The 576,716-nt window shown below is 44.1% G+C and overlaps 5 protein-coding genes and 3 long non-coding RNA genes across 19 annotated transcripts; 5 read left to right on the top strand and 3 right to left on the bottom strand.

Annotated features, from left to right (window-relative positions):
- Nucleotides 1-87,150: 87,150 nt before the first annotated feature.
- On the top strand, nucleotides 87,151-203,768 carry FAM110B (family with sequence similarity 110 member B). Of its 4 annotated transcripts, XM_072951936.1 has the most exons (5): nucleotides 87,151-87,353; nucleotides 103,682-103,797; nucleotides 114,777-114,866; nucleotides 155,451-155,539; nucleotides 200,881-203,768. In XM_072951936.1, exon 5 carries the CDS (start codon nucleotides 201,213-201,215, stop codon nucleotides 202,332-202,334), a length of 1,122 nt encoding a protein of 373 aa, XP_072808037.1. In that variant the 5' UTR covers nucleotides 87,151-87,353; nucleotides 103,682-103,797; nucleotides 114,777-114,866; nucleotides 155,451-155,539; nucleotides 200,881-201,212; the 3' UTR covers nucleotides 202,335-203,768. The 4 variants fall into 4 exon arrangements, with proteins under 4 accessions (XP_072808037.1, XP_072808036.1, XP_072808038.1 ...); XM_072951935.1 differs by lacking the exon at nucleotides 103,682-103,797; XM_072951937.1 differs by lacking the exons at nucleotides 103,682-103,797; nucleotides 114,777-114,866.
- A 10,376-nt stretch (nucleotides 203,769-214,144) lies between these two features.
- Nucleotides 214,145-345,042, bottom strand: LOC140690209 (uncharacterized). The gene is made up of 4 exons (XR_012065389.1): nucleotides 344,726-345,042; nucleotides 336,801-336,961; nucleotides 221,717-221,876; nucleotides 214,145-214,445 (listed from the first exon to the last, which is right to left on the bottom strand). It is a non-coding gene; the product is annotated as an uncharacterized lncRNA (long non-coding RNA).
- Nucleotides 345,043-345,151: 109 nt separating this feature from the next.
- UBXN2B (UBX domain protein 2B) lies at nucleotides 345,152-390,233 on the top strand. 3 transcript variants are annotated; one of them, XR_012065493.1, is made up of 17 exons: nucleotides 345,152-345,276; nucleotides 349,395-349,498; nucleotides 352,814-352,964; nucleotides 355,621-355,704; nucleotides 356,501-356,610; nucleotides 359,184-359,321; nucleotides 361,472-361,633; nucleotides 362,608-363,740; nucleotides 367,336-367,537; nucleotides 367,747-367,864; nucleotides 369,788-373,073; nucleotides 374,309-374,442; nucleotides 374,866-375,170; nucleotides 378,452-378,649; nucleotides 381,147-381,265; nucleotides 385,207-385,387; nucleotides 388,479-390,233. XR_012065493.1 is itself a non-coding variant. In XM_072951934.1 (8 exons), exons 1-8 carry the CDS (start codon nucleotides 345,181-345,183, stop codon nucleotides 362,768-362,770), a joined length of 1,008 nt encoding a protein of 335 aa, XP_072808035.1. In that variant the 5' UTR covers nucleotides 345,152-345,180; the 3' UTR covers nucleotides 362,771-366,698. The 3 variants fall into 3 exon arrangements, 1 of the variants encoding a protein (XP_072808035.1); XR_012065494.1 differs by lacking the exon at nucleotides 385,207-385,387 and having other exon boundaries at nucleotides 381,132-381,265; XM_072951934.1 differs by lacking the exons at nucleotides 367,336-367,537; nucleotides 367,747-367,864; nucleotides 369,788-373,073; ... (4 more) ...; nucleotides 385,207-385,387; nucleotides 388,479-390,233 and having other exon boundaries at nucleotides 362,608-366,698.
- Nucleotides 390,234-391,004: 771 nt separating this feature from the next.
- Nucleotides 391,005-427,335, bottom strand: CYP7A1 (cytochrome P450 family 7 subfamily A member 1). Its single transcript, XM_072951662.1, has 9 exons — nucleotides 427,200-427,335; nucleotides 425,133-425,175; nucleotides 424,516-424,903; nucleotides 424,276-424,424; nucleotides 397,214-397,454; nucleotides 395,843-396,420; nucleotides 394,255-394,385; nucleotides 392,721-392,896; nucleotides 391,005-392,131 (listed from the first exon to the last, which is right to left on the bottom strand). Exons 1-9 carry the CDS (start codon nucleotides 427,333-427,335, stop codon nucleotides 391,832-391,834), a joined length of 2,142 nt encoding a protein of 713 aa, XP_072807763.1. The 3' UTR covers nucleotides 391,005-391,831.
- On the top strand, nucleotides 424,283-445,517 carry SDCBP (syndecan binding protein). Of its 2 annotated transcripts, none has more exons than XM_072951932.1 (9): nucleotides 424,283-424,428; nucleotides 432,111-432,176; nucleotides 436,443-436,521; nucleotides 437,692-437,801; nucleotides 439,814-439,972; nucleotides 441,796-441,971; nucleotides 443,333-443,504; nucleotides 444,167-444,258; nucleotides 445,196-445,517. In XM_072951932.1, the coding sequence occupies exons 2-9, from the start codon at nucleotides 432,126-432,128 to the stop codon at nucleotides 445,248-445,250; spliced, it is 894 nt and encodes a 297-aa protein (XP_072808033.1). In that variant the 5' UTR covers nucleotides 424,283-424,428; nucleotides 432,111-432,125; the 3' UTR covers nucleotides 445,251-445,517. The 2 variants fall into 2 exon arrangements, with proteins under 2 accessions (XP_072808033.1, XP_072808032.1); XM_072951931.1 differs by having other exon boundaries at nucleotides 439,811-439,972; nucleotides 445,196-445,496.
- A 1,733-nt stretch (nucleotides 445,518-447,250) lies between these two features.
- On the bottom strand, nucleotides 447,251-491,646 carry NSMAF (neutral sphingomyelinase activation associated factor). 6 transcript variants are annotated; one of them, XM_072951926.1, is made up of 32 exons: nucleotides 491,264-491,646; nucleotides 482,151-482,240; nucleotides 479,769-479,847; nucleotides 479,611-479,678; nucleotides 479,495-479,531; nucleotides 472,624-472,674; nucleotides 470,484-470,555; nucleotides 470,137-470,184; nucleotides 469,991-470,043; nucleotides 467,788-467,917; nucleotides 466,022-466,093; nucleotides 464,427-464,535; nucleotides 462,345-462,521; nucleotides 461,165-461,244; nucleotides 460,536-460,626; nucleotides 460,373-460,436; nucleotides 459,381-459,432; nucleotides 459,166-459,286; nucleotides 458,638-458,769; nucleotides 458,116-458,223; nucleotides 457,851-457,893; nucleotides 457,378-457,541; nucleotides 455,876-455,984; nucleotides 454,657-454,715; nucleotides 452,520-452,587; nucleotides 451,654-451,721; nucleotides 451,146-451,269; nucleotides 450,160-450,243; nucleotides 449,115-449,265; nucleotides 448,596-448,698; nucleotides 448,360-448,469; nucleotides 447,251-447,454 (listed from the first exon to the last, which is right to left on the bottom strand). In XM_072951926.1, the coding sequence occupies exons 1-32, from the start codon at nucleotides 491,320-491,322 to the stop codon at nucleotides 447,360-447,362; spliced, it is 2,871 nt and encodes a 956-aa protein (XP_072808027.1). In that variant the 5' UTR covers nucleotides 491,323-491,646; the 3' UTR covers nucleotides 447,251-447,359. The 6 variants fall into 6 exon arrangements, with proteins under 6 accessions (XP_072808027.1, XP_072808030.1, XP_072808026.1 ...); XM_072951929.1 differs by lacking the exon at nucleotides 491,264-491,646 and adding an exon at nucleotides 491,052-491,209; XM_072951925.1 differs by lacking the exon at nucleotides 491,264-491,646 and adding an exon at nucleotides 485,964-486,107.
- Nucleotides 491,647-497,996: 6,350 nt separating this feature from the next.
- On the top strand, nucleotides 497,997-498,357 carry LOC140690207 (uncharacterized). The gene is made up of 2 exons (XR_012065387.1): nucleotides 497,997-498,072; nucleotides 498,206-498,357. It is a non-coding gene; the product is annotated as an uncharacterized lncRNA (long non-coding RNA).
- A 169-nt stretch (nucleotides 498,358-498,526) lies between these two features.
- LOC140690206 (uncharacterized) lies at nucleotides 498,527-501,247 on the top strand. The gene is made up of 3 exons (XR_012065386.1): nucleotides 498,527-498,621; nucleotides 500,195-500,460; nucleotides 500,904-501,247. It is a non-coding gene; the product is annotated as an uncharacterized lncRNA (long non-coding RNA).
- Nucleotides 501,248-576,716: the final 75,469 nt, after the last annotated feature.

The following is a 576,716-nucleotide window of genomic DNA, read 5'->3' as shown; positions in this document are numbered from 1 at the left end:
CAATCGTTTTGCCTTCATTTTGCCCAACTTGAGCCCTTATCTCGTAGTCACAGTCTTGTGTGAGGAAGACTTCTGAATGCCAGGGTGGGACCCTATGCTCTCTGCTGTGCTTATCTGGTGAGAACCTTGTCTAGTCTCTATCCATGTCCTTCACTTTACTTGGACTTCCAGACACTTATCCTAGACTGTCCCTTCCTCTCCTGCATCATGTTGAACCTGGCTCTAAGCTTGGCTTCTCCTGGGGTCCTACTTGGCTCCCACTGATACCCTCACCCTGTGACAGCCATACCTGATGCTCATTACCTGGGTACTTGTTCAAAAGCCTTCCTGGGGCTGTAAGATGACATCAATCCTTCTGCCTTTTGTCTGGTTTGGTTTTGTTACTTACAAAAGATCCGTTGATAAGAGAACCACAGACGTGGGCATGTTCTTTCCTAAAATTATAGTTCAAAATCTTGCCCATCTATTCTCATCAAGAACTCTCACCTGAACACTCCTACCAGGGTCATCCTGAGAGAGAGCTGACGGTGTGGAAGCATCTGGGCTGCAGGAAGGCAGGGAAGAGGGCAGAGAGTGGCTCTCCCCTCTCTATTCCCCTGGACTCCTGTCACCCACCGCAGGGATGGGGCCAGGACAGCACGTGGTGAGGTGGACCCTCTATGGAAACAAACTCAAGTTATGATTTTCCAAAGTCTTAAGAAACTGCTATATCATTGTATCAGTTCATACACATAAGTTTTGGAACTGAACTTAAGATATTTCTTATATTAGAAGTGATGAAATACTGTGGATCCCTATCTTCTGTAGGTTTGCTCCTCCAAGTGTGGACTTGAGCCCAGTTTCACAAGCAACACCAGGGAGCCTGTGGGGAAAGCAGGTCTCAGGCTCCTTGCCTGAGCTGAGGAATTGACGTCTGTATTTTTTCAACAAGATCCCCAGGGCACCAGTGTGTATATGAGACTTGGAGTAGTGCTGTTCTAATCCTTTATTCTTTCTCAAAAGAGGTTTCAAGCAGGAATCTGGAATACGTTTACACGATAACAGAAAGGATTTCGTATTCATGAATGACACGGTGTGTTGGAGACAAAATGCGTCTGAGTGAGTCCGCTCCACCTCACCGGCCATCCACACCGCCTTACCCTCAGGCTCAGTTTGCCTCGTCCCTCACCTTCCAAGGGAACTGCTAGTCTGGTTCGTTGACTTTGAAAAGTAGACTTGGAAGAATCCACCTTGGCAGAGAGAAATAAAGACCAGGAAAGAAAGGAAAAGAGCAGAACGGCCTCCCCTGGGTGGGGGGCTTGGGCACAGCTGGAGGGAGAGAGCAGAGCGATGAGACATCCAGCCTGGCCACATCTGGACCAGACGAGAGCTAGAGGTCATCGCACTAGAGGTCATCGCATGGGAGCACATGGCAGGTCCTGGGAGCAGGTGCGGGGCCAGAGAGGGGGCGACTTTCAGGGAGCGAGGCAACCACCACGGCAAAGCCAGGTGGGCTTAACAGCTTTTGTTTTAAATGTTTACAGGATTGTCTTAAATTGAAATTCTTCTGTCTGATCCTTCCCTCAGCACCGTGTTCCCGTTTTCATCTTAAACTTCAAGAGGATTAATTTCCAGGTGATGAGGAAATTGATCCATCGCTTCTCAGAGCTGTATCTCCCACGCTCTCACAGGCTCGGGCACTGAGCGTGCACACCCGCAGTTGTCATTCTGCTGTTACTCTGTAGAACTGTTATTTGGCTCCCACGTTTAGTGGCTTTTTATAACTGCAGTGGGTTACGTAATGTACAGAAAGTTATTACTGCCCCCAGGGAGACAAAATGGACAGTTGTGTCTTTTCCTCACCACCTGTGAGCCTGACCTACAGGCTCAGGATGTTCCTCTTGCGGTTTTCTGTGAAGCATTAAAGCATTTTTAAAGAACATTCTACACAATTCCATATCCCTAAAATGCCAGAACAGGAAAATTTACTCGACGGTAAAAAGAAAATCAAATCAATGACAGCTCCAGGGGAACCAGAGGGGGTGATCTACTGAGAAAGGGCTTGAAGAAACTTCCTGGAGTGATGACAACGCCCTGTATCTTGGTAAAAGTTTGGTTTGCAAAGTCAAATCTATCCAGATGGTACCCTTAATATGTGTGTAATTTAATGCAAGTGTTACCTCAGAAGGAAGTAAAAAAAAAAAAATTTGAGCCCAGATGAATAACCTGCATTCTGAAGTAGGTGGCAGGAATTGTAAGGACGCTTGCACCTTTGAATTTCATCTAAAGATAAATTGAAGCACGGAAAACAAGTAGGTGAATAAGTAAATGTGTGGATAACGCACAGATAAGGATAGATAAAGACTGACTACACGTTGTAAAATCTAGGTGGTATATATAGGGATGTTCACTACACAGTCCTCTCATTGCTTTTCATAGTCTTTTTCATTAAGGTCACTACAAGATATTGAATACAGTTCCCTGTGCTGTACAGTAGAAACTTGTTTATCTATTTTACGTATAGTAGTTAATGTCTGAAAATCCCAAACTCCCAAGAATATGAATAGGAATATATGTATGTATATGTATGAACACCAGAAATTGGCATAACATTATAAACTGACTATACTTCAATAAAAACGTGAAAAAAAACCATTGGAAATAACTCAAATGTCCTTTCATAGGTACATGATTAAATACGTGACAGTGCAGGCAGAAGATACAATACTGTACAAATTAAAAAAAAAAAGAACATGAGAATCCATTACATACCCGTAGGGAAGGATCCTCAGGGCAATAGTGCTATTGTTAAGTTAAAAAAAAACAACTGCACAATAAAATATACAGTGTGCAGTCATTTGTGTCAAAATTGAGGAGGGAAAAGGAATACTGGTGCTGACTCTTGCGTTAAATATCTCAGTAGCGATGAAGAAAACATCAATAAAATGAAGGGAAAAAGCAGGATGGAAGGATGAGAAGCAGCGGTGGGAAGGAGTCATTCACTATGTTCCTTTATATCCTTTTTCCTATTTGAACTCTGACCTCTTTATCTGTGTGTCTACAGAAAAAGCAAATCATTCTAAAAGGCATGAGATGGAAGATGATGGATAGGTTTGTATTCAGAAAATAAAAGCCTCTCTGGGTACCAGGATCCACTCTCCTGATAGGACTGCCTGGAAATGATAAATGATTATTTTTATCTCATTAGCATATTCGATGTCTGCGCATCTAGCACAGGAGACAAGCAACCTGCACAGAGAGCATAAAGCACAAGTTAACTATTGTCATCTGGGAAATGCTGGGAGTTGGCCGAAGCAAAGGCGCAGGAACGTGGAACAAAGGAACACTGAATATCTGGGTGTTTCTAGGACACGTTAAAAGTCCCTATAGTGGCCTGACGGGGTGGATGAGGCCGGGTCACGGAGGACTTTCAATGCAAAACTTGGCATGAGCTGCCTGGTTTTCCATGGAGCAGTGAACACGTGGGAGCACACGATTTCAGGACAACCTCAACCTTGGCCCCCTTATTCTGTCATCATTTTACATAAATGCAATGTTTCCATCCTTTTGATAGAAACACCTTAGGATATCATAAAACAGCTGCTTAGGTAACAGAGTACTTTGCATAAACTCCCTATGTTTTCTTAAGAGTGCTGCTAAACAGCAAAACCCCCAGGAAGCGGCGTTGTCTAAGTATTTTGAAGCTATACTGGGGCAAAGTTCAGGACAAAAACCGAGTTTGAGGAATTGCAATAAGCAAGCATCGTGATCCTCCCTAGACACTGTATTTCCTGGTGCTGAACACAGTTGGATAAACACATAAGCATTTTAATAGGTAGAAGGTCAACCTAGAGTGTTTGCATTTTCTTTGCGTTTCTGTAGAGAACAGCTTTGAAATGCCTTCTTTTGCAGATGAAGTGAAGATGTCAGGGACTCAAGCAACATCACCTCAGACCTGCTTACACACTCCTGGAGTGTCTAGCTGTTCGTGTCATTTTGATAGATACAGCCAACCACGACAACCAGCAGAATCATAGCAAAAGACTGTGAGAAGTGCCATCGGGAAGGACTTTGTGGAGGAAAGAAGAGCAGAGAGAGGGACCATCAGGAAGGGGATGGTCATGTTCACTGGCACCCAGGTCAGCCAGGTCCACTGTCCAAGGGCCAGTGTGGTCGGGGTGCTCATCCACTCCAGCCCTGGCCTCTGTACCCTAGAGGGAGGCAGGCAAGAATACGTCAACCAGTACTATTTCAAGAAGCTAAGTCCCAGGGAAAATTCACATGCTGACTTAGTTTTGCATATACATGTGAGTTTCCTTAAGAAAGTGAGGCCCATCAGGCAATATCTGGCAGACAGCTCGGGCTTTCTGTGTGCCTAGCATCGTGCTAGGTTATACCTGGAGGCATCCTGAGGACTGAGATCACATTTCTAAAAGTCACACGCTCGCTCACCACGCCGTACCTCCTAGAAACACACACACGCATGCGCTCACAGGCTGGGCTGGCAGCCAAGTGTCCAACTCTCTCTCTCACTATAGTGTCTGCTCTTCAGTCATCAGACTGACCTGCTGTGCTTAAGAATATGCGTAAACAGAACAAAAATATTCGTGGAAAGTTCTCTTGATTAGAGAACATATTTAGAGTTATACAACTTAACAAAAAATTCTTTCCTATCTCTAGATTCTGTAATGAAGATAAGAACCACACGATGGATAAACTGCAAAGCTCCGTGTTGTCCTCAGATCCGCTGAGTCACTGTGTCACACGCTGAGCAATTCCCCGCGGGGGCTCAAGGGCCACGGCTCTGCCGGTGGAGGAGTTCATGTGCGTAATTCAGGTTCTCGAGAAGCAACGACGTGGTGGTGTCTCCTGCAGCCCCTGCCCCTCAGATAAGCCCCCCTCGTCCCACATAGATTCCAGCCAAGATCTCCCCTCTTGGGGACAACGCAGGGAGTTAGAAGTCGTGTCCTTCAGAGGGAAGATGACTTAGCAGCTCTAGTAATTCGGTGGGTGAGCAGGAAGGGCTGTGTGCTCTAGACGGCGGCCAATGCACACTCATCCTTGGAAAAGATGCAAAGCTTCAGTGTGCTGGGGTATTCCTGGTCTCACTGCTCACGCTGTGTGGTGGCGAGACCTGACTGAGACCACAGTTCTATTAGATTGTTTTACTAGATATTGATTTTTCTATCTGATTATCATTCTCTCTCTTATCAGTTCGACTCTTCATTAATAACCGGACGTGATGCCACATGCTTTACATACGCTATTTCATTTACTCTTCTGTCCGCCCTGTGAGTTAGCTACCACCATTATCCTCACTTCTTAGAGAGGAAAAGTGAAGTATCTTGCCAAGTGTCACATACCAAGTGAGTGGGACCATGGGACTCAAAGGTGGGCAGCTGGGCCACCGCAGACACACACAGGCTGCCCCCGAACATCCTGGGGTCGGTGAGTTCCTCATGCTTGGGCAGCAGCCTCACAGATCCGGGAAGATGCATCACACAGTAGGCAAACTCGAGGTCACGGTCTTCCAGATCTCAGAGAGGAAAGGCAGGCAGCAGTGTTGGAGTCAGTTTTCTTCCCAAGAAGTGCAGGCTGGGTAAGAACACAGGGAGGAAAATTACAAGTCCACCAGAACGCCTGGTGCGAGAAGCACGTCAAAGACTCTGGTGGGCAGCCAGGCGCCATCAAGCTCTAGAGATGGAACTGACCATCAGACAGATTCCCGGGAGACTTTTGTCACCAACTCCTAGGACTCCCAGCCTGGTACATGGGTTCTTGTCATGGTGCCATCAGGCACTGAAAGACTGCCGCCGCCAGTCCTTGGGCTGGGACGCAGCAGGCGCCTCCTGGCACAGCAGTGCTGGGACCAGCCTTCATGCATAGAAATGGTCAGACGTTTGTCCACCTATAATAGTGGTCTGAGGCGTTAATCCTTCCACAAATAGGTCAGCATTTTTTCTCCTTATCTTGGGATTAACTCCACAGCAACTCAGCTGGGAAAAGCCAAAGAACATTATAGAACCAAATGCATAATTTCTGTCCCACAGTCTTCTTCGTTAATGGGAACACTGGCCCGAGAATGTGTTTGGAGGGAAATTTTTTCCTTCCTTTTTGGTTTATTCTTTACAGTAGAAGAACTGTTTCCATGGCCTTCGTCTTAAGTCTTCACCGCTCAATTCGGGTATTTAGTGGGGAAAACAAGCAGGGTGACAGGCCAGGCAGCCGGGGACGCTTGCGGCCTCTCGGAGCCCGCTGAGCGGACCGCGGAGCTGTCCCCACCCTCCACCTGCGCGGCGAGCCGCGCCGCCGCCTCCCGCGGAAAAGCCCCCAGCTCAGCCCCTCTTCCGCTCGGAGGCTCCCGGGCGCGCATCCTTCCGGCCCTCCCGCAGCACGTTCAGCGGTTTCCTCAGGAGGCTTTACTTTTACTTCTCTAAACCCTTTGCGTTGTAGACTTATTTCTTCTTAGTAGTTCTCTCTCCTCCCTGACCTCCCTCTGCACCAAAAAAAAAAAAAAAAAAAAAGGTCATCAGCCTGGGGGGACAGTCCTCCCTTTGCTGGAAGCATGGGCAGAGAAGTGGCGGAGGGGTCACCAGGCGAAGGGAAGCAGCGAGCAGAAGCGGGAAGCACGTCCCGCCCGCGGGCGCAGCCGGCAGATGCGCGGCGCGGGTTCTCCACGTGCGGGGAACCTGTCGGCCGTGCGCCAACGTAAGCGCGGGTCAAAGGAAGAATTTAGAGACGCGTTAAGTGGGGAGAGAGAGAGAGCTCAGCGGTAGAGCGTATGCCTAGCATGCACGAGGTCCTGGGTTCCCTCCCCAGTACCACCATTAAAATAATAAATAAACCTAATTACCCCCCAAAAAAATATTAAATAGTGTAAAAAAAGAATGGAAAAACTCTCTGAGAAGTATTTAACTTTCTTTGAAAAATGGAAATTAACTACAATTACTTTTTGAATAAAAACAATTTTGAAATCTAGAACTTGTCCTAAATTGATACTCTTCCTCTTTTAAAATACTAAAATACTAAAATGTTAAATATAGTTTTATTCTTTGAATCCATAATCTATACATAATATTTTTTCAGTAACATATATAATGACAGAATATTTAATGATAGGAATAAAAATCAGATGAGCTATTATAAAATGGATTAACAAGGACCTACTGTATAGCACAGGGAACTCTTCAACTTTTTGTAATAACATATAATAGAAAAGAATCTGAGAAAAGAAAAACATATATATATATATGTATAGCTGAATCACTTTGCTGTAAACCTGAAACTAACACTGTAAATCAACTACACTCCAATAATCAAAAAAAAAAAAAAATCAGATTGTCTATTAGTGAGAGCTGTTTAGTGTATCATCCTGCGTAATAATAATTGGAAACACCTCCCTATCTAAATGATAACATTAAGAGAACAAATATGGGAAGACTGAGGATGAGTTAAACGTAAAGAGTTTCTGAAATTCCAATTTTGTAGAATATTCTCAAGGGAAAGTAAAATTGCTCTTTAGCTGAACCAGAGATGAAAGCTGAGCCTCCGTCGAGGGTGGTTTAGCTCTGCCCAGTGAATGGGATGTACAGTCCCTGAGGCAACAGAATTCAGTCTGCTCTCTCTTCAGTGTAAACACGAGTTAGCCAGACCCTGAGGCACAGTTAAGAACCCTGCAGCGCACATCCTCATTTATAAAGTGACTCATCAAGCGCTTCTCCAAATGTGAGCTGCCTGGAAAGCAGTCTAACTGAATCACGCTGCTGTCCACCAGAAGTTAACGCAACACTGTAAACCGACTGCACCTCGGTAAAAACAGCAACAGCAACAAAGTTTTGCTGCTTCATTAGGATTATTCAGCCAAAAATGTCTCATAAAAAATTGTAAAGCATTTGTCTCACCACTTCATGTCAGGAACACTGTTTAAAATCATTTATTTGCAAGTATATCTAAGTTTCACTTCTTTCAAAATGATAGGATATCCTGTATTTTCCCTGTAAAACTTTGTGAGAAAGAAGGATGCTAAACTGAGACGAACTACATCAGAATAAATATAAATATTAGGTGTTTCCAAAGCCACACCCTTTGGCATCCTTGCTGGGATGTTTCTCGGAAATGATGTGACTTCCGTGATCTCTCGATTCTTTTGAAACTCACTTGTCCCCCTTCCGTGTGTCCGAGTGTTTTCTTTAGTGATTTATATTGGAAATAACAGTACCAAGTGCGTATCTTAAAAATGCACATTCTGTGCCTAAACTGCTGATGTTTAGACTCATACGTTTTCCTTTTGCCCTTTTTTTTTCCCTTCTCCTTCACCTGATACCCGCACCTGGGTGTCTAATTCACACTGATGTTAATGTGACCCCAAGCTGCACACACTCAAGATGAAAATGAGGCGGCACCCGTAGTGCTTTCAGTGAGGCATCAGGCCTTTGGTCATTGTGATCCGGTCACTAAAGGAAAGTTCCTTTGTCATGCCAGCCCATTATCTTTATTAGGAAGTTCTGGGCACCATTACCTTCAAACAAGTTCTCAGAAACAGACTGTGACTTCTAATGCCAGTAAATGGCAAACTCTTCCCTTTCTCCTACCTTACCTGCATGGGGACAATTTCATCATGAAACACACCTTGAGCTTTTCAGTCCATATTTTTGTATTTTTATTTTCCATGGATAACAGTGGTTCCTTCTGATACCACAAAAATAGAGAGAAGAGATAAAATATATACGGGGAGGAAAACCATTTAAAAATCTCTATTAGCCCACAAACCAGTATAAAAAATCATCTCAATTCAAATTCTGTTTTGATCTTCTAATGTGTTGAAAGAAGGAAGGAAAAAAAGAAAGACGGCAGGGAGGGAGGGAGGAAAGGACAACCAGGAAGGAATGACAAAGGGAAAAAGGTGATTTGCTCAGAAAAACATGTCTTCTGTTGTACTCATTATTTAGCAAGCACAAAGAGACTTACTCTGTGTACTTTTAAAATACTAACCCATAGACTCCCCCAAAGAACTCCAACAGGTGGAGACTGTTATGTTCATTTTACAGATGAGTAAACTGAGGCACACAGAGCAAGAGTTTGAGGACCTTGTCCAAGGTCATACAGCCAGCCAACGCCAGAATCTGTCCTTAAACGCAGGCAGTTCATTGGAAATAAATCACCTTCTTTATAATACCAACAAAAATACTAAATGAATGCATTTTTGAAGCTTATAGCCTAGAGCAAACACTAGAGTCAACAAAGACAGTATCCTTCTAATAAAAAGAAATTCTGTAAATTTAAGCAAATATGTTTGTCATGATCTGACATGAGGGAAAACGTCTATATAGTTTACCACTTTTCCAGCTACTTTAATGCCTAATCAGCGCGGTGTTACCACTGTTAAACCTTATCTGCAGTAATCCTTCAATGCTTTAAATTACACCTTAACTCAGAAGAGTAGCATTCTGCTATAGATAAAGAAATGGAAATTATAAAAAATAAAATAAAAAATACTTCCAGAAAAAAACTTTATGCCTTTATGCTATAGCATATAACAACTATTTTAGAAAGTTTTCATTTTTTAATTTTTATCTTTTGATAATCTTAAGCAAAGCAATCATGTCATTGCCACTTTATTTTGTAGCTCCTATGTATTTATTTTAAGGTATTTTCACCCAGGACTTCCACTACCACAATTACATGATTAAAAATGATAAACTGGAAAGAATTCCACTTCAAACTGCCAAAGATCAGAGAACTCTCCAATTGGCTCTAAGTATATTGACAAGCTGCAGTAAATGAAGCAAAAACACTCCTAAAGGTTGCTAGATCCCACAGAAATGTTGGCCAAGATGGTTTGTTGATGAAACAGACATGATTTGAAAATGAACTGGGGTGCACCATATATTAATAAGTGACTCTAATAAAGAGTTCCTCCGACATTTCAATGAGAAAGTAGCCCCATATCAAAGATCTATCAACTGTTGTAAGTTGACAAGAAGCTTCTGAAAAAATCCTTTTGCTAAAAAGCTGGTAGAGACCGTAGGAAGTCCCAGCAAAGTAACAAATCAGTCACAGAGCCCTTTGTGTACTAAAATAATCACATGTCCTCCAGTCTACTTCAGTGTGGCCACTGACAATAGATGTGTGAAAAGTGTCACTTGAAACTGATAGTCGAATTTGCACAGAGTGGATTTTCTAAGCGTAGTGATCTTACCACATTTCTCTTGTAAGAGTTTTAGTTAAATCCACCTTGGTCTTGGATCTGCCTGGCCAAGAAGGGGTAAGACAGGAAGGGCATCTGTGTTCTAAGACAAAGTAATTTTCTCCGTAGAAATATGTTCAAGTATTTAAGAAATGTCACGTATCATTGCCCTGCATGTTCAGTGTCAATTTATAGTCAAAATTGAATTTTACCCAAAAGCAGTCTTTTTCACTTACTAATGATGCCAGCCAGTCTTTAAATGTGCCTGGCTAGTCAACGGTCCTGAGCAATGCCTCTGACCACTAATTCACAGGGACCCCTGGAAAAAACGAGCCTTGCTACAAAGAGGCCGCGGACGGAGCTTCTGCCTGCCTCCCCCCATGGCTTCGTTAAGCTGACCCGTTTATGTTTAAAGTTGCTGCTTCTCCCTGGGCACAAGATGCAAAGCAGAACTGGCTACTCTTTGCTGCTCTGTGCTCTGCAATCCTGCTAGAAGGCTGTCCCTGAGACGAGTATGGCTTTCTGCAGCTTTCTCACAATAATCAAAGGAACATGCAGGCTGCATTTACCAAACACTGGAGCAGTGCTGTCAGTAACCTTTGCCAGGATCATACCTTCCAGAAGGGGAAGGGAGTCGGGAGCCTAACCATAGTCACACAAGAAAGGCAAGAATCTGCCTCTCATCACAAGAAGAAAACTGAGTTCTTTACATTCCCTCCCATAAAACATGCAGGGCATGATGTCAACAGATCCAGAGACACAAAGAGGAGTCTACACTACAGATCTGTCTCCTGTAGGCTGAACATTTGTTGGTTGAAATAGAGATTACTTGTCAAGTTATTGTTATGTTTCCTATAGCCATGATTTGCTCTCGTACGATTATATGGTAGCAATGAAATCACTTGCTGAGAGAGAAAAAAAATCAGTATCTTCCCATCTCAAGAGTTACTTCTCTCAAAAGTTTTCTTGGAAGAATATTTGCCATAAATTAGCATATTCCTAAAACACAGCCCTCTCGTTACCAAGACATGGAACCTCTTCTCTGCAAATACGATCTCACAGATGTCTTGGTGATAGCAAACCACAGCCACTAGTCAAAGTCCAGCCCCAAATGTGAAGCATTCACGCTGCCAGAGAGAATATATTTGGCAGAATTTTATAACAAAGCACAGAGACTGAATAAGTATGATGTATTTTCTAGCAAAGATGCATCTTTGTCATTTGCATATTGTTTGGTGTGTTTGGAGCTAACTTTGCCTGAATATACGTTAGGGTTTGTAAACAGCGAAGTTTGGGGCTATGTAACAGATTTATTCCCTTCTTGTGCTTTTTATCCTTTAAAAAACCTGAACAAATTGTTTACATATTTTGAAATCAGAACTAAATTTTCAATAGAGCTATTTAATTCTTTTTTTTAAGAGGAGGACTCAGGACCCCGTGTGTACTAAGCACGTGCTCTACCACCTGAGCTACATACCCTCCCCTCAGTAGAGCTATTTCACACTCAATAAATCTCTTGCCAAAAACCAAAATTCCATCAACTGTTAAATAATTAAATAAACAAAAGCAAAGGGCATGCTATAATTTTTATTGTTATCATAATAACACAAAGGAAACCAGATGTTATTCTATAGCATCACTTCCTAGCCAAAACATTTGAGAATTACGTGAAATTTCTTGAGATAAAATGATACTGAGAAATAGCCTCTTGTATCTGTCTCTATGTCCGTCTACAGGCACTGGAAAATTGACAGGATTTCTCAGCACCTTTTCAAATATTTTCATCCTTCTAACCTAAAAACAGAAGTCCTATAGATCAAAAAATAATAACAAATATAGAGATAAACAGAGGTTTCCGAAAAAGGGATTGAAAAAAAAAGAGTGTTCTGGGTTAACATCAACCAGATTTATTTAGTTAGTTTTTGGCTTTGCTCCTGTCTTCTTAGCGCCAGCTTGCTCTGAGCGTGGAATTCTTTTAGGGAATAAAAAGCCCAGGAATAGGCAGAGACCCCCTGACTTGAAGGAGACCCCTGTGGTCTGAGCAACAGTGAGCGGGAAAGAGGGGATGAGAACTCAGCCACAAATCAGATCAGAAGAGTTTAGCCAAAGATGTCTGCAAAGAAATCTGATTCCAGAGTTGGTGACTCTCTCCCGAGAATGCCAGAGCCCATGCCGTTCTGTCCAAGGGGGCGTCTGGCTTCTTTCAAATGACAAAATCAAAGGAGTTAACTTTGTTTACATTTTAGAAGGAACTAGCACTCACACTGACAACAGGGACAATGTTTGGGTCCAAGGTTCATTTTAAATAAATGTCTATGGTCCAACAAAATGACCTGACTTAGATGACATACGGCACTGGAGATGGGACAGAATACAGGAGGTGGGACAGCCCAGCAGCTCGCTGGCACACGAGGGACACCTGCAAATGCAAAGCCGGGATGGTTCATTCAGCCCTGTTCAGAACACAGCCAGCACAGCAAAAAAAAAAAAAAAAAACAAAGGCTGGTAATAAATAATGGCTTAGTAGTTCTGCAGTTAACAGAAGGGAGCATTTAATTAAGTTGCAAATACTGCAGAATACAGATCTGGCTTAACATTAAACTGGATTGGGTGATAACTACTTGGGAACAAATGTGGGGGATTTTATATATTTGGTTCTTTAAAGCTTCCTTTTTGCCTTATAAATATTTTCCTCACTTGATATAAAAGATATTAAAAGAAATCTGGAAATTGGAACAATCTTGCTTTACCATTCAGCTGTGAGCCCAGAAGCGTCCAGAAAACGGTTCACCTGTTCCACAAATGTCCCTCCATTCCCAAGCTCCTGAGTCCTCAAATGCCAGCACCTCATGATCAGGAGGAAACGGTCACACTGCAGACGCTATGAAACTCTAGCATCCTCGTTAACTAGCGCAAGTTTTGGAAGATGAGACCTTTCCTTCCAAATCAGCTCCAATTCATTTTCTGTCTTTTGTGGGATACTGCGACCCATTCAGCAAATAAGTTTTGTTACTAGACGGATACATTCATGCCTTTTATTCGCATCAGAGACTGCCCCAGAGTAGCTCCAAGTAATTTCAGGGGCCACACTGAGAAATTTGCTCTGTGGTGTGTTGTCCAACAGAAAAAGAAACCAGGTAAGTTCTATTGCTTTTTAGTTTTATTTTTGGTTCTGATTGTCTGTGTTGACTAGAAGTCATACGCTGAGCACGTATTACTTTGGAAATGAGAGGAAGTGCCGTAATAGATCTATTTGTCATCATGAATCGGCATCTACATGGACATAACCTCTCCCATCTCCATTCTTACATGCAGTGTCTCTTCCAGAATTTCTTTCAAAGATTAACAGAGGTGCATGTTCTGTATATGTTAGCTGAGAATTCAGAATTGTGGAGCCTAGATTTGTTTCCATCCAGTCCGAGCCTTTCAGCGGTGGTGTGCGCTGCTAGCCTTTGAAAAAGGGCATTTTACTCATCGCAACGCAGTCCCAACTGGTTAAATGAAACAGGGCACGTTTTCTGGACAATTCTCTTTTCTCTTAGTCACATTCCCCAATGCACATGTTGATCATCTGATACGGAGAGAAATCTTAAAGAAATGTTCATCAGTTTTTTGTGTGCAGTAGATAAATGGTCCAATTTGAAGATACATATGCTTATATGTCATGTATATTATGGTAACATTTTAGGTGAGTTCTTACATTTAACTAATAATTTCCCCACAAATAAATGTAATTGCGTCCTACTCCAGGAATTTGAGCAATATAGGACCATATCTCTAAACTTGAAATAAGGAGAAATCTGGCACCTATTGAAAATAAAAAGTACCCAGGATGCACAGAGGATTTAGCTTTACAATTTGTTTCCTGGGTAAATGCAAAACTCCGCTTCATTTTTGGTTGTTTAAAGTGTATCCCAAACTTCAAATTTCTTGTCTGAGTATTTCATAAAATGAGAGGACAGAATAGTTAATAGGATTTTTAGAACTCAGAGTCATGAAACCAATTTCCGGGCTTCAAATCCAGTTTTGGGTTTTTTTTGAGTGTTTTTATTATTCTGTACTTCATTATTTAAAAATCTAGCAGCAATCTATAGCTGACTAATGTCACTACTTTCATTTAGATCAGGGCACTGTCTTAGAGGGAATTCCTGTAGGACTGCCAATTCCAGCTCTCTGATGTGGGCTGTAAATAGAGTTCTTCAGCTGTAAACATGCCCTGCCACTTTCTTTTTTAAGGAAAAGTACTCAGCAAATTACATTTCAAGTGGTGGCAGGGATAATTAAAAGAAATAATAAGGCAAGTTTGGCTGATTATATGGAAATCATAACACAGTTTAATTAGCAGTGGATAGTTACATAAGCCAGCGCATCAGAGGGGATAAGAAACAGCTTGCTAGAGAAGCCACAATGAACCAGCAGAAAACAATCCGGGAGTCAAAAGTGACCACTAGCTTCCATAGAACAACAGAACTACATATTTTATTAAAATGTGGCATGAAAAATAATATTAACAAAGCTGAACTCTGGAGATTAATAATCAATGAAAGAAATCAAAACCTGTCAAAGAACTATCTAAAACAGTCTCCATGTACAGATGGGAAGTTCTATCAAACCTCCAGGAACAGATAATTCTGATTTTAGTTAACATGTTCCAGAGGATAGGAAGTGATTTAAAGCTTCCAAACATATGTAGGACGTTGGTATTCAAATATGACAAAGACAGACCAAGAAAAAATTATGGCCAACTTTTGCTTATGAATACGGACGCAAAAATTCTAAATAAACTATTGGTGGGTTAAGATATAAACATTTAGACTGATGAAAGATGGAAGCATAACATAGCTAGCTTTTCATTTTCACCCTTTCTTTGCCCTTCTAAAATGATGGATTATAAACATATTTCAGCACTGATTGGAGGGAACTGAAGCAAAGCTCTTGCTGCTTTACGGAAAGGGGAAGTCATAGCCAAGTTGCTCACAACTCAGGCAGCAGGACTAATGGGTCATAAATTCCTCCTGCCTAGCAATGCCCCAGAGAGGAGTAAATTCAAGGTGTGTCTACAGAGACAGGACCATTGGCCCGGTGTTCTCAGCTTGCAAATGTTCTGAAGTCCCAAGGGAGACATGGAAGAAGCAGAGAGTCATTGGGTAGAAAAGATCGGGGGTTGGTGGGTGCCTGACTGTAGCCTGTGTGGGCAATCTATGACTGTGGTGTTTCCTTGGACAGCAGAACCTTGACACACACACCTGGAGGAGGGACAGTGTGACACACACACCTGGAGGAGGGACAGGGAGCCCTCAAACGGTCACAAGGCTCGCAGGGTGAGGGCTCAGAGTCAGAATTAAACCCGATTTGTAGAAAATGACATTTGAGCTATGGACTCAAATTATACCCAGATTAGTAAAATAAGTCTATATTAGAAGTGTAATGTACCATGCTGGTCTAATTTTTATTATAAGACCAGCATTTAGAAATCAACCAATATTACTCTTCATATTAGTATTTTAAGGAGGATAACATTACAATTGTCAAAAAAATGCCAAAGAAATCATTGCTAAAAGTCACCTTTAATTTGTTGCTAAAAATAAAATCTTTAATTTTTTCCAGGGATGGCAGGATATTCTTATATCATGATCAAAAACCATCAGCTACAACCACATTTAATAGCATGACACTAGGGCCATACTCAATATAAGAATAAAACATCATTGACTTTTTCCTGCAAATTTTAGCCAGTGAACAGCAACAAGTAGAATAAAGAAAAGCTATAAATATTGAAAAGGAAGAACCAAAATTATTATTATTTGCAGGTGGTATACACTATTAAGAAAATTTAAGACAGATTAAGTTTCAAAACCTAAAAATTAAAGAGAGTTGGGAAAGTAGCCAAAGAGAGTTAAATAATTTTAAAAATATATTCTATCTTTAATAATTATAGTTAACATTCATATCAACACTTAAGCATTTGTAAGTCCTGTTCTAACATATACTACCTTTAACATCACCATATTAAAGATAAGAACATGGAGATACAATGAAATTAAGTGATTTTTTCCTACACAGCTAGTAAGTGGAGGAGTCAGGAATTGAACCCAGGTGGACTAGCTCTACAGGTCATGCTTTTAACCACCACCTCACGGTGATATGTTTGAAAATAATACTAATATTATTATCCAAAAGCTTAACATAGAAAAATAATTTATATGAAACAGGCAGCTCCCACAAGAAGAATAAAACCTTATAAAACTGTTCTTAAACGTATAAGACAGTTTTTAATGGATGGATTTTTTTTAATGGATGGACTTTCAAAAATGTATTTTCCAGAAATATTATGCAAAATATTATGTTTGTGCATACGCAATTTTTTTCTGAGAAGTGAGGGTTTTATGCTTCAAAAACATTGTCAGGAAGGTTTATAGCTCCCATAGCTTAACTTTGGTTAGAAAAATAAAACATTTGAGTAATTTAAGAAACTTACATCTTTCCAGATGGGAAGACAATATGGTAAAGATGGCAGCACCCTACATCCCCAAAGAAATATAAATGTAATGTCTTTACAATAAAAACACAGATCCCACTTTTAGGAGGGAGGAAGGCAGCTGCCAGAAGACAAAATTTTATGTGGAGAAATAAATGGGCAGTAGAAGGCTAGACAGTCTTGAAAATAAGACTGGAGGTTGCCATTTCAGTTATTCAAATGGATCATAAAGCTACTGTAATGGGAAATCTATGACTCTTTTATAGTAAAATAAAGATTCTAGAAATGAAATCAAATACAAACATGCACTCACAGTATACACACAAATGCACGTGAACACATATGTATACATGTTTTATAATCTAATAATCGTGTCCTTCACATAAATGGAGAAAATGTAAGTTATTCAATAAAAAGCAATTGGTAAATTAACAACTCACTTTTAAATGAGAAGTTAAACCACTACTTAATACCTATACTAAAATTTAATTCCAGATGAATTATTTAAATGTTTTAATGAATTAAATTTTAAAGCACTGTAAACACTTTAGAAGAAAATGGAATTTTTCCAACAATGATGAAGGTGGAGGAAGTTCACAAGACAGCAAAGTCAACAATTAAAAGAAAACTACTCAATTTCTTAATATAAAACTTAAAAGTTTCTTATGACAGAAAGAACCTTGGTTGAAGTTAAAACAGACGTAAAAATAAGAAAAATATTTCAATACTTAATAACATGTGAAAATTAAAAAGGTCCCATAAACTTAGGGGGAAAACCTGGTCGTTCTTTCACCACAGCAGCCAGTAGCCAGAAGAACCTGTTTTGTGTCTGTTCAGAGCCTCAAAGGCAGGTGACCTCAGCCAATAGGCTTTTCAAACCAACCAATCAGGGAGCCGCAGCGCTCGCGCTGGTCCGCCAGTCAGGGGTCCAGCCCACTACGCTGGGTGGCCCAGCCAAGCCAGAATGTGGGGGTCTTTTCTCCAATGCTGTTAGAGCTTTCTAGGGAAGAATTCCTCTCAATTCCTGCCAGAGGTTGGGAGGTGAACCCTCCTGTTAGAGGAAACTGGGGTGGTAGGTCTAGTGTCCAAATGTAGAATCCAGTTAATCCTGGTTTTTTTTTTCCCGAAGAAACTACTCTTCCATACTCTCATCATCCTAGTTTTGTTTTTATTCTTTTCTTGTAGCTTTAATGGCATCTCCGGGAGAAAGAAAATAATTACATGTGGTTAGTTCACCTTGCTGAACCAGAAGTGTGTCACAGACTGACTTCTGAAAAGATAGTAATCTCACGCCTTTCCACATGGAAGATGAGGATTTGCTCTGCTTTACAGTTTTCTTCTTAAGAATGTTTGATAATGATACGGTGTTTGGTTATATTATTTGTTACTTTTCTAAATTTAAACAGTAGCTGTATCTTCCTTTTTCAGTTATCATTTGATGGTCACTATGGAACGCACATTGATTCCACGTACCTTTCCTGTGATGTCCTTATACAGGTTTTTGTTTCTCATTAATTTATTTTCCTTAGGAACAAAAGACTCATGTCCAATATCACGCCCCCAAGATCTCCTATCGTATCCGTTATCCTAACTGTCGCTTGGCACCTTTTTTTCCGTGGATGCTTGTCTTGCAGAGCCCGACATCTTCCAAATCCAATGCCTAGCAGCTGCTTTCTCAGCATTGGGCTTTTGTAAAATTTTTGTTCCTTTGACTCTGAAAATCATTGTCCTTTTTAAGTTCTAGGGAATTGTTTTCCAGTATTTTCTCAATCACTGCCTCTCCTCATTTTCTATGTTCTCTTTTTCTAAAACTGTCAACTGTCAGATATTACACTTCCTGGTTTGATCTGGTAGATCTTTTTCCTCCCCTCTAATTCTCTGCCTTGTCTTCTTAAACTTTTTTCTCTACATCCTGAAAATGTTTGCCACTTTGTTGTTCATGCCTTCTATTTAAATATTTTTTCTTTTGACAATAATATTTTTAATCTAGAAAAGATCTTTCAAATTATTTAATATCTCTTCATCCTATCCTCATTTTATGAGAAATCACATCTTTTAAAGTTTTTCTTAGTATTCTAATTAGAGATTTTTCAAAGTTCTCTCCATTTTTCAAAACATGGTTCCTCTACTATTAGCTTTCTTTAAATTGAGACATAAGTGACATATAACACTGCATAAATTTAAGGTGTAGGACATGTTGGTTTGATATATTTATATTTTCAGATATGATTACCACTACAGCGTTAGCCATCACTTCTATCATGTTACATAATTATGGTGTCTTTTTTGTGGTGAGACAGTTAAGACCTAGTCTCTTAGCAACCTCGAAGTGTATAATGCAGTATTACTGTCTGTAATTACTATGTTGTGCGTTAATCTCCAGAACTTATTTATCTACTAATTGCAAGCTTTTACTGATAAACAACATCCTCCCAATTAGCTCTTTTATTTTATTATTTTTTTACAGCGTTCCAGAATCATCATCCATGATTCTCTATTTCCTCATGATGTGGTGAGCCTTAAGAATAAAATACATTAAGACTAAAATACAGGCTGGCTGGTGTCGGTTTCCTTTGCTATGTTCTAGGAAGTTCTGCGTCCTCATTGGAGCCACCTCTTTAATGTGAAGCATTTCTGAAGTCCTGGGTCTCACCTGGGATCTTGTCCTGGGCGTATGTGTCGGGGTGGGAGTGACCTAGTGATGAAGCCTCTAGTCCCTCAAGTGTCAGAACAAAAAGTTTTAGTCTGGAAATAACAAGCTTGTAATTTATTTCCTGACTTACCAGCTTTGGGTAATAGTTCTTCACTGTCCCAGAAAGAAAGGTGAGAACCTGGCTGTCTTTCACTCTTTATCTTTCTTTGCACAGTTACTAAGAGACAATTCTCTCTATAAACCAAGTTTCCGAGCCAGCTTCCCTGTTTTTCTTTCCCATGTCTCTGTAAGCCTCCTGCTGCTCAGTCACCACTCCGAACCCCTGACGGCGCTCAAATTTCCTTACTGTTCACTATCCCTCCCTCTGCGTAAAATCTTCCCTCTCCTGGATAGAATTGTCTTCAGGAACCAGTTTGTATTTAAGCTAATGTGACAACCACTGGATGCTAAAAAGATGCCTGAGTCAGCTTCCCTAGGAAATCTTTGTATTTTAACTAACTCAGATTAATGGTTCAATCCAAGCTGCACTTATATGGGCGAAGATGGATTTGATGACTTCAGATTCCAAGCAAGGTTTCTAAGAGGGATACTCTGAACAAGTGGGGGCTAAAAATAAAAAGAGTATATTTAGGATGTCGAATGTAAAAAGAAATTAATTAATTCAGTGGCATGAACAATAAGGAAATTCTCGTTCCTTGAAGAAAAATCCCAGCGCTGGCCTCCTTCAAAGTTAGTTAATTCAGCATCTCAGTGATGTCATCAAGGAGCAAGCTCTTTACGGCTCTCTTCTCCGCCAGACTTCGGCCAGCACTGTCATGGTCACAAGCTGGCTCCCCCAATCCCAGTGACAGGGGCATCACGCTGTTTCTTTCTCCATCTTTCTTCTTGATTAGAAACCCTCTGAAGCCTCCCAGCTTTCCCCCTCTTTTCTCTTTAACCAGCATTGAGTCACAAATCCTCTTCTAAGCCAATCACTGCTGAAGGGAATAAAATCACTCTGATTGGCTCAAATTGGTGAGGGTTTATCCATAAGCCGTGGATGTATTGGGTCGGGGGCTGAAAACTGCTCACAAATATGGACTTCTGCATCAGGGGAGAGGAGAGAAACGGTTTAGGGATGGCCAACAATATGTCCTTTAGTCCTCCACACTGATCTATCCAAGAACCTAAGGAAAGCAGCTTCCCTTTTTCTTACAATGTCTGGACATGGTGCGCTGTAGGCTGAGATGTGAATCTGGAGACGACAAAAAGTATATTAACATACTATTGATCGGAGTCAGAGACAGGCATTTTTCATAAAGTTATTCATCAGTTTAAAAAGGAGATCAAAGGTAAATTTTTCCTGCACCTGTGCAGTGAATTTTCTCTCTCCCTTCCACCTTTTTATGAATCCCAATACATCTCAGCCAGCGAAGATGGTAGAGGGCCTAAGACACAGTTCTTCTCCTGATATTTTAAAAGAATTCATTATACCAGATGGTAATAGTTTGAAGCGCGTTGCTCAATGCAGGGTTGAAGGTACTTGCTAACAGCCCAAGCAGCCTGGTACAGCTTGATAAGAGTTGCCAAGGAGACAGGTGGCCGGTTTAATGATAGCTGATCTGATAACAGCCCTTTCAAAGGCTTCACACAGTCAAGGAGGGGAGGGAAAGTGAGGTAGAAACAAAAGAGGCTGAGATGAGTAGGTGTATTGAGAAGGTGTCCCTGCTCCCTCGCGTTTCCCCTTCCCGTCTCAGCACCAAATGACAGGATAGCGACATAGCTTGCATACGGCTGAATCGCTTATCGACAGGTGCACAGTGCCCCCTCACCAAGCTAATTTGTGTTCTGCTGGTGCGGGCCAGGGCACAACGAACAGAATTACATGGGGTATGAAAGAGTGAAGCGACCTCGGGAGGTCTCATTCAATTAGCTTTGCCACAGAACACCTTTCCGTGTAAATTGACATCACTAGTGAAATGTACCCTCCCAAACCCAACCAGGAGCAAAGCCTGAGGTGAGCCCAGGCTCAGATTCTCCCTGAATTTGTGCTTTGTGCCGTGAGAAATTTATTTTTCATATTCTCAAGTCTCTCCGTGGCCTGCTATTGGAAGTTTCTGGGCACAGCAAAAGCTATTTAATTACCTAATTTTTAATGTGGGCTGCGAAGAAAGAACCTCTGAGCTAATCTGTCTATTAACACTAAAGTAAGATAAAGTTAAGACTCTTTGCATAGTCGTTTGGGGATTTTTTTTTCCTTTAAGTCAGGAAAAGAACTATTTACATAACAAGAAGTTTAACATTTAAGTACATTTTTATAATTGACTGTATTATTCTTTGATCTTAAGGAGATGAAATGGACAAGCTGAAGTTCTCTTCCATTTTCTTAATGGATAACACATTTTATATTTCATATACTAGGAGTCCTGGGTCTGGGACCATGTAACGCTTTTGGCTTTCCCATAGCCACCCCAACACCCCCCAGAATTTGGATAACTTGACATTCTTGATGTCCTCATGGAGCAAATACATCTTCTAAATCCTCTTCAAGAGTCGGAACTAATTTCTCCAGAATGTTTGTTGACACATGCTGTTAATCTTGAACAACTTTCTGCTGGTAACTAACTGGTGGATTTAGTGGTTAGCAGGAGAGAGCCTTTGAGTAAGTCTGCAGTCCATCCACAGTTTAAAATAGAAAGTTGTAATCCACTAATTGTGCAGGATTTTAGTTCATTTTGTTTTGGAAAAACAACAAAGAATATAAATTTGTTACGATTCGGTAACCAAGTTTCTGAAGGACAAAATCAAGTTTCTTAAAAATAAGCCATCACATTGAAATGGGTATGAAAGTCTAAAAGAAGAATTGCATTTTACTTACAAGGTATACATGGCGAAAGGGAAAATTATGCAGTTTCCGCAGTGGCATCATGAAGCTGCAGCACCGGGAGGGCGCTCGGGAGAAAGGAGAGCTGCAGGGCTCGCTCTTCTGTTTCCAGGAGGACGGTCCCATCATCTTTATTCTTTAAAACTGAAAAGAAGAAAAACATGTCACTTCATAACAAATCACACCACAGTCCATTTTGAATCTCAAATATTTATTTAAATATTCTGTATTTTCTTAATCCTACCTAATTCATTGATGTTTTGTCATTGAAGGCATCTGGTCCTAGACCTCTCTTTGTTAGGAAGATTTTGATGCTGGTTCAAATCAGCTCCAGGATTTCTGTTTGGTTCCTTTTTTATAGTTTCTGTCTCTGTATTGATATTCTCATTTTGTTCATCCGTTGTTACCCTAACTTCCTTTAGTTCTTTGTCCATGTTTTTCTTTAGCTCTTTGAGCATAATTAAGACATGTTTTAAAGTCTTTGTCTAGGAAGTTTGATATCTGAACTTCCTTAGGGATGGTTTCATTGCATTTTTTTAGGTGGACCATACAGTCCTGTTTCTTTCTATACCTTGTGATTTTTTTTGGTTGTTGTTGAATATTGGATATTTGAATGTCAGATTATCTCCCTGCCTGAGTTTTCTGGGATTTTTTGGTTGTTAAAGACTGTAACTGTCCATTTATTTAATGGCTTTCCCAAATTATAGTTGCAAAGACACTATTACCTATTGTGTATGGTCACTGAGGTCTCTGTTCTTTAATTTGTGTTCAGCCAGTGTTTTGACAGAGATTTCTCTGAACTCCAGAAGCTAAAGCCAACAACAAGAAGAAACTCTCTCAGTTAGCGATTGTCTCTGTGCCAAGGGATTCCTTCAACATTGAGCCAGGATTTCGTTGAGCCTAAGGTGAAAGCTTAGGCTCCTCTCAGGTCTTTTTAAGCCTGTGTCATGCCCTGAGTGTACATGCACACAGCCTTCTAAATTCCCCCGTACATGTGGGTGCTTTTGTATGTCCCAATTTTCCAAAGAAACTCTCCCATCAAGGGGGCTCCGTCTGCATGACCTCATGCAGACCCAGTCCCCTCCCCAAGGCCTCGCTCCAAATGCCACCACACTGAGGATTAAGGAAATCTGTGGATTCTAAGGGGCAAGTAATTTTGTTTTATTTAATATATGTGGGTAAATATCAAATCTTCTTACCCAGTCATATTTGTCCTTTCCAGACATAAATAATAATTGAGCTGATTGTTACATTTCTGGGCCACAACATTGCTCCTTCAAAATTCTGGAGCTAATAAAGATTCCATTATTTGATAGAAATTAGTAACTAGGCCAGAATTAATTTTATTTCTCTGCCTATAGTCTATTTTCTTTTACCAAATAATTTAAAATTTTTCTTTATGCTATTAATTGACAATTTTAGCTGGATAATATGTAAGTATAGGTCATTTTTCATTAATAGTTCCTGGACCAAAAAAGTACTTTGACATAAATACATATTTTTACTTTAACATCTAGGAGGTCTTTTTCAATTATGTACAATTGTAGCTTCTATTCTCATTGTTCTGAATTCTTCTTCAGGAATATTTATAATTTTTTAAGGCTTTATTTTTTAAAAAGTTTTAGGTTCACAGCAAAACTGAGGGAAAGATACAGAGATTTCTCATTTATTTTCTGCCCTCATACATGCATAACCTCCCCCATTATCAAAATCTCCCACCAGAGTGACACATTTGTTACAATTGATGAACCTACATTAACATAATCCATAGCCCACAGCTTGGCTTAGGGTTCACTCTTGGTGTTGCACGTTCTATGGGTTTAGACACATGGATAATAATGTGTATCAATCATTATAGTGTCACATAGAGTATTTTCACTGCCCTAAAATGCCTGTTCATCCATGCCCCCAACTACACGGCCTGAAATCACCCATCATTTTACTGTCTCCATAATGTTGCCTTTTCCAAAATGTCATATAACTGGAATTACACAGCACGCAGCCTTTTCAGATGGGCTTCTTTCACTTAATAACATGCATTTTAGTTTCCTCTATGTTCTTGTCATAGTTTGACAGCTCATTTCTTTTTAAGACTTAATAATATTCCATTGTCTGGATGTATCATGGTGTATTTACCCATTCACCTGTTGAAAAACATCTTGGTTGCTTCTGCGTTTTGGCAGTTATGAACAAAGCTGCCATAAACATCCATGTGCAGGGTTTTTTGTGGACATAATTTTCAACTCCTTGGGTAATCATCCAGGAACACAATTGCTAGATCATGTGATTTGAGTATGATTAGTTTTGTAGGGAACTGCCAGACTCTCCCAAAGTGTTTGCACGAATTTGGATTCTCATCAGCAATAAATGAGCCCTTTCTCTCCACATCTTCACGAGCATTTGCTGTTATCTGTGTTCTAGATTTTGGCCACTCTAATAGCTCTGTTGTACTCTCGTTGTTTTAATTTATATTTCCCTGATGACATATGATGTGGGGGCATTTTTCAAATGCTTATTTCTCATCTGTATATCTTTTTTGGTGAGGTGTCTGTCAGGGTCTTCGGTCTATATCTTAGTTGAGTTGTCTGTTTTCTTATTGTTGAGTTCTAAGAGTTCTCTGTATATTTTGGATAACAGCCCTTTATCAGATATTTTATTTGCAAATATTTTCTCCCAGTCTAAGGGTCATCTTCTCATTCTCTTGACATTATCTTTCACCAAGCAAACATTTTTAATTTTAATAAAGTGCAGCTCATTAATTATTTCTTCCATGGATCATTCCTTTGGTGTTGTGTCTAATAAGTCATCGCCACGACCAAGGTCATCTACATTTCCCCCTATGTCACTATCTAGGAGTTTTATAGTTTTGTGCTTTTAGATTTATGATTCATTTCAAGATAATTTTTGTGACAAATGTAAGGACTGCTTAGATTCATGATTTTGCACGTGACTCTTCAGTTGTTTAACCATTTGTTGAAAGACTATCTTTATTTCATTGTATTTCCTTGGCTCCTTTGTCAAAGATCGGTTGGCTGTATTCACATGGGTCTATTTAGGGGCGCTCTATTCTACAATGTAATTTTTAGGTGGAATTTCTTTTCTGTGCCTTTTATGACTTTTAGTTTCCTCTTTTCTTTTCCCACTGATCCCTGGAAGATTTTCTTAATTTTTCCTTCATGTCCATAATTTAATGTTTGTACCATGTCATTTCTTTTTCTCAAACTAGTCCCAATGCAAATTTTGATTCTGTCATTCTATTAATTTTTTGTAGTCCTTGTGTATTTCACTCAAGTCTGTTTTAATTTTAATTTTACTATGAATCTTCTCATGCTCTGCTTTGTTTTACTCTTACTCTAAGTAGTGGGTCTTTGCTGTTTGCTTCTCCGGTTTTCATTTCCTCTATTCCGAGCCAAGGCTTCTGGTTTACGTTGGAGAGTCACTGTAGTCTTGGTGACCTGACAGGTCTCAGAGAAAGGCAGGGGTCTTGGGCTGAAGCCACTCAATAAAATCATCTTCAGCCCCAGCAACTGATTCCACGAAGAGCATCTGACCTGACCAGCCAATGAAACTACAAGAACATGTGCTGGGTGAAAGGCGCTGCTCTGTTTCCATGGATACAGAACCCAAAAGGTGTGACTGGAGCTCTTGCAGCCATCCTTCTGCCAAAAAGAAAGATTTTCCGAGGCTAGAACCCACAGAGAGGACGATGGTCCTCCTCTTAAAGATATGGACAGTGAGAGATCATTCTGCAAGGGCAGCATTTGGGCCTCTCCATGCAGCAGGGTGGAAAGCCAGCATTACTCCTGCACATTTCACACAAGGGGGTCCATTAAGTCCCTTTCTGCTAATGCCAGTTTGTACTGGGCTTTCTGTCTACTGCAACAGAGTCATAATTAGTGGAACCCATTCTCTTACTGCTTTGTGGACCTGTTCCACAGAGATCATTTTTTCTTTTATCCTATTGATGGATATTCCTTTAGGAGATATTCTAAATATTCTGATGGTTCCCACAATAAGGCATTTGAAGGCCGTTTCACTGAGCCTTTAGGATAACATTTCCTGTTCTCAGGTGCCAGAAAAGGGGAAGAATTTTTTTTTCTTTCCGGAGAGCTTTGGCCAGGGCATGTGTTTCCCTTGGCCCCCCTGCAGAGGCTAATTAGTCTAATTTTCAGCTGAATTCCCAGTGCCCAGCGGCCGTCACCCGATGCTACTCTGGAAAAGGACCTCCACTCTTTCCACTTGGACCATTTGCACTGCAAATTCTTAGAGTAGCTGCCGCTTTCTAGCTGGAAATTCGATAAAACTTTGTGCCTTCTGATTGGAACAGTGTTGCTGTAGAGGAGTCAAGAGTGACCCTTGACCCAGCACATCGGTGTGAATTGGCAGGGCAGTAGGAGAGGTGGTTTCCTGTGATTTAGCTGTTAAGCCCCAGAGCATGAAGCACATGTGATGTTTTCAAGGTCTTATATTTTGTTGTATATGGAGAGGCAGTTGGCTTTATTGGCATACAATTGACAAAATTTTATATATTTAAGGTGTGCAATATGATGGTTTGATATGTGTATACATGAGAAATGTGGTGCAACGATTACCAAAATCAAGCTAATTAGCATCCATTACCTCACATAGTTACCTTTTTTCCTGTGATGAGAACACTTAAAATCAACTCTCTTCACAAATCTGAAGTACACAGTACAGTGCTATCAGCTGTAACCACCATGCTGTCCATTAGCTGCCCCAGAACCTACTCATCTTATGGGTGAAAGTTTGGACCCAAGGACCAGCTTCTCCCCATTTCACACGGCCCCCAGCTCCTGGAAACTTCCATTCTCCTCTCAGATTTCTGAGCTCTAATTGTTAAGATTCCGCATGTGAATGAGCTCATGTGCTATTTGTCTTTCTACACCTGGCTTACTTCACTTAAGCACGGCGTCCTCCAGGTCCATTCGTGTTGTCGAATGGCAGGATTTCCTTCCTTTTCTAGCTGAATAGGATTCCATCATAGACAATATAGAGAGATAGAAGATGGAGGTAGAGAGGGAGAGAGAGAGGGAGAGAGACAGAGACATAGAGAGATAGAGAGAGAGCTAGATAGATAATAAAGTCATGTTTTCCTTATCCATTCATCCGCTGAGAGATGTGCAGGTCACCACCTACTGGTAACTGTGCATAACGCTGCCATGAAGATGGGACGCCAGTTATCTCCTTGATACTGACTTTATTTCCCTTTGATATGTACACAAAAGTAGGATTGCAGGTGCATAGGGTAGATCTATCTTAACTTTTAGGGGACCCTCCCTACTGTCAAGACACTTAAGTTTTAGCGCCTCCTGCCCTCTGAGGGCTGGGTTACTCATGTCACGAATGCCTCACTTAGTTCCCAGCCACTTGCAGTTGAACTGAAGAGAAGTCTGCAGCTAGACGTGTCGAGTTCTTTCATTCCAGTGAGACCGAAGTACATTCGAGAAGTTTCACGGCTCACCCAACGAGACCTACGTTCTCAACATGTCCCACCTCCAAGCTCCACAGCCACTTATATGGGAAGGTTGAAAAGATTTTGGGGGGAAAAGGATGTCAGAAGTCTTCAGAACATAATAGCAGGTTTAAAGCCATTTGTAGGATCACATAGTATCAACAGACGCGCTCTGACATCATAACACTAGTAAGAAATAAAACTATTTACAGAAATGCCCTAAATCATGTGATAAGATTTTCCTAATAAATGAAGCTACACGAGCAGACAGGATAGACTCCCACTAGCCCTAGAGAGCTGAAGGGCTCTCAAAATAAATAGTTTTAGAGCCTCGTATTTCTGCCTGGCATTTTATTACATTTAGAAACTTCAACTGCTCTTGCTTTAGCTTTTGGCATTTAAAAATAAAGACTAGTTTTATGGACACTGCTCAAGTTTTAATGGTGATTATGAGTAATGAAAGGCATTAATGTTTAAAATTTAGAAGTTATGCCAGAATCAGCATTAGGGGCTGCTATTAGCACAATTGAGGTAGATTTCATGTTCCTAATTTAATTGAAAGTCATTGCTCTAATTTCCTTTCCTATAAAGCCATGGAAATCCAATGCTGTCTGATATAATAAGCAAGCCCACGTTACAGTGCCTTTCTGTTCAGTAACTTCCGTGCTGTTTCCGTGTTTACTGAGGTTACATGAGGCTTTCCTGCCCTAGGACTGTTTGTTTTTTTTTTTTGTATTCCATAAAGTTTGCCTCTGGGAGACCCTGTTAGGCCTCTGGGAAGGGTTAAAGAAATGCAAAGACTTCTCTGAGGCTGGTTATTGAAAACAATTTCTTCCATTGATGGTGATGTCTATATACAAAAACCCCTAATAGCACTGACAGAAGAACTTGATGGAAATTTAAATTAATATAAAAATTTAGATGGCGGTGGAGCAAAAGAAAGAGGCTGAAACAAGGCACTCAGAGCATCAGATTTTGTCTCAAGACTTTTTGTCAACTGTGCCCAGAAGCTGAATTAGTGGAGGGGGCAGAGTGATAAAAGACACGTTAACCTGAATAAGAAAATGAAAGGTTGCAAATGGAAAAAGCCTGGGGATTTTGCATTTTTCAGAATCTATGAGGCGAGACTAAAGTCCAGACCTGCATACGCCTCCAGCCGAGAGCATCTTCCCAGCGCCCTTTTCCCCAGCTGGCACATGCAGCATCTGTGTCTCTCAATCTGAAGGTAAGTATTTTCACCAAGAATTGTATATGTTCTAAATTTATTTGCACTGGAGATAGGAATTCTTTACATTTAATAAGGTCTCAAATGCAATTGATACAGAGTGCTTATAGCAGCAATTTTTAAATATTCATGAAAATATTATTATTCAATTTGCTACTTTTTTCAGCTGAAAGTAGACCATTAATAATCCATTTCCATCTTCTGAGAGTACATCAGACAGGAATCTGCAAGGTCAGAATGTGTACGTTTGCGAGCTCAAGAAAACCACTGTGACAGTGACTGTCCAGCAGCCGAAAAGGGACAGATCCAACTGTACTAAAATTATGGTGGTGTCAGAAGTTAAAATCTGTGTAAATAAAACTGAAAAAAAATCGAGTGTATGGGGCAGAGGGCATGTAAGGAAGCGCGAGAGGGAAATGGCATCTTTCTGTTGGTAGACAGATAAGTGAGGGCACCGGGCAGGCAGGTGGAGGGCGGGGAGGAGGGTCTGGAAGGTGGCATCATGCCCACCTCCAGCATGAAGGGGCTTTGCTTCCTCTAAACGAGTGCCAGCAGGAAGCTGGTTAGAACTCAACAGCTGCAAGTGTGCGGTAGCAGCAGGGACCTAACCGGACATGACCCAGTGCTCACTGTAATATAATTAGCATTGCAGTTCAGGCCCCTCCATGGATTTTTCTGGGTGCATCATGGCTAAGGACATGCAATTTCCCACTTGATGTAACTCCGCAGGCCTATCCTCCAGGTCTTCCAGCTAATCTTACAATAACAGTTCATGTTAATCTCCAACCTTCAGATGGAAATAACAAAGGGAGAGAAGTTCAGTGCTTGGTCCAAGGTTCTCCATCCTGCACATTTTACCAGCTCTCATCACCCACTCATGACATAGAAATATGCAATTCTTTTGGTCACATTGCTTATACTCTGTCCTTTACTAATACAGGAAATGGCTTTAAAACTTTCCACATGGACAGTCACCTGATTGGTGATTATTACTATCACTTGGGAATAAGGGAGCTATTGAAAATCAGGAGGGAGGGTAGAGCTCAAGTGGTAGAGCACATGCTTAGCATGCATGAGGTCCTGGGTTCAATCCCCAGTTCCTCCTGTATGAGTAAATAAGTAAACCTAATTATGTCTCCCCACCAAAAAAAAAAAAAAGAAGAAGAAGAAGAAAGAAAATCTACTCCAGGTCAGCCTACCAGAGTCCCCCATCTTTACTGCACCCCGTGGCTGTGTCTGAAGCTTTCATTCAAGAAAGTCCCTGCACTGTAGCCTTGCCGGCGGAGGTGAAGCTGGCGTGGGCTACGGACGCATTAGCGCTCTCTCCCCATGTAGGCGGTGTCCAACTTGGGAAGTTATACAGTTGACAAGCTCATGTGTTACAGCAGTAATTTAGGTCTGGAACATATTGTGTCACAAATGGTAGTTAGGTTTTAAGGCAAGACCACAAATGCTGTCTCATGCGTAAGGAACCAAAATTAACACACTAATGCACAATTTCAATCATGCTGAAGCCCATTGTGAACTTTGTATCTTTAGAAAAATGCAGCCTGAAACCCAAATGGGACCCTCAGGAATATGTGTTTTCTGGAGCGGCGGCACCAGGGAACAGGAACGCCATATGGGATACAGGACAAATATTTCAGGCAAAAGTGACTTGCAGATCTCTCTACCACTTTGTAAGAAAGGCAGCTAAGCCAAGCAGGTTCCAGATCCAAGTGGTTTAATGAAGGAACTAGCGGCGACGGTGACTATTCCTGACAGGTGGACAGATCCGCGCTGGGGCTCACCTGCCTTCTTTGCAGGTCCCGTGGTTGTGGATCGCATACCGGTTTAGATCTGTTCTCACTGAGACAGACCCTGCCCGTAGGCTCTGCGGGTGGTTGTTGGGGGCCAAAAGGGGGAGCCTTGGGGGCCCCTGAATAAGCCAGCTGCCCGAAAGTAATTTGTTTAATATTTGCTAATCTTGATTCTTTTTTTAAATTTAAATTGAAGTATAGTTGATTTACAATGTATTGTTAGTTCCTAGTGTACAGCATAGTGATTCATTTATACATATTTTTACATTCTTTTTCATATTCTTTTTCATTATAGGTTATTATAGGTGGTTATTACAGGGTATTGAATATAGTTCCCGGTGCTGTACAGTAGGACCTTGTTGTTTATCTGTCTTATATATAGTAGTGTGTATCTGCTAATCCCTAACTCCCAATTTGTCCCTCCTGCCCCCTTCCCCACTGGGGACCTAAGTTTGTTTTCTATTCTGTGAGTCTGTTTTTGCATCAGCGTGCTTCCTTCTCTGGCATAATACTCCCACTTTACAGTAAGGTGGAGTTGCCAACCTACACATCACAGGTATGCAGCGGCAATTTCCACATTGAAATTAAAAGGTAAGACTTTTTTGCCCTCTTTGGACTCTTTTTTAAATTATTTTATTTTTTATCGAAGTGTAGTAGATTTACAATGTTAGTTTCAGGTGTACAGCAAAGTGATTCAGTTATACACATACATATATTATATATTTTTTCTTTTCAGATTGCTTCCCATTGTAGGTTATTACACAAAATTGAACAGAGCTCCCTGTGCTGTACAGCAGGTCCTTGTTGTTTATCTCTTTTACTGCCTTCTTCCCTCTTAAAACACCAGTAGGCAACAAGGAGGAAGAGAAACAAAATAATAAACATCACCATTGAGGAAATAAGTGAACCGAGGTAGAAATCCCTCTCAGCCTCATGTGACGCTCTGGCACAGCAAGGGAGGCAGGGCTGGGGGTCGGGGGGTGCCAGCACTGCTCCTGGTCACACGGGCAGAAGGGAACACTGAAGCCTCTGGAACATGAGACCCTGCATCCTGCTGGGCTTCACCAGAGCCAAGAATGTTTCCTGCTGGCCAGTCTGGGAACAATGCAGCTCTTCAGAAATAATGATGAACTAGCAAGCTGGTCTCAGACTTCTCCACGGAAGCCAGAAGTGCTGGAGGACAGGGGCATGCAGCTTCCATCGGGGAGAGAAGGCAGGACCCAGAAAACGCAGATTTAGTCAAAGAAAGCATCAGACAATCCCAACGTGAAAAAAGTCTACAGAATAATTGATCACCGTTCTTCAAAAGTGTCAAAATTACGAGAAAGGTCACAGATGGGAGGAGACAGTGGAGAAACAAGAGTAAACGCGAAGGGAGATCCCGGGTGGGACCTTTCCTTTTCAGTTGAAGTAGAGTTTCTGTACAATATTCTGTAAGTTAGCAGGTGTACAATATAGGGATTCACAATTTTCACAGGTTATACTCCATCTATGCTTGTTACAGAATATTGGCTGTGTTCCCCGTGTTGTACAGTATATCCTTGTGGTTTATTTTATACCTAATAGTTTGTACCTCTTAATCCCCAGCCCCCATCTTGCCCCTCCCTGCTTCCCTCTCCCTGCTGTAACCACTAGGTTATCCTCTACATCTGTGAGTCTTCTTTTTTATTACGTCTACTAGTTTGTTGTATATTTCTCGATAGGATCTTGGAATGGAAAGAAAAAAAAGGATATTAGTTTAAAAATTGGTGAAATTCAAATAAGGTCTACAGTTAACAGCATTGTACCAAAGCTAACTCTCCGGTTTTGATAGTTGTGCTGTAATTATGCAGAATGTTTAAATTAGAAAAATCTAATGCAACTTCTGCAACTCTTCTGTAAATCTAAGATGAGTCCAAAATAAAAAGTTTAAAAAGCAAGGCAGCAAATAATTATGTTGAAACATGCAAGACCTTGAAGAATACAGTTCTCATGAGCTCATCTTGGACAAAAGAGAGAAGCTGAATTTGAACCACTGAGTCGATGAGGGGAAATCACAACAAAAGGACAGTTGGCACGTGAGCACTGGATCCCTCAAGTGCAAGAGTGAGGTTGGCCAGCCCACGGCCAGGGAGCCAAGTGCAAATATTTTTTCACATTATAAACTGCAATGATGTATAAATATGAAAATAACAACCCAAATGTGAACGTGGTGGTCAGGGAGGAAAAGTAATGGAAACACAATGACATACGTGTGTATTAAGGTAGGTTTCAAAGATATTTAACAGGTCAATCAGTTAGTAGAGGTATGAGTATTTTAGAAATACAAAAGTGAACACTTGAAAAACTGATGATAAAAAACAAACAACCCAATCCAAAAATGGGCAGAAGACCTAAACAAGCAATTCTCCAATGAAGACATACAAATGGCTAATAGGCACATGAAAAAATGCTCAACATTGCTAATTATCAGAGAAATGCTAATCAAAACTGCAATGAGGTATATATCACTTCACACCAATCGGAATGGCCATCATTAAAAGTTTATGAACGATAAACGCTGGAGAAGGTGTGGAGAAAAGGGAGCCCTCCCCTCCACTGTTGGTGGGAATGCAGTGTGGTGTAGCCATTATGGAAAACAGTACGGAGATCCCTCAAAAAACTAAAAACAGACTTACCATATGACCCAGCAATCCCAGTCCTGGGCGTGTGTCCAGAGGGAACTCTAATTCAGAAAGATACATGCACCCCAGTGTTCACAGCAACTTTATTTACAATAGTCAAATATGGAAACAACCTGAATGTCCACTGACAAGATGACTGGATACAGAAGAGATTTCATGACCAAGAATGAGCATAAGGAGTTAGAAGGAATCAGAGACACCATGCAGGATTCTGGCTTAGGAAAGAAGGTTGAAAATGGCTCCCTTCCGAAAATACGGGACAGAGAGGGGTGGTTTTTCTGGTGCTGGAGGTGGGGGGTGGGAGAGGGGCTGTTATTTCTCTCTGCAGGAGGTTAGGTGGAAGCGGCTGTTGCAGTAGGTCGGGTCTGGAGCCCTGTTATCAAAAGTTAGACGCTCATTAACCCACTGGACTTAACAGCTTGTATCTCAGATGTGAGATCTATCCAGGAGATGCAGTGTCAACATCGGTGCACAGCTTTAATTTCATCCTTGAGAAAGGATAAAATTGACAGCAAGCTATGCAGAATGAGAGGCAAGAGGCAGATGAAAGTGGAAAAAGAAATCAAAAGAAACCCCAAATGTAAAGGTGGACGGAGGAGGAAGGGCTTTGGAGGAAACTAAGGAGAAAGCAGAGAGCTCAGATTTCACAGCATCCAGGGAAAAAAGAACATTTCAGTTCTTTCAAGAAGGTTAGCTGTGCCCAGGAGAGATGCAGGGCATTAGCTGGGGGAGGAAGCAGAGTCCAAACAGGGCTTTAAAAAAAAAATAGAAGAGACAATACATTAAGATGCTTGTGGGAGGATCCAGTGGAGAGGAAGTTGAGGATGCAGGAAAGTGAGACGATGAGTGATGCTTCCAGTGTGGGGGAGAGGCTGTGTGCTGAGCCTGGGAGGAGGGTTAAGCCTTGGGCAGGATGAGGACCACCTCTTTTGCTGTGACCAAGGGGAAGAAGGAAAGGAGAGCTGTAGGTGCAAACAAGCTTGTCCATGGGCAACGAGGGGATGGGAATGTAGACTCTGAAACACTTGAGGGGTCTCTGGCAAGGGGCAAATTAGGTCCAGGAGTCCGATTAGCATGGTACAAAGAGAGCCACAGGTGTCAACTATCAGAAGCAAAAGCACACAGACGCTCGGGGATGGGCGCAAGACACGGCCAAAGGGACTCCAAGGGATTTGGGATTAATGCTGATGGTATCTGCTACAAAAAGTCTAAGTGATTTTCCCAGGCAAATCTGAAATTAAATACAAGTCTTCAAATTTAAAATATCACCATTGCATTGAGTCTTCCATTGTCTAGAAACCACACTTTTTCAGAACATCCCTGATACTCCTATCATGGGCATATACCCAAGACTTAATTGCCACTCGTTCTGTGCAGACTCTCTTACAAAGCTACCAAAAGATAAAATAACATATCCCGTTAACTTGACTGCTAAAAAAATAAGTAACGTATTTTGTCAGGTCCCCGGGTGATTGTGAGTGACTTCCCTCAGCAAAACACAGGCTGGAAGGGGGGCAGAAAGGGCCGTAACTGCTGGAAGGATGGCTTGAATAGAATATCCAAGGTACGACGAATTCACAGGAAATGAACCTTCATTAGCTCAGATGCCTCCATATGGAACTACTTGTTGGGTCAAGAGCTTTCCAGAAAACCATATGAAACCCTGGGAAATGTCTGTTTTGGATGCAAAGAAATCTCAAGGGAATTTATGGATTCAGATCTTTGTTATGGAAAAAGGAACTTTGAGTTTAGCCTGGGAAGTTTGCTTTCTGGGAGGCATGCCAAACTCCAAGCTGACGTGATTTGCAATAACCTAGTTAATCAACCCTAAAAATCAAGGCTGTATCGTCTTCTTAGAGATAATCACACATGGTAATTTAGAACAGTAAGACTTAGAACAGTGAGGAAACCGTGTGCTTTAGCCACGGTATGTAAACATCTCGGCACCAGCTTGCTTTGTACATAAATATCCAATAGACATGTTTTCAGATACCATTTGCTCATATTTTTAAAAGATAAAGTGACTTCGTAGACCTTTCATGACTTAAACTTGGCTTTAGGAATTACAGAATTATTTTCTAACAAAAGAAAAATTGACTTCTACTGACAAAAGTCAGAAATTCATCCATCCCTTATGTGTAGTACAAAGCTGAATTTTTATGTAAACAAATCAGCATTTTGAAACTAGAACACAGACAGTCTCATTCTTACCAGCATGACTCTGTCTGAAACTGTTACTTCTCTTCAAAAACCAGAATTTTTACCTGCTTTTTTTTTTTTTTTTTTTTTTTTTTTTTTTTTTTTTGCTTTTAATACAGACTACCTGGGATCCTGAGCTGAAATTTTATGAAGGGTCTAGCGGAGCAGTGTTTAGAGTCTGGCAGGGAAAGAAGGTGACATTGCAGAGAGCAGCAGCTCAGCAATGCCAGCCCGGTCTGTCTCCCACTTCGGGGCTCTCTGCTTTAGACACCTGATGCTTTGACTCTGCTTCGGATTCCACTGCAGGTCTCAGCCAGAGAGGCCCAGCAGGATAGCCACAGAGCTTAAAAACCAAATGTTACGTTCCTGAAGCTTCAGGTTCCCGAAGTGTGTTCTAGGCACTCCTGGGGACCCCTGAGACACGACTAAGGCCCTACCAGGTCAAAACCACTTTTATCGCAGTACTGTGATGCTATGTGCTTTTTCACTCTTACTTTCCCTTAAGTGTGCAGTAGAGTTAGTCAGAGGCTACCTAAGTGTGATGTCATAACACGTTGAATGCATGTCAAAAGTAGCTAGAATAACAACTAAATAGACATAAAGCATATAATTTCTCAACAGGTGTTGATTTTTTTAAAGGTTGAAAAAAATGTCAAACCAAAAGAAACAGACATAAGGGGATGGGGTGGGGGTGGGGGAGGCAAGGGGAAGAGAAGAGAAGAACAGAAACAAAAATATGGAATAATGGGAAATAAATGTAAATGTATGCAAAATCACAATTCACAAAGGTAAATGGATTAAAACATTGAGTTAAAGGACAAAAATTAATCTAAAAAACACTTTTAAAATAATAACATGTTGTTTCTAAATGGGGCTAAAACAAGAGTTTGCAAACTACATCCCACAGATAGTGCCCCATCCTAGCCCCCAGGTACATATAAATATGGTGTTGGGCTAAGAGTGGTTTTTACAGTTTTAAATGACTGAAAAAAGAAGATGAATATGTGACAGACACCACATGTGGCTAAGATACTTAGTATCTGGCTTTTTATAGAAAAGTTTGCTAACCCCTGCTCTACAATCTAAAATCAGGGTTGGGGAGGGTATAGCTTGGTGGCAGAGTGCAAGCTTAGCATGCACAAGGTCCTGGGTTCAATCCCCAGCAACTCCATTAAAATAAATAAGTAAATAAAAACCTAGTTACCCTCCCCTTTCCAAAGAAATTTTTTTTAATAAAAGTAAATTTTAAGAAATCTAAAATCCTAACACCCAAAGTGGAGACAGGATTGGAGACAAATCCAGTGGAAACAAGTTTCAAACAGAGTTGGGTTTTCCCCCACTATCCAGAGGTTAGCTGGATATGCACATGTCTTGGCACAATTATTAGCTCCCCTTGTAGGTAGGTGTGGCCAAGAAGAAGTGAACTGCAGTGATACAACTTCCAGGGCAAGCCTTCATAAAGGACACATCTGCCTCCCACTCCCCTTTCCCTTCTTCCTGCAGAGGAGGGAAAAGGGCAGCAGGGATGACATGACCATCCTTGACTAGGCTGAGGTTCCCGCTCAGGGCTAGCCAAGCAATGAGACGGGAGCCTGAGTCCCTGGACATCTATGGAAACATTTATTAGGAAAATTCTAATCAAAACAAAAATAGGAACCATCATATTCTTAAATATCTATTTTTTTAAATGGAAATACCAAATGTGTACATGTGTGAGTTAGGATATATGCATGTATGTCCCAGCTGTATCCACACAGAGGGGACTAGAAGCAAGAAAACCCCAGTAGCAGTGAGCACACTTGCTCAGATTTTGGCTTCTAATACCATTCTCCAATGAAAGAAACCAGGGATTCTTGGAGAAATGGTTGATTCCAGGGATGAGGCTAGAAAAATGCAAGATAAGCCTGTAGCATTTTGTAGTTACAGAAAGTAAGACAGAACTGAACAAAGTAAGAAAGAGAAAATGTCAGGAAGAAAGAAGAAAGGAAGGAAGGAATGAAGGGAAGGAGGGAAGGAGGGAGGGAGGGAAGGAATGAAGGAAAGGAGGGAAGGAAGGAATGAAGGGAAGGAGGGAAGGAGGGAGGGAGGGAAGGAATGAAGGGAAGGAGGGAAGGAAGAAAGAAGGAAGGAATGAAGGGAAGGAGGGAGGGAGGGAAGGAATGAAGGGAAGGAGGGAAGGAAGAAAGAAGGAAGGAATGAAGGGAAGGAGGGAAGGAGGGAAGGAATGAAGGGAAGGAGGAAAAAAAGAAACAAAAGAAAGCATGAATGGGGACATAGCAGAAGTTGTAGGAGCCAACCTGAAAGAGTTCCTGATGGCAAACATTAGAATGATCTGAGCAACAAATAAATAATAATACTTTCATATCATGGAACAAAGAACAAAGTAAGTATCCATGAGTTCATACTGATATAAGTAAATACTTCGGGTCTATAATCCAAAAGTATTTTTATTTTCTCTCTTACTCAAGTTGTTCTATTTCTGCAACTCTTTTATAAGCCTAAATTTATTTCAAAATGTAAAGAAAAGCAAAGCACCATTTAAAGAATCAACAAAGCTAGAATTAATCATTGGGAAAGAGTGGTGAAACAAACATACTTCCCATAAGGCAAATACAGAGAAGACACTAAAAAAAAAAATTCCAAAATTTTCATTCCAATTCAGTAGGTTTGAGGTATTCTCCTGATCCAGGCACCAGCAGATGTTCAAAAATGCACAAGTGTTCCCGGGAGCCACCAAGACAGTCTTAGTTTGAGCCCCAACTCTGCACTTCATCTCAGTAACCCCATCTCCTGTCTAATGACTTCTCTTTGGTTCCTCCCCGCAAAGTCCCATTGGATGCACAGCCAAGTTGAACCCAGGCTATCTATGACTTCTAGACTCTTCTCTTCCAAACAACATCCTTAGCCACAGGAGGTAATGTGAGAAGAAAAATGATCAAAGCCTTTGGGGAACCCAAAAAAGTCTGACTAATCTCTGAGTCCATGAGTTCGGCACAGAGGTCCGCAGTGGCCGCATCCTGTTTTGAAACTAGGAAGATGTATGCAATCAGAAAGGAATAAGCAGCTGAATCATGGACTTTAGATCCTGGGGTGAAATGGGCCTGACATGGTCCAGATGCTCCACTAAACTTGTTTCATGTTCTCACAATAATCCTCCCAAGTGGGTTTATCCCCTCCTATGAAGAGGATGCTTTCATTAGCGAGCTCAGGTAAACTGTGCGTGGTCACACAGCTACTGAGTGGCAAACACAGGGTTAAAGCCAGATGTTTCTAACACCCAAGCCCGTGGTAATTCTACTGTCACCACACATCAGCTAATACGATTCCCCACTGTACAGTTTACAGTCAGCTGGGTAAAGAGATTTTTATTTGTTTTACTAGCTCCCAAGCTGGCTCCACGTCCTTTATTTCTCCATGATGAGTCTTTACCTTTAAAACTGAAAGATGAGCCCCATCCTCCCATAAAACTCTCCTCCCATAAGGAATTTTCATAAATCTTATCCTGATGGACTCATTCTAAGGGTGTGAGTAAGACCAGAGGCTTCGTACATCTGTGTGAAACCGGCCCTGCTTAGCGTGACCCTGCAGGAGACCTTGGCAGCAATTCCGTCCTTTCCAAGTGGCAGTGTACCTTGAATTCATTCGAGTCTGAGCCTCAGTGATGAATTATGTCCCCACTGGGTTTTGTTTTTTTTTTTTTCTGAATAATGTTGGATGAGATCTAGTCTGAGCACCTCTCCAGTCGGCTTGTTTTCTTCTGGCGAGCACTGTGCTGGGTCTCGCCTCTGACCCTTGGGGCTTTTCAGGCGAGAATAGCTCATCTCATCAGGTTTGCATCATTCGTGGATTTGAATAAAAGCTTCAAAGCCTGTGTGACTTAGCATAGTCATAAATGCCTCAAATGTAGGTAAAAAGAGCCGAGGTCGAAAGAGCCAGAGAAGGAGTGGGACGTAGTCTTCGTGGTTAATTGCAAATTAAGTCTGTTTGACAAGAAAAGAAGACCCTTCCTGCTACATATTTTCCCCCCAGGATCTTAACTCGAGGTCGTGCAACATCCTTTGATGGTAACTCCAACGAATATTACCATTGTCTTGAATATTATTTGAAAACTGGTGTATGGAAGTCATATTCCAGAGTAACGTTGTATTTGGACGTTTCCTCACCAACCCCAAACCCACTGTGCTCTGAATTAACTTTGCCGGCTCCCTTCCTCCCGTTTTGCCTCCAGCCCTTCCTCTTTCTGGGCTTACCTCTCCCCAGCGACCGCCTCCCCGTTCCCGTGCTGAACTTGGAGTCACCTCTGCTTCTGCGTCTTCTTTAAGCGGAAGTGCAGGCCTGAGGGGCTGGGCTTTGGAGGCTGATAAACCAGGGTTCATGCCCTGACTCCACTTCTTACTGGTGACGAGCCACTGACCAAGTTACTGTAACCAGTTTCAGCCTCAGTTTACTCGTCTGTACTGTCGGAATCTTAAAAGTCAGGCTTGCAGAATTACTGTGAGGATTAAGTAAGATGAAGGACACAGAACACCAAGCACAGGGCCTGACGCATGTTGAGCGTCCCAAGTCTTTAGGTTCTGATTGTTAAAAATAAAAAAAAAAGAGCAGCTCTTGAAAGTGTTGCCTGCTTCTTTACCCAAGCCACGGAGTTGGGAGGCCAATCTGAAACCGCGCCGGTCAGCTGCCGCGAAACGATGCAACCTGTGTCGGGGAAAGGACTCAACAGAAACACTCAGCGAGAAGAAAACGGCTTGGTTTGCAGCCGCTACTCGCGGTCAGCCAGGCCGAGAGGAGACGCGATAGCATGGCCGAGTCCTCAGGGCAGGATGTGTGGGGGCAACCGGCCGGCTGCGAAGGGGCGACCGGCGGGCAGTGCAAGGCTGTCAGGCGGCAACGTCCACTCCCACGGCGTTGTTAGTTTCCGCTTTCACTGAAGGCTGCGCGTTAGTAACCTACAGTGTGAGTTATTAAAGGTTAGTATTATCCATTACCATATTCACAAAGAAAATGAGCACATCTATTTGCTTCATAATGACTCTAACTCAGTATTCTACCAAAAAGTACCACCCAAACTGAGCAAATTGTAAACTTCATGCCGTGCATATTCATGGACTTAAGATGCCCACAATTCTGAAGAAAGGTACCTTGAATTGGGATCAGACACTTAGGTAAAGGATATCCGGTTTACAGAATACCTCCCACGTAGCAAGTGGTAATAAATAATAATTACTACTGTTACTTGATTTCCCATCACCATTCACTTGCCGAGTCCTAGACGATCTTCCTCCAAAAAGCTTCTCTCTCCGCTTCTGTCACAACCACCCTCACCCAGGCTGGCATCATCTCAGAACTTGATACTTTCCCACTGACTTCAGTCTCCCTGACCTTTCTGCTAAACCACCCTACAGCTAAGTCAGACTTCCTTAAATACCACTTTATACTAGCAACCATTGCCTCCCACTTTCTTAAGACACCTAACTCTAAGGTCTTTGATTCTCAAGACCACCCTCCACAATCTCCCTCTCCAGCCACCCTTAACTCCCACAGTTTGCCAATAAAAATTCTCTGTTCCCAGCAAGCCAGCTGTTCACAGAATCATGAGGTCTGTCAGGAAGCCAGCAGTGGGGACCAGGTGGAGTTCTTTCCTCCACCTACCCCTATCTTGCCAGTCATCGCATCCATGCTAACTGCCTCCTCTTCCAAAGATTGTTTCCAAACCGCTCTAGCCTGCCTTAATTTCCCCTCAGCCAAACCTCAGAGCACTTCAGTCCCTCACCACCCAGTTCAACGTCATATATAAACAATAGATTAATTACGCGTTGTCTCACAAAGTGCTTTAACCACTCCATGCATACCTCCTGTAAATCATCCTTTCTTTTCCAACAGATAATCTCCCCGAGGATAGAAAGTATGTTTTATTCATCTCCTGCATTTTAAAAGGGCAGGCATGTAATATAATGAGTTCTCACATAGTGCACTGTTATTACCGTTAGTAAAATACAGGCGTTTTAGCTGAATTGTTTAATTTAATACAACAGCAGTCCCGTGGTAGATATTTATTATCCTCTATTATAAAGTTAAGTATTTTCAGATTTGAAAACAGTTATGTGCCACGGGCGCAGAGCTACTGCACAGGACAGCCGTGAGTTGATTTCAGGCATGTCTGATCCCTGAGGCTTGATGGCGGCAGGTGTTCCACGCAAAGTGGACTGCTGAGAGGTGTTTGACACACACGTGCTCCAGTACAGCCTCAATAGCTTCCCCATCACTGAACACGGAACAGAGTCTCAAGTCTCCGAAAATACCTGTTGGTTGATTGACTATGGACAAATGTCACATAATTAGCCTAAAAAGCTTTTCAGATTTCAGTGGGTAGTGGAGCACATGACCACATTTTCCAAGAACACTGAGAATTTTTTTTAGCTTATTTCCAACATAAAAATTTTCCTGATGGCAACTCTATAACTAACTCATTTGAATTTTTGCCAGCTAGTTTTGTCAAATCCAGGGGTTTGGGGTCTTTATTCTCTGAAATACTTAAATTTTTTGATGTTCATTTTACTGAATCACCAAGACAATTTCTCCTTCTTACCACAAATTAAATGTACTACAATTCTCTTTATGCTGCTCACATTGGGCTGGAAATTACAGTTGGTTTTATTCAAAGCTTTAGTCCCAGATACAAGAGAGTATAAAACTTCATTATTTAGAACAGTGCTGTGATCTGATACCTGGAAATAAGGGGAAAGTCAGCTTATGCTCATTGAAAAATTAAAAAAAAGTTTTCTCAGGAAAAAGGTAAAACAAGAATCTTTAAAAAAAATTGGACTCTTAAAAATGAGACTTGGGTGCACCCAGCACTTTGTAGTACTGAGTAAACCAAGGGAAATGGAAGCTGACCAGGTTTCAAGTTTGACGACTGTTTCATTTGCTTCACTTTCGGAACCAACCAAATAGCTCAAACTCTTTCCGCTTGTGCGTGGCTGTGTTGTTACTGAAGACCAGGCAGTCAGTGTGTGATCTTCAGATTTCACCCAGTCTGACAGCTCCAGGGCACCAGCATCTGGGGAGTAAGCGCCCTTGACAGCTCTGCTGGGGTTTTGATGGTGAACTAGACCAGAATGGGTCTGCCTCTGGGGTAGGACGTGTGGTCCCATCTGTTTCAGGCTGATGGTAACGAGTGAAGTCCTGCCTGGATAACAAGTCCGTTTGGAGCAGCAAACATCACCTAAAAAATATTAGAGATAAATGATACCTTCTTGAATGCCTGGTCTAGTACTTAGGGGCCAGTTTACATTTTTCCAATTAAAGTGTTTCATTCTTGGTTGCATTTGTGGTGAGGAAAAAAAGGGACACTTTAGAAAGGAGACCAAATCATTGGAGTAACGATATTTTAAGTATAAACAATGATTTCAGGGACAATGATAAATATTTAATCACTTTCTCTTTAATATCAATATCAAAATACTAATAATGATGAAATACAGTTAAAAAGTGGAGAAAAAGGAAGGTTGGAAGGAAGGAAAAAAGGAAAAAGATTTGTAATTTTTCAGGTTTACTGGCCAGTGCTTTTTTTCTCAACACCACAGCTATGTTATTAAAAGTATAGAATGAAAATCCGTATGTATTAGGATGTGTTCATTATGCCCACAGCAACCCAGATTTGGAGTGAAAAATTAAGAAAAACTAATCATGACACAGAAATAGAATGAGAATTAGAAATCTGATTTCTTTTGGCAGTATATAATATTTTTATCAGCCTTAGAAACTCAAAGGGAAAAATTCAAAATCAACCAAACCATTAGTAGATGGAAATGTCTTTTAAAGATGCAGCCATGAATTTAAACTTCCTGCGTACAATTTTAACAGTAGTGCTGTTTTTTCCCCAACATTTCCAGCATCTGTGGCTTTCAGCCCAGCCCCAAGCTGTCAGTCTAGGTGAGCACGTTTTAATGAAGGGAAGATTGGAAACACTGCTCTCTGAGCTGCATCATAGCATTTTCTAACGCAGTGCTTATTAGCATCTTGGTGTTAACACTTGATTTAAAAACCACTTTGAAACTTTGAATAAGGGTCATCAATATAATAATTTGACAACATTCATTCCACTTGGTAATAAAAAATAATTCTTTTTTGGATGCTCTTAGCATTATAGGAAAACAAGGGTATTCAAACGTCTCCAACACAAGTGCCAGCCCAAGGACACTTGTGTTCTAGTATACATTCCTGACCCACATTTGTGTTTAAAAAATACTAATTCCATTAGTCTCATAAATTTCACCCTTATAATTCCATTTATCTTTGTCATTAATCTCATATGAGTACTGAGGATTAAAGAATTGAAGTATGATTCACTTAGAGGCAGTCTGTATAAACAGACTCTCAGCTAAAGCCAGTTAAATGTGATTTTAGGTTTCTAAAGAGGGCATGGATTATGAAAAATAAATTAGTCATTAAGACATCCAAGATGAGGGAATTACTCCAATCAAAAACACTCTGATGACTCACAGACATAGAAAACAAATTTACAGTTACCAAAGGGGAAAGCAGAGGGGGCGGATAAATTAGGAGTTTGGGATTAACAGACACACACTATTGCATATAAAATAGATCTACAATAAGGACCTACTGCAGAGCACAGGGAACTATGTTCAATATCTTGTCATAACCTATAATGGAAAAGAATCTGAAAAACTGTGTATACACATGTATAACTGAATCACTTTGCTGTACACCTGAAACTAACACAGCATTGTAAATTAACTATACTTCAATTTAAAAAACACTCTGATAAGTTAGGAATTAAATAATGACACAGTGTGGAGAAGAACAGAAGGTTTACAACCGTGACCTGCCCCCAGATCCATTACACTGGGCTGGAAGAGGTGGGAGAGGAAACGACACATTTAGAGCATTAATGACAACATCCTACACACGTTCCCGCGACAGACCCTACAGTGCAGAAGATGCACACCCCTGTTTTCCGTTCGCTTTTTAAAATATATGCATTGTTTAAATTTGACTCAGAATTGAGTTAATTTAGCAAAGCAAAAAGTAAATTTGACTGTTGACCAGGTGCCGGCAATTCCCAAGCCTAATCAAACTGGTCAGCTGGCAAAACTACTGGAAGTGTCTTAAAGTGCTAACATTGTCACCGAATAGTAAAAATTCCGTAACGAGTCAAAACTAGGACAGGTACCCTGATGTGGGTGAGTGAGAAATTGCACACTTTGTTGTTAATCGCTTGCTCAAAGTTGAGGGAAATCAGAATTTGTAGGATCTCTGCCGGACTCTAGGAAGCCGGGAGGTCCGTGCATCCCACTGGCTGGCCGCTCTCCTCACCCAGCCTTCCATTTCTTTGAGAACCAACCCTGTGAATGTCTAGCGAAATGTCACTTCCTCCAGGAAAGCGTCCCTGAATTTTCGCAACTCTGAAAGCGCACAGTTCTCTCTTTTTCCTGTGCTTGATGGCACACATCCCAGCAGCCTTGTGCACACAGAACAAAGACGGACTCTTCACCTTGGAATTCCCAATGTTTCAGAAATGAGCAGTAACAATAACTAACTAGTGCCCAGCACTCACCACGTGCCAGGCGCTGGTCTAGGCTCTGTGTGTGTGTTAACTCACATCCCTCTCATGACATCCCTCGGGCAGGTGATACTTTGATCTCCACTTTTCAAGGGAGGAAACTGAAGCACAGAATCCACAGGGAGGTCGCCCGGCAGGTACTGAACCGCCTCACCTGTGGCACGCTAGGCACTCACGGTCCGTGACCGTGCCTAGACGTCCTATTTGACCAACCACCCGAAACCAGCCACAGAGAGTTTCCTGAAGTCTCTGCACCCTTAACGCCTCATTCTTGTAAGGGGTGTGTGTGTGTGTGGGTGTGTGTGTGTGTGTAAAATCTAAATCTATTTAGCCTCATAAAATGCAAATTTCTGGGAGGGAGGGTATAGCTCAGAGGTAGAGTGTGTGCCTAGCATGCATGAGGTCCTGGGTTCAATCTCTAGTACCTCTGTTAAAAAAAATACATACATAACCCTAGTTATCTGACCCTCCCCCCTCCCCCCAAAAATCCCCAAAACAAAAAATGCAAATTTATTTCCAGAGTGTTAAGACTTAGTACCAAACCAACACCGTCCTGGCAGACTCCCGCGGCCTGGCCTAGCAGCTTGAGGCGACCTGCCTGTAACGCAGCAGTGTGGTGCCGGGACCCACCCAGGGCCCTGGGTCACTGCCGTCCTGGCGGAGAAGGTGCCGCTCCAGGTGGCTACGCATGTGTGCTCTCAGAAGAAAAAAAGTAACTTCCTTAGTCCATTTTCTTTCTCCTCGTTTTTATTTTCTTTTAAGTATATTGGTTCTTTTTGTTTACACGGTAGCCAAATCATTCTGGTTTTGTGCATTTTGTGTTACTTTTCTATTGCTGTCGGAACAAGCACACACGCAAACAACACAACTGTGTGGCCTCCAGTTTGCGGGTTAGAAGTCCTGGTGGGCTCGGCAGGTTTCTCCGCCCCATGCTTCACAGAGCAGGAATCAAGGTGGCAGAGGGGTTCAGTCTGCTTGGAGGCTAACTCGGGTACTGGCTGGATGCAGCTCCTTGCAGCGCCGAGGTCCGCCGGCTTCTCGGGGGTGCTCCACGTGCCTTAGCCGCACTCACCCCCCTCCTTCCGAAAGCCAGCCACAGGTCCCTCTCCCAGTGGGAAGCTCTCTGACCCCACCCTGTGCCTCCGAACTCTGACCCTCTCCCTTCGTTTCTGTGGTTTAAGGCCTCTGGGATTACCCTGGGCCCAAACCAATAATCCAGGATAATCTGCCTATTTTAAGGTTAGCTGATAAGTAACCTTAACGCCATCTGAAGAGCCCCTTCACCGCAGTATCTAAATGCGCGTTGGCTTGAATAACCAGAGGACAGGAATTCTGGGGGCACCTTCAGAATTCTGCCAACCACACCTTGTGGCCCCTCCAAGTGTAAAGGTGCAAATGTTTCCTCAGCAGATGTTAAGAATTCTTGTGTTTTTTAGTTTTTTCACTCCACATTCTGTGTTTTTCACCTTAATAGTTATGTTACCTATTCACAACGAATACATTAACACCAGAAACTTAGATAATTATAATTCTGATAAAAAGGTGTTTTTAACCAATGAGTGTATTACTTTATACAACACCCCTTTATGATTTATAAATATACTAATTGGATGATATGAAACATATGAATATGTATATTAATTTCTGGAGCTTTTTTAAACTAGCAATAAAACCATCTTTAAGAATAATTTCAACATCATGATTAAATTTTGCTTCAGATCTTACATGCAGCACCATGATTCTTACGGGAAAAGACCTCAGCGAGTCGATGGGCCACAGCCTCTGTGTGCTGAATGGCATCGTGCACTTGGGGCATTAGAGGAAGACAGTGTTGGTCTTTCTCAAAAGTCTCCCCCAGTTGCTCTCCTGCGTCAGACTCTCAGTATTTCCTCTCCTCTGACATTCCCACTGCTGCAACCAAAGGCCACTTCCTCTTGGTCTGTCAACAGTGGAAATTGAAAACAGCTGCTCACCAACCTCTGGCTCATAGGTTCTCTGCGTGCCTTGGTTATCAGGGCTTGAAGGACACCTCGGATACCTGAAGAGGTCATGGAGGAGAAGAATGTTGAAGCTGAAAGGGGCCTCAGGAATCATCTAGTCCAATTTCCATCCAAGGCAGGAGTCCCGTCTGTAACTCCCATTCTCCGGTTACCCTGTGGCCTCTGCCCAGACACTTCCAGGACAGGGAATTCATGGTCCCGACAGCAGCCTATTTCTCATTTAGATTACCTGAATTGTTAGAAATGTTATTCTTATATTTAACTGGAATCTGTCTTTTCTACACGGCCTTATTCTGTTATCTACCATCAGAGAGACTGCATTCATGCACTTCCTTCTGTTCAGCAGTTCACCTATATGAAGAGAGCTCTCCTGTTCCCCTAAACGGTTTACTCCAGCTTAAACTTTACCATTTGTTCATGTAAAGTGATTTACATTCATCTTACTACCCATTTTATTAATATCTGCATGCTCTTTATGAATGCCTCTCTTTAAAAGAAAATATGCAAATAACAAAATACTGTACAGTTCAGTAAAAATAAATGACCTACAGTTACAAGCAAAAATATGGCTGGAACTTACAAACAGAATACTCAGTAAAAGAGGCAGGACTCAAAAGAACACAAGATATTTCCATTCTTATAAATTCAAAATCTAACCTGTTTAAGATTGCATATACAGATGATATGTTTATAAAGAAATGCCAGTTAACAATTATAAAAGCATGGAAGTGCTTCCTTCTTGAGAAAGAACGAAGGTGTAGCCAGGCCAGGCCATGCGGCAGCTTTGGGGGGTGTTTTGGAGCATTAGCCGTGTTCTATTTCTTGACCCTAGTGGGGATTTCATGGTATTCACCTTTCAGTTTCATTAATTGTACATACACTTTGGAGCCACTTTTTTGAATGTACGTTATATTTTGAATTTGTGCCCAGCTGTTAGCATTTCACTCTAAAAATGTGGATACATACGTTGTGACTGAACAGTTCGTTTTCCAGGACATTGTCCCAAGCAAACAATTAAGAATATATACAAAATTTGGCTCAATGTGTGTTTAACACAATTATGATTATAATAGGCAAAAATGCCCAGAGTAAATTAAATACTCAAAGTTAGTTTGAGTTATTTATGACATATGTATACATTGATAGAAAAATATTCACTTTTTTTTGCTGAATATAAAAAAATAAGATGCAAATCTGTATGATGACATTTTTTAGAAAATCTGAAAAGATTTCAGTTAAATATTGAGAGCATTTCTTGGAGGCTTAATATGGTTTTATTTTCTTCCTCTTTGTCATCTCTGCTTTTGGATTATTCTCTAATGATATGTGCATTATACTATTTTGTAATGCACATGTTATTAAAAATAAAAATAAAATGTAATGGACCTCATGTACATAATACTCTGAATGCTGTGGATCCTGGCCGCTTGCATCCAACACGGAGTCCACCCCTCAGTGCAGCCAGTTTTGCACAGACTTGTTAGGAACAACTGGAGGACACTGTGTGACAAAAGAAATGGGAAGGTCAAGTTAAACACAAGACCAGCTGAATTCAATCCACATCTTTTTTAATTTAGCTTTTTAAACCGTAGTTACTCAAAAGCATTAAGAGTTAAGCAGTCTTGTCAAAACAAAGCCTTGTTAGAAGAAGAACAAGTACCAGGCTCCCCCCTTTCCCTCTTTCCCACCTCCCAGATGTAACAATCTCAGCTCTTTCTGCTGATTCTCCTAGGACGTGCCTCCCTCCTCTAAAGGACATGTCTCTGTGGCTTCATTTCGTGGCTTTGGGCATCATCCACGGGCTTCCCACTACAGAAGGTGAAGACGTACCCCTTTTCACTGCTGCGCATTCCTGTCCTCACAACCTCGCAGTGTCACAATTTTGGTTATAGCTATGTAGTGTTGACGTCATCATGACAAGAATGCAATACGGCTGAGTCACGTTGTGTTCATCACCGAAACCCTTTGTGTTTTCCTTGGAGTTAATCATTGTTTTGTTGGTTCATTTGCTTGGTTTTCAAGGTTCTTATCTTCCCCAGTTGTATAAACCCCAAACGCATCCCCAGTTGTATAAACCTCCTCTCAATTCATTCAATACATTCTCTATTTATCAAGTTAAAAAAAATTTTTTTTTTTTTTAAGAAATCATTCCCAGAGCTTCTGACTGTCTCTCATCAGACCTGGCTGCTCACTCCGACCTCTGTTATCACCCTGGGTATTCCTCTCACTCCTCTCCCGTGTCCACCTGTATCTCAGATCCCATGACTTTCTCCTTCTTGACACGTTTATGCCCACATTTTGGCAGAACACTCTCCTTTGTAGCTTCCTAAAAGTGGGTGCATGGAAGGTCATTCCTTTTGAGATTTTGAATGTCCCAAACGCCTTTATTCTACCTTCTCACTTAATTGGTGGTTATTGTAAGCAGAGAAGTCTAAGCTGGAAGCATTTTCCCTCAGAATTGGGAAAGCATTTCTCCACTGTCTCCCAGTTTCCAATGTTGCAAGTAGTAAGTCTGATACCACTTAGGTGGCCTTGAGTCCTTCAGTTCTGGAATAGCCTTGAGTTCCTCCTTTAATAATTTCTCCACCTCTGTTTCCGTGTGTCTTTCTTCCTGAGTCCTCTCTTATTCCGATGTTGAAACTTCTGGAATAGTCTTTCAGTCTTTTTATCTTTTCTAACTATTGTCCATGCTTTGCCTTTCGCTTGACTTTCTGAGAGCTTTATTCAGCTTCATCTCCCAATCATTCCATTGAGGTTTCCATCTGCCAGTATATTTTTAATTTCAAAGAGCACTTATTTTGATCTGTGAGTGTTCTTTTCTTGGTAGCACCCTATCCTTATCTCATCAATGAAATAGCTTCCCTTATCTCTCTGATAATAGTTTCATCTGATTTTTTTTACATTGTCTTCCTTTTGTATTGTCTCTGTTTCTTCTAAATTGCTTTTCTTTTTCTCCCTCTTGTTTTGATCTCTTTTTATCCTGTGATTCTTGGTTAGGCACCAAAAAGCTGATTGGAAGCTCTACAAAAGAGAATAAGGCTTTTCAATGACGGGTGTCACTGTAGGGCCGTCTGGCTGAGCGCATTAGTTGGAGAACCTCCAATGTTCATACCTTTGGATCTTTTTTCCTGAGGTCATTTTCTTCGGCAAAGAAGAGTTTTCTAATCTCTGCCTGGAGTCAGGAGGCCAGCAAACCAGGTCTAGCAGGGGGAAGAAGCCTGGAAGTGGTGGCAAGGGGGTCTCAGTAGTCCACACGTGCACACTGTTCCGTAACTGCCCCATTATCACTGGAGAACATTGGCTTTCAGCCCCACCGTGCATCCTCCAGTCCAGCCAGAGGCACCAGCTCAGCTGCTCAGGAGACTGACATCCAGTCTTCCACCAGGACTCTGGGAGCTACCAGTTTCTTAAAAACACTCTTAAGAAGCCGTTCAGATTCTAGCTTCTCTTTTCAGTCGTCTTCCAGGGGTACTTGGTGCTGCCAATTCTTAGCTTTGATGATCTTCACCAGCGTAAATCCATGCTTCTCAGCTTTTCTACAGCCAACTGAGATTCAGCTTTCTTAAGTCTGCCAGGTCAGTAACCATTTGCCCATCTGCTTTCTAGCTTTCCAGTTATCCTCTTCTCTCCCATTTTCTTTGCCCTTGTCAGTGTGTGTATATATATATATACACTTTATATATATATATATATAAAATACTCCAATTTATTAGGGATTTGACAAGGTGCGCAGATAAATAAACCTGTCTACTTTGCTGTCTTAATTGGAAACTACCTATGTTTTGTCATATGAACTTCTCTCATGACAGATTTTTCCATATTTTATGTGTTCCAATCTATCCTTTTTTTCAGCAAAGTGATTCAGTTATACATATCCATATACATATTATTTTCCAGATTCTTTTTCATTATAGGTTATTAAAAGATATTCAGTATAGTTCCCCATGCTATCCAGTAGGTCTTTGTTGTTTATTCATTTTATATATAGTAGTATGTGTATGTTAATCCCAAACTGCTCATTTATCCTTTCCCACAACCCTTTTCCCCTTTGGTAACCATAGTGTGTTTTCTCTGTCTGTGAGTCTATTTCTGGTTTGTAAATAAGTTCATTTGTATCTTTTTTTTTTTAGATTCCACATATAAGTGGTGTCATATGATATTTGTAGATATCTATGGAGAAAGACAAATATACATTCCAATCTATTTCTTGGAAAAAAAAACAGTAAGCATGTCTACTTTTAAATTTTAGTCTTGTGCTTTTTGCCCATTTTTCATTCTTTTAAGGTAATTTGGAAACTCAGTCATGCAGTAGGAATGACAATAAAAATGAAGAGAGCTATTATTTTCTATGTATCCGGCACTACATCAGATCAAATTAGTATGTATCCCTCATAGTTGTGTGTTACCTGCACATCTGATTACCATGTTCTTTGTCTTCATTTAAGTCATGGGTTGGGGGACTACAGCCCGTGACCCAAACCTGGCCTGCTTCCCCTTCTGTAAGTAGTTTTATGGGGGCTCAGCCATGCTCATCTGTCTACATACTGTCTGTCGCTCCTCTTGTGCTGCATGACAGAGCAGAGTGGTTGCAGGAAAGACCACATGATCTGAAAAGCCAAGATTACTTACTCTCTGGCCCTTTGCAGAAAAAGTTTGCCAACCTCCGCTTTAAGTTATTGATAAAAGGTATTAAATATGACAAGGCTAGGTCTAATCCCATTGGTGAGGCTCCAGCCTCCCTGTTGGCTGACAGTGATTCATCAACCAGGACATTTAGACAACTAACAATAGATCTTATGTAAACGTTACCCACAGGAAATTATCTCTTCCAAATTTGAGACTCTTTAGCTGAGGACATATGGGGTCCCTTGTGGCTGCTGGGAGCACCTGAACGCTCTGCACCCAGCAGGTTTATGGTGGAGCGTGTCTGTGTGACCATAGACAGTGTTGACCACTGCTTCTACACTCTAGTGGGTATACGTCTCTTGAGGGCCACTGATGAATGATGGTTCTGCCATCTCTCTCCCACGAAATCCTCTCTATCATGTAGCATTTTGATCACCCTTTTCCTTACCTGTCAGAAGTGATTCTAGTCATTAATAAGAATAATTTATTTGCATATTTTCTTAGACCTCAGCTTATATACTAAGGATAAAATAGTGTAAGCCCAATGCTTCTGCTTGCCCCACACAAGGTACACACTCAGTAAGAGCCATACTTACAAATTATTTCTTTTCACACAAACCATAAGGTGGAGAGGGCCCCAGTGAATGAGGATTTTCTCCACTTTCAGGAACTTATAATGATTTACTGCCTGATATATAGCTCCTTCAAGAATCAAGCTGTATTCTCATTCCCATTTTGTAGATGAATAAACAAAGTTCAGAATGATTAAATATCCTGCCAAAGGTCTCAGAACAGAGCCAGGATTCAAACTTAGATCTTCTGCCTAAGAATTCCATGTGCTTTCTAACAAGCCATGCTGCCTGTCCAAAAACTCTTTGTTTTGTTCTTTTTTGTTTTCATTCTCTAATGCTATCAATCTAGTATTCTATTAAAAAACAAAACCAGAAAACTACAACTAAAATCTTATGTGGTTCATATTATACTTCTATTGCACAACACTGATTTACAGATTCAATGTAGTCCTAATCAAAATTCTAGCAGGCTTTATTGCAGAAATTGGCAAGCTAATTCTAAAATGCTTATGGCAGTGCAAAGGTCCAGGAAAAGGCAAAACAAATTTGACAAAGGACAGTTATGGGACACACAGTCTCTAATTTCAAGACTTACTATTCAGCTGTAGTAAGACAATGTGAGATTAGCATAAGGATAGACCAAGTGGAAAAAAATAGAGAACAGAAGTGGATCTTCACTTCCATAGGCAATAGATTTTTAACACATACCAAGATAACTCAAGGAAAGGACAGTATTTATAATAAATGATGGCGGGAGGATATAGCTCAGTGGTAGAGTGCATACTTAGCATGCACAAGGTCCTGGGTTCAATCCCCAGTACCTTCTCTAAAAATAAATAAATAAGTGAACTTAATCATCTCCTTCCAAAAAAATAAAAAATAAAAGAAATATAATAAATGATGGAACATTTGTATATCTGTATGCAAAAATAAAAATAGAATAGAAATGAAGCTTGACCCTTACCTAACATCAAATTTAAACATTAATTTGAAATAAATAATAGACTAAACTTAATGATAATCGAATAGAAAATCATTATAAGATATATTCATGAAGTTGGGATAAGAAAAGATTCCTTGATAGAACACAAAAAGTCTAAATTATAAAATAAAAGTTGATAAATTGAACTTTATCAAAATAAAAACATTTGATTTTTGAAAGATACTGCTAAAAAAAGGAAAAGGCAGGCCACAAACTGGAAAGACAGAGCCTCAATATATAAATCTCATCAAAAATCTGTATCTAGAATTTATAAGGAAATTTTATAGTTCAGTAATAAGAAAACAAAAAAAAACATAATAAACAATGAGCAAAGATTTGAATTGTTCCATCCCAAAAACACACACACACACACACACACACACATATATAATGGTGTGCCAATAGTCTCGTGAAAAAAATACTCATATAATCATTTGTCATCAGGATAATCCCAATTAAAGTCACAAAGAGTTACCACTATACACCCACTAAAATGATTAAAATTAAAAAGATTGACACTGTCAAGTGTTGACAAAGTTGTGGGGCCATTAGGACAGCTGCACATTTCTGTTAAGACTACAAAATGGTGTAAACACTTTGGAAACCAGTTTGGCAGTTCCTTATAAAGTGTGACATATACTTACCATGACTCAGCAATTCAATTCCTAGGTATTTGCCCAAAGAAATGAAAATGTATGTTCCCACAGAGATCTGTACTTGAACGTTCAACAGCTGAGTCATAATAGCCAGAACTGTTTGATAATAGCTGAATGGGTAAACAAATTACGGTGTGCTTAGGTCACAGAATGCTGTTTGGTAATGAAAACAGAAGAGCAAGGATACACCCAACAGCAAGGACGGAGCTGCAGGAACTGTGCTGAGCGAGGGTCGTCAGACACGGAAGGGTGGGCGCTGCCGAGTCTCACCTTATGAAAGTGCAGAGAGGCAAAAACAACATATGGTAACAGAAAGCAAATCAGCGCATTCCTAAGGTTTGCAGGTCAGGTGGGGACTGACTTTATTTGGGCAAGAGGGAGCTTTCGGTGGGTGACAGAAAGGGTAGTAAGGGTAGAAATCACATGCTTGAATATACTTGTCAAAAATGTGCTCTTAAGATGGATGTATTTTGTTGTATGTAAGTTAGATCTCAGTAAAGCTGATTTCTTAGAAGTGTATGTACAAGGCGGGAGGGCATAGCTCAGTGGTAGAGTGTGTGCTTAGCAAGCACGAGGTCCTGGTTTGAATCCCCAGTCCCTCCACTAAAAATAAACAAACAAACAAACAAACCCTCCCCAGCCCCCAAACAAAGTGTATGAACAGAAAGAGAAAAAAAAAATCCAGAAGTATGTACATCAGCATTGTGTTGCCTAGATGGACACGGGTGAATTTTACTCTCTTCTGTGTAATCCAGTATTCCCATTATTCTATATAATGTTAATGATAAAAAAGGATGAAAATAAAAATGAAATTCATTTATTTAAAAAAAAATAGAAGCCACGTGTGTGCTCTTCTCATCCCCATAGTAATTTTCTTACCTTTTCGTGAGAGCAAGGACAGGTTTTTTCACCTCCTACTCCCCTTAATTGGGCTGTAGACACTCTAGTCCAGGAGCGGCGCCTGAGCCCAGCAACCCGAGTCACGGCTGGTGGACTGAACGGAAGTGTCAGATTCACGTTGGTCACCAGCCATGCTTACTGCCTAGCCTGCTGTGTCTTGAGCACCATTTAGAACTTTCTCCATCAATGCCCTTTTTCTGGCCCTTCACTTTTGCCCTCTGCCTGGTTTTATAGCTCTGTAGCATGTGTCAATGAAAAACCAAGCTGGGCAGGAATTAAAGTGGTTAAAAAAAAAAGAAAGAAAAAGGTCTTACTTGGAAACTATTGCAATAGGGGAAAAGAAGTCTCAGGAGAGAACTAGGCTCAACTCCAAACACAATGAGGAAAAGTGGGGATTTGTAGCCAAGAAGCAGGGTGAGAATTACTAAGGCATCAAGGGTGAGGGGGATTCTGGCGACACCGACCTGACAGTATTCCTGCAGAAGGCAGGCCAGGGAGATCACGGATCACCTGGGGCCAGTGGCCACGAGGAATTGGCTCAGATGCTGGCAGCAAGGCATTCCCACTAAACCGACTTGGCAGGATTCTTGCTCTTGAGATCTGGCCCAAGGATGGCCTAGGGAAAGAAGGGCTCAGAGGAGCCCGACTCAGGCGTGGTGTTTGCCAGTGTCTTTTCTGTTTCGGGATGTGCCCCACATTGGCAGACTCTCCTTCCCTGTGAGACGCAGGCAGGTAACCGCCCCTGGAGGGACACCCCGGCTGCCATGACAACCTCCTCCCAGGGCCAGGCTGTTGTCCTTCCTGGAGCCCTGAGCATGGCGCCCCCTGCTGCTGAGAGAGCGCCCCATCTCCACAGGTCCTGACACAGGCTTCCAGGAAAGAACCTCCAACCCGGGGAACACCACCTGCGCAGTGCCCTCCTCCCAGTCCTTTCACTCCTTGAGATTTCTTTTTCACTCCTTGGCTTGCTTCTGCCATTGTTGTTTGATTTTAGGAGACATTCCTTCCCCTACCTAGAAAGTCTGATGATAGATATTCAGTCCTTTCATGTCCCCATTCCTCTAGCAGGCAGAGCAGCCTACATTTGCATCACAAGCTCGTGGTGTGTGTCTCCTTCAGTAGAAGATAAAGGAAGTATCTAGTCCATCCTGTCCGGCACAGGAGGCTCGCCCGGGCCAGCGCGACAGGGATGACACGTTGAATCGGGGACAATGGGTGGATTCCCAGGCAGAGGAAGCCAGCCAGACGTGAGGCAGTGAGCTGGCAAAGGTCCCTGTGTGTCTCACCATCTCACTTCCCAGGGCTTCTGCCAATGTTATTATTATCATTATTATTTTTCAGTCATAGCCTTTTTACCATCACATCAACAAATTATCTCAAAGAATTGATGAAAAGGTGCAACTTTCAGAGAATGTAGTCAGGGGACTTGCACCCCTGCTCAGCTGTGCATCTGCTCCCAGGATGGTGTTGGGGAGCAGCAGAGAGGGGACAAAATCCTGGTGGCCCTGAGCCCCTGGTGTAGACAGCACTGATGGCTGTGATGAGCTCTGGACTACAGAAACTCCAGTCCAGGTGCCTGCGAAGTACTCCAGACATGTGCTTAACTGGAGGGGCGTAGTGACACTGACTCTGCATCTCCTCCACTAGAATGAACTTTCTTGGCTGTAAATATTTGCTTTGCTGTAGAAGGAAGACAAGGAAATGAAGTAATCTCTGTTGGACTCACATAGTTGCCTATGGACCAGCTGCTAAATAATCTTCAATTACTTTAGTTCCAACAGAAAAGGATGAAACTGGTTCAATTCCAGTGGGGAAATCAGTGGTGTCTGACATGCTGCCAATCTAGCAGGGTGACTGTCATATTCAATATCTGAGAAGAGCATTTGTAAAGGATGCTGCGGGTCCTTGAACAGCGGGAAGATAAACCCTCGAGTCCTGCAGTGGGTCGTCTCCGGGACTGAGTGCTCTGGGCTGAGCAGGGGTTCATGGGAGAGAGGCGCGGCTGAAGAGAGGTCTGAAGATCACAAGGCTCCCCTCTTTCCCTTTGTATTTCCCATTTCACTGCAAGGGAAGGCTTTCCCACATACCCTGTCTGTGCTCATGCCCCATCTATTACAACTAGAGCAGGAGCCGTTAACAGCTGCTAATCAGAGCTCTTGGGGACTCGGTGTGAGTGCTTCCCCCTCCTCAGCTCTTTTCTCTGAATCAGAGGGACATGTGGCACCATCATTAAGTTGATCAATGAGATTACCCTCTGTAAGTTCTTAACTAGGTATAAGTTAGAAATTCTATTCATTCATATGAAAACTGCCATTTTGCCTACAGTCTATGGCTTTAGTAATTAAATTAAATATTTTCAAGTCATGATCTTCATTTACATGAGGCCAGGAAATTCATTTATTCTGAAAAGGAGAGAAATACTGAACAATATAAATTTAAAATGTAATGCATTTTGGCTGACCAAAAAGTTTTCTGAGTATTTCCAGGAAGCAGGCTCATGACAAGGTTAGTTCTCAAGATAGATTAGAATGTCATGACATGGAAGTAAAATCAGAATCAAAATCCATGTTTTATTTACCAACTTTTCTATTTTGGTCTGACCCTATTTATTTGTGAGGGAGGGTAAAATCCGGGAAGGTCTTCTTCAGCAATCCTCCCTGAGAAACAAAACTAAAATTGTGTTTTTGAAACAATAATTCACAGATTTCTGAAAATGCTGAAGAATATTCAAATTTGTTCATTAAACTAATGAGACAAATAGGCTTGCTATGTTGACAACTTAAATGCGTCATTTTCATTTTCATGAAATTTGTGTCTTCATCCTGAGTGTGTAATAAGTAGCTATTTTAGGATTGATTGGCCCTCATTATTGGGAAGGGCAAGGTGGGATATGGCTTTAGGACTGTGGTGACAATCTCTTACCTACGCCCCCAAAAAGGACGTCATCATTGGTCTAAGTCTTAAATACTGGTACTCTGAGCAGATGTTACTTGGAACGTTCTGTCCACGTCTAGGATTCTGCTGTTTCACAAATCAATGAAATAAGACCTATTGTTGGAACAGTGTTCAGTGAGTCTGAATGCTCTGTGTTACTCACTGCTGCTCATTCTCTTCTGCCTGTTCAGATTTCTAAGATGATGCAATAATCAGAACCACTCTGATCTCCACAATAATTCTAAATAATTGAGAAATAAGATAATGGAATAAGGCACATGAAGAATAAGGTGTAATTAGAGAATGTGGCTCGTATCCTCAGACAAATGGATACGAAACCTAAGGATTCATCCCAGGCAGAGAGGAATGAGAACCACTTGAGGCTAAGACAGGCTTTCCCTTCACCAGCCCCTACATACTTCTCCCCCACAGAGCCTTCCCCTAGAGGGGTGGTCGTGAAGAATGCTTATTCCTTCTCAGTAGCAAGTCACAAATGAAGGTAGCTAGGCTCCATGCTCCTATTTTCCTTCCCAAATCACCCAATGGCCCACTCCACTTCTCTGGGAATGATTAAGAGACACAGAAGTAGATTGATGTTTTCCATCGGGAAGGGCACGTCGAGATGGATTCATCTTCCAATGCTGTCCTTGGGACGACTGCAGGCAGGTTTGCCCTATGTCAAGGGTTGGGGGTGTATGTGTCATTTTCATTGCTTAATCCAAGGAAAGCAAGTAGGCTTCATCGTGCATGGTAAATCTAGATTCTGGAACAGTCTTCCTGGAGCACTAGCTGTTCAGGATGGTGAAGATGTGTGTGCGCCCTGTGGTAAAGAGTATCTCGATGAAGGATTAGTGATGTCTGCCAGAGAGAGGCATGGGACGGTGAGTGACTATGTCTCCAGTTTCCCATCTTAACCCCTGGGGCTATGAATGAGGCTCTGTGAAATCAGGAACCATCCCAGGAAATGTGGAGAAGTTGCACAACCTGGATTCCAAATCCTACTCTTGTAATTGTTCTCCCCAAAATGTTTTTATGATGTTGTTCTGCAATTCAGAAACACTCAGAGGCATCCCGCTGTCTGGGCTACAGGTCACATACCTGCTTCTACATCAGCCTTCTCCCCCCAGGACCTTCTCAGGACTCTTCTGTGCCAGTCAACACAGGCTGCTTTCTCTCCCATAAAAATGCAGTGATCAGCCTCTGCAGAACCTTCCAGCTCTTACCCGTGGAGCGTGGTTACAAATCAAATAACTTATGTGCTATGATCTGAATGTTTACATGTCCCCCTCAAATTCCTATGTTGAAATCTTCATTCTAAGTGAAATAAGCCAGAAAGAGAAAGAAAAAATTGCCATATGAAATCACTTATAAGTGGAGTCTTAAAAAAAAAAGACACAAATGAACTTATTTACAAAACAGAAACAGACTCACAGTTACCAGAGGGTAAAGGGGGTGGGAAGAGATAAGCTGGGAATTCGGAAATTTGCACTCTTAGGGAGAGATGGAAATATTAGCTTTCATCTTGATTGTGGCGGTGGTTTCATAGATGTGTACATCTATCAAAATTCATCAAATTGTACATCTGAAATATGAGTCGTTTAAAGAAATTATACCACAATAAAGTTGTTTAAAAAAAAAGAAATCTTAGCCCCCAGTGTGATGATATCAGGAGGCGGGGCCTTTGATGGGTGATGAGGTCCTAAGAGTGGTGCCCTCATGAACGAGATTAGTGTTTTTATGAAAGAAACCCCACAGAGACCCTTTGCCCTCCACCAGGTTAGGGCCCAGCAAGAGGTTGTAAGCTGTGAACCAGGAAGAGCGCTCTCACCAGAAGGCAGCCATGCTCGGTGCATTGATCTTGGGCTTCCAGCCTCCAGAATTGTGAGAAGCAAGTTTCTGTTACTTATAAGCCACCCAATCTATGGTATTTTTGTTACAACAGCCCAGATAAAGACACCATGAATCCTTCGAGGCTGGTTGAATACATGTACACTTTTCCTGGGGGATGGTTCATGGCTTTCATTAGACTTTTCAAAAGATCTGGATCCAAAAGACAAACAGTCCACGCGTCACAGTTCCCGGCACAGATACTGGGCGTATCTCAGTCCCAGCACGGCAGGCTTTCCCAAAACATCCTCTTTGTCACGAATACTTCCACCTGGACTACTTTCCCCCATGGAAGCCTGTCGAAGGTATTGTGTCACAGGAGGAGCAGGGAGATACTGTGTGTGTCCTGAGAGATGGAGGTGGCCCCTTACCCCGCTGGCTACGATCCTAGCTTCACCTATCAACCGCTATAGCGATGGCCCTGACTCTGCTCGGATTCCTGCCAACACCACTGGTCCCAGGACCTGGCTTTTGGAAACATCCAGTGCCCCTGCTCACTGAGAATTCCTCAGTTCTGCTTTGCTACCAGTCAGCCCGATTGAGCCATTCCCAGTAGGCGCCTGGGTGGATTCTGGTGGTGCTGAGTTTCCCCCAGAACTGTCAGTACACGGGGTAGACACAGAAGGGAGTTCTGGCTGAAGTGGGTCTCCCTCGAGTTCACGAAACCTTCCAGTAGGTCAGCAATGCCTGCTCTCAAGTGTCTGCTACTGTTCATGGCTGCAATTTTTAACACAGGGAAGAAAGCAAACCCCTGTTTACCCAGGTTCTCCACCCTTTTGGAGCTCCAAAAAGTCCCCAGGCTGGCCTTTAACTGGGCTGCTTTCTCCAGGCATCTTCTCAAAGTGTGGGCTGTAAAAGCGGTAACTAAGCTATGGGAGGGAGCCAAAATCTGCCCTTTTCCCCTCCTGACTTTCTAAGATTTCCTATTTTTCCACCCAGATAGAAGAATTACTGGAAAAACTCTTACTGTAATGTTTTCCATTTCTTTGTATGTCATCCAAACTCAGAAATAGAAGATGGTTGTTTGTGGAAACTTAAAAACAAAGGAAAACAAAACAAAAACCCACTTTCTGCGATCGCCAGTTGATGACTCCCAGACCTTTGCCAATCTTTTTAAGCCACCATTTTTTAAAGTACTTCATTCTGGAAAAAGAATCAAAGAAATGTTTCATGCCATTTGAATTTCAGAGACAGGCTAGAGGAAAAAGGGGAAGGCATATGCATCTGAAAATTGATTCAAATTGTTCTCCAGATTCTCTGATTCTCTCCTTCCTTCTGTACCTTACTTGAAGTGAAATTTTCATTGACAGTCAAATTTTGGTTCATAACGGGCATAGGCTGAAACAGCCATGGTTTTGGGTTTTTTTTTCTGTCTCTGTTTTTCCCTTTTTCTTGTCCTTTGGCTCCTCCTCTGACCAACTCCACCCCAAGTCTAAATTATTTAGTTCTCAAATTATTTAGTCACTATAATGTTCCCTCCATGCCTACAGGTTTCTTTTTTCTAAGCCCCTTATAGGAGCTGACCAAGCTTCCTCCAGATTCAGCGAGGAGAGAAGGACATTGCAGTCCTGTCGTGTCCACCTCGTGAGCAGGGAGGTAATTGCTCCCATCCACTCTCCAGAAAACAAGGTTAATTCTTAAGTTCATTTTGGTGCAAGGAATTTAACTCTCAGTGAAAGATGGGAGAAGCCAAATCGGCAGAACTAGTGGATTCTGTGGAAGTTTATCTGCAAGCAGAATCGTCCCCCCTGCACTCACATACCCCTGGCCAAGTCCCTGCTCCCACTTGAGTTCTTAATTCAGGACTTGGAAAGTTCTGAGGGAGTATCTTCTACCCTACATCCTCAGGAATGCGTCTAGTAATAACTTCCTCACCCCAAGGAAGCAAGTCAGGCACAGCTGAACTTGGAAATTTTTCAAATCAGAACTCTCTTACTTGAAACTGAAGCTTCCAAAAATCTCATCGAATCAAATTCATGAATTTTCACTTACAGAAGTGGCAGATTCTTTTGTCTCAAATCATGCCATTTGAAAATGTAATTTGGACTTCTTAGTTAGAGAGAATGAGTAATAAGTTAATTTGCTTGCTTACAAAGTTTATGTCATGTTTCTTAATGATACTAACAAGTGTTCTGCGCTAGAAACATTAGTAAGTTAAACGTATGGTCCTCTTCTGTTTTCATTTCAGTCATTTAGTAGAAAAGAAAAGTAAGTTGAGAGATCTTAAGTTACACTCAAATAACAGAAAAAAATATTTTCAAGGGATCTCTTAGGTAGAAATGTTGATGTACTGGTTCTTAGCTAAGTAGAATCCACTTATGGAAATATTTTTAATGGTTTGTGAAACATCATTAAATTTAGGAGAACACTCTTGGGTAAAATCAAAGTATCAGATGGCAATACCTACCTTCACTTATATGATTATTATTGTACTGACCTTTAAATCAATATTTCTACATAAAGAAGAAAGAAGTTTCCCTGAGTAATAATACATTCTCAAGACTTACTCTTAATTTTTTTATATCTGAATGTCATTTTCCAGACCTAATTAAGGCAGATAATGACAGAGTTAGTCGTGAGAATTGCTATTACAAATTGAGCATGTTGTGGTTGAGTCTGAAGTTTTAAAATTCCTCTCCAGAGTCACGTTTCACAAATCTGGAATTTGATGCACTTAAAGACGATGCAATTTTTAAAGTGGATGCCAACAGCACAGTCTGATTAATATTTACCAAATATTTTTCAAACTAAAGAGTCATTTATATAGTGTGGTGAAAATTTGCAATTCAAATATAAGGATACGTCCTAACTCTGACCATATACAAGGATTTCGTAAACAGACTCTGCAGAGGTCAGCTTGCATTTACAAACCTTTCCCAGGAAACTTCGCGTAGCCCTGTGCAGTTTTGGAACTTCTGTGGTTCCCTGATCTACAGCTGAAGTTCAGCAGGGGAAGGGTCCTTACAAATTTCTCCATTTCAGAACTGTCTCTGGGAAATGGGGAAATGATAAATAACCTCCAAATGAGCTGATTGACCTCTAGGTCGGGCATCACCGTATTCAGAATTCAGACGCAGTTGTGAAGAGTTTTCTAAATAGCTTATAATAATTCCACCACCGTGCAGACCCAATCGTGTTAGGAAGTCAAAGAAGAGTAGTAGGAACAAACATGCATTTGTGAATATCTAACCTCGTTTCCAACCTGAGAAGCAAAAAGTAACTTGCTTATGTGGGTCATTTTTGTTTGATATCTATTCTTTAACAGCATATTCAGAGAGTCCTTAGTATTTCGAGAAAGTCACTGCACTTAGTGGCCAGATAGTGTAGGCACGTGTGTGCTGTGTAAATTTGTAGGAACTTCTGGCTGATGAGTTGTAAGCGAGCGCACTAAGAAACCCTGCTCTGTTGCGTCACATCAGCATCAAGGACATGTATTGAAAAGCCTTATTCTTTAATGATAAAGAGCTTGAGACTTTGTGTTTAAAAACCATGTCAAGGACCTAGAAAAACAAAATAAAGAAGCTGTACTCTGGGGCAGACCAGAATGGTGAGCCTCACTTCAGTCTGGGAACAAGGAATTCTTGTCCTTCTCTGACAGAATCTGCCATAATCTTCCCACTTTTATTAGAACTAGACAAAACCCTGTTCATTCACCCAACAGGGTGTATTGTATGTAAGATCTGCTCCTACACTGGTGGCTATGTTTCCAAATGCAGGTCTTTCTTGCCCAGCAGGTGTAATAAATTCAGTTCTCTTTTAGTTGTCTTGTATTCTTATTTTTTGTTTGTTTGTTTTGTTTTGTTGAGGATTTGTATTCTTTTTAACACTTGTTCTATGAAATGTATTTGGCCAGACTTTTATGTGCTTGTATAATCGTGATGGAGACAGAAAACTTGGAGCACAAAGACACCTTAATGATACCTGCTTGCTATTAAGCCAATCTCTTAAACCTCTGAACTATTGCTCAGATCCAAACAGAGGTAAATATTCACAGGATTGTCATTATGCCTGAATGGATTAAAAATGCAGAAATATTTTGTAAATTAAAAAAGGATTTTACAATTATTATTATTGTATCAAATGCATTTACTATATTTTTTCTTAGACTATATCACGAAGAGAAAGAAAAGTTAATACTACGGTAGTAGACTTTATGAAAACACCTATGGATTTAAAATACTTACTTCTCACTTTTGAAGTAGCTGCTATGTTTCAAGACCCTGAAATTCATTAACTTGGAAAAAGGATGCACAGAAATTTGTAACATTTGAAAACTGTCAGTTTAAAAGCATTAATTGCCTTCCCACATCATCCTAGATATTAGAGTGGAGGTAGAGCTGTGCACACAAGATGGCTCCTAATCTCAAATAATGCACAGTCTATTTAAGCAGATAAAACCAATGCATACAGAATAGAGAATAATGCAGTACTAAATGCCATGATCCAGACTAAAGTTAATGTGAATTCAAATAAACCAGGATAAATGAAAAATTAGCATTCTTTGGCACTATTTAAAAAAGGAGAATCTCAGTAAGAAGAGAAAGAAATCCATCAAACTACGAGAAATACCGCCTGAATCAGACTGAAGGTATTATGAGAAAGAGTCATTCTGAACCTCAGTCACACGCCATAGAAAATTAGACTTTCATGATGCACTGTATAATTATTTTTGTCTTTAAAAAATCCTTGAAATAGTTAATAAAATACTCTTAGAGGAAGAAAGTCTTACTATTTTGGTGAATAAAGAAGCTGATTAAGCAAGGAGAAAGTATTAGGGGTTGACAGTGTTACACAGTCATCTTCCAGTGGACTAGTCTCTGTAACCTTGATTCTCAAACCTTAAAAATCATATTAAAATGCAGGCGCCCAGTCCTCAAATCCTAGACCTACCGAATCAGAATGTCTGGGAGGTGGTTGCCATCCTGAATATTTAGTAAACACCCTGCAGAGTCCTGTACAGTTAGTCTAGGGAAAATTCAGGGAGAAACACAGCTCTAAGAAGTGAAAAGAATTCATCAGAACACAGGCTCTTACCACTTAAAGGAGTAAAGTTTACTTTACAAGTTCGAAAAAATATTTTATTTAATGGACAGGATTAGAAATATTTACCCAGCTTTTAGAGAAAATGTGCATATCTTCACACAGGGCATTTGTAAATGCTCACCACATTCACGTCATATGGGTTACAAGGTAGGTTTATTTAAAAAAAGTAAAAAAAAATTTAGAGTTATGTTTGGAAATTTTTAATTATACTTTTAAATAATTTTAATTTTTATTTTAAATTGATATTTAAATAAATAATGTAAATATTAAAAAGGGGACATTAGAAAATACCTAGAACTGAATAAAAATACTATATGTTGAAACTTGTAGGATATAGCTTCCACAGCAGTTAAGGAGAAATTTATAGCCGTACATTCTTCAATTAGAAAAGGAGAAAAGTTAAAATTTAATGAGCTAATTGTCAAAGGTAAGACAGAGAAAAACAAAAAGAATTGATCCAAAGAAAATGAAATGAATGAGATGATAAAAATAAAAGTAGAAATTAAAGAAGACAGCAACTGTATCATAATGAAGATCAACATGGCCAAAAATTTAGTCTTTTTTTGAAAAGACTGTAATAAAAGAGGCAAAAATCTCTGCTGAAAGCGATCAAGAGAAAGAGAGATGATACACACACACAAGTATTTTAACAATGAAAACAGGGGCTACAGCCCGGATACATCAAAGATTAAAAGGATAATAAGACACTAATATGGATGACTTTATACCTATTAAATTTAAAACTTGGGTAAAATATATTGTGGAGAAGATCACTAAAAAAATTGGTTAGTATTTTATTGATCTATTAAATGTTTGTTTAAATTAATAATAGAAACAATTTATTGGGTGATTGTGGCATACAAATAAATTAAATGAATGACAGCAATGTTATAAGGGATGAATGGGACTCTCAGTTACAAGTGAAAAAGTTCTAAGTAGGAATAGCCAATTATACCTGCACTACAAATAAAGCAGAACACTGTTATTAGAAAACGGACTTAGATTATAAGCCAGAAAGTGAAAGAAAAGCCCATATGGTATCACTCACATGTGGAATCCAAAAAAAGAAAAAAGAAGACACCAATGACCTCACCTACAAAACAGAGACAGACTCACAGACACAGTAAACAATCGTAGGGTTACTGGTGGGAAAGTTGATGGGAAGGGGTAAGGTGGCAGATTGACATTTGCAAACATTAACAGTATATATATAATAGATAAACAACAGGTTTCTTCTGTAAATCACAGGGAATTACATTCAGCATCTTGTAGTAACCTATAATGAAAAAGAATATGAAGACAAATATATGTATGTATGTGCATGACTGAAATATTATGTTGTAACCAGAAATTGACACATTGGAAACTGACTATAGCTTCAATAATAAATAAATAAATAAATAAATACCAAAAAAAATTGGTTAAAGGTGAAATACACAATCTAAACCGCCCTGTAATATTTAAATAAATTGATTCAGTATTTAACAATCCTCCTGCAGAGAATATGGTTGTTCAAACTTGGTTGTTTTGTGAACTATTTCAGTTTTATAACAAATCATCTAAACAAGAGAAAAAAAGAGAAGCTCTCTGAAGCACATTTGCTAAGACTGAAATTATCTTGACACTAAAATAATATAAGAAGAGTAAATAAAAGTTAAATTATAAGCCAATTCACTCATGTACATAGACACAGAAATATCCATTGGCCAAAGGAATCCAAGCAATATACATTAGAGTCTAATAGATTGTATCAAAATGCTGTATTTCAGAAATTGAAGGGTGGTTTACTATTAGAAAACCTATTCAAATATTTCAGCATATTAGTAGATTAAGAGAGTAAGAACAGATGGTATTTTCAATAGATTCAGAAAAAAAGTCATTTGTTAAAACTCAAAACCTATGATAAAAATTTCAAACTTTTAAATTAGGAATAGAAGAGAATATATACTAAAGGATAACAACAAATATTATATGTAATGATCAAACACTGTCAATCAGGAAAAAGACGATGATGTCTTACACCATCATTTCCAATAAACATCATTCTGGAGACACTAAAAATTAGGTCTGCACACCTTGTGCAAGAGACTCAGAATGTCACTGCTCCAATCTTTAACTATATTTTTACGTTTTTTTCCCGTGTGTTGTACTCCTTGTATTGCTCTGTTGTTAACTGAGTTCAGAAAATGTTGATCTTCTTTTTTTGCATCATTTTCCCAAGTTTTCCCTAATAAATTAAAGTGAGCCCATAATAGACGTTACTGAATATTTGCAAGTACCTAAAGACAAGACTGAGGAAGCACCTTACATCCACACCATTGACACTGTCCCCACATAAGAGTTTGATTTTTCTCATAGTTATTTTGTCCAGGTCTAACCCTTCCTAGACCTTTGCTCAGATTAAAGAAACAATTAAATAAATCATTGAAGATCTTTGGCGTTTACACTGTTGGAAAAAATAAATCTCTCCAGAGATAGCAGAAAATACACACACAAGCACACGCATTTTAATGAGAGCTTCTACTTCAGAGTCTAAAGATTATCTGGTTCATTTGGAGACATAGATCATAGTCTTGAACGTGGAGCAGCTAAAAGTCCAAGAAAATAAACCGCAGTGGCAAGTATAGTCAGCATTATTGGAAATGCATTTTATTGCAAAACGGTAAAGATTTATGCCGGAGGCATGAAGATTAGCAGTACAGTTTTCTCACTTTCTCTAATAAGTAAATCATATTAATAATAGCTTTATAAAACATCAGCAAGGTACAGTATAATTTTTAAGTTACATAATAAAGAGTGACTGGAAACATTACTAAACCAATTAAAATTTATATTAAAACCCCCCTAGTAAATTTACCTATAATTACTTTAGAGATCTGTGGAGGTTTCCATCTTGCTGACCTGAATTTAATGACTGCTTAATGTGTTTTATGCACATATGTTCAAAATTTTATGAAGTTTTACATAGATTATTAATCAACATGTTGTACTCTCCCCGTCTCACTGAAAGGCATATGGAAACAAGAACTAACAAAGAGTAAAAGTTTGCTATGCGTTCTTCCACCTCCTGAATGCAACAGAGTGTAAATAGTGTTCATTTAGAATTGCACTCTTCAGGGATAATCTCTCTGAGCGTAAATAAAAAGAGTTTCGCAATGTTACAAAGCCAAAGCCAGCCGGCCAGCAGCAGGGCAATTAACTAAGTTTCCATTAGGAAAAGCAGGGTTTCTGACACAATATAGTGGAAGACATATTTCAGGACTTATCACAACTCTTCTGACTTCAAATTTTATGATCTTATTTTTTAATTTATGAACTTTAACAGCATGGGTGGAATTCTAGCATCGTTCTGTTCCACTGATCTGTATGTTAATCTTTTCACTAGTATCAAAATGTTTCAATTACTGTAGGGGAAGACTTAAAATCAAATAGAGGAAGCTCTACTTGTGAGTGATTGATTGCTTCTTTCAAAATTGTTTCATCTATCGTAAGTCCACTGCATCTTACTATATATTTTTAAATCAGTTCTTAAAATGTATACAATAAAAAACTGGAATATAGATTGGGATTGCATCAAACCTATAGACTAATTTAGGGAAACTTTCATTTTCACAATATCGGGTCTTCCAATCCATGAATGTATAAATCACCCCATTTATTTATTTAGGTCATCTTTAATTCCTCTATGCAGCATTTTCTAGCTTATAGTGTAAGGGGCTTAAACCCCTTTTGTTAGATTTAGTGCTATGTATCTGTGTCAGTTAGGGTTCAGTCAGAGAAGCAGAGCCATCACACACATAGAAGTATTTGTAACAGGAATTTGGTCTAATGCAATTGTGGGAATCGCTAAGGCTGTTGTCTTTGTGTTTAATGCTGAGCCCTGAAGACACAGAGCAGGCAATCCTGCAAGGAAAATAGATGTAAAGTGAGGAACAGCAAAGGCAAGCTGGAACCTCTGTGCGCACACTGGAGCTTCGGAGTATGCGTTGTTTAGAACTCACGAGGATGTACTGGGTCCTTCACTTTGATAAAGTGCATGTCCTGCAGGAGACATGGCACTCTCAGTCCTGGAGATAAGCACACAGCTGGCCCAGCAGTAGAAGTGGAAGGAGGATTCCAGGGAAAGGGGAGCTGTCGCAGGCCCAGGTGTTGCCCCAGACCAACCAGCTGAGCCAGCAGATCAACACCAGCCTGAGGGAGCTACACGAGGTGTCTGCCCCAACTTCTCACAAAATGCAAAATGACTGCCTCTTTACTTCTGCGTTCCAAATCTTGCATGCAGATATCTCTTGTGGCTCCCCTGGACTGGAGATACTCAGGGAAGGGAATTCTGGGAAACAATTTATCCTAGATGAGCTGACACATTACAAAACCACACCAGTCCACATATTGTCAACCTGCCACTCACACATGTGCTTTTAAGCCACACTTAATTTCCAAACAGGATTGATAGCAAGTTACATTTCTACCAAACATGAGGAATACAACAAAAACAGGGCAACACTTTGCCCCAAAGTGAATGCTTTTAAAAACCATTCTTTGTCTTAGGTTAATGGTTATTCTTCCAAATGATTTACACTCCTCATTTGCTATCTTGTAACTTAAATAGTTATATACTGAGCTATAAATTACACAACTATTAACCTACCTTATGTTAGATGGAAGATTGGGAAAGAGGAAGAAAAAAATTGGGATTAATAGAAATATTCATTTAAAAAAAAGGAAAAAATACTCAACCATTACAATATTCAGTTCTCTAAATGGTAGGTACATGGTCACAGCTGGTAATTACAAGTAAGTTCTCCTGCCTGTTCAAAATTCCCTTTTTCTCCAGGAAGCACATTAGCTGGTGGTGGTTGGGCACTCTTGAGTGACCCAAACCTTCATTCCTGAATAGTCTGGTAGTCAGCAGTCTTGCCCGAATTGGCTTTTTGTAGTTTCCATTGACTTTACTCTCAGGACATTAAGTGCTAAGACGTGCCCCAGGGGACTGTCTGAGTTCCAGGCACACTGCTCCATACCCCACTGTGGGGTAGCAACCCAATTGTTTCTTCTGGTCACGATCAATCATCCCAGCCTACATAGTAACTCCCTTCTGTTCCTGTTGGCTCACTGGCTAGAGCACCCCAAAGTGGCCAGGTGACAATCTCAACTTCCAGTTGAGTGGAATTATTCTTGTCTCCCAGATGGAAGCATTCCTCCTTTTGCAATTAAGATCTCCCGATAAACAGAGTCTAAATTTAAAGAAACAGGAAGCACATATTTTTTTCATGGATCACCAAGACGAGACATTATCAGTCTCTGATTCCTGGATGCCTGAAAACTAGGTATGGGAGAAACAGTTGATTTAGTGTACACAGTGCATCCTGGAAGAAATTTCCTAGCTCCCCAAAATGCTGCTATGTAACTGATGCTGTAAGTAGGTCTTCAAAGGCTAATTTACCAGTTGCTTCAGGATAGAAGGGAACATGGTAAAACCAGTGAATTCCATGAGCCTGGGCCTAGAGGCACACTGCGCTTGCTGTGATGTGAGTTCCTTATCAGAAGTAATAATATATGAGACACTACGATGATGGAAAAAGCATTCTGTTAAGTCCACGGCTGGCGGTTTTGACAGGAGCATTGTGAGCAGGGAGGGCAAATCCACATCCAGAGTAATCACCCTTTGAAGCGAGACAAAGCACTGCCCCTTCCGTGATGGAAATAGTCCAAGTAATCAGCCTGCCGCCTGGTAACTGGCTGACCACTCTGGGGAATGTGCCATGGCTGGTGCTCAGTGATGGTCTCTGCTGAGGCTGGGCACTCATAGTGGTAGCAGTCATGCCAGTCTTGGTGAGTAGAAGTCCATGGGGCTGAGCCCAGGCATAACTTCCATCTCTGCCACCATGGCTATTTTGTTCATGAGCCCGCTGGGTGATGACAGGAGGGGCTGGGGAATGAGGCTGACTTGTATCTACAGAATGAGTCATCCTCTCCACTTGATTATTAAAATCCCCCTTTAGTAATCATTCACTTGGAGCACAAAGAGATTCACATTGATTTGCCCATTCTCAGTCTTCTTCCTTTGATGGTGGGCATTTGCACCATTGTGAGAGCAATTTTATGCACTTGGTACCTCACTCATCCTGGCCCACGCTTGTAACTCCAATTCAAGTTACTGAAGAGCCAAACAAATTCTACTTTAGAACTTCTAGTATCTTTTTTTTTTTTTTAGAAATTGAGGAAAATGGGAAAGATGCCTGAAGTCTGAAAAGAAGTAGCTATTGACCAACCCTGCCCCAAACTCCAGAAGCTATTGACTCAAGCATCTCTTTACGTAAAATAACCAGCCAGCCTGGGCAGTTTGGACTCTCTGCTGAAGATAATTGGGAGTCACTGAAGAGATGAGCACTTATGGAAAAATTCTGATGCTGTTAGAGTTATTGTGTTCATAGAAGTATCTCAGGGTGGACCACAGAACAGCTGGAGAAGGGACTGGAAACAGGCAGGACACGTGCGCTTCCTGAGAAAGCTTACAAGAAGTGGTGGTCCTTGGACCTCAATAACGCTTACAAGAAAAGAAGTTGTGGTCAGTTCTCAGGCTGGCCTAGACTAGGGTGGGGAAGGGATGTAACTGGAGTAGGAGAAAATGAAAAGTTGCAAAGATGAGATAATACTGACAGAGCTTAGAACATGTAGGTAACTAAGAGAGGAGAAAAGGGGGAAGGCAAATTCTAAGTGAAGAGTGAGCTGATGATCGAGATCCAGTTTGAGAAAGTCTAGATAAGAATAGCTACCAGAATAAGTACAGCATTGTTAATACGGCCGGGACAAGATAACCCTGGGGAGGGTCAGCCCCTAGGGAAGAAGGAACTTTTTTCACCAAGCCCTGGGCGAGTCTAGTGCATGTAAAGGCACTCACTTATCTATCTTAGTGCTAACTGTCCTGTTTCCTGTTGTGGTCCTCAGGCAGCTCATTCCTTTAACCTCTCTCAGGCCCAGGCTTCTCGTATGCCCTGTTTGCACAGTACTTTGAAGGTTGTTAGGAGTGGTGTGTAGAATCTAACTCCATACCCTTGCGTATCAGTTGCTCACAAATGGTAGTTGTTATTATTACAATTATTAATAAAGGCAACCTGAAGAAATGTGCAGTTATGTAAATTTGTGAATCCTTCCCCCAAACTGATAATTAATGGATGTTACTCTGTAACAGGATTTTGAATGGATTCTGTCTTTGGGTTTTTCTTGACTTGGTCCTATTCAAATTATTAGCAATAGCTGTGATGAAAATAGAATACAGGTTTATTAATTTTACAGATGACATCAAGCTGGGAGAAAAAGTATGTTTGATAGCAAAATAGAATCCAAGAAGGAAGCAAAAATGGTGGCAAGGTAGGCCATCAGACACAATCAGCAGAGTTTAAGAAAAAAGCAAAAACCTACATCAATTTTCTCCTTGTTCTTCATACATGCAAACATGCTGAGTTAATACTTGCATAGCAGCCTTTGCACTAGTTTGTCCCTTGCTAGAAATGTTCCACTCACTTGGCCGGCTCCTTTGTGTGATTCAGATCCCAACGCAAAGATCACCTTTGTGGAATGGCCTCTTTGAGCACCCTGTCTTAAACAGCACTTTCCTCTTCCTAGTGGCAAGGTATCTTATTTTATATCAGTGATTTCACGGCATTTATCCAAGTCTAACAGGGTTTCACTTCATGAAGCTCAGCTGGAATATGGCAGGTGTTCCCCTTTGCCTGATGCCTATTTCTCTGACAAGATGCTTCTTCAAGACATTTACAAATCCAAGGCCCAGCATATTCTGGACTCTTCCACCTAGGGTCTGCCTAGACTCAGTGCCGGTCCCATAATCAACTGCCTTCCATCTTTTCTTCAAGGAGTTGCAGTCTCCAAGCTTGAGGGAAGAATTGCTTAATTCTAACCTTTATTCCTGCTAGCAGCTGCGCTCCATTTTATCTGACCAAATAGCTTCAGGCTAGCTATTGCAATTCTTAATTGCAACTCCATTGCATTTTTAAAAATATCGTATAGAGAACTGTCTCAGAAAATTGTCTGATTTTTGCAATAGGTTAACCACACTTTGGTCTTTTGTTTTTTGTTTTTACTATTTTTATTTATTTATTTTGGGTGGGGGACATAAGCAGGTTTATTTGTTTATTTATTTTAATGGAGGTATTGGGGATTGAACCCAGGACCTCCTGTATGCTAAGTGGGCACTGAGTTATACCCTCCCCCGCCTAATTCTACCCATTCTGTTAGTTGTGTAGTGGTAATTTATTGTGGTTTTAATTTGCATTCCCCTGACTATTAATGAGGCTGAATTTTTTTTTAATATGCTTACTGGCCATTTGGACATCCTTGTTTATGAATCTTTTTCAAGTCTTTTGCCCATTTTTCTTTGTTGTCTGTGAGTTCGTATTTTGCATATGAGCCTTTCGCCAATCATATGTATTACATCCCCTAAGATCTAAGGCTAAGATAGTTTGACCCCTGGAACTTTTTCCTATTAGTACTTCCTTAGCCTGCATTATACTGTATTTTCTATTGTCAGTATTTATCACTAGGGATTGTCATTTTAAAAATTCCATATCACCCCACCTCTAATATACAATCTGTCTTCAAATTCAATTAGCTCTGTTCCAGAAATACACCTCCAGGTCATCACATGTTCCTCCATCTTCATTATCACTGCCATGGTGCAAGCTACCTGCGTCTGCTTCCCTAGAACCCTGAGAAGTTTCCAAACTAGTCTCTCAGCTTCCGTTCTTAACACCATTCACACACATCATCCCCATCCCTCACAACGTGACATTCCCTAACCCCACAACGTGTGACACCTCAGCTAGATGAGTCTTGCAGGAACACAAGCCAACTTCCAGGGTTTCTCACTGCCTGCAGAATAAAATGTAAAAGCCTTACCATGACCTTGCCCCTTCTCCAGCCTCACCTCCAACCCGTCCTTGTTCAAAAAAATCCGGCTGTACTCTGCTTTCTCTTTCCCAAACATATCTAGCTCATTCCAGCCTCAGGGCATTTGCAATAGCTATTCCTTATGCCTGGAATACACTGTCCCCTTATCTTGCATGGCTGGTTCCTTCTCTTTCCTTTGGTCTCAGCTCAAATGCCAGCTCCCCAGTGAGACCTTCCTGACAACCTGCTCTAACTCCACACCTCCACTGTCACTTGCTTTTCATATCATCATTCTATTTAAAACAAACACACTCATCATCTGAAATTATCTTATACATTTTTTATTATTTGATGATTTCTGCTCTGTCACCATGAGAATACAGTACAAGAACCTTGTCTGCTTGTTTTCTGTTGTATCATCATAGACAAAAACTTTGCAACATACATTGGCTGAACAAACAAGTGAATAAATGAATAAATGAATGAGAGAACGAACTCTTTATAGCCATTCTTTCTGCATTTTCATGTAATATCGTCCTCCTAATTCTGACTAGCTATTGCAAAGACAACATTACAAGCAATTTTATGCTTATAGTTTGCCCACCAAATCACTGCTAAGGTCTCATCTTGCTTTGTGCATTTTATTTATATAGAATCAGACAGTCATTATCTTCAGCATATAGATTCTTTGATTGGTCACATTGTAAATCAGAAAGCTTTGACTATCATTTGGTGAAGCATCAAAGATACTTCACACTATTGCTGCCATCCAAGCAAACGGACAAATAACTGGAATTTCTCTTATGTAAATTATTATTCTTAGACTTTCTTTTAAGAGTTTTGAATCTTTTCTTATCACTGCAGAGAAAGAAATCCAAGTAAATTAGAAGGAACAGAAGCTGGAAACATGCAGGCATATTTGTGGCTGGAGTTATTCCACTAGTTGGACATTATGTGGTTTACCTCAATGTGTGGAAAAATACAGTAAGTGCTTCACTGTATCTGTAGTTACAGGATCATGTAACTTGGATGGTTTATTCTTTCTTGCAAACATTTTACGATAAACACATTATATGCTGAAATCTTTTCTGAATAATTAATGTCTACTTGCTTAAGAAAACATATTCTTATCTAAAAAGGCTCTTTTTAAAAAGTGTGTTTCTGCCTGCTCTACCTTTACATTGATTAAAAACTAACCAGAAAATGGAAATATTCTAACCCCACAAATATGGGAAAAAATGCTTTAGGTTAATTGAAGTCATTTATGCATGAGAATATATGGAATAAGTAAGACTTGTCCATCGAAAAACACAAAAAGGAAGAATTCAGAATTATTGCTATAATATCAGATTTGCTTATAACAGGAATTAAGCAACTTTTCTATTCCAGATAACATAATTTCTATGCTATTATTTTTGTTTTTGGCAGGGGTGCTATATTAATGTGCACAGTGTATCCAGAGTTTACGTTCTATGTATTGCATTCTTCCATATAAAGTACTTAAAAATTATATCATCAAAATCATCAATATATTTGATTTAGTTTTTGACACTTTCAATTGTGTCATCAATTTCACTAATAAGGGAGGGAAACACTTCTTTTTGCATTTAGTCCTGAGAATTAAGAGGGCCTTAAAGATCTATTGCTTTACTTTCCTTTGGAATCTCGAGAATTCATAGGGACTTAACTTATTTTGTTATATCTGTAATGTTCTGATTTAGACATTCTAATCTTAATATAAAATTAAGATGATTTCAAAAGCATAAACTGAAACTTTTTATCTTTCCAAACTCCCACAGTTGTTTTTAATATACAATCTCAAAACATCTGTTTTATATAAAATTTTATAGAATATTAAATCATATAATTATGATTCATATTACTGTGTACACCAGCTAATCCTGTCTTCATTCGTACATTAGAGAGTCTTATTTTACCATTTAGTGATGCCCATCAATAGAGGTCAAAAATACTCAATAATATTCTGTATTAAAGTTAGAGATAAAGGACCAGTGACTGTTTTATGACCATTTAGAATCATTTGAAACACTGTTTAGAAGCCATGAACAGCAGGAGTGCTATCGGTCATCCACTGATAATTCTTACTCCATTTCCAGGTTTATCTTTGCCTACCATAGACTCTTCAGAGCAGTTTATCATTTTTTCCTACTTTATGCCTTCTTTAATTTATAATTGTAATTTTTCTATCAGAAAAACCTTACCCTCCTCTCTTTCACCCTCCCATTATATAAAATCCTATTAAAACTTTTCTTTCTTAAAGAAATGTTTATAATCTTCCTCCATCTGACTTCCCTCTACAGCATCTGTTTGCAATCATTCAAAATTGATCTTGCATTATATTTATCTGACCTGTTCATCTGCTCAGTTTTTTTTTTAATGAGTGTATTATGTTACTTAAAGAAATTGAAATTACTCATGGATAGAAATCACATCTTATAATTTGCTCTGCCTCCTCGGAGCCTTTCTGCATTATATGCAAAAGGGACACTCTACAATTTAATGAGTGGATGGTTGTAAAACCTCTTGTTACAACAGAACACAATTATCGATGGAGTGCATCTCCATAAATTATATAATCACTTTATTCTGGTGGGACAGGGCAGAAGATTGCAGCCTGTATATACCAATCTATTCCTCAAGCAATGGTTCATTAAAATGCCCTTTAAAATATAATAAGCTTCTGCGTTTCAATAGATGTGTTCCTCTTTAGAAGATTTCTCTCACTAAGAACGGCAAAGTGAAATTACTAATACTCATGCACATATAGAGATAGGCAGGTAGATAGATGCTGACATACACAAAGAAGCTTAGGAACAACACAGTTATTGACTAATGTCACTGTAAGTCACAAAACATTTTGCAGAATGATGTATAGAACATTTACAGTTACAGCATGGAGTCTGCTGTACCCGAGAGGAAATCAGAGTCTATGAGGGGGAAAGACAGAAAACTTCACAAAAATAACATTTTCTAGTACCGGGCTTGGTGTGTGCACTTCCTCAGAGGGTACCACCTGCAGCGTGACCTGAGCGGTTGGGCATTGGAGGCTGTGTGGTTTTGTGTGGCAGCCCAGCAGAAACCAGGGGGGAGAGAGAAGGATTCGGTAAAAATTTAAACTTCAGTGCCACTATTTAGTTAAGTGGCCTTGAAACTAGTATGAATGTATAGTCAGTCTGTTATGACCCTTGATGCTAAAATGTACAATGTACTTAACTGGCTTATTTAGAGAAGAAAAACTAAGCTATAAATCAAAAGTCAATTATCTATTTAAGATACACGAGAATAAAATAGAATTAAGGGATAAAGGACAAAATGTGATATGACAAGCATCTAAAATTAAGTACTTTTCATCATTTAAACTGTTTACAAATACACCCTAAGTATTAAAAATGTGTATTGCTTACACGAGTCTTACGTCGCTAAATAGGAAAAGATTCTGCAGTGACATTTCAGTCTCCAAAATAACTATCATTAAAGAAGGTTAAAATTAATTAGTTTATGCTAAAGTAATAGCCGATTATGAGCTTCTATATTAATTATCCATTCTGCCATATGTCTCAGTCATATAACAGTATCTTTTAGATGTGAAACATTGAAATGAGGAATTTGCTACTTGACATATCAGGGAAAAACCTTTTTCAGAAGTTGAGACACAGGAAAACAAACAAGCATGATACCTATTTCATCAACATTTTACTCAGTTAAATGTTAGCAAAAGAGCACATTGTATGTATTTATATAAGATAATGTTCTGTATTTATAAACCTACATGGCAAATGCAACATATCAGGTGGGCTCTAGACTGATGGGGAAAGAGTATGTGTATGAGGGTACACCAACTTTATAAAATTAGCATAATTTAATGAACAAAAGATATAAAATGTATGTCACCACCTAGATGAAGCTACAGATAACCCAGGCTACATAGGAAAGCATCCTTTAGGGTTTCACAAGCTCAATAGAGCTTCTGCCTATGCTCTGCTGCACTTGGGACTCACACCTCCATTCTGGAAGAACTAAAATTATGACTTAAGGAAATATTATTGAAAATATTATTGGCTTTTCATCAGTGAGTATTAGTAGCTCCTTTGTATTTGACCATGTATGCTTGGGATTATTTTGGAGCTTTTATTCTTTCCATTGATCTTTGTCTGGTTTTATGCCAGCACCACACTGTTTTGATTACCATAGCATTGTAATATAGTTTGAAATCAGGAAATGTGAGGTCTCCAGCTTTGTTCTTCTTTCTCAGAATTGCTTTGGCTATTTAGGGTCTTCTGTGTTTCCAAATGAATTTTATGATACTCACTGGAGAAAATAAAGTATGTTCAATAAATGGTGCTGGGAAAACTGGATATTCACATGGGGGAAAAAAAGAAAAAGAAACTAGACCTTATCTTAAACCACTCACAAAAATAACTCAAAATGGATTAAAGACTTCAGTGTAAGACCTGAAGCCATAAAAGTCCTAGAAGAAAACAGGGAAAAGCTTCTTGACAGTGGACTTGGTAGTGGGTTTTTTTGGATATGACACCTAAAGCACAAACAACAAAATGAAAATGAAAAAGTGAGGCTATATCAAACTGGAAAACTTGCAACAACAACAAAAAATTATCAACACAATGAAAGGGCACCCCATGGAAATGGGGGAAAATATCTGCAAACCATATATCTAATAAGGGCTTAAAACCCAAAATCTATAAGGAATTTATAAACTCAGTAACAACAACAAACAATAGTGCAATTAGAAAATCAGCAAAAGATCTGAATAAACATGTTTCCAAAGAAGATATTCAAATGGTCAACAGGTACATGAAAAGATGCTCAACATCATTCATCATGCTCAAGCATCAGGGAAATGCAAACCAAAACCACAGTGAGACACCATCTCACACCTGTTAGAATGACTATTATCGAAAAGACAAGGAGTAAGTGTTGGCGAAGCAATGGAAAAAAGGAAACACTTGTGCACTGTTTTTGGGAATGTAAATTGGTGAGGCCGCTATGGAAGACAGTATGCAGGTTCTTCAAGAAATTAAAACTGGAACTACCACATGATCCAGCAATCCCACTTCTGGGTATATATCGGAAGGAAATGAAAACACTAATTTGAAAAAAATATCTGTACCCCAAGTTCATCACAGCATTATCCATAACAGCCAGGACTTGGAAACAGCCTAAGTGTCCATCAGTGGGTGAATGGACAAAGAAAATACGGAATATATCCACAATGGAATATTTTTCAGCCATAAAAAGAAGGCAATGCTGCCATTTGTGACAACACAGATGAACCTTGAGAACATTATACTGAGTGAAAGAAGTCAGACAGAGAAGGACAAGTTGCTGTATGATTTCACTTATATGTGGAATCTAAAAACAAAACAAAACAAAAAAATCCTCATGGCAACAGAGAGCAGATTGGTGGTTGCCAGGAGGTGGGGGTGTTGGGGAGAAGTGGGGAAAGGGAAGGTGGTCAAAGATACAAACTTCTAGTTATAAGATAAATACGTTCTGGGAGGCTTTGTACATTGTGGTGACCACGGTGAACAATACTGTATTGGATATTTGAAAGTTGCTAAGAGAGGATCTTAAAAGTTCTCATCACAAGAAAAAGTTTGTAACTATAAGAAGTGATGGATGGATGTTAACTAAACCCAGTGTGGTGATCACTTCACAGTATATACAGGTATCATGTCATTATGTTGTACTCACATTTATACAACATTATATGTCAATTGTATCTCAATAAAAGTAAGGGGAGGAAATGTTAGCACAGCCACATGCTGCTGGAGGCAGAATGCAGTCAGCTGGCAGGCAGGCAGGCCCAAAGGCCACCTCTGCCTCCAGATTCCCAGGGTTCCAAAATGCCTGTTCTCTCGAAGACGCCCCACCACACGCCCCCATAGCCCTACCCGCGTGACTGACATCTTGTTTGATACGATAACTGTCGTCACAACTCTGTTTTCTCAAATCTAATATATGCATTTAGGAAAAAACCACCTGATTCATAGGAGATTAACAGGAATATTTTGCTCTTCAGATTTTTAAATGTGTGGCTTTGTGGATCGTTTTGAATCCAAGGAAGAGTTAGATCTCCCTGGAGTGCCCCGTTCGCATTCTCGCCTGGATTCCGTTGGGTGTTGCCAGATGGGGCGGGTGCCCTGCTGGCTCTGGGTAGCTGCCCTCAGAGCTGGGACTCCTCCAGGATGACAGCGCTCACTGTGCTCAGGGACGTGCAGGATCTGCCGCAGTGTCCCGGCCTTGTACCAGTTCCTAGGGATGCCAAGCTGATGAATATAAAGTGACGCCGTAATTACGCCATTATCAGAGCGTGTATTTACCACAGTATCTGATGAAATTTCATCAGCTGCTCTGATGTTGCTAAATAGCGAGAGAAATATCACAAGAGGGGTGAGCTTCATCCCCTGCCCTCACATAGCTTACGGTCTAGTGAGGTTAATGAGGAGCACCCGAATGCCGTTAACTGAACTGGACAGCACATGGGTGCGTAGTGAGGTTTGACTTCTGAGAGTACACACCATCTAATCAAACGTAACTTAGGAAGACCTTCTAAGAACAGCATGATTCAGATGTTTACTGAGAGTCTGGGAACCCAGCCAATCCAAAATCCATCAGGAATTATTATGCTTTACAATTAGGAGAAAATTGTGCTAGTATTTAAAATTTCTACCTGCTACTTCGTATAAAACTCTCAGCTAACAACGAAATAGAAAGCGGAGGCTGTCAGAGGAAGACAGGTGCAAACTGAGAAAACGCCGTAATCACGTATCGACATTTTTGTAGTCTGTGTTGATTGTGTGTGTACCCGTATTTCGATTCTGTCAGAAATACCAAAATGGCGACATATGCTGATATTTTTTTTTCCTCAAAAGATTTCAACATGCTATGGTTTAGCCTTCCTATATATTCTCCAGCTGAGTTTGGACAGAGCTTTTTGGATGGGGTGGAGTGGTGGGCTGGGGAGTAGAGACACTCTCTCCCTCACCTTGTTTTGTCTTTTCCTAACCACCCTGCTTCCATGCCTCTACCTCCTCCTCTCCTGTGATGAACTGGCTGGCAATCTGCAAATGCTGATGTTCCAAAAAGATACCTACTTAGAAGGAGTGGCTGTTGGTGGTGAAACTCGCAGAAAATGAAGGATACGTGTAATGCATGAGGAAATAAAGCAAGTTGGAATCACTGAACTACCACTCAAAAGGTTGATTTTTACCAATTTGGGGGAAGGAAGAATAATCATAGAAGAGGTAACAAAGAATGCATTTGACTGGTTGTGTGTTTACACAGGAAACAGGGAAAGCTATTGTACCAAGAGCAGGTAGGATGTGAATGCCTGCACGCCTCAGTGAAAACATGGGCATCGAGAGACCCGGCGACAGATGAGCGAGGGAGGCACGCGTGGGGGGGTGGTGGTGAGCTAAATTCACATCCATCCCCAAAGCATTCTGACATTTTGTTAAAACTTCCTGATAATTTGCAGGCGATTTCCACAAATGTCAGAAATAGCATTGCTCATCTTTTAGATTAATACCAGGTGACTGAAAAATAGAATGCCTACACGAAAATCTGAATGTATCCTCCCCAAACATTGAGAAACCATAATAGACGCTTTAAAAAGGATTCGGGAAAAAAATACGCATTGAACCCTAAGACTCAGAAGTCTGTGTACCTGCTCACACGAGTTGTAAAGAGAGGAAGCTGGTTATTACGTATCAGAACCGTCTGTGGCTCAGACACCTCATACTCCCTCACATGCCCGTGTCTCCTTGTTCTTTCCTGCTCATTATCTATTTTGCTCATTAACAGCTCTACTATGAAATGGTAGGAAGGCGGAGAAAAGTCCAAATTAGTTCATCTTCCTGGCTACGAATGAACTTGTTTAATATTTGATGAGGAAGAGATTTGAATGAAATTAGAGTTTCTAGTTATCTGTGTCACCTCTGATTTTTGATTCCAGGGAAAATGAGAATTAGAGAGCTCTGCACAAAACAAATGGATTATATTTCTATTAAGTAAGTAGCTTAATGTTCTAGGTTCACCTTGCCACAAATAGTTTAAAATCACTCCACATCCTTGGTACATTATTTCTCCCTGTCTATGAGAATAACAGAGGACATATATATATAACCTAATATTCCATGTACTATGCAATCAAATTCTGACAACTTAATCCTTTTGAAATAGTTGAAAATCTGAAAGTAAGGGAAGGTTTTGAGCCAAATAAAAATAGGAGCTCATATGTTTATTTCATAGAAGACGAGACAGCATCTCAGTTCTGATGCCTAGATCAGTTTCATAGCTGGAAAGGACCTGAACAGTTTCTACCCCTCCACATCATTAACTTGTTATAGGCAATATTTGGCAATCTAGAATTCCTCAGGAAATCGTGGTATGTGTTCAGTGTCAATAACAGAATAGGAAAATCAATTCAGTTCAGTTCAGTTAAGCAGACAGCATCCATGAGCTCTCCACGGGCTCTGCTCCTGGGGACTTCCTTGTTATTCCTCATAACTGACCAGTTCCCTTCACCCACTCCAAATCCCAGGGGCCAATGGCACCGCCTTCTCCTTTATCGGCACACTTCATGTAGATCTTCCTGCTCCTGCTGAAATCTAGGTTGACTCATCTTCCCTTGTTTGTCCTTTCAGCTTCCCCAGCATTTTGGTAAGTGGTTCCCTATATTCACGTCCCTGTTTCCTGCCTGGATCCTGACTGATGCTCAGGGGATAATAGTAACCTCAGTATTAACAGGTGCAGGTAATGAGCATTAGGGGCCCAAGAGACAGCCTCGCAGAGTCAGGTACAGTGTTTGTTTGTTGTAAATTCCAATCCACTGGAGTCTGTTATTTACTTACATACCGTAGACCACGACATCATGTCCCAGCAGTGTCAAATTGCTAGAAAAGCTTCTAAACACGGGCTTCCACTATCTAAACTCATTGCACCCTAGAGCAGTAACAACAGCTCCCAGAGCACTGTCAGTCCACAGACAGAGCCCACGTAGCACGAGTCCAGTCCAGGGTAGGAAAAGAAATTGCTCTGAAGATCAGAAAGTGGGGTGGGAGTCAGAGATCTGCAGTCACTGGCAAATCTGTGGTAGCTGGAGACATGGAAAAACGTGGCCAGAATGGGGCCAAAAGCAAGTGGAGAGTCTGAGAGAAAGAAGGAGTGAGGGTGGACAACAGGGGGGCAAATGGAGAGAGACGCATCAGCTCTGGGCAGACCACGTGGGTACACTGAGGTGGGCGCTTTGCCCTGAATGCCTCAAACAGGGCACCGTGTTCAGTGAGCCCCGCTGATCAAGGCAGGCTGCCGTGTTTGTGTACCCCCAAATTCAGACATCGAAACCCTGAGCCCCAAAGGGATGATACTAGCACAGGAGGCCTTTGGAGGTGATTCGGTCATGAGGAATTAGTGCCCTCATCAAAGGGACCCGAGGGAGTTCCCTGCTGCCTTCACCTTCTGCCATGTGAGTTCACAAGGAGCATCTGGGCTCTCACCAGACACCAAATCCGCTGGTGCCTTGATCTTGGACTTCCTGGCCTCCAGAAGTGTGAAAAAATAAATTTCTGTTGTTTATAAGCCACCCAGTTCATAGTACTTTTGTGATAGCAGCCCAAACGGATGAAGACACAGGCCCATAAAGGCAGTACATATTTTGGGAACAATTCCATCCAAACAGTTAACATAAAGTTGGAGTAATTTACATGAAAATCCAATGACAGAGAACAGCGTCTTCATTGATGAAACAGACAAACATGTGAAGATCAGTGCTACCTAATAGGACTTTCTGTGATGATGACGGAATATTTTTTTTTAATCTGTGGCTAATGGCACTTGAAAAGTGGCTAGTGTGACTGAGAAACTGAAGTCTTCACCCAACCTAATTCTAAGTCATTTAAATTTAAAGAGCTCATGTGGCTAGGGACTGCCTTGTTGGACAGATGATTCGTGTGACTCATAGAGAGGTTTGCTTTAGGGGAAAAGATACACAGGCTTTGGCATCATGTGGACCAATCTTTAAATCTCCTAATTACTCACTCTGTGACCTTGGATGTGTCCGTCACTCACTGTCCCTGGACCTCAGTTTCTTTATGATACGGGGGTCATAATAACATTTATGTTTAGGGCCATGGTGATGGCTGAAAATGAGGCATGTACACTGCCTAGCAAAGACCAAATATCCAATAAATGACAGCTATTACCAGTTTTAGATGATGTGAGTCAGGATTCATGAACATAACTTGATTGTTTTGATTGCTCTGATCATTAGCATGAATATGTAATAAACTGTGAAATATGCAATGAGATAACCCCATTGAGATGCCTCTGGTGGAGTCACTCCTTCCTTAAGCAACTAGCAATGCTTTTCCAGTTAAAGATTCTCTTATCTCTGCCTTGCTGTGAGCTGTCCTTTCTCAGTGTGATTGCTTCTAGCAAATCCTCCTCCTCCTAAGGAGAATTCCTGACTGCTTTTTCTATAACCTCAGAAGAGCTAAATGATGTTTAGGGGGAAAGACAGATCTAGCTTGTTCAGTCAACAGCTTGAATCTTACATACAAGTCTAAGTCAGTGGAATCTGATCAGAGGGGTCTCAAGCCTTCTCCTGTGGAATTAAGAGCACATATTCACAGGCCTTATTTACCTTCACCCATCACAATCTCTCGGGGAAATTAAAAAAATAATAATACACAAGTCTATCCCTCCTCCCTCTCAAATTGGAGACCTGGCGTCCTCAGAAGCTCTCAGAGTTCTGTTTCAGGGTTGGAAAACCAGTATATGCCATGCTTCCAGGGTGGGCTCTGGACAGATGGGGTGGTCGGAGCCCAGGCTAACTGAGAAATTGCTGTATCTCACTTGAGTAAGGAAATGGCACAGACATCACAGGGATTTGGCACATGGATGTGGGCAAACTCTGCATATTTGGCTGACATTTTTGCTGGGGAATCACAGCCGGTCATTTGAATAAGTGTCGCTCAGAGCTGGGCTAGGAATCCAGAACTAATTTTTCTTTCCTTTTCCTCCTAAGCCACTCTGCTATGTTTCTGGAGATGGTCCACCTCTTTCACCTGTTCTTTTCTGGGGCTCAGATCTGTTTATGATACATTATTATTCTGCTGATGGGTTTTTGCACATGAAATTTCACTAGTTGTCAACACGACTGGGTACATACCCATGTGAAAAAAGACTGGGGATAACTGAACCGGGATCAGAGTTTCGCTAAGAAAACACTCTTGGAATCAGAGTGTTAAAACAATGCCTTCAGGCCCATTCAGCCCCCACCCCGGCCACCAACGCTCTGACTGTTCACAGTGAGCTGTGAGTAATGGTTAAGCAACCCACTGCTTAGTGAATGGATGCCCGTTAGGGTACTAGTCAAATAAGCTTTCATACTTTTAGAGGCAAAAATCTCTTATGAAACAAAAGGATTCCAAGCAAAGGCCAATAGCCCACTTCTTCTGAACAACATGCAACACAGTAAAATTCCAGCACAACAAGCCAAATTCAGCAGTCCCTGAAAGCCTGTAGCAGACTCTACAGTGAGGAACTGTCCTCTATCAGCAAATACTGGGGATGAGGAAGGCACCTTTTACTGGAATAACTGATACAACAAAAACATTTAATGGCATGTTCTAGTTTAGACGTGTAGTTTAGATGTGGTTTTCTAACTACATCTTGTATTAATTTTTAATTTGGGGAAGGACAATGTGAAAATCTTAAGTCTACGCCAGGCAATGGTTATGCCCTAAATGAGAACCTTAGTCCTCTCCAAAGGTAGGCCTGCCTGGTAAGCCGCCTCGTGACATAAACTTTACTATGAAGAAGCAATTTAGGTGGCAGAGAAGCCATCGCTCATTGGTTACATCCCTGACTTTCAGAGCATGGGTCATATGAGAAACTTCTGTGGCTTTCTAAGTGGGTATTTTAGAAAGCAACCTAGATCAAAATTAAACAAGTTAAGAAGGTATTTTATTGGTGCATTTCCTCAGAAGTCCGGGGATTATGACTGGTTTCAGAGATGGCTGCCTGGAGGTGCTCGTTCATGACATCAGGACTCTGTTTCCCTTGCTCAGTTGGCCTTCCTCTGGCTTGACTTTCTTCTCTAACAGGCTGTTCCATGGCATGGTCTCAGAAGCTGCCATATCAGTTCAGAAAAAGGACCCCCTTTTCTCTGATTAGAAGGTGTGCCAACCCCCTACCCCTTTGTGCCCAGGGGATGAGCTGCACTCTGATTGGCAGGCCTGGGTCACATGTCCCCTACAGTGGCAGGGGGAGCAATTCCCAAAAGGAAGAGGCTGGAGCAAAGACGGTAAATTTTTCTTCCTTTTAATGGACTACTTTGGAGTGAGATATGTTGGTTGGCTCCATTTGCTATGGGAATGGCGAAAAAATAACTTCATTCTACTGTTACACGACTTTTGGAGTTAATGGAGACCACAGTATAATCTGTGATCACATGGAATGCATGAGTATGCCAAAGGAAAGTTCCATCGAAAACCCAGTATCATGTCACTTTCTTAAAATGGTTCTCTTGTAAATAGACAAAAATTTTACAAAAATTTACAGTGAAGTTTTATTTAGTTGATAATTTCTGAACTAGAATGAAAACAAGTCACACAATTCAAATTTAGATGATCTTTCTGCGATGGGATGAATGCAAATGTATTTCAAATGTATGAAAGATATAAAATCAATTTTTGCTGCATACTTTAGAGAAGTAATTATGTTGTGAGATGGAATTTTATTCAAATTCAACCATTTTGATAAATATAGGGTTTTATCTTTTAGAATTCCCAGTAGCAAAAAACTAAACGAGAATGGGTTTAATCTTCCCGAAACAATTAAAAACCTTCAAAACCCCAAGTTATTAAGCAAATCAAAAAAAAAAAAGCATCACCAAACCCCACATTATGAGATGAATAAGGCCGCATCCCAAAATGGTTTACTTAATTTTGAAACATCAGCTGGCGCATACTCTAAGGGCAGTATCTTGTGCTGGAGATTTTTTTTCTATATTCTCTACTGTCTTCTTCAAACCTTTTTCGGGAGCCTTAAAAATGCCTTCAGAAATTTACTCTACAAATACTAAGATTGTCCATCTGAGTGTAGGAAAGTTAGTCCGCAGAGAATGTTGTCAGGCACCAAGAGCTCCCGGATGGGTTGACTGGTGGGGTTATCACGTTCACAGGGCAGGCTCCAGGCCTGGGGGTTCCCGGCGGTGGAGATGCGCGATTCTTCACCGGGGTGGGAGTGGGGGTGGGGCGCCGGAGGGCTTTGGAGGTGGGGCGGGCGGGGAGCGGGGGCTGGGGCTTGGGGGTGGGAGTGAGGGGAGGGGTTTGGGTGAGAGGGAAGGGAGGCGTCGGAGATGGGGGAGGGGGCTGCGAGTGGGGGTGCGGGCGGGGGTGGGGCCGGGGGCGGGGCGCCCTGGGGGCGTGCCCACCCCGCGGGACACGCGCTCTGGGCCGCCGCAACTCGCTCCAAGTTCCCTCCCTCGCTGTCGGGCGAAGCCGGCCTGAGCCCTCCCACTCGGCGCAGACCGAGCCGCCGCGGCTGCCGCCAGCCGGGCGCTCCACGGCCTCGCGTCCGGGGCCCCGTCGGCCCGCCTCGTCCGCGCCCCGCCCTCGGTCGGCACCGGCCGCCCGGACCCCGTCCCTCGCGCGCCCCGACTCTCCCTCCCCGGCGTCCCCGGGAGCGCGGCTGAGGTAAGGCGGGGCCGGGGGCCGGGGGCCGGGGACCGGGTCGGGTGGCCGCGCCGCGCCCCGATGGCGGACAAAGCCGAATTCGCGCGCGGCGGGAGAGTAGCCGGGTCCGCCCCTGCCGCTCCCCGGCCGGCCTGGGTCTCCGTCCAGCCCCGCCCGGGGGCCGCCTGGCCCGCGCGGACCCCGGCCGGCGTTCCGGGCCGCGAGCCGAGGCGCGGCGCCGCGGCCTCCCTGCGCCCCCCGCGCGCTCGCTGCGCGCCCCGAGGCGGCGGAGGGCCGGGCGGAGGCCGGGGCGGGGGCCGGGCGCGCTGGCAGCGCGGCGGCGCGGGGGTGGGCGTGCGGGGCGCGGGCGATGGGCTCCGGAGGAGGAGGAAGGGATGGGCGAGGGACGGGGGCTCCCCTCGGCCAGGTGTCCTCGCACGGCTTCCGATCTCGGGTGCTAAGTACTTTGGGCGTATCAGTATCCCCTAATCGCTGGCTGGGAATTCCGGCCAGAAATGCAGATTCAGAGGCTCAGAAAGTTTGTTTTTGGTTACCCACCTCCAGCTCCATCCGTGGTCTCAACTGTCTCGACTTTCTTTGAAAGCATAGAGATTTGACACAGAATTAAACTGTCCTTGGCTCGCTCGTGCCCCCGTCACCCCGCGGACGGGCTCGGAATTTGGCAACCAAGCGCGTGCAGGTTGTGGGAAGCCGCCGAAGCCTGCTGCCCGGCCGGGTGCCCTGCGATGCTGGTTAGAACCGGAGCTGCGGCGTGTGAAGGGGCAGTGACAGCTCGCCCTCCGTGCAGGCTGGGGGTGGGGGGTGGCGGGAAGCGGAGAGAACTTTCCTGTATGCCTCAGTCACTTTGTAGAGTGGAAAGAAAACCCCCGGTGCCCGGCTTTTTAACCCTTTCAAGCTGTTACTCAGATTTATTGAGCCACAGAAAGAAGCCAGCTTGCTCTCGTACCCGAGGTCCAAGCCAGCCTTGCGTTTTTCCTCACGGTCATGCCCTGTGCAAAATCTGGCACACATCTGTGACAACACTCCATGGCTGGCGTGGTAAGGACTACAAACTGGTCTGCTTTTGAGAAAGGGAATATGATAGAATAAGCATTTTTGGCCATATAAATAGTATGACTTCCATTTTCTTCATTTCCCCTGTTGGTAGTGAAGATATTTATTTACCCCCTTCCTCCAAGACCAGTTTATATTGAGAGTCATTCCATGGAAGAAAATACCTGCCTTAACTTGTACTTATTTTGTGAATCACTACCTCCGGTCATTCAAGTGAGCTATTTATTAAGCAGAGTTATTTTAATGTAAGGGCGAGTTAATGGTAAGCCAGAGTTCTTCCGAGAGGGGAACGTCTCATTGATTACCCTATAGTTTTTAATCTGTGGTATTACTGTAAATGGTATTTTGTCAACCTGATAATCTGCAAAGAGCTTAGGATAGTGTCTGGAACATGGTGCTAGGTAAGTGTCAGCTGGCTTTATTTTTAATTTTTATTATCAGTCTATGTGGTTTTTTTTTTTTTCTGTTTGGAAAAGGTTGTTTGGGGGTTTTTACATCCCAAATCTTTTAAATCGTGGTCTGTTTTAAATCTGTGGCTTAATTTTAGACCGGAATTGAGGCTGGGTTATTGTTTTGCTTATGACCGACGAACTTCTGTGTGGTGCTGTGTGCTGTATGTGGTGGATCCGTCAGGACGAGGACACAGCCCTTTACCCGGTGGTATCCAGGTTCATTTCATAGTGAGACTTCATTATCCTTATTGGCCTAATTGACTAAGGAGAAGCCTAGGCATTAGGAGAAACCTGGGCTCTGAACCCCCTCGCGAACCCCCTTGTTCTATAGGTTTCGAATAATACTTTCAATTTCTAGTTGCAGCTAGCACAGCAATTGGGAAACTCCCAGTGTCAAAAGGTACTGAAAGGTAAATATCTGTACTGTATACACGTCACCCAGCACCTAGAATTCTTACCCATGCTTTAAAATCTTCAGAGCAGGGTTTATAGTGTAACTAGCTAAGAAAAATAAAAACTGCTTGTTATGGGTGAGTAACCGAAAGATGATGTTTGTGCTACTTGGATTTTAAAAGATTGCCAGGAGTTTACTTTCATTTTGAGGCCCCCCGCTGCCTCCCCGATTTTAACTTTGAAGTGACATCTTTTTCATTCCTAAACAGTTTACTTAGCTAAGCAAATGCCTGGGGTTAACTCTTGGGGCCCTGCAGAGCCAAGGCTGCTGGAGGCACAGTGGGGCGGTAGGTGGCGCTGTGAGCAGTGCTGGTGGACGGGGCGCATGTGCGGTCAAGCAGAACCCGAGGGACCGACATCTAGCCTGCCATAGCTTGCCCTCTCCCCAGTACATACTCTCTCTGCACTGACACCGTCTAACAATCTTCTTAGGAATAAAATATTTTAAAGGTTTATCCTTTGTATTTTAAACTTTTTAAGACTCTTTACTTCTGGATTTTTCTCTCTGAAAATCATGGTATTCCAAGTGTTAAGAAAAACATTGTTTTTATATTATTTAATCAACTGTACCGTTTCCTCTTATTTTCCCATAACAGAGTAAGGTTGATTGGTCTAGGCCTAGGGGATCTCCAGCTAACCTGGATTTTTTCCCCCCAATACTTAACGTCTAGGAGAGAGGAACACATGCTAAGAAACCTACTTGCTTCTTGACTTTATTTACAAGAACAGCTTCCTCGGGTGAATTCTCATTTATTCTGGTTTTTGCCATTATGCTGACTCCCGGTGTGATGCAGTGAGAATTGAGATTCAGGATGAAGGCTCTGAAGCTCTGCAGGGCCATGACTCATCTACAAAAAAATATATTCATCCTATAGTGTCGCACCAAGGATAGGAAGGGGGAGGTGCGCTCGGAGTGAGGGCTTTCTGGATTGTGCTCTGAGGTGTCTCTGCAGGCCGGGTCTGGAACTGGCCCAGTCCCAGGGCGGTGCCGGTCCCAGTCTCCTAGCTCCCCCAGCACAGGGTTCGGGCTGTTATCTCCGTGCTGCAGTGAGGCAGGGTGACTCAGCCAAGTCACAGATCTCTTCAGTAGCAAAGCTGCGATCTTCACCCAGGTATGTGGGTGCCCTGGAGCACCTGGGTCTTCCTGCCCCATCAGCGTGGCATGAGAACCCCTGTTTTGTGCACTCGCAAAGCCTTCACGACATTCTTTTTGGGTCCGATCCCCACAAATCTCTTCTTCGGAAATCAGTGACATGTTTTGAATGGCCTGAGTAGCATTTGGGCATTAAAGGGCCCCAAATGGGAGAAATTAAACTGCTTTTAATTTTCAGAGGAGACCCCCTAAGATTTCACAGCACCTTGTTATAAGTTGCTTATTTTCAGAGGGTTGAGGAGAAGGATGACAGGACTAAGTCAAGGTCAATGCAAATGGCTTAGATTATGAAGTCGTCACGTCTGGTCTGTTTTTGGCTTTGTGGCCCAGGCGATCTGGCGAAAGTCCCAGCTCCCCTGTCCCCTCAGTGATTTTCTTTCCTTTGGGTGGAGGGAGGTTTATTCATTTTAATCACTAAAATGCAGCAGAGGGGACATTGATGGTTAATGGAACATTGGATCAAATCCCTGTTCCATGTATTCATTATTCTGTTTTGTTTTTTAATTTTTGAACTTTAACAGTTTAGCCAGAGCCTAATTTAATTTTTTAATGGTGGTCTTCTTTGGTATTGAAAACATTATAGAAATACACAAAAGCAATACTTGAGAATGGCTCAGAAGAGAACACAGACTACACCCAAAGTGTTTATCAAAGAAGCTAAACATAGCATTGATTGTGAATTTTGACCGGATAAGTTATGGGAAGATTTGCATGGAAGATTTTGGAGAATAGTAGTTAGCAATTTAGTTTTTCATTGTTCATGGATGTCATGATTTAAACAATTGATTACAAGCAATTAGATATGGGCAAGGAAATGTGTTGCAGAATACATTTCATCCTGTTTTTAAACTTGGTTTTGTTCCTGCGTGATCTTTTGTGACACAAAATTAATAAACTTAAATCATGCATATTCATTCCTCTCCTGACATGTTAGGTTCCCTCCTACTTGTGAGAAGGGCCTGCATGTGATTTTTACATTTTTAATTTTTCGCAGTTTGAGTCGCATAAAGAGAATCACATAATAGCACAGGAGTTAAAGGCATGAGTCTTGTTTTACTATTTTTTTTTTAAGGAAATGTTAGTCGGTGAAACAAATTACTTCCTTTTCCCAGTATAATTAAACAACTCTAAACTGAAACTGGCGCTAAAGATGAGTTTTTAAAATTGTAAACACTTTAGAGAGAAGTTCAAAGGTGAATACTCAGCCAAAGGAAACAATATGTCATTTGGCAGACAGGTTCCTAGAAGAATTATAAGAATTCTGTGCTGTTTTATACATCAGAGCAAGATCAGTGGGTTTTGAAATTGTCCAGCTCCAGATAGAGCTTTTAAAAATACAATTCAGAAGCATATGGGAAATTTTGGACTAGTTCTGTTGTGATGCAAAGAATTTTTTTCCTCAGAGCCACACTAGAAGTTTGTTTCATCTTTTTGTCTTTTTCAGGAAGCATCACTGCTATCCTTCAAAATGGTCATTCTTGGCAGCAATTTTTTTTTGTCTTGTTGACTGGAATGTCATGAAAAGAAAATGATTTTGTGAAATAATGCAGTTTTGTAATTTCTTCAATTATGATTGTTATATTAAACAGATATTTACAGAGGATCCACTGCATGCCAGGTGCTGGGACCAGGTAGTGCCTTCCCTGCCGTCCCTGGGCACTGCCTAGTCCCAGCACCTGGCATGCAGTGGCTCTTTAAGTGCCTCTTTAAGGCTTTCCAGTGTGAAGTGGGGCAAAATAAACAAAAGTGGAAAGCTACTTTGAAGCAGTAATAATTGCAGTCAGGAATGCGAGTGGTCTGGGAGGGCCTCACAGATTATGCTTCAGCTGAGACAAGTGAAAAAGAAAGTCAACCTATGGAAGGTCTCCCAGCAGAGAGGATGGATGGCCTGTGCAAAGGCCCTGTGGCCTTTGCAGGAAATAGGAGACAGCAGCAGAGGAACCAGCTCAGCAGGGCCTTCCCTGTAGGCCCTGGAGGGTGTGTCTGTTTATTCTAAATGTAGTGGGAGCTGCCGGAGGGTGTGACACAGGCGGGTCAGGCCCTCCTTTGCAGATTTGGCTGCTCACTCTGCCTGCCTTGAGGAGAATGATTCAGGAGGAGTGGAGCGGGGAGCTGGTTAGAAAGCTGTTGTGGTGACCAGTGCCAGTTGTTGGTGGGAAATCCATGTTTGCAGGATGCCGAATTTCTGCTAACCTGACACACCAGTGATCTGAAGATGCATCATTATCGCCTGTGCCACTAAGAATGAAAGCAAACTGCCAGCTCAGCTAGGACACACCACCCTTGGTGACAAGGATCCTGATTTCAGGTATTAACACAGGAAAATAGATGTGCCTTAGAGTTGGTGAAATACGATATTTTCTGGAGCTCAAGCTGAGCGGGCTTGCGAATTTGTATTTCATTTCTGTTTGTTTCTGAACAATACAAGTTGAATTCTGTGACTTGGAAGGACCTGGGGCCTTGTGTAGGGGAATCGCCTGCCCCTGGATTGAAAGCTGGTATAGAAGATTGGTCCTGTGTAAGTAGTCTTTCTGAGGCTTAAAAATCCACAAGAGAAGGCATCTGCAGAGGCTCTTGCTCCAGGTGCATCACAAACTGTTGGTGCCATAGATCAAGGAAACTGGGACAGCCCAGGTTTGTCAGGTTCCAGGGGAGTCACAAACACCATCTGCTGGATCAGAATGTGTGTCAGTCCCTCGGGAGTTCCAAGCTTTGTTTCTCTGTGTGTCACCACTGGGAGCAGGACAGGATGAGGCCTTGGGCAGAGCCATGGGGATTCCAAGCCAAATACTTAGTTAGAGGCCAGCAAATAGGTAAGCTGGTTACCGAGGGACAGGGAGAGTACAGGTTTTCTAGTTGAGCCTGTCTAGGTGCAAAGATCAGCTCTGCAGGAGCTGAGCAAGTTACCCAGGCTTCTGGAACCTCAGTTTCCAGGTCTGTAAAGTGGGGATAATTGCAGTACCTATTTCATAGGATGATTGTGAGGTTTTAGGAGGATGGTGCTTGCAGAATGCCAGGCCCTCTGGAGGCTGGTTGCTGTTAGGTGGTCTTGTCCTGTGGATTTTATTCGGCCTTTCGTGCGTTCTGTATATTCTCATCACATGGGTCACATGCAGAAACTCACTTTTTCAGAGACTCACTCTGACCTCTGAAGCTAAGGTCGCCCACCTTCAGCCACAGTCTGTCCTGAAGTCCTATTTTATTTTACTCACAGCCCTCATTCCTAAGGGAAATTGTATCCTTTGTTTGCGTGTTGTTATAAGTCACTGTCGTGTGGGCTGCTGTATCCGCAGGGCCCAGAAGGGTGCCAGGCCACACGGCAGGGCTTACCTCGTATATACTGAACGTACTGTGTGCACGACACTGCTGACTACGAGGTCCCCCAGGGGACCCTGAAGGCACAGCACAAAGGCCTATCCTCAGGCAGGGTTCTCTCCACTGTGTTTTTTGTGCTCCAATATAATGGGCTTTTAGTCAAGGAGTATGAACCCGCAGTCCAGCAACCATGCCCGCAGTTGGCCTTGAGAGAACCCAGGCAGAGAGATGTGTCTTAGAGTCAGGGGTCAGGGTTTGGCAGAGAGGGAGCATTTCTACCTGGAAACATGGGTTTCCTGGGGTAGTGGGACATGCTTGTCGTTTTGCCTGGCCTTTCAGAGAGGGTCACCTGCTTTGTCTTCCAGTGAATGTCCCCAGAAGCTTACCTATTGCCTGAGATGCCAGCTTACAGGCGCCACCTCCTGTAAACCACAAAGGCGAGTGTGGTGGGGAAGTGCACCGGCTGTTAAAGGGGCCGGTGCTTGACACGGTGCTCTGGCCACCCGGGAAGCCAGCACAGAAGTTGCGGAGGGAGCCGGCATCCCAGGGACCTGCCCAGCCAGCAGTCTGGACTGTGGGTTATTCGCCCGATTTCTAAGTCATATTTTGTTACTGATGATAACCGCATCCCATGATGACGACTTTTGTTGGTGCGCTGATTTGGATGCTATTTGTGTTTTTCAAAAGGAAATCGTGCCCATTTTAGGAATAAGAACATTTACATGTTCTTCTCCAGGCTTTTAATCTTTTCCAGTGCTTGCTTGTTGACTAGAATCTTTGGGTAAAGTTTAGTGAACAGACTATAAAGGTGGATTTTCAAATCCTTGCGCAGACGCTCCACAATCCTGGATGTGTGTGTGTATTTATTCACACACGTGCAGGCTGTTCACCGTCTTCCCTTCCCTGGCTATCAGGGGACCACTGTGCTCAGTGGTGGTCAGAAATGGACACTTGGAAACTGGGAACTCACTGGGAAATACTGGTGAACCTGGACAGCACTTCTGTGTTTTGACTGCATGATTAGAACAGGGTGAATTAAGAGGTTCCTTGTACACTTGACTGTGAGTTGGGGATTTTTGAATCCTTTTAATCCATCCTTGCCCTGTGCTCATTCAAATGATCACTGATTGGAATGTTGTGATTTTTAAGAATCAGATGTTTTTCTTCCCAATAAATTTTGTTCTTGTTTAGTGACCATGAAGGAAGGAGAGAAATCATTGTGTGGGTTTGGAACATGACGAGTCCCTGCTTCTGTAGGCTTTGTGTTAACCTGCAGCAAGACTCGGGTGTGTAGCCATAAGCCTTCTTACAGTGTTTTAGTCAAAGTGGCCACCATCTTTCAGGGGACAGACTGTCCAGTAACTTAGTTCTTTAATTTAATGGAGTTTTTTTTCTGATTCTTGTTAGTGAATTTATATTTACAGCTCTTAGAGGGGGAGAGTGTTAGAGTCATATACATGTGTATTTTGTGGGAAGTCGAAATATTCTGTTAGGTCGTGCTAGAGGGGACTTGTGGTCTACCTGTGTTGTTTGGAAGTTGGTTGGAAGTGACTTTTCTGTACAAGTGATGGGAGCCTCACACATGTCATGTAGCTGGTGGGGGGTGTATGTGGCTGTGTGTATGAGAACTCCACTTGGCCAGCTGTAACCCCGGTGTTCAGTGCGAGCTTCGCAGGGGCTGCGTTTTCCCCGTGAGAAGCAGCCCTGCCCTCACCCTGTGGTGACCTGCTCCAGCTCGTGTGTCCTGTGCTTCTCGGATTTCCCCTGCAGATATTTTTCCTTTCAGAATTCGCTAGCACAGGACCGAACCTCTTTGGTTGTTAATCCCCAATTGTTCTTTCCACGTGCCTTTTCCAAAGTCATTTCAGTGTGAAGCCATCAGCTGTTGAAAAGCTATTTCCTTTCTTTGGGTCTTTCCCAAAAGGTGTTCAGGTGGGGCTGAGTTAATGGTAGAGAGGCCCCGTTGCAAGGCCTTTTAATTCAGCATCCCGAGGTGTTCTCAAATTCTTCATACGTTTCGTGTCTGAAATGCTTAAGGGTCCTCATTTTAACTTGGATTTTCCATTTACCAGATAGTGTTTATTTTTCACTACACCTCGTGGTAGGGTTCTCCAGAGAAACAGAACCAATGGAACCTCTGTCTCCATCTCCATCTCGAGGAAAGTTATTTTAAGAATTTGGCTCATGCTGTTAAGGAGGCTGGGGGGCCCCATGACCTGTCGTCTGCACACTGGAGGCCCAGGAGGGACGATGTGGCGGGTCAGCCCCAGTGTGGGGCAGGAGGGAACCCACGTCTCAGCTCACCCATCTGACAGAGGTCCGACTCTCCCTCTCGCACTTTTTTTGCTGTGTTCAGGCCCCTCACAGACTGGACGAGGCTGCCCACACTGCGGAGGGCCACCCGCTTTCCTCTGTCCACTAATTCAGATGTTCATCTCACCCAGAAACTTCCTGCAGACACCCCCAGATCCACGTTTAACCCACTATCTGGGCACCTCCAGTCCTGGTCAAGTTGACACAGAAAATCGACCGCACACCCATGTAGTAGAATCAAAGCATTTCAGGAACTGAGTAAGCTGTTCTGAAAACGTGTTGTCAAAGTACCCTTTCCCAAGCCTTTGTGAGTGAGCCGAGCCCCGCAGTGTTAAGACAGGGTACCCGCCTCTTCCCGCTCCTCCAGGAAGGCGCTGCCCTGCCGGACGGGCTGGCACGGTGCACCTGGGCCTTCCGGAGCAGCGCCTCCCCACTGAGCCGGCTGACCTGTGGTTTACGGTGCGCTCTTGGTTTGTGCCTGCTCCTGCACCTGCTGTTCCCTCTGCTCTGCTTCCTGGGATCCTGGTCACCCTGAAAGGCTTCCGCCATCCCTCCTTCCTATTTCCTTGACTGTGTGTGGTCTAAGTTAAAAGAGCAGAAGAAACAATCACCTCTTTTGTGATGCTCAAGTAACTTGAATGCAAAGGCATAAAAGTTTGTCTCTGCCTTATCACTACTGCAAGCCCTGATAGAGCGCCATGAATTGTATTCAAGCCAGCAGCTTCATGTGAATATCTGCTTCAGTCTTGACCCATGCTGCTACTCAGAGAGCAGCCTGCATCTCAGGATTGAGGCGAGTGGCCTCTCAGGTGCTGAAGGAGTTTGTAGATGAGATCAAGGTATCACTACTGATAATATCCTGAGAGATCGTAGGGAAGACAAGAGGTGCCAAGTATCAAAAAAAAAAAATATATATATATATCTCTCCATGTAACTGAATCACTTTGCTGCACACCTGAAACTAACACAACATTGTAAATTATACTTCAATAAAAATAAATTTAAAAATTAAAACAACAGCAAAATAAAAAAATAAAAGGAAAAAACAAGTGCTCTGATTTTTTTCAGAAAATACCAAGAGATCCTGGACCTTCGCTGTCCAGTATGCTGGCCACTGGTCACATCTGGCCACTGGCCACTGAGCACTGGATATGTGGCTGCCCTGAACTGTGATATCCTGTGAGTGTAAAATACCAGATTTTGAAGATTTTCTTGAAAAAAGAGTATAAATAGCTCACTAATAATTTTTTATATTACATGTTGAGATGATAGTATCTTGGACTGGGTTAAGTAAAATATATTACCAAAGTTGATTTCACCTGCTTCTTCTGGTTTTTAATATAGCTGCAGGAACATTTAAAATAGCACGTGTAGTTTGCATTTGTGGCTTGCATTCGGTTTCCCTGGGAGGACGCTGTTTTAGATTCTACAATTCATTGCTGTTACTTCATATCCTTGGCAGGATTTTAAAACATAGTGTTAAGCAGATGGCTGTGCACTTGTAGAAAAGGAAGTAGTAATAACTAAAAGCAAGAATAGTTTCACTAAGAACAAAGCATGCCAAGCTAACTGCATTTTTTTTTTGGTTAGATGATCAGAACAGTTCTGTAGATTCATACTGGAAACGTCTCCCCTGATGAGCTTGAGGACAGCTTAGGGCATGCAGAGTTGTGGTTGATGGCGTAGTCGTGTCTGTGGTGTGTCTATGTCTGTAGCTCGTTGAACTCAGTTCCCAGAATATCTTATATTGATTTCTGTGTCAGGAACAGGCTGGGGGATGCTCTCAGGCTTCCCATAGAGCTTGTTTCATTTTAGTGATGTGAGGGAACATAAACTAAGGTTATCTGTGAAGAGGTCAAGTCTGATCAGGTCCTGGTGGTCTGAGGAAGGTCGTCCACACCAGCTGTGGTCCGGAGCACATCCACTGAGTGCGTGCATGGAGGGCGTGTGTGCTCAGGCTCTGTGCTGGGTGCTGGGAGTAAGGACTAATGATATATTGTCTCTAACCTCTAGAGTGGCCTTCAGACTGTTGTTTTCTAAGAACATTCTGGCTAGGTACCACTGGGTACCTCGTGGCTGCCTCCATAGACAAGTGGAGGATTCTGCATAATGGTCAGGGCTTTTGAACTGCAGTTGAAAGTTAGGAACTGTCTGAGCTCTTAACAATCTAAGAGGCATGTTGTGGAAAATTCTTTCTAGAGCTGATTTATGTAACCCATCCACTGCTTTGGGTCCCTCAACTTTGATCTGCCAAGTGTCTGGTAAATGGCTGTTGGCAACATTTCGGGGGCAAGGAGTGATCTTAGACCCTCCTGGAATCACCTCCCTGACCAAGCAGCTCTCTCGACCGCCCTCCTCTCCACGGTGGGGGAAGGACGTTCCAGAAGTGGCCGCACCACACCTCCCGCTGTGTTTTGGTGGAGACGTCAGTACGTGCGTTGTCATCGCCCAGTGTGCTCGACATTTTACACGCTTAAAACCTTGTCAGAAACATGCGAGGCAAATAATTTGAGTATAAACAATACATTTTAAGCAAATTGAAGCTCAACTGCAGCAACTTAGAAGGAAATCGTGGCCAGTTTTTCTCTATCTTGACCTGTTTCTAGGCTTTAGTTTTCTCCAAGTCTTGAAATTTTAATTTTCTGTTTTTCTCTGGTTTTATTTTATTTTTTCTGGAAGGTATCTCACATCTTTTTGTGAAAGAAAGCAAGGTTTAAAGTAAAACTAGAGGCCTTCTTAATGTAACTTTTGGCCTGTAAGTTGCTTGTTTAAACTCTTTGCATTAGGAAGGTAGGCGTTGTATGTTTGACCTTGTTGAAGTTTTCATATTAAATATTTAGCTTAGCGGTGGGCACCTTTTTCAGTTTTTTATGTATTTTTTGTAGATGAGAAACAATACTTAAAGGTTACTTTTTTCTATTCAAAATTAGAAATTGTCTTCATTCTGTTTATCTAAATGTAATCAATGTAATAGTATTTATATTAATTTTTATTGAAATAAGAAAAAGCATTCCAAGAATGTAAATTTCATATACTCTAAAACAAACAAACAAAAAGAGCTAAGCTTTCTGAAAATAAGGAAGAGCATTAACTCAGCAAAAAAATAATTAAAATTCCCAAGAAAATATTATTTCATAACAAAAAAAGGGCAAGTCTTATTAAGTCCTGTGTGGAGGGGGGAAGGTTTCTTAGAACTTAATCATCTCTTGAGTAGAATATCTCAAAGAGGAGCTGGTTATGTCTCTGGGCCATGAACAGGGTGCTCTCTGGGTATGTTTGGGTGGTCGCAGTACCTGGCTGGCAGAGCTCTGGGCTCCTGTGCTGGCGAGGGAGCTGGAAGTCACCTGGGTGATCCTCTGTCTTTCTCAGAGCAACCTGCAGGGTTGGTGTTATTACAGTTCCACCTAACGTGGTGCAGAGAGCTGAGATGTGGCGAGTGGAAGAGCTGGTCTAGCGTCTGTGCACAGTGAACCAGAGCCCTGACCTTGGCAGTGGGCAGAAAGAGAGGCTCCCACTCTGCTCCCCCGCGCCAGCCTGACCCTCCCTTTCCTGGCGTCAGCGTCTCACCACGCCCACCCGAGCTGGCAGGATGGAGTTAGCATTCCCACGTTGTCTTGCCTGGCTGGTGCCTCCCTGCCTGGGGCTGCTCCAGAGGCCTTGGGGTTCACGCTACCCTCAGATGTCCCTTCTGCCAACCCCACCTTCCCCAGGCCTAGAGGGGTTGTTGGCAGGATGGGAAGGAGGGGTCCAGAGGGGCTGGACTGTGGGCTCTGTCCCCACTGAGGCCAAGATCGTTTCCGTCCAGACACACATCAGCTTCACCTATAACCTAGTGTGGCTGTTGTCATTTCTAGCACCATCTTTTTTCCTCCTCATTTTGGGTTTATTCCATTGTGCTCACTCTGAGTCTGCTCCACGGTAGATTTAACAGAGTCTATTCAGGGCACTCTCTCAGGGGCACAGTGCTGGAAACCAAGGTCACGTCTCTCTTTAACACCAAAATAAACTGATAAATGCTTGTAAGTAGAGTGGGAGGGGAGCCAGGGAGCCGGCCTCCAGTTCCGGAGCGTTGGTTCCCGTGCTGGACCGCGTGTCTCCCGGGAACAGGGATTTTCTGTGCATTTTTCTCCCAGCCCTACCGTGCTCAGGCTTTTGCCTTCTGCTCTCTCTGCCTTGGCAGAGGGCCAAGCAGAATAGGGCCTCACAGGGTGAACTTGGCATAACAGGTGTCAGTTCTTCCTCGAAAGGCCCTTCAAGAAGACAGATGCCAGCAGTCCCCACTGTCGGCCGGTCAGAGCGCCTGGGGTTGTGCCGTGTCCGAGTGGTAACTGGGGCTTCTGTAGAGGTCACCCCTGGGGTGACGGTGCTGCACAGGTGGCTCCTGGGGACCTTGTTCTGGGCCAGTGACTCACAGACTCTAGCAACTAGACTCACCTGGAGGGTTAAACACAAACTGCGGGGCTGTTCCCAGAGTTTCTGATTCAGTGAGTCCTGGAGGGCCTGAGAATTTGCATGTTTAAGGCATTCCCTGGTGATGCTGAAGCGCTGATCAGAGTGAAGTCCTAAACGTTTGCTTCTAGAAGTGCATGGTGCTTGATTAGAGAGTCCCCAGGCGCCAGAGAACTTTGCAGGATCCTGAGCAGGAGGAAGGGTGACTGAAGGTGGATGTCTTGTAGGGAAGATGCTGGGAAGACAGAGGGGTTAGCACGCTCTCCCGGAGGAGACCACCTGTGGTGTCACAGGCTTTGACTTTCTCTCCAAGAACCTGGAACCAAGTGGATAATTTTTAATATAGCACTTCTGCTGAACGAGCTGCAGGCTCGTATGGTTTTCTCTGCCCATTTTCTATTTGTACTTTAGTCCCTGTGCATTTTCGTATTTAGAATATCAGTTCAGTTATGACTTGCTTTCTGGGGCACCATTTAATCAAACATTTTAAGACATTTAGAAGTAAAACTGTCACCTTCAGATTTTATTTTAAAATTAAAAAATTAATGGACATCTGTTCTTGGAGCATACTCAGTTTTTATAAAATATTTTGAAATGCAGTGAGTATGAGAAATCTTTGTTTATTTTGGGGGGTAATTAAGTTTATTTATTTTTTTAAATGGAGGTTCTGGGGATTGATCCCAGGACGTCGTGCTTGCTAGGCAGGCACTCTACCACTGAGCTATACCCTCCCCCCCCCGCCGAGATATCTTTGTTTATTGACTTGAAGACTTTGGGCCAAGAGAACATACTTACTTCCTTAGATTTAAAAATGTTTACGAAATAATATCCTTTTCTTGGGAATTTTAATTTTTTTCAGCTGAGGTAATGACCTTCCTTATATCCAGATAGCTTGTCTCTTTTTTGTTGTAGAGTACATACAGTTTATGTTCTTGGAACTCTTTTTCTTATTTCAATAAAAATTACTATAGATACTATTAAATTGATTACATTTAAATGAAATGAGTGAAGAGAACTTCTAAATTTAGTCTCCGGTCCTTAAGTTAGATTGCCCCCACCGGTGAGCAGAAACATACATTTTTTTAAATTATGAGGATTTAAAGTGACATCTAGTGAAATGCGTATTCTACAATTAAAATAAGTGCTGTTTGGAAACAAATTTAACTCACAGAAAATGGAACTGTTTCTTGTATCATTCAGCTCATTCTGTTTTTATGGTTTAATTATATAGTTGACCCACTTCATCTGAATAGAAACTAGGCTACCTTTTAAACCGTTTTAGAATCCGAGAGGGCTGGTGTCTCTTTGGTGAGTGTGGCCGCAGGGAATTAGAACATGCATCCTTTATGCCCCTTTGATGATGGTTTTATCTGTGAAACAGACACTGAGATGAATGGCTACACTGGACAAAAAGAAAGCCAAGGGTTGAAGTAAAATCTGTATTATCCATTGTTATATAACATGTGAGCCCAAAACTTAGTGTCCCCCAAATGATAAAGGCCTCTCATCCTCACATTTCTGAGCGGCGGGGTTCAGGTGTCTCAGGAGGCTGTGGTCCAGGGGTTGCTGGAGGCGGGGTGGGGCCTGGAGGAGCTGCATCCGGAGGTCCCAGCTCCAGGGCAGAGGGGTGGGTGCAGCTGTCAGTGGGTGGGAGGGAGGGGCTCGGTCCCTCCTCACCTGGGGCCTTTCCTGGCGCTCTTTGAACTGTTTGGGTTAGAGGTCAACTTCTTGGCTAGGGAAGCACCAGAAGGGTGACCTTTCATGGTGTCCCCGGCTGGGTCGCTCCCCAGCTCCGCATACTCAGCAAGTTTGTCCTGAGGTGCTTCCTTGCACCAGAAAATGCCAGGTTCATGTCCTGTGCCCCCCAGAAGCTGATGCTGTGGGCAGAGTGAGCTTGGCCTGAAAGGTGCAGAGGGTGCACACCCAGGGAGGCTTTCCGATCTGAGCCCAGTCAGATCTACCTCGCTCTAAAGGAAGGGTGGGTGCTAGGCAGTGATGTGATGGGCTGGTGGTGGGGAGTCAGGGGTGAAACTCAGAGGGAGATTCTAGCCAGATGGGTAGCACCCGGTCAAGGGACTGAGGCAGGAAACTGCAGGGCAGGTCTGGGGCACCTCTGGCAGGTTAGATTTGCTTTCTGAAGTGAAATGCTCGAGCGGGGAAAGAGTCGGGGGATGGAGAGACCTGGCATGGCAGATCCAGAGTTTGGACTTCATGCTGTGAGTATGTGGTGCATGAGTCTCTTCTCATCCATTCCTTCAGTGGAGCCCAGAGCAGGTACCAGGTTCAAGGCGTTATTCTGCTCCCCTTACGCCTGCGAGGTGGGGATGTCTCCACCTTACAGAGGAGAGGCAGTGAGGGAGACACTGACTGCACGAGGTCACGCGGCTGGTGAAGGCAGGGCTGAGCATCCATGTGAAAACTTAACCGGAAGAGTTACATGCAGACTGTTTTCTTTTTGTTAATTTTTTTGGAATTGTTAGCAATTTATTGTTTGTTTGTTTTCATTGAAATGAAGAGTCAGTTACAGTGTGTCGATTTCTAGCGTACAGCATAATGTCCCAGAAGACTGGTTTTTCATGACTCACCTGAAATACATATTGAGTCATAGTCTGAGTTATACTTTTAACTAGTTTGAGTTCACCTAATCTGCCCTTTTTTTTTTTTTAATTTAATCTTTGCCAGTGCTTGAGCTCAGAGAGGGTTGGACAACAGCTTTAGATACTACTGACTTGCCAGTGAGCTCAGAGATGGAAACATCACGGAAATGTTTGAACTGTGTGATTTCTCTCAGTTTTCAAAACTTCCTACTGTCACTTGCTCAGGTAGTTCTGGGGGCTGAGGTAGGTCTGAAGGCTTACTCGGAAAGGTAATTTGCTTTTGCATGTGTTGTTCTTCCGGATTCCCATCTGTTCTGCCAGCTGGCACTGTCAGGCTGGTCGGGGCCTCCTGTCCCCGCCGACTCTCTCTGTGGCTCCTCCTCCCCTGAGCCGGGCTGGCAGGGCACGGGTATGGAACCTCCGTGGGCTTTCAGCCCGCCTGCGAAGCGCTTTTTTTCTTGTTCAGATTAGGGTCATCAAGCCTTCTCTGTGTTTGTTACTCTTCCCTAGATGCACAGGAAATCACGTTTTTCTTTTGTCCAGGTGAAGTTTCTTGTTATCATGAGATCCAAGGCCTTCCGTATGCTCTGTATCCCAGTTGGAAACAGAAGTCTCACCTGCATCTTTGTAATAAGTGCCTAGAAGTAGGAAGTCCATCGGTGAGTTGCCACGCCCTGTGGATTCTGAATGGGTTCTACCAATGGGAAACACTGACAGATGATCAGCGTCCAGTTGACTGTACCGAGTGGCATTCTTCTAATTATTCCTTTTCCCAAGACTAAAAATCCATGATATCTGTGCTGTTCTAATGCGCCACCACTAGTTACTGCTTCCTGGTAACAGAACAGGATATCTGAAAGGGAATAAAACATAAAACCAAGCATTGTTCTCTAGGACTTACCCTGAGACAAACTCCTTTTCAGTTATGAAATTGCAGTTCAGAAAACAGGAAGAGGTAAAGATACAGGTGTAAAGTGTATCACGGCTGCCATGGTTTGTCTGGGTGGCTCCCCTGACTGGGTGGTTTGCACGGCAGACATGTATTTCTCACTGTCCTGGAGACCAGGAAGTCCAAGGTCGAGGTGCAGGCGGAGTATATCGTGAGGGCCGGCGTCCTGGTTTGTAGACAACAATCTTGTCTCTGTGTCCTTAGTTGGCAGAAGGGGTGGGGAAGCTCTCTGGGGTCTCTTTTGTAAGAACACTAATCCCATTCATAAGGGCTGCATCCTCATGACCTAATCACATCCCAGTACCATCACAGTGGGGTGTCAGGTTTCAACATATTAATTCTGGGGGACCACAAACATTCAGTCCATTGCAATAACACCACTGCTGCTAATGGTGGAAAGGTAATTGATGATTTACTATATTTTTATATTTCAGATTCAAGCTGATAATGTTAAATGTATTGTCATTTAATTCAGAACAACCCTGAGTAGAACTGAGACTCAAATTTGGGATCGTTTGACTGTAGAACGTACACATTTTACCACCAAGCTATAAATACTACCTGTGTAACACTTTTTTGGGATGATTAATCAATTAATTTTTTTATGTTTTAGATGGTCCTATCAATCAGCTTTTGATCAACCAGTAGTATTTTATTCAACATCTACTTTATTAAGGACAGTGATTTAAGCACGGGACATGATGGACATGAAATAATTCAAAGACTGTGTTTGTGAAACATACAGTTTAGTTGGGAAAATAAGGCTTACATAAAACAGCCAAACAGCCGCAAAATGCTACCAAAGATCGTATAATAAATGCTCTATTTTATGGAGCAAGCCGTCTTTCTTATCATGCAGTTTAGTGTTACCGCTCAGATCGCAGAACTGCCTGAAATGTAATGGAGCCATTAATTTGATGTTTCCTCGAAGTGTCCATCTTTCCCCGCCAGTCATTTATGTTGACATTCATTTCCCCGAAGCCCTAAAGACAGCACCTGGCAGACATCAAATACAGAAGTTCAGTCCTCGGTGGAACCTTACCCTGACTTACTTTACAGACGTGCCAGTAGCCTGGCTCACACCTCCTCTTGCTCTCGGGCCGGACCAGGGGGCAGCGTCGGAGGCTTCGGGGGTGCCCGGGGAGGAGGGGGCTGAGAGCAGCCTCCTGTGGTGCTGTTGACCCCGGACCTTCTGGATGAGGCTGCGCGTGCAGCCAGACCCCTGCTGTCACAAACAGGGTGATTTATGGTTTCCCCTCCATGCACAAGGCTTCACTGGTGAGAAGCACCTGGCTCTGCATCTGTAGGTGTGACATGGGGAGTGAGACGTGCCCAGAAGACACGTGTTCCCCGTGAATGAGCCTGGAGGACATGGTGCCAAGGGGAGTAAGCCTGTCACAAAAGGACAGCTACCGAACCCCCCCAGTTACGGGAGGGACTGCGAGCAGTCAGAGGAACAGAGACCTGGAGTGGAGTGGTGCGTGCGGGGATTGGGGGGAAGGGGAAGAGGAAGGGAATGCTTAATGGGTGCAGAATTTCAGTTCTGTGAGATGAGGAGTTCTGGAGATGGCTGGTGGTGATGGCGGCACAGCAGTGTCGGTGCACTTAATGCCACTGAACTGGGCACTTGCAAATGGTTATGATGGTAAATTTTGTATGTATTTTACCATGATTAAAAAAGTGAAATAATATAAAATATGATGCCTCCAGAAAGCCTGGGTTTAAGTGTTAACAAAAAACTGCCCAATAGATTGTATTACATTTGATTAACATTGCGCTTAGTTTCTGTGGGTCAGCAGAAGATTCCAGTGTTGACGTCGGCGCTGTTCTCCACTTGCTTATTAATAAGATGAATAGCTTTTTTTTTTTTTTAGTGAAAGCTAAAAGTAGAGGTTCTTTGGCCTGAAATCATTGCCACCTGCTCGGGAAAGCACTTGAAGGGAACTCCAGTTACACTTCTTGCCTCGACAGGAGAGCCCCAAACCTCAGGGCTTTGAGACAGAAATCCAATCTCCTGAGGACCAGAAAACTAACGTGGGAAAGCCGGGCCCACGTGCTTGATGAGCACAAGGCGTGGGTGTCTTTCAAACAGCTTGAGGGAGACGGAGAGCGCCTGTAGTCCAACACTGACTCTTATTGTGAAGACCAGTTTTTTAAGGGGGGGAAAGAAAAAAAGAGGAGACTTGAATCTCATCTACACTCTCTCCTATTTGGCATTTAGAGATGACTGGGAGGCTGGAAAGTTGTCAGTTTGTAATCATAGCAGAAAACAGAGATTTGTTGACATAATTTCTTGGCATGATGTTTAGAGTTATTTCAGTACTATTACATAATTTCTATTTTTATTTTTCAAGGGCCATGGTGACTTATTTAATAGATAGTCATTTAAAAATTATAATTTATAGAAGTAGAGTTATCCTGTGACCCAGCAGTCCCACTGCTGGGTCCGCCCAGAAGAACTGAAAGCAGGATCTTGAAGAGAGATTTGTACCCCTACGTTCATAGCAGCATTATTCACAATTGCAAACATGTGGAGGCAACTTAAGTGTACATCAGAGTACGAATGACTAACCAAAACATGGTCGATACACACAATGCAATAATATTTAGCCTTAAAAAGGAAAGAAGTTCTGACACATGCTGCAACATGGATGAACCTTGAGGGCATCATGCTAAGTGAAGTAAGCCACTCACAAAAAGACATACTGTATGATTCCACTAATATGAGCTACTTAGACTCATGGAGGCAGGAAGAATGGTGGTTACCAGGGGCTGGCAGAGGAGGAGTGGGAGTTCATATTTAATGGGTCTAGAGTTTCAGTTGTACAAGATAAACAGTGTTCTGGAAATGACGGTGGACATGATTGTCCAGCCTTCTGGTGTGTGTAATACCACTGACCTGTACACTTCAAAACAGTTAAGATGGTAAATTTTATGTTAAGTGTATTTTACCACAGTAGAAAAATTGAAAACTTCCTATGTTTTTTTTCTTGGAAGAAATATTTTTCACAATATAGGTTAGTAAGGAATTTTGCACATAAAAATTTGAATAACTACAAAATACATGTTTTCTACAGCGGTTTCCGCTGGATAAAGAAATACAGTGATCTTGTTTTGCTAGTCTTTTTGAGGAACCTTCTTGTTGTTTTCCGTAGTGGCTGAACCAATTTACATTCCCGCCAGCAGTGCACAGGGTTCCCGTTTCTCCACAGCCTCTCCAGCATTTGTTGTTAGTGGCCTTTTGACGCTAGCCATTCTGGCAGGTGTGAGGTGATACCTCATTGTGGTTTTGATTTGCATTTCCGTCATGTAATCATGAGTGATGCTGAGTGCGTTTTCATGGACCTGTTGGCCATCTGTGTGACTTCTTTGGAAAAATGTCTATTCAGATCCTCTGCCTATTTTTTAATTGGGTTGTTTGTTGTTTTGATATTGACTTGTATGAGATGCTTATGTGTTTTGGATATTAACCCCGATCAGACACAGCGTTTGCAAATATTATCTCCCATTCAGTAAGTTGTCTTTTTGTTTTGTCAGTTGTTTCCTTTGCTGTGCAAAAGCTTTTAAATTTAATTAGGTCCCATTTGTTTACTTTTGCTTTTTGTTTTCCTTGCCCGAGGAGATAGAGCCAAAAAATATTGCTACAATTTATGGCGAAGAGTTTTCTTCCTGTGTTTTCTTCTAGGAGTTTTATGGTTTCCGGTCTTACATTTAGGTCTTTAATCCAATTTGAGTTTATTTTTGTAAATGATGTGAGAAGTACAATGACTTTGGAAGAACCGTGCTGACCAAAAAGAAAACACCTCTTAATATATTTTGGATTTAGGAAATCTCTAGTGCTGCACAAGTCTGAAACATTTTTAAGGAAGGAGGCTTCTTTATTCTTTTTCCCCAGAGAAGCACGTTAGTCCCACAGAATATGTCAAAACCGCCTTATTTATATTCATGTTCCTGCATCCAAGTAACAGTGCCACCCCCCCTGCGGCTGGGAATTAGCCTGGGAACCACCATACACTCTGTTTGCTTTGTTATTTTATTAATCTATCTCAATGAGATATTATTTCCAGCTACTGCCTCATGATCATTAAAACCCTGGAAAATGACAACGTTCGTCACTGGATCAGTTAATAATGTGCTAGGTGTAAAAACGTGTATTTGTAGAATAAGCTGTGTGTCAGTGCCATTTTGAAGTGTTAAAAATGAACATTTGAGATGTGCAACACTCTTTTTTAAAATGTATTATTTGGAACCAGGTGTCTTTATCCCTAAAAAAAAAAAATGCAACACTGACATTGTAGTCAGCATCTTACAGGTTTTTCCGTTATGACATTTTGAGAAATTTCTATCTTGGATCTACGTGGGTTTGCTAAGTGTTATTATGTCTAGAGAATCAATGAGCAAAAGTGATGGGTTACATCTGAGTGAACTTAGTGAGACTTTCCAGTGTGCTTTTCTTTTTTTGTGAAGCCTAGAGAAATAGTGGGATCTGTTTCAACTCAGTCCAAATAAGTTAATTCTTGGAGCACATAAACGGCCTCTTTTAAGATGAATCCACAGCATGCGAGGGGCATGTCAGCGAGGTCTTTTTAGTTTGAACCTCAAGGAGATGTCCAGTTGTATAAATCTGCCTTTTTGGAAATAAAAGATAATTTCCTAGAATGTGTAGATATCAGTGACTCATAATCAGGTGACTCCCCTGTGCCTGTCATTTTGACACATTTTCACCGAAACACCCAGGTACATATTATTTGCTGGTGAAGATCTGGTGGAAAGAGATGGCTGAGCGACCAGCCCCCATTTAGTGAGTAAGCGCTGTGTCCTGAATCCTTTGTCACCTCCTTTGTGAGATGTTGGCAGTTAATCTTCACAGTGACCTTTGAGGTAAGGGCTACAGTTCTCTCCATTCTCAGACCAGAAAATCTGGGCTTTGAGAGGTTTGCTTACTCGAGATCACATAGTTCGTGAAGGCAGGATTGAACCCAGCTGATAGACAAACGCCCAAGAGTGTCCAGTAGGTAATCATTTTGGTTCCAGTGCTGTGTCCCGACATAAGGCTGCCTGGAATCCTTGGAGAGCTGTCAACTCTGTCTTCTGCAGCCTCAGGAAGATGGCATGTGCCCTGAGCTTACTCTCTACGTAACCCACTGTGATGCATGCTGCTGGGTCTAAGATCCGACAGGACGCACAGACCTGGGCCCTCTTGGAATCTCTGACTTGTTTAAAAATATCTACGGAGCGTCACATCCTGACATCCTAGGGTTTAAGTCTTGGGATTAAGATAACCAAGTGGAGGGCGTGGTTTATTGGGGAGGTACAGCTGTAACTAACCTTCCTTACTGGGCTGAATGTGTTCCTGGAGACCGGTGAGGCGCCAGGGCATGAGGAGGAGGGAGTGGTAAAAGCTTGGGGAGGTCAAGGGATCGAGTCTCAAAGGAGGGATTGTCCGAGCTGTGCTAACACCCAGTGGGCTGAAGCCCGCAGACACACATCAGGACACGTGGGGTCCCTCAGGCCGTGAGTGGCACCTGCAGTGTGAGGCCAGGAGGAAGGGTGGCCCCCAAGAGCATCATGCAGGGGTTCAGAATCGCTGGGGACCGTGCAGAAGGAGGTGGGGGCAGGAGATGCCCCTCCTTGAATTGATAGGATACCCGGGCTGCCAGCCTGAGTCAGGTCTGGCTTTGACCCTAAAGGGGATGGAGAGCCACTGACAGTAGGTATAGGAGTGGGGGAATAGGAGGGCATGGTCATAATCTGATATAAAAATATAGATTTTGCTGCCACGCGGAAGACTGGCAGTCTGGGCATCGGGAGACAGGTTGCAAGGTGATGGTTCTGGTCCAGGTGGTGTGTTAGGATGAAACATTGGGAAGGGAGTGTGGCTGCATTTTCAGCTCAGTAAACTCGCTGCTGCCAGGTCTCCCTACCTCAGGAGGCCATCTGTTCAGATCTGAGGTTGTTCGTTGCTGGCATGCTTTCATCACGAGCCGTATTTGCCCCTGTAACGGTCACCAGTCAGAGTGATGTCTCTTCCCCATAAGACGGTCAGCCCTCCACGCCCACTCCCAGGCACTTCCTCAGTTGATTTTAAATCTTTCTAGGTCCTCTTCCTAACTGTCTGTGCCTCAGTTTGTCAAGATCCGATGGTACTCAACGCTCTTAGCGGCCTGGATTGCCTTGCAGGTACCGGGTAATTCCAGGCTCATGCGTCTTCTGAGAGACGTAGCAGTGGGGAGGGGGAGAGAGGCTGGGGACTCCAGGGAGGATTCAGGCGCTAAGCTGGGCTTTAGAAGGAGGACTGTGATGAGTCCGTCCAGAGCAGAATAGAACATCACCCAGTGCCCCGCACCCGTGGACCGATTTGGAGCAGCGTAGTGCTTGCGTGCATTTGTACTGAGTTCAATGCTTCTGTTAGTTCAGCCTGTAATTTCTCTAGTATTTTTGTGATAGTTGAGAGTCGAGTGAGAAACTCAAGCTCCTAGGTCTCTTCCTCATTAATTAGTTGATAACTTCCGCGGTGGATGCATTTCTCCCACGTTGGGGGATGATGAACTTTGTAAGGTCAAAGGCTCTTTCTTACTTAGTCCTTGTCCCTTTTTCCGTCTAGTGTTGTGACCAACAAGCACATGGTGGCACTTTAGGATATAGTTATGGAATGAACGCTATTCATTTATTTCCCTATATTTGATTTTAGAACTGGGAAATTATTCCATCTTCACACATTTGGAATCATGATTCTATTATGTAAAATTTTAGCCATTTTTAACCTCGAATTAGTGATAACTTTGGTAAGCCTGTCTTGTGTCTCTGTTTACATCATAGTTAATATTAAGCACGTGCAGTGGACTAGGAGAGAGCCTTGTGCGTGTTTAAGAAGTATTTCCCAGTTAATGTGTCAAAGGGTTTTAAAGGATGGCTTTAGAGTTGATTTGTAGCCTGGCCCACGTTTAAGTTCCCATACTTGTTAGTTTTTTTCCTGCATATTTCTTGGTAATTCTTTTCCCTTTTATGTGTTACTCTCTGTGGGTCCTCAGTCGTGTTAGGAAGGCTACCCGTTTACGCTGAGGTTTATCTTAGACTAAACGTTGTTGGACCACTGTCTGAAGACCTGTTAAAAGACCACAACCAGCAGGCTGTAGGAAGCTGTAGGACAGTGGAATAATTTAGTTTCCCTATAAGCAGTATGATTGACGGCAGGTTTTGTTTTTTCTTTTTTTGATGGTGTCCAGGTACTTAGCCGTCAGGTTGCTATCATCCTGCTTAAGTACTGGAAGATGTTGACACCATCTGCTGAAGGAGTTTCAGATCTTATTGCCGAGGTTCATGATTTTCAGGTTAAATAATGGTGGCACGGAATTTTGTTTTGTTCGTTTTTAATCAGTTTTGTTGAGACAGATACTGTATATACAATTAAATTAGCTGATTTCAGTGTATAATTAAGTGCGTTTTCACAGATACACACGGTCATGTCCCCACCACTACAGTCATGACACTGGACCTTTCCATCCCCCAACGTGGTCTGTCCTGCCTCTCCGCAGTCAGCCTCTACCCCCACCACTGACCCCTGGTAACACTTAATCTGCTTTCTATTGCTGTAGTTTGTTTTCTCTATAATCTCTTACATATTTAGCCATTTGTGTTTGACTTCCATCCCATGGTGTAATACTTTCGAGATTCATCTATGTTGTTGTGTCATCAGTGATTAAGTAGTATTTTTACTACCAAGTAGCAGTCCCTTGTGTGAGACACCACAATTTTTTCATCCATTGACCAGTTGATGGACATTTGAGTTCTTTCTAGTTTGGGGCCGTTATAAATAAGACTATCGTGACCATTCTTGTACAAGTCTTTGTGTGGAATTTGTGTCTTTAAACCTACCTAGGGGTGGAATTACTGAGCGTGTGTAGAGGGGATCTTCTGTCATCTGTTGGCCTGTTTTGATTTATCTTGCCCTGCTTCCCCACGTGGACTCTTTACTGAATCTGTCAACTCAGGAAACCATATGTGGAGGTACGAACTAAGGCTCTAAGCACACACGCTCACACATCTACATCCATCATGTGCAAACCTTGACTCGTGTGCCACCGTGAAGGTCCCTTCGTGGTCCCAGCCTGCAGTAGGTGAGGGCATCCTCTCATGCTTTCTGGTTCTCTGGCAGCTGCGGCCGTGCAATGTCAATAACTGGGAAGTCAACCCATGACTGTGGATGGTAAGTCTCTGATCTGGGTAGGTTCGGTGCTCCTGAATGACTCCAGACTTGTAGAGAATAAGAGTCCTGTCTGAACTCATGGCTCTAGGAATAATTTACCTTGAAATCCTTACTTTAAAAACTGCTTATGTAAGCTGTCGAATCCCTATGTCTTGCTGGATAGCTTTCTATCAAATCGACTTGAAGAGGTAGCAAAGCTATGATTATGATTTGACTACAAACAAGAAAGGGAAATTCTATTTTTAGAGTAGGTTTATGTAGGTTAGACAGCCTCAGAGCATCCCAAGTTTCATTTCCCATTTCTCAAGGGCCTTAAAAAGGTTGAATCTAGCTGGCTCAGTGGAGCAAAAGGCAGAGATGTTCTTGATGGCTTTTTTGAGCAGTGTTTCCTATTAATACACAGTTGAGTTGACTCACCAAGTGGTGTTCATTCCGTGTAGAATAATGGATGTGTAGAAAGATGGATGAAATTATGAGCGCTGAAGGGTTATTCATGAAAATTAAAGATCAGTTATGACATAAGAGAGCACTGGGTTGGCACCTACTAGCAGAATTGAGGTCTAGGACCAGCTGAGCTGTGTGACTTTGAAGAGGTCACTTGGCCACACTAGGCTTTCATTTCCTCAGCTATGAAGTGAGTCAATTGAAAGAATATGTGCTGTGAATGATTTTTATTGGGATGGCCTTGAGTCTACATGGCAACTTTGAAAATACATCCAGTCCTGAAGTTCCTTGTATATGTGTGACTTTTCTACCTCTGAATCATTAGAGTTGAAATTCAGCTCTTTCTTACTTTCTCTCTTCCAAAGTATGAGAAGGAAAAGGCAGAAATAGTGTTAAAGATGAAAAGGAATTTTTGATACAACTTGAGGACAAAACAAAACATACTGTTTTCAAAATAGTAAAATATAAAACTTTTATTTTGTTATTATGGGTCACAATCAATTTATGTTGGACCAGAGGTATTTTGGATGAAAATTTCTCTAATGTCCTGTTCAAAGTCTATGATTGTATTCATTTGCATTCCTGGAATCCCATATATTTCAGCAGGCAAATAAAATAAAGTCTTAAATTGCTGGCAGTAAGCAATCAAAAAGAGCCATGGAAATTGAAGTTTCCATCTCCATTTTAATTTAGTACTAGTTTTTATTTTATGTTCTTGTTGAACATTGTTGGGTAATGAGTCAAGGGAGGGTAGATTATTTTGAAAGCTTTAAATGCGAGAGTTGGAATTATCAGTCTTAGCTGTTATTTAAATAGACATTTTCAGGCTTTCTTTTTCTTTTTCTTTTTTTTTTTTTTTTGAAGCTATTCAAAATCTAGGTCAAGATTTGCACCCTAGCTCATAAAATTCTGGCATGTTGTTCATTACCAGTCACTCCAGAAAGGAGATAATGGTGGTGGGGGAGCTGGAAATCAGCCTTAATGAAGTAGTTCTTGGCCATCCTCTGTTGAAGTCCCAAGTGCCTCCTTGAAAATTTTACTATTGCTGACTCCTATTGCCATGCAAAACATAGAGTGAATCTCAATCAGAAAGGTACCTGTTATGGTCAGAGCATCTTCCCTCCCTTTTTGCTCACTCCCCTTTCAAGTAAACGAAGATGTGGTTATCTGGACTGACCACACAGGTCGAAAGCAGACCCTAAGGGAGGAGATGGTGACGTTTTCCACCATGGTATTTTTCTTGTGAGCTGCCAGATGTCCAGATAATGATCACTTGCATGAGTCATCTGAGTCTCTCCTAGAAGAGTAAGAACATTTATGTGACACCCAGACTTGGGGACACAACTTTCCTCCAAAAGCCCCAGTTTCTTTCCTTCTGTCACATTGTTTCTGGCCATAAGAACATGCCTGGTCCATGTTAATTATTTCCTTCCTAAAAATGAAATATTGTAGACCCCAAAATTGGGGTAATGTCGCCTCCAAGGGCTGTCCTTGCTCCAGGAGAAAGGAGGCTCGTGTTTGTGAGCTTGTGTGGGAGCTTTGTGTGGAGGATGAGGAAGAGAAAATGCTGACTTGCAATGTTTTAGTCCGTTGCAAACATTAACAAAGTTTCTGAAATATAAACACTATATCCGTTTGCCTCCCATGAGATAGGGTTTCTTGTGAAAAGGCTACATTAGTTTCTGCCAGGTTTTTGTGGATTAGAAAGACTGTGGGTCGTGCTAGGGGTGTGGAGCCTGGACAAAGCCATGCTGGGGTCTCCAAGAGAATGGCAACCCACAGGCTCGTTTGGGTATCTTCCATTAAACGCACAAACAAAGCCAACACTATAGTTGATTTTTATCTTCTTCTAGAATTAATTTAAAGTTTTACTATCGCAACTGTATTAGGAAGAAGCTTCGGACCCAGTTTTTTCCCAGGTATATTAGGAAATCCACTGTCTCTGGAACACAGTGATAATTGGTTTCTTTTAAATGATACTTTAAACATTATTCACTTTTATTCTCCAGGATAATGTTTAATCTGTACTTTTATTTTAGAAATCTCCAACTGGACATCCCAGTTCCTGTCCTGTTAAGTCTAGAATTGGAAGTCAGCAAGGCTCTCCACGGCCTGAGAGGGAAGTAAAGGTAATTACACGTTAGAAAGTGAATTATTAAATTCATGTGTTCATCTGTGATCATAAAGTAATGACAACCCCTCATTTGTTGAGCAGAATGTGGGTGTCCCCCTGCCTCCTTTTCCACCATCTCCCTCCTGTTCACCCTCCCTCCTTGTCCCTCCTCTCCTGCACCCCCCAGTCCCTCCTTCTCTCTCTGCCTTCTCCTCCCCTCTTCCCTCCTCTCCCTCTTTCCACGTATCCACCCAGCAAAGGTGTGTGGAGTCCGTCCTTTGGGGTCTGGCGGAAATAGCCTCTGAAACGGGCGGCCCACCCAGCTCTGCCGGCTCCTGCCTGTCCCATCGCTGCCCCCAGGCCTTCCCCCTCGGCCCTGAAATGCCCGCGCTTCCCCGGCTCTCTGTGAAGTTGCCTGGCGTTTGCTTGCGGTGGCTTTTTCTGCAGGTTCGGTGGCTGTCCAGCCTCCTCGGTTAGATGCGCAGTCACGCGTGGGGATGACGGAGCAGGCGTGTACTGTCTCCTAACGGGTGAATTTGTAAATGTGCTCGCTTGGTGTGAGACCTGGTTTATTTTTCCCAGCCACCAACATAATACATACCTTGCAAAAAAAAGTTAAATGATCCTGATCCAAAACATAGAATGTGACCATCTACACCAAAGCCACTCCCCAGAAATAATGCCAGTGAAATCTGGGTGCACACACCTTAATTCTTTTCCTCTCTCTGCATATACTAATGTTGTTAATGAAGGTGTTTTATGAAATTTTTAAAATTTACTTAAGAATAGATCTTGAGTAGCTTTAGAATCCATTAGCGTGGACCAGGCTTTGATCGTGATCCAAACATTGGGTTATTTTGGTTTCTCTCATTGGATAGTGTCGTTTTTCCATCATTCTTTTTTTTTTAAAGTATTTCATTTACTTATTATTGTATTATTTAATTATTTTATTTTGCTGTGGGAGGGTAATTAGATCTATTTAATTTTTTAGAGACGACACTGGGGATTGAACCCAGGACCTCAGGCAAGCTAAGCATGTGCTCTACCACTGAGCTCTCCCCTCCCCCATCTTCCATCGTTCTTAAATGTGAAATATATATGAACACATTATCACCCATGCTCTATGGTTGCTCTAAAACTATAAAAAGGGAAGCAAACGGGAATCTGACAATGCTTGATTCTACCATATCTAAATTAAAGGAGGCTTGTAGGAGGAATGTTGACATTCTTGTCCCTGTACTTCGAATCTAAAATGCATTCGAGCCATTGGTGTATTAGAGAATTTCTTTCCCTTTGACACATCTGCTTTCCTTACACTTGAAACAAATGGCATTACTTGAAAAGAGGAGAGGACATAATTCAGGTGACGGTGAGTCACCCCTGGAAGTGAACGTTTTTGAGCCCTGCCTGGTTATCTTCGCTCCGTGCTTGGCATCTTGCTGCTCAGTGAAGCTGGCAGCTGAACGGAAAATGCAGCTTGGGAATCGGAGCACTGAGAGCCCCTTTGTTAGGACGCTGAGAATATGATGACTTTTCAAACTTGCCCTTAGTGTTACTGTAATACAGTAAATAAAGACGTTTCCGTGGGGGAGATATTTTGTGTGGTTTTGAATGCGGTGAAACTCGGTCTTGTTCTGTCCTGCGTTTAGGATGCTGCTGGGCTGGAGCCTGTCTCTGCTTTCTTTCTGCCCTCCCTCCTCATTCTCCCCCTTCTCTATCTAACCCTCTTCCTTCTTCAACCCACCTGCTTACAAGATGGATCTTACTTGTGGCCCTGTCTGTCCTGGCTCTCTTAGCGGCCCTGTGCTATGTATGACCTGGACTTCCTCCAAGGTCCTGATGAGAATTCCCACTACCAGCAGTAATGAGGCTTGAGCCGTGACGCCACCCCTCCCTTCCTGCTGCAGACTTGTGCTCCCACAGACCCCTCCCTACGTCACCGGCCCCAGGAGGCAGCAGTCAGCCCCTCTGCTGGATCCACGGTGCTGCCTCTCCGCTGTTGACTCAGATCCACCTCCCAGATGGTTTTGCCAGTGTTCTTTGCTGTATCTTTTCTCAGCTGATTTGGGAAGAAAACATTCTGCTCTATTAGCATCCCAACTTTGTAGCAGAGAACAGAATAATGGTTGTGTTCAGCGGGAGACACTGAGGCTCAGCCAGAAGTTTTATGTTCTCTTTGAAATCAAGACTTACTCTCTTATCTGCAGCGCTCATTTCTCACAGTGGAACTCGAGCAGTGTGTCTCCTGATCTTGCCGCGTGTTCTTCCCGACCCGACACGTTAGCCTCTTTCATTAGGTGTTTTGTTTGTCTGTTTGTTCGTTTGTTTTTGGAAATTTGCACGACTTTAAAAATTTGACTTTGTTACACGGTTGCACATAGGTTATGGTTTGTCCTGAGATTAAACAAGTAAACAGATACTTCTCAAATCTGTTGCAGTGCCAAGTGAAAGTTTCTAAAACCCACAGAGTAGTTGAGTTGCTGCTCAGAATGGGATAAATGAGTGGGTTCCCCCCTGCCCCACCCCCCACAGATGCACACCCAGAGGTGACCTTTGATTTAAACTTCACTGAGTTTGCCTCCTTATTTGCTTTTGGTATTGATCTGACCTGAGCACCATCAAAGAGCAAACCATGTAAGCAGGAGTATTTCAATATGTAGTGATATATGCAGTTCTTTAAACCCTTCAAAGCCTGAGAATTTGAATTTTTCTTCTCTAAGTCCTGTCTTTTTGAATCTCTGTAGTATAAACTTAGATTTTTTTTCCTTAGACTGAATTTCCCTGATTAATATCCAGTCATACTTTTATGTATGTATTTTTACTCCGTTTTATCGTTTAGTTAAAGGAGAAAAACATCTAGGGGAAGGTTTTGGCTTTTGAGGGTTTTTTGAGACCATTAAGTTATTGATAGACTTTTCATGTATTCATGGCATTTAAGTACAAGTTTGTTAATTTTTTTTTCCAACTTAGTCTCTAATCCTGGCCTCTGATTAGTCTTCTACAAAACCTGTTATCAACAGTAAATGATTCTAATTGTTACATGTGATGATTTAAAAAAAACAACACAATACTTAGCACTTTTTCAGGTTTTTGTACACAAGTGTGCGATTTGGCTTTTCTTCCTCTAAGGGGAAGTTTGATTATTTCATTGATTTAAAATGTTTCCAATTTATGCTGCACACTCTGGTCATAAAGATGAAGTTCTGTTTTAAGGAGGAGCGCTACCTTTCACATTTTTTAGTAGCATCTCTTTTCCAAGAGTACCGTTCCTGGCTGCGTCTTCTGCCTTGTTTCCGACGTTAGTTAGAATTGGGAAGCAGACGCTTTTTTTCTGTCTTCCTTGCTGCGGCTTGGGGCCACCAGGCCTCGTCATCTTGCTCCTCCTTTTCTCTGTCCAGCTGCCGTTTGCATGTCGTCTCAGAGGATGCTCTGCTGTCTTTGGTCTCTGTTACCTGAGCAGGTAGGCGTCACCAAAACCTGACACATGCAGGGACTGTCTGGGCTTGAGATGCAGGCTGTAGGGGACTCAGTGAATTCCAGATTGTTCTGGCCTAGTAAACCCCCCAATATTTGTTTCTTAATCTTCAAAAGGTACTTTTAGGAGGTTGATTGTACCTACTGAAAAAGCAGGTCATTCTCACCGTGAGTGACAGCTGATGACATAAAAATGTGTTGTAGACTTTTTCCACTTACATTTTAAAGCTCAGGCATTGCTCACTCTGGATCCGGTGGCCAGGCCGCTGTCACTCCTCACATCAGCCCTAGGACATTATCAGTGTCTGTTCTGTTTACTCAGAACTGGGTCGTATTTTCTGTATGAAATCAAGGAGTGTTTGAGATGGAGATGTTGCAGGTTTCACTTTAACTCCTTATTGTACAGAGGAGAAAACTGAGACCACTTTACAGTTGCCTTCATTTAATATAAATGCAGCAAAGATATCTTTTTCTATTGTTGTTAATGTAGGTATTCTTCATGTAACCAAAATATTTATAAAAAATAACTAGTGCATTAAGTCATATTAAAGGTGATCAGCCTTCAGTATGCACCCCAGGAAGGGACAGCTTTGTTTAAACTGGGGCCTCTGGGAGCAGAGCTGGCTTCCATGAGTGTCCTCAGTGGCCATGTGGTTGCACTTGCTCCTTTAATAGTTCACCTAACACACGGGCATCCACAGTACCATGTGAGAAGGCAGGGCTGGTACTCTTGAGAAGCTCAGAGATAATCTGCCAGAGTTGTTACCTGACCCCCTGTTTCTGTAAATTTAGCATCTGGTGGGGCCACCAGAAATCCCCGAGGAAGCTGAGCAAAGTATAGCAGCCCTGCATTAGGGTTTATGAACTGGCATGTCCCCGTGTCCTTCTGGGGTAGCCCTGCAGGGTGTTGCCCGAGGTGCCTGGGATTAGGTTCCAGGTGAAACCGAGAAGGATCCTGGGGGGCCTTCCTGGGGATAGGCCTCCCTGCCCCTGTCCCCCTTGTCCCTTGACTCTAGTTTGTGAAAAAGCTTTAACCTCCTAGGCCTTCCCCCAGTTCCAGAGAACAAGTTTTGTCAGAAAAGTTTTTTAAAAAATGCAGAAACAAAGGAAAGCAGCCAAGCAAGACAAAATAATAACAATTTAGTTGTAAAACAAAGTCAAGGACCTTTAGTTCCTCTTCAGGGTGTATAGATAATACCCTGAGCCAGAGCCTTGAGTTATTTTGCAGATACTGAAACCTCCAACAGATGGACAAAGTTAACTGCATGCTGACCACCAACAGGCAGACCCCAGACTGATTGGAACCAAAAGGTTGATGATTGAGATTCCTCAAACATCACCCTGTTACCTCACCACCAGCCAATCTGAAAATTGTGCATGAGCTGATCACACACCCTGCAACCCTCTCCTTCGCTCTGTCTTTAAAACCCTTCCCAAAAGCCATCGGGAAGTTCGGGTCTTTTAAGCATGAACTGCCCATTCTCCTTGCTTGGCGCCCTGCCATAAATGCTGTGCTTTCCTTCGCCACAACCTGGTGTCAGCAGATTAGCCTTGCTGCTCATCGGGCAAATGGACCCACATTCACTTTGTTGACAGGGTGAAGCTGGCCGTGTTAACAGCCAAGGATCTCAGGCCCCCTCCTCGCTGGCCACTCTTTAGGGAGGAGAGATGAGCCCTGGGAAAGTTGGGAGGGCAGGTCCCCATGAGAGACTCCCATGTGTGGGACGTGTTAAAAATGCAGAGGCTTTGGTCAGTCTGCACTTGACTCAGAGTGAACCCACCTCCCCTGGAGTGAATGCGATGTCTTCAACACCTGCTTGATTCTTTGCTGGTTGGCAGGGAACTGAGGGTGCCCTGAGGAACCCTGGGCAGTGTCCCCATGAGCACAAAAGCCCTCGTCACCAGCTCCTTGTTCCCTTTAGAACGTCTTGCCATCCCTGGGGAAGGTCTTATCAGTGTGGGGTCTCACTGAGTTCACATGGTTTTGCATTTTACTTCCTGGAACTTTTGTTTGCACAATTTTTAAAAGAGTAATTAAGTTATTTCTGTTTAGAGGACTGTGAGGAGCAGTGGGAGGTGCACTGGGAATGTCCTGCTCTGCCTCTAACCTTGGTCTGAGTGGCTCCAAGAGAGGTCAGTCTCCTCTGAAGGTGCCTCTTCTTTGACCTGCTGCTCCTTGGGTCATTCCCTTATTTTTTTTTTTTCCTGCAAAACATTTACATTTGTTTACTTTTGATTGGGACATAGATTATTGTCCCCAAAACTAATTCATCTGTGTCCTGTGACAATTTATTGACTGTCTAGCCATCAAAAGCAGTTTGCTTTTCTCTGACATTTCATTTTCCCAATATCCCAAAGACTGCTCACAAAGAGAAATTGCTGTGCCCACACTTACAGGACCAGGAGCGGATGCTCTAGGGCTCCCCCTAGACTAGGACCAGCATTTTTTAAGCTCAATTTTAATGAGGCTTTAAGTGTCCCTTTATGATTTTTCCTTTCTCTACCATCCTTATTTCAGCAACCTTGTTAGCATACAGTTTATTGGTAAAATAAATTTTAGGGACAAATGTACACACTGCTTTTTTTTTTAAAAAGGGGTTTAGAATTGGGAAAATCTTAATTAGTAGGGCACAGCACAGTAACTTAACCACATGAATAAACATTAAGTGGAAATGTTCATTTTAGCACCAGATAGGACCACCCTTTTCATCTAAAACATGGTGGTGTTTCCAACTCTTCTCTTGGTCTGCTCTTGTACCAAAACTTAAAACATCCTATCATGATGATGTGTTTTGGTGTTCCTCATCACTTAATTGGTGGTGATATTTCAACCAACATGTTAGCAATTGTTCTTCTGTGATATGGTGTCTCCCCGCCACATACTGACTCGTCAGTATTCTGTAGCTCCTGCCTGTTTGGGAGATGCCGCCATCAGAGGAAGTCACTGCAGGTGTGCCGTGAGCTGGGGAGACTTGTGGCCGGTAGGGAAGGCAAGGGCCTCACCCTGATGGTGAAATTCACTCACCAACGTGGTCACCAGCTGTCACAAACGTGCGGCATCTAGGTTTTGTGCTGCACGGATTGGCGGCGGAAGAACTCCAGGGCTTCAGCGCTTCCTGGTGTGGACATCTGGTAAGCGAGGATGTCCCCTGAGCTGCTGCCTACATCACCACCCCCAGTTTCAGCTCTGAGACTCGGCAGTCCTATAGTCACCTGCCCACCACGTGGTTGATGGACAGCCAGCCTCGGCTGTGAGTCAGGACGCGGCGCTAGGAGCTGAAGATCCTTCCTGGTTCCTGGGTCTTTCCTGTATGAAAGAAGCCAGGGTCGAGCTTCAGACCTTGGTAGGACTTGGGCTCAGATATGCCATGTACACTCTCCGACCCTTACTTTCCTCATGTTTACCATGAGGAGAGATGGATTCCGATTCCTCTGCTTCTGTAAGACATGATTTTTGATTGACTCTTCCAATCAGGCAGGAAGTTAGAACAAGCAATGCCGTTGGACTGAAAATAGTGTTATTCCTTCTTTTCATAGAACCACACTCTGTGCTTGATCCAGGATATTCCACTAGTTACGTTTGTGATGGAGACGTTTTCAAATCACAGATGTCAGTTGATTTAAAAATAGAACCTGTGCGTTTTGATTAAGCTGTTGGGAAACAGGGTTTGGCTGCTTTTTCCTGATCTTCTAACTAAATGCAATGGGAATGAGAATTGTGGGCGAAGTGATGATGTCACTCAGAGGTGACACTGTGTGACCCACTTGGTTTGGGGCTGCCTCTTACACAGACTGTTTTATACAACATACTTGTTCCCAGCTTATTCAGATTTCTGGTTTACCTGGGTTTTTTGCTATGCAAGTTTAAATTTTGCCCAGTGGGATCTCCCCATCACATTTCTTAAGAGAGGGGAGCTAGTTGAGTGACGTCAGCACAGCTCCTGGAGAACAGTCTAGGGGGGTAGGTGCTCTGGACGACCGTGGCACAGCTGGATGCGTGTGAGCTGTCTGCGTGCAGAGTTCCGTGGGCAGGACTGCACTTTTCTCGTGCCCTCAATGGAGGGGCCAAGGAGGAACTTCTTTCCTGTGTATGTTATTTTCCATGATCTGAAAGCCATAATCTGCATCAAAACTGGTTACCAAATCTCCCTGGATTCTTGTGTAAGGATTGACATAGATACAAAGCATCCGCCGTTAACATGCTGGGACCTTCTCTGATTCTGGATGTCCCACTTCACATTGTGGAAGTAGACCTGGCTCCCTCAGGGAACCAGGAAGGGACACTGTTTGCACTGAAGTGAATGAGATGATTTTCCAAGGTGCGAGCATAACACAGTGGGGATTGGCTGCTATTTAAAGAACGGGAATGAAAGCAGCAGGCACCTCACCCAGGGAAGGCGCGAGCGCTTTCTGACAATTACTGTCTTCTAGGATTTGAAGTCTCATCGACGGCTGATTATGCGCGCTGGACTTGTTAGTCCACTGGGCGTGCCCCTCCCCACGAGGGCAGGCAGCAGGTCAACGCCAGCCCAGGTGGCCTGTGATGGACACCCCATGTCATAATCAAGCCCCAAGGTGCATGGGAGCTTGCCTTTCAGACCTAAGCTGCAATGTGAAACATGTGGTCTCAGGAAAACTTTCTTATAAATCAAGTGCTTTCATTTTCCTTCTGCAGTAAATCACCGACTAGTTCTTACATCCATGGCAAGTTATTTAATCTCTTTCTGCTTTCATAGTCTCACCCCATAATGCTAACGGCCAACCTGAGTACTTACATAGTGGTTACTATTGCCAAGCCCTGTTCTGGCTGCTTTACAGGCGTCACCTCGTTTAATCCTGACAACAGCTCTGGTTGGGTTCGGCTCTTGTCCCATTTTATAGATGAAGAAACCGAGGCACAGGGAGGTGAAATAGCTTGTCTAGGGTTACGCCACTAAGAAGCAGTGAGTTAGGATTTGAGCCCAGGCAGATTGGCTTTGGGTTTCCACTCTCTTACATGATAACTGTGTGCTTTCTGTCTGAAAAATTAACGTACCACTCCCTGATTCCTTTTGTTGGTTTGATTGTATGAATATACGTTTACCCTTTCGTGGGAGGTATTTGAACCACTGAATGCGATGACTTCTCACCTGATACTGACATATGTTTAGGGGGATTCGAGCTCCTTGGGAATTACTCTCTGCAGCCACTGGGGCACATGCTGAGACATCCGGGCGCTCAGGGCACCACGTGCACTTGTCCAAGCAAACCGTGTGCGCTCCTAGGGCGCCACCCACGTCAGCCATCATGGTTGTGATGTCTCCCAGGATGTGTAGTACGCAGCCTGGACCACTGTATGCACAGCCCTTTGTGAACTGATCGATAGCTTTGTTTACCAAACTTTCAGGAACATAGAGAAAAAGAATGCACTGTACCTGTGATAGCAGTTCATGCTATATAGCTCAGCTTAGCGCATCAGAGCTCCCTTTCAGTTAAAACTGTATGAATGAAAAAAATACATATTTTATATGGCAAACTTCTATATGCTAAAGCGCCTGCATGAAAGCAACAGCTACCAGGTCCGTAAGGATGCTGGAACCACAGCAGAAGAATCAGAGTAAGTCCCCGGGCTGATTTCTTATGGAGGTGAAATTGGCCGGGCTGTGGATATTACACTCATGAAATAATCGGCTTGGGAATTTTGCAAACTGTAGACCTCGTGCAGTAGAATCACAAAACAAAAGCCAGTCTGAAGTATCTTGGCCCGCGTTTAGCTTCAGGCCAACAAAACTCACTCCTGCGCTGGAATCTGGGGATTCACGGATGCCCTTTAGCAGAGTGCCAGCTGTGCTTAAGATCTGGCGGCTCTTGGAATGTCACATAAAACAAGGGCAAAATAACTGCGTGGATGAATAGAAGCAAAGCCCGCAAACTGCTTTGTCCGTTAAATACGTTCAGTATCGAATAGATTGTATGACATTTATACTATTTAGTTTTGGGAAATAATGAGTTAACTGGCTAAAATAAAAGACAGCTTTAATTTGTTAAAAGTCGAAGCTTAATAGCCTGTTAAAGAGTTATTTTAAAAATTAGAAAAGTGTAGGACCTACTGTAGAGCACAGGGCACTGTATTCAGTATCTTGTAACAACCTATTATGGAAAAGAACCTGAAAAACTATATGTAGTTGAAATAAATATATATATTTGAAAAAGTATATATACGTCCTTTTTAAAAGTACATGTGTGTGCTTTTTGAGAAAGTAGATGTGAAAAAGTACATATATATACATACTTTTCCATATGTGTAACTGAATCACATTACTGTATACCTGGAACTAACACAGCATTGTAAATCAACTATTCTTCAATAAAATTTTTTAAAAAATTAATAAAGCGAAATGAATCTGACAGTGAGTCGGTGAGGGTAGGGCTGCGCAGTGGGGCTGGCTGTTGCCACGTTTATCGCGGGCAGAGACCTCACACTGGGCCCAGCACGTGTGTGGTTCAGGGCCACCGGAACGGCGTCCTCTAACCGCTCAGAGCAGCACCGGGTGTGTGACGGCAGTCGCGGCTGCACCGTGTCCCGTCTCTGATGGCGTGATCGCACTGTCCCTCTCTGCTGTGTCCCTCTTCAGTTAGAAAGCCGACAAGAAGAGCTACGAGGCGATGAGCTCCGTGAGGACAGGAAGTGTGTTTGTTGACTGACTGGCCTGTCCCCAGGCTCCGGAGCCGTGCCTGACCCCCGGGGGTGCTCCCGGGAGAGTCGCTGCATGAATGAAGCGACCTGTTTATGGCTCTGCCCGGGCGGAATGCGCTCTACCCGAGCTTGTCGTTAACTGCTCCTCTTCCCCTCTCTCTCTCTCTCCTTACCCAGCGCACATTCATCAGGTAATGACGCTTCGTGAGTATGTGAAGAGGTCACTTCCTCTCCAGCAGTCACAGGGGGGTTCTGCCTGCGTGCAGTTGATACTTGTTTTGGTACATGACGGCTCTCTTGTTAAACCTGAGAGGTCGTTTCATGTGCATGATGAACACTGAGATTTTCATGTTTTTAAAAATAGATTCTTCCTGTAGGAGGTCAGCGTGCTTGGCGACCAATTTGAGAATTTTGAAAAAAAAACATTTTTTTTAATGTCAAAGTGAGACTTAATTTAAACTTTATCTTCTTTCACCTCTCTTTCAACAAACAGTTATTAGCATGAAAGCGTAATGGGTGACGTCCGCCTGCTGAAGTGCAGCGTTGATTCTGAATACCCGCCTGCCAGTCCTGAAACCCAGCCTGGAGCCCTGCAGCTTAAGCGCAGCTCATCACCCAGCGTCAGTCGGCGGCAGACTGTTTACCAGACAGTATTTTGCAGTGGCTTTTCTCTAACTTAGTCCCTTTCAGAAGCACCTGCGAGTTCTTTTCAGGAAAAAAATGATCTGTTCATAGTTTGAGGATAAAAGCAGAAGCACTGGCTGTTCCTTTGGTGCAGGCTTGGCGGGGACTATATGGTGGTGTTGAGTATTTTTCCTTTTCAAGGGGATGTTAACGCTGACTGACTGACGTGAGAGTCAGTGTTAATTTTGCTCTTCTCGCCCTGCGAGGCCTGATGCCCGCACCCCCAGCACCTTCCCTCCACGCCCTCCCTGCCTCACCATCTCACAGCACGTCTGGATGCGCCCTCTGCCTGTGGCCATCCTTCTCCTTACTGTCCTCTCCTCCCGCCCTTGGCTCTGCCTCTGTTATGTGCTCTCTGTGGGCTCTCGATCCTGATCTATGAACCAGAGACACGTTCCATTCATTCCTTTTGCCCTGACCTCAGGACCTTGTGACTTGCTGCTCGGTCTTCTGCTGCCCTCCCGTGTCAGAGTCTCCTCCCAGCCCTCTCTGTCCATCCACTTCCTTTGACCTACATGTGCACATCCACCAGGGCTCAGGCTCGGCCGCTGGGTCAGCCCACGCCCCGGAGCATCACAGCCATGCCTGGTTCCAGCTGTGTTTCCCCATCGACTATCCCAACCTCTGTGCCTCTTGCTAGACCCTCATAATCAATGTCCCACTCCTGACTCCAATCCACTGTGTCAGGAATGGCTCCCCGATCTCCCTCCTAAGGCAGCATCCCCTCCTAGTGCCACTGAGCTTCCCAAGGAGCCATCTTTGGGAAACCTAGGGGAATCACCTGAGTCCTGGGCATCCACTCATTAAACATTTTTGGTCTTTGACGCTTTCATGTTTGCCCTTTTCTTTCTGTCTTTCCAGTTCCAAGCTAACCCCCATCTTCTCTTATTACATAGAGTTGTTGAAACTGCCTCCGATTGCTCACTCTGTCCCACAGGTGTTCCATTTTCCATCTTCCCTGCGTGTTGCCTGTAGGAGATCTCGATGAAGTAGTATCTCCTCATCACCTTCATTGGTGCTAACCCCCGTAGACTGGGGGCAACAGGTATGGGTGCGGTAGGCTGGGCGCCCACCTGCAGCCGCAGTCAAGGTCAGAGTTACCTCCCCAGCCTCTCCTGCTCTCCTCCTTGGAACCCTTCTCAGCTGTACTGATCCACTTGAGATCTTGAAGGCTTTTTGCAAACCCTGTTCTTTTCCTCAAAATCCCTGCTGCTTTTCTTCACTTAGCCAAGTAATAGTGATGTGTGCCAGTTATTAAGCACATACCGTGTGCCAAACAAAATGCTCCTGATCACGGTATATTGTTGTCACTTCATCCTTACAACGACTCTGTGATGCTGGCGTCAGTCTGTTACTATTTCTGTGTTGTCCTCCCGTTTCCTGCTTGGAAAGGTTCTAGTGAGAATTACATGAGACACTCCTTTCAAGTGTTTGGTGCAGCGCTGGCCCGTGGCCCCCTTTACACATACTGTCACCTCCCCTTTCCTCATCCCCCTTGGGCAGACAGGACAGGGAGATGCGGTGTGCGAGGCGGGGCTGGGGGCACCGGCGTGTGTGACCGTGGCTCCAGGCTTCTCCGTGCTCTGCCGCGACCTCCGCAGCCTGGCTCTGGGCGCCTCCTTTGAAACTCACCCGCCTAGGCTGCTCGTCTTTAGACTTTTGTTTTTACTTAGGAATAAATGGCTACTCATTAGTAACTGCGTTGAAGTGACTAAAATGTGGTATTCACAGACTGGAAAGGCCCCGTTGCACCCCCGTGTGATGTCACGCAGCGGAAACAGCGGGGGGACCACGTGACCTCTTGGGACAGAGCCCGTCACCAGGGGTGCCACGTTCCAGGTTACCTGTTCTTGCTCCTCTTGTTGCTTCATGCATTACTGCTTTTTAACGTCTCACGTATTTAGTAGCCACATCTCTGCCGCTGTTGTATGAGGTCCGTAACGCCTGGGGTCACATGCTGTCCATTGCACTGCATTCCGTCCGTTTGTTCTCTGCCTTTTATTTCCGGGCACTGTGTTTTGCCTCCCTGACTCTGTCTGGCGCACAGCAGATGTTAAACAGCTGACGACTGAGCTTAAGAAAGTTCTTTTAGGAATAATTTTTAGCGGTGGAATTTGAAAACAGCTTGTGTGAAAAGTCACAGCTCATCCCTTTAAAAATAAATGCCGAACAAGACAAGCATTATCACAGGGAAATTTCTCACTTAAGAAGAACCGTGGTAGAGTGATGGGGTTTAAGATTCTCATTTCTTCCCAGCAGGACTGGTGTAACAGGTACCGTGTGTGTGTGTGAGCGTGTGTATATGTGAGTGTGTTTGTGTGTGTTCTTAGACTGTAACATTGAGTGTTTTCTCCTTTCATCGCTCTATCCCCCCAAGAATACAGTTATTAGCATTTTACGTTGCAGGGTCGGGAATGAAATGTTTAGTTTGATTCCGGTCCCAAACGCTCACGCGCTCTGTTCTTGGAGAGTCAGTGTGGCTTTACTATGACTTTCTCTTTGGGGCATTTTAGAGGTTAGTGAACAAAATGGTACTCCCTTTCCACGGATGGGTAAAACTTGATTGTACTCAAACTGTTGTACTAGAGATGTACAAAACTCGACCGTGGCAGGTTGAGAGCTGACGAGACTGCCTTCCATATTTAAACAGACTGCATCGGATAGGTGTATTTCATGAAAAGCTGGTTTTCTTCATTTAAAAAAAAGGTAGTTGGTCACAGTCCTTAGGCACACAGCAAATGTCAGGGTGGCTCTTTCTGAGGTCAGATGTTTCTATTTTGCTCATAATAGTCGTGGATGGATGGATGGATGGGTGGAGAGACATAGGTTCTTAATTGGTTGCCCACCACCATCATACCAAACGCGGCATAATTCCCGGACGACACTGCATCATATGCAGCCTCCATACCACTGATGTTGCACTGATTGAAACTGCTTGTTTCAGTTCTTAATAGATTCGTTTCTCTCTCTGAATAGACTGTGGGCAACTGGAAATTAGGAGCTGAATTACCGTCTATGCTGTTTTAGTGCCTGGCGGAGAGCCTGGCGTGGAGTAGAAGTGACGCACATGTCTGTAAATTAAAAGATTGCTTCTAAAGGCAAAATGAGATACAGGGTGTTTTCTCTTTTAGTGACTGGTGTTTACTCGTAAGGAAAGCAGTGGGCAAACATCCTCTAGTGTTTACTTTTTCTTTCGCTGATGCGTAGATGGCACGTCTTCCCGAGCCCTCCCTGGGGTTAGTCGGCAAGCACTTGCAGAGGATACGGGAGACGGTAGTTCTGTTACTACTTTGATGAATGAAAGAGGAACCCGTTTCCTCATCTGTGTCCTAAAAGCTTGAGTAAACGCTAGCGTTCACGTTGCTGTTGGACTGATGTTCGCATTAGTAAAGTGTTGTGGGAGGGCTGATTCCCATTTTAACATTTCTGAGAAGTCTTGCTTCTACACGATGATCTTCGGAATAGCTGCTGGCGGTACAGATTTGTATGTTCTGCTCGCTCCCAGATTTGGTGGCTTCGTAGGGAGGGCGGAGGTGCCCTTGGAGGGCTCTTAGACTTTCTTTCTCTCTCCCTTGTTGGCGGTACATTCATGCCCACGGGGACAGTTGACAGTGCTTTTAAGATGTTATTTTCACATAAACAGGCAGAGACTAGGCTTAGAGGAAAGCGTATGGGTTTTCTTTTGCTGCCTAACATTTCCACGAGTGACAGCGCGGTGTTCTGTGGTCACAAGTCCGTCATCCCACGGGCTGGGATCTGCTCAGGGACTCACACTCAGCTTGTTGTCCGGGCTGTGTTCTCCATGAAGACTCTGGGGAGTAATCAGCTCCTAAGCTCATTCAGGTGGTAGGTGGGGTGGAGGCTGAGGGCTGCTGTCAGTTCCTAGGAATTTCTAGAAATCACTCGCATTTCCTTGCCCTGGGTCCTCTCGTAGCATCCCGGTAGAATTCCTTGTCAGACCACCCCCCCCGCCCCAGCTTTTCTGTCTCTTCTGGGACCAGCCAGAGAACACCGTCTACTTTTAAAGGGTCCACGAGATGGGGCCGGGCCCATCCGGGTCGTCCTGGTAACCAAGGTTAACGTGCTGCATCACGTCGTCGTCGCAGGAGAGGCATCCTTTGTGGTCCTGGGCGTGCGCAGTCGTGTGCACCAGGGGGTGCGAATTCCTGGGCCCTGCGTACGTCTGCCTCCGCACAGTCAGTTAAGATGCTCGGGAGATGCCACGTTTACCTCCATGGTACTTCTCGTCTACCTTCACCATGCTTTCACTTTGAGATGTGGAGGACCGGGTTTCAGGGACCTTCTTCTTTCTTAGCCTGTCTGTATTTCTAACAGAAGGAGAAGCAATCTGTCCTCCACGAAAAGAAATGTGTCTACAGTCCATCGGGGTGAGGGCTTGAGGTTTGTGATTTGCATTCACTGATCTGCATTCTCTTAGCCAATCAGCCCGAGGCCAATCAGCCCAAGGCCAGCGGTGGCCAGACAAGGATGGAGTCAAGTGGTCAGAGTCTTGTGGTTAACACAGAAACCAGACCGACCCAAGCTAAGGGCCCGACCCAGGTGAGGAACTTGACAAGTGAGGCCACAATAGGGGCTGTGAACTTGAGGAGCGAGGCCACCGGGAGCTGCCCGGAGTTCAAGGCCAGAGGAATGACTTGCCAGAATCACTGTTTTTGGCAGATGAACCTGGAAACTGGATATATGGTCAGAGAGGAGAAGCCAGAAGCAAAAACCAGCCAGGAATGCAGAAGTGAATGCTCATTTATCATTGGCAAGGGAGAGCCAGGAATTAATGTGTTCCCTGAATTGCGTGAATAGTAACAGTGCTGGTAAAATAGACAAGAGCAGGGAAGGTTAACCAACATGAAAGAGACAGTCAGCCTTTTACGAGCTGTGGTCACCTGAGTAGCGTTCAGTGAATTTTAGTGGGGACCATGCGTGAGTGGGTTTTAGGCTGGACTTCAGGTAAATCATCAGTTTATTACAGAACTTGCAGTTGCAGTTGGATTTATGAGCATAGTTTTAAGTGCACATGCATTTTTTTTATTGCCTAAAAAGAACCGTTGCTAACCAGAGGCATGTGGGGTGAAACAGATACCCCGTGTGTACTTTGCAGGCAGTTGTCTTTTACAGTTATGTTCATTGCTTCCAAACACCACACTTCGCTCTCTTGTTAGATCACCCACCTGGTCACACGCTCGTGCTTTCCTTGGAGTCAGTGTTCAAAAGGGAGCTTGATTTTCACTTCCTGTTTTCTCCACTGTTTGGCTGAAGATTATTTTTAAGATTAAAAAAAAAAACCAAACAAACAAAAGTCATCTCTGAGCCTGGGAACCAGGCATTAAACGTATCTGTCTTCCCATAGGCTTAAAAATGCTGGTTTTGCAAATATTCAGTGTGGAGTTCTGACCACATACTTGGCTGGTCAAACTATAAATAAACTAAAACTGTATAGCTTTGTTAACATGGGAAGGATCGCGTTTAGCTTGCTCTTTTGTGACTAAGCCGAGTTCGGATGTAAGGCAGCTGCCTACAGTGGAAAGAGGTCGCAGAAATCTGTGCTTCGCAGTGGCATCAGAGTCGTTGAGATGCTGACGCTTTTCAGGCAAACCTGTGTAGTAAATCATTTGTTCAGTCAGTAAGCGTTTGTTGATAAGCTGCTCTAAGCCAGGCAGTGTTTTTCTCCAGGCTCGGGATATAGCAGTGAACAAAAACAGACAGAACGTTCTGCCCTGGTGAGGCTTTTACTTCAGTGAGATGAAGCAGAAATAGAAGATAAATGTATAAAATATTTGGTATTTCAAATGGCGAAAAGCACTGTAGAGGAGAATTAAGCGGGGAGGGGGTAGTGTGTGTGTTGTGGGGGTGGGGCGGCAGCATTTCAGAGAGCGGGGTTGGCCGGGCCCTAAGAGGACCCTGTGCTGGGCGGGTGGGGCCGGCAGCATCTGGTGAGGGTGAGGCATGGCACTGCAGTGGTTCCTGGGTTACCTGGTATGAGGCCCCGTCTCAGCAGGCTGCGGTGGAGAGAGACTCTCCTGCAGGCCCTGGGGTGGGGAGCTAGCGGTGAGCTGCCTCTAGGGCGGGGGAGCGGCCCCCACTCGCAGCCCGCAGGGGAGCTGGGCCTCAGTGCTCCAGCCTCCAGGGGCTGGTTCTGCCAGCAACCGTGGGAACTTGAGGGAAGTCCCTGAGCTGCTTTTATTTTTTTTCAGTTATGCACACACACTTATATGTGTGTGTGTGTGTGTGCGCGCGTGCACACGTGTATATTCTTGTCCATATTCTTTTTCATTCTCGGTTATTGCAGGGAATTGACTATAGTTCCCTGTGCTGTGCTGTGGGACCTAGTTGTTTATCTGTCTTGTATACAGTCGTGTGTATCTGCTAATCCCAGAGGCTGCCCAGACCACGCTGTGATCGCAGCCTCATGAGCCCTGAGCCTAGGTTGGCCCCAGCTAAGCCACGCCTGGGCCTTGGCAGAAACTGTGCAATAGTAAGTGGGTGGGGTGGTTGTTACACAGCAACAGAAAGTGATGCAGACGGGAGGCCTCCTCTCACGGGGAGGGGAGACACAAACGGAGGCCTTGAGGTGCCCTTGGACATACCAGCCTGGAGGTCAGGGGAGAAGATGAACTGGAGATACACGTGTGGGAGTCATGAGCACGTGTGTGGGGTCTAGAGCCACGGGATCCCTAATCCAATGACTGCAGAGATGCAAGGAAAGGGTTTCCGGCCCCAGCCTTGGTGCTCCTGTAAAATATTTTCAGTCATTTTCTCTCAGTGACTTTTATGTTTTATTATAAGCGTCTGCTCAGTATTCCCCTGACTGACAGGGTTTTTTTCTCCCTCTCTAGAACCTCAGCTCACTTTTAAAGTTTTCCTGTTTGGCTTCCAGGTACAGTGTTAGACACTGGACCCTGTTGGATGGGGGAGTAAAGCTGGGTATGAAAAGCCTCGTGCCACTTCTGATAAGAAGGTTCCAGCACCAGCGGGGAGCGGTCTACCCCCAGGGGACCAGACCCCTCCTTCCTGGGGGCAAACAGACTTGTATGTCTCAGGTCTCCTTCCAAGCCCGGCTGGCAGGAGGGGGCAGAGCACTTCTGCATTTCTGCAGCTCGCCCTGGTCCTCAGCTTCGTGCCTGAGGGTCAGGTAGCCGGCCCTGTGGTTCCCCGCAGAGGGCTTTCCAGAAGACCCGTAGCTGGCTGGATAGGGTTGCTGTGTTTTGTTAGACACAACTGAGAAAATGAGTAAGAACAGGAGGGGACACTCTGGGGACTTAGGAGACAGGGAAGGATGGAGACTGCCGAGTGCAGAACAGCTGAGAGGAGGTGAGAGGAGTCTCTGGAACATTGTGTAATTTCCCAAGGGATCTGTAGCTAGAAGCTGGTCAGCGCTGACGGCTGGAGTGGGGGTCACCATGTCTCTCAAAAGCAAAAGAGCTCTTTCTCTTCCAAAAAAAAAAAAAAAAGGACACAAATGAACTTATCTACACAACAGAAACAGACTCACAGACAGACTCAGTGGTTACCGGAGGGAAAAGGGGTGGGAAGGGATAAATTGGGAATTCGAGATCTGCCCCCTCTTGGGGAGAGATGGAAGTGCTAGCTGTCTTGATTGTGGGGGTGGCTTCATGGGTGTGCACATCTGTCAGAATTCACCAAACTGTACATCTGAAATGTGTTTAGTTTATAGGAATCGTATCACAATAAAGGTATTAAAAAATAAATTAAAAAGCAAAAGATCTCTCTACCTGTGGCCACGTCTGCTTTTATATAAGGAATGGCTTACTTTGTAAAATTGTTTTTCAGACTAGTTACAGACTTACTCATCTATCTTAAAAACTAACCATTATTTCGTAGCCTTCTCTCAGTCTTTGTTTTTTTCCCCCTCCATTTCTGCACCATGTTATCAGATGGGCTCTTTTATCGAGGACTGAGTTGCTACCTTTGCAAAGTGGTACCTTTTTAAAAAAAGACTCCCACAGGTGGGGATATAAAATCTTTGGGACCTGAGATTGTTATTCATACCCTGTCTTGTTCCAGAAAGGACTCCAGTGGCTAACTTTGAGAACTGGGTTTTGAGTGGTTTGCCTTCTGCAGTGAGGGTGGCAGTCCAGGGCAGCCTTGTCACCTGGACAGTCAGCATTTCAGCATGGGCACATGATTCACGGTGCTGGACATCCCCAGGGCTGGACTTGGTCAGACCTGACGGCAGGCACTCCCAGCTCTCTGCTGCAGCTTTTTTTGTCTTTTTTCCCCCCACTGGGGGTTGTATTCCTTTTTGGCATTTAAGTAGTCCCCGTTCCTGATCTCAGGATTACCTTTGCGTCCGTTTTCTTTGGACCTGCGGACCCAAGTTCTCATGTGTTGGCTCAGGACATGTCACGCTCTCCTCGGCCCCTTCGTGTTCTGTGCGTCCTTCCACACACGGCATTTCCAACGGAGTCGAGGGATTCAGCTGTGCTCTTCAGTGACAGAAGTAACTTTCGTTTTAAGGTGACTTGGGCCTGCTGAGATCCAGCCCCAGCCAGAGGCAGCCTTCCCTTGTGAGTTGGGCACCATCCCAAGTCACACTCAGGACACGCTGTCTCCAGCTGCAATCAGCATTGTCCCATTAATGTGCTCTGTGCCCCTTCAAGTCTTAACATTTCACGATAAAAATTAGCAACGTCCAGAAACTCAAGAAACAGTTGCCACATCTAACATCAAACATCTGGATACAAGAGGCTCCTTTTTATATTTTTTTTCCTCTGAAGTATCAGTTTCTAATATACATAAGAGACCAGATTCCACACTGTGTTAGTCTAGCCTCGATCAAAGTTTGGCAGACGATGGCCCATGGGCCAAATCCGGCCCACTGTCGGTGTTTGTAAATAAAGTTTTATTGGGACACAGCCATGCCCACCATTGACATGTTTACTGAGGGCGAGGTGAGAGGTCAGGACCGTGCGGCCTGCAGGGCCTCAAACAGTCACTGTCTGCTTAAAAAAAAAACTGGCCAAGCTCTGGTCTAAAATACACAACTTGTAAGAAAAAAAGAAAATTTTCGGTCATGAAATAATTTTGGAATAATGAGCATCTTCAGCATTTTAAAGTTGTCAGGACACGGCTGCCTAAAAAAATAGCCAGTGGTTTAAAAGCAATAACATGTAAGTGTTGTCACGCGTTTTAGTACCATTTCAATTTGTGCAGGTTACAAAACTTATCTAACTTAAGAAGCGTAATGGGAGGAAATGTAAAATAAAAACAGCGGGGCTCCCTGAAAGGTTGCACTGGCGCTTCTTTGTAAACCTGGCTGTCGGACTGCGTCTCAGTAGGGCTGGCTAGCCTTTACAACCGGCATCTTCACGAGGCGTAACGCGCACGTCTCCCGAGGTCTCCCTCGTGAATCACCCGGGGCGACGTGTTTATCGCTCGCCGAAGGCTGAGGTCGCTTTGGCTGCAATCAGGCGAGAGCTTGGTTGCGCAGCTCCCGCGCCCGCGCCTGTCCGCGGAGGTGCCCGCGCCCCTCTGGGAGGGCTGCTCCGTTTTCAGACTGACGGTTGTTTATTTGAGCTGCTGTTGTGTTTTCCAGCTCTGAGTGTTGATGTGGGTTCCAGGGTGATGAGGACAGATCGCCCCCCCTCAGCGCTCCTTCCATCCCATCCCTGGTGTATTTGCAGGGGACTGTCCCAGAACCTGGGCCCTAAGAGAATGTTCTTTTTTTTTTTTAACATTTTTTTATTGATTTATAATCATTTTACAATGTTGTGTCAAATTCCAGTGTTCAGCACAATTTTTCAGTCTTTTTTTTTTTTAACATTTTTTATTGATTTATAATCATTTTACAATGTTGGAGAGAATGTTCTTTCCAGGGCTGTCTGGTGCTTGGGGGGCGAAGGCAGAACCAGGCTTGGAGTGAAGGGGCCTGCGTTTCCAGTGGGAACAGTGGGAGCGCTCAGCCTTTCCTGCCACCAGAGCTGCCGGGCAAAGGAGGGCAGCAGAGAGGGGGTGTTAAATAAATGCTGTAGAATCTGCTTACCGCTCGGTTTATAGCCACGTGCACACCATGGCCAAGGGCCCAGTTCTCCACCTTGAAGTCACCTTCCACTGGCCCTGGGCCACCTGGAGGGCTGTGCTCTGGTCAGTGAGAGCCCCAGGCGGCTCACAGGTCCCCTGCCTCCAGACGGCCAGCCGAGGGCCAGGAACCTGGGCCTGTTGTACAGTACCTGGGGGTGGGGGTGGGTGCAGACACACACACACACACACACACACACATACACACACACACACACACGTAACACACACAATAAACATACATACATACACACACAAACATAATGCATACATGCATATTTACACGCATGTCCACATAAACACATATACACACATGCTCACTTACATAAACACATATACACACAGCATACATAAACATGTATACATTTATACACACATGCACAATACACATACATAAGCACACACGTACATGCACACGTATACACATATACACATACAGATTACACGTGCATGCATATACATATATACACACATACACATGCATCCACATCCACATATACATACACACGAGCACAAATACACATGCGTATTCACACATACATATACACATTACATATACACATGTACACACATACACAAATACATACATATACACACATATACAGATACACCCATAACACACACACACACAAGGCACATTTTGGTAGCTAAGCACGCTGTTTTGGGCAGGGCTGCTCCTCTCTGTCTCCTGGGCTTTGGGAGATAGGACTGCAGTTCATCTTCCTCGGGGATGTAACTGGAGGCTCTGCCCTTTATATTATTCTTACTTCTTGCGCTGCTGTGAATCAAGCTTGAGGGTCCAAGTTCTTTAAAACTGCTTTAATGGAGAGCCCCGCTCCCCCCACCCCAGTCCCTGTGAAGCTCCCTGGAAGGCTGGGGAGCCCAGAGATGAGTGCAGCCTCAGGGCTCAAAGCCAGTCTGCCCCCTGGCCCCACCACTGACCGACGAGTGGCCTCCAGAAGTTCTCAGTCGGTTCCCTCCACCGCAGAGTGGTGACAGTAGTATCTGCTCTGCGGAACTGCTGCAGGGATTAAATGAGGGACCGCTTGAGTCGGGGCCAGGCACATGGAAGGGCCCCAGAAAGGCCAGCCGTTCTGGACCATGACTGCATCATTCACCGTGGTCTCCTGCCACTTCCCCTCCCCTCGCCCCCCGCCCCGGCACTGTGTGGCTCTAGGAATGGCTTGCGCCATGGGGACATGCATTTTATCCCTGATGCGTTTTAGAACTGTCTGCGTGTGGCTTTGTTTCTGTCTTTCATCTTCTCTACGTACACTGCACCCCCTTGTTTGCTGCAGGGCCAACTCCCGCCTCTCCTCTTTTTCTGAAGCCGTGAGATAGCTACTGATGCCACCATTTTTATTTAAGAAGAAACTGAGTCTAAAGGAAATTAAATAATTTAACCTAAGTTCATGTAACTCAAAAAACAGAACAATTATTCAAACCCAAGACTTTTATTACAGCCTCCTTTGACCTTAGTTGTGAGCTGCTTTTATGAGTGATGTATAATCAGTTCAGAAAAGAATTCAATTGTATAATTATATTCATATATAATATATAGTAATATCTTTTAGAAAACTTCTTTATGACAAACATGAGACAAAAAAAAAAGAAAAAATGGTCGAAGCTGACCTCCTTTACCAAAAATTGGTCAAAGCTGAAGAGTTAAACATAACTTAAAAGAGAGGTGTCTGAAATGGGATTAACAGTGGTTAACTGTTTAAAATGAGCTGAATAAATAGAAAAAAGTATTCTGAGGTTCTGATAAAGTCATCTCAATATAAGGGCACAATATGACGTTCAGATGAGTAAACTATAACTTTCGCTTAAATTCGCATGGAATGGAGTCATCCTTTTTTCTCTGTGTGTACATGGCTTTTTCTCTATGTATACATTGCAATTTATTTCTCTATGTATACATTGCAATTTATTTCGATAAGAGATCGAAAGATTCGGAAGAATTTTAGATTAAAATAATTTTATTAGGATGTGAAATCAGTAATAAGACCTTTTTCAAAACTTCATGGTAAGACTATATTGGTAATGTTGCCTTTTTATAGAATATAGGGAATCTTTCAAGGTCAAATTTATACCTCTTAGGTGTGCAGTGTGGTAAGTTCTAACAATATGTGCACTTCTGTAACCACCCTAATAAAGTTACAGAACATTTCCATCACCCCAGCAAATTGTCTTTGGCCGATTTCTAGTCAGATCTCCCTTTTCACTCCCAGAAAAGAAAAAGTCGTCGTTCTGATTTCTGTCCCGTAAATTAGCCTTGTGTGTTTTTAAGTGTATGTGGATGGAATCACGGGGTGAATACCGTCGGTGCTGGTTCCTTTCACCCAGTATCATGTCTTCAAGGTTCATGGTGTTTTGAGATTCGTCTTTGTCGTGTCAGTGGCTGAGCAGTATTTATTCCGTTGTGTGCATATACTGCAATTTGTTTATCTGTTCTATTAGCGGGCATGTGGATTGTTTCCAGTTGGGCATCTTGAATAAAGTTGCTGTGAACACTGTTGAGTAAGTCTTCCTGTGGGTACACGTTTTCCTCTGTCTTGGATGGAACCCTGAGTGGAGTTGCTGGATAACGGGGTCGGGGTCTGATTGATTCAGGCTTTCCTGCTGGCGGCGTGTGAGCCTTCCGTTGGTTCCACATCCTTGCTAACACTTGCGACTGTCTTTTCATTTTCGGTGACTTGAGTGGCTATGAAGTAGTGTCTCATTGCGGATTTGATTTATATTTTCCTCATGACTAACGACATTGACTGTCTTTCCGTGTACTGACAGGTCCCTTGTGGGTCTTCTTTTGCAAAACGTCTGTTCAGGTTTTTGTCCTTTGTTTAAGTTGGACTGTATGTCCTTTTGCTATTGGTTAGCAGTTCTTTATTTTTTCTGGCTAAGAGTCTTTCTTGAGATATCTGTGTGAGATACATTTTTCCCATTTAGTGTTTGGCCGTTTCATTTTCTTCACAGTGTCTTCCATTGAGTAGAAGTTTTTAATGTTTTTAAAGACGATTTTGTCATTTTTTTTCTTTCACGGTTAAGTGTTTTTTGTGACTCTAGGAAATTTTTACCTACTCCAAGCTTGCAAAAATATCCTCCTCTGTTTTCCTTTAGAAGCATTATAGTTTTAGTTTTTAACTTTTAGGTCTATGATCTATCTCAGGTTGATATTTTTGGTGGGAGGTAGAGGTCAAGGTTTACTGATATCCAGTTGTTCTATTGTCATTGTTGAAAGGGCTCTTCATTCTCCACAGCATTGTCTGGGCTCCTTTGTTAACACCAGGTGTACATTTGTGGATCTATTTCTGAGCTCTCCCGTCTGCTTCACTGATCTGCCTTGTTTATTATTAACACCACAGTGATGGAATTTCAGTGTCTTCATGGAACAGTTTCCCATCCTCTTCTGGGAGGAGGATACTTTCTTATCAGTGGGAACACAGGTCAGCCACCGTCTGGGTTCCTCACTGTGGTACATGTTATCCCCGAAATGCGAAACGTCACCAATACGTGACTCTGATGGGGATTTTGCTGGTGGAATGTGTTTTGCAGTCGGATGACCTCAGTTTGTTCAGATATGAACAATTTGGTGTAATACATTCCATTTCATTGCAATTTAGGTCAGAGAGTAATGGCTGGGGGGGGGGGGTATGAAGGCATGAAGCACAGACTGCAGAGCAGCCCCAAAACTAGGAAATCCGAAAGGACGCTAGGTTAACCGCAATTCCAATTAATGTCACACGACTGAGACTCACCAGTGTTGAAAACGAGTGCTTTAGTATTGCTGTCTCTTGCTTGCCGACAGAAGTTTTTTGTTTTGGGGGGTTTTTTGGTTTGTTTTCATCCTACCAAAAAGTACACTGCATCAGTATCTTTTGGAAGGACAGAAATGAAGTTATTTTTCAAAAAGAAAAAATAATAGAAAAAAAATTCTGTGTAAGTTCCATTGCTGAAAATGAGGACGTTTGAAGAAAAGTGGTAGTTACAAATCAGAGAAGACCTTCCCTCCCTCTCCTTCGTCCCTTGGCCTGTCCCAGGCTGGGCTTTGGGGCAGGAGGCCCCTGGCCATCTCTGTGGGACCCTGGCTTTCATCCAGAGCATCGCAAGGGCTTGGAGTACTGGTTCTCATCAGTTGGACCACCCGGCACTACCGATGGAGGAGCAAGGCCTGTAAGATTTTCTGTTTCCTACACCCAGAGAAGTCAGGATCCGCTCTTTCACGTGGACAAGCTGCACCCATTGTAGTCAAAATGAAATTAACCAAGAACCACCCACTTCTCCCCCAGCCCCAATGCTCAGGATAATGGAACGCCAGGTACCATCTTTTTTAGAGACTGGTACTGACTTGCATCACATGTTCAAGTTATTTTCGTTCTTAAACAGCACTAAAAACAGATGCGAAGATTACGCTTACCCTTTGGGGGAAGATGACTAAAATTTCAAAAGCTTCTCTAGTCTCTGAAAGGTGCCAGATACCATCAAGATATCAGGTGGGCAGTTCCTGTCACTTTACACTCACCTGTCAGGCGCTTTGCGCCATTTATTCCTATTGCAGAACGTTTCTGTGCTATTAATTTAAAAGCCTTCTATGTAATTTAGTACAAAAAGCCTGCTTATGTAGGCTTGACTTGGACTTTGTCATAAAAAAAATTCATCCTGGGCTCTTCCACATAAGAGGAATTTAGACTCCCCTCTCCGGTGGACGACCTGCCCTGCCATGGAATTAAAATAGCTTTGCCCTGAATGGGAGCATTGACTTGGCAAAGATCAGGAGCAGTCGTTCAAGAGGCATGTAATCAAATACTTGAAATTTAAATTGGCTTACAACCTGACTTTGAAAATAAAGTAAAAGAGAAGCCCAAGAAAGTTTCCTTAAGGTGAATTAATGGCCTTCAGATCACTTCCAGTTTGAAAGCTAATAACACACACGATAAAAGTCACATGCAGTGGAGCTTATCTTCCCCATGTGCTGCTCTGCCTGATACACTGATACTGGGCTTAGAAAAGGTGCCCTGCATAGACGGAGCCCACATCTGCCGGAATGACTTTCAAACATCACGAGATTTACAGACTGTTTCAGTGCCGCTTGGAAGAACAACGTCTTTCTCATTGGGTCCATAAAACGTATATTGTTAACCCAAGCAAGAACCTGAAATACGTGACACAGATATTCTTCTTTATTTAGAAACTATTCTGATGTTCATATTTTCAAAGGAATCTTTCTCTTTGAATAACATCTTCCTTGTTCTTGAAGGACGTGGTGTTTTTGTTCAGCTCAGATCACTGAGTGGTAAACTCTTGAGGAGAATAACACTTGTTAGATGAAAAGGGTTTCCTAATTATTGTTGCTGCCTCTAACAGGGTCGCATAATGAAAAATCGTTTGTTTGCTGTAAAAGAGAACGGAGAAAAGGATGTCTGCAGATGAAAAAAGAAACAGGAGAGATATGGGGAATCCAGATTCAGAAAACTACTTACCATTTATGAAAAACTTAACATTCACAAAAGAAACTGGAGGGTGATTATTTTCAGTAGGAAAAGCTTTCCAGGTAATTACACACTTAACAGTATCGATGGAACAGAGCTCTGTTTGCTTCAAGGCAAATTTCTTGTGAAACAAACCCCATTTGCACATTAATTTCTATTGTAGAACTTAAAAAAATTGGTCCCTCGATATAATAAAATTACCTTTAAAATATACACATATGAATGGAAATACCTTTCTAACAAAACCTTGGAATCGTTTTCTGTTAATGATGCTGCACTGTGGTTCACAAGGCTTTTTAAAGTGTGGAAGTGAAAAGAGCATGAGGCAGACACCGTGAAAGGTGATCACGTTGCTTCCCCTGATCTTAAACTCTGTTCCCACTCAGAGGTGACAATCCATGAGCTTCAGAAACTTGCCAAGGTTCCAGTCACCCTTCACTCATGCTAATGTTTCTGACTTGCTGTCCTAAGAAATGATTTTCCTTTTCCTCCATCGCTTAAATGTCCTGGCTTCTTTCCAGGCATTTGAACCTGGACGTATCTTTTAAGTGCATAGGAGGGCCTTTGGATGAAAGTAGAGAATTACCCAAGTAACCAAGGATGGGGCTGTCTAAGCTGTGCTTGGCGGTGCCGACAGAGGCCCTAGTGCTTGAGAAGAATCAGCAGACTGACTGACAGTCCAGGCTGAACTTTTGGTTCCCACTCCTAATGGTCTGACTTATGGCTGGGAATGATTAGAACGTTAAAATCAGCTTTGCTGAGGCTGCCGCTTACTAGCTGGGTCACAAAGCAGGGCCATGTCGTGTAGACCGCCTGGGGCCAGAGCCCAGGTCCTAGCTGGGCAGCAGGAATCTCCAAGCCTCAGGTTTTAGTGGGGCCACTCGATAAAAACTTGTTACCCATAGTGTTTGTCTTTTCCCTGGGTGGGACTGGGGGAAAGTGCAAAGGTTTAATTAAAAATGTATGTTCAGCGTTAGGAATAGCACAGTAGAAAAATTCAACAATTCAGATCAGTTGACCACGCAGAGATAAAAACTATTCACATTGTGGCATCTGCCCCTGGACTTTTTCTCTGTAGATACTCCCAGAGATATGTGTGTATGTCCCCAGAGAGAGAATTCTAACAAAAATGGAATTATAATATACATTGACTTGTGACTCTTACTTAATATTCAGCTCTACTTCCATTTAATATTCTTCTGTCATATCACTTCTAACGGTGACATACTGTTCCATTAATTTTATTTGCACACCATCATTTATGGAATGGCTCTTGTTGAATAAGATTTTGTTTTCTTTCTTTCTGTTTTTGCTTTGTAAAGGATTTTGTGATAAATACTTTAGTTGTATATGTATATGTGTGTGTATATATATATATATATATATATATATATATATATATATATATATATTTTGCATGTATCCTCAATCATTTCTACTTTAGCACATGATTCCAACTCTTTCCTTAGGGTGATTTTCCCAAAGTAAATGGCCAGGGATAAAGGTATAGACATTTGCAAAATTTTCAAGGAGTTTTTCTAAATTGCCCCAGGAAAAAAAAAAAAAGGTCATGCTTCTATAAGTTTCAGAATGTCTAGATGTTATTAACAAACTTCACAGTGTAGTGTTTTTCTCTCTGGATTGTACTCAGGGCATGATTTTATATTTTTATTACATAGTTGTTTTTCTGGAGAGAGTCGTTTTTCTAATTACTTTAATTTCATTTGGCCTGGAGGTTTTAATTTTGCCATCAGTCAAGTGGGGAGAACTTAGATAATGTTGACAAAATGCTGGGCATTCCCTGAATGCTTTCTGGGTGTATAAACTCATTTAATTACACAACATCCTCATACTCATGTTACAGATGAGAAAATTCAAGCATAAGGAAGTTAAGTTACTTGCCCAAGTCACCAGCTGGAAGGTGGCTAGACTGGGATGAGATAGAAAGGAGTAGAAGGTGAGAAGTATATAATAATACAGTCTAGCAACGTAATTTCTCCCAAGGAGTATCTTCAGGGTATAACCTCCCAAGGTTTGATGAGACCCTTTTCATGACAGCTATTCTTTGGCCTCTACTGACTCTAAAAGTTTCGGAAACACCTCTGGTGAATATAACACCAAATTATGTTCTGTAGTTACATCTTTGTTTGGATAAAAGTCTAATCTTTCAAAGTTAGTAATGCTAAAACATAATTATGATCCTTCATGCCATGCATACTTGAAGTTCTTCCATGAAGCTTTTGCTTAAAATAGCAGCGTGAGTTACTCATGCAAGATTATGTGCCTTGGTTTTGGACACTACGTATAGGGTTGCCTTCAGGAACTGGTACTGGTGCTTTACAGAACTATTCACAACTACAGGGAACTTCATTTAACTGAAATGCGTAGGCATTTCAGGAGACAGAGCTGAAATTTAGGACATTAATCCGCTTACTGTAATTTAAGCTTTTGTGGGACTTATCCCATGGTCCACGGAGAGAGTCCAGTCCTGGGTCCCTTTGGTAGCACAGAGATTGTTGATGAGGTAAACACTTCTGCATCCTGGAACATGCCTGGCAGTGTTCAGAAAACGTGGTATGATTTGAGGACAGACAGGAAGCTAATAAGTTCAGGACGACTTCTGCCTAATTTATAGCTCTTTGTCAATAATAATAGCTAAGCATTATGATGAAGATATCTAATTATTAGATTATAGTACTTAATTGTCTATCAAATTATTTAATAATATTTAATAGTATCTGATTTTATACCCCTAGATTATAACAACTCATTATTTTATGTGTAGAAATCAACATGGTGTTAGTGAGGAGCAAAATTGGAACCAGTTGAGTCCAGAGTTTTGCAAATGCAACCACCTCGGACCAACTTCTTTCTCTCTAAAATGAGAATAATAGTAACGTCGCCCTGTTGGCCTCTGGGCGGGGGAGAGGGATGCGTGGTCCTAAAGCAGAACGTGACTGTGAAATTTCCTTGTCAATGTGAAAACCAGTTCAGGTGTAATCACTAGCATTCTTTTATCTACTTCTTTCCCTGGCTTGGTGGGTCCATGTCCTCACCCCAGCACAGCGCTTGACAAATGCCAGGAGATAATAAATACCTGTTAAACGTCCTTATGAGGAGATGGCAGAAGAGCCTGGCTAACAAGGAGCCCGTTTGAGAACCGAGTGCGTTGCAGGCACCAGCGTAAGCGTAATTGGAACTGCTCACCGTCAGGTGTTGTCATGTGACTGGCAGCCTCCTCAGCGCTTTCCACGCCAGTGCATGTTTGGTCATCACAGAACCTCAGGAAGAAAGTTCTGCCGGTCAGTTTTCTTGCCAGGTGAGGACAGTTGAGACCCACATGAGGGTCAGTGACTTGGCCGCGTTGACAGTGCCCTTGGGTGTTGGAGCCACATGCCACAGTCTGATTCCGGACGTGCCCGACTGCAGAGCCGTCCACCTCCAGACCCTCCTCCTTAGCACACTGGGGGCTGCATTTATGAACGAGAACCCCGAGATGCAGGGTTTCTTCATCTGATGGTTCATGAGGCAGAGAAGTGTGCTTTTTGCATTTAGATTTCAGAGCTTTTTTATGTTAGCCGAGTCATTTCGTTTCGTAGCTGTTTGGAGATGAGTCCTTTCCGCGCTGCCACGTGCCTTCTTCCCCGTCAGCCTGTGCAGAAGCACGTCTGCGGGTTCGTCTTCATTTGGACCACGTTAGGCTTGACACTGCAGGTTCAGGAGTCCTCCTCCAGGGCAGGAATCATATGTGCTGCTTTAAACAGTTAGCACGGTATAAGGAGGGGGTGACGACTTGGGGTAGGAGGGCGGGGTCTGGCCGGGTGGGTTTAGGGGTGAGGTGTGGGCTGGGCAGACCCCAGGCAGGCCTCCCTGGCCGGCTAGTGTTGTGGGCACTTGGCCTTCCGCAGCCTGGGGCCAGCGTGCTAGAGGTTAGGAGGAGGGTAAGGGGACAGTGAAGTTGTCTGTGTGACTCTTTTTGAGGGTCAGTCCCACACCTAAGAAATTCTTTTTTTCCTCTTCTTCCACCACGTGAATTTTGGCTTCAAGGCCTGAGAAGCCAGTCAGTTCTCACCTAAACAGGCATTCCCGGCTAATCCCAGTGCAATATTGACCTATGATAAAGCCGTTTCAAAGTCTAAAGTCCTGCCCGCAGTGGTCCATTGGGCGGGCTGGGATGACAAATGGCCTGAGAGCTGGGGTCACATAGGGCCTCTTATATCTGTTATAGAGGCATATGGCAGGAAGGAGGTCCAAGGAAATGGGGTGAAGGGGAGCCGGGAGACAGTCCATCCAGACACTGTCGTGGGGTGCTGCTGACTTGCGCAGTGCAGCCGTGCCAGGTGCTTGGGTCCCAAAAGGCCCCTCCACAAGGATGTGTGAGCTGGCCTGGATTCGCAGCTTAGAGGTAAACACAGTGTATTTCAGGCCACTGGACAGATAGCCAGTGCTTCACAACTCAGCGTGGTAGCAGCTGCTAGCCAGTCGAAGCAAGCCTTGTGACAGAGTGTCTTCCAAGCCGGCCTCCCCCAGACTCATCAGTCCTTGGTCTCATTGTCCCCTAGCCTTCCAGCTCGCTTCATCACTACTAGAAAATGTGAATCACTAGGAGAAAAAAGTGGTAACAAAAAAGATGATGGTGTGGGCCAGGCTTTGAGAAGACGCTACCAGATGCTCACCTGGATTGTACACTGAGCCCCTAAACTGGCAAGATGGTCGTCCAGGCGGAACCCCGTCCTGCCCTGGAACAGACTCACGTGGTGGTGCCCCGAGTGAGGCCCTGCTCGGGCAGTGGAGTCACATCCTGGTAACCAGGGCGGGACACTGAGCATCTGAAAGGAGATGGGGATGAGGGCTACGCCTGCCTGGGGAGCAGCAGGACTCATGCCCAGAAGCCCGATTCAGCCTCTCCCAGCCCAGCCGTGCACAGTGCAACTGCTCTGAGCTCCACATATGCCACATTCTTTAAAAAAAAAAAAAAGTGGATGGATGTGTGGGTGTTATGAACAGAGAAACAAGGGACACCGAATGCCCAGATGGGTTCTCATCAGTTGTCCTGTCCCAGTGGCCAGAGGCGACTGTCACAGCCTGAGTGTTCTCTTCTCATCCAAACTGGAGCGGGGTTGGTGGAGGGGCTAGAGCCCCTCGCTTGGGCTGAGGGAGCTGATTGTCAGCATCTCTGCCCAGTTCTATGCCAAGTGACTTCCCGTTGGTGGCCTGAAATATCAGTGGAAATGCCACAAGCTGTTTGTACCGACACTCGCCAGCCCACCCCTCTTCACGTGGGCTGGGGTCTGTGGACCATCCTGGACTGCTGGTCCCTCCTCCCGCCTCCGCAGGGCTGGGGGTGGACAGTGCGCTTGTTCACAGCCAGCAGGAGGGACATCAGACCTGGTGGCCCAGCCTCCGACCAGGTCTCCTCAGAGCAGAAACAGGTCCCCTGGGCCCCTTTCAGCAAGGTCGAGTTTGACACACAACCCAAACAGAGCCAGTTCTGATTGAAATATTCTGACCAGGCTAAAGTTATCTTGGAGCCATGGGCTTAAACAGAACTGCTTTTAGTACGTGAACCCTGATTTCTTTTCCAAGGGAAGAAAGCTGTACAGCACTCCCTGTGGGCGTTCTTGAGCCCCAGGCTCTCCTCTCCGGGTCCTCCACGGTGAGAGGGTCAAAACACAGCTCAAGCCCATTTGGCGAGAGAAGCGCTTCTGTGATGACCGTGAGCTCCTCCTTGCCCTGTGCCGCCAGTGGGAAGCAAGCACGCTTTCATTCCATGAGCAGAGAAGGGTGAGCGAGGGTCCGACTCGGAGGATAACGCTAAAGGAGAGACGGAAGGAGCGTCTCACGTCTGACTTCCACCTCCTCCTCCTGCATGTGTGCCACTTGCAGCTGTGCCTCCACCTCCCTCCTGCGTCCGCTGGCCCCGCCCACCCCTCCAGGACTTCACAGCCCTCTCCATCCCCAGCCACCCTCGTGCCAAAAGCCTCCTTCAGCCACAGACCAGGCTCCCTGCCCCGACTTGGGTGCTTTCACAGCACTCTGACCCCTATCATAATCACCCCTTTGTTGATGCATCACTTATGTATCTCCTTCATTAGGATAGAAGCTCCTTTGAGAACAGGGGACCCAGCCCCTCCCCGCAGCATCTCCAGTGTCCAGCATGGTCCTTCCATGGAGTTGGTGCCCAAACGATTCATTGAGTGAATGAATGAGTTTTCAGAATCAAGACTGAGTTGACTGAAGTTCAAAGAAGTGCTCATTCCGGCGGTTAAAAAATATCTAAGCTCCCCTAGCAGGGTACCAATGGCAAGGGTTAGCAATGAACTGTTACTCAGTTTCAAAGTAATATATGGGCTCTCAACATGTCGAAAGGTAAGACCCAAGAAAGGACAGTTGCTTTTCCCTTACAAAGTGTCTGATACAAAACAGGCATGAGACAAATTAATCAAACAGCTTTTTTAAAGTGTTTTTTTTTTTTTTTTTTTGAGCCGCAGCCTGTTAAATGAAGAGGGAGAAAGAGCTGCCGGCATTTCCTAGATGAATGCCTGCAAGTCCTCCCGGTCTGTACCCTGGCAGCCTCCAGGGAGCTAGGTGTGCCTTAGGTCAAATCACTGAAGCCAATTTCTCCTGGAGTTTTTGTTCCTGATCATGGCGATTGCGCTTTGATAACCCACATGGACGCTGCTGCAAGGTAGCAGATGTGCCCGGCATGTTAGGAGATCTGTCTCCAGCATCTTTTCTCCCAGTTTGTGTCTGGGTCTCCACTTCTACGAAATTTTGCACTCTTGGATGGATAGACCGTATGTTTCTGTGCTTTCCCCTGTTTGGGGGCCACACTGTTCCTTCCCTGAGTTTCTTTCCCCCACAGTTTGTGGTACACAAAGATTGAAGGATGGAGAATGCCTCTTCCTCAGTGTTTCTTGTCCATGGATATGTATTAATCCCTGGGAACATTTGGATCCTCAGAGCAAATCATAACACCTTTTGAGCATGCCAGCTTTTTGCAGATTTTTCAAAGCAAAACCAAAGCAAAGCAAAACTACAGAAATGAGAAGTTTGCGTGTTATCCTTGGATTGGAACCTGACTGGTAGAACATACCAGTTTGGAGGAATTACAGAAGAGAAGTTGAACAGGTTAAAAGATTTGATTAATATTACGGAAGGACTATTAATTTTGTAGAACATATTGAGAGGAAGGAAATGACTTCAAGGGAAAAATATATAAGCTGGCCACAGAGACAAAAGTCGCATTTGACCAGCAGACCTCTCCCATTCCCCTTTTCACATAAATTTGTCATCAAAGTTTAATCAAACTCCTCAGTACAGATGTTCCTCAATTTATATTCCATAGAAGACACGTTTTCAAATGTATATCATTTAATTGCTACTGCAAATCATGAATGGAAGGTAATTATATCAACCCAATTTCCTGAAAATTCCCATTAAGTTTGGTCCATGTGGAATCCACTGAAATTGGTGACTAATACACATCCAGAATGAAGCAGGTGAAATAGTCTTTTGTTACCACAGTGAGCACCAGTAACCGTTCTGTACGTTTCATCCAGTCTGCCACTGACTTGTCACCATTCATTACTTCTAACTGGCGTTCCTGACCAAGCTGTGGACGGGAGAAGTTTAGACACTTCTTTTCTGAGTAGTCTAAGACCAGAGAAGAAGGGAGACACTATGCATGGTGTTGTGGAAAGATCGCTGCTGTTAGTAATTGTTTGATTTAGAGCTCACTCCGTGCCAGGCCCACACTGAGTGCTACACGCCTGCACCTCACTGGCAGTGATTAAGCAAAGTGCAGTGTGGCCTCTGAGACGCAGAGAAACCCAGTCACTTGCCCCAAGTCACACGGGCGGGAGTAGCTGGTACAGAACTTAAGCCCAGGCCTCCTGGCTGTGGGAATGCATGTTTCCTCCTGCACCTCTCACAGGATTTGGCTTCTAGAACTATGTTTACCATTAAATGGCGCAGGGAGCAGATTTCCTTAATTTGTCCTTTTATAACGACTTCTGATGCTCCTTTTCCAGCTCTTGTACGTCTGAATCACTGCTGATCACTGTGGTCAAGATTACAATTTTTGACACCTCGATTGGTCCGTTTCCACGATGGATGGAAATGTGCATGGCCTTTCAAACTGTGCTGAGAGACTAATTAGCACTTTCAGACAATATGTGGCGAAATGCTAATCAGAGGCAATAAAGCACAACTCAGATTTTATCGCTCTCCCACTGATGTCTTCCTGCCATCGACTTCATTATTTATTCCTTGGTGCTGGAATCTGCTAAGTTTAAGGAAGCTGGTCTTACCGTACATTGATTTAACCACTCTTTGTTTCATTAGATTGGAAGGAAAGCAAGAATGCACTTTAAAAATCACTTACAGTTTATAAGGTGACACATTAATCCTCAAAATGACAGGAAATCAAGATGATTTTGTCTGCGGGGTTTAATTTATTAAAATTTAATTTGCTTGTGTGCTTTGCTCCAATCGCTCTGTGCTAGCAAACTGGCTATAATTAGATTAGCAGCCTGCTCGATGCTGGTGACAGCCTGCGCCTCAGAGAGCATGTGCCGGGTCCTGCCTGGACCGCTGCTCATTGGTTGCCAGCCTCGCTGCTCGCCAGTTTGATAGGTTTCCACAGGACTCTTTATGCTGCATCGGAGACACAGATACAGAGATTCTCCGCTGTGCTCTTGCAAGGGTGGAGGTGCTTCGCTGGTAGGAGGAATAAGGAGGAATAAGGCCCCGAGGAGAAGGCGTTCGTCTTTGTTGTGAGAGCAGGGCAGTTGCCAGAGGTCGGGGAAGAAGTTTCAGTTCACGGTAATTACTCTGAGCCTTTCTCTCACAGAGAAAACACCGCTGTGCATGAAATGAAGCGTGCTCGTCCTGTCATCTGTTTAATTTGATCTTGCTTTTGTTAATATTGTGTGTATTCCAGCGCTCCATCTAAGATATGTTCTCCCAGAGAAGGGCTTGGCTCATAAACAGGCACCCTCTTCATGCAGGAATAGTGTTTTTACCTGGATTCCAGAGGGCATGTGCTGGGGAGCGATTCTTATTGGCTCGCTGCTGTTTTGGAAAGCCCGAGGCTGCATCGATGTAGGTGTCTTTGGAGGTGCATTTCAGTACCGGGTCGACTTTGTTTGCCTGGGGTCCGGACCCTTCTGAATAATGAGCAATGGGGGAAGAGTTCAGAGAAACACACTTTAATGCGGGCAGAGCAGTGGCTCTCCCGGTGTCAGGGCAGGGCCTCGGCAGAAGTAATGTCTATTGTTTCTTCAAAGATGTGTGCAGCCTTCATTTTGGATGGTTCTCTTTGTTTCACTGTCTCTAGTTTTCATTAAGCCCTTTCCACATAGAGGATGTTAGCACATCCTGTTCTGCCAGAAACACTCCTAGGTGTGTGTGCGGCCTGTGCCGGGGAGGATTTTTGACCTGGGCTTTCTTTAACAGGAATATTGCTTTGGGAGTTGGAATCACAAGAAGGTGGGGTTCTTACCACTTTGACTGATGTCTGGACAACATTTTAAAATTTCTGTTAATGGTTGCCTGGATTATTTTCCGAATCAAACAATAAATAATCTTAAATTCTGTAATCAAGATGATATACATTCCGAAGGAAAAAATACTTACACAATCAAGGCTGAGCTTAAAGAAATGCAGACAAATGCAGTGTGAGTTTCGCTTCTCGGCGTCCCTTCTCCAGGGAGTTCTGTTTTATTCTGCCGGAGCCCCCGGCCGCCATCTAGTCCTCAAACTTAAAAATTGATACCCTTACTGTATCAGATGGTGGAGACCACAGAAACCTGTGTATTGAGTCACCAGTCACACGGCTGGCTGGCTGCCACCATGCGTCTGGGATCGGTGGAGAGCCCTGCTGATCTCCGAAAGCCATCAGGAATTATTCCCTGCTCCTGAAAAGCCAGACGTTGCCATTTCAGAATTTGGTTAAAATAACTGCTTTGCTTTAAAACTCTAATCCGATTAAAGGGGTTCCGTGTGTTCTTTGGTAGAGGAAAAAATGTGTTCTTTGGTAGAGGAAAACTTCACAATACGCACTGTGGTTCCCTCCCTATCTCTATCCCCACCCCCTGCAAATTCCCTCCCTACTCCATTCTCGGGGTGTAATATTACTCCCGAATAACAGTTTGAAGAGAAAAAAAAAAGGACTGTTGTGAAAGTTTGTCATTTACTATGATAGGGTATCGTCTGTAATAAGAAAGTTGGGTTGTGGTCCAGTGGAATCCAGCATCTCGGTTTTACCATACCTACCGTGTCCGGTGAGGCGGCACCGGAGGGGTGGCTCTGCTGGGAGCCCTTCCTCCTTGGACGCCCCGATGCGATGGGAACCCCGCCCCGGGCAGATTGCACAAGGTTGCAGAGCAGCGGCTTGGTGCTCTGCACCTGTCCGGACCCCTCTGCCCTCTTCATTCTTTGCCTGAAGTGCTCCCTGTGTGGACGTGGAAAATAACCTCCGTGTCTGCAGTTGGGCTTGGAGGCTCAGTTGGGGAAGAATCAGTTGCTGCAATCCCATAATTGTCTCTCCCTCTTCCTTCTCTTAATCTCATGAAATGCTCCGTAAATTATCTTGGTCTTAGAGCATCCTAAGCAGTTGGCAGCCTTGGAAGTAAATTATTGTTGTGGGACACAAGCAGGGCAGACCTCCCTTTGTGAGCATCCTGCCATGAGGCTGTGCGTCGTGGGAAGCCGGGAGAACTAGTTCTGACTGCTGTCGATTCTCAAGGTTGGCTCTTAAAAGACCTTCTGGGTCTAGAAGGAACTTCTTGAAAATGTAAATGTAAATTTAAACATAACAGTGTATGAATACTGAGTAGTAATTTACTATGAGGTCCCGAAGGGCCTTTTAACATTTACTAAAGGGACATTTTTCTTATCACACTAATAAAATGTTATTTATGTTTTTGCAAAGTAACAAAATCTGCACTTTTATCTTCAGATGAAACACATCTCAATTTTTTTTCAACTCCATTAAGGGAAATCTTTATATATTTCTGAGATTTTAAAAAGTAAAAATAAATTTCTTGGACACTTTACGATTGTCTTCTCTCTTGTTCTTATAAATTCCATAGCTCTTTACTGATGAATAATGACATTTTCGATGAATCAAAAATAGGTCTATTAGCATGAACTAGAGGGTAAAATATATAATTTTTTTAAATTAAAACGTTATCTGCTGTAAGTGGTATTTTCTAACTTTTTTTCCCCCTAGGGGCTTAGAGTCACAGCAGGAGAAAATGATAATCAGTTTTAAAACGAAAAGTCATTCCATGTAGACTATGATTTGCCACAAAGCAAGCGGGCTGAAAAGGGCCTGAATGTTACTACTTTCAGGGAATAAGACAAAAGGGGAGGTTCAGTGGGCCGCCCGGGCTGCTGGCTGGAGAGGGGCCGAGTGGTACCTGTGGGTGGCATTCTGGCTGCTCATCTGGGTGTCTCTGATATTGGAAGAACTGAGGGTGGTCTGTGATTGGCAACTGGTAAGTGTTTCGAGGTTGACCCTCCCAGACCTGCCTGGGTTGGAAAAATGAAGAGACATGAGGCCTCGTCTAAGTGTGTTTAGTTTTTCCTTCATTATTTGATTCTATAATTATGGGCATCGCCCTTGTGCTAGGTTCTGTGCTAAGAAAGAAAGAAGGCATGGCCCTCCCTGCAGGAAGCAGTCATCACAGCGGTGCGGGGGGCAGAAGGGAGGCACCTAAACTGGGCTACTGAGGAGGGCTGCCCAGTTCTTTGGAGGGGCGATGGGAAGGCTTCAGGAGGAAGGCAGTACTGCTCGATCCACAGCTTTCTGATCCCCACCCACCTTGCACCACATGCACCACTCTTTCTTTTTCATTGAAGTGCAGTTGATTTACAATGTTGTGTCAGTCTCAGGTGTATAGCAAAGTGATTCAGTTATACATATGTGTTCTTTTTCAGAGTCTTTTCCATTATAGGTTATTACAAGATATTGAATATATTCCTTGTGCTCTACAGTAGGCCCTTGTTGTTTATCTGTCTGATGTATATAGTAGTGTGCATCTGTTAATCCCAAGCTCCTAATTTATCCCCCTGTCTTTCCTTTTAGGGAACTGTTAAGTTTGTTATCTATGTCTGTGAGTCTGTTTCTGTTTTGTTTGGGGTTTTTTGTTTGTTTCTGTTTTGTAAATAAGTTCATTTGTATCTTTTTTTTTTAGATGCCATGTATAAGTGATATCATATGATATTTTCCTTTCTCTGTCTGACTTACTTCACTTAGTGTGATGATCTCCAGGTCCATCCATGTTGCTGCAGTGGCATTATTTCATTCTTTTTTATGGCTGAGTAGTATTCCATTGTGTATACACAGCACAGCTTTATCTAGTCATCCCACATGCATTACTCTTAATGTCAAGTAGGAGTCAGTGTGGACCACAGACCTGGTCCTTATGTTATATTGACTTTCAGTTGCCCTTGCCGTCTTATTTGTGATCTGTAATAAGTGTCAAAAGTATAAACTGTCATATCTTTTCTTCCTGCTACTAACCCTTTCAGAATACGCAGTAGATTGTTGCATAGAAGTATTTTTATTTTAATAGATTTATATGACATGGAATTTAGAAAAAAATTTTAATGTATCTGCTAATTTAAAAATGAATCTTGAAGGAATCACAAAATACCTTCATTACCGTTGTGCTCTTGAGTAATTTAGGGTTGGCTTTTGGAACTGCTTCACTGCCAGGAATTATCATTTGTTGCTGATGCCTGTTGACTCCTTTATTTATTTAATAGGCTCTTTTATTTATTTAAGTCGTTTATTTTGTACACGCTCATTAAAGACAAGCTTGTAAAACCTGGGCTTGGAATGTAGCACTTGGATGTCACCTTGCTGTGATTAAGGCCTTCTGCCCCCCTCATATATTTGATTGACTCTAGACATGTTAAATCTTGCTGGATTTGGAGGGGGAGTCCGCGTTAAGGGTCTTACACTTGCGTGAGATCTTGCCACCAGTGAAGTGTCTACTTGGAAGCAGAGCCAGCCCCACAGCTCTGATACTTTGGGACCTGCAGTCAGAGCGCTTCCTGATTCTCATGTGTTCTGCCCTCTCAGGCTTGCAGACGTACTTTTGCACAGCCGGTCAGAAGGGCAGCCTTTGCGTTTCTCCCCTCTGTCCTCACCCCGCCCCGCCCCGCTGGGTCGGAAGCGTTCTGCTCAGAGCTGACTGCGGATCCTGCAGTCCCGACCCTGCCGGCCCCCCGCCTCTGACTGTCTCCTCCTGCCTCCTTTTCTACCCACTTCTGAGTCGTGATTCTCCAAGGCTCTGCCCTTCCTCAGCCTCCCGTCTTCTGCTTTCTATTGGCGGGTTCATCTGTGGCCACAGACTCAGCCGCCCTCCTGCATCCCCCCGCACCCCCTGCTCCGGCCGCACCGGCCTCCTGTGCCCTTCTGCTCCGGCCCCGGCTGCCCCCAGTGAGGCCCGGGGCTTGTTCCCTCACTGCCTTCAGGGGGTTGCTCAGATATCCCCAGCTGCCATTTGAGTGGGACAGTCTGAGACAGCATTGCTGGCATTTAGTGCCCCCTCTCTGGAATGTGAACTCCGAGCTCGGAGATTAGGTCTTACCCACAGAGCCCAGAACAGAACTTGTCCACGGGAAGTACTCAGTCGGCCCTAGACAATGAATGAATGAGCCAGAGAGTGATGGAAGGACCACAGGCGTGGCAGTGGGGCAGTGCCCCGGGGCAGTCAGGAGCTCTGGCCCAGCCAGCTGGGTGGTCTGAGCCGAGCCCGTGCCCTGAGGGGCCCTCTTCTGGATGGGCCCTAAGGCCCTGTGAGACGCTCACCCCCCCACCCCCGTCACACCCCCATTGTCACACACCCCCATCACACCCCTACCCCGGAGGCTCCGACTCCGGAAATGCAATGACATGCTGTCAGCTCAGATTTGTGTGACTTCCCACAACTTGGTGTTTATATATTTCTGTCGACATAATTCCTATCTCTGGTTAAATGTCTCCTTAAGAAAAGAGTCGTGGTGAGCAAAACACTTCGCATCTAAATGAAATACGTATGCGAAAACTAACACATGTTGGTTTACTTACATGTTTGTGATCTGTTTTTCTAATTTATTGGCCAATTTTTTAAAGAGTTACCATTTTCCGTTGCTGTATATGTTGAATGGCCTGCCTGTGTTTGTCAAATAAAAGCTCTATTACAATCTTTTTTTTTCCTTCTATTTTTAGGCATTGCCTGCAACAGAGGGTACTTTAAGAGAGGACAGATTCCCTGTGACTTCTGCCTGCAGTCCCTAAACCACTCGTCCCTCTTTCAAGTGAGTGTTTTGCTTTGCTTTGATCCATTCTGAGCAAGAGGTACTGATTCGCTCCGAAAGCCTGTGTCATTACTGCATTAAGAACAGGGGCGGAGGCTTCAGATAGTTTGCTATCCGGCCAAAAAAAAAAAGGAGAGCCCTCCCTTCCTACTGTTGAAGTCCCGCAGGACCAGAGTAGCAGTAATGATGGTTCCTCCGCCAGGGGCTTCTGTGGACTGTCACTACATGTTTACTAGTAGTTACGGTTTTTAAGGGCTGTGTAGTATTTACTAGTAATCTCCCTGGTGTTTAGAAGGACATGGATTTGAAGCCAATGTTTTTTAAAAAATGAATATCTCTACACTCCAGCTCAGAGTACACTGTCTGGTTGGGGAGCGAGATGGTGGTTTCTGGCAGGCCTAGTGGTGTGTGGCCAGCAGCAAGTGCGCTGCGAATTTGGGGCACAGAGATCTTTGCAGGATGGCCTCCCAAGAGAGGCTGCGTCAAGGGGACAGAACCGAAATGCCAGCCAGGGAACAGCCCGAGGGGGAGGGGCAGGTGTCGGAGGGCAGCCTGCAGACGTGGGAACGTGCGTGTCCACGGAGGACACTGCAGGGGATTTTTGTCCCTGGCCGCGCCACTCCCGGATTCCTTCCTGGTGCCGAGCCGGGACACATCCCACAGCCAGGCCCGTCTTCCCACGAAGAAGCTGAGGAAGTGGTCAAGGTCCAGATGGTTCCTCCCCTTTGTCAGAGGGGCTGAGAGCTCCGTGTCCCCAAATAAGGAGGTTGGGGATGTCTAGGAAACTGAGAGACAGCCCCCCAGTAAACTCACGTCTGCGAGGCCCCGAGTGGTGAAGAGCAGCCCCCGGGAGGTCACTGAGACTTACCCTCCGCACCCATATTCCCGAGTGACCACGTGCTTTGATTTGATTGACGGTCTTCCTCGAGCCCCCTTTCTGGCGCCCATATGTAATGCACCATCACCTGTAGAGCATGCCACACCCTTGGTGGTTGTCCACCTTTGCACGAGGCAGGACTTTGTTAGGTAGATGACACTGCTCTCCAGGGACCTCAGCATCTAATGTAAGCTGACAAGTAAGAATCAGCCTGTGCCAGGTGAAATTCTGCAATCTGTGCAGAGGGAGAGATTAAAGAAAAAGCCAGCAACATGTGTCAGTGATACGGCCTGAAACCCACCAACCTCATCATCACGTTAGCTTATCCCCCATGTAAGAGGTTCTGATGGGAAAGCCTTGGGCTCCTACTGGCTGGCAGGAACTCAGCATCTCCCGTCCCCAGTCGCGAGTTTGTAGAATCGCACCTGTGCACAGGTGGATTTCATGGGGAGTGCTCCCGTCAGGGCGTGCCCCCCCCCACGCTGCTCGTTCTGGGCGGCCACTCATCCCAGTTTGCTCACGGGGGGGGGTGGTTTCTGGAACACGAGATGCAAGTGGTAAAAGCAGGGTAAGCCCCCAGGGGCCCCCGGGTCTCGCTCTGGATCCCCAGCACCTGTCCTGTCTCCCCCAGCCATGCCCACCCCGCTGGCTCCTCCCGGCAGGTGAGTTGGCAGCCCTAGTGGCCAGAGAGAACGGGGGCTTTGAGTAGACGTGGGTGTAGCCTCAGCTCCACTGCTCACCAACGCTGAATGGACCTTACCTGTCTCAGCCTCACTTCCCAGTGGCCAGATAAGAGTAAGAACAAGCTAGGAAGGATTGGGGGACGGTCACCTGACACAGCGACAGGACGTGCTGCTGCTCCAGGGTCCCATGGAGAAGTGGGGCCCCTCCCTTCCCCTCCCAGACCGCCTCTCTGGAGAGGAGAGTGAGTCCCCTTCCCAGGCAGTGTTGACTTGAGCTTTGTTGTATTGTTACTTAGCCAGGTCCTGCATCAGGAAGATCAGACTGACTCAGGATGACACTCACGACCACAGTGTCATCTGCGTGTGGACTCTGAGTCTCGGCCCCTGTATTCTGAGTCTCAGGCAACACCAGGTCATTGTGTGCGAGTCGTGTTACATTGTTTTTATATCAGCTTTCCCGCAAATAAGGTAGAAACTAAAAGAGTGCTCTAAAGATTGTGGTGAAAGGCATAGTTTTTGTCTTATTATCCAAATGTTTGCAATTGTTTTAAGCTATTTTCACATTTCACGTTCATTAAAACTTTGTTCTCTTCTGAGTTTATAAATTACAGGTAAGTCACCTTATGAAGAATATTTATTATTGTTATTAATTTTTTTCTTAACTCTTGAATACATGCATTTAAGATTATTATGATTTTAGAGTACAAGGTAGATCTTTTTTAAAAGTGCTACCTTCTTGGGGTGGTGGATATAGCCCAGTGGTAGAGCGTGTTGTTTGCATGCAGGAGGTCCCAGGTTCAATCCCCAGTTCCTTCATTAAACAAATAAATAAATAAGTAGTTAAAAAAAAACATACATAACCAAATATACATATATGTACATGTGGTTATATATGTTTATATATATGGTTTTAAAAAAATAAGAAAGTAAAGTGGTCCTTTCTTTAAGGAAAATAAAATAGAAAATGAAGGCATAAAATGACCTTGTAAATGTTATTTTAGTCAAACTTTTGAGGCTTTTCAACCCAGAACCTGAATCCTCCTGTGTAACGTTTATGGAAGTCGCCTTTCAAGGAACACAGCACACAACCACGAGTCTCTGTTATTCACATGATGGTGATTTCAGGAAGAAAGTTACAATGTTCCCCTTGTTTGTAGTTGCTTGTTATCTTAATCAAACCTACGTAATTGATAAAGTCAGCTTCTCTCGGGAGGCTGCCTTTTTCGGAACGTCTCTGGGAGGGAGTTCTGTTCTTTTCAAGTGTGAGCTGGGGACCTGAGGTTGCCCGGAGCACGAGCAGCCTCTGCAGGTGTGTGTGTGTCACGTGGTCACGAACAAACATACGTGCGAGTTTTCCCCAGACACCCTTCCTCCCATCTCGGTGTCTCCCTAAAGCTGGGCTTGCTCAGCGAGCGATCCACTCTCTGTCCGTGGCTCTCTGCCGTCCACGCCAGCATCTCAGACTCCTGCCTTTTCCCAGGTCAGCTCTTTGCCAAGCGAGTGACTCAGAGCTCAGGTAACATCAGTCCCTTCAGCGGTGGCTCCTCGAAGCCGGCTCGGCTGACCTTGAGCAGGTCTCCCGGGGCCGGGCCGAGCCAGCTGCCGCCGAGACCCACCGCGCGGCCTGCCCGGCCCCAGGCTCCTGACCTCGCTCAGCGCCTTTTACAAAAGAAGAGGGAGAGGAGGGAGCACTCTCTGGGAGAGGATTTCAGTTGTTTTGTTCTCCTTGTTCACAAAAATCGCATTGGCTTCTAAAAGGTTGGATTTAGGGAGGGTCCCCTCGAAAACCAATACCCCGATGCACAAGTTGTATTTGTGAGAATGTAACACATGCTTAGTATGATTCAAAAGACCACTCTTGATTACAATTTAAATGCTTAAATTACCAATTAAGTTATGGTGGACTTAAAGGCTGTTTCTAAAAAATCAAATGAAAGATAAATTCTGTCGGTTCTGTGCTGGCCGAGTTTGCTGTGGATAATTATTAGTGTCTGTGACAATGTAAGTCGGGTTGTTGTCAGCGTTGTCATTGCTTTTCTACAAAGACCAGCAGAAACCTTAAGGCCATCATCTGTGGAAGGCCTGCCCTGTGCTGGAGGCACCACGTTTAGAATCTTCGGGGTGTAGATGAGGGTACAAGAATCAAAGAGGGAACCGCACACAGAGGGCAACCGCATGGCAAGGCACATGCTGGGTGTAAAACCCAGGTCCAGACCCCGGCCCCTTCACACCTGTTGGTTTCTCTACAACGATGGAGTCACACATGGAACGGGAAACTGGCTGAGGGAGACTGGGCCGTGAGGAAGGGGCACTGGGAAAGTTACAGGACAACGCAGATGTCTCGGGGATATTGGAATGATCCCCTAGAAAACAGGGAAAGTCTTCAATGAATAACAGAAGGGAAGAGACGGAAAAGTCAAGTAATGGAGTAAGTACCCGTCAGGGCACCCACGTTTGAGGCAGAGGAGGACACGTGCAGAGTGGCTGCAGGTGCACTGGGCTAGCCAGGCCTCCTCATCGGTCCTCCACCCTGCTGAGCGTCTGCTCCGTCACCGCGCGGACTGCGAAAGCTCCCATGCGTTCTGAACACTCCGCCAAGTTCAGAAGCATGCGATGCCCCTTACGACCACGTGATTCATAAGTCTTGGCGTAGCTCTCCATGCCGGCCTCCTTTCCATAGCCCAGTGCTATGGTCCCAGTGTGTGCGCCGCCCCCTCCCCCCAAAAAATTCATACTTGAACTCCTGGTGCCCAATGTGATGCTATAGGAAGCTGGGGCCTCTGGGATGTGCTTAAGGCCCGGGGGCGGCACCCTCATGAGGGGGACCAGCCCTTCCCCATCCCGCCGTGCGAGGACGTGTGCAGAGTCTGCAACCCAGAAGAGACCCCTCCCCAGAACACGGCCGTGCTGGCACCGTGATCCTGGACTTCCAGCCTCCAGAACTGTGGGAAGGAAATACCTGTTATTCGTAAGCCACCCAGCCCATGCTGTTTTATTACAGCAGCCTGAACATTCTAAAATACCTAGGATAAAAGTATGTTAAATATTCAGGTCTGTTATTTTGTTACGTTCATAGGTACAACAGAAAGCCTGAAAACCCTTCTAATCTGCATCTCTTCTTTGGGAAATCCCTCCTGTTTAGCAGAGGAGAGGCCCTTTCTCTGCACCTGGTCTTTGGGTGGTGGTGGGACACACTTACTCTCGGTGCCCACTCACGGAGCACTGGTCCATCCTGGTCCTGAAATACGCATCTTCTGCCTTTCTTCAAGTCTCGTGACTCTAATTCTCTGTGGGACACACTTAAAGCCGAGCTCAACATCATCTTCAGTCCAAGAGAGGCAGCTGTGACCAGGACAGTCAGTGGAAGGACCTCCCTCTGGAAGGATGCCTCCTTGCATGGCTCCTGCTTCTTTACCCCACGTGCCCGCATGAAGCATCACTGACCCTCCCTACCTGCGTGCATTGAAACTGCGGTCTCTCTGTCACCAAACAGCTCCATTGCTGACTTCACCATCTGCTCCTCAGCCGGCCTCTCGTCTTTGCTCTCAGACCGGTCCATTTAGTAAGCAGGAAGTTCTCTGGCAAGCACTGTTTTCATCATGTTACCTCCCTGCTCCAAAGCCCTGTTCCCTCCCAGTTACCTACAGATCAAATTTAAATTCCAGAGCTTGGCACTTAAAGCACTGCCAGCTGCGCCCCCCACACTCACCCAGAATCAGCATCCATTTCTCTCCTCCTTTTCTTCACTCTCCTGGTTCATCAGAGGTGGTGAGCGTTTTCTTGCCTGAAATTGCTTGTCCGTTCCTGTCTCCCCAAGTCTGGGAGTTCTTTCAGGCCCATTTCAAAAGTTACTTTTTCCTTATTTAAAAAAAAAAAAAAAGCCTTTCTGAGCAAAATCCAAGAATTTTTACCGTTCATTCATTCAACACATTCACACAACAAATGTCTGCACAATTCAGTATATACCAAGTACATTTATAAGTAGCCTTGAAATTATTCTTTGCTTTAAGCATTTATATGATTCTCAAGTTACAGGGTAAGTTGATTTAAAAGTTTTCCCTTAATGCGAAGGATGCTCAAGCTCTCAGTTGTGTGAGAGGATGAATAAACACAGAGTGTCATACCAGGCCACCCGGCGCATCCACGCCGTGCGTGTGAGACAGTGAGCTGGGGCTGAAATCCTAGAGGTGGTTTGGCAGCATTAACAGAGTTCTGTGGGCTGATTGACTTCCCGGAGAGGGACGAAGCTGTTTACCAACTCTGGAAGCCCTTCACGAAAATAACAGTTTCATTCAACAACGCAGAGTGGAAAGCTACTGTCAGTTCTTAAGTGTCCATGATAGAGTGACATCTAAAGAGACACGTAGAAACACAGTCCAGGGGGAAGGTAACAGCACCTCCTCCAGAGGGGAAACAGACCCACTGACAGCAAGAGACACACGTGGAAACTCACCCCAAATCCCGCTCACCCGTGAGGCTCGGTTCAGATTTCCTCTCCTGGGTAGACGTTCCTTCTCCTTCTCCCTGCATCTGCCTTCATTCTTGCATTCTGTGTACTCATGGTCCCTTTTGGTGCCGCGAGAAGTCAGGCACGTTTTTTTCATTCTCTGAGGACATAGACGGCGCTTAGCGTAATCTGGCTTGTGTTACGGGAAGTTTCTTTCGCCTCTTTCTAGTGGATTAGAAGCAACGTGAGGGTAGGAATTACGGGATTTTTTTTTAATTCTTATTTTTTACTGGAGTGTAGTCAATTTACAGTATTAGTTTCAGGTGTACAGCAAAGTGATTCAGTTACACACAGACATACATAGGTATATTTTTTTTTCAGTTTCTTTTCCATTACGGCTCATTGCAAGAAGCTGAATATAGTTCCCTGTGCTCTACAGGAGGTCCTTGTTGTTTATCTGTTTACTCTGTCTTTAGAATCCAGCACAGAATCGAACAAATGGCAGAGCACTGACAGCAGCGGGTGGGCTCTCCCCAGGCTGGAGGACGTTCTCTGCTCGTGAAGGACAGTCGTAGGTTTCTCACCTGCTGTGTTGCAAGTGTGATGAGCAGCACCTGCAGACACAGGATGTGGCAGCTTGGCGGTTAACAGGGCCAGCATCCCCGGACTGGTCCCCGTTACGTAACGTGCTGCATTCTGCTTTTGTGGAGCTGTTTATTCCTCGCAGCGTTCCTTGGGCACCGCCGGTGGTGCGCCCGCGCAGCACTGGCGGCATCGCCCGCCGCACTGGTGTTCATATCCGCTGTGCCCGGGGCTCGCTTTCACGGCCGATCCTTCATCCTGTCCCAGACTCCAGGAGTGCGAGGCGGAGTCAGTTGCCTCATTCACAGCCTTCCCACGAGTGCTTCTCTCTTACTCTTAACATCCTTTGGTCACTAAGCATTTGAATAAGAGATGCTAAGTGTGATTAAGAAAGACTCCATAAACATCCCCTTAAGGAGCAGGAAATTAAGGGATGTTTTATGCCAGATCTGCAGCATTTTAGGGTTTCTCATGGTACCTTACTAAGGATACTTGACACTATACATGCTTGCAGTGCATCTCATTAGTCCTAAATACAGCAACTATGGTTCAAAGCACTTTTTGATGATGAGACGTTTGCATCCAATCGATCTCTAATTTTTAAGACTATTGAAACCCGGTTTTGAAGTGTTGTGTGAAGTGTTCTCAGATTTTTAACTGATAAGTAGCCACTTTGTTGGCACTCAGCCTCTTATGTAAGCAGGGCTGCGTGCGCTTCCGAGGATGTTTCGTAGGGAGCGCTGCTTCTGTTTTCAACTTGTGCGTTATTGCTGTGATGTGTAGAGTACTTTATAAATGCTCTCCTTCATTTGATTTTATTAAAAAAAATTTTTTTGTACTGAAGTATAGTTGATGTGCTGTGTTGCTGTGTTAGTTTCAAGTGTACAGCAATGTGATTGTTATACATATATGTGTGTATATATATTCTTCTTCAGGTTTTTTTTTCCACTGTAGGCTATTGTAAGACATTAAATATAGTTCCCTGTGCTCTACAGTAGGTCCTTGTGGTTCATCTGTTTTATACATAGTAGTCTGTGTCTGGTAATCCCAAACTCCTCATTGAGCCCTCTGCTTTCATCGCTTCCCCCTTTGGTAACCATAGTTTGTTTTCTGTCTGTGGGTCTGTTTCCAGACAAGCACCCCTCCCTTAGTTTCCAGTCTTCCCTCTGGTCAGGAACGTGGGTGATGCTCTCAGAGTGCGTCTCGGTGCTGGTGTGTTTCCCAGGGAAGACAGTGGCACATCAGTGGAAAACAGCTCCAAAGCGTAAGGACGTATGTGATGTGGTGCAGGTAGGAGACTGGATCTGGGGCTTCGCTTAGCATTTACTGGGCGTTTTCCAGGGGCCAGGCGTGGTGTCAAGTCCTGTCCTTAACACCTCCTGTAGTTCTCACAATTGCAGGGTAGCTGTTGGAACAAAGTAGGTGATCACGGGCTGAGATTCGAGCCCACATATGTCTGGCTGCAGGTCCAGCCTCACCCACCTTCCCAAGGTGTGTCAGATATGATAGTTTGATGTGCCCAGGGTTTCTCAAACCTTGGAGGCAAATGTCTTTTCCTATTTAGAAACCATATTCTTTCGGCAGAGTAGATTTGCTGACGCTTTCTTGGAAGCACAAGACTTGCTGCAGGTGCCGACCAAGGGTCCCTTTCAGCTGTGCTTATCACTTGGTGTGGCCCAGAGGAGACCAGTGCTGTTCGTCACCCCCGTCCTCATTTGGGGGCCTTTGACAGGTCTCCTCGCCACCTGGGACTCAGGTCACCGGCTTTGCTCCCAGCCCTCTGATCTGGGGCTACTGATCAGCAGTGGCAATTTGCATTTTTTTTAATACAGACTGGCACATTTTACACTTTAGCTGCTTTGAAGGGTGGGGGAACTGTTATCTCAGCTTTACAGACGCGGCAGCAGACGCACAGGAGACAGTGACTTTGCAGAGTTGCGTGGCGCACACTGGAAAACCAGGATACGAGCCCTCCCACCTCCCACCACATCCCGGGTCCCAAGTGAGACCTCTCCTGGAACAAGCGCTTCATTGGCCCTCCAGTAAAATGAATAACTTCACCTCCATTAGTGATTTTCAACCTCTGTCCCTCAAGTACTAGGGGATTCAAGGCTGAGGGGCATTGAGACGGAGGCTTTGCTGCAGCCCCGACCTCCCCGCGTCTGCCTGTTTCATACATCCACATTCCGCGTGATCTTTACCCGAGGAAAAGCTTCTGCGGCTGAAACGTGCTTCAAAGACCACCGAACCCCAAGGTTCTTACTACATCCTAAGCTCTGGCTTCTAGGGGCCAGAAGCAATGTTTTAAAAATCAATGAAATAAGTATAAACATGAGTGAATTGTCAGTAGGAAAATATTATTGGGCTTACAAAATTACTTTGCAACTTTTCAAAAAATGTATCTGTTGGAGGCGGCCAGGAAGCTTCCCTCGAAGCAAAATTCCCTCCTCCCGGGCTCAGTGCCAGACACCTCGCTGGAAACCTCGTCCCTCCGTCCCTGGAGTCCGGCTGCCCCCTCGCCCACTCGGATCCACTCTGCCCACTTCCAAGAGCACCAGCCAGGTTTGAAGCATCAGGTAGTGGCTCCCCGCTCACCATTCCCTGGCTCCCATCACGTTCAAGGTCAAGTTCAGGCCCCTTCCCTTGGATAAAAGATTCCGCGAGCTGGGCTGTCTTCACCTCTGCTCTCTCTTCCCACCCCATGACGTTTCCCCAAGGCTGGTAAACGGACTCACGGCCACGGTGAACGCCAGGCTCTCTCCGCCCTTGGACTTGAGCTGGGACTGTGCCTGCACCTGGCACTCAGCCTCGGGGTCTGCTCAGCTGTGCTTTCTTCTGGGATGGCTTCATTTCCTCTTGGGGCCTGTGACTTAACCCCGCCCGCCCCTCTCCAGTGGTTGCGTAGCCCCTCACGGGCCGTCCTCTCTGCACTGAGACAGACCCTTTCTGTTCAAGTGGCATCTCTTCTGTCTAGCCTGTGATCTCAGTGCCAGCACAGATTTCAGTCTTTTGTATCCCTCATGGTCAGAACGGCAGCTGGCTCCCAGGAGCGGCCCTAGTAACTGCTGGCTAAAATGAAACTAAATGAAAAAGGAAATAGTGTTATGGTATCTATTTTCAGCAATGCACAGAGTATAAACTATGTACTTGCTTGACACCTGTTACAGTGTGCTAGGATTGCAGATAATTTCATAATTAATTTTAGAGGGTAATCAGACCTTTCGGTTTTGCCATGAAGTCTCATTTGACCACATGCTTACGTAGATTTGTCAGTCTCTGGAAAACACCGAGTTTCCTCACCTCCCGGTCACTCCACAGCTGTCTTCCTTATTTACTGACTTGCTGAATCCCCAGTTCCGTCAGAGCCCAAATGATGTTTTCAGGTCATATCTCTAGTTTAGACCTCCTATGATAAAATGACACTTCCTGACAGAATTCTCCATCCTTTGCAGTTAAATTTCAAATTCAGTGAAGAATTCCTCTTTCTTCCCATCATGCGTTGTGTTATCTTCATTCCTGGAAGAGACTTAAGTACAGGGATTGTATACAGTTCTTTTTATGGGAAATTATCACCGTGAACCCTTGGTTTAATAAACCAGTTTCCAGTTCTCCCATTGCCCCGACTTCAGAAAGCTCTGTGATTCTCCGTGAGTGGTGTGCCCTTGAATGTGCGTGGCAGTTCCGAGAACACTGGACACCAGCTCAAGAGTTAACGTCCTCGCCCTTGGTGTAGCCCCGTCTGGAGTCGGGGACGGGGGCGCTGAGGGGTTGTGACCGCCTTCTGAGTGGAAGTGCTGTTTTGCCCAGAAACCATCCAGGGCAGCTTTTGCGGCCTCCTCACTAACTTTTCGATCAGGGGGCCCACAAGGTGAAGCCCAGGCACATGAGCGCGCTGCCATGTAAATTTGACCCCTTGTAAATCTGCGGCATTTTCCCTTGTTACAATGGTTTTATCTTCTCGTGGACATAAATACGCCTCTGACAGGGGCAGAGCCTCGCGCCATGAATATTCCTTTCGCAGTGGTGGAAACTCTGCAACAAGGCTTTGAAGTTTTAGGATGGCAGTCAAATGGGCCAACAAAGGGCAGGGACAAGCTAAAATAAAACCTTCACAGACGGATGGTTTTATTTCACATCAGCTCTGTGGTCTTCATACTGCCTGTCACCTGCTGCCTCTGCGCCTCGGCCCTGGGAAGCCGTGGACCAGGACCATAAAGCGCTCTGTCACTTGAAGGTCGTGGACGCATGGGCTGTAATTTCTGCAGTTCCGAGAAAATCAGAGATCACTTCCAACCTCATCTTTTGCATTGGAATCCGTTTAGAGGTTTAACGTTTACATTTGACGGCTGCCTCCTTCAGCGGTTGTGTTTAAAACACGGCACTTCAGACTCACAGCAATTTCATTTCACAACTTGATTTATTGGGGGGGGCTTGGTTTAATGATTTTGCTTTACATACACACACACACAAAGCATAAGAGAATCTGAACTCAAAGTCCTTACCTTCTACTACCCAAAGTACATTTCTTTCCCTGCTCTTTTTTTTTTTCATCAACACCTGTGGTTTTACTTTGTGGTTATTTTATTCCATGTGATAAACGGATAACAACCAAAATAAGGACCAAAATAATTATGATAGTCTGAAAAGCAACACTGTAAACATCCTAACATTGTGACGATTCGACAGAGAATTTGGGAAACAGATATAATATGGAGGTGTTGATTAAATTTTCCTTCTAAGTTAAAGGTATTCATTTTAAAAGTTCACATAACCCTTATTTATTTTTACATCAGGAGATCATCTTTTTGAAGAAAGCATTTCATACAAGTCAAAAAACGTTGAAATGAATTTTTTTAAACATACATTTTTAAAATTTTTATTGAAGTAGACTCAGTTACAATGTGTCAGTTTCTGGGGTACAGCATAATGTTCCTGTCATACATATGCGTACGTAAAACATTCATTCATTACATTCATAAAAACATATTTTTTGTCACTATGGCATCTTTTGGAAAATTTTGCTCTGTTATTACAGCTAAAGTATGATTCTGTCCTTCTCCCCAGCTGGGTAGCCCAGTAGCAAGATTCAGCCGCAGACCTCTGATTAACTAGCTTTATTCAGAATGAAGACTAAGTCATGTGTATGCTCTCCAAGAATTCCTTTGAGAATATCAGTGTTTTCCTCTCACCTTTTATAAAGATGAACTTGAGTTTTTCCCCACACGGCCTAGCAGAGACACCGCCTGATTTTTAATATTAACGATATTAATAACAATTAACAGTAACGGTTACAGCAGTTGATGCTCAACTGGGTGCCTGCTGTGCACTCTGCCCCCTTTTAAGCGTTTCCCTGGATTTTCTCCTCAAGCCTCACAACCTGGTGTGGATCCTTGCACCGTGGGGAGACAGATGTGCAAATCCTGTCCCCATGGGACTGCTTTTTGCTTGGGTCTGTGACCGCAGGTCTGGCCGGGACTTGGTCCTCCTAGTAAATGTGCCCTTCGGTGAACCCCGGGGTCCCTGCGTTGGGCCAGAGCAGTGCCCCTCTAGCAGTGAATTCTGCAAGAACAAAGAGAAAGGCATCTTCACACTCACCTCTCCCGCCAGAATTGCCTGTGAAGCAAAGCAGAATGGAGACATTACTTCCAGCAGCATCCCCAGCAAAGATGCCCTTGTTCTGGGATTTGTAATGGTCAATGTCAGGTCACAGAGCATCCGCTACACCTGTTTCCGGTTGGGGTGTAAGTGTACCCCCTCATCCTTGCTTTCTGCTCGCTCCTTCTCGTGCCCCCTGGTCGCTTGTCAAGACTCAGTTGTCCAGCTGGTGTCGTGGAGCCCCTGTTGGGCAGTGTCCGCCCCTGTACACCTCGTCTACTTGAAGGCTGTGGCAAACATCCAGCATCCCTCGGGACCCAGCGTCAGGACCGGATAAGCAGGTGTGCTGGAACTCCTCTGTGGGTGACTTTACCACCACCGGTCCCTGTGCCCCGTGTTGTCCACGCACTGGAGAAGAGGACAAATGGAAGGTCAGGTGGCTTCCCAGCACCAGCGCCGTCTTCTCCTCCCTGGTCGCTGGGTTTTAGAGAACGTGTGGAATGATCGCTCCCTGGGAAGCATCTGTTTCCATGGAAACACACTTACTAGTCTGTAAACCCTTCCGGCTAGTTCCAGGAACATTAACTCTCTACTAGTATTTAAAAAAAAAAGTGTCTAAGGTTAGCATCTGGCGTTTGAATAGTTACGAGGGTTGAAAGAAAATTACAAATAGGCTCCTCTCATCTGAAAAGTAATTCATTTGATGTTAGTAGTCATGATCCTTCATATAAGCAGAATGACCCCCCCCAGGAGGCAGGTTCTCCTGCTGCCCACCCAGCCTTCCTTTTCTGTGTCTCCGCTTTGGGCTTGGCTTTAGATGCATCTGGGAGGCCCTAATTTTACTGAATCATTCTTTGCTATGTATGTGCTATTTGTGGTTTTTAAATCTCAGCTTTCTTATAGAGCCACACCCACTGTCCCTACCCATTGCATTATTTAATATCCACTGAAAGTTTTGGACTTACTGTTGCCATTTTATGAGTTGTTTTCTGGCTGTTTCGTAATTCCTTTGTTCCTCGCTCGTCTCCTCCTTTGTGATTTGATGATTTCCTTTTATTTTTTTTAAATGGAGGTACTGGGGAGGTACAGGACCTCGTGCATGCTGAGCATGTGCTCTACCACTGAGCTATACCCTGCCACACGAGTTACAGTTTTGACAAAAAATTTTAAAGGGTACAGAACCATAATTTTTGCTATTGACTATTAAGTACATATGGCCCAGTTTCAGCATATTTGGGTCTTTGGTCCCTTGCAAAGCGAGGGACCATCTGTATAGAAGAGAGTCTAACAGATCCTGTTGCCATTTGGATTTTCTGTTACTGAAAAATGTGTTCACACATCCGTTTAAATATTGCCAGTATTTTCAAGTATTTTTCTCGACTTTGAAAGGAAATTCATATAGTAATAAATGCCTTATTGATCATAGAACTTCACCGACTTTCTAGTATTTGTTACTTTTCAGAGAGTCCAGAAGTTAATATTCAAAGACTTGGGTTTTTGTGGTGCTTTTGGTGAAATATTTTTATACAGTAAAAGTTTTTGTTTGTTTGTTTTCATTGTAAATGAAGGCCCCTCTGGTATGCTACGTAGGCAGACAGCCGAGTCGCTGGATTACACACGGCAGGTTTTACTGACAGTTTCCGAGTGATCACCAGATTTACCATCCGTGTCTGCTGTCCCTTGGGGGTGAGACACACACTCATGTTTGCTCATTTAAATCAGCAGGCTGTGAGGCTTCACTGTGAATTCTGTGGTGTGCAGGCAGAATGGTTTGATTATTAAACATCTAAAATGATTAAAACTGCCTGGCACCATCCAAGCTTATAAAAAATACCTGTAATTTAAAGCCTCCAGTGGTTTGGTTCTGAAAGATGCTAGAATGATGAGTAATCATGAGAGCCTCTGGGTTGTTTTAATGCCTCCAAGCCTGTGCCACGGTCTGTGTAAGAGAAGGGACCTTGGTGACAGTTTGGGAGGAGGTCCCCAGCGCCGCCACCAGCGAGCCCGCATCCGTGTGCCTCTCCCTGGGGGGCCTTGCGCGGACAACACGCTGCGTCACGCAGGGCGATGAAGGGCCTGGGGTGGGCAGGGTCTGTGCTTTAAAAGAGTGGTTTCATCACGTTCAGGGAGCCGAGCCGACTTAAACACAGCTCAGGGGAAACCCAAGAGCAGCAAGACTGACTTTCTTCTCTGCCTTTTCTTTTCCAACTTTTTGCTAAAGTAACCTCCTTCGTGGTCACGTAGCACGGAAACTAGCTGATTTTGTTCTTTTGCGGATATGCCCTCTTTATACACGGATCTTTATATAGGTTTCCACGTGGTTTCTTTAATCATGTTCATCAACTTTATAAAGAAAAAATAAAAATGTTTACCCCAAAATATTTTTGCCTGAACCCGAGGCAAAGATTATCATGAGGAGGAGCTGTAAGAGGCTAGTGACGGGAAAGAAATGGGTCAGAAATGGTGGTTTTGAAGCTCCTTCGCTAATTCTCAGATTCTGGCTGTTTACTTGGTGTCTTGGAACTGGCTGCTGTTTCTCGTCGGTCTCCTGGCCAGCAGTGTCCCCTGCTTGGGGACGGGGGACCCCCAAGCCCGGCCACCAGGAGGCCTCCATCTCCAGCTCCGGCCATCCTCACCCGCCCCCATCGGCAGGGATTCCCACCCTCCCTGGGCTGGCTTTCGGTGGGGTGTGACTTGACTCAGACGCTTCCAGAATTCTGCCCAGGATGCCTGCCCCTCCTCCCACTTTGTCGCGCTGTGAACCGCAGTGAAAATCCTGAGGACTGCGTCCCCGCCCTCCCCAGGAACTTGGTTAGTCTTCACCTGGTTCCGGAAGCAGCTTGTTTCTCCCACCTCCCACTCACTGGTGCCTGTTACTGCCGAGGCTCTAGACCTGCGGGGTCTCCGCCACCAGGGGCTCTGCTTAACCCTCCTGCAGGCGCTGCTGGAGGCGCCGGCGACCGCCTTGCCCGGGAGGGCGCCAGTGAAGGGAGGCGCTGGATTGCAGCCTGCGCTCTTTCACAGCACGTCACACCTCTCAGGATCACTGTCTGGCTGCTTCGTTCTTATCTTCCCCACGAGGCTGTGAAGCCCTCCTGTCCTACCTGTTTATCATCACTTCTGCCTCCGCCCTGAACATCCAGCGCCCAGTTGGACCAGAGCCCTTGTTCTGTAAATAACAGTGTATCCGAGGACCGGATGAGGGATTGAATGGAAGTTTGAATCAGTTCCCAAGGGGCTACACAGTAAGACCTGAATCAGCAAGAGAGTCTGAACTCCAGTTTTACAAAATTAACATAATATGTGCAGGGATAATTTTCTGCTCTTCAAACTCTGGCCGTGGTGAGAGTTTTTGTAAACAGAACTCTTAAGACCCCAGGACTAAATCCACTCGCTGGTCTCAGACAAAGGCGCAGTAGCTGTTTCTGTTAAGGGCGCTGAGAAATGACGGTTTTGTCTTCTGCGGTACTGAGCCTGGGGGGCACCCCTGCCGGTTCCTGGGCTGGAGGTACCTGAGGGCAGCGTGGGGAGCGGGGCTGGTCCGGGTCTGGAGAGGCTGTCACTCCTGCCCAGCTGTGTGCCCCACCGCCGTGGCCGGAGGGCAGGCGGGAGAACGAGGTCGGAGATCCCGGGCAGCGGCCGGTGCTCGGACCCTGGCAGGGAGGCCAGGCATTCCCACTGGCATCAGAGAAGCAGGCGGTTGTGGGAGTGCCGCAGTGGCCGTCGGAGCCAGTGCGGCCCCGCTGGCCCTTGGACTTGCAACACCCTCCCTTGATGGTTGACCCTGAGACCACATTACACCCCCCTGCCCTCCAGTCATTAAGCTGCCCTTCCGTGCAGCTAATTTATTATGGGAGTGAGTCAGGCCTGGAAGAAACAGTCTGCTGGAACTTACTCAGTTTACTTACTCAAAGGCTGTCCGTGGCCTGGAGTCAGGGCCAAATGGACAGTTCAGAGCATCGTGCCTTCTCTGTTTCTTCTGATGATTCTGCTCTTCTGTTACCGTCAACTAAACAGCACAAGGGAACAGAATTCCCTGAGGGCCTGAGACATGAGACGCCCTGGAGGTCAGACGCTTCCATCTAACAGAAGTCCTTGTGATGAGGGGGCGAGCAGGAATTCAACTCCTAAGACCCATTTTTCACTATTTAGAATTATTTATTCAAGAACCCTTTCAATGCATGTGGTTATTGCATCATACTTACTTGTTTAGAGGAGGAAACGTAATTATTAGTCTAATTTGCTCCAAACCACAAAGTGCCACTAAATGCTATGATTAGAAAAAGGAAAAAGAAATTTATGTTTATTTGTTTATGTTTATTTATGACATAATTATGTGCTTTAGTTTGTAGAGGACAAAAAGGAAAGGGACTGGTTAAGACAATTAAAATTTAAGTTTCTTCATTGGGGAACCCATGATTTATGAATGATCATAGTTGGAAATGTTACACTGATTTATGTAAAAGGAAAATCTAATTTAGCTGTAAGTAAAAGTAACAGTATTTCAAGTATATTTTACCTGGAAGCATTATGTTTCTTATCATTTCTTTCTTTAGCATAAACCAGAGCCCCTGACCAAGGATTCTTTTGATTCTGAAAAAAATTACATGAAATCTTGATTTGGACTGTGTTATTGGCCAAGTATTAAACTTCCTTTATTATTTCAAATGCAAACCAACAGGGGGAAGAAAATCAGATTAAAACAACTGCAACTTTTTTTTTCAGTTTTTGAGAAAATTCCCACAGAAAGTCAATTATAGATTAAGCATTTGAGTGTGTCACTTGAACAATACTGTAAAGTTGTGCCAAACCCTTTAAGGAGGGACACAGGAGGGGAGACCCCAAAGGTGACTGGTCCTCAAATAAAAGGTTATTCTTTAAATTGCTATAAAAGATGCTATAGGAAAATAGACTCCAAACTGTAATAGGCCAAGTATAGCATCTTCTTCTAAGCATTATTTTGGAGCTTTACTTTTCTGAAGATGGCTTTATTTCTAATACTCTAAATAAAACGGACATGATTAGATATTGTCCCTTGATTATAGCAATTCATAAATTTTATGTTAGGAAAAATATTGGACTTCTGAATAATTTCTATACAAATAATTGTATGTTTTGTTTTTATTTACAATTCTCTGTATCTCTTTTTGCCAACAGAAAGCAACATACTATTTTTTTTTATTGAAGTAAAATTTGATGAAGTTGATTTACAATGTCATGTTACTTTCAGGTGTACAGCAAGGTGATTCAGTTATACATACATATATATATTCTTTTTGAGATTCTTTTCCATTATAGGTTATTACAAGACACTGAATATAGTTCTCTGTGCTGGACAGTAGGTCCTCGTTGTTTATCTGTTTCATATATAGTAGTGTGTAAATGTTAATCCCAAACTCCTAATGTATCCCCTCCCCTGCCTTTTCTCTTCAGTAACCATAGTTTGTTCTCTATGTCTGTGAGTCTGCTTCTGGTTTGTAAATAAGTTCATTTGTATCATTTTCTTTTAGATATCACATATAAGTGATATCATATGATATTTGTCTTTCTCTGTCTTACTTCACTTAATATGATAATCTTTAGGTCCATCCATGTTGCTGCAGGTGGCATTATTTCATTTCTTTTTATGGCTGAGTAGTATTCCATGGTGTGTATATGTACACACACACCCCCTGACCCACATCTTCCTTATCCATTCATCTGTCATTAGATATTTAGGTTACTTCCACGCCTTGGCTATTATAAACAGAAAAAGCAATATTCTAAATGTACACGTTCATTTTTGTACCAGACACAGCCCTCATCTACCTGTAAATTTAAAAAATAATTCTGCACTCAGAAAATGGCGCTCTCAGTATGATGCCGTGAAATATACTCGTCACACCTAAACTGTCCCTTCAGTGCCTCATTTCTGGCTTATATTTAATATGAATTTTTAAACTCTGAACCCAAGTAGATTAGAAGCAGGACTTGTGAAGAGGCTGGAGACTTCTGGACACAAGAATAATGACGAGACAATTAGTAACTCACGGCCTGGCTCCCTGGGGAACCCAGACATCTGAGAAAGCGGACGTCTACAGACAGTGTTTACATGTTCTGCCATCATGTGATAGCCATGAACTATCAACAAACAGGGAAAGAAGTATACAATCTACTTTTAAAAGGTCTCATCCCAAATGCTTGTTTAAACAGTTTTGACCCTTAAATAAACGTGGTGAGTGAGTGAGAGGGCTTCCCTCTTCTGTGTCCCCCCAGGTGTGCACAGGGCCCTCACTCCCTGACAACCGGAACTAATTAAGCAACAGACACCAGGCCTCTCGGCCAGTCTCTGAGGCCGGGGCTGCCCCCGGCCTTGCGCTTGGCGCTTTCTGTGTCTTATTTGACTGAGAGACAAATTCACCCACGGATGTCCGGATGGCCACAGTTCGGATTAGTTACACGTACAGCAAAAGGCCGTTGGTAAAAAATAGAACTCTGTTTTGGATTGTTTTTAGTACAGTTTAAAATCAGAACAATATTAAAGTTTCAAGTTAGTATCTTCACATCCGTAGCTTACTGAGTAGTTTTAACAAGTGAGTTCTTAACTCATTTTTGCCTGAAAAATTGTGAATATCACCATATATAAGCTAGGCTTCCAAAGTCTGAATGTTGGGGGAAGGGCATAGCTCAGTGGTAGAGCGCCTGCTTAGCATGCATGAGGTCCTGGGTTCAATCCCCAGTACCTCCAATAAAAAATGAGAGATTTTTTAAAAAGAACTTTCTAGAAAACAAAAGGAAACAAGCTCTGAGTGTCACTCTCTGTCCTTGAGCGCTTGTTTGTATCACTAGTAACGACCCCCACGCATCCTGCAGCCAAACCTCACCTGTGGGACTTCGCTTTGTGTGGAGCAGGGTGGCGCTGAGAGCCCGCTGGCCTGGTCCCTGGGGTCCTGCTGGGTGTGCAGCCCACCTCGTCGTTACACTGCTCAGGCCTGATCAAGCCCCTTTCCGGGTGAGTCCTAAGTCCCATTAAACCCGGAAACAATTTCCAGAAATGTGTTCCCAAGAGCACTCCCGTGGGAAATACCATCTGGCTTTGTGGCTTTACGGGGTCTTTTAAACAAAGTTTCCTGCAAAAGAAGGAAGCAAATCTGTGCTGGAGTGATTCGTTAGTGAAACAGGCTCTTCTGGGTCTGGGTCTTTGATGGCACCTCGTAGGTGTCCGGGTCCACAGTTGTTTGGACTTGTCTCGGCTAAAATTCCACAAGCCAAGGGAGAAGGTCAGTGTCAGAGCAGAGTGTAAGTGACTTGTCCCGCAGTTATTAAAAGGCTGATGCTCACTCCTAGCCCTTTGTCCCTTCATTTTGATATTTTCTGTGTTTTAAAGTAACTCACATCCTGCCCTCCTGTTAATGTCATCTACAAACTTAGTAAGTTTGCTCTCGCTTGGCCTCTGGGTCTTTAGTGAACTAGCCCTGTCCCTTAAGAAGGAAAGGTCTCACTGATAGCTCAAAGGCTGATATTTGTACAAGGCGACACTGTTTTCCCAGATTAACAAAATGATGGGAGGTGGAATCAGAAGTCGTGAGAGAGTGTGTCTGTGACTGGTTGCCTTTCCACGCCAAGGGAAGTGTTCATCTAAAAGGATTATCCCATAGTTGCTGTTCCTAAAGTCAAATAGGTTTATATTTGATCGTTATTTATCCTGATAATGAGACAAGAATAAATGACATATTTCCAGGAATTCTCAGAACTTCCTTTGAAAGCTGTGATTATGCGTAGCACTCCGGAAGAGATGCTGGCACCCTGTCCATGTGAGCTCTCCCGGCGCCGCGGCCCCCCTCAGCACGGCCAGCTGCACGCTGGCCTCCGGGGCGTACGTGCTTGACCAGGAGAGTCCACGTTCGTCTCTCTTGAACCCCAGGTGTGGGACGCCAGGCCTCTCCTCCTAGACCCGCGCACCGCAGGGGCTTTCCTTGCCTAGTTCCGTGGACGGGTCGGGCTTTTGGTGCGCTGACAGGCACTGGGGCGAGAGACACAGCCACAGGCGAAGCAGCCCGGGGTCAACAGGGTTAGCAGTCAGTGGGAGTCACGCACTGCTGTGAACACCCGACATGCGTTAATTTACTTCCTCCTGATTTAATGTCCATCGGAGCTGGGCGATACCCCCTTTTACAGACGAGGAGACTGAGACACAGGGAGCTTAAGCCTCTCACTGAAGGACATTTCGCCAGTCAGGTATTGGCAATGTCCAGGCCCAGCAGGCGCCTCTCCGGGCATCGCACCGCACTGCCGTCTGATGAAAGGCAGCAGGAGAGGCGGTCCTCATCGGCGTCAGACTTCTGCAGTGCTCTGCGATCACCCGTGTGTCGCTATTGGAAAGTTTGTTGTTGTTGCTTTAATGTGTAGTTGCATCACCGTAGATTCTAGGGAAATTTATCTTTTTCAGAATCGGTGACTCATCTTGACCGGCACTGTTTTCTGAAATATTCCACGGCTCACCTGCTGGTGTCCACCCCCATGCCCCACACTACCCAGTTTCTAAAAAGACGACTTTCCGGGCTCATTTCCCATTTCCTTTAGAACTACGGAAAGGAATTCCTCTGCACGTCCTTGTAATGTTCTGCATGTGATGTTAGCAGAAGCAGAACAGCACAGTGATTGTGACCTGGGCTGTGGAAGTCAGGCCTGGGCTAGAATCCTGCTTTGGCCACGTGGCAGCCTGTGGAAAACTCACTCACTCGGGCAGTGGGTATTTGTAGCCTCGAGTCTGGGCTCTGGAGATGCAGAGCACAAGCAGACGAAGGCTGCTCTGATGGAACTTCATACTCATATAGGAGACAAACAGTAAATCCAGAAAGACACAACAATCCTGCTGGACCCACCTTTAATGTGTATCCAGAACATGACCAGTTCTCCCCACCCCACTACTGTCACTGAGCTCAGACCCTGGGATCATTGCAATGGCCGGTTAACTGGCCCCTGCAACCTGTTCTCAGCAGAGCATCCTTCCAGAGGTGCCTGTTGTGCGTGGAGAGAGTCGTGGTCCTGTGGTGGCTCCCTGTGCCCACCTGGTGATGCCTTCAGCTCTCCCACCTCCTTCATCCCACACCAGCCACGCAGGTGCCTCTGTGCTGGTCCTCCCATAGCACCCCTGTGATCACACCCTCCCCCCCCCGTACAGCTTTGCTGAGATGTCCCCTTTTCAGTGCAGCCCTCCCTGTCCGACATGTCAAATCTTGCCTTGATGTAGGAGGAGCCGACTTAGCCATTGAACAGGCGATTGTGCCAGCCCTAAAATCCAGACCAGAAATGGGTCTTTATACTCCAGGAGTTCTGTGGCCCGTCCCTGGAGTAAATCAGCCTGTTTCCAAGGTCTGGAAGTCCTCCTCCTCACAGAATGATGTTTGGATGTGTCATGACAGGTAACGTAGAGATAGTAAATGAATGATGATTCAGCCTCTCGGGAAGAGATACGGAAGAGACAAGCCCATGACCTTATTCTTGTCCAGAGTGTATTCCATTTCAGGCTAGTGATTCTGGATTCCAGAGGCTGGAGGATGAAATGAACTGTAGAGCATCCAGAATGGTTGGTTAATTCAAAACCATTTCAGGCTTCTCCTTAAAGTGATGCACACGGCCCTGGGGGGCTGGCTGCCTCTGGGGTCCAGAGCCTAGCGGTTCCCTCAGGACCTAAAGAAAAGCCAACGAGAAGGCCAGGAAGCGGGTGTCTTGGGACCCCACGGGCTGGCTGAAAGCCAGGCACCTCTTTTGTGTTTATTTTATGGCCTTTTTGTGCAGCTCTGTGCAGTATCCTTTAAGCAGGAAAAATAAAATTGGATAAAATCAATAGTAGGCAAACCAATTAGGAAATCTAAGTGAAGAGGTTTCTCTGAGTCTAACAAAGCAGGAGGCACGCCAGCTCCGTGGAAGGGATTCCGTGCTGGGCTTTCCTGGCGGCCGGAGGACACAGATTTGGGAACAAAGAGCGGTTTATTCAAGTCCACTCCCCCGAGGGACAACCCCTGCACCAACGTTCAGGAAGAGTTACAAAGGGGAAAGGTGCAGGGGCCTCGGTCTGACATCTAAGCACAGAGAAAGCGACTGCAGAAAGCGGGGGTGGCAGGTCTGGGGGCGTCCTTCACCTCTCAGCACCTCGAGTTCTGCACTAGGCAGATGTGCCTGTGGTGTCGGATTTCCCCGTTCAAGTTCTAGCCCCACTTTTTCTGGCTCAGGTGGAGTGAGGGTTTTCTTAGGCAAATGATCGAACATCTCAACATCTTGGGGCCTCAGTTTCTTCATTCATAAAATGAAAGATCATAACAGCTCCTACCTAATTGAGTCATTGTTGGATTTGATGTAATATTTACAAAATATTAATTTGTGAAGCCCCTTGCAACAGTTCTGGTGCACAGTAAGCACCATCCAGGAGTTACTTCTCTAATCATAGCTGTCATGTAGTTTGTGCCTAATGAATGCGTATATGCATAAACGGCATCTCTTTACAACCGGAAGGCATTTTTGCAGCTTCCTTATTTAATCTGCATTGAACTTGATAGGGACTCAGGTTCCCTCTTTCATTAGAAAATAAAAAAGGATTAAATACAGGACAGCATTTTTAAAAATTAATTCAAAAAGTATCTATCTTTATAAATACACAATATTGGGAAATCTCTTGTCCTCCAAAAAGTGAGTATGAGAAAGATTCTAGAGTAAGATCATTAGACATGAAAAAGATATACCCTGTGTGCACAGATGTCATTAACTTTAAGTTTTTTAAGTTTACGCAGTTCTCATACACCTCCTTACTGATAATAACGCCATTTCCCTAACCCTCAGGGACTTAATTTGACCTGTTCCTTTTCTCTTCTCTCCTCTCTGCCCTGACCTTATTCTGTGACATCCCTTCCATACCTTGGATGAATGAGTTCATTCTGTCTTGGAAACGCCCATCCCACTAGTCAGGGCCGGCCAGGGTGATAAACCAAGAAGCAAGCATCAGTCTCTGGAGACTCGCTGACACTGAGAAGGGAAACATCCTGGGGCGTTCAGATTTCAGACACGCTTCCCATCCCGCAACTGGCCACCTTGTTTTGCGGGACCAAATGGCAGCTTCAGGGCACTGCACCAGAAGGTTCCCGATGGGCTAGTTCAGGTGGAGAGCTTGGTGGCAAATGATTACTTCTGAGCCAGGGCTGTCCGTGGAGGGGGCGTGGCCGTGGTATGAGGTGCAGAGAAGCTTCCAGAGAGGCCTCACTGAGGAGAGTTTTGACTCAGCACAACTCTGATTTTCAGTTCCAAATCAGCAGGCTTTGCAACAGCTCCGGCTATGAACATCTTCCTGGCCCCTTTGGTGACAAACTCCAGAAATTCTCTCTTGAACCTGAAAAATGTGGTTTGAAAAGTACCTTTTTTTTTTTCCACAGCTGTACCTGAAGATGTTAGTTTGATGCAGCCTGGGGAAGCTGTTTCCCTTTTACTATTCTAAAACAAGCAACGATAATAGTGATGATACACTTAAAAAAAAAAAAACCCACTCAACCATATTTGTGCTTCTAAGCTTTAGTCTCCTCTCTCGATTCTCATTTTAACATTGCCTACAGACGTTATTCTTATGTATTACCTTAAACGTTCAGGATTGATATTATTCATGAGTTTTCTGAACAAGGGGGATAATAGTATCCTCTGGGCGCCAAACACTCCGAGGGGTGCCCACCCATGTGCCTGCTGACTCAGGACGGCAGGACTCAACCCAGAATGGCGGAGAACCGGATGGGGGCCAGGCAGCATCACTCAACAGCTGGCACCTGCTCTCCTTTCTCTTAAGATTTGTCTTCATTGGAGTTTGAGGGGGAAACGCGGGGTGTGCATTGCTCATTGTGATAGAGGGTCAGACTCTCCAAATAACTGGCTTCTCCTCGGCGAGGTTTGGGGAAACTTGGTTGAAATCAAGCCTTTAACTCTTCTTGTGGGACCTTGCAGCCTTGCGACCGTTGCCATAGAACATGTTCCCACAGCGCCGACGCCCCTGTGCCTCCCGCCGGCCTGGGGGCGGACGCTGCGGGCTGCGTTGTTCCTCAGGCCCCCCTTGCGCGGGGCGGGGGGGGGGGGGGGCAGAGGGGGTGGGTGAGGCCGTGACCGGCGCGGCTCCCCCGCGTCTGCCAAGCCCGACATCCCGCTGAGCGCTTTGCACCTGTTACCTGGTTTTCCATCCCAGCCACCCGGTAAGGTGGCGTCTGCGTGCCGTCCTGGGGCGGCCAAGGAAGCCGAGGTGCAGGTGTGGGTAAGTAACCTGCGTCGGGGACACGCAGCCCGTAGGCGACAGAGCCCAGGGTTAAGCCAAGTTCGGGCTTATGATGAGTCCACATTGGTACTGTCACCGAGCAAGTGAGCAAAACGCCCTGCCTCCCAGACTCGTGCCCCTGAGTCCGAGGGCGCCTCCCGCCGTGGCACGCGGCTTCCGACGGAGCGAGGACGCAGCAGAGGCGCTGCCGGGGCGCGCGAGGAGGCGGCCGGGCTGCGCCCCCCCGTGGACGCCTTCTCGCCGAGCCGCCGCCTGCCCGCCCCGCCGCCTCCTTCCCCGGGTGGCTCTGGGAGGCCTTCGCGCTGCGCCGCTTCTCCCGGGGGCTTCCCCTTCCACCCTCCTCATCTCGGGTTCCGTGTCGGAATTGCCCTGTTGACTGCTCAGTAGTGGAGAGTGACGGACAATGTAGGGATAAGAAGGAACCAGGAGAAATTCCAGCCAGGGGACCTCGGGAAGGACGCCTGGTGTTTCCGCAGGTAACTTCTTTCTCTGTGATTGTTTCCAGTCATTTCTTCCCCTTTTTTAGGGGAGGGTAGAGGGCGTGGGAAGTAATTAGGCTTACTTATTAATTAATTTATTTATTTCTATTTTTTAATGGAGGTACTGGGGGCTGAACCCAGGATCTCGTTCCTGCCGAGCATGTGCTCTACCACGGAGCTCTACTCCCACCCTCAGTAACTCACTTCTGAATGAGAATCCGTGCTTACAGACAGCTGGATCCCACCCCAGAAGTAGCTGCCCCGTTGCTGTAGCTCCGGTCAGGTGTTCTAGAACTCGGAGGGACAGAGTACCAGCCCGTGTTGTTGAGGTTCTGATTTAGCTACCGAAGAGCTGAGTGGCAAAGAATCTACTACTTTCAGGACATGCCTCTGGGACCCCATGAAATTCCCAAGGTGAGGAAAGGAGCATGGGTGTGACTGGGGGCAGTTATGTGAGACACCGGAGGGGGCGGCTGGAATCAGTCAGCTGAGGTCATTGTCCATCAGACACAGGCCTCGCCCATCAGGCCACAGCACTTGGGTGGAGGCCGAGGGCTGGTGTTCGGAGCGTCCTCGTGAGAAGCAACCGTTGAAAGGATGCTCAGTGGACGCTGCTCTGGAGGCATATGAGAAACATGTTTCTCCCCTGACTTGCCATTTGACCATTCAGTCATCTCAGTACCAGTGCTCCTGGAGGCACTGATGCTGTGATGTCCTCAGAAAGCCTTCATTCTCATGCAGAGGACAGACGACAAAGGAGTAAGACTTCAGGCAGTGACAAGTTCATGCAGAGAAGTAAGCGTTGTAAGAGGCTGGGGAGAGGTGGGAGTCCAGATGCCATGCACCTGCTGGTCGGAGGCGGGAGTGGGGTGAACACGTGGGTCCTGGACCTCCTTGGTCCCTGTACCTACATGGTAGATGCGGCTTAAATTGTCTCACTGACAGAAGAGCATCGTAGAGCCTCTGGTTTCTCCTCATGTCGGTCTGAGAAGTGTGGTCGAGTTCAGCAAACCAAGGAAAAGCTACTTGAATTCTATTCAGTGTTTGGTTCCCAGATTCCAACCGTCCGTCAGAGAATGCTCCTTAGACAAAGTCTTGAATCTAAAAAAAACGTGTATTGTAGGCCGGTGCAGCGTTTCAAACTCATTTTTTTTTATTATTGTGTCACTTGAATTGCCCAAGGAGTAGCCAGACAGCAGAAATTACACAGCATTTAGAGCCTTTGTACTTAGTCTGTGTTTCAGGTTGACTTTGTAAGGAACAGTGAGCCAGGCCTCCGCACCCTGGGTAGTCAGTGTACGGTAACCCCGTCTTCATTTAGAAACCAGTCCTGTTCTGTCAAGTTACTGGTGGCCTCTGCTTGTCTTTCCTGCACTTTGTAACCTACGTCGCAGCGGTTTTCATCCCAGGTGTTCCAGCGTTTCTGCCGCATGCGGCTGACCCCTAGTGCACAAACACCCGCACGTCTTCTTCCTGGAACGCCTGACCCCGGGGTCGGTCCGGGGCGGCTGCTCTGAGCTGCTGAGCAGCTGCTGTGACTCCTCGTGGGCAGAAAGCTAGAGCCGCCCTTGGCCGCTTCTTGGCTGAGGTGGGGGGCGGGGGTCCCCCTTTTCTCCGATTGCTGTATCTTTTCTTTGCAGGTTTATGTTTCCTATCTAAGCACATCCTCTGTAAGCCTCCCAAGCAAAGTGCCTGGGGAGGCTGCTTCTGAATCGCGGCGTGTCTGACAAGGGTTTTTATTGTGCCTTCGCGCTTGAAGCAGGATTGCCCGGGCATAACGTTGTAGGTTAAGAAGCACTTTCCCTCCAGTGTGAGGGCCTGGCACTGCTGTTTTCTGAATCAAGTGCTGCCCTCAGGAAGCCCGGTCCATGCAGGCACCTGTGTGAGTCCTGGATTCCTCTCGAAGCTCGGTGAGCTCTTTATCCTGATGATCTGAAATTTTACAGTCCCGCCCTTCCATCTCACTAGCTGCTTACTGTCATTTCCTAAATAATTTCTCCCCTTCCATAGTCTTTGTTCTCTTTGCCTAGAATGTTAATTATGTGAATATTGGACCTTCTGGATAAATCTCAGTTTTGTCATGGAAGAAATCTTTGTATCAATTAAATATTTAATTTCCAACTCTTATTTTTCCCTCTTTATTTTTTAAGAGCATTTGGGTTCTTAATTTAGGGCTGCAGCAGCCTCACGTATTTCTCTAGACGATTTCCTAGACCTTTTGAAGTTTTCATCACATGTCCTTTGAATTTCTCATTTTCCTCCAAGTTCCTTTTTTTTTTTCCTGTTTGATTACTCGAGCCTCTGGCTTTCACGTGAGATGCCTGGCTGCCCATGAACACTTCAAAGGGAGTTGCTGAGCTTCTGACGGGATCTCAGTGTGTGAAGTGGGGTTGCTGATGGCAGGACGCACTGGATGGTATTCTGTGGGAGCCAGATTTCTCCAGATTGGAACCCCGGAAGTTCAGTAGGTGCCCCGTTCCCCTCGTCCCGACATGAACACACATGTAAACACATACACGCGCACATACACACACCTCTACTCGAGACTGATCAGCTTCTTCAGAGGGAGAAAAGTTCCTTCCTGGAAAGCATCGTCTGCCCTGCAGCTGGCGTGGGGGGAGCTCGGGGGGGTGGTGAGCTACAGGGCCCCGACTCAGCACCTTCATGGGAACTCAGTCCTGCCTTCGGCCCCTTTCTGCCCACCTGGGGGTCCTCTGGGCAGTGGTGGGTGGGGGACTGGCCTCGGTGCCATGTCACGGAGGAGCCTCGGGGACCCCCCAGTACTGTGCTTGGGGTTTTAGGGGCTCCTTATTTTCAGCTTGGCTTCTCAGCCCTACTCTGGCCTGTCCTGTTCCAGGGTCCCGCCTCTTTGGGGGGTGTGGCCGGGAACACCCTGTCACTTTCCCTGGAATCTCCCACTAGACACTTGGGGTGTGAGGCCCATTAGGTTAGTTACTCCCCGTCCTTCCCCTTTGTGTCTCTCTTGCTCTTTTTGCCTTTTTTATTATCTTACTCTCAATTTAACAGGGAAATAAAGGGGGATGAACAAAAGAAGTCACTCTATTCTTCTGAACCCAAAGTTACATTTGGAATTTTTTTTCACTTTCTGTAATATATTTAACCTTGTGTGAATCATAGCAGTCAGTTTTGTCAGCTAATAATATTCTCCGTACGATTTGTCCATCTTTAGGAGCCATTGTGCAGAAAGAGCTAAACTCTAACACATGAACAGGACACAGTACAGATGTTCATACGGATGGTGATTATGAATTACCTGATGATTAACGTGACTCTGCTTCGTGCAGATGATGGAGAAGAGTTTATCACCTGGTGCTAGACCATTTTCATTGCTGCTCTGATGATAGATTCTGAGATACGGTTTCCATCTGCACAGACTTCCTTTGGAAGACAGAATAAAAGCAGATTCCTAACTTAATTAATAGTGTGTGTGACAGGGATTCAGTTTTGTTCAATTTCTGTGGAAGATGTTATTCTGATTCTTTTTACAAGTGAGGAGGATTTGATATCCATACAGGAAAGGGTTTTAAATTTTATATCCTCCCTCACAGCTCTGCTAATCTGCTTATTACCTTGTCTCGTTTGTATCTAGTTCTGTTTTTTTTTTTATTTGGGAAGGGGGTGGTCCCTGGTTAATTAATAAAAATGTCAACCTAGAGTCATTGATAATGGAAGCACTTAACCCTGAAAAAACAAAAACAAAACAAACAAACAAACAAAAAACCGGGTTCCCAGGTCACCTCTTCTTGGCCACGAGGGCTAATAATTAGGCCTGGGCCGGTTCTGTGGATTAGGGGCCACATACACTGGCAGAACCTTCACACCGGATTAACTAGGATGCTCAGTCACACTGCAGTAAAATGAACTGGACCAGATGGGCCTTTTAAGTCCCTTCTGACTCTAAAATCTGTGAAACCTTCAGCTTTTTTGATCGCAAAGCACATGGGCCGTTGCTCAGAGGACGTACGTGATTGGTCTGTTCCTGGGTTGCTCTGTCTGCCCGAAAACCTTCATCCTCAAAGCCAAACACTAGTTATAAATAGAGACTGTGACTCCACGTCGCATTGCCCACCTAACTGTTCTCGCGAGGCCTTGCTATAACCTTTGCTTACAGTCGTAAAATCCCGGAAAAGCCGTCATACCCCGTTCCCTAGTGACCTGTGTCACGGGAGGTGGAGGACGGAGAGGGACACGTTCTGTACTGGTCTGGGGCATCTTTGAGACAGACCAGAGGCTCAGAGAAACGTTATTTATTTATTTATTTAGCCTCACTAATTCTCAAACAGGTGACCATGTTTAAATGGAGCTAAAATTTCCAAAGTGAGTGTTGTTTTGAGAACTTTGCTGACCACGTTACACACGTCTCTGTTAGAATGCTCATCAAAACAGAATGAATGAGGTAGACTTAGGAAAGATCTAACATGATATTTCTGAATCTTGTTCTTAGTAGATTACAGAGAAACTGGGGAATTTAAAAAGAAAAGCAAGTGATTCCTTTGTCAGTTTGGTAGACCAAGAAGGCAGTTCTACTCCAATCCTCTTCTCTTTGTTGCTGATTATTTGACAAAACACATACAGGACTTGTGTGCTATAAACCACAGAAGTCTGATAAGGGAAATCAGAACAGGGCTGTATCGATGGAGAGACATCCCATGTTAACGGACCGGGAGACTCACTCTGGTAAAGGTGCCGGTTCTCCCCCCAGCGCTAAGCCAGTTGAATGCGGCACCCCTCACAATCCCAGGCAGGTATTTCTGTAGGCATGTTTTCTGTTTTGATGCATTTCTTTTTTACAAGAACATCTGGCCTTTCTGTGGGACTTGAGAACAATACATTGACCAGGGAGATGATTTTTCAGTAATACCAGGTACTTGTAGTGCTTTCAATTAGAAATAACACGTTTACGGCAAACAGCGAGTGCCTGCCCTCTGTGTGGGAGCCCCCATCCTCGGTCGTCTCTGTAGTCAAGTAATCAGCAGGTAAAGACGCTGTTATTGTCCACGTGTCACAGAAAGGAAGACGGAAGCACAGAGGGGGAGAGGTACTTGCCCGAGGCCACCGAGCTAGCAGTACGGAAGCAGGGTTCACATGTAGACCAACTTGAGTCCGAGTCTGCTCTCACTCAGTGTTCCTGCCCCTCCAGGGGTCCTGGTGCCTCCTCGGTTTCAGCCAAGTGCCCTCTCAGAGAGCCCTGCTAATCCTCCAGCCCCTCACTGCCTAGTCCCTGCACGGCTCCGCTCCGCGGCTCCCCAGGAACACTCCGGTTCCAGCTGGAGCGCAGTGCCCAAGGACTGCGCTAAATTGCCCAGCTGAAAAGGAGTATTTGATACTTTCGAGAAAAACTTTTTTTTTTGGAAATTTTTATTTAAAAGAACCTTGCCCATCTGTCAGAGAAGGATGACTCTAGAAGCATTGTCGTTTGCCCTGCAAGTGGGAGAAATGGAGTTTGGAGCGACGCCTCGCTTCTTTTAGGTATCAGAGAAAAGAGGTCACCTCACAATGTTTATCATAATATTTGAAAAAAGCTGGCATTGAAAAATGAGGGGTTGACTATTGAGTCATTCTTTGTGCAAAGACTAGAAATGGACTACTGAATTATTTTCTGAGATAGACAGTAGCTTTTTTTTCCCTATGGTTTCCTTTTTCCAGTGTCTCCGTAGATAAATTTCATTTTAATGGTCAATTGTAGCTTGATCAAAGGAGCAGTGTGGTCTTTATATTATATGTATTGGGTTCATTTATTGAAGTGTCTTTCTACTTGTAAACACAGGAAGGCTCCTAACCTCCTTGAGTTCTGGAAAGAGCGACTGGAGTGATTGCAAGGACCTTCGTAAGTAAAATAGGTGAACATGAACATTTATAAACCTCCGTCTGTCTTTAAGGCTATTAAACAAAATAGAAAAATCCAATCCCCTCCCTCTAGAAATCGATAAAGAATAAAGAATATCACCAAACCACTGGACTCCCTCTAAGTTAATGGGAGAGGAGATGACATCAATCTGCACGTTCAGCTGGAGGCATAGACTTTGCATCCACAGTGGTTTCCAGCAACACCTCCCCGTCGGGAGCCCATGGCTTCCTTTCACAGGCGTGCCAGGTCCCAACTGCAGACGTCTATGACTCAGTTACTCGGTGTATTGCAGCTGCCAGTTAATATGTTTTCTAAAGAATTTGTGATGACATGAGAAACGTAAGCTGACACACTGCGTGCAAATATAACGGCTGTTAGCGCGTTTCTTACGAGACCGTCAGCTCTTGGTAACGTCAGATGCCGCCTCTGACCTCCAGTCCCAACCACTCCTTCCTCTTCCCTGCACGTCACCCCTCAGCCCAGCAGACGGCTCCGGACGGTGATTCCTTGGTCAGCCTGCAAACTCATGGGGGCAGCTGGGGAGTCTGTGCCCTGCTTAAAGAGCTCTACACTTTCTGTATATAGAAACATGCTGTATAAGAAGAGAATTCTGGGCCGTAAAGGATGTCAGAGATCAGCCATGGTGCAGAGCCAGGAGGACAGAAAGGAAAGGTTGACCACATTCCAGGGCACAGCAGGGTCCTTCTGCCTCTTCCTCCCTCCCCTCTCATTCGTTCACGCCACCTCACCCATACCCTCCTCTTCTTTGCTATCTCTTAGGAGACAATCCACTTACTAAAATATCCTGGCACCTTTCATTTTTTATTGAAGTGTAGTCAGTTGCAATGTTGTATCACTTCCTGGTGCACAGCATCATGATTCAGTCATGCATATACACACTTACATTCACCTTCATACTCGTTTTCTTACAGGTTACTACAGGATGTTAAATAGGGTTCCCTGTGCTCTACAGTATATTCTATTTAATTATTCTTTTGGTGATTAGTAACTTATACACGGTTTATATTCAGACTTGCCTTCTGTCTGTGTGTTTCCTCTGTCCTTGCATTCCCGGCTTTTGGCTTTGAACACAGTAAATCAAATCTCAGCAGCAAGAAAGGTGTCAAAGGACCACAGAACTTACTATGCGTCGGCCACGTCCCCTCAAGGACCCGTCCTCCACTGCAGAAATCCCCTCTAAAATTTCTTGGGCTGATGGGAAGCCTTTGTCTGCACGAGTCCATCCTGGAGTAAAAATCTCACTCTTTACAAAGGAGTCAATTCCAGTTCAGGACAATTGTAATTGTCCAAAAATTCTTCCTTCAGTCAGTCTGAAATTGCCTCTACCGTCTGTGTGGTTCGTCTGGTAGCATTTTCTCCAGCCCGTTAAAAAGAGCAGTGGCTAGCCGTGTCACTGCCCCCCCCCCCCCCGCAGTAAGCTAGGGCCTGGGGCCATCCCTGGGGTGCAGGTAAGGAACTCGAGGGTTAGAGAGACCTGAGGTCATGGGGGATAAAGGGTAGGGGTGGGGGGAGCCATGTTCTGACCCCAGACCCTGGAGGATGCACCTCCATGAGCCCCTTCCCCTTCAGGGTCACACCTGCTGTCTGGGCCCCTCTCTCCTCGCTGTTTTCTTCCCCCATGAGGTCTTCTGTCCTCTGTTCTCAGACGCCTTTTCCCCGTCCTCCCACTGGAATGGTTAGGAGTTACTATGCTCATTTCCCACTCGGGCACTCCCAGCCCTGGTGCCCTGGAACCCAGCTGTAGAATCGCTCACCTTGACTCTGAGTTGTGCAGTCTGCGGGCTGGCACGTCGTCAGACGGCCACACTGCGGTCTGTTTCAGTCACATCAGTGTCTCCTGCGCCTGGAACGTGCCTGGCCCCTGACAGGCACCAATGGTCTTTGTCAAAGGATGGAATTTCCTGTCCTTGGCTGTTACACACTCTAAATTCTTTGCTGTTTTTCCCCAGGATCTCTGATTCCCCTTTGATCAACCTGAGATTTACAGAAGCAATACATTCTTGCTCTGTCTTCCAGGAGGTAAAATTACAAGTCATCAGATAATTTGCTTTGGGCAGGAGGAGAAGCAAATGGGGAGTTGTCACACTGTCACTGTCAGGCGTTGCCTCTGTGGCAGGTTGGCATCTGCACCGGACGGTCACGCTGCCTCGCTGGGGTCTGCTTTCCTGCAGCAGCACCGCCACCATTTTTCTCACGCGTCAGCATCGGCAGGTGCTGTGTGCATCCACCCCAGACTCCGAGGGGGTCCTTAGGTCCGCCTTCACCCACAGCAGCGCCTTCCCCCCACTCCTTCAGAGCTGTCATCTCAACAGAGGTCTCCTCTGATGTCGCAGGCCAGCTGTGGAAAGTCCCACGCACCCTCCTGGCACCTGTAGGCCGTGACTTACCGCAGATTAAAGTTTCCACTTCTCGTTTTTATTCCTCCTGCCCAAAGCAAGTCATCTGATGAATTAGAATTTTATCTCCTGGAAGACAGAGCAAGAATGTATTGCTTCTGCTAATTTCAGGTTGATCGACGGGGAATCAGAGACGCAGGGGAAAAACGGCGAAGAGCTCGCAGAGTGTGTAGTAGCCAGGGAGGCAGTGTGACGTCTGTCCTGCGTCACCTGCATGGCTTTCCTCTTCCTGACGTATCGCCCTGGTCAGCTGACCAACGTGTGCTCAGTTCTGCTGTCTCAGCGAAGACGCCCGCTCTCAGTCCTACTCGCGCTTCCAGCCTCCGGCGCCTCCCAAAGCTCCTGGGCCCCGCCAGCCCCCATCCGCTCCGTTCTCTCCAGAACCCCCGCCGATCACTTTCCCAAAAACTCTTCTTACTGGAATCAGCAGCAGTTTCCACCCTGCTGAACCCTGGTGCTCCCCTTCTTGTTAGCACCTGCACTTCTCAAACTGAAGATTCTGCTTAATTATTTTTTGCCGCGTTTACGAGTTCCACGTAGTGCTCACTGTGTTCGCCGCCTGCAGATCGTAGGTGCTCGGTAAACGTTATCTTCTAATGAACAAACCCATTCCTGCTGCTTCCTGCGTTCCAGCTCTCCCGTCTGCATAAATGTGCTTAATCAGGCCCCGTGGGGGTCTGGCCTCTGGAGGGCAGGAGGGTCGCAGGAAGTTGTCTTTGCCACGCTGGGGGGTCTCCGTGGTCTGGAGGGGCTGGCCCCATCCTCCAGGGAAGCACTGAGAAGTCTGATTTTTATCTAGTCGAGTGATGACTAGCCTGTTACCTTTCTGTTGTTCAGAAGATACTCTCATTTCCTTAGCAAGATATTGCAATGATTATTTTCCACTAAGGAGGGTGCAGTGAGATGTTGTGAGCCCCTCAGAGAACCTTACCAAAGAGCTTTACTGTCACTGCCACACACTGGATTCTTCGGGCCTGTCTTGTATATTTATGAATGCCTTCTGCTCACAGAGCTTCCAGAACATCTTCCTGCCCCTAACTCGCCCTCACTGTTTTATCCTCTGGCACAGCAAGTACTGGGGACCACAGCATCTCCCTGCGGTGGGTACCCAGGCCCTGCCACCGCGGCAGGAGAGGGGCTTCGTGATGGGAGCAGCCTGGTGACCCCCGGGTTGGGGGTGGGTAGGAGGGGCCCATGAGTGCTCCTTGCTCCCCGCCTTCCTGGCTCATGTCCACTCGTGTCCCTCCTCTGCCTGCTGCTTTAGTTCCTAGAGCAGGGCTGGGACGGGGCTGGGCAACTGCAGTGAACTTCTGAGTCGTCCCTGAGCTCCTCGTCGCTCAGTCCCCAGGACAGCGCTGCAAGCGCAGACTGCAGCAAAGCCTTGTTCACCCTGCACCATTGTACACGTGGAGGTGGCTGATGGAAGCCGTGGTGAGAGCGGAAGGTTAAAATGTGTGCTGCGGTAACAGGTGTCTGCAGACGTCCGTGTCTCACTTTGAGGATTATTGTTTGTCCCGCAGTTCCATCTGAATCTTCAAAAGTGGAAAAGCAGTCTTTTCTGAGTACACGCGGGGCAGGGCACTGGTTGTGCTAACAGGTGCTGGACTCGGAGCGATTCACGAGGCGGAAGAGCGTCCCAGGGGCCCCCGGGCCAGCGAGGTCAGCAGTCTCCGGTACGTGTGAAGTGAACCCGCTGGTTCTGCCTCGATGTGCTCCCTGGCATCGATTTCCCTTTGGGCCACATTGGTGTTCCAAGCGCAGGTCAGGGCTAGTGTGTCCGCTAAGTTGTGAATCAGCAGGACCTGTGCACGGGTGTGCTGTTCCCGCACACTCTCCAGCCACAAGGAGGCACCGGGAGTGCTGTTCCCAACTTATAAACAGTGTACCCCAAGTTCTGCTTCCCAGGTTCTTCATCTGACACCATCACTGACCCTTTACAACATAAAATGATGCGCTAGATCGTTACTGAGGGTTTAGCATTTTAGATTCTGGTTCAAGTTGGTGCCCGTTTTAGTGAGTGCCTACTGTGTGCACGGCTGGGGGCGTTAGTCAGAAGTGGTAGTAAAAGCAAGTTATCCCTGCTCCCCAGTGCTCGGTGCGGTCAGGATGGAACACCGCCTCACGTCGCTTATTCTTCTTTTATCCCTCACTTAGCACTTTCGCCAGCGTTCCGCTACCTTACAGTCAGTGGTGCCAAGAAAGAAAATTAAATAGATGGAACTCACTTTATAAACATTTTTCCCTTCTCTGCTTGTGCATTCAAGCTGTGAGCAAGTAACATGATTATCTGATTTAACAAAAAGTTAAAAAGATTTCTTCCCCTCTTCTTCCTGCTGGGGGAAACTGGTTCTAAGCAGTGAGTGACCAAAAGAGTAGGTCTTAGATCTTAGGAACTAAAATATCATTAGCGTGCCTTCCTAAGGTAAATACATTCACGTATCTTTTTAAGAGCTGGAGCGACAGTGTGACACGGTGAGGTGGACCAAGTGTAGGTATGCAGATCTGGTGTGGAGCCCCCGGCCATACAGTAGCGGAATTTCTTAGACAACTTTGTTGGTGTCTTTGGACATCAGTTGACTCGTCTGTGAAATGGGGATAATAACACTTGTTTTAGAGATGCCGGTGGGATTGAATTTTAAAACCTGTAAAATGCATTATTTTATGTGCTTAATACGAAATGGTCATTATGAACAGGTTAATTTTTAAACATAATTTAGACAGCAGTTTTCTAAATACATTCACAGTGAACTTGGTCCACTCCCCCCAAAAATGCTGCTTTACTTTTTCTTCATTCAAGTTGAAATGTTTCACAGTTTTAATATATATTTATTTCAGAGTAAATATCCTTTGCCCCAAGGCTGTTGCCTGGGAATTTAAAATATTTTCTCAAATAAAGTTTCAATCTATATTGTTACCTGCTCCAGCTGCCACAGAGTATGTACAAGTCTACACAGCTTATAAAAAAAAAAACACAGTATACAAAGTGCAGATGCTTCAAATCCACGTGGGTGGGAGAACTGGATGCAGGGTCCCAGGTCCACATGGCCCTGGGTCCTGGCTGGGGCTCCCTGGGTACCTCTCACAAGTACTTACCCTCCTGCTGGTACAGGACCGTAATTGTGAGGGTGCATGAGGTGGTGACTGTGAGCCCAGCGCAGTGGCCCCAAGAACTCCATGAATTGTTACTAGACTTGATAATCCTTGAGTTCGCTGAGCCGTTACTGCTGCTGCTAGAAGGTCCTCCTGGTCCGCCTGCCTGGGGTCCCAGCTACCTCTTAGCCTCAACAGTAACCAGCAAGTCTTGTGAAGCCTGGGACCTGAGCATTCTCGTCTGTGATAAAGGACGGTGCTCCCTGGATCCCACGTTCCTTTAGACTCTGGCCAGGCGTGAACATTCTCAGTCAAACACAGAGCTGCCGGCGAGGACAAAAGTGGCTGAAAGTGGCGTTATTTTATGTTTCTCTGGATAAAGCAAGCAGTGCTACTGGATTTTCATTAAGAATTCTAGAAGTCCTGCTTTTTAATTACTTGTCATCATTTCCATCCAACAAGTCATTGTATTTCCAAGCGATTTTTGGTGCTGGCTCCGCGAAGCACTGACTTCAGGTGCAAAGCAAGGCGCCCCCCACCCCACCCCGCCCAACATCGCCACAGGTTGGTGGCCCTGTTATTGCAAAACTTTCTTTGCCTTCAGCCAAGGAAGAGTGTTGAACCAGAAAGGTGATTTTTTTTTTTCTGATTCTCTAGTTCATTGTCATTGTCCTAAATAAGAGAAAAGCAATTGTAAAAGAAACCCGTCACATTTTTGTTAGAATGGATTTACTTGCAAATGAAAAAGAAGCTTGTGAACGAGTCTTCTAAGTGACCTTAGAGAGTGACACTGAGGTCCAGACTCCGTTCCCGGGGGGGAGACGTGACCTGCGGTTTCTCTCCTACCAAACTTCGGTTGGATTTCATTTTTAATAATGGCTTTATTATTTACCCTAGGCTGTTTCGCTCTGTTTGCTTTGAAATTTGAAACCACATATTTTCTTTGTAACTCAAATAAAAATGGGGTCACGCGAATGACCTTTCAGACAGAAACCACAGAGTCCGCCCACTTCGACAGAAGTAGCACACACGCTATCGCTGGAGAGCAGCGGGCTTGTTTTAAGACAAAAGATCACTCAGTTGCCATCAGGCTTGAAATCCAATGACAGGACGGTCAGTGCCAAGCGTGGACACTGGGGACGACACTTAGTAACAGCACTGGGTGACCGACAAACGCGGCCCCGAGCTCCACGCTGGGCCCTTTCGACCTGGGCCCTCGTGGAAGTCTCACCTCAGCCCCGTGAAGTGGCGGCACCATCGTGATCACCGAGCTGTCGGGAGGAAACCGAGGTGCGTGAGCTTGAGTAACTCGCCCGGGGTCGCAGGGCTGTGAGTGGCCGGCTCTGGAGTAATTGCGGCCGACCTTGACCCCGGGACCTGGCTCTGGACTGAGGGGCCCGAGTTAACAGGCAGACAGACCAGAACGACCTGTTTTCCTTTCTGGCCTGAATTCATCTGGGGACAAACAGTGAACGTCCCCTTGTCCTCGGGCCCTAGAATTCATCCTGAATTCTTTTTCCTGGCTCTGGGATGAAACTTCAGACAAGACCCATAGTCTCTTCAGTTCGTCTTAAATAATTCAGTCTTCAGATCAGTTTCAGGCATGGAAGAGCCCGGGCCAGGGCCACGACCGGAACTCCAGCCTCTTCTCCTGTTTCAGTTGGCTTCTCTCCCAGCGCAGGCCTGGGTTGGTCTGGAAACCTCTGTGGAGGAGGGGGCTTGATAAATCTCATGGGTTTTCCATCTCTCCTGGCTCCGGCTCCTTTCCCACTCATGACTAGACGTGACTTCTCCCCTGGGGGCAGGCCCCGTGAGGTGTAGGAATGCGCGGCAGAAGATGACAAGGGGTCCCCTCCTTGGCTCTGACACCTGTCATCCAGTGTCCCCTGGGCCTGGGACCCAGAGGTGGTTCTGTCTGGGAGCTTCTGGGTTCCCCGGGGGCAGGCCGTCCCTGGGGGCGTTGCGGCTCGCCCCTCAGTGCAGGCTCAGCTTCCTTTGGCGGGGGGGCTGTTTGGGGAGAGTTCCTTTTAAGATAAGCCCAGACCACCTTTCCTCAAGTACACGCAGCATCCTGTGGCCTGTGGCCTGCGGCAGAAGGTCCAGGGCCAACTCTGCCCTTAGACCTCTCAGGATCGCCAGACTCCGCCAGCTCCAAGAGACCCGGGTCAGGCGCTCTGGGGGCGGGAGGGTGCCTGCGTCCAACCTCAGCCCGTCTGAGGGGAGGGTGGGCGCACTTGCCAGGCTCTGAGCACAGGGCTTGGGACTACCTGTCCTGGTACCTGCCCGTTAGGCCAGGTTGTCGCCCACTTCCTGCTCTGCCCACTGCACCTCCTGTGGAAGCTCCATGGGCAACAGCTGCACCCCCGCCGCTCTTCCCGCCCGCCTAGCGCCATTCACAGCGCCCCCTGGAGGCTATCGCCGTAACGCTGTACCTGATGGAGTCATTGTCACACGTTCATGCAGAACACCTGTGCACGTTTGTGCTGCCTCCGTGCATCCTAGGAGAGCCGTCCCAGGGGCGGACGTTACCCCATGGCCTGTACCCATGAAGGCCTTAGAAGGCAAGAGTTGGCCTCAGCCTCTCTTCACTCATTCCAACAGGCATTTCTAGACTCGGTTGTACAGAATGGATGTGGCAAAAGAAACAAGGCGTAAAGGGCTTGCTGAATATGTGGAGAAGTGCTTTACACAACAGGTGGAAAATGAAAACAAAGTAATGAAAACCCAGGGCAAGGAGTATTTTTTTTTTATTATATAACATTGAAGACCTGCTCAAGCCAACTGAAAAAGGAAGCCAAAAAAAAAAAAAATGACAAGGATTTGGAAATCAAACGTTTAAATGTTGTTAGGACCAGTCCGTGGTTTTCTGAGAATATACCAAGTGGTGGTGGTGGTGTTAGCAAGAAGATTATTTCATTTACAGCTTGGAGCTGATTGCTGATGGCAGCGCTGGCGTCAGGAGAGGGAAGATCCAGCCGTCAGAATTGTAGCTGGTGAGGGACTTCACCAGGCAGTAAGGAAGGAGGCACGTCATTCAGTAATTGAAAAAGCACGGGTCCCAAAAGGGTGGTGGTTTCGACTTAACGCTTCCAGATGTTTGGCCCTCTGGCTTCTTAGTTTCCATTCAGTTTGCCGTGTCAGATGCAGGCTTTTTTGATACATACTTTTGTTACTCCCCTGTTTACCTTTTCACTTTCATTATTCTCCTTTTGCATTCTTTACAAGTTATTTTCATGGCATAAAAGCAGTTAATAAATGTGACTATGCATTAGGAAGAGGAGGAAAAGGGAAGACGGTGAGAGACACAGCGTATTAATTAAAACGGGTAAGTCCTTGTCTTCCAAATGCAATGGCGTTGCTTCCTTCAGCCCACAGAACTGAGCATTGAATTTATGAATACGTTTGGCTTCTAAATATAACTTTTGTGATGAGCACAATGGTGTTAACACTTTGGGATGCACATTAAGGAGATGACAAGTTTGATGAGACCCTACTGGTTAAAATTGTCTCAGGCAGAGGGAGGCAGATGTATGAATGTACAGCTGGTTTGGCTTGAGCCTAGGGAGCGAAAGAAGAAGGAACAGAGGACTAGACTGGTGTGTGCGCTTCCCACAGACCACTTGTCAGCAGTCAGACAGGAAGTCCACAATCGTCCTCAGCAGCGCCCTCCTCCTCCACAGCCAGTCCATCTCCAAGTTCCGTCCAGTGGGCGTCTTAAGCATCTCTTGAAATTGTCCACACTTCTCTCCATCCCCAAAGCCACCTTCCTCCAAAGGGCAATGTGAATGACAAGTATCTTTGTGCCCTTATTTGACCTGCTCAGTTCCCCTGAACTGTAGGTAGTGAAGTTATCTCCACCAAGAAATGGGACACCTGAGGCACCGGTAGTGGAGGTGACCTGCCCCAGGCTACGCAGCCCTTCCGGGGCAGAGCCAGGATTCAAACCCAAAGGCAGTGCCCGGTGGGCCACCAGTCAGAGCCCGCTGCCCCTCCCTCTGCTGGGCAGCTCTGCTGGGCCTCTGCAGCTGCTCCTGCTCCCCCTCCTGTCCCCTCCCTGCAGCCGGGGGACTTTTTAAAAATACAGATCTGACCTTGTCACTAATGCTGCAGTCCCCTGTATGGCTCTCCCATTACTCTGCATAAAATCCAAAGCCTATCCACCCCTCAGCCCTCCCCATGCCGCCACCCCCCGGCGCTCTGCATCGCCGTGGGGTGTGCCTTAGGGTTCCTGAATGAACTGTGAGCTCAGGAGAGAGCTGCTGTGGGGACAGACACGCAGTCTCCGGCCGTTTACCCCCGTCTTTCCTCCTCACTGCTCCGTCCTCTGACTCGCAAGTAGGTTGGGGTGGGAAAGTGCTTTGTGACAGTCCTGCCGTATTTATCAACATCATTCAATTAGTAGTCATCATATTTTTTTCAGTCTTCTTTCCTAAATTGTCATGACTTTCTTGTTCCTTTCCACCTTACACATAACTGTTCAGTCAACAGGTGCTAGTCAGTTGATTCAGCGCAGCCCGTGAGTCAGTGAGCACCCTTAGATTTTGAGCGCCTTTCTCTTACGTTTGTAAAGAATTCAGAAGGTAACACTGTCACGCGAGACTGCATTCTTACTTTAATAAGAAGCATGTGTCTCTGTTCTTAAATGGGGAAAACCAAGACTGCAGTTAGGAGAGTGACCGCCAGTCCGGTTGGACTCTTACGCCTAAAGTCAATGAGCACAGATGCTGTTACGAAAAGCCAGAAAGCAGCCTGGGACAAGTGTGCCCATATTGTAAATGCTTTCTGATCTGACGTGAGGAAGCCAGGAGAATCCATTCTCTGAGAGCTCTTCTAAGCTCCAAGGTAAATTTGCTGCTTCTGCTCTTCGCCTCCAAGAATGTTTGAGCTGCAGACATTTGCAGGCTCCCGAATTGAACACGTCCATGTTCGTAGGTGAGATCTAGACACTGAAATGTTAGGTGACTCTGAGTAGCATTAGTGACTCCCTCTTTGAAACAGTATCCCCACCTTTTTTTCTGCCGTAACACACAAGAGAAGGGACCAGCTTTCACATACTTCTGAAACGTCTGCGGGTGAAAGCGGGCAGGTGTTCGGTCCCAGGGCCCTTGCTCTCGCAGCGGTGCTTTCTTCCTGCCTAAAATTCAAGGATCAATTACGCATTAACTATTCTGTTTCTTTTTGCTTACTGGAAGCATGTGGCCCACGCTGTTTTCTATTATTGCATTTTAAAATCTCGAGAGATGACTCAGAAATCTGGGTTGGCTGCGTCAGCAGTGAAGGCCATTCCCTGTGGCAGCCCGTAGCCAGAGGCCCCCTCACACAGGCCACAATCCCTGTTACCTGCCTGATCTCGGAGACGTGGAGGTACACGTTACAGGAATTGGACTTGAAGCATTTTTCCCATGAACTGTGTGTACTGCAGCTCATTTTCTGTCCCTAACTGCCTCCGGGGTAGTAAGTGCTCTTAGACCAGGGTATCTGGGTCCTGGTCTCTACCTAACTGCCCCTGTGAGCTGCGGGCAGATTTCAAATTAGAAGGATCCAGGCCATTTTGGTTTTAAAAGTTTTGAACTCTCTAGCATTGCTATTTCCTTGCCCCCAGAGCCCCAGACTTGTACTCACTTACGAGACAAGAAAGCTTGGCTGGCTTTCTCCACGCCAGCACCCAGGACCAACTCTGATGCTCGCTGGTCCAGGAGTGAGGTTCCTTCCATTTCCTTGAGTGCAAAGGCTAGACCAGCTGCCTGGGCATCTCCTGGGATCTGGTGAGAAATGCGGCCTCGGGGGCCCACCCTGAACCTGCTGAGTCAGAATCTGGTCTGGAGCAGATCCCCAGGGGCACGGGCACGCAGAAGTTTGAGAAGCATCGCAAGAGACATTGGGAGCGTGTCCTCTGTCCTCAGCTGGCTCTCTGCCCCACCAGCCCTTCCGCATGGATAACGTGACCCCCTCCAGCCCTGGTCCCCCAGTGGGAAGGAGCTGGCAGGGACAGCTCCTCCCATGATGACCCCCAGGCCAGCTGCTGTTGGGTCCATGTCTGCCCTGACTCAGGGGGCCTTGGTTTTGCCAAATTTTTTTAAGCTTTCATGAAATTTTAAAATAGATATTAAATGGGGTAGAATGTAGGCAAATGGTCTGTGAATGGACGCTTCCCTCAGGCCTGTGCTCCCGCTCCTTCACCCTCAGTGGGGGACCAAGCACGGCTGGATGATTCTTTCTGTTTATGAAACCGTGTACAGCTGAGATCTGATTTTCCTTCCCTAAAACAAGATGAAGAGGAATAGGAGCCCCTGGCTGCTACCATCAGTGCCTGGGCGCACCTGCAGGGCCTGTTGGTATCAGGGGCCTGGGGCCAGGCCGCCATCAGCAGAGGTCACGTGCCCAGTGTCCCCCGAACGCAGGTCATGGTTATCACATCTCTGGCATCACAATGTAGCTCCAGGCTTCCGGGTGTGTCACTTGCCATTTGACTGGTCATCGTGAATATACGTGGTGTGCAGCTTATCTCAGCCAACACGGGTTAAACATCGAAAAGTAAGAGAGCATGAGTTTAAGGGTGATGTCAAGATGGAGACGAGGAGCAGCCGATTCCACCTGCGTTATCTTTGCAGGAGGTTCAGGTTGTTCGCAAAAACAGGTGGAAAACATCAAGGGTGCTGCGTGGTGCCCCGGGGGCCCCAGCCAGTTCCTCCAGCTTTTTCAGGGCTTTTGAGTTCTCTAAGAAGATGCTTTTCCCCTCTTCCAAAGAGTTTAAATGAAAACTTTTAAACTGTGACCATGGTCATTTCAAAACATCACCAGTGTGTTAAAAATTATTAGGGAAATTGGGAATAATTGAGGAAACATGGCAGAGGGGTAGAAACAAAAAGGAAATGAAGTGTAAATTGGTTACAGATAATTACTGTTTTTCTGACAGAAACATCTCATGCTGGTTTTGTGACTACTAACTGCTTCCTCAGGGCGTGGTGTGTGGGATGGGGGTGCCCGGGGGAGCCATCCTCAGAGGGAGAAGAGAGTGGGAGTCTCGTCCAGGCACCGCACGTCACAGATGAGAAGACACGGCCCTGGGAGGGGGCGCAGGGCTGCCTCCTGTCGCCCGCCGGGCCTTCTCCCCACTGGCCGGAGGTGTGCTGTGGTCCTCGGGTACCAGGCTGGCGGGCAGAGATTGCAGTCCTGTCCTTCACTCTGTCCCTGAACCTTTTGGCAAGGTCCCCTCTGCAGACACATTTTGGGAGGTACAGAGGGAATCAGTGGAGATGTTGCACATGCTCAGGAGAAACATGGCCTGTCCTGGGGGCTGTCAGGTGCCCTGGGGGCTGCCCAGGGGTTTGTCTCCAAGCCCAGGCTCCTCTGCCCACTCATCTCCCCACGTTGTGGACCCAGGGTAGGGGGGGAGCAGACCCTGAGGCTCTGCAGAGGACTCCACTCCTCCCCTTGCGTTGCATTCAGACTATGTTCAAAGAAACAATCTCACTTAATCTTCATGAGAGGAGATGGTTTTTAAACTAAATTGAAGTATCATCATAGAACCACACAATTAAAGGAAATCATTGTGGAGGAATTGCCTTGGGGCTTCTTAAATCTTACGAATGAAAATATTTTTATTAGAACAGATCATTTTGCAGATTACCAAAACTCTCTCTAACAGAACAGGACGATGGGTGTGCTTAGAGATTAAGAGTTCTGAAAGATGATAAGGAAATCTACCAGCCTCCCCCCGCCTCCAAAGCGTGTTGTTAACAGGCTCTTCATTTTCCTACCACGAGAGCAAATGGTTTTATAGTCATACCACTTCATTTATTTTGTGAATTAGCTATTTGATGTGTCAGTTGAATATGTTAGTCTCTTAATACCCCTGATTATCACCAAAGATGCTGAAAAGATCTTTAACCAGTGCCTTGGAATGCTGATGTATTTGTCAGTGTTCTCTGCCAGCGGTGACAGGCTAACGAGGAGTTGTTCAGAGGGCTGCGGGGATGGTACACTATATTATGCGCTAAGCAGAAAGACTCCCTAAAGATTTATTTTGGGAGTATTGATAAGAGTTTCATTATAGTGGCTTTGGATGGGGGGGGGGGTCAAGTTGTTCAGAAAGCCATAAATAAGCCCCAGGAGTGCTTAACTGTCATACAGGTTTTCTGTAAAGTAACATTTATGTATGACTGACACCTTAAGATTTTGTTCTCAGTTTTCTAGGGGATTGGGGAAAATGCATATCACAAACTTTTGATTCTGCTCCTTGTGTGAAAAATTATGGGACATTTATAATCCAGTTACCTATACCTATACAGGTGGTTGATCTGGAAGTGTTTCTAGAAGTTTAGGGGGTTTTGTTTGTATTTTAGTTAAAAATAAGCTTGTGTTTAATGGGATGAACGTCATACACATTCTTAATTTTCGGGAGAGTGTTGTCATAGATACTGGTGGGCAAAAGTAAGAGGAACATGTTGACTCTCTGAAGATCTTTTCATCTTCCCTGCCATTTCTTGCCCACCTTTCAGTTTTTGAAGAGTGAGGAGCTTGCGGAAGTGTTAGGAGAGACTGATGGTGAGAAGTCAGAAGTTTTGCTTCATGGCAAACGAGGCTGTCGCCTAAAGCAGAGAAGGGATTCTCGGGAACCCAGTGGCACTGCGTGCACTGGGAACCGGGCTGTGGCAAACCCGCCTTTCTGCGCGCATCCAGTATTTCCTGGGTTTTGATACAAGTGATGCCAGCCGGGCGTGATGGGGAGGCGGTTCTCCCCTAGAGGGGAGGCAGCCGGAGGAGCTGGCGCGTGGGAACCCTGCGCCTCCGCCTCCGCCTCCTCCTCCGGAGCGCCGGGCCCGGGCGGGGCGCGGGGCGCGGGGCGCGGGGCGCGGGCGGCCGACCTCGGGCCGCCGCCGGGATCGCCTCCCACCGGGCGGGCGGCGGGGGCGCCCTCGGGCGGGGGCGGCGGGGCGGGGGCGCGCGGCTCCGCTGTTGCTACAGCCGTGATGTCACTCGCCCATCCTAACCCGCGGTTGGTTGTTGTGTGTTTCAGCTCTGCCTGCTGCAGCCGAACACAAAGACCTGGAGGAGACTCCCACCTCCTTCGGGGAGAAGAAAGGAGGCGGCGAAGCAGATTAAAGGAACTTGTGGCTGGTGGCCTTTCTGCGCGGGGCTGCCCGCCGGCGGGGAAGTGGCTTCCAGCCCCGGGGCGGGTCATGAGCTGTGAGATGAGGCGCTGCTGCCGCCGCCGCCGCCGCTGCTGCTGACGCTCAGGTTCCGGGACCGTCCGCCGCCCTTTGTGCTCCACGCACATGTGTCTGTTCAGCGCATCCGGAGGCGCCCAGAAGAGCATCCACCACGGCCGCCGGGGAGAGACCGCCCGCCATGCCCACGGAGAGCCTACAGACAGGTAGCATGGTCAAGCCGGTCAGCCCCGCCGGCACCTTCACGTCGGCCGTGCCCCTGCGCATCCTCAACAAGGGCCCCGACTACTTTCGCCGGCAGGCCGAGCCCAACCCCAAAAGACTCAGCGCCGTGGAGAGGCTGGAGGCCGACAAGGCCAAGTACGTCAAGAGCCAGGAGGTCATCAACGCCAAGCAGGAGCCCGTGAAGCCGGCCGTGCTGGCCAAGCCCCCGGTGTGCCCGGCCGCCAAGCGCGCGCTCGGCAGCCCCACGCTCAAGGTGTTCGGCGGCGGCGCCAAGACGGAGGGCGGCGCGCAGCGGGAGAGCCTCAAGCTGGAGATCCTCAAGAACATCATCAACAGCTCCGAGGGCTCGAGCGCGGGCTCGGCGCACAAGCACGGCGCGCGGAACTGGCCGGCGCCGCGGGCCGACGCGGCCGAGCTGCACCGGCACTCCTTCGCCGAGTCGCTGCGGGTCTGCCCGAGCACGCCGGGCCGCGGCAGCCCGCAGGAGGGCGGCTCGCGCGTGGGCCGCCGGCTGCTCGAGCCGGCCGCCGACGCCTTCCTGCACGTGTCGCACAGCTCCTCGGACATCCGCAAGGTGACGAGCGTCAAGCCCCTGAAGGCGATCCCCTGCAGCAGCTCCGCCCCGCCCCTGCCGCCCAAGCCCAAGGTCGCCGCCCTCGCCGCCGGCGCCGGCAAGTCCCCCGAGGCCGAGGCGCTGGAGCCGGCCTGCGGGGTCAGCCGGAGACCCTCGCTCCAGCGGTCCAAGTCGGACTTGAGCGACAGGTACTTCCGCGTGGACGCCGACGTGGAGCGGTTCTTCAACTACTGCGGGCTGGACCCCGAAGAGCTGGAGAACCTGGGCATGGAGAACTTTGCCAGGGCCAACTCCGACATCATCTCCCTCAACTTCCGCAGCGCCAGCATGATCAGCTCAGACTGTGAACAGTCTCAGGACAGTAACAGTGACCTTAGAAATGATGACAGTGCCAATGACCGGGTGCCCTACGGCATTTCTGCCATCGAGAGAAATGCCAGGATCATCAAATGGTTGTATAGCATCAAACAGGCTAGAGAATCCCAGAAGGTCTCCCACGTGTAAGAGGAAAGGGCGCGCAGCGGAGGGAGGGGGGTCTCTGTGCATCCGCAGTCGTGAAGGTTGTGAGGTCTCCTTGCAGTGTTGTGAGCTTCGCCGCTCTCTTTGTGTTGCTTGTTGTGCAATGTCTTTCAAGTTGCATGCCTGCCAACATGGGGCCTCACCTGGCTTCCACGTCCACCATCGCCGCAGAGCCTGGCTGAGCACACCGTCATCTGCCAGAAGTTTCTGGCCAGATGATATTTAGGGCTTCAATCTTCAGCAGAACTGTTTACACGAAAAACGAAAACGGTATACAACTTCAATATTTATGTGGTTCTTTGTGTTTTTATATCCCGCGCTATTGTGTCTTAATTAAAAGTTTTATCAACTGGCTTTTAAGTTGAGAGTAGCATCTTTTTGAAATAAAAAGCCAATAATGCCAACCTGTGACACCGAAAAGACGGGAAGATCAGGGGGCTCTGCTGCCCAGCGGAGATAGTGACTGACGGAGAGAGCCAGGCGAGGCTCTCAGAGGAAGAGAGCGATGTTAGCCACTTACCTGTTGAAGGTGTCTGGCCACTTAAGAGACGGCGGGGACAACAATGCTACGTCAGTTTTGTGTCCTATTCGGTGTGTAAATGTGGGTGGTTCTGTGGAATCCTGACCCCAAGGAAAGACAATCAGAGGCCATGAAGGTGATTAAATCAGATCGGGTGTTGCGGGAGGCTGATACTGTTCTGATTTGGGTTGATTCCGAAATTTCTCCTGTTAATCTCCTGTTAATCTTTTAGGGTGGCAGGAGTGTCCACCCTAAGGCTGAATCTGAATGTCTTTTTTTTTTTTTAAGTTGGTTTTTTGGTCAAGAACTAATTCCAGGCGGATTCTCTTCCCTCCCTGTGTTGTTGTAGCTGGGAGAGGGCAGCCAGGCTGGGGCAGTGGGAGCCATCTGAAGACATGAACTCAAAGGGAGATAGCAGCCATATCACTAGAGAGACTCCTATTCAAACGTCAATACTTTTGGTAGCAAACCCATATCTGAGCAGCATGGCTGAGTCCCTGTGCATATGCTAACCCGTCAGGCTGTGGACCCTCGTTAGGGCTCTAGGAAACTGTAGAAACACCACTCCATGTAGTCTTCCCACCCTGTGGTCTCCAGTGCTACATATCAGCTTGTTCCCCCCACCCTAACCTGCCCCCCAGGTGGTCCCCCTGGCTGTCAATCAATCAGCTGACAGTCGGGATGCGGTAGGCAGGGGTCCACCTGCGTTGATCGGCTTCATTGCCCTGTGGTCATGCCCCAGAGCTGTTGGCAGCACTGCCTTAGACATCAGCTCAAAGGACATTTTTTTATGGTGTAAATGCTGTAAGACTCTGTACATACTTCAGTTGTTATGAAATCTTTAAGGGAAAAAAAAAAGGCAAAGTTACTCTAATAAACAGCTCTGGTGCAGGCGCTAACGGTGGTGGTTTCTCTTTGTCCGCTCCTCTGCCCTCCATGGAAGTTCCACTTTGGACTGTGAGCTGAGTTTTGATGGTCTTGAAGAGACAGCACTTCATTAAGTTCTTTTCACCAGATCACAATTATTCTGAACAGCCGTGTTCTTCCTCGTCGCTAGAGCAGTGTGCTTTGTGCTAAAATAGTTTCACCAAGGTTCCGAAAATATGCTGCTGCCTCTTTACTCAGTTCACTCTTAGATTATTTTTATCTTTTCGTAAACATATTCCACCTGGCTCTTCAGTTGTAAATACGTGTGAGTTCTTACAGTGGAGACATACCTTTGAAATGTATAGCCTTGTTCTTATTTGTACAAGTCCATTGTTGTTAACATTATGTGGATTCATACACCAGTCCGTTCAGTCATTCATTCTTCATTCCTCTTTTAAAAGTGCATTTGAAGAGTGATTCCTTTTTCAGAGCCCCCTGTAGACACAGGACTGCTGTGGTCAACAGCACAGTGTCTGCCTTGAAGAACTTAGATTTTCACATTTATTTTAAGAGAAATGTCAGTCCCCTTAGTGGACCTGTCTTTTCTCCTATTATTAGGACATTGAGTATTCAACAGGTGTTCATTAAATCAAGTTACTTGCAGATTATCATTTCTTAAAAAGTTCCATATCACACGTAAAGGTAAAAGAAAGGATTATTTTAAAAGTAAGTTACAGAAACAAATGATACAATTCCACTATTACTGTTCACAGACATCTTCCTTCTGAAAATCAAATCTGGTTCCTTGACTCTCTACTAGTTCTGAATTTTTCTGGTTCTCTGCTTATTTTTAAGTTCAACTAGAACACCACTTCCCAGAAGAAAGAATTTGAAATTCTGCTGTGAGTGGTGATGACCCAGTGCATTCAAGATAATAGGACGAAAGTTTTACATATTTATATATACACACACACGTTTTCTTCCCTCGCCGTTTGGGCAGAAATGTGGCTGTTTAAAATAGTCATAGCTTAGCATTTATACATCCGTCTACTTCTGGAGCTATGGAAACACTAAAGATCAATGTCATTTTCGTCAGGTAGCCAGTTTTGGAGGGAGAGGAGCACTGAGCTGAGTTACCGTCTCTGCCTGTGCTGTTTTAGTTATAGATCCTGTTTGAATCTTCCAACACTTCAAATCACATTTGACCTGTATTCCAACACAGCTACAAGCTGTCCCGCTGCAGCTGGCCCACAGTACAGGGACTGGAGTTCGGTCCAGTCTTCTGTGGCCTTGTTTATACCATGGATGACTGTGAGGCTTTTGGTCCTGACGGAAGATGGGAGCTCATTATTTTCTTTTTGTTCTTGAAATTAGAGTTTCTATAAAGGACGATTTCAAATGCTTAATATTAAATTGTAAGAGCAAGACATTTCCCAGTCAAGTGCTTTTGCAAAACGCTCACTTTTTTAGCTCTTGGCAGTATCATGTGTGTGTGAGAGAGAGAGAGAGATGATACTGCTGGTATGAATACAGGGCTGTGGTACAGGTCAGCAGCCTTTCATTCCCCACTGCCATGCAGACCACTGTATTCTAAGGCAGTCGTCCCACATCCACCCCCCCCACTGCCTCAGTTTAGGCTCACATCCAATCTTAATCTATTGTTCCTAGAACTTTCTAACTGGAAGCTCTCTCTTCCCCCAGTCAGCCTCTTACATCCCATTTCGTGCCAAAGACATAACCAGCTCTGATCCTATTACTCCTCCTTGTAAAAACATCCTCCAGCTTGAATGAGTTGCTGAGAGGATAAATCTTAACTTCTTAACAGAGAAAAGTCAGGCATTTCCCTCTCAGACTCATCTTCTGTGTCCCCTTCAACCACCCAGCCTAGGTCTCCAGGCTCCAACCAAAGAGAAGTTTCCCAGAAGTGGGGACTTTTTACTACTGCATCAGTGCCCTACTGCTGCATAACAAATGTCCCCACCACTCAGCAGTTTAAGTCAGACATTCATTATCTCAGTGTCCATGGATCAGGCATCCTGGAGTGGCTTAGCTGGATGACTCTGGCTCAGGGTGTCTTGTGAGGCTGCAGACAGGATGTCAACGAGGGCTGTGTCATCTGAAGGCCTGACTGACGAAGGAAAGTACTTCCAAGATGGCTCCTGGTGTCTACAAGAGTCCTCACATCATAGCCTCTGGCTTCCCCCAGGCGGAGTGACCTGGGAGAGCAGGGACTGAAGCCACATGCCTTTGGTGACCCCACATGCTAAGTCACACACCTTCACCACCAAGCTCAGTTCATCAGAGGAGTGTCAGTACACGCAGCCCACACATGGAGGGGAGAGTGTGGCCCCAGCCTTTAAAGGCAGGAATACCGAGGAGTTTAGGGACATGTCTCAGTATTGCCACCACTGCTGGGCTTTGGCAGCTCTTCGTTCTGTAAGAAATGCTTTCTTCTCCCTCCTTGGCCTCACAGACTCAACTATCAACCGGTGAGATTTTTGTAAGTTTCAGTGTCGCCTTTTCCCATTTGGTGATCATTTTTGTCTTGACCAGCATGGGCCCAGCCTTTGCCAGACCAAATGGGTGCCTTTGTGTGAATTTTTAGGTCGTATACTTTCCTAAAAATGTTTTATCTTTTGCCTGGGGAGAGGGAGGAAACCTGTCCTAACAAACTCCCAAAGCTCTGATGATTACGGTGCGAACAACGGCCCCAGAGTTGGACAGAAGGCCACACAGACGCCCAGAGCGCACAGCGGGTGTTTAATAAATGTTGCTGTGATATTTTGAACCTATTGCATTTTAGTCCTGTGCTAGTTACACCATAAATACTGTCACACTGAAGCCAAGCTGGTAGTTACTGTCCCATTTCAGAAGTGAAGGACCTCAGTTCCATGGAGATTAAGCTGCTTAACCAAGACCCCAGAGGAAGTAAGCGACAGAGTGGGACTTCAGCTCTGTTCTGTGACCCCAGCTCTGCCCCTGCCCGCAGCCCAACTCAGGACAAGGCCAGGCAGAGCGAGGAGTGTGTTGTACTTAAAAACCAAAGCGCCCTTCAATTCCTCTTGATAACTTTATCTGCCGCCTGTGTATACAAGCACGTCTGAGTCAGATTTTCAGCAATTTCACTCTTACCCAAATGGTAACCAGTAAAAATTGGAAGAAGACGTCCACTGTTCCAGCATAAGTAACTTACAGACCACTGAATTCAGAGAGACAAGGCTTAGATATCTTTTTTTCAGTTTCGAGTGTGCCGTTTTGAAACCCCACCCTTCCTTTTTTGATCAAGGACTTTTAGAAGGGCAGACAGTAGAAGGAAAGTTCTGGCCATGGGTCAACAAGCAGGAAACACGTTTTGATGATGTGGTGAATCAGCATCGCTCCCTGCTCCCACCCTCAGGGATGGATGTACACGGTGTGTCTTGACCACAAGATGCACTGGGACAGGAATAAACAGGTGGCGGGGGCTCCAGAGGCACGGCATAGATTCTTCACTCACAAAAGATGGCGCATCTCACTGCGATTTTGCAGTGTCAGATCTGCCTTGTCTGCTTCGCCCTGGGAGATGACTGAGCCTCCCACTGGCTCCCGTGCCGCCCTCCCCGACCTGCCGGGGGCCAGAGGCTCGGTGGCTGCACGTCTGGCTCTGGACAAGTCAGCCTCATGGAGGGCTTCTCAGCTCGCGCCCTGGCTGTGGAAGAAGCCCAGCAGAAGGGAAGTCCAGGGGGAGAGGGGTCTCAGCAGCCCTTTGGAGCCCCTTCCTTCAGTAACAGAGACTCATCTGCCTGGAAGTTTGCCTGCACCCCCTCATCTGTAAAATGGCAGGAACGCCAGCTGACACGCGTGTTTTTCCGTGGCCCTGGGGCTTTGTGACAGCACTGAGAGCTGTTCTGGGGGGACATCAGGATAAGATGTGAGGAGTGAAGGTTCAGGGAAGAGTGGGCCCCACTTGTCCTGCCAAGTAGGGGAGCAGGCAAGGCTGACGGGGGCCAAACACCTCACTGGAAGGGCTGCATGACCGGCTGCAGAGAGCACTCTAGTTGGGGAAAGAAATGACGTCTGTAAAAGGATCCTTCTCTGAATGCGAGGAATCGGGGTGTCAGGAGCTGGCAGAGCTGAGCGTGAGCAGGCACACACCACGCACAACGGGTAACGATGACACAGGCTTCCACTAGTTGGACATTTCACTCCTTTCACATTCACAAAACGACCTATCAGTTTGTCTTAGACGCAGTGCGAAGCCCGTTGTCACATTACTTCATGTTATTCTCACAAGAACCTTAGAAGTAAATTAGAATCCATTTTGACGATGAGAGATCTGAGGATAAAACAGCTTCTCAAAGGCACACGTCCAATAAGCAGGGAAAGTGAAATGCAAACCCGGGTGAATACAGTGCATCCTCAGACTCACGCTGTAGTGGATTTTCAGCACCTAGCGTGGTAGGAGCCATTCCTGCTCCTTTGCAGTAAGCTGTGTTGCAGGATATTTCTCAGAAGCTTAAAGCACGATTGCGTGTGCTGGTTTGATTCTTCCATACAGTGAGTGTCTCAAAACTATTCATTACACTTGATCACGCTAGGACTGAAACTTCTGCGTTCCTCTGAGAGATATTAGTGATAACTGTCTCTCCCCCACTTATTTTACAGTGGAGGAAACAGATGCAGAGAAATGAGGTGGTGGGACTCAGCAAGGGTTGTAGCACAGTTAACTGGCAGATGGGGCCAGAACAGAGACCAGTGCCCTCCACCCTCTCTAAGGACCAGAGCCAGGGAGCAGCGGGACCACTGACAGCTCCATCATGCGACTTGATTAGCGTACACTCTGTTATTCTTATGCGGTGTTCCTTATCTCAAAAACGATCAGATATTTAATGAAACTTCAATTAGAAGACTTTCTGTTGATATACATTAACCATTTTTCAATTAACCCTAGCAGATATAAAATACTTTTTAAAAATTAAGACATTTCTTTAAGGAAGTTATTGGCAATTCAGGAAATAATTACCACTATTTTAATATAATTGTAATGCCTCCACGTCCCTAGGTGCCGGGTGTTCTGCAAGAGCTTAGGAACAGTTTTCCCAAGCCTGATGCCTCTGCTTCCTGTATTCCTTGGGGTAGATGTTAACACTGTTTCCAGCAGGCATTTCCCTCTTATTCTGGGCTCACGAGAAGATTGCATTTCAATGAACCAGGAATGGAAGCGACAGGTGTTATAGCTGGGAGGAAGCGCAGAAGAGCCAGTCCCAGATGTGCCATCTTATCTCCCTCAAACATGGCAGCCGGCAAAATTCCAGAAAGCAGAGCTGCTCTTAGGATCCTGAACAAGGACAGTGGGGAACGTAGCCCTCCGCCCCCAGCCCCGGGGATGAGCTTTGTCCTTGTAAGTCACTGAGAGTCTGAGGATCATTTTTTTCTGCAGCACAACCTGACTGTTGCCTCAGAGGAAGGCAGCCCCAGTCTAGGCGTAGCAGCGTACATGTAAAGGACCACCGTGTTACTGCAGCAGGAGGCAGGATCAAACAGCCGGGCTGAACACATCATTCCTCAAAGTGCGCCCCCAAACATGTTTGAAATCTTTGAGGTTCTCAGTACAAAGCAAATTCCTGAGCTCCACTCCAGGTCCAGGAATCTGCTTTTTTAACAAGTGCCCTCCAGAAGATTCTTAGACATGTTAAAATTCCAGTCTCTACTTTCACAGATAATTAATCTGCTCTCAATGCTGCTAACCGGAAAACTGGTGAAAATGTTACAGTTGCCAGATTCTTGAAGATACTTTGGTGACATCTTAGAATCGTAGTTACAAGCGCTGGCCTTTCGGAGTCTAATTTTCAGACATGAAAAATACACTCCAGACCACCCGTCTGCTATGACAAACAGACTCTGCAGGTCGGAGCCACGCTATAACCTCTGTCCGTTCCCACTGCCCCACCCTGCCCAGCTACGTGGTCTTCCACCTGGACCGCGACCAGAGCCTCTGACTGGGTGACCCGCTGTGCTCTTCCTCCCTCAACTTCTTCCCATAAAGCAAGCAAAACTGACCCTTGAAAAAGTGATGTACGATGTGTCATTGTGCTGCTGAAAACTTTTCTGTCGTTTTCCATTGCGGTTATGACAAAATTTAAAATGTGGTCCCTTGGCCAATGAGACCCTGCAGCTGTTTCCTCCTTACTCTCCAGGCTCTACTGGTTGGGGTCGGACAGGGAGGCACAACAAAAATCTAAGACTGCAGTCATGATTTTTATCTTGACTCCCTCATTGTCCCCAAGGTCAAGGAGGAGCCTCCCTGCCCCTCGCCCCTGGCGCTCCCCGTTCTCTCACCCTCACATCCACACACATCCCACCCACTGCCCAGGGTCCAGGACCACGCCACTCTTCCTTAAAGGCCATTTCCCCCTGGATATTCCGTCTCCATGCTCGTCATCTTTGATTCCTCTTCAGCGGTCATCCCCCCGGAAGGCCGCTCTGTGTAAAGCAGATCCCAAGTGTTCACCGGCATCCCTGCTCATTTCCTTCTTGGCACTTACACCACAATCTGAAATTCTCTCATTCATTAAGTTATTGTCTATCTTGGGTACTTTTTATCCCTTTTACCTATTTCAGTGCCTGGCACAGGGTTGGTGGATGATCTGTCTCTTTGGACGGAATGCATGAATCCCAGCCTAACTCCTCTGCTCACAAAAATCTAAGGCTGCAGACATGACTGTTAGCTTGACACTCTCCTTTGTCCCAAAGGTCAAGGAGAAGCCTACATACCTTTATCTTTGCCAAAAAAAACAAAAGCTTACCCTTTGCGTGAAAATGCACACTCCAGGAAGTGCTACTGGGTACGAACCATTGAAGGTCTCCTGGCAGACTGTCTGCAAGACAGATCTGCTTCAGAAATGCCTAATGTCTTAGCCTTCAAATGTGCATCTGACCTGTCAACCGCGGGCTCACCATCTCGTTCTCTGAAAATTCTGCTCACTGGGGAAGAAAAAAAAAAAAAAGGCAAGCCATGCATGAATGCAACTGCCCCCTCAGCTGAATCACACTGTGTGGCTCATAATTGAGAACATATGGAAGTTCAAGTGGGGAAAGGAAAACGGGGGGAGGGGAGAAGCCTCGCTGCCCCACCTCCGAAAACATTTGGGTTCGCAGGTTTTGCCTTTACGAGTAAGTAGGTTGGACACTTTCAAGGATTTCTAAGCATCCTTAGTCTTTTCCGGTGGGTTCTTCTCTTGTCTCAGAGATGGAGCACAGCAGCCAGGTGAGTTACGTGTGTGCACCACAAGCTCAGCTTCTGGTAGACAAGCCTCCAAGTGTTTCAGTCACATCCCTTTCCTCTATTGAGTTCTAGGCTAGAGTTTTCAGGACCTGAACCACTGAGCATTTTATTTTGGTGGGAAATGGTGAAACATCCATCTAGTAACTTCATGGGCACATGATTATCTCACTAAAGGCTCTTATTTTCTTCCAATGAGTTGACAGCTGCACAGGGTTTAGGAATGCAGGGCTAATGTCTGTGGCTGCAGGAAGATCACTCCACTTGGTCTGGACAAAGGCTTGATGTCTTTTGTCCATGTTTCAAATTTCCCCGAGCATCTCAGTGTCCAGGCATCCGACAGAAAACAAACCCAGCTCCCCTAAAGACGCCTGGCTCTGAGTTTATGGATTTGCATCCATCTGCTGCGAATTCTCTGGTTGAAAGAATCTGTGAGCTGAGATTTGGATAGCATTGCAGGTTCCCAAGGTTTTGTTTTCAGCATTGAATTCACCATGTGATGCCTTTTAAATCCAGTTTAATAGTGGAAATGGATTTTTGTACTCTCTGCACTTAAACGATTATGTGTTCATATGCATGCACATGTTGGATTTCTTAAAGAATTTATTCCAGACAAGTGTGCTGAGGGTCACCTTACAGCACAGTTCTTTTTTAAATTAAAATCCTAGTGATTGGGGATCTGTTCAGAGGGATCTGAAATGCTACGCAAACAGCGGGTAGTAAGGCTGCTTTCAAGCTGGAAAGGAAATATAAGCACCTTCTCTCCCTAGCAGTGAGCTGCTCTTAACCCTTCTTTCCTTGTGACTGAGTTGCTTTTCCACACATTCAGCTTTGGGGGAGAAGGAAAAATGGAGAGCAAACACCTTGCCTATTAAGCAGACAGAACTACAGCTAATGCTGTGGATGTGGTTCCGCTGGATACTCCTCTTTCTGTCCCTGAACACCTGCCCGCCAGAAGGTAACCTCCCTGGAGACAGGCGCTCGTTTGCCCACTACGACTGCTGCCTAGTTACCTGTCTGGTACGTACTGGGTGTGGGTGCCTAACGTTTGTTGAATGAATATGTGGTAGAGAGAACCCAAGATCATTTTAGGAGTCTAATCCGAGGGGAGAGACCTGACGGGCTTAGCAGGCGGCTTCCCGTTGGCTGTGCCTGACCCTTCCCCGGGCTGCCCTCCCTCTGTGGTCTCCTCCGGTGCATTGCCCTTCTGTGAGTCCCTGGTCTGCACCGGGCATCCTCTAGGCTCCAGGCCTGGGGACACAGCAGGGAGCCCTCCAGACAAGCACCCACCGCAAGGAGCTCTGGTCCCCTTGGCAACACAACAAGCTGAGTAAGTCAGGCACTCAGAATGCCAGACAATGACACACGCTGAGGGAAAAAGAACAAAGCAGGGATGAGTGATAGGAGGTGGCCTTACTCAGGGCGGCGTCTGAGCAAAGACTGAAGGAGGCGAGGGAGGAACCCTGCAGAGACCTGGAGAAAGCAATCAGGCTCACAGGGTGGGAGGCTGGTCCGTAGGGCTGAAGAGGAACGAAGGGGGATCAGGTAGGGCCTGTTAGCTACTTAGTGGGAAGGGCTAAGAAAGAAAAATGCTCTAGCAATCAAATGCCACTCAGGGGGAAGCCCAGGTTAGACAAACTTAAGCTGGTTCTCTGGGATCATTATCGGAGCCTTTCATCTCCAAGAGGCAGTTTTAGTACAAACTGTTTCCGAAGTGTATGTGAGTCCAGAACCATTTTCGGGGCAACTCAGTTCTGTAGAGATCACAGAAGGAAGTTGAGGGGCGGGAGGGGGAGTGGCAGTGGGGGCTGACTCGAGGGCCACATTGTCACCGGCTGTGTCCCCAGCACATCCTAACCAGCCCGAGACATTCAAACATTCGAGAAAGAGGAGGAGGGCTGACGGGACCTGCTGTGCCAGGCGACAGAAAGGACATCACAAAAACAGTACGTCTTCCTTACACACAGGAAGGGGACTAAGCACTCGCTGTCACTCAGTCCCGCTGCTCGTCACTGCCACTCGGCGCTGCGAGCTAGTCCCATTTTTATTTTGTTTCTTAATAGCATTTGTGTAACAGAAAAGCAAATAATACAGGATAATATAATTTCAAATAGACAGCTTTTTCAGACCTGTATAATAAAGTAATAACACATGTGTATAATTATATGTACACATATATGTCTATATAGTGAATACATACTATATATAGTATAGAATATATGTTTACTTAAATATACATGAATACATTCATGCACGAATACATACTATACATGTGTGTGTAACATACATATACTATACACACACATATTGTACACATATAACACATACCTATGCTATATGCACATATTAATGTACATACATGTACTATAAATGTATTTATAAATATGTGTATATATTTATGTATAATTAGTATATATAGTATATGTATACACTGTGTATGTGTGTACATGTACATATATGTGTCTGTCCCTGTGTGTGCGCATGTGTGTGTACACGTATATGTGTATGTATACGTATACGTGCTGCAGGCCAGGAGTGTCCCACGACGGGTAGGGGGGTTCCGCACAGACAGAAGTGAGACAGGTGGGCGGGGAGAGGGCGGGGCCCCAGCGCCTGGAGCTCTGAGCCCGCCTCCCTCCACTTTCAGCCCAAATCAAGCGCCTTGGGCTCCCCATCCTGCCCCCGCACAGCTCACACCTGCTCTTCCCAGCAGGAAGCGCCTCCCTTCTGCATGGGTTAGGACAGCTCTTCACTGTGGCGAACACGTGGCAATAAATCACGCATGGCCCTGTGGCCTGTCTTCTGTGTTTTTGAAACTGGTGTTAGAAATGGCTGTTTAGACCTGGCGTTGCTCGGTTCAACTTTCCCTACCGGGAAGGCAATGGGAAAGCCCACCCATCCAAACGCTCACGCCGTGGCTTCATCTGGGAAAACCCGCCCTGCGTACAAGCTGCCCTGGCGTGAGCTCTGACTCGGATTTACTTCCTAAGACATTCTGGTTTGGGTTTATCTGCACAAAATAACTTTGGTTCCAATGGGTGTAAGGACGCGCAGACACGTGCAGTTAATTAAAGACCCAGACAGACCATCCAGGCTCTGAACTGAGTGTTGCCATTCCTCCCCCTGTGAATGCCTGCAGTCGAATACCATTTAATTGCTTTAAATTAGGTTTTCCATGGCGCTTCACTGTTACAGTAATAGCAACATGGTGAACTTGGGGTGTGGGGAGGAAGGGAAGCCAAGGAGAGAGACAGAGAAGGGTCCCCGAGCGCTGTACACTGTTGTGAGCTGGACTCCCTGAGGTAAAGCTTTCTGCGGAACTCCGTAGGCATTACCACCACGCTGCGCACTGGAGCTTACCTGGTAGACAAGTAGTCAGATCTGCTCACTGGGGTTCAGGGCTCGGCTGTGCAGAACTGGGGTATGGCCGTGAACTTGTGGCCGCTGGCTGGAAAACAGACCAAGAACAGACACTGAGTGAAAACCACGATGCTCACAGAGCTCGCCTGAGCTCTGGGGTTTGCGCGGCTGTCATCGCCAGCCCGGGGGGCGCTAAGGAGCTGCAAGACCACCACACAGGATGGAGCGCCGTTCCAGGTGCTGGTGGGAAGCAGGCGCTGCAAGCCCTGGAAGTGTCAGCCCGGAAGGATTTCCTGTGTGAATGCTTTTCTGCAGGTGGGGGGTGGGGGGTGGGGGGTGGCGTTCATACTTTTATGAGAGGAGCTGCACTCTATACTTTAGGGATTTGAAAGTGTGAATAGGGGACAGGACTCCGCGTTGCGGGTCTGGTTTCTGCTTCTCACTCTGTCTGAGCCGATCTTTTAGGCCCGCTGACCTCCTTCCCTCCCTGAGACCTTGCAGACTGGACGGATGTCCCTGCAGAGAACACACGAGGCTGGAGGACAAACCACACAGCAGCCCGTGGCAGCTGCAGACACCCTCACCGGGACTGTCCCCCACACACCAGTCAGTCAGAGACCAGCAGCAACAATGGCCTTGTCCCTCCAAACAGCACCCAGGGTCCAGCACCAATGCTGACTCTGAGTGAGGTGGCATCTCTTAGGTGACAACAGTTTGTCCCTTTGGTAGAGGAGAGGGTGTCCCAGGATGCGTAGCTGACAATGGGGTGCTGTGCTCCCCGAAGAACACTGGGGAAAGTCTGCTCCAAGGGTTCTGGGGCTGACCAAGCGTGCAGACACCCACCCAGGAAATTTAGGGACAGAAACAGGGGAGGGGGCAAGCCAAGGCCACTTCCAGGACTGAAGGTCTAAGCAGCTCAAGTAGCGATCCTGGTCTTGACCTTGTTGTTGCTGCTCTGACTCCTAAGTGCTCAGAGCGCCTTAACCCCTGGCAGCTATTCTTGTCCCTCAAAATGAAGCCCTAAATATTTTGCCAAGTGGTGATGTCGCGGATGAGGTCTGATGGCTCCAGTGGGACAACACTGATGCCTTCTCCCCCGCACGCAGGGCAGCTGGCCTGCAGGGCCCACCCGGCTCAGAGGCTTCTCCATGACTCAGAGTTTGTGACTTTCAGGGTCCCAACTCCCTGGCCACGCAGCCCAGCCAGAGGTCCCCCAGTGAGAAGCAGGGAGAGGACCCCCTAGAACAAGCCAGGGTTGGTGGTGGGGAGGCTGGAGCTGCTGGGCCAACGCCTAGGGTGAGGCCGGCTGCTCAGCAGAGCCCACCCAACTTTCAATTCTGTGGGCAAAAAATAAAATCGCCCCCACCTCTTCGCACTAGTTTGAGTTGGCTTTCCGTGGCTTTCAAAAGAGTTCTGGCTACTGGCCTGCATATGGTGCCTCTGAGAACATTTCTGTTTAAGGACAGTGAATACTCTCAGACCTGAGCCAGTTTCTTGGACACCTGCTCTCCTTGGAAGCTTGGTCCAAATGAAGATTTCATAGAGCATCAGAGCAGGACCAGAGGGACGGGGTCCATGGGCTGTTAAGACGGTCTGGGCCATAAAGCGCCATGCGGCCAGCCCAAGCCCGGGGCTCCCTCCGCCAGGAGGTGAACTGCTCTCTGATACATGGTGGTTATAGGAAAACTGGGAAAAACTAAGACAAAAAGAAAGAGAGGAACATTTCTCCCTAATTCTCATGACACTTGTAGGTAATGATGTTGCTAATCCTTGTCTATCCCTCCCACGCCCATTAAACACACACACGGGGCTGTGTCTCGTTCACTATGATCGTTTCGAGATGGATCGCTGTGCAGGCCTCATGGTCAGGATTAATAATCAATTAAAATAGTGAGTGAGTGACAGCACGAAGTGTCACTGCACCAGGTGGTACTTCCAAACGTTCCAAGCCCCGCTGAGAAATCATACTTGCAAGGCACCCAGGGGTAAATGAGGCTCCCTGCAGCTGGAGATGACAGGCCAGGCTTCCTTGACGCCCAAGCCCTGCTTAGCTACCTAATCTCAGGTACATCTCATGACACGGTTCGGGGCAGCTCAGGTGGAGTTCTGCAGGGCACTGGGCTTTGGAGTCGGACTTGCGTTCAGTCTTGACTCAGAGACTTGCTAGGTTTTTGAGCTTCAGTAACATCAGATGCAGGTATCCCATCTACTGCATTCTGTTCTCCCAAGATGCCCAAATGGAGTCTTCTTTTCACCCAAAGGATCAAAGCTCAGCGGCACAGGGCTCTCCTGAGCCCTGGTCCCAGGACAGTGTCCTCCTTGGTATTCCAAATGCAGCCCATATAAACTGGATTCGTTTTGGGAAACAACAAAGGAGAATCACATGAGTGATCAGATTTTATTTTTGTTTTAGAGTAAGATACAATTATAGAGTAAATGGTGCATTGATCATTCTTATGCAGTTTTTCAAAATCTATCTTAGAATCATTCCAAAAACACAGCTCCCGGGTATTTTAAGAACTGACACCTCTGTGGGGATGTGTACAGAGCATCTCCCACAATAACTGCTCCGCAGGGCGGGCTTCATTTAGATGCATGAGTTCCAGCCAGTTTACTGAGAAGCATATGTCCTTGCCGTAACACCTTACAGCTGCAGGCACTTCGGAAACACCCAGTCCTCTTAGTGTGGGGACTTGGAAGGTATTGTTTGTCTGGGTTTGAGTCCCTCTCGCTGTCAAAGAGATTTAGTCTAAGAGCATTGGTGGGACACACCCAATAGGTATGGGGTTTGTCTTGCCCCAACCCAAACAGAGCCTGGTGACCCTGCTCCACCCCCGGTGTGGAAGGGACTCCGACTATAATCATTAGCAATGAGGGGCAAGGCTACTCTTTAATTTCTATATTTGTCACTTTTTAAAAATCATTATGCTAAGTTCAAGCTCAGCTCTTAAAATTCTTTTTTTGGAACAAAAGCGGAGTTCAACCACCATGTGAGTTTTCTTTCTAACATGATGGAAAACTATATCAAATGGCTGTTTTAATGAAAACTCCGTTGAAATAAGATATAGTATGTGATGGTATATTATGTATATTCATGGCTTCGTGTATCAGGCCACACTATATTATATGAATTGTTGGTATGTCATGCCCTATTAATAACAGTCACCAAAATAGACCCTGTCTCTAATGAGAAAAAATCAAATAAAAGTGGGAACCGGCCTCTAATACGTGTGTCTATTAGTCAGGTGTGAGCAGGAGCCGAGGGCTCTCCAAGCATAATCACACTGAATCCTTGCAGTAAACTTGAGAGTGTGGTTCCCAGCCACGCCCCCAGCCACGCCCCCAGCCACGCCCCGGCCCTGCCCCGCCCCTCCAGCTGAGGAATTGGAGGCCCAGCCCACCGGGAAGGATTCTGATTCTGCATTTTCAATCTAGGGCGTTATCTCAGGGCCTGAGTTCCCTGAGTGAAGCCTGGAGGATGCTGAGATCCAACCCAGCACTTGAAGGGAGATGGTTCTCTTTTCTCCCTGCGAGACACGGCGCATCTCTCTGACGGGCCGTCTGGGACAGGAGCCGGGAGGTCAGGCCATGTTTCCCTCCGTAGAGGCCAAGCTGACCCAGGGGTCCCCTCAGGCACGGTGGCCTTCAGTCCGCCTGGAGGTGGGTGGCCGGGATGGGGTGGGAGGGAAAGCCTCTCAGAGTAGGAAGGGGCTCCTTTAAAGCTGCCTGTCTCCGTCCCTGCCCACGAGAGTGGGTCCCCCCCAACCCCGGCCCTCACTGGCAAGTGCCTGCTCCCTCCCCCGTCTCAGACCGAGCTCTGCACCGCCTTCCCTGCCGCCCCCGTCAGGACGCCGCAGCGCTTTCGGCAGATCTGTCCTCCTTCCATTATTTGCTCGTGCGTGGATCATCTTCGCCCTGGCGTAAAGCAGTCAGCTCCACGGGGAGAGGGGCGGTGGTGTCTCGCTGTACGATGTGCTGACAGTGTTTAACCGCAGGTCCTGGGACACAGCTCAGAGTCACAACAGATATGTCTTTTTTTTTTTTTAACATTTTTTATCGATTTATAATCATTTTACAATGTTATGTCAGATTCCAGTGTAGAGCACAATTTCTCAGTTACACATGAACATATATATATTCATTGTCACATTTTTTTCTCTGTGAGCTACCATAAGATCTTGTATATATTTCCCTGTGCTGTACAGTATAATCTTGTTTATCTATTCTACAATTTTGAAATCCCGTCTATCCCTTCCCACCCTCCGCCCCCTTGGCAACCACAAGTTTGTATTCTATGTCTATGAGTCTATTTCTGTTTTGTATTTATGCTTTGTTTGTTTGGTTTTTTTTTTTAGATTCCACACATGAGCGATCTCATGGTATTCTTCTTTCTCTTTCTGGCTTACTTCACTTAGAATGACATTCTCAGGGGCATCCATGTTGCTGTAAATGGCGTTATGTTGTCGGTTTTTATGGCTGAGTAGTATTCCATTGTATAAATATACCACATCTTCTTTATCAAGTCATCCGTTGATGGACATTTAGGCTGTTTCCATGTCTTGGCTACTGTAAATAGTGCTGCTGTGAACATTGGGGTGCAGGTGTCATTTTGAAGGAGCAGAAGGCTCCTTCTGGACATATGCCCAGGAGTGGGATTCCTGGGTCATATGGTAAGTATTCCTAGCACAACAGACACGTCTTGTAGTAAACAGTGTAAATTCCTTAAGGCAGAGTCTTTGTCTTATTTGCTGTTATATTATGAGTTCAATTTAGGTAACAGAGAATGATGGAGTTAGGAGGCCACCATGTTACCATGTCCAGTTGACACTGAGCCTCATTTTATGCTCACTGCAATGCATCAGCACATGCTAAACAAGCCAGCCACCGGCGCCATGACAGTTGACGATTGCCATGACAACAACCAGAACAGCCCATACAAAGACTGAAGAGAAGAGCTACATCATTTCTGGGCCCAAACCACACCCCTGTTCTCAGCTAACTCCCACTCTTTCCTCTTGCTCTTTCCAATTCCCTCCCTTTTATCTAGACTCGCCTTTATATTTGGTGTCTCCACCCAAATTGGGTTGAGAAGTTGGTTTGCAAGGTAGATTCCCGCTTCTCCAGTCTTTGGCCATTGCCTAAAGCCTGTGCTGTTCCAACCTCAACATCAGTTTCATTACTGGCTCTGTGAAACCTCCCTGGCCTGGACAAGGGGGTCTCACTCTGGCTAGGACCTGACCAGTTTGGTAACAGATGCAGTGAAATTTGATACCTTGACAGCGATCTAGGATAGAAAGTGCCACCAGGACGTCCATGTCCACCTACGCCTTCCCTCCACTTCCTGCTGCCCCTCCCAGGACCTCAAACTTACAAGAAAAGCCAAGGAGAGACTCCCACAAGGGGAAGGAAGCCTAGTGGTGAGTGCTCCGAGAGGGAAGCTGCAGACCCGAGTTCTAGTCCTGCCTCAGCCACCAGCCCCCGACGGGAACACAGGGGAGGGATCCTCTGCAACCCTGGTTCTCTTCCTGGAACAGACAGCTCCCACCTCATCTAAGATTCTAGGGAGGAGATCTCTCTGTCTGAACTTCTGCTTCATAGACTCGGCAACCATTCATTTGTAGGACGATTTGGAAACTTGCTACGAATGAAGAGAAGCAATTTCCTTCAGAGTCAGGAGTTTTGTTAAAATGACTGTAATTTCTTAGATTTGAGACAGGGAAAAAGAAAGAAGAACTCAAACCCCGCCAGGAAAACCCTTCCAAGTGTAACAGAAAATGAAACAAAACTCCCAGGGCCCCTCAACAAGGGTCAAAGTCATTCATTCCTTCATTCAATCCAGTCAATCATTGGAACCATACTGTCCAAAGCCGCGTCTCTAACAACAAAAAAAACCTCATGATATAAAAATTTTCTTGAAACCTAAGTCTTGATTGGCTGAACTGAGCAACAAAATGACACGGCCCCCATCCTGAAGAGGAAAGAAGTTTTGCTTAAATGTCTTCATCCCGGGACATTTAATGGACGTCCTACTATGTGTAAGTCATCGTGCTCTGGCACAGCAGGGAAGGTTTAATGCAGGACATGAATGAGGAGGATAAAGGATTGGTAGACCTTGTGCGTGTGGACTTGGAAGGTAGGGGCCCGACAAGCAAACACCAGGGGTGGGAAATACCAGGCTTACATGAAGGATTCAGTTCCTCTGCCTGCTGGGTGTGTGAGTATCAGCAGAGGGCAGCGGTACCGGAAAGGCAGCTTAAGGGTTAACGAATTTGAGTTCTGCTCTGTAGCCATTTAGGCTAATTCCTTAAGAACCATCTTATTTTTTTAACAGAAGCTCCATGCTTTTAGGAGTTGTTTAGCCCATTTTTTTGTTTGTTTGTTAAATGATGCTGGAATGTTTGGAGTGTCCCTGGTAGCCTACAGGCAGCTGGGGAGCGGGGAGCTGAAGCCCAGACCACAGCAGCAGAAACGAAACCTCTGATCAGAATGGATGCTTGAAGCACAGTGAGTTGGAAGCGTCTCAGGATCTCTTTCCCCATTTATATTTTTTATTCTCTTGTTAAATATTATGCAGTGAAAAATAAACATGCCTTCTCATCCACCAGACAAGGCTGGTTTCCCCGTCGGGGGACCTTGTCACCCCCTTCATACACACCCCTGGTTCTAGTCCAAAACCTTCCCTACACCTCCCATCCACTTATACCCTTACTATCCCCGTCTTCCAGGGTGATGAGGCCCCAGAAATGGGGTCACAGGATGGAAAGAGGAGCAGTGGGGGAGCCCCCCTGTACTGTCGAATCTGGGTGGGTCAAGGAGCGCCCAACACCCATAGGTGGAGAATGGGGGTGTTCAGGGAGAGATTAGGGTGTTAAGGATACAGGCATATGGAGTCTACCGGGGAAGGAGAGAGGCTCCCCTCCCCCTGAGGAAGTGGAGGAAAGGGAGCGGGTGTGGCCCTCTTACACACCCCCACTAGCTCCTGGGGACTGGGGGACCCACGCGCTGTGGCACCCCTTCCCGGTAGATGAGAGCAGCTCCAGAGCCGTGAGGGTCACAGCCTCGGGCAGCACGGGGAGATGGAGCGGGTGGGTTGCGGCTGGAGGGTTTGGAAACCCTCCGCTGGGTCCCGACACCTGTTCCGGGCCTGGAGCTCCCCGCTCCGGCCTGGGTTAGTTAGAAAGAGCTGAGGCTGAAGTCACAGCTGGGAAGATCTGCTCAGGTGGTGCGGGGAGCTCCCTGAGCATCCGGAAATAGGCAGGAGCGAAACAGCCCATAAACATGTGATGCTCCCCCAGCGGCTCTCGCCTGGGTTCTCAGAGACTTTTCCCGGCAGCCCTGGGAGCCTCAGGAGGTACTCACACGTTTCTGGCTCAGGCCAGGCTCTTCTCTGGGTGATCACAGTCCCCTGCTGGAAAGCATTCTCAGACGCCCCCGGCCCGCACACCAGAGATTTGTTCGGAGTTGGCCCACGGACCTGTGTCTGTAGCAGCTTCCACGGTGCTTTTGTAGGAAAACTGGGCTGTGGAGAAAAAGCAGGGGCAAATTATCAGGGAGAAAACCATTGACAAGATAAGCGATGGTTTAGCCCATTGGCTCTAAGTACCTGGAAGGCTCTCAGAAGGGTGTGTCTGCTCATCTGCAGGCTGTCCTTGGCAAGGAGGTAAGGGGGAAACACAAAATGTACAGCAGCCCTGTTCAAAGGGGAGGGGCTCTGGGAACTGGTGCTGGTCTGCAGAATGACTGCTGCTGGTTCACAAAGAGATGCGGAGGGAAAGAGCGAGTAAATGTTCCAGGAAATGTTCAGAAACGTTTATGGCAACTTGAGGTGCCTGCAACACTCAGGCATAAGATCAGGAGGTCTGTCTCCCTGGGCAAATAAAACACTGGTCTGCAACAGACTGGAAACAAAAGCAACAATGAACACAAACAAAAAGGCAAACAGATGCTTCACGGCACCTCGTTAAGCAGCAGTGCTGTGGCGAGCCCGGTGGGGAGGGGACTGGATGCCGGTGGCTTATCATCAGTACGCCTTGAGTGCCAGCTGGGTGGCAGCAGCGGGGGAAGGAGGGATGAACGTTGTCTTCGAGGAGCTCACAGGGCAGCTGGGGACGCAGACAGGACACCCAATGCCTGTAACCCAACTGGAGAGACACTGGGACAGAGATCACTCCAGGTCCTAGTTTACTGCCCAGCACATCCCGAACAAGGATGCTCCTCTTGGCCATCTGGGCTGCCTGGTGTTGATGATGACAATGTCCATTTATTGAGCCCTTCCATGGTGCCAGACTCTAAATTTAAAACTTTACAAGCATTATTTATTTAATCCCCACAAGAACACTCTGGGATGGGTAACTTATTGTCACTTTCAATTTATAGATACGGAAATTGGGGCTCAGAGAGGAGAAAAAAGGATTGTGTTCAAGATTTAATCAACGGAACCCCCAGAATTCACAGATTGCCTGACTTCAGGACTCGAATCCTGAACTCCACCTCCACTGCCTTTAGCTGACCTGCTGTCCTTGTCTATTTAGTGGAGGGGAAAGAGAGACTCTGACCTTCTGGAAGTCATTTCCTCTTTAGCAGCTTGCAAACGGTGGGCACATGGCAGGTGCTGGTGACGGAGCAGATGACCGTCCAGCAGATACTCATCCCCTCCCTCCCCAACTAGATCCCAAGAAGATGTGTACATCCCCACGCCACGGACGGCAAAGGCGGCCCTGTGACTTGTTTGGCCAATAGAACGTGTCAGCTCTGCCCGCAAGGGCATCATGCGTCTCCTCCCGCCCCTCCTGTGCTTCTGCCAGTCCTTGGAGATCCAGGGGTCTGGCGAGGACAGAAAGCAGATGGAGCGGACCTGGATCCATTTCACCGCTGAGAAGCAAGCTCAACAAAGCCAGCCTCCACCAGCCAACATCCACCTCACAGGCAGGTGAGGGACTAAGAAATAAGTTTATTGTTGCCCATCCCCGAGGCTTCATCATTGGCAGTGTTCATGTTGTAGCAATTCCTGGTGAACAAAATGATCAAGAAATATTTGTTGAATAATTACTCTGGTGCCATGGGGGGTACTGGGAAAGGCACTGATTCAGCAGAAGGGGAAAGAAAGGGATCCTCCCAGGGGAGCACTTTCTGGAGTTATTTACTGAAGTTTATCCATGAATGGAACCCCAGTGCTGCACCCAGCACCCAGCACAGGATTAACATAAACTAGATGAATGAATAACAAAAATGTAGATTAACATAAAGCGATGTGTATGAGCTAGAATGGACTTTTTAGTCTACAGGATTAAAGTGGTTAATACTGAAGTTTACAACTTAAAAGCATAGTGTCCCTTAAATTTTATCACAGTTCAGTGTCTCAAGGCTGAGAGGTCACGGCCATCCCTTTGTCCCTCCGCATCCACTGAGGTCACACGGAGCCAATGCTGAAGGTACAGTCCTTCCCTTCTCCCTCAAAATGGGCATGCGTCTCTCCTTTGCTGCTAAGGCTCAAAGCCAAAGTGATAAACTGCCACGAGCTAGCGAGTCTGCCTGGGATTGCCAGTAGGGAAGAAAGTCAGAGGCGTCGGCAAGCTTCCAAGAAAGGCTGCTCTCAAAAGATCCTGGCTGGGTTTTCGCAGATGCAAGAGGTTTAAGTAAACATCCAAACTTGCACAGGCTTATCAAGACCGAACCTCTGAATGTGTCATACACGAAAACATCTAAAGCAAGGGAGGAAGAAAGGCTGTGAGAGCTCATGAATAAAAACCACAGCCGACAGAAAGCACCCCCTTGGCCCTGCTGGTTCCCACAGACGGAGGTCACGCAGAGTTTAGAACAGATCGGTCAAAGCCACCAGCCCACGGAGGTTACGTCTGAAACAAAGTAAGAAGGGTGCCATGTCCTCTTCCTGACGACAAAAGGCAGGTTTGCATGTCGCAGCACATCTAGAAGTGTAAGCGGGTTTCCCTGAAGAATGTACCTCTATTTGATCTCCATGAATATTTGATGCGCCCGTATTCCTGGGTTTTCAGCTTGTCTGCCGCGTAAGCAGACGGCTAATGACATAAAAACTCGGAACTTACTAAAACATCGGAATCCCAGGCCGTCTGGGTTATTTTGAATACCAAATTGAGTATCTGAATGGTTTAAATTAAAATGCCTAATTCTCACTACCTTGATTAGATGTTTAAATTCTATACCTGGATTAACTAATGAAGTCACAATCACGGAAAAGTTGAGAAATAAGGCATGATAGGGTCTTTTAAAAAAATCATTTATTCCTTAAAATGGAGGATGTAAAAAAATCTTATGCCAACCCCGTCTACCTTGACTACTTATGTAACACACGTTATAAAGGAAGCTAATTTTCTTCCATGTTGCTCAAAATGTCTTATTTTATTGGTATTAAAACTGGTTGGCCTACTGGTTCCAAAAATCACCGGACGTGTCCAAGTGTCACTAGCTTTATTCTATTTTTTAGTGATGCTCTGTTCCCTCTTCCCATCTACCTCCTGAGAGATCCATTTCTTCCTAGCGGCTCCCCAAATTATTGATAAAGGTCTTGGCAATTAATTAATGTTGTTCTATCTGCTGACTTTTCAGATAGGTCCAGAGGAACAAGCCCATGCCTCTGGGGACACGGGGAATAAAGCAGAAGGACTGTGTCCTCTGCTCCCTTTAATGAAAAAGAATATGAAAACAAATATATCTATGTATGTGCATGACTGGGACACTGTGCTGTACAGCAGGAATGGACACATTGTAACCTCTGACTGTACTTCAATAAAATATATATATATTAAAAAATATATACATTATTTATTGGTTTGTCTGGTTATTGTTTTTTTCTCCCAGTAGCATTTAAGCTTCAGGAGAACAGTGACTTCACTCATTACTCTCTCGCCAATGCCTAGAACAGTGCCTGACGCATACAGATTTGTGGAATGAATGGGGATCTGTGTTCTAGCACTAATCCCGCCGCAAACTTGCTGTGTGACTTTGAGTCAGTAACCTTTTGGGCCCTGGATATCTTGTCCTCTATAAATGAGGCGGTTGGAGAACTTAATTTCTGAGTTACTGTCCTTCTCTAAAATTTGGTAAAATTTGTACATGTAAACCCTCTGTCTGCCTCATGTTTTAACAAAGGCATTGCAAACAATTATTTTTATATACTGTAAAAGAATGTCAGAAAAGATGTTTTAAGAAGAAAAGGAAGATGGGGAGGGAGAGCCTAAGGGAGCGAGAGGGAAAAAGAGAAGAAAAAAAGATGAGGAAGAGGAAGAAGAGAAGGAACCACTTAGGGTCCCAAGAATCAGAAATAATCACTGTTAGGGTTTTTTGTGTGTTCTGGCCAATCTTTTTACTAGAGGTGTTTATTTCCCTTCCCCATTCTTAAGAATGGTAACTTTTTATAAATTCCCAATTGCACTTAATGTTTTGTACTCATATTTCCACATGTATTAGTCAGAGGTTTATGTGCAAACAACGAAAGCTGATTGACTCTGGCTGAAATTAGCAGAAGAGGAATTTATGAAAAGAATATTGAGTAGGTCACAGACTCATCCAGACGGCTGGTGAATCAGGGCTGGAGCTCCTTGGCCAAAAGTAGCACTGAAAATGATACCACAGAACTGAAAAGTGTCAATGTAGCTATTGCCATGCAATCTATCACCAGAATGACTTTCTTCTGCATCACCAGGTCAACACACGACTAGCAAAGGCCTACCATGCACACACCCCTTAGCCCCAAGAGAGCCAGGACGACGAATATCTGGCATTTTCAGCTTCTGTAGTTGAAGCTGAATTAAGCTCCGAAAGATAAGGAATTAGCCAAATATATTTCCTCACAAGTGCTACGTGGCCTAAAATAAAAGACAAATTTCCACTGCAGCTCACTCTTAAGACACACACACACACAAGATGCAATTACAATGCAATTAACCCTCTGAAAATAAGCTCGCCACTGTCCCAAAAGTAATTAATGACCATCATTAAAAAGTCCACAAACGATAAATGCTGGAGAGGGTGTGGAGAAAAGGGAACCCTCCTACACTGTTGATGGGAATGCAGTTTGATGCAGCCATTATGGAAAACAGTATGGAGAGTCCTCAAAAAACTAAAAGTGGATTTATCATATGATCCAGAGGGAACTGGGTGTATATCCAGAGGGAACTCTAATTTGAAAAGATACATGCACCCCAGTGTTCATAGCAGCACTGTTTACAATAGCCAAGACATAGAAACAACCTAAATGTCCAACAAAAGATGACTGGATAAAGAAGCTATGGTATATTTATACAATGGAATACTACTCAGCCATAAAAAATGATAAAAAATAATGCCATTTGCAGCAACATTGATGGCCCTGGAGAATATCATTCTAAGTGAAGTAAGCCAGAAGGAGAAGGAAAAATACCATATGATATCACTCATATGTAGAATCTAAAAAAAAGAAAGAAGACACCAATGAACTTATCTACAAAACAGAAACAGATTCACAGACATAGTAAATAACCATAATCTTATGGTTACTGGGGGAAAAGGGGGCAAGAAGGAATAAATTGGGAGTTCAAGATTTGCAAATATTAACTACTATGTATAAAATAGATAAACAACAAATTTCTTCTGTAGAGCACAGGGAACTATATTCAATATCCTGTAGTAACCTATAATGGAAAAGAATATGAAAAGGAATATATGTATGTATATGTATGACTGAAACATTATGTCATATATCAGAAATAATCGATGCATTGTAAACTGACTATACTTCAATTAAAAAAGTAAGAAATAAAAAATAAATTCCCATTAATTACGGCAGCCATCATGATCCAGAATGTCAAAATTATGTTCATTCTTTCCTTAGTTCTGTCATAATCTTTTCTTTTTATTTTGTAGCCTATGGACTAAATGGTACAAACACACACACACACACACACACACATACACACACACGCAAATGGATAAAAGGCAAAGAAAGAAGAGCAGTAGTTACTAAAGATATGCAAGAAAACAAGGACTGAAATACAATTGCACGCTCGAGTTCTTCTTTCTGTAACTGGTCCTCAGGCTTTATTTAATAATTACGTCTTGCCTCCTCGCCTACCGAGTCCTTTTGCCTTCAGCCAGCATTTTACAGGATGTTGAAAATGTTTGTTTCTGAGGGCTGGGTTCCCTTGGTAGTACTTCTTTTATTGACTTCCTTTGGTTTTTTTATGTGCCACTGGTCAGCTCCTAACTACTATAGTTTACTAACAGCTGGATTTTTTTGCAGAGTTAGTCACCCCAGTAAAACGTAACCCTATTTTCTTGCCTGATTGTCCAGTTCACAATCTCAGCATAACCAGCTACATAATTTGCAGAGCCCGGTGCAAAATGGCATCCTGTGTGACCGCAGTGGCCACGTGCCTGTGATCCAGACCTGAGCCTCAGTTTTGAACTCTGGGGAACACGCACTGTGTCCCACAGTAGACTGTATTTCATTGCTGCTTCAACACGAATTCCATTCCACATGCTCATCTTCCAATGTGCCGTTAACACTCCCTCACTGACAGGTGAGGTCTGTGTTCCTCTGCCTTCAACCTCCCTCCTTCCCTCCCTCCCTCCCTCCCTCCTTCCGTGTACTCCAAGACCTCTGAGCTGTGCTGACGGTACCCTTCTGGGAAAGATCACATGAAGATGTGATATATGGTGAGATACCAGTGCAGGTACCAGACTTGTGAATGAAGAAGTTTTGGAGACGAGCCCAGCACCAGCCACCATCTGACTGCAATCGCAAGTCAAATACCCCCAATTATTTCACCCAAAGAAGCCATGATAGATAATAAATGATGACTACTATTTTAAGCCACTAAGTCTATTTTCACAGCAATGGTAAAGCCATGTCCCTTGAACAAATGAGATCTCTAACCAGCAGGGTCCAAGTCTTGAGCATGGGAAGCAAAACTATTATTCGGGAGGGTCCCTGAGTCTAAAAGCGAGCAATGCCGCTCCATCTTACTCCCACTGCTTCCCGGCACATCGAGTTCTATATACAGGGAGAACAGCACCACATGTGGACTCAGGTTCAGACCTAACACTGACCCCCTTTAGGGCAGCACCACCCACTTGGAAGGGTGGTTTTTTCCTGTCAATAAGTAGAATGATCACATAATTTATCATTCAAAACTGGGCATTTTGTTCTCACAATGAAGCACTTTAAAGAATTATTCTGGAACGAAAGGCATAAACCAGGGTCATCGTAGGCAAACTGGGGCATACGGTCACCCAACCATTAATATGCTTCTGGGTCACGGTGTCTGTGGTAAGACGGGTAGATCAAGTGAACATCAACAGTCATCTTACATCTACTGAGGCTGAGTAAGTTCCTCCATCAAAAATAACGTCTGGGAGACCAAGATAGGAAGTAAAGTCTCCAGCAAATCAGTGATAGTGGTGTTGGCAGAAATGGGCATGAAAATAACTCCAAATACAGAATACCCGTGTGTGTTCCACTGGAGACACACTGGCGCTCCTCCATGGCAGGTACACTGGTCTGCTGCCAGGGGCCTGGCTGGTCCACCCACGATGTGTCACTCTGTTGGGACTCACAGTGGCCACTGCCACCACAGCTCAGTGGTCAGCTGACCATAGTGAGTGTCCAACAAACTGTGGCTGGTGCTTATAAGTTCACGTCTCAGCATCTGACAGACAAGTTTCTGTCTTACACTTTTCTTTTCTAAGCCTTCTTTACTTCTTGAGCATGTTTTATTTCACTTGACTTTCAGAATTGTGTTCCATTATCCCAAAATCTCCTAAGGGATTCCGCTTAGAATTCTATTACATCTACAGATGAATTGGGGATTTAATGAGGCTATAGAGAAGATGGCGTGTTCTTAGACATGCAAAGAAGTGAAGTATTCTTGGAACGATTTTCCATTGCTTACTTGATACCTGGTAGACATGAATGCAAACTTTTTTTGAGTTTTTTTTTTTTTGAAGTATAGTTGATTTACATGCTGTCTTAGCTTCTGGTGAACAGGCTAATGACTCAGTTGTATGTGTGTGTGTGTGTGTGTGTGTATATTCTTTTTTATTTTAGGTTATTACAAGCTATCGAGTTTAGTTCCCTGTGCTACACAGCAGGACCTTGTTGTTCAAGCATTTTTAAATGGACTGTTTTCAAATATTTCCTGGAAGGAAAAAAAAAACCAAGTTTTCCCAAATGGCTGTTAGGATTTATTCATAGGAACAATTCAAGAAGAACGTGTAGTAACAGTCCACAGTCATAGAAAGAATCAATCAGCTATTTTGATGTGTGAGTTCCCTCCAAGACAGGGAACTCTAATCTGACCTAAGGTCTTTGGAGCTTCATGTGACTTATATAGGTAAGCATTTCCAAATGGTTCCTTTAAAATATTTCTTATACTTTCAGTGAGTAGCTTTTCTGGTGTGCCAGCTCTATTGACACAGGCTAGAATTCCATTTCTGACAAAAGAATGAATATGCAACATTTTCCTGCTTGGCAAAAGAAGTAAGATATAAACAAAAGATGATTACCATTTATTTTCTGAGAGTGGAAGAAAACTACAGATGCAATAGATGAAAAACATGTTTAAAAAAATTGAGCGTTCTTCAAAATTCATGAATGAGGAAGTTACAACTAGAATGATATGAAGATTCTGTCTTGCTTTCTTACCCTCTCGAGACAGCTTACTTCATAAATTATTTGGTGAGGTTATAAATCTGGTTAATTGTATTATCACTTAGCACAATTAATACTAAAGTGCATTTTTGTGGCATTTCCATATTAGGAATTATGATGCTAAATTAATCTAAGAAATGGGCAGATACATAGGAGATCTGCCATAAAATATTTGACTTCATTGGGAGAAAAAAAATCTACAAAATTTTACTACATAAGCTTCTACCCTTGTGCTTCCTAAAGATTCTAGTTGGAAATGATTTTCTTGAACTTCAGCTAGAAGGAGTTAATAATCACAGAATGAAAGACAAAAGCAAGGCTTTAAGATGATCAGTTATGGAGACATTCAGGTAGAAAAAGGGGAAAAAAAACATAAAATTCCTCAGAACTCACTTAACAGAAGTCTCATATTAGAGCATGCTACTCCCTTTTATTTGAATTTTTATTGAGAAATATCATATGCACAATAAAGTGCACAGATCTTGATGATTCAACGTGTGTCTACAGCATGAATGACCCCCTTTTCCAGATCAAAGGGCAGGACATCCCAGAAGGCTCTCCCACGCCCCTTCCCACCAGCACCTCCCCGAGTGAAGGCAACCACCAATTCTACATCTACTGCTATACATTCATCTGCCTGTTGTTGAACTTCATGTCAACAGGACTTCCTACAAATGTGACATGTACATTTTTGTGACTAACTTCTTTCACTCTACTGTGTTGAGATTCATCCATATTGTTGCCTGCACTCGTTCAATATCATCTCTGTAATCAAAGAGAAACAGTAAAAACTTGGAGTTTAGAGAAGAATAAAGGAATAACTAAAATTTGGTTAGTTAAGCACCTACATTTAAGTTCTAGATCTCCCAATGAAAAGCATGGGGGTGATCTCTTTACTGTCTGTAGCTCTCACATTCCCAGAATGATCAACTGTGAATCCCCCAGGACCTCGAACCAGACAGCGCCCACCAGGCTGGGGGTATCAGAGTGAGGAGCGAGGGAAGGGAGGGAACTCAGCCTTCGGGGTTAGGATGAGGAAACAGCTACACAGTAGGGACTGAATGAGATTCCTGAATGTGTTGTTGAATCAAAGGGAATCATTCTCATTTCTGCTGAAGTATGGTAACAGGTGAGAGTCTCAATTACAGGAGGAATGACACCCAAGTTAAAGATGAGAAGGATTTAATACCGACAAGAACATGGACGTACATGGAAGGGGGTGATCCACCTCCTTATCAGGGAGGGCTAGGGAAAAAATAAGCACATGAAAATATTCAACTTTGTATCACCATAAAATAGATACTAGAACAACAAATACAAGAAATTTGAACATTCAAATTTGCAAAGGTTAGGAAAGATGCCAATATCATTGCTGGTCAGAACTGGGGGAACGAGCCCTTTAAAACACGGCTGACGGGATAGTAATCAGCACACCGTTTCCGGAGGACTGTTTGTCAGCATGAATGCAGGGCCTTACACATCTTTGCACTCTAGTTCAGTAATTTCACGTCTCAAAATTTCTTCTAAAGAATAGAGATGAAAACAGAGTTATATGCAAAAAGTTTATCACAACATTACTTCTAATAACAAACCTTTAAAAAATCTAAATGCCCAGTAATTAGAGAACAGTTTGATGAATATCATTAGAGCAAGATGATGGAATATTATGCAGCCATTTAAAATTATTTTTAAAAGAATATTGAATGACATGAGAAAATGCTTATGAATAATGCCAGGAGAAAAAAAGAAAGATGCACAGCTACGTGCAGCAGGTGTCACAAACTGTTCCCCGTCTGGCCTACATAAGGCATTCACAGTGTTCGACTGCTGGGGAAGCGCAGACTTTTTGCAGAACATGTCAGTCCCCTAAAATGATGGCCTTGTGCTGATGGAACATGGTAAACAGGAAGGGACAAGTACGCTGGGTGCCCTAGGAGAGAACAGGGTACCAAAGAAGAGAAGGTAAACATTACAAGTAAGGAGGGCTGGCAGCATTGTAAAGGCTGAATGGGTGTGATGGTCTGGGCAAACAGATCACCCCACGACGATGGAGGACAAGATGGTGCATCCTGCACCCCCATCACTTGGATTCGTAGGCATCATACCCCTTACTGGGGGCTGCTGCTCCAACCCATCATCAGATGACCTGAAGTCTGCCTGTTTTGAGCGTGGCCCAAGGCAAGGGACCTCTGCTGTAGGTTTGTCTGACACTCAGGCCGTACAGCCCAGCAGACCCAGGAGTGCCAGGGGAGCCTTCGTGCAGCAGCCCCCCAGTCGAAGAGCTGCAGCCCAAGGCCCCGGAGTTCTGGAGCGAGGCCCTGCCTGCTACAGCAGGGACTGTTTGAATAGCAACCCCATATGCTACTGGGCCTGAGTACAAACTGAGCACTTAACAATGGGCTATCAAGTGACAGGGTGACCAGTCTCCCCATCATGGGCTGGGATTTGCCACAAGGTAGAGCAGGCCCTGGAGCAATTTGTTGTTCTGTGGAAATGGTACAATAGCGGGTGATGTCAGAGCAGGGAGAGACAGGGCCCCTACTTTTAGGAAGTGACCCTGTGCCCAGACCCTCTCACAGATCAGCGTATAGACAGATCTCTCAACAATCCTGCTTCCTGGGGAAATAACACCATTCTGCGGCTGTGGTACTAATCGTAAGTTAACCGCCTTTCCTTGCAGTAGCCAGATTATTTAGCTAGAATTAATAGATAAAATTTGCAGTTCAACCAGTAAACAGTCACAGTGCTTCTCAGGCCAATTTTAAATGAACTGTCAAAACACTTTACATACACATATGGGTGCAGATGAACAATAAACAGATCTTTCACTTTTTAAACTCTTGGTAATTTACTGTATTACTAAGGATAGTATTTCATATTCATACTATTACACAATAACCCATTATTCATCCCCATCTATCATCCATCCATCTATCTATTATCTTGTTTTCCGGTGCCTTTTAGCTCTGCTAAGTAATAACCTTTGGATTATACTAGTTCTTGTCATAAATCAGAGACATCCTGACGTCAGATACTTACGAAGTTTCATTGACAGTTTGTTTGCTCCTATTAGGTAACAGAAGGGATAGAATAGATTTGCAAATGAATTCTTTGGTACTGGCAGCTGTTCTAAACACATCTAATTTGGATTTTTCATTTACACAGCTGGCTTTATTGGCTCAGAGGTATTATTGCAAAAAAGACTGAAGCCGCACACGTGTTACACTGAGCTCAAGGCTCATTTAAACATTTTATCTTCCAAATCCTGAACTACCAGTGACCCTTTCAAAGTTCAGATTTATACTTACTCCTAAAATTATTACAATTCTGGTTTTTAGAAAAGAAAACATAGAAAAAAATACTGGGAATAAAATCTATCTCCCAAAGCGTACTAAATAATTATAAATGGAAGTAAAATTATTAATTCAATTTGTCTTAAATAACTCTGAAGGATATGAGTTAAGCTCACGAGTAAGGAGATTTGGGATTTGCTAGTATGCCATTTGTTTAAAATACTATTGATATTTTTTCTACTCCTTTATTATCTAGGCTCCTGATTCTAAACAGTCAGGCCGAAAGGCCTCCTGAATTTGTCTTATCTTCTTATATTAAAAGGCTTACCTATGAATATTAACTTTATGTTTTGGTGATACCATTTTTTTCATGGTATCTACCATAAAGCTACTCGAGAAAGAAATACAGTGATGGAACCATGAAATATACATAAAACACATCATATGGAGTATTTTATATTCATCTTAAGACAAAAGCTACTGTAAAGGGGGATATTCTGAGATGATAAATCATCTCTATGGATATCATTTTTTTTTTATCTAGTTTCATTTTAGAAAGAGGAAATGCATTGTTTGTGAAATACTGGGTTTCCACCTCCCTCCCCAAAGGCACAGTTGATCACCTACAGAAACAGAAAACAGGCCTTCAGCAAACCTTAGATGTGAACATGGTGATGTGCAACCAGGTTAAGTGCTGGCCACGATAACCACTGCCTTTATTTAGTGATCTGTCACTCTTGGAGGATGGAGTGGGGAAAGTTAAGGAGGACGATGATTAGAGTCATGGTATTGGCAGGACCAAGAAATGAAGGCACAAGAGCATGAGAGACACTCAAGAAGGGCATGCACTTCTGTACGGCAGGACCCCTACATGGAGCCCAGATGGTCAGAGGTGATGCAGAGGGTGGGCCAAGGCATGGAGGCTCTTGGTTGCAGAGAAAGAAGGACTTTTCTTTGTAGGCAATAGAGGGGGGCACTGAAAGAGTATTTTAAAATAAGCCTTAGGCACAGGGACTGGTTTAGAGAGCTGACTCTAACGCATGTTTGTTCATTCACATATTCAACATGGTTGGGCTCCTACGGTGCACCGCGTGCATCCTAAATGCTGGCAACACAGCAACTTCCATATGGTCCTTTCCTTCCAGATTCAGTCAGTCTTGTGAGACTGTCTAGGATGAACTGGAGAAGCAAGATCATGAGAGCAGTTAGGAAACATTTTTGCCAGGACGGGAGAGCCGCAGGTCTGGGTCTGAGATGTAAATCTACTAGAAGTTGACAGAGGCGCGTAAGTCACTGTATGTGGAAAAGAAGAGAACATGTTTTAAAAGACCTCAGTAGTTTGATAAATTAGAGATGCCATCAATACAAACAGCCTCTGGCAAGTGAAGGTTTTTGGAGAACAATTTAGGTTGAGAAACTAAGAAGGGACTGCTGAGTGAAATGGTGTGTCTGGAAAGCACTAATCTAGACACAACAACACACATTAACCGAAGGTCCTTTAAATTTTCAGGAAATATCCAAACTGATTGTTACACACAGCTGTTATTAAAAATCACAATGTATTATTATGTCATATGACATTGTTATATTCTGTAGAAAGGTATAAACACTTAAAACTCAATGCTTTCTAATTATTTCACTACACTCTGTTCTGTCCTCTGGAGGTTGTTGACTTTTACTTGTATCCAGACGGTAGAAACACCACATGGTGGTGGCCACTGTCCGCCTCTCCCCAGCGCCACAATCTGTGCGGTCAGGTTGGTAGCTTGAAATCGGCCCTGGCGGGTATATTTACATAAAGAATGGAGCTAAACAAACTCAATAAACAAATGTTAAAAAAAAAAAAAGAATAGAGCTAAGCACTACAAATCAATCCTCCAGCCCTCAGCCCCAACCCTGCTTGTTAAATATTTATATAGGTGGTCAATCACACCTTCTGTGTGTTTTGTGGGAAGAATTAAGGTGATTGCACTTAAATTTACTATAATGTAAACTAGCTAGTATAGGAATTGTTGATGGCAAATTATAGTAGGTTGGTTATTAAATGTTTCTGTGGGATTAATTTTTATCTTATTTTATTTGTTTTTATTTATTTTTAATAGTTTGGGGTTTTTTAAAATTTTTATTTGTTTATTTATTTATTTAGGTGGGAGGTAATTTAGGTTTATTTCTTTATTTAATGGAGGTACTGGGGATTGAACCCAGGACCTTGTGCATGCTAAGCGTGCACTTTACCACTGAGCTATCCCCTCCTCCACCATGGGACTCCTTTTAGAAGTAAACTCTCAAGAGGGAGAGCGCCAAATTAACCCTCATTGCCCGACGTAACTCTCTCAGGAGTTGCCTGACCATTTCGTTAACTGAAAGTATTTTTTAAACCAATATTTCTCTGGGAAAAAATTTCACTCTAGTAATCATACATATTAAGACAAAAAGGAAAAAGAAAGGAAAACCAGAATCTTAGCTTGGGCACTACTCTATATTAGAAGATACAGATTTTTATTCTATATTCCTGGATTATAAGTGATAAATCTCAATTTTCTGAGAACTGGCTTGTTCCTAAACTCATCGTACATTCACAGACTAACTTGGCTCGTTTGACTTCCGTGTATTATTTTTACACTTGTGTTTACTGCTTATCACTTTGGTGATTCTTTTTCTCAATCAAAACATGACAACAGAGAAAGCTTACTTTTAAAACCCAAATTAATTTGTTTCTAACCACAGCAGTTTTGCCATAACATATTTATGTGCCAGAGCAAATGAACCTATTACTTAGTTTTTCTAACCAATGGAGGTAGACCAGATCTGAACAGCAGGAGCCCCAGTACTGCCCCCAGAAGAACAAAACCAAGACTCTGCACTCGCTGTCACAGAGCCTCCAGGACTTGCTCGTCAGCTGATCTGGGTCACAGCGTTACAGTAGCTCTTTTTCTCCGCTGCTTCTCTGCGCCGGTGCAGGTTTCACTGCAACCTCTTTCTCAGACTGGATAATCTAATAACAACTGGAGGACTTGATTGCATTTTCTCTTCCTTCTACCTGCTGTGAGAGGCTTTTAGGAGACTTGCATGCATAAGAGATGGCTTTTAATTAATACACCATACAATAGGTTTTACTATATCGAATTCAGAAATCAAGAGGAAAAGCGATTTACACGCGACATCTGTGATGTAGTGTTATTTAAGAAATGGATGCAATTTAACATACTACATTAAACTCCGCATTATTTGTAGTTGGTAGGCTCCATCTGCCCCTAAATTTATGGGACCAAATAGGAAGACATGATTCTAATGATTCTTCTAAAACATCGTGTTACCTGTGTGGTCACTTTCAGGGAGCTACCCTCAGGAAGAGAGCCTCACATGAGATTCTCGACCTCGCCGTACCACTGAATTTAAGCCCTAGCTGCAGTTACTGGGCGCGGCACCCACAGTGGACAGGCAGTTCCTCCTACCTTTCACAAGACTTCCTGAAAGGGTGCAAAGTTGGAGGATGTAGCGAGGGTCTTATGCAGACGTACAGTAAAAAGTAGGGGAGTAATTTGGACATAGAGAACAATTGAATCTTTATCTTTTCTTCCAAAAGTTTTTCAACCTCGGAGCTAAGTTGTGTTTCCCTATCCTTGAAGCAACAAAGTCATTATCTAACTAATCACACAGTTATATTTTTGAGAAGTGCAAGCCCTGAGTGGGGAAATTTTTTTCTAGGTAATGTATTCCCCAAGACATACCTATAATAAATAAATTTTATGGGTCCATACTCTCTTTAAAAGGTAATAGGTAGATACATAGATAATAGACAGACAGACGCATTTGCATAAATATACATAACCAACCCCCTTTCTCTCCCTTCACCCTTTGCCCACTCCCTGTGGGGTCCAGGAACACAGGTCTGTCAATCTCTTCTTCCTGTGGCCACGTGAATAAATGTCTGCCGTGGAGTGCAAGTACTCAATGTAACCTCTCTCCTCTTCATTTTTAAATTTCAGCCCCATACTCAGTGCAAACCATATGACCACCCACCCAGGACGAAGAAAGTTTTCAGCTAAAGAATGCATAGATGTCCCAACAGGAGCGCGGTGCAGCCTCAGGCACCAATGTATGGTTCCTGTCTTTCCCCAGTAACTCTCTCAGGAGGGCCACTGCTTCAGTAAAAGCCTCCGAGAAGGAGCATCTTACGGACAGCGCATATGGAGGCCCTTGGCCATGCACCTCACAGAGAGCGAGCACGGTCAGTACATCCGCCTCCTTCCACTGTAAAGTCCATTTTATGTTGCTAAGGACAAAACAGCACTGAAACATTCATCATCCAGATGTTTTTCAACTTGGAAAGCAACAGAATGTCACTGAGGAAAATTCATCAGAGGCTAGTTCTGCAAATTAAATAGGAGGTTTCTGAGTCTGGAAATTTGATTCTAGGAATCATTTTTGCACAAATAGATTTATACTTGCCTTTTCGGGTAAATATAAACAGCATGTCACTCTACTTCATATGGAAGCTTCCAGTTAAAAATGGCGGTGGGGGTCAGTTGGATGAGGACAGTTAGGGGAAGATGATAAGAAGATAATTGTTGAAATAAAACGATATGGTAAAAGTTGCAGCCTGGCATCTTTTCCCTCTCTGACAATGAGGAAAGGGAAGTATAAATACTTTCAGCAATGAACTTGAGTTCCACACAACTGACAGGAGAGGTGAGGCTGGCGTCTGTTCGAATTGACATTAGCAGTCTATTCCTGTTGACTTAGCTCTATTGTGAAGTTAAGTTGGTAGAGAGGGAAAGGACATCCGATCATCTTGTCAAGCTGTGGAGAGAAATAGATGTGATTTCCTACTGGGGAATTATAAACACATTGTCTTCCCTGTTGGGATAAAGTCAGAACGCAGTTCATTTCCTGTTGGCCTTATACTGGCTGCCCCTGTGTCACTGCTAATGCAGAAGTGGTGAGATTGTAAATCAGAACCACGATTGTGAAAAATATCTGTGCAGGAAAAGAATGCAAAGGACAGCCTGAAGTATAGGAGCGTGAGATAATCAAATGCATGTGCTGGTTCTTTAACTGTATTTTCAGAGTAAAATTTGAATGTGCATAATTAGTATGTTTTTCTTCAAATAGATTTTTCTCCTCTGGATACACCATTTTTTTCTTTGTGATAGCTCATTAAGTATTTATTAGAAGGCTCATTTTATTGAAACTGCGGGTTTACATTTTCTGTTGTTGTTGTTAAATGCAACCACATGTTTACCAGAAGCAAAAGATGAAGTCTATTTAGAATGTCTGGTCTGTACAGGGCAAAGTATGAGCATGGAGGCCTCTTGTGAAGGGAACTGTACTTCGGTGAACTAGAACTTGAGGGAGTCAGAACTTCCAAGGAGCTTTTCACTCCCCCAATGGACGTTTGAGAGAAAATATGCATTCTTGCAAAAGGAACAGATTGTCAGCAGGTGTCATCACCGCTAGACCTGAGATAGGTCATGAAATTGTCTCTCCTGTGGTAGCCACACATCCTGAGAGACCACATTCTCCCCACTGCGTTATGGGGTGCAGGTCCGGTCACTTAACCTTCCACTAGCCTTCTTTTCTCCTTCCTAACAGAAGCCCTGGTCAGGCCCTCTGGCATCTATGAACACAGTCAGGCAAAGGATCTCTGCCTCATAAGAGCCTCTGAAGAAAAACGAGCAGAGTCAAGGGGTGGTGGATGGTCTGAAATAAGAAAGACAGGTGGTCAGGGAAGATGTCTCTGAGAAGGGGACATCTGAACACAGGCAACGTTTAGGACTGAGTTACGAAACACACAAAGTCAGAACTGGATGCTTCACCATGTCCTTTATCACTGTCGCCTATGCTGATTTAGGTCCCCTCCTCCTTACGCCATGCTTACAGCCATCGCTGCACACGCCATCGCTGCACAGACCAGGTCGCACGATGAACACTCCCATGCGGGTCCTCCTCTGACAGCACACTGTTGAATTCCTCGAGGAGGAGGAGTAAGTCTTACCTACGTTAGTGTCCCCCCGCCTAAGGTCTCATTGCGCAGGCTCAACAGCGAGGACGGAACTGACCCAGACACTTAGCGCTTTATATTCAATGGCTGTCGCATACTTGGAGTTGGGGGTAAAATAATGTCTACTAGCAATATGCTTGGCAACCGGGAGCCATTCCTAACACTGGAAACAGGGCAACGTGCCCGAACTTCTAAAGCAAAGCCGGGCTAACATTGCAGAACTGAACAGTCTAAAATAAAGAAGAAAAGGAGCTGTACTGGGTGTAATGTGATTCTCACTTCTTCAAAGCAGATTTTTTTTAAACCTGAGTGTAACTGACTTCCTAAGATGCTTCCTCAACTCAGGATACATGAACAGGACATAAAAGCAATTTTGGAGGCAAAGTCAGAAAACACTAAAGTTAGGTTCTAATTCAAAGGCATTGTCAAAAGCAAAAGTAGAAAACAATATTGTACACACAGGCAGCTTTTTCTGCCTCTCCTGGTCTACACGGCTGCAGGCATCGCTCTCTCTGTGCTTTCATCACGTCACCTGCTTAACTTGAAGCCACGCTGCTCCACTGCACACACGGAATGGCTTGTCTCAGCAGACTTTACTTTTTCATTTTCCCCCTAAACGTTGCCTAACACAACTTGAGAGTCATGGCCCTATTTCAGTAGCATATTAGCCATCAGATAAGACGTAACATCAAAAGTGAATTCGGCACTGTATTCGTTCTAGTATAATTTAAAATCTACTGATGCCCCTTCGCACCACGGAAGAGCTCTGCCTAGAAGTCCTAAGATGCAGGTGGGATCTCGAAAGTTGTGTTGTTTTTAAAGAATGGTGGCATGGCGAACGAGAAATGATCCTTGGGTTACCAGCAGGATGGAAGGGGCAGTATCCCCAAGCGTCACTGGTTTGAGATCTCTGGTTATGCTACCAGAAATGGGCGTGTCCTTTCCAGGCTTAAAGTACATGACATTTACAACCTAATGTTAGAACTCCTGCCTTTATGGCTGAGGTATCTACAAAGGGGCATTCTCAGAGAATTCTCGTTTCTTCCTCTGGGCAAGGAAGATGTCCAACAATGTAACTCATACCTTTTCATGGGGATGGCAGGAACACTTAGCACTTACATGATGGACCCACGTGATTTAAAAGATGTGCTCATCATGAATCAGTTTGTCTCTATCACATTCCTATGAATTCCTTGTGGCATTATTTAATTTTTACAGCTGATGTGGCACTGATAATGAACAGGCTGTTCTGACTTTCCAAGGGGTAGAGGGGAGACAGCAGAATGCAGCGTCTTCAGTGAGGAATCTCACTGCCTGGTCATGTTAGTTGGTGGTCTGTTTATCACTGAATTTCTTCATGTGAGAGTTAATCAGTAATCAGGAATTTCCAACCCTACAGAATGGACTGAATCAGTCCAAAACAATCACTTATCCACTAGTCAAAATATGACACTGGTTACGTGGGTCAAGGAACTCTGTAGAAGACACAGCCGCTTTACTCGGCCTTGGGCAGCACTTGAAGTCCCCTTTTTGTTCTTCGTGTTGGTCCCTTTGCACTCCATGACCTTCCCATGCATGTGAAGTTCCGTGAGATTTAGGTAAAGAAAAGCAAGGGTGGTTTGGGTTAAATAAAAAGGGAATGGAAATGAGTCACCGAGGAAGGCTGTCAAGTCACTTTCACTCTGTGGTATCTGAGTGGCTTGGGATGAGCTAGAAAGTAAATGTGATGTTTATTTTATGTGTCAACTTAAAGGTTGTTTGGGGTGATGTTATTTAAATCAGTGAACTTGGAGTAAGCAGATGGCGATCTGGAATGTGAATGGATCTTATCCAATCTGTTGAAGACCTGAATAGAACAAAAAGACCAGACTTCTCCAGGGAAGGGGGGATTCTCCAGCGACTGCCTCTGGATTTCATCTACACCATCCACTCTCCTTGGTCTCCCCTGGACTCAAACTTTATCAGTTCTCCTGGGTCTTAAGCCTGCCAGCCCGCCCTGCAGATTCTGACTTGCCAGTCTCCATTACCATGTGATCCAATTCCTTGTAACTAATATTTTTCTATATACACTTCCCATTGGTTATGTTTCTCTTGAGAACCCTAATACAGTACAATATTCATCAACAGACTTACAGAACTTGGATAATACTTCTTGGTCTCTAAGCCCACATTAAAGATGACTGCTCCAGTGGGGATGCTTTGTCACCACTCTTTGGAATACTTGTCACTCTTTGAATTTCCTCACCACTCAGTGAAGGGGCAGATCGAGACGGCCACGATGGTACTAGGTACCCAACCCCATGGCTGCAATTTCCTGGACCAGATAACTGACTAGGGAGCTTAGAGGGTGCTAAACCATAGACCAACCTGAGCCAAACAGGTATTTAGGGATTTGAACTAAGAGACGTGGAGACAGTCGGGGTGGGCATCACTGATTAAAGCAAGAACTTATAAGAGGGTTTGCCACCGTCTTCTAGACCCACAGGAGGCTAATCAAAGAGGCATGGGAAGTGGCGGGAAGGAAAGCAGAGCCCCTAAGGTGAGCTAAAGGGGGAAGGGCCTTCCACTGGGAGGGGAGAATCATGCATTCACGCACTTAGAACGAAGGAGGCTAAGAAGTGTGCTGGGCACTGAGGACCCTGAGAGAGACCCACCTTTGCCAATGCCCTGGGGATTCAGCTTCTGGCTCCAGCAACACCATGATTTGATGCTGGAATAGCCACTTACCTTCTCTAGGCTTTGGTTTTCAGCTAGAAAATAAAAGGCTGAACTTTAATGCCTGGAGTTCTAGAGAATGTAGCCGCTTTAAGTCTGTCCTGTGAAATAGGAATTGTTTAATGATGGGTCCTCCTTAATGTTACTAGGCTCTGAATCCTATCAGTTTTATCTGTGGCCACAATGAGATGTTTTCCTTAGAGAAATAACTTTCAAACTTTTTTTCCTTTTGCCAGGGAGCACCTTGTTAAAAAGGAGTTTTACAGGGAGTTTTAAGCAAATGGAACAGATGAAAGGCGAGCAGATCTGATCAGAGTGATGGGGTCTTGAAGCTTCTCCCCCATGGCCTTTCCTACCCTCCTCTACCCCCACACAGTCTACACCCCAAGCTCAGCAGACTCCAGCTTGAAAGCCTTTGCCCTTGAGAAGGAACCGAGATGAATTAGGAAGAGGGAGAGTGAAATGAAGTTATGAACTGCAGGAGCAGCTGGAGACCAGCAGGATTTTAGAGATACACAATCTGGAAGTAGTTCCTGCCTTGGCGTGGTGAATTCCAGCCCAAAAAAATGAAAAATAACAAGAACAACAACAAACAGGCAGGAACCTTGAAGCGCAGGAACTTAGGAGTGATGGCTGCCAAACCGGAGCCAGAGATAAATGAGTGTTGTGGGGAAAAACAAGAGGAGGGAGCAAACGTGTGCGAGGTGGGGTTACTACGTCCTTGGCTCTAGACGACTTAGGAGAAAATATAAGAATGAAAGAAGGAAGGGGAACACCTCTCAAATATGGATAAAAGATTTGAAAGAAGGAGACTTTTTGGCTTACCTGAAAAGAGGAACCAAAAAAGATTTAGAAGAAACTTTTCTTACACATTTTTTTAGGAAAGACAAGATTTTGTGTTATTTCAATCAGAATCAAAGAAGATGAGGGCACAAACAGAAATGGTGGAGTAAAGATTTCCAAAAATTCTCTCCTCCACTTTCCCTTCTCCATTTGCATTGAGAACATCAACAAAAATCATCAGACTCAACTTTTTCTGAACTCTAGAAATTAACCAAAGCTTGCAGCAATCCCGCAACAGAGCTAAATCTCAGTGAGGACAGCGAGCTTGGTGGTGTTCTCATTGGCTCTGTTTTCACCCTTTCCTCTATAGCGCCACGTAATCCTTGAAAATGAACAGCCAGAAAGAAATCACGGTGAAAACCCGCAATCTGGCAGCCTCTGCAGGCAAAGTGGGGCTGGGGGAGCTCCTTTAAGACCCGTTCCCAGAGAGTCACCATCATTTGACCTGTGTGGTATTTCCCCGTACTAGGTATTTCCATTTGCAAGATTACCTTTATTTGACCTGACTTAGAGCTCAGTCTGTACAAACAGCCTTTTCCCCATGGACATTTGTTGGAAACTATTAGAGGCAACTGAATAATGTGGCTGCTTGAAGCAGAAAATAACAGTTGGGGCAAACAAAATCCTGACCAAAATGATTAGTAAGAAAAGCTGGGGCATGAGAGGTCCAGAGAGAGCTTTGAAAGGCTGAAAAGTGTTCATGGGAATCTAGAAGGTCACATGCATATTTAGGGCCAAATGCATGCCCAGGGTTGTGTGTCTTCTCAGAAAGGCCAGAGAAGACCCTAAGCTCTCACCTTGGTTAAACTTGAGATCCTACAGAATCAGGAAAGGGAAGAGGCACAAAGTGCCTGGCTGAGTGCTGAAGGCACGACCCAACACACACACAGACCCTGTCAGCAAAGACTGTGAGAATTACTGATTCCAGATGCTAAAGGAAATCTCCGTCTAATCATTAGCTGACCAATATGCTCTCCAAGCACAGATGTCAGTGGCCACCCAGAGAATACAGACTTCACAGAATTAGTTCAGAAGGCACTAAAGAAACAAACAACAACAAACAGCGAAAACAACAAACTTCAGAAAGAGGGGAGAATTTCATTTCCAGAGTTGCCACACTATATTATTTATGTCTAGTTTCAAGAAAAAATTATGAGATTGGCAAAGAAACAGGGAAGTTTGGCCCATACACAAGAAAAAAAATCAATCAATAAAAACTGTCCATGAGGAAACCCAGAGATTAGACACAAAGTCTTTATTACTTTTTAAATTAAAAGATTTATACAACTTTTAAAGTTACTTTCCATTTACAGTTATTGCAAAATATTGGCGGTATTCCCTGTGTTGTACATACATCCCTGAGCCTGTCTTACACACAGTGGTTTGTACCTCCCCTTCCCTCATTCCTGTATTGCCCCACCCCACCCCGATCACCACTAGTTTGTTCTCTATGTCTGTGAATCTGCTCCTACAAAGTCTTTAAATCAACCATTTAAAATATGTTCAGGTGGTGGGAAATAGCCCTGTGGTAGAGTGCATGCTTAGCATGCACGGGGTCCTGAGTCCAGTCCCCAGTATCTCCCTTAAGTAAAAAAAAATAAACCTAATTACTTCCTGCCTCAAAAAATAAAATAAAATATTAAAAAGAACTAAAATAAACAATGTCTAAAAACTAAAGGAAAATATGAGAACAAAGACTCACTAAATCGAGACTACTGATAAAGAGACAGAAACAAACAAAAAGAATCAACTGGAAATAATATAGTTGAAAAGTACAACTGAAATGAGAAATTCACTAGAGGATTTCAACAGTAGATTTCATCAAGCAGAAGGAAAAAAATCACCAAACTTGAAGATATGTCAACTGAGGTTATGGAATGGAAAAAGACTGAAGAAAAATAAACACAGCCTGAGAGACCTGTGGGAAATCACCAAGCACCCCAACAGATGCTGATGTGAGTTCCAGAAGGACAGGACGGAGAGGGAGGGACAGAAAGAACACTTGAAGGAATAATGACAAAAAAATTCCCAAATTTGATTAAAAAAAATTAATATACAGAGAAATCTCAATTACCTTCAAGAATGATAAGTGCAAAGAGATTCCCACGAAGACACATTATGATGAAATACAGACTCAATACCCCACTTTCAATGATGGATGGAACAATCATACAGAAGGTTACTAAGGAAACAGAGAACTTCAACAATGCCGCACACCAGCCAGAACTCACAGACATCTACAGACACTCCATTCAACAGCAGCAGAACACACCTTGTCCTCAAGTGCTCACAAAACATCCTCCAGGACAGCATGTACAACAAGCTGCAAAACAAGTCCCAGCGAAGTTTGAAGGACCGAGATCATACAAAGCATCTTCTCTGACCAGAGTGTAATGGAGCTAAAATCAATAACATAGTGAAAACTGGAATTCACAAACATGTGGGTATTAAACAACTCACTCTTTAAACAGCCAAAGGGTCAAAGAAGAAATCATAACAGACATTGGGAAATACTTAGAGACCAATGAAAACAATAACGCAATGCACCGAAAGTTATGAGATGAAGAGAAAACAGGGCTCAGAGGGAAACTTACCACAATAGACACACACATTAAAAAAGAACGACCTCAAATAAATAATCTAGCTTTTCATCTAAAGGAAATAGTAAGAGAAGAGCAAAGTAAACACAGAGCTAACAGATGGAAGGAAGTAATAGACTATAGTGTAGATAGACACTAGACAAACTAGAGAATAGAAGAAAATAGAATCAACGAAAGAAAAAGTGGGTTCTTCGAAAAGATCAACAAAATTGACGAACTGGACTGACCAAGCGAAAAAGAGAGAAAACTCAAATTACAAAAATCAGAAATTAGCGAGGGAAACCTCACTGCTGAGCTTCCAGAAATAAAGCACTCTACATGAACACTACAAACAACTGCACGCCAACAAGTTAGATACCCTATAAGAAACAGGCAAATTCCTAAAAAGATGCACACTACAGAAACTGATTCAATTAAAAGTTTAAAATATGAATTGACCTATAAGAAATAAAGAGATTGAATTAGCAATCAAAATTTTCCCACCACCCCCACAAAAAAAGCCAGGGACCACATGGTTTCATTGGTAAATTCTACAGCATGTTTAAAGAAGAACTGACATAATTCTTCAAAACTCATCCTCAAAACAGAAAATCAAGGAATGTTGAGAAGGAAATGTATTCTATGAGACAGTATTATCCTGATAGCAAAAGACAAAGACTTTGCAAGAAAAGAAAACTGCAGGCCAATACCTCTTATGAACATAAACACAAAAGTCCTCATAAAAAGACTCACAAATTGAACAGCAATATCCAAAAAGGGTAACACACCACACCAATTGGGGTTTATCCCAGGAATACAGGTTGCGTTAATCAACCAGTGTGATACATTACATTATCAGACTAAAGGACAAAAACTACAGAATCATCTCAATGGATGCAGCAAAAGCATTTGACAAAATCTAACACCCTCCATGAGAAAAACACTTAATTAGAAATTGAAGAAAAATTCCTCAACCCTACAGTGGGCATCTATGAAAAGCCCGCGGCTGACATGCTTGCTGTGAGTGATCGAGTGGTTTCCCCTACGATCAGGAACAAGGCAAAGACGTCTACTCCTGCCATTTCTGTTCAACACTGTACTGGAGGTTCTACCAGGGAAATCAGGCGAAAAATAGATAAATAAATAAAAGGCCTCCAGGCTGTCAAAGAAGAAACAAAAACTACCTTTATTTCCAGATGTTTTGACTTTTTATTTAGAAAATTCTCATGAAACCACAAAAATCTGTTAGAGCTACTAAAGGAGTTCAGTGAGTTCGCAGGATACAAAATTAATACGCAAAAATCAATTATATTTCTGTATACCAGCAATGAGCAATCTGAAATTGTAATCTAAGAAAGCAGTTCCATTTATAATAGCATCAAGACCTTAGACTGGGTGACGTTTTCACAGATATGACAGCAAAAGCACAAGCAACCACGGGAAAAATAAACTGGACTTCAGCAAACTTTTTTAAATGTATGCTTCAAAGGACACAATAAAGAAAAAAGAAAACCTACAAAATAGGAGAAAATGTTTGCATACCATATGTCTAATAAAGGACATATCTAGAACTGATAAAGAATTTTTATAGTTCAATAATAAAAAATTTTTTTACATGAGCAAAGGATCTGAACAGACATTTCTCCAAAGACTTACAGGTGGCCAATCAGCAGGTAAAAGATGCCCAGCATCATTCTCACTGGGGAAATGTCAATCAAAACAGCAGTGAGATACCCCTGCACCCCCACGGAGCTGGCTCAGGGCTGCAGACTGGCCCGGTGTGTGCAGATCCACCAGAAAACTGCTTCTAGAACGAGGAAGATGGAGCAGGTGCATTGCAGTAAGAGGTAAGAGGGGGAAATGGCATTGGGATTAATGTGATGGAGCACAGAGAAAGGAAAAATTTTTTTTTTTAAAAAGGAGAATTTCTGAAATAAAAGAGAAAATGGGAATCTAAGACCAAATATGCAAAACATAGGAGGACCAGAGACCATATGACTAAGTATTTAAATCAAGGTAACAAATTGTTAAACAAACTTTGTTCTCGAGTCTTGTTTTGACAAGTGTTTCTTCATAATCTGGGAGTCCAGGTCAAACTTAACAATGTTTGTGCCGCCTGGATCTCTGCGATGAGGCTGTCACCTGAGGGAGGGCCAGCCCGGGCGGCCAGCGGTCCTGCACCTCTTCCCGCCCCGCCCTGCCTTTGCCCCGGGTCCGAGGGGCCTCCTGCGCCCGCCTGTGGGTATCTCAGTCCAGACTGCCCACGGCCCCTGCAGACTGTGGCCACTGGACAGGTTATATCTACCTGGGGAGCATGGCCTTAGCGCAGGGATCTGCGGAGGCCCAGGGAGTGGCCTTGAGCAGGGATTATCAGGATCCTAGGAGCCTGAATGTGATTTTAAAAGTTCTAGAAGAGGGCACAGGATTTGAACTGGCAAATTTCCTTCTCTCACTGGATTCCTTACCCTCAAGGAAGAGCACTTCCAGAGGAGAAAATGAGAGACTCTCCCCAGCCCAGGGCAGGACCTTCTCTGGTCCGGGTCAAAGGATGGTGTTGACAAGAGAGTTCTGTCCCAGAGACAAAACTCTTCTGCTGGTGGTTGGTGGGGGCAAAAACAATAAGTGAGATGAACAAAAAATCAATAAAGACCGTCAGACTGAGTTTGCTGTAGGACAGCTTGGGACTCAATTCAGTTCTCCTTTAGAACAGAGAAAGAACAGTACAGAGCTAGAAACAAGGCGGGAAGGGGTCTAAACCCAGAAGAGGAAACTTGGATTATCCCAGAAAATAAACCGGTGCTTTTGCTCTTAGACTCATACTTCCTCTTCCAACAGGGTGTACAAAGCCAATTCTACTTCAGCATGTTTCCATCATTCCAAATCCTGAAGAACCTAAAGTATTGTTTCTCATACACAATACTAAACTGTAAAAACTATAAACTAAAAAACCATCAAACAAACTATAAAATTGTTTACAACCATTTACAATTAAAATTGTCCTCAGTAGACAGAGCAGGGGAGTCCGTCTTACTTGGGAAATGATTTTTGCTGTTAACGGAAAATTTCTCTCGTAAGAAGCCAATTCCTAGTTATTTTTTGTTAATAAAATATGATAAATGACTATTTTATATTTAATGGTTATATATGCTGTGCATGATTTTAAACCTTAAGCTCCATCAGATTTAAGACAAATACACATTTGTTCTGGGGATAGTGCTTTAATTGACCAGTGATTTAATTGATGGCATTTAAAGTACAGAAAGGAGAGTATGAAATTTGTACACAGAAGCAGAGACTAGAACATTTCCTCTTTTTATTGCAGCTGGATATTTCACACGACAGAAAAATTAAACTGGGATTTAGAGACTCTTCCTTATATTGCAGAGTGGAGAGCTTTTATGATTTTACTTTAATTACCTTCAGAGTTTTCTTTGTTGTCTACATTAATCAATGAAGGGAGTTTTTTTGTCTTCCATTTATTATTATCATATCTCTTGAGCAAACTTTATTTTCTTTGTGTCAGATCAGAGATAGACCAAGAAAAAATAATTTTCAGAAATAAAATATTGCAATTATATTTTCTAAATTTTCTAGAACACTGATGCTTGATACCCAATGCAATAGTCAATATAGGTCCATATTTAAATGATGACAATTACAGGATAATTCACATTCCCAACTTTCTCAGATCTTCCCAAATATGTGTCTCCATCCTCTACTTGCACATCTGTGGGAATGTATTTGCTTATTAGCACTTTCAGTAGAAATAAAGAGCCTGTGACATTGCAGATGAATCAGCATCGGATTTTAACAGGGTTGCCACTAAATTTTTGGAAGTTTCTGACTGTTTTCACTTTACTACCAGGTTTACAACTAACCAGATCTAATATATTTTGAGCATTTTTCTACCTACCACACACTGTTCTGAGCTCAGAAGATGTATTAATACACTTAAGCTTCACAACAACCCAGTGAGGTAGACACTGTTATGACCCCCATTTACCAGATGAGGAAACTGAGGCACAGAGAGGTTACGTACCTTATAACCAGAATGAGGACTTGGACCTCAGCCATTTGGATCCATCCTCCATGCTTTCAATTACATTTCTTCTAAATATTATCCTTGCTTTAGTATTAATTAAGAAAATACTGTTTAGAAGTATGGTGAAGGTAATTTTGAGATTATCATCCACCTTTTTAAAAAATTCACCTTTTTGACAGCCTAACAATCATTCCTCCTATGGGGAGTGATAATCCAGTCTTTAAATAAAGGTAAGATGTGTAACCATGAGCTGATAGTCTTGACAGTCTCAAAAATAACTTTTCTTTTATTTTGCTTTCAAACCTAAAAAAACATTTATTAACTCACATACGGGAAGAAATTAAGAAAGTGTTACAACTAGTACACTTGCCTGGAATCAGTTTAATATACACACACTTGTAAGTAAGGGCTTGTAATTTAATTGTTCTAATCTATTTCCTACAATACATTATATTGCTGTAAAAATTATAAAAATTCTTCATATCATGATGTGAAGAGCATACACCTGGAAACACTCTCTTTCCCTAACTCCACCCTCAGCACCAGAGAAGGAGAGAAGAGAGACAAAGAGCAATGAGCACCCGGGTCCCAAGAGGGCTCTCTGATCCCTGTGTGAGGGCACAGTTAATGCCAATCTGGCAAGCAGTACTCTCTAGTGGAATCTCTTAGACTGGGGTAATCGCAGGGAACAGATCTGCAGAGGTCTGAACATTTTGAGCCACACACGTGAGCTGAGAAGCTCAACAGACACGTTTACCGGCTTTGCTAGTCCACGTGAGCACCAGAAGCTAAGGTTGCTCCTGATTTTCACAGATCACGGTGTCTTTTAGACTCTATGTCCCTCCCAGGTGGGTACTTTACTCCAACACTGTAAATATTCATTAAAAATATGAGTTGTTATATTTCTTGGATGTCAACATTCTGTCAGTTGTTCCATGGGTGTGTCCTAGTGAGCTGCAGTGATGGGTTCTGTTTTGCTGCTTGACTGCACACACACACACACACACACACACACACACACACACACATCAGGTAAAGAACGAAGCCACTTTGAAAGACTCAAATATTTGGAAACACCTCTGTTAGTGAGAGGCACTTTCTTAGGTGAAACTCAAAGCAACCTGTCAAATTCCAAGCCAAGAAAGCTATTCTGCTGGTGTTTTGTAGCCTTTGCATTACTTGAGAAGGAAAACAGAGAGCAGTGTTCCGGAAACACAAGTGGAGAGCAAAGACCGTGACTATAAGGCACTGCATATAGGGCAATACTGCATCTCTGTCATCCCCTTGGGAGATAGTTAAGGGGAAAACCAAAGGACCAGTGCAAACCCCAAGTTGTTTACAAAGTCATTCTGTACCAGTAGGGCCATTATCTCAACCTCCCTGGTGACAACAGGGCAATAGAGGGGAAAGGGAAATTTCATCCCGTATAGAATCTGAAATGAAGAGATTTAATTTACTGATTAACTACATATGGCTTTTCCTATTTAGCAATTAGTTGATGACTAGGTGTAGACTTAGAAAGTCACCCAGCAGTTTGGTCCTTGGTACCAGCCCGTGCTGGTGAGTCTCTGTGTTGGACTTGTAATAAGAGATTTGGTTGCCTCATCTGTGTTACTTGTTAATAAAGAGCAAAGAATCCATTGTGGAACCTGGAAAATTCATTGTCACAGAGGTCTTGTATTCAGACTCCGTGGCTGAATTTGGAACAAGATTAAATCATCTGATTCACAACAATAAAAAAATATACTCAAAAACTGCATCGTGAGACTAAAGACATTCAAATTCCTCGCACATGACAAGTGGCAACAGAAGGGAGGTACGTGACTGGCCTGGAATCTGGAATCTGGAGAGTGATGCTTTTCTGCTGGGCCTTCTCCTGGGGCTGCCTTTTTCTCTAAGAATCAGGTTAAAGCTGCTTCTGAAGAGAGAATGTCCAACCCAGAAATAAGTGAACGTGTCTCACTGATCTTTATGGTCTGAGTCCCTGGTGGTATCAGTAAGGGTTTAAAATTATGGTTTTTTGGTTTTTTTTTTTTTTAACTGAGCAGGCAGTCTGATCTGAAAAATTTGCAGAAGGTTTTGAAGATGTCATTCTCAGACGCCTTGCAGTGGTGGTTCGGATTCAGTCTTGAGGAGCAAAGCCTTGGCTGACCGCAATGAAGAACCGTCAGGGAGAGGGCTGGAAAGTGTAGAGGTCCCGTGATGTCATGTGATTTAACAGCAGAGTGCCATGTTCAGTTGTTGCACATGCATCCAGCGATGTCCACCAGAGGAATGCTACTGTGGGATGTGTTAGGAAAGCTGTCATAGTCTGAATTCCATGCTCTAAGAGTTGAGAAATGCAGACTTCGGGTACTTGCTGCAGTGCTGTAGCTCCTGGTACGCATCTCCTTTCTGGTTTTGCAATCATTTCGGAAAGGCTCCCCATAATTGTGCACATTTCTTAAATGAATGGAGTACAAAAGAGACCTTTAAAGAGAAAAACATTGTACTCACGTGGGAGACCCCTTCCACAAAATCCGGTGCTTGGTCTATGAAGACAAACAAACAAACTGTGGACATTTGAAGAAAATAAAGGCAACAGAAAGTGATCGTACTAAAGTCTTAAAAGAGGAAAGTTGAAAGGCAAAATTACATTTCATCCTTGTCTTATAAATGTATTTATAATTTTTAAATACATAATTTGAGTTTGTAAGACAAGTCTATCATTTTTCTTTTTTTATTTTCAATCACAGTGTGTTTCGCTTTGGAGGGAAGAAAAGAATTCCTCAGGTCCAAGAGAATGTTTATCTGTAAAAGTTGAAGGTGTTTTAAAATTGAATACAGACATGCACAGCTCTGCCCACTGGAAATATGAGACGCCCATGGGTGCTTTAAAGGTTTCACATAGCTCCGTTTGAAAAAGCAAAAAGAAAAACGTGAAATTCATTTTAATAATGTATATTCTTTAATTCAATATGTTGTAATATTATCATTTCAGCTCTAATAAATGTCAATATGTGAAAGTCCTGTGATATCATTTATACGTACATTTTTTCACGCTAAGTCTTTGACTCCAGTGTGGACAGCAGCACACTTGAACTTGGACCAGCCACGATCCCCATTTCGAGTCCTCCACAGCCACACGTTTACTGGTCACGTAGCTTCCACATCAGACAGCACAGTTTTAGCATAAATGTCCTGTCTTTGGAGTCAGATCAATTTTTGTTCAAAATACGACAACTTCTTTCTCTCTTTTTCTATAAAATGGAGAGATTAACATCTATCCCCTAGTTTTGTGACAGTTAGTCATTGCTGTGTGTACAACTCTGTACACTGCCCGTCCTGTGGCCGTCCCCAATAAATGGCTGCAGTTGTCTGGAGCGCAGTCGAGAGAGTACCGTAGCACAGCTGTTATTTTTAAGTCAGTTGAACACAATCATCCTGATGTTGGAGCCTCTGCTGTATTCCAGATAAAGTGGAGGGAATCTCAGACGTAGACCAGGCTGTGCCATGCAGCCCTTTGGCAGCTTTGAACGTTGAAGCAACACCACTTCCTCCGTTAAGGTTTTGAAATATGTACATATTTTTGAGATTGGAATTTTCTAAACCTCATATTGGGAACTATGAGTGGGAGACCTTTCGGCATTCCAGGATGTGATCTCTGTAACAAGAAACAGCAAACGAGCCTCTTCGAGACTTCAGAAGGACTGCTGACATTCACGGTCAGTCTCTGAGGACCTCAGGCCACTGCTCAGTCATGTGAGGTGAATGACTCCGCAGAGCCGCTGACGTCATCTGGTCAGTTACACTGCCTACAGAACTCTCTCATTCAATGTTTCAGAAGAAGTTACTGCCCTTGCCTGACTCCCAGAGAATGGTTAAAGCTACAGGCTTCTGCGAGAACACTGCCGGTCTCCAGACGAGCGCTTGATAGCTGGATCACGACGTCCGTGATAAAGACGCTTTCTGTGCCCTCTGTACACACGGAACTGTCACCGACTCACACTGACCCCGTCATCTCTGACCCTAAGGAATTCACAATCTGCATTCCAAGAGAGAACGGTTTGGTGTTTTTCATTTCTTTATTACACAAAAAAATCATGTTTGTAATATCTCTGCACCATGACTAATCAGTCATTTGGGATCAAATTTTTCATCAAAAAGGCACAACCAAAGAAAGCCACAGCAACTCATCTTCACGGCTGAGCAGGCTACCTGCATAGGGGACTGGTGGTCACCAGGTGGTCGGTGACTCAGGCAAAGGGTCATGAACAGCCTCCCTGAAAGCTTCTGATAAAACCACATGCAGCAAAGTCTTTTCTCAAGACATCTCATGCTTCTGTGTTGGGGGGAGCATGGGGCAGGACCCCATGGTGATACAAGCAGTCATTTTTTTATTTTCCCAGCTCTGCAACATGGAAGTAAAACCTCCACAGTCATCTGAATAGACTTCCAGTGACTAAAGGATCCTCTCTGATTTCCGCGACTCAGCAGCAAAAGCGGCACGTTCCGAGCATGTAAAGCAGCTCCGCTGAGGCGGACGGCTGAGTCGATGCTTTCCATAAAAAGCCGCTCACGGCCAAAAGCGAGGGAATCAATACCTCGACCCACGTTAGCCCTGCAGCGGAGGCGCTCCAGGCTCATTTACATAAGGCTGGGCACAGAAGTGCCCTGCCTCCTTGATGCGGGCGGGGTGGGGGGTGGGGGGCGACTGACATTTCCTTGGGAAGTGAAGTAAGTGCTGTTTGTCACCCTCACGTGCAAGGGACGCTGGTCGTGAAACATCCAAGGCTGAAGTCTGGTGTGACATGAAGTAGGTAGGCTACCGACCAGAAAGGAGAAGTCACTTCCGCCAGCCTGGGCGGGAGAGAAGGCTCTGTGCCGTCTGTGGCAGCATGCCGAGCACGGACACCAAATTCTGTGAACCCCCAGCCTCGTCTGGGGGAACGGTGTCTCCTCACTTCCCACCTGCAGGGCTAGCTGTTTTCTGCTCTTATACACACGCTGCCTCCTTTACAGACCAGTGTGGCGAGGCTGCCCCGCATACCTACGTCGTATTTGTCAAGACCGGAACCAAAGCACTGTGAACTCCAGCTGCTGCCAGTACATTCAGAACAGCCAGAAACCCCATGATGTTTCATTTACAGGGGTCTGAGAAGATAATATGTAAACATAAGTGGGCAACCCTGGAATTTTCTCTCATTACTGCCTCTCTGATGGACCTGTAGGGGAATCCCGTTCGGGGAGTAAAGAGACATTCTTGGAGGAGTTTTGTGATGATCTGTGGGAAAATGTGACTCATTGAGCTCTCCCTGCATAGTGGGATAAACCACAAGGAAAAAGCAGGGAGGCTTCTGGTTCTAGAGGCTGTTTGCACAAGTACAGGATGCAGATGATAAGTGGTTTGTCAAATTACTAAGAGGAATTACTAATTAAGATGATCGTAAACTATTAATGATTATAAAATGAGCTACAGAAAGTTCTAGAATCTCGATATCACACTACAAAACCACGCTCTTACTATAAAATAGCATAGGTCTCTCCGAAATATACACTTTCATGTTCCATGGAATTTATTTTTAATCAACTCTTAAGAGTGTAGGCACCATCTCAGACAAAAGCTGGGGAAATGAGCTGAAACTATGTGGCTTTAAAAAATACACAAATTGTGACTGGAAGGTGCTGCTAGTCTCCAGGATACACGGGCTTGTCAAGGGAAGGTTCAAATAGCCCTGTCTCTGCCCCGGGGGCCTCGGAAGGTGGGGATGGGTGTTCTGCCATGGCTCTTGGCTCTCAGGTTCCTAGTACCAGAACATTCTGGAAGGGCTTGGTCCACTTCCGACGTTTCACGTCCCAGGGGATGTGTTGGGAATGTCGGAAGAGAGCACAGTTGTGCTTCTGATGCCAAGAGGAGAAATGTTCTAGGGTGACAGTGCTCACCATGTGGGTGAACGGGATTCATTCTGGGATATGTTCAGAGGTCGGCCAGCAATCAGCACATGAGGAGTTGAAAACTGAATGTTCTGTGCTGTTTGGAATTCATTTTGGAATTCATTTGGGCTGTGGCCAAAGGAGGATCTTCAGGTTTTCACGTGAGATGCGGTTCTTAGGTTATGATTAATGGCCCGTGAACATTTTTGCAAAAGCAAGTACTCTTGACATTTTCTGGAGAAAGCCCAAATTATAGCAATGTTGTCTCTCCCATTTCCCTCGAGAGGTAAACGTGGGTATGGTATTTTTTGCCATTTCTTTCTCTGTGCTCTTGGATAATCTTGAAGATCTTGGAAAGTCTCATTTTTTTTCTAATTGTTCCTATATAGGCCATGTCTGGTTAAGCCTTTTCAAGGGGAATAGAACTAAATAAATACTCTGAATCAAAGAACATCTCATTAATATTATAGCTAATCTCCAATTCTGTCTGTTTACCAATTGGATTCTGTACGATTTTCTTCAATCAAAAGATCTACATCATACTAGCTTCATTCCATGTTATTCCAAGGACAAAGCTAAGTAAGGAATTCTTTTCGTAGAAGTCGTATTAAATAGAAGCGCCATCACCTAAATCCTTCCCGACGAGTCAGGTCATCTTTAAAGACGCAGTAAATGGCCAGTTTTTACCTTCAGTTTGCTTTCAGGAAACCTACACGATCACCGTGCAGAACCACTTGACTTGCATGATGGTGAGTGGAATATAATGAAGCGCACTTTCTGATACTGCGTGGAGGAGGCTCACAGCACCAGGTGTGCCATTCATGAAACCTGCCTTCAAGCGACCGTGGGAAACCAAGGCTTATTTACTCCGCTGTCCTGAATAACAGGTTAATTTTCCGTCCACAGTGCTGTGGAAAGAGGCAGGTTACGTAGGGTAGCTGGGGGACAATGCTGACACCTTCTCTATACACTCCCAAGCTGTTTGCCTTTCCAGAGCTGGGCTTTCTGGTGTTTTAAATGCTCCGAAGATGGAGAGGCCGCTGAGCACGGTGGGTGAGAGCGCGGTGTTGCGGCCCCACGGTCCGGTCTTCCAGTCACTGCCTGTGGAACTTGTGGCGAGACAGCCCACCTCCTTTGGCCCCAACCTCCTCAATGGAGGGATAACAGAACAGACCTCCCAGAGCTGCTGTGGGCTCCCCATCCTGGGACACACGCGGAAAGCAGCCAGCAAAGTGCCGGGCCCTTGATCAAAGCTCTGTAAGTGCTGATTCATAGAACGGGAAACCCTAGAAGGGCCCACGTGCATTGCCCCCCCCCCCCGGCGATAAGCACTGCGACCACAGAAAACTGGTCTCACGCTGTAGGTGACCATTGTTGAGCCTTTTGTCAAACCAGTTGGTCGCCCTGGTTTTCTACCAAGTGTTCAAAGACAATGACTATGCGGAGGGAAAAGAGGTCAGCCCTCGAGGCAGCGGCAGGGAAGCCCCAGAGGCGGCCTCACGTCTGGGTCTCACTTCTGGTCTCACTGTTCCTGAGAAGCAGGAGACCAAAACACTCGAGTTTACCAAAAACCCAACCTTAAGCACCCAGGTGTCTCTGTCTTCTTCTCTACCTGACTGATTCTCTCAGGCACACGCACGTGCACACACGCCCACACCTTCACGCTTGCTCGGGTCTCTGGTTTTTGTCCTGTTCCGCAGCTTTCCTTTTCCTCACCCACTTGTCCTGAGTGTGCGCCCCTGGGACCAGGGAGGCTCTCTCCTGATGGAGACAAGAGACGCCTCTGCTAATCTCGAAAACGCAAAGTCCCAACTCCTGGAATGAAGTGCCTCCTGGTGTCCCCGGGGGCCTGAGGCTCTTGAGGCGCCAGAATCCCTCAGGTGGCCAGTGAAACTGACCAGAGCTTCTGGTTCCTCCACTGACGGGACCCAGCGGTCTAGGACGGTGCCTGCCCGGCAGCAAGGGCATCATCTCCTCCCTCACAAGCGGCGATGGAATTCCGTCATGCCAAATCTTGCTGGTACCCGTTCAGCCTCTTGTACGGCCGGCCAGCTGAGGGGCCTGGACACAGGCACCCCTCCTCAATTCCGTTCCCCTACACCCTTCCTCCCTCTGCGTCTGCATCCTCACCCTCACTGTTATTCCAGGGAACCACACTCATTCTTCACTGAAAACACACCTTCACAGTTGGTTCTGCGCCCTGGGAGGGAGGCAAGCATGCACATTTCTTGCCCTTTGGCTGAAGGTCTACCTCTTACTAACTAACCTGCTTTCTTTGTGACAGGTCGTACTGCCCCAGAACACTGCATCATTCACATTCAATCCAGGCATATTTACTCTAACACACAATGACCATAGGTGCATTGGAAAATAAAGAGTTGCTTGGAAACCCTCAGAATGTAAGCAAAATGTAAGCAGATAGCCCAATCTACATTCTTTTGGGCCCACAGCATGAAACGCACCCATTAATCCCCAAGACCCAACAAACACAAAAGAAAATGTGTATCACACTGGAAAAAAATGGAGTCTTCTGAAAAAATGTAGTGAGGTCATGTGATTTCTGTTTCACTCTTGTCTCTGGGTGTTCACATAGGTATTTTAGAAAACAGCCCCCAGAAAAGACGCTCGGGGGGCAAACTGTTTAACAGTGTTAAAGCCAAACTGGTTCTCTGGCCTGTCATGAGCCCGACGTCCCCACACCGTCTCGGTCCCTCCCTGACTCCACACACTGAGCGCCGTCAGCACAGCGAAGCGGCCTCTCATGGCGTCGTCTACACCTCTGTTTTAGTGCTATGTTCATCCTTCTCTGTTCAGGAGAATCAGGCAAGGCTGTCTTTCTCTCATAATAGTCATTCAGATGCCACTGACTATACTGTTTCATTCTGACTCTGGCCTTTGCTAAACTGACACCAAAGCTAGTTTCTGTCAACAAAGAGACTCTTACTAATGTGACGTCCAGTGAGAGGACCAGCCTGGTTTCGGAGGCTGGAGTCATGTGATGTGGAAACCCCCCCAGGCCGGGGAAAACCATCCCTGAGCCCTGAGGCAGGAATCCAAGTTCCTGCTCAAGAGCTTACAGAGGTCACCTGGGGCCCCGATGAGGCCGTTTCTCAGGGTACTAACTGGCCTTGTGTCCACAACAGAAACAAAGGGGAACGTCAAGGCCACAATCTGGATGATTCAAACAGCATTTTAAGGGACTCTGAGAGCTAAATAAAGGAAACAAAAATAAAGCCAGCAGCCGACCTCCCAGAGACATTCTGAAGACACACTGAACACTAGAAGCGAAGGCTTTATGGACCACGTGGGAGGCAAGAAGGCCTTTGTTAAAGTGAAAGCCGGATTTGCCTCATCCGTGATCACCATGTTGTTTATGTGAGAATTGCACCTTAGTTCTGCTGACCTTTTTAGTGATGGTTCTTAGTTTTTCTGTTCACGATGCCTTTATTTTGCCTGTGCTTTCATGCTTTTTATAACATTCCATAAGCGTGTTCATACACTAATTTATTGGACAGATATTCAGTGCGTGTTATTATGTCCCAGGCATTGCACTAGTGAACATAAGAGAGGCAGGCGAGGAGCAGGGAGACCACCGGAGAAGTCACTGCGGGCAGCCAGGTGAGAAGTGATGGCGCCGCGGCCTACGTGTCAGCAATGAAGTTGCTGGGAAGTGATCGGATCCTGAGTGTGTGCTGGAGGGAAAATGGACGGGATCGGTTGACGGGTTAGACGGGACACGTTGCAGGGCAGGAGGCAAAGAAGACCTTAAAGATTTTTGACGGGAGTCACTGCCAGTTCGGGGATGGAAGTGGCCAGGGACCAGTCCTGGACATGTTATCGTCAAGACGCTGATGAGCATCGGAGTGGACGGGGCGAGCCAGCAGCTGGACACACTCGTTCAGAATGCGAGGGAAGGATCTGGGCTGTGACAGAAGTTTGGGAGGCACTGGAAGCAGATAGTAGCTAAACCGTGAGCCCGGATAAGCTCTCCAGGGAAGAAGTGAGAAGGGCGCTGGCTCCGTCCTTAAGAAGATGAAGCGGAACCAGCGTCCAGGACCAAGAAAGAGCAGGCAGGAAGGCCCGGGCCGTGTCCTGGGGGCTGACTGAAGCCGGCATGCCAGGGAAGGGAGTAAGCCCCCGTGTCCTTGTCACGAGCGCCCGGGGTGGTTGACCGCTGCACTTAGCGACATGGAAGTCACTGGCAATACTGAGAAGCAAATTCAGGAGCCTGAGAGAGGCAAAACCCTGACCGGAATAAATTCAAGCGAGGTTGAGAGAAGGAAAATCAGAGCCTGCACGTGTAGACAACTATGTCGAGGAATTCTGCTGTAAATAGACGGGGAGTCGCTGGAGGGGAAGGACAGTTAACAGAGTTTTTGTTTTGTTTTGATTTTTTATTTTTACACCACAAACTGAGTGGCTTAAAACAGCAGAAGTTTATTTGCTCACAATTCTAGAAGCTCAGAGTCCAAAATAAAGGGGTCAGCAGGGCAGTGCTCCACTCCAGGGACTCAAGGGGAGAATCCTTCCTTGCCTGTGGCCACATCATGCCAATTTCTGCCTGCATGGCCACCCTGCCTCCTCCACCTTCTGTGTGTGTCCAGTGCCCCTCTGCCTCTCTCTTACAAGACACCTGTGGTCACATCTAGGGACCACCATACAACCCAGGACTATCTCCCCATCTCAACGTTCTTAACTTTAATCACATCCGCAAAGACCCTTTTTCCAAATAAGTTCACATTCACAGGCCCCAGGGATTAGAACACGACACACCTTTGGGTGCCGTCATCAGCCGACCGTGTAAGGAGGTGACAGTGATCCAACGGAGGAGGTAAAAATGATGATGCAGGAGAGGAGAGAATTACCACGCCCTTGAGTGGGACAGAAGGAACTGAAGCAGCGCACAAGGAGAAAGTTTAGCCCAGGTGATGGACAATTCATCAGTAGTATCGTAAGCGACATAATTTTGTTTTTCAGCTTCAGAAGGCTTCCTCTAACTTCACTGTACGTGCTGGTCTTTATCTGTATTGGTTCCCGATGGCTGCTTAACCAAGTATGACAAAGTTAGCCACGCAGAACCACACACATTAGTTATCTCCTTTTTCTATCAGTCAGGAGTCTGGGCACCACCCAGCTGGGGTCCCTGCATCTGGGTCTCCGCAGGCTGCAGTCCAGGAGCAGGCAGGGCTGCGGTCTCATCAGAGGCTCGCCGGGGAAAGGTCTGATTCCAAGCTCCTCAAGCTGGTGGCAGAATTCATTTTCCTGAGACTGCGGGACTAAAGATTTAATTTCTAGCTGGAGGCCACCTTCAGCCCCCAGAGGCCGCTCACAGTTCCTTGACATGTGGTTCCAACACGGGCATTTACTTTGGGCCGCTTGCTTCTTCAAGCTGAAAGGGACGCCTCCTAGCATGTCCACAAGACAGACATGTCGAAACCCTCATGACCGGGGCCATATAACGTAGCCTGATCTTGGGAGTGACATCCCATCACTTCTGCCAAATCCTTTTCCTTGGGAACAAATCACAAATCCTGCTCACACAAGGGCACTCAAGGGCATGACACCAGGATGTCTGCCACATTCATGATCAAGTTGAAACTGGGTCAAATAGCCATAGATTTAGTTAACTCTCACATTTTTTTTATCATTAAAATAGAAAATAGACAAGGAGGATATTTTTATCTGGCACCTGGGGATAAAGTCAGACTCTGCTTTTACACAATGGAAGTGCGGCCTTTGAACAAAGGATGAACCAAGAAACGAGGACAAGCCAGTGTAGACCATCTGGATGATAAGCGTAAGAAGTCAACAAGCTTCTGCTTGAAAAAAAGCATATTTGATGCACTTTTCTTATTCTACCCACACACCCAAGGATTAGGGGTCGAAAGGACCTCACTGCACTGATCACAGAAAAACAGCACTGGATTCTGTTGACAAGCTGTTATGCACTGTCATCTTGGCATCTTGGTCAAATTATTATCTCAAAGCCTCAGTTTCTTTATCTGCAAATGGGAATCACAAAGGTTTCCATCCTACGGCTCTCTTGGGAGAACTGAATCAGATCATCCTTCGGGGATGATCCATCAGGGTGTTTGGCAGATATTAAGAGCAAGTAAATATTGACGGTGATGCTTATTACTTTTTTAACGGCAGTGCTGGGGACAGAACCCAGGACCTCATGCATGCTAAGCACATGTTCTACCCCTGAGCTATGACCGCGTATCATGCTTATTACTATCAACCTGACTCAGTCCGTAGCCAGAATTTGACAGCCCCATGAAAACAAGACAATATGTACAATAGGTTATACACTTGATTTTTCAAGTGTACCTGTTGTTTAATGGTTATGTTACCTTCCCAATATTTCCCATATACACAGGTCAAGTGGTACAACCAGATTGTAGTTAAGTGGGAAGTTTCTGAATTTTACCTGCTTCTGAATTCTGTTTCCCATTTAAAGCCATAGGACCACAGGAAGCCACATCCACGGGGCTCACTTCCCTCACCTGGAAGTTGAGGATAATTGCTGTGCTCCTCTCGTAGGGTGTGGTTAAGATTACATGGGCTAATTTGCGTTAAGCAATTAATCTACTGCCCAGCAGGGAGGAGGTGTTCAGTGCACAGTAGCCAGAAGCAGCAGAATAGTCCAGTAAATGATGCCCAGGCCCTTTGAAACATCAGTAGGAAAAGTATTACCTATATTAATGCGTGTGGGTACCTTTCTATGTGTTCCACCATTGACTTCTGATTGTCAGGTAAGTCAGTGTTTCTATTACAATCTGGGGATTAAGGACCAATAAATAGTCTTTAGGATTTCAGGACTGGTAATTTTTTTTTTAATATTTAGAGCTTTTGTTTGTTTGTTTCCTAGAACCAAATAAGTGGGAAAAAAGACTTCAGTGCAATTTAGAGGTCAGTTTTCCAAATGGAATGAATTTGGCTTTACGAAAACTCTTTTTTCTTTTTTTTCTCCTGGTCATGTGGGACCAGTGCTACCTGTAAACCAATGGAGTCATAACAAAAGTAACGGTGAGAGCCAAGACAGGAATGGAAAAGCAAACCTGCGGGGTGATTTCCCTTCTCCAGCTGAGAGCAGGGGCTGGAACCTCCCTGTCCCATCGCGGAAACGCAGGGAAGGTGTATGTGGGGAACAGCTGTAAGGCCTTAAACCAGGCCTTAAATCACCAGGAGAAAGAAAGGTTTTATTTAAACCATGAGCCTAGTCACTCATCCTTAATATCACCACGTTCCCCTTGTATGTAGTCTTCTGCCTAGACAGACATAGTCAACTTTGCAAACTTCTTTACAAATCTCTCTAACATACCGTTCAGTCATTTCTCTTCCTTACCCCTCTCCCTTTTTCATTACTTCTGAAACTTTTTAACCTATGTAATCTTTTCACAATGAGTTTCCCCAACCTGATCATACTCTAAAGGCGCCAATGCAGTTATAGCATTTGCTGAAAATACAGAGGTGAGGTGCACTCCAGGAACTTCCATTTTTCAGTGAGCTTTTGGCAGCTGCAGAGAGTTAATGGGAACTGAATTGTATTTAATGCTGTGGGAAGGAAAATCCCTTTTCCTCAGAGATACGTGCTTTCTAAAGAATTTCGAAGGCTAAGCACTTCGGCACTAAATTCCTTAGCAATCTGTACATACAATTAATTTTATTACCGCTTTTCCCATTTGGCGCTTTTGCTGTGGGAAAAGGCAAATTCTGTCCTCAGCAGTTTTCTTTCAACTCATTCTGTACATGATGAGCCGGATTCTCTAACATGGCATCAGCAGACGGGATCTGGCTGAACAAAGAGAGGAAATTGAAAGACGGGAGACTGAGATTTGAAATGGGCAGAAGCATTATGTGACACTATGTCACCTACGGGGAGACAGTGTCACATTGAAGCTTTTTCTCAGCTGCGACATTTCTTTAGATTCAATTTTTTTTTGGCATAAAAAATTGGGACTTTTGTGAAAAAGTAGAAACTTCATCTCACAAAGAAAATCCCATTATGAGGGTGAAGAATAGAGGCCTTTCCTCTCGAAGCTGCACACCCGGTCTTCAATGAGTTTGCTACTGAAAATTTTCCTTCTAAATTTAAGAGGGAAAGGTACAAGCCGTGCCCCCAAGGTCAAGGTGCTATGAAGGCGAATTGACAGAGGCCCATTGGAAACTGCCTTCTCTGAACTCCCCTGTGATGGGCCGACCACAGCAAGGGAGGGCTTTTCTGGAGAGAAAACCACAGAGCCTGAGGAGTGAACAGTATTGATGTGTTTTACTCCTCCATCTCCTTTGGCAATCTCCGAGCACTAGAACGAAATCTAGTAAAATGTCAGTCTCCTAAGTTCAAACTCCAGTGAACCAAAGACCACAGACACAAAATGGGAAAGAGAAAAAGAAAAAAGGGGAAATGCTTAAGAAAAGCTCTCTTTCTCAATTTACATTGTAGTCTGTTTTCCCAAAGAAAATCAGAAGATGCGATTGTGACTTAGTCCATGGCCCACCCCTCAAAATGTTACTGAAAATAACTGCTTATAATTTACTGTGTAGTATCTATTTCTCTTTTTAACCTTACTCAGTAAGTGCGACCTTTAAGTAAAGATGAGGTTCAATAAAACAGGTAGGAGGCCACTTTTGGTTCCAGCTCTGACATGAACTGAGCTTAGAAATTTGCCACTCCTGGTCTTCATAGACAAACGGAAAAGGAATGACTTTGCTCGGAGCCCTCGAAGAACAGAGGTTGCAGGGCCAACCCCACCCTGAAATCTAGAAACACAGGAGGATCCAGAGAGTCACACTTGCCCAGAGCAGAAGCTGCTGGAGTTGCAAGCTGGGAGGAAACGAGTAAACAGCAATGTAGACAAGTTACTGGAGGCAGAGGATGGGCGAGCGTGAGACGGAGCCACTCCGAGGGGTTTAACTCGGGAACCTCACCAGGATCTCGCGGGGGAGGCCCAGGAACGATGCCCCAGTGTCTCTGGCGGAGGGAGGAGAGACCTCACCACCGTGAACGGTCAAGAGGTCCCTCCGTTACAAAGCCTCCTCTCCTGGGAAAGGACCTCACCAGAGCCTTGTCTCCTGGGAAGCTGAGAGGGAACCACTCCACCCCAGCCCCCTCTGGCCTTCCTGTCTCACCTAAGGGGAATTTTTTTTTTTAAATTTTAGAAACACTTGTGAAGGTTTTAGCCCACAGACACAAGCCCACTGAAAATCTACAATTTAATCATGACTATAGAGCTTTGCCCCCACTATTATAGGACCCCTGTAGGATAAAGTGTATTACAGCAAGATGCAGTCTCTGTCTGAGGAAGAGGATTTAGGGAAGCCCAGAGACAACAGGGAGACCAAAAACAAGAGCGACAGTGTCATTTAAAGCCCCTGGCTCCCAAGCTACTCCAAACACTGAACACTGCCCAGCTCCTAGATAGACTAACATAAAACCTCACACGAAAATTCCACTAGCTTCAGTTCCTGTGACATGATACAGCACATCTAGTTTTCAACAACAACAACAACAAATGACAAGACATACTAAAATTCCAGACGAAACACAGTCTGAAGGCACAAAGCGAACATCGAAACCAGACTCAGATGAGATACACAGTTTTGGCAATTATCACAGAGGGAATTTAAAATAACCATGATCAATATGATAAGGGCTCTAATGAAAGACATAGACAACATGCAAGATAAGATCACTATGTAAACGGAAAAAAAAATGGAAATTTTAAGAAAGCATCAAAAGGAAATGCTACAAGCCAGAAGCACTGTAATTAGCGGACACTGCCTTGGATGGGCTCTTTGGTAGACTGGACCCCAGCAAAGAAAGAATCAGTGAGCCTGAAGATAAGTCAATAGGAATTTCCTAAACTGGAATGAAAATAGAACAAAAAGAATGAATAAGACAGCACAGGACATCTAGTTACTGTGGGGCAGTTTTCAACAGTGTAACTCACATGCAGTGGTTATATCAGAACTAGAAGAGAGAGGAACTGGAGCAGAGGAAATATTTAACTCAGAACGGCCAAGAATTTTACTAAACTAATGATAGACAACAAATCAAAGCTTCAGCAAGCTCAGAGAACACCCAGAAAGACGAATGCCAAAAATCTACACCTAGGCATCTCATATTCACACTGCAGAAAGCCACAGAAAAGAAAAAAGCCTGAAAGAGGCTAGCGGGGAGAAACACTTTACTTGCAGAGAAACAAGAATGCGGATGCAGTCTTCTCATCAGAATCAACCACTTTAAATTCATATTGAATTACTTTAAATATGAATGATCTAAAATCACCAATTAAAAGACCGAGGTCCTCGGAGTGGATTTAAAAACAAGAGCCCAGGGCACACTCCTGTGGGAACTATATATCTACATAACCATATATTTTTAAATACCTACATATTCTTTTAAGTAATATCTTTTAAGCAATTTTTATTCTCTTTATTTTAAATAATGAAGAAATCTTATTGCTAGTGTGTCTCCATTTAAACTGCCTCTGACATCCTTTTTGGATCACTTTAGGGTAAGGTACAAATCTAAATTTAGTCTTTTATATTTATTAGCTGTTGTCTTTTGAAAGAGACATTAGGTCAATATAGCTTACCCTGTTATCTTTCGTAACAACATAGCTCAAGAATTTCTTTGCGCTCAAAAAAAAGGTAATGTGAAAGTAAGATTCTTACTGATTTGGATAAATATAAATACTAACCCTTCTACTTGTGCACTTGTAATTCTCCATTCTCCTTAGAGGGATTTTTAAAATCTCTCTTATGTTCATTCTTCTATTACTTCATTTTGTGTCACTTCCTTTTTTTTTTTTTTTGCCTTTGTGTCTCTCCGACCAAGCTGATTTCACGTCAAATCATTCTCACAATAATGTATTTCAAAATGATTTATATGCAAAAAAGTAAAAGCAACTGCACTGATGTGCAAATGTTAAATCCCCCAGGTTCCCAGACTTGGAACACGGCTCAAGAACTAGACTTTGCTAATTTGCAAAGTGTTTGCACAGAAGAATCAGTGTCACTGTATCACCCTTCTACTGTCTTCTCAAATTGTCATCTACCAACCTGAAATTGCCTGGCTGTGATCAAGCAGACAAGAGTCAAAACCACATTTTTTAAGCAAAAGTACTTCAATGACCTCAAAACATAGCACATGATATGCTCCCGAGTCCTTCCCTAAGCATTTCTTTTATTTACTCTAGTTTCACGTAATAGGAAGTTACTCTGTCTCTTTAGGGCTCCTGTTCCTTGGCTAAGTAAAGCAGTCTATGATTCAAGGGACGGTGAATAGAATTTAATACTCCACATTGACCTTAAAAGCTGTAAGTCTATTTCATTTTCCTTAATATTTCTTAACTGAAAGACAATACAGAGAAAAGCCAGTGTTGGGGAGGGCTTGGCTCGCGGCTGGAGGAGCTGCACCTTTGCGTCCCTGGCACTGCAAGAGAATCCCAGGGACTTCACTCAGTCCTGCCAATTTGATGTTGAAAAATAAATCCCATTCAATTCAATCTGCACAAAAATCAAACAAAGACATTCATTTTCTTATTTGTTTCAGCTTATGGGAATAGGAGTAAGTTATCCAGATTTTGTTTCACTGAAGTTAGTATTTCAAGGTTTTCTTTTTTCCTCCCCAGTATGTTCCATGGACCCACTCTGCAATGGTATCTTTGGGAGTTAAGCACCAAGCAACAGAGACATTCTGAACATATTGATTACCAAGTAAAATGGTTTCCCTGGCAACCATAACTCAGTGAAAGCCCACAGAACTGCCTTCCTTTCAAACATGATTTTTTTTCCTAATGATTTCAGACATCACAGATGGCACAAACAGATACGAAAGTACCGGCTCAAACTATGTTGCTGCAAAAATAAAGCTGATTCAGCGAGAGACACTCTGCTCCGTTCTGTGATGAGCTAATATATTTCTAATTTTAGTACAATTTTTCAATGATTATGAAATGAATTCATTCCTCTGTGCATTGCACTATGTGAATGTATTTGTTTTATTACTGCCATAATAAACCACCACAAACTTAGTGGCTTTAAAATAATAAACATTTATTATCTTACAGTTCTGCAGGTGAGGAGTCTGACACATGTCTCACTGGACTAAAATACAGTGTCAGCAGGATCACATTTTTCCCTGGAGGCTCTAAAGGAGAACCCATTGTCTTGCCTTTTCCAGTTTCTAGAAGACACCTGCATTCCTTGGCTCAGGCCCCCCTCATCTCTTTTTCAAGCTGGCAACATGTTTCCTCCACCATCACTTCATAAGTAGAGATTTTTGCTTTTAAAGACTCTTCTGATTATACTGGGGCCACCTGGATAATCCAGAATTATCTCCCCATCTCAGTGCCATATTCTTAACAACCTCTGCAAAGTCCCTTTGGTCGTGTAAGGTAACACATTCACCTATGCTAGGCATTAGGCCATGGAGGTCCTCAAAGGGCCCTTATACTGCCTGCCACAATGAGCCCACTATGCAGCACACTGACAAAATGAAGATGCTTCTCAAAATATTGATGTGCAATGGAACATACACTTTGAACTGTTTCTTTTAAGTACTGGTGATTATTTCACCTTGATTTAAAGCAGAGATCAGCAAACCTTTTCTGTAAGGAGCAGACCCTATATGTATTTGGCTTTGCCAGCCACTCAGTCTCTGTTACAACTATTCAATTCTGCCATCGTAGCATGAAAGCGACCATTGACAAAACATGAACGAATGAGTTTGGCTGTGTTTCAATAAAATTTCTGTACAAACACAGGCAGTGGGCCAGAGTTGGCCTGTGGGCTATGGTTTGCTGGTTTGTAAACTAGAGCTATGAAATCTCTCATCCCGTAAGTAAAATCTGACTTACAGTTTCAAAACTGAGATCTCCTTTTTCGGATATAGGAGATAATAAATGAAAAGTCTTCACTTGGCCTCTTCAACAATATAATGAAGAATACAAGCGTTCTTCACTGTCATAAAGCCCTCGCTGAGTACCAGTGATAGGGAATAAGACCACAGAGAGCCAGAAGATGGAGAGTCAGCCCTCCGGGAGCTTGTAATATAGTTGGACGGGTGACACATATTCATTCAAAGGTAAGAACATACTTTTTGATCTATACGTTTAGTTGAATACATTATTTAACCTCCAAAAATATCATCTTTAAAAAAGCACACAGTGGGAGCTCCACTTCCAGGGAGTTCCACTGCTCGTAATGGCAGCAAGCTTTCTATTGAACTAATAACCCTCCTGCCGACAACAGCGGGATTATCCAGGATAATCTGCACGGACCTGATCCCATCAGTTAAAAGGATTTCAGAGCCAAACTGGGGCTTCCCTGAAAAGAAAGAAATTTGCCTGTGGGCTGCTGCTTCAGCTCCTGCACAAGAGTTTCTCGTTTTCCTGAGCGTTCTACAGGCTTCGGAATTGCAGTGTACGTCAATTCTCAGCGATAAGTTATCGATGTATCCATCCATCTATTATCTGTCTGTCTTCTACTGAGTCCGTTTCTTTGGTGGAACCCTAATTGATATAGTAAGGAAGTACAAATTGATGGCAACATATCAAAAAGACATAGCAGCAGACTTGCAAGAGGTGTCTACTGACTCAGATGGGAATTTAGGGCATCAAAATAAATAATGGATTATAACTCACTGAAGAAAATACGAATCTTTGTGTCTACACTAACACAAATAAATCAATGAATAAACATAAGTTAAGTGGGAAGATAAGAAAGATTGTCCTTGCAGTAGAATGCCAACTAACAAACATAAAAGAAATAGTGTGGTTATAAAATCCTCAACGGATGCTAAAACTGATGATTAAAACATCAATGGACGTAAAGGTTGATGAGGAACCAGATAAACACAAAGGTTCCCAGTATCTCCTCATGGATTATTAATTATAGAGAAAAATAGTAACTTCATAGTGGAGGATCATGCACACATCATCTTAAATGAACAAAGTCAACACCATGAATATTGGGACACACCAAACACACACACCTCTTGATAAGGCGCATTCAGAGGGACACATCACGGCTTCTGTGGTATGGCAGACAATATTCACAATAGCATCTAATCATGAAGAAATAGCCAAAGCCAAAATGAGGAGGATTCTGTACAATAGTGCATGTTCTCCTTGAAATGGCCATGAAGATCTTTAAAAGGCTGAGGGGACTGGCTGGGGATAGAAGAGACTAAGTTAGCATGACAACAGAATATTTGTAATCCTGGATTACATCCTGCATAAGAAAATAAAATTAGCTACAAAGGACACTGTTGGGATGATTGACAATGTTGTCTGTAGATCAGATAATAGTGGGGCGTAGATGTTAAATTTCCCAATTTTTTTAATTGGACTGTGATTACATAGGATAACATCTTTGTTTTTGGGAATTATACATTGAAATAATTAGGAGAGAAAGGAGTCCATGTCTTCACATTACCAAAGGCTCAGAAAAATATGCAGGTAGAAATAAATATATAGTGAGAGAATGATAAACGGGACAAAGTGTAAACGATCGGTGAATTTGGGTAACAGGATAAGAGAGTTCCCAACACTATTCTTGCAATCTGTCCAAAAGTTTGAAATTATCATAAAATTTAAAAGTTACAAAAAACCAACAAAACACACATAAAGGAAAGCTATGCTGCAAAGATTGCATTTTGCAGTAATAACCACATGAGTATAAATAAAATGGAAAGACGTGAGGCATTATTTCCGTTGAAAAGCGACCAGCAAATTGGATGAAAGATCAGCGGCCAAGACAAGGCTATTTTCTACGTCCTGGCTCGTCGTTCTAGGCTAACTAGAACGTGAAACCAGAACTTGGTTTCCTGATCTTGTAAAACTTTGCTACTTGCGTTTTTTTCATGTTCCTGCTTTGCCTTCCAGTCTCTCACTATCTGGAATTCTCAAAACCATTGGTTCCAACTGGATCATTTTCCCCAAATGGATTCAGAGTGAAAAAATGATTTCTTTGTATAAACCCCAACAGAAAGCAATCAAATATTTATTATTGCTAAATAGCAGAATATTCCTCACCAGAAAATGCCTTTTCAGCTCAGTCCCATGTTTTCCTGAGTGGCTTTAGACACTGTAGCTTAAGTAATTTTGGAAGGAATTCTCATCTCAAATTAGTAAGCAGATGAGAGAAGGTTTATTTTATTTGCAAGGAGCCACTATAATTGGACTTTGAAAAAAGAGGAAAAAAAAGACATGATTATATTGCTATGTTGTTGAATTGGAGAGAAAGGGGATGGACTTAAATTTATAATGTCGGTTGAACTTTTCCCATTTGTAGAGACCTCCATTGTGGAAATAAATGAGTTGTATGTGATTTTGTTTACGTTTCCCCCCAACCTTGGGTTTTCCAATCCCCAATAATTTTTTTTTTCCCAAAGCTGCAATTGCTGAGATAACAAATAATGTGAAGCATCACGGCTGGTCCTGGCATGTCTCCAACACACAGTCACCTGTCGTGTACACTGATTCCTGCTATAATCAGGCCCCTTCATTCACAGTAGGGTCTGACAGCTCTATTGTTTAAAATGTCTGCCGTTAATGGAACAGGCATGAGTTTGTCTGCACTCTAACTGGTTTCCTTGCATATTCTCTGTCAGCTTCAGTTAAGCTGCTATTCTGTGTATCTGATGAGTGATCACTTTTCCCAGAGCCTGGTATTGTCATTAAAAGCCTAATGATATGTCTGATCACAGCTTAGTTAGATGTAAACATGGATTCAAACACAGTCTTCTAGAAAACACTAGAAAGTGAATTTAATGGGCTCCAGACTAAAGGAGTAGACACAGAATGGTCTTGGTGTCTTTTAAAATCAAATGCCAGGGCTTAAATGTAACAATAATAACATTTTCCTTTGTTTGGGGAAAACAAGCTTATGGCTAAATTTGTGGTGAAAAAAATTGCCATTTAAAATATATGTTCAATCTATTTCTCAATATATATGTTCAATATAGTTTCAACATATTACTGACAACGAAAGAAATCTTTTCAAAATCTTTTTATTCTTTCTCTAAAACCCAATGCTACATAGTAATTAAATGTGGCAAATCTTATGAAATAGATAACAGAGATACAAAACTCTCTTCAGCTAAAAGAAGACTCCAAATGCATTCTATAGGTGACCATGAAAAATGGAAAATTACAAGTGCTTACTCTGTTGTTTGACCTGAAAATTGTGTGTGATCCTGAAAAGCTCCACTGAGAAAAACTGGCACAGCCCTGAAGTGACCCAAATGGTGATGCCAAGGAGGCTAAGGAGGCTTTGTGTCAACGCTTACGTCAGTCTCATCTCCCAGCTCTATCTTATTCAAATTCATGCGTGCTTTGCTAGCATCTTTCACCTGCTGCTGTTTGCATTTGTGGCTGCAACTAGATTTCCCCAGTACTTAATCAAATAGCAGCCTCACTCTGTTTCTGTAGCCCAGAGAGACCGTGCGATCACGTCTGCACTAGTTTTCCATTGTCTGGTGTTTGGCTGAAGTTGGACCAAGGACCACAGCAAGTTATAGTGACTGGGCAGAGACCCATCTCGAGAAGAATGTCTTTCCCAGATCCATCTGATCCACCAGCTGCAAAGAGAGATGACAGGTAGATGGATGGGTGGATGGGTAGACAGTATCTCTCCCAGGACTCCCAGCTCTGATATTTCCAGTCTCCAGCCCATGTACAGAGCCCTTCTGATCCTTGCCCTAAGACCTTCTCATTGCTGTATTTTATCAGTAAGCCCTCATCCCTCCCTTACATAGAGCGGAGACTTTATCCCTAATGGATCAAAGAACTTGATAGGCAGTCAAAGGTTACCAACCCAGACAATAGGAAGCAAAAAATGTGCATTAAAAAATACCAATGTAGGGTCCTTGAGTCAACCTCTTACGTATCTAGAGGAAGAAAAGGCTTGAGTGAAGAGCCTCTGACAATCTTACAAGAGACTCTGAAGAGAACTAACGCTGTGGGGACAAGCTTTTAAGAGTGGAGGATGCTAAACACAGCTTCAGAATTCCACCCTTCGATCGGCACAATATAAGCTGTTTGACATGGTGTGTTTTCATTCCAAAAAGCACACAGATGAATGGATATGCAGAGAGCTAGGCTTTGTCCTAGACAAGCTTTCCCTTCCTCTCTTCCTCCTGAGCTGAACCGCAGCATGCTGCCAAAGGGCAACTCCTGTGAGGACAGATAAATTTCATCACTTGTAGAAATTAAGCCAATATGTAGATGGCAGAACAAACTGGTACGTAGACTCTGCCATGTTTCTAAAAACAACAGTAACAATTGCCCCTGAAACTGCCTGTTAAAATGTGTATAAGTCTTTCAAAAATAATAGTTAGGAATGCGATTGAATCATCAATTATTTTTGAAAGCCACCTGTTAATTGCCATGACACCTTCTCTGTTGACATAATTTGTTGCAGTCAGTCAGTCTGTTACCGATGTAATACAATTTTTCATAATTTTTGGAAAAAAGCTTATTAATCTTATTTTATAAATTGCATAACATTTTTAATGTACTTGGAGAGCTTTCTATCTGAAAAAAAAAGCCCATATTGAGTCCATTTGAAAGGGGGGCACGAAAGTAATGTTCCCAATAAAAACTGCCTACTTTATCTTCTCCGTATTTTAATATTTGATTGACTCTTTGGAATTTCTTAAAACTAGTTACACCTCTATGAAATAGCATAACCTTACAAGGATGCATGTATATACTACACATGCATGTAATATAGTCACTTATTACAATCTCATAATAAAGTGCACCAATTTAGATATATTCCAAGTTGAGTCATACATCCCCACACGTAGAAACCAGATATGCTTTGCATGCAGATTGGGAAGATGTGATACACAGCCTGAAGCAAAATAAAAATCTTTAAGAGCATGGGTTCTGGCGTCAGCTGTGTTTGATTCCCATCTCTTTCAGTAGCCTTGGGAAAATGGCTTCTACTTTCCAAGACTCAGTTTCCCCAACTGCAAAATGGGGGAGAGAAATAGCTGTATCCTCAAAGATGTACGGCGTACAGAAGCACTTTGCACAGGGCAAATCGATCATGACTGAAACGGCAGCGCATCAGTCTGTTCTTGCTGTGATAACGGCACGTGACAACTTTAAAATCTGAGAGACGTGCAAAAACAAACGTTTATGGGTCACTCAGGCTCCCTCCCATTCAGGAGCTGGTTGACTGCTGCTCTGTGAGTCTCAGGCTGCGTCGCAGGCAGCAGGTGGATGATGGGGCAGCGGGGCATGTCTTATGCTGAGAGCCAGGCTAGAGAAGGGGCCCCTATTCCATATACTGAGAAGGGCAGAAAGTCAAAAGCAGTGGTAGAAAGTATGAACCCTGTCAGTCTTCATCTGGCCCACGTGGGTCCCATGGCCAAGCCCCAAGTCAGAGGGGCAGGGACACACAGGCCCCCCAGGAGGAAGACAAGTCACATGCAAAGAGTATGTAAGGAGAATTTTACTCACAGGGAGAAATGAGGGTTTGTGACAATAATACAATTTACAGTGACAAAAACAGCTTAATGGAGTTTGGCAAAAAAGGGGAATCTGATAGAAGAGATTATACCGGACCATGTCATATAATCAAAGAAAGGGATGAACTAAATCCAGGCAGGGCAGACACACAGCTGGTCTTCCAGAACAGCTGGAACGAGAGTCTTGATAACAGCTGGACCTCTGTATCCTTCTCACATCAGTGGGTGTGGGCTTCATTTTTTCCCCCAAAGAACATTAAATTCCATCACAGGGCAGAAAACATGGCTGTCTCTGGATCCCAAATTTCACATTCTCCCCATAACTGGGAGTGACTCCCTCTCTTTCCCGTTTGTGGTTACAGAAGTCCTGGAGAAGACTATGGACTGACCAAATGCCTGTGTGTTGGCCCAACCTAAATCAGAGGTTCCATCAACTTCAGCCCAAGCTGGGGTCATTTTCCATTGGGCACGTGATGGAGAAGCTGGTACGGGGACAAAATATAGCGCACAGAGGTATTCAAGAGTTACAAGTTATTTCTAGAACAGGCAGCATTTGGCTTTACACATTGAAATCTATTTTTTATGTACAGCAATTTTAAATGCCTGTGTACAATTCTGAATGGCATTTGGAGCCCAGGGTACCTAGCTGAGAAGCAGCCTGCTTCAATTGTGAAATAGGTGTGGATGTCACATGGTGGTTGTGAGGGTGAAAAGAGTTAATCCACACACAGTGCTCCAACAGTGGTCGCCACAGAGCAAACATTCAGTAAATGTCAACTAGTTTTAAGTTGGCCCAGAATGATGGATAGTTGAAATCTGTGTGTATTCTACATATAGAATATGCACACATAATTACATATATAAATATACACACACATATTCACACATGTATGTACATACACACACATATGCATATGCATAGACATGCACACTACATGCAGGGCAAGAATTGTTCTCACACGAAGGAGAAGGCCACCATGAGGTTATTTTGTGCTTGCATCACTGCAGTACTTCCTGGGCCACATTTTACCTCAATGGCCAAGCAGCAAGGAGGACTTGGAAGGTGCACAGAGGTGGTTGTTCTGCTGTGGGTCCAGATGGCTTCTCTGCATCCTATGTGGCAAGCTTTTGGGTTCACCTTGAAGGGTGTACAGCAACATCTTTCTCTTGGCAGTGCAATGACCGAGAGGACTAAAAGTCTGCAAAAGCCTCTCTGACTTAGCCAGCTGCCTGCTGCTGGGGACACCACAAGAAGGATGCCGGAGTGTCACCCCGCCCTCCACATCTGCGTGCACCACCCTCAAATGACTTATCTTAACGCCTTTCCCAATTTTCAGAATATCCACCGTCTCTCTAACACCACTGAAATATTTTTGAAATGACTATTTTTAACTAAGATACAGCGACAGAGGGGAAATTAGGAAGACATTTCTGAGGTTTTTATAAAAAGTAAATGTTCTAAATTTCTGACAACTTTGCATTAATTAGAAAAATTTCAGCAGCATTTCAATAGTATTCCTTAAAGGAAAAAATAGCTTTGCACTGGAGAAGACAGCATCTTTCTTTGTGTGTGTGGTAAATGCCTTACACTATTTATGTATCTATTTTTTTAATTGAAGTATATAAATGTGCCAATTTCTGGTGTGCAGCATAATGTTTCAATCATACATATACATGCATATATTCCTTTTCATATTCTTTTTCATTATAGTTACTATGAGGTATTGAATATAGTTCCCTGTGCTGGACAGAAGAAATTTGGTTTTTAGGAGAAGAAAGCATCTTAAAGCAATTCATGTGGACACGTATGCTCATGTTACCTGAGTAATATCAGTAGTCATGCTTGGATTATTACACACTTTTTATTTTAAATATGGAAATAGGAAAATTGCAACAAATGAGACAATACACAGGGTAGCTGTATAGCGTGGTAGTAAAGAATATGAACTTCAACATACTCCAGAAATGGGTACAAATTTTAGATCCACTACTTTAAAAATTATCTTTGCTTATTTTTGACATACTGCAGTGTTTTCAACTTGATTACTTTCTTAAATTTTTGAAAAATTTTAGACATACCCAAAATAGAACAGTATAGTAAGGGGCTGTATGCCACATGATCGGAAGCATCTCTTAAACATACATTCAATCATGATGCCAATATCACCCTAAGAAAGGGAATAAATCCTCACTCTCATTGAACATGGGCCCCATTCATAAGTTTCCCCAGAAATCTCAAAAATGTTTTTTTTCCAGTCAGATTCAAAGCATGATCAAAACAAGAGCCACATATTGCATTTGGTCGTTACATCATTTAGATGTCTTTTTCTTTTAATTACTGAATTTATAGAATTTGCAGCAAAAATGCACCTTTTTGGTGTACTGTTTTCTGAGTTTTGACAAATGTATGAATTTGTGTGACCACCCCCATAAGACAGGGACAGTGCCTGCAAACAATACAGAAAAACTCCCTCTTGCTGCTCTACCACAGTCACACTCTCTCCATCTCTACAACCCCTGAGCTCTCCTCCATCCCTCTGATTTTGCCTTTGCCAGCATGTCATACATTCCTGAGTGCCATTCCATTGCTTAGGGACAGGGCAACTTCTGTATCCATTAACCAGCTAAGGGATATTTGGGTTGTTTCCAGTTTCCTGTTACAAACTTTCACATACAAGTTTTAACGTGAATATTTTCATTTCTCTTAGGTAAACACCGAAGAGTAGAGTTGCTGAATGGTATGGTAAGTGCATGTTTAATTTGATAAGAAGTGGCCAAACTACCCTCCCAAAGTGGCGGCATTATTTTGCACTCCCCTACTGGACACGTCTCAGTGTCGCAGGTGCTCTGCACTCCTGCCGGCGTTTTGTGTCATCACTCTCCGCCACTGCCGTCACTCTGATGGGTGAGACGTGCCGCATCCGGGTGGTTTTCATCTGTATGTCTGAGGATTAAATAATGTTGAGGATTTGTTATGTGCTTTTCCGCCCACCACATATTTTCTTTATAGAAAGCCCTGGCTCAGCACGTGCGCCCCACAAGGGGTCGCCTGCTCCGCGGGCAGTGGTTTCCGCCACGTGACACCCATGAGGAGAGACTGCAGGAGGAAGAAAGGCGAGTTCCAGCCTGGACCTACTCTCGGTCACTGGGATTCAAATAAACAGAATGTGCCTGAATTCAAGATTCAACATTCAAATAATCTTCAATATGAAACTCTTTTGCTGAAAATACAATAAGCAGAAGCCAGAGTTGTTGGGGTTTTTTTAAATCACCACAGGAGATGCCTATGTTTTCTTTTTTTTTTATTTAATTTTTTAGGTAGCGTTCACCAAATTTAAATGCATATTTTGATAAATTTGGTGACTTTATGCAGTTTAAATCACCACCAAAATCAACCTAACCATTTTCGTCTCGCCTCTGCAGTCAGCCCCTCTTCTCACACCTAGTCCCACGCACCCATTATAGCTCTGCCTTTCTTGGAATTCAATATCTATGAAATCATCCATTACTTAGTCTGGGGCACTTAACTTCTTTCACTTAGCAAAACGTTTTGAGATTCATTCACGTTGTGTATGAACATTTTGTTTTCCATTTTTTGGACAGACTAGTTTGTTTATCCACTCATCAGTGGGACATTCGGGTCGCTTCTAGTTGTTTGCTATTTTGAATAATGCTGCTATGAACACATATGTACTTACATACATGTTCTTGTGTGAACGTCTGTTTTCATTTCTCTTAGCTAATGCCTCAGAGTGGAATTGCCGGGTTTGACAGCACAGGTAATGTTTCAACTCGTAAGATACTGCCATGCTGCTTCCCAAGGCAGATGAAACATTTTTGCAGCCCCGCCAGCAACGCGTGAGATTCTGCCGTCTCCACATCCTCACCAGGACTTGGTACTGTCAGTCTCAACTTCTACTCTTCTAGTGGGTGTGCTGTGGTATCGCATTGTCTTTTTAGCTTAGGTTTCTCTGAGGACTAGTGATGCTGAGCATATTTTCATGTACTTATTGGCCACTGGTATATTATCTTTTATAAAGTACCTATTCAAGTTTTTGGTCTATTTTTCAGTCGATTGTTTGTCTTCTTATTATTGAATTGGATGAGTTCTCAATGTATTTCTGATACAAATCCTTGTCAAATAAATGTCTTCACAATTATTTTTCTGAATCTAATTGTGGCTTGCTTTTTTTTTTCTTTATTATATCTTTCCAAGAGAAAGTGACTGCATCTTAACGAAGTCCATTTTACAATTTGTTTGTGTGTTGTAGCTTGGACCTTTTGTGCCCGTTTAAGAAATCTTTACTTAATGTAACATCACAAAGATTTTTTTTCCTGTGTTCTTTTCGAAGTTTTATAATTTCAGCTCTTACATTTAGGTGATGATACATTTGGAGTTAGTTTGAGTGTGTGGTTTTATTCAATGGTCAAAAAAAATTTTTTTTCCCCAAGCAGATATCCAATTGTTCCAGCACCATTTTTTGAAAATATTACCTTTCTCTCATTGAATCTGGCCACTTTTGCAAAACAAAACAATTGACCATATATGTGTGAATCTATTTGTGGGTTTTCTATTCTGTTCCATTCATTTATACATCTAATCTTACATGTGAACATACTGTCTCCATCACTCTACTTTTATAGTAAGCCTTGAAATCAGGCATTATTTAAGTCAACTTTGTTCTTCTGAAATTGTTTCAGCTATTTTGGGTCTCTCCCCCTCCATATAAATTTAGAATTAGCTTGTCAACCTCTTCAAAAGCAGCCAATTAAGACCTTGATTGGAATTACATTTAATCTACCAATCACCTTAGGGAAGACTGCCAGCTTAATATCAAGTCTTTCAATTCATAACCACAGTACATCTCTCGAGTATGGCCTTCTTTAATTCCCCTACACAAACTATTCTCCTTATCGGTACAAAGGTCTTGTGTGCCTTTCATTAACTTTATTCCTAAATATATTTGATGCTACTGTAAATAGAATGAGTTTTTTTTTTCATTTTGTAATTGTTGCTGCTATATAGAAATCAATTATTTTTTATATATGGGCCTTGTATCCAGCAGCCTTGCTAAGTTCACTTATTAGTTCTCATAGCTTGTTTGTAGATTCCTGTAGAAAACATAGAGGTAGGTCGTGGTTGATTTTTGTTTGTTTTGCATCCTATTCTGACAATCCTTCAGGTCTTTAATCTCTTAACATTTATTGTACTGATTAATATAGTTTGGTTGAGTCCCCTTTCTCAGGCATTTTATTTGGCTCCCCTGTTTTTTGCTCCCCTATTTCTCCTTTCATAGTTTTTTATATTATTTGAATATTTAAAAAATTCTACTGTAATATTTCTGCTGATTCTTTTGTTATGTTGACTCTTTTGCATGTTTTTTCTTCAGTAGCTGCCCTAAGAATTACAATAGACACCCTTAAATTTTCATTGTTGACTAACAGTAAAAATATTACTAGCAGAGCAATAGCTGTTATCTGTGTTACAGCTGCATACATTATAACCCTACAAGACAAATTATATTTTTCTAACACAGTTCAATTGTTTACAAAGAAATTGGGAGGAAATGAGGCAAAAAGATAGTCTTCTACGTCACCCAGATATTCATCATTTCCAGTGTTCTCCTTTTTTATCCCAAGGATCCAACTTTCCATCTGCTGTCATTTCATTCAGCCTGAAGAGCACCCTTCAGCCTTTATTGTAATGCAGGTCTTCTGGTGACAAATTCTTTTAATTTACTTTTATCTGAAAAAGTCTTTTTTTGCTCTCATTTTTGAAAAATACCATGTGTGAGGAATACAGATTAAGTAGACACCTGATGCCTTGACTTTAAAGACTTTCTAAACTTCTCAGTGAGGTGGAGTGCTTAATTAAAATGACACCATGTTTCAGCAAAGGAAACTGTAAACAAAACAAAAAGACAACCGACAGAATGGGAGAAAATATTTGCAAATGATGCAACTGACAAGGGATTAATTTCCAGAATATACCAACAGCTCATATTGCTTAATAACAAAAAGCAAACAACCCAATCCAAATATAGGTAGAAGAGCTAAGCAAGCAGTTCTCTAAAGAAGACAGACAAAAGGCCAATCAGCACATGAAAAAATGCTCAACATCACTAATTATCAGAGAAATGCAAATCAAAACTACAAAAAGGTATCCCCTCACACCAGTCAGAATGGCCATCATTAAAAAGTCCACAAATGATAAATGCTGGAGAGGCTGTGGAGAAAAGGGAACCCTCCTACACTGCTGTTGGGAATGTCATTTGGTATAGCCACTGTGGAAAACTGTATAGAGATTCCTTAAAAAAATAAGAATAGACTCACCATATGATCCAGTAATCCCAATCCTGGGCATATATCTTAGGAAGCTCTAATTCAAAAAGATATATGCACCCAATGTTCATAGCAGGACTATTAGCAATAGCCAAGACACAGGAACAACCTAAATGTCCATCGACAGGTGACTAGATAAAGAAGCTATAGTATATTTCTACAATGGAATGCTACTCAGCCAATAAAAAAGAATAAAATGCCATTTGAAGCAACATGAATGGGCCTGGAGATCATCATACTAAGGGAAGTAAGCCAGAGAGAGTAAAAATATATATATATATACCATACGATATCACTTACATGTGGAATGTAAAAAAAATGACACAAATGAACTTATTTGCAAAACAGAAACAGACTCACAGATATTAAAAACAAACTTATGGTTACCAGGGGGTAAAAGGAGTGGGAAGGGATAAATTGGGAGTTCGAGATTTGCAGATACTAATATCTATACATAAAATAGATAAACAGCAAGTTTCTACTGTATAGCACAAGGAACTATAGTCAGTATCTTATGCTAATCTATAATGAAAAGGAATATACATATTACATGTATGACTGAAACATTATGCTCTACACCAGAAATTGACACAACATTGTAAATTGACTATACTTAAATAAAAAATAAATAAAATAAATTTTAAATGACATTGTGTTTTGCATAGCCTTTTTTTTTCTGTATAAGTGTTTTCTCCTCTCCCCTCCCCTTCTTTGAGTGGAAATGTTATCCTATACTTTGACATACAATTCAAATATCATCTCTTCTATGAAGTCTTCCTTTATTATTTTAAGAAGAGTTTGCTATTCTACCCACTGTGCTAGCCAGGGAAGTGTTGTTTTTTCAGTCTTCATATTTCTGTAATATATATTAAATCTCAACTAGGACAAGAACAAATCACAAGCTCAGATGGTGAAGATTTCCTAAGTGGGAGCAAATCTTACCTGAACATTTCTTTCTACTTTCAATTCCATTTCCCCTCCGTTTAGAATTTCGGCATGCAACTATGTTCTTCTTGTTTATTGATCCAATTATGTGACCTCCTCCACTAATGCATTTTTCACGTGATTTCCCACGGCTGTCACCATGAGGCCTTTGACTGCTGATCTGTTGCATTAATTTATTTTTCTTATATTTACACATATGGTCCTATCTCATCCCTTTTAGAGAGTCAGCACTGGATAGCACATTTGGTCCTTCACCCACGACAAACAGGACGTCCAGTGGAGTTGGAAACTCACCAAGATTGTTCCAGAACACCTTCTCATTATCCCTGAAATAATATTTGGCTCTGGCCCCAGGAGCAAGGCTACACAAAGAGGTTTGAGTGAATATAACACTGTTCTGGGAAGTTGCCTTCACTCTTAAATGACATTTTCAAAGGATATAGGATTCTGGGTTGACAGTTGTTTTTCGTTCAGCATTTTCAAAAGGTTATTCCATTCTTCTCTGTCCTTCATGGTTTCTGATGAAAAGGCAGCTATTAATCATCATTGTTCCTCTATATGCAATGTATGTGTTCAAGATTTATTCTTTATCTCTGGCTTTTAACAACTTACGTGATGTAACTTAGCCTTGGATTTTCTGTGTTCATTGTGGTTTGGTTTATACAGCATCTTGTATCTAAACATTTCTGTCTTTCATCAGATTTGAGAAATTTACAGCTATTATTCCTTTAGATATTTTTTCTGCCCTGTTCTCTCTCTCCTCTCCTTCTGATATTCCTGTTATGTGTTTGATTATTTTATCCAATCTAACAAGACATTTTTCATTTTCCAAAATCTTTTTTTCTGGTTTTCACCTGCAACAATTTCTATCTCTTTATCCTTGAGCTCACACACGCTCTCTCCTCTGTCGTGTACATTTGACTATTAAGTTTTTCCAGTGAATATTTTTATAATAACTATAATTTTCAATTCTATAACTTCCGTTTGCTTCTCATGTTATGGTTTTTATTTCTCTGCTGAGATTCTCATTCACTGAAAACATGTTCCGTTTTACTTCATTGACTATTGCTATGATAGCTGCTTTAATATCTTCATCTGTTAGTTCAGGCATCTGGTTCACCCTCCAGGATGGCCACAACTCATTTTCTTCTTTCTTGAGAATGTGTTCCATTCTCTTGGACCTTTGTGTATTGGATAATTCTGACTGCCTCAGATATTACGAATGTGAACAGATCCTGGATATTGCTATTTTCTCTGACACTGTTGTTTCCTTTGTTTTAGCAGGTAATTTTCTTGGCTGGCCTTGAAGTGCAAATTGTTTCTTGGACAGAAGTTCAGTTTCAGTCTGGATCTCTTGTCCTCAGCTGAGCTGCTTTGAATCCATTCAATGAATGCATATTTCTGGGGTCCATCAAAGATACTGGGGATCCATTCGATGCCTTTCCATTGCAGGATTACCCCTACTCTCTCCAGCATTCAGTTTCCTGGCTTCACTATGGTTTCTCAGGCCAGAAAAACTGAGTTTTTTCATTCATGCCCTTGCCCCTGCTGTGTGAGCCATGCATGCTACATTTAAGCCCCAGACTAAAAGCCATGGAGATGGAAACTTACTTCCACAGATACACATCTCTCCTCCTGAAAGCACCCGTGCACTCTCCAGCAGTCTGTCTGCTTCTGTTCACTTTCTAGTACCTCAGTCTTCTGTGTCCAGCTTTTATGGTTGTTTTCTGCCAGGGGAGGGAATCATGCAGTAGCATCTTAGTCTGTCAGACTCAAAAGTGGAGGTGAGACAGGAGGGAAAGGGGCAGGGCACAGCCATTAGGAGAATGACCTCGCTGTTGAGTATACAACATAAACTGGTTAGAGCCAACTAGGCCCAAGATGGCGGAAAAGCCAGCCTCCAGTAGCCCATGAGCCTGATTATACGCTCATTGTTATACATCGTCTGCTGAATGGCACTTCCACAGGCACCATGACAATTCCCAGGCTGACCATAAAAGGCCAAAACTGGGCGGTGGCCCAATTCCTGGAAATCCCTGTCCCTTCCCCAAAATAGTCGGAACAGTCCTCCCACTTATTAGCATATGAAATTACCCAGCCTGTGAAAACTAACCACCCTCACCCCCCAGACTGCTTTCCGAGATGGGCTGCGTTCTGTCCATGGAACGTGTGTCTCTCAGCAAACTTGCCTTTACCCTGCTAGGGCTCACTCTTGGATTCTTTCCTGCGTGAAGACAAGGACTCTCATTCCGTGAGGTGTGTTCCAGGGACTCGCCTGAGACCTGGGCATCACCATCCTCTCATGCCCCGTTTTCCTGCAACAGCAGGATAGCTTCTGCATAGGTTAATTTTTTAAATAATTCTGCACCTAAATGAAAAGCTTCTAAGTACTTTTTCAAAATACTTATCTAAATATAACGGAAGGAAGGAGTTAAAAAAGCTACCTTGTTCTCTTGCTGCGAAATCAGTAAAGATACCCAGTCAATCAGTAAGTATCTGGGAGGTGAAGCCTCTCTAATCCTCAAGGTGGAAGCAGAGCAGAAGAATTTTTAAAATAGCAAATATTTATTGAGTGCTTATATTTACTCTTCGGAATGGTGTGATGATTTAGGTACTATTTCCATCCCTGTTTCATAGCCGAGGAAACAGGTGTAAGAAGTTAAGTAACCTGACAAGGTCACAGAGTGGAGGAGCCTGGACAGAAAGAGAATCCAGGAACAGCCCATGCATCCTCTGAACTAAGAAAGACTGCCAACACCCAGCCTAGGCCGTGCCCAAAAAAGCAGAGCAAAAGGGGAAAATGAGCTTGTCAAGATACCTGCGGATCAGGGAGTGGCACTCACTCTTGCAGGGAGAACAGACACCAACCCACCCAGACAGGATGCACAGAAGCCACAGAAGGAGGCCTGGGGCTGGGAGTTGGGGGAGGCTGCGGAGTGCAGGACCCTCGCCACCCATCGCTGCGGGAGCTCGGCCAGCAGTGAGCACCTGGCGCACCCGGACGAGGCAGCATTCCATTCTGGCCCCAACCCCTCTGGCTCCCACTATCAACCCCTCCTCCACTCAGAGGCCACCAGGCAGAGAAGACCTGAGGGGAGAATCTTGAGACATGGCTCTGAAGGCAGTCTGAGCTTTACACGGACAGACAGGACAAAGGGCTAATTTCTCTCATATGGAAAGAGAATGATCAAAAGTGTAACAGATAATGGGAAATACATTGTCAGCTCACCAAAAAAGTAAATACGAACACTCTTAAAGCAAAAGCATAAGAGCTTGTTCAACTGCACTTGTAATAAAAGAAATGCAGACTAGCGCTACTGAACACACCCGGTTCTCACTCCTCAGGTGGACGAAAGTTACCTGCAGGGCCCCCTGGGAAAGGCTCACCCTCCTGGCAGAGTGCGATCTGGGTTGGTTTGAAAGAGTGATTCTCAACACAGACTCCACCACAGCGTCACCTGGGCCTTCATACATTCCCAGTGTCCAGGGAGCAGCCGAATCTTTACCAGAGGCACCCGGGCATCGGCACTGTTAAGCCCCCTGGGTGATTCCAGTGTGAAGACAGTTTGTGAATTGCTGCTCTGAGGAATTTGGGGATTTAGCCTCACACGTATTAAGATGATGCACAGAAAGGTTAGTCTTGGAAGCACGGTTTGCAGTAGCAAGGACAGGCAACAGGTCAACGAGGGGCTGGTTAGATGGTCCCGGGTACCTCAGCATACATGATGGAAAACTGTGCAGAGAGCGGTTCCGTCTAGGGATGCTTGAAGCAGGAATTCTATTGTTTTTTTTTTTACTCTCCTAGAATAGCATATACCACACACAAGACTGCTCAATAATTTCTATTATAAAATGAAACCAAAATTTCCATATTAATTATAAATTCTAATTTACTGGCAAGAAGTGGGAAAGGGGAGTAGGGTAGGAGGGAACAACTGCAATGAAATAATTCTTATTTTACCTCCAAATGACTGATACTAACATGCAATGCACGTGTACTGTATTCTTTTCCATGACATTGCAGGGGCCAATACACACCAAAAAACACAACAGTACACGAAGAATGGAAACGAATGTTTCCAAATAAATGTTTCAGGAAAAAAGGGGGCTTCTCTTTCATAAAAACTCTGTTTATCACTGATGCATTCCAGAGAAACGAATGTGTAACCTGGTCAGGATGCGCTTCTGAGTTCAGACATTCAGCTTCCACGAAAAAAACAAAAGTGCCTATCATCTAGTATGTAATTCAGAGAATGGAAATCAGCACAGAAACTAATTACAGCTCATAAAGAAAAAAAATCTGCTATTTTGATGAATATGTGTTTTCCCAGCATTTTTGTTATTTCCGTTGGTCTGAGTGGGGACCATTGTCACGGTTCTCTCTGTATTTCTATTCTAAGTTGTGAATAAGGCAGTGTGTTCCTGGCAAGTATTTTGGGTTCCATCCGGAGAAAGGGAATGATGAAAACTCCAGAAGGTAAGCTTTTCTTGTTTCAATGTCCTATTTTAAAGTGTTTGTTAAATAAAAAATAAATACAATGTGTATTATGAGACTCGGAAACTTACACTTATATGTTCAGTTTTGAATGAACAAAAAACTCCATCGAGTACTTAAATACTTACTTGAATACAAAAAAAGAAAATTGTGCACTCTGGGTTTGTTGGATACAGGTTAGGACCAACCAGCTGTCTCTTTCTGGAGGACCATGGGGACACCCTTTGGCTAACTGCATTTTGAAATTTTTTAAAAATTCTCTTCCAGGGGATCACGTACTCCCAGAACCTACTGTTGCCCCAGCTATTTGACGAGGAGTTTGATGGGGTCCAAGGAATGTAAAAACCGAAGAATTAATATATAAAAGAGAGATCTATTCTAAAATGGCATGCAAGTGCCAGTATTTCCTAGATTTATAACCATGAATTTTCAAATACATTTCACAATTTATTCTATAATGAGTTAAAAGTCCTGCTCCCTACTGGCATGCATTTCAAATCTAAAGCACATCTTTCCATTCACCTAATGTCATACGAATGATGCCTGGGGCCTTGGGGGAGCCCTAAAACCCTTAACCAATCAGAGAGCTGCCAAAATACGGTGTATTTTAAATGAACCAAAAATAGGACAAAACAAAAACATTAAATTTGAGATAGACTATTTATCTCAATGGCCGGTTCCTGAGATAGAAATAAATTCATCAGAAGCAGTGAAACAGCTTAGTAAGAAAATGATGACGATCTATTTAGTCAATTGCAGAAACATTAAAGTTTTTTTCCTCCCTAATTTTATATGGATTTCCTGTCCCTTGACATAGGTGGATCATCAGTGATTTCCTTATGTTTATCAGCTCTAGGTAAGGCTGTGATAAAGAGAGATGTTTCTCAGGTAACTGGGTGCACATTGGAAAAGAGGTGGGGTGGGATTAAGGAGGATGCAGATACGTCTGGAAGAGAGGTGATGCCTTCCAGGAAATAACTTGAGTTGATGACAGAACCCAGAATGGGAGCCTGGATGGGCGTGGTCCCTCAAGAGGGGACAGCAGCCCGCCGCCTGGACAGTGAGGTGCTGTCTGGGGTCTGCCCGTCAGTGAAGAGGACACAGAGCAAAGACAGGGTATCTGCTGGTGCTTCGTGAAACTGGGACCCAGCTGGTGGTTTTCAAACTGGATCGCTGGGGCTCACCATCCAACCTGGCATGTGGCAGGGGTTCACAATATTTGTGGAACAAGTGAATGAACAAATGAATAAGTCCTGACCCCTGGGGGAGTCTGAGTCTTCACACGCTTGCCCACCCTACCGCCCACAGGAGAGCGAATGTGGGCAGGGGAGGTGAGGCCAGGCCAGGAAGACCCCCCTGCCCACGGTGCCCCAGCTCTAAGGACACTGCCCAAGGCTTATCCTCACACTTGAAGGTGAGCTCAAGAAGATCCGAAGGATCAGGGCCACTTTTCCAAAAGGACTCAGCCAGAACTGCTCTCTGAGCCATCTGGAGCTGCAAGGGGATGACTTAGTCCATTGTGATTACTATGTTAAGCTATTTTCTTAGAATGGAATCTTCTCTTTAAATTTTTACATAGTCTTGATAACAGGCATGAGTTATTATTTTATTTAATAAGAAGGGCTTAACTGTAACCATTTTTCTGAGGAGCCACTTGAGACTAGGCATGGCTAACAGACCCGCTCGTGGTTTGCGAGACACGGAGCCAGGCCTGCGAGCCAAAGAAGCTGGTCCCAAGGGCATCCCTCTTGCTCCCAGGTGAAAGTCAGCATGGCGACACCTGTCCAGGTGCATGTTGTCACCACAAGCAGAGCGGCAGGCTGAGCCGGATCTCAGCTTCCATAGCCCTTGCTCTCTCACAGCTGGCCTTCAACACTGCGTATAAACTTGACCTTGCCCCAGGTCACCAAATTCCCATCAGCCCGGGGCCAGCCCTTGCCTTAGTCTCCAGCCCCATTTATCCCCAGGCTAGGTCCTCCTGGCCATGCTTTGAGGTGACCTCCCAGTGACCCAGATACAGAGACTCATGACCTGTCTCGACTCTGACCTTCCACTTTCCTCCCAACTGGTCACTGACCTCTAGGTCTCGGCACCTGCATTAATGTCATTTTTTTTCAGCCTAGATGGAGGCACATGTCAGCTGTGAATATTCAGAAACAAGCAAATCAGGGCCCTGACTTCCTGAGGCTCACTGCACATCAGATGCAACTGACATTGACCAGGGATGACAAATTTGATGACTGCCCTAAAAGGAGGACCACAGGATCTAGACCGGGGAGCTGGGGTCGGTGGAGGCCTCCTGACAAACGCGGGGATGACACCGCCATCTGCACATCAGTTGGGAATTTGCAACACCTGCATGTGGATCACATGTCGTTCTGGCCTGTCCCTTCCCACTCTTCGTAGTAATAAATCACAGACCATGCTCATGTCAGCATAGGACAAAAATAATCTCTCTTATAAACACATACTCTATTTGCAGAGTATTATTCATTTAAATTGAATAATTTTTTTCACTTTCTTTTTTCCTGCTAGTCCACACCTTTCTAAGAACACCTGGCCTTTAGAAAAAACAATCTACTAGAAACGGGCAACGTGGTCATGAGTCACCCTGGCAGCAGATGGGCACACGAGGCTTCCTGGAGCATGAAAGAACATATTCAGGAATGTATTACTGCTTGACTCTGTTCATTCAATTTTTACAATGAGGTTTGCCCAACTCAACTCTGCTTTCAAGAGGCACTTAAGGAACCCTCGAGTCCATCCTCAAACCACTGAGTTCTCTGTGGGAGAGAGTGAGCAGTGTTTCCATTTCCAGGGCGCCTAGCTCCCTTCGTGACTTGAAAACAGCTGGAGACCCACGCGGGCGTGTACAGGCACAGTGAGGGGAACATCCCTGCCAATCCCAGCGCGCTCCTGCCAGGGAAGAGGGAGTGTCTGTGGGTTCGGCTCGGGCAGGGGCAGGGAGGGAGCGAAGGCAGAGGAGAGAAGCCAGGATGACAGTGTCAGATAGAGCCTTGGACTTTGGCCAGAGACAAGAACGAGCCTGATTATACCGCATATTTTAGGATTCTCTTTCTATTCCATTGAGAATGAGGAAAAAACACCTCTTTGTGATGAGAAATCAAGAAAGCTGCCGTTCTTAACACAGATCCTTTAAAATGCCATTTGTTAGACTGGTTACAGAATGAATTCCAGTCCATGTTTAATTCTTCCAAAATCATCTTTTGCTTTTAAAGGGTATGAAAAAGCATATGGACGAGCATATTAATCGCAGCTACTATTTCCAGGGCTTGAGTGAAAAGCAGCATTTATGTTAATGGTGTACGTGAGAACATACGAATCTGGAAATATTCCCGATTAGCAAAATTTTCTTTCCTGCTGCAACGAGAATATGACTGCGAGAATGAATTACCGTAACAGCACACCCCATCCAGGTTACCTTGCTGAGGTTAAATCCTTGCTCTTTGAATTGAGGTTCCAGAATATATATTCTGTAACACTGCCAGTCACAACACTTAAGCCATGATTGAATCAGCCAAAATGTTTAGCCACCTCCTCTGGCTCTGGCTCAGAACAAAATCAGACAGTTGCAAATGCATCCACTTGGGTTCCCGGGAGAATCAAAGCTTATAAAATTATTCCTCATACGCTTACAGCAAAATCTCTTGCAATCAGTTCCTTAGTGGAAAATCGGCACCACTTACTCATTGGACACAATACAGCACACACACAGGCCACCAAAGCTCTGGATGCTGAGGACTGTGCAGACATAAATATAACAAATCATGTCAGAATCGGGTGGGGAGGGCCACCGCGCAGCCTTCAGCAGCCGAGGTCCTTGAAGACTGTTTCGGAGCCAAGGAGGGGAAGTCATGGGAATGATAAACTAGTCAGCGTCATGTTACGCTGGATGAGACCAACTGTCTACAATTCCTTGTCAACTATCTTTCCTTCCATGAGACAGAACAAACTCCCCATCATATGCAAAAAGGATGCTCGACCAGTAGACCATTTCCAGAGATGAAGAAAGTCTTGTTACGGTTAGCTCTGAATGAATCAGCCACAAAAACAAGAGCTGTTATTTTTTGGCCAATTTCAAAAACACTGTGAACGATTAACATGGCTTTTCTAGTAGTAAAATATATAAACAAATAAATGAACACCGAAGCATCCAGGCAGGCCAGACCAGGGCCACCGGAGCCTAAGAGCGGACAGAGCCTGGGTGTTGGCGCCTTCTGGGGTTCAGTCAGAGGAACAAAACTCAGAGAAGGCTCCTGAGATGCAAAGAGCGGGCTGCGACACGTGGAACGGAGGTCTCACCCCAGGACTGCAGGTGTTTCTTTATCAGAACAAGATGTCAGTAAGCGCAGAGACCCAAACACAGCATTCCGAACTGCCCGATGGACTTTCTTTTTTTTCTTTGCCAGCACTGTGTTTACTGGTCAGATGTAAAGAAAGACGATGGATGAAAGGTTTTAGAAACACCACGCATCAGAGCTGCCACCACCCAACACATCTGTGTCCCGGAACGAAGGTCACAGAAGAACAATCATTGTTACCTCTTCACCAGGAAACAAAGCCACGCTGTCCCTCAGCCCCGATACATGGACAGGGCGCCGCCCACAGCCAGGGATCTGAAGGGGGCGGTTTCCTGTTCGATCAGCCTGGGTCCAGTAAGGAGAGAGAAACCACCCCGTGATTGAAGCAGGGGTGGTTTAACACAACGAATAATGAGATAAAAAGGCACTGTCTAGTCTGCTCTTAGGGAGAGAGGGCTTGGAGAGAACCAAGAAGGGCAGACTCAAAAGACCCCCCTTCCTCCCCAAGGCTGGGGGTCCCATCTCACTGCAGATGGTGCATCTCAGCTCCTCAGAGAACAGGCACGTTGCTGGTTCGCTGTCACGGGGGAGGTAGAGGTCAGCCATCTGGAGTACTGGGGTGCCTGCGGTGACAACTGGTGGCGGGGGCGCCCGGGGAGCTTTCCAGGCCCAGGCGGGCCCACGCAGCCACCAGAGGACGCTGGGGCGCAGCTCACCCTGGGACCTACAGAGCAGCAGGGGGCACTTCCCCCTCATAGTGTCCCCCTCCCGACCCCGAGAAGGTGGACAACAGTACTGACTGTGATGGAAGAGATGCTTGCAGGAAGCAGTGGACCCAAGAGGCCACGCTCTGCAAACTGGACCACATGGTCACCTCGAAGGCCCAGGGGTTGCTGGTGCGCATCCCTTTGCAGAGAGGAGACAGCTGAGATGGGGCAAGTTAACTGCTAAAGGTCACCTCCCCAGCAGCTGTGCCTGCGTGATCCCAGAAGCCACGTTCTTAACTACTGCACTGTTACTACGCTCCATCGCAAAAGATGCTCAGAGCCTCTGTAAGGGCCCTGTTTACGACAGGAAGCTCTTTTCTTAAAAGCTCTGGAATTTGTTAATAAACCATCAAAATTGGGGGGGGGGTTGGTTTGGTTTGGTTTAGTTGGGTTTTTGCAGCCTTGAGGAGCCATCCTTCCCTTCCGTTCTGCAGCACTTTGACTCTGCTGAGCACATAGACACGCTTAACCAGATGTGAAGAAAAGGAACCCACCGCATATGAAAGGTCAACAGTGACAAAGCAGTGGGAACCTGTGTCCATGGGGACCCGCTCAGGGCCCTGCACTCCGTCAGACTCAGGGAGAAATGGAAAAGGAGAGACGATTCAATATGTGAAGATTTTCTCAACTGAAAGACTCAACAGATTTCTCCCTCTCCCCCAAGGTCTAAATATGAGGAAATGAACTTGCATTAAAATCAGACAGATTTCCGCTGAATGTGTAGAACTTCTTACCCATTTACAATGATGAAACACTAGAATAAAGTTCGCTCTGAACTAAGTTAAATCTCTTTCCTGGAGATATTAAAGCAGAAAATCAAAACTATCTATCATGAATGATTTCGACATTCCTCTAGATGAAAACAGCAGTTTCTCAGGGTCCTGCCATGTCCCAAATCTCCTATATGCCTTGGCCAACTTTAATTCTTTCTTGCCACAGAGGCAAGTGCCTTCCAAGGACAATGGGCCAGCAAGGGGCATTTTATTAAGAAGAGTTCATGTTTATTGAGTGGTCATGCTCACCGAGTGCAACACTGCAAAGTAAGCATCACATTATCTCCAGTTTACAGAATCGGAGGCTCAGAGAAGTCAAGAAGCTTATCAGAGGTCACACAGCAAATAAATAGTAGTCAGTATTCTAACCCAGGACTATCTATGAATAAGTCTGCATGACCCCATGGATAAACCATGTCTTTTTATCCTTCCAGCAGCCTACCTAATAGTAACCTTTGGAGGCTGACCCCTCCACTCCTGCAAATGCTCCAGGACACCCCCAAAATCTGCCAAGTCTAATCTGCACAAGCAACATAACATTGCATGCCTGGAAAATAGGCCATGAATGGAAACAGAAGGATAACTGATAAAAACATAAAAAAAAAGTGAAAGATTAAGGAACACACACTGTATTATATCTCTACCACCCAGGATCTCATAAAATCACAGAGAATTGACTGGGTTCACAAAATTAATCTGAAGGGAGAAATGATTGGCAGAGACCTAGTGAAGCAGGAGACAGCCACCCCACCCCCGTCAGTTTTGCGAGGGGAACGTGTGAAAACTGGACGACTGGGCACAGCATTGTTCCCGTCTCTGAGCTCGCAGAAACGGCGCCAGCCGAGAGACACAGGCCCATTTGTTTCTCTGAGGCATTGGGTTTCCGTGTTTTGATAACTAAAGATTCTCCCCTTCCCCGTTGTCGTTAACCATTTGCATTTGGAGTCACAGAAGGAGGGAGCAAATCCCTTTAACACGGATGCCTCCTGGGGATAGCACCACCTGTTGTGAGCCTTAACTCCATGGGTGGTTAGTACCTTTCCGAGAAGCAGGGCTCCCCCAAGGCCTCCCCAGACCCCCAGCTGGACGACTCAGGATCCCCGTTGCCCTCCTCGGTCCAGGTGCCTTCAAGCTGGAAGTTACTTGTGAGAACTCTACCAACACTCTTCATTCGCCTTGGAAGATTTTCACAAAGCACTCCTAAATGCTCAACCAGCAAAACATCATCTCTGTTCTGTACCTTTTTCAACATTAAAATAAACATTTATGTGTTGAGGACTTAGATTCAAAGATGAATAAAAGACTTACTTTTCTGACCTCATGACCTTCTGAAGGCTCTATCCCCAAATACAGTCACACTGGGAGGTCGTGTTTCATGTAAAACACAGCCTCCAGCACCTTCAGAATGACTGGAGAGGCCCAGGTGGTAGGCAGTCAGGGCAAGGAGGGCATCACAGGCAAATACACCAGTGAGCAGAGGTCAAAAAGCAGAGGCAGAAACAGCACATCAGGGGACGCCCGTAAGTCCACACGGCTGACACCGCGGAGGACGTGGCGAGAGCCAGGCACAGGGGGAAAGCCTCGAATGCTTTCTAAGCAGCGTGTCCTTTCTGTGGGCAATTAGATTTTTGCTGGACTCTTAATTACAAGGTTGAACAGATTTGCATTTTAGGAAAAAAAAAAAAAGCAGTTGGTCCACATTTGAAGAATAAATAGTAGCACAAAGGGAATTGGGATCCTGAGCTCAAGCCATGGACACTGCGATTATCCCAGCAAGGAGCATGAGGGGTTTTGCCAAGACAGTAGCAATGGGCGTGAGGGTGCAGCACACATCTGAGGGTTACTGAGGAGGCAGGACAGGAGGGACGACTGGCCGAGGAGCGTGGCGAGGGGGAAAGGGGACGAGAACCCTAGTTGTCTGCGATGGATGCCTGAGTGCTATTCATGTCCTTACAGCTTCATTGTAGTCAAGTGAGAACCATGTACTTTGCTTTTTGTTGTTGCTGTTGTTCCATCGCGGATGACCCCTCAGCCCCTCCCATAAATTTCACGTAACACGCTGGTAGGTCTATGGATCAAGGAGTAAAGATGATACAAACCACAATCAGTATAAAAACTCGAGTTTAATACTTAACAATGGTAGGAAATTTGATGAAATAAATAATAGTATCACAATATGAAGCTTAGTGTGTGCAAATACTTTGTACGTTGCACTAAACTAATGGTAATTATAAGAGTTTGTAATTAGTTAACCCAACAGACCCCACATATTATCATTTCACACATAATTGAAATAAAAATTATTACTAAAATACATTGTATTTTTTATTCTTGGTCACTGGAATCTAATTCCTGTTTTACACGGTTAGCACAACTCATTCTGGACAAGTTACATTTCAAGTGCTCAGCAGCCACGTGCCACAGGGGGTCCCATGATGGACAGCACAGGTCTCAACCATGAGAAGTTCTTGACGCAAGAAATCAAATAACGGAAACCATTATTCACTAATTAAAGTACTTTTTACTGTAGAATTATAAAACACTGAGTGTTGTTTTAAAGAACATATCATTATTTTAAATTCTGGCTTCCCAAATCTGTATAAGAAGCCAAAGATTAATGTTCCCGTTTTGTAAATTTTCCAACACATTGCTTATAAGCCGTCCGACATGTGACTGCCCAGATATTTGATTAGACTGTTTACCTCGCTGAAGCTATAAACAAGACACCCTCTGCCTCCAGAGACTAGTCGGAGGACTTCAGGGGATAAGAAGGCGTCTACTCTCATTACACGCATAATCTTGCTGCTAAAGAGAGCACAGGAGACTTGTAAAGCTTTATGGATATTTGATGCAGTCAGGCAGTAAATTTAGCTTGGTTTACCAATATTTACTTGTCACCAGTACAGAAATCTGGCTAAAAACAAATTTGATGGTAATCCTGGGATTAGTATGAACACATTAAACCTCCATGCTGTTTTCCATCTTGGCTGCACCAATTTACATCCCCAGCAACAGTGCACGAGGAAGGGTTCCCTCTCCTCCAAGTCCTTGCCTTGTCTTTTTGATAGCAGACATTCTAACAAGTGTGGGGTGATACTCACTGTGGTTTCGAATTGCATTTCCCTGGGCATTAATGATGTAGAGCATCTTTTCATGTACCTCTTGGCCGTCTATATGTCTGTTTTGGAAAAATGTTTATTCAGATCTTCTGCTCATTTTTTAAATGAATTATTTGGGATTTATTTTTGCTATTGAGTTGTATAAATTCTTTATATAGAGAGTAGATATTAGCCCCTTATCGGATATATAAATTTGAAAATATTTTCTCCCATGAAATGCTTTTTCTTTCTTTTTTTTTTTTTTTGATTGTTACCTTTCCCCACCTTCTGCTGATGGTAGTGAAAACTGGTACAAGTTCTATACACAGAAGTTGGTAATAGCCACTGAATTTTAAAATGTCAATGACCTTTGACCCAGAAATTTTATCCCTCGGAATTTGTTCCTCAGATACATAGGATATGTATAAAGTTGTTCAATGATGAATTATTTGTGAGCATAAAAGGTTAAAAATAAATTAAATATCCAATAGTAGGGAATTACTGAAGTAAACTTTGCTAGCTAGAAAACAGACTACTTTCACTTTGCAAAAGAATGAAATTGCTCTACGTATTTTGTAATGTGACAATCCCCAAGATATATTGTTAAATGAAAAAACAAGTGTAGACCATTTGCATAAGGCTAAAAGCGTGTACGTGTAAATGCTTGTGTAAGCATTGAAGTCTCTGAAGGATATGAAAACTGATAACCGTGCATGAGAAGGATCCTGGTGGCTGGGGCTGTGAGGAAGACTCCCCTTTTACACTGAGAATTTTTAAAGTTTGTCCCATGAACATGTTGATCAGTGTGTTAATATAAGAAAAGGCCACTTATCTCAGTGGTAATAACCACAGTTGTTATGGTAACTAGTCTTGGTTCGTCCAACTGGAAAATGGCTGGGAAAAAGCACTTGAACTGTAGGAGATAAAATTAAACCTTCTATGGGACGAATTTTATGCAAATTTATACTAATTTTTGCTTTTTGAATATAGGTTTTGGATTCTCCTGCCAAATGTACAAAACAAAAATACAGCAAGAAAATTAATATCTTTCTAATAGCCAAAATTATTGTGAATGTGATGGTACTACCAAACAGCTAATTTAGTAAAAGGATTTTTTTTAAGTAACTACTCAATATTCAATAAAACTGAGTACTGCTACTGGGTACTAACCCATAGCCTAAGGGACTTGGTTTACTGATTATACAGAAAATGTAACCATCTCTCACAAGTCAGACACACAATCAGGAAGAGACCACACAACCAAAGACACTGGGCCTTGCTATCTTCAAGGAAATATTCTCAGGTGTCTTACTGGTCCGTTTGGAATGCATCATCTGTTTGTTTCTATGACCAAATAAAACCAGTGAGGCTGTAGAATTACCACTCAGGCTCTTACTAAGACTTCATGTACCACCATCTTCTGCCCGGTTTATGAAACTAGCAATGTTGTGTGCTAGGTAAATACTCATGCCTAAAACTGGGAGCGTCAGAGTTGGAAAGGTGAGACGGAATGAAAAAAAAAAGTTAATTATTTTGTTTGGGGAACAAGAGATGGAACACATATAATAACATTCAGTTACAAAACTCAAACCTTGTGTCAACTACTTCTTCCTCCGAGTCATTCCTCGGAGACAGTCTCTGACAGCACACCGCTCACAGCCAGACCTTGGTGTTCTTCCTTTGAACATAAACAATTTCACAGAACACCAGCGACGTCAGACAAGGTCACACTGTGACCATGATAAAGCCGTCAAAAAGCAAGCCCACTCCATCATTTAATCTAAGGACAGACAACAACAAGGTCACTGTGAAAACCACGAAACCACTCAACACACCCCTCCTTACGAATGTGACTGATAATTCTTTACTAACTGCAGTGTTGACCTCACTTTAGTCTTCCTGTTAAGATTTATCAAGATATTCAAGCACAGAATTGTCCCTGCTTCCACACAGCTTCCACTTCAGAATTAAAGTCCAGTTCCTTAGACCTTCCCCCAGATTACTGAACATCTTGCTGAGATGCCCACCATTCTCCATAGTGTGCGATCTCCCCTGCTGTAATTTACAATAAACCCAACTTGCTCAACTACAGTGTAATTTTGGTGATCTTTGGCTGGGAGGGCAAAAGAGTTATCTACACCCTATGATGTACTTCTTCTTCAATTCTCTCTTAAGCGCATGCCAATCTGGCTTTCATCCATACTAAGCCACTGAAACTGATCTTGTCAATGTCACCAGTGACTTCTACACCACTAAATCAATGGTCAATTCCTGGTCCTCGCGTTACTTGAATCATACATATATATATTCATGATCAAACATAAAGCACAGATAATACTAATGTTAAAAAAACTGTTGAAGTTAGTTGAAGAGGTCTAAAATATTGCTCAAATTTTTAATAGCCCAATGGTAATCCATTTTCTAAAATTCAGTATGTAATATTGGATAATGGAACAAAAGATTCAATATATTGTTATATAAGTATAATGTAATTATAACTATTCAAGGAAAATACTAAATAGTCACCTTGTGCATATACAAGCCAGCTCTCAAAACAATTATAGCATTAAATATTTAGAACGTACAGGCCCAATATTCACCAAGTCATCTTAAGTTATAACTTTAAAGTCTATCCTTTAACATAACCCAAGAGTTTACTTCTTCTCGCTGGACACCTTTCCTTGATGTCCTAGCATGGCCTAAAAGTGAGGGGTGACCTCAGATGGAAGCATTTTCTAGATTTGAATGTTAATGGCGTAGCAGTGAACTCTGAGCATTAACAGGAAGCAGAGGTTTCATAGGATTGCTACTCCTTTCCCGTGCCCCAACTCTGCTTCCAGACTCATTCGTGCCTTCAGATTGGCTCTGGAGTCTCCAAGACTCAACACAAGACATGGCTAACCACTGTTATAACCTGAATGTTCACATCTCCCCGTCATTCATCTGTTGAGGCCCTAAATCCTGACATGATGGTATTTGAAGATGGAGCTTTTGGGAGGTAAGTAGGTTTAGAAGAGGGTGTGAGGTTGGGAATCTCATAATAGAATTAGTCTCTCTCTCTCTCTCTCCCCCCCCCCACCCTCCCTTCCCCTCTCAGCTACATGAGGATACAGAAGGGAAGCCACTTACAAGCCAGGAAGAGGGCCCTCACCAAAACCCAAATCTGCTAGCACCTTGACCTTGCACATCCTAGCCTCCATAACTCTAGTAGTAAATGCCTATCACTGAAGTCCCCACTCTGTGGCATTCTGTCATGGCAGCCTCAGCTGGCTAAGAGAGCTAGCGTCCCACCAACAGCATTTGTGAAGGAGCTTTACCATAACCTGTTCTCCGGAGAAAATAAGATGGGTTTGGTCCTTACTGATAAAGCATGAGTGTTCAGTTGGGACATTCAGTGATAACGTACCTGTAAGCATTTTTTAACATTCGAGAGGAATTACAATTTTCAGATAGATTTGAAAAGTGTGCTGAGTATTAGATTTATGTTTTTAGAAGAAACTACATTTAGAAAGTAATTTTACTCCTGGATAAAACATTTTATTTTCGTAACAGAGATATTTGGAATAAGCTTGGGGGGTTGTTCCAAATGAAATGATAAAGTTTATCTCACAGTTTAAAATATTGTCAACATTTTCAGCCTATCCTACTAAACTTGGGCCTGAGGCTTGCAAATCATTTGGTTGTCATCTGCCCAAAATAAAATCTTATCTTTTGAGACATCTGTGTAAGGGGCTAAAACACTGAAGGACATACAATTATTCATTGCTATTGTTTCCAGTTTGAATAGAAAAGTTGGAGCAAAATCGCCCTATTTAAGATCATCAGGTATTTAAGATCAGTTATGCACTGTGTAATTTATGAAATGAGCTGTTTTTTCACATTTTCCATAGATCACTCATTTTAATTTTTTACATGTATACATACATATATGTGTATTTTCAGATTCTTTTCCATGTATGTTATAAGAAATTGAATATAGTTCCCTGTGCTATATAGTAGGCCCCTGTTGTTGATCTATTTTACATATAGTAATGTATATCTGTTAACCCCAGTCTCCTAATTTATCCCTCCCCTGCCCTTTTCCCTTTGGTAACCATTGTTTGTTTTCCTAGATCACTCATTTTAACTTAGATTCTAAGCCATTTAAGAGCGAGGATTATACTTTATTTGAAATTTTCACAGTAATTCCCTAGTTATGCCAAGAATCATAGTTTAAATCGACTGCCCAGCACAGCTCTTGAAAAATTCTTAACTGCCAAAGGTTCCATCTAAATTATCTCCCTATCAGTGCATTAGTAAGTCAACGCACACTGCTCCGTTCCCTTAGGAATTTTCATACCTAATAAATATGCCAGACTAACTGCAAGAGGACTGACTCAGGACACTGGACATTTCTAGACCACACCTCTATGGGTTAAAGGGTGGAAAAACAAGAAAGGGCTAGCAGGCCTGTCAAATACAACCTTTGCCTTCTAACCCTAGAAGGTAAAGCAGGGCCACAACACAGCAACAGCATCCTCTGGTTGACATCATCCCCAACCCGGGAGCAATATGGAAACTATTTAAGATTCAGAGGGGGAAATTGCAATCCTCTATTTCTGCTCTCTTTCTCTCCACTCTTGAGTGGGCAGGGACATTCAGATGGGTAGATTCACGTTTCAGGAGGAAGGATGGTATCCGGGTTGGAGTGATGGAGACAGCTGAGTATCCACCAAAATCCCTTCTTGCGTTGAACACAACACAGCCAGAGACAAGGGAATCAGTAACACCCACTTTGAAGTGTGAGTAAGAAATTAACTTTTGTTGTACTTGAGCCATTATAGTTTTTCAGTTTGTTTGTTACAACGAATAACTCACCCTAATAATAGAAGTGTGTAGTAGTGTATCCAGAATTCTACTTACAGGCATCAGCACAAGGAAATAATTACAGATTTGCAAAAAAAAATTCATGCCCAAAGATTTTATCACAGCATTATACACGACGGTAAAGCAACTGACAATCTAAAGGTCAAAGAAAAGGTAGTCAGGCAAGTAAATATATTTATGATAAAATATTTTTGAGCATTTTAAATAGACTTTTTAAAGTCAAAAGATAAAATAATTTTAAAAGAGGCTAATTAACATTTTCAAAGTAGTTGCCACATCACAGGCACTGTTCTTTCTAAACACTTTAGTCTTCACAACGACCCTGTTATCTGCATTTTATGGACTGAAAACTGAAGCACTGAGGTTAAATAATTTACCTAAGTTCACACAGCCAATACATGGCTAAGAAATGAACATATAATGGTATGTGAAAATAGCTATTAGATGTGAAGATTAGAAAGCAGAGAACAAAACAGATATACATTCTTATCTCTCTTACTCTGTATGAATGAGTTGGGCCAACTGAGGGCCATTCATTCATTCATTCATCCATTCATTCAAGAAGATTTACTGAGGACTCTCTAGGTGTAGGGGCTGCTCTTGAGGAGTAAGACTGACCTCATAAGCCTTCCATTCAAGGAAGAGAAACATAAGAAATAAATAATACAAAATAAAATATCATTTGAGAAGTGCTATACAGGAAAGCCAGGTGAGGGGTAGAGTGGATGTGGGGGTGGGGCACGCACCTTAGGAAGGACCATCAGAGAAGCTCTCTCTACGAGGGTGATGTTTGGACCGAGACAAGCAAGCAGGTCATGCAGAGTTCTGGGCAAGGATTCTGTTCTGGGTAGAGGGCAATGCAAAAACCTTGAGGTAGGAATGAACTTGTAGTGTTTGAGGAACAGCAGGAAAGCCAAGGTGGCAGTAATGAAACTCACAAGAGAAGAAAGAGGGAGGAGGGGAGGTTGGGGACAGGCAGGCCCGGTTCGCACTGGGAAGGACTTTGGCTCTGTTCTAAATGAGATGGGAAGTGGTGCAGGTTGAGTTCCTTGGGATAGACTCTAGGGTGGAAATGTGTGGGTGGGAAGTTTTTGGGAAGTGCTCTCAGGCATCTGTATCTACAGAAGAGGGAAGGAAACAGAATTTGGCCGAGGGAGAAGGGGAACTGTGATGCAGCCTAACCCACGGGAAGCCCTGGAGTTAGTGGCCAATTATGATGCAGGTTTTACATCCCTGCATCAACCATCAGTGAATTCGGGCTGCCAGGAGGGTGACCTTGGACGAGGCAACTCTCTTCAGCAGAGCAATTCCTAAAGAGAGACTCAGCTGAGGGCTGTTAGCTGCCAACTGTCCCAGCATCTGGGACATTGGTGCTTCAGTCCTGGAGAGGGCTATCTGGGCAGCACACCAGAGCATCCACTACAGGAAGCCACTGGAGGGTTTTGAGCAAGTAGTGACATGATTGGAATCACATTTTTTAAGGATCACTCTGGCTGCTGTGTTGAGAAATGACTGTGGGATTAAGAGCAGAAACAGGGAAACCAGTGAGAAGGTGAGTGGCCTGGCAGATATCCAAAGCAATTTCTTGGTTAGTAATATCAGAGAATCGGAGCATCCATTGGAGAATCCCATTTATTCCTTTAACAGGAGCAAGACTTACGTCTGAAGAAAGCTACACAGTTCCCAGGAGGCACCATCAGTCCCACTTCAGAGAGAGACATCGCCATGATCACATTCTGCAATTATAACAATAAATTGATCTAGAAAATCTGGTGATCTTAGACAAGAAGGACTTGAACCATAAGGGTGACTTTGCTATATTCCATTAAGAAAGCTGGGAAATGGTGTAGCTGTTAATTGAAGTTGACAACATAGACAAAAACGGAAATGCCAATTTTCCCACCCCAGGAAGGAGCCATGTTTGGTCTAGGCTACAGAAAACCTGACCACAGTAAGCGCAGCGATAGATACAGGTGCAAAAATGCCAGACCAAAAGTTAAACCAAATCATCTGGTACATAAACTCAACAGGTCATAGAGTAAATTAGTAAATATTTTGCCAGTCTGGATCTTAAAATCCCCTCCCCTCAAGAAAGTGGTCCTGAAACTTTCCTGTGCATGGGAACCACCTTGGATGCTTGTTGAAGCAAGTTCCAGGGTTCAGTCTCGAAGACTTGACACAGGTCTGGGTGTGGCTCAAGCACCCAGGATGATTCTGGGGGAGGTGGTTGATGGACCATCTTTGGGAAACACCATTTCAGGGAACTTTCACCAAAAAGCAGAAGGCAACTTGGGTTCTCATGTTGGTGACCAGTCATCTTGGTATGTGGAGCCATTTCATGCAATTGTGAATGGATCCGTGGTCATTATCACCATAAAGAGCCTCTGCCCCAAACATCTGTATGTCATCCTTCAACGTGCCTGGTTTAAAATATCCCTCAGTCACAAAGTCCTGTAAACCTGAGTTCACAATGTTAGTGCCAGACAGTAACTCAGCTGAAAGTGATTAGCTGAAGGCAGTGTCACAAACGAGATCACAGAAAGACAGGTAATGACTTGTACTTACCGCCACGTCTGCTACACTGCATAAGAAAGTTTTGGTTTCACACCCAAAGTGAAAGAAAAACTTAAAGTCCCATAAATAATGCATTGAAGAGAGAAGAGTTGTTCTAATGCAGTGTCTGGAGAGGCCCTGCTAAGATAAAAGGCTCTGTTCAGTGTTGATCTTGCTGGCAGAGAACAAGGCGAGCAGTGAGGCAGAGCTGTAATTGACCCAAAGCATATACGAGAAATGAACCAAGGAGACTGTGGGTTTGAAAAGCCAACAACAGAGTTAGGTAGCAGTAGGGGAGAAGTCCAATAAATCTGCAATTCAAGTGATATGAAAACACATTTGATTCAATATACTGATGTACTGAATTTGTATGAAATTTGACCTTTTGTCCTAGTGTATTTGGCAAGGTACAAAAATAAATTTGAGGTTAAAGCTTTGGCATCCTGTCTCTCTTAGGCACACAAAAGGGTACAATTAACCAGAACAGCTGGTTAAAAGCTTTATCGGAACCTCCAGGAAGCCAATACATTCCACTACTGAGACTAGAAGCTGAATTCTACAATCAATATGAAATTTGTAATCCAAGATTCTTATTAATTCTGATCAACAGAAAGTCTAGTCTTCTTATAGGACTATACAACTAGTGTTAGAGCATCCATTTGATGCTTTTGTGAGCAGATATTTAAAAAACTGCCTTCTTCCAAAGTTCTATTATCAAACATAAAGAGAGAAAGACTGTCATTTGACAAAAGGCCTGATATAGAAAATTATATTTAGTATAAAATAGTCAATTCTTAATCATCTGCAAGAATCAAGAAATAAAAGAGCAAAAAATGGTTAATACTTGACTTTGATGTTTATAATATCTTACAGATTTATCTTATGAACTGTTTTCTCTTGAAAAAATACTACACTTAAGATATTTTGGACTCATTTACCTGAGCACATGCATAATGAACTGAGACTGGCCCAGGGAAGAAGGTGTCAGGATGAATCACACTGGCGTTTAAAGCTTCTCCTTGGTAACCTGGATTGGAATATGCAGGATGAATATAGAACTTCCACTTCCATCCTTGATAGACCAGTTAGGAGATCTGCCCTCCCACCAAAAGCAATTATAGAACTAGACAAAATGAATGAGGTAATTGCTTTCAGGCACTGAAAAAAAGGAAGCACAGAACTATAGTCCTTGAGGGAAGGAAAAACACAAAATTAAGCTTTGTGATAACCCCAATTTTCACCACTTTTGCCCCAATTTTTTTTTCAAATTCCTTCTGTGGCAGGGAAGAGGAGCCCAAGCAAACAAAACAGTAGTCTCAGTGAGCTGAGATGAACAGAATGGAGCCCGGGACTGCTTAGACAGCTGGAATCTGCAGAGCAGGATATTAGAGAAGTGGGGAAAGCACAGAGGCTCTCCCTATAAATCTGCATAAACCCTGAGTTCTTGGCCGAGGGCTGTGCTACGCATCTGCAGAGTGCATCTGCAAGGCAAGACTCTAAAAAGCCTAGCAAAGACTGTGCACCTTATGGCTGAGACCTTTACGATGATGACATCAAAGAGGCATTAGAGTTCCAGTCCAAGCAGAGGAGTTTGCTCACTAAGCAGTCACATCCCTGAGTAAGAGCCATGCCCTAGGACTAAGTCCAAAACCAAAGAGATTCTCCTAATAAAGAATATAAAGAAGGTCAATAGGACTCACCATTAATTTAACTGGCTATCAAAGCAAAACTCAATTATCCTTTCAAGGAAGATATTATAATCCATACTCTATACATACATCACCCATACTGTATAGTATACAATAAAAAATACTGACATATAAGGAGGCAGAAATGAATGACTCATACTCTAGGAAAAAAGTAAATTAATAGAAAAAGATCTAGTCACGATCCAGATGTAATTACAGTTATGTTCAAGGGCCTAAAGGAAAAGATGGTCACAATGAATCCACTGATAGCAGAAATCAGCAGAGAAACAAGATCTATGAAAAATGGAAATTACAAAATTGAAAAAATACAATTATTTGATACTAAAACCTCACTGAATGTGTTTAAAAGCAAATTGTGAACAGCAAAAGTAAGTGTTTAAATGTATAGATAGATCAATAGAACTTCTGTAATACCAAGATCAGAAATAAAGAAAATTGGGAAAATTAATTATAAACTCATGACCTGTGGGATGACATCAAGCAGTCTAAATGCAATTGGAGTTCCAGAAAGAGAAAGGAGGAAAAAATGAGGCAGAAAAAATATCTGAAGAAATAAAAGTCAAAAATCACCTGTGTTTGATAAAAAATATTTATAAAATTATAGATCTGAAAAGCTAAGACACACTAAGCAAGATAAAGATAAAAACAACATGCCTAGGCACTCCATGGTCAAGGTCCTGAACACAAAATAAAGAGTCTTAAAGGTATTCTAGGGGAAAAAAGATAGCTTTTATAAGAAAAATAAAAATAAGAATGTACACAGAGTTTTCATCAGAAATGATGAAAGTCAGAAGACAGTGAAATTATCTTTAAAGTGCTCTGAAAAAAACCTGCTAATCTAGAGATCAATGCCATAAAAAGTATCCCTTAAAAATAAAGATGAAAATAAAAATACTGTCAGAAAGAAATCAGCTGAAAAAAGTTAATCCCTAGCCGACTTGCACTGCAAGAATAAAAACAAAAAAATTTAAAAAAAAACTACGACCTTCACAAAGAATGCAGAATACTGGAAATGGTAAATATATGGGTAAATATAAGCTAATTTCCTTTTCTTTCAGTATCTCTAAAAGATAATTGATTAAATAATAATAATATAGTGGGATATATAATATATGTAGAATTATAATGTATGGCAAAAATAGCAAAGTGGATACAATAGGTAAAATAAAAGTATAATGCTTTACAATGTACTCACATTCTATGTGACATGATGTACCCAAAGCTGGATGATAATAAGTTAATGATGCTTAATTTAAGGCTTAGAGCAACCAGTTAAATAAAACAGAGAGATATAGCTAATAAGCTAATAGAGGAAATAAAATCTATTACTACAACACGTAACTAATCTAAAAGATGGGAATAAAGAGAAAAACTCAAAGATCAGATGAGAGAAACAGAAAATAAACTAGCAGGATGACAGACATAACTCTAGCCACATTAATAACTAACTTAAAAGGGCCTAACACTCCAGGAAAAAGGCAGAGATTGTCAAATTGTCTTCAAACGAAGAAGGAAATGTATCTAAGCAGAAAAATGTTATTATATCACATGCATTATATGTATGTATCTGTGGAAGGTGGTGTCACTTGTACTTAAATTTGACCCTGACCTTCTCTGCAGGCTGTTTTTCTTTTTGCTCATCTCCAAGTGTGCTGTGAGATAGGTTTAGTTTCTGACATCATCATTAATGCACCTGTTGATGTAATCATACGACAGACTACTAATCCAACATTACTGATGAAGAAACCGAAATTCAAGAAAAATTTACTTTGTACATTCACAGTGCCAGTTCTTAAAGTAGCCACACCAATTTTTTAAGTACATACAGACAGCATGTTAATCAAAACAGCAAGATGTGAGGTTTGGCCTCAAGTAGGCAAATCTTAAATAACCTATACAGTTGCATGGAGCGTTCTGCTCAGTGCCCTAGTACATCAAAACCAATTCCTTTGTCATTGTTCTTATGATTTTAAAGTTTGGTGAAGGAGGTAATTTGGCCTGAAAAAAAATTTGTCATCATGGATTCAAAAGACAAAAACAAATTACTACTATTAATAGCTAACATCTACTGAGCATTTACTGAATGTTAAGCCCCGTTCTAAGTGCTTAACCTATAATATCTTATTTGTACTAAAAGGGGGAAAAAAAGCTCACTGGAAAGGTGAGCTTTAGAGTGATTCACTGACTTGGCCACGATCACCTGAGGTGATCACTGGAGGGAGAGCCTGAGTAATTGTAAATTCAGAATATCCAAAACCAGCGCCTGTGCAGTTTATAGCTTCATCTTCACTCTTACTGTTCCCCATATGCCTCTTTCCTCTTTGGAAAGGGTTCCCATGACTATGACTTGCCAAAATATGCAGATTGTGAGACTAATCAGTTAGGTCTCAGCAAAAAGGAAAATGACTATCACTTGGAGATTGAAATCAGGCTAAGAAGTCGATCATGTGTGGTTCTAACGGGGCCTCTTCTGCCAAACTTAGCCACGGGTGACAATGCAAAACACCTCGGTGAGAAATGAGGAGGGGATGTGGAAGTAGAACTTGCCCAGCTACAGGGCATCAGTTTTGGCAGCTTGATCTCTAATGTGAGCTCTGCGTATCGAAGGAGTGAATTCGCTGTGACAGAAGTGTTTTCTGTCACTTGTGTGCTGGACAAAAGTCCATCAACCCTGCTTGCCAACAGAATGCCTCTGACAAGGTTATCAGGAAAGTCACCCTTAAGTGACTGGGCACAGACGGTTATTACACAAGCACTCGTGGCTGGATGTGGAAGTGCTGAAGGCTGGTGGACGTTGAACAGTGGTAGACTGGAATTTCATGCTTATAAATAGAAAATAGCACCATGTTTGTCCTGTTGTGCAATCATTTTATTGCCAACAAAATACAGTTTATCACCAGCAGAATACAGACTATGCTTGGAGAAGAATGAGAATTGCAATTATAATTTCTTGCTACTGAGTAGACTTTGATGTTTCTGTCTTAGGGACTCAAACTAATGATCACACAGCTGTGCTCTGAATTAACACAGGTACAAAATTATCACATTTCCTTCACAGTTACATGATCACTGGGCCAGTAAGTGAAGCAAAGATATGCTATGTAATTAATTTATAAACATGTGTGATTCAAGTCTAGGAATATTATTTGCTCATCATAAGAGAGCTTAAGGTCTCTGAGCAAAAATAATCACTTGAATTATATGACTACACACATCACAAGTTGGAGAGGTATAATGACTGGGCAATTCTCTAGTATTTCAGCAGAGTTGACTACATGCAACTTTTAGGAAAATACGTGGCTGTATGACAAATAGCAGTTTTTCAAGTTTACTTTAGGGAAGAAAAAGGGTCTTTTGGTATCTATTAAGTGGCTAGTCTTCCAGCTTACTGACTTTTGTTACTCAAGAGAATCTAGTGTGAATTTATTCTTGGAGAGATGTAAGAAGAGTCTAGAACTAAGTAACTTAGGGATTTCTTCTTCCTATTATTCTCCAAGTCTGGCTCTCCTAAAAGCAGGGTGAAACATTGCTCATTAGTTAACAAACTGATGCTATAAGAAAATATTTAGGAAAAAAAGAATCAGAATGGCATTTCACAGACAATTTATTTTTCAACAGCTTCATTGCAGAATAATTTCCATACCACAAAATTCACTCACTGTAAGGGTATAATTCAATTATTTTTAATAAATGTGGAGAGCTGTGCAACTGTCACCACAGTCCAGTTTTGGATCATTTCTATTATACAAAAAACCTTCCCTCCCACCACCAGTCCCGCGCAGCCACTGACGTGCTCTCTCCATATATGCACTTGCTTTCTCTGGGAAATTTATAAAAATGTGATCGATGTTATATAGTCTTCTGTTTCTAGATTCTTTTACATGGTATAAAGTTTTTGAGGTTCATCCATGTTCTTTCCTTTTTAGTGGTGAATAGAATTCCACTGTATAACACCATATTTTATTTATCTAGTAACCAGTTGATAGACATCTGAATTGTCTCCAATTTGAGGCAATTCTGAATAGTGCTTCTTTGAACATGATCCAAGCCTTTGCATGATTAGTCTGCAGCTCTGCTGGGCAGATACCTAGAAGTGTAATTGCTGGGCTGTGTGGTAAATTCATGTTTAATTTTCCAGGAATATACCAAACTGTTTTCCAATGTGGCTGTACAATTTTCCATGCCCACCAACAATGTATGAAAGTTTTATATTTTCACATTTTCATCAATTGTTGGTATTGTCAGTCTTTCCTATTGTAGCCATTTGTACAGGTGTTTGATGGCATCACACTGCAGTTCAAAAATGCATTTCCCTAACGACAATGGTAAGCATCTTTTCACATGCTTTTCCACCATTCATATCTCCTGTTGTAAACTATTTGTTCAAGGTGTGGGTATAGCTCAGTGGTAGAGCACATGCTTAGCATGCATGAGGTCCTGGGCTCAATCCCCAGTGCCTCTGTCAAGGGGGAAAAACATATATATATAAAATAAAAATCTGTTCATATATTTTTCCCTTTTAAAATTAGATTCTGTTTTGAAATGGTGAGCATGAATATACTTTTCTTTATATACTTAGATTCATATTTTTTTTTAACTTCTGTGACACAGTGGAATAGACCCCTTCCAAGGAGACAGGTATTTTCCAGATGAGTGACATGTGTTGGTGTACTTGAGAGTTCACTTTTCTCTGATAGAGTTTATCACTTTAAACTGTTAAGAAGCTCATATATGAGAGAACTTTGCCCTATATGCTGTAGGGCAGATTCATATTTATTTGATAAATAAATAGACAAATATTTTCTCCCAGTCTGTGGCTTGTCTTTTCATTTTCTTCATGGGGCCCTTTGTTTTAATTTTTTTTAATTTTATTGAAGTGTAATTGACCTACAACACTTTGTTAGTTCCAGGTACACAATACAGTGATTCAGTATTTCTATAGATTACAAAATGACCATCATGATAAGTCCAGTTACCATCTGTCACCATACAAAGTTATTACAATATTATTGATGCTATTTTTCCCTGCTGTACTCATGGGGCCTTTCAAAGAGAAAAATTTTTGCTGTTAATGAAGTGTAAGTTCCTTTTTCCTGTTTATGGGTTGTGCCTCTGATGTCATAAGCTATCTTTGCTTAACTCTAGGCCACAAAGATTTTCTCCTAGAAGTTTCATTCTTTTAGCTCTTCCATTTAGATCTAGGCTCCATTCTGAGTTCATTTTTCTTTATGATGTGAGATCAGAGTCTAAGTTCATTTTTTTGCATATGTACATCTAATTGTCCCAGATCCAACTGTTGAAAATACAACCTTTAACTCATTGAATTGTCTTTACATACTTCTCAAAAATCAATTGACCAGCCCTAGAACAGCTAAAATAACTTTGGGGAAAAAGAAAGAATCAAGTGCGAAGAATGAAAGCACCCATTGTTAAGGCCCAGTACACAGCTATAGTCATTAAAACAGTAAGTGTTAGTAGAGCCACCAAGGAAATGCAAACCAAAACAACAGTGAGACACCACTACACACCCTTCAGAATGGCTACAATAAGAAATGGTGACAAAACCAAACACCGACAAGGACGTAGAGAAACTGGACCACTTGTATGCTGCTGGTGGGGTTGTACAATGGTACAGCCACTCTGGAAAATAGTTTGCTGGTTCCTTTAAAAAAAAACTAAACATGCAACTGCCATAAACCCATCAATTTCACTTGGACATTTGTCCCCAAAAATGAAAACTTATGTTCACTCAAAAACGTGTACACAATTGTTCTTGCAAAATTTTTTGTAATAACCAAAAAATGGAGACAACCAAAATGTCCTTCAACAAGTGACTGGCTAAGCAAATTGTTGGTACATGCATTCCACTGAATACTACTCAGCAATAAAAAGGAAAAACTATTGGTACACTCAACAACTTAAATGAATCTCCAGAGAATTATACTGAGTGAAAACATTCAATTCCAAAATGTCATATATATGATTTCATGTATACAGCATTCTTGCAATGACAAAATGATAAAAATGGAGAACAGATGAGTCATTGCCAGAGGTCAGGAATGAAGACAGAGAAGTGGGTGCAGCTATAAAAGGGCAACGAGAGATCTTTGTGGTGATGGAAATGTTCTATATCTTGACTGCATCAGTGTCAGTATCCTGGCTATGATGTTCTACCATAGGTTTTGAAAATGTAACCTTTGGGGAAAACTGAGTAAAGAGTGCTTAGGTCCTCTCTGTATTATTCATTGCAACTACCTGTGAATCTATGGTAGAACCTACAATTATCTCAAAGTTTAAAAGTTTAATTATTAAAAAATTAATTCTGGGGGAGGGTATAGCTCAGTAGTAGAGTGTGTGCGTAGCATGCATGAGATCCTGGGTTCGATCCCCAGTCCCTCCATTAAAAATAAACCTAATTCCCCACCAAAAATTTAAAAAAAAATTAATTCTGTGACTCTTTGAATTTTAAGCTCTCCCTGTTAAATTTCTATACAGTCTACCAGTCTGTGGCTCCCCCAGCCAGGACTGCAACCTGGGGTCTGCCCTGTTCATTTCCTACCTCGTTTGCTACTTTTACTGGCAACACCACTGAGTGTGGATTTTTCTCCTTCCACTGTAAATCAAACCAGCCTCCACCAGCGGAGCTGCTGGTATTCATGGTCAGCCCCATGCTTCCAGACCTGCCAGCCCTGGAGCTGGGGTGGGGGTGGGGAGGGCAGCCTTCTTAGACAAGAATGCCACAGACATTTACTGTTCAGACATGAGGTTCAGGAGTGTTTTGTCAAAAAAAAATGCATCTCAATTTACTGTTTAGTTTTGGTCAATTTCCAGACAATTTGTCAGTTTTTGACAACTTCATCCAGTTTTATCATTGTTTTTGTGGAAAGGATTTGCCAACCACTTCAATCACACCTCTCCTGAAGAACGTATTTTTAATTCTCTGTTATCTCCTCATAACACCTGCTTTTATCAGCTCTTTTATTTCTCAGCTTTTGTTTCCTTAATGTTTTCTAGCCTCTCAGTTTCCATTTTCAGCTTTTTACTGTATTTCTTTAGAAAGGCTGGATGAAGGGAAGAGCATCGCCTCTGATATTATACTATAACTATAATGGCATAAATGCATATTCATACAGAAAGAGAATATGCAAAAATATTAATAATACTCATATTACGGTGTGTGACTGTGGGTGATTTCTTCCTAATGTTACTAATGTGACTATATTAGTCCTGTTGATAATGGTGGTTACTGGGATCAAGACATTCTAAACTGTGGTTTCCCTGGAAAGATGGAAGGAGTAATAGCAACTTGGCTGAAAGCTGAGTCCCGTGGACACAGAAGTCAAGTCTGCCAGTGGTTACCAGCGAACCCTTATGGAGTTCAATCGGGTTCCCCACATTTCCTTTTCCTGAAGTTTTTTTTTTTTTCCCAGTGGTCCTGGGGATTGAACCCAGGACCTCATGCAGGCTAAGCACGCACTCTACCACTGAGCCATATCCACTCCCAGCCACGTTTCCTTTTCTAACTAAAAAGAAAACCTAAGGGAAGTTCTCCTGGGTCTTTGCCAGTTGTGGGGCGAGCAGAAGGTGACACCCAGAAGGCTGATATCAAGGCCTGGTGGTTTGGGGGAGCTGGTATTCACTCAGGACACAGTGCTCGCTGGGAGAAGCAAGAACACTGTGGCATTTCATGAGAGATTGAGCAAACTGAGGACAGCAGTGCTGAGTAACTCAGGGTCTAGAAGTAACTTAAAACAGCTGGAGGATACCTACTGCCTGAGCTGCAGACAGAGATGTGGCAGCTGACATCTCAGTGTGCACCACCCCAGCCTGAGCACAGCACAAGGGCGTTCTCATCTGGGGGAAGACAGCCGGGAAAAGTCATAGCATGCTGGGACGTACATCAGAAATTTAGCCCCACGGTAGACAGACTATAATGTGAGACAAATGTTTTCTGTACCTAAATTCCACATTTGCTATCAGTTCAAAGGGGTTAATAGGTAATGCATTTCATGTTAGCTTTCATGGTCCTATTTTACCATCAACTCATCTTATTTGCTTATGATTGCAACACTGTTGACTCATCTTCCCAGGAAACAAGAACACAAGGGATTCCTGAAAATTGAAACAACTCGAAAGAAAAGCCGTACTATGTATTCTAAATATGTCACTCATAAGCCCTTTCAGATAATGACAGATAATCTTACATTTTAGTTATGCGGTAATTAATGATATCATGGGGGAGTGGACATCCAGAGTACCCCAAACCGTCTTGCAAGGATATAATAAAAGAAGATACATTGAGCGAAAAAAACAGTGGATGGATCAGTAAGAACTTCCCCACTGCTGCCCTGCAAAACTCAGAGAACAGGCAATTTTGATTGTGGATCATCTTTTTATCTGAAAAGACAGTTAATTCTTTTTTTATTCTTTTTCACATTCTTTTCCATTATGGTTTATTACAGGATATTAAATATAGTTCCCTGTGCTATACAGTAGGACCTTGTTGTTTATCTAAGTTTATATACAGTATCTGCTAACCCCAAAGTCCTAATTTATCCCTCCCTGACCCCCTTCTCTCTTTGGTAACCATAGTTTGTTTTCCATGTCTGTGAGTCTGTTTCTGTTTTGTGAATAAGTTCATATGTGCCATTTTTTTAGATTCTACATATAAGAGATTATCACATGGTATTTGTCTTTCTCTTCCTGGCTTACTTCGCTTAGTATTATAATCACTTGGTCCATCCATGTTGCTGAAAATGTCATTATTTCATTCTTTTTATGATTGAGTAATATCCCATCATATATAGATACCACATCTTCTTTACCTTTTCATCTGTCGATGGACTCTTAGGTTGCTTCCATGGACAGACTTCAAAATCCAAATATGCTTGTCATGGATTTTCCCCAAACAGGAAGAGGTTATTCCCTTCTGCTCTGGTGGGTGAGTTGGTCCTGGGTGGGTCCTGAAACATGTCAGGGCACAGCCCCAGCCTTCCTGGGAGAGGAGGAGGCTGTCCCAAGGCTCTTCCGTGCTTTGGGGAGCCTTGCCACAGCGGGCTTTGCTCCCACACTCTTCCTCCCCCTTAGAGCCGTGATGCCTGGGTCCAATCCCTCTTTTCTCACTTAAACACTTTTCCAATGGTTGTTCAGAGATGCTTTGTGCTTTTTGAGCCCTCATTTTTATTCTGAATATGCTCTATCTATTTAGAAAGTTCACTTTCATTTCCCTTGGGCTCCAAGAACCAATTATGTTTATATGGACACAATTTTTATTAATGATAAAGTCATCTTAACTATAGGCTGAACACAATCACGGTGTTTCTGGCAAACATTTTAGGGCTGTGCTAGGCTTCTGGCTTCCATGGGCTCTGATGTGCAGCTGTGGCACAGGACACCTACCAAATCTGTCCATAACAACCACTTCAACATCCAGGAATGTGTTAAAATGCTCAGCCTGTGTTCCAACTCTGACCCTTCCAAAACACATATCTCCCTATGGCCTAGTGTTGGTGCAGTACTTAATTATCTTTCTTCCTTCTGTGCCATCATATACATGGAGCGCACATGCAGGCACAGACACATCTTCACGTAAGTCACAGTCCATGTGTGGAACTGTTTGCTTGTTTCCAAACATGTTGGGGCTCCTTCTATCCAGCCCTTTGCCTTTTCTCCTCCTTTTAGCTTGTACTTATTCCTTAGGCCTGATGCTCAGCACCCTCCCTGCTGTCTAACTACATCGCACACTTATCCTCATATTTCAGCACCTGCCAGGTGCCAAGGAAAACTGCCCTTCTCTGGCAGAGGTGATAGAGGGGCTAGTGCTGGATGAGACTTTAGGGAGTAAAATTTGGTTAACATAAACAGAAGTTTGTTTAAAACATTATCTCTGTAACTTCCAAATTTATAAAAGACAGAGTAGGGAACAACAATTCTTATTCAAAGCATTTTTTCAGTTACAAAAGAATTCACAGAATGTTCCTCATGTATTTTAAGCATAATTTAACAAAAATTTAGTTTATATGAAATTTTTCAGGTATACACTGTGTGAAGTAGTACATTTCTATTATTGTATCCTTCAAAAATTTATTATTATTATTATTATTATTATTATTATTATTATTATTATTTACATTGAGTGGTAAATGATGTTGGCCTTGACACATATAGCATGGTGAAATCTATATTACACTAAATAGAATGTTTGGCTATTTTTTAATTGTAGAATTAATTTTCTTCTAGAAATGAATAGATATGAATTTTCTCTTCTCTCATCTCAAATGGAAATTTCTGGGATGAAGTGGAAAATTATATCCAGTAGTTTAGAGAGTTTGGGGATAAATAATTAGAACAAAATGTCTTCTCAGATACATGCACTCCAATATTCATAGCAGCACTATTCACAACAACCAAAACATGGAAACAACCTAAGTGTCCATCAACAGATGATTGGATAAAGAAGTCATAGGGTGTGTGTGTGTGTGTGTGTGTGTGTGTGTGTGTGTACACACCCATATATATACAATGGAATACTACTCAGCCATAAAAAGAACAAACTATTCCATTTGCAGCAACATGGATAGACATGGAGACTGTCATTCTAAGTGAAATAAGCCAGAAAGAGAAAGAAAATTACCATATGATATCATTTATATGTAGGAATCCAAAAAAAATGACACAAATGAACTTATTTACAAAACAGAAACAGACTCACAAACACAGAAAACAAATGTATGGTTACCAGGGAGAAAAGGGGGTGGGAAGGGATAAATTGGGAGCTCGAGATTTGCAGATACTAACTATTATATATAAAATAGATAAGCAAATTTATACTGTACAGCCCAGGGAACTCTATTCAATACCTTGTAGTAACCGATAGTGAAAATATGAAAAGGAACCTATGTACATACATGCACGAGTGAAGCATTTTGCTGGACACCAGAAATTGATGCAACATTGTAAACTGACTCTACTTTAATTTAAAAAAAAAAAAGGAAAACCCAGTGGATTTGGAAGTCTGTCCTGACCAACCTAGCTCAAGTTGTCCCCACTCCACTCACCATCTTGTCCTCTTTTTAATTATTTTTAATGCCCATATTATTACCTGAAAATGTGGATTTGTGTTGCAGGTTTCTTACTTACATCCCTGTGGGTGATATTTATTTGCTTTGAAATGTCTTTAACTCTCCATGCCTTCATCACTTTCAAGCTCTGTGTCTGGGACTCCCTCCATAAGCAAAGCCCTGTGTGGGTAGGGACTTAGGACTTGGTCACCACTGGGACACCCAGTCTGGCATGTACTCGGTGCTCAAAAATTATCTGAGAAATGAATAAATTCTATCAATGCCTGGGTGGGTTTCTCCTAGTAGGATTCTGTTTTCTATGCCTTCTTTCAAAAGTTCAAAAGACTTTTTGTTTGTTTGGGGTTTTTTTTCAAATAAAAGGAAAAGATCAAATAGAACAAGAATAAAAGCAGGCTATTCTAGCAGACTTAGACAGTGACATCACAGGAAACAATCAATACTCATTTATTTTAATAGGGCCCATTACGCTGTTGACTCTACGTTGGAACAAAAGATCCGACAGTAGACACACAAGTTCAGGTCTGCAGGGCACGTTTGCAGTGTGTGTGAGAGGGAAAAGCTTGACATTTTCTTGCATCCTGATAGAAAGTGGGCTAAATTTTGAAAATGTAACTTCACAAATAAAATATCCAAACTTCTTAAACCGTTTCGTGCTTCCTAAAGCAGAAACGGGAGGCAAATGGAGGAAACACAACTTAATCTCTGTACAGAGCTCACTGGCCAGTGAGGTTTGGCTTCTGGGAATCCTGACGTCTGAACAAAGGTCCACATCCAGCAACCTGCGGTCCTCCCCACTCCCATGAGGACATGAAGATAAGACGCTGTTAAATGCATATTATTTATAAGCCAGGATGGTACTTTTCTTACAAAAGACATCAATGTGGTTATTTTATTATGGCCACATAATTACTGAAATTCAGAAATGGAACTTAGAGTTTATCTCTGCCAGTTCTTCAACCCTGCCTCTAAATTAAAATCAACTGAGGATTCTTGAAAATGGCCGGGGCTCCACTCCAGAGATGCTATTTAATTATTCTGGGGTGGGGATCAGCGTAATGTATAGTCAAGGCTGAGGACCACTGTCCTTCCCCATTACTAATTTCTCTGGGACACACAGAAACGTTCTGACTCTGCTTGACCATCGCTGAGAAGAGCAAACCTGCATGGCACATTGACTCTATTTCCAGACAACTCTCACCATTAGAACACTCTGTCTTCTGCGTAACTGAAGTTTTCCTCCCCCATTGGTACTGGTGCCATCTCCCGTAGCATCCTCTTGCTCCCCTCCACGTGACAGAGCCTGAGCCCAGTATCCATGCTTTGCTGATTCAGCGAACTGTCCCACGCCTGCCCTGTTATTTTGATGATAACAAAACCGAGGGCAGTCATCAGTTAAATCCCTTGAACCATTAACTTGCTTAATAAATAATATCGTGTAACCTCCCTTCGCTGACAAGCTTGCTGTAATTATTCTTGCAAACTGCATGCCCTCCAAGCTTCACATAGCTTAGACAACACATCACGAGACTCCTTTAGCTGCCCTCTATGGGTAACACCTCTGATGTAGGAGTCACTCAGGTAACCATCGCTTAAGTTCTTTTTCAGGAACATGGAGCTAGTACTGCCCAGTTCAAACTGGCTGAGACCACCAACCATTCAACTGGGCCTGTGCAAGCGTCCAGGGGATAAATGACCTTTGATGTCAGAGGGCCACAACTCCTGCCTCAGATCACGCCAAGGCTGCCGTTTTCTGAGCCCACACCCCATGTTTCTCATGTAACTCAGATGTGTCTGCTGCCTCGTGAATAAGCCCTTTCTCTGCTGCAAACCTTGGCGTCTCCGCCTTTGGCTTAGTCAGCCTGGCTTGGTAACAGTAACAAAGTCACCCAGGCCATTCTCTGCTTCCGTTGGGTCCCGAGCTCTCAGCCTCCAACCTGCCTCACTTCCCAACCTCACCTCCTGCATCCTTCTTCCTCCTTCCTGAGTTCTCCCCCTCCCCCACCCCTTTGGGGACTGCTGGAATGCCCGTAGGTCTAAGGACTGTCACCTGAGGAAACAACCATATGATTAGAGGTTTGAAAGTTTCAGTCCCACCCCTCTAACCTCGGGGGGGGGGGAAGAAGGAGGGGCTGGATAATCACTTTAACCACCAATGGCAATGATTTGATCAATCATGTCTATGTGATGGAGTCTCGATAAAAACCCAGAGAGCTGTAAAGATGCAGGGAGCGTGCTGACCTCCCAGAGGGTCTGGATGCTCCACGCCCCATCCCCATACCTTGCCCTGTGCATCTCTTCATCTGGCAGTGGATTCATAGCTCTTAATATTCTCTTTAACAAACTAGAAATCTAGTGAGAAAATTGGTTAGGACACCCAGCTGTGGTCAGAAAATGGGGTGGTTTAAGGGGAACAACACCTACCCTTCAAAATTGGAATTGGGTGAAGAATTCTTTTAAATTAGAATTTCCTTCCTTTTTAAGGTTGAGTAACATTTCATGACATGTATATTCCACATTTTGTTTATCTATTCATTTGTCAACAGACACCTGGGGCACTTCCAACCTTTGTTCTGTCTGGCCATCCATCCCCCTCAGAGGTACATCAAGATTCTGACTCTAACCCTAAACAGGTGGATGCTGACCAGCTTCTATTCACCAGGTGTGTGCCCTGAGCCCTTGATCAAGTCTGTCTGCTGCTCCCAGAGGACCTCAAAGGCCCTCGGCACACCTACCACCCTTCCCAGCCTAGAATTCTGACCATGGCTTGGTTATGGCAGAGTATTTCTCACACTCAAGGGCCCTATTCAAATTTCAGCTTCTCTCTGAAATGCTCCCTTTCCAAGGCTCCACTGATGTTCACAAAGCCGTCCGTCCGTCGCTGCACCAGCCCCAGCCGTCATCCACTGCAAGCGTGTTAATTGTGTGTATTTCCTCCTCTCTGCCGTGGGCTCAGACTAAATAGGTCTTTAAACCTCCAGGGCTTAGTTCCGTAGACACTTGGCCCTCAGTAAATATTTTTTGAATGAATGAATAAAAACATGAATTCTCGCAGCTTTCCAAAATAGAAAAAGTGAATTGAAATTAGTGTATTGTATGAGTAATTATCATCCTCCGTCCCCTGAAATGGCCTCGTATGGGGGTTTCTTGTTTGTTTTTTTTCCTGTATTACAAGAGAAAGCCATCAGTTGACGTGATGTACTGATTCCAAGTAAGAATTAGATCGCTTCACAAAAGAAAGACTTGAAAGATGTAGAAGAAGAAAGAGCGATGACAGACTGGCAGAGCAGCATTGTTTTCTCACAATACTGTCTGCTTTCTTCTGTCCTTTGAAGGGGCACCTGGGTACAAGGCTTCAGCTCACAGAGTTGAATCATTAGATCTTTCTGCACAGCTGGTCCACCCTGAGAGTGCAGGACGTTGCTGACTTCCAACTCCAACGGCTCCAAGTATAAACCGCGTCTCTCTGGAAAGACGGAGCTGACATGGTAACACACAGGAGCAGCATGTCAAGAACGGCTTCTGCCAAGCAGCAAGTGCACTTTCCACTGCATAAAAACCCTGCCGTTTATTTTATGGAGAAGACCTGGCAGCAAAATATAATGAAGATTAAATAGACCTTCCAGCCTGTGGTTGCCGTAGATACTCCTTCAGAGTTTCAATCGCTATCTGCAAATACTGCTCATGTGGCCGCAGTTTGCCATAACCAGCAAGACCCCGGCATTAGAAAAGAAGCGTTTAAATTACAAATGAAGTGTGATGACATAGATGCAGGAGCAGACACACACAGTGAGATCCTCGGGGTCTAGTTTTCTTGTTCCAGTTTCCGACGTGATCAAATGTACCTAGATATTGAAAAATACTTTCTTCAACCATCAACCCTAACCTGCAAAAGGGCTTTTAAGAATATGAATTTGTAACAACATAAATGGACCTTGACGGTATTAGGCCAAGCGAAATAAGTCAGACAGAGAAAGACAAATACTGCATGATCTCACTTACGTATGGAATCTAAACAAAAACCACACCAACCTTGTAGAAAAAAACGGTCAGTGGCAGGGGTGGGGGGAGAAGGAACTGGAGAGTGGTGATCAAAAGGAGCAAATGTCCAGTTACAAGATAAATAAGTACCAGGGATGTACTGTATGACACGATGACTGCAGTTCACACCGCCATGCGGTACACAGGGAAGTTGTTCAGAGACTAGATCCTGAGAATTCTCATCACAAGGAGAAATTTTATTTTCCTTTTCTTTTTATTGTATCTATACAAGATGACAGGTGTTAGCTAAAGCTTTTGTGGTAGCCATTTCACAATATATACAAATCAAGCCGTTATGCTGGACACCTGATGCGTATACAATGCTATATGTCAATTAGTTCTCAGTAAATCTAGGGGGAAAAGAATATGCATTGAAACCTCTACTACTGTTAGTAGAAGGAACACACCAAGCCAGCCCCTGACCCCTTCTGCAGAGGCCTGGGGTTGTAGGGCGGTATCCTCACTGCCACTCCTTAGGGCAAGAAAGAGGGGATTAAGGTTCCAACGCCACAAACCTCTCCCAGTACAGCAGTACAGCAGGTCTGGTTCTAGCTGTTTCACATGTGGGTCATGTGTAAATGAGATTCTATGACTTCAGAAAGTTTGAAAATCCCTACACTAAAAAAAAGATTAGAAATCCCAGGGCAGCAGAATCTCCTGGAATAGACCCAGGGCTCAGCTTTAGGACACCTGGGATCCAGCTCAGGCCCAGCGCTGACTCGACCTGCAACGCTGGACAAGCTGCAACAGCTCCCTGGGCCTCGGCTTCCGCATCTGAAAACCAATGCAATGAATGAGAACCTGCAGTCCACTCAGCTCAAAACTCCAGCAATGCAGATGGATATTTCAAATGATATTAATAACCACTCGTGGATATGCAAGCACGATCTCTGTTTCAGATGTTTTAAAAGGAATTTTATTTCTTCATAGATGACATTCCGTACAATACACGCAACATGTGGGAGTCCTCTATTTCTAGAGCGCGTTTCTCTTCGCCAGTGCTTAATCACAGTGCTCTCCTTGCAGTTCTGTCCCCACTGTTTTGGGTTGCCTGACTGAAAACTGTGAAGGTCTGGACCAGACCTAGTACTCAATTTGCTCAGCCTATTAATTATTTAAATTATGTGGCTCAATTAAACTGGAAATGGAGATCCTTAGCATCCTAAAGTGATTAAGAGAATATGAAATTATAATTATGAAGATATGATTGGATGAGAGATACTCGTTCAGGAGCTCCAGGCTGTTCCATATGTCACAGCAAGTCTTTCTCTATGTCGCTAATAAGATCCTGAGTAGACTGCTAAGGAACAATATATTTGACTTCCTTGCATATATCATACAAAAGTCAGATAAGCAAATATTAAAAACGAATATGCACATAATTTTCACACATATTATCTCTTTTAATTTTCACAACTTTATGAAATATGTGTGTGTACAATCAGGAATTTAGTCACAAAGGTTAATTACACTACCCAAGTTCACATCTAATAGGGGATAGAGATCTGGAATTAAACACGGGCTTTGAGATCCCATTCGTTGTTCTGTCTGCTGCATCGTTTATCTCGGCAGTCAAATTTTCTGTCTAGTGTAGTGACAGCTCTCAAGAACCTACCGAGAGCCCTGCAAGGACACGTGGGAGAACAGAGTTCTCAGCAGGGGAGGTCTCACCACCCAGTAGACAGAGCACAGGGAAGCGCCACGTGGCAAACACAGCGAATACTGAGACGCTCAGTGAGCAGCACACACCCACTGCGAGAACTCAGGGAAGGGACATCACGGGCTGCATGAAGGAGAGCTTCGTGCAGGAGGTGAGACCTGACTGGAGCTTTGAAGGGGGAAGGCTGAGTGCCACAATACCATTTCCTGAGTCCTACTTCTCCCTCCACTCTAAGGGGGCCCTGTGTTGTGAGAGGACAGTCCCCAAGAAAGAGCATGTAAGGAAGCAGAGGAAATAACATTAGCTTCGGCAACCCTCAGGCCTCACGGTCACACACGCCCTTCGCCACCCGAGCCCCGTAGCTGAACTCGGGCTTTTTAACTAAACTGCTTTCCTCAAACTCCTAACTGGATTTCTATTCCTGGATTTGTTTCCCTTTTGCTAGATTACAAAGGAGAAAGTAATTTGCTACCACATTTGTCTTAATTCCTAAAATCATTTTATTAGTTATCTAATAGCCAGATTTCAGTTCAAACAAAACCACTCAGATAGGACCCCCATACGGCTGGAAGATACTGACTTGTATCTCAGATTCCCTCTGCTCCGTGTTAGAGAACTTTTCCTGGAGGCATGAGGGATGAATGTTTAAAAGCTCATTAAATGCTAGTCAAAATAAATCCTTAAAAAATGTATTTCAATCATACAGTAGGTCTAAATGGTTTTCTAACCAAAAAAAACCGTACAAAAAAACCCCTATACTCCTCCATCATGTTACTCATCACACATTACAGCAAAGTTTGGAAGTTAACACTATAAATTCTATGATGGCAAAACACACCTGTCCTATCTCCATATCCCCAAACCTCACCAATGCTGGGCAGAGTAGACGCTGAGCAAATTTATGCCCAAGATTAGCACTCTGCTGATGTGTACTGAAATCACAATTCCAAGGAAAGGATATATGAGTATGTACATATAAATATACACACCACTTTGTATAGAAATGCAAATACATACATAGAGAATGGGTGGGAAAATGCAGTTATTGTTCTGCTGGAAAAGCCAATGGCAACCTCACTTTTCAAGCCTTTTGCTGTTTGACAAGGCAAGGGAAGTTTCCCAAGCATCCAGAAAGGAAGGTCTATTTGTTAAAGATAGGATGGTTAGCAGAGGGGGCAAGGAGGAACACAGAGCAAGCAAAAGCCAGTGTTTCCCAGGACTCAGCTGGCATAAGAACTTTCTCCATCAAGGAAAGAGGAAGAAGACACAGACGACTCCCTCCCTCCCACCATCCTTCACCAAAGAGGAAGGGGCTTTCTCCCGCCAGCCCCCTTGTTTCGCCAGTTAGGTCAGTGTTCACGTTGATGGGGAGGGAAGGGAGGTCCCTAACATAACGTTGCCAGATTTAGCAAATAACAGCACAAGATGCCTGGATACATTTGCATTTTAGATGACGGTTTTTAAATATATGTCCCAACTGTTCTCTGGGAGTCCTGTGTTTCCTCTGACAGTTCTACCCCAAGAGCTGGGTAATTTCAATCCGTGCTTCCCAAGAAGGAAATTTCAAGTTGACCGTGGCCTGCCTCGCTACACCTGTCACATTCTGCCTCTCTCAGGGCTGATGACTGACTACACCGGGAATTTGGGGAGGGGGGTTAATCTTCTCAGGATGTTGTATTTGATAACGTCACGATGACACCTCCCAGCCTTTCCAAAATGAAAACAGTTCATTCACCAGCTAGCATCCTCTTCCAGGGACTCTGGGTAGCAGCTGCAGTTTCCCAAACATTGACATAAAGAGAAACCCTGTTGACACCGTTTCTCAGATGAGATCAAATAAGACTTCCTAGCCCCCAAAAGTCTTCTTTTGACATAAAACCGCAGAAAGAATAAGAGGTGGCCAGTGTTAGGGAAACGCGAACTTCATTCCTGGCTCTTGCGGTGACTGTGTGGACATTCAGCAAGCCGTTTCAAGGTTTTTGTGGCCCCAGGCATTTCAGCATTTGGGGACTGACAGGGCCAGGATCTCCTAACTAAAAAGAATATTACAAGACTAAGATGAAAATCCTTAGAAAAAAAACTTGTGGGAAAAATTTAACATTACTTGTTTAGAAAATGCCTACTTCTCAGAAACACTTAGGATGGCACAGGAAATGTATAAATATAAACTCTCTTTTTAAATACATCGATGTCTCATTCCCCTGGCACTTTTGGAGAGTGTTCCACATGAAGCCAAGACTTTAGAAAAATATTTCTGAATCCTGCATCTCTGAGCATACAAGAAAAAAAAAATTTCTCCCATTTTCTTGATGATTCTAGAGCAACATTAAAAACACTGGTTATTGTGCTCTGCTACATAATATAGATACGTAGTATATATAATGCTCTGCATTAGAAATGTTTATACTTTTGAGAGCTCCCAGGGCCTTTGAAACATGGAGAATGGTTTGCCTTGTCCTAAGTGACCCCAGTTGCCGTGATTTCTCATCCCAACCCCAGGACATCCTTTCTCCTCCGTGCTGTTTCCCATCATCTCCCTTACTTTACACGTAGCCTCACTGGGAAAGGCACATGCGCTGTGACAAGGCACGGGGGCTACCCCCTCGGAGGTGTTTTCCTTACTTCTGCATTGCTGCCTATATTCCAAGTGGTCGAGATTATCCATTTCTGGAGGATTCTGTTATATACCTTCATGTCATTCACAAGTCTTGTGTACATATCATACATTTAACCATCAGTGATATTTATTTCAAATGATGAATGGTTACTATACCTCCAGCTACATGAATAACTATCGTGTTATTTTTTAAATCACGTATCTATTATCAAAAAGTAATGAAATGTTATGCTTGACAGCTGCTAAACCATCCCAGTCAGCTGAATTATTTCTTTCACTTTTGAGCACGTCTGAATAAACATTTTAATGTTTCTGAACATTAGAAGCAGAGATAAGTCATACAATTGATATGTGCATTTAATGTGACAATATTCTTTTGATTCCAGAAAAGCTGCTATTAAGAATGATGCATCTTCAGCGGGGTGGGGTATAGCTCAGTGGTAGAGCATGTGTTTAGCATGCACGAGGTCCTGGGTTCAGTCCTCAGTACCTCCATTTAAGAAAAAAACAACTATGCACTTTCAATGAATGAGTTTGTAGATTAAACTTTTAAAAATCTTTTAGAGTTTTTCTACACAAAGTTCAGAGAGGCTAAGAGGTGATACTGTCAGAAAAGAAGCAATACTACAGATATGACTAACACAGCCTTTAATTGTAACTAATGCAGCCACCATCTCCTCACACACTCCAAAGGCAGGTAAAACTGTGATATTTAGTCTTCTATTCCACCTTTCCATTTTGCTACATAGCTCTCTCTATATATGTATATAATTATGTATATAATTTGCATATATATGTAAATAATTTAAAATATGTTTTAAAATATTGTTTTATATTATAGAATGATATAATAATATTGTGTAATCTGTATGCAGCACTCCATGCTATGTTTTGAGAACTATCCAATCTATGTAGCTGCAGTTCTGTCGTAATATATGCAGAAACAGTTCATCGCTTTAACTGCAGTATTACCTTATCCCAACTCATCACAGTTCATATATTCATTTCGCTACTGATGGATATTTAGTTTGCTTCAAACTTTTACTGCTACCAGCCCACCATCTTCAGTGACCATGCTTGTTCGCATCTCTTGAGTTCACGTACCAGGTGTGCTGGACCACCGTCCAACGACCCTGAGATCAGCTGGTGCCCGTCCTCCCCCGCCCGCAGTGATGTAATGTTGGGAGCTTGAATATGAGCATTTACACTATGGGAAATGGCAAACCTACAAATCAAATTTGCAAACTGGCCCCGCACAACTGGAAAGCCAGTCGTTAACCACTTGCCAGCGCAGGAGTGGCCGCGTGCAGCCCGGGCAGGGAAACCGCCTCGTATCCTAGTGTGCTTGTTTCCATTTTTCTGGATGCAGCCGAAGTTCCTGTGCCACCATCTACTTCCACCAGACAGGACACGAAAGCACTCCTTCTAAAATATCTTCACAAAGGTTTGACATTGACAAATAAGTTATTTGTGCCTACGTGATGGATAAAAGCCAGCCTCCCATTCCTGGCTTTATTTTCATTTTCCCACTAGACACTGAAGTTGAGCATATTTTCATACGCATAATAGACATTTGGGTTTCCTTGCCTTTTAAATACTTTGCCCATTTTTAAACTGCCCAGTCCTTTTCTCGTTGGATTATAGGAGTTCTTTACACATCTGGAAAATTAATCTTTACAATTTGTAAATATCTTTTGCCAGTGTGTTGCCTGTCTTAGCCTTGTGTATGGTGACATGACCTTGAGAAAGTTACTTACTGTCTGTGTATCATATATTTCTCATCTGCAAACCTTGAACAGTAATTGAACTCACCTTACTGGCCGAGTTGAGATACACATACTGGTGCAATTATTGTTATTATTGTTCTCATTCTTGCTGGGCTGTTGTTCTATTAGCATCATCACTACATTACTCTGTGGAAGTTCCTGGGTTTCACGTAGAGTTTTCTTTCCATTACGGCTGTTTGTCGAAGAACCCTTTCCCAAATCTAAGACATGGGGAGATAGACTGCTCTATTTTCTTCTTGTAGATTTAGAATTTTTTTGTTTAGGTCACTCACACATATGACTCCACTTTTTTTCTTCCCTTTATTCTGAGTAGCTAGCCAGAATTCCTGGAGCCAGTAGAAGTATGTCTAAAAGGTGCTACGTAATTATGATTTGAAGAAAGTATTATATGCACAGTGGGAAGATGGCATTCTGACTGCATTTGCCCCCTGCTGTTTGTGAGAAGAACTCTTTTTACTGGATCTAGACCCATCACCCAGCACAGTGTGGTCTCCTGTGAGACACTCAAGAGACATGTGTTGAACCAACTCATTTCATTGTGTGTAATCTACTTCAATTTACTCCAGATTTCCGAGACCACTCTCGCTACATAAAAACTTTAAGTTCTTCCCAGTGGTGAGAGTTTGCTTTTGTTTCTGCTTTCCCCACTAGACTCTACAGATAACCTCTTCACCGAGATTAAGCCACTCGTGTGGTCCTAACAGATGCTGACCCCATGTAAGCGCCAAAACGTAGCCTTGCCCTGCTCCCACTCCCTCCAGGCCTTCCCTTTCACTCACCGGCCATCTTCTTGACCAAAAAAATGGAAGCAGTTTTTACATACGTACAAAATGACTCTCTTTAAATGAAGTCCAGTCCTTCTGCCACTTTTGCGCAAGCTTTTCACTGGTGCCAGTAAGAGCTTAGCAAGAGAAAGCCTGAAGGGTTTGGACCATTGTTGGAGAACGGGGAGGAAGGAGCATTTTACAAAAGTGGGATGGTCATAATGCTTCCCATTAAAACATTTTTAGTGCTCACTTTTCAAGCTTAACACGGTCGACCCCGTGAGTTGGCAACATCCCAGACCCAAGGACCAATCAGCTCCCTGGCGCTTCATGAGGCTCCTCAAGCTGTGAAGCGGGCAGCACTCCTCTCTCTCTTTCTCGATCGCCATCAAAAGAATAAATTACAAAACAATAGACAATCTGGCTTCATTTAAAACATATGAAGCCCTTCACAACATCTTTTTGGTCAAACGGAACAGCCGTTTTAAAGGCATAGCATTAGACATTAAAAATGAGCCAGCTAACTTTTAATGATTTAATCTATGAAAATATACATTCACACTAAGTGCAAGCTGCCGCTTTCCATGAGGTTATAAAACTGCCTTCCAAGCGTGGTCTTAGAGGAATCTCTTTCTTGGCGACAGTGCGGTAAGTTCTTTCAGAATGTCAAAAACCTTGCTTAATAATTGAACAGATTTTTTTTTTAGCAAACAGACCTTCATTTTTAAATAACAGTGAATAGAGATTTCCCGTAAGCATAACCCTACTCTGAATGCTTATGGGGCTGTATTCTGACCCTGCGCAGTTTTGCTCTGTTGTGAAGTTACGTGTTCAATCATAACCTTGGTTTGCCATCTTTATGACCTGTGTATTTTTCCGGCTATGGCTGGCTTGAGCCATTTCTGTCGGTCATTGTGGCAAGAGCCAAATCTATCTTGTTTCTGAAGTTTCATTTATTCTGCAACCTCAAAAAACAAATGACGAATTTTGCTTTACGCTTGTCACCAAGCTAGTGGTTAGCAATTTCTTAACAACTTAAAGAGAGGTTGGACCAATGGTTTCAAGTTCAGATTAATATACGGCTATTTAGGCCACAAAGGAAATAACGCCATCGAAGCAGGATACTCTCAGAGTCAGGAGGGAGCCTGCTTCCAATCAGCAATCCCACACGCCAAAACATTTTCTGAGAACTACGTTTATAGATATATTTTTGAACTTCCTGTGTCTTGCTATGAGGAGAAAAACATCCCGAAAAAGCACAATTCTGCAAAGCAGAAAAATGCAAGAGGGCTGTGAAGCTAACATGTGCTGTTCATGACCCCGAGACTCCCGTTTAGGTGGCAGTTAGCAATACTGGGTCACACATGATCTAGCAAAATCCGTAGTCACAAAATCTAATATGTCAGCAAAGATACCTAACAAGAAAACAAAATAGGGGTGTGTGTGTGTGTGTGTGTGTACATAAGAAACTACAGCTCACTGGTAAAATTCCACACTAGGGGATTCTACGATCAACACAGGAAACTATATTCAATACCTTGTAATAACCTGCAATGAAAAAGAAATATATATATAACTGAATCACTCTGCTGTTCACCAGAAACTAACACAGCATTCATTGTAAATCAACTATACTTCAATTTAAAAAAAAGTTATTGACTAAGTTTCAATCAGTTAATATTTTCTGAGCACCTGCTTTGTGTGAAGAATTGATCCAGACACCGTAAGACAGACAAGAGAAGGAACTTACTAGAGACCCACCTTCAAGAAGTTTATCGCTCAGCTGGGCCTTAAAGACCAACACAGAGGAAGATGACAGCTCTACGGGGCAGAATGTAAATGACCAAGAAGCGGCAGAGATGACAAACGCTGTGCCTCAGAGGATCACTTTGGACCAAGGAGGTCAGTAAATATTTCCAAGAAGTGGGAGCTATTGCAGTCAGAAGTTAATTCTACACACTGAAATATTTTCCCTTGGGTAGATTCTTTGATCCTGAAGATGATTCTTTAAAAAATCATCAGGCTAATTTATCCACATGTCTTTGGTGTCTCCCTCCTTCTTTGGCAAGGGCCAAGTGAAAATCTCATTCAGTAAAACACAGGATTAATATTTCTGAGCAGATCTTGAAATAACCATCATAGCACCAATTCTGAGCTATCCAACAACAAGTATAATCATAAACGTAACAAAATTCGACTGTTTTAAAACCCAGGGCTATTTTTTCAAAAAATTAAACCAACCCAAGAGTCCATTAAAATGTTTGCCTCCATGAAAAAGATCAGAAAATAAGTGAAAATACTCTCATGAGTAGAATGCAGTCGCTGCCCCCATACGTGGACGACACATTCCAAGACCCTCAGTGGCTGCCTGAAACCACAGATAGTACCAAGCTCTCTACGCACTACATCTTTCCTATACATCCATACCTATGATAAAGTTTATTAATGAGGCACAGAGATGAACGGCAGCAAATAATGAAGAAAGAGAACAATTTTAACAATATACTATTTTTAAAAGTATGTGAATGTGGTCTCTCCCACCCCTCTTCTCTCAAAAATATCTATCACACTAATTCAATGCCTTTTCCATCTTAACTAAGCACTTATCACACACTGTGGTCATAACTTCCACAGTTTGAGGTGTGACAGCAAATGAGAATGAATTTCTTTTTCCTTTTTCACCATTTCATGGATAAAGGATTCATTCCTATTGTCGGTCTTAGCAACCTCAGCATACAATTTTTTTCCTTTCCTTATGAAGTCAAGAACCTTCACTGTTTCACTTAAAGGACGCACTTCCTGGCTTCTCCTTGCCATATTCGAATTGCCAGCATCACTACCCTTGCACTTTGGGGCCACTACTAAGTAAAATCAGGGTCACTTGAACACAAGCCCTTAGATACCACAGCAGTTGATCTGATAACCCAGGAAGCCTCTAAGTGACTCATGGGCAGGATTCGTGGGACAAAGGGATGACGCACGTCCCTGGTGGCACAAGATTTCATCAGGCTCCCCAGAAAGGCAGGCAATCTAAAACTTACGAATTGTGTACACCTGGAATTTTCCAGTTAATATTTCTGGATCATAGTTGACCAGGCGTAACTGAAACTATGGAAAATGGAACTGTGGATAAGGGGGGACAACTCTAGTGCTTAAGATACACCCTGGCTTGACCAAGTTAGCGTCCAGCTGAACGACACAGGCAGGTGGTGGCGGGGAGTGCGGGAAATGGGGAAGAGACCCCAGGGGAGACAGCAGCACTAAAATACTCGAGGAAATAAAGTTCAAATGGAGAGAAAGAGAATCCCAGTATAGGCATTATTGAAGAACCACCAATTTCTTTGAGAATAGCGCAGGCCTTGAGAGGATAAATGACAAGAATAATTAGCTGCACATAATTTTAAACACAAACAAATAAAGCAAGGCCAACAAGGGAAAAAATTACTGGCAATGAACTGTCTGGCGTCCTGGATATCAGTACAAAGAAGAAATAAATTAGATCCAAATGTCACATGACATACACCATAACAAATTCTACATGGGTTAAAGCGTAAAACACACACTAAAACTCTGTTTGTCGGAAAAAAAAAACAGAAAAACACATTTGTAAAATGACAAGGATAAATGTTTTAACAAGACAGCAATGGAATTCCAAAACTGACAACATAACTAATAAAAGTTTCGTATTCTGAATATGTAAGGAACTGATACAAATAATGCCAGCGTTCACATTTCATTGGAGGCAGGAAAGAGAGGTAAATCAAATAAATTCAGTTACCACTGTACAGCCGTAAAACCAAGAGCAGTAAGTACAAATAATAAGAGTCAATGTGAAAGATAAAGTCTGCAGGAAAGGAAAGATATGCACAGCAAACTACTCGACTTAATGTCAAACAGTATTCACGAAGACGTGGTAACGCAGCGTCCACCGCCAACCCCGGGAGAAGGCGGAGGGCGGGGCGAGAGGTGTAGAAAAGCCATGTGTGTGCTGTAGCTAATTTCTAAAACTTACGACTAAAGAAATAGCAATTTAAACATTTTTCAAAAATAATATGGACCTAATTATGTGAAGAAACAGGCCAAAAATGGAAAGTCATGACTCTGGAGGCCTGACTTGTGGAGCAGAAATGGCAGACCAGAAGACGGCTGTTTTCTATAAGCCTTTTAATACTATCATCCATTTTGTTAAAATGTTTGCTTTGAGTATCATTTTTTTCCTAGCACGGTTAATTACTTATTTAATTTGAGAACAATGTGAGCATAACACAAATTCCCTGTTTCCTCACGGGTGATTTTTGTCTGCAGGAAATACGAGGGGCTCTGCACCCAGCTGAACTGGGCAGGAAAACACACACACCACCAGCTACACACACACCCCTCAAACATCCACCAGCCACCTCCGTGCACAGGTGTATGAGCCACACCCCTCCACATCCCTAACTGTGCATACACGTCACTCATGAAGATGAGCAGTAATAAATAAGTGTGAGTGTTTCTTCTTGGTCACACCAACATTGACAATTTTCATGTTTTTTTTTCAATTTTTGCTCTCAGCTAAAGTATTTTTTAAATGTTATTACTAAATTACTATGTGTCAATGGAAAAAAATAAAATAAAAGAATGTTACAAGACATTAATTAATTAATTACTATGTGTCAAGTCAATGTATATATCCTTGATGAAGTATTTGAGTGTCATACCTCAACTCCATTTTTACCCTGTGGTGTTTATTTGTTGTTTTTGTTTGCTTGGTTTTTTTTACATTAATAGACTTGTTTGTTTGTTTTTTTTTTTTTGGAGGGGGAGGTAATTAGGTTTATTTATTTATTTCAATGGAGGTACTGGGGATTGAACCCAGGACCTCGTGCATGCTAGGCATGCACTCTACCATTGAGCTATACCTCCCCCCCCAGACTTTATTTTTTAAAGCCATTTAGCTTTACAAAAAACTGAGCAAAAAAGCAGAGTTCCCAAACACAGTTTCCCTATTGTGAACATCTTGCCTAAATGTGGTACACTTGTTACATTTGATGAGCCAGGATCGGTACATTATTATTAACTAAAGTCCATAGTTCTCCATGTGTGTTATACATTCTGTGGGTTTTGATAGATGCACGATGACATGTATCCACGCAGAACAGGTTCATTGCTCTGCACTCCACCTTTTCATGCCTGCCTCCCCCTCAGCCCCTAGCAACCACTGATCTCTTTCCTGTCTCCATAGCTTTGCCATTTACAGAATGCCACACAGTTGGAATCACACAGGAAGGAGCTTTTTCACATTGTCTTCTTTCACTTAGCATTTAAGATTCTGTCATGTAGTTCTGTGACTTGATAGCTTATTTCATTTTATTGCTGAATGATACTAATGGCACAAATGTGTTACAGTTTATCCATTCACCTACTGAAGGACAACTTGGTGGCTTCCAAATTTTGGCAATTACGAATAAAGCTGTATAGGTTTTTGTATGGACATAAGTTTTCAGCTCATTTGAGTGCAACTAAGTTTTCAACTCTAGGAGAGCAAATACTGGATTACATGGTAAGAGCATGTTTAGTTTTGTAAGAAGCAGCCAAACTGTCTTCTGAAGTAGCTGTACCATTTTGCATTCTCACCAGAAGTAAATGAGAGCTCCTGTCACTCCACATCCTTGCCAGCACTGGGTGTTGTCAGCGTTTTGCATTTTAGGCATTCTAATAGGTATGGAGTAGATCTCGCTGTTTTGATTCCAAATCCCTATGGACATATGATGTTGAGCATCTTTCCATATGCTTATTTGCCATCTGTATTTCTTCTTTGGTGATGTCTCTGTTCAGATCTTTTGTCCATTTTTGAAATAGGTTGTTGTTTCTTTTCTTATTGTGGAGTTTTAAGACTTCTTTGTATACTTCTGCAAAATCTGGCTTATTGTTTCATTCTTAAAAAGTATCTTTCACAGAGCAGAAGTTTTTAATTTTAGTAAAGCCCAACTTACCATTTTTTTCTTTAGTGGGTCATGTTTTTTATCACATGGTTTTGCACAAATCCGTGATTTTTAGGAATTTACAGTCACTGACCACATTTATCCTTTTCAACCATTCATTTGATCAGATAAATATAATTCCATTTTGAATAAAGTCCTCAAAATAATTGGTACAGAGGTACTGTGTAGCATAACTTACGGTGAAAAATTGGAAACTTAATGCCCAACAGTTGAGAATGGATACATAATACAAGAGAATATTAACAACATGGAATGTTAACGTGGTTTTAAAGATGGTTAGCGTGTCAACATTCTTTACATATGAATATAAGTTTATGGAAATGTTAAGCGAAGAATGTACCACACAAAATACCACTCAGATGTTAATCTCAACTAAAACAAAATTTTTTTTGACAAATGGAAATAAAAATCCACTAACAAGTATTAGAATAAGTAGCACTCGTTGCTGTTACAGATCCCAAATCTCATAGTAAAAGTTTATTTTTCATTCACGTAAGGCTGAATACAAATGTTCCAGGTGAGCACCAGGCTCCTCCCACCTGTGGCCCTACCATCCCCCGGGCCTGGACTCCTTGGCCAACTCCTTCCTTGCATTTGGTCGGGAGAAGGAGGAGGAGAGTGAGGGGTCCCAGAGGAGGTTCTGATGGGCTGGCTTGAACAGCTAAACACACTTGCATCCACGTGGCCACACCTACCCTCCAGGCAGGCTGGGAGAGGTGGTCCAGCCGCGCCCAGAACGCAGAGGAACGCTTTTGTGCCCGCACGGCACTCTCTGCACTTATCAAAATCAGAGTCTGGTTTTCTTAGGTTCCTTTTTCCTTTCAGTTCTGCTCAAATTTGTAATAATATTTAAGTATCCCTTATTATCTTTATCTGTTTAGTTCCTGGGTCCAGATTATGAAGGTTTAATACACTTATCCAAGTCTACTAGGCTCCTGTGTTCAGATAGGAAGAGTTCTGCGAGCTGGGATTTATTCATTCTTTCTTTCAAAAAAGAAAATTGAAATGTGCGGCCTCCCTACCTCATCCCCTATTCTTCATTTCAGATAACACCTCCTAAATCAACTCAGAATACCGTCTGTCCTACTAAAATATCTTACAAGAAAATTATGCGTCTTGCCAAGGAACAACCTATAGCAATTCTTTCTGTAAGTGATTCTTCGTTCTTAACCTAAATCCTTTTTTTTAAGATAAAGCAAAACTTCAAAGACTAATATCTTGCAACTTTGGTGAATTCCTAATTTTTGGGTTGACGTTCTTGATTTTCTGTATAATTATAGTAAAAGCTGATTCAATTAGTAAAAGCTGACTTTCTCAAAAAAATCCAGAGACTCTCCTTCAAATATCTTCTCACACAGTATCTTAAAGTTTCAAAAAGATGAAGTTCAATATGTATCCACATTTAGTCTTCTAATCAAATAAATCGATTAATTAAAACTCAAACCACTTATAAAAGTAACTGAATTAAAGAAACTATGACAGATTGGAAATCATGCCATCTGAGGTAAGTGGGTTTGGAGTCTGATTTTTACCGACATTAAATGAACACGTTACCCACCGATTGCTATCCTAAGTGAAACAGTAAATGCAACATAATAAATTTTATAAATGCACTCTTTGTATAAACCATTAAAATTTTATGACAGTGGCAAAGAATATTTCTAAAGTAAATCCAAAGGGGCAAACTGCAGTGGTTACTAGACCAGGAGTGATTTTGAGTGCTACTGTACCGCCACCTGCTGGAGGAGCAGGTAGGGGAGGAAATTTTTTCATTTTGGAAACCCTTGTCAGTAGTAGTTACTGAATTTAGACGTTCCTAAACTCACAACATTTTTTAAGGTGTTGGGTCCTAACCCTGTACCTTACACACATGAGAAAATAGTTCCAGAAGAGCTAAACAGTTCAGTGATTTGCCCCAAGTCACGACTAATAATGCAGAAGCTGACGCGGTGGGACCAATCATGCATGTCCCTGTGCTCCAGTCCCCCGGTCCTCAGTCCCACGATCCGGGTTCTGTAACTTGCTCTCCCTGTGTGACACACACCACGCTCATTCTCAGCGTCCATTATAACAATGACTAAAACACTCCTGACATGAAAGCAAAGTTGGTTTTCCTATCAAAATTATTTATCATAATGTCCCTGTTTTATTTTTTTACTGACTCATAGAACGATCAAGAGCGAAATCTCCATTAAGTCCTTACGTTATCTCCTACAGGTGACTGCAGACCGTATTATTTAATACGAGCGATCTAATTTCTCATCTCTCCCTTTCCTTTTCTTACCTATAATTAAAGAAAGAAAGGAGATAGTGCTTACCAGCTCTCAGACTGACAATTTAAAAGACTGTTGGAAACTGTGGGAAAATAGGCTCCCTCTTGAACCGTGAGAGGATAAGTTGGTGCCAAAGTTTGCTAGTAATTTCACGGCGCAGCCACTCCCCTCATCCGCGCCTTCCCTTTCGAAGTTAACTGCAGCATGAAAGTATTAAACAGAAAATTCCAGAAATAAACAATTCAAGTTTTAAATTGCAAACCATCTTGAGTAACATGATGAAATCTCACACTGCTCCCTCCCACCCAGGATCCCCAACGATCCACATCGTCTCTACACCTGACATCCAACCACCAACGTCATCACAGTCCGGTGACCCAGGGACACTCCCAGCAGATGAGCCTCTGATGTACCTTCAGAAGGTCAGTGGTCGCCTAAGACCGCATCACAATGCCTGCGTCAGTCCCCTCCCCGCATCTCATCATGCAGGCAATTTATCTTTTCACATCATCACGAGAAGAAGGTGAGTACAGACCAGTCAGATATTGTGAGAGAGAAAGACTGCATTCCCATAACTTTTATTAACACATTGCTATAAATGTTCTATTTTATTCTTAATCATTGTTAATTCCTTACTGTGCCTAATTTATAAACTAAACTTTATCATCAGTATGCATGTATAAGAAAAAAACAGTATATATGGGATTCTGTACTGTCTATGGTTTCAGGCATCCACTGGGGGTTTTGGAATGTATCCCCCATGGATAAGGGTGGACGACTGTATTCATCAAAAATTTAAATCACATAGCCTTCGATGCCATAATTCCATCTCTAGGAATTTATTCTACTGATATTTCTACACAAATAATCATTGCAGCATGATTGGCGATAGCAAAAATGAAATAAATTTGGAAACAATCTCAATGTTATGAACAGGAGACTGACAAAATAAATTATAGGGCATCGATACAGCCATACCATATGGAACATTGTGCAGCCATTTTTTTAAAATAACATGGGTTTGAGCAAAGGTACAAGAAAAGATGACTAAACTTGATGTTTAAAGAAAAAAACCCAGTTTTTGCATTATATGTATGCCATCATTCCGCTTGCATAGAAATACAGACTTTTATAAATGTTTATAATATAAAATATATTAATGTATGGCTTTACATAAATGTAATTTTATAAATATATATGATAAATTTCTTGTGTATGTATATACATAAACAAATACATGCATTGGCTTAAGCATAGAAAGTTCTTAATGAAATGTGTTATATCTTTTTCAAGTTATGACTCACAGAGCAAAAAAACTGTCCTACACTCTGGCATAAACTAGAGAGGATTTAGAAGAATCTATGTGGAATTTGGCAAAAAAAAATCATGTTTTCCTTATATTACAAAATTATTAATTAAAATCTATATAGTATTTGGAATAATATTAAATACTACATATAGGCTTCAAAATTCATTTTGAAATATTTAATGTATTTCTAGAGTTTTTTCTAATCACTAATGCATTTTCTTAATAAACGACTTTTTACTTGAAATGTCTACATGCAATCCCTTATCAAGACCTTTAAAAATGATTTAAGCTAATTCCTGATGATCACCATTGATGAAAATTTTTATTGGCACTAATATACAATAAAAATGTGCTGATTACTTTACAACTGTGTAAAATTTTTAACATAAATGAAAGCCTATTTCTTAATTTTAATGTCTTTTCCTTTTCTTTCATTGAAAAATGAAAGGGTAAAATTTCTTTGGTGATGTGAATGGGTTTCTAATTTGGTCAAACATTTCCATAACAAATATTTCATAATCTAAAGAAATTCGAATTTGCAAAAAGGCGTGTGCTTTGTTAGAGCAATCATCTTCAAAGTGGTTTGGATTTCCCCAAGAGACCACGTCAGCCCCAAATAGACAGAACTATATATGTGGTGTACTGGGTTGAACAGTCCCCCCAAAATTCATGTCCACCCAGAACATGACTTTACTGGAATAAGGGTCTTTGCAGATGTAATTAATGGAAGGCTCAGGATAAGCTCCTCCTGGATTAGGGTGGTCCCAAAATCCAATAAGAGTATCCTTAAAAGAGACAGAAAAGGACAGGACACAGAGACACAGAGAAGAAGGTGACATGACCATAGAGGCAGAAGTTGGAGTCATGCATCTACAAGCCAAGCTCTGGGGCCACCCCCGGAAGCTGGGAGAGAGACAGGGGGTGGATTCTCCCTCAGAGCGGCCAGAATGGACAGCCCTGGGACACCCTGATTTCAGACTTCTGGCTTCCGGAACCATGGGACAACACACTTCTGTTATTTTCAGACACTCAGGTTGCGGTCATTTTCACAGCAGCCCTAGGACTCTGAGGTACACGGGTGCCCACGGAGCGCCCCGCCCCTGGGAGGGGACCAGCCTCTGGCCAGGCTGTCTGCTCTCTGGGGGTGACTGAGAGCTGGACCCCCGGCGGGCAGGCTGGGGCTGTGGAGTAGGACGCTCCCTTCCTTGGGAAACCCGGGTGGGAATTTCAAGATGGCAAGCCCAGCAGACCCCGCTGTGACTTTCCCCAACCCGCCGTCTCCCCGCACAAACAGTTCAGGAACCCAGCCTGTGAGTGAACACGTGGAGGACCAGTAAGGAAAGCAAGATGTTTCTCTAATTCCTGTTCCAGTGCGGCGAACGACTGACGGTCAAGAATGAAGAACACAACCAGACCCTGTCAGAGAAACCAGCCTCTTCAACAGAGAAAACTGCACTTCAAGACAACGGTAAACACACAGACATCGAACTTAAAGAAAGGGCATCTTTGAAAAATACCTTCAAGATTACCAATGCTTGGGAATCCCAGTCACTTGATACCGGGTCAGACGGCGGTCTCCAAACTGATTGTGTGTGCGAATCGTCCAAACAAGGAGTAATTACTGAAGACGTGGAGAAGCCGTGGCCCACCGGGACACCGTGAGTTGCAGTCAGCTCTTCTGGGGAAACAAGAACCCCAGCCTTACTCACGTGAGAGAGCCCTGCACGTTAGATGATCAATTGCTCCATTATAACAGAATGAAGACAAACTTAGCAGTGTTTAATTCATAACCTTTTTCTCCAGAAGATCTTCGAGAATGACAACTTAATTCAAAGATTCAAAGAAACCACTGGGGCTGAGAGACAGGTATCAATTTAGGGAACTCTGTTATAGAAGTATCAACTAAGTTCTAAAGTGAAATTTTGGTATTTGGGATAAATTTGCCCCCCCCCCAAAAAAACTGCCAGGTCAAAGACATATAGGGGGAAATTATATGTTAAAAAATAATTTGGACCATTCTGGAAGTCAATTTTAATACATTGCTTTTGTTTTTGTGGTAAAAAGTTTTATGTTAAATGTTAAAAAAAATAGTCCAATCTGAGGAATGTCTAAACTTAAACTGGTCCACAAATGCCTGCCTCACTCCTCAGTTCTTCATCTTCCCAACATTTTTCCATCTGGATGGTCTAGCAGGCAATTAAACTCCTATGTTCAAAACTGCTGTAGTAGTAGTAATAATAATAAAGACATGGAGACAAAACTGGGGGCCACTGCACAAGTCATAAGCCTTTGCCTGCCCCTGCCCCCCACACCCTGCATCAGGCCCTTTGGAAACCACTGTTGCAATTTTCACATCAGCAATCAGCAATTCTCTCTCTCTCTCCCTTCCTCTCCTTCTTTTACACAATGCAACTTTACATTTCTGCATAAAAATAATCACAATAATGTACTGAACCCTCTCTTAATGTATATTTTATATAACGCTGGATTCCTGAGAGTTTCACCTTCTCATGTTCCACAAAGCTCAAGAGGAAGTGGAGTCGGACTCAGCGAGTGCAGGCTGAAGTCCGTGGGCTGCAGCTCTCTCTGGTGGACACTTTTCACATGACACATGCTTTCTTGTGGGTTTTTGTTTGTTTGTTTAATGCAAGAGCACTTCATTCACAGGCCAAGAAATGTCTCACAAAGCCAAGAGCAATCAGGAAGTCATCACAAATGATCCCTGAATGATCAAAAAGGCACAGATCTGATTCAGCTGGTGGTATCCACCAGAATTCTTCGCAGGGAACTTGTTAGAAAGAGACGGCTTGATAACAGCTCAGAGTGGCAAATAGAACTGCTAAGGACTGCTCAGTAATCATTGTTTTTTGCAATGTTCGTTCTGATCGATAAAGGATGGGGAGTTTGGATGTGGGCATCGGGGAGGGAGAAAGTCTACCCGGGGGCCAGGGTAGGGCAGAGGCCACAGAAGATACATGCTCAACAGAGTGTTTGTCTTGAGCAACTGAAGATGCTGAAGTCCTCTCTGGACCCTTCAGATCTTCAACAGAGATTTGCAGGTGTGCTGTGGAAAAGAGTAAAGAAGCTGACTTCTACATCCTGGGTGATCTAGGGGGCTAAGGGGGGCTGTGAGGCACAGACCCAGAGTCTGCAGGGACAGCTCAGTGCAGGAGCCCAGTGCTACCAGGCGAAGCACTGTGGTCCTTCCCTGGAGGGATGTGTACATTCACAAAGCTCAAATATCTCCAAGCCAGCACTACAGGAAGTGGTTGCAAAGAGGCAAAAGCCAAGCTCTAGGTCAGTGTTTCCCAGCAAAGTAGGCACAGGAAGAGACCACATGTGTGTAGCTCGCTGACAGAGGTCCAGGGCCTCTGGCCACCCAGACCTTGAGTTGCTTTCCCAGAGCTCAGCGGTTTCCGCATCTCAGCACCTGTGTGGCCTCCTGAGAGTGCACCAGGGGAGGTTCTGCAGTAGGCAGACCTCATACGGGCTGATGAAGGACCAGGATGGGCAACAGGAGTCACAACCCCAAGACAAAGCCAAGGTCTCAGGTCTGCACCTTGCCTTACACGAGTGCTAAAATCGACCTCTCTGGGCCTCCTGTCCTCTGTCATCAGGTCATATTGGAATCTGGTCCTTTACTGAACACTACCTGGCTAGCCTCAGCAGAGCATTTAAATTCTGTGCATTTATTTCACTGTTCTGTTTTCAGACACAGCTGACTAGAAATACGCGGCTATAACTTTGATGGCCGTTACCCTTTCTTTATTTTTACCCTTGCTCTACCTGGTGATTTTACCCTGTCTAAATGCTTCACTAACAAACAAAGACAGTAAAACACTACACAACTGAGAAGCGACAAGCAAGCATAAAGGGGGAAATGCCTGTGAACAGCCAAAATAGATATCGCAAAGCCCACGTGTAAGAGTGATGCTATGGTTTGCATAATTCTCAAGCCACTGTCTGCGAACAGTTCTAACCTACTGTGAGGACAGTGGGAAGACCTCAGTGGTTTTAGAGACAAAAGGAACAGCTTTCTGGGAATCGTGTAGTGTAGTGATTATTACCTGACTACATTTTCTCAGTTACATTTCCTAGCCCACTGTAAAGGATCTCTGTCGTGATTTCAGAATGAGATGAAAAGGACTATTTACTCCCAGGACCAGTGCTTCAGAACCTGATCAGGGCAGGAAAATCTTTCATGCTCTCCTGCTCTGTTTGTGAGATAGTCCTCAGTGCTGCTCACTAAGATGTCCAGTTCCCACTATCAGAGCAGTTGGTGGGGCTGCAGCCCTAATTCCTTGACAGGTGGGCAAGGCCACACGATTTGCTTTGGCCAAGGACATACGAACGGGAGCAGCACATGCCAGTTCCAGTAGAAATTTAAGACCTGATTTGCTAAATTTTCTTCCCCTTGTGTGATAGCCGTAATGGTTCCCGAGGGTGGAGGTGGCATCAGTCAGGGTCTCTGGATGACGAGAACATGGGACCCAGTCATCCCTGTTGTCTGTAAGCACCACTGAGATGTGTGGACCACTTGTTACTACAGTATAGCCTTTCCTGACTGATGCATACACCTACATTAACTGAACATACAGAGGAACCCCTATATCACTCCTCAATGGGTATTTTATCTTACACTTGGTCATACAAACTCAGATTATCTGACATTCAAGATTACAACAAATTATGAGGTTGTGACTTCTATAGGTAGATCTAATGATTGCCTTTAAAAAGAACAGCTGGGAAAAAAAGAAACAGCTGGTAGATAAAGTGAATACATAATGGAAAATAATCTGAAAAAAAATATATATATAGGTATGTATATGTATAACTGAATTGCTTTGATGTATACCTGAAACTAACATTGTAAACTGACTGCACTTCAATAATAAATAAGAATTTTTGTATAAAAAAGAGAATACAGTTGGCCTTTGAACAATATAGGCTTGAACTACATGCACAAGAGTGAACTTAGGTGTAGATTTTTAGAGATGCTTTTTAGAAGATGATGCTAGACTTTGGAAACAGAAAAGAGAAGCAGATTAAATGACATAAAAATAGAAGCCTTTGAAATAAACCTAAGGAAATGTAACAGACATACACCTGGAGCTTAGCTATGTGCCTTTCTGACACCTTTGAGGAGTGGGTAGGGTGAGCTGTAAGTCGAAGAGGACGGCAGCATTTCCTTTGGCATAAAGTCCTTGTGGGGTTTAGAAAAATCCTTTTTGCATTTCCACAGAGTCGGGGCTTTTCAAATACATTCTGCTGAAAAGACTGGATCCTGGGCCAAGAGCAAGCCCTGGGAAGTGAACTGACGACTCTACAGATGGTGAGCGAGCCAGAGAGAGAAGGCGAGAGGCTCTCGGGGGATGTGTCTACAGAGAAAGGGAAAGTGAGGCCCAGGACTCGGAAGACAACTCTATGACCTGCCATTTGAAAACTTTCCATAAAGAAAAGTCTAAGCCCAAATGCCTTAACGAATAAATTCTATTCACTTTTTCTTTTTTTTTTTTAACTGAAGTACCATCAATTACAGCGTGTCCATTTCTGGTGCACAGCACAATGTCCCAGTCATGCATATACGTACATAAAATTCGTTTTCATATTATTTTTCATTAAAGGTTATTACAAGACATTGAACATAGTTCCCTGTGCTGTACAGCAGAAACTTTTTTTAAAATCTATTTTTATTATTCACATTTAAAGAAGAAAGAAACACCAACAGAGTAGAAACTCTTCATGGAACTTTTCTTTTTGAAGTGGGACTACTTCCCTGTACATTCAGTGAGGCCAGAATAAACTTGACAAGGACATTATAAGAAGGAAAAACTATAGACCAATATCATTCATGAATATAAAATGTGAAATTCCAAATAATATTAGCAAATTAGAGTTCCATTTCCATCAGTGATAAATTGGGTTGTATCAGACCGATCTCCTAATAAGCTATAAATTCTGGACACGAGTGTGACAAACACAGACAGATGTCGCAGGCGATCTGAGCTTTAGCAGAAGGGAATCGAGGTAGGTTGATCTACATTTACTGACTAACCCAACGCCCCCCCTCCCCTCAAATTGTGCTGCACACAAGAAACGGCTCACAAAGAGAGAAGCAAGCTCATGGGACCGAGAATTCAGAAGTCAAGAGTTTGAGGCTGGAATAATAAAATGTAGGGCATAAACAATAGTAAAATATATGTAAATAACTTGGAAATGATTTTTGAGTATTTAATATGAGTTTGAGTTTTTAATATGACTTCATTGTAAGTTTATGTAATTTTTTTCTATTTTTACTTTTTTATTGAAATCTAGTTGATTTACAATATTGTGTTCCTTCCAGGTGTACAGCAGTGATTCAGTTATACATATATAGGTATATATCTATATTCTTGTTTGATTATTTTCCATTATAAGTTATTACAAGATATTGAATATAGTTTTCCCTGTATTGTACAGTAAATCCTTGTTGTTTACCTGTTTTATACATGGTAGCGTATACCTGTTAATCCCATACTCCTAATTTATCCCTCCCCCCACCATCCTCCTTAATTTTTAATAATGGCTGTAAAATTCCTAAAAATGTAACAATAGGCTCTCCTGAGCCCAGATAAGCCACCTCCTGCACACCACTGACTTTAAGGATGTTGAAAACACAGCTTGGCTGTCCTAGCTGTCACTCAGACTACTGAAATACAGATTTTCCTCTTCATGAACTTCATAGTGAACTTTGGTGCAGCAATCTCTTCTCTTAATCCAAGGGCATGTTCCAGTCCTAATCTTGATTATCTGCAGGAGATGACACTGTTGGGCTCCTCTTGGAAACCTCACTATCACTAGTTGCTCCAGTCCCTTGTCTTCAGCCTCCCTCTCTGACCATGTTCTCCATTCTCTACCGAGTCCTTCCATGTTGGTAATTCTGAGTATTCTCGGTCCTCAACTCTTATCACATTTCACACCGTCCCAGAGAGCCTCCTCCAGTCTGCTATCAGCTAGATGCAACCAACACCAAATCCCTATCTAATCTTCAACCCAAATTTTTTCCTAACACCTAGATCCACATTTGTGACTGGTCCACGGCATATCTTCCTCCTAGCATCCCACATCAACTTCAGAATCAAAATGTCCATCACGCTCTTTCCCCTTGCGATTTGATGACTATCTTTAGTGTTATGTTTGAAGTCCTTCCTCTTTGTGTGTGTGTATCTGTTAGAGATTTCTGATTGCCATGAGGTTTATATATAGCAACCTATAAATATATATATGATTAAGTTGATGATCTCTTAAATGACCTCTTTTATTTTATTTTGTATCTATATGATTCAATAGATGTTCACTAAACCTATTGTGGTGAACATTTCATGATGTATGTCAGTCAAATCATTATACTGTACCCCTCCAACATATACAATGTATATACAAGGCAGTTATACCTCAATAAAACTGGAAGAAAACAAAACAAAATCACACGATGTCCACAACACATTCATTTCTTTCTTTCAAAGTGTGCTTTTCCCTTTCAACCCAATAATTTACAAGTAACACCATTTAGCAAATCACCTAATCAAAGCATGAGTGTCATTCTCTTTCTTTCATATAGTCCCTATGGAAGACTCCAACACCAATTGGGTCTGACCCTAACATCCCTGCCAATTATTGCTTCTCTCTTTACTCACTGCCACTGATGAAACTTAAGTCCCAATCACCCCTCATTGTTGAAATAACCTTCTAATTTCCTGACTCTGATTCATCTTATACAGTGATGGCTCTGTTATCTTTCTAAATCACAAATCAGTTAAGGGTTCCCAATTGCCTTAAACCAGTGGTTCTCAACCATGGCTGCACAACAAAATTATCTGGGGAGGTTTTTTCAACCAACTTTATAAATGAATAATTTAGATATAATAAAGTACAGCCATTTTAAGTATACAGCTCGATGTGTTTTAAACAAATATATATATACTGTGTGACTATCACCACCAATCAAGATAGAAAATATTTCCATCATCTCGAAAGTTCCCATGTGTCCAACTTTTTCAGTCAAACTCCCCAAAGAGATGACTCCAACCAACCACTGTCAGTAGCTTTCTGCCAGTAAAGGTAAGTTTTGCCTGTTCTAGAATTTTGTATAAATTGAATGTTTACTCTTTTGCAGCTGGCTTCTTTCACTCAAGAGAATGTCTTTGAGATTCATCCATGGTGTTTGAATCAGCAGTTTCTTCCTTTTTTACTGTTGAGTAGTGCCCTACTGCATAAATTTCTCAAAACGTTGTCCATTCATTTGTTGATGGACATGGGGATTGATTCTAGTTGGGGACTATATTATGAATCAAGCTCCTATGAACACTTGGGTACAAATATTTTTGTAAACATACGTTTCCATTCCTCTTGGGCCAATACTTAGGAGTGGAAACACTGGGTCTTACTATAACTGAATATTTAACTTTAGAAGAAACTGTCTATTTCCCAAAGTAGCTGCACCCTTCTACATTCCCACCAGCACTGCGGGCGAGTTCCAGGCAGAAAGCCAGGGCAAACATAGCTCATCTTGCTTGCTTCCCTTCTCTGGCATAGCTCACATCTGCACAGCCTGTAATTCAATAATCGTCTGAAGATAATCGTTTCATATATTTTGTCTAGTTTTTTCATTGTTGGGAGTGGAAGGGCAAGGTACACTGTCATGGCCGGAGCAAAATCCACTTGGGGAGTATCTTTAAAACACCTGATGCTTGAGTCCCAGCCCGTTCTAATTAAATCTGAATTCCTGCTGGGGGGGGGGGGCGGCTCTAATGTGCACCCTCCTTGAGAATCACTGGCCCAGGGTGTAATACTCAAGACCCTTCAGCATCTGTCCTAAGCCTCATCTCCAGTCTAGACCCGCACCCAGACTCCCCAACCATCTTTTGTCATTTCTGCTAAGATTCAACCATGGAGGACTTTATCAACACGAACATGGTATTTCAAACCTGTGCCTTCCCCTGTGGTCCCTTTTGGTCCAAAATCTACTGGAAGTACATACCCTTCAAGATTCAGCCAAAATGCCACTGCCTCTACGGGATATAAAGAGCCAGTGATTTCTAGGGCAGAATGTTGTAATAAAAAGAGTATTGGGACAACCAACAAATGCACGGTTTAGTTTCTGGCACCGTCATTTACACACGGTGAGTTGAGTCGTTATTTGTCGTCTGGTTTCCTCAGGTATGACACGGAAATAACAATACTTCCTTGGCAGAGGGATAGGGTTACGGTTAGACTACACATAGGATGTACCTAGCCTGGTGCACACAGGTGGCGCCAACAGAATACACCCCTCACACCCCATGTTCCACTCATAACATTCCCTGCAAAGCTCTAATGCAAGTGGCATTTTATTATTTGTTTACATCTCTCTTTCCCCCACTGGATTGTGAGTTTTTTAATGACCGGGACTACTTCTTTTTACCTTTGCATCCGGGGGCATAAAAGTGCCCGGGATAAAGCAGGAGTTTGAACAAATTTCAGACGAAAGAAGAGGGTGTAAGGAGCCTCTAGCTCTGATTGCAAAGAGCGTTTACGGTGTTCTTCAGCCTCAACGCCAACTCAGGCTTTGGTGGCAACGTTCACCAGATGAAATTCCCAGAGGACGTTTTCACTGTTGGGTTACAAGACCCCGCAAGTCCGTGCTGCCCTCCCGGGCAGCCCCAGCACCCTCGGGCGTCGGGCACAGGGAAACTCGCCTCGGGCCCGACTTCCTGGAAGGAGAGCGCGGGACCCGGCAGGTGGGCGGGCGCCGGAAGGAGGGCGCGGGCTGCGGGGGAAGCGGGCCGCGCAGGGACCGCCCCGCCCCGCGGTTGCCAGGCAACCGGCCCCGGAAGTCGCGGGAGGCGCGTCGGCAGCGGCGCCGGGAGCCGGTGAAAGATGGCGGAGGGCGGCGGCGGCGGCGGCGGCGGCGAGGCGGGCGACCCGGCGCCGAGGGCTGCGGGGCCGCGGCCCCCGAGCGCGCGGGACCTGCAGGTGCTGCGAGCGGCCGGGGCGGGGGCGCGGCGGCGGGGGCGGCGCGGCCGGGGGGCGTGTCGGGGCCGCCTGAGGGCTCGGCCGAGCCTTCCCCGGACCCCGCCTGGGGACCGAGCTGGGACTCCGGCGCCGCGGGTCTCCCCGGGCGGCGCGCCCGACGGCGGCGTCGGTGGACACAGGTGTCCGAGCCCGGCTCTCCCGGGAGCCCGCGCCTCGTTCTCCCTCCCCTCCATTTGCAGTTTAAGCCGCAGCTGTGGATTTAGAGTGGCATTTGGTGGGGTCGGTGGAGGGCTTCACGCGTTGATGCCTCCGTCAGGAGACTCACCTGCTGTGGTCGTGGGGAAGTCAGCGGTCACTGAGAAAGTAACAGCGTGTGCTGCTCTGAGCTTTCTTGTCTTGGATGCTGTTTCTGGCTTGATTACTTAGATATAAAAAGGCTTCCTTTTTATCAGATAGCTTTTCCCTTTTAAAGGGGTGAACTAAGAAGTATTTCATCTACGGCTGCGCAGCCTAGTTACCAGGTACTGTCTAAACTACTGCACGTAAGAAACCGGGAAATAAAACTTTATAGGACATTGACGTTAGGTAAATAGGAGCGCACCAAATCTTGCTGTCAGATGCTTAACACTACTCGTTTTAGGTTTTGTTTTGTTTTGTTTTTCACTGTCTCTTTATAAGGTCGTTGATAAAATTCAACAACTAAACATCTTTAAAGAGGTATAACTAAAAACAAATGAGACTGAATCCACAAGCCTTGGTAGGAAAATTCTATTACTTTATCGCCATACCTTCATTCTACTTCTTTCAACAAACATATTGACCACCTGCCACGTAACATACTGCTAAGCTCTGAGAATGCAGAAATAAATAGGACATGAGGTCCACAGTTGGTGCTGGGACACTGTTGAAGGGTATAGAAGTGTAAAGGCATTTCTGTGTATTATTTGCAGAAATAAGATATGAATGTATTTAGCATAATATTTGAAGATGGAATATGATTGAAATGCCAAGATAAGCAGTGCATAAAATGATGGATTTGGAGGATGGAGTGATTAGTGTCGGGTTACTAGATGAACTCAGTGTAGAAGAGTTACAGTGTTCAGAAGTCAGTTCAGTAGTATAAACAGAATTAAGGAACAGGAAGATCTCGTACCTCATCTTTTCTATTGAAGACCACTGTCACTAAGAGGCAGCACGGGCTGTTGGGGAAAAAAATGAATTTCTGGTCAGAACAACTTCGGTTTGCATCTTGGCCCTGCTACATAGTAGTTGTGTGACTATAGGAGAAATGTCTTAACCTCTCTGATCCTCAGCGTCTTTATGTGTAAACTCAGGGTGATGTTGGTGGTGTCAAGGTTGAAATAAATGTCTGTAAAGTCCCTGTTCAGTCCCAGATTATCCCGGCTCAGTACTGCTTAGTAAATACTTGGTTCTTTTTCCCTTAAAAGAGTAGAATACAATAACTTTCACTGGGTAGTCCATTCTAATGCCTTTAGGGTTTAAACTATGTAACTTAATATCCTTTCTCTAATTTAAATCTATTTGTTCTTTTTATGTGAAAACGGAAAACATCTTGGTTAATGATCACCTGATACCTGACAAATTTAGACTTAATCCAGTGGAGTAAGATATGATTGATAGCTGGAGATGTGACAGATGTTGCTAATTGTCAGAATGCCTTCCTTTCCACCATCAATTAGAAAACAAGGGTGTTTTTTATCCCCTGTCTACTTTCTGGTAGGTGGGTTTAGGTAGATAATTGTTTTTTTTAATGACTGTGATTTGGTATATCAGATACACTAAGTATTGATGATGTTTTCTTTAGAATTTAATAAGAATATGAAGAAGTTGCATAGAAACCTGAAAATAACCAAAGAGATGACATCTGAAGAAATAGTATATGGATCAAAGGTTTAAAAGAATTGGATAATGTTCTTCTCCCCAGCTGGTTTCTTGAATATTGATTATTTGGGGATTATCTTGTTTAATCTAGCCATGCCTCTTTTAAGAGTTACCCTGTTAGTTGGTTTCAGTAGGTACTTTTTACTTTCCTGACATCTTGCTCTAAGAGTCTTTCGCAGTGTTATGGAGGAGAAGGGTGATGTATTACTAACCGGAACAAGCAAACACCCCCACCCCTACCCCCACCCCCACCGACGGTCTTAGTTGCCATGCCACCTAGGGAGAGATCTAAACCAGGAGAGATCTCCTCATTCTCCACTAGAGGAAAAGATGGGTAGTCATCTCCCAGGAAGTCTCCCAGCACAGTGAGCCTCTGACTCACAAACCATAGAAATTTCCCCTGGGTCTCAAACCAGGAATAGATCTTAGCCCTCTTCCTCCAAAATTGGGAATGTTCAGTGGAAAGTTTGGGACAGGACTGACAGTACGAACCCTAAAACCCCTGGTGTTCATTAGTATTTCTGAACATTTTCAGAGCCCTTTGTCTCTCCTGGTGCCCCCGAGGCTGTCCACGCACATCGAGTTAATGGTTAAGGTATTTAATCGTATACTTCTGTCCCAGTTTTCCTCCAGAATAATATCAAAAGAAAAAGGGCTGTTTTCAATTCTTTATTTCCATGTAGGATGGAGTTGGGGAGAATTAGGGCCAACTTCAGTACTTATTAGGGTTAGGGGGCAAAAAAGGGAGTTCTAGGAGAGAGGAAAGAGCAAGAGTGTCTGATGCTGTTAAACTTGCCACCAGTGCCCTAATCCTGTCGGAGAGCAAGGTTCTGTATCATTGATTCTCAGTTTTAAAGTGCATGGAAATCATGCGGAAGGCTCGTTTTAAGCACAGGTTGCCGGGCCCCAGCCCAGGGTTCTAACTCATTTGTTGTTGTTTTCTACTGGTTTAGACTAATACACCAGTTTATTTTGATAAGTTTAAATGATCATTTCCTCTTCTGATGTGGTGTCATGTGCTATGTCAAATAATAGAAATGAACTTTCTTTAATATATTTGCTTACCAACTTATGTCATATGATGGATCCTGGCGTTAGTTCCTCGAAATACCATTCATTTTCCCCTCTCAGCTAAGTGGAATCTCTGCTCTAGTTATGTGATTTTCTCCATATTCCTATTTTGTTAATATATATTCCATATTCTATGGAGTCAAAAGGCATTGTTTGAGTTACTCTGTTTTTTACAGAAGAAAATTATTATTTGATTGACAGAGTTTATTCAGATCTGTTGACTAATAGAGTCTTCAGAGAATTAACTTTGCCCCAATTCCCTGTTTTTCTTTTCCTAGTGAGAAAAGAATCCCTTAGAGGTATTTTCGTATTTCTCATGTTTCTAGAAGGAGCACTTTATCTGGGTTTTTAGGGAGTTTTTTTGACTTTTTTTTTTTTTAAGATTTTTCCAAAGATTATGGTCATGCCAGTTCTAATTGAATAGCCACAAGGGGCATTAAGGAAAGTTTTTGACTTCTTGTCCAAGTCTGTCAAAAGTGGAAACAAAATAACTTACACAGTAGTGAAACATTTGGATAACTTTTTAAAATTCCATTTTCAAAAACTATGTTTACTTCATTTCGAGGCTATCCTGCCATATATCAATAAAGCATAATTTGGCAATTTTGCTTTCTAAAAGTTATATAAAATGTATGTATATAATTCATTGTCCTTTATTTTTTAGAAGCTCATTTTCCTAAACTTGATGAAATTTATATGTCTGGTAAACCTTTAATTAGAATAATTTTGGAATTTCTTTATGTGCTCAGATTTTGAGAACTAGAACAGCTAAATGAAGTATTTTAAGGTATCTGATGAGAGCAACCTGACACTAGTGTGAAACAGCTTCAAGAATTGTAGGCCCAACTTTGAAAATGATTTGTTACCAAATACAGTTTTTGAAACTTGACTAGTTCATTAAAAAAAATTAAACACTTATTGTAACTTTAATTCATCCTACTATATTTGGCATTTTGGTTAGTTTTATAAAATGAGAGATGCAATGGTTTTGTTCTGGAACGGAGTCATCTGTAACGACAGCCTTTACTTCTCATTAGAAATCTGCTGCTCAGATACAAGCTGATTTTCTACTCGAAACTTCGCATTGCGGGGAAGGGTTTGTTTCTAGTGGCTTTATACTGTATGACAAATCTGTTGTTTCATAGTTGGCCTTGGCAGAATTATATGAAGATGAAGTGAAATGCAAGGCTTCCAAAGCTGATAGACCTAAAGCTACAGTCTTTAAAAGCCCACGAACACCACCTCAAAGGTAAGTTTTGTTTTGTTTTTTTAAAATTGTATCTCTTTTTAGAGCACTAATCCCAAATTATTTTAAATGGCCTTGGGAATTTTTTTAAACCACAATTCTTTAAAATAAATATTTTAGGCGTACTATTTCTAAAACTGTAATAGTCAGAAAGCTAGAAGAAACTTATGGGAAAATTGTTATCTTAAATCCCCAATATTTTGGTAGACATTATATAGCATTTTATACTGAGTAGTATTTTTCTTGGGCACAGTGGTTCTTTTTTAAGTCACAGAACTCACTGAGGATCTGACAAAAGCTACAGTCCGTCTCCCACAAAACAACAGATATGCACAATTTTGTCAGTCGTTTTTAAGGGTTTTTGTGTTTCTTAAAGCCCACCCATGAGCCCCTGTGTCTTTTGTCCTCCGTTTAAGAATCTATAATTTCAGAAATCTGTCCTCCCATTGGGTGGTGACCCATCAAGTAAGTGATTTTCTAGATAGTATTTGCGTTTGTTTAAATTCCTGGATTATAAAAAGAACCAGCCTTGAAGATTTAATAGGTAAGAACCAGGTGTATTTTCTTATCATGAGTTTTCTGGTTTCCAGGAACATTTTCATTAATGTCTTTTTAGTACTGCAAATCTCATCAGTGAGGAGAAACTTGAATTTTCCCAATATATCTCATTCTCAGAAAGTCTGTTATTTTACCAAAAATTGAAAAATTCACTGGAAATTCTTTCTTTCATGTTTGTCACTACTCCACATTCTTTCTTTGGGAGAGATAAAAATGACATTTTTCTGGACCTGAATAGAAAGAAAGACTTTTATAATTTTTACTCCAAGTTTTTATTTTACAAATTTCTCAAATCTATAGATAACCAAAAGATTGTGACAGTGAGTATATGCTGTATCTGCTGCACCGACACTCCCCAGTGCTTAACGTGTTACAGCAGCCCGTTCATGCACACTCTCTTTTACTCGACTATTTGAAAGTAAATTGCAGTATGTATGTTCATGTATGACTGAAGCTTTATGCTGTGCACCAGAAATTGACACAACGTTGTAAACTGACTATACTTCAATAAATATGTATTTATATATTTATACAAAAAATAGAGAAAGAAAGTAAATTGCAGTCATCATAGCACTCCATCCCCAGATATGTCAGCCTACACCATCCCCTAAGAAGGACACTCTCCTTTATAACAAATAACATCTCACACCTTAGAAAATGAACACTAATAGCATAAAATCATTTAATACATAGTCCACAGTCAGATGTGTCTTAGAGCCCAACCAAGGGCCATACATTCCACTGATGATGCCTGTCTTGACTCCTAATCCAGAGAATTCTTCCCACTTCTTTGTTGTCTGCTCTTAGCTCATCTTTATAGTCTAAAATTTATTACATTGACTTTGAAGAGCCTAGGCCAGACGTCTTGTAAAATGTCCCACATTCAGGGTCATTCTTTTCTCATGATTAGATTCTTGTAAACGTATTTGTCAAGAGTGCTAGTAAGTGATATTGTCTGCTATTAATTATGTCACATCAGGAGCCATATAATTTCAGGTTGCCCCACTATTGGTGATATGTTCACTTGGTTAAGGTGCTGACCACCACATCACTCCATTGTAAGGTACAGTTGTCCTCTATAATCTGCAGGTTGGTATCATGGCGCTATTTGAATATCCTATCCTTTTATTTAATTCTTACTTGATATATACGTGTGTGTGTATCTGTACATACATACGTACGAATATGTAATTCACATATTGGTGGGGAAGGGTATAGCTCAGTGGTAGAGTGCATGAGGTCCTGGGTTCAGTCCCCAGCACCTCCATCAAAATAATAAAACTCCAGAAGAAAATAGAGTGTCTTCATGACCTTAAGGTAGACAGAGATTGCTTACATAGGTTATAAAAATCATTGACCATAAATAAGGTAGTAAATCTTTTCTATGTCAAATTTTCTGTGAGGTCTCTCTCAGCAAGACCGAGAACAAGGAGCCACGTAGTTGTCCCCTTTGCTGGATGAAGAACAAGAGACAGGAGGGAAGGGGTTGCAACAGGAGCAGCTGCAGCAGGAAGCTTGCCCTTCCCTCCCCTCCCCCTTCCCCCCCTTGCCCCTCTCCCCTGCCTCCCTCCCCTTTCCCTTCCTTCCTCAGTGCTGCCATTGAAGGCATCTGTTTCAAGCTCCCTCTAACACGGAGCCTTCTCTGAAAAGCAACTGTGGCCGTGTTGGCCTTGCTGTGCTGCACTGGGCCCCCTGAGTATCAGCTGGGCGGGAAGGTTTCCTTGGCTCCTGCCCTGGTAACCTCGGTGTCCTTCCCCAGGGCCCCGCCCCCTGCAGTTGTGAGCTGGCCTTGGTTGGGGGTTCTGCCATGTGCCTTGTTCTCCACCACGGGATCTTTCTTCCACTACAGTGAGTGGAGGGCTAGGCTGCCCTTCCCTTTCCTGTTGGGTTTTGCATGTACTCATTTGGGGAAAGTCCTGAAGGTGACTTCTGCCCCTGGCTAGTCTCTAGGGCTGATAGGATTCTCCCCGTTGGTCTTGTTGTGTGAGTCATTTCAGTGCAGATGTGGAACTGTGTTGGAGGGTATAGGTAGTTAGGCATATGAGCTTCAACTGTCATCTTATTCAGGAAGTCTCCATGTTGACGCATCATTGGTTATGTTTTCTGATATCCTTGATTGGAAAAAAGCCTTGAAAGATACAATGAGGTCCTAATTTTATGTAAAGGAAATTTTTATGTTCCCTAGGACCTTTATGAAATAGGAAAAAGTGTAGAAATCATTCACTACATAGTTAATACAATAAAAAAAAACTGTGGTTTAAATTACTTACCTTTAATATGGGGGATTAATTTTCCAATCCAAAAATCTCTGAAATGTGAACTGTGTTTTAGCCCCGTGGTCTAATTTAGATGTTGCGCTATCGAAATCTTGCAGTCTCTTCCCTAACCAGGTCCTCCTGAGTGTGGGTTCCGTGGGGGAAGAGACTTAGCCTCTGGGCCTCAGCAGGGCGGTCCCCACCGCGAGCTGTAAGGATGCTTGTGAGAAGCAGTCACGGGTGAGGGAGGGAGAAACAGGCTCGTTCTCACGAGAGAGGCTGCACCAGCTGCCAGCGTCTCGGCAGACGTCGTGAAAACACGTGTATGAACTATTTGCTACTGAATTCCTTAATCCTGTTTTTAAAATTAAGTATTTCCAGAGAGGTCATGGAAATGGCTCATTTTAAATTAAAAAAAAATCTTTTCCTAACACTCTGTAGGTTTTTGCTTTAAAGTAGTTTATGTTTGTATTCTGTTTTTATTCATGAACTGTACTGTTTAAAGGTTCTGTTCAGGTGAACATGAATACAGTGGATTACACATAGTCCGACCTTCAACTGGGAAAATTGTGAATGAACTTTTCAAAGAGGCAAGGGAACATGGGGCCGTCCCTCTGAACGAAGCCACAAGGGCTTCAGGCGATGACAAATCTAAGGTAAGTGCTGAATTTCAAAACTCGAGCATGCTGTTTATATGTTTGATCTCCTATTGATTTTTATATCATTTGCAAACGTTGTTTTTCTAACTTTATATTTTGATTCAAATATTTCCTTTATTTTTATAAGCCTATAGATTTTGTATTAAAGGTTGAAAGTTGAGGCAGTTTCTTACATTTCTATAAAACTTCTCTGATTACCATTTTATTTTGAAATAACTATAGATTCACAGAAATTTGCAAAAAGCATACAGAGAGACCTTGTTCACCCTTCGTGCAGTTTCCCCCAGTGTTATTGTTCAGTGGCAAAACAGGGAGATTTGTGCTGGTACAGGGCGTGTATGTAGTTCTGTGTAGATTTGTGTAGTTACCAGCTCAGTGTAGGTGCTGTTTCACCATCACAGAGGTCTCCCTCTTGGGGTACCCCTTCGTAGTCCCACCCGCCGCCCTCTCCCCCACCATCTCTGACCTCTGGCCCCCGCTATTCTGTTCTTCATCCCTGTCATTCTGTGATACTGAGATGGTTGCACAAATGGAATCACACAGTATGTGAGCTTTTGGAAGTAGCTTCTGTTCACCTTGCTAACGCCCTCGAGATCCTGAACGTCACTGAGTGTCTCAATAGATTGTTCTTTTTCACTCCTGAGTAACACTCCTGGTGTGGATGTACCACAATTTGTTAACTGTTGGCTTGTTGAGGGACATTTTAAGTGTTTCCCGTTTGGGGCTATTGGAAATAGAGCTGCTGTGAGCAATTGTGCTTTTGTACATACACCAGTTTTTATTACTCTGAGATGAATGCCCATGCATGCAGTTGCTGGGTCGTATGGCATGTATATGTTTAGTTTTTCAAGAAAATGCTAAGCTGTGTTTCACCGTGTATGAGAGCAGTTTCTCCACATCCTTACCAGCGTTGGTAATGTCACTGTTTTCAATTTTGTCCGTCCTGATGGGTGTGTAGTGCTAACTCACTGTGGTTTTGATTTGCATTTCCTTAATGGCTAATCAGGTCAATTTTGATTTTCCTAATGGCTAGTCATATTGAATGTCTTTCCATGTGTTTATTTGCCATGATCATTATTTTCCTCTTCAGACGTTCGCCCATTTTCAAGTTGGATCGTTTGTTTCGTTACTGTTGACTTCTGAGAGTTCTGTGCTTGTTTTAATAGGCATGAGTCCTCTGTCAGATGCGTGGTTTCAAATGTTTTCTCCCAGACTGTAGCTTGTCTTTTCATCCTCTTTCCAGGGCTTGTCAGCTTATCCTTTTTTTCTTTTCTTTTATGGGTTATTATGCTTTTGGTATCTCATCTGAGAACTCTTCATCTAACTGTAGGCCCCAGAGATCTTCTTCCATGTTACCTAGAAGATTTTATAGTGTTGCATTTTACATTTAAACTTATGATTCATTTTGAGTTAATTTTCCATAAAGCTTACATCGAGGCTCATTATTCTCCTTCTGGATGTCCAATTGCTCCACCATCGTACGTTGAAAAAGCTCTCTTCTCTTTTGAACTGTTTTTGTGCCTTCTTAAATTTCTATAAAACTTTTATAGAGCTTTTATAACCATATCCACTGACGTAGTACTGGTATAGTGAAGAAGACTTCAAGTGTCTTTTTGTGTATAATTACATATTCTTATAATTATTGTTCCCTCATCACAGTCACGTGGGGAGGTTTTCTAAACTGCCACCTGGCCTCAGGTGTCGTGGTAGGTATTCAGTAGGTCTCCAGGGTGCCTAGGAAGCCTGTCGTAATTGTGACGGATCTCCACTGCTGAGGACCAGTTTTTAAAATAAAACATATATTTTGGTTTTCATTTTGTTTGAAAGTTTCTTTCAGTGAAGTCTAAGGTAATTTTGGTTCTTGCAAGTTCTCTGATTCTGTGAGAAAAATGTGGAGTTGATATAATTCAGTCTATAGAAAGGAAAGCAATATGATGATTAAAATCTCGTTAATGGTATGAATGGTGATTAGAAGGAATGGCATTTTTACCCCATAAGCTGTCTTACCTGAAAAAATGAAGAGCTTGTGATGGGTATAACAAAAGTACAGCCTGGTTGATTTATTATAGTAACAGAGCAACTTATTTATTTATTTATTCATTTTTTTAATGGAGGTGCTGGGGATTGAACCTAGGACCTTGTGCATGCTAAGCATGCGCTCTGCCACTGAGCTATAATCCACCCCAAGCTTATACAACAATATGTATAGCACTTTCCTTCAGGGTAATTTATACTCACGTGTAAAATTCTTCCTTTCTCTATGAAACTTTTATTCGCTTTGTGAAATATGATTCAAGATTTATAATTTTTATTATAAGATTTGTCAAAATCTTAGTGGTGTTTTTCTAAAGTCTGTTTCTACTTGAAAATAGTATTTCAGTGTATAAATGTATTTCTTACTTTAAGATTGGCCTAAGTTATTTCAGCTTCTGAGTCATTAATGTTTTGGTGGGAAGAAACATAATTTCTTACTAGAGTACAATTCTCTGTAACATAAGACCTTTATTTTAATATAAAAATGTCCTGGAAAGTATAAACCAGTTTAGCTAATTACAGCTGATCTCATTTTAAAATACATGTATAGCACCCATTATCATAACATTTTGCTTAATAAGCCTTACTGAGTTTTTAGCTCATTTGCTGTGTATTTTAGTCTTTTACAGGTGGAGGCTACAGATTGGGTAACTCCTTTTGTAAGCGGTCTGAATACATCTATGGAGAAAATCAGTTGCAAGATGTAGGTACAGTAATGAAAATGCAAAGTTGTAGGTTTTTGCCTGTAATTACTACTGTGTTTTATAAAATTTAAAATTGAGAATATAAATAGAATCTCCTTTTGTTCTGTTATTTTTCAAAGCATGAGTTAGGGACTGGTATCTAAGCATCAGGCTCAGATTTTGTGTTTTGCGTCTCGGTTATGCCTTGCACTTAGAGATGCACAACTATTGGTTCAAAGAACATTAAGACTCATTGTCAAACGAGCCTACGTGTGTGTTATAATAATTATTACAAATGGCATACTGTCACGGTACAGAATTAGCTGAGTTATAAAGATAGAAATGCCTAAAGTCATTCTTTGTTTCTGCCTTTTGAAATCATGGGGTCGTCATTTCATTTTAAACATGTATAGTTTAGCCTTGAGGGCCCCTGGAGATCCTGTCCTGCCCCTTGCCGTGAGTGTTTGAGCTCTGCAGCTGAGAGGAACCTGGGCACGGGTGACAGGGAAGGCAGGTGTGCAGTGGCAGCTGGGTGCTCGTGTGACTGTTTTCCTCGGTGAACCGGAAGTAATTGTGTACTTCAAGGCCAGGGTCCTGCGGTGGGACCTTTCTGTTTCAGCCATCGTCAGTTTGTTAAGCTAAATACAGAGCTGCTAAGTAGACACACGTGGTTTTACTTAGGTCTTTATTTTAGCTGCGTAAGGAAAACTACCGGTAACTCCATATTTTAAATAAAGTAAATTGTAAATATGTTTGAAAATTGAAATTGTTTAATGCAGACGGGTGCTTATGTTTCTCTTCTTCCTGTCTCGAAAGGTTCAGGTTTTGCTTAAGCTGTGGAGCAATGGTTTCAGTTTAGACGACGGAGAATTGAGACCTTACAGTGACCCAACAAATGCTCAGTTTCTGGAGTCTGTTAAGAGAGGGTAAGATGTATTATTTGTATTCTGTTTGTTGCTGAGCGCGAGACTTTTTTTAAAAACAAACAGACCGCCATTCAGTAGTGTTCCGTGGGTTTTTAATTGGTTACTGGAATATGTTTTGTAAGTGGTTGCTGGGGGAAGGGTGTTTTTACGTGTATAAAGGGTATTATACATGTATATGTATTTATACGTATGAAAGTATATATGTGTATATTTTTATGTATATAAATCCTTTATGTATCTGTAAGTCACTGGTTCTTAACATGGTGCGGGAGGAGCAGTAGACATTGGTCCTTTCTAAAATCTGGTGAAACCGTGGTCCCAATCCTGAGAATAAGCACGGTGATGTAGTAAGTGAACTGATCAGCAGGAAGCTGCCCGTCCACTAAGCCACTGCCCTGCTCACCGCGGACAGGGTAACTCTCATTGCACGTGGGCCTCAAATTCAGCCACTTATATTAGAAATAAAGTGGCATTACTGCTGGCAGAAGATTTCAGAATGTTAGTTTGAGGTTATAATTTGTGTAAGTAAACCAGACTGAACAGTGCTCTGACCCATCTAAAGAACATTGTAACTCACCAGCCCTCTTGTAAAGGACAAAGAATCAAGTGATTTTGCTGTGTTTTTATAAAAACTTTACTGCCTTCTGCTTTCACTAGCTGCCAGTGTGATCACCCCTTAGTAGAAATACAAGTGAAGACACTGGGTTGGTGAGAACTGAGAGGTTCACACAGCAGTGAAGGGACTGGAACAGGAGGTATACTCCATCCAGGAGCTGAAGGCGGGGCTTTTCCAAGTGATGAAGTCTGTCCAGGGAGAGGGGCTGAAGTGGAGTGGAGCTGAAACTCATCGGAGTTGAGGGAATCAAGGAACTGTAAAGGAAAGGCATTTTAGAACACTAACTAGCATGGATTTTGAGTTTGAATTTTACAAGGATAATGTCAGAAAACCAAAGAAAGGCAAGAAATATAAGCAGATGCAGAAGTCATGAAGACAGGTGGGAGGGTGTCCTGGGAGGCAGTGGTGGTGATAAGTACAAGGATCAATACAAGGATGTGGACTTGGGAGCCTGCAGGGTCACTGGGAGAGCCGGGGGCCAGGGTAGGGGGAGAGTCCATCTGCCAGGAGAAGGTCAGTGTTACTGTTGAAATTGACGCCTACTTCAAGGTGGTAGAAGAAAAAACATGTTGGTGGCGAATGTGCTATAATACAGATCAAAACTAATTTGCTGCTAAATGAAAACATTTGACAAGCTTTGTAAGCTAATGTTCAACCATGGTATGCTAAAGGAATTTTTTTAACTTTTATTTATTAAAGTATAGGGGTTTTTTTTTTCTAATGGATGTACTGGGGATTGAACCCAGGACCTCATGCATGTTAAGCACACACTCTACCACTGAGCTATTACCCACCCCAAAAGAACTTTTTTATTTGAGCTACACCACACCCTCAAGTACAAATTATCATCGAGAACAGTTTTAGAAAAGACTCCTTGAAAAAAATGATTGATGTCACACAGTGGTTGTCAGCTGTATAATCATTGTCCCCTGGTTACAAGAAACATTTTGTAGCACAGTCTTCACTATCCTCAAAGAAGAATTTATAGATAATATAACCTATCTATGCATATTATTTCCAAAAAATTCATATAAAATTTATTTTAAATATGATGAAATAAAGGAAGATAATTTACCACAAAATTACACATATTTCAATTTGTAAATGCCCAGGTATGACCATGCCAGATGACATAATGAAGCAGTCAGATAGTTCACACCAAGTGCAGTCCAGCACTTCTCATGTTGATGTGACAAACACACAAACAGAATAATGATGTGTAGGCAGTTGGCAGCTTAATTACTGTATAAGTGGCATTGCAGTCCAGGACTTGGTAAAGTTCCAAACAAAACAAAGTGCAGTCTTCCTTCAGTTTATGGCAGATGAGTTCCTGAAAATTTCAAAGCATATTAATACAATATTAAAAGAATAAATAACAACATTTGCTTATGTGTAAGACAGAGCCTAAGCCTTAAGTTTCAGCCTCAGATGTTATAAACAGCATGGTCCTCCGTGGGAACCTCTGGCAGGGCCCTCAGTGGTTCCCTGGAAGTTGAGCCAGATTTTCCTTGTGCAGGGTGGTCCCCCTGGCTTGAGCATCTCCCACCCCGGTGCAGACTGCGAGGGAGGGCGGCACTCACAAATCACACGACACTCAAATTCCCAACTTCCTGCAGGAATTTAGAAATCAGTTTGTGTGTTAATTGCTCTGCCCACATAGGAATTTCCTAGTGCTGACTTCGAGCTGAGCTGCCGTCTTGCAGTTCATCTTCCTAAACATCAGAAGGGCTCCAGGTTCGCCGGGACGCTGGGAGTCCCTCTCGTGGAGAATCACTACGGATAGTGTGATGTGACCCTAAGGGAGAAATACCTGCAGGGGCTAATCAGGCATCACAGAAATTTTTAAATTATAAATTAAGCAAAAATTGCTGTTTTCAGTCTCACAGCTTAACCACCCAGCAGTCTCAACAGTGTAGGCTCATTTTTCAAAACAATAAAACGTCCTTCCGTTTTTAAGAGAGATTCCCGTGGAGCTTCAGCGCCTGGTTCACGGAGGCCACGTGAATTTGGACATGGAGGACCACCAGGACCAAGAGTACATCAGACCTCGACTGAGGTTCAAGGCTTTCAGTGGAGAGGGGCAAAAACTTGGGAGGTAAAATCCTAAAATGAGGAAAATACTTGTCGTTGTTCAACGTGAATTTTCTTTGAAAATAAGAAAAGCAAAGTAGCCTAGAAAGTAAGAACTAAAGAATGAGCTGTGAAGACCTTGCTGCTGGAATTGGACGTGCGGATCTGGGGGTAGTACTGGTAGCTGGCGCTGAGGTGGCACTTTCACACGCTCTAACTCGTTCGGTCTTCACAGCAGCTGCCTGACACGGATGCTGTCAGTGCTCCGCTTGCAGCTGCAGTGACGAGCCCGGGCGGCTGGGCCGGGAGGTGGGCGGGTGTGCGAGTCAGCCAGGCCCCCTGGCCCCGGCGTCTGCGCTCTCCGGTGCTGTGCCATCCTGCCCTCTCTGATGGCGACTGCTGGGTTCAGAGGGGGATACTGTAGAGGGTTGTTGATTAGGTGCAGCAGTAGTTTTCTTAGCTCACAGCTGTAAGCATGCCTGTCTGCCGTGAGTAATTATTAAGCTCCTGCAGCAAAAGCAATGCGCTTAAGTTGGTTGTTTTCAATATATTTTAAGCAGGCAAACTCTTCAAGTTATGGTAACACACAGAGAGCCTGAGCTCCTTCATTTGTAGGGAGAGAGGATCGTCTCAGACATTTCCAGAGAACCCTAGGACTCGGCCAAGCACATTTAGAAGCCAGTCTGCTTGGTATAACGTACAAAGGGGCTCCTTTGTAATAGCCATGGCTGACTCTCCATAAACCTTGTGAAGTAGGCTGGTGCACGTGGCCCTCTGCTTGTCCACACGTCACTGCAGGTGGCATGTTGAATGGTGGCACTGGCTGTGTTTCCCAAGGTACCTACCTTCTGTGCCTCCTTTGTTCCTTTTCATGTCTTTCCTTCCATTCCGAGCTCCTTTTGGCTTGTGCACTCTGTTCCCTCTTGCCTTCTTGTTTCTCAACGTGGGAAAGAATTCCGTGTTATCAGTTCTTTACGCTTGTCTTTGATGTCTCAGGTCTCCCTTTCTGTATCATTTTCTGCAGCTAGAGACTGATTTCTGAGACGTGGAGAATACAGAACATGTGTTGACCTGGCTCTTTTTAGGACCCAGATCCTCTAGTGCCCAAACCCAGGGCTGCTTGGAAACTTTCTCCTTTGTCTCTCTCTACTACCAACACAGCTAGGCTTCTCCTGGGTTCTGTTTTTTCCCTCCTTTTGACTTTAGTATGACCCCCGGATTTTTTTTTTAAATATTTGCTAGCTCTTCTTATTTTTACTTAATATTTATTCAGATTATGATTTTTAATTAAAACACAGATAAAATGCCCAGTCATCTCTGTGCTTCATACATATTGTTTCTCTATTATTTAAATTTGTGACCAAGCATTAATGTTAGAATGCACGTCTTTGTTAGTAGAAGGACAGTTAACCCTTGAACAACATAGGGGCTGGGGAACTGACCCTCCAAGCAGTTGGAACTCCTCTCGTAGCTTATAATTGGCTCTCTGTACCCACGATTCCCCATCTCGGAGTCAACCAGCCGCAGATCGTGTAGTGCTCTGGCATTTGCTATGGAAGAAAATCCGCATGTACGTGGACCTGCCCAGTTCAAACTCATGATGTTCAAGGGTCAACTGTATAGTAAACCTACAACTGAAATTGAAGAAGGTTGCCTAAAGGGAAGATCGCCAAGAAGACCCAGTGATTATAATTGGCAATTTGAACTCATGAAAATAAGGATTTATTATCTGATCATAGTATCTTACAACGGCCAGCCTTTTTCTTTGTCAGGCAGATAGCTAGAGAAAATGACCCCCAAAAAAGAGAGAGAGAAAGCGATGGGGAGAATGACCGATAAGAGGCAGTGGTGCTGTGATGATCATTAGCCGCTTTGGTCAAGGTGTTTGATTGTAGAAAACAGGGATAAAGGAGGAAGGAATACAGAGTACAGATCTCTTTAAAAGAGATCGTGTAAGCTAAATCAGAATCGTAGGATCCAGTATTTTCACATAATGAAAGAGGTTGGGAGAGGTAGAGGAAACTCCAGGGAAGCCCTGTTCTCACTGGTCAGAAGCCGGAGGCACAGGAACTCGAGAGCCAGCTGCAGGGCCAGTGGTGGGTCTGCCGCCTTCAGTTCATCATGCGTCTTATGTCTTTAGATTTATGTTCTGATTCTTTAATTCTTCCTTCTTAGCCTTACGCCCGAAATAGTCAGTACGCCTTCCTCCCCAGAAGAGGAGGAGAAGTCACTACTGAACGCAGTTGTCCTCATTGATGATTCAGTGCCAACGACAAAAATTCAGGTCAGGTTAGCAGATGGGAGCCGTTTGATACAAAGATTCAATAGCACACACAGGTAAGCTTGTGGTTACTTGTCTGTGTAAAACCGCGTGCGGCTTGTGTCATGAAGAATATGAAATTCTTTAGATTTACTTTTGAAGGTAGTTTTTGACAGAAGGCAAAAACTTTAAAAGGATGACAGCTGTGTGTGAGAACTGAAACACTTAGTGTTTAAACATCCTCTTTAAACGGCCCAAATCCTAATGCAGATCCAGACACCACTCAGAAGTAGAGCTGTTAGAAGCTGCAGCTCTGCACTGTTGTGCTAACGCCACGGGAAGCTGCAGCAGACTAGGTTTACGCTAGTAAAGCCTTATTTGCACTTGACTCGTTTAAAAAACTAATGGTAACCCTGACTGGGATTAACTTTCTACATGACAGACTCTTTATAACATAAATTTATAGTGTAAAGTTTATTGTGTTCTTGTCAAGTACTTCAAATAAATGATTTTAAACATAATTTTAACATTTGTTTGTACATTTGTTGTGCTTGTAAGATATTATTTGTTCATTGTATCCCTCTAAGAGGTAATGTTTATGATCTTAGCTGAGTTTCTATGTATGTGCGAAAGTAATTTTTTTTAATTATTCTTATAACTTACACTTCATAGTTATAGACTCATGTTGACACAGGCCAATCCAAGGTACCTTTTTCTGGGTCATGTGCTGCTGAGATACTTCATACTCTGAAAAAAAACAGGACCTGCACTTTCAGGGTAGTAACATTGTTGACATTTATTTTTAATGCATAACTTACCTTAAAGATTGTATCTGTTTACGGTGAAAGGAACTGTTAGGGACGCTCCAAAATTAATCCTCATGTATTATCTGCAAGTCAAGATAAATCCATTCATTAAAGAAAGTTACAACACATTTAAATAAGGATTAGTTAGAATTGTGCAATTTTATTATTATTATCTAGTTTTAGCTAAAAGCTTCCAAGACAGTAACACTCCCGTATCACACATTATTTTTATCTTACTTCTTCAGGATCCTGGATGTCCGGGACTTTATTGTACAGTCCCGTCCTGAATTTGCAGCTCTTGACTTTACTCTCGTGACTTCGTTTCCAAACAGAGAGTTAGCAGATGAAAACCTGACGCTGCAGGAAGCAGACATTCTCAACACTGTGGTCCTCCAGCAGCTGAAGTAGCGCTGCTCCTGTCCCCGCGGTGGCGCGTCGGTCGGATGGTGCGCCGTGTCAGTGAGGAAGACACTTAGAGCAAAAAAAAGTTATTTTTATTATTTATACAGATAAATTTGGGGTTTATTCTTATCCTTTCTTCCAGCTTTGGTATAGACGAATTTGGGCTCAGAATCGATCTCGAAGATAAAAATGTTTGAGGTTTTCGTTACAAGGGCTGGCTTCTGGTGATAGCTTTTAAATATTCAGGCAAATCAGTTTGTTCCGTGCTCAGAATTAATGTCACAGCGTTTGTTTGCAGAGAAAATGAACAAAACCCCATTCTGATAAATGCATTTGATAAAATTTGCACTAAAAAGTTTCTTAATGCTGCCTTGATTAACAGCCATTCAGAAATCTTCTGACAAAATAATTTGAAAATTTTTCTGTAATGTATACTGAAAAGTATCCAAAATCGGATTTTGAAATACTTTGATCATACAATAATTACTTCTCCTATGAAGATTTTACACGTCCTTTTTACTTGCTGATTTAGCTGTATTCCTCACGTCAGAAAATACAGTTTAGCTTGGTATTTTGCAGAACTATGACCATCATAAACTAGAAACAAAGACACAGGGTCAGCAGTTCTTGAGAAGATGTGCTAAAAGCACTGCAGAGTGGAGTGGTTACAGTCCCTCTCAGCCTGCCTTGATCACCTTCGTTTATTCATTCAACACGTGGGACCCACTAGGGGACCCACTGTGAATACTAAGCACTGTTCTAAGTGCTCAACCCAGAATATTCTCTACGCCAGGACAAAACGAGTTCAGAAATACAGAGATGTAAATTCTGTCAGCCGGACTGGACCTGAAGGGTTCCCAGCGTGAACGTGCACTTCTGCTGAAGCCTGGGGCCTCCTCAGCGAGGGGCTACAGCAGGACTGAGAGAGAAGCCCGTCTTCTTCCCGGACACCTTGCGTCTTTGGGCACTGCTCCTGGTCAGTCTTCTCTTACTGCGGTAACCAATTACTACAAATTTAGTGGCTTAAAATAGCGCAGGTTTCTTACTTCTGTAGGCTACACGTCCCACGTGGGCCTCGCGTCAGTGTCGGCGGGGCTGCATCCCTTTCGGGAGGCTCCGGGGCAGAAGCCTTGCCTTGCCTTCCAGCTCCTAGAGGCCCCCTGCGTCCTTTGGCCTGTGGGCCCCTCTTCCATCCTCAAAGCTGGCAGCATTGCGTCTCTGACTCTTCGCCGTCATCACCTCCCTCTGACAACAGCCAGGGAAGATTCTCTGCTTTTAAGGACTCATGTGATTAGATTAGATCTGCCAGATAATGTAGGATTATCTCCTCATCATAAGGTCCGTAGTAACCTTAACCAATCCCGTAAAGCCCCTTTTGCTGTGTAAGTGGATGTGTCACAAGCTCCTTCTGGGGGCCCTGGGGGTGAACCTGTTCCTTGCCTCTTCCAGCCTGTCGAGGCTGCTGGCATCCTGTCACCGTGGCTGTGTCCCTCCGACCTCTGCTTGTCCTGAAGTCTTTTACACCAACTGTGATTCTTCTGCTATCTTCTTAGAAGGAGCCTAGTGACTACATTTGGTTTACCTAGATAATCTGGGTTAATCTCATCTCAAAATGCTTAATGTAATCACACCTGCTAAATCTCTTTTACCATGTAAGATAACAAATTCATTGATTTGAGGATTAGAACATGAACATCTGGGGGGCCATTCTGTCTACCACAGTCCACTCCTGTCCCAGAGATTCACATTCCAAGTAAAAGTCACCCCATCCAGGGGTGCTCGAAAGTCTCAGCCCATCAGAACAGCAACTTGAGGTGCAAAATCCTAACTGAATCTCACCAGCGCGGAAGTCCCAAATCTCATTTAAATCATCTGAATCAAGTAAGAGGGGGATCTGGGTATGATCCCTGGGACACAGTTTCTCTCATCTGTGCACCTGGGAACCTAGAAAACCGCGTATCTGCTCCCACATACGATGGTAGGAAAGGCATAGAATAGCAGTTACAGTCTTGCTTTAAAAAAAAAAAAAAGAGCCACCAGTGCTGAGCAATTTAGAAGTCCAGCGAGGGACCCACCGTCAGATTCCAAAGCCCAGGAGTGAAGGGTCCTCTGTGGCTCCCACCAGCAGCCTCTCGGCTCGTGGCTTTCTCTCAGAGTTCTCTTCTTTCTCACGAAAGGTAGCACGTGTTTGCAGCTGCGGAGTTTCATCAGCGTACGTCTTGCCTGTGGAACTGTGGGAGGCCCAGCCATCTTCTTTCACTTCTCACCATCTCTCCCTTTTGGTTTTAAACGACAGTGGCTGCTGCTGTCAACGCCCTCGAGAAACTTGTGGATCTGCTGTATGTGTTACAGAGATTCTCTCCTTTGTTAGACCAGAGGCTCCTCCACAGAGCTTTCCTAGATCATCCGGCTCTATTTTTGGCTTTTTCTGAGATGACTGAGGGGATCTGTGAGCCACACCCTTAATCTCTCCAAAAAGCCTTCTGTGGGACTGAATTCTCAGACATTTTGTTTCTTGGGTGTTGGCAGCAGTTGGAGGGCCGCACTCTGTTTACCTGGGGCAGGTCCTCCTGATAGTGAATCTCTCCATTTTAATGTCTTTTGCCATTTAGGTAAGCTAAGAATTTCCAAGTCATCAGATCCTGTTTTTTGTTTTTTAAACAGTCCTTCAATTTATCTGTAACCAGGAAGAAGTCAGCAGGCTGCACCTTCCACACTTTGCTTGGAAATCTCTTCAGTTACATATCTTAATTCTCACTCTGCCGTTTGCTTTCCACACGGCCACAGTCACAGCTCAGCTAAGCTTTCTGCCACTGTTCTCGCTGGACTCTTCCTCCAGATTCCGACACCGTGTTGCTCACCTCCTGCTGAGCCCTCGCGGGGCACCTTTAGTGTCCTCACGTCCACCGACGGTGTCTGCCCAGCAGCTGAGCTCTTCCCTCCCGTGCCCCGCCCCTCGGAGCCCGCGCCCGCATTAACGCCCGGATGTTAATGCTAACAGTATTGGAGGCAATCTTGGCGCTCTCGTCTTGCTCCTGGAAGAGTCTTCCAACCTCTCCCCACTGCCCAGTTCCAGAGCCACTTCTGCGTTTTAGGCATTTGTTGCAGCAGCACCCATTTCCAGGCGACTGGAAAAGTCTGCTCACTGCCAGTTGACTTGCAGTGCCCAGGGGAGATGTGGACCTCCCTTCTCTGGGGGCTCTGGTCACTTCAAGGAGCCAGGGGCGTGGACGGTAGGGGTGCCACCAGAGCTGCCACATGACCAAGGTGTCATCTCACCACCACAGAGAAAACTCTCAGAGCTCTAATATAGAGTAAGAAGAATATTCCTGAGTCTTCTCAGAATAGGGAGCCCTGTTTCTTTCCACTGATTGAAAACAACTAGGAGAAGACAGGAATAACAGTTCAAAAAGTCAGCTTCTGTTCAAAAAGATTTCCAGGGATAAAACTACGTTTTCAAGAAGGAAGGTCCTATTCCTAGGGAAATAATCTAGTGACATTTAAAATAAAAGGTCATCGCCCAGTTTTCGATTAACAAAAAGGAGAAGAAAATTAACCAGACCCTGTAAAGTTATGTGAAATCTTATTCTTGTGGTTTGTTTTTATCAGTTGGACAGAGTGCTTATAGACACACAGAAAAACACTGCCGTTTTTGTATAGAGTAGTCTCCCAAAAAGACCTTCCACCAGGAGGGAGGATGAGACACCCAGAGGGATGTCCCTTCCTGTGTCCTGCAGTGTTTTGCTTCATCTAGAGTTTTCCTGAATTCTTTTTACTGTTGCAGTCACTGTAACTTTTAGAATTTATAATCATCTCAGAAAAGATTGTTACAGTAAGCAGCTAGATCACCATGGTGAGGTCATTGTCTTGCATGACATGTAACCAAAAAGCTTTGTGTCTGCTGACCAATAAAGAATGTTTTCACTGAAACTCATCTAAGTCCTTTTCAAAATTTCCTTTATTTGCAGTTTTTTTTTTTTTTGCGTGGCTTAATGGTGTATTTTCAGTGTGAGTAACATTTCCTGTCGTGTATTTTTTTGATGGGCAAAGAAGGAACTGAGTTGTAGCAACGTTACTTCCACTTCCCCTTACGGACTTCGGTTTTTATCCCACCAAAGTGAAGGTGCAGATTTTCCTCAATGGTTTGCCACAGTGGGTCTCTGAAAACCTTATCACAACAGGTGTCGAGGAAGGGTACCGTGTTTTCCCCTTGAGCGTTTTGCCCCTGATCACTGATGCAAACAAATATGTGTCCAGTGTCACAAAGGCTGAGAAACACTGTAATCCACCGTCCAATTTTAAAGTGTCTTTTAACTGCAAGTATTTTGTAGTGGAGCCCCAATGCATATGTATAACTCTGTGTGTGTGTGTGTGTGTGTGTGTGTTTGTGCGCGTGTGCGCTGCACATATAAACTGCTCGTGTGACCTAGAACTAACAACTGGCTATAGTCTTAGCTTAATACTTCACAGTTTGGGCTCTTTAGAATTTATAGCTATAACCTAGGCCTGAAAACTGGGGAAACACTTTTTTTAGAAAACTTAAACTCAATAATTTATTTTATTTTGCATAGATATTTCTATATTGTTAAAAACAAGAGTGTAGGCTCAAAATGGAGCCCCTCAGTGCTGAGCCCCACGTCACCAAACCCTGGCTTGATGTGATTGCCGTTGGGGGCTCTCCCAGAAGTGGAATCCTAAACCGGTCAGTCAGGAATCCTCCAGGCAGCACTAATGAGGTCATCTGTCTGATGAACCGCCGCCCACCCCCTAAAGGTCAGTGACTTTGCCATAAACAGCCCACTGTTTTTCCAGGTATGACTTCCTTGTTCTCACCCTCCTCTGCCTGTAGAAAGTAGTAGTTCAGTTTGAACAGGTCCTAGGGGCTCCTTTCTGCTCGCTAGACTGGACGCTGCTCATTTGTGAATCATTCAATAAAGTCAATCAGACCTTTAAAATGTCTTCATTTGAATTTTGATTTTTAGTAATATGAAGCAGAGGCTTTGAGAATCCTCCTAGGAGAGCTGCAGCCTTAACACCTCCTGCATACTGACCAGTTGATTTCGGATGACTTCGGAAGAAAAGCTACAGGAAAGAATGGGAGTGAGTCAGTGTTGCCAAGTGTAACACACATGTCTTGCTTTCTTTGGGAATAATTGAAAGCTTATTAGTGTTGCAGAAAAATGTGTTACAACTCAGTTGTGACAGCAACCTGGATCCCAGCAAGAGACCAAGCAGCACTCAGAGAGTTGGAGAACTCAGGTTTACTAGGCCAGCAGGCCCACAAGGGTTAACACTCCAAGCTCTCAACCCTTTCTGTGGGTCTACACAGGCCTTTATAGGCTGCCAGTTTTACACTTACAACATCATACGCAAATAAAGTATAACAAAAGTTGAGCAACCAGGAACAAGCTTTGTAGAAATAGACCAATCAGGAGTGAGAGAAATAACCAATCAGGAGTGAGCTCCATGCAAATGAAGTACTACAAATGGACCAATCAGAAGTTAGGGAAGTGGGCCCATCAGAAGTGAGAGTAGTAACCAATCAGGAGTGAAGGAAATAACCAATCAGAAGTTAGGGAAGTGGGCCAATCAGAAGTGAGAGTAGTAACTAATCAGGAGTGAAGGAAATGACCAATCAGAAGTGAGCTCAGGGAACCAATAGACTTTTAGGGGTAAGTAAGCCGTTTCAGAGGCAAAAAGTGAGATAGACACTCTGGGCCAGGGAACCTGATGGTGCCTGCAGGAGAGTAGCGGCCCTGCTTGGGGGTCCTACTGGTCTTTTTATGGGGCTTCCCACCTCATTAGCACGGCCTTAAAGACTAAACACGGTCAGTAGTGCAGTAGCCTGGCTTCTCTCTGAGTTAAGGTATGTGTGTTAAGGAGGAAACACCAAAGAAGCCTATGAGATTAAAAGTGTGGGGCGAATGCTGGTTCCTCCCTCAGAAAATTCTCGTCTGTCCTTTACCTCCTTCAGTGTAAACTCGCTTAACACCGATATTTATTTTCAGTGTAGACATCAACACAGTCATATCTGCGACAGTGACTTCCCTTGCTTTAACCCTGGGGACAGAAGCATACTTAAAATGAGTGTCCTTTTATTTTGTGCCTGTTTATTTGCTTTTGGGTTTGTATTCTCCTTGTCTGCACAGTGCAACGTTCAGTGTGCTTTTTAGAACGTTGTTAGTTATCAAGGCCCTGCATGGTGGTTTCTGTATTTAACGTCTTCCCCACATTGTTTTACGTTTTTGTGGGGAAGGCTTGTTTCTTCTAATGTTAACAAATTTTATCATTTTTATCCTAGGATCAAGAATGGTAAAAAGTATAATTTTTAGTTTCCTATCAGAGTCTGTGTTGATTAGGAAGTAGCAACCGTAAATACAGGTATTCAGAACATCAGTTCTGGAATTGATTCACCTTGGAAGTGAACGCATGAACGTAGTTGAATAGGAGTGGGGGTCCGGCCCCCAGCCTGGGATTTTTAACTGGGTCTGGGCTTTTGAGCACGGGAGGGACTAGGAGGAAGTAACGCCTTGTAGAAAGAAATGTTCATCCTTCCTGCAAGTCAATATCAGAGTTAACATCCTCTCAGGTGAGCTGGTCGTTTTTATGAACGTAGTGAAATTATATGCAAATAAAAGTTTTATATATGCATGTTATAAATACATGATACAAATACAGAATAATCACACCAAAGCCGGGAGGTGTTTTGTTTTTTGGTTTTTTTTTCCCCCTTGACAACCTTGAAACCCTTTCCCTTGAAAATGATACATGTTTATCATGTCAGTAAATGTGACCGTTTGAAATACTGCGCAGGGAAGTGTGAAGGGCTACTCAGTCTAATCTGACTGCCGTCTTCAGTGTTCAGCACATGAGCGATCCATTCGCGCTAAGGAGCCCCTGCTTTAGAGGGAACTTGGGTGGAACGTGGATGGAGAGCTCGCCCAGAGCAGGCCTGTGCCAGGCAGGCGGCGTGTTACTGCGATCCGTGTCCCTCTGAGCTCAGCTTACGTGTGGTTTCCCCAGGAGGCCTCCCCGCTGCCTGCCGTCTGACACCGGCCCCACGGCTCTCTCCGCCCGGCCGCTCTGTTCACTGCAGCATTAGCCGTACCCGTATCTCCTGGTCAGTTTGCTTGATTTTATCGCCACCTGCTAGCATTCGAACAGCCTTTCCTGCTCCGCCTATCAAAGGCCAGCACTAAAACAACCGAGTGATCAGTTTGCGGTCGTTTATCCAGGTGGGTTGAGGGTACGGGGCCTCAGCAGCGCTGGGTCCTCCTCCTGAGGCCAAAGGTGAGGTTTATAGAGGTCGGAAGGGGCAACCTGGAAGCAGGGCCTGATTGGCTAGGAGGTGGGGGTCTCCTTACAAGGCCGGCAGGTCCCGTTTTCTAGGGTGAGTGGAGGACTGTGATTGGTGGGTATTTGGTTTCCTTGGCAGGTGTTTCCCGTAAGTGCAGGCGGGCTTAGGTTTAGAATTTAAGATGTGGACCAGGCGCCTGGAGTGGCCTCCATTTTACGGGTCCCCCTATACACCTTAACTTTATCACCCCAGTCTCAGAATGTGAGTTTGTGAGAGCAGGGATTTGTCGGATCTGCTGCTGTGTCCTAGAGTCTAGACCAGGAACTTACACGTAGGAGTCACTCTGTAAATGGAGTAGTAAGTCAGTGACTTAAGAATGGGACCCTCTGAACATTGGGAGAATATATGCACTCACGTTTTAAAAAGGAGAAATTCCAATAGTACCTATAGAGTGGATCCTGGTGATAGAAAACATTTGCACCTTTTGTTCGGTTCAAAGGAAGGAGGAGGAGAAGAGTGTTCTAGAAGCGGCGGCCTGGACTCCTCCCAGGACTGGGAGCACCTGCACCTGTGAGTGAGCCGTCCTACCTGGCAGTTCCCCATGTGGAGCTGGGGTGAAGGGGGCCGAAAAATGCTCTGCTGAGAAGCCTGCGGCAGGTGAGATACCCGGACTGTCTGAACCCCAGGAGCAGGGCTGTGACTCTGGGAGTCCAGAGATGAAGAAGAACACTGTTGTATGAAGACACGGGGGGAACCAGTCAAAGGGCTGAGTCCTGTTGGCTGACTCAGAAGGCACGGGGCTCACTCTTCACGTAATCTGATCGCTTATAATACAGTTTTTCTTACAGATTTACCTTCAGAGTTAAAATACTGCTAGCCTTCTAACAGCTATTTAATTTATTCTATTAACTTCACATGATTTATTTAAATTTTCAGCTATTGGTATTTCAGTTTTGAATGTAATACCCCATCATCATTTGTTACTTTAATACTGATACTGCAAAATGTGAAAGTTAATTTACTGAAATTTAATCACAGTAAATTGGGAGTGTGTGAAAATACCCATCAACACTCTTGTTAACTGAAAAGCTGCAGTAACTCAGGTGACACTAGAGGCCTTAACCACACAGCACTCGTGCCTTCGAAATCAAACAAGTTTAAGGAGCTGTTGACTTTGGCTCTCAATTTGGCTGAACTTACGAAGAAAACTCTCACTAGTCATTATGCATCGTTCTTGTTCTCAAAATTAACCCCGTTACCCAATCTTCCACGCAAGCAAAGAAGGCAGAAATGACCTGGAGTTACAGATTTCCAAATAACCTTTATAAACAGACAGGGATCTCTGCAAACATGTATGAGTTTCAGTGTTCTTCTTGGAATTACTTATCAGAAAGAAAATGGTGTTATAAAACCCTCTTAATTTTCATATTCCTGAATAGCACCCTTTTGTATAAAAGTGCTCAACAAGTTCTTATTTAATTTGCATAAATTTCTTTTTTTAACGTAAATACAAATCTTAAGTATATTTGACATGACAAATGGCACTAAATAAAGCTTATAATTGTAAACGAAGTGGGTTCTCTATGTGCAGCCCTTGAAATAAGAAATGACTTTTAACAGAATTATATCCACGGGTATCTTAATCCTTTGGTTGGTTTTAGATGTAATGAAAACAGCACAGAGGCTAGATTTGATTCCAAGGCCCAGCCATGGCTCCGTGAGTGTGTGGCGTACGTTCATCTGATCTCTCCCCGGGTGCAGAGGGCCACTAGGTGATTCACAAACTGTGTTTTTTTTCTTTCTCTAAATTATTTTTTAAAATAAGAGGATCTACCTTAACTTAATCTATTAGTGGAAATAAAATTATAAAAGATGTTTGCATGTCTAGAGGTTTTTCTATTTTATGTGAAGTTTTTCATACCTACGAATAGGTCCTCTAATGCCATGTTTAAATGGATGGTTCTCCAATCAAGGGTAAGATTTTACTTAAATAATTGCATTTAAGTGTATGCAAAAGCATGCTTGGTTAGTTCCTGATTCTTCCTGTTGTAAACAATAGTCAGTGCTTACTTTTACTTATAGGATATCTACCAAAATACCTAAAAATCTTTGTGCTGTATGGGGTGGGGGGGCTTGGGGGAGTGGTGGTCGGTGCTGGTTTGTTTTCCTTTCAGCACAGAGACTTCACTTCCGTTCTTGGTTCTCCTGCCTTCCTCTTCTCAGCTGTCTCTTCTCTTTGTTCCCCATATACTTCTTTTTTTTTTTTTAATTGAAGTATAGTCAGTTTACAATGTGTCAATTTCTGGTGTGCAGCCTAATGTCTCAGACATACATATACATACACATATTCATTTTCATGTTATTTTTTCATTATAGGTTACTACAAGGTATTGAATAGAGATCCCTGTGCTATACGGAAGGAATTTGTTGTTTATCTATTTTGTATATAATAGTTAGTATCTGCAAATCTCAAACTCCCAATTTATCCCTTCCCACCCCTTTCCCCCTGGTAACCATAGGATTGTTTACTATGTCTGTGAGTCTGTTTGTTTTATAGATAAGTTCATTAATGTCTTCTTTTTTCTTTTTCTTTTCTTTTTCTTTTTTTTTTTTAGATTCCACATATAAGTGATATCATATGGTATTTTTCTTTCTCTTTCTGGCTTACTTCATTTAGAATGATGATCTCCAGGTCCATCCATGTTGCTGCAAATGGCATTATTTTTATTCTTTTTTATGACCAAGTAGTATTCCATTGTATAAATATACCACAGCTTCTTTATCCAGTCATGTTCCCCCATATACTTTTAATTATAACTTCCAGACCTTTCTGACTTACTGGGAACTTTCCTTGAAACAGTAAGTCCTTGATCCTAAAATTTGTAGGGAGGAGAGCCCAGTGTGGAAAGTTGTAGGGTGAGGCCTTCATGAGAAGCCAGAAGATAAAAGAATCAATGTTACCCCATCGTCTGCGGGAAGAGAAAGATTCAGTGACTTGGGAAAAGTCACAATGTGAGCAGAAATTTTCAGCCTAGTAAGTAATATTCTAAAGGATATTCAGCTCATATGGCAACTCTTAGTTTTGCCACCAGAAACATTCTCAGGTGAAATTTTAATTTATGATGATTTGGTAATTTTGGTCCCATATAACTTTCTTAGGTGGAATATTCTAATGCAGTTCAACGTTTTGTGATATTTTTCCTCAATGCTGCCTTCCTAGCAGTTCTACTCCATCAAGAATGATGTAACAGAAAAAGCAGATTATTTGAAAGGTTCTGGCACTATTTCTAGAAGAATACTATGTCTTAATAAATACAAATATCAAATTAAATAAATATAAATATAATATAAATATATAAATATCAAATTCTTTTTTATATTGATCTAGTGTAAGAATCTAATATTCTTATACAACTATAAGCCAGAATATGTTGAAAGAAAGCCAAAAAGATGAATAAACCTAGAACTCTGAAAAGGTCCTAATGTAGCCTTTTAAAAATCTAACATATTAAAACATGCAGGGGGAGGGGCAGAGAGAACATGGTCATCTTCAATATAAGAAGAGATTGCTAGAGCAGATGTCATTGCCTGGAAGCATTTAGCAATGCCAAAAATGCTCCTGTTGAGGGGGAGGTTGTAGTTCAGTGGTAGAGCATGTGGTAGAGCATGCACGAGGTCCTGGGTTCAATCTCCAGTCCTGCGGTTAAATGAATAAATAATAAAACCAGTTACCTCCCTGTCCCCCCCAAAAAATAAATAAAATAAAACTTTAAAAATAATCAATAGAAACTTTTTAAAATGCTACTGTTGATTAGAATTTAACCTCTTTCACAAAATAACTCGTCTTAAAATGAACAGCCCAAGATGTAAGAGGAGAAAGAATGCCTTCCTACCCACCAAGACCTATGTGCAGGGGAGGAACCAGGTAGGGTAATAAAACAGGGAGTGAAGGAAAGATTTTTTTCATATGTCGTCATCTGGCAACAAACATCTAAGGCCACGAGCCCTGTTAATCTTTACAAAGATCAAGGTGTTGCTGATAGTAAAACTGAATCACGTGGTTCCCTCTGACGGGGTGACATTAGGACAGGCGTGTGTGGGAATCTGGTCACTTAACTGGCATCTCCACCAGAGGGCGTGTGGGCCCTGGGAAAGAGTCTCACCAGGAATACCCCCCCCCCTTAGCTGGTCAGCTGTTTATTTATTTACTGCGGTATAGCTGACTTACACTATTATGTTGGTTTCAGGTCGGCAACGTAGTGATTTGGTATTTTAATAAAACAAAGACAGGATGAAAGTCAGTTGTTAACATAAGAACCAGGAATTACCCAGACGTCACTGCCGTTCAGCACTGCTTTTTTTCTGACCTTTTGCAGGACAGGTAAGGAGTACTTGTCTAATATAATTAGTGTTTTTAGAAATGTAACCAAGATATTAAAAGTGTCAATGAATGAGGCCTTTGGGTTTTCAGTAGGATCTTCCCACAAAACATCACCCAGATGTCCATTACTTTGGCATCTTGCCCACTGAGCGTTCTCCCCGGAAAGCATTTAAAATGCCCCCCAAGGGTCTCACCTCTCTCAATGAGGCAATCTCCATTATCATGCACTGCCACAAAGTGACCCCTTAACTCTCGTTCGCGTGTGTTTCGTTTTGTTTGTTTTTTTACGCCATGTCACATCCCCTCCTGTTCTCTGTGGCTGAGTTCTAATTACTCAGATGTCAATTCTGAATTCTTATGTCTGCAGTCACCAGCTCTCACCATCATGAATCTTATTTCGATTGTTACCTTTCCCTCTTACAGAGATGTGCGTGCACCTTTACAGCCAGCGAGTGCACTGGCAGAGATGTGAGCGGCAGAACCGTACAACGAAGATGGAGAGAACTGGCATTAGAGGCAGACGTCCTGAATTCCCCATCGTGCCTCCCCCGCCAGCCAGCCCTGCGGGTACCAACGTCCTCATCTCCAGAAGCAGGAGATTAGAACGTGGTCCTTCAGTTCCGAATTCTGATGATTTTCTACAAAATTAAGCACTGACCAGCATAATGTGCCTACAGATGTTATGATGGAGGTAAGCACAGACAAATGATATAACTTGATGGAAACCAGTAAGTAAATACAGAGAAAACATGGCTTGGGCTGTTTCTGCTCTTCCTTTTAGGTTGCTTTTCTGGGACTGTCGACTGGTAAGGGACTTTCTATTAAAAACATTTTAGTCTACACGTATCTATGGAATAGCTGGTAAAGGATAGCATTACCTGATGGTTAACATTAAAGGCAGTGAACATTTTGCAGGCCAGTACAGTTCTCCTAGGCCCAATGTTTAATAGTCTTTTAAAAAAAATTATGTTAGCACTTAACTGCACAGACCTATTCAGCAAAAATTATGGTGACTTCATAGGACACTAGTCAGCCTTTTGAAAAATGTCTAGTACAATAATGACGTGAAAAAAAAAGTGTGATAAGGAAAAAGTCAAGTTAGATTTGCCATAGGGTTACAGTTTACTGAGGGGGAGAAAAAACTGCTTGCCATTTCTATTTCTAGCCCGAATCTTGTCCTTGAATATTCTTCCTGACTGAAAATAGCCAGAGCCCCTGGAAGAAATGGCTGACTCCAGCTTCGGAAAAGGGAAATAGACAACAAGCCCCAGTTATCCGGGGACTCACAGTGAAGATGCTCTCAAAGACCCGTGGGGTCATGTCAGAAAAACACAAAGGCCAGGCTGACATGGTTCCCACTGGCCTAATTGGGCCCCATTTGAGCCTTAAGATCATAGTTAACTGAAATCCACTGGGTCTGTGAGAATTCATGATTGAGTCACTGTCACCTCTTTGTCACCACTTGAGGCAGCCCTTAAGTTGGCTCCTTGCTTTGAAAATTTTATGCATTTATCCTGCCTTTCCAGGAAGACCTCTATTTCTAGCAACCAGTAGCCCAGTTGGTAAGTGAACGCTGTACTTTACAGAAGAATTCCAGCTAATAGTTGTCGATGGCGATGGAAATACAAAACCACCATTTTGTAGTCCCTCAGGAAATTACACACTCAGACAAGGACTGTGAATTGGTATTAAAATTACCAGATGATGGACAGATGGATGGGGACATGAATTTTGTGTGTGGTTTGCCAGAGTAACATCAAAATAGATTGCAGTCATCACAAGGGGGACATCTTTACAGTGGAGGAAGAGAAAAGAGGCTAAAGTTGTGCAATATGAAGAATCATGCCACCGTCACACTAACTCATTGGCCAAACATAGCGTCACCTGTCGTGGCGAAACAACCAGGTGCTACACGTGCCCCAGAGGACGGCCCCAGGGTGTGCACATCACCCATGATGTGTTCTCCGCTAAAACGTTTGACTTGAATCTGTCAAGCCTTCAGAGGTCACTTTCAGTTTACAGGAAACATGCAGAAGAATTAGTTAAAAGCTGCCACAATTCAGACGAATCCAGACAAAATGAGACAAATCCAGGTGATGCGACATTTTACAGGACAGATCAGTGTCATGAAAAGAAGAGACTCTTCCGGATTAAAGGAGGGGTAGAGGGTACCAGTAGACCAGTGCAGCTTGGACTACACCCTGATTTCGATTAGACCAGCTTCACATGATATTTTGAGGGAAACTTGTGAAATGTGGACTTGGTACATTGAAAGTTATGATTAATTTTGTGAAATTAGTTGTTTTTAGTGATTTAGGAAAAAAAATTTTTTTGCTGTGTCCTCAAGTCTTCCAAAACTGTGTATGTTCATTAATACAAAAATGTTGATGGTGGTGGAGGGTAGACATGAGACACGCCTGGGCTTGACCCCTGACTCAGCATTTACCGGCTGGTCAAGACGCTGAAAGAGTAACTCAGTTACCTCTGAGGCTTGACCTCCCTTTCATAGGCAGCGGGAATTACAGGAGCCAGTGCAGTTTGACAACTAAGTTCTGAGCTTTGCCCGTTCACCTCCTGGTGCTCGACCTGTTCTTCTTCTGTTCTGCATTTCTTTAAGTCTCTTCTTTGTTCCTCAATGTTTTAAGCTTCCCCTTGATTTCATTCTTATTTCCACTCATGATTCTTTTGTTCTGTCTGTGTACTGTGAGCGCTCGGGGTGAAATCACGCCTTGTCACCTCTGTGCCACTGAGGACTTCAGCTGCATAATTACCCACTTCTCTTAGGGCTTTTGTCACGAAAAAGTTCAACAGTCCCCACCACTTTGTCACTTTGTGACTCTTCGTTTGGGACATTAGCTTTTTTCTCATTGACTCTTCAAAATCCTGCCATGATAAGGTCATCTTCAACCCCCTCTTCCTAAACTAAATCCAGCGTCTTCATTGTGATCTGTAATGTTCCACTTTTACAGTTGCTGGTGACGAACGTCTGACCTCATCCGTATTAACTGACGTATAGCTGGCTTTCTCACTTTCCCAGTAATTCACTGAACTTGCTCATTTGATTGAAGCCTACTTGTCACTCTCCCCAACTTGTCCCTCATTTGCTCGTCATGGATTCTTTCTTATAGTTACATCATGTTTACTTTCCAGCTCCTATAATTTCTGTCAAGAGAACAGAAACATTCTATTTTCTGGAACAAATTCACCCAGAAAAATTGACTCTGCTGAAGAACCATTGTTGAAAGATACAGTGAAAATGATGATACAGCAAAGGTCCTTCATCCCTTTCAAATCTCCTACTTATTTCCTTAAGGATGTGAAAATACAGATCAATAAATAGTTAGAGTCACTAATACATGGTGAACCGAGCTTTTTAGACCATAAGTCAGCAGAAGTCCTCCCTGCCCCCAGGGTAAGAAAGTCTGCTTTTCAGCATTTCTTGGGGGGCCATGTCACCTGCATGCAGCCTGATGGGATGAACCTGGCCCTGGAGTCAAATGTCAGTTTAACCCCTGAGTGGCCCTGGAAAAGTGACTCAAAACTCTCATCTATAAAGTTAAATAGAAGCTAATATATTTCCCAGGGTGAGGAAGTTAAAAATTGTGTAAAGATACTTACATATTTGTTAATTAGCCCCTGCCCAAAGGGAGGGAGGGGAGAGAGAGAGAGAGATACCAGTAAACGAAGTACTTCTCCCCGAAGCAGCTGTGGCTTCCTTTCCCCCCAATTTCTAGAGGCGGTTGGTGCTAACTTCCATTCCGCGTCCCATGAAGTCGAAAGCCCCTTCCCAGCGATCCTCCACACTCACTTCCTTTTCGTGAACATCCTTACCCCCAGCTCCTTACTTCTGTCCAGCTGGTTGGGTTTATGAACAGTACCCGCCGCCCCTCTGTCCCACATTGACACGGTGTCCACCTGACACACTCTGGTTTCCCCACCCACCCAGCCTTCCCCCAAAAGCAGAGCTCGGCAAAAACGAAATCCCTCACTCAAGACCTTTCTTTGGCAGCTGATGCTGGTAAAAGGAGATTGCAGGGGAAGGAGAATGAAGTGTGACAGCAGTGTACAAACAACTTCAGTCGAACACTCAACGTTCTATTTTCAGAACTCCTTCCTCCGTCCTTCTCGCGGGTTCTCTTTGGCCACCTGCTCCGTGCCGCTTCCCCAGGCGTGGAGCACCACAGCAGCCCTGGGCTCCTGTTTGGAGGTGAGTACTCCCTGGGGCTCCAAGTTCTGGCTCTATTAAGTGGAGCCAATGACATCTTTTCTGTCTCTAATCCTAAACTCAGCCCCTCAGCCAAACCCATGGAGGCCTTCAGTAGAAAAAGGTGGGAGTTCATTCCATTGGATTTGCCTTCCTTAAAGGTTGTGAAGAGCGTGCTCCTCATGTGTGACATAATGGTTCGGGTTAGCACGAAAGTGTGGCTATAGTATCTAAGTAAATTTTTTTTTTAAATGCCATTTACCTAGAGTTCATAAACCTAAGAATAGAGAGCTATGTCAGTGTAAACTTAAGAAGTGGAGCACACAAAGGGTCAAGGCTACTTGCAAGGGCAGTTTGGTTTCAGTGTTTCCAAATAGCTGTAGTCCTTAAAAAAAAAAAAAAAGACCTTTATAAATACTGTTCAAGGTCTTCGCTTATCAGTAAATGGCCTTGATCTTGGCTTTTGGGTTCAGAGTGGAGCAGGCTCTGTATATAACCCCCTGGCTCCTGCTGACCTTGGAGGCTTTCCAGCCTGAATTCAGTGGCAGTGCTTGCTGCCTGGAAGCTTTCTAACACACACAGATGCGCCCTCCAGCTCTCCTGGGATTCCTTTGTCCTTAATAGATGTAATCCTGAGTTTAACTACCGCTTTGTGTCAACCTGTTATATAGGTTTTGAAAAGTGTGCCATTTCAAAGTGAATCAAAACAAAGAGGGGAAAATAATACTGAATCAGTGAACACATCTCAACAGAACCAACTTTGGGTCATCCTGCTTTATTTGAGATAGGTATTTTTCAAACACATCCAGAACCTAGCATGGGGTCAGCATAAGGTGAACCCCAGGTGAACTGGAGGCTGGCGCGGGGAGAAAGTTCTTGCTGTCTTTCTTTGCGCTTCAGTTCAGCCACCATCAAGAACAGCATCTCCCATGATTTCAGATGCTTGAACCATTCTTCCAGTTACGTTTTCAGAAATATAACATCATGGCAGTGGCCTCATTGGATTAGATGTTCAAAAGTGTTTATTTCTCATATGTCTGTCTTTCCCATGGGTTTCCTACAGAGGCAGCATGGCTTAGAGGAGAGAAAATGATTATAACCTGAATCCTAGTCTTTATTCCCCCACTTACCACCAGTGGGGTCTTAAACAAACCACTTGACTCCTACAAAATGTTACACAGCATAGTAAATGATCACGCTCTGACCATCTATTGATCTGAAGTCTCCTTGCCTTGCTCACTACCGTCTGTGACATAGGAATTATTCCTTTCAGTTGTCCAAAACCTTGTTTACATCTTAAGCGATCTGTGCTTTTTAAATAATTTGGAATTTGATGAAAAATAAAGTCACTCTGTTGGTAACTGTCCTGAGCTTACATGCATCTCCCAAAACTCTTCTGACACTTGATCATCATAATCACCAGCCCAGAGAACCCAGACAAAGGGCTCTCCACAGAGACGGTGGTCAGGATCAACGGGAGGACATGCACACGCTTCAGGGCAGAGTCCTTACAGCTCCTGCCCTGAGGATCCATCTTTGCTGAGGATAAGTCACTGTCATATTTCTTTTTTCCAAATTAGTGGTCTTACTGCCGTAATCCAAGCCCTGCCTCCGCGCATCCTCAGCCGGACACAGCACAGCAGAACCACTCTGTGGTCTCCTCCTCTACCCATCCCTGAGGGTGCAAGTCTGTGTCCTCGACTCCTGGTCCCATTTCCACCCCCGACCTCCCTCCCCACCTCTGCTTCTGCTGGGGACTCCTCCCTTCTTGCCTTAACTGTTCCATCAAACCCAGCAGATGTTCCTCAGATCTTTCTTTCCTCGGGAAGAAGCCCTACACTGTTGAATCAGTGGTTTTGGGGTTGAGATACAGCTTTGGGTTCCCCAACATCTTTAGCGTGTCAGTGCTGGTCCTTAGTGGCCCAGCCTGGCTGGAACTCCAGACATTCAGAAAGTAACAGCAGGTGCTGAGCTCAGGCCTGTCTCTGAGAGAAAAATACCCCCACCCTCAACCAACTGTCACTAAACACCTACCTTCCCTTCAAGCCAATAGCAGGAGGAGGTCTTTGCGTTGGGCCTGAGGGCTCCAGCTTGGACTTGGCCATGAGTTATTTAGCTTCGCTTAGTCTCAGTTTCCTCATCTGTAAAAAGGGAGAGCAACAGCACAGGCCTCCCAGGATGGCCCTGAGGGTTAGACGCGACAACCTTTGACCGTCTTCAGCACCACACCTAACACACGACAAGCATGCAGTAAGTTTACTGGTAGTCTTGTTACTGCTGTTAGTCTCGGCTCAAAATGTTCTGTGGAATCAGGCGCCTGAGATTTCAGTCTGATTTAAGAAATCTCTGAAAATCTGAACAGAATTCTTGTGTCACTTGCCATCACTAAATTTCATGAATTGCAGTAACTTCTAGGTGGTTTACATGTCCATTCTCCTGGACACATGGTTAGGGGATGGCATGAAGGGGCGTAACAGCTCTGCAGTTCTCACCCTGCGAGGACCTGAAGAACACATGTTTTGGGAGATGGACGCCCGTGCCTTATGTGTGACCCTCTCAAAGTTGGAGATTGGCCTCTGACTTCCCGTGCTCCTGGACTCGCCACCCGACAGGTGAATGGTGAGTGCTCGCCACGTTTTCTCCGGGGCAACTGCATGTTTCCAGGCCTGGCGGGGAGACACAGCTGCACCCTAAGGTCAACGGTGACTGGCAGAAGTATGTTTACTTTTACTTCAGTTTTGTTGGAATTCTGTAACCTTGGACTAAAATGGTCCCTTCTTGAATATATTTTTTATGACGAGCAAAGTCAAGAGGTGCCCTCCCCATCCCCTGTTTTCTCCAGGAATGGAGAAGAGGGCCCATCACAAACAGGTTGGAGCTTCTGCTCTTCCGATTCTGAGGGTTTCGACTTGCAGGACTTTTCACAGCGAGATGTTGGTCCCTCCGGCCCAGCACCGGCTTTCATCTGGGGCCCTCCCAGGCTCCGCTGTCCGTGATGTCGAACCACCTTGTTTTTCCTTCAGCACCATCTCTCTGTGTATCATGCACTTAACAAATGTATTGACTACTGTGTAAGCTAGTATAGAAAGTTTTCATTTTTATCCCTGGAACATTCTGGAACCAAGAGCATTAAGCACACCCTTGAAATAAGAGCTGCAACCTCTGTACGGCTTACTTGGTGCTCTGCCGTGTTTCGAGCACCATTTACTCCTCATAACAGCTCTAGGAGGCTGGTGCTTTGTTTCCCCCTTTTTAAAGGCAGGGAAAGTGAGGTGCAGAGAGATCAAGACCGTGACGCACGTAAGTAGACGAGCAGAGCAGTGAATGCAGGCGTTCTGGTGTCCACGTCCCGTGTGGGAGCTGAAGTTTCTTCAGTTGAGATATAGTTGATGTGCAATATTACATAGTTCCAGGTGTGCAACATAGTGAGTCACAATTTTTAAAGTTTATGCTCCGTTTATAGTTATTATAAAATGTTGGTGATGTTCCCTGTGTCGTGCAATGTATCCTCGTAGCTTATTTTATCATAGCAGTTTGTACCTCTTGATCCCCTGCCTCTGTCTTGCCCCTCCCCCTTTCCCTCTCCCCTCTGGTGACCACTGGTTTGTTCTCTGTATCTATGAGTCTGTTTCCCTTTTGTTATAGTCATTAGTTTGTTTTATTTTGTAGATATAGTATTTGCTTTCCTTTGTCTGACTTATTTCACTTAGCTTAATACCCTCCAAGTCCATCCATGTTGCTGCAAATGGCAAAATTTCATTCTTTTTTTATGACTAACATGCCACTGTGTGTGTATATATATGTATATAGAACTTCTTTATCCAGTCATCTGTTCATGGACACTTAGGTTGTTTCCGTATCTTGGCAATTGTAAATAATGCTGCTGTGAACATTGGGCTGCATGTATCTCTTCAAATTAGTGTTTTGGGGTTTTTTTCTGGATATATACCCGAGAGTAGAATTGCTGGGTCATATAGTAGTTCTGTTTTTAATTTTTTGAGGACCCTCCACAGTGTTTTCCGCAGTGGCTTCACCAATTCACATTCCCACCAGCAGTGCACGCAGGTCCCATTTACTCCACACCCTCGCCAGCATCTCTTAAGTGCTGAGAGGCCACTTAATCTGTCTGTTGTTGTTTTGTTTCTTCTCAGAATCCTTTGGCTTGCATCATTTTTAGTTTGCCGTCTAGTTTAGAGAGATTTCACTATTTAAAAATACTTTTCCCTGCTCTTGCATGAATGCAAAGCATTACTTAGATTGTGTGTGTGTGTTTTAATCACGCCATATTTGGGCAGCCTTGCCACTGCCCTTAACTGACTTTAGATTCAAAGGCTACCTGATGTACCAAAGATACAGTCATGGTTACATCATTTTACCAGAGGTAACCAAGGGGAATACTTCGGTTACAGGCAAACAACTGTTGACCTCAGGTCTCCTGCCAAAATTTCAAACACCATGAGGCAGCACTGGAGCAGATCCAGTGAGAGTTTGTAGTTTGGCCCTGCATGGAGACCAAAGGTTAGTTTGCAGGATTTATATGGCACATGAGGGTTGATGAAGGCAAAAGAGTTTTGATGAATAAAGCAAACAGCTTCCCCCAAGACAATCCTTGGTGTTTTGTAAATGATCACTCCAGTGGGAGCAGCAACCCCAAATCCTGCTGTTGAGCCTGGAGGCAAATGCTTTCTGCACTGCCGCTAAAACGGGAAGACATCCTCACTCACATGGGGCAGTGTCACCCATCACCCCTTCAGATCCTCTAACGTAGAATGGAGTCTGTTCCTCCTGCCAGTAGAGGCTACACTTTAAGTGCCCTCACCCCTGAAAGGCATCGTGTTATTGTAGAGCCACCCACAGGCATGTGCGGTGCTGCTCTCTGCTCCCTGTGTGTCTGAAATGGGCACTGGGAAGCCTGCCCTCCTTGGGGGCCGCACAGCCATTGGCCAGCCTCCTATTCAAGGCTTTGAAAATGGGATCGAAGTGCCCTTTGCGGAGCCCATGTGTGATGGTGTTGGCATTTAGGGCCCCGAAGGAAGAAGTGAAACCCACAGGGATGAGAATCGTGCTCCTAGTCAACCCTGCACGCTTGCGTGCACACACACGGAGGGGAGCTGGAGGCTGGCTCAGGAGCCCTGTCCCCCACCCTACCTGTGTGAAAGCTCCCAGCTTTCTCCACTCCAAGCGCTCCTCTGTGCACCATACCCTGTCCCCCGGCCCCCGGGCAGCACTACGGCCTCTCTGACTTTCTTCCTGCTTCCTCTCCTTCCCTGCTCGTCAGGGCTGAATTGTGTCCTCCCAAAATTCATCGGTTGAAGCCCAAACCCCAGTCCCTCAGAAGGTGACTCTAACCCTAACCCTAACCCCAGTCTTTCAGAATCTGACCCTGACCCTGTCGGGTTGTGACTGTATTTGGAAATAGACACTTAAAGAGGTAATTAAGGCTAAACAAGGTCAGAAGGCCCTATGCCTGTAGGACTGGTTCCTTAGAAGGAGAGGAAGAGCCCACAGGGATGGGTGGGCCCAGAGGACAGGCCGCATGAGGACACAAGGAGAGGACGGCCATCTGCAGGCCCAGGAGAGAGGCCGAGGTGAACCTTGCTCAGATGTCCAGCCTCCGGAACTGTCTAGGCAGAAGGAGTACCGTCTGCCTCCGGCCTTCCTTAGCTACAAAATAAGTGAGTGTCCACGACCTGGAGATGCTCTGACTCTGCAGCACCCCCTGCAAAATCGCCACCTTTGACATATCCAGACGAGCCATTCAGAACTGCCGTGCTCCATCTCCTGTTCCCTTTTTGAGACGTCTTTTCTCAAGGTAGATTAATACTGTTTCTTAGTTGATTGAAAGTATTCATATTTCAACAGCATTTCCCCCTCTTTTCTTTCGCATTGCAAAATTATTCGAAATCGAATGACTCTCGTGATGTTATGGATTAAATGAGTGTTTCTCTGGGAATTTACGCTTTTAACAGTTTCTTCAATAAAATATGTTCTGAGTTACAAATATTCTATATGCAGGTAAGTCTTTGGAACATACTACTGGTAAGTTGGGACTGCATAAACGTGGTTGAGTTGAAAGAAGTCATAAATCCTGACGCTGCTTCTTTGGCAGTAAGCTTTTACTATGAGATGAGCAGCTTGTCCTAATTGTATTAAGAACAGGAATCTAAGAGGTGGCTGGCCTTACTGCTTCACCCTCCAGCCTAGAAAACTCTACGAAGAGTGGATTTCCTCCCCGGCCTCAAGCAAAGGCCTGATTATGACCAAAACTTGGCCTGGACCCTCAGCAGGCTGGATGTCTCTGAAACTTCCCAGAATAACAAAATAGAGTATAAATGCAGGGTGTTCAGTAAATTAGGGGTCGAATAGGAGGACGAAATTCCTATCCTCTGCTCCACTTCCTACCTCTGACCCTGCAGAGTGTGCCCCCTCTGCCTCTGAGACCCTCGGACGGACCTTTGGTTTTAGCAGAGAGTAACCCGCCTTATCACGCAGCGTGGGCCTGAGCGCAGGCCAGCCATGTTCTCAATTCTGTGTGTAACTCTTTCCTAATATTTTAATAGAGGGAAGATCAATAGAAGCAGAAAGGTCTGTGCACAGAGCAGCCAAATAAAGCACTTGCGGCGTGTCGGCGCCTGGACTCAGAAACAGAGACCCAGAGTGCAGACCGCCCCCACGCAAATCGTTACTACCCGCCTCCACAGCCTTAGGACTTGCGTGGTCCTACTACGCACGGCACACCAGGTAGGAGCTGCGGGGAGAGTCGAACCGAACAAAACAGGACCACTCCCCTTGTGGGGCTGGAGTTCCCTGGACTCACTCCAAAAAAGTAATGAAGCAAATGTCCTTACAGCCAAATTTCTGAGAAGCGACTGCTGACTCTGCTGGGCGGGTTTCCATGCCCACACCCCTCCCCAGGTACCTTGGCCCTCGGGTCCAGGCTCGTTCCTCCCGGGGGCAGCCCTGGGCAGACAGGCTGTGTTAGTGGCAGCACAGAGCACTTTGAGGGGTGTTTCACCAGGGTCCCTGCCCCTGCCCCCAACCATGTTCTCACCTACACACCGTAAGAAAAACTCTGAATAAAAAATAAAAATAAAATAAAGATAAGATAAAATACCATGGGAACATTCAGATTGATAGCTATGTTACAGAAAAATAATCTGTACTTAATCCATATTTTAGGATTCATTTTTTAAGAAGATTGACATACAGTATTTAAAATGTTTCAGCTTACGTTGCAATTCTGTGGAGCACACAGTATTATTATTACAATTGAGTAATTACTGGTATTTTCAGAAGTTATGGCATACCAGGTGAATGCTTACTAACTTAATTGGTCAGCAGTTTGTATTTGTATTTCTAATGAAATTGTGCTTTTCAAAATAAACCAAGTAATTTATCTGTATTTAATTTGGGTGATTTCAAAAATAAATAGAAAAAAATTTTTAAACAGTTTCTATACATCCCTATTTTATATATATATTTATATATATATGTTTATATTTTATATATTTTATAATTTATATATATATATTTATACACACACACACATTTTTGAACTATAGAAACTGCTTGTTGGACAACAATGGTAAAGTGACAGTTGAGCATCATGTGAGTTTATTTTCCAGGCTCAGGCTTTGAGCTAATGAAAACCATGTTGAATCTGCCCAGTTTGGGGAAGGAAGAAACCAGATCTCGTCACAGCTCTGCTATCGCTGAATTATCAGTGCCCTTAGGGGTATCTGAGCCTCTAGGAACCTTTGTTGGTCTATAAACCTTTTTCAATAGAAGAGGGGATCTTGTAAATATGTAGTAATGTTGAAGTTTCTGAATATTTTTTATTTTTCGAATTTTTTTCAGGTGTAACTTTAGAGATAAGGAAATGGACTTTGCGGGACCTCTGGTTTGAGGGCAGGGTCCCTAATGTTAAATCTATTTGGTTTAATTTAGTGGCTACAATACTTGCTATACAAGTAGGGGGTTCTAGACCCAAGCCTGCCCTGTGACTTGCTGGGCAGTCCTCTTAAGTCAGTCACTTCTCCTTTACCAGCTTTCAGTTTCTAACTAAAATAAGAGCTGAGACCAGTGACTGCGAATGGTTCACAGTGCTCTGTGGAGCATCAGTGCTGCTGTCTAAACCTGAGCTTCTGACTCGTCTCACCCAAGGTGAGCGAGAAAGGGCTGAGTGTGGTCTCAGCATTTCATCATCCATTAATGAGACCAAGGCCTGCATCCCACCACCCTGAAGATGTCTTGCACTGATCTTGAGAGGAACAATGTGAGATTCCAAATGAACAAGTCTGAGTTGGGGGAAGGCCTTCCTGTGTGAAGGAGAGCAGAGCATAACATTGCGATCCTGTACGTGGCCGTGGCTAGAGTCACTGCAAGCTGGGTGTCCACAGCACCCTGGCGACGCTGGACTAGCTGAGTGTGGCAGCTGAGGGTCCTCACCCTCTGGCCAGATGGTGTTCCCAACAGTGCCGATCTTAGGACAGAAATGACATTATGTATTTTGTTTGAGTGGCCTGTCTTCAGCAACCTGTGTCAAGACTGTCTGCCATTAGGACTTACCACAGAGTGAAGAGGGCTGGCTCTGGACTGGGGGCCGGGTGAATTCCGCCACACTGCGGTCCTGCCCCTTGCCAGCCCCATCACCTTGGGTCAGGACTTAACTTTCCTGGAGTTCCTTTCCCCTCTGGAACAGAGGGGTCAGAGCACCAGGCACCCGGCAGGACTCTTATGAGGGTCCCTTGAGATGGCACGTGTGAAGTGTTTGAGGCTGGACCCAAACCACAGTGACCCTGAATTAATTTAGCTGTTAAAATCTCTTTTAGGCCCATTCGACCTTACCCTAAGTTACTATAATATTTTTTTTAATTTTAGGCCCCTGTTTCAAATAAAGATCTCTTGTCTAAATGGGACGGTTTAGCCTTCAATAAAGTTCTAAATTAAGGTTGTTTACAAGAAAATGATATCTTGGAAAAGAATCTAAAAAAAAATGTATGTACAACTGAATCACTTTGCTGTACACCTGAAACTAACACAACATTGTAAATCAACTATACTTCAATTCAAAAAAATATTTTTAAAGAAAATTATATCTGGTTTTTGTTCTCTTGTAGTCCCCAAACACGCTTTTTTAAAAAAATGAAAAAAGTTTTCATACACTGGTGCATTTTTTTAAAGTTAATTAAATTATAAGACAAACTAGCCTTTGGGATTGCTCTACAGCGGGAGTTGTCAAGCTTTTTTTGCAAAGGCCCAGATAGTAAACATTGAAGGCTTTCCAACCATGCAGTCTCTGCTGCAACCGCTTGGCTCTGGACTCGACTGAGAGCGGCCCGGGACAAGAACACAGGGAGGCGGGCGCGCCGTGTCGCCAGGTAACTGCACTTTGGTCATGGAAGGGGAGCTTCACGTAGTCTCCATGTGTCATGAGATATTATTATTATTTTGCTTTTTTCCCCAAACAATTAAAAATATAAAAACCACAGGTAGAGGGGCCCTGTGGCCCCCAGTGCTGTGGACTGGCAGCCCATGCTCTACAAGAATAAAGGTGTGGAAGGAGGTGTGGGCGCATCCACCAAGGGGCAGGTGTGCCTTCTTTTATTGCCCTTTGTTTTATTCTGCTTCGCAAATACTGCTTTTTTTTTTTTACAAATTGAAGGTTGGTGGCAACCCCACATCACGTAAGTCTGTCGACGCCATTTTTCCAACGGCAGTTGCTTACTCTGTGTCTCTGTGTCACATTTTGGTAATTCTTGCAATATTTCAAATGTTGCTATTAGTATGTTTGCTGAGGTGATCTGTGATGTCACTGTTGTCATTGTTTTAGGGCACCGTGAACCATGCCCATACAGGACAACAAACTTAATAAACATCGTGTGTGTTGTGACTGCTCCACCTGCCGGCTGCTCGCCTGTCTCTCTCCCTCTCCTCGGGCCTACTTCCTGAGACACAACAATGTTGAAATTAGGCCACTTAACATCCCTCCGGTGACCTCTAAGTGTTCAAGCGAGGAGTCCCACATCTCTCCCTTTAAATCAAAAGCCAGAAGTGATTACGCTTAGTGAGGAAGGCACGTGAAAGCTGAGACAGACTGAAAGCGAGGCCTCTGGCACCAGACAGCTGGTCAAGATGTGAGTGCAAAGGAAAAGTTCTTGAAGGAAATTAAAAATGCTGCTCCAGTGAACACAGAAATGATAAGAGAGTGAACCAGCTTCACCGCTGAGATGGAGAAGGTTTTAGTGGTCTGGATGGAAGAGCAAACCAGCCACAACATCCCCTTAGGCCAAAGCCTCGCCCAGAGCCAGACCCTAACTCTCTTCAGTTCTTTGAAGGCTGAGAGAGGTGAGGGAGCCACATGAGGAAAGTGTGAAGCCAGCAGAGGTGGGTACATGAGGCTAAAGGGAAGAAGTCATCTTCAGAACATCTCGGGGCAGGTGAAGCAGCAGGTGCAGATGCAGAAGCTACAGCAAGTTCTCCAGAAGATCCGGCTCAGATAATTCATGGAGGTGCTGCGCCAAGCAGCAGATTTTCGGTGTAGACAGAACAGCCTTGTTTCGGAAGGACATGCCATATGGGACTTTCCCAGCTGGAGGGGAGAAGTCCTTGCCTGGCTTCAAAGCTCAAAGGACAGGCTGACTCTCTCGTTAGGGGCTAAAGCAGCTGGTGACTTTGAGGTGAAGCCAATGCTCATTTACCATTTCAAAAATCCTAGGGCCCTTAAGAATGATGCTTTTAAAAAAAAAAATGCCAAATCTACTCTGCCTGTGTTCTGTAAATGAAACGACAAAGTCTGGATGATAGCACATCTGTTTACAATATGGTTTACTGACCATCTTAAGCCCACTGTTGAGACCTACTATCCAGAAAAAAGCTTCTTTTCAAAATATGACTGCTCGCCGACAACGCACCTGCCACCCAAGAGCTCTGCTGGAGAAGGACAGTGAGAGTCGCCGTGTTCCCACACCTGCTGACACAACAGTCCTTCTGAGGCCCATGGGCCAAGGAGTAATTCTGACTTTCTGGTCTTATTATTTAAGAAATACGTATGTCATAAGGCTTCATCTGCCATAGACAGGGGTTCCTCTGCTGGATCTGGGCAAAGTCAATGGAAAATCTCCTGGAAAGGGTTCATTGTTCTAGATTGCCATTGAGAACATTCATGATTCATGGGAAGAGGTAAAAAATACCAGTATTAACAGAAGAGATGCTTGGAAATAGTTGACTCCCAGCCCCGACAGGTGGCTCCGAGGGGTTCAAGACTTCCGTGGAGGCAGTGACTGCAGACGTGGTGGGAACAGCAGGAGAACTAGGTTAGCAGAGGGGCCTGAGGATGGGGCCTAATGGCAGCGGTGTTGTGGAGACCTGAATGGATGAGGAGATCTTACGACTGAGTGAAGTGGTACCTTGAGAAGCAGTCTACTCCTGATGAAGATGCTGTGAAAATTGTTGAAGTGACAGCAAAGAATTTAGAGCATATAAACTGAGTGGATCAAGCAGTGGCAGGTTTGGGAGGACTGACTCCAATTTTGAGGCTATCAGATGATGGTTAGCACTTTTTAGCAATAAAGTATTTTTTAATTAAGATATGTACTTTTTTTTAGATATAATGCTACTGCACACTAAACAAACTAAAATATAGTGTAAAAACATAACTTTTACATGCACTGGGAGACCAAAAACTTCATGTGACTTGCTTTATTGGGGTGATCTGGAACCCACAATAGGTCCACAGTATGCCAGTATAAAATACATTAGGAAACCACACTGGAAATTTAGTTTAAAACAATTTTCCATAAAATAGAATTTTGTTAATCTTGAGCTGAGTTTCATTTTCTTGATATGAAAAATAACTTACATTGGAGATAATTTCATGATAATATTAAATAGCAAGACAAAATCTTTAAAGAATTTTATGAAGTGTGGAGATTTTTGAGTGAATAATTATGTTGCTTTTTCTAAACTTCTAAGAGATGAATAATGAGCAAAATTGTTGCAGTTTATCTGTAGGTGAATGGTTTAAACATGGGGAATATTTAAAAATTTAAAACAAAAATTCACACTTTTATTTCTGAAAGGTGAATCATTTCAACATTATCAAATATTGCAATATATTCTTAATATTTGTAGTACAAGGAAAAAGTTAAATATAATTTATATAAATAGATAGAGAAATAGCAATAACAATATTACAGCTGATAACTCAATATTTAAAATATTCTACCTAACTGTTGTGCACAGTAGTTAAACACTACCGTATAGCCTTATTTTTCTTCCAACTACAAGTCATTTAAAGATAAGTATTTAAATAAAATACAGTGCCAAGACACATTTAATGGACACGTATCCAAAGCTTTTAGATGGCCATTTTCATCCAGTTTTAATTTTAAAATATATCACATGAGAGCTACATTCTTTTCATAGGTACGTGTTTAGTAATATCGGAAAAACTGCCTTTTCTGGAAAAAACCTTCCAATTAATATGGTGAAGGTACAGACAAGATGGTTGAAACCTGACATAGACATTAGAGTTTCCAGCAAAAATAAATTAAAACAAAGAGAAAATGCTAAAACCATCTTTAATGTTTTCAGAACATCAAGCTCGTCATTTTAAAAGCGTTGAATACTGGGTATAGGGAAAGCTGAAAAACATTTTCTTTTTATTAAAAGGCATGATATAGTCCTTTAAAATGTCCTTTATAATATATATGTGCACTCCGTATCTGGTCAAAAAGTCATGCAGTTTCACTAAAACGTGAATGTGTACCTCTTTCATAACTGTTGGGTGGCTTTTATAAAAGTAAAGCTGTTTCCTTAGGAAAAAAAAAAAACTTCTGCCAATTGGAACATCTTCATTCTTGGGGGCGGGGAGGGGTGGGGAAGATTTTTCCTCTGAAAATAATGAAGTTCGGTCCCTGGCTCACTGAACATTCACTAACTTACTCAAATGAAAACAAATTACTATGCTTCTGGAAACTAGTTGTTTTCACTTGCACATCCTGAAATAGCATCTGGAAACCATCACCAAAATGTTAAGATTCACACGCGAGCGTTGGTGAACAGAACTGCACCTGCTGCGTCCCTTCCACCCCCGCTAAACGCCACCGTCCGGAGGGACAGATGAGTGACGGCATTCTTCCATCTTGTTACATCATCAGGTGTCCTCTTTTGCCAACCATACAGTCACAGCTGCTTGAGTTTATATTTAAACTCAATGTCGTTTAACGGTGGCAAAATGCCCAAGCCGGCACGGGACTGGTCCAAAGGGGGACATTTAACTTGGCTCTCCACAAGCTCCAGTTCAAAATAGGAAAGCATCAGAATCAAAAATTGCTTGATTTCCTGGACAGCAAATAATCTTCCAGGACATATTGTAGCCCCTGACCCAAAGGGCATGTAGTAATATTTTAACTTGAGTCCGTTACTATAGAACGTGGTCTTTGTCTTCCCGTTTTCATCAAGATAGCGATCATATTTAAAAGTCTGCAGCAAAGATACAGAGAAAATAAATTTATAAGCTAATTTTAAAGGAATTTATCTTTTTCTTAACCTGGAAGCTCCAAAGAGTAATTTTCTTTTTTTTTAATACAGTCTTTTCGTAATTTAGCAAATACCCCACCTTGAATCAGAAATTGATGAGGAAGGAACTTAAGGAGAACTGATGGGGATGGGAAAGCTTTATGCGTCCCGTCCTGCCTGGGTGACTAGTTCCTCCCTCTGATTGGCAGAACTAGACAGAAGGATTCAGATCAGAAACGAGAGGAGTCAGTACACCAGCCTCTAATTTCCTGGCTTTGGGAGCAGAATCTTTTTAGGAAGAAGAGCAGCAGCAATGGTGTTATCACAATTGCAGATATAATCTAGTAGAGATTATGTGATAACAAACACCAGGAGTAAAGATTAAAAAATCAAGCCATCGTCCAAATTTTCCAAAACATGAATTTTTCACCTAATAAAGGAGGCAATCCTGTGGTTTCAATGATCAAATCAATTCTGTGGTGGTAAATTTCCTCTCTATTTCAATATGGGTCGATGTCACCTGGATACTGAGCTTTGATGAACAGTCACTTACCAAAGGGTCTGGGTAGATTTCTGGATCTAAATGCATTAACTGCGGGTAAAGAGCTATGATGTCATCTTTGCGGATGTTGTAGGAACCGTCCTGGAGGTGCAGAGTGAAACCTTCCTTAGCTGTCCGGATGTTGAGGGATGCACTGGAAAGCCTCAGAGACTCCTTGATGATACTGTCTAAAGATTTTTAAAGGAAGGAAGGAGGCGAGGGAGGAAGAAGAGAGAAGAAAGTATTTAAAGGCCACATAATGCAGAGTCTGACACATTTCTAGCAGCCTCTAACACAAAGCTGAGCAGACTACGGGAAGCTGGCCAGATAAAAATTTCCCAGACTCTTTTCTGTGACCATGACGCTGTGATCAAGATTCAGTTATATCTTAATGTATTTTTAATCTGATAATCTGAGTTAAGAATCTTCTGATAAAGACAGAATCTTCTTTGTCATCAATGGGAACTAGACTTCCAACATTTTAAGGAAAGATAATCTTGTTTTGACATGATGCTAGACATCAAATATGACTGGGAAAACTCAGATATGTGAATTATTCAAAGTTTATCACTTTCGAGTTTATCACTCCATATACTACTAACACTTTTATTTAGAAATAGTTTTCCAGATGTTTAATGCAGCTCCACTTCGGGGTTTGCAAGAACCCATTTTTATCATAACGATCTCTGGTGTAAGATAATTCCCTGCATTCTGGTAGGGACCTAAAGGCACAAAAGGAACATGCTGACAAAAGCTAAAATATAAACGAGAAGTTGCTTCCTGACCTTCCAGCCTCCGTCCTTTTAACTGTCATGGTTTAAGTGCTCAGCACATGATTGTGTGTAAAAGCATGGCACTTCAGCACCTTTTTCACAAATGAGAAAATAAGTCCCCCAAAAGTGAAGGGACATGTCCGTGGTCTCCAGGGCAGGGCAGCGCCCCCCAGTGGACCCTGTGTCTCTTGCCTCCTGGTCCCTCCCACTAGGACACACTGCCCCTGAAAGCACGTGTTGGCTTCTTCCCTCTAGAGAAACTTCACAAAAACAAAAAGGGAACCCTTTCTTACTATATAAACAGAGCACTTCAGGATTTCTATAAAATACAGAGAAGCAAATCATTTTTAAATGTAATAACCTTCCGATCACCCCACCCACGCAGCTAATTGCGGTTTCACGATGGTACCTTTCCCCTTTTATTTCATGAAAGTGTGCTCCCATTAACGATAGAGTTAGTGGCAAGCGCAGGAAGGAAGCAGGCAGCGCGGGGTACTGCGGAGAGGTGGCTGAGCATATCAGTCAAGCGTCCCACATTAACGCTGCCATTGCTTCCACCATTCCATCCCAGGCAGGAACCTAACCTCGTAACAAGCAGTAACCAGTTTCCTCCCTTGTTATACAGAGATGGTCATCGTCCCGGGTCCCAGGACAGCTGGAGGGTCACAAGACAACACTCCTAGTATAATGCCTACAACAGGTAAGTGCAAGGCATGTACTGAGGATTCCTATGGATGGGACGCAGTCAGTGAGACGGAACACAGCCAACACACCTAGCACCGGCATGTCATCCAGCTGTGCTTGATTCAGATAAACCGGATTGCCTTCTAAGCTAACTTTTTGATCAGCGTTCTCTAGTGTCTTGTTTATTTCTTCAGTAGCTGCTTTCATGGCTTCAGGGTTCCTGTTAAAGGTTAAGAAAAAAAAATGTACAGAAAATAAGTTCTTTTCTCTACCAAAAGGCCTGCATTTTCCCCTTCTTTTAACTAGACAGTCAGGATCTGCAGAAGTTGGGGAAGGGGTGCTCCTGTTTATTTTTCACTCTATTTTGTAGTTGTGTTTAAGTCCATGGATATTAGCAAGAATCGTTGCCTTCACAGGGTCTTGCTAAATAGAAGTAAGACTTTGGCCAGACTTTTAAATAAATGATTCTATTAAGGATTAAATTAGTCAAATGCATGGCAATGGAGAAGGAAAATTGCATTTAAAATAACAATTCTGTAGTACTGGCTAAATTGACAAAGGAAATTTAAATGTACTCTTAAAATCCACACCAGGATGTCACGAAGCACAGCTTTTCTATTTATATGATAATTGTTTGTTCTAACACTTTGACTTGTGACATGAATGCGACTTCATTTCAGTGCCTTATGTGTACCGGGTCCTCAGGGCCATGGTGATGTAACCTGTAACACATCACAGTAAATTGAGTCTCAGAAACGTTTGACTGGTAAGTGTCTATGTGACTGTCATACAGTGGCTGCTGTCGCCTACATGGTATAAAATCAGTGCTGTAACCTTGCTGTACATATATGACTTTATTCCAGACGGAGCTTTCTTAAGCAAAAACTTTGGAAGACATTTAACATTTGTGACAGATTTGTAATGATTGTTTGTACCTAAAATTCTTTAAAAATATTTTTTATATTAAAGACGCAAAGTTACCAGCCATCGATGGAACCTTGGCATTCCCAATCCTATGGAATAGTAACTTTGTGTCTATGGGATGCTAAACACCCAACTCAACTGAACTAAGAGCCTTTTGAAGGTCAAATTCCCCGAAGATTAACATTTGGGAAAGAAATCACGTTATGCAAAATATACGTTGCATGTAGGTTTTTTGGTATACACACTTTTCAAAGGCAAAACCAGGCTAAATTCCATCAATAATAATGTATTATGACGGATTCGTAGCTATCAGAGGTGGTCAAATAGACAGGAATTACTAGTCGAGTGAAAACAGTCGATGCACCAGGTACAGGTACTGTCCTTCTCACGGGACACCAGTAATCACGCAAGTGTATTTTTATGATTATTAAGACCAAATTTGTGGACGTAAGGAGGCGTCATGAAGAACAACCTGGGGTTAAGAGCGAGGGCTCTGGGTGCAGGCAGCCTGCACTGACCCTGGACCAACACAAGCCTCTCCCTGGGGTGTCTCTGCTGCCGTAAGATGCATTTACCAGTCAGAGATGCTCATGTTTTTGGAGGATTGGATGAGCCAATACACTTACAAGAGTGAGTGCCACCTTCTTGATTAACAGCATGAGAAGGTACTGCAAGTCTTTTTTTTTTTTTAAGTTAAAATAGTTGAACTTCTGCTTTCAACCAACATAAACACATGACGAAGTCGCTAATTACCTAATCATCTGAAATAAGCTCCAGAAGGTCGCCGGAATCGTGTTTGCTTGCGACGCCCAGAGGACGGCGAGGAGCGACTTGGCCTTCTCCGCGTCGTCCCGGGTGGAGAGCGTGTCATTCAGAAACCTGACCAGTTCCGAGATGTGGTCTCTCCTCCTGAGTTTCTGCAGCCTCAAGCCCTCCGCCAGTTTCTCCCGGGCGTGGCGTCCCGTCTTGAACACGTGAATGGGGAAGCCTGCTACCAGGGCCGGGAAGATTTTGTCAAACTGCTTGAAGTTGTCGAGGGTATTTAGAATAAGTGCTTTTTGGGCATCCTGCCCTGTAAGATCTCTGCCAAAGAGCGTGAAATACCCAGCTTCGAACATCACTCGGTAGCAGAAGGAATACATCCCCTCCGTCGCCCAGGCCGCCGCCTTGGGTTCGGGGACCAGCCGGGCTCTCAGGACAAGCTGGAGGTTCTCCATCATGGTTTCTGTGAGGGAGCCCAAGGCCTCGCCCTGCAGGGTTTTGATGATGGTTTTACTTATGTTGTCTGTGGTGTTTCCATCACTCGGGTCAATGCTTCTGTGCCCAAATGCCTGACGGTAAACGAACGTGTGAAAAAATAAAGTAAGCCTGACTCAAGACTCATAAATGGCTGAAACACAGATCAGATGCTTTCATAACTGTCTCCTTGATACCAAAAAAAAAGGGGGTGGGGGAATCGGCCTTCCCACATACAATTTCATAGCACTTTACAAATAAATGGCCCAATCATGCTCTTCAAGGCCAAGTTTAAGTCCCAGGTGTTTGGTGAAACTTCCCTCACAGCCACTCTAGTCTTCTGTATCTTATTTTTCTCTTGTATCTGCATTTATTTGCACACGAATTTGGTTCTAATCAAGAATGTTTCTAGATCATTAGGTCTCCTTTATATTCTATGTACATGTATTTTAACCAGACTTTAAGCTACTTAGTAGCAGAAACCATGTCTAATATTTCTTTGCAGAGACTAAGTGAATATGAATTCACTGTTTCCTCTGTACAAGAGACTCTTAGATCTCATCTAAGTGATGCCAAAATGTCAATTCCTTCACGAAATCAAACAATTGTTCAATGTTAAGTTTCCAGCAGCTGCGTGTGCCCTGGGGATTGCGTAGAAATCACTCACATGTGTGAGTTTGTACCAGTCTTATATCTATTTTGGCTTTTTCAAAAGATTAGTTCCAAAAAAGTATGTCTAATTTGATTTATTGCGTTTGTAAGAATCTCCCTGTGAGGGTAACCCTCTTTAACATGTCTCACTTCAAATTTAAGTGCATCAGAATGATTAAATAGATTGACAGGAAGAACATAAACAGACCAAAGGCTTATCAATGCAAAGCTGGTTACCTTTGCAGAAGCAGTGAAGTGAAATTTTTTCCAGTCTAAGTACTTTCCATGGCACAACACCTTGTGGTACGACAAGGGGTTGGTGATAAAGTGAACGTAGTTTCCCATGAGTTTGCAGGTGAACACATGACCGTGTTTCCTCTGATTGGCTCTGAGGAACTCGAGGGGGTTGGCCCCAAACTGCAGCGCGCAGCCCAGGTACGGGACCCACCCATTCTCCAGAGGCGGTTCACCCACTTGCCTGTAAGACACAGATGGTTGCTACGGAAAGCTGCACATTGCTCTTGATTTATACCAGGCTTTAAATATTTCACCAGCAACTTTGAAGTTCAAAGTTCTACAGGGTATAGGTACTTTTTCGTTGTTGGTGGGGGACCTTGCTCCCTACTAAAATAATGAGTTATATTAACGTGAGATACTGGTGGAAATAACTAACCCCATCCATCCATCCATCCATCCACGCACGCCTTCAGCAGACACTTACCGGATGTCTAATCTGCGCTCCGCACTCTTCCCAGTGACGAGGGTGAAAGGGACTAAGGGGCCAGCGAGGCTTTCCCTCTCAGTGTAGAGAGGACACCACGTTCTAGTGTTTATGTTTTTTCTAAGCATCATTTGCCTAAGTCTCTCCAAATGTTTCATTTGATTGTTTTCTCTAAAGATACAGGATACTGAATAACAGAAAGGATTGCAGAATTGAAGTTTTCAATATCTTCCTAGTTGAAACCTGCTACTATTCTGTGATAATAGCCGAAGCAGGGTGGGAGGTCGGGGGAGTCTGAGAAATTAGCATACTATAAAGTAAAACCGAGTCAGGTAAGTATTGACAGGATCATCTATTATAATTCAGTGCTCTTTCCTGCTGTTTTAAATGTTTTTATTTAAGAATATAATGTTTATTTTCCAACGTACACCACCATCCCTCTTGGTAGAAGAATATAGCATAAAATAATTATTTTTATTTTTATAGTTTGCAGGTAAGTAGTTTGATTAAGACTAGAAACTATCAGGCCTGAAAAAATACCATAAAAGGACAAAAATACCTGTAAAAGGTGGACAATACATAGCAATCTACATGGCTGGAGGTATGCTGTGAGTAATTCTAGCGTCTGCAGACTGACACAGCAGAGAATATTTATACCCCCAATACTCTGAGCCAATCAGAAGTTAAACTATGGCTCTGTATCTGACTCTACTTGTCTTTCTTGTCTTCTTGAACCAATCATAAGTGATACATACAAACAAAAAGGATGTCCCATACATTTAGCTGTTCCCCAGTTCACCAGGGTGGATGATCATTAATAAGAAACAAAAGAGGAGTAGAATGATGAGTGCAATCGCTGTGCCCCTGTCTAACTCAGGCTGAGTCTGTACAACGCAGGGGACCAAGCTGAAAACAGAACGTGCATATAGTCAGAGCATCTGTTTAATCCCCACGAGAGGAATTTCACATCCCACTCACCATCTGTGTTCTTACTAACCTGGACTCTGTACGTACACATAAACACACAGAGGGCTTATGGAATTTCTGTCAGTTACATTTGGCAAGTGTGAACATTTTTACATTACCACTCACCTACCGATTACATATCATTACCGTAAATTTAAATTAAATTTTAAATTGTTTAATTTTAAAAGAATTAAGGAAGAACATTTAAGAAAAATTTAGCACAGAAAACCAAACTTACTGTATAATAATGAAGGTAAAAGAACGTTCAATGAATGGACAGAAAAGCAATTTAAAGATAAAACTTTCCTTACCTTCTCCTCATGCCAAGAATAAGCCATAAACAACAGCACACAGCTGTAACAATCCCCCAGATCAGAGACATGCTCATCATTTTGCAAAACTAATGCCAAAATTCCGAGGAGGAGAGTCTATGGTGAGAAAGGCAAGGATGTCACAACAGAGACTCCAGCTAGACGTTTTATATACGGTGAGATGCCCTACTTAAGTGACCAAAGCAAACAATTAACCATTCTATTAGAAAAAAAAAAACAAAAACTAGCCTTGAACTAAGTCCACAGTTGTCAGAAGAGATTCCAAAACAATCAGATACCTGCAATAATTGATCAGGTGAAGGTCCCTCACACATATGTTGACTTAACATTCAGACCTTGGAATGACAGCTAATATTACAAATGTAGTATGTTTATCAAAAGAGTAAACAAATCTGTTCAGGATGAACATACCAAGTAGAGAAGCAAAATATAACAATTTAAAGAAAAATAAATCATTAAGCTAATGATTTCATCTTGCTACCTTTTAAAGAAGAAATCAGTTTGAATGATTGGTGAGTGATACAGCAGTCAAGTTCAAAGGAAAGAGAACTGGGTGAAAGGTTTCTGCTGCTTCATGTTTCAGAGCTTTTACAAAATCATAGATATTTTACTATATATAGTAACATGTTACTTACCTAACATCCTCAAGAAAGAAACCGGTGTAAATTCATCTTCCAAATGAACAGTTTATTTTAAAGCATCAAAACTTTATCAGCCATTTTTTTCTAATTGAAAATGTTTATTAACTTTTCTAGTTGTTAAAGGAATACAATTTCAAATAATTTAAGACCAACTGAAACATACCTTCATTAAAAGTGAAAGCCAGTTCATAATTTATCTCCTCTAGTGTTCCCCACTCAGAAGTAACAACTGTTAACTCTTTGGTATGTAACCTTCCAAACTTTATTTCTATGCACACTTAGTGACTGAGCACCATTTTGTGCCAAGAACTCTTCAAAGAAGGTATTCTGTGGACAAGCATGAATAGGATGGACAGATTCCCTGCTCTAATGAAGACACTATTTCAGTAGAGAGGCAGATAATAATATATGACTCATGAATAAAAGAAAACAAGGTGTGGCGAGCTATTGGGGGGTGAAGGAGACTGAAGATACGGTGACCAGGGAAGGGCTCTCCGAGGAGGTAGGAGGTGACATTTAAGATCTGAATGACAAAAAGAGATTAGCCAAGTAGAAACCAGAAGGAAGAGAAAACTCCAGGAAGAGAGAGCACCAAATGCAGAAGTCCTGAGATAAGGATGAACTTGGGATATCTAAGAACAAGAAGGAGGCAGAATAGATCAGATCAGAGTGAAGAAGGGGAAGCTTGGCTAAGACGTAAGACCAAATGGTTGGCAAGAGCTAATTCAGATATAGGGAGTAGGGAGAGAGACTTTGGAAGGCAACAGATCAAAATGCTGTCTTCAGCTATGCAGACCGCCATGCTGTCAGATCAAGAATTGAACTTGAGCCCAAAGCTAGGGAGAAAAGTCAGGGGTGGAAATAGAAATCTCAAGTCCTCGGCATTTGGGTGGCATTTAAAGCCCACAGACCTTATAAGATCACCTAGGGAGACAACAGAGCCCAAAGAAAGAAAGTGTCCAACATCCAGCCTCAGAGAAGCCCGCTTCTTGAGGAGCATCAGAGAGCAGGTGCAGAGGAGGTGGGCGAGGAAGAACCAGGGCGAAAAGCAGGAAACCACGGTGTCACGGGAAGAGGAGGATGCAGCTGAAGAAAGATGAGAGATTATCCGCATCACATGCTACTTTGAGGCCAAGGAAGATGACAAAGAAATGACCTCTGCACTTGACGACACGGAGGTAGTCGGTGAGTCACACAGAAACACACATGCAAAGATGGGGTTCTAGCAAAGAGTTTGCTTTTTTATAGCACTAAAAAATGGGCACTGTCCTGTGTGTACTTCCAATGACAATACATATATAGGTATTAGATGTGTATCTGCATAGAGATCTTCATTTTTTTTTACATCAACTGCTTTACTTTTTTCCTTTTTTTAATTGAAATATATAGTCCATTTACAATGTGTCAATTTCCGGTGTACAGCATAATGTTTCAGTCATACATATACATGTATATATTCCATATATATTTCTTTTCATATTCTTTTTCATTATAGGTTAGAGCTCTTCATTTTTCATGTGTATATAGTTTTCCACTGACTGAATTTAGTACTATAATTTAATTAACTGATTCCTTACTGGTGGACATTTGGTTCGTTTCCAGCTTTTGACTATAGAATCCATTGCTTTATTTCATGCATTTTTGCCTCCTTAAACACAGACCACGAATGTTTTCTCATGGATGATTCATGATCATAATTAATACCAATCACTGGATGGCAGTGCATAGATTTCTCCATCCATTTAGGGTTTCCCTAGGGCTTTGTGCACTTTACATGTATCTAGACTGGTGGGCTTCTTGAATCACTACTTCTGTTTTCTCCATGATTCCTGAAAAGCTGAACCTTCACGTGTCTGTCAGAGTAGGATGTCACCGTCGGAGAAAACGCCAACCTGATAACCAAACAAGTTAACCCTTTGGTGTCTCCTCTCAGGCAAACAAGTGAAAGCAAACGAACAAACACATGGGAAAAGGGGGGTACCTGGCACCACTAGGAGCTATCTGCAACTTCCTGTGACTCTATAATTTTGTCAAACTTAAAAGGTTTTCAAGATGGTGAAGAAGTACATTCTCAAGTCCAGGGAAACATCCTGGAGCTCGGCCCCCGCCCCACGGCATCTCAGAACACCACAGGCTGCTTCCAAACACAGCCGTGCCCTCCCCTCTGCACCCCGGTCTCCCTCCACACTCACAGCCTCTCTGCTGTACAACGGAAGCCCAGGAAACACACACACCCGCGTATCTGTCGCGGGCTGAGGAAAAGCAGAGGCTTGAGCATCCGTATTTTCCTCATTTACATACGGTTTTTGTCTTCCTCCTGAGGATGTCACTTCTTCCTGCTGTCACATGTCCTCCCACCGATGTCACACCCCCGATGCGCTGCCTCCGCTCTGGGGAGTGGGGATTCAGACGCCTGTTACAGTTGTCAAAACTATTAATAAGCTGAAAGGAAGTTCCTACAAGGCTTTCTGATGAGTCAAGTGCATAGAGTTTCCTGTGCGGATTTTATGACGTTTCCATGTGTTCAGCACAGCGATCAGAGGGTTGGGAAATAAATACACGCTAGCTGAGTTGGAAAGCTGTTTGGTGCTTTTTTCATTCTCTGCTATGTTTCAAACTGTGAAGTGTCATCCCCCCTCCCCCCCCGCCCCCACACACATGCTAAGCACCTACTGTGTGTCAGGCACTGCGTCAGCGCTGGGAACACAGCGGTAAACGAGGAAGCAGTGAGCTCTGGCCTGTGGGGTTTCCACGGCAGCAGGACCTAGAGTCAACGCCCTGATGCAGGAAGGAGTGTGTTTCGTCGCCAGAAGGTCTGGCGTGGAACGAGCTTGTCTAAGCGGTCTGATCCATCCACGGCCTGCCAGTATCCTCTTTACTTGGAGAGCAGCGGCAGGAACACACTGACGTGCAGAGGAAAGACTGTTCTGGACCTCAGAGAATATAGGACCAAGTCCAACACTCCATCCCCGTGAACAGATGTGTGCAAAACACGGAAATGCAAACCAGAGGAACAGAGAGCCGAAAGCACAAGTGAAGCCGTGGCTTATGTAACCTGCTGGTTAAGAAATGCTGCAAGCGGCTTCACAGAGCTCACCCTGCAGGGTGGCCGCCCGAAATAAAATGAGCTGTGAGTATGGTCACACTCCGGAGCCAAAGCAGTTCTCTTCCTGAATTCACAAGTCACACCAACTCGGCGGTGGCACGTGGGTGACCTCGATCGGTACAAAACCTCGCACTTGCCCGTCAGGTCCCTAATTCAGGGCAAGTCAGCGGGAGAACCAAGGGGACTAATCTGGGGCTTTCATAATACGCTCTTTTGTTTATTGAAGTTGGTTTACAATGTTGGGTTAATTGCTGGTGTACAGCATAGGGAGTCAGTCATACATACAGATTCCTTTTCATGTTCTTTTTCACTGCAGGTTACTGCAAGGTGTTGAATCTAGTTCCCTGTGCCGTACAGTAGGACCTTGTTGTTTACCCGTTTTATATATAGTAGTTAGTATCTGCTAATCCCAAACTCCCCAGTTTATCCCTCCACCCCCTGGTAACCATAAGTTTGTTTTCTCTGTCTGTGAGTCTGTTTCTGTTTTGTAAATAAGTTCATCTGTGTCATTTTTTAGATTCCACATATGAATGATATCATATGGTACTTTTGTTTCTCTTTCTGGCTTACTTCACTTAGTATGACAATCTCAAGGTCCATCCGTGTTGCTGCAGATGGCATTATTTTATTCTTTTTATGGCTGAGTAGTATTCCATTGTATAAATATGCCACATCTTCTTTATCCAGTCCTCTGTTGATGGACATTTAGGGTGTTTCCATGTCTTGGCTATTGTAAACAGTAGCTGCTATGAACACTGGGGTGCAGGTGTCTTTTTGAATTAGAGTTTCCTCTGGATCATAATAAGCTCGTAGGAAATATGTCTATTTACATTTGAGCCATGTCTTCAACTCTTTTTCTTAGAAAAAAATCAATTATGCTATAGCATATACAGAATATCTGATTCTCAGATATTGTTTTGAATCTTAAACACACGGTGTCAAGGTTGTAAATGTCTGGTATATCTAATGAGTCCACTGAGCAGACTGGAGAACGAGGCGGTGATAAGTTCTATTTCTTATCAAGAGAATCGTCATTTTTACATTAGTTTTGAGGTTTTCACTTTTTAAAAGCTCCCGACATCTATTTTCCTACTTGAACGAAATAATCCACTAGGTTCAGCAAGGCAGGTGTCTTAGCTGTTTTAAAGGTGAGGAAGCAAGGCATCATGAAGGTGTTGTGGGCAACGTCGCATAGCTTGAAATAGCCCGTGGTCAAGGGAGTGGAAGCCGGGACTCAGTCAGGGTTTGCATCCTGGCACTGCCACAAGGTGTGCGCCACGGCTCAAGAGGCTGCCTTCCTCGAGTCTTTGCTTTCTTATCTATAAAAGAGGGATGGTGGTCATGCAGGACTCATAACATAGACGTTGAAATAAGATGATGTGTGTGAAATGTTTCACCAGGGGCTTGGCACAATCTATGCTCAGAAGTGTTTATTGTCATTAAGTGGTAAGTCCAGGACACAACCCCAACTTCTCTGCATTGAAGCCTGGCGTGTTTCCTGCACAGGCCAGAAGCCCACAGGAAGTTCAATGGAACCAACAGGCACCTGCCTATGGATCTAGGGAACAGTATACACACCACCTACACGTTCCGATATCAAGTTGATTTGTCAAATGTGTTCTGAACATCAAGTGTGCGCAAGGTGCTGATAGGTCGTCAGGGAGATATGGGTAACTTTCTCAGCAAATCGTTCATTCATTCGCGTTAACCTAGCACCTCCTAGGTGTAAAGCACCTTTTAGGTGCTGGAGACACAGAAGCCATAAGACAGGCAGACCCTGGCCTCAAGGAGACACAGCCAACCAACCGGAGAGCAAATCGACCATTTGATTCCTGACAAAGAAGCATCCTGTCTGTGATCAGAAAAGGTCAGGCAATGCATCTGTGTTTCGCACCAAGATCTTCACACACGCGCTTATGTGACCCCCGTGGGCGCACTCGGAGCCGGACATCCGTTGACAAATGACTTCATGCTGCGAAGGCCTGGCCCCGGCCCGGGGCAGCGCTGCTGGCCGCACCGCAGGGGCGCTCCCGTCCCCCGGGGTGGGGGCAGGTCTGAGGACGAGAATCAGAGGCAAGGTGGCTGCTTTGCTTTTAAGCCTCACATTGATCCGCGCCTTCTGGGCAGAGAACAGAAGCGGGAGCCATGGTCCCCCAGACTCGCTCAGCAGGAGGGCAAGAGCTCAGGGAGAGAGAGGAGAAGGGGGGGCAGGTGAGGGGGAGGCAGCGAGGAAGAGGGGGCTGGGCCCTTTCCCACTTTTTGCTTATTATGAACAGCGCTGCTGTGAACAGTCAAGTTTTTCTGCGAACATGTGTTTTAAATTTCCTGAGTGGAAAGAGTGGATTTGCTGGGTCATACGGTGGCTCCGTTGAAGCCAAGGGTGCTCTTCAGTTAGACCCAAGAAGCTGCATCCCCCAGGCCTCACGGAGCCCGAACGAGGTGCCTGCCCGAGGCGGTTCGCAGGAACTTGGAGTCAGCTGTGTCCAGTTCGGGCGCAAGCCAGTTAAGACTGGGCGGGACCGTGGACCCTCCAACTGGGCTCAAATGTCTGACCCAGACTTTCTGACGGCGGAGGGCGGAGAGCACCTCTCAGGACAGGCGTCCCACGGAGAAGCATGCAGCTTAGTTGTACCGGCGCAGGACAAGTTTGACCTCACTTTAAAAAAAAAAAAAATCTTGTTGTGAGAAGGTAATTAGGTTTATTTATTTCTAGAGGAGGTACTGGGGATTGAACCCAGGACCTTGTGCATGCTAAGCATGCTCTACCACCCCACCTTTTCCTTATCTCCCATCACCCTTCCCCACGCTCCCCAGGCCTCAGGTTTATTCCATAAATATCCCAAGCCCCTCGCCTTCAGGGAGGTGATTTGAGGCATCCTTGCTTGGCTGCCTCCTGAGCCAGCCTTCCCTCTGCTGCAGACCTCAGCATCTCAGCGTTTGGCTTGCTGTGCGAAGAGAGGCAAAGGCACCTGGTTCGGTAACACTTGGTTTAACTTTTTCTGACAAACTGTTTTCCAAAGTGGCTGCAGCATTTTACATTCCCACCAGCAGCATATGAAGGTTCCAGTTTCTCCATGTCATTGTCAACAGCTACTGTGGTCTCCATGTTTTTAATGGAGCCATTAAAGGATTAATGGCTGTAGCCATCCTAATGCGTGTGAAGTAACATCTCATCATGGTTTTGATTTGCATTTCTCTAATGATTAATAACGTTGAGTATCTTCTTATGGGATTATTGGCCCTTTGTAAATCTTCTTTGGAGAATGTCTGTTGAAATCCTTTGCTCATTTTTTTTGACTCACTACTTGTCTTTCCGTTGTTCAATTGCAAGAGTTATTTCAATGTGCTGGGTGCTATACCCTTATCAGATATGATTTTCAAACATTTCCGCCCGTTCTACTGGCTGCCATTTCACTTTCTTGATAATGCCTTTAGAGACACAAAGGTATTTTAATTTAGTTGAAGTCCAATTTCCCTATTTTTTAATTGATTACTTATACTCTGGGCGTCATGTCTAAGATGCGTCTAATCCAAGGTTTGGAAGACTTCACGCCTATTTTTCTCCTAGGAGTTGTACAGATTGAGCTCTTGTCTTGAGGTATTTGATCCATGCTATGTTGATTTTCGTATATGGTATGAGGTTGGTGGGGTCCAGCCTCACTCTCTTGTACGTGGATATTCAGTTGCCCAGCATCATTTGTGGAAAAGGATGTTTGTTCCCAGTGAAATCTCTTGGCGCTTTTTTTGAAAACCAGTTAACATACAGGTAAGGGTTTATTTCTGGACTCTTTTTTTTCCCCATCATGATTAGAGAACATACTTTCCATGATTTTAGTCTTTATTAAGACTGTTTTATGGTCTAACATAAATCTGCCCTGGAGAAAGCTCCACATGGTACTTGAAGACTTTGTATTCCGCTGCTGTTACGTGATATCCAGGTGTCCGTCAAGTCTGGTTCGCTTCTAAGGCTGCTCAAGTCTTGTAGTCCCCTGCTTGCCACCTGTCAAGTTGCTCCTTCTATCACATTGGAAGGTGGATGTTGAAGCCTCCATTATTGTTGAATTGCCTATTTCTTTCAAATTCTATCAGCTTTGCTTCATGTATTTTGGGACTCCGTTGTTAGGTGAATATAAATTTTTATAATTATTGTAATTTCTGGGTGGATGAACTCTTTTATTGTTCTAGAATGTCCCTAGCAATACTTTTTATCTCACATTTGCCTGATTTTTCTAACAGTGTGCATTTTGAGAAAACATTAAACATGCTCCAACCATAGCAAAAACCAGAATACAAAAATTACGCTTTTGTTGTTTTGGAGGGTGTTCATTACTTTTTCCACTAATGTACGTTTGTACTAGGGAATATCCTATTTTAAAAAGGTAAAGCTTATATCGCCCTCTGGTGGACAGCCATGTACATGGCACCTCCTCTGTAGCTAGGAAACCGGAAGCAGCCACCCTTGCCCGCACCGGTGGAACCAGGAGCTAGAATCCTAGAAGGCACCGTGTCGACCCAGCCCCTAGAAGCAGAGCCCAGCCTCGCAGCCCACACCTTGGAGCCAGCAGCATCTAGGCCTGGGGAAGCCTCCCTACACCTTTGCCTGTATTGACCCACTTGCCTTTTATTCAATAATTTAGCTCTTTTTAAAGGTTCAATTTTACTTAATTTTGAAACAATCCCAAATTTACAGAAAACCAGGAAGCACAGTACGATGGATTTTCTTTCCTATACTGTTTGACAGTAAGTTGCTGCCCTCCTGCTCATCACCCACAGCTGTTTAAGGGTATGTTACCGACAACAAGAGCATTCTCAGCACAACCAAGGCACAATCCTCAAAATCAGGAAATAAATGTTAATTTTCAGATTACGTTCCAGTGTTGCCAGTGGTCTCAAATTGTCTTTTAAAACCAAGGGATTAAGTTCTGAATCTCGGCTGTGCCTGGCTGTCACGCATGCGTCCTCAGCCCCCTTCAGGCTGGAACGGCTCTTCCGTCTTTCCTTGACTCTCGTGACTTTGTTGGGGTTGCAGATGCAGATGCTGTAGTTCTACACATTGTCCCTTGATTAGGATTTTTCGAAAGGTTCTCTGACATTTATGTTACGTATCTCTGGCAGAAACAACACTGAAGTGAGGCTACGTTCCTGTCATTGCATCCTATTGGGGCACAGCTTCAATGTTCCAGTCACTGATGATTTTAACTTAAAAATTTTTTTTTGATTTTTAATATTTTTAAAATTTTACCTTTGATCACTTGATTTCAGATGGCATCTTTTAGGCTTTCCCACTGCAAAAGCATCCTTCTTTATGTACAGAGGACACCCTCCCCTCCCCTCCTAGAGAAATAATCACGACTCTCATCCAGCAACTTCATTTGACTCAAAATGCAGCCTCCCTGGGTGATGTGCCGTCGTTTCTGTGGTGTCCCGGCGGTCTAGCAGCCTGTCAGCTAGAACATGAGCTATTTGCCTCCTCTTTCCTGTACCCACCCAGCACCCTCCATGTGCTGGCTGAGTGGGACTGCAGTGACGGCAGTATAGGACCTGCCATCTGGTAAGGGAAGAGCAGGTGGCACAGAGCCGACAGAGGTCTGTGCCGATTGTGAGTCCTCCTGCGCAGGACCTGCAGATACCTGCTGATGGCCCAGCGGCGTCAGGTCCTAGGAGAGCCTGTCTGGATACGCCTGGATCTGAGCAGAGGGCAACACTGGTCCTGAGCCTTCTGTGGCTGGCTGTGACTCGGTCTCTGTGGCTACGTTTGGTGTGAGCTTAGGGAGAGAGTCCACCCTGAGTGTTGCATGGCTTTTTTTTTTGTTACAAGGTAGGTGACCTGAAGGTGTCTTTAAGGACTCAAAAAAAAAAAAACCACAGGATTTTTGCAGAACAGGCTTGAGATTCCCTTGGCAATGCAATGCCTTCAAAAATCTAGTTGACAGGGAGGGTATAGGTCAGGGCTAGAGCCTGTGCTTAGCATGCATGAGGTCCTGGGTTCAATCCCTGGTACTTCCGTTTAAATAAATAAATAAGTATAAATAAACCCGATTACCTCTCCCCAAAGAAAAAAAAAATTTTTTTAATCTAGTTGGTTTATAGTTTTTGCATCAAAGCAGTTTCACACGCTAGTAGCTGTCTTGACGATTCTTCTCACCTTGCAGGAGGTCGTAAAGTTTCTTTTACTTACGTCTTTCCTTTTAATCTTCAATTAACTTTTCATTTCATAGTGTACCTGTTTATGTGTTCGTAAGCATATTAAAAGGTATTGTTATTTTATTCTTATGTGTATATGATAGAAGTGTCCATTTCTAGATTAGTAATTATTTGATAATCAAAATGGGTGTTTAATTTTATCAAACACTTTTCCAGCATCTATTAAGATGATCATATAGTATTTTCATTTTTAATTCAACATTGTCAGCCTAGGAAAACATTATGGTAAATGCTTGCCGTTCCCATGACCCACTTAAAGGAATAGAACTTCACCAGCGCAGCTGCGCTTCCTGCGTGCCCCTCCCTAAGCCCTTTCTCCCCGAGACCGCAGCCGCCGACCCTGCCATCCTGAGCCTGATTTTCATTATATTTATACCACCTTCATACTTTTCCACACGTGTATTTCTCTGTTAAGTGTATAACAGTGTTTAGGCTTTTAATACGTGTATGTAAAACTTCACATTGTATATATCTCTCTACAAATTACTTGTCTTTACTCAACATTGTTTGTGAGAGTCATCAGCATGTAGTTCTAGTTAATTTTAACCACAGCTGAGTGTCTCGCTGAATGAGCACACTGAATGATACATCCATCCTCCTGGGGAAGTTCTTTTACACTGTTTGCACTTTCTTTGTTGTTTTTGGGTTTTTTTTCTTTTGCTATTTCAATGTTATTATATCGTCTTCTTGTGTACATATGCAAATTAGGGTTGTCAGATTTGGCAAATAAAAATACAGGACACCCGATTAAATTTGAATTTCAGATAAACAATGAATAGTTTTTTTACTGTATGTCCCACCTGTTGCAACCCTACAAGAGTTTCGTTTAGGGAGCACAGCAAGGTACGTCATGTAAAATGCCCCCACCACACACAGAAGTAATAGAAGTTAAAGTTTCCAAAAATAGTAACTGCCCGGACCTACTGATAACTACCCTGCTCACTGCCTATTGAGTTCTAATCTAGCCTTCCTATTCCATCTCATTCCATTAAAAAAGGACACGCCTTGTACCACCGAATTAACTTCGCCCTGTACTAGCCTGCCGGGTCCTTGGCGTGAGAAGCCGGGGCGGAGCGCGTGCGGCCGGGAGCGCCCCTGCTGAGCTGTGCGGCTGCAGCTTTGGTTTTAGCGGAACAGCCGTGTCCTCTCCAGCGGCGCGGGGGGCGCGGACGCTCCCGGTGCCCTGCAGCCTCGCCAGCGCTTCTTACCGTCCAACTGGATGATTTTTAAATCTCATGAATGTCAAATACGGTCTTATTTCAGTGCAAGTGTGCATTTTACTGTCTTTTAATGACACTTGCCCTCCTCTCCTCATTGTTGGTCATTCGCAATTCCTCCTCAGTGAACTGTCTACTCATGTTCTTCGTCCCGTTTCCCGTCGGGTCGTTTGCCTTTTTCTTACTGAATTTTTTTAGTACCAAGTGTTTTGTTGCTGCTGTTCTGATTCTCCTCGTTGTTGTTAGGAGGGAGGTGATTGGGTTTATTTATTATTTTTTTAATGGAGGTGCTGGGATTGACCCCAGGACCTTGCGCACACTAAGCACGTGCTCTACCCCTGAGCTATAGCCTCCCCCGCTGTGAATTTTAGAAGTTCATGGCTTATTTCGCATGCTGATCCACTGTGTGTCATGTGAATTGCAGGCGTCCTAACACGTGACATCCTTTCTCTTTGTAGACGTGTGTATTTGGATCTACAAAGACTTTCATTTCAATGTGATCAACTTTTCAAGGCTTTTAAAAATGTGCTATTTGCATATCCCAAGGTCATAGAGATGAATCAGTATCTATAAATGTGCATGTAGATCCTCTGTACTTCTTCTAGAAGTTTTACAATGTAGGTCCATGGTTTTTGCTTGTTTTAATTGCTGCTATATTCCAAACCCCTGGAAGAATATTGCCACATCACGGGCACAGAATGTTTGTTGAAAGAGTGAGAGGAAAGGGAATACCTGGGGGGCAAAGTAAAATAAAAATGGAAAATCAGAATGGTTAGGGAAGACCAGAGTCTCTCTGACTTGCTCAGGGTGGAGCATGCTACCGAGGCACAAAAAATCTGGACACTCACAAGGCTGCATCCTAAGAGGAAGGGTTGTGTGAGCTGGTCTTGAGATGAGTTAAGGCCCTGGGACCCAAGGCCACGATCAGAGCATGTTTATAGTATGCAGTAAGTAATTGCTCCACGCATGCATCAATTATATAAGATTTAGAACAAAGGAAATAGAAGTACGCATGTGCTAGAGATACTCTGTAAGCCTAATGAACAAGGAAACTCAGGTTGTGCATGTGCTGGCAGAAAACAGATAAAAGCAGGACAGGTGCATCATAGGCGTGCACCTCCCTGTGGCAATAAAGTGTTGTTAACCCTGTGGTGTCTCCAGCTGAAGTCTGTCGGGTGGTATGGCAACTCCTCGTGCATTTTTTCGTTTGGGCAGCTCACCTCGTAGAACCCCACGTCAGCCTCCCTCGGCTGACAGGTTGCCAAGGAAAAAATTGCTTCGTTGGACATTTTTTTAAACACTTATTTTATTTAGTATTTTAGGAGTGTTGAAAAATTAATCAGTGGATCTAACAAATGGAAAATTTCAGTCGAGCCAAATTGAGGATTATAACCCAGGGACGGCATCTCAGAAAGCTCCAAGAATTGTTCTGCGTGTTAAAAGTTGAAACATAACTGTGTAGGTTTTTTGAGACAGGGGGCTGTCCATTCAGTGACGTATTATTGGTGGTTTGAACAATCCAGGTTGAAGTCTTCAGTGGGCCCCTTACAAGACCAAGGAGGAACGTTGTCTTTGAAGGAGTTGTCTTGTTGGTGCCGGGAGATTGTTGCTCTTTGTGGCTGAGCAGGTATTTCTGCCGATGGGGGAGGGGGGGTCTGGTCTGGCCGGTGCTTAAATGCAGATACACACAGCGCACAGTAGAGCAGAGAGAGGGGGCCAAAGGGCAGAGGAAATTCCTCCTGCTTCAGTTTTCCTTGTCTTGCCGTAAAGTATGAATTTTATGTCACAGGCATTTTTAGCGGAAGTGAGGAAGTCTTCAGGAGATGGGAGATTCATTCAGCAGTGGGAGCTCTCTGATGACCGCTGTCCGCGTGCTGGGTGCTCCCCACGTGACAACGGGATGAGAGCTTTCTCCCCTCACCGCAAACCAGATGAGGGGTTTTCAAAGACCCACTCCGGGAGCCTGTCACGTGCTCCCTGGCATTTGAGTGACTCAGCTGAGACTTGCTGGAGCCTCTGGGTGACAAAGAAGAGAGAGCTTCATAGGAAGCAGCCTACGCCCCCGGAATTGGGCAGAGAACGTCTTTCTTTTTTTTTTTTTTTAATTGAAGTACAGTCAGTTACAATATGTCAGTTTCTGGTGAGCAGCACAACGTCCCAGTCATGCATATACATGCATATATTTATTCATTTTCATATTCTTTTTCATTAAAGGTTATGACAAGATATTGAATATGGTTCCCTGTTCTATAGAGAAATTTGTTTTTTTAATCTATTTTTATATATAGTGGTTAACATTTGCAAATCTCAAACTCCCAAACTGATCCCTTCCCACCTCCTTTCCCTGTACCCCACAATCGTAAGACTGTTTACTGTGTCTGCCAGCCTGTTTCTGTTTTGTAGACAAATTCATTAGTGCAGAGAAAGTCTTTAGCTGAGTCATCTTTCAAAGGACATGCCCAAAGGGTTGGCCTTGAGGAGAGGAGGGAACATGGTGCCAGGAGGAAGGATGCGTGTGGGAGGAAACCCCAGAAGGCAGGAGCTGAGGATGGGACAGAAAGAGGAGCTGGCTGGTAGGAGACCCCCTGAGGACGAAGGGCTCTAAGACTGTACCAAGCAGACCAGCAGAGAAAGCACCGCGATGGGCACCAGAAACAGAGATGCCCCGAGGCAGGATGACAACTGCTCCAGCTTCTAAGCTCCGCCAACAACTCTCCCTGCCTGGGCGGTGTCGGGGCCCGCGAGGGGGCGGGTACTAGACAAACATCCAGTGAGAGGGGTCATGGGGACACAGAAGAAATGCCCCCCCCCGACATCCCTTCCCATTGCAGGTTTCCAAGCTTAAGTCAGACGTTCTCTGATGAAGGGGAGAGAATTAAATTACACGCACAAAAAGTCAAGCTTTGAAAATAGATAAACCTACAACTAAGAGAAGAAAAACTGTGGGATCTGCTGACAAACCTCAGCTGTCCAGAAAAAAGTTGTCCATCTTAAGCCATTATCCCTGCTAATGACCATCTCGGCTAAGAAGCACAGTTTATTCAGTAAGTCAGTACATTGCATTTTTCTGAGTAATTATTTGAATCTAAATTTCCAGGTATGTTGCTAGAGATACACAAACTGGCTTTTTTTAATAACATTAAAATCTCTGTGCCTGAACTTACATCTCTTTCTTGTTTCTACTGTGGTTTATACGTAACTTCTTTCCTCTTGATCAGATTTACCTATTTTAGTGAGTTTTTCAACTTACAAACTTTTGATGATATTGGTCAAGTTTATGCGTTTTGTTTCCTGTTTCGTTAAGCTCTGCTTTTATGTTTCTTGATTCCTTTCTTCTCTTCGTTGGGGTTATTTGATACACTTTGCCCGTCTCCCTGAGTTGCATGCCTAGTTTGTTTTCATTCTTTCTAGCTTTCTACTTCCCGTTTTTAAGGCAATGTTTTCACTTGAGTACCATTTTAATGCTGTTTTAAAATTATTCTTGACCAAAGATTGAGGAAATGCTGTTTTTCTTTTATAGTACTCAAGTTAATTTTTTTCATAAGGCTATGATGTTACCCCAAAACTGGGTTCGTGTCTCGGTGGGTGTCAAGCCGAAAGATCCAGAGAGCTAAAGAGCAGGAGAAGGAAGGGTTTATTCCTTGCAGCAAATAAGGAGAACGCGGGGATCTTTCCCAAAGCAGTGTCTCCCCAGCAGCAAAACTGGGGAAGCTTCAAGCTGAGGGTACATGCATATTCATGAAGGGGCTTGAGCAAAGGGGAATTCAGCATAGAATTGGGGCAAAGGTCGACGGAGTCCAGGCTTTAGTTGATTAAAGCCAAGAGGGTCAGAAAAGGTCAGCATCACATGATCCCTTAGGTCTCAGCTGATCTGGTGGTTGGTGCTGAGGGGGGTTTAAATTCTGCAAAACAGCTCAAGAAAGTGTTTTAGGCTATAATCTTTACCACTGAAACAGAACTGGGAGTTGACAACTGATTTATTATCTCTCGCCTGACAAAAGGTTTTTTTTTTTTATTCCCCTAAGATAATTATTACTGGACCTGTTCAAGGTCAGGCATTGTGGCCATGCTTAGATTGTAGCTGCTCTTCTGTCAAGAGGGAGATGCCTGGTTCTCTCTCTCTGGGACCCCCTACCTTATCCGCTTACAATGAGGTTCAGGAAGCCGAGGGACAGGCATCAGGAGAAACCAGTTTTCAAGATGGTCCCACTTGGTGGGGGGAGTTAACTAAGTTTATTTATTTATTATTTATGTATTTATTCTTAGAAGAGTACTGTACTGGGGCTTGAACCCAGGACCTCCGGCATGCTAAGCATGTGCTCTACCACTTGAGCTATACCTCCCCACCAATTTATTTTTTGACTTAAGATCCTTCAGTAAGTGAAGATTCTCTGCTCTGGTTTCTCAACCACCTTGTATTTAGACTTCATCGACATTTCAGAACTATGCACAGTGAAACTCTTCGTTTCATGTGTCAGGAGGGGCACGCACAGCAGAGACATGGTCAGAGCAACTCTGTGGAGCAGCCCGGTCATCGCTCCCGGAGGTAACTGGCGGTGACCACAGCCTGGTCATCGCACCTGGAGGCAGCCGGCGGTGACCGCGTTCAGCTGCCTGACTTCATTCCTTCACTAGGAGCAAGATCACCCTCGATTTTCTAAAAGACCCACATCAGCAAGCAAATCAGCAACCAGGACACAGAGCGAGCTCTGACGACGCAGCAGCCCACCTCCGGCATTTTTCCCTCCTTTGTTATAATTTATATACACAGCCTAGAGGTGAGGTGTAGTTTTCATCCCTTACTTATTGTCTTGCTTTTCTCAGTCCTCCTTCCCCTCTGACATACATATTTAGCATGCCATGAGTCATTATGAAGCACTGCTTTCCAGTTTATCTGAACACGTTTCATCAATCCGCAGGCCGTCTGTACCCGGCCCACCACGTCAACTGATCGGGCACGGGTGTCACATTGCATCGCTTAACCCGTAAGGGTAACAAAAACCTGACGGCTCTGACACATCCCACTGTGCGCCGTGCACAGCTGCAACCCTGCCCAGAGGTTTCCACAGTCCCCTCCCCACCCGCACAGTCCTCACCCCCGTCCCTTCCCTCCCTTCCCCCTCAGTCCCAGGCCCTCTCTGGCCCTGCAGCCATTCCTTCAGCCAGGTCAGAGTTTACTGCCTTCTGTGCATTCTTGCTCCAAGTCGGCATGTTTCTCTAGTCCGCAGAGGCTCTGATGACTGGCTGCGATGAAATGTCTCCACATGGTATTCCTGTCACATACACAATCACAAAGTTGAAAAACAGTTTCTTTACAGAGTCTGTCACTTGGCGCAGTATCACCGAGCACTCAAAGAATAGTTTGCCTTGCGGATGGGAATATTCATTTATACTTGAATATTGTATATATTCTGGTAGATTCTCTCACTCTGTCCACACACCAGTCATCTAGACATTGTTTTAAAGTCTAATGTGTAGTGGGGAGGGTGTAGCTCGGTAGTTGAGTGCAGACTTAGCACACACAAGGTCCTGGGTTCAATCCCCAGTACTTTCACGAAAAAAAAAAAGTCTGAAGTCCTCCAGTGGGGCTCAGGAAGGGAGGTCCCAGGGGAAATGGACCTGGGAGGATGCACTTGAGCAAACGGAAAGGTGACGTCTAGACTATTTTGCGGCTCTACTGGGGAAACCGGGAAGAATTAGCAGTAAAGTCACGCAGAGCGTGTTCTCACTTGATGTGAGAAACAAGAGCTGGACAGTACTTGCATCCCCTACTGTGGGAGCGGAGCACACATCCCCCGTTGGCTCTTGGGATTTGCGAATGAAAAGAGGGATGTCTTCCTGCTAGCTTTCAAGATTCCGGTAACAACGCGGTACTTTGCGTAGGACATCTATTTGTTCTAAGCACGTGGAACTCTTCCCGCTTTTGTGCCGGTGGCAGAGCTCGGAGGGCTGCGCCACCTCCCCAGATCCTGGCCAGGAAGCCCCATCTCTGCATGCATCCCGCAGGCGTCAAATCCTGACGGTTCCTTGCTGAGGACGGTACGCAGACCTTTGGTTTCGGGTAACAACAGTTCACCTCTTTCTCCCAACGTCCTGTGTGCAGCCCAGACCTTACACCTCAGAGATTCCCCTGCTTGCTTCATACACCTCTGTGCAGATGTCAGGCTGGCGGTCGTGCAATGTCTCCCTTGCAGAAAGTGGGCCATCGCAGGGTCAGTCTCTGGAGAAGACGCCAGTCCTCAGACAGGGAACGAGACCTCCTGAAACACGTGCAGGATGAGATACAGGAATCCCATCTCTTTCTGGCCTTGTGTTTTGCCTTTAATTGGATAGCAATCTGCCTCTTACCTAGTGGTTCTGTGTTAATTCATTGTGTAATATTTTTGAAGGCATTTTCCACGACAACAAGGAATCCAAACAAGTAAATCTAACAGCTGGAATGTTAAATTTCCCTATTGAGCGAAAGGGAACACTGAGCAAAGGAAAACTCTCTCAACTTCTCTTCCAGCAGCTGAAATAGTCTATTGACATTGATTATTACAGAAATCTTAAGTTCTGAGTTGCTAAAATGTGGGAAATCATGTGGCTTCTAGAAACAGGAAAATACGGTAACTCTAGAATTCTAAACAACTTTTCTGTTCCTCAGGCATGGTGCCAGGCATGAAAGACCGTTGAAAACACAGCCCCAGCCCTCAGGAAGTTTCTGTAAGATGACGTAATGGTTAACACAGAAGAAACCACGGGGAAGAAAGCAAAGCAAAGACCACGTCCGATTACATGAACAGTTATGACGGGAAGGACTAGATCGAGCGCCGAAGGATGAGGGTCAGCTCCCAAGGTCAACTGATGCAGTTGCTCTGTTATCCACCCACCAAGAAACTAAGTGAATAAAGAATGTATTCCATTTTCCATATGAACACAGCTCAGAAGTTTTGCATTTTCCTGTCTGTGCAAGCACAACTAGCATGGTTGATGCTGAACATCTGGAACCCTTCTGGCCATGTGGAACTTGGAACACAGCCTTTGGCGTCCTTGCCAAGGGTGTGTGTATTCACAACTTAGGGAGGAATCCCAAGTAGAATTCCACAGTTAAGAGCAAATAGAGTTTTTAACATACTGAAAAAGTACTCTTCTGTGTGGTAGAGAAACACAGCCAGTAAAAGATGGAACCTCGGGACAACCCAAATGTCAGCGTGGCACATCTCCTGCAGAATCTGGATGTACTCAGAGATTCCAGTGATTTTATGTTCTTAACAGAGCCCAGATGCTCCTAAGTATTCCCGATATTATTAAAAATTAAACTGAATATAAGTGGCCACAAAATATTGCAGTGAGTGTTCCTATCATAATTGTTTTGAACACAGATGTACAAACAGCTGCATCCTTTTACCAACATGGCTATTTCAAATCTACTGTAATCAATTCTTATATATTATTGATCACCTTTTTATATTTTTTCTTTCGGGGATCCTGTAGCCAAAGGGGATAAGATATATTTAAATTTCTGTCCTTGAAATTATTATTCATCATGGCCAGGGCAAGAAGGTAGAAAATAGAATCTTGAAACAAAACAAATGACACAGCTGACAATTGAAACTCCATTTTTTTTTAGAAGTCACATGTTATCTTGCCTTTGCTTAAACATTTTTCAGCAACCGCACAAAACAGTTCTATTGTGTGGAGGGAAGGAATTTCTGAATATGGGAAATTTTAATTTTTTAGGAAAGCAGAATTCAACACACACTTTTGAAAGGGGAGCCAAATGTCATACTATAAGTTAATTTAACTTTTCTTTGCCAGTTGTATTTAACTTATTGGTATATCAACCAACCGTATTTTTATCAAATGTCAAAGACACAGCTCGTGACTGTGATGGAATATTTAGCACAGCTGACCACTTCACTATGGCAAAATTATCTCGGGTGAAGGATCGTTAAAAGCAGCTTTGTAACAATTGTAGATGCCCGGGGAAATGGTAATTTAGCACCAGAGACTATTTACATAAATACATTTACATCATATTTACATGTACATAGGGATGTTCTATTATCAAATAACCAGCTACACTAAATCCAAACTTAAAAAGTAATATTTACTAAGGAATAACTGTTTACCTTTCACGAATGTCCAGGCTTTACAAAATAATTTGTTTCAGTGTTTTTTTTTTAATAGGGAGCACTCCTTGTGCATTTAAAAAAATGATTGATCAAATATCATTTTTTTTCAGGAACACATTCTTTTTTAAGTGAGATTCTCTAGAAGGTACATAAACGAATTTGTTCCAGGAAAGTCAGCTGAGGAGCGCTTTGAGAGGTGGTTACATTGCTCAACAAAGCATTGTTCAGAACCTTGTTGATGTAAAACCCTGAGGGAGGGAATGTGTTCCAGAATAAAGGCATCATAAGGCATTGAGGGCCAGTCTGGTTTGTCATGTGGCTGAGGTCTTAACAGGGAAGAGGAAGTTACATAATTCCACAGAGCATGTGACCTGCAAGGGTTGGATTTTTTTTTTTTTTGGCTTGATGGTGAAGTTCAATCTTTTCAAACAACAGCAGCACTAATTATGATCAGACTATTCATGGGTGTTTCAGGAACCTTAAAAAGACAAACTTCTCCATTCTGGAAATTGAATAAAAATATATGGTGGCTACCGTCATCTTTATTTCTTCCCATGAGCAACATTATAAGCCAGAAGGAGACCCAAGGGGCCTCCTTTTAAGTAAGAGTGCTGTATCTTGGTCACAGCAGGGCGTATTAAAGAGATTTTAATGTGCAGTAATATCTTTGGTTAGTCATACCCTACCATGGTAATTGTTAGTGTCTATCCATATTTGTGGATCTGTTTTTGTGTTACACCACTGAAAGTCCTACAGAAAGTACCACGTCCTGGACAGTAACTACACTAGCATTATAGCTACCCTGTGACCATGGTTGGCCCTAAGCCCACAGTATTTTGATATTACTATATCTACATAAATATTATTCAGAGATGAGTTGTGTAAAGTGATACGATTACATTTCTTTTCATGGTCAATTTTCCTCACTTTTTTTTTGGCTGCTTTGTACTCGAATTTCATTAATTCATCTCCCCACACCCAGAAGCAAGAATCTCTCACTATGTTCAAATGCATTTACTTCTCGTGGAGACATTCTTTCTAAGCCTTCTATCACCCAACTTCACGTAGGACTGCAGAGCTGTCAGCCCAGTCACCTCTCTCCTGTGCCGAAGTCTCTGCGCTGTGGGAAACTTCTCAACTGTGATTTCAACATCAACCCACTGGTTTTTCAATAGCATGTTGCTTAATCTCCATGCTTTCCTTTTTTTCTCCTTTGTTTCTTTGTAGTTGATTTCTAGTTTCATGGCCTTGTGGTCAGTAAAGATGCTTGAGATAATTTCTATCTTCTTAAAATTGTTGAGGCTTTGTGGGGAACTTCTCATCTCTTCCTTTTTCTTGTGGTATTCTTATTTGGTGCAGCAAATGCACATTTACTTTATAATTTACTTCCTAATAAATGGAGAGTGAGAGAGAAACTCATTGATTCCTTGTTGATATAAAAGTGTCTTCACACTTGAGCAATACGGTTTGGCCCAGAATAGATTTCTAGGTTAGATGTCACTTTCCCTCATAATTTTGAAGGCATCTCTCCATTGTTTTCTAGCTTCAGGTAGTTCTGTTGAGAATTCCAATCCACTCTGATTCTCAGTCATGGGTATATGACCTGTTTCTTCTACCTGGGAACTTCTAGGATCTTCTCTCTTCTCTGATGTTAAAATTTCACAAAGATGTGCAGTAACGTGAGTCCTTCTGAAGATGAATTGTTCTGGGTATTCGGTGGGTCCTGTTAACCTGGAGACATTTGTTCCCCAGTTCTGGGACAGTTCTTGCATTTGTTGTGTGACAATTTCCTCCTCTAGTATTTGGATGCTGGACTTCCTGGATCAACACTTGATCTTATTATTTCTCTTCTATTTACTCTCTTTTTGAAGTATTAGTTCCCCTTTTTGAAGTATTAGTTCTAAGCCTTCTAGGAATTTTTTATATTTTTGTCATAATGCTTATAAATTTCAGAGATCTCATTCTAAAAACAAAACATTTTGAATAATCCTTAAAAGTATCATCCTGTTCCCCTTTTACAACTGCAACGACTCGTTTACATCTTCTACTGCCAACTTTGATCCAACCCCTTCCACCCCCCCAGCACCTCATAAGGATGCTTGTGATTACAGCGGACCCAACTGGATAATACAGAAGAGTCTCCCTGTCTCAAAATGCTTAACCCAGTCACATCTGCAAAGTCCCTTCTACCATGTAAGGTAACATATTTACAGCTTTGGAGGATTAGGCTATGGGCATCTTTGGGAGTCCATTATTCAGTCTACCACCACTAGTAACTCACATATCACTTCAAATTTAGTAAATGCGAAAGCCATCCTCTAATCATCTCACCTCCCGCACTTGCTCATCTTACTGTGCTCCACCTCAGCAAACGTGCTGGCATCCACCTATTGGCTTATCCCACCAACAACTAAGTTCTTCTGATTCTTCATTCTAATATATATATACACATATGTGTATATATGTATATTTCTCTGATTTTCTCCATCTCCACTGTAACTGACACATCAGGACTACTGTAATAGTCTCCTAGTGTGACTCAGCACATCCCAGACTTACCCACTCACCCATTCTGTCCTCTAAGCAGTAACCAAAGTAGTCCTTTTAAATGGAAATCAAATCATGTAACTCTCTTCAGGAGCTTCTGAACAGCCCCGCCTGCTTCTCCAGCTTCCTGTCAAGCCATCCTCCTCTTACTGTTGTGTGCTGGCCACAATGGCCTTTCAGCTCCTGAAGTGCATCAAGTTTCACTTCAACTGCAATGCTTTTTCGATTGCTGTTCCCTTTGTCTGAAACACTTCTCCTCCATCTGTCCCTTGGCTATCACTCTTCAGCTTAGAAGTTGCATCTTCAAAGATGCCTTCCTTGAAATCTTAGGCTAATTTTTGTTCCCTTAAAATACCTTTCCCTAGTCCCTTGAGCTTTTTCTAAACACACATCATGACTCTAATTTTTTGTGTAATTATTATATTTTAAATTAATAAATTTTATTTTTCAGAACAGTTTTAGGTTTACAGAAAAAAATGAGTGAATAGTACAGAGTTCTCAGGCACTTCATCTCCCCAGACAGTTTACTCTTTCATTAACATCTTGTATTACTGTTGTTCATTTGTTACAGTCGATGAACAAACGTTGGTACATTATTTCACATTAGAGTTCATTCTTGGCTTTGAACAATGTGTTCCATTCCACCAACAATTCTTTGACACTAGTTGGGTGTCCTACAATTTCATTCATTCTGGCCCTGGCTACCCAGAGTTTGTGTCAGATCCTACAAGTCAAAGGACAAAATCTCTAACAAGACTGTACCCACTTCACTTGGGAGCCAAAAATGTCATCCTCATGGTGTCTGCACTTCTGTCCAGCCTGGCTACAAATTTGGTGATTCCCATAATGCCCCTTCAAGTTTGATACTTAGCTAGAGTGACTTACAGAACTCACTGGAAGCACTGTACTTTGGATTACAGTTTTATTATAATGTATACAAATAAACAGACAGATGAAGAGATACCCAGGGCAACCACTGACCTTTTTACTACCTTTGTAATATTTCTTTTTTTCCAGAACATCTTATAGTTGGAAACATATAGGATGTAGCCTTTTCAGACTAGCTTCTTTCACATAGTAATATGCATTTAAGGTCCCTCCATGTTGGCATGGCTTGATAGTTCATTCCTTTTTATTGCTGAATAATATTCCATCTATGGATATAACATGGCTTATTTAGCCATTTACCTGTTGAAGGATATGAAGGATATCTTTCTTGCTTCTAGTTTGGGGCAATTATGAATAAAGCTGCTATGAATATTCATGTGCAGGGTTTTGTGTGGACATAAATTTTAAAATCATTTGAGCAAATATCCACGAGCATGATAATTGATTCATAGAGCAAGACTACACTGCGCTTTGTAAGAACTTTCAAATTGCCTTCCAAAGTGGTTGTGCCGTTTTGCATTGCCATCGGCAGTGAATGAGAGTTTCTGTTGCTCCACACGCTCACAGCTTTTTGGCATTGTCAGTGTTTCAGATTTGAGCCATTCTAAACGGTGTGGAACACTGGTATATCTCATTTTACTTTGCAATTCCCTAATGCCATGCTGTTGAGCCTCCTTCCTATGCTCATTTGCATGTCTTCCTTGGTGAGGTGTTTGTTCAGATCTTTTGCCCAGTTTTAAACTGGCTTCTTTTCTTATCGTTGAGGTGTAGGCATTCTTTGAGTATTTTGGATGCAAGTCTTTTATCAGATGTGTATTTTGCAAATATTTTCTCCCAGTCTGTGGCTTGTCTTTTCTCCCTCTAACAGTGTATTTCACAAAGAAGAAATTTAAAATTTTAATGAAATTTAACTTGTCAATTTTTTTCTTTCATGGATTGTGCTTTTGGTGTTGTATCTAAACATTTATGACCAAACCAAAGGTCACATAAATTTTCTCCTGTGTTATCTTTTAGAAGTCTCATGTTTTGAGTTTTAAATTTAGGTCTATGATCTATTTCAAATTAATTTTTGTGAAAAGTGTAAGGTCTTTTGTCTACATTCTTTTTTTAATTTTTAAATTTTAATTTTTTTTGCATGTGGAAGTCCAGTCATCCCAGCACCATCTGTTGAAAAGACTACTCTTTGTCTATTGAATGCCTTTGCTCCTTTGTCAAAGACCCATTGAGTGTACTTGTGTGAGTCTATTTCTGGGCTCTATATTCTGTTCAATTGGTCTATTGTTCTAGTCTTTTTGCCAATACCACACTGTCTTGACTACTGTAGCTTTATAGTAAGTTTTGATGTTGGGCACAGTCAGACCCATGATTCTTTTCCTCTTCTTCCATTTTGTGCTGGCTCTTCTGGGACTTTTGTCTTTGCATAAAACTTTCAAATCAGTTCGTTAATATCCAGAAAAATAACTTTGCTGGGATTTTGATTGAGATTGTATCAAATCTATCAAATTGGGAAGAACTGACATCTTGACAATCTTGAATCTTCCTAGCCAAGAACATGGACTATCTTTCTATTTATATTTATCTTCTTTGATGTCTTTATAGTTTTCCTCATATAGATTTTGTACATATTTTGTTAGTTAAACCTAATTACTGTGTTTCTTTTTTTTGTGCTAATGAGTAATACTGTGTCTTTAATTTCAAATTCCAATTGTTCATTGCTGTTACATGGGAAAGCACTTGGCTCTTGTAGTTAACCTTGACACCTGCCACCTTGCTATAATTGCTTACAGTTTTTATTAGTTTTACCACGGGTTAAATTATTGTGGCACTAAATACTTTAGCTAGAAATAAAGTGTTTCCAAGTTAACTGCTATTTTGTCAGATACTCTATGTTACTCCATGGTAACTATGGAAAATTTAGGTAAACTATGCCGCAGTGTCTTTGCATGCTAAAGATGTATCCATCTTACAGACTGATGCAAGGACCAAATAAGACTACTATATACGTCAGGTTCTTCGGACGGCGCCTGGAACCGTAGCCCTTAAAAAACACGGTTTCTCAGCTGTTGTGTTGGATACAGCTATTACTTTTGCGCACTGCCGCACATAACCTTTAACAATCAGCGAACCTTAGCTCAGAGGAACAAAGTAATAAAAGCTTAAGAAAAAAGTTGTAACACAAAGAGGGCAGGAGATGAGAAGGGTTAGTGGGAGGGATGTTTCTGAGCCTGTGGGTGGAGAGGTTAAGCCAGGGGGTCACGGTGAGCAGGATCACATGGTGGCCGGAAAATCTCTTACGGACAGGTTCTCAGGACTCTCTTCGTGTTGGAGGTGATGGGAACCAAGTGATCCTGAGGACGGATGCACAGCTGTGATTGGGTGGTACCCGGCCGCTGGGCACGAACTGTCGGGAGATTTGAAGCAGGTGGGCGGCTCTACAGCCCCCACTCCGGGAGCAGCGCGAGCAGCGGGAGCAGCGGGAGTAGTGGGAGCAGCGGAGCCGCCCCACGTCACGCCCACACCCCGCCCCCGCCCCGTTACCATGGGAACCAGGTCACCTGACCGGGCGCCGGGCGCCTGCGCGGGCGGAAGGCGGGGGCGGCCGCTGACGCGCCTGGCGGGCGGGCCTCGGGAGCGCCGCCCTCCTCGCCTCCGGTCTCGGAAGTCCGAGCCAGTGAGCGGCGGCGGCGGCGGCGAGCGGGTCCCTACGGCCTAGGTGAGCAGCCGTGGGGGGCAGAGAGGGACGCGCAGGGGCGTCCCGGGCGCGGGGACAGGGGCGAGGCGGGGGGGCCCCGCTCGGCGCCGCGGAGGGCGTCTGGGCCGCAGCGGCGGCACCGTCTCCTCGGTGGGCTCCGCGCCCCTCCCGGCGCCCACCGGGCCGGGGGCCGAAGGTTGCGCGCGGCGTCCTCCGCCTTTCGGGGTCCCGACGCCCGGGGGGCGGCGGCGGCGGGGGGCGGGGCACGTAGGGGACCGAGCCTGGCGCCCGGCCGCCCCTCCGGTCGCGTCCGTCGCGACCCTTTGTGTTCCCCTCGGGTGCGGCCCCCGGAGACGGCGAAGGCCGCGTCCCCGGGCGCCGCTCACCGCCTTCCTGGGGGGCGCCCTCCGACGGCTCGGGCTTGCCGGGAGGAGGGAGGTGTCTGTTCCGGAGCGGGTGGGGGCCGCCGTTGGCTGTGCGCTCGTTTCTGGAGAAGCTGGGGGCAAGGGGGAGACGTTTCCTGCGGGGTGTGCTCAGGAGGAAACATCCCTTGAGGTCTAATGATTCAGAGCTTTCGTTTCAGGATTTCCTTGTAACGAGAAAGCGGAGGCAGATGGATACGGAGTTTTCCTTTTTCCCAAAATGGAATTATTTAATCATGGGATCTTTTGATGTGTCCAGTTTTTAAAAGAAATTTCCAGGTTTATTTAGCTTGTATATATTACCTGCGTACACATTTACTGCTATTTTTTCCATTAGGTACGTTACCTAGAGAGGACATGTGGGTTTACCAAACTCGTAACATCCAGGTGCTTCCAAGAAAAAACAATCAATTAAAAAGGAAGATTACGTGGAAAAACAGGCGTAGGCTGATTAGCTTGATCTCAGATATATACACATGATTAGTTTAAACTGAAACTTGTCCAGTCTTTAGTTTTTCTGTTTGAGATTGAGGGCAAACAGTTAAAATGTGAGTGTTTTTCCCCCCTCCAGTTTTCTCTGTTACCAGCTTAGTTTGATAAACTTTTGTGCTTTATATGATGGGTAAACGTTATAGGTCACGTGGTTTGTGCTACAGAGTAAAGATAAGGAAATGGAATGTTCTGTAGGTTCAGGAAGTAGTCATTCCATTATAATCCATATTTAACTTTGTTAGCCTTAAGGTTTAGTTGTGTTTGGGCATTGCAAGAAAGGATAATAAAAGTTATGATCAAAAGAGGAAGAAGTTACCAATAGTTGGTGGTTGAATGTACTGTTCAGTAAAACAGTTCTTTAAATTGTGACTCAACTATTTTTTTTTCCTGTTTTTGCCAGATTTAGGTGCTTTTTTTAGGAAGAACATGCCAAGAGTTTCTAAAAAGAAAGAGTCCCCCGAACAACTGTTACATCTAGTGATAGTTACATTAGCAGTTGTTATTTTTTTCCTAATTGCTGCCAATGTTTCTTGTACACTTAGTTCTTGAGGAAGTAAGCAGTTACGTGGCTCAAGCAAAAAAGGGGTATAGTGTGATGTGTTCTTGATTCTCCAGCCAACCGCGTTCCTGTAGGAGCCAAATGTTTTATATTTCTTAGGTATTGTCCCAGGGCTATTTTATACCTGTATAAACAAATACATAAATATATTTCGCCTCTTTTTTTTTCTTGCAGTAAAATGTACGTAAGCTTTACCGTTTTAGCCACGTTTAAGTGTACAGTTCAGAGGTATTAAATACATCGACGTCTGCAGCATCACCACAGTCCACCCCCGTAACTCTTTTCTTGTAAAGTTGAAACTCTACTCCGGTTAAACAATAACTCCTCACTCCCCCCCCCCCCCCCCCCCCAGCGTCTGGCAACCAACCTTGTTCTTTGTATATTTATGATTTTGACTAAGTACCTCATACGTGAAATCACAGTATTTGTCTTTTATGTGATTGGCTTATTTTACTTACTGTAACGTCCTCGGTGTTCATTCGTGTTGTGTACATTGCAGTTTCCTTCCATTTGAAGGCAGAATAAGGTTCCATCGTGCATATACATACATACCACATTTTGCTTACACATTTGTCTGTCGATAGTGCTTATCCACGTCATCTGTCGTGGTGGCTTCCACGTTTGAGCAATGGTGGATAATGCTGCTGTGAACGTGGGTGTACGAATATCACCTCGGATCCAGATTTCAGTTCTTTTGGGTATCTACCTAGAGGTAGAATTGTTGGATCATGCAGAATTCTGTTTTTTGAGGATCTGCCGTGCTGTTTTTGTAGTGGCTGTACCGTTTTCCACTCCCACCAGCAGTGAGTAAGGGTTCTGCCTATTTTTAAATTGTATTTTTGGGGTTTTTTGGCTATGGAGTTATGAGTTCTTTATTTTGGATATTAATCCCTTTTCAGATACATGATTTGTAAATATTTCCTACCATTTGGTAGGCTGCCTTTTCAACTTACTGTTTCCTTTGCTGTACAGAACGTTTTTAGTTTGATATAGTCCCACTTGTTTATTTTTTGTTGCCTTTGCTTTTGGTGTTAAGTCCAAAAACTCCTTGCCGAGACATGCTAAGTAGCTTACCACCAATGTTTCCTCCTAGGAGTTTTATGGTTTCAGGTTTTTTGTTCAAATTTTAACCCATTTTGAGTTGATGATTTGTGCATGGTGTAAGATAGGGGTGTAGTTTTATTCTTTTGCATGTGACTGTCCAGTTTTCCTGGCACCATATTGAAGAGAATGTCCTTTCCTCGTTGTCATGGGCTCCACAGTTAGAGCATCACTGGGTTTCACCTCTGTGCAGCCAGAACCAGATGATGGTCATTTACTGTTGTCTTCTTCACAGATGCAGCCCACTATCCGCTTGCTGGTGACGGAGGGGGCTAAATTAGGGTCCTCCTTGGCACCTGAAGCTGCCTTTGGGACGAGCATGTCATATGGGTCCAGTCCCTTCCATGCAGCCATCTTGACTTCCCTCTGCAGCCCAGTTGCCTGCTGTTCATCAGTAGGAACACCTGCGGTCCTGTGGGGGCCCAGGGATACATGCCCCGCTGGCCACAGAGCCACACGATCTAAGGTGTCTCCTGGGCGGCAGCTCCAAAACCTGGAGCGCCTGATGTGATGCACTGTTTTTTTGTTTGTTTTTTAAGATCAGTGATGCTTCAAGCCTGAATTTTCATCACCCCAAGATTTTTGGGGGAGGGCAACAAATTAAACGAGCAAACATTATTTTAACTTAAATAGTTGTATTTTTAAAAAGGGAGACCAGTTGCAGTGAGTGGTTTGAGAGGAGGAATGAATCAACTGAGAAAATGAGTATTGCCATTCCAGTGGTATTAACTGGAAAACTTTACCAGCATGTTTCCTACCTCATTACTCAGTGTTGTAACTAGAAAGCAGATTAACTAGGTGTCCCGAGACAGCACGTGCAGCATTTGGGTTATGGAGCTCTTTGGTCTGTGCATGTGTTTGAAGACGAAGACAGTTACCCTGACGTTGCCCTGAGAGGGTGAAGGGTCAGATGGAAAACGTGGTACTGAGGCAGGACAGTCGAGTATTTTTTCTTTACATGTTCTAGAGAAACCCCGAAACTCCTCCAGACTCTCAGAGACCTCTTAGTAGAAACTGATTTGGGGAGTTATCTTTCCAAGGCCTGGGAGGCATGGGGTGCAGGGACCTTCCATGAGGCATTAAGAGATTCAAGGAGGTTGTAGAGAGCACAGCCGGGGCCAAACCTGGGTTGGGTAAGTGGCGAGCACTGGCTCTTTCCGGGAATTAGACCAGTGAAACAAAGTTGTTATTACATCAGGAACGTCCTGATCAAACTGATCTCAGGAGCCTTGAGAGCTGTAAGCTGTTCCTTCTGACTAGGTCAGCTGAAGGGAAGGCCTAGAAATAGAGCTCTGTCTTTAGCTGGAACCGTTAATAGTGTTTGGTCTGAGTTTTAAGTGAAGGTAAAGTGAGAATTCTCACGTTGATGTAACGAAATTATTTTCAGAATCCTCTTCAATCTCATTACTGGTCATTCTCAAATTCCAGCCATAACTGAAAGGATTTCAAGAGTAGCTTTGCGTTTCTTCAACAAGGGCTGAGAATTTTTGACACTTAGCATTAGGTCAGAGATTTAATTGAACTGTACAAGTGAGTTAATGGAATCCTTCAGAAAAATAATACAAGAATTTATTATTCTCCTGGAAAGCTTTAAACAAGGTCATGTTCAAAGTAGCAGACTTGGAAGATAAGAAAATTTGAACTTTTCAATAAAAATTTTAAAGATATCGTTTACTGTTACTTTGATAATATCAGGCAAAATATTTGATAAATCTTTGGTTCCTGGTAGGATACGCTGTCATGGTAGATAAGTAAAGAGTCAAACGTGGGCCTTCAGCTCAAGTAGCAGAGGTAAACATAAGCGAGCCATGACTTAAGGCAGAGCGACCGCCCGAACTGAGAGAAACGAATGATGTCAGACTGAGGCCGGCAAAGGCGCCCTCCCAGAAGTGGCTCTTGACTAAGATCTTAATAGAAAAGTCCTGGAAGGACATTCCAGGGAGGAGACAAAGCTGTTACAGAGACGAGGAGGCGCAGAAGCACGCGACCTGGGTGGGAAATAGCACATAGGTTGTGGCCGGAACGTTGTGATGTTTGGAAAGAAACTGGATGAAATGAGGCCATATAAATAGTCTGAAGTAGAATCATTGTGAATCCTTTCTATTTTAGAAGAATGGTGAGAATTAATTAAGTTCAACATACTTAAACCACATTTTTAATATATATACATGTGTATATGTGTGTATATATATGTATATAATTTGGGGTAATGTTCGTTAGTTTTTTTAATTTTGAAAAGCCCATATTTTCTCTCAGCTTTAGAGTGTTGCTATGAGTGACCTCAGTTGCTCAGGCAACTGCAGTTAATATTTGTTTGAAGAAAAGCTTCTATGGGGAAAAAATTTCGAAAACTGCTTGCTGAGTTTTGAAGTGAACCACTCATCCAGTTCACTTTTCACGAGGAAGGTGGGATCTTGTAGGTGGCCAGTGACGGGACCAGAAATAGAAATAGCATTAGATTACCAGTCAACGTCTGTTCCAGTGAATTTAAAATGACTTTGTTTATGATGTTGATAAAACAGCTGAAAGTTCAAATAAAAATGTGTTTAAGGGCAAAGCTACTAGAGAACTGACCTCTTGAGACAGAAAAGATACTTTACTTTTTCCCCCGGGTTAAAGGGATTAAGCCATATTTGTGCTTTCTCAAGAATTTCCATTTTTTTTTCACAAACCTAGGTCCTGTTTTCCTCTTAAAAAGACAGAATCGAGCTACTTCTTTCTATTCAGCGTTTTATTGGAGGTTCTCTCTCAGTGCAATTAGGCAAGAAAGAGAAATAACATGGCAAGGATTTGAATAGACATTTTTCTGAAGACGACACACAAACAGCCACTAAGCACGTGAAAGGTGCTCAGGTTCGTTAGTCATTGGGAAATGCAAGTCAAAACTGCAGTGAGGTGCCGCTTCCATCTACTGAGGTGGTTGTAATAAGACTAGAAAGCATGTGCAACACCATATTGTATAAGGGACTTGAGCACTCATGGATTTTAGTAGAACCATATACTGCAGGACAGCTGTATTGGCCAGGATATGGAGAAATTGGAACCCTCTCTCACAGGTGCTGGTGGGAAAGTGAAATGGTTCAGTCACTCCAGAAACCCGTTCAGTTCCTCAAAAAGGTAAACAGTCACCATGTGACCTGGCAGTCCTACTCTTAGCTGTATACCAAGAGAATTAAACGTACACGTTTACGCAGAAAGTTGGATGTAAATGCTCACTAGCATTATTAGCAGCATCAATCATAATAGTCAAGAAGTGTAAAACCAGCCAAAATGTCATGGACTGGTGAGTGGATACCCAAAATGTGGCATGACATATCCATTACAGTGGAGTGTTATTCAGCCAGAAAAGGGAATGAAGTGCTGGTCACGCTACAACATGGATGAATCGGGGAAGCACTGAATTCGGTGGGAGAAACTAGACACAAAAGGCCGCGTGTTCTTTGATCCCAATTGAATGTCTGGGACCACAGATTGAGAGGCAGAAAGTAGCTTCCATACTTGCCCGGAGCTGTAGGGAGAGGAGGATGGGTAGGCGTGGAGTTTCTTTTTGGGATGACGGAAATATTTTAATATTAGATGGTAGGGACAGTTGCACTAAATTTTTTTTAAAAGTTCAATTTGTTTTAAATATGTTGAACTTAACTCTTAATGTACTAAAACTATTGAATTGTATGTTTTAAAAGAGTGAATTTTGTGCTATGTGAAGTACATCAATTAAAAAAACTTATTTAGCATGCAACCAAGAGGCAGAAACCATATAGTAATTTGAACAGTGAAAATTTAACGTATGGAATTATTAACTATAACATGATTGAAGAACAGGGATCAGCTAGTAAGAAGTAAAGAGATCTTTAATGAATACAGGAAAAGCACATTTATTAAGTACCCGCTAACCTCAGGACCGAGACAGAGTGCCTCGGAAGAGGCTGTCGTCTCCTACGTCTGGGGTCCAGGCTTTGTGGGGGAGAGTGCAGCCATCACTTAATGGGTGGTGGAGTTGCTGAGATGCCAAGCTGACTGGAAATTGTCTCTTTGGGGTACTTGGGAAGGCCAGCCACAGAGAGTGCTGCACCTTGGAACTCGCTGCAAGCCACACGAAGGGACGCTAGGGAAAGCCACTCACTGGCCGATGCCTTGCTGGTGCCACCGTGCTAAGGTGCTAGAGAGGCAGATGCCGCGGGAGCCTGGCTGGAGTCTGGAGCTGGGAAGACCAAGCCCTTTCTCCTGCAGTGTACCTCTAGCTGCTTCTACTGACAAAGCCGTGTATCTTGCCAGTTGGCCAAAGAGCAGTATTTAAAGGGCCCATCTCCACTTTCACAAAGCAGCCACTCATGGGTGGGTTTTGATTGTGAAGGGAATAAATTGATAGCTGAAGAACCTGTGTCAGACCCTGTGCCAATTTACTGTATGTTCTGTTACAGTGTATTCTAAGGAAAATGTTCATCTCAGAATAGCTAAACAGAATTTCAGAGTATATATCCCTGTAACACTTTTAGAGAATTTTGTTTTAAATTTGTTCAAAAGGCAACTCATGATCACTAAAAATCATTGAACATATAGAAGTGTTTAAAATACACACATTTCCCTCTAATCCCTCAGTCCCTTACCGTCTGTTTCATTCATGTCTCCTGCAGCTCTAACTTGCTGACAATTGGTGTGTGGTTTTTTCTGTATACGCGGCTGTGCAATATGTGTGTGTATTTGTATTTTTTCCTAATAATAGAGGTATTACATGTAGGTAACACGCATGAGCTATTGTGGGTTTTTGTTTGAAGGATATAATACTCGCTCAGTTGCCAAGCGCTTGTGTAGGTTGGTAAGTCGCATAATTGTTCTCTTTGATTTTCCTAAACTTTAGAAATGAAGGGACTTTTACTAAGGGAAGTTTAAAATCCATAATGGATATAGTTTGGTCATAGAAGTAAGGGAGGGAGAGGTAGTCTGGTAACCATTCATCAGCCAGCAATTTTTGGTTTAGCTGGATGGTCATATTTTTCCATGTGTTTTGCCATTTAAGTGTCTCTTTTGTTAAATATTTATGCATGTTTATGTGTGTGTTGCTGGCTACACATGCTATTTAAGTTTCAATGAAATTTGAGTCATAGAAATTTTTTGTTTTTTTTCTTTAGAAAAATCCTGCAAAAATGTCTCTGTACCCGTCTCTTGAAGACCTGAAGGTAGACAAGGTGATCCAGGTACGTGCCAGATGTTTAAGTGCCTTTTTCCACATGCTCTGCCATGCATTTTGGTTATAGGTGGACTGAAGCATGAAACTGCCAAATAGATGTATTTGCTCATTTTTACACTTCATAAACTTGTTTTCAATTTTTTCTAACTGAATAGTTAGTTAGAAAAGCTAGAGATTCTTCTTCATTTCACTGTGAACTAATGGGCACGGGATATTATTTCTTTGAAACTGGACTTGAATTCTTCAGAGATAACTTGATTTTTATGACAAAGGTTTAAATTAATTTTTAAGCTGGTAAAATACACTCCAACTTCTCAGATGTTCATTGTCTTACTTAAAATACGTACATTGTTCTTTGGGGTCTTAAGGTATGACCAGTCTTTAAAATAATTCTTTGCTTTCTCAGAAGTAAAAGTTGTAGGAACAGGGGAGTGTGTGCTGCTTTTAGAAAAGTAGGTGTGGAAAGAACACTGAAAGCGCAGTGCTTCATTTCCTTTGAGATGTAAGCAGCAGATGGGTCACGCGTTCCTGCTCTGAACGGCTGTTAGAGAATGCAGCATTTCTACTTTCACTGAGTCAGAAATGGAGTGAGTGTAGTCCTTTATGGAAGTGTTACTTCTGAAGACAGATGCTTCTGCTTGAGAGGAAAGTCTGGGATTGGGATAAATTCTTGCTGCTTTATAAACTTTTTAATTATTTTTAACTGGAGATAATTCATAGTATTTAATGAACTCATGTTTCCAGTTTACTTCCAACTTGACCTCTTACAAACTCATTTTTTTCTGCTGCTGTTCATTCTTTTCATTTGACAAGATAAATCAAACTTGTTAATACGTCTTCACTCCTAAAACCTTTTTGATATGATACATGTGATGAAATTCTTCTTGAATTCTTTAGTGCTTCAAAGCTTCTTACCCTAAAGATCATTTTGCTTGAGGCCTTGGCCTCAATTTACTGTGAGATTTACTTCTTAATTATTTAATGAGCACAAAAAGTTTGTTATAAACTTGTGAGAAAGTCTTAACCAACCTCAAGAATACAAGTGTTTTTTAGGCAAAATGTTGGCCCTTTTAGGATGGAAAAACCCAGCAAAAATAGTAACAAATGTGTAGCTGAAATTGTAACCTTGTAGCAGTTATTGGATAAATGGGGGGGAGGTGATAATGAACACGTACTTCCCATCATAGGTCCCCTGTGGATATTGCTTGGTGATCTGTAACATCCCTGACATCTGTTCAGCTGCCAAGGCTTTGATGCCTCACAGTTTTAAGTGGTCTGTTCAGTCATCTCGAATCTCTCTCACTTTTTTCTTCAGTATTGTGTCATTCTTATATGGTTTTTATTTCCACTAAGTGTATTTGAACAGGTGCACTTTCTTTTTAAAAAGCTTTTATTTGAACTCTTTAGCCTTCAGGAATAACAATTAAGTCATTAGTATGACATCAGGGCGCACTAAGTGATAAGGGTTTGCAGAAGGGTCTAGAAGAATGGCTAATTTCTTTTTCATCCTTTTTTTGTTAGCTTTTTATGGAATTAAACTTTAAATTAACCATAGACTTTTAGCAGGGGTTTTTGATTTTGAAAACAGAAAAAGAAGGAAACAGTTGATATTGACAGATGCTGGGGTGGAACGTGAGGAGGGCTGCAATCTGTATCAGGCTGACCGCTTTAAGGGGAAGCAGATTATATGAGTATTTCCCGTATACCCATTGGAAGACTTTGTATGTTCTGAGCAGAAAGCTGGCTGCCTGGAGACGGAGCAATGAGTAAGGAGCAGGAAACATGGTTTTTAAATCTCACTGGATTTTATAATAACCTAACCTAGCCAGTAAAGTCTTGGGCTGTTTTTGTTTTTTTTTTCCCTTTCTATGGTAGGTGGTACTTGAGTTTATTATTTTTTTTTCAAGATGCCCCTGTAAAAGTAGTATTTACTCATTTTCTAGTTTTCTGCTCTTTTACACCACAGCAGAACTAAACTGCAGCAGTGAACTGGTAGTTCATGTTTTGTAAACTGTTTTACTGTAGCCATTAGGCTGTGGCTTTCAGCATCATACAGTCCCTGAACCTCTCTCTCCATTAGGAATCTTTAATGGGAGCCTGTGGCTGCCATATCTACACAAAAGAAGCTTTTAAGAAACAGCAATTTCCTCAGTTTCCTATTAGAGTGAGCAGAGGTTCACACTGGTGGCTCCAGGAGATGGTGTCTGCACGTGCTTTCTGTAATGGCAGGAACAACATCCTCTGGTAGTAACTTGTGTGATCCTTGGAACACCCTCCCCCCACTTTTTTTTTTTTTTTTTTTACTAGTTTGAGATTTCAAGGAAGGGTGAAATAATTTGCTACATTTAATGGCTTATAATCCTTAAACCCTTGTTGTACTTTCCTTGTAGTTCTTTTATTTTTACTACAGTTTATATAATAATTATGTAACTTTGTTTGCAGAGAGCTTTTTGTATATGTTCTTACTTAAGTATTCCTTGGATAGGAGCAATAGCAGTGAATGAAAGAACAGAAAGTAATGAAACAGTGTGAAAAAGAATCAGTTTCTTAAAATTAGTAAATTTTGTTTTTCAGAGCTGCTTTAGGTTCACAGCAAAATTGAATGGAAGGTCGTTTCCATCTTAGCGACCCCCGTGCGCCACTCCCCCACGCCCCGGTGCAGCGCACACGGTGCACGTCCTCCCCACTCGCAGCGCCCCCGCCGGAGTGCTGCCCTTCTTAGAGCCGCCACGCCAGGTCCACGGTTACAACAGGGTTCTCTCCCATGGTGTTCGCTCTGCTGGTTTGGACAAATGTATGGTGGCATGTGGCCACTGTTGTAGTGTCGTGTAGAATACTTCCACTGTCCTCGCGGTCCTCTGCTCTGTCTCTCTCTCCTTCCCCACTAATTCATGGCAACCACTGATCTAAACTGTCTCCATAGTTTTGCCTTTTCTAGGATGTCTCGTAGAGTTGTACAGTATTTAGACTTTTCAGAATGGTTTCTTTCACTTAGTAATACGTGTCTAAGGTTCCTCCGTGTCTTTCCATGGCTGAGTATCCCATTTCTTTTTAGTGCTGAACAGTATTTTTTTCTTAGAGATTATCCAAGAAGTAATCCACTGGCTACTAGCTCCTATTAGCTGAGAGTTGGTGAAAGAATATTCAAAATTCAACATACTTTAAGTTTGTGGGTATACTTAAAATTATAAAGATTTTCATGCTGCATTTAATTTCAGTTTAGATTGTAACAAATTATGACACAATAAATATTAAAGAATGACTCGGTGACAAGCATATCAGAACATTTACAGTCTGAATGAGTAAAGTACTTTTTGTGCTCCTGTAGGCTTTCCTGATTGAAGTTAAGCTTCCGTCTCTCCAAGCATCTTCGGGACTTCTCTTAGCATTAACGTCAGGGCTAGGCTGTGGTACAGGTATAAGCTCCATCACTTAATTGACATATTGCTGATTAAGTGAAAAAAGGTATTAGAGGTGGATCGTACACCTGACCGCCCCCTAGTGACATACGGCTCTTAGAAAGTCAGATGTCTCTGTAAAGGAAAGAGGAGCGCCATCAGTGGCACACTGAGCGTGGCATGGGCTGGGAAGGCGGCCCGGAGAGGAGTTCCTGGCAGATACGAGTAGTCTTGGTAAATGTGCGCGTTGTCAAAGTTTCGGCAAGTTCAACAGTTACAAATCACATTACTTTACCATCGTTTTTAGTAAGTGATAAGGTATGTGTTTTGCACACTTTGTAATATTTTTGTGTTTAGTATAACGACCCCTTCTTATACTTGCTAAAATGTTGATAGTCTCAGTGGGATGTGCTAAAATGGCAAAATAAATATTAGCAACTTAGTAAGTATTTAAATTTTTAGGTGTCTTTCTGGTGTATGACTTTATGTAAATACGGTTGAGCTTTTTTCTTATGTAAATAAGATACTTTAAATTAGACTAATTAGCAACATAATAATGAAAATATAAAATGTGTGATCACCCATTTTATAGTGCATTTTGAAAATACTAATCTGCAGTAGCACAATGAAGTATAAGGTTATAAGGTATGTAGATCGGTGCCTAGTCAGGTTTTAAATGACAGCATTAAATGTTTACAATATGAAATATATTTTTGACTTGTGGATTTTCTTTGAAACATATTGCTGAAGTGTTTGAAATTAAAATTTCTTGAATAAAACTAGTGTTTTTGAATAAAACTAGGTTCAATTTATACATTTTGTAAGTTTAAGTAAGTATTTGTATAGCATTGTTAGAATTGTTTTCTCTTTTTCAGGCTCAAACTGCCTTTTCTGCAAACCCTGCCAACCCAGCAATTTTGTCTGAGGCTTCGGCTCCCATCTCTCAGGATGGAAGTAGGTTTATCCTTTGGCTTCATTCTCCTTGAACAGAGGTACTTGCTGAAATAGGGAATCCCAAGATTTTCTTTAAACATGCAGCGTAAAATTGGTGATTAAAGCTTTAGTGGTAAGAAGGAGAAATGTTTATTTCAAAAAATACCCCTTTAATCAAGAAAGTGAACTGTGAATATGAAGGTGTGTTTTGTAGCTTAATGAAAACTGAGTTACTTAAATGTTCAGTCCTCCTTAACTTATGAGTGATTCATTTATGAAAAAATTGAGCTTCCTGAACTGTCCTGTGTCTTTGCAGGGGTGGGAGGTTGGTAGAGTGGAAATTTCCAACCACCTCCTTTTGAGGGAGCGTCCTAAATCCTGAAGTCTCCACCTTTGTGCTCCGTATCCTCTCTGTCCCTTACTGCTATGTCCGTAGGGGTTCCGGACAGAACCTCTGTTTGTAGATAATAAATAATATAACGTAAAATACAAAAGGAGTGTTAAGTAGGTTTTTATGGCATGTCATCTTATAGTTAATAACTATAACATTGTTTCTTTTAGAAAATGCATTTTAAGTCACAAAGCATATGAAAACGAGCTTTTGGAAGAAGTACTTAACTCTACTACTCAGTTAAATACTGTTAATATTTAAATGTACTGTTTCCAAGATTTCATTGGTATGTGGTTAACATTCTTAAAATGATATGCCACTGAATAAATTTACAAGCTTTGACCGTTTTCTTGTAGCACAGAAGAAGCACCTTCCTAGCCGGGCTTACTGAATGAGTTACAGAGCAGCTGGCGTCACGGTGTAGGCTCTGGTCGATTGTTCTGAACTGGGGAGTCAGGAGTGTGCTTACAAAATTCCTCATCAAATAGGTGTATTTTAAGAAAAAGGAAAGATAAGATAATTTATTTGGAAAAATTATTTCTACTCTTAAATTTTTAGAAATCTGAGGTTTCAGTTCAAATGTCTTCATATTTTACTTTCACCTTTAATTTTCCTGTATTTTTCATTTCTGTCATTACAGAGATAGGATGGGATTTTCTAAATTGCTAATTTAAATTCATCCTAGATTTTATAAATTAAGTGTAATTTTTTTAAACACAAGTAGAAGTCCATAATAACAGTTTTTACTTTGAATATTCTACCAATTTTTTTTTCTTTCTTCATTCATTCATTTATATTAGATCTCTATCCTAAACTGTATCCTGAGCTCTCTCAGTACATGGGCCTGAGTTTAAATGAAGAAGAAATACGTGCAAATATGGGCATGGTCCCTGGAGCACCAGTTCAGGGGGTATGTATGGTGTAATTAACTTTGAATTATATAAAATCATACCTTACACAGAGATACAAGCTAAGTCCTCTTTGTGACTAACTCACAGATTTATAATTTCAGCATTGACCTCTTCTCAGGAATTTTAAACTGCCTTGTGGATATCACTTCTTACATAGTCTGCTTCCTTCTGTGCTGTTACTGGTTTTTTAATCTTTTAGAAGTTAACGACTCACATGCCTCTGACTAGTCCATTCTCCTTTGTCCTCTGCCATTAGTCAGTTACTAAGACCTAGTGATTTTGTTCCTAGTCTTCATGTTGTCTATTCCAGTCCTGCTATAATCCTCCCTATTCAGTTTCTGTCCTTCTAACCTAGGTTATTGTAGTATCTCTTATTTTTCCTCTAGTAGCTTCTTGCATCTAGCAGCACTCAACTGCTGGTGGATGCATCATTCTCAAGTACAGGTCTGTCATATCTTGTTTTTGCTTATAATCTTCTAACATTCTGAAGTCTCAATCTCCTTGTCACGAGACCCCAGATTCTCAGCTTCAATATAATGTATCTCAGTTGTTAATACTATTGCTGTAAGACCACAGTACTTTGTAGCACTTGTTACAATTACAGTTAAGTGCTTAACTTCATGAAGACAGGGTCCATGTATGTGTTGTTGCCATGATGCCAGTGCTTCACGCAGTACCTGGCATTTATTTATTCACCAAATAGTAATTGAAAACTTGCTTATTACATCAATCAGGGTCTAGTTGGGACAACAGAAGTCACACTAGATAGTTCAGCAGAGATAACTGAAGAAATCAGAGAGTTTGAAGAATTTGAAAAAGCAAAAGTGGAGCACAGATGCAATTGCAGAAAGTAGCTGCTTCTCCTAGGACCGGGGTTACACAGGGCGGAGGGTGGAGTTATCAGAGCCAAGCGGCTTAGTGGAAGAGCCCCGTGAGCTGGGCCTCTGACTCGGGACCTCCGGTACCTCTGAGGGGTTGCAGTGAGGCTGGTTCTGGGAGTAAAGTCCGGAGTATGGAATCAGGTGCTGGCAGCAGGGTTAAGGGCTGGGCCCTGGCAGTGCAGACGGGAACCGGAAGCGGACAGGAAGGAGCGAGCACTGGTCCCTCCTCCACACCTCAGTCTCCCTCTGGTGCCTCCTGTGGCGGATGCTTGCTAAGCAGCCCGCGGACCGAGGAGAGTGAGTGTAACTCGCTAGTCTGAGCCCCAGCACCCCAGGCAGAGTCTGGGAGGGTGAGTCTGACAGAAGGTAGCTCAGCACCTGGCGCTGCCACTCCTTGGACTGCTCGGTCTGTCCACATGCTTCCTTACAGTTCACAGCTTCCTCTTTAACAACTTCATGGTTTCCCCTTAAAAGATGCGACTCTTTGGTTGAGGAAAGGGTCCACTTAAAACAATAAGCCAGTTTGGGTCAAGAAAACTGACAAGAGGAGCTTGAAACACAGTGCCTGGCAGAGTCCCTGGTAGAGCTGTCCTGGGGCAGCTGGTCTGTCTGTGCAGTGGGCTGATCCGTAGGTATGTGTCAGAGTGGATGCGAAGTGATGCCGACTGTCCCGTGTGAGCCGGCACTCCCACAGCATGCACACGCCGTCCACACAGCGGCTGGGAGGTCAGAAGGTGGCCCCTTTTATAGAAACTCTGAAGGGTGAGTAGGTTGTTAAAGATCAGGGCCTAAGAAAGAACGCTCTGGAAGATGATGCGTGAGCTTCAGAAGTACGATGTGGCCTTTATAACGTCCACGGTAGTCTGTTTGAGTTGAAGACAAGCCAAAGTACACATGGAACAAATGTCTGAATTCATAGGGTGACAGAGAGTCACTGAGTCCTGAAGAGGATACGTCGGGAATAGGTTAGTTGAAGAATCAGTGTAAACAAACAGGGTCATTTCTGCAAAAATCAAACTTTCTCTGAAGGAAATAATTTGCAGATTACTTTTTGGGAAACCACAGCTGAATATATTCGAATAAATGAATGTTTCTAAATATTGACACATTGTGTATGTTTCTCACAGCAGTTGGTAGCAAGACCTTCCAGTATGAACTATATGGTGGCTCCTATAACTGGTAATGATGCTGGAATCCGTAGAGCAGAAATTAAGCAAGGGATTCGTGAAGTCATTTTGTGTAAGGATCAAGATGGAAAAATTGGGCTCAGGCTTAAATCAATAGATAACGTAAGTATTTTTAATATTTATTTGAATTTGTCTAAATAGCTTACAGGATCTTGAGTGATAAATGTTGGAATCATTTAAAATGTAAATGCTTTAATTAATTATAATGGTACATCCATAATCAAGACTATTTTAAGTCTGCTAACTTAAATTTTTCCACTTGGAGATGCCCTATTCTAAAGAGGCAGAGTTGGGACTCCAGCATTGCCTTCAATGGATTTTTTTTTCTATTTTTTGAACTCTTTTCCTGGAATAAAGCTCACTGGTCTGCATGTATCATAATACAGTTTATACCAGTAGAATTCTGGCACTGAAATAGGGCAACACATGTGGACGTTCAGACTGGCCAGTGAGGTTCGATGGTCTTGTGTGTTTTTAAATTAAACGAAGCCCGTCTGCTAGTGATACGGCTTTGCAGGTTTATCATCTCCGTCCTTCAGGCTGAGTTTAATAGGGCATTTTCTAGGCGACAGTGACTTTCCAAGTAGGGCGGCCGTTACTTTACAGTTAGTTTACTTCTCTCCTTAACCAGACTGAAGAAATTAAACTGGGACTCCCTGAGGGCACCTTTAGGATCGTTCAGGACGTGCTGAGTCTTTACCCCGGTCTGTGGTTTTACATGTTCCTTTACAGGATTCCTTTTCAGTCTTTAGGTCTTGTTAGCTCAGTGTGTCCAGCCTTTGCACGTAGAAAATGATGACGTGGAAAATGGCGGAGGCTGATCCTGGCAGGAAGCCCCAGCGCCCCCTGCCTCCCCAGAGGGCTGAGGGTGTGTTGTCTTTGCACACTCATGGCTCGTGCAAGACACATCAGGGTGCTGCTCTGGGAAGCTCTGACTTCACTGCTCTCCCTTCCTCTTCAGTGCCTGGAGTGTATGCCGCTCCTCTGCCGGTGTCTTTGCTGCTTCAGCTCTCTCCCAAGGAGAGAGACAAGGCACTCTTCACAGCCCTGTCCCCCGGAGCAGCTGCGCTCGCAGTGGGTCTGTCCACGTGGCCAAAGCTCATGGGTCCCACCACTTTGCAGGGTGCCACCCAGTTTCCAGGTACCGCCCTGGAGCACAGGCCATGACAGCGTGTCACCCAGCTTACGGCGGTGGGAGGGTCCAGCCTTGTAGATGCGGTCACGCTGTGCCAGGCTCAGTCTTCCTTCATGCTTGTGCAGCTGTGTCCTGTTCAGTCCGAGGTGAGAGTTTATGTGAGAATATCCACGTGGGGCTAGTTCTTAGCTAATTGTCCCTGAGTTTTTTGTATTTCCTTCATAGCAGATTGTTAGGAACTGGAGTGGTGTTGAATGGGCCTACCTTTATAGGCTGTTAAATCTAATCTTACTGATTGTGCATAATTTAGCAAGTGGGTGAAGGAAGTCTTCATTTCAAAAGGTAGAGTTATGACCTTAACCTATAATTTTTTTGAACAGTAAAATGAAATTTCTAACTTTCCTCCTGAATAATGATTATGTGCTAATACCTGTTTGGTTTCTGTCAGACTCATAGCAGCTTTTATTATACATTTATTATAGTAGTCCTGCTTTCTTTCTGTAATAGTCTCTTTATTCCAAGATGGGGAGGGGATGGTTGAGGTTGGTCAGGTGGTTCATGATTTGAGGTAGAAAATAACCACAGAGCTCTTTTTTACCTATTTCTTAGGGTATTGCATTGATAAAATTTTTAATTTCTTTCTTGGGAGCAATGACACACACATTCACTTAATTTTTCTTTTTTTTTTTTTAATTACTAGGGTACCTTCCTAACCTGAAGAGTTGGTTCCTAATTTTCCAGCATTTTAAAACGTGTAACAGTGGTGACTGGTTATTGTCTTGTTCTCTAGGGGGTATTTGTTCAGCTGGTCCAGGCCAATTCTCCAGCCTCGCTGGTTGGTCTGAGATTTGGGGACCAGGTGCTCCAGATCAACGGGGAGAACTGTGCAGGCTGGAGCTCCGACAGGGCACACAAGGTGCTCCGACAGGCCTTCGGAGAGAAGGTGACCATGACCATTCGTGACAGGTGAGCCGACGAAACAGTTCAAAGGGAAATTCAAGACTCATTTTCCATTTTCTTGGGCTCTTAAGAGGCTATGAATAAAGTGTTTTGTTGCAGAAAATGATCAGATGTTACTGGTTAGCCATTTATAGTCTTGCAGTTGTGTGGTATAGATTCTTCTTACATAACTTGACTTCTTTTAGAAACAGCATTCTGGTTTTGCATACACTTTATTTCAGAGCTTACAGAAACTCGTCCTCTAAGAAGTTACTTTCCTGTCTTAAATCCATTTCTCTAGAAAAGAGAGAAAAACATTGGACAACTAACCAAGCAGCAGGGCGTCTCGGGCCGCACTGTCCAGTTTCCTGCTCAGGGTGGAGGCGCGGTGCCTGGGCCCCTGCAGAACTCCCACGGGGCCTCCGGGTTCAGAAAACCCAGCCTGGCCTTCGGGTGGTGCGGCTCTGGTGGTCCGGGTGGGAGGACGGAATGTTTTCTTCAGCCTGTGGCTCGTTTGTTACTGAGACTTCCAGCACGTGTAGTACCAGCCCGCGCCTTCCTGGCCCCACAGGTGCTGAGGGTGGACCTCATCGCATTGTTAGCTTTGGGGGTTTTATTTGTCTCAGTTAAGCTTGTTCTACTTCTGTGTTTCTGCTCCTCTCACGTGGTGGGTATTTAGTAAACATTTTATCGACGAATGCCATTTTTGCTTTGTATCTAAGGAAAATTTCAAATAACCTGTACCAGCAGGAAGATAGACTGTTCTGAATTTTATCACGTGACACTCATTTTGTTGTAAAGTCCGTGCGGTAACACGGCCGCGGAGTTGTGGGGAGTCAGCAGGTGTGGCCGGCGGGACGGCCATCCTTGTAACGTGCCTTCCTCCTGAAGGGGCTGAGGACTTCCATCTCCCTGGGTCTGTGGTTCTAAAATACAGCAAAAGTGCCCTCTATAAAGTTTTCAAACTTAACCTTTATAGAATTTTTCACATCTTTAAAATATTTCCTAGGAATAGTTTAAGCTCAGGAAATACTAAAAAGTTAATAAAAGATAAAAATTCATTTTAATATTGATTTTTGTTCAAACTCATCTCATTCTTGACGATAAATAACAGCGAATACCGTAAAGGAAAAGCATGAAGCAGTGTCTTAAGTCTTTGATACTTAAAAGAAGAAAATCTTAGGCAAACGATGGAGAGGATTTTTTAAAAGTCTTTTATGTTAAGATGTTCTATGAATGTATAAAATCAGAGCTAAGTTGTACTAATACCTACTGAGTTGCTCTTATTCAAAACGTAATGTAACAAAGTATCCAGTACAGCAGGTTGGAAATCCATTAAAATGTCTGCCTTGGAACTGAGTCTTTCCTTGACCCCACTACGTTCGCAGGCCCTTTGAACGGACAGTCACCATGCATAAGGACAGCACTGGGCATGTTGGCTTTATCTTCAAAAACGGGAAGATAACGTCTATCGTGAAAGACAGTTCTGCAGCCAGAAACGGGCTTCTCACGGAGCACAACGTCTGCGAGGTCAACGGGCAGAACGTCATCGGGCTGAAGGTGGGGAGCAGAGCGCGGCCTGGCCTGCTGTGGCTGCAGCTCGTTTCCATCGTTCTGTTCTGAAGGTTCTGAAGGTTCTGAAGGAGCTGTTGGGCCGCCAAACTGTGGTCTCTCGTTATAACGAGGGGGCTGCGTCTGTGCAGCCCCTCCAACGAGTTCTGCAGAGGCCTGAGCACTGAGGGTGCTGGCGACATTCTGAATGAGTGATTGCTTTTTTCAGTCTAGGAGTTGTAGGAAATGAGTAATAGTTCATGCTCATATTAGTGTTTCATTTTCAGTTTGTTCCCTCCACAAATACCTAAATAGGGCTACTTTGAGGTCTAAAGGTCTTCGTAAAGACCTGCTCATCTCATAAGCTTTGGTTAAGAACACGCAGTTAGCCGAGGGGCTGTGGCAGCACTGTACGTGGGGAAATGTTTAATCTTCGGTAACGACAAGGCCGCCTGCACACAGATACACTCAGCTCAGCTTCCTTAGCAGTTTTGTTACCACCGATCAAATTGTGATTTTGTTGAATTAAAACCTGGAAAGGAAAACTAGAACTTACCGAGTTCCGAAGGTCAGTATTTTGGAAGAGGACATACGTGGTCTTTACCAAGAGTAACTTAATTTTATATTTAATAAAGCCTCAGTGGAGTTCATTTTCATGATGTTTTCAACAGGACTCTCAAATTGCAGACATACTGTCGACAGCTGGGAATGTAGTTACCATTACCATCATGCCTGCTTTTATCTTTGAACATATTATTAAACGGTAAGTAGGCGGTGCTTCATCTTGATGCTGCGTTCAGGCAACTTCACGTAAGCACTGCGCTTTGTTTTTTTTTGTCTAACGGATGACACTGGCATTATGTAGCAATTTGAAGAGAATTATTTAAATCAGAGTCAGTTGGTGAGGATGACCCCTCACAACCCCTCAGGTCTGCAGTAAAATCCACCAGTAGGAAGAGGGTCCATGAGGAGAGGGGGCAGGCGCTCGTCCCAGTTTTCAGTGACGTGCGGTGCTCTGCCCGCAGCTCGTCTGCGCATGAGGGAGAATGCTTGCACGTGGGGTGTCTGGGGAGCGGTTTCGGGTCTCGAGCATCTCGGGGGCAGGAGCTGGGGGTGGGCTGTGCGTCCCCGGGACCTGGGGCCTGGGAAGCCCGGGAGGGAGATGAGGACAGGGGCAGTCCGGGCCCCTACTCTAAGCCTTGACATTCTGTTTTGGTGGAGTTCAGAATCTGCTTTGCTTGTGGAAGTAAAACTTAAAGGATTAAAAACCACCACCTGTAATATAATTTTTGTTTCAGCTTCTGGGTGAAATCAGCTGGCTGCTTTTCCAGGGTGGGTGGTGGGAGGGGGGAGTTGTCAGAACTAACCATGCAAGAGCTCACTTTTCTTAAACCAGTGATGAGGCCTCCCCACCCCCCACACTTCCCTCCAATTAATAACAGCGTTGTCATTTTGTTTTAAATTGGCCATCATATAAGGGTACAAGGACTCACCTGTAGCTTGTCTTGACTTTACCAGCCAGGATTCAGATAGTCTGTCACACTGGGTATTTGCAAACAGCTAGCTTACCCGAGACCCTCAGATCTAAACTCCTCAAAGAAAAACCTTCCCCCAGCCTCCCACTCAAAGCTGGCAGGTGCTGAGTTTGAGCTGGAGTGTTCCTGGCTCAGTGCAGCACTTAGTAACAGACTCTCTTGCAGGATGGCCCCGAGCATCATGAAGAGCCTGATGGACCACACCATCCCTGAGGTGTAAGGGTCACGGCACAGCGGCATTCACGCAACGTCTCCAGTTCACTTCCTCGGCAACTTAACTTCACATTATGCACACGAAGCTTTCTAGGAGCCAGAGAGCACATGCTGCATGAGGACCTCCTGTCTTACAGTAGGGCTGGGAATCTTGCAGCTTGATCCGGTATCTTGTTCAGACTCAAGATAGTTGTAGCCTTATCCTGGTTTTAGCGATGTGAAAACTTTGAAGATTTGCTGGCTTTTGTAGACTAGGGTCTTTCCTGGAAGCCTGGGCTGAGGAGGACCGATGCAGGCCCAGCTCTGTGTGAGAACCAATCACCTTTACCTTAGGAGCGAGTAGCGCTGTTCACGTGACTTCAGTTCTGTGAACACCTGCATCTTCACTGCGTTACCATAGCACATTTAGAGTGATTACCTTTCTTTGTAAGTTCTGTGTGTAAAACACCAATTAAGAATCACTTGTTTCATTCCAGGTCAGCATTACACAGTGTTCGTAAGCTTGCAAGAGAGAGTGTTGATTATTAAATTTTAACTACCTTCACTTAATATGCTTGAACTGTCGCCTTAACTACGTTAAACATTTAGAATAAAAGCCAAAATGTAACTATTGCTGCCTTTCTGAAGCCCACGTGCAGCTCTGCGTTCCGCTGAGATGCACACGTGCCCCGTGCAGCGCACCGGGGACTTTCTAGCCGTTGTGTAATGCACTTCTTCCTTCTAAGAGTTCCTGCTATCACTTTCTGAGAAACGAATCACGAATCACCATGTATTTAATGTAAAAAGTCTTGTACTAAATGGACAAACTTTGATTCCCTTTTTTCATTAGTAGATTAAGTGGGATAGTGCCTGGTTGTTGCAGTTCCACGTAACCTGTGACCGAGCTGCTTTGTGCTGGTCTTAAGAGTGTTTTCCTGGTAATTTGTTCCATTTCCTGACCCCTCCCTGCAAACAGAATGACAGTGACACTGTATCCTGATTTTTCCCCTTCTTTTTGGTTTATGCCTATTCTATTTTAATTAAAAATGTATAAATAAAGTTCAGTTTTAGTCTATTATTGCATCTTTGGGAGCATTAGGCCTGGGGTAGCCACCCGCCCGGAGCCTGAGGAAAGCCCCCTGTGTTGACAGGTCTGCGTGTCGGGAGGGGGCGTCTCCAGCTGTGAGGCCAGACGGCCAGGCCGAACGCTGGGCCTTCCGACTCCCCCTGACGACAGCCAGGCCCGCTAACGTTTAACGTCTAAGATGCACCAGTGTCTCTGCAGAGCACAGAAAATTTTAAAGCACAGTTTCTGTGGTTCAGAGGCTGACTGTAAAAGAGCCTCAGTGCTGCTGCTTCACAGCTCACCTTACCGGGAATACGGAAAAGCCAGTCAAGCAGGGCTTCAGTTTACCTCCCTTGTCCCGGGACTTGGGTCTGAAGGCAGTTCCGAAAGTGTAAGAATGGCATTTCACAACATGACGTGTGGCTTTCTAGAAGGACCAATCCTTGAAGTACCTAGTACTTTGTAATAAATCATTTAAATAAGAAAAGGAACTTTCATTACAGAAAAATACTTTTAATGTCATAGAAAAGATGAGGATTTCACAGCTACCGTGGAGCAAACTGTCCTGTGCACAGAAGGCTGTTGTAAGACCTGCTAACCCTTCCCCACACTCTCAGACTCTGGGGGCAGTAGGTTATAGAAAGTAACCACTCCATGAAAACACCTCCCCCAGAGCCCGCTGGGCAGTGGCCGTGTGGACTAGGGAGACATGAGTGAGTGGGCAGAGCACTCACATCTCCTTGGAAAATCCTTACATTGCTCAGTGCCTCCTGGAAACTGCCCCGGCTGGGTTAACACCACTGAGCTGTTCCCTCTGCCCCCAAATCCATCTTCTGACCATCATCGCCTGCCTTACAAACGCACGTTTACCGCGAATGCTGCCGCGTCCTCTGCCTGAGGATGGCAACTGATGGCTTTCAGTGAAGTCACCACAATTTAGAAAGTTTAAAACCACAAACATCTCTTGTGGTAAAACTTCTAATTACTATAATTGCACATTCACCAGTTCATTTAAAAGTTTGGTTTAAAAATACATTAAATCGAGTTCAATAATACTTGAGGAAAAGGCACTTAATACTGCAGGTTCCAGAACGTGATCTGTCTGTCCTCCCCGCCCGTGATGACGCTGCTGCACTGCTCGTTCATCCACATGCACGTCACGGCTCCTGCGGGAGAGGCGTGGGGTCAGGGCGCGGCGGGGACCTGCCGGCGGACCAGCACGGCCTCCGCACAAGTTAAACACAGCGCTCAGAACAGGGAACCTGGGAGGAGTAAGGAACCAGGTAAACGCAAAGCTAACGCTAAAACAAGCGGCAATTGCGGATGCGGAAGAGAATGCCAAGGTCATACACTGACAGCCAGGGTCAGGAAGCGGCAGGGTGGGGAGGGAACTGGTGTGAGTTTGCTCATTTACTTCCACTTCTGTCGCAAGGAGTCAAGGGGTTACTGAACGCTAGCGAGCTGAGGAAGAAAGGCAGACTCGCCACTAACACCCACCCACAACAGTGACCTGGGGAAGCAAAGGCGGCAAGTCAACAGATGCTCGTAACCGTGGGTCCTGGAAGAATTAAAGCCGCCGAACGATCAGGAGGAAGACATGCCCGTGTCAGCAACACTGAAAACCAGTGGGCAAAACAACTGCACACAACTGCACACCCTCCGCTCAGTAACAGGAGGCACACCTGGCATCAGCTGGCGCAGGCCCTCCAGGGAGAAGCCTGCGAGGTAGTCAGAGGAAGACTTCGTTTTCACTGTTAATTCATGACTTTTTAACTCTGCAGGTACTAAATAAACCATTACAGCTTTTACTACAGTTTCTAATTCTCCACGTGGAAGTTAATGTAGAAACGCCCATTTTGGAGTCACATGTCAGCATAGATCTAAATCCTGAAGGACCCAAAAGGCGCAGGTCACCTGGGCAGCCAGGGTGCCGGAGGGGCACGTCCATGGCGCAGAGGGCACGGGGGCCGGGGGGGGTACTCCCTGTTTGACGCGCATGCTCGCTGATGGGGACAGCGGGTTTGAGCGGAGTGCTCCGGGAGGAGGGGCAGGCCGGCGGCTGGCTGCTCACCTGCGTGGCCCCGAATTCTCTCAGTGCTCCTTCCCCCGAGGAGGTCCCAGACGAGCAGCTCGCCAGACTGACTTCCGGATAAAACAGAATTCCCATCCCAGATAAAGCACCTGCGAGAAGGATTTAGAAATCACCATGTCATCACTCATCGTGAAGGAGAGGCCCACGCAAGCCCAGTGGCATGACCGTGAACCTGTTTGTAAATGGCTTCGCGCTAGGAACTCAAGAAGGGGTACCTCTGCGGCTCGTCCGAAGTCATGGACGAGATGAGCATGCCCGTCTGCACGTCGATGACGTTCAGACAGCCGTCTTCTCCTGTGCTGAGGACGTGGCGACTGTCTGGAGCGTGAGGCGAAACACGGATACAGGTTACAGCTTCTGAAGCGCGTTGTAGATTAACCTGAGGTTTTATTTCTGAATCCCGTGGCTGGATGCTCACTCAAGCTCCCTGTGCTTAACCAACAATGATTATCCTCTGCTGGAAATGCTTCTGAGATGCTGGGCTGATGACCCTTTGGTGTGAATTCATTTACACCTTATACATTAATTTCTCTAGTGAGGTGAGAAATTAAGAGCAGTACTTAACACAGCTTTTCTAATGGGTAGAGATGTCACAAGGAGACTGAATTCTACTACGGAGCAGCCTTACTTACAGGCAAGACCTCTCAACAGCAAACAGTCTTTTTACACACTCATCATTTCAACAGTCATTCCAATGCCCCGGTACCATCTGTATTAAAGAGAGAGAATTCTACCTGGGCTAAAAGCAGTGTCACATACGGTCCCTGAGTGACACGGAATCTGGTGCAGTATGGTGGCCGTGGCGAGGTCCCAGATAGTCACTGTGCCTTCTCTGGTGCCTGAAACCAGCAGCGTGCCTGCAGCGTTTAAACTGATTGTGTCCACCTGCAGAAGCACACACACGGTACCCCGTGCAGAGTCACGGTCGTGAGCGCTGCCCGGGCCCATCCACAAATGTGGACGTCAGCGAGACATCAGCGTCAACACCACCTACTATGTGCGAATTCATTTCGGGGAGGGGATCTTCATCTGCCGGTGGCTACAAGGATGTGTTGCCGGGGTAAATGTAATGCTCTCGTCGAAAGAGGCTAAAAGGGACAGTTTCAGAGGGACACCCCATGAGGAATGAACGGCCGCGGGGTCCCTCGGTGCCAGCAGCACGGCTGACCCATGACTGAGGGGTTTGGGGGAGGTGGAGGGCGTCTCCGGGTTACACCTGCCTACCCATCTTGAATTACACACTAAATGAAGATTTCTCAACCTCAGTCAATCTGACCCCGCAAACCGGGCATCGGTTCGCAGCCTCCGAGGACAGGCTGTCCTGCAGGCCACGGCGCAAGGTCACAGCCCTGCGGGAATACAATGAGCCAAAAGGACCCAGTCCCAGGCCTGGCTCTGCCCCAGGCTGTGTGCACTGGGCTGTGCAGACAGGTCCGTGTCCTCAGACACCGGACGGGTGTCACCCAGACAGACGGCCCCCTCCGCCCTCAGGGTCAGAAGACACGAAAGATGATGGGTCACATCTTGTCACCCAAATAGTCTGGGGGTCCTCAAATATTCACAATCTACTCAGAAACTGGACTTCTGGAAATCCAGTTGGATAGTAGCTAATTCTCAGAGAAACAGCAAACCGAGAAACAAGACAAAGGAGACTTGGAAGCCCGAGAGTCAACTGCAGGCAAAGAACCGAGTGAGCCTGCGCTCTCCTCCAATGAGCAACGCAAAGCCCTAGAGAAGCCAAGACACCCCCGCTGGCACGGCCCTGCCGCCGGTACTCACGCCCACGTCGTGCTCCAGCTCGGCCAGCAGGTCAAACTGGTGTCTCCTGGCTGCGCTCATCTCGGGAGGGACCCCGGACCACACCTGGGATGGAAGACATTGCAGAAGGTCTCTGCCAACGTTTACTACAAAAGCATGTCTAACGCTCAGGGAAAACCCTCCTGACCGACGTCCCTTTAACACAGTTAAATGTGACCGGCACGACGAGGCCTCGGGAGGCCTCGCTGCTCCCCGCTGCCTGAGCTTCCCCAGCGTCGCCAGCGCCGGCGCCCTCCCTCGCACCTGCCCTCATGACCCAAGTGTTGTGTGAACTAAAGAAACAGGTGTGCAGAGTGCTGCAGTGTCTGTTAAGGTTTTGCGAAAACTCAAAAAGGCAAGTCACCCAAAAAATGTACTGAAATTCGGGGCGGGGGGGGCGAGGAGGAGCAGAAATGATGCAAAACTCCTGAAGGAATTCTGATGGTTTTAGGTTCTTGCTTTCGTTTATATAAATGCAAACTGGACACCAAAGACGATGAACAGTGCCGTGGTTTATGCAGTAAAGTTGTACAGAAATGCAAAGAAAAGGCCAATACGGGCCAACATCGATGGTGAGAGTATGCGTTTGTCTGGTCTAAGCTTAAATAAAAAGCATCCTCTGTTAAAGGCCCCCCACGGTAGCCTGGTCTTTTCCGATGGCCTGGCTGGCTGCTCGTTCCGCAGCCGAGCTAGAGCGGAGGGGTCCTGCTGCGCGCGCCCTCTAACCCCGCCGTCTGATGAGTACGCACCACCCCGCCCCCAGGGAACACACAGTACGCAATTGTGAAAACCTCCTGTTATGTTAAAAAGGGCACACGTTAAACAAACAATAATCTTCACTATCCTCACAGATCCCTCACTTTGTGAAAAACCGGGGAAAAGTGACTGAACACATTAACAACAGGCGGCTGACTGGCTTCTCAGGCTGGCCTCTTCCACACATTTCAATTCAGAAACTCCCTACAAACCTTCACAGTCGAGTCCCAGGATGCAGAATACAGCCTGCTGTCGAGCCAACAGATTTTACTAACAGCATCGTCATGCCCCATCAGCGTGTCCTGGCGTCTCCCAAACGCCACGGAATAAAAGTAGCTGACAAGAAAGATGAGAACTGTTGAAACAGCGCTCCTGCTGACGTTGTGGCTCTTAAACACATTTTCCAATTAGTATTGTTTAAATCTACGGGTACTAAGGCCCGCTGAAATGACAAATTACTTGTTCTCGTGACAGTAAACCAAAGTGGGAATTTAAAAGTAGGAATTTCCAGGTCTGGCTCATCTGTGTTTTCACCTGAGTTTAAAAACTCAAGAGGAAGATAGAGTCCAACGGGAGAAGTGATTAGATTCAAATCATCACGCTGAAATCCACTGTCCTCACCGAGCATCTAAACAACGGGAGACCCTGTGCTTGCCTGCCTCGCGTCCACAAAGGGAGCGACATGGCGTGTGGTGTTACAGGGGGCATGCGGACACCTACATGTTATTGTCCCACGAAGAGCTTATGACAGTGGCATCTCCCGGTAAAAGTAAACACGACGACAAAGCCTGAAATGCAAGTAATTCGACGTTAATGATTTACAAAAAGCAGTGGATCCTTAATGTGGTAAAATGATCTCATAAGTTCCTCCCCCAAATTAGTGCTCAAACTCTCTTTGTGTTGGCCTTCCTCATATTTGCAAAGTTTCTTTTCAACTGGCTGATTCCAGTCGCCGAGCTTCCTCCAAAATGTAGGAAAGGAAGTCAAAGTGTGTCAAGTGTACGAAGACCCACCCTGACGGTTCTCGGGGCTCCGGGCGCCCTTGCTGCCCTGGGCCAGGGGCCTCCGACCACGTCGGAGTGAATCGTGGGGATGCAGGCCAGGATCCAAACACCCACTCTGGGGCACGGACTCGGGGGGAAAGGGAACCTTCTGGAAGTCTTTAGGGAACTGCAGTAGCTTTCAGATGACCGACATTAACAACAAAATGTGTTTTTTCATAAGAACTGGTTTTCTAGTCGTAGGTATCCTGCCAACTCAGAAATGCATTAAATTCTGTAACACACAAGCATTTAGTCTGACAGTTCCCAGAAAAGGGAAGATTAAGGAGAATTCTACTGGGTAGCACTTTAAATTTTTTAAAAAAGTGACAAATGAAATCACAATATTATGAGAACGAGGACGCCTGGAAAAACCTCTAATTTAACTTAGGAGTCATCGAGCTGAGGCGTTCCATAGCTACTGCACGGGAACAAACCCGACTGTCTGGGAGGAAACAAAATGTCATACACGTGTGTGTATAAAACAAGCCGCTCCATGAATTTCTATCGTAACACAGATGCAAAGTTAAAATGACCTCAACTCACCATATTTGAAAATGATATACTTCTTTGTAGCATCTTGGATTCTTTGGAAAACATCTTCAGGGTGGAGTCTGATTTAATAATGACAAAGTGAACATGTAAGAAAGATTTCCTGACCTTTACAGATACTGACCAGCAAGTGCATGCGAGGCACTGGGGGAGGTGGGGGGGATGGTGGGCGAGACGCCGAGGGCCGCGCCCCAGGACACCCCAGTTGTCTCTGAAGATATGTGACCTACGACACGCAGATTAGCCTAAAGCCACGGCCGAATGCAGAGTCAAGTCTAGTAACTTATAAATAAGCTAAAGAGCAGGAAAATAGCAATTTTAACATTAAAGAAAACAAAAAATATTTTTAAATGTTTTAAAAATATCTTTTAAAATATTTAATTTTTTTTAAAAGCCCAATTATGGTGTGATATCCATGTACTGAATTAGCATCTGTGGACAGGAACCGCTAACTTCCTAAATACAAACTAGGGATTGAAATGTCCAAGCGTTTAACTTCCTTGCTAACAGAAGCTTTAAAAAGGTGCATCCAGACAAGCTCCACACCAAGACCCGCAAACCACAATGTGCTCCCAACACCCCGCGTCCGAAATACATAGCAACACGTTTCCTCATCTGGAAACACACAACGTGACACAGAACAGGTCAGCATGAGCTTTAAGTAATTTCTACTTTCCTCTCTGTAGTAAAACTGAGTATTTCAACCTAAGTTCTGCGACAGCAACACACAGAAGTGAGCCAGGACACGCTGTAGGAAACCATCCCCCAGCCTGGCCGGCGGCTCTCCCAGGCGCCGGGGCCCGCGGTGGCCCAAGTGTCTACACACCGGATGCGTGTCCAGCAGCAACACGAGTATAAATGTCAGTGCAAATAAACCGGTCACGTGGATTAGTAAGAGTGAAGGAAAAACCAGAAAAAACAAAAGCTTTTGACCAAGACACCCCCACTCCCTGGTCGTTGGCCAGTTCACAACAAAGCAGTATGCTAAACAGGCCTCAGACGTTTAAAGCCTGGGTGCTTGTAAAACTCACGGTTTACAAGGTCACGTGAGTACAGGGAGCTGAAGGACTTAACGAGCCAGGACAGACAAATCCAGCCAAGAATGCAGGCTTCGCTCAAAGATAAAGCGTTTCGTCTTGGGCTAAAACATTGGCAAGCTCAGCGGGGAGGACTCCCGGCAAAGCACCACGGCCTCCTCCCGCCAGAGCGCCATCGTCCAGGTGACCCCTGCGCCCTGGGCAGGGCGCGGGCCTCCTCTGGTCTCCGGCAGAGTCTTCCGTGCCTCGTGGAGAGTTCTGTGTTACAAAACCTGAGATCGTATTTGAACGAGGTAGGAAGGACACGCCATGGAGGCGGAACCACGGGCAGAGTCTGGGAGCGGCAATTCTGATTCGCCCAGAAGTGGGTGCTGGGACAGCGCCTTCTCTCACTCGGTGGACGAAAAACACACTTTCCTGCAACGAAGACTGAAGAACAGGCAGCCAGCTACTCACAGCCAGCTACCAGCTCAGCCAGAAGCAGCCGTCTTAGAACCCCTCCCTCCTCACCTTCACTCTGCAGAGGGCGTGTCACCAAGCTTAGGGCAGGATGGGGACAAGATGTGCTTTAATGACATACTGTGCACCCTGCCCGGAAGAGCATGGCTGTAGACAGCAGGAGGTGCTTAATGCTTAGTCCCTTTGTGAGATCAAAACAGTGAAATTCTAACGTGCCATTAAGATGCAGTTACGCGTCCTCTTCCTTGGGCCACGGCAGGGCTTTTGCACAATTCTAACAACACCTAAGCCCATTAACAATGCGTGACTTAGACTTCGAGCTGAGTCCTGCAGTCAACACACTGGACTATACGCTGAGTGACAAAAACAAAAGCCACAGCAACACATCTGGCTCCCCACCTGTGACGCCTGGGGTGGGACCCGGGGGGCGGAACCTGTTGCCTGTCCCTTTGATTCTGGGAAACCTTGCCAGCCACAGAAAGGCGTTTTCCCAGTATTGTTGTGGGCAAATCACCATGGAATTGTATGGCATCAACCACCAATTAACTGCTCGTAATTTATTCCCTGTGGAAGCAGCAGAAACAGGGACAGTCCGGACGGAGCGAAGAAGCCCGTCTTCAGGCAGAAGGACATACCTTGTGAGGTTGTGAAGATGGACGAGCCGTTGCAGGAGACTGCGATTCCGGTAACTGCCCTGTTTGAAGACAAAGTTTTATAAATTACCATCAACCGTGTGCCAGGACAGCCGTCTCTCCAGGGCCTCGATCTGAGTGGGTTCAGTCCGAGCTGCTGTCCCCTTTCCTTCGCGGTGTGAATGCTGGATGTGGCCCATCTGAGACCAGCTGCGGCCAAGTCACAGGCGGCAGCCCCTCATCCTGTTCTGGTGACACCTGGGGCTGGGACCTCCCTCCCCAGGCCACTGCCGGGGACGTGCAAGGTCGGACACACACACGTGACACCGGGGAACCAGCTGCCAGCACCCAAGTTATTGGAACGCCTCACTCGCTTCTGCCCAGTGACGAGGCCACTGTGCGGCCCGCACGTCCTCTTAAAGGTTCATTCGTGTCCTCACGGCCTCGAAGCACGAGGCCCCTTCCTACGTGACGTATAGAGAAGTCGAGGAAAGGAAAGCGTCAACAAATTCCAACCAGCCAGGTGAGGCTATGAGTCCCCTTCCCGAAGCTGTGCTCTGGTCTGGCGCCAGTGCTCCGATGAGGCCAGGCCGTTCAGTCCCACTCATGACCGATGGTGAACCTGACAATGGAACGTCAGACTGGACATGGAGCAGGACAATGGTCTCGTCCCTGGGCCCGGGCTTCCCACCTGGGACAGGCCGGGTCAGGCCAGGTCAGCGCTTCTCAGGCCCCTCCACGGGCACCCATCCCTCTACCTGCACAGGGGAGACCCACTGAGGCCGACAGCAAGCCTGAGGTTTTGGAAGTAAAGTGGGTTTTTTTGTAAATTCTTGTGAGATTTGCAATGTTGTGTGTGTGTGTGCATGCACGCACATTAGTTATCATTTTTTTAAAAAGCTGCATTTTCCCCAACAATATTAGTACATGCGACATGGTGGCAAGGGATAGCGATTCTCCCAAAGCTTCACACCCTCACGGACCCAGGGGGCCGTGCGCCCACCGGAGAGGCACCCAGCCACCTGCTGTCTGCAGACCCCGTCTCGTGCTCCAGAATGACCGAGGGCACAAATGACACACATCTGTTTTGTGCCAAACCTTCCCGGTCACTCTGACCTCAGATGGCTGGTCACTGTGGACTTCTGAGGGGCACAGACAGCAGTCAGCAGGGCTCTGAGAGAGCTCTCGCCCTGGACTCAGTGGCGCGCACGTGCTCACTCACTCTTTGTGGATCCTGTGCTGCTCGTACAGCTGCAGTTTGGTGATATTGCTCCAGGCCAGCGTTCTGCTCTCCTCCGTCAGGTCTTCAAAAGACTCTTCACCTGGAGAGACTACATCCAGCGGCAGCCGAGTCAGCCGCCGCCTCTCTAACCGCACCAGAGACCGTGAGCCTCAGGCCACGGTATTTTCTGTTAGAATCAGACAACCAGCAAAGCGCAACGCCCCCAAACAGAACTGCTCTCAAGGGCGCTGTTCAATGGCTCCACGTTTGTCGAGGGAAAAGAAGGTATGTGATCTTAATAAAAATCATTCGCGGAAAGACTAAGTAAAGTGTCTCTGATCACTACAGTGCTTTTGTACCTTTACCGAGGTTTGCAGCTTTCACCAGGACCCCGAGTTAGGAGCCTCAGGACACACGAGACCGATGATAATCTTTGTAAAACCTGACAGCTCCCTAAGAACACTGCAGGCTGGTGTTGGGTTTAGTTTTGAGAGGGAAAAAGAAGAGATGCAGCCAATCATGGCTGTGCCCCTGGGGCAGGCCTAGCCAAGTGGTCCCCTCACTTCTGTTTAAGGGCTGGAGCCATCGCCCTTTTAAATAGTCCCGGCGGGGAGCGCCCTGTGACTCAGCAGAGCTCGGGTCTGAGAGGCACCGCGAGGTAATCCCGTGGTCTCTCTGACTTAGTCCGCGGGGCTTTCTCCTCAGGGAAGTGCTCGAGGCCAGCGCGGGTCACGCGACCGCAGGGAGTGCCGCCTCCGCAGCTGAGCGCCTCGCCGGCCGTGCGGCCTGAGAAGCCTGGACAGGCCTGGGGCAGAGAGGACTGGAGACAGGAAGGGACCATGCGCTTCTGCTCCCGAGGTTTCACAGTGTCAGACCCCTCCCGGGAGCCTGCCGTGCGAGGCTGTCTCCTGTGCAACGTAAAACACGACAGCTGGGCAATTGTACATTCTCTCCTCCCTTTCCAAACACCAGATCTCAGAACAGAGTCAGGTTCAGCTCTGCCCCGAGCACACGCCTGGCACAGACGCTCTGTAAATGACTGACTAGGAAAATAGAACCAGGTGAAGAAATCAGAGTGCCTTGACTTCACGATCTGCATCTGGGGTACAGGATGCTCTGGGGAAGAGCAGAGCGATGTGACCGTTAAGGCGGCCACGGCTGGGACGGGTGGATGAGAAAAAGGGGACGGACGGCCAAGAACCCCACACCAGCTTGGGAAACCACAGGAAAGGAAGAGGACATAACAACAAAAAGTACTGCTGAGCCCCAGGTTAAATCACCAAAAAATAAAAGCGATTTGATCTCCTCTCAGGTCAAAAGTTAAAAACAAACCAAACACCAAAAAGAGGGTGGTTTGCAGGAGAAACGCAGTCAGAGGTAAAACAGAATCACCTCTGAGCCGCCCAACGTCCCTGTTTCTTGTCCACTCCAGAATCTTCAGAAACACCTTAATCAGAAAAGAAACAGAAGACGCTCCCGATCGCTCTCCTTACAGAAGTTACCTGGAGAATCGGCCGTGGATGCGTTACAACTCGAGGGCTGGGACCCACTTTTAAACCTGGGGGTGATCCTTCGAGGATGTGGAGTCGCAAAGAGCTGTTTGGGCGTCTGCCCGAACTCCAGGATCTGGGTGAGCACGGCCACCTTCTCGTCAGGGTCCTCCATGCTTTAGGACAGAGGAGAAGCGACGTGGTGAAGCAGCAGGTTCAAGCTCCCCGGAAGCACGAACCCCAGACAACACAGAGTAACGGGGACGAGATGAACCCTCCGACGGTAACAGTGGCTACGTGCGGGGTCGTCTGCACTGTACCCCAGGTCGGCAGGTAAGTTTCTGAGGCTCAGCAAGTTACATAACGGTGAAAGCAAGCTACAGTTCAGTGTCAGATTTTCCATCCCTTAGTATCAAATAACCACATCCATCATTTAGACAAAGAGGCAATTTGTAAACAGAAACCCCTTACAGACACACAAGTACCTGTTCAAGTCTACGCCTCCTTCATAGGTCAGGGGATGAAATACTGGAAAAAAAGAGATGTGAGATAGAACACAGCTGAAAGAGGAACTCTTTTGTTAGAACATACGCTCCGTTGAGAACTGCAAAAACTCATCAACTTTAAACTTTTATTCAAAGAAACTGAATTTCAGTCTGCAAAACAGCCTAGTAATCTCCAACGTGGGTAAAAAATCAACCTGAACTATTATCTTTCCCTGAGCAGCAGTGTACCTGGCGCTGAGCTCACCTGTCGTCCCAGGGTCTTTCTGGGTCAGTGCCCCTCTGCTCCGGGGGAGCCCAGCCCCCTGCACGGCCCGGCCAGGTGTGCCAGGGGTCGGCCCCACGTCCCTGTTACCTGCGCCAGGAAGTCCAGAGGAGGTGAGAACTACATTAGGAGCAGGTGAGGGCTGCCGGCTTCCTTCTGCTCAGTTAAAAAGAAACTCTGGGGCCTTCTTAGGAACTGAGGTGGCTGTTCTAGCGTACTCAGACTGAGTTCTGAGAGAAACGACTGTATAGGATGGGAGTGCAAGCTAGAATTACAAGACTTTAGAGAAAGACTTCTTGGGACCACAGAGAAGTAGGTGATCTTCAGGTGACAGTCCTTCCTCCTCTTTTACCCTCAGTGTCTGATCGGGGTCCCTGAGCCAGCGGGCACTGCCTGCTGAGATAAGGTGCTTCTGCGCAGGAAGTAAGCTGGACCATTCTGAACTCATTTTTTTGGTTTGCTTCTGTTTAAACGCTAAGTGAAGTGTGGACGACAGGGACCCACCGTTGTGGGCTCCAACCGCGTCCGCTCCTTTCTGCTTGTAGCCGAACACGAGGTCGATCCACTCGTGCAGGTGCTCGGACACGTAGCTGCTCTCCAGTGCCTCCCTGCTCTTCCGCAGAAAGTCCTCGGGACCTAGGAGGTCAGACACGGTTCAATCAGCCCGTCACCCTTTGACTTTCTCCCGTTTCTTCCGTCTGACCATGGGCAGATAGCGCTTCTGGGATCAGCAAGAGGGACGTGTTTCTTTCTTAGTGAGGTTATTCCCTCCCATCATAGATAATCTAAATCTGAGGGGGAGTTGTGGCAAAAATGATTTTCACAACATTCAGGTCTCTCAAATACATAATAAATGTTTTCACATCATAGACCCAGGATACTTACAATTTGGAATAAGACTCTTACCTCATTTAGACAGAATTATAATGTTATTTTTTTAAATCTAGGCAACTGAATAATTAATTAGCTATACTGAGACCGCACTGCCAGGCAGAGGACTTGTCTGACTCGGTACTTCTAACTGGTACTCACTCTGCGCCCACGGGGGAAGCTCCACGTCATCAACCATCTGCCCTCCTTGTCTCTTCCCCAAATCCAGCTTCAGACTGTTGACTAAAAAGCTGATGTCATCACCGTAGAACTCCGGAATCAGCTGAAAGTTTCAGGGGGGAAGAAAAGAACAACAACATTTTTAAAGCCGTTAGAAACCACCAGCCCGGTGAACCATTAGCGTGGGGACTGCTCACCTCTTTAAAATCGGTTGCGCCATCCAAACAGTTTTTCCAAGTTTCTGCGATACTGAATGTGAAAAAAGGTGAAGTGATTTTGAATCAAGGGTACGGAAGCGGCGGCAGCAGCACTGTCTGGGCGCCCGGCTTCTAGGTACGCGCTCGGTAACTCGTGATTTCCCCACACCCACACGAGGGTCTGCCTGCGACAGAAGAGAAAACCCTGGGCCCACTCAGGGAGGGACCACGGGGCCAGGACATGGACCCAGAGGGGACATCTCCAAGGCCAGGCCAGGAGCCCCCCCAACACCACAGCCTCATTAGGGGGCCACTGGAGGCAGGTGCTTAAACACTGAAAACTGAGCACGACTATTTTAATAGCTCATTTCAAAAACGGACTATAAATAAACACATGCAGAGCTTCGAAAAAGTTTGGAAAGACGCAGACCAAAAGATGAACACAGTGGGTATCATCTCTGCACGGTCAGATGCCCAGCGAACTTAATTTTCTTCTTTATATTCTCTGATTATTTTGGGTAAGAAAATATTACTTTATAATAAGAAAAATTATTTAAACACACATGGGGAATTGTATTCAATTCACAGCAGGATTATTTACAATAATGAAATGTTGGAAACGCTCTAAATGTCCAATAGAGAAACAGCTAAAATAAAGAGTTCAAATGAATTACGGCATAGGTTAGGAAGTGATACAGTAATTTAAAAAAAAATCACTTTTTTGAAGAACATCTAATAATATGGGAAAAACTTCAAGATCTAATATGAAGCTACAAAAGGCAGGACAAAACCCTGTATTTAAAGCATGTTCTCACATTCACACGTACACACACACGACCATACAAAGCCTGAGAGGAACAGGCAGAGCAATTTCTGCAGTGGTTTTTTACATTTCCTTCCATTTTTGTTTGTATCTAGGGTTCAGACGTGAACACACCGCGCATGCGTAATTAGAAAGCGTAAGGGGTGTTAGGCGAGGCATCGTGGCACACCTGTTGAACATTCTATCTGCGTTATCGAATCTTCCATTCTGCAGACACAGCATGTACTCTGGCGCTAAAGGGGGAGAAAAATCAGAGTTAGGATCATGATCACAGCCTCGCGGAAGAGTCCACGTGAAATAACGCTGAACCGGGAGCGGCGACGGCATCTTACCGATCCTCACAAGATAGAACAGCACGTAGCCCGGGGAGGAGTAGTGGCTGCCGTACATGAACTTGGGCTCCGGCATCTCCTGGTAGCGCGCCTGCAACACACGGAGCAGGAGCGCTGCTGGGTACGCGCGGCCGTGACTCCGGCAGCAAAAGCCTGCAGGAGTCCCGGCGCGGATACATTCTATCTATCCCCTCGCTTCTCTCCTGGGCAGGAACAGGAGACCATGACAAAGAGCGGGGATCTGAATAAACACAGCATTCTTGCCAGAAGGGTCTTGGTTTTCTTGGCCCAGGGGTAACAATGCTGGGGCTGGACTGAAGAGAGGAAATTTCATGCATCTCCTGTGCAATTCACCCGAGAGCACCCTCATGAAAATAAATCAGTAAATCTGCCATCAGCTCAGCCTCTTACCTCCTGGATCGGAGGCAAAAATGCAAATGGTGAGCAGCAAAACTCATGGGGCAAGGACGGCAGTGGGCAGAGATGGGAGGGAGAAAAAACCCGCGCGGACCCTTTGGTCCCTTGGGATAGACCCGCCCTAAGTCTGCAAGAAAAGAGCTCCAGGTGCTACAGAAACCAGGCCAGGGCTCCCGGCTGCTCAGAAACGAGGAGCCCCCGAGCCCACATACCAGCAGCCTCTCCAGACGTTCCTTATTGAGGGCCCCTACTGGCTTACTGAGGTCCCGGAAGGTTCCTGGATTTGACAAATCTATAAAATAAACAAATGTTTAAAACGTACTGAATTAAAATAAGTAAAGCAAGCAAGCTTATACTTAATGTTATCTCCCTGAACTGATTCGCACGCACACATTTATTTCCAAATAATAAATAGTTTTTTAAAAAAATCAAGACAGACCCTTTAGAATTACGGTATTTCCTATGGTTATTTATACAGCTATAAAGGTTAGAATGTGGGCGTTTTAAGTTAGTGACAGCCACTCAGGTAACATCTCTAATGTGAAAATACCCTGCATATTGATTTTTATAAAGAGACCTGATTAAAAAAAACTACATTCCAAGTAAAACAACAACAAAAATAAACAAATTTCAAAAGCCATTATTCTTCTGCCAAGATTTACTTTTTAGGTATGAATCACAGTGAATATTATTATTCTGTGATAACAGCGTAATTCGAGAACTGGGGACCTGAACATTATCAGAAATAAATTGTGTTCCTAGAAAATGTTACCTTCTGTTACCCCTTTCAAGTACAAGAGTTCAATTTATGAACTGCCAAAAGTAATTTATTGCTCACAATATCTAATTTTAAGATATTACAAAATAAAGTTACAATACAATCATTCTATTAAAATAATTTGAGAATGCAGTCTATACACCACAAAGTTAAAACAATCATCTCTCAGTAATGTAATAATTGATCATTTTTACTTCCTCCTTTGAGTCAGTACTTTCTAAGAGTCCCATCATGAATAGCTATTACGTTCAGTAATCACATTTCTGAATGTGAATTTACAAATAATATAACCTGAGATGCAATTTTCCAAGTGAAAAACTTATTTCACAGCGTGGTACTAAGAGGTAATAATGGTCACACAGGCTTAAAATTACACGCGTTTTCTGGGTGTGTCCTTCAAGAAGCAGGTGAGTACTTTTTTTCAGGAATAGAAAAATTCAGTGACAGTAAGAAACATACGGATGCGTGGAATTCACATAACACTTCTCCGGTGTCGCGGAGGGGAGACCGGCCACCCCGAGCGGTAAGGCGGCCACGGACTTGACTCTGCTCAGGAACCACAACGTGGCTCCACGGTGGCCCGTCCTCTCTGCGCTGAGCGCGGGGGCCCTTACCCAGCTCCGGGCTGCTGTAGTCGCTGACCACCCAGGGGAACACAGGGTACTGGGAGAGGTCGTTGCAGCTGCGGTCGGCCAGGCTGTTGAGGTGCAGCAGGTACTGGTAGTTGGACAGGTGCCCCCGCTGCCACTGCAGCGTGTAGCTCTCGGCCGAGTGCTCTGCCACGTGGTGCTCTGCGGGGACAGGCCGCTGGGTCACCACTGCGCCCGCACGCACGTGACAGCCCTGCCAATGTTTCCCACACAGACCCTCCCACCCTCTTTGAAAAGCCCATTTTAGAACAAGAAAAGCAGGCTACGATCTATTCCGTTAAGAATGAGCATCTCTAAGATCCAGGAGGGAAACTTACTAAATACAGGATATAAAACCTATCATACCTGTTAAATACATGCTGTAAGCCAAGTATGAAAGTGCGGAGCAAATGTATAAATATTACACGGTAACAAAATATTTACTAGGTTACATATAGGCTACAACATGTGCTAACAAAGAACCCCTCCAAACGGGCTTGAGTTTCACTGCCCTTAAGAAGCCAGGACGGTAAAAGTTCGTTTCCTACATTTTTAACGAAATCAAAACCAAAGTCTTCCAGTTTTCTTTCAGATCTGGAAGAGCGGTATTACTGTGAATTTGTGAACGACTACATATTATTTATGCAAGTGAGGAATAAGGAAAAGAAGAAAAACTGCTGAGGGAGAAAACAGGTCTGTGTCGGGAGGAAGCGATTTCTCAACCCCGCAGAGCCAGAAAGACCACACGAAAAACGGAGTCACAGACCGTGTGGCACCGACGATAACTTTCCTGTAAAATGAGTCAACTGTTCTATTTTGTTCAGGAAATTTTGCTTTTTATTGGCTGCATCAAGCAACGTATCTAAGTCATTTGCTGATTCGATATTTATTCTTATTTATTTTGCCAAGTTTCTTCTCTAATCACCTACTAGGAAAGGGCTTAAAAAAAATCAAAACACGCATCCTCTGATTTTCCATTCTCAGAACACATCAGAGAAAGTCTGGACAATACGAGGAATAAACTCAGGCAGAACCGACGGCGTCACAGAAGCAGGCTCTTTAGGCCACGGCAAGTTTTCTGACTTGAGATTTTTTTTTAGGACTCACCATGAAAATTGAGTTTTTTGTTGTAATCTTGTTAGACTTAGAGAAGTTAAATGAAAAAAATTAAATCCACAGGCAGGAGATAAAAGTAAACTTGTACCAAATTAAGTTAAACTGAACAGCTTAATGTGAGAAGAAAAAAATAATGAATTCTAAAAGCCGCTATGAATTAACAAAGTATGTTCCTTACTGAAAATAAACTATTTCTCCTTGCAGGAAATTTCCTTTCTGAGGGAGTATGCTGCATAGGGCGCAGACGGCTTCTCTGGACACCAGGGCAGCAAACAAAACTCAGGTGGTGGTAGCAAAACCCCAACATGTTTTTAGAAGTCACTCCATTCTAGTCAACGTGAGCTCTGAAAGCAAGGGTCTAATTCAGCCATACAACTTACACGTGCTTATGCTTGAAAAGAAAAACACAGGTGTTCTCTCGGATAAAGGTGGGAAAGTTCACGTTTCCTACGGAAGATCGTGGAAATACTAGTCACAGGCAAACTGATTCCCGTGGGACCGTGTTACATTTTTCATGTGTTCCTTTTGTACTTTTTCCAGCTTTGTGACTTAAGACCACAGTTAATGATCACAAACACATGACTGGATAACCCAGTCTCCCATGAAGAAACTCAGCCCTGGTTTTCATAACTGGACACAAAAGTAATTAGGGGATTCTTTGTAATCCATTCAATCGGGGCGTTGTTTAGATGTGAAAAATATTTAAATATATTTATCACGAGTTTTTAAAATACAGAATTGGAGTGAATTATTACCAAATTTCATTTCTGTTTCCCTTAGTTTTTTAAAATGCCTTTCTGCCACCCAGCGCTGCTGATGAGAAGAAATAAACAGAACCACAGGGAGGTGATTCTCGAGACAGCACTTTTCTTCTCGTTCCTTCCTGTCCCAGTTACTCGGGAGTTGAACGACCTTCACATGGACAGATAAAACGAAGGGTGAGCGCCAAACCTAGATACGTAGCAATATAAAAGTAGAGGTCGTCTCGGTCTTGAGGTTCGTAGAACTTCAGGTAGATGTCGGAACACAGGTCATCTTCTGTGCAGAACACTTCCAAGCCCTGCAAGTCCAGAAAGAAAAGAATCCAACCGCGTTCACCTTTCAATCCCAGTATAAGCGACACCACCACCAAGGCCTACCAATTAAACTTCTCTGTTTTTTGTCGGTTTCGTATGCATATTCTCCAACTATAAATCGGATTCAGCAATACACACAAACGTCCTAAGAACAGGACGTGTATCCCAGCTCAACTTCATGAAACCTCTGTTGGTGCTGAACATTGCTACTGATAACAGCATTTCTGAATCTGTGATTTCGTAATTCAAAATTGGCTGACCCAGGTCTTCCCGTATCTTCTTCCAACACAGATATTTAGCTTTCTTTTATAAATTAAATAATAATCATGTCACTTTCACACACAGATCACTGAGCAAGTCCTTCATTTAATAGGCTGCAATTATCCTTAAGGAAACCAGCTGTGTGGACATGCTGGTCGGGCCCAGATGGGACGGGAACAGACGGGGACGGGTGAGCACAGAGCTGCCCGAGAGTCCACTCCAGGCTTTCACTGCTACTGCTGAGGGAACCGAGGAAGCGAACCCTTGAGGCTCAATTTCTTGGTAAAGCAGGGCATTACCTACCGCACAGGGGCTGCAGGTAAACGAACACTGTATAGGAATCACCCAGGACACAGAAGGGACTCAGGCAACGTCAGGTTCTTCTCTTTTTCTGACTCCACCTCTACGCCCAGAGGAAGAGATTTTTTATAGGACCTATTTCCCTAACCTTCTATTAGCACTGGAAGGGGAGAGTGGCCTTTTAAGTAACACAGGCAGGGAAACAGTTAAACTTCACCAACACAAAACGCAAAAATGATACGCTTAAAATTTGGCAGTGCTTTTGTAATGCCACCAACTTACTGGCTAAGCCTCAGAGGACAGATTTACGTTGATGTCAAATTAAAGCCCCCTGGGACCACGCCTCACGTGGGACTGTTTTCTACAGGAAGCAGGTGAGACTAACAGAAGAGGGGACGTGCTTATTCAGGGGGGGCGATGGGAGAGCCGCCCATGTGATGTGAATGGTTCTTTATCTCTTTCTCCCGCTCACCAGGCCCGAGTGCTGAATTAACATAACGTCACAGTGAATATAAGGCAACTCCACTGAGAGCTGACCTGGTAACAGCTTCCAAACTGTACTGGGAGACCCAGGCGCCAAGACCGGGGGGTGGTGCTGGACTGGATCTGCAGGCGCTGTCCCCACGCAAACCCAGAAACCCTGAGCACTTGGGACGGAGGGACTCCAGGGCACACTAGCCTGCTTGCTCGTGGAGCCAGAAACATTTTCCCAACAGCCCTCTGACCTACAGAGAAGGCGACCTTTATAAGTTTCCAGCTCATCCAAAAGGCGCTGCAAGATTCAGAGCCCGTTTGCTTACAGCGCAACACACCCGCACTTTCCAGACGTGCCCGAGTGTTTACAAGTCAGGAGACCACCTGGAGGGTCAGACAGTCACCCCGCACGACAGACGGCCCACGGGAACTCACCAAAGGCATGAGGCCGTGCCTCCGTTTGTAGATGCGGCGGACGTCCTGGAGGGTTATCTGGACCACGGGTGTCTTGAAAAGTAAAAAGACAGTCTCACACACACGAACGTTCTGACAGCGAGAAGCCACCCTCAGTGTCAGAAAGAGGCAAAGGGGACGCAGTCCTGCCTTCTTGGCGTGAACGTGGGAACAGCTGGACAGGGAGGTCTCAGAACAGGGCATCTCTCCCCTTACATGCTGGTCTGCCCTTTTCCACCAGCTCTGTGACGGTGGACAAGTCCCCGGGCCCCCACTCAGTCCCCCAAAATGATACCACATGCCTCTACCCTTCCAGGTACTGCAAAGGTGCCGAGTGAGAAGGGGTACAGGGCTGGTACGGACAACTCTCAGGAACCCTGCTGTCTTTACAGACCTACGGTTTGCTCAGAACCGACATACATCCTTAAGAATCCTGTTTTTCACCTCCTTAAAAACAATAGTGTATTACAGCTCATGAGTAACTGTGGTATTAAGCAGGGCCCCTAAACCTTCTGTACAAGGAGGAAAATGTTTCTTGCTTCTCTGGAGTCGTAAAACACCAGGCAGAGAGGAATGAGGGCAGAAAAGGCACTGAGACTGGCTCAAAGGTGACACATCCACCCTCCTCCTCCCAAGCGAGAGGGTGGAGCACCCTCAGAGGCACCTGCAGGGGTGGAAGGAGCCTGAAGAATGGCCAAGGACCAGCCCCGAGGTCTGGGAAGGGACCACGGCTCACACCACGGACCCTGTGCACACGCTCGGTTACTTCTGCAAAAGGTTTGACTTGAGCCACAGCAACAGTGGTGGCTAAGCCCCTCGACTACAGCGCAGAGAATGCCAGCAGCATGCGCACTGTGCCCCCTGGAGGGCCGGGCGAGCGTGCCCCGCCACCTGGTGGACACAACTGTCACAGCACCACCTTTCACTTGGGAAGCACTAGGGCTTCGGTGACACAGGATGAGAACGTGTGTAGCCCTTCCAGGGTGTAGCCTACTGTGTCAGAACCGGTCCTTTTCTGACTGATGCTGCTGGCCGAATGGTCCGAGTGCACGATCAGAGAGTCTGAGGACTTCTACTCTTGTCAATCAACCACTCTGCGCAGGGGCCAGGTCTAGACGAAGCACCTGAGCTCTGCACGGCTGAGTGCGGTAATCGGAGCTCATCCCGACTTTCTGGACTCGTGAGGCTAGAGCCGTGACAGAAGCCCGTCTCCACCACCGTACTAGGAGCCTCACAGCCGCCCGATCACAGAATCCACCCCCACAGGCACCTCTGCCCCGGGGAGAGGACCACTCCGTCTGCTTCTTGGGGAAAGATTCTGACCTGAAGATTTTGTTTGTAATTAAGGACAAACAAGAAATCTCGACTTAGGTTTATATACAAGGTGGGCGCAGAAAACACCCATTTCCCTTGATCTCAGCGTATTCCACTGCCCCCGTGCAGACGGGCTCCTGAGGAGGCATAAACCTCTAATGATCCTTTACAAAGTCACGAGGGGCAGGGGTTCTTTTCACAACACAGCAAGTGATCCCCAGCTGGCCAAAAATAGGCCAGGAGAGCTCAAACTCGGGTGCACGTGCATCAGGAGAACGTGGGGAGCCTGACCAGAGGTGGGAGGGGGGAGGGCAATTCTGATCCTCCCCAAGACGTGGGAACTCGGTGCCTGTGAAGTCAAGTTCACGGGAAAGGGCTTGAAGACAAACACTGCGATGCAAAGGACGCATCCCCTGGCCTGTGGGCTGACTCACCGGGTACCTGTTGAGAGGCTGAAAGTACAGGGTGGTGTCAGTGACGCACACGTGCCCAGGATTCGTCACCAGAGGTGTCACCATCTCTGCTTTGCACTCCATATGCAACGTTTCAGAGACACTCTGGAATCTGTGAATGTATTTTCCAGCAAAAACAAGAAAAAAAAAATCAGAACTCGATCTACTTCCTAGGTGTCACTTTATCTGACGAGCTGCAGTGTGACTTTGCAGAACGTTGTGTCTAAACGCTACGTTTAACACAAAAAAAAATGGTGATACAGATCAGCCACTTAAATAAAACTGACTTTCTTTTAAAGGCTATAATGAATACTTGATTTTTAAAAAGCTGAAGAGGTTATGTATCACCGAAGACAGGAGGGTAAACTGCACCACACAGCCCTTTAGCTGAAGTCTTTACTCCTCCCGCAAAGAGTCAGCACTGGAACTGTTCTTACATGAACATAATTTTCTACTTTCATGTCCTTAGGACCTATTCTTACAGTCATATAAACCATGCTCACGGGGAGCATTTACCTCACACAGCTGCAAGGCTGCGGCTACACAACTCCAATTACTTGAGTGTCAGTCAGTCCAAAATACAGCCTTTGTGGAGTTCCTGCAGTCAAACCAAAGGTGACCCTACTCCCTCCTAAACTGCTCGAACGAGTCCAAAAGTCCATTTTTTTTTGTTTTACTAATTAAAAAAAAAAAACTAGAGGGGCAGAACCCAACTCATTGATATTTTAAGGCAATTACATCGTCAAACAACGGGTAAAAATGTCTCGCCTATAAGTGGGACAGAAGCACACGGCAGGACAGGCTTCCTCCCCAGGCAGGACGTGAGAGAGACCTCCGGGCTCTCACCCTGACCACAAGCACCAGCCAGCTGCACCGTCCTGCTGCGCAAGGAAGACAGTAGACAAGACCTACGTGAACGGAGAGACTGAGCGCCGTCTCAGTCAAACCCCAGCAGGCTTTCCTTTACGGTACTTGAGAAGCTGACTCTAGATTTATACACAAGCACACAAGACCAAGAAGAGTGAAGACAGAAGGTAAAAAGGAAGACACGGTGCGGGACCCGGCACAACCAGGTGCCCTGGTTATCAGAAAGCCACAGTAATCCATACAGGGGAACCGCAGAGGAGCTACAGACCAGACAGAGCCCAAACCTGCGTAACATCAGGAAACCTACTTAAAGCAGGGCAAGAAACAAGAACAGGCTGGTAGGAAAATACAGTTACGTGCAGAAAATATATTGGACACTTGGAAAAGCCCCCAAAAAGGAGAAAAAAATGAGTAAAACCATTAGACCAGTAAGAACGCAGCCTTAGGAGACACCTTTGGAAGGTACGTATCACAGCCTGGCGGGTCACAAAGACTTCCCAGAAGAAGTGTCAGCTAAGCTGACACGGGAAGAGTAAGTAAGAGTGAGCCAGGTGTGAGGGGGGGAGTACAGAGTGCGCGTGCTTGGCGCGCACGAGGTCCCGGGTTCGAGCCCCAGTACATTTCATTAAAATAAATAAATAAGCAAGCATAATCACCCCTCCCCCCCCAAAAACAGCCAGCCAGGTAGCCAGGTGCAAAAGCGGCAGGAGGCTGAGCATCCCTTCTACGGGAGCAGGTGCAGAGGCTCAGGGGGGCCACGGGGCACCCCCAGCATCTGGAGCAGAGGCTTCCAGAGCAGCCACGGTGACCAGCAGCGGAAAGGAGGGCCACACAGGCGCTCTGTGCAGGCGGGGTCGAGACTTTGCCCTGAAGGCAGTGGGCATCTGGAAGGGCTGTAAACAGACAAGCAATGTAAACAAGCCAGTTCTTTAGACAGAACACATGTTCATCGTGTATCAGGGCCGGTGGGGAGAGACTGGTGAAGGGAAGCCACGGGCCAGGGGATGAGCTGAGAGCCGCTCAGGGGTCCGGGCCGCCTGAACCCAGCTGGGCATGCGGGAAAAGACACGCGCTCACAGAGGGCAGACCTCGGGGCGCAGGATCAGCAGGCCTTTCTGCCAGACAGACGGCAGCATGGAGAGGAGGCGAGGAAGCCCCCACGCTGCTCTGGCACCGAGGCCGGGCCACTCCCCCAAGGGGGTAGGTGTGGGTGAGGCAGACGGTGACATCCGTCCTCAGGTCTGGACACAGTGCATGAGGCATGAGATGACGCCACCCACCGCCTTCATCGTCGGGAAGCAAAATCATCCAATCTTACCTGTTTTTGTCAAACGATGTCCTCGCCAAACGTGACTGCAAGATAGCTGTTATCTATTAAGACACAACCAGTTAAGAAGGGTGGATATGAATATGTATGAGTGAGGTTAATGCACAGTAAAGCCACAGATCTTCAGAAACTCTTACCATAGCAGTTTGGTCCCCCAGTTTGTCCAGGCAGGATGCTCTGTGAAGCTACAATGTTAGAAACAGACACGAATTTATTTCTTCTCTCAGATGATACACAGATACTTCCTTAGAAGCAATGAAAAAATCACCACCATTCTGTTCACTTAGTTAACAGTCAAGAGCGATTCTGCTCTGTCTGTGGCTTCTTACAAATGTACAGTTTTCAAGTTCAACCCAGTTGAGTAAATCTGTCTCATATTTCTGAAAGAGGTTATTACGGTTTTGGTTAAGATGCATAAATATGAAATTCTTAAAAGTTTCTGCCCAAGTCCACCAGTGAAGGTCTGAGTAAAGCACTGACTTACCTGAAGCAGTGTCTCCACAACATCGTCCGCTTTGCCTGAAACATCCAATTCAAAGACATACTCCATGGTACCCTGTTGAAGAGGGACACACCCGGTCAAAGGCAGAGAAGCAGCAGCAGGTCAGGAGGTATCACTGCAGGGGCACGAGCGCCCTCTGCTGGGCAGTGCCCGGACCTGCCTGGCGTGTCCTCCCTCAGTCCACCTGCAACAGGGCGGGGGGGGGGGGCGTCAGGGGAGAATTTACTAGTTTAGTGGATTTACTGCTCTATTTATTATTTCTTCCTTCTGCTAACTTTGCTTAGTTCAATCTTCTTCTTCTAGTTCCTTGAGTTACACAGTTAGTTTTTCCTTTGAGACTTTTTTTTTTACATTTTTTATTGATTCATAATCATTTTACAGTGTTGTGTCAAATTCCAGTGTTCAACACAATTTTTCAGAGACTTTTTTTTTTAAGGTAAGCATTTATCACTTTAAACCTCCTCTTAGGACGGCTTCTGCTGTATCCTGTAAGTTTCGGTATGTTCTGTTTTCCTTTTGATCACCTTGAGCTATTTTTAAACTTCCCTTCTTATTTCTTCTTTGACCCACTGGTTGTGCAAGAATGTAGTTTAATTTCCACGTACATGTGAATTTTCCTGGGGCTGTGGATTTCTAGTTTCATTCCACTGTGGCTGGAAAAGATGCCTGGAATGATTTCAATCTTCCTAAATCTGTTGACTTGCTTGTGACCTCACATGTGGTCTGTCTTGCCAAAAGTCAGAACAGTTGCCCCCAAAAGTCAGAACATTGGAACACGGTCCCGCCCCGTCCCTCCCTCCCCAGGGAGAGGACGGGAGCTGGGCTTCCCTGTGACCACGTGGCACTGTGCCGGGGGAGGGACTATAGTGGAAGGAGGCTGCTGATTTTCCTACCAGCTGCAATGTGGCTGATTCCACGCCAGCCAGCAGTGCAGGCGGCTCTTAACCGGTTTCCAGGTCTCTCACAAAGGGAATCGGTTCATGTTTCTGAATCAGTTTCTCCACAAGAGGGATGAGGGTCTAGGGCTTCCTCTTCTGTCATTTTCACCATCACTGGAGTCACCATCCCCTCCCCCCTTTAAACATGAGGCTCCTCCAGTGTTCTAATTCACACTGGGAATGAAAGAGCTTCTCTTTGCTTCAGGAGACCTTACTCATTTCCTTTGATGTAATTTTGCAGCCACCTTGCACCTTACGTGGGTGTCAGGAGAGCCTTTACAGGAAGAGCAAACCAGTCAGTGGTTCTCAACTGGGGGGGTTCCCACTACCCCCCAGGGCTTTTGTCAATGAGTGGAGGGAGCACACATTTTGGGGGCAGGCTGGCACGTAAGGGCCAGCCCCTTGCAATGAAGAACTACCCTTCCCCTGAGAGCAAGAAATCTCAGGAGTCCTGTGTCTGAGTGCCTGGCGCACACAGTCCTTCCTGTAGGGAGAACCTGGAGGCCACCGCCCGGGCCCGGGCGCCCCCTAGCTGCTGCTGAGGGGCCGCAGGCTGGCCCGGGACCAGGGTCGCGGTTCAGCCTGTGGGCCGGTGTCTGCTCAGAAAGGGCGGCTCTCCTAATCCCAGAGCTGTCATTACCAGGAGCACCAGCCCTGCCTCTAGGTCCTGAAGAAACTCTTGCTAGTTGTCCCTGCCCCCATGCTGAGCTGAAGCATTAAGCAGAGCACAGAGCAGTGGAAGGTGACGTCTAGGCTCACTTGACAAGTCCTGTGTTCACGTCCACTCAGACAGCTTTCTTGACCAGGAGAATTTATAAATGATTCCCACGCTCTTAAATAAGGATCTTTTATAACCTCTATTTCTCAAACATTTAAAAGAAGTCCTCAGTAATAAGCATCAGAGAATCTTATAAATGACACACATTCTGATTTCAACTTTTAGTAATTCAAGCTTTCCCTCTCTAATACACACATTTACTTTTAAGTCAAAAAGTTAACTGAAATCTCTTGGACTAAAGTCTGTCCAAAAGTACCATCAGAATTCTGTTATAACTGCTAGGTAACAAGCTTTTAAATATCCATTATGATTATGTTTCATTACAGATGTTACTAGAGACACAAGATGTTACTGGTCAAAATCACTAGACACTGATTGCTGGGAGTACATGGAAAGCTGTACTTACCCTCTCTGTTTTATACGGGGCAACAATGTTGTGTTCTTTAATGAAATATACCTGAGAAAGACAAATCAATACTTGTAAAACAATTAAACACTGTCATAGTAACGTATTACAATAAATTAGGATGCTTTGAATCGAATTTGAATCATTATTACCATAATTTCTATTTCCAAAAGCACTTGAATTAATATCAGTATGGCTTTAAAGTTCTGATATTAAAATAACAAACATAAAATTAAAAAGAGACTCATCAAAGCAACGAGGTCGCGACCTGTGCCGGATAAACAGTGTCTGAGACGTTTCATGAACATCACCACCTGCACCAAATAACCAGGCAGGCAGGAGACGGAAGCTGATCCAAGTGCTGATTTTCCAAGAAACAGGTAAAAGAAAGTCACTGTGGTATGCAATTCATTCATTGACATAAAGGAATGTCTCTTCTCTAGAGATGAGCCAGGCCACCTGTCCTTACGTAGGACACTAGTCACCACGTGAGACAAGCAGCACCCCCCACCAGGACCACTGACGTCCTCACACCTGCACCCTTAGTCCTGCCTCCCTCCCATGTTGACGGATGGTCTGCCTGGCCTCCCCAGACAGCCACCCTGCCAGCCCAAGGACATGGACCACCCCCAACCCGTCAGCTCTTCAGAAACTCTCCTCCTATGACTACACGCTGCACTTTCTCCCATTGAAATAAACCATAGACAAAAACCATCCCTTGGTCTCACATCCTCCTTTTGCCATTTCTCTGTTCCTTTTTGTGGCAAAACTCTCTGCAAGAGCTGACTGCACTTTCTCTTGGGCCCAGGACCAATGTTCCTCCCTTCCCTGTCACCGCGGCCACCCCTAGCCAGGTCTGCATAGATGCACAAGATCGTTGAGGCACCAAATCCAATAGCCAGCTGTCAGGACTTCCCCGATCCTGTCCTCAGATCATGCAACAAAGCTGACGGCTCTTCCTGGGGCAGTTTCCCAGCGGGCTTCCCAGCCCCTGCTCCCAGCTCTCCCCACCTTCTTCCGTCTTCTGGGGGACCCTGCTCTCCCCTCAACTTCCAATGTTAGAGGGGCCAGGGTCTCAGTCCTTAGACCTCCCTGCCCACACTGTCCCGGGAAACCGCAGCCACCCCAGGGCTTCCCAAGGACCTGGGGCCTGGCGACTGCCCAGCAGAGGGTCCTAGCCTCAGCCCCCTCCCTGAAGCCCAGAGGAAGGCCTCCAAAGTCTGACGGGACCCCTCCTCCGGGCAGTCACGTTCTGAACAAAGCTGCTCCTCCCCAGACTGACTTCAGAGGGAGGCCTCGCTGGACCCATCCCCAGCCGTCTGCCACTGGGCCTGACAAGTGACCCATCAGCACCTCTGCCAGGCTTTCCTTCAGGACACATCTGGACACTGAGGACCTCTCACCCTCCCCGGCTGCCACCCTGGGCGGCACCGCCTGGGTTTTCAACCCCCTCCAACGCTCTCGGTGCTTCCACCGCTGCCCCCCCGACAGCACAGCGTCTGCAGCCGCCGGGGAACACACGCACAAATCACACCTGCCCGTCTCTCCCGCGGGAGAGCTCTTTTGTGCTTTACCTCCTTCCCGTGGCCCGCGAGGCCCCCACTACGAGGTCCCCGCCGCCGCTCTCACCTCCCTTCCGGCGTCTCCTTTACCCCCTCCACCCCGGGCGCACGCACCTGCACCCTCACCGCGCCTGCGCCCGCATCTGCCGAGGACACGCATCTCGGCCTCGCTCCGCACCCGGGCCCCATGCGCACCTCCACCGCGCAGCCCGCTCCGTCCCGCCTCCAAGTGCTGCCTTCCCCGCGACGCACCGCCCACCGCTCAGCTCAAGCAGCGCGCGGATTCCTTCTGTCCTGCTTTCCCTTTCTTCACAGCCTTTATCGCCACCTGACGTTACAGATGTCTGCGTGCTGCCTGCTGCCCCCACTGAAAGGTCAAGACCATGGAGAAGGGGGAGCTTCAGATGTTGTTCTTCCCTCTACCTCCAAAGCCTTGGGTGTCATACTTACAGGATGCACCAGTCCTATTACTTACACACACGCGCGTGTGCGCACACTTACACCCTCACACATTCACGCACACCCTTCTCTCTATTCTACCAGCAAAAGAACATTTGGAAGTAAAACTCTCCAAAGCCTAAAGAACCATAAAGTTTTCCTGAAACACTGCGACCTGGCAAGTAACCAAAAATCACAAAGGTTGTGTCTTCTTGACTGTGCTGAACCCAGGACGCTTCAGATGATACCGGAAAGACTAGCCTGTGTCTAGGCACCCCTAGAGGTTAAGCTCTTTTAGGCGAGACCCCTTATACAAAGTATTGCAAGCAGGCGGAAGGATCTGGGGCTTTGTTTCTAGGTTTATTGAAATTTTACTAAAATGTACATTTTTATAATGGAAACCATACTTTTCCAACGGAAAAAGTACCTACTCTTTTTAAGACATGGGACTTTCTAGAATAAAGCCACGGTGTAGAAGGATACTACAGAAATAATGAGAACACAGGTGTGGACCGGAATGATCAATAATGGTGTTCCCTCCCCAAAGTAATGGATGACCGTAACTGCTTCCATCTATGCCAGTTACAACAACATGAAGTCAAGCACAGCCTCTGAAACGTTCTCCTTAAAATTAACAGACTCGTGGACGGCAGTCCTAGAAAGCCACCCAATCTGCTATCACCCAGCTTGCGGAAACAATTTTCAATATGCATTAAAAAGTTCCATGAACAAGACGGTCGACTGAGCCAAAACCCACAGGGATGCTCCCTGTTCCCAGCCATTCATTCACCGCTTGAGACTCAATGCTTTGGGTCAAGTCCTGAGGTAAATAAATCTTTGTTTCCCACAGCTTTTCTTATGTTAACTTGATCATAGAATGATTTTGTTTTAACAACTCCAGGAGCTGGGGCTCTGCAGCACTGACCTCCTGCCCCCTTCATTTTCAAGGTGAAGAGGATGACACCCACGGCAAAGAGAAAAGTGGTAAAGATCTCGACTCCGTTCCCGTTCACAACTTTTAAAAGATCTGTAAACGAATTAAGTGCAGTTGACCCTTGAACAACCCGGGTCTGCACTGTGTGTGGACTACTTTCAATAAATATATTGGAAAACTCTGGAGATTTGGGACAATTTGAAAAAAAGATGCACAGCATAGCCCAGAAATATTGAAAAAATTAAGAAAAAGGTATGTGGTGAATGCATAAATATATGTAGATACTAGTCTATCTTACCCCTCAGAACCATAAAATAAACACAAACCCATTATAAAAAGTTAAAACTTAACAAAGCTTACGCCCTCGCTCACAGACCGCACACGGCGCTGATCGGAGTCAAGAGAAACGTAAATCAAGACGCAGGAGTAAGTAGCCGCGGAGCTCCACTGGCGCACACGCGGGGCCACTGCCACCATCTCACAGCCCCGTCCTGGGCGACGGCGCTGAGGTCAAGGGTCATAACTGTTCAAAAGCCCGCGTGAAGCCACTCGCCTCCGCGTGAGCAGCGGTCTCCATGGTAAACTGCATATAGCAGTAAAAAGTCACCCCTCCCGCTTCTCGTATATTTTTCATCACTTTTAGTGCAATTCTGTAAACCCTAACATCAAGGGACCCACAAGAAGGGCCACTAGTGACGGATGACGTGATTCCAAGGAGCAGAGAGAAGTCACGACATGACGAGAAAAATCTGAATTCCTTGATATGTGCCACAGCCTGAGATCTGCGGCCGCGGCTGCTGCCACTTCAGGATAAAGGAATCCAGCGTAAGGATCATTGTGAAAAAAAAACGAGGAAATTCATGAAGCCGTTGCTGCCGCGACCCAGCAGGTGTGAGCACCTGGCACTTTTTGTGAAATACCTTTTCACCTCACATTGAAAATGCAGCTCTTATGTGGGTGCAGGATGGCTGTAAGAAAGGCGTGCCTGTAGACGAAGATGATCTGAGAAAGAGCGAAGTCATCAGATGACAACGCAAAAAGGAAGGTGAGGATCTAAAGCTGGAGAGTGTCATGCCAGCAAAGGATGGTGTGATAATTTTAGAAAGAGGTTCGGCTTTAAAAATGTCACGCGAACGGGAGAAGCAGCAGGTGAGTCTCCAGATGCCGTAAAGACAATCACCGAGAAGACAGGAGATCTGCCTGAACCGGTTTTAATGCAGACTGAAGTGCCCCCTCTGGTGGAAAAAAATGTCAAAAAGGACATTTACTAGTAAGGAACACAAGTGAGCACCAGCACTGAAGGCAGGAAGGGACAGCCTAACTCTACCGCTTTGTACAATGCAGCTGGGTCTCTGATCAGGACCGCCGTCACCTACAAAGCTGCTACCCACCAGCCCTGGAGGGAAAAGAGAGCCCTGGCTGCTGGCCTTTGGTTGCACAAGGAGGGCTGAACAGCGAGAACCCTTTTTCTGAATTGGTTCCATTGATGCTCTGTCCCTGAAGTCAGGAAGTATCTTGCCACTAAGAGACTGCCTTTTAAAGTTCCTTTGATATCCGATAATGCCCCTGGCCACACGGAGCCCCATGAGTCCAGTACCGAAGGCATCAGAGTGGTCTGCTGGTCCCCAGACACAGCATCTCTAATTCAGCCTCTAGATCGGGGGTCATAAGGACCCTTAAGGCTCATTACATGTGGTGCTCAATGGAGAGGATTGTCAACACTGTGGAAGAGAAAATCATGAAAGTCTGGAAAGATTACACCATTGAAGGTGCCGCGGTGGTTACAGAAAAAGCTGTGAAAGCCGTCAAGCTCAAAAACAACACGTTCCTGCAGGAGAAAACCGCGTCCAGACGCTGTACGTGACGCCACAGGATTTAGACCAGAGCCAACCTAGGACATGATCAAAGAGATCACTGGAGATGGCAAAAAAAAAAAAAAAAAAAAGAAAAAAGAAAAAAAGGTGGTGGTGGTGGTGAAAGGCTGCAAGGTATGGATCTTGGGGAAATTCAAGAGCTAACAGACTACACACCGGAGGCACGAACAGAAGACAGCTGGGTGCAGATGAGCGCTTCCCGCCCCCTGTCGGATGAAGGATGCGGAAGACGTGGAAGCAGCAGGGCCAAGAGACAAGCTGACACCAGACAACCTGGCAGGAGGGCCCCCATTAGTCAGGACTGCTTGTGACCTCCTTTCCGACACGGACCCTCCTATGACACGGGCCTGAAGTGGAAGCAGGCAGTGGAAAGAGGGATACCATACAGCAACATTCTCAGAGACACAAAGAAGCAAATGAGTCAGAATGACGATTATCTTTCGGTAAATTGACGTGGACCGTGCCTGCCCCTCCCCTCCCTCCTCCGCCTCCACTCCCCACCCCATTAGGCCAGACCCCCACCCGCTCAACACGAAGACCACGAGGATGAAGACCCTCATGACAACCCACTTCCACTGAACGAGCAGTAAACATCACGCTGTGCAGTCAGTGACCCTGCTGTTGTGTCTATGTGAAAATCTAAGGACTGCTCGGCGAGGACTGGACGAGACATTCTGTGTCGGCACCATCACTGCCTAAAGTCACGGCGCAGACGCCGTGCGGGAGACTCGTACTGACGTGGACAGGCTTTCATCACACAGGTGTAAGGTGAGCAACATTTAATACACAATTAATAAGGGGTTAGCAAAACTATAAAACAGCAAGAAAACTTTCAAAGAATGACACTTCTGTGCAGCATGCCCTGCTCCCTCGTACCGGGAGGAGCTACGTGTCAGCCTATCAACACAGGTTATTAAAAAAAAAAGTCACCATGTTTCCAAGACTGTACTATGAATCTGATCTGAGGCTGCTGGCCATAACAACGTGTTAATGATTCACCCACGGCGTCCGGGCTGGGCTGCCGGGAAGCGATCGTATGGATCATATGAGGCTTCGACAAAGCGATCCTACCACTGCTTCTTGTCGATGCATGAATAGTTACACTTGTAAATAAATATGAGTTTCTTCTCCACATGACCTTCTCGTTCTTGTCTAGTGTTGGTGATCTGTCTGACACCCGCCGTGCTCTGTCACCTGAGGCAATACTGACGTGGGTCCCGACAGACACGATTCATCTTGTAAATAGATGACGTCACTTTATGGCGTGGCTGAATGCAAGACAGCAGCGCAAACGCATCTTCTCTTCCTTATGATTTTTTAAATGACATTTCCTTTTCTCTAGCTTATTTGACTGGAAGACTATAGTATATACTACATATAACACACAAAATGTGTTAATCAGCCATTTATGTTGTCGGTCAGGACACAGGAGGCTATGAGTAGTTAAGTTTGGGGCGAGTCAAAAGTTACGCCTGAATTTTCAACTGTTGGTGGGGGTGGTCAGTGCCTCACACCCCTGCTTTGTTCAAGGGTCAACTGTATATGACAGGAAAAAACATGCTTTAATTTATCTGTGTGCTGCCAATAAAGCATGGTACTGGATGCATAACTCCATGCTGGATAAAAGGTCATGACCCCAAGCACTGTAATTACACAAGGCTGTGCATCTCGAGTTGTTGCCTCGTGGTCCTCAGGCGTCAACCTGAGCTCTGCATCTGTGCTGCTCCGCCGTCTAACGGCCGGGAGGCTGCAGAAGGACCTGCAGTCCCGTCGTCTCAACCCTCAGACACGGTCAGGACCCCCAAGGATGAAGCCACAGCCTGCAAGTCCCACACACTCAGCAAACACGAAGGGTCTCATTAGGGACCACATCTCTTACAAGATACATTTCTCAATGCCTAAGTTTTAAAACCATTTAAACTTCTATTCCAGTAGCCTTCATTTGAAGATTTCTACAAATTTCATCATGCTATAAAAAAAAAAAGTGTGTGCGTATATGTATGTATTTATTCATTTAAATGTTCATTCAGGTTAGAAAAAAATATTTACTTAGGTGCACTTACCTGACTGAAAATGAGTGAAATCCCTCCGGGTACTGCCCTGAAATGTAGACAAGAGTCAGTAAGTACATATAATTGTTTGGTGGAAGTAAAATTTAACAGCTGTGACAATGACATACTTTGCAAAGTGTCTACTGGCTCTGTTTTCTCCATGTTTTCCTATTTTTATACAATCTCTCAAAGGAATCTGGGTAAAATTGAAAGAGAAATATAAAAGTAAGCCAAGGTAAAATACATAAAAAATTAGGAATACGTTCAAGATTTAACATGCATTTACCTTAATGATGGGCTGGGATATGGCATCTGGTTCAAAAATAACTGATTTCGAACATATTTTTAAGGAGCCTCTGATTTTCCTAGAGACGCAAGTACAAAGGGTTGTTATTAAATGGACGTAAGGAAAGTCACAAGAAAAATCACAATGCACTTGGACTAGAAAGTAGACAACTCAAGCATCAAACGACAGAAAATCAACAAGGTTTTAATTAAAGAGCAGGATATGAAAAGCTGGAAAATAAAGCAAAATAATCTTCAGCTCCACGTCCTCAGAGGTTGAAGACTCTGCACGCACTGTGACACGGTTCCACGGAGAGAGCGCGGACCTGGACATCCTACTTCCTGTGGTCCCCACAGCTGCTGAGACAGGAACAGCTTTCTCATCCTTCAGAAACACTGATTCCATCCTGTCCCCGCGGAATTCTTTTTGACTTCTAATTTCCTACATCTTAAAGATCTATCCAGAAGGCAATACTGAATATCTAATATTGATTACATAAGGAATTTTTTTTCTTATTTATAATCATGGAAAAACAACAGAGTTTGAATTTAGCCCATAAAATGTTTTGAACGGTAACTCTGGGGTACGTAGGAATTCAGGAAAAAACTGGTCCTGTGACAAGGAGCAATTTTAACTACCACCTGCCTCCTACTGTAATATCAAGCAAATCAGTTATCCATGCCACCATTTTCCTCCTTTCTTGGGACATTCATCTGGCTCCAGTAAATTCTGGTGAAGAAACCTGCCTGGGCACGTTCAAGGCTGACGTGCGCCACTTGCCGGAAGCTAATAAAAATCTACGCATTTTGTTGTCTTTTATCGACTGGATGACTTTTATGAATGACCAAACCAAGGCAATCATGTAATCATGTAATTAAAAATTACCATGTAACCAGAACACAGGTTAAGAAATGCTGGAACATTACCTTATTTAAAAAAAAATCACCTGAAGATTAGTTTCCAAGAGTACCTTCTGTCTACAAGCACAACTCCAAGGATCTTACGTTTTCTACAATCACTTGGGTGACATTTGAGCTTTTCCTCTAGTCATTTCCCGGTGGCCTCGGGAACCGTCCTTTCCCTGCCCATCCCGGAGTTCTCTTAACTGAAGCAGTTACTTTATTTATCCTCTAGAAACACCTACCTGCTCTCCCTGCTTCTGTGTGCCCTCCCCCAGTCAAATCTTCTTCTCCCAAAGAAATCGCACGTCCCTCCTTGCTCACAAATACGCCAAGGGCTTCCTAGACCGCAGGATGAAGTCCCTGCACGATGTGAGAGAGGCTCCCTCGGTACACACGTCTACACGCGCTGAACACACGAGAGGGCTCGCAGTGCCCAAGGTCATGATTTAGTCTGAAGCTCCTCCTCCTCAAAGGATCTTTCAAATTGTTGATTTGAGGTCATTTTTTCCCATGCTGTTCACCGCACCTACTTTTCTAACACCCCAAATGACCTCATAATAATGTAAGAAAAGTACTTTTATGGAAACTGCTAAACAAATACAAACAGAACAGAAAACCCCCAAGTATCAATCACCTCATCTCTGCAGTTACTAGCATGAGGTCATCCTTGTTTTGTGCGTTACATGCCACAACCCTGCCGGGTTCCAGAGGAAGTCCCAGACATCCTACACTTCATCTATACACACTCTGACATGAATCTCTATAAAGATAAACACTTTTAATAGATGACCTGTCATTATCACACCCCCCAAAAATGAGTAATTCCTTAGTGTCATCAGTAAATAGCCAGGGTTCAAATTTTTCCATTTCGTAAGTGTTTTTATAGTGTGTTTTTCAAATCAAAGCCCAAAGTCCATATTATATTTAGTTGATATGTCTCACATCTCTTCACCTAAAAATTTTCATTTTCGCACATTATGAACTTTGCAAAATGCATCTCTGTGGTTTTCCTCTGTCCCATCTCCTTCAGTAAGATGAAAAGACCTGACCAGACTCTGGTTTGATTTTTTGATAAGAACACTTCAGAGGCAGCGCCCAAGTATTTCTAGTTCAAACCAAATTATTCATTAGAAAGTGCTGATTTTTATACCACGCTGGTGTTTTATGATCATCCCTTTATAAAACCATAAGCCAAATAATTGAGAGTTAAGTACAAAAGGGATGCAAGAAAAAAGGCATGGAATGAATCAGAGCCCTATCCTGCTGATTTAAGACACCGACACTTACAACCTTATACACATCAGTACACATGCAGCTTTGAAAAACATCTGAAGTTATGACAGCAACGTAAAAATCCCTTTCTTCTCATGACTTTCCCAATATGAAAGGGGGGAAGTCTATACGATCATACCTCTGAGTTTTAAAATGTCAGACAACGGAAGAGTCATTAAGTCCACAGAAATACAAAAATCTTCCTTACCTTTCATTCCGATTGCCCTCGTGCTGAATGTGATTAGCTGTATGCTGTTCAAAGTAGTACTCCTCCAAGTTAAGCAGGAGCAAGGAAAATCTAAAGTTGGAAACAGAACAAAACTTCGTGTTTATTTTTTTTAAAGTATGAAAAAGCAGAATATTGCACACACATGTCCCTAAAGTACTCTCCCAGCCACGGAATCAACAAGTATTTATTACGTGTGTGTTACATGCCAGGCACTCCTCTCTGTCCACAGACCTGCCCTGCTCTGCCGAAAATAAATCAATAGAACTGTTTACCAAGTGGATTAATTATTCCTCTACAGAAACTCCAAGTTTCATGAACTAAAACTTACTCTTGCCTGAACAAAGCTCGACGCTTCCTACTTAGGGAATTTCCATCCTTCGTTTCCCCTGATGACACACGAGGCTTCCCCACAGCCCCTTTCCCGCCACGCAGCCCACTCCAGCGCCCTGCCCCGTGCTGGGTGAGCTCGCGCTGCCGCTCTCACCAGACCCCATGCCTCTGAGAGGCAGGTCCTTAGACATTCCCCTGTCATAATCGCTCTAATGCTTTGTATGTAGTGGGTGTTTACTACATAAAATAAGTAAGCTGAACCGAATGGGACTGCAAAATAGTTCTTCTTAAGGTTTTAAGTGCTTTCAACTTTTGAAAACAAAATAAAGTGAGAGCAAACATATTAACTTGGCTGTGTGGCCACAGAAACAAACACACGGCAAAGAACTGAAAACGAGTGTCGTGTGTGTTTCATGATTAGGGTCAGGAAACGGCGGCACCTGGAGGGGCGACGGGGAAAAGTTATCATGAGAAGAGTGGCCTTGGAGGTGGGTCTTGAAGCAGCAGAGGAAGACGTCCCGATGAAACACGGCAGAACAAACGTATGCTTATTTCTGCTCCCCCTGGAAACAACACTAAAACACCAACAGAATTTTTTTAAAATAGCAAAACCAACAGACTAAAGAAAACCAGAGAGATGTAAAAGCAGGTGAGAGAGACGGATAAACGTGCGAGGAAGGGAAAGCAGACGGGAGGAGTTGGCAGTGCCCAGAAACCAGGACAGCAGACGCCTCCAGGGTAGGTACCAGTCAGGAGAAAGCCAGCGCGAGTCACAGGACTTCCAGAAAGTTCCACAACTGCAGGCATCAGGTTCCAAGGGGGCGGGGGGGAGGTCTGGGGGGGGGGTGGTTGAAAGTCCAAACGAGGACAGACGTCTGGGTTCCTCCCCATGGTTCTCCCTATGCCTGGCTTTTCAACACAAAAATGAAACACGAGGCTCCAAACTAGACAAGCCCAGTGGAGAGCAGGGCCGTGGCATGAAAAGAAAATGATGAAGCAAAAAGTAGGAAGACATATAACACACTGAGCAGCAGTGTGATGGGTTACTTTTGGGAAAAAAAAACTGAACAGCCCTGGAGAAAAGGCCTGGGATACCAGCGTTTGAAAGAACTTCCTGCAACATCGTCCCAAGGTGAAGCCTGACAGAAAAGGTGACACAGAATTACACGCTTCACGCTTAAACATGAACAGACAACCCAAGGTCCCCAGCCTCTAACACGAAGGAACTGGAGCAAACAAGCAGAAAAACTCAACTCGGAGGACTGGTGACAGTGCATGGAACAGAAGAAAAGGTCAAAAGACTATAAATAACATCCTTACAAAGAAGACAGTATATCCATGAAATAAGACATAACTCACTTAAAAAAAAACTGAACAAAGAAAAATAACTCATAAGTTAAAAATGACAGCGGGAACCAGCTTTACCATCCTATTAGATAACTTTTATTGGCCTGTTCCACCTTTTAAAGTCCATGAACAACAATTAATCATAGGCTGAACTGCCAGAGCTCAATGCAAAATGCTCACTAGTAATACTTACCCTGGGGGAGGGTAACAGCTCATGGCAGCACGTGTGCTTGACACGTACAAGGTCCAGGGTCAGCCCCCAATGCCCCCATTTAAAAAACAAAACAAAACAAAAAACACTTCTCTGAATTTCAATACAATTACAAGAGTTAGGATTGCTAGGAACACTCCTCGGATGCATCAAATAATTTCCAAGATGGTGTAGCCCGGAGAGATACTAAGTACTTTGCCCCTTACTTTCAGCTTGTATCTTAAGGAGCTGAACACCTTTGCTTGGACTGGAGCTATGCAGCCCATCTTCCTCCTTGGTCTCCCCACCCCTCCTCTTAGAGAGAGGGTAAAAATAAGTGTTCGTCAATAAGGCAATGACACAATTTTATTACTATAAAGTACAAGGAGTCTCCACAGACAATCAGCTTTTTAAATAATTATTAAAAATAATCCTATCTCTAATACTATTAAAATGGCCATACCACCCAAAGTGATCTACAGATTCATGCAATCCCTATCAAAATCTCAGTGGCATTTATTGTAGAAACAGGAAAAAAGAATCCTAAAATTCATACGGAATCAAATAGCCGAAACAATCAAGAAAGAAAAACAAAGCTGGAAACCCCACAGTTCCTTATTTCAAGAGACTACAAAGCTACCAGTAATTAAAACAGTGTGGTACCAGCACAGAGACAGACATGCAGACCGGAGAACAGAATGGAGATATCAGAAATAAACTCTCATATCCACAGTCAGATGATCTTCTACAAGAGTTCCAAAGACACACAACGGGGAAAGGATAGTCTATTCAACAAATGGTGCTGGAAAATTTGGATGCTCAAGGAGGAAATTAAGAAATTGTTGACGAGACCAGAGCAAGAACATAGTCCTGTGACCCACTGTTGGAAGCGCGCCCCTTATAATACATTTGACAGTGACCTCTGAATAGTCACTCAAAAATACCTTATTCTACCCACCTATACCAACATCGATTTCTCCTTCCTCAACTCTGCTCTCAAGATATCACAAAAGTGAACCGATTCTCTGCCAAAGTTCAGTTGAACTAAACCTACTGCACCTTCCTGACCAACCAGTGAGAACTCTGTCGGGAGAGATTAAATTCGCGTGAGATGACTTCATGGTGAATTCGCGCCAGAGACTGGTGACAACCTCCTCGCCCTGTGGGTTATGTATCATCTGGCTGATCTAGAAACCCAGCTCCCCGGGAGCGGCTTGCTGCGGGCTGGGGCCCAGCACAGAAGGCGGCTTCCCACCAAGTTACGTGGAAACCTGCTCTGGTCTCGCGTTAAAGGCCAACAGTCCTCCAACGAGGACTGGACCCCAGTGCCTTAACCATGCCGGAGAAGGTGCTGGCCGGTCCCTCCCAGGACACACACACAACCAGCCCTGCCCCTATCCCGCCCCATCGCTCAAAGGCAAGGCTCAGACAGGCCCCAGGAAAACCAGGGGAGGGGCCGGGCCAACTCACAGGCACAGACGCGGCGGCGCTCACAGCCTAGCTGCATGGTCCCCGCACCATCAGCCCAGGGGAGGCAGCTTCTCCTGGGGATGAAGCCCCATTCTCAAAACACTGAGAGAATCACACATTCAGCAAAACTGTTTTTCAAAACCAAGGCAACTAAGGGACACGCTCAGACTGACAGAAACATAGCTTACTGTCATCAGATCCTCATCAGGGGAGCTTCCAAAAGCTTCAAGAAAGAGAAAATCATTCCACAGGGAAGATACTATACGCAGGAAGGAACGCTGCACTAAGACAGTAAATACGCACGTGACGCTATACAAGCGTTCACCAGCCAACGATCACGTCTAATCTGCAGGTTTAAAATACAGACTGAAAATACTGGACAATAACATACTATAATTTAGGATTTTTTCCATAGGTCTGCTAATTTTAAGCACATTTATAACTAGCAGCTGCACCTCAGAGCAGTTGTTGATGTGACCTGACAGGAAAAACCAGCACTGAACACTCCGATTTGCAGGCCGTCACCGCTCATCACTGACAGAACCCTTTAACTCCCTGTAAACAGGTGTTTCTGGAGTCGCCTATAGATGTGTCACTGAGAGCTTCGCTTTTGGCTCTGTGTTTGCGCGGATAACTGAAGTGCTCCCAGGTCCTATGTTGTTGGGAAGGAGGGTAAAGAGAACGATTAGCTTCAGACCTTAAGTTAAATATAAATGTTTAAATTTCAAGGGCAAGCCCTGGAAAAACAGAAACAGAATACATAACTTCCAAACCCTTCAGGAAAAATTAAAGGGAACAAGGGAAACTTAGTTAATCCAAACAAAGGAAAAATAAGACTAAAGAACAAATGAAAAAGTAAAAGTGATTCCAAACATATCTGAAATATTAATAAATGTAAATGGACAAATTTGTTATGACAGGAAATTCCAGAACAAATTATTATAAATAGCTTATAATTGGACTTTGTAAGAAATATGCCTAAAATCTGAGGACAGAATAGTTGGATGTAAAAGAATAAAACATTTTACATAATTAATGCAAACCAAAGAAAACCAAATAGTTGTATTAATATCGGACAAAATAGAAAGAAATTACTAGAAGATCATCATACGTTGCTAGAAGATTCAATTCACTAAGAAGACATCAACTCTAAGCTTAAACAGACTTAATAACATACCTTGGAAATATTTATAATGGAGATTGGTAGAAATACAAGATAAAGTTAGCATTATGTAGCATCTCTCAGTAACTGAGAAGTCAACCAGAAAAAATTCAAATAAAAGATCTAAATACAATTAACAAGCTTGATATAATAGAGATATATATTTTGGTATAACCAAATTTATAACTCCATATTTTGGTACAACTAAAATTAACATTCTTCAAACTCACATTGAACATTTGTGAAAACGACTACATACTAAGTTGTAATACAAAATTTCAAAGCGTTAGTATTATCCAGACCTTATTCACTGAACGCAAGTTAAAAAATTTAAAAACCAAAAGATAATCTTCAAAATCTATCAGCTGGAGATGTTAAATATCTGGTGGGCAAAAGATGAAATCATAACGGCATTGAGGAAAAACCAAGCAATGAATTCATTAAATGGCCATTCCTATTTTACGTCACATTTAGAAAAACCATCTAGCAAACACACCCAAAGTCCATGTAGGGGTAGATTCTTGGGTCTTCTTAAATGGTAGCTGTTTTGAAAGAAGTTAAATTTGAGACAGCAATAAGAATAAAATTATAGGCTAGTGGTGTATTTTGGGTAAAGCCAGTGTAAATTCTCAGTTAATCAAAATACTTGCAACGTTTATTTCCTCTCCCATTGTTCTATGTTGTTGTTGTTGTGTAAGAATAATAACCCTACTTGTGTAGATTTCTCTGAATCCATCAGCTTTCCTGACTGAGTGCTGGTTCTGCAGTGTATTTTCGACCCCTGGCATATCCCACAGAGATGGTAAAAGCATAGGATGATCAGTCTTAAAAATGAAAGATCAAGCCAGAGCATAACACATCAATCTGCCCCCTCAGCAATTATTTTTAGTAGAACAAATATAGAACCGATAGACAAAATAAACATACGAAGTAGAAGAGATTTAGTATCAGCCAAGACATGTTAACATCAACATAAAACAAGAGAATTATACACACATGGAATGTTGGAAGCAAAGCTGACGTCTAAGAAAAGCCTCTAAAACCATTAATGTAACATGTGAGCCCAGTACACAATTCATCATCACAATGTGTTATCCTGGGATGACAGCTTACAAGCCACAGCTAAATAATTTGTTCCATGACACTGTGGGGAGAAACCTGGACTCTCTCCCGGGAGGGACGGGCCTCGGCTGTCTAAATCTCTATCACCCAAGAGGACAGTAGCTGAAGTCCCGCCACAGCACTTCCAGCTGTGAAGATAAAACGTGTTTAACAATTAGCTTACTCCTACATCTCAGAACAGAAACACCTCGAACAGCAGCAGTCTGTAGAACCCTCCCCCCTCCCCGCCCCCGGCTAAACCACAGTACACACTTGCCAATCCCAGCAATTTCAGAGGAAGGTATGTTTTAAATTTGTTTGCACTTATCTTCACTATAACACCTGCAGAGGACGTTTTAGAACACCATTAAGATCAATATGGCTTCTTCCATCTAAATCCTATCCAGGATACTGGTGTACTTAGTTTGAATGGCCAAGTATCTCTGTGTTTTCTAATACTGAAAATCACCAAAGCATTTCTTTATAGCATCACCAATAAATGGCATCACTTAGAGCTGTTCAAACCAGAACCCTGAGAGTAGGGCTGCCATGGTTAGCAAGTAAAAATACAGGACGACTGGTTAATGTGAATTTCAAATAAAACTACAAAAAATTTTTAGTATAAGTATGTACCAAATATTGCATGGGACGTACTTACACTAAAAGATTACTCATTGGTTCATCTGAAATTCAAGTTCAACTGGGCATCCTGTATTTTATCTGACAACTCGAGCTGGGTTTCTTCCTCTATTACGTCCTGCATGCAGTCCACCACACCAAGACCTGTCAATTCAACCTCCTACAAGCAACTGAAGTCCATCCGTTTTCTCCATGTCTTGGTCTAAGTCACCAACCTAAGAATCTCCTAACAGTCTCTCTGCTTCTCTTTTTGTAGAAACATCTCTTACTCTAAACGTATCAGCATCAACAAAGAGAAATAAATGCTAACTTCAAGTGTTTCCTTTCTGGGTCATCACTTGGTAGCAGGAGAAATCTAAAATCTCTAAAGCAGCACGAGAGGGACCCATGCACTCACAGCTCGGAAGAGGTGAGGCTTTCCACAGGTGACCTCTGAAACATTTCCAAGGAAAGTAACAGTTCTTTGGGGTGTGCTGGAGTCAGTGACCTTTATCCATCATTTTGCTACACGGTATTTACTGCCACAAAGAGATAAGCTAGGGGGAAAAAAATCTGTGCAGCAATGGTAAGTTTGGGGCACAATAAAGTTGGTTTAAAATACTCTTGTCTTTCAGAAAAAAACCTAAGATTTAGAAAGAGACTGCTTGATTGTGAGACAGACTCCTGCCATTCAAATGGCTATTCTGTGGACACCGTCCTGGTATGTGTGCCCGTCAATCCAAGTTTGCAAAGCTGTGGGGCAGAACATTAAAGACTCTGGGCAGTCAGATAAAAAGCGAGAGTCGGATAAAAGTAACGTATGCGGCGCTGACTTTTTCAGACTACTGACGCTCAGGAGCAGTTGCTGCCTCCTGACTGCTGAATAAATATTTCGGCTGTGAGAGCTACAGCTATCTCCGAGTGCTGCTGGTCAGTCACGCTGTCTGATCAATGGAAACAGACGCGCAGGTGCAGACCTGAGGATCTGCGCGGCACTGCAGAACCGTGCAAGCTAACCAAACCAAGCCCGAATTACTGCCGTGGAAACAACTGGCCGATCTGAAGAAAACAGGTCCCCCTGTATATCAGAGGCCACAGAACTGTTACAAGTGACTCTTAGATCATAGACCGGGATGGCCATTCACATGTTTCAATTCTTACAGCGTCGATCTGAACATTCATCTATTTAATACAGAATACCACGTCTTAATGCTGTTGCCACCGAACAAAGAAGCTATTCAAGGTCTCTCCACATGAAACAAGCATCACAAACAAGTCAGAGCAGCCTCTACAAGCTTGAGTTACTTTACTTACGGTCCAGTTATTATTCAATAAACAAGCCTTTCTGTGGATAAAACCTCATCACACTACCAAAATCGTTCTTGGAAGCTCTATCCAAGATTTTTTTGGGTAAATATTATCTTCTCTACAGCAGGAAATGAAAATTCAGACTATGGGGATCCTGGGAGAGGCCATTAGAGATTAGGAAGAGGTCTGAGTGTTTGCACCTGGGTCCAGTCAACCCCTGTAAAACAAGCGTGGATCTGCAAGAACACAGGCCTCAAGGTCTACACTTGCATGCCGTGTTTCCTCGTGGTTTTGCTCTCCACTGATCACACAACAGGACAGGCTAGCAGCTCTCCGAGGTAACTGACCCCCACAACCAAAATAGTATGTGTGAACTGAGTCATTCCCCAGTTCCTTTTGGCACCTGGGACCACAGGCCTGAGGACCAGCAAGTTGTTTCAGTCACTAGAAATGCATTCAAAGTATGCTTACAGCAAAAGTGAGCTTTCTTATAAGGGACTTCCCCTAGAGACGGAGGATCAGAAACTCTGAATCATACCCCAAATCCTCACCCGGAAGCCGGTGACAATGACTGTTCACCTTCGCGCTTAGGAATCCAAAGCCTTCAAACACACTTACAGTAGGGTCCAGAGCTCGGCAGAAAACGTCCAGGGGGACTGGCCCCCGGCTTTTCTCAGAATAAGGCCTTTCTCTGAGGCTCTCTCCCAGCCCAGGAGGGCAGGGAGCTGTACACACATTTGCTTTAGGTCCGAAGTTGGCAGTAAAAATGTTACCAAACAGCAAGGTCATGTGCCCAATGCACAGAGAAGCCAAACAATACCCAAATGCGGAGTTTGGAGCAGAGAAAGGTTTACTGTTGGGCCGAGAAAGGAGAATGCACGGCTCGTGTTGCCAAAACTCCAAACTCTCGGAAGGGTTGCAGCTGAGCCTTTTTAAAGGCCAGGGAGGGGGTGGGGTCCCAGAGTATGTGATCAGCTGTGGACACCTTGATGATCAATCCTTAGGCACCGGAAGGTCTGGGGGCCACGTGCTTATGATCATCAAATAGCTAATTTCTTCCTTTTGGTGGTGGTTTTGGCATCTGAAAAACTCAGGAAAGACAAAATCAACTAGGTACTTCAGTGAGGGACTAAGGCAGAAGATATGGGGGAGCTGTCTGTCCCAGCAAGGGCCCGCAGGGTCCTGCTGAGTTACAAAAAAGCCGGGGTATGGGAGGCATCAGAGTCTAGTCCCAGGTGGGGTGGTCGCTGACCCGCGCAGTGCGGGCGAGTGAACAGCCATGCGGCAGGGGACCGAGTGCCCGGACCCAGCGCCGGGGACCCGGGGGGTCGGGGGGGCAACCTCGCTAGCTTACCCCGACTCCCACCGCCACGGCGTCCCCGCGCCCGGCCCGCGCGGCCCCTTCCGGGAGAGCTGGGCCGGGTCGCCGGGACGGACCCGCGTGGCCGGCGGGCTCCGCCTGCTCTGGGCTCCGCCGCGGGATCCAGGCGGCCCGGCTCCCGGCCCGGCCTCTGCCTCCGGGGCTGGTGCTCCCCGCGGCGGAGGGGCCCCGAGCCCGGCGCTCACCTTTCCCTGGAGTAGAGCTGCAGCTGCTGCTCCCGCGGCTTCTTCCGGATAAACGCCATGGAGGGAGGCGGGGCGCCCGGCTCGGGCTCGGCGGCGCCGCCGGCGAGGAGGGCGCGGGAGCGGCGGAGGCGGGCCGGCAGCCGCCGGGGGCCCGGCCGGAGGAGAGCGCGCCTGCGGCCTGGCGTCCCGCGAGCCCGCCGCCGCGCCCGGCCCCGCGTGCCGCCGCGCTCAGCGCCGCATCCTCCCGCGCGCGGGGACTCCGGCGGCGCCGTGACTCAGGCCGGAGGAGGGGCGCGCGGTCGCCCGAGGCGCAGCCGCCCGGCGCCCGCGGGTACCCGGGGGCCGCCCGGGCTCTAACCCGCGCGCCCCCGTTTCACCAGTTTGCGCGAGAAAACCAGCTCGCCCGTGAACCCTGCCACTCTGTTGGCCACAGCGGCTCGAAATAACATTTGGGGCCTTTCATCTGTTGGTAATTGAAATAATTAGTCGCATAGACTTTTTCTTAACAGCGTTATTGAGATAGGCCAAGCAATCCACCCACTTAAAATGTATCATTCAGTAGTTTCTAATATCTTCACAAATATGTACAACTATCGCTAGGGTTTGGGAACATTTTCACCACCTCGAAAAGAAACCCAAAGTCTTTAGTTACCACCCCACCCCAACCAATACCCTTCATTGTCAGCCCAGCAAGTCCTGCAACCCCTATTCTGGACTTTACATATAAATGCAATCATACATTATATATCATTTGATGTCTGGTTTCTTTAATTTAGCTTGTTTTCAAGATTCATCCGTATCTCAGTACTTCACTCCTTTTTGTAGCTAAGTTATATTCCATACTAGGGACATACCACATTTTGGTTATCCATTCAGCAGTTGATGGAAGTTCCAGCTGTTCACACCAGCTGGCTATTGTGAGTAGTAGTATGAACACTCATGGACAAGTTTTTGTTCAGACATACGTTCTCATTTCTGTTGACTACACAACCCAGGAGTGGAATTGCAGGGTCATATAGTAACTGTTTCACCGGTCGAGAAACTGCAGTCTGTTTTTCCAAAGTGGCTTCACCATTTTATATTTCCACTGGCAGTGTAGAAGGGCTCCAGTTCCTTCACATCCTTGGCAACACTTGTTATGCTCTGACTTTTTGGTTCGAGCTGTTCCAGTGGGCGTGAGAACCACAAGGTTATATCCTTAATATATCCTAAGAATGAACCTGGGATTGTTCACTTTTGAGGGACTCCTGACTAACAAACTTTAAGTTGTATATATGCTGGCACATACCTAATATTGTCTTATAGACCGGGTTCTGCAGGGTTAGATTTTTAAAAGCTTCAAGGTCAATGTGTATTTCAGCTCTCTAGTATGTAGAAAAAAAGTGTTACGTATACAGTGGGCACCCAATACAATTTTTTGCATTGAATAAATGTGGATGGATACCCTATGACTTGGGTTGAGTATATTCCATATGACCAAGCCCCACACAGAACGTATATGTAAAAGGATGTTGGAGACATTAGCCCAATGTTCCTATAGGAAAATGGTGATGAGGTCAGATAGCCAAGACAACCATGAGCAGGTAAACGATGAAGTAAGATAATAAAATTTGCCGAGAGGTACACCATGACAACTCTCTATATGAGAAGTACTACAATAGATGCTCTGAGTTCAGAAGAGAGAAATTGCTTTGGCTGGAATAAGGCCAGAAAACAACACACAAGATTTCTTCTTTTAGTTTAAATGTTGCATAAAAATGTGTTATAGCTCCGTGTTACAGCAATTTGGATCAGGGCGAGAGACCAAGCAGCACCTGGAGACTTGGAGAACTCAGATTTATTGCACCAGCAGACCCAAACAAGTTAACGCTTCAAGCTCAGGACGCCGTCTGTAGGTTTACACAGGCCTTTATAGGCTGCCAGTTTTACACTTTGCAACATCATATGCAAATAAAGTATAACAGAAGTTGACCAACCAGGAACAAGCTCTGTAGAAATAGACCAATCAGGAGTGAGGAGAATGGACCAATCAGGGGTGAGAGAAATAACCAATCAGGAGTGAAGGAAATAACCAATCGGAAGTGAGCTCAAGGAACCAATAGAATTTTAGGGGTAAGTAAGCCGTTTCAGAGGCAAAAACTGAGATAGAGGCTCTGGGCCAGGGAACCGGATGGTCCCGGCAGGAGAGTGGTGGCCCTGATTGGGGGCCCTGCCGGGTTTTTTTATGGGGCTTCCCGCCTTAAAAGGTTACAGATGATGTGATCCTGTGACTCAGAATGAATACCCTGTGTCAGGCAATGGCTTAAGAAGTGTGGGCACACAACACTGTAAAATGATTATGAATCAATAAAAATGTAAAAAAAAAAAAAAAAAAAGAAGTGTGGGCTACGAATGACAGCAGAAGCAAATAGGTGAGAAATGGGAGGGTGGGTGGGGAAAACTGTAGTTTTGGGTCCTGAATATATGCTTCAATGGCTTTGGGCTACTGCCCACTTCTGACTTCTCCAGGATTCAGAAGCCTGAAAGGGATGCTCTTACTGGGAGTGTAAACATGCTTGTCCACACACCTCAGCCTTTGCACGGCAGTCTGGACTCGGTAATTTCCCTGTCCTCCGACTTCCCGTTCATGATGCAGGTCAGATTTCACTTCCTCCTCGAGGCATCCCCAATGACTGTTTTTAACCTACTCACACCCTAAGTGAAACAGAGTAGACACTGCATACCCAGCGTCCTCACAGTTTCCTGCTCAGAGTCTGTTTTTAGATCACAGGATAACATAATGACTTGTTTACGTTCCTGTTTACATTCCTCTGATAACAGCCCCTCAGGACAGAGATTCTATTTCTCATTTCTGGGTGATCTGACTGTGCCCAGTCTTTTCATACGGGTCCTTTCCCAGCTGTGGTCAGACGGAGATGTGACCACGGAAAAGAGAACCAGAGAGAACGGCAGTGGGAGGACTCTATTATTTATGTTACCAGGCAGTGGGTTTATGATTCTCATGTAAAATATGTTTAAAACTTCTTGCTATTAATTTCTAACATGGCACATATCAGTAGATACCACCCCACATAAACAAAAATTCTCAATAATTTTTAAGTGTAATGGGTTTGGGAGAGGACGTTTGAGAACTACTGAACAAACAAAGCCATCGGGACGTTCTAAAATCTGGCACCTTCTGACAGAAAGCTTGCAAAAATTGTTCACCAGAAATGTCTTGTTTATTTGACACAGCTGTTGTTTCAGGAAGGGTTAAAAATATCAAGGTTCTAAGAATAGTTCCAGTTATCCACAGGACTGCTAAGATTTCTGGTTGTTGAGATAAACTGAATTGTAAATGAGTTACTTTAATATAAAGGAGAGTTTCTTATCCTGTAAGTAATAAAAAGTGCAGAAGTATGAAAGACATTTTGATCCTTTGCTACAAAAGAAAATGGTACTTTATTAAAAGAAAAGACAAAAGAATGAATGGAAATTGACACCAGGAGGTAAGCCTTTGGGGACCATTCTAGAGAAAATAGCCACTAAGAAAATTTGTGATAAACAGGATTACAGACCATGAAAAGACTGTAATTTCTAACTCAGCTGAACCACTATTTGAAACAAGGATAATATGTCAGCTAAAACAAAACCTCAAGTTTAAGAGACATTCTTTATCCCTGGAGTTTTTATGAAGTACACCGTTGGCGTAAATAACCGGAGGAAATGTGTTTTTCATCCATACAATTTCTCACCTGCCATGTTGCAGACGAGCTGGGTTCTGGTCATGGCCATGGCAACAAACACCAGCTCTTGAACCGGATGGTTCGGATGGTTCACATGTGGAGAACATATGGGAATTTATTCTATGTAATTTAATTTTTCACTCTCTACCAACAGGAAAAATGTCTCAGATAGTTTCCAGAGTAAATGATCATGTTCCCATGAGTACGATTCTAGGGGTACAGTATTTTAATGCTGGTTAACTGAACCAGTGATCCCCTCAACACACAGGCTCCACTAGCTACACGCAGGAGCTTGGTGAACTGGAACGTAGCAGTGGCCCATTGCTACACACGGTTCAGCAACAAGGATAACGGCTTGATGGTGGTCCAGATGGACGATGATGCTACAACTTACCGATGCTGCTGTACCACTGGCCATTCTTTTTACTACTCATTCACTTAAGGCCTGTCACAGCACATCAACTGTCTCATTACTTAGCAGCTTAGGAAAAATATAAAAGCTTTCTTTCTTTTTTTTTTTTATCGGATTAGGAGTCTATTCTCTCTGAATGAGAAGCTATAGAAGAAAAACCATATAATTTCATAATGATTGCATCGTAACAATTGTTATAGTGTTGAGTCACAGTTAATTTTAGGACGCAAATGTAGAATGTGTTTGTGGGAGTTTTTTGGCAACCAGCATCCCTTGCCTCTTTCCCACAGAAGACTAATTTTCTTTTGAGGACTATCTTATCTCCCACTGAATTTAATCTGGTGGAACTTCTTGTTGGTGCGATGTTTACGCCTCACCAAGCTAACAGCTGGGTACATAACCCAAACTTGATGCTCCTTCCATGCAATTCAGATCTTGAGTAGAGTGACAGAAACTGAGGACAGCTGGAGATTTATTCTAGAGGCACAAACCAGGAAAAGCACTTGATTCCTGTTGCTCCTGTTCGCTAGTCCCTGGGGCTACCTGGGCCCCGGCCCCTAAAAACCCCACTGCCCCAGCCCCCTCATTGATTCTCTGTCTTCTCGCATCTGATGAGAAAACCTCTTTGTTTTGTCTAAACATCCAGTTTTTGGCTTGCAACCAGAGAACCCCAATGTAAACAAGTGTCCATGCATGTGTTACTGCATTTAAATCTGCTCAAAGGACCTATAATTTTAATTTCATGCAACCTAGAGAGCATGAGCCTTAGCCGTGTACAAGAGAGTGCCGGCATAAATACCCCAGAGGTCAGTCAAGTTGGCCACCTCAAGTGTCCAGAAGAACACAGGACTGAATTCAAGGATCACCGTAAAATACTTACTCTGCACCAGGCATTGTGCTGACCTCTAGGCCAGGCAATGAAAATATGGAGAAAAGACTAAAATGGTTGCTTGTCTTCAAAAAATGTATAATCTAGCAGAGCAAATCGACACGTACACAATTAAATAGACCAACGCTGTACGTGCTACCACAGACATCTGAACAAAGGACCGTGGGCGCCCAGCAGAAGCAGCAATTTCCTTCCGCCAAGTCGTTCCAGAAGGAGTTAGACTTTAAGACAAATCAGGTGTCTCCAACCAGAGAGGGAGAGGAAGGTAACTCGGGGAGATTAAAAAGAGCTCATGTGGCCTGTTTGGGGAAGAGGGAGCTGGCGATGGTTAGGATGCAGAGAGCAGGAGGCGGGGTGCCAGCTGGTGGGCGCTGTGCGGGAGGGAGGAGGAATTTAGGTTTGAGGCACTTGACTGTGGAGAGTCCGGACCCAGGTTTGGATTGGAAAGGAGTCAAGTGAATGATTGAGCCTATATTCAAAAAAATGAAAAAAAAAAAAAAGAAAGAAAGAAAGAGAACTCATGGAAAGATGGAGGCCAGGAAGAAAGGAGACAAAAATCAGTACAGAAGATACCAGAGCAGGTGATGCTATCAGTAAAGATACAAAACACAGGATGGTGTGCTAGTTCTGGGGGAAGGAGATGATCGTGATTAGGACGGGAAAATATTACTAGCCACAGAAAACTTCCGAGCTACTGAAATCAAGTCCCCTAGAACTAAGTTCCTTTACTGAGTATAAGATTAATCTCTCTGTCCAAAGCTTCATTCCCTTTCTTGTCCCCTTGACCTCAATCCTGTGCTAACTGAGCACTGGTCAGCAGACTCAGCCGACTGCAACCACCGCTATCGACACCATCTCTGAAGCAGGAAAACTGCTGTTGCAGGTTTCATCACTGACGGACCGACTCAGGTTGCTCCTCCGGGGCAAGGTGAGCTCACAGGTCCCCAGGCCATGGATCACCTGGCCAAAGAATCGTAAACCAGAGACACCCTGGAGCCCTGACACTACCATTAAGAAACGTCACGGAAATGTCACAAGACAACGATGAACCCCAGCTTCTTTGTTCTCCTTTAAACAACACCCCTGACTGAAAGACCAAGTTGGAAAGGGTCTGAGACTTGCCTCCAACTCCCTTGCTTGGGGTCCTGCAGGTGAGCTCTCACTTGGCTGCAAACACCTGCTGTCAGAGGTTGGCTCTCTGTGCCGCAGGCAGCGAGCCCTTCCTCACGTATAGCACTAGCTGGAGCACAAGCACAGGACGGGAGGCAGCTGGGGTGACCCGACTGTCCTGGGTGGCAGCTAGGAGACAGCCTGAGGTTGTTCGGGAACCCCTCTTGCCCGTCTCCAGTGTGGTGTGTTGTCTGGGCAGTAGGGACATAGTTTCGCTGCCACGCCCAGGACGGAGCCCGAGGTCTAGCAGGCGCAGAGCTGACATTTGTTGAATGAATACGTTACCCAGGTCTTGAATCTCTCCCTCCTCCTCTCTTCCCTTAGGTGAGCTGCACATAACTCTAGGTCACGTGGGCCACAGGTGCCCCACTGCCTATTTTTATGCTGGTTCCTGTTTCTTGTTTTTTTTCTTTTTTTAAAAAATTGAATTATAGTTGATTTACAATGTTCTGTTAATTTCTAGGGTACAGCATAGTGATTCAGTTATACATGTGTATATATATGTATGTACTCCTTTTCATACTCTTTTTTTAATTACAGGCTATTATAAGGTATTGAATACAGTTCCCTGTGCTCTACAGTAGGACCTTGTTTACCTATTTTATATATAGTGGTTAGTATCTGCAAATTCCAGTTTCTTGATTTTAAATTTTGGTAGAGTTATACGTGAACAGTTGATAATTACATAATTACCTGCATTTTGCTTCCATTACGGTTTTTGGTTGATACTCATGGACACACCAAAGGTGCAGAAGAGGAGTGAACAGTTATCTGGGGCCGACTGGGCTCCTGCTGGTCCGTGTGAGCCACCTGGGTAAAAATAAACGTGGAGGACACATCCCACCTACAGACTGGGTGCCGGGTTCTGGGAACCAGAGTAAAACGCTGTTTTGTGGCACTGGTGTCTCCAGCAACTTGGGCTTTGTCTCTTTACTCATAAATAGATTTTTCCCATGAAAAATGAACAAAGAGATTTCTATCTCCCTGCTGCTCAAGCTTACCACTGTGAAAATTAAACCATCAAAAGTGTACAGTTTCAGGAAAATTTTTTTCATCCACAGATTTCATCATCCAACAGATGCTAGAAGATGACGTTCTTTGAATGGAAATAATTTCCAGAAGGTTTTCTTGTCAGTGACTAAGTAGTCACGCCATTTGTACGGTTGGTGATGTTTCAGCCTTTGCCTCATGCATCAGACCTGTTCTTACATAAATGACATATGTGGATACATATAAATACACATACGTAACAAGGATAGTTCAGACTGGGGGGTTTTGCAGGGTTGTTTTGGAGTAAATGGAAGTAGATATACGTTGACATTTGTAGATGAGAGCGTCAAAGTCTGAACGGGGAGGACCGAGTCCTGAACAGCCACGTTCACCTTAAATCCACTTGGCCGTTGCCTCGGGTGTGGTTAGTGCGCACGGCTCCTCCGGACTCTGGGGTTGGACGAGGCTCCTGTTTGCAGGGAGCCCACATTCAGCAGGGGAGGCAGAGATGAAATAGCCAAGGATGTAGTGAATTGTTTCTTTACAACCGCAGCCACTGCCGCCAGGATCAAGCGCGCAGCCCCGTGAGACCACGCTGCCTGGCTTGAGCCGTCTGCGCGCACGTGGCACTCACACTCCCAGGGGAGCGGCTGGGGGTGCGGCGGGGGGCCCTTCCCGGGAAACGCTGCGGGTCTCAGCTGTCCTGTAGGTGAGGGAGGAGCCTGGGGCAGGACGGAGCCTGGCGCGAGCACAGATCAGGGACTCAGGCGGGTCGCAGGAGGCCGGGGCCTCCCGCGCCTGAGCGCCTCGGGATAGGGCCTGACTTCGCCGCCGGGTGACGCTGCCGGCGCGGTCACGGTGACCGTGGGTGCGTAGCGCGCTGGTTATTTACGTGCACACTTGAAAACGTCCCGTGGCGTCTGATTCCCCGCTTTATCTGCTCGGGGTTTCCTTCCTGTCAGGAGCACCTGGGATCTCCGCGGCTCGGGCCGCTCTCACCCGGGAAAGCGGGGGCGGGGTGGGGGGGCCTGGGCAGCCCCGGAGGGCGCGGTCCGCGCCTGAGAAGCGCTGTGCCCCCTTTCCACGTTGATCACCTCCTTCCACTTTTCAGCAGCGCCTGGCAAGGAGGGCACTTCTGGCTCTATTTCACACGCGGGGAAACCACGGCCGAGAAGAGGCCGAGTAACTTGCCCCGGTCACACCGCTAGGAGGGGCGAAGCTGGCACCTTCACACGGGCGTAACGCTCAAACTCCAGCCCTCTCTGCTGGCCCGTAGCCACCCCGCGGCTGCCCCGCCGAATCTTTAAGGAGTTCGGGCAACCCTGCAAAGGAGGGGAGGGTTAGGGGCTGAATCGCATCCCCTCCAATTCAGATGCTGAAGTTCTAACCCTCAGCGCCTCAGAACGTGATCATATTTGGAGACGGGTCTTCAGTGAAAATGAGGTCCGCAGGGTGGGCCTAACCCAGTATGACCAGTGTCCTGGAGGGACGAGGACCCTTGGACACAGACACGAAACACGGGGAAGGCAGCCACGGGAAGCACAGGAGAGAGGCTTCAGAGGGAACCAGACCTGTCCACGCCTTGATCTCGGACGTCTGGCCTCCTGGACTTTCTGACAGTTAGGCTGCCTGTCTGCGGGGCTGCGGGACGACGGCCTCGAGCAACAGGCGTGTGCGGGGAGCCTGCTCCCTTCTTCGTGCCTCTCTGCTGTTCCTGTGTGGCTGATCCTGCCCTCTTCCCACAGGTGCCTGTGTTCCTGGCGGGTTTCCTAATACAATATCCCACCGGCTACAGGCAGAGCTGTGCACACCTGGTCTCCCTCTCATAACTGCAGACCGTCCTCAGGTTAATCTCCAGGGCCTTGCCTTCCTGTCATGTGATGACTTACAGCAAAAGATAAGGCTGCTCAAGCTAACTCTGCCAAGTATCACTATTAGCCTCCAAGCTGAGATACAGCCTTCGCTCAGTTAAAGACGTTAAGGATGTTAAAACATAACAGAAGCTCTCAAGGTGGGATGTGAGGCTTAAGAACTTCAGATACAGGCGTTAATCAGAAGAGAGAGTTCTTTTTGTTTCTTTCCATTTTTAAAAACTGAAGTAGAGTCAGTTTACAATGTTGTGTCAGTTTCTGGTGTAAGCACAATGTTTCAGTCATACATGGATATACATATATTCCTTTTCACATTCTTTTTCATTATCAGTTACAAGATACTGAATATAGTTCTCTGTGCTGTGCAGTAGAAATTGCTGTTTATTGTATAAATAGTAGTTAGTATCTGCAAATCTCAAACTCCTAATTTATCCCTTCCCACCCCGTTTCCCCCTCGGTAACCATAAGTTTGTTTTCTATGTCTGTGAGTCTGTTTCTATCTTTTTTTTTTTAAATAAGTTCATTTCTGTATTTTTTTTAGATTCCACATATAAGTGATATCATATGGTATTTTTCTTTCTAGACGAGAGATTCCTGAGTAAGGGAAACTTGTAGCATCTTTTGAATCATCCTTCAAAGCTCACGCAAAAGGCTGACTCCACTGAAAGGAATATTTTGGCAGATGGAGGGGCTGAGAATCACTGGGTAAATTTACTCTCATTTACAATCTCATGGCTTGTTTGGCTTCACTAATTGAATCAATATTTCTTCTGTATTTTTTTTCTCTTAAAAAATAAAAAACCCCAAATATAGTAGTAACCTAATGCCTGTAGGCACCTGCATTTCATCTTCTGGAGACTTTTTAATGTTATAATTCCCTCAGCCACTCTGTAATTCTTTATTAAGTTTTAATGTTGCTTAAACTCTCCATCTGTAGACAATAAATACATTTCCCCCCCTCGTTGCCAGCAGGTCTAGTATTTCCCTGCGGTCTGTTTTAGAGCTCCCTCTGGTGGTTTAAAGCTATTATGATACATCCATCTGTAGCATCTGCATCCATTCCATCTCACCGTGATTGCTAAGACCGGCTCACCAAAACAAAAGAGTGGAAGTTACGTTTGCAATAGATGGCAACAGGACGGTGCCCAGCTTTACAAATTAAGAGTAATGACTCAACTTGTGACTGTCAGGGAAAGGACAGGAGAATTTGGGGGAGGCAGGTTACAACCACTCTATTAAATGGCTTTTATTCCGTCTGGAGAAACAAAACATATTCTGAAGGATGCATTTTATATTTCTATCGTTTGCTGAATTTGGCTAGTTTTTGGTCTGGGGTGAAGGTAGAGAAATTGCTTTGGTTTTGTGCTATGGCTTTGCTCATGTTAATGTCATTTTTGTGCACAGACCTCTTAGAGGGGCAATACGACTCCTTATTAGCGCCTTTTAAGACTTTTTCTCACTTGATGATGGATCATGAGGAGAAAGAGCTCAGTGTCCTGTGTTCACAGCTGCTCCGTTGCCTAATGTCTTTCTTTCTATTTATTATTTATTTGTCTTTTCTTGTGGTAAAAACACATACAATTTACCATCGCAGCCGTTTTGTGGTGTGCAGTTTCTGTCTCTTTCTGACTTGCATCTTCTTCTCTCTGTCCCCTCATGCCATCCTTGTCACTTGTAAAACTTAAGTACTGATACTGAAGTGAGATAAAACGTAGAAGGATTACAATGATACATTGGCCTGCATTAAGACTTGACCAGAAAGCCCTGTGAAAAACTTTTCAAAACAACAAAAAACAAACCTAGATGGGTATCAAAATGAATGTTCTCCTTCTCAAAGTCACAGACCTGGGAAATCAAACACTGATTACAGGGACTTAATCTCAGATTCTGTCTTTTACTTCAGAGAATATTAAAGGTGAGTTATAGCCTCCTTCTTGCAAAACAATTCCTCTTCAGAAGCAGGTTTAGTTTTCGGAGACTGACAGTTAATAAAAGAGAAGACACACCGAGCCATATCTAGGAGGGTCAAAGATAAACCTCAGCTTAATTAAGGAGATGTCTTTTCCTATAATACTTGTAAGTGGATTTTTCAGGCAATTCCAAAAGAGCAAATTTAAAAACGGCTTGGGAAACAGCAGCATTTTGGGTTTAAAGGAAAAAAAAAAAAAAGTCAAGCTGTTTAGAGTTGACAAAACATGTCGACTTATATTTACTCATTTGACCGTAAAGCAGAGAAGTAGATGGAGGGCTGTTATTACTATTGTCCCCAACATGTGGATGAGGTAACAGACTTGTGGAGGCCCGGTGTCTGGCTGGGGGTGCTGGGGCTCTCTCTGTGGGAGGGATCTACCTGGGGAGGGGACGGCGAGCCCCGTGCTCGTCCCAGCTCCGCCACCACCCTGCGCTGCCTGCTGCTCAGGGCACGTGATTTGAGATATGGTTTATGATGTTTGTTTCGTTAAAAAAATCAGACAACTCATCATAAACTTGTACATCTTGTAACAGTCAAAGCCTCTGTCACAAGCGGGAATGAAGTCCAGAAGAATATTTGTCCAACGTGTGAACAGTTAAATGGTAACATCATCTAACTTTCTCCTGGAAGCAATGGACATGTGTGTACGTATTGATAATCAGAAAAAAAAGAGTGTTATTTGTAAAATCAATTTTAAAAGAACTAATTGCTGAGTTCATAATTGATATACTTTTTTTTAAATTAAGATTTTATTTTTTAGAGCAGTTTAAGTTGACAGCAAAATTGAGGGGAAGAGTCAGAGGTTTACGTATATCCGCCTCCCCCACACACAGGCAGCCTCTGCGTTCCCAACATCCCGCACTGCAGCGGTGTGTTTGCTGCAGTTAATGAGCCCACATCGACACGTCTTCGTTACCCAAAGTCCATAGTTTGCATTACAGTTCGCTCTCGGTGTTGCACGTTCTAAGGATCTGGACAAATGTGTAATGACATACATCCCTCATTGTGATATCATGCAGAGTATTTCCACAGCTCTAAACATCCTCTTTTCTGCCCACCCTGAGAAATCACTAATCTATTTTTTAACTGAAGTGTAGTTGATTTACAGTATTGTGTTAGTTTAAGGTGCACAGCAAAATGAGTCGGTTATACATATATATATGTATATTTCTATGTTCTTTTTCATATTCTTTTCCATTCTAGTTTATTACAAGATATTGATATAGTTCCCTGTGCTATATAATAAACCCTTGTTGTTTATCTGTTTTATATATAGTAGTGTGCATCTGTTAATCCCATACTCCCAATTTATCCCTCCTCCCTACTTCCCCTTTGGTAACCATAAGTGTGTTTTCTATGTCTGTGAGTCTGTTTCTGGTTTGTAAATAAGTTCATTTGTACTAGTTTTAGATTCCACATTTAAGTGATAGCTTGTAATACTTGTCTTTCTCTGACTTACTTCGCTTAGTATGATAATCTCTAGATTCATCCATGTTGCTACAAATGGCATTATTTCATTCTTTTATGGCTGAGAAGTCTTCCACTGTGTGTGTGTGTACGTGTGTGTATATCACTCTTCTTTATACACTCATCTGTTGGTGGACACTTAGGTTGCTTCCATGTCTAGGCTCTTGTAAATGGTGCTGCTGTGAACACTGGGGTGTGTGTATCTTTTCAAATTACAGCTTTTGTCTTTTGAAGGTATATACCCACTAGTGAAATTTGCTGGATCATATGCAAACTCCATTGTTCATTTTTTAAGAAACCTCCATACTGTTCTCTATCGCGGCTGCACCAATTTACATTCCCACCAACAGTGTTGGAGGGTTCCCTCTTCTCCACACCCTCTCCAGCGTTCCTTATTTGTAGACTTTTGAATGATGGCCATTCTGACTGGTGTGAAGTGATACCTCATTTTAGTTTTGATTTGTATTTCTCTAATAATTAGCGATGCTGAGCATTTTTTCATGTGCCTGTTGGCCATCTGTATGTCTTCTTTGGAGAAATGTCTATTTATGTCTTCTGCCCATTTTTTGATCAGAAACCATTGATCTTTTTACAGTCTCCATAGTTGTGCCTTTTCTACAATGTCATATAGTTGGAATCAAACAGTATATAAGCTTTTCAGATAGGCTTTTTTTCACTTAGTTAATATGCATTTAAGTTTCCTCCGTGTCTTTTCATGGCTTGATAGCTCATTTCTTTTTAGCACTGAATAATATTTCATTGCATGGCTGTACCACAGTTTATCCATTTACCTCCTGCAGGTTGCTTCCAAGTTTTGACAATTATGAATAAAGCTGCTATAAACATCCAAGTGCAGGTTTTTGTGTTGACAAGAGTTTTCATTGGGTAAATTCCAAGGAGCACAGTTGCTGGATCATACAGTAAGACTGTGTTTAGTTTTGTAAGAAACAAACTGTCCTCCAGAATGGCTGTACCATTTTGTATTTCCATCAGCAATGAATGAGAGCACGGTTGCCCCACATTTTCATCAGCATTTAGAATTGTCAGTGTTTTGGAGTTTGGTTATTCTAACAGCTGTGTAGTAGTATCTCATTGTTCTTTCAATTTATATCTCCCTGAATTTGCAGCTTCTTTAAAGACATTTTTAGAATATTAGAATTGAGCTTTTGACTTGGAGAGCTAGTTACGGAAAAATTCTTGAAGATGTATGTATATGGGAAGAAATTATTCTAAACCCTTAACTGAATAAGAAGATATATGGTGGGTTTGGATTTTTTTTAATGATTTTTATTCTTTTTTTTAAAAAACCTCTTTGAAATTCTAATGAAAAAATGTGAACTCTCTCATCAGGAATATGTACATGATGTCAGAATTTTGCCAGTAGTTTCAGAGAATTTGCAGACTACCTGAACACCGTCCACAGGCCACACATTATCTATTCCTGGTTCTTCTTCTGAAAAATTTCTTTATGATTATCAAAGTTTATATTTTTATGTGTTAGAATTATAATAACATCTTAACTGGTAAAATAAAATTAATAATTCTCTATAATTTGAGAAAATGTTTCTGTATTAGCATAAAGAGATTTTTTTTTTATCATCTCTGTAAGTTCCTGACTGTGTTAAGGTCTTCTTAAGTATCTTATTCAAACTACGTACTCTTTCCAGAAAGGCTTGAAGGCAGTTTACAAATTTGCACTAGATAAAACAAGGCAAAAGTAAAGATAATTAAGTGAGTAAATTTGGGCAAAGAGACAGAGAGCAGGGAAAATAAACTGAAATAATGTCTGCTTTGAGGACTTAGACGTGGACCACCTCTTGGACTCACTGGAGGTGACGTTCGCTGAGTCAGTGATCCTAAGACAAGATCTAATCAGGGCTTAGCAGAAGCACGTTTATTTTTGGCACTAAATCCAGAGAAAATGGTTTCTGGCAGTTCTAATCAGGAGGACAGGGACAGCGGGCTGAACAATGTCTTTAAAAACATCCAGGCTGTGAACACAATAATGAATTACCCAGGGCTGCTGCTTACGGAGAAGATGTCAGTAGCGACAAAGGCTCTGATGGCTAACTGTAGGTCAGTGAGCAACTTTCCGGGTCGGGGGGCGTAAGCAGTATGGCCCCTGCGCCGGGCACTAGGACTCTCTGACTTTGGTCCAACAGTAGGCGTAGAGGAAGGCTTAGATTGTCTGTCCTTTGGCAGTCTTCCACAAAGATAGCTTTTCTCAATGACTTTTGATAAATATTTGTAAAAGGTCCATCAGAATAATACGTGCATGCGGTATTTTGAAATAAAATTCATATTTTATGGCAAGACAAGAAAAATTTAAACATAAAGATTCTTGTCCGCCCTTTAGCCTCCTCTTTTCTCCCCTGTGCATTGCGTATTTGCATTTATGCACCGACCAAGCCTCCCCCATTAGCAGACATACCTGCTCAACCACGAAGAGCAACAGTCTCTTGGCATCAACAAGACAACGCCTTCAAAGATAACATTCCTTCTTAATCGTACAAGGGGCTTAGATCTGGATTGTGTAAACTGTCAATGATACATCATTTAATGCATGGCCTTCTGTCTCAAAAAACTTAGAGAACTGTGCCGTGACTTCTAACGGGTGGAACAGTTCTTGGGGCTTTCTGAGATGCTGTTCCCCGAGTTATAATCCTCAATTTGGTTCAAATAAAATTTTCCATTTGTTTCTTAGATCGACTGATTTTTTTCTCAACGGTGTCAAATAGTAGATAACAGCTTTGCCACAAGCAACTCCCCCTGGGCCTCCCCACCCTCTCGGCTCATTCCTCAGAGGCACTTCCTACCTGCTTATTTCTTCTGGTGGTCACTTTCAGAACACTAAGCAAAATTTCTTGACTTCTTGAAATTTTGGATAAAATCTAAATTTTAATTTTAGATTTAGCTGAGCTATGCTACTCACCTCTGATGGATAACTTTTTAAATCATTTTTTAATGAGGAATTTTATTTATGTTTCAGTTTTCAGTTTTATTAGGTAGAATTGTTACAGTTTGACTGCACATATACAATCTGTTGCATGTAAATACATGTACGCAATATACTGCACATATTTTTATTTTTAGTTCTTTTAAAAACTTACACTAATAAAACTCTATCTCATGTTTCTTCAGATGTAATTCCCTCATGTAAGATGAAGCTACTGGCATCTCTAAATTACTCCCTTCCTTTGTAAATTATACTTTTATTTTCACATTGTATATATTGCTAAAAATTGTATTCTGTTCTGTAACCTTGTTTTTTTCATATGCTGAATTACTTCTGACAAGCAGCTATCTTATGGTTATTAAATTACTATTCGCTTTTAGACCAAGTGGTATGCTTCGATTATACTTCCTTTCTGGTGGGTCACAGTCTGTGAACCACTTGAAGGAAAATGCTCTTAACATCATGATCAACTGGATCTCATTCTTCCAAACACTTACACATCATACTACGTTGGAATTTGTGAAAATGGACCATAATTTTCTTTTACAGCTTTTGATTTTGCCTGGAGTTTCCAATAAACTTTTATTTCTTATTCACAAAACAGTAGTATTGAATATCCTCACATTCTCCCATCTTTACAGTTGTGCCACATGTTGTGTGGGTCCTTTGCTTGGGTTCCCTTCCTCAGTGGGGGGCCCTCCGCATGCCTTGTCCTCTGCTCCCATCTGGCCATGTGTTCGCCGGAGCTGCTGAACCGTGTCACCTTTGGATTTGTCTTCACAGCTCAGCCTCTCAGTGGTTAACCCAGCCCTATCTCTTTTCTTTCCTCTACTATCTTTAATCTTCAAGTGACTTCCTAAGAAAAGGTATGAAGGAGTTAAATTTTCTAAGTGTTTGAATGTCTTAGTGTGTCTTCATTCTGTCCCCGCACGTGACTGGTCATTTGTCTGGGTCCAGCATGTTAGGTTAAAATTTGTTTAACATCAAAACATTGAAGGCCTCGCTCCATTGTCCTCTCACATCCATTGTTACAGACGAGAAGTCTGGCGTCAGTTTGATCACTGAGTTTTTGTAGGTAATCTGTTCCATCTCTTTGGCAGCTTTTAGGAACTTCTCTTTATCCTGCATAATCTAAAATTCACAGCAATGTATTTAGGTGTTTTCCCCACCTATCTCATGGTCCTGTTCAATTGGTAAATCCTGTCCTTTCGGACTTATTATTCAGATGTTGAGCCTAAAGAAATGATCCTTTAATTTTCTTATATTTTCTTTCCTACTTTTTAGTCGTCTTTGTTCCACTTCCTGGGATATTTTCGCAGCTCTGTCTACCAGCCTTCCATTTGACTGGCCCTTTGTGCCCCTTTTCTCTCATTCTCTGTTTTTGAGAGGACATCTCTACCCACTTACTGTTTTACAAACTCTGCTTTTACTATTAACATTACATTTTTCCCCCAAGAGCTTTTTCTTTGGTTCCTGATTATGTTCTTTCATGGCACACTGTTCTGTTTTTGTATCCCAGTTCTTCCTGAGCACACTAAAAATACATTAAAAAATTTCTATTTTCTGAATTTCCCATTTACTCTTTCTTCACATTTGACTTTTATGCTGCTGGGTTTTCTCCTATTTCTAGGGATTCATGATTGACATTCTTATTTAAGGGAAAGCTTAGGGTACCCTAAGGCCAAAAGGAGATCAGGTATTTACTCCAGGCAGCCAAAACCCCCACTGGAAACTTTAAAACTCTCCAGAGAGTGGTCATATCTTTTTAGTAAAGAGTCCTCTGGATTTTTCCCCAGAGTTAAATGCTGGATTTCCTGAGTGGCTAGGCAGGCAGGGGACTGAGGGGTATGTCCTTTGTGTATGCAGGTCTTTACTAGATTCCCTGCTATCAGCCCCACTTCTTACTCCTGCCCTCGGTCAGATCTTCTGGCCCTGAGCCTGGAGAATCATCCATGTTCCCAGAGGCAGATGGTTCCCATCTCTCTTGCAGCCCCCTTGGGGCACAGTCCTCGTGGCTGCTCCTTCTGCCATGTTCCTTCTGACGGTGCCTTCCACCCACTTTACATGGCCCACCCACTTGTTGAAATCTCTCATATGATACTTCTCATGCTCATTGCTATTATAAAATATTCTTTTAATGTATTTTTCTAATTTTATTTCACTGGGAGGTATAGAAAGGATATGTATTCACTTCCTTTCTGTAGGTGCTCAACAGCAGTCAGCTGCAGATTATGCTCTGTTACGAACTCAAATGTGTCACTTCAAAATTCATAGGTTGACACCTTGTCCCCAGTGTGACTATATTTGGACATACGACCTTTAATGAAGTAGTTAAGGTTAAATAAGGTCATAAGTGTGGGGTGCTAATCCATTAGGACTGGTGTCCTTATAAGAAGAGGAGGAAGGACCAGGAATGCACATGCACAGAAAGAAGACAATGAGAGAATAAATACATAGGAGAATAAATGAGAAGTTGACCATCTGCAGGCCAAGGAGAGAGCTAACCTGACGATATCTTCTTCTTGGATTTCCCGCCTCCAGAACTGTGAGCAATAAATGCCCATTTAATCCACCCAGTCAATGGTATTTTGTTACAGCAGCCTGAGCTGACTAATACACACTCCAAGAATAGAACCCATAGCGCAGATAGTCTCTATTACCAAGTAAGTGCTGGGCTTACCATTTCACTGACACATGAAAGGGAGGAGTCTAAGGAAAATACTCTTACGGAAGAGAAGGCCATTCTAATTCTACACGGCAGTGGACTGAGGGAACACCCCAGGCTGGCTCGGACAGTTTTTAAGAGACAGTTTGGGCTGTAGGTGACTTCATGTATATACATACACACATACACACTCACACACGCACATACATACGTATACATATGTATGTATGTATTAGTAATGGGAAGGCTTTTCTAAAAATTATACTGAAGACAAGACTCACAATGGAGAAGAGTGATCAACATTACCAACATAAACGTTAAAAGTTCTATACAGAAAAAATTGCCTTACACAAACTTAAGAGTTGAAAATCTAGGGAAAATATCTGGACAACACACTTGAGATATGGCTCAGTGTTTACTAGTTAAGTAATTTTTTTAACGGAAAAAGTAAATATAATAGAAAGCCTATAGAAATCAAAAGATAAGGACAAGCAACTCATAGAAGAAGAAATATAAATGTCCAACAGAAATGAAAACATGTCCACACTGACGCGTGTATGTGAACGTTTGTAGTTGCACTACTTATAATAGTGCAAAGGGAAGACAACCCAAATGTCCATCAGCTAATGAATGGATGAGCAAAATGTGGTGTATCATACAATAGAATGTTATTTGACCATAAAAAGGAATGAAATATGGAAACGTGGTACAATATGAAAGAATATTGAAAACTGAAAGAAGTTCCTCCAGAAGATCACATATTATGTGATCCCATTTATGTGAATTGTCCAGAACAGGAAAATCTGTGGAGACAGAAAGTAGGCTAGTGGTTGCCTGTGGCTGGTGGTGGTGGTGGTGGTGGCGGTGGGAGGAGCGGTGGGGGTGGAGCCTAAGGAGCTGGTGCTGTGACAGCTAAAGCTCAGGGGGTTTCTTTCTTTTTTTGGTGGCGGGAGCATAGGGAAAGTTTTATTTTTTAATCTAAATTATTATAAATACACTTCTTGAAGACAGGGGTTTTTTAAAAACTATTTAATGCTTATGTTTATTACTTGATACAAAGTATTTTTTTTCAGATGTACAAGTTGATGAATTTTGATAGATGTATATATACACTAATGAAACCACAGTCAAGATAGCTAACATGTCCATCACTCATGGGGTTTCTTTCTTGAGTGATGAAAATATTCTAAAATTGACTGTGGTGTTGGTTGCCCATAACTGTATGTATACTAAAAACTATTGAATTGTGCATTTTAAACAGATGATTTGGTATATGAACTATATCTCAATAAAGCTCTTTGGATAAGAATGGGAGTGATGACTTCTAAGCTTTTTATATGTTGGAGCTGAAACCAAGTGACAATTATGACACATTCTTTAGTTGGTAGCAACAGGTTTAGTAGATGAATATTTACTGGCACCAGACGATGGCACCACCTGCGACATCTTCCTGAGTAGAAATGGCGGTCTATAAAACAGTCTTAGACATGATCCTTTCCAACAAAATACTCTTACATACATAGAAAAATACATGTAAGGGTAAGTTTTAGAAGTGGTTATCCTTGCTGGCGGGATTATGAATATTTAAAATATTCTCTTTCTGTACATCAGTACCGTCTACAGTGAATACCTACCTATCTAGCCATCCATCAACTTTGTGTTGGGAAAAAATATTAAAAAATTATTTTGCATCTGCTATAATACAGTCAAAATCCTAGAGAATGAGGCTGCAGCATTGCATCTTGAAAAATTCTCAAAGGAATTTTCAGCAAGCATCTAAACTTTCATAAAGAAACAATCCTGGTAAAAGACTCATAGAACATGTAATTTTGAATGATATAACCTCGTGTGCCCTTCAAGATGAACTGGCTGGGAAATAAGTGTACGTGCTAGTCAATGGATGGGGTACGTCACTGAATAGGGCAGTGAGCTTTAAGCCCATTAAGTATTAAACGATATTTATGAAGTCCACATTGATTTTGGAATAGTTTATCTGAATACTTTCTTTTTAATAGCAATTAGCTTTAAAAAAAAGCCAATAGGACTTGGCTCTCTGTGTCTGGGCATTTATCTTTCTTCTAAGTGAAAGAGTTAGGTGGAAGAGTGAAGAGAGTAATACATCTGGTTCACCCCAAAATATCATTAAATCTTTAAAGGATATTTAAAAGAGAAAAGAAAACACTGTGCATTCTTATACTACAAATAGGGATATAAGGTAGCCATGGTGAGTATGTTTATATAATAGACTTATTTACAAATCTCTCAAACATTGTTTTTTCATCTGTATGTAGATATATTATACCAGAGTAAGGATATAGTTCCTTAAAATCACCACCCACGTGTCATAATCTTTTTTTTTTTCTGTTGCCTATTCCAAACACAGTAAAATATTTGCGGCCTGTGATTGAAAAGTATTTTTTATCGTCTCAGTGAAACAGTGCTTCCTTTTGCTCTCAGGTTTGTACAATAATTTATATGGTCACCTGACCTATAGGAATATTATTCAGTGTCACAGTTTGAAACATCATACAGTCTTTATGGATTTAAAGTTATTTCATACATTTTTCTGTAAGTATATTAAATGTGAACTTTTCAAATGGGTAGAAATGCAGACGGGTTTAGTGAGAACAGAAAATCAGGAGGTAGTTCAGTTATAACATTATTCTTAGCATTTATTGAACAGCTACTATGTACCTGGCACTAGCAGGTACCTGGCATGCACTGTCTCTTTTAATCCACTCAGTGAGCTAATAAAGTAGGAAACAGGCTCAAAGAGTTTATACATCTTGTTTAACATAACCACACGCTACAGAGGACCATACTGAGTATTAACTAATATAGGTATTTTTAAAGTTATCATTTCAGATGGCATTAAGCATATTAAATGTAAATAAACGGGTACTTTATTTATGAATATCTGGCACGTTTGGCAGCTCTAAGATGGTCCTAATGACACTATGCCTTGGTGTTTATGCCTTTGTGTAATCTCCTCCTCTTGAGGGTTGATTCTATTAACTCACTTCTAACAAACAGAATATACAGCAAAATGAGCTTTGATATAAATAAACAATTGAATCAGTCAGTCAATCAGTCAAAGAGAAGAGACAGCTCTTCTTCACAGTAGAATTCCAACTAGCAAGTTTAAAACAAAGGTGGGAAATAGAGAATCATATTAGGCAAACACCATAGTAACAAATGTTACAGAACCAGAGCCGCTGCTGGGCGCTCACTTGATGGGAAAAGTTTAAGAATCAGGCCAAGTCTTAAGTAATCTTCCCCAAAGGCATCCATTTCAGTGGGACTCAACAGACACCAACCTAACCAATTGCTCAAGGCAACAGGACCAGTAAGACACTACTTTGGAATTTTAAAAACAAAATACGAAACACAAATCATTAAAAAAAAAAGACTACAGTAAAATTAAGAAAGTTTACTCATCAAGCCGCCTTAGGAGGAGAGTGAAGAGGCAAAGCACAGAGGAGGAGAAGGTGTCTACTCACGCACAAAGGACAAAGGTCACGTCTGGACTGTGTAAAGCTCCCCAAAACCCAGTGTGACACAGATGGCCCATTGAAAAAGAGGTAAAAAGCTGGAACAGGCTCTTCCAAAAAGAGAAGTCACAATGGCCATGAAGCACATGAAAATATTCTTAACCACGCTGATAATCGGAAATGGCGACTGAAACCCGGGTGAAACAGCACGACCTCAGCGCAGTGTTTACAACACATGAAAAAGGGACCTAACAGCAACAACTCTGGTTACGGTCTGGACCCCCAGGAGTTCTCACCTTGCTGGTGGAGGTGTAAATCTACACAATGTCTCTAGAAACCTGTTGGTATTTAGTTAGTAAAACTGAAGACACGCACCCCCGAGGCAGAGCAGTTCTGCTCTTGCAGTCACACCCTTCCCACACAACTGTGGACTTGTTTCCCAGGAGGAACCAAAACGCAGGTGTGAACGTGTTCAAAGCAGAATTAGTCATCACATCCTCAAACTAGATGCACCCAGGTCTCCATCCACAGAAGAACGGATAAATAATCCATGCAATGGAGTATTACAGTGCAACAGAAATGAGCTCATAATATACCATTCAATGTAGATGAATCTTGAAAATCTGTGGTTAAGTAGAAGAAGCCGGTCTCACTCACTCACTCACACACACACGCACCCCTTATACTATGTGATTTTATCTAGGCAAAACTAAAGTATTGTATTTAGGGATGCTCAATTTGATGCTGAATTATAAACCAAAGGGAAGGGGCAATTAGGAGCTTTTTGGGGTCCAGAAAATGTTCTATTTCATAACTTCGGTAGTGGTTACATAACTATTTTATGATAACTTGTTAAATTATACATTTATTTATGCAAAAAAAGAAAGAAGACTATGATATCCATTCAGCCTTTTTTGGGGGCAAGTCACAATTTCCTAGTGCCACAAAAATATTTTAAAAACGATGTAAGTACTTAATTTTTAGAATCATGAATATTTAGACTTTTCTGAACTCTGATAGTCATATTTTTTTTACAGTAAGTGCTAGAGACAGAAAAATTCCTCACAAAATTTGTTGACAATGACAATCTGTTTTACCAAATTTTGCAGAAAATGTGGGCCAATCTCTTTTATTATAACCATATGGAATGTGAAACTAAAAGTCAAGATTTTCCTTAAATTACTCCAGTCTCAGTAAATGCCTCCAGGCATAAGAGGGGGCTGAAGTGTCTACAGGTCAGACTGTAATGAAAACATCCAGGAATGATGCTTCTCCGACACGTCCACTTGATGGCACTAAACTAACACAGAATATGGACTAATTCTCCACCGACGTTTGATGCATTAATGTGTTTTCAATGTGTTTTCATAATCTTAGACCTTGTGAATTCTAAAGGGCTTTTTTGGCTTAGAGCTTTGGATATATTCAGTAGGAAAAAAGGGATTTAAAATTCTTAAAGAATTAAAGCTGGGTTTGAGCCTTAAAGAAAGATACATTAAAAGTCTCAGGACGGGCAAATAGAGCTTTTCACGTCTCCTTGCCTCTTGCCTCTTCCAGATCTCCAGATGAACTCAAGGAAAATAAATAATTTTTGGCTCTAAGATTTTAGAAGCTCAGGCTTGACAGACATATAGACATTGCAAGATTTCAAACTGGATTCTTTTCTGAGGAGAAAAAATCGGAGGTTTTGCCCACGTGTCTTAGTTCGGGGTGCCTACTGTAGACTTGGGGAGGGGGGTGCTTCAACAACAGACGTGTGTTGCTCCCAGCTCCGCAGGCTGAGAGGTCTGAGGTCAAGATGCTGGAAGGCCAAGTGCCTGGGGGTGAAGGGGGGGCACCGCCCGGTTCGCAGGTGGGCGGCCTCTTGCCCCCCACGCGGCAGAGGGGAGGGAAGCCCTCCTGGCCCCTCTGATGAGGCGCTAACCTTGTTCATGAGGGCTCCATTCACATGCCCTGTTTGCCTCCCAAAGGCCCCCCTCCTGACGCCATCACAGCAAGGGTTAGGGCCTCCACATAAGAGTTTGGGGGACACAAACCCCCACACACCGCACTGCAGGGGCGGGGGCAGAGCCTCTGCTCAGTGGCCGTGAGGACGCCGTCACACGGGCTTGGCTTCTGCCGCTGACGGGGGAGGCTGCCTGCCTTCCCGGAGGAGCATCTTTGCCTGGATCTTAAAGCACAGCAAGGCTTCTCTGCCATCACTCCTCACCTCTAAGTCGTGAGAAGCGATTCTTGGCCGGTGAAGAGAACTGGGAGACAGAAGAAATGAGGGAGGCTGCTGCTCCTTTGGGTGCCTTGGCCCCAGACGGAGTGTATCGAGCGGTCTTGACTTCCGGCTTCAGGACACACGCGTCTGTAAGCACAGGCCTTGTCGCGCGTGTTCGCCGAGAGCGACGATTCTGCTCTGCGCGTGTGGGCATCCGGCGCTGCGGAAGGGGGGACCAACGTGCTAGCGCTGCACGGAGGACCAGTGATGATCTGAAAAGAGAGCGACAGGGACCTCTGGTCTTAGATCAGCCTTAACCCGTCCTTTTCCTGATTTGGAATACAGTAAGATAATTCAACTAAGTTGTTTATTTATTTTTTTTAAATACTGCGAGGGCTCCTGCTTCTGTGTGAAGATTTCAAGGTTTCGTCAGTGGCTCTGGAGGTGGTGGGCTGTGTTTCCCTGGGGCAGTAGGAACTCTGCCCTATTTTCATCTCTGTTCCTAAAAGCAGAAAACCCAATGACTCAGGGAGCTGGAGACTCACTGAACATGAATATGATGACTGAATTGTCCGTTTACGTTCAGTCTAAGACCTGCTCTTCTATCTCCTTCCTTCCTGTGAAGATCTGGCCGTCTAGCACGTCCATATATGAATTAAGGTCATCGCAAAGCTAGAACATTTGATAAAAAATGCAATACTTTGTGTGCGTACTTTTAAATATAAAGGCTGTGTGTTTAAAAATAAAGCCCCACTCTGTGCTTTCCTTACCACTTCCTTCCTCTTTTGCAGCAAAGGACCAGAAGTTTTGTCCATGATACTTCAGATAATGTTTATTTACCTCAAGAAGTCAGAGTGTAAGTGAGCACTCCTTCAGCATTATTTGACAATATTAAGCAATTTTAGTCTTCTATTAAGTTTTTAGATGTCACCCATAAGAAACAAAAAATAAATGTATTACAACAATAAGATTTAAAAATAAGTAGACAGATCTCTTGGACTTTAAAAAATATATTAAAAAACAGAAGAAAAACCCCACATAGGCTAAAAACACACGTAAAATCTGATCTTTTTTTTTATCATGGAGGGTTCATCTCTATGTTCCTTGAATCATCAGCCATTTGTCAAAATGACAAAAGCAGTATTGTACACAGGAGGGATATTAATTTTAACCTTAATTCAGCCAGGAAGGGCTCTGTGAGCCAAATTTGTGTTCATGGCACCTACACAAATTCTCTGAAATATCAGAACAATAGGAAAGGATTGCAGTGTCAATGTCCTCAAATTTAACAAAATACAGCTTGAAAGCTATGAAGCAAAAATCTCCCATATTTAATGACAGGTTCTCCTGATGTAGAAAACAAATCTTCACAAGCAGTATCAAGTATCACCATCACATGCTTTTACGAATGACTAAAATCTACAATAATTTTATCATATAAGGGAAGAGAAAAATTGCTAAGACTTCATGGTTCGTAGGGGTCTTTCTGACTAGGCCTAAAAATGTTTTCATATTTTTGACCCTAAATGTTGTTTCTCTTTACAGTTTTTTTTTTCAATTTAATACACAGAGGAGAAAAGCTACTCATTGGCTGAGTCTATAAACTAACAAATATTTGAATTTCTGGGTGAAAACTGAAGCACAGATGAGCCCTAAGCACCACATAACTGCAGACAGAATTCTCCGGATCTGGGTGTGTGTCCTCAGTGCCTGGAACACAGCAGGTGCTCAGCGAGCATTTATTGAAAGGACGGACCACTGAACACTGTGGATTCTACTTTGTCTTGAGTCTTTCTTTGCCTCCATACCAGTGTCCCTCTCTAGTCCTGGTCCTTATCATCTCTGGTCTAGTTACCATACTAGCCAACTAAGCTGTCTCTCTGGTTTCTGCTCATCTTTCCTCTTATTCATTCTCTACGATATAACTTTGATTTTTTCCCCAAAACAAATTACATCATAAAAATAGCTAACATCTATTAATGCCTAGGAGGTGCCAAACACTCTACATGCCTCATATAATTAAATTCTTCCAGGAACAGTGATGAGAAGGCATGGTAGTTCCCGATACTAGAGATGAGTAAACCGAAACACAGAGAGGTCAAGTGGACAGGCCAAGGTTGACCTTGTCTCCGGCAGTCTGCCTTTCTGGGACGTAACACCACCTGATGCAAGAGGGTGGTTCATGAGCTTGGTCTTCCTGGAACTGTCTTCGTTCAGCACCAAAAGTCCGGTGTTGTAGGAAAGTCCTCTGTCCTAGGTAAACTGAAACAGCTGGTCACCCTCCACAGGGCAGAAGCGCTTTAGGACAGTGTACTTTCATCTCTTCTCTCCCAGCTTTTGGGCTCGTTTATCCGACTTCCCACTTTTCCATGTTATAAGCCCCACAGTACATTTCTAGTATTTTTGTTTAGTCCGTTTATTCTGAAAAGAGATTTAAGTAGCAGGAAAATCTTGCATGTTTTCTATGCGCACCCATCCTTTCTGTGGCTCCAGAATTCCATCTCTATGCTCTGTGTTCTGCCTGAAGGATTTCCTTTAATATTTCTTACAGTGTGAGTCTGCTGACAGTGTTTATTTCAGCTTTTGTATATCGGATACGTCTTACTTTGATTTCGTTTTTGAAAGAGAATTGAAAGAAATAGAGAATTGAAAGAAATAGAACTGGAGAGTTACAGTTTGTTCCTTCAGTATTTTAAAGCATGTGCTCTGCAGAATTCTTGCTTACATCCTTTGTTTTCCTCCAGTTTTACTGAGATTAAATTGATGTATAACATTGTATTAGTCCAAGGTGTACAACATAATGATTTGATATCTGTACATATTACAAAATGATTACCCCAAGTTTTGTTAGTATCAATTACCCCACATGGTTACGATTTTTATTTCCTGTGATGAGAATTTTTAAGATGTTTAAGATCTTTCATTTTTAAGAGAGTACTCTAAGCAGTTCTTGAATACACACTACAATGTTTGTAACTTTAGTCACCATGCTGTGCATTACACCCCCAGGACTTACTTATCTTATAACTGGAAATTTGTTTTTGACCAATCTCACCCATTACACTCCACCCCCCAACCTGACACCTCTCTCCTCTGGCTTTTTTTTAGATGCCACATATAAGTGAGATCATATGGTATTTGTCGTTCTCCATCTGGTTTTTCACTTAGTATAATGCCTTTGCGGTCCTCCCATATTGTTGAAAATGGCAGAAATTCCTTCTTTCTTATGCCTGAAAAATATTTCATTGTATATTTACACCACATTTTCTTTACCCATTCATCTGTCGATCAACACTCAGGTTGTTCCCATATCTTGGCAATCATAAATACTGCTGCAGGGAACATAGGGGTGCAGATATCTTTGAGTGATACATACCCAGCAGTGGAATTACTGGATCACTTGGTAGTTCTATTTTTATTTTTTTTTTTGAGGAAACTGCATGCTGCTCTGCACACTTGTTGCAGCAATCTACATTCTCACCAACAGTGCACCAGGGTTTCCTTATTCTTCGCACCCTTGCCAATACTTGTTATTTGTTGTCTCTTCGATAATAGCTGTTCTGACAGGTGTGAGGGGATATATCACGGCAGCTTTGATTTGCATTTCCCTGATGATTACTGATGTTGAGCATCTGTTCATGTGTCTGTTGGCATCTGTGTATCTTCTTTGGAAAAATGTCTGTTCAGCTTCTCTGCCCATTTCTTAATTGGACTTCTTCTGCTGGTTTGTGTGAGTTCTTCACACATTTTGGATGTTAATACCTCATCAGATGTGTGATTTGCAAGTACTTCCCCCATTCTGTCGGTTGTCTTTTCATTTTGTTGATGGCGTCCTTTGCTGTCCAGAAGCTCTTCAGTTTGGTGTCATCTCATTTTATTTTTTACTTTTGTTGCCTTTGCTTTTGATGTCAAATCCGAAAAGTCATTGCCAAACTGATGTCTAGGAGTTTACCCCCTATGTCTTCTTCTAGGAGTTGTATGGTTTCAGGTCTTTTGTTCAAGTCTTAATCCATTTTGAGTTGGTTTTTGTGCTGAGTGTAAGATAGAGGGTCCAGTTTTCCCAACACCATTTTTTGAAGAATTTCCTCATTTATATTCTTGGCTCCTTCACTGTGAATTAATTGACCATATATGCATGGTCCATTTATTTCTAGGCTCTCTGCTCTGTTCTGTTAGTCTGTGTGTCTGTTTTTATGTCAATATCATATAGTTTTACTACTATAGCTTTGTAATATAGTTTGAAATCAGAGAGTGTGACATCTCCAGCTTTGGTTTCTTGCTCATGATTGCCTTATTTGGGGTCCACAAAGGATCTATACACATTTTGGATTATTGGCTCTACTCTTGTGAAAAAAAAATGCCATTGGAATTTTGATAGGGGTTGCCTTGAATCTGTAGGTAATTTTTGATTCAATGGATGACATTGCAATCTTTACCTTCTTGGGTATAGGTTTTCTTCTATTCTTATAAATATTTTTGAAGTTTTTTTTTTTCCTGGGACACAGTTAAATTACTTGGAAACAGTTGGATCCTTTCAGGTCTTGATTTTAATGACTGTCAGGTCTGCTGTGCTAGGAACAGTTCTTCCCCACTACTGAGGTCTGACTCCCCTGGGTACTCGACTGAAAGCCCCATGGATTATGAGATTTTCCAGTCTGGCTGGTGGAAATAGGCACTCGTCCTGGCCCAGGGCAACTGCTGGACACCACCAGCTCTGATCTTGTGGGTGGTTCTTTTCTCAGCCCCTGAGAGGTTCCTTTTTAGCATGTTCTGATCTGGACTCAGCTGAATATTTAAGAGGGACCCTTTGCTGATCTCTCATTGTTTTGTGAACATCAGCTTCTTTGGTCTCCCTGGACTTCCAACCTCATCTCCTCAATCCAGAAGTCCTCTGGGTTCCCCTGGATTCCCCCCCAGCCTGCACCACTGCCTGGGAAGCCTTTCAAGGCAGTAAACTAGGACAATTATAGGGCTGATCTTTAATAAATATGTATACATTTATAAAAACATAAATATATATATATATATGTTTGTTTATTGGGTGTTTCAGATGGAGTCCCTGCTCTTTCATTTTGGCTGCAAGTATGAGACCAAAATGTGTTGAGTAAATGATCACAAAATGTTCTCCCCTTCACATTGCTTCTCATCGTAGGACACAAATTTAGTGTAACTGTTTACATGTTTTTGAACTTAATTCAAAATTATTTTCATTTTGTTGAGTTACCGGACATGTTCTTGTTTACGTAGACATGATATAAATGAAAGGACTGAAAACGAAATGATTAACTGCATGGATTAGCTACTTCACAGGAACCAGATAAGCGAAGTAGTTCTCAGTTTGCTGGTTTATGTCCATCTCACCAGTTGCTTTACTGGCATTTTGAAATAAATACGTTTAATTGCGCAAAAACATTTTAGATGATCTGTCTAAGTGTGATCTAGTTAGATAATAAAATAATAATTCCTTTGAATGGCTAATATCCATTTACATGGATAGCATCATGACCTATGTAATCTGACTTATTTGAGTTCAACGTTTACTGGACACATTCTAGGGCTAGACACTGAGCTAAGTCTAGAGATGGAGATGAATATTAAATAGCCCCTGCCCTGGAGGAGCTCAGGGGGAGGCAGAACTGATGAGTGAGTTGACAGTGCAATAAGCACAGCAATTGCGCTAATTATGAGCTGCAGTGAGAGTGCTGAGGTGGGGCACCTCACACAGCTCAGGACAGTGTGATGGCTGTGAGTGAGAAGGTATCGCTCATGCACTGGGCGACCTCCTCCCCCTCCTTCTTCCTTCCTGGAAGAGCCCTGATTTGGTTATGGTGTTCCCTCTCCTCCTCCCTGGTGGGGCCAGGAAGTGAATGTCCACAAGTCTAAGCCAGTCACTGCCCATCACTGCACTTCTGTGCCCTGCTCAATGATGGGTTTAGGTGTGGCCGCGTGACACAGCTCTGGGAAGGGGGATGTAAAAGTAATTCCACAGATGGGACTCTGGACGGGCTTTTCTCCTATAGAAGGAGCCTTGCAAGGAGGAACCTCTTTTCTGGCTTTGATCACAATTATGTGACAACATGTCGAGCTGTGACACCCGTGATGTGCTCATGAAAGGACAGGCCGAGAATGAGCTCTAACAGGAAGAGGACTGAAGAGCAGATGTCCTCGTGGACATTGTAGTGTTGCCAAATTGCAAACGTGGAATCTGTCTTTTTGTTGTTGTTGTTATATGAGATAATAAACCCTTATTATTGAAGCCACTTCAAGTCATTCCATTACATGCAGTCAGAAGTATCCTAACTGACACAGAAAGTTTCCCAAAGAAGTGAAGCTTGGATAATGCCTTAAAGGACCAAACATATTCGTCCCTGGAGTCAGCTGGATGGAGAAGAGAGCGAGGCCACCCCAGGCAGAGGGAAGAGCTTATCCAAAGACTTAGAAACACAAAGCAACGTGCAGTGCCAGAAAGTACACACAGTTCTGTACTGGACTGTTGTTCTAGTAACTCAGATTTTCTCACTTGGGTAGAATATCTTTTGCACATCATAGGTATCCAATTACTAGTTGTCTGATTGCTTTTATAACGTTTTCTTTAATTATATTGAATTCAGTCCAAGAATCCCCATTGATGTGCCAGGAATTTTACAGACACATGTGATAGAATCTGACTCTTGTCTGGGGCAATACCCACCCCAGCTCCCTCTTAAATGCTAAAAACTAAAAACTACATTTCCCAGACTGTCTTGAGAGGGTAATGATTTTTTCCGCCATCAATTAGACACTGGACTAATTGGACTAATTACTCAGAACTCTGAAAAGGCAGCCCAGTGAGTAGAGAAACAGAACGTGAAGCATCAGGGTCACGGGTGTGGATGTGGGGGGGGGGGTGCCTGTGCACAGATCTGCTCCAGGGTCTCCTGGTTTGTAGGAGAGGCAGCAGTCACCTTGGTGGCCCACGCTGGCAGTGCTGTACTGGGAGTGATTCCTGGAACCTCAGCCTGGAGTCTGTTTCTTCAGTCCCTCCCCCAACAACTCCACGAGCCATGGACACTCCTTGTTCAGTTCTGCTCGTATAAGCAGCTACCGTGGGTTCCGCGTCTGCGCTCAGGAACCCTGGCTGATTCAGCACGTGAGACACAGCCCTGGAAGTCAAAGACCTAGGGGCTGGCGGAGCAGTCACAGGACCCCAAATCTGTCCAGCTATCAACACTTCCCACAGCACTTTCAAAGCGCCTCACTTTTGTGCTGTTAATAGGGCTTCTGCGATGCTTAGATGCCTTTAATATGTGTTCTTTTGACAGAGGCAGAAATTGAGGCCCCTGGGGAGTTAAATGAGATGGAAATAAAGTGGTGGTTGTTGAGACTAGAATTCAGGTCTTATAACTCCGAATCTAGTGCTCTTTCCTCTCAGTGGTCATTTGGCGAATGGGCTGTTCTACAGGGAACCCGACCGGAATTACATCTTTGCATTACCGAAAACTTGTCACATGGTCAGACCTTTCTAACAGAGATGCTGGACACATAGGTGGAAAGCTCTGTGGCCCGTTACTGGCCTGCTGAACCACCTCTTCTCACTTGAATAGCATGTTGAATGGAAACCCATCAGCTAAATGAGAACTACACCAAGCGTTACTGTCACTTCCTCCGCTACCTTCTTAGAGACCATTATGTGGCTCCACACGTGTCATGGAAACGTTTATACTAACCATGAAGAATGAAAAGTTGCTCTTAAAAGTTCAAACAAATTCTTAACGTATGTTTGGTGGGTATGTCCAAAAGCTGTGGTAATGAAGTTTCTAATTGCATACTATCTTAATGCACATTTTAAAGAAAGAAATGGCTTAATTTTTCATGTTGCATTTTGCTGCTTCAACAAAGAGATGGTAAATGCTTTTCCTACAACTGCTAGAGGTGCTAAAGATAGCTGTAATAAATGCCGAGGGTGGGGAAAAGATGTGAGCTAAATAAGAAGAGAATCGGTAGACCTGTGCAGTCTGGATCCAGGGGGGCCAGTCTGGGGTTCTGCCAGCTGAACACATTTACCTGTTCAGACAGTGGGGACTGCGTGTAGAGAGATGCCTTTTAGCTGGAAGGTAAACACGTAATTTACTTGACTGAACCTTTTCTATTAAAAGGCAGATTAAGAAGACTGGCAATTCTCGCAGACATAGAAAACAAACTTATGGTTACCAGCGGGGGAAGGGGGTGGGAAAGGATAAATTGGGAGTTCGAGATTTGCAGGTACTAATATATAAAAAATAGACAAACAACAAGTTTATACTGTACAGCACAGGGAACTACATTCAATATCTTGTAGTAACTTATGGTGAAAGAGAATATGAAAATGAATATACGTCTGTTCCTATATGACTGAAGCACTGTGCTGTACACCAGAAATTGACACAACATTGTAAACTGACTACACTTCAATTAAAAAAAAATATATATATATATAAAGAAGGCTGGCAATTAACTTTCCCCCTCCCCTCTGTGCTATGAGCTTCTCCACCTTCTACCATTTCTTACCACTCTTGTTTTCTCCCCCCGCCTCCATGTATGAGATTCATGCACAGTGAATGAAATGAGACTCTTGCTCAGGGCAGGTTGGGAATACTGCTGACACTCTAATAGGCACATACGCATGAGAACATGAAACGCCAAGGCACTATCATTATGGGCACATTAATTAACTACGTGTCTCTTCCTTCTGACCTCTGCTATCAAGAACGCTTTCAGTGGTGGTGGGGTTGTGAAGCAAAGGGTAGAAATAGCTAACACATGTCGAGACTCACCGTGGTGCAGTCACGGGGCTAAGTGTGCACTTCCTCACTAAATTTTCACAATAGCTTCTGAGATAGTTACTATTATTATCACGACTACTTGACATATGAAGAATCTATGAGTTCCAGGATTTTGTAACTTGACTGAGACCATACAATTAGACAGGGGGTGCTTCAGGCTTGTGGAGTTTCTGCATTTTTGCTCTTTTTCACAAAACTATACTTACCAGGATGAGACTTACTAACAAATTGGCTCCAAATGAATTCTGCAAAGTGTTAGGACACAAAACCAACATACAAAACCCAGTGGCATTTCTATACACTAATAAGAAACCATCTGGAAGAGAAATAGAAAAAGCAACTCCATGTACAATAATATCAAAAGCGATGAAAATATTTAGAAAAAAATTTTAACCATAGAGATGAAAGACCTGTACAATGAGAACTATACCACACTGATGGAAGAAGGTGAAGAAGAGGCAAATAAATGGAAAGATATCCCATGTTCTTGGATTGGAAGAATTAATACTGTGAAATTGCTCATACTACCCAAAGCAATCTACAAGTTCAAGGCAACTCCTAGCAAAATCCAATGGCATTTTAAATATAAGTAGAAATAAAACCATCCTTCACTTTAAATGGAATCACAGATGACCTCAAATAGCCACAGAAATCCTGAGAAAGAACAAAGCAGGAGGCATCATTCTCCCTGATTTCAAGCTATACTATAAAGCTGTAGTCATCAAAACAGTGTGGCAATGGCATAAAAACAGACAAATCAAGCAAGGGAACAGAATAGAGACTGAATATATATATGTATATATAGTCAACCAAGTTTTTTACAAGGGTGCCAAAAACATACAATAGGGAAAGGATAGTCTCTTCAATAAATGATGTTGGGAAAACTAGAGAGGCACATGAAAAAGAATAAAACTGGACCCTGATCTCACACTTAACAACTATGAACTTGAAATAGATTAAAGACTTACATCTAAGACCTGAAGCCATGGAACTCCTAGCAGAAAACATAGAGAAAAGCCTTTTGACATTGGTCTTAGCAATTATTTCTCGAGTAAGACATAAAAACACAAGCTATAAAAGCTAAAATAAACAAGCGAGATTATATCAAACCAAAGCGCTTTGGCACGATAAAGGGGAAAAAAAACCCATAAATAGAAAAGGCAACCCACCAAATGAGAAAAGATATTTGTAAATCATACATCTGATAAATGATTAATATCCAAAATATATTTTACAAACTCATACAACTGAATAGAAAAAGCAAATAATCCACTTTTCAAGTGGGTAAAGGACCTAAGTAGACATATTTCCAAAGAAGATATGCAAGATCCATGAAAAGGTGCTCAACAGCACGAATCATCAGAGAAATGCAGATCAAAACCTCAAGGAGATACCACCTTACACTTGCTAGGATGGCTACTGCCAAGAAGACAAGAGATCACAAATGTTGGTGAGGATGTGGAGAAACGGGAAGGCTTTTACACTGCTCACAGAGATAGAAACTGGTACAGCCGTTACGGAAAATGGTGTGGCGGCTCCTCGAAACATTTAACATAGAGTTACCAGGTGATCCAGCAATCCCAGAGCTGGGTACATTCCCAAAAGAACTGAAGGAAGGATTTTGAAGAGATATTTTATACCCATATTCCTTGCAAAATTATTCATAATAGCCAACATATGAAAACCTAAATGCCGTTCAGTGGATGAATGGATAAAGAAAATGTGATGTCTGCACCTAGGTATGCATACTTATAGTCATTTTTCCACAGTCCTCACCAACACTTGTGATCTGGTCTTTTTAACAGCCATTTTATCAGGCATGAGGTGATAGCTCCTTGTGGTTTTGATTTGCATTTCTTTGAAGGTTAGTGATGTTAGGCAGCTTTTCACTTGGCCATTTATATGTTTTGTTTTGGAAAATGTCACAAAAGCGCACACACACACACACACACACACAATGGAATATTATACAGCCTTTAAAAAGAAGCTATTTCCACCTGCAACAACATGGATGGACCTTGAAGGCATTATGCTAAGTGGAATAAGACAGACAAAAAAAGAAGAAGAAGACAAAAACTGTATGGTATCATATATATGTGAAATCTTTTTTTTTTAAAGCCAGTTTTATAGAAACAGAGAACAGAATGCTGGTTTCCAGAGGGTTGGGGGAAGTGCGGAGATGTAGATCGAAGGGTACAAACTTTCATTGTAACAATAACTTCTGAGGATCTAATGTACAGCGTGGTGACTACCATGAATATTACAACATTGTATACTTGAAAGTTGCTGAGAGCAGATCTTAAGGCTTCTTACCACACACAGACACACACATACACACACAGAGTTACCCATGTGAGGTGATGGATGTGCTAATAATCTTGATCTTGGTAACCACTTCACAGTATATATCAAATCATCACATTGTACACTTAAAAGTAGACATATATATTTGTCAATTATTCCTCAATGAAGTTGGGACACCCTCCAAAAAAACCCCAAATTGGCTCCAGTTAGCTCCTTAATCAGAAATAGCTGCCATCCCTGGGGAGGAGTAAATAACACAAAGAGTGCCAGTGTGATCTGAACATATCAAAGCACATGTTCATTTACCTGCTTCTCAAATATTACTTACTGAACGCCTGTGTCACAGATTCTCAGAAGAAAAGACATAGCTCCCGCAGATAAGGAATTAGCCTCAGGAGGGGCTGGATGTTACAATAAGAGCCCGGGATGGGAGATGTGTGTTAAATGTAAGGGGACATGACAGGCGCCTGCAGAAGACAGGAAGGACTTTGCAGAGACGCAGCGTTTGGGCAAGACGTGAAAGAAAAATAGAACGTTGTCAGTGGACATGACGAGAGAGAACACGGCTCCCACGTCCGGGGAACCGCAATTACTTTGGCATTGCTAGAGGTCAGACAGTAGTTGGGCAGGGGCCTGGGGTGAAATGAGGCTGGTTAGGAATGTAGGGGCCAGATCATGAAAGACCTTGTAAGAGATACAAAGGAATATACACTTTTAAAACCTTTTTTGTTGTTGTTGTTATGGTAAAATACACATAGCAAAAGATTTAACATCTGGACCACATTTAAGTATATGGTCGGGGGTATTAAATGCATTCATAATGTTGTGCGTCCATCACTACCACCCATTTCCAGAACACTTTTCATCTTGCAAAACTGAAACTCTGGATCCCCTAGACAGTAACTCCCCATTTGTCCTTCCTCCAACCACTGGCAACCGCCATTCTGCCTCTCAGAATGCTGATTTAGGCTACTCTAAACACTTCATGTCAGTGGAATCATGAATTATTTTTCCCTTTTGTGACTTCCCTTTTAGCATCGTGTCCTCAAGGTCCATCCATGCTGCAACGTGTGTTGCAGTCTCCTTCGTGTTTAAGGCTGAGTGATACTCCATTCTGTGAATGTGCCACGTGTGCTGAGCCATTCACCTGCTGAGGAGCACTTGCTTCCATATCTCGGCTATTATGAATAATGCTGCTATGAACATGGGTGTAAAAATATCTCTTCAAGACCCATCTTTTAATTCTTTGGGGTGTATACCCAGGTGTGGAATTGCTGGATCATACAGAATTCTATTTTAAATTCTTTGAGGAACGTCTATACTGTTCTCCACAGTGGCTGCACCAATTTATATTCCCAGCAACACTGCACAAGGGTAAGGAGTATCCATTTTAGTCCCGTCTGTGAAGAGGACAAACCAAAAACTGAATAGAATAATGATCATATTTATAGGTTGCCAAGGACTGACAGGGGCAGGGTGAAGGGTGAATTAGAGGAATGTTGCGGATGTCAGAGTGAGGGGAGGGGCACTGGGGAGAGGAGAGAATGACTCATTTCCTAATGCCTTAACTGTGGCGTGATTGCTCTGCGGTAAACTACACATATTCCAGATGTCCCAGTTGGTACTTTGATCACTGTGCACGCCCACGAAACCACCACCACAGTCAAGAGAGCTAACATTTCCGTCACTCCCCAAGAGGTGCAAATTTCGAATTCCCAATTTATCCCTTCCCCACTCCTGCCGTTTACCCTCTGGTAGTCATAAGTCTGTTCTCTGTGAGTCTGTTAGAACAGCGCGTACTGGAGAGCTACTCGGACTGCAGTTTCCAGGACTGGATACCCTAACCCGTCAGTAAGAGAGCGGGGGAGGGTCCTAGGGTGACGCCAAGGGTTCCGACTCCGGCAAGTGGTTCAGCGGTGTGTTGATGCCATCGCCAGAGAGAGGCAAGACAGGGTGGGCTGTAGCCTTACAAGGGGGGTGAGTTCAGACTTACGGACGTCGGGTGTGAAGGTCCAGTGGGATATCCGGGAAGGAACACCCGGCACTCGGTTAGACGTCCCGATGGCGCGCCCGGTCGCCGTGCGCCTCGGTCGCAGCGAGCGAGCAGCCTCGGGGGAAAGCCCCCGCATCACTGTGCTCCTTCCCCTGGCGAACTGTCCGCTGTTTCAGGCATCTCCTGAGAACAGTAACAGAGCCTCCCTGTACCAGGCAGTTCTTAGCGGGGTTATTAAACCAGACTAGACGGCCGCCTCGCCACTCTGTTTAACTGTGTAGTTACTCGACGCTGAAGAGAAATTCCCTGACCCTCTTTCACATCGACTAAGCCTAGCATAATGACGGGAGAATAAAAGACAGCTGGCTTATCCAATTTGTATGTTGAATTTTATCTAAACTACACATTCACAGTGGTAAGATGAAATAGAAGATGAAATTATGTATGTGTATATATATATAAAAAAATTTTTTTTAAGAAGGTATAATACTTTGGGGCACCAGTCTTCAGGCTTAACTCATTCTTTCCTTGAAAGCCTATCCAGCGACACAGGACGGGCCATGGAGTTCAGCCGCACCGCCTGAGTTTAGGGCGTGCCTCCACTCTCCCTCCGCGCTGGGTCTAGATGCCGTGTGACTGCCTGCCTGTCCTGTGGAGGCAAGATGCTATTGGATTTCGCTCCTCTGAAGATACGCTTCTTCTGATTCACACATTCCAAGGTTCACTTTTTTCTATGGCTTCTGGAGCAATGGCGGAGCGTCGCTTTCAACTCTGATGGCTTCTCTGTGTGAGTGTAACGTAACCAAGAGGATAAGCCAGACCTCACCCTGTGCCCACAGTTGGCTTAACTTATCATGGACAACAAAACTAAATAGCAGTGGGAGAAGAATTTATGACGTTGTTGCCTAAAAATTCCTTCTGGGCCAAGGAAAGAGGAGCTGCTGGCATCTTACCTTTTATTTCTCGTTCGTCCTTGGCCTTCTCCAGCTGACCGTGACGTGCTCTGCTGGCCCAGCTTGCCTAGGGACATTGTGAGTAGCAGTAAGGATTTGTTCTGGGGTGAGTCCCCTCATTCTTCTGCCACTTACCCAGGGGTGGAGGTAAATACACGTGGGAAATTTTAACAAGACCTTAACACAGTCCCCTCTTTCAGTCCTGGGGAGTAGTAGAAAAACAGGGAGCAGTGATTCATTCAGCCCTAAGGCATCTTTCTAAGTCAATTCCGTTAGCAGGGAACTAGTTTCATTGCTTCAATCCGAAAAAATTCTCTAGGAAATTTATTTCATTGATTTTACTGCTGAAAGTTGGGAAGCTGGAGCAGAAGAGAGCTGAATCACCCAGAACCTTGGAGTCGACAAGCTACAGCTCCGTAACATTCTTGGCTCTCTCGTGTGATCTGCGGGATGAGAACGTGCGTGTCTCAGAACATGGCTTCTGAGGTCAGCTATTTTCAGGGTAATGGTAGCACAGTTGTTTATATCAACACATAATTCATCCAATTCCAATTATCGAAATAACTGGGGCACAATATGGTTAATCCAGATAATTTTAGCATTCATATCAAATTGACCCTTAACTAGTGATTTTAGGACTCTGTGAGCAGCTTCTATGCCAACCAAGAAAAACACAGCCAAACTGGGGTAGACGTGATTGAGCCTTATAGCACCATGGTGAAGAGCTGCTTAAAATGCCCACGTGCAGAAAGGCCCAGACGCTGGCGGCTGTCCACACGAGCCCTGCTCGAGTGCAGAGAACGACACAGTTTCCTTCAAAATCATGAGGGCTGCTAGCTCGCTCTTAATTATGATAAACCCCAACTCAAGTCGTATTCACTTCAGCAGTCTTTGTTTTTCCGTCAATTAAGTCAGGCTTTTTAACATCTAAATTTTCCACCAATGCCCTCTAGTGAGTTTCATTTTTATTCTGCTTTTGGAAATTCAGATAGAAAAAGCATTTGCATTATTATTAATATCCTTTTCAAAAAGTGTCTTTCGGTTCATTTTGAATGGCCATACATTTTCCCCCCTCAAGTTTGGGTGGAATCTTTCTGCATCTGGATTGTCACAGAGACCAAATAAAACCAGGCTGTGATCCGCTGCCACAGCTGTTCACAACACTGTCACCGCCGTCACCATCATTAAACTCTTCACCATGCACAACACACTAGTAAGTGATTTCTGAGTGAAGTGGACTTATTTTCAACACATACAAGCATACTCAAAACCTAACTTTTGTTTGTTATTTAAAAACCCGATATACTAGCAGAATGATTTTATGTTAAAGTTCTTCTTTTCTGTAAAATTATCCACAGCTGCTCTTACCAGTGGGGCATGCAGGGGAACACTGCAGCCTTCCCATGGGTAGTGTTTGGCTGTATTTTGATTGTGGTATTGTTATAATTTTTGGGAGGAGGGAGAGTATATGAAATTCTATTTTCAGGTGATATTCGTTGTTCAGGGTTTTCTATTTCTATTTCTACACTTTTCATATGGAGCAACACACTGTGAAAACCAGTTCCCTGATCCTGTCTCCACACTGATACCGGCTCACCCAAGATAAAGGGCGGCTTTTTCTGTCTCTCGGGGCCGACGTGGACCATGAGTAATGAACCACCCGGTGGTTCTAGAAGGATACGTGCTTCTTCCTAGTCCTGCTGGACGACACGGCTTCTCCCCGTGTGGAGAGGTGCAGCAGGGTCAAATGGAAAGGTCTAAGCAGTGGCATGGAAACTTCTCAGCACTGTCTTCTCTTGGCTCCTCTAAGTTCAGCATCGCTCAGAAATGCGGCTTCTGTCAGCATTCTGACAACCAAGAACACATTTGAATCCAAACCTCTGATATTCCCATATTCCACTTGGCAGATTCTCCTCTGCCCGCCTCCACATAAGCAAACCACCCTCCACGAGCACACCAGCCCTGCCGCGGAGCTAAGGGGAGCCTGTCTCTTCCAGCGTCGTTATAATAACATTGTTTTAATCAACGCACAACCTGTAGCGCAAAACCCCACAGATGCGGAGGGGAACAGGCCCTGTTTCTTAATGAGGTCGCGTCATAGGACTTCCTGCTCACGGTCAGAGATTGCCAGGGTGCTGTGTATTTGTGCCGCCCTGACCTGGGCCTGCACAGGTGAGCCGGGCTTTGGAACCCTTGAACATGAGTTCTCACCTGCAAAGCAGCCTGGCCTGGAGGTGAGCGCAGCTCTGTGGAGAACTATCTGGAAGCAGAACAGAACATCCACCCTCAGTGGGTACATTTTCTAATTTATAAATTGCCTTTTGGTTGGAATGCTGCCATTCTCAAGCAGCAGTGGCTTCACTGGAGTTGACTGGCCTCGCTGCACCTCCGCGGAGAGGCACCGGGGTCAGAGGGCGGCTGTGTTCCGGAGCCAGGGCTCAGAGCGGCCTCTGCTGGGGCTGAAGGTCAAAGGGCAGCGGGCAGGGGGAGGGGCGGCCCCATGCTTTTTTAAGTCACTGATTTTTTTCTTTCCATGACAAACCAGGCCAACTTAGTAAAGCTATTTGAGCCCATCAGCAGTGGTTTCCAGAAAGTATTGTTACCACAGATGTTCCTGCAAGATAATCAGAAGAACACAGCTAATTTGGGGATGCGGAGCACTTATTTCTGTGGCTGATTCTATCATTTGAAGCTTTCAAAGCTGAAGCCTTTCATGATTAAGCACATATTATTCTCCTGGAAGATATTTCTTTTTTGGCAGATAAGATAATGGAACAGATCCACTGTTTGTCAAGACGAGTTACTATGTCATTAAAAAGCCTTTAACACAATGTTTTTCTCTTTTCCATGCTGGTTGAAAAGATTTGAATGCAAAAGCACAGATATAACAATAACAGTACAAAACCTAAATTGTCCATGGAAAAGCTTAAACCAACTTAAAATTTTCCATTTGCCAAATGCTCTTCAGGCAATTTAAATGTAATGCAAAACAGGCACTCGGTAGCCACACATGTGTGTTGCCTCAAAATGTTCTTTGTCTTGGTTGCATACATCCAATTTCTTTCCAAAAATTGTCTCCATTACAGCAGGAGAAGAAAAAAATACCCAAATTCAATTATGAAATTGATATGATTAAAATCTTTTTTTGGCTTATTAATCCTGGAAAAGTATTACCTTTTAGCGCCAAAAAAAAAAAAATCCTTAGTTATACAGTTCTTTAAAACTTAAGAACAATGCCAGAGGGCTTTGGCAGTGTAACATGAGTTTATTCAGTATCTAGGGTTCTGAATTCAAGGAGATGACCTGAAACACCACTAACCCTGGGAACAGATACAGAGGGCTTCTATTTTTGCTCATGAGCACAGCACAGCAGGGGTCATCATAACATTTTGTGTCCACCAGAGGACAAAATGCACCTTCAGAAGACATTCAGTACTGCTAGGTGTCACCCAGGATGTCTGTTCCCTCAAACACTGATATCTTTTGATAAATTTACAGTTTAGAAGATTCCTGAATAGGGAAAGTTATGAAAAATTTCTGCAGATCTTTTAGAGATTAGTAAAGTTTCCTGATTGGCATAGACCAACATATGCTTCTCTAAGATCCTTCTCCGCCGTTCCCAGTCTGGGCCCGCACAGGCACCCCGCTCTACAGAACTCTTTACCCTGCGTTCTCCCTAAGAAAGTAGACTGGTTGGTGTGTAGGGTGCCCCCCCCCGAGAATGGTCTAGAATGGGAGCTTGCTCTCTGGGGAGTGTTCTCTCCTGAAGCTTCTTGGAAACTCAGGAGAGTTAAGAGACCCCGAAGCATCTGAGCCACCCCCTTCTTGGGGCGGGTGGTGATTGGGATCTAGACTTCCATTCGGTCCGGCTGCTCAGGACGTGGGTGTGTGTAACTTCTCCAAGCCTCAGATGCGCACAAGCGGTGGGGATTAGCGGTATCCACCACGCAGGGCTGCGGGAAGTCAATGAGCCCTTACGTGTAAATGCTCAGCGCCAGGCCTGCGCCCGTGCACAAGGGCGGATACCAGCAGCAGTGGTGGTGGGAGGAGTGTCCGCTCTGAGATACGGATGGGGATGCAGGACTTCTGGGGAGTCTGGTGTTGGAAAATGTTTAGCAACATCCTCCTGAAATGTAAGGGTACCTTGGTTCTTCTCTCTCAACTCCCATGCAAGTAACACTATGATCAGATTGATTTGTCAAGGCCAATGCTGAACGAAAGTCATCAGCTTCACCCTACAGCCCTCTGGCGGCCTCCCATCGCCACCGCAGAGCCCCTTAACAATTCCCGGGGAATGAAAATAGAATCTGGGTAATAGAATAAAATCTAACCTTTTCTTTTTTCCTCCGTGCTTACTCTAGTTTCACTTGCTCACAAGGTGCTGCATGGAGAGGCCTTGCCCCGGTCCTACAGACCAGAGTTCCTGGTGGGACATGGCGGGGCGACACCTCCATCCAAGGTGGCGGTAGTGGGCTGATGCAGGGGGGCTGCGCGGGGCAGGGGAGCTGGAGTGCCAGCGGCACAGCCTGGTGGGGAGAGCGGGGTGCTCTAGAGCTGGGCTGGCACCTCTGCATTCTCTGATCAAAGAATAAACCTTCCCTTTGCTTCTGAACCCAGCTCAGTCTGGGTCTCCTATTGGCGTGAGGGCACCGGGCAGGAGGACACTTGTTGGGGCGAACTTGGGAGGGTCGGTAACCCTGCCTCCCATTCTGAGCCCATCTCACACTGGGTGTTGGGAAGTTAACAGACGAAGCAGTAGGTTTGCAATCCATCCTCCTCCTACGGGACTGCCTTGCAATCTTCGTGTAAATGTGCTAAAGGCACACTTGATGAACAAGCTGAATGTTCTTTAGGATGTATCATCTGTGTGGGACTGCCTGTGGTACACGAATCTGGAATCTGAGGATGTATGGGGCGTGGCACCCCTGGAACTCTGGAATCCCTCACGGAAGCTGTGGAACTCTCTGAGCACAAGATGGAAAAACTTCATGCCTGAGACAGCCCTCCTCCGTCTTACGGATGCAAACCACTTTCGTAGGGATGTCAGATGTTAATGCGGCCAGAGGATGCCTACTATGGCAGGAAAGACCCCAGCGAGCCCTGTGAGGGTGGCAGACCTCTCTCTGCTTTGCCTGTAACTCATAGTGACCTACATCCTTGAAATTATTACTAAAGCTTGATGCTGGGTGGGATCGTTGACTCAAGGGGCACCTGCCCTGACACTATGATGGTTTGTGCTGTCATGTAGCAAGATGAGATTTGTGGACAAATCTATCCTTATTTTGTAAATTGAGGTATAGTTGATTTACAACGTTGTGTTAGTTTCAGGTGGACAGCAAAGTGATTTGGTTATCCACATCTATCTATTCATTTTCAGATTCTTTTCCATTATAGGTTATTCCGGCACATGGATGCTTATATCACTGTGAACACCACAAAGGCAGTACAGTGCTTGGTATGTAAAGATGTTCCTCCTAATATTTGTTGAATAAATGAAAAAGGAATGAAGGGGGACTATGCTTCCTAGAGTCACATGGAACTCACCTGAAGACGTTAAAAGAAATAAAACACCAAAGAGTGACCTTTGATAGTGGCTTTCCAGGCATCGTGACCAGCTGAGAGGGAGACAGGAGGGATGGGAGGTTTCTGGGACGCTCAGCCCTAGAGCCCTGTCTGTTAGCGAGTGGGTCTTGCATGGATTTTCTGGAGGGCTGGGGGTAGAGGGAAGGGAGGCTGAACTTTTTTTTTTAGATGATATAGCAAAATGGGAATTTCTGGATTAAAGTTAAGGAACAATCTGCCTGATAATACTTTACACCGAGCCAGTCGAATATTTGCTGATGGGCCTGACTGCAGATGACCTGTAGAAGGACATTATGTGGAAGAAAACAGCTTATTACCGCGATAGAGAGAGATCTCTTGGAAGAAATTTTAGGACTTAAGAATGCATGCATCAGCCAAGACCTACTGAACATATTTTGGAATTACAGATTCCTGGCAGTGTATAATAAAACAAACCTTTCCACCAGGATTCCTTCTTAGCTTAGAATGGATTCGCCATTCAATGCAGATGAAGGTTGGCATCAATGAATGGGACATTGTTGGTTACTGGAATCGATTCGGGGGAAAATAAAACGGTCACTTTTGTCCTCTTCTGAAGCCCTGTGTACTTTCTACCTGACAGATTAGAGCATGCATGGTACTTTCAAGTGTTCAGGCTGCGAGAGGTCCGCCACAGACCTCACTGAGGACTGATCAAAGGTTTACAAGGTTATATTTGGCACTGAAAGGAAACCAAAGCTAAACTGATAAAGTTCTTTATAAATTAGACTTAAGCAAAGCAATCGAAAACCCCAAAAGAAGAAAAGTCTGTCACTGTAAGTCATGTTCACCTCTGTGTTGTAGCTCTGTTGTCTGGCACAGTCCCAGGTACATGGCTAAGACTCAGTAAATGTTTGTTAAATTAAATGTATGGAATCATGAGCCTACTTACCTCTCCTCTGTTGTCTCAAACTTCAGAATGTTTATGCGAGCCTCACAAACTTGCTACATCCAGCCTCTCCCGTTCTTGAGCCCTATTAGGTGAGAGCAGAAATGAGAAGGCACATTTGTTTGCCACTAGTTGTGAAAATTTCCACAAGCGCACACAGGATTGTGGGCTGTGCTGTGGGAGCGACAAGCTAGCTAACTCCAGAGTAAGATATTTAAGGAAAGCAATCCTGTAATTATGTGAGCAAAGATTTGTAAACAGAGAAGAGCTGCAGCCTGCCAGAGTATTTTTAAGAAGAGACATATTGTTGATTTGTTCCACATTTAACAACTAATATAAACAAGAAAATTCCTGCCTTTTGTCATGTGTCAGACATTCTGTCCTCTAGAATAACAGCGACTTCTTTGGAAAATACATCTGGTTTCTGAGCCCAGCCCTGTCCATCAATAAAACAGATGGTTTTGGAAGACAGGCCAGAAGGCGGGACCATGGATTCAGCTCAGGCATTTTTCCAAGTGGAATTTCCTTCTTGGTAACTGGAAGCTTGAGATCTTCCTTGAATATCGAAACTCCATTTCATGAGTTTATAATATGATGTAGATATTAAAATTTAGAAATGGGGATGACGGTGAAAACACAGGATTCATCATCCACATTTAAATCCTTAAATTTACAATTCAGGTCACTTAATCCATAATGAGAGCCATAGGCTAGAAGACAAGAAAAAGTGTCATAAAACTACACTCTGACTTCCATCTTTAGGTAAATGGCTGCAATGTCCTCACCTGCAAAGACAAATGTAGGCAGATGACTCCCAAGCGCCCTGTTACTCAAAATTCTATGACTCATACACACTCTGGTGGAATTCTGAGCTGGTACAACCCTTCTGAAAGACTATGTATCAAAGCCTTAAAAATGAGAATACATTTTGACTCTACAATCGCACTTTCATAAATATACTTTAAGGAAATAAATGGACATATATGCAAATGTATATGTGAAAGGCTGTTTATTGCTGAGTAGTTCATAAAAAAAATTGTGGAAGGAACAATAGTATTCACCCAGAGATAATAATACATAAATGTATTAAGGTATATCCATCAGCTTGAAAAAAAGAAAGATTTTCTGTCATTCTCAGCAACATTTCCCTCTTACTAAACGGTGTGACTGGGGGAATAAACATCAAACTACCACGGGCAATGGCATTGGGAATGGCATTCACGGTGAGCAGCCTGTGGCTAAAGCTTCGGCTCTGGGCTTTCAGGAGTTCTCCACGCCTGGGACGCTCGCAGAGGAGCCTTCGGGGTAGGACCCACTCCTGTTGTTCCACTGGGGAGTCTGCGTTGAGGCAGGAGTACTGGGAAGGACCATGGCCTCTCACCATTCATGCTGGGGGCGGTCTGGGTGAGAGTGGAGACTCAGGTAGACATAGCAAGTTGTCTGAAACACTCAGCGTTAAGTCCCAGCTGTCAACAGCCAACCAAAGGATCCGGCTGTGACCTCTTAGGGGGGCAGAGTGAAGACAGCAATGGGCAATGCAGTCAGGTGTTCACCAAAGACTAGACAGGTCTGCCGACTGGTAGCAGGGATCAAGGATGGGTGGGATTCAGGAACAAGGAAGAGGCTACCAGGATTGGGAGGGGAGGGAGCTCAGATAAAGATGGGTCCCTGTATTATTTTCTGAGATTGGAGCACACGGGATGGAAGCTGATTTCAGAAACCAAGCATAAAATCCACCTTCTCAGAACAGGAGAGGGGGTGGGTGAGCGACAAATCAGGCTTTACTCAGAAAACTCCTTAGCTGGGGCCTCAGCCCTACTCGGTTTAATGGAGAGGGCATCTCCAAGCGGGGTCCCAGCTAGAAGGTCTCACAGATGCGGAGAGTGGCGGACCAGGGGTGGGGCGATGAGAAGGCACTGATGCCGTGATCCTGCAGTGGGGTTTCTGTGATCTTGGCCTGATGCTCTTGGCTTGCTAAATTCATACCAGGCAGCCTGGGCAGAAACCAATCCGAGGACACAAATGGAGCAAAGCCAAAACTGGTGAGATGATGAACTTGATAGCCCGTTTAAAATACCAGCATGTTTTTCAGTCCAGCAAGGTTTCTCATTTTACAGTTGTTCTTGGACCATCACATAGCAGCAGCATGTCTTTATAGGAACCTGCTGAATGGAATTCCTTCGGCAGTCCATTGACTTGCGTAACTCAACAGGCATCTGTAGAATACCCACCATATGCCAGGGGCCGGACCAGACCATATCCCAGAGAAAGAGATGAGTCTCCAGTAGCCCTTGCCCACGAAGTGCCCTCTCTGCTCCAGAAATGACTGGGTGATTGGAAGCTCCGGGAGGGCAGGGACCATCTTTTCCTCTGGACCCCCCCCCATGGTCAATGCAGAAGCATCTATTCATCTCGCACTTCGCCTCACCCACCACCTCCCATATTCATTGATACCTAGGGGACTTACGCATGTGGCCCAGCACAGTAATAAACACTAGCAATTCTACTCAGCCACAAACTAGAATAAAACAATGCGATTTGCTGCAACACGGATGGACCTGGAGATCGTCATTCTGAGCGAAGGAAGCCAGAGAGAGAAAGAAACCTACTGTATATCACTCATATGTGGAGTCTGAAAAAAGAAGACCCAAATGAACTTACTTACAAAACAGAAGCAGACTCACAGACAGAGAAAACAAACTCGAGGTTACCAGAGGGCGCAAAGGGTGGGGAGGGATACGCTGGGAGTTCGAGATTTGCAGATACTAACTGCTAGATATAAAATAAACAACAAGTTTCTACTGTAGAGCACAGGGAATTCTATTCACTATCTTGCAGCAACCTGTAATGAGAAAGGGTGTGAAAGCGAATACGTGTATGCCCACATATGACTGAAATATTATGCTGCGCACCAGAAACTGACACATTGTAAACTGACTCTACTTCAATTAAAAATTAAAGAAAGAGAAAAGAAAACCACTCCAAAAAGAATAATAAAAAATAAGTAAATACTAACAATTACACAGCATTTATGATCTGCTAGGCTCCTTCCTAAAATTGTATACTCTTAAATCACAACAACCCAAGGAAGGCAGAACTTTCATTACTCCTGCCGTCTGCTCAGGGTCACGGTTACTAAGTAGGAAGCTGGGCTTTGAACTGAAAGACGGTCCCATTTCAGGCGACAAGCACTTAATTTGCATCAAGCGATGCCCTACCTGTGGTGGGAAAAAGAAAGGTCTCTACCACTGAGGAATTTGTAACTGGCCCCGGGACGACAAAGCAGCGGCATTGCTGAGATGAGCGGTGGATGATACAGAAAACGGAACACGCGCTCAGACCGTGAAGGCTGCGGCGTCGCAGAGGGTGAGCCCAGCCGCAGGGCAAGGCTTAGCGGGGAGCATGCTGGAAAGTGAGCGGGTCTGGGGAGACAAGAACGCAAGGAGAGGGTGCTGGCGGAAGGGCGGAGGCCCGCGTGTGTGGGGGGCGCTGCCTAGCGCCCTCTCCTAGCCGGCGCTCGGCACCAGGCGCTGGGTCCTGCCCGAGGTGCACGGGAAGTCAGGATGTGGTTTCTCTTTTTTGCCCTCGAGGACAAAAATATTTCAGACTGACATCTTTTATTCATGCAGTCCTATTTCTGAAAAGCTAAAAGTAACCTACAGGATCTTATCAGTCTTAGAGAAGAAAATCTTCTCTGCAAAATTTTCAAAAACTGGTAGGACCATTAAAGTGTTTAACTACTTGAGTTTTTAAAAATGGAATTGCTGTCCACAATATGCTCAACATGTTCTTCTGTCTGTATGAAATCATTCAACAGTCAGGACCGAACTAATTACTGCCACCGGGGCTTGCTTATTAAAAACATATTCAAACTTGATCTCTCCTTTCCATTAAAAATAAGAGACACTTAACAGTTGCGTGAAAGGGGGATAAAGTCTGTGCTGTAATGATGCCAAAGCCTTCAGTCGGTGGGATTCACTGAGGGGAAAACAGGCCAACGCTAGTGATGTCGCATTAAAACAAAGAGAAAGTAGCATTTATAAGGTACAACCCACATGCCAGGATTTCTACTAATTTTTCATGCACTCTCTACTTTAATAGTCTGTGGGAAAGATATTTGTGTCCCTATTGCACAGATGAGAAAAGTGAGGTTTTGAAAGGTCGTTTTCCCAGATTAAACGTGTGGTAATGAGAGAACACAGTCTTGAACCCAGCCTCTGTTTTATTGACCCCATGCTCTTAAAAACCACATTGGCTTCATCCCCAGGTGCAGTCTGGGGTGACTTCCGATGACACGGTGGCTGCCGTCCAGGTCAGCAGTGAGACCCTTGGGTTCCATCCCCCGGCCCCTCCTTCTGCTGTGCAGGTGGGCGCGTCCCAGGCAGGGAGCGAAGCCGGCGGTGTGGGGATGGAGCACCAGGCCACCGGCTGAAGTGTCAGTGTTCTCCTTGTATCCTTGCTGTCATCCCAGGGCGTTCTGCCGCTTATTCAAGGGTGCAGAGAGGAAGGCCAGGACTTCTTCATTGGCCAGATCTCTGCCTCCTCCTCTGTTGGACTTTCCCACTGGGATCTAAGTCAAGCTCATTGCAAAGACGTGGCCAGCAAACAGGGCAAATGGGAAGCATCTCCAGTTCCTCTGATTCCCCTGGTAAGACAGACGGTGCCTGTGGGTATTAAGCATTGGAAGGGAAGGGAAGAGGCAGCCTGGCTGCTTCGCTGAGTCCTGAAGCCCACAGGTCTCTGCGAATTCCGAGCTCCTGGAAATTTTGCTGTGTTTCATTTGGCCACGTGTATTTTGATACCTTGGAGAAAGAGGGCACCTTGGACATGAGATATTGGCAAGATTGATGGCAAAAGGAAAGAGTACGTTGGGATATTCATTAAGCTTCAGAGTGAAAGGCTCCCAGGTTAATGTGAGATGCTTTAGCAGTTCTTTCTAAAGGGAACTTCTACTTATGACAAGACATTGCAGGGGGAAAATTGTATATTTGTTTATTTAAAAATATATGATTTATGTACACACCCTTCCACTTCTAGGGGATACTTTGTAACTTGGGTCCCTGGTGGCCAGTCCACCAGAATTTAGACCCTGACGTCCCCTTTCTAGTTACAACACAGAAATTCATCTAGATCAAACAAGTAATAAATTTTACCTCCCAGTCACCTTTTCTAAATATCATTTTCTTCACCCATAAAGTGGAAACAATAATAGTATCTACTTCATATTGTTTTAAATTGAAAAGAGACCACGTGTAAAAGTGCTTAGCACGTAGCCTTATGGCAAAACATTGTGTAATAAGTGAAGTCATCATTAATCATATTATATTGTGACCATGAAAAAAATGGATGTATGAGATCTTGATCCCTTTCGTAAATGAGACCCCGTCTCTAAATCCAGGCTAACTGTACCCTGATGCCTCCCTTGCCTTTGCAGCCTGGGCTTGGGGACTCTGTGGGTCCAGGCTGTGTCCGCTGTGATTCTTCTGACAGCTAACATCCCTTGGCTGGGGCCCAGTGCACAAAAGTTAGCGGAGTTTTATAGGACAAGTGTAAGGCATCCTCTTTGGTATCCATACACCAATGCTCTCAGGCTAGCTTTAAAATCTTATTTTGCTTTACTTTTTTTCTTTTTAAATAACGTTATTCACTATGATAGAACAGATGGAAACAATTTGATTATCATAAAATCATCACTGCTAAATAGCTTATGTTTTTATGCACGTTATGATCACCTGTGGGAAACTGAGCTGACCTCAGATTTTGGCTTAAACATCTGCTTTTTCCCACTGTGTCAACTTAATCATGAAAAAATCCCGCAAAACCTCCTTTATCTCAGGGAAGTGGCCAATGCTAATTGTAAAGGCTTACCTTCTTTTAACTGTGGTCTAGGAGAGGAGTTTTTGTTACTTATCATAGCTCTAATATCACAAGAAATGGAAAATGCATGTGTGAAAATATTGTTTGTGAATATGGGGCAGGTGTGGATGCATCTTTTATGGCCATGGAACTTTTGGCTTTGCATCTGGAGAATGACATCCAGCCCTGCCCCCTAGAAGACGTCCAGATTACTTTATTATTACAATGGTTTCAATAACTCCAGGTACTTTTCAGGCACCTGGATCTTCATAAACGGCTCAGACCTCACCGACAGCATTTTATTCGTACGATTTTAGAAGTTAGAGATCATCTGAGCTAGTTGGGTTTCTAAAAGCATATGGGAAATAAATGCAATTAAAGCCTTAGAAACCGAATTTGTTAGTGCTTTATTTCACTGTTGCTACCCTTTGAAGAGGTGAGTCAAGTCTTGAGAGCCCGTGTTGGCTGCTGTGAAGTCAAAGGCTTCCCTTTGGAACACATCACAGCCTTGCTTGCCTTTGGTCTGAAGTCACCTCTTGATTTCTGGTGGGATAAATGTAACTCTTCTGTAGAACTCAATGAGTAAATTGATTAATCCACATCAATCTTTCATATTTTTGTAAGTAGCTCATAATTATATCTAACGTCTATGTTCTCCAAATATCTCTTAGAAATCTCCTATCTGCTTTCAATCTTGCCCAGGCTCTCTCTATTGTTTGAAAGGAACTGCGTGGAAAAAGATGACTTGGCTCTTAGTACAAAAGCCACTAGAGAGCTTCTGGAACATTCATTTGTGCACTTTTGTCTTCTGATGCTGGCTCAGTAGGTGGACTTACGCCAAAGAGAGCCGTGCCTAATGGGACTGTCTGATTCTATTTATTTTTTGTTATCATCTTGCAGGGCTGTTTTTGGCATGCAGTTATTTAAATCGCCAGCCTCCAAAAAAATTGGATAATCCCAGGCAGAGTATTTCAGGTTTGCCCTGAACACCTGAACACCAACATTTTCTAGGTGCTAATTTGGGCTTTTGAGTTTGAGGGACAACAAGAAAGCTACGGAGAAGTGCCTCTCTTGTAGGCGGGAATTTAAGTGTCTTTAGGTTTTATTTAGTTTTATTCTTTGACATGAATTTAAATGCATTTGAGTTTTATTCCATTTTATTACTACCGTTAAAGCAATTTTTACCCCTCTGCCAAAAAAATGAGTCTTGCACATTTTAATTTGGGTCTTAATGTGTGTGTGTGTGTATGTGTGTTTTGTATAAGCCAAATAATAACAATTTTCTGTGTATTTTTGGTTGAGAACCAGGAAATAGGCATTTGTTCCAGGATTCTAGACTCCATTTTCTGGAACTCCAAAACACTGGAAGCTTTTTGATCCAGTAACTTTATTGATAAAATACTTAACCACCACCCAATATGTGTTTACATACCTGTCATCTAGCAGTTTTGAGGTTGGCTCAGAGATGCTGAAGTGCCCCTCCCTGGGCCTGCACGGCGGTACGTGCTCTGGCCCCCGCGTCTGCTCCAGTCTCCTTGCCGAGTGAGCACATCCATGCGTCTGCCGCTGTAGTAAGAGAGCATTTGGATTGTAGTCACAGACAGAAGTTAAAAAGATGAAGCGCCCACGGTGAGACACCTCCTACAGCCATTAGGGTGGCTACCGTCAAACGAGCAGAAAATCGCACGTGTTGGTGAGGATGTGGAGAAATTGGAGCCCGAACTGAAGAGTTACCTTTTAAATAGTTATTCCCTCTTGAGTAATCACAGCGGGATCTCTGACTTTTCTCCCCACCTCTGGGAAAGCCCGTGGAATCTCAGCATTTCTATGAGAAATTCCACACACCTGAGGACTCTTTCCAAACATTGTGCTTTCTGCTTGTGTATTCTGAGGCCATGAGAATCAAAGAAATGACAATATAATCTAATTCCTACCTCGTTTTGGCTTTAATTACCTGGATATTATAGGGCCTTCCACATGCAGGACATTCTTAGATATATGTAAAACCTTCAAAAACAGAAGTCTGTTGTTTGTGATCCTGGAAGGAAGAAGAGATGTAGCAATGTGAAATAATTTGAATTTCTGAAATAATTCCAAGTTAATTATATTTCCATTTGGCTATTGAAGGAGCAAAATCTCAGCCTCCCAGGTGTTTCTACACTGTGATTGCGATGGCTGATATTCACACAGGTAACGTGCCACCTGTGCTTCACTGGAATTATCTCCAAATTTCTTCAAAACAACCTGCAAAGAGGGACTTACGATAATACCGTTTTACAAGAAGGAAACACCCAGCTTGGAGGATTTAAAAATCTTGCCTAAAGTTATAGGGGAAGGAAATGAAAGACACAGGAGGGAACCGAAGCGGCTGGCTGGAGAACTGGAGCTCGAAATGCCCCTCCCTGCTCCACGTGGATGTAACCAGCCGGCTCATCAACTAACTGCTTGACTGATGGCTTGCACTGTATGAACTGGTGATGCAAATGCGTGTTCCGAGTCTTGGAATGGTATTACTTTGGACCGACAGACGTTAGTTAAAAAAACCACGGGATACTTCAATCAATTGTTAAGATTTTCTGTCCATTAAAAATAAACGTTGCAGCCTTATTTAAAGAAGAAACATCCAGAGCAATCAGAGCGAATGAGTAGTTTCTTGGATGACGCACATAAAGGAGTGTGCTGGGACACCGAGGATCCATCTGATAATCTAATTTTATTTACTAGGGAGATAATGGCTCTAATTTCCTGAGCTTGGAAATTTACTCAACTCATTGCCAGACATGCCATTGCGGAGCAGAGAGATGGTAGATACGCACCATCTGTCCCTGCTCTGCTGGTGCAGACAGTACCAACAGATCACAGCACCCACAGAGCCCAGATGTGGTCAGGAATCTGTTCCAGCCAGGTCCACAGGGAGCCACCACCAAGTGACTGCAGTAAAACTTGAGTGAGAGCAAAACTTTTTTCAGTCCTCTAGCACTTGGGGGACTGGAAAAAGGGTGCAGCTCTCAGTCTGTGGGGCATTTATCATCAGTCATTTTTTTCAACACCCCTGAACAGTCTCACTTTTCTCTTAAATTTTCTAATCAGGGTTGTGGCATTAAGGAAGAGAGGTTTTGGGACAAGGGCTGTTCTGTCTCCTTCCCGTGAATCCTCCCTTATTAGGCAACTGGACAGTTAATTTTTAGTGCAATCTCACTTAGGTTGATAAGAGATTAATATATTGGTCTCCTGGCTAATGTATTTGTGCAATATTAAAGGATCTTCTTTTTCCCCATTCAGATTTTATAAACATTTTTGTACCAGACATGTTCGGCAATTTCAGAATCACTGGTCTTGCAAACACACAACTGCGATGTTGGATACTTCATAGAACTATACAGGCTAACAGGGACAGTTATTCTGAAACAAACTTTTCGGCAAACCTCAGATGACAACTCACCCGAGGTCCCTTTGCTTACGAGCAGGAATGAAGTGTGGCTTACAACTGAACAGAAATAAATGTTCTCAGCAGGGAAGAGCCATTACCAATTCAATGAACCAGAGTTCTGTTCATAGCTCTGCGAAGGATCATAATGTGTGAATTTAAATAAAACACCATGGCTTTGATTTTAAGTGTTATTAATTTGTGAAATACTACTCTCTTCCTAACTTTAAAAGTAAAATATATAAAATCTGATGTGTCTATGAAGGGTACCGACAGTAACTGACAGCACACAATGAGAAGCCCCAACAGATATGCCAACAGGACTCTAATGACATGGCAGGATCTGGGGTCCACACAGGTCAGTTATGTCCTGTCTGTTACAGGACTGATGGCTTTAGTCGGCAAATTACATTAAAAAAATTTGGGGGGGTTGGATTTTATTTTATTTATTTATGTACGTTAATGGAGGTACTGGAGATTGAACCCAGGGCCTTGTGCATGCTAAGCACGCCCTCTACCACTGAGCTCTACCCTCCCTCTAAATTACACTTAAACATACACTAATATTTGCTTGAATATGACACGCCTTTTCTTTACGTCGTAAACCAAAGGATGGAAATGTCCTCTGAGACTGACTGAAAGGGCTCGAGTTGCTTCTGTGGGACTCTTGACTCCATCAGTCCTTACTTATGTCTTTGGCATTTTTCACTGACTGTAAACTTGCACGTGGGGACAATGCTGACCCTCACGCCACAGTCTTCTCAGAGCCTCGTTCCATTCTTGGTGTTCCAGAAATATTTGTTGGATAAATGGATAAATGACTTTCTGAAAAGTATAACAGTTGAACAAAGGCTCTTGTGTAAGGATTTTCTTTTTCTGTAATTAATGAGCTTAAGTTTCTGAACTAGTCAGTTTAAATTTTTTTTTTTTTTGTAATTAGTACATTCAATTTGATCTCCAGGGGAGTTCTACTGCAGGTGAACTGAACCAGCCATCTTGGGACTAGGATCCAAGTACTTCTGGGGATGGGAAAGATTTTCCAGGTGGTCCATAGACAAAAATCACTTTAAGGGAATCAGTATTCAGGTCTTTGATTTCCACATATACCTTTCCCAGAGTTAATTTTCCTGAGGACACACATGTCAATCACTTTCACGGTCGTTACCATGTTTCTTCCACTTTACACAAAAAAGGCATGTTCCTTACTCAGTGTGGATCTCGCCTGGAGTGGAGAAACTCCAATGGCTGTAAAACTCACAGTCCAAACGGGGCGTTTCTGAGAGCGAGAGCAGGCTGTGTGCACAGGTAACTTGGGACAACGTACTTGTCGAGGTGTTTCGAAGATAACACTGTTACAATTCCCCTTCCCCTTCTGAGCGTACAGGGCTAGAAAGGCGCCTCTTGTGACAGACTGACTGGTAAATTAATATTCACTTGCAGAATATTGGTAAAATTTAAGGTATTCTTCCCAGATATTGATAAAGTAAAAGGATCTAATGAGCTAGTGATTTCCAAAACTCTGCTAGAAAAAAGGAGGATTGAATTATCAGAGGACAGATTGAAAGAAATATGCAAGCCTGTTAATAGCAGCTTTCTTCATAATACCCCAAAGAGTAATTAACCCCAGTCTCCATCAGCGGTAGGATGGATCAATACACTGCGACACAGTCATAGAAAGGAATCCCGCATAGCAATGGAGAAGAGCAGCAGCATGGATGGTTGTTGGGCTGCAAGCCTTGAGGTTGCCCAGCCTCGAGACTGAAGAAAGAGCCCGGAGACAGCGGCAGGGACATCAACAGACTATGGGATGGGGGACCGTACACAAAGGGTCCTGGAGAGACACCCACGTTCACAGCAGATGGCAGGCAGGACGGGGCAGCCGTCTGCACTGCTCGGGTGAGAGGGAGGCTACCATTTATAGGCGGCATTGACATCAGGTGGGCTCAGTTACCAGGGGCTAATTCAACCCTAGAATTAAAAGGATTGGATGGCCATGTGAGTGAAGCAGGAATCTACAGACAGCAAGAGCACAGCCGTCTTGAGCAGCCTGACCACGCAGTGACTGTCACAGACAGAGGGTACAGACTCTGAGTCCTCTTTTTTGGGTGGGGGGGAGAAGTTATTAGGTTTATTTATTTTTAAATTAAAAAAAAATTTTTTTTATTTTAATGGAGGTTCTGGGGATTGAACCCAGGACCTTGTGCACACTAAGCATGTGCTCTACCACTGAGCTGTGTTCTCCCTGCCTCTGTGATTCCATTTTTATGAAGTTCGTCAACAGACAAAAGTGATTTATGGTGTTAGAGATTAAAATAACGCTACGTTTGGGTAGATTATAGGCTGAGAGGGCATAAGAGAAATCTCAGGATAGATGGGAATGTTCTGTACTTGATCTGAATAGTGGTTACACAGGGCCATTTATATTTAAAAAATCATTGAACTGTACACCTGAGCTCTATAAACCTTCTTGAAGTGATACATTAGCAAGAAAGAAAAAGAAACTGATTTATTTAATCAATAAAGGTAGACATTTAAATAAATTTAAAATACCTGACACGCAGAGTTGTCATAGGGGTTTAATGTGGCAACATTTGTAAATCTTCTGATACACTGTATGTGCCCTCTCAGTGACGATGACGACGATGATGATAAAATTATAACTCTGACGGTTTCTCCAGCCTTCTCTACTGAATATGATACTGACTTTAGTAATAATCATTTTGGACATTCCAATGCCTTTATAAACATTGTTTTCTCCAATTAGGATTATACTACATTTAATTAATCTCCTTTTATCATTTGCTATAAATAGTACATGTCTTTACAATTCAACCCATATAGTTTTGCTTCATCTTTTAAAATAATTACATAGCATTTCTTTATGTATGTGTGCTATAATTTATTTAATCAGTCCCTGATAAATGAATATTCAAGTGTTCCCAATTTTTCCTATTATACACACACTATCATCAAATGAATTACATACACACAGTTCTACTCTCTCTTATTTCTTCTTTAGGATAAATGATTGGCAGTAAAATTGCTTGGATGAAGGAAAGATGCTTGTGGTCTTACACATCTCATAGGCTGCCCTCCGGGCTGGTTGACATTACCGTCATTCCTACCAGTGGGGACCGTGCCTGTTTAGACATCTTTGCCCACATGAGACTTTGATCAAGACTTTGCATCTTCCTCAAGATTTACTTTTTCTCCTATTCCTCCAGCCTGTCAATATATCCCTAGTAACATAAGCTTTCAGCAAATGTATGTGTTTTAATTTCCTCTGGACCATAGACTTCTTGAGGAAAACAACCGTCATGCATTTTGGTTGTGTTCACGAGTCACTGGCCCATTTCAATGGAATCTAGAGCAAACACTTCTCTTTCTTCAGCCATTCTTTTCAGCTTTAAACAAAGTCACCTATTTGTTCAAGAGTGCTTGGGGAGGGAAATGGCTTCAAGTGATTAGAAATGAAAATTTGCATCTAAAATTTCCTTTCAACTGTAACTCCTTCTCTTCCCTGTTGTTATTTCCAGAGCAGGGCGGATTTCGAGGAACTGAGCACTGCCCCAACGGCTGACGAGGACAGAGATGTGATGAGGAGGGAGGGTCTGCCAGCATGTTGTCCCATCTCTTCTCACCAGCCAGATATAAAAACCCTGTGCCCAGTCAGTGTGCCAGCAAAGATTTTGGGAAAGGTGTTTCCAAGAAGAAAATCATCTGGGGCAAAAGTGAGAGCAGGTGGCTGGTGATCACTACTGGAAGGTTTGGAGCATCGTTGGAGAGACACATGGTACGGGCGCAAATACTTACTCTTGTGCGGCCCTGCAAGTGACAGTGGTCCAAAAAGTGACATAGAAGATAATAAAAGAATTAGAGAAGATTTCATATGAAAAGTATGAAAGGTTAAAAAAAAAACTCCACTGCATTCTAAAGCAATCATACGCTGCTTTAAATGAGTTCAGATTTCAATATCCCAAAGCATTACATCTTATCTAACAATAATGGTGCTTAACAAAGCTGGAGGTACCACACTCCCTGATTTTAAACTGCACTACATAGCTATAGTCATCAAAAATGTATGATACTGGCACAAGGACAAACACATGGATCAAAGGAACAGAACAGAGAGCCCAGAAATAAACCCACATTTACACAGTCAATTAATTTACAACAAAGGAGCCAAGAATATACAGTGAGGAAAAGACAATCTCTTCAATAAAGGGTGTTGGAAACACTGAGCTAGATGCAAAAGTATGAAACCAGATTGCTTTCTTACACCACATACAAAATAAACTCAAAATAGATTGAAGACTTAAATGTAAGACCTGAAACCATAAAACTTCTGGAGGAAAACATAGTCATTATGCTCTTTGATATTGGTATCAGCCGTATATTTTTGGATCTGTCCCCGCAGACGGGGGCAACAAAAGCAAAAATAAACAAATGGGACTACGTCAAACAAAACAGTCTTTGTACGGTAAAGAAAGTCATCCACAAAAGTGGGAGAAGATATTTGCAAATGGTATATCTGATAAGGGATTAATATCCAAAATATATTAAGAACTCACATTACTCAATATGAAAAAAAACCCAATAATTTGATTTAAAAATGGGGAGAACCTCAATAGACATTTTTCCAAATGAGACAGACAGATGGCCTACAGACACATGAAAAGATGCTCAGCATCACTAACCATCAGGTATGGCACAATCCACCCCATTACTGCGTACTGACCCTAATGTGTTACCCGGCTATGTTTCCTGCTCAGCTTCCTGCGACGTGAAACTTTTTATATGGTGCTGGATAGTTTGTTGGCACACCTGCCTTCATTATCCCTTGAACTGGTCAACAACTCTGTGAGTTGTTGGCCAACTAGATAACAGCATTCATTCTTCAGTCAGATCATTTTCATTTGAGGGAACAGTTACAGAGAGCCTACCACAAGCCAGGCACATGCTGGGGCCAGGAGATGCAAGGGTCAGACACGAGGAAGCTGAGATTTAGAATGCTTTTATGTGCATAACCCTACACTTGCCAAGTCACAGGCTATGGAAGTAATGGCAGATATGATTATGGAACTGCCAAGAATAATCTCGAGAAGTAGCGATGATCTGGAATAGTGCCAGAAGACAAGACACGGACTTTGAAAAGGAAAATAAGGTGGCTTCTCAAAACAGCAAACCAGTATATTTAACGTTTTATGTTGAGACCATGGAAGAGTCTAGAAAATCATTACTGAACAAAAGTTTCATGAGTACTTAGAAAAAAGGGTTCACCCCTGGGTATCAGATTCAGTTCACTGAAAGAAAATCTTGCTGAACCCAATTTACCCCCCTTTGAGCTATGAAGAATGTTACAAAGATGGTAGTCTTAGATGGCTCTGGCTGCCATAACAAAATATTATAGATGAGGTGGCTTAAGTAAGAGAAGTTTATCTTCTGACAGTTCTGGAGGCCAGAAGTATAAGGTCGAGATGCTAGCCAATTCAGTTCCTGGTGAGAGCTCTCCTCCTGGCTCGCAGACGGCTGCCTCCTCACTGTGTCCTCACATGGCCCCTCCGTGGTGCAGGCACTCGGAGAAAAAGCTCTCCTTCTCTTCCTTTTCTGGTAAAGCCACCAGTCCTATGGGATTAGGATCCACCTCTATGACCTCATTTAATTTTAATTACCTCCTGAAAGCCCAGTCTCCAATTATAGTCACATTAGAGGTTCGGGCTTCAATATATGAACTTGTCAGGGTTGTGGGGGGGGGGTCACAATTCAGTCCATAGCAATGGTGAGATTGATTTTAATAAAGTATTTGACAAAAATATTTTTGTGATAACACTGTAGACCAAAGATATATCCTAGGAAATGGTAAATTTAGATGGATGCAGATTTTTTTTGAAGTCTTGAAGTTTTGAAATATAGGGATTAATGGATAATGGTCACACTTGAGAGACGTCGTTGGTGGCATGCCCGGGGTTCTGGACGTCCACATTTTTATCAAGAAATAGTTATAAACACAGAAAATACTCTCATTGGACGTGCAGCTCATATACAGGATGACAAAATCAGGATTCAAAATGATCTCAAGGTACTAGATTTAAAAAATTCTACCCTGTTTATACTGCTGACAGGGCCACCAGGCACCGTGTCAAGCCCCTCACAGATGTCACTTGTCTTATTCGTTAGAAAAACCTGCAGAGAGGACAGTCTTTCCTCCAAGTTAGGGACGGAGACCAGGGGCGCGGCAGGAAGTGGCGCCTGCAGGGCAGCGCAGACAGCAGGGTCCGGGCTGAGGCCAGAGCGCAGCTGTGGGGGCTTTGGAGCCCACACTCTTGGCCAGTGCACTTCCATCGCCCTTTTATTCTTTCCAAATGTGTCCTAGTAAATACAAACAATACGTGTATATCCAAGGATAACATTTTTTTTTTCTTAAAAGGAGGCTGAATCCTGGGCCCGTGGACATGGCTGACTAAGCATGGCCTTCTCTCACCTCCTTAGCCAGGTGCTCTGAGAACGGACAATGGAGCTAGAAAACATGAACTCCGTCCATGTGTAACTTTCAGTCGGTCTCTGAGGAGAGGAACTCACACAGGTACCTTCCTGCTGAAGGATTCGGCTGTGGCCTTGGAGTGGTGCTGGAGCAGGACCAGAGCTGCCTAACGGATGCTGCGCCCCAGGAGGAAGTGAGCCAAGCCTCCAGTGATGGGGAGTGGGTGGCCCCGTGCGTTCAGACAGGGGACGCCACCCAAGTCTCCCTCGGGGAAGGACGGGGGTCCCAACCGTATCATCCAACCCGTGGCTTGGTGAACAAGTCTGTGCAGCAGCAATGAAAATATCGAACCCCTATTAATCGTGGAGCATGAAATGAAATCAGTTCCTAACATTGACTTTTAGTTGGTGTTTCAGTTCTTCAAAGTCCCCAGACATCAGGGAATAATTGACAGAGTATGTTAGGACAGAGCCAATACAGATGACTTCTGCCTTTCTGTAATTTGCTTCAGTGTTAGAATAAATTTAAAAATGGAAGAAAAAAGTGCCAGGCATCTTTCTCCCATAAAACCTTTGATGTTTTGGCTGTAGGAAGATTGAGATGTCTATCTTAAAGGTTCTCAAGTTTGTTTATACACGCATATATATATATATATGGAGAACCTAGTATGTGCCAGACATTACACCCAATTTAAAAATAAAAGAGTGCCAGACTCTAGGCAAAGCACAGAGATCAACTCGGAAGATTTTACAGAAAACCAGGAGGAACTGTTCCTTCCAACAGAAGTTGAAAGAAAACACAGGTTTTTACCAAACCACCAAAGAAACAATCCAGAAAGAGGAAGTAGCTTTAACAAACTGACGTATCTGAAAAATTAATTCAGAAATAAAATCAAATCTCCAACTTCAGTTGCGCTGTAATCATGTGGTTACTCCAGGGAGAGCTTAAAACTCCTCCGGGTGGTCCCTCACAAGGCGCTCAGCCCAAGTGGTGGGGCACAGACATCTGGGGGCCCCAGCGAGCCGGAAAGTAGGTTGGCTCCACAGATTCTCTCTCTCCTTTGGTTTGAGGAGGCCTTAGATTTGTGCCTTCGGGGCTTTATCAGGCAGAGTTCTCCCAGGAAATGGAACCTGTAGGATGTGGGTTGTATGTGTGTGTGTGGAGAGAGTGAGCGAGTGACTGAGACAGACTGATTTGTTTGACAGACGTGGCTCCTGTGGTGGCAGAGCCGGCAAGTCCAGACTCTGCAGCGAGGCCAGCAAGCTGGAGACTCAGGGAAGGGTCGATGTTGCTGCTCGAGTCTGATGGCCATCTGGCAGCAGAATTCCTCCTTCCTCTGGGGCCACAGCCTTTTTCTCTTAAGGCCTTCAGCTGGTTAGGTGAGGCCCACTCACTTCCTGGAGGGGCACTGCTTTATTTGGTGTCTACTGATTGAAGTGTTACTTACATCTAACAAATGTCTTCTCGGTGACATCCAGACTGGCATTTTACCAAACACTGGGCGTCGTGGCCGAGCCAAGTGGGCATGTGAACTCCCCCATCACTAGCAGTATTATTTTCCTTCCAGCAGGGCTGTCACTGGGTGAAAGGGGACAGGGGCTGGCGCCTCCGGGCTGAGCTCTGTAGGATAACAGAGCTGCTGTGCGGGAGAGTCAGCGCTCCGAGGACGGCTGGGCAGAGGGACACCCAGGCTGGCCCCGTCCTGAGCTCCCCATCCTGAGCAGAGAGAGGAAAGCCAGCCAAGAAGCAGCCAGGCACGGAGAGAGGGGGAAGTGGGGGACAGTCGGGCTTGGGGGTGCACATGCCGTCAAGTCCTTTACCCTCACAGGAGGGAGAGCACGAGGCGCCCTCGAGCTGACCCAGCGGCTGGGAACCCTGTCCTCACACTCCCTGTGCTTCTGGATGTCTTTGTCCCGGAGGTGCCTTCCCGGGGCGTGGGCCCCCAGTCGGCACCATCGAGGTGCCGGGTCTCTGACTGAGGGTACTTCCGACCACCAAGTTCAGCTCTAAGAGGGAGAGGGGTGAGCCCCTGGTCCCTGTGGGCTGCTTGGGGCTCACAGCCTGGTTCCACACGGTGCTTTTTCTCCCCTGTGGGTGATTTGTACCCACACGGGAGAGCTGGAGAACCAGATCTGTTCCGAGGATGGGAAAGCGGACCTTGTTCCTCCCACAGCCCACATCCTCCATCAGGGTGTTACCATCGGAGGATCCTCTCGTGCTCCTGATCGGGGCTACTTCCCTTAATCCTGAGGACACAACTGGACCCACTGTTATTCTGTAAATTTAAATTCAATTTTCCATTTGCGTTACTTTCTAAACTTCATCATGGCTAGTTTTAATCAAAGACACGAATGATGGATGTTAAATAGGTATGTCGGTTTCACGTAAACTCTGTCTCTTCTAGATTAGCATCGTGCCAAAAAGTCACAGCGTTCCTGTCTGCTGATGGCGGTTCTTTTTCATACGTTGCAAAATACACACCACGCTGCGTGACATGCCCAGAGGAAAACAAGGTATCTGTGGATGTCTTTTTTTTTCAATTTTCATGAATCAAATTTTATTTAAAAAAATGTTGTTCCCCCTTAACAGAGCCATTGGGGATCGAACCCAGGACCTTGTGCCCACAGAGCAGGCACTCTACCACTGAGCTAGGCCCTGACCCCATGTGTATGTGTCTTTTTATCAGTAAAGAAACCTTTCAAAAAACCCCCACGGCCCCCAGCAGATTTTCCTTGGCCAAGAGTGTATCACAGGTTTCAAACCCAATTGCCAGCTGGGGGAAGGGAGATGGATGGCCACGTGGAGGAGGGTTGGGACTTCTCTCGAATTCGGGTTCTGATGGAAAGGAGTGGGGGGAGGGATGGGTGTTGGGTAAGAGGCCAACCACGCCTGTTTCGCTTTTGTTTGGACAGCGTAAGGCAGAGTCAGGATCGGAGCGCCACAGAGCTCGTGTAGGGAGTTCTTTTCTCCCAGCTCTCCAGAGCGTGAATTATAATGTCGGAATTCACATGTCATGCTTGGGGGCAAAGTTGAGGACACTGGACATTTAGGAGGAGAAGATGGGTCACTCGAAGTGAAAGTTCAGGGACCTCATCGTTGCACTAAGTCAGCCCCGCTGGGAGCTCTGTGGCAGGGGCCGGGCACAATTTATGGCGAGTCAGAGAGAGGACCAGTGATTTTCCTTTATCTTCAAGCTGTGTCATTGCAAGGAAAAATGTTGCTTTCAAACACGTGGACACACAGTCACAGACACACAATGAAACCTTACAACTTTTGGTAAATTGTGCTCCGTCCATCAGGGGAAATAAACTGAATTGTGAAATAACCCCTCTCCTTTCAGATCCTAAAATCTCCCCTGTGAAGGCCAGGGCCTGAGCACAATGGCACAGCTAAATAAACGGCCACCAATAAGGCTGTGAACTGAGTGATGAGTAAGTGTGATCTTTGCTTTCTCAAGTCCCATGAAGACAAATAGGAAAAGCTGGTGAACGATCGGCTGTAAAAAAAAAAAGGAAAGAGTTCAACTACCAAGACAGTGCAGCCTGTCCTTCCAGGAGGAGGAGTGTCCCCACCTGCATCTGCCCCCCCTCCCCCGGAGGGTGTCTCCAAAGGGCAGCATTACACGGGCTTTGTCTCCACCAGAGTTAAGCCGTCGCCTCACACACGGACTCTGGACTCCCACAGAATCCCCCACACCTTATCAGGTGAGGCCACAGCAGTAGGATTTGCATTTTAGAATGGAGTTATCATTCTAAGAGCTGTGTAATCACAATGATTTGCCACGAACGGCCTCCTGAATAGACACAGAAAGCAGAGGTGGCCTCTGGTTACTTCCTGTCTGAAGTTACTTCCTCTCTCCTAGGTCTGCACTGACAGTTTTGGTTCTGATGTACAGACTTTGTTTTCTTCGTGATTATGGTCTTGATGTCTCTTTAGCTCTCTGACTGATTCCTTATGGAAGACAAAAAGATACTGGATTCCATCTAGAACATGTATAAACACGTAGGCAGTCACCGTGCAGAAAAGACTGAAGACATCCCTCACTGCTGGAGGAACACCTCTGAGAATAGAAGGGAACCGCAGAGAAGTAACATTTCAGGGCTGGTCGCCTCTGACAGTCATGCTGGTTACACCTCAGACTACGTTTACAGGCAAAGGTCTCAATATACCATCCAGGGAAAGGATGCAGGGGAGGAAAGGAAAGTGGAAGCAGAAATCATTAAAGTGTCAACTATTATAGGAATGAGAGAAAGAATAGGAATCCTCAGAGGATCTGGAGAAAGGGCGGTCCAGAGAATCACGGGGAGCCAAGAAAACAGTGTTTTGGAAAACAAATGCCTAGAAAATTCTCGGGGGACCGGCAGTCAGCTGTGCTGTACGCCGCCGCACTGGGAGGAGAATGAAGGTCAGGATCTACTGAGCCACTGTTTCACGAGAGCATCCTATTCGTGGGGCGTGGAGCTAGCTGCGAGGAACACAAAGAAAATGCAAAAAATAACTTGTCTTTGCATAACTTCCAATATGGTGCGGGGGAGAGATGTGAACATAGTTTAAATGCAGTGAGGCAAGGGGCCTCATAGAATTACGTGCTGCGGTAGAAGAGGGCGGAGAGAGCAGGAATCACAGGCGGTTTCCTGGAGCAGGTGAACACTAACCCCGGGACCACCGGGATGCCGCAGTGGCTGTGACTACTGCCCACTCTACCCGGGAGATTGCGGACGTGCCTGGGGAGAAACTCCTCGGAGGGAACAGGGACAAGAAAATAGGTTTTTCTCTTCTCAAACTCTTGCCTGATCCAAACTGCTTTAAAAAAACAAATTCAAAGTGATTCTTTCAAATTGCAAAGTTCGTCTTTCTGTTTTTGTCCTCCCGTATCAAAGAAGCTTATCAAGTTGGCCGAAAGAACCAGGCTCTGAGTCACATACCCTCGGCCAGCACTTCTGGGCTGCTTGTGCGTGGGTCCAGGTGGTCCTTTGATGCTGGGCACGGGGAGGGCGTGTGGTATACGGATAAACACTTCTGGGTGATAAGACTCACAACAAGGGCCCTGAGCGATGCCCAACAGATGTTCCCCTTAAGCAGCTGCTCCTGGACGTGACTGCTCCCAGACACAGCTTACTGTCACCCTGGCAGCTCCTTGTAGCCGACAGCCACGTGTGACCCGCCGCACGGACAGCGATCCCACCTGGCACCTGGGAGCCTTCCGCCTGGCGGCCCAGCCTGCTGCTGCAGCGGCTGTCCCGGGGCCTGGCGCTGAGGGAGTCCAGCTGACCCGCGTCGGAACGCCTTCTGAAAGCCTTGGGGAAAAGATGCCAGCTCCGCCTCTCCCTCCCCTCCTCCGACTTCCATTCCTGAATCAGGCACTTCGTGGACCATTCCTTTTACTTTTACTGCCACTCACAGCACTCACCCTTATTACACACGATGCTTGAAGGAAGTTGAAGCCACAGACTCCCTGCTATTTGTAAGTTTTCTACACTCTCATTTCCCCTCCGGGGACAACTTGGCTGGTCCATCTCTAGTCCAGGGAGATGCGACCTTCCATCGCCCTGGTGTGTTTTAGGAGGCAAGCATTCATGTGAGCAAATACAACTGAATGGCACTGAGCTTTCATCGTGAGAACACAGGACTGCCTCCTGCTGGAAGTTTTCTTCTTCCACCTCAAGTTTCCAGCCACATGGTTTAGGCGGCTCGGGGACAGTGGGGATCCCAAGAGCAGCCAGAATCTGGTACTCAACCAGTGAGGAGCCGTATAGATGGAAACCCATCAGCTTCAGAAACCCCCATTACTCCCTGATTTATGAAGGAAAAAGAGAGACTGAGAAGCTGTGGATTTTCCTTGTTCCTGAAACACGCACTCCCCCCAGGAGAAACCCCTGGGCTGTGCTGGCCGACCCCCTTGGTGATGTCAGGGTTATGACTTGGTGTGAGCTTCTCCCAATCTCGTCCTCACCCGCCCCAGCTTCCGTGGTGTGAATCAGGGTCCTGGGGCACAGAGCTCCCGTCTGGCGTGGTCAACTTGCTCCTCATAAAGAAACCGCCTCCCCTGTTCTCATTTCTTTTTCTCTCTCTCTCTTACTGTTTGCACAGCTGAAATTGGGAGTGTGCTGGGATCAAGTCCTAGGATACAGGAAAAGATAGATTAGAAATTATTTGTAAGCTACGTAACTCATGTTGACCAGAAATTGCAAAAAACAGCCCTTTTCAGGTATGGGATGGGGTCCTCCTGTGCTAGCTCAGCGTGGTTGGAAGTCTTGCTGCTGAAGGTAAGCGCATCCTGAGAAGACAGCCCAGCAAAGCAGAGCTTTCCTGCCGTTCAGTCACGCCTCCTCAGCTTCCTTCTCCTCGGCACCATCTGCTTTTTTCACTTAACCTCTTCAAGGAGGTTAGCCACAGCCGATCTTTTCCGAGCTACCATCTTGTCTGTATGGCCAAATGGATTGGGGAACTCTACTTGAAGGCAAAGCCCAATGTGAACTCATCTTTTAACCATTTCCTTCCTGTGACTTGTCACATGGTGTCTTCCCATCAAGTGGCTGAAAAAAACAAAAAAGTTCTGTTTGCAATGGGATGCTACTGGAGTTTACAGAACATCCAGAGAGTAACCAGGAGAAATTCGTGCGAGTCCTTAAAAATTTTTGTTTGTAATTCCCTGTACCGTCTCTATTTTTGGTTTATCTCTGGGACGGGGGCTCCAGTGAATATCAAACAGCAAGATGAACGGGGTGTCCAGCAAAGCAACAGAACTCCGACAGTTCCCCAGAAGGAGGAGCAAACTGGCCCCACGACACTGAGCGATGTCTGCAAGTCAGCTGCCCGTACGTAGGCGCTGCTGACGGATGGAGCCGTCTGGACTCGGATCAGCGCTGCGGTCAGGGCGTTTAGTGTCCGTAAGGGTCTCTGGGTCACCAGAGCTCCTTTCTCAGCAGTGTGCACATGCGATTTTTTTTTTTTGTTATTGAAGTATAGTTGATTTACAATCCTGTGTTGGCTTCTGGTGCACAGCCTAGTGGTTCAGTTACACATATCCTTTTCACGTGCTTTTTCATTATCGGCTATCACAAGGTGAATAGAGTCCCCTGTGCTCTACAGTAGGGCCTTGTTGTTTATCTATTTTGTATACAGTAGTATCGGCAAATCACAAACTCCCAATTTATCCCTCCACACCCCCTTCCCCCCTGGCAACTCTAAGTTTGTTTTCTATGTCTGTGAGTCTATTTCTGTTTTGTAAATAAGTTCATTTGTGTGTGTGTGGTTTTTTTTTAGATTCCACATAGAAGTGATAGCATAGGGTATTTTTTTTTTTCCTTTCTGGCTTACTTCACTTAGAATGACGATCTCCAGGTCCATCCGTGGTGCTGCAAATGGCATTATTTTATTCTCTTTTTTATGGCTGAGTAGTTTTCCACCACCCCCACACACATCACAACTTCTTTCTCCAGTCATCTGTCAATGGATAGGTTGCTTCCACCTCTTGGCTGTTGTAAATAGTGCTGCTGTGGACATTGGGGTTCATGTGTCTTTTCATATGAATATTTTTATTTATGTTCACCATCACGTTGTACTTTTGCAGCTGTTTGTCTTAGAGTGAAATGAAGTCAGAAATGGGAATACATTGAAAAAGTTCAAATTGCTATGGAAATGGAATGTTTTGCTATAAGCAAAGGCAGATAAGAATGGAACTCCCAATTTCTGTTGGCTGGTGTTCTGGGAATACTGTCCCTGACAGACGGGAGAGGTAACCTGGTTCCTGCTGCACTCACTTCCCTGTAGACGACACTGTCCCTGCTTCTGTTGGTTTGCCGGGCCAGGTGGAACCTGATCATAGCCTCCTATTGTTGACGGGCACGCCAGGGACCCACCTGCTGTCTGATGACAGGTGGGGAGGAGGCAGTCCCCGTGGCTCGGTATTGCCTGAGACAACTCGGGAGCTTCCGGGCCATTTTGTTGAATCTGTTTCTCCAAAAACATCTATTGCATCAACAGTCTTTCTGACAGTCTCCATTTGCCACGTGAGAAAGTTTAGGAAGCAACCTGTAAAAGCAGGGAGAGAAGTCCAGACACACAGAGGAGAAGACTTGCTCTGAGCGGCTGCTTTGATTTTTCCATTTTCAGAATTTCAGATTTCCTTGGCACATCAGTAAGTTGTAAATTCCATTAGGGACATAAAAGCTATGGATTTGGGGATGGGCTGGACCATGCAGGTGAGAGGTCTCTGCTTTGCTTCTCTCAGAGGCTAGCTTGTATCTATGCTATTAATGAAATAAAAAATGAATATGGCAGGAGCAAATGATTTCAGTTCCCAAACTGCCTTTGGAGGGTGACTGGCAACGCTGAGCCCCCCTGAACAGCTAGGGAGGGGGAGGGCAGGGCAGCCCCCAGCCCCTCTGATGCATGTGTTTTTGCAGCTCGCCTTTGGGTCCGAGGGTACAGCCCTGTGGGTCAGAGGGAAGCCCTGGGGTCAGCGCTGGCACCGCCCCTGCTTAGCTCTTGGCCACGGTCCCTGTAGGTATTCCAGACGGACCAGGATCCTGCGTAGCAAGTCCTATGTAATAATTTCTGGTCCTCGAATTGCATTCACCTAGTTTCAATTTCACTACGAATGGATTGTGGTTCATAATTTAAAAGGAAGGATTTATGTGCACCGAGCAATTTCAGAAGTGGACTCGGGATCTATTATTCTGCAGTGACTCTCTGCCCTTCAGCCCAGAGGGCTTTGGAGATAAGAAACTGTACCTTGAAGGGTACTTTTTGACTTGTCCAGACGGCTGCCTTTTTGACTGACCAGCTTTAGAGAATTCCTGTTGTCAAACTGTAAAACTTTGGTCCAATCAGAAACCCGAGGGAACGCCTTCAGCAAACCTCTTTATACAGATCTGCGTGGAAAGAGGGAAGGTCACAGATGAGGATTTCCCCTCCCGGCAGCGAGCAGCCGAAGTGGTGAGCGCGGAGGGAACTCTGCCGCGGAGAGGCGCGCCCGGCCCCGGTCCCGGGAGCACAGAGCTGGTCTTCCGACGCCTGCGTCATCAAAACGCAGCGGAAGCTTCCCGCCTTCCTGGGCCTCCATGGGCGGGCTTTCCTCCTTGAGCCGGCAGTTCCCCGGGCTTCCCCAGATGAGCAGGTGGCTGATGACAGCTGGATAGGTGTTTTTCATACATGATTAATGCGATGGCAGATAACTGGAATTACAGGCGATTTACAGAAACATGGCCTTATGTGTATAAAAGAAGTTTTTAAAAAGTCTGTTTTAAAATAGCCGTCAAATGACTCAGTGGCCATGGGTAAGACAGAGCTTTTCAGAGATAAGCCCCTATGCTGTGTGCTGGTTGCGCCTGTTTGAGCCAAACGTGGTTGAAGGTTGGCTCACTCCTGAGAGAGACGGGCCTCACACACCCGAGGTTCCACCTTTAACATGACCTCTTTGTATTTATTAGCACTTCTTTCTTCCAAGAAACCAAAATGAGGAATGATGCATTCATTGTCTTAGGGTGGGTTTCCTAGGAAACCGGGCCTGGAAACGGGCTTTGTGTGCAAGAATGTGGCTGGGGAGGGCTCTGGGAGTCCACCCCTGTGCAGGATGGAGGAGGAAGGAATAGGCAGAGGAAGACCGTGACGCAGTCCCCAGCAGGCTGCCACTGGCCCTGGTCCCTTGGGACCTCGGGGGCAGGGACAGTCCTGCAGAGATTTTTCTGACTTGAGGCAACCACACACACCAGCCATTAGATGTGTGTTGTCTCTGGGAGGCACCATGAACTTGGGCAGGGCAGAGCAATTCTCAGAGAGGGATCCAGCTGGGATCCGAGAAGCTAACACTCTCAGTGCTGGAGGACCAGTGCCTGAGTGGCGCAGGGAGAGGGTGGGGCGGCCCCACACCACCCAACACACATCCCTGTGTGACTTAGCTCTTAGTTTTTTGCAAAGCCTGGTGCATCTCTTTCCCAAGGGACTCTTTGCTTCCCATCAATACATTTGCTTGCTTTTGGGGTTCGAGTTCCTGTGTGTGTGCCACACCCTGTAACATACATTCATGTCTATTACCATATCCACACAGTCTATGGCTCTGTCTGCCCAGGTGTGCTCTGCCGGCGTGCTCAGACTTCACAGGTCGTTCTGGGTGTGCAGAGGCAGACACAGTCTGGGAGAGGAGGTGCTTTTGAAATGAGTTTTTATCTTCAGTAGTTTTTGTATTGGAGTCTAGTTGATTTACAATGTTTCAGGCATACAGCAAAGTGATTCAGTTCTACATATGTATAAATCTATTCTTTTTAAGATTCTTTTCCATTGTAGGTTATTACAAGACATTGAATACAGTTCCCTGTATTCTGCTGTACAGTAGGTCCCTGCTGGTTTATTTTATATCTGTTAATCCCAAACTCCTAATTTATCCCTCCCTCCATTTCCCCTTTGGTAACCATAAGTTTGTTTTCTATGTCTGTGAGTCTGTTTTGGCTTGTAAATAAGTTCATTTGTATCATTTGTTAAATTCCACATATAAGCAATATCGTATTTGCCTTTTTGTCCAGCTTTCTTCACTGACCTGACAATCTCCAGGTCCATTCATGTTGCTGCAAATGGCATTATTTCACTTTTTATGGCTGAGTAGTATTCCATTGTATAAATATACCACATCTTCTTTATCCATTCGTCTGTTGATGGGCACTTAGGTTGTTTGCATGTCTCGGCTATTGTAAATAGTGCTGTTATGAACATTGGGGTGTGTGCATCTTTTCGAATTAGAGTTGAAACAAGCTTTTTAAAAATGTGATTTAAAATCTTCTGCCAGGTCTGGGTGTGGCCATAAGGACCACAGCATCCTGAGTGTTTGCAGCCCTAAGATGACCCACCCAGCATTTTCCCTCTAAGAGTAGGTTGTGATCGCTGTGCGGAACTTGGACAGGGAAATGTGTTCTTCCACCAGAGAAACAGACACCTCCCTGAGGAATCTTGGCTGGGAGACCTTGGCCACGGAGAGCTGGCCAGCTCTAGAGCGCTGTGAGGTTGTTCCATGAAGTAAAAACTGGAGGCCTGCAGACAGGTCCAGGGGTGGCGACGTCCTGCTCTTGAGTGACATTTCCAAGTGTAATTCACAGACGCAGCAAGCCTGGAAAATGCTTGCTGTCAACCCCTGAGGTGTTGGAATTCTTTATCTGATTATGTGGATGAAGAGGAGGAGGCTCTGGGAGGTAAACCAACCGCCCCCGTGGTCTGCGCGGCTTACAAGTAAGATGCCCAGCGTTCCGGTCTCTTCCACGTGGTCCCCGTCACTCTGCTGTTCTGGTGCAGTTGTATCACCCCCTTTCTGTCCACACGAATTTCTTGACTCACATGATGTATGATGCGCCTTTTGAGTCCAGGCCTCTTGACACAAAACCCCACAAGCTTCCCCTAAGGCCTTGCCAACAGTCTTAGGAAGTTACAGCTGGTCCAGTGTCCGTGGCTGGTACAGACCCTTCCACGTGAGCAGCGTCCTCGACTCTGCGCACGGTCTTCTCTCTTCCTGCACACGACGGACCAGGAGCAACTGGCATCGACTGCATTTTTCATTAAGTTTCTTCTCCGATATATACAATTACAAAAACGTGAGCCAAAAGAAACACTGGCGTAGGGGCGGAGAGATGTTCATTTTTATTAGGTTAACGAGGCCCTTCTGCATTCTTCTTAAGACTCAGGCCATTTGGACCTGGGCTGATTTTTAGAGCTGAGCTACACTGTCTGGTGTGTGGATGAGCAGTTCAGACTCTGAAAGTCAACCCTCTGCCCAACGAGACGCTTGGTGTTTTCCCAGGAAACGGCAGCGGGACTGCAGCTGCCGAGGAGAAGAGCCCACGGAGCTCGTCCGGGATGAGGCCTTGGGGTGAGGCCGGCGCCCGGCGAGCGTCGGGCGGTGAGAGACGCACCAGCACCGGCCGCGCCCCGCGCTGGGCTGCCCCACGGCACAGCCATCGTGGCACTGAGAGCCAGAGACGGACATCTCAAGTTCCCCGCCCTCAAGTAACCGCAAGGGTTATCGAGCCTCTTGGTTACGAGAACACCGGGGGGTATGACTTCAAAAGTGTTTCGTAACATGAGCTTAATATGACTCCAGCTTCAAACAACTAATTGACTGGCTCCCCACGCAGAAACCTAGTCATGGTGGGAGCTGTGACACCCTCCCCAGGCGCCACCTACAGGGCCTTAGGCATGCCTTCGCAGAAAGCATCAGTTTCCGTTTTTATTCAGAATGGCATTCCCCCACCTCCCATGAATGGTAAAGGAGCTTTCTGGTTAGAATTTAGTTTGGAATAATGAGTCGTCTTAAAGAGACATTAATTTCCAAAAAAAAAAAAAAACCTTAAACCATGCTTTTCAATAGTTCCTCCATCACATGGTTGAAGGAAAAAGATTTATTTTTCTAAGTGACTTTTTAACTTATGAGACAAGAGAGGCAGAAAGAAAGGGGGAAAGAGAGAGAGAGAAACTGGGCTCTCGTGTGTGTGTAGGAAAAAAAGTTCCTTTCGAACTTTCACTTTCATTAAAATACACAGCGAAACTAGAGCCTGAGACTGCTCCCAGTTTAGAGCTCACAAATACACCCCCAAGTAAAAGCCAAAGGCCAGGAGGGCCCTCCCCAAATGCCAGCTAGGGACCCTCTTGCGTGAGGTTTAGAAACGAACAGAAAACGCCACTCACTCGTCAGTAAAAGCAGTGGGTATCACCTTGGTCTCCAAGTAACATTTTCCTGTACAGCTGCCGGAGACAGACTTCTCGGTTATATAAGTGACTCATTTGAGCATTAAAGGCCTTGGAAGGGGCCAAAAGTAAGGGAAGAGAAAAGAAAGGGAGGAGAAAGGAGGGGCCAGTTAAGTGTTGTCATTTTCCTGAGTTGCTCACCTGGCAGCTTCAGAAGAGTGAAGCCCCAGGCTAAGCTTGGTAGAGACGGACAGGCGTGTGGGAGACGCTCACCAGAATGACCGAGGCCCGAGACCATCTAAAGCATCTCGGCCACCACCATCCCCTCATCCCGGTTTGGCCAGTTTTCTGCTTCAGTGGTTCATTCAGGACTTTTCCCCTTCCCTTTCTCCCTGGTCTTTCCAGGCACCCCAAAAATGTGGGTTCTCCCCCCTCCTGATGTGGCCTTTTGGGTGCGTTCAGTATGGGGATGCAATTTTGCAAAAGCCATTTTGACAGGGTTTTTAAAAAAAAAAACAAACTGTAAAAGCTCCAGCTCGTAACAGTTACTAGATAGCATGTGAAACAAGACATTGTCACCTTATCCATGTGCTTGGCTTATTCTGGACCCACCTGCTTCTCTGGTCTCAGCCTTGGCCTCCGGGAAAGAGTCAGGGATGGGGTAGACACATCCAGAGGGCACCTTAGCTGGTATCAAAGATTTGTCTTCACCTGTTTTGATATGACTGCCTCAAACTGCTCCCGAAGTGCCTGACTTTGGAACAAGCCCTCTTAGAGAAAAAAACTAATATGACCAAGAAATCATGGGGTAAAGAGTTCCGAACTGGCCGTTGGAGGCCGCCCCATCTTCTGGCTTCACTTTTAGCAGCCTTCTTTTATACAACTTGGAAGATAAGCCTTTACCCCATTCGGGATGCTATGAAGCTCACAGCAAGGACTGCTGGAGTCAGAACTTTTCTTGGGCTAGAAAATACTAATCTGGAAAATTTCCGATCATTTCCTCCTTCAGCCCCGACAAGGAGAGTAAGGGGGGAAATGTAATACTGTAATGAAATAAACACAGGAAGAAGGCTACTGATTATTAAAGCCATAGTTGGATGTCTGCCCGCAAGACTGAGACTCACTGTTTATTACTGACCCCAGTAAGGCTGACACGTGCACGTCCTCTGAAACTGACTTACTTGCTCTGAAGACCTGGCAGATCCGCTCAAAGGCCCCGTGCGTGTCCCGTGGGAACCACCCTTGGGGAGGGTGGGAGGATGGTTCCCACCCTTCATGGGCACGTCTGCTCAATTTGGGGAGGTTTCTGATTATCTTGTCACTTCACGCGAGCTGTCGCTCTTTCCCGCTGGGCTGACCCAGATGTAGAACTCAGCTCCTTTCCGTGATGGCCACAAACATTATGCATATAAATCCTTGCGTGTATAGACTTAATGTTATTTGTATTTGGGATTAAAACAGAGAAAATTCAAATTGTGAAATATTTAAAATATACAGGCAGAAATAGCTAATAATGTAATGAGAGCCAGTGTCCCATCTACCCAGACTTAGGGATCCTAGCCTCATACCACACTTCTCTGGATACGTCTTTGAGAAGCAGTAGGACACTGCTGACACAGCTGAGGTTCCCGGGCAGCCCTCCCCGACCGTGGCCCACCTCTTCCTCCAGCGTGTTACTGCTTTCATCACCTGAGTGTTTATTATTCCCATGCCTGGTTTTATACTTTTTTTACTTATATACGGGGTCATAATCAGTATAGATGATTATATTTCAGGGTTTTAATGTCACACAGTTGATATCAAACTGCCTATGACATTCTGTAACTTGGTTTGTTTTTCATCCAACATCAATGCCTGCGGCTCTGTACCAGCCCATTGCAAGAACAGCCCACCACTTACCCGTTTTCCCACTAATGAACACTCAGGCTGTTCTCAGTCTGAGCTGTCACACACAGTGCTGCGTGAACACTCTTTTCTCCCTTGAACACGAGTGTGAGAGTTTCCTTAGGGGATATACCAAAACCACCAGCGGACCCTTCACCTCTCCCAGAGCCTCTAGGCTCGTGTCGATTGCTAGTTCCAATATTTCTTCCTTTTAAATTCCTCTCTCACTCTCTTTTGTGTGAAATATCCTCTGTCGCTCACAGTTATCTGCATTGTGTGTCTGGTTGAGCAGTTTAGCTCTTTGCCGCCCTTGCACCTAAACTCAGCTCCTGGTTTACCTCTGCGTGTTCAGTCCCATCACAGCATCCTGCAGCACAAAACCAGCCCAGTAGCCCCCCTTCTCTTAATAGGACACAGGCTCTCTAGAAGGTGAATGTGATCGTAAAAGGGGTTTGCTTTCTCCCTCCCGTTTGAGAAGGGATCCCCACAGGATGGCGCTTTGCTGTCTCTCTTCGTCCAGGGAATAATCATCACGCGCTTGGGAGGTTTGGTCTTGAAGAATCAAATACACGATTCATTCCTTCAGCAATCATTTTACTAAGTGTTTCCCTGGCACTGTACTAGGTGCTGGAATGATCACAAAGAAGGACAGACTCGAAAGAACTCTGATTAGTCAGGGAAGTAAACCCTTAAATGCAACACTCTGAAAACCTTTCCTCCAAGAGTAGAGCAGAGTGCTGTGGAAATACTGAGACAAGAATGTTAATTGTATTGAGAAAGCTTCAGAAAAGAGATGGCAGCAGAAAGAATAATTGCTATTCCAGCAAGAGCCTGGGAGTCTAGTGTGGTTGGGACTGAAGAATTTGGTGGCCAGATTTCAGAATCTGGGAAGAAAAATTGAGACGTAGTTGCAAGGAGGGTAGCTTGGTCCAGGGTTTGCGTGGTTGTCGGCACCAGGCTCAGCTGTTTGAGTTGCAGTCTATAATCAACGGGGAGCCACAGGCGTTTAAAAAAACGAAGGCGTTGTAATACTAAGTCTGGGCTATAAAACAAATTAGCAGCTGTTCATAAACGTGGAGAGCAGGTAGGTGGCTGTCCCTGGGAGAACACAGAGGGACCGAACCAAGGTAGTCAGGGGCAAATGGAAGGAAAGTAATTCAGGAAATTTGAGAACAAATCAGGATTTGCTATGGTTAAACACAAAGATGGGCCTGGATCTGTGAGTGATGAAAGGAAGAAAGAGTTAAAAACAAAAAGAATCCGAGCTCGGAGGCTAATTAGGTCAAGATGCCATTCTCCAAGGAAAGGACTTGGGGAAGAGAGACAAGTCCTTGTCGAAAGGTCATGAATTTGATGTAGGTAATTTTGAATGTCAAGTGCCCATAAGCAACCATATGGAGTTGTCGTCAGTGGTCAGTGGAACTGGGGTCCAGTATTCGGGAGAAGTAAGGCTGAGGGGAGAGTTTGGGGGAGGGTTTTAATATTGTCAAAAGCAGCAGAGAAGTCAAAGAAGATGAATGCAGAGTATTGTTACTTAGCACAAGTTCATGCGCCTGACGCACTGTGAAGCCAAACAGACGGAAATGTCACTTTCTCTCATTTACGGGAGCACAGCTGAAGATCTCCGAGTTTTGTGAAATATACTCTAGGGGGACTAGAAGGTGGAACAGAGCTCTGATCCTCCCTACTGAATTATTCACAGCCAGTGTTATCAAATATCAAGCCAGCAACAATTCAGAACAGCCTCTCAGGGTCACAGTTCCTTGGTCCCCAAAATGAGATTCTCAACCAATGCCCCAGAAGGGGAGAACCCCCACCAACGCCCCACCAGAGATGGAGCTGAACGAGTGACCAAGGCTCATCCTAAAGGGACATCTGTTCTGTCTAGCTCCGCTGCAGGCAAAGCCAGAGCAGGAGGGAAGGATGCCCTGGTGTCGTCACAGGCGAGCCCACTGACGCCGTCTTCCCTGGCCAGCGCAGGCACTGACACACACACTCAACAAACATGGTCCCACGAAAGGTCAGACGAGGCCCAGCCCCCAGATCCAGTTCCGGTCCCAGGCGGAGGCTTCCAGAGTGGCCTGGCTCTGAGAACGGACCCAAAGCGGCTCCCAGGGAGCCCAGAACGGCTCACTTCCCACACGGGAAGGAGCCCAGGTGGAGCGGAGAGAATGTCCCCTCCTGTGTGACCGGAGCGGCTCAGCCCGAAACCACACACACAAACACATAACCAACCAACGAGCTACGGTCGCACAGACAGAGGAGGTGTCATCTGAAAATTCCACCTCCACTCCCAGACAGAGGCCTCCGGACAGCCGGGCCCAGCTCCCGAAAGAGAACGGACCCAGAGCAGCTCCCTTCCCTGTGGGAAGAGCCCAGGTGGATGGGGAGAATTCCCAGCCTGCGCGAGCTGGAGCCACTCACCCCCAGGCGACACCGCGTGTGGACGCAGCTCCGGACATCTTCTCGGCTCCAAACAGCCTCGGGCCGGGGCGGCCGGCGCCCATCAGGGAGGGTCCTTTCCAGTTCCTGGAGGGAAGTGAGCTCCGGCTGCTGCTGGGACCCAGGAAGGGAGGCTGCCCCCAGCTGGGGTCGACCTGCCATGGGCACAGACTCCTGCACTGGTTTCACCTAGATTTGTTACTGAACACAAGTCCCTGTGCCCGAGGCACTGGGAGGCCAAACAAGCCGGAACGCCGGGTCTGGAGCAGAGAGAGGGCTGCTGCTGGGCTGAGCAAGGATCGCGGACGGCCGGCGTTCCCGAAATGCCAGACTCTCAAGGGTTTCCCCGAGCCTTTTTAAAGGCTGGGTGAGGGTGGGGCTCCCAGGGTCTGTGACCAGCTGTGCACAATTCTCTGATTGGCTGACGGTGCTCAATCCTTAGGCGCCAGAAGGTCTGGGGGCCACATGCTCATGATCATCAAGTAGTTAATTTCTTTCATTTGGTGGTGGTTTTTACCGTCTGAAAAAACTCAGGAAATATGCATGAGATACAATTATCTGGGCACTTCAGTGAGGAGCTACAGCGGAGGTGATGGGGGAGGGGGTCTGTCTCAGGAAGGCCCATAGGGTCCTGCTGGGTGACAGCAGAAGGTGCATGCAACCGGCAGTCAGGGGGTCCTTGTGGACACTGTCCAAGAGCAGAGTCAGTAGCAGGACAGCAGAAAAGGTTATATTCGAATAAATGGAAGTTGGTGTGGCGGACACTGCCAATTCCCTTGCAATCACCTTCCCTCCCAGTCTGCCTTCCTGCCAGAACTCCGGTTTGATCTGAGTGAGCACCCAGGGATGCCTGCGTGAAACAGTTCTGGTCAATGGGACGTAGCAGGAATCTCTTGGGATTTCTGGGGAAGTTTTGGTGTCCTTTGCTCCTTTTCCTCTTTCCCTTTGCTCTTTGTCTCTCTAACTTCTCAGAACACTAAATGAAGCCACAAGTTTGGGGATGAATCCCTATGGATCCAGGAGGGCGGGAAGGTGGCTCTGCTGGGCACCCACAGCCCCAGCCTCTCTGCGCCTATGAGCCCTTGGAAGAGCTTTAATTGGATAATTTAGAGCTGTGTTGGCTGGCTGTGTTTTCCTTCTCAGAAGGTGATTCCTCAAGCTGGTCGTAACCTGAGGCATTGGCAACAGAAAATCTCAGTGTCGTCAACGTTGATGGCAAGATTGACTTGCCCTCCCCTGAAGTGATAATCCTGTGGGTGTCTGCACGGGAATCCCTCGCCATAGCTATAAACATGCAGACACTCGGGCATCGCCCTGGGCTAACTGCATCAGTCCATGCTGGAAGGGAGCCTGGGAATCTGCTTTTAAAAGTCTAAGGTTTGAGAAATCCAGCTTTGACTGACGGCGCCTCTGTGCCACTTTCAGATTGATGCCTGTGGGCACGTCGTCTGCAATGACCCGCAGCAGGGGAGGTGAATTTGTCTCCATGACTTTGGGGGTGGATGGTTATGCCTGTATCTGGATGGGTTAGAAAACATAATTTAAGGGCTAATTAAAAGCCCAGTGGTCAAGAAAGTCACGTGGGGATGTGACATGCTCCAGCTTGGTTCAATAAAGCATCCAGGCCTGGCGCCGTTCACTTCTGTGAAGGATAGGGGAGCGTGAGGCGACCGGATTACCGAGGGGCACGTAAGGAAAGGGGTGAATCCTTTCAGCTCCCTGGCCGTTAAGCCCACAGGCACATGTGATACCTCTGGAGAAAACAAAGCCAGAAAAGCCCACAGAGGAGATGGGTGGGGGGTGGAGATTGGAGTTGGAAGCCAAGTGAGTTAGTTTACACCTGGTACATTTTGAGAAACCACAGTTTTTCGCACCACTATGCAGTCCTTGCTGGGAGTCACTAGGGCAGATTATTACACATTCCCACTTGCCATTTGAATCCTTAAGTAACAGCAGGCAACTTAAAAAAAAAGTCTCGTCTTAACTCTGGGACTGAACATAAGGTCACATCCAGTGAGCAGAGCATGTCAGCTGTGCGTCACCACGGAAAGTGGGCGAAGTGTGCAGTTGCTTATTCGCAGTTCATCTCTTTGAATACCTATTCTGAAGCGCTCTTTTTTCCATACGGTGTGTTGTCCAAATTAAAATACCCTCTGAAGTAATTACAGCGAGGTAAAACCAAGATAACACGCTGGCATCACGCTGGTGGTCTATGCAGTACTTACCCTGAAATCCAAATGATCAAAACTAGCCTCATGGAAACATGCAGACACTCAAAGGTTGTAAGAAAAGATACAGGAACTAAATGTGTGAAGCACTTCCAGTGCCACTGGGTAAACCTGTAAACCCCGCCGCAGAGGGCTCACTGACTTCCCTCTAGTCCCAAAGCTGGCTGGGCGGCAGGAAAGACAATTAAAGCATGAGACATCAGCAAACTCCTTTACAGCTAAAAACGCAGGAAAGCAAACCTTTAGGCAAAAATGTTAAAAATAAGCTCATTTTGGTGAAACGAAGCTGCTTGAATACATCATTTTTATGGAGACTATCCACAGTGTGGGATGGGAAGGCGCAGAGGACAGTCCCGAGAGACTTCCGCTTGCTTTACATCAGGAAGGACAGGGGAGGAGGGCGCGTGGGGTCTCTCTCCATTTACCTGAGAATGAACAAGTGATGATGGAGGCCAGCCTGTGCTGGCTGCGGGCGACCTGGCTCCCCCAGCGGTCCGTGTGATCAGAGTGAACGTTCTGGGAACGCAAGGCCAGGAAGCCGTTCAAGAAACTGGTAGGTTAAATAAAGTAGCAGGATCTTTGCCCTGTAAGACAAGGAAGACAAGAGAGAGAAAGAGGGGGGGAGAGAGAAAGCCATCTAACGCTTCTGTGTTGGTCGGCTGAAACCACATCTTGAAACCAGGTGCTAAAAATGACCCAAGGCAACAGCTAGAACGGCTTTGTAGATAAGCGCATTTTGTAATAGTACCCGGAAACGGCAGTTTCGTTTAGATAGACCATCCTTCCTTTCTTCTTGTACGAAAATCTTGCCAAGACCAGATTTAGGTTTCTGTGGGTCTACCTTGATAAAAAAACAAAAACAAAGCAAGAAGCTGCTCCACCCCAGTGCTTACCATTTTCAGAGAGATGCGTTCTAAGGGGCTTCCTCAGGGTTGGGAAACTGGATCAAACCAGGTCAAAGAGAAATCTGGCCCCGCGTGCTGGTGCAGGCTGGTTTCATAGGCACAAGGTCTCCGGGCTTGAGCATCCTATCGACAACGTCACGTCTCTGGAAGGACTTTATCTACGGAGACGGTGTCCTTTCCCTCACTGTTCCCCTCAGTCCTCGTACAACCAGAGTGGAGACCTCGACAGAGCACTAGGCCCTCGCCTGGTCTGCCGCCCTCACCAGCTTTCACCTTTGAATCAGTTTCACCTTCACCTCCCACTCGCAGCTTATTCACCTGATGAGAGGTAACCAAACCTACAAAGCCATAAATTCGTGTGTCAAATGTTTTCCTGCCAAACAGGAAAAGCAGAAGCCCAAGCGGCCCCCGCTTTCCCCATCCGGGATTTTCTTGGATTCTTTTAGAAATAACATTAGCTTTTTTTGGAATAAAAGGTTGATGTTGCACTCCCGGAGTTGAATTTAATCAGCAACAGGTGTGCTTTGACTCCGGCGGTGGCGCCGCCCCTGAGGGCCGAGGGGCCGCGGGCCCGCGGCGCGGGGCCCGACTTCCCGGGGTGCGGGTGGGGGGCAGGCGCCGGCGGCAGCAGCTCCTGCCCTCGGAATCGGCCCCAGCACCCAAGTCTAGGGCTGTGGTGGGACTTAGAACACTCTGTGACTCGCGGGCGTAGATGCATTTTTACGTGACTCCCGCACCCTGGACTTCCCTTTGCCCAAAGCTGGGCACGAGCAGGACCAGGCTGGGTGCGGGGCAGCGAGCCCGGCTCCGTGAGGGCCTGCGGGGCTCAGTGCGACACGCGTCTCGTTCTCAGGCGGGAGGCGCTTCGCTCCTCTGCTTGTACGAGCTGACATAGTCCTACGTCGCCTGCCCTCAGGGTGTGTGGCGAGGATCAGGGCTGGAGCTCGGGGAGGTCCGGGGAGGAGCGGCACACCGTTGGGGCTGAGCAGTAGGATACGTTTGTCTGTGCCTTGGAGCTGGACCGGATTTGATCCCAAGTCAAACTTCAGGCATCAGACCGCATGGAGGGCAAAGACTTCGGAACAAAGTTACTTGGAAGTCACACATTGACAAACACCTGCTTCAAGCTTAGCTCCTAGGCTCGTCCCCCTCTCCCTGAGTTTAAAGGGAAGTGCCAGCCCTGGAAGGGTTAAGAGATGACCGTGTCCTTGTGCGTCCTCTCGGCCAACTTTTCTCCAGCCTGCTGCAGCTCGAAAAAGTTGAGATTAATCTTCGTAAAAGCACTCATATTGCAAAGGCTCGTGTGACTCTCGCCCTAACACTGGGCCCTTTATAGCCTGGTGTTTAACCACCCTGGAATGTTATTCTTTCCATCGCCTTCACGACTGTACTTGGAAACCACTGGCTCTTATTCCAGCGCAAAACTCAATCTGCCCTTTCTTTGACAGACTTCAGAACATTCCAAATCCACCTCATTCTACAAGTTTCCACTGAATCAAAATGAGAGGTGCACGTTTGACTGAGTGGCTGGTCCCCCTTCAGAGTCTGGGTGAGGAAGTCTGGTCCACGGGACACAGACGAACGGTCCCCACCCAACTTCGCCTCAGCGTCCCCTGGCGGGGTCTTCCCCCAGCCTTGTGGCTGATGGGGCCTGTGCCCGTCCGAGGAAACAAAACATGGGTTTTGGAAATCTGATGGCGCCGAGCCTTTGATCACTGATTTCTAACCGTCTTGAAACCCTTTTGCCTTCCAACAGTTGCAGGCTGTGGTTTTCTCGCGTGTGCAAGGTGACTAACAGCACCGCCACTCTCTACGTGGGGAACGTTCCTCTAGTCCCCAAGCCACCTGCTGCCTTCCGGCACCTCGTATCAGCTCCGCCATCGGCCACGGGCTGACATTTCAGCGTTCAGACGCTCCCCTCCCCCACCTCAGAAAGGAAAGAAAAGTGACAGGAGGAGAAAAAGGCTCATTTGGCAATAGTTTGCTCTTGCTATTTGGCCTGGAGAAAGGCATTCAAAGTGGTGGAAGATTGCTCAGTAACAGCTGGCGAGCACCAGGGTGTGAGGCTGATTTTCAGATACGACAGGCACTTACAGGAACGCTGCCAGATACAGCTGTTTAAAAGCCTTAATAAACAGCAAGTCAATACTAATTTTTGCCAAATTAATCTTTTCCCTGACAGCCCATCACAGCAATTATGCTTAGGCTTATTGTAAACACACAATTGTCAAACAGGGACGCTGCAGCCTTGAAAATACTGTGGTTTGGTTCAGTCTCTCTTGAGAATTTTTTTTTTTTGGTCCCTTTTGGTATGTAGAATTGTAAGTCTTTCCATTTTATTTCCAGTCACCATTTTGGCTTTTTCTGGCCTCACGTCAGTGTGAATAAAATTTCACGTTCAAACATCTCTTCTGGCAAGCTGCTGATAAAATGTGAAATGATGATGGGGAGGGTTTGCGCTGATGGGTTCTGCCAAGAAGGCATGACTCTAACCAGCGCGGACAGAGGGCCCGGCGCCGTCCTCAGGGGTCTCCAGGTCCCGGAGCAAGAACTGCACCTTCACTTCCTGCCTCCTACATGGGATCTGGTTCGGGATACCAAGGATGAGATGTTGGCTGAGTCAGAGAGAGAGCTGAGTCTAACGTCTCTGTAGACACACGTACTGTGAAGTGTGTGTGTCTTGGTTCCGAGGTTACTCCTCCCTCCCGCAGCTCCCAGCCTCCCTCCTTTGGGACTGTGGTGTCAGGCAGCTCCCACCCTTACAAGCCATCGTTTTGTGTGAGGATCTGGAATCTTCTCTGTTAGGGAAGGCTCTTCCATACTGGCACCTGGTTCCAAATAAAGCTAGGGAAATCTCCTTTAAGCATCTTTTTAGAAGGGACCATTTCTTTTTCTTTTTTTTAAATTTATTTTTTTGTAGGGGGAGGTAATTAGGTTTCTATTTATTTATTTTAGAGGAGGTACTGGGGATTGAACTCAAGACCCTGGGCATGCCAAGCACACCCTCTACCACTTGAGCTATACCCTCTCCTCAGGACCATGTCTTCTTATCCTGATACAATATAAGCAGAGCCCGGGAAGTAGGGTCTTTTATTTCTTTCATCAAGTCAGACTCACACATTGTTATTAGAAAAACAATTGAGCACCCTGTTCACCATTTTGTTTTAATGGAGGCACTGGGGATTGAACCCAGGACCTCATGCACGCTAAGCACGCGCTCTACCACTGAGCTATACTCTCCCACGTCAACGTTTCAGTTTAGCATTTTATAAACTCGTCTCCTGAAATTTCTCCCCTGTGCTCAGCACTCCCACTTGTCTGACACCTTTCTTCTCCTTGGCTTCTCAGTTTCTCGATGTGACTAGCGTATAGTCTTTTACTTTTGTAACTAAGACACTCTTGTTTGTTTATGCAGACCAAACGAAGACAGCACCACTCATTTTGAAATTCTTTCTTTCAATCTCTTTGTAACCTTAGGTTTCTTAAAAAATTTCCATTCCTCTTCACCTCTCAATGCTTGTCTGCAAGGTTTAATTCCCATCTACATTTAAAGAGCTTTGAAGTCATCAAAGAAACAGCACTGAACTGCTGCGGAGGAAAACTGGTGATGTCCCACTCATCTTTCGACATATCATCGCACTTGTTGGGCACCTACTCTGGGCTGTGACATTCAAGTTGCTTTGGAGGTAAAGAAATTGTTCTATTTCAGGGAAACAGAGAGATCTGTGCTGTTGGGTGACTCACGTGAATGCATCCATTAGGTGACCCAGTGAGGTAAACGTTCGGGGCTTAGACTTAGGGTTTCACTGCGGCACCTTCCCACTAGCTCAATGTTCAGCTCTCAGCAGAAGAGGAGAACTTTTCTGTTTCTACAGTTACCTTCAAATGAGAGTTACGAATGGAGCAAGAAAATGCAGCTCAAAATCTCTTTCAACAAATAAACATTAACAGAGCACCTGTGTGTAACAAAGACTTTCATGTTCCAGCAGATAACTGATTTATTGTAAATTTCCACATAAATTTTTTATACTAAATCAAAGAACCAGAGAACTAGGATGTTTATGGGGGTTTACTGGAATCTGGTAAGTTAAATATTCTTGGTTTAATTGAACGGAGCTGTCGGGGACTGACTGGAAGTGGGCACCTTGTGAACAAGACTGATGGTGTCTTTGTAAAGAACTTCTAACTCCATCTGAAATTATACTGAAGTTGGAGCCAAAGCCCCATCGTCTCTAGTTCCCAATCATCTTAGGTGGAACCAATGAAACTGTCACTTTTGTAGGAAAAAAGGATATTTAGGCACTTTCCTATAGCTCAGTCTACCTTTCAGATGTTTGGGGCAACTCTTCTGAAAAAGACAAGAGGTCCACAGAAACAGTATATGGGCTGTTGATGTGCTTGGTTAATTCTGAATTCATAAATGGAAAAAAATTCTTAATCGTCAGTCGGAGTCAGGACAGACGTTCTTTGTCGTCAGGACTGCTGCTGACCACTCCTGTCTCATTCAGAAGGAGCTCCTTCTCTTTATGGCAATGAGGTGAAGAGTCACAGAGACCAGCCTTCATCCTTAGCCATGTTTGCTAACTGGACTGACCGGAAGGCACTATTTGACTGATTTTTCACTGTTGACTCATTCACGTTAGAATAAATGGGAATGGGGATTTTGATGATTCTTTCTTGTGTATGTTAGAGAGTTGATTCAACCCTCTCCCAGCCTTTTTTTCCTTTTCTAATTTGTTATCATTTTGACTCTGGTGCCTTGGTAAAGACAGTCCACGTTCAGCACCATTGCTGAGCTGCCCAGAATGCCTATACTGGAGGTCCAGGAATCCTGCGGAGGGCTTCAGGGCAGGGAACTCGGTGTACATCACCGCTGTGCCTTAGAGTTACAAGTATGAGCTGCTGTGCCCAGGCCAGACTCTGGCTTCCTTAAAAGTGGAGGATTTCTCAGGCAACGCCTGTCAGAGGGCCTTCTCAGTGTCTGGGGAAGGAACGCCTGGGCCCAGGGTGGCCACTCCCCTCTTCTGCGCCTCATGGCTTCTGCCCTGACATTGATTTGGGACCTCTCATCTGGCTGGGTCTGATATCCAAATAGAATACGGTCACGCATGGTAAGAATTTTTATTTACAATGTATTTTCTTTTATTTACATTTTTTAGACTGTTTTTGGTCTCGAGTTTCAACACTCTCTCTACCCTGGTTGCAC

This window comes from Vicugna pacos, chromosome 29 (genome assembly GCF_048564905.1).
Source record: "Vicugna pacos chromosome 29, VicPac4, whole genome shotgun sequence".
NCBI lineage: Eukaryota > Metazoa > Chordata > Mammalia > Artiodactyla > Camelidae > Vicugna > Vicugna pacos.
The sequence above is the reverse complement of the archived record's forward strand: the minus strand, read 5'-3'. Positions and strand labels throughout refer to the sequence as shown.

What these genes read in the sequence shown, in the direction of transcription:
- SDCBP (XM_072951931.1), top strand. Translation starts at nt 432,126, where the DNA reads ATGTCTCTGTACCCGTCTCTTGAAGACCTGAAGGTAGACAAGGTGATC. An exon ending in GGCTTAAATCAATAGATAAC is followed by an intron (nt 439,973 to 441,795) that starts GTAAGTATTTTT and finishes CTTGTTCTCTAG; the next exon opens with GGGGTATTTGTTCAGCTGGT. An exon ending in AGAACGTCATCGGGCTGAAG is followed by an intron (nt 443,505 to 444,166) that starts GTGGGGAGCAGA and finishes TGTTTTCAACAG; the next exon opens with GACTCTCAAATTGCAGACAT.
- CYP7A1 (XM_072951662.1), bottom strand. Translation starts at nt 427,335, where the DNA reads ATGGCTGCATGGAAGGGACTGGACCCATATGACATGCTCGTCCCAAAG. An exon ending in GCGCAGGCGCCCGGCGCCCG is followed by an intron (nt 397,455 to 424,275) that starts GTCAGGTGACCT and finishes TGTGTCTTACAG; the next exon opens with GCAAGTGGGTGAACCGCCTC. An exon ending in ACTTCACTGCTTCTGCAAAG is followed by an intron (nt 396,421 to 397,213) that starts GTAACCAGCTTT and finishes GTTTACCGTCAG; the next exon opens with GCATTTGGGCACAGAAGCAT.
- FAM110B (XM_072951937.1), top strand. Translation starts at nt 201,213, where the DNA reads ATGCCCACGGAGAGCCTACAGACAGGTAGCATGGTCAAGCCGGTCAGC.
- NSMAF (XM_072951925.1), bottom strand. Translation starts at nt 486,040, where the DNA reads ATGAGCGGTGACGGCCTGCAAATCGGAGTGTTCAGTGCTGGTTTTTCC. An exon ending in CCCCGTATAAAACAGAGAGG is followed by an intron (nt 470,556 to 472,623) that starts GTAAGTACAGCT and finishes CCTCTTCAACAG; the next exon opens with GGTACCATGGAGTATGTCTT. An exon ending in GAGAATTCGGGGCCACGCAG is followed by an intron (nt 447,455 to 448,359) that starts GTGAGCAGCCAG and finishes CCTCTCCCGCAG; the next exon opens with GAGCCGTGACGTGCATGTGG.
- UBXN2B (XM_072951934.1), top strand. Translation starts at nt 345,181, where the DNA reads ATGGCGGAGGGCGGCGGCGGCGGCGGCGGCGGCGAGGCGGGCGACCCG. An exon ending in CAGGCGATGACAAATCTAAG is followed by an intron (nt 352,965 to 355,620) that starts GTAAGTGCTGAA and finishes TGTGTATTTTAG; the next exon opens with TCTTTTACAGGTGGAGGCTA. An exon ending in CTGGAGTCTGTTAAGAGAGG is followed by an intron (nt 356,611 to 359,183) that starts GTAAGATGTATT and finishes TCCGTTTTTAAG; the next exon opens with AGAGATTCCCGTGGAGCTTC.